Source organism: Carettochelys insculpta, chromosome 8, assembly GCF_033958435.1.
Source record: "Carettochelys insculpta isolate YL-2023 chromosome 8, ASM3395843v1, whole genome shotgun sequence".
Lineage (NCBI taxonomy): Eukaryota > Metazoa > Chordata > Testudines > Carettochelyidae > Carettochelys > Carettochelys insculpta.
The window spans coordinates 12,188,508-12,636,766 of record NC_134144.1 but is presented as its reverse complement, the minus strand read 5'-3'; the positions used below and the strand labels follow the sequence as shown (position 1 = coordinate 12,636,766).

The 448,259-nt window shown below is 42.0% G+C and overlaps 8 protein-coding genes across 31 annotated transcripts; 5 read left to right on the top strand and 3 right to left on the bottom strand.

Annotated features, from left to right (window-relative positions):
- Positions 1–3,044: 3,044 nt before the first annotated feature.
- Positions 3,045–56,719, bottom strand: ICA1L (islet cell autoantigen 1 like). Of its 6 annotated transcripts, none has more exons than XM_075001861.1 (12): positions 56,445–56,719; positions 43,421–43,583; positions 39,653–39,725; positions 38,535–38,658; positions 32,204–32,402; positions 24,900–25,025; positions 24,088–24,186; positions 22,462–22,538; positions 21,454–21,506; positions 15,462–15,719; positions 6,038–6,130; positions 3,045–3,176 (listed from the first exon to the last, which is right to left on the bottom strand). In XM_075001861.1, exons 2-12 carry the CDS (start codon positions 43,574–43,576, stop codon positions 3,160–3,162), a joined length of 1,275 nt encoding a protein of 424 aa, XP_074857962.1. In that variant the 5' UTR covers positions 43,577–43,583; positions 56,445–56,719; the 3' UTR covers positions 3,045–3,159. The 6 variants fall into 6 exon arrangements, with proteins under 6 accessions (XP_074857962.1, XP_074857959.1, XP_074857961.1 ...); XM_075001858.1 differs by having other exon boundaries at positions 3,087–3,176; positions 6,010–6,130; XM_075001860.1 differs by having other exon boundaries at positions 3,087–3,176; positions 6,010–6,130; positions 21,454–21,503.
- A 2,411-nt stretch (positions 56,720–59,130) lies between these two features.
- WDR12 (WD repeat domain 12) lies at positions 59,131–75,361 on the bottom strand. 2 transcript variants are annotated; one of them, XM_075001057.1, is made up of 13 exons: positions 75,084–75,361; positions 74,172–74,266; positions 72,808–72,902; positions 71,390–71,496; positions 69,724–69,839; positions 69,207–69,361; positions 68,785–68,830; positions 68,148–68,233; positions 67,818–67,958; positions 65,959–66,064; positions 64,792–64,924; positions 61,288–61,360; positions 59,131–60,172 (listed from the first exon to the last, which is right to left on the bottom strand). In XM_075001057.1, exons 1-13 carry the CDS (start codon positions 75,122–75,124, stop codon positions 60,095–60,097), a joined length of 1,272 nt encoding a protein of 423 aa, XP_074857158.1. In that variant the 5' UTR covers positions 75,125–75,361; the 3' UTR covers positions 59,131–60,094. The 2 variants fall into 2 exon arrangements, with proteins under 2 accessions (XP_074857158.1, XP_074857159.1); XM_075001058.1 differs by lacking the exon at positions 75,084–75,361 and adding an exon at positions 74,830–75,051.
- Positions 75,362–75,544: 183 nt separating this feature from the next.
- Positions 75,545–123,808, top strand: CARF (calcium responsive transcription factor). Of its 7 annotated transcripts, XM_075001050.1 has the most exons (15): positions 75,545–75,803; positions 81,009–81,133; positions 83,317–83,541; positions 85,101–85,221; positions 95,712–95,841; positions 97,304–97,388; positions 104,578–104,767; positions 107,522–107,642; positions 108,530–108,673; positions 111,163–111,393; positions 111,876–112,038; positions 113,169–113,244; positions 119,415–119,545; positions 121,002–121,368; positions 123,671–123,808. In XM_075001050.1, the coding sequence occupies exons 1-15, from the start codon at positions 75,590–75,592 to the stop codon at positions 123,787–123,789; spliced, it is 2,442 nt and encodes an 813-aa protein (XP_074857151.1). In that variant the 5' UTR covers positions 75,545–75,589; the 3' UTR covers positions 123,790–123,808. The 7 variants fall into 7 exon arrangements, 6 of the variants coding, with proteins under 6 accessions (XP_074857151.1, XP_074857152.1, XP_074857155.1 ...); XR_012646388.1 differs by lacking the exons at positions 121,002–121,368; positions 123,671–123,808 and adding an exon at positions 115,863–115,938 and having other exon boundaries at positions 119,415–119,534; XM_075001051.1 differs by lacking the exon at positions 108,530–108,673.
- Positions 123,809–123,896: 88 nt separating this feature from the next.
- On the top strand, positions 123,897–151,415 carry CNBD2 (cyclic nucleotide binding domain containing 2). The gene is made up of 13 exons (XM_075001056.1): positions 123,897–123,974; positions 129,630–129,670; positions 134,501–134,638; positions 135,054–135,107; positions 136,708–136,871; positions 139,574–139,730; positions 140,264–140,415; positions 141,356–141,494; positions 145,435–145,553; positions 146,419–146,616; positions 148,640–148,808; positions 150,206–150,369; positions 150,570–151,415. Exons 3-13 carry the CDS (start codon positions 134,528–134,530, stop codon positions 150,910–150,912), a joined length of 1,770 nt encoding a protein of 589 aa, XP_074857157.1. The 5' UTR covers positions 123,897–123,974; positions 129,630–129,670; positions 134,501–134,527; the 3' UTR covers positions 150,913–151,415.
- Positions 151,416–163,471: 12,056 nt separating this feature from the next.
- On the top strand, positions 163,472–296,312 carry NBEAL1 (neurobeachin like 1). 6 transcript variants are annotated; one of them, XM_075001046.1, is made up of 55 exons: positions 163,472–163,534; positions 164,016–164,584; positions 186,417–186,508; positions 197,377–197,538; positions 199,289–199,370; positions 200,651–200,778; positions 202,041–202,123; positions 205,601–205,686; positions 216,853–217,159; positions 218,360–218,466; positions 223,209–223,292; positions 226,349–226,447; positions 226,621–227,201; positions 229,182–229,314; positions 231,319–231,438; positions 233,054–233,357; positions 234,639–234,724; positions 238,025–238,114; positions 239,766–239,928; positions 240,748–240,881; positions 242,053–242,212; positions 242,310–242,412; positions 243,506–243,662; positions 245,181–245,339; positions 245,786–245,945; positions 246,631–246,719; positions 247,996–248,574; positions 249,092–249,267; positions 249,600–249,753; positions 252,896–253,024; positions 253,535–253,840; positions 253,950–254,099; positions 255,869–256,026; positions 258,489–258,613; positions 260,938–261,064; positions 262,682–262,830; positions 263,415–263,548; positions 264,402–264,503; positions 265,182–265,277; positions 265,368–265,492; positions 266,592–266,732; positions 266,831–266,961; positions 268,428–268,537; positions 270,426–270,543; positions 271,243–271,340; positions 272,502–272,618; positions 273,134–273,223; positions 273,976–274,085; positions 276,420–276,592; positions 277,445–277,539; positions 281,640–281,756; positions 283,289–283,450; positions 284,331–284,479; positions 286,731–286,866; positions 289,524–296,312. In XM_075001046.1, the coding sequence occupies exons 2-55, from the start codon at positions 164,534–164,536 to the stop codon at positions 289,623–289,625; spliced, it is 8,079 nt and encodes a 2,692-aa protein (XP_074857147.1). In that variant the 5' UTR covers positions 163,472–163,534; positions 164,016–164,533; the 3' UTR covers positions 289,626–296,312. The 6 variants fall into 6 exon arrangements, 5 of the variants coding, with proteins under 5 accessions (XP_074857147.1, XP_074857150.1, XP_074857149.1 ...); XM_075001049.1 differs by lacking the exon at positions 163,472–163,534 and adding an exon at positions 221,656–221,742 and having other exon boundaries at positions 163,590–164,584; XM_075001048.1 differs by lacking the exon at positions 163,472–163,534 and having other exon boundaries at positions 163,590–164,584; positions 233,054–233,168.
- Positions 296,313–301,810: 5,498 nt separating this feature from the next.
- On the top strand, positions 301,811–330,240 carry CYP20A1 (cytochrome P450 family 20 subfamily A member 1). Of its 3 annotated transcripts, none has more exons than XM_075001256.1 (13): positions 301,815–302,137; positions 303,958–304,007; positions 304,100–304,266; positions 308,069–308,214; positions 309,628–309,795; positions 312,045–312,123; positions 313,524–313,639; positions 315,562–315,616; positions 318,343–318,463; positions 319,688–319,799; positions 324,178–324,242; positions 325,906–325,995; positions 328,198–330,240. In XM_075001256.1, exons 1-13 carry the CDS (start codon positions 302,066–302,068, stop codon positions 328,226–328,228), a joined length of 1,272 nt encoding a protein of 423 aa, XP_074857357.1. In that variant the 5' UTR covers positions 301,815–302,065; the 3' UTR covers positions 328,229–330,240. The 3 variants fall into 3 exon arrangements, with proteins under 3 accessions (XP_074857356.1, XP_074857357.1, XP_074857355.1); XM_075001254.1 differs by lacking the exon at positions 328,198–330,240 and adding an exon at positions 326,153–326,480 and having other exon boundaries at positions 301,839–302,137; XM_075001255.1 differs by lacking the exons at positions 325,906–325,995; positions 328,198–330,240 and adding an exon at positions 326,153–326,480 and having other exon boundaries at positions 301,811–302,137.
- A 25,725-nt stretch (positions 330,241–355,965) lies between these two features.
- On the top strand, positions 355,966–442,433 carry ABI2 (abl interactor 2). 5 transcript variants are annotated; one of them, XM_075001991.1, is made up of 11 exons: positions 355,966–356,201; positions 382,790–382,957; positions 400,381–400,557; positions 406,350–406,447; positions 408,049–408,195; positions 409,237–409,358; positions 410,417–410,611; positions 413,574–413,732; positions 429,053–429,142; positions 429,482–429,655; positions 435,993–442,433. In XM_075001991.1, exons 1-11 carry the CDS (start codon positions 356,085–356,087, stop codon positions 436,166–436,168), a joined length of 1,623 nt encoding a protein of 540 aa, XP_074858092.1. In that variant the 5' UTR covers positions 355,966–356,084; the 3' UTR covers positions 436,169–442,433. The 5 variants fall into 5 exon arrangements, with proteins under 5 accessions (XP_074858092.1, XP_074858091.1, XP_074858094.1 ...); XM_075001990.1 differs by having other exon boundaries at positions 355,968–356,201; positions 409,234–409,358; XM_075001993.1 differs by lacking the exon at positions 410,417–410,611 and having other exon boundaries at positions 355,970–356,201.
- LOC142017221 (chemerin-like receptor 2) lies at positions 390,666–391,851 on the bottom strand. The gene has a single exon (XM_075001995.1). It carries the CDS (start codon positions 391,849–391,851, stop codon positions 390,799–390,801), a length of 1,053 nt encoding a protein of 350 aa, XP_074858096.1. The 3' UTR covers positions 390,666–390,798.
- Positions 442,434–448,259: the final 5,826 nt, after the last annotated feature.

Genomic DNA, 448,259 nt, shown 5'->3' with positions numbered 1-448,259 from the left:
AATTTTTTCAACAGCAAAAATATTGAGAGCCAGCTGATGTCAGCAGTCACTGTAACCTGCAGAGGGAGGGATAACCATCTGGAACTACGAGACCCATCTTTTGTATGAAAATGAGTATTATATAACAAGCTTACATTTTCTGATACATAGCAGGCTGTTCAAAAGACACTTTCCTAGCCACTGTTCTCCCTTCTTTGGGTGGTACGTTATTCTCAGCTGTTTTCCAGCTGCTGGGACCAAAGGATTGTTGTTGAAATACTGTAGCAGTCTAAATCATGTGACCTTGTTTAACAGTCTCTACTCCCAATAAAAGTAGATAAATTAACACTCAAACAATTTAGAACAAAAAGAGAATTAACATTAGTATGTTATGTTCATTTGTTTTTGATATCAGAGCCCTGTGCTTTGGTAAAATTGTTCTTGAGCTGCTACTCCCTATGTAGAATCTGTGTTCATTTAATTACATGGGCAGAAAATAGCATTTTAGAGCACTTAGCCTGTAGTGTAACCACTTTTTCCAGAGAATTTTTGTTTGGATTTAAAAAATAATACTCTTTGCCTACACCAATAAAGTAAACAAAAAACAAAACCCACCCCTGCCACTTACCCCTGGGGAGGCCTCTTGGTTAGCTGTGTAATTCAGTCCGAATCATAAGTCAGTTTTTGGCACAAAATTAACTTTGTTGTGGCTGATCACTATATTATGGACCCTAGCCACGTGGTACTGAAATGACTGTGCATGGTTCCTCGTCCTTGTCATAGTGCTGTTTTGTGGATGTGTTGAGGTGATAGATTGTTAGGTATGGTATTTGTTACACAACAATGAGCAGCAATAGATATGTTCTTCCTCTTCGACTAGTAAAGTTGTCAAGTGTGTCAGAGAGGATGTGTTGATACCTGGTTCTGGTTTCCCACTGTTAGAGGAGTTTTCTTTGTGCATCTGTGGTTCTTTGACAGTTGAAAAAAGGAAAATGGGAGGGATCCAAACTGAGGTTGTTCAGGAACTGCAGTGAGGCTTCTCCCAGAGTATTGAAATTCATTTCTTGTGTTTAGATAGATACCACAGTCCAGACATCTGCAACTGCTTTAATACCAAAGTATCTTCAGGTTACAAGAGTCAGTTGACGGGAGCCCTGTTTTGGGGAGCTGGCTTCAGTCATATCAAAATAGGTGTTACAATGTATAGTTTCTGGGTCTGAATGATCATGCACTGGGCATATGTGCAGCTCTCAATTTGCCTGTAAACAAACAAACTGCCATAGATCGGTTGCATGATCACACATTTGTAATTACAGCTTTTTAAGAACCATATCACAAGTGTAATAGTTCTGTTCTTTGTGTAACACACTAAGAATTCAGTTGCAGACACCTAAGCCAGGAAAAATACATGCGTGTCTTAGCAGCTAATACTTTTGTTGTTTTCTGATGCACATTGTGTCATTTCTATAAATCCCACACAATAACATAAAGCAATAAATCTGCTAAAAGTATAAGTAAAAATGCACCAACTTACACAGCAAGTGCTGTAAATATGGTATAATGAAGCAACCTTTTTAAGCTTACCTGTTAAATACAAAGAAGTAAGTGGTGAAATTTGATTTAAAGGGTTTTTAGATTAATTGTTGTTAAATTAATTCACAGATTGACCAAATCCCACTCACTTCACTCATTTCCACTGAAATCAGTGGGATTACTTGTGTGATGAAGAGGGCAAGGTCATGATTTGAACATATTCGGTCCACACCAATAAAGTTTCTGGTGGGAGGAATTTGATAAGATAGTAGTAGTTAGTGCATCAAAACTGCATTATGCAAGATTACCTTTTTAGGAATAATGGAATATTGCTAGTAACTTCTGTGAACACCCCAGAGAGATCTCCTTTCTCAGACATTTTAAAATCATGATAGTTTGTTTGGATAGTGTTAGGTTTTGGACAAAATCTGATATTTTGGGCTTTGTGGAAGATGGGAGTGCTTAGGCAATGAAACTTTTTGTATGGTATCCAAATTAATTTTGCTTCCTTCATGGTAACAGGTAAAGTGCTTCTTTTATTAATGCCAAACAGCGTGGTGCTTATCAGGAGATCGTAACTGGATAGTTGAGTACCAAAGGGCTAAAGTTAAACTCTTTGGGTCATTAGCCATCCTCCGTCCTGCATCCTAACATTTTAGTTCAACATAGTGAAAATTTTAAAATAGGATCTCCATCTTACGTTTTTCTCTAGTATCCATCATTGTAATAGTTGAACATTACCCCCTCATTTAGATAGAACACACAGAAATGCATTATGAGACAATATACTATTAAAGTAGTGGGCTACTCCACTAGGAACCACATGTAAATTATCAATTTTTTATAAAAGTTGAACTCCAAAAATGAATTTTAGGCTCTTTTTAAGTTTAACTTTTTTGAACCTGCTACAGCAGTGACGCTCATTAAGGTGGTAAGATATCTGTTTGAAGATCAATTTTTGGAAAAAAAACAAAAACAAAAAAACCCTTTCTTTAGCCTTAAATTTTTCATGCTCTTTCTAGTTCCAAAACAGAGGTATTTGGTAAAGTTTTATATGTCTTTTTCAAGGCATGGGTCTTAAAATAGTATGTAGGTTTTAATTTCTTCAAAACTGGGGGCGGGGAGGGTTCCATACATTTATCAAATGTGACATAAAGACTTCAAATTAGTTGTGACAAACCTGTCGTCAATAAAAACTAGTGCACAAGGCGAGCTACTCTTCTTAAATTCTCTAGTTCTTTAGTCAAAAATTGTGTAGTGACCGTTTACATAGGTCCACATCTTGATGGATGGGGACTTGATTTTTGTAAGGTGTTGAAGTATTCCTAGGTACAATTCAAACCACTGGGTGGTGGAATGCTCACCACTACTGAAAATCAGCCCCTTGTTATTGTAAACTGGACATCCCAAAACTAGGGCCTCCAAAGTTAATGGACATTTGAAAATGTTGGCTTTATTTTCTACCAACATTAAAAACAATCCAATGTGTGTGGTGTTCATAAGCTATCTAGAGTATAATAGGTCTGTGCTCATTGTGGTAGTTTTCATACACCTCTAGGTTGGCAACTGCAACTTTCAGAATATTTTTCTTCTTTCTTCAAGGCACAGGATCTTGTTAAACTTCCATTTGCTTCTGCTGCACATTCCTCACCTGATGCCGTAATCTTGTGTGTGACACCACACGAGATGTAAAGGAAAAAGAATGACATATTAGGACTACTAACTTTTAAGAAAAATCCTGTTTTCATGCATATGAACGCCATAAAGAAGGATGGAAAAAATAGAAAACATTGAATCAAAATTTGCTAACTTTTTTAAGATTTCCATTAAGCAGCAACAGTTCTTCGAGAATATGTACTCTCAAGGCTATTTTTTTTTTGTTTTACTTTTGAGTTATGGTTTAGCAGATTTCAAAACTTGATTATTGGAGAGTACAGCAGAAATTAATATTATTGGGTAAAACAGAAGATTGTATTGGTAGATGTTTACATAGCCCTCATCCTTGAGAGAAGTTAAGATATTGGAAATGTTACGCACCCGTTAGCAAACACATGAAAAAAAAATAGTCCTGGTGAATTTGACCTATGGCCGGTGTATCATTTCTCAGTACTTCTGCCCAAACTTACCACTTTTGATTCCTATTGCCAATGGGTTAGTGTTGCCAAGACATCTTTCCAAGCAAGGAGTTACGTGTTATTAAAAAAAGAAATAAATTTTGGGTAATAAGGGGAAAAATTAATAACTAGGGGCCTCATTCTCCTTTCCCTAGTGTCAGGACTTTTTATTTAGCTTTCGCTACTTGTGTCGTCAGAGGCAAATAAATGGTAGTGCAAAAATTCCTTTTAAGAATATACTTCTCTCCCCCCAGCTGCCCTCAGAAATGATGTGGCATGACTTCCGCACATCATCTCACTGCCAATGATCTCAAAAAGGTTTTTCCTTTTCTGATTTTTCTCTCTTACTGAAGACCAGTTATCTCCACAAAAACTTTAGGGGGGAATAATTTCATCTGGTAAACTGCATGGACATAACATGTGTATCTAGTAGTTGCAAAGACTAGCAATATTTGGGTACCCCCAGGTATTTTCATCCACTTCTCTGTCTCTTAATGCACATTAGTCTTGTTTGGGGCCTTTTCCTCTATTTTTATAGACTGATGTGAGATTTATGTCTGCTAGAAATTTCTTCTTGAACAAATGTTGAGACTTGTCCTATCCACCCAGAATTGATTCACGCGTTTTCAATAAATATCTCCGAAACAGGGCCTATGTGTTGTTTCCAGTTATTCTTTGTTTTAATTATTCTCCTCGTAAAAATAATGAATGAGCAAAAGTAAATGGCCTGGCAACTGGTGATCAAAATTATTGTTACTAGAGGATCATGGCCTTTTCATCCAGTCCTGAAGTCAAGATGCTGAATGCCCTTCACAACTGTTGTACTCAACTCAGGAGTTGAGAGCTCTCATGACCAAAGCTGTTTTTGTCTGATAGAACTGAACAAGTTAGCAAAAGGCTCATCCATCGCAACCAAAATGGATGAAAAAACACATGTAAACTTCATTGCTATTAAAGAGTTTTTATGAGATTGTGGTAACAATGTTCCAAACTTAGTAGTCACAGGCACCTAAAATCAGCGCATTTGAAAGATGCTGCTGGGCCCATAGTCTCGGCTGATTTTAGATGGAATGCGGAGGTGCTCAAATCTTCCTGTATATTTAGGAACTGAGACACATTTGTAAAAATGTTGGCTTTTCTGTGTAGTTACAGGAAAGACTTAACCATATTTCATGCAGTAGTTTGAGCACTAACAGGGTTTCATTTATGCTTTCTTGGATTCATTTGGTTTTGTACCCATAGTTTGCAAACTTCCATTTTGTTAAAGGATTTACGTGTAGCAATGTAGCAGTTTTCATGGGGCTGAGGAGTTTGTCTGACTTATAGAAACCCAAAATTGCTGTCAACATTTCAAATCAGATCTTCATAGGAAATGTACCCTGCAGCTTTAAAATAACCTATTTAGTTAATTTGGCCAACCCGAGTCCTCACAATATTGATAAATAAGAACTTTGATTTTACCTTTTGTGAACTGGTTGCTTTTTATTAAATTCTGTAATTTGTGATAGTCAAAAGTGTAGCTGTTACCTTATTCCTCTGTTACAAAGGGACAACTTTGCTGCTATAAAGGGAGGCAATATTATCAGTGTTTTGACCACTTGTTGTTTTTCCATTTTTCCCTACCAGGTAAAATGATTTCAGGTGAGCAGGATGATGGCACAGGAGTTAGACTTCCCACTGCTCCAGTAGAGTTCTGCATGAAACACTGTGATACAGTACAGTTCTTGTATGCATGAAATAAAGAGACTGTGTGCAAAAAGTAGAGGGAAGATTCTTTAGTTTAAATGCACTTTTTTAAAAAAAATCCTGGTCATGGTTGTTTTTGTTTTCCTGGTGGGTGGTTGGTTGGTTGGGCTTTGAATACGCTTAGAAGGCATGGGGAAGCCTGGAGCACACCAGTGCGGCTGCCTCCCTGTTCCTGGTGGGGAAGCCAGAGAGCCTCCCATCCCCTATTCCGTATAGGGGGATATGGTCACCCTATGTATAATTAATCTTCACATTGATGTAATGTAATTCTTTTTGGTGGGGGGAAAGAGGGCATGCAGGAAAGTAACTATTTTGATCTAGATTTGCTTGTCTTTTAATTTTGTCTTGAGGAAACTGAGCCTTTTCCAGTATTGATCCTGTAATAGCTTATCAGATTTCCAGGTAACATTGAAAATAGCCATAACACCAATGTATCAAAGTTAAAGTGACTTTCTCTAATGCTCTCAGACAATATGGTTAACACTTTCTCTCTAATTTGGGACTTTACTGTCTGATATTATAATTACAGTTTTAATGTTGTAACATCTGGACTAGAATCCCCTCTTGAAAGGCTAGTGGAAGTAATATTTTAAGGCTGCTGTAGTGAGACATCATAAGAGCTTCTCCACCACGTAACTGTAGTCAAGCACTGAGGAGTTTGTCACCTGAATGCCCAATGGTGTCTGGGTTTGAAAGGGGATCCAAGTCTGCAAACAGACTGAACCAGGCTGACATATCTTGATTCTTGCTTTCTGTAGCTAGAAAATAAATCAAAATAAAATTATATTATTTGTTGAACTGCTGGTCTTTGACCCAACCAGGCCTTTTAAGTAATAAAATATTTGTTGGCCTTGTCATATATATTTAGTCAAATGAAATGGATAATTGCAATATGTTTTCTTAAGTCACGGACTGGACTAAATTATTAACTTAGAACAGCTTACTCATATAATACGGTAATAACTTATCTTCGCTTGCTGTTCTGCAGGGTGTATGCAAGTTAATCTATATTTTTTAGAGAATTTGTGCATCTCTTGCTGTGAATGTCCATCTGTCTGCGAATTTTTCAAGAACTAAATGGTATGACCTAGGGCCACCATATTAGTTTATGCAAATTTCCTCTTAATCTAACTTAAAGCAAGGTCAAGCTTTGGTTGTGCCAGGAAACCAGGAAGTGCCTAGAATTGGAATGTTTTCCAGAACATGGAAAGGGAGCAGCCAGAAAGGAGGGATCCAATACTGTACAGTGATCACTGGGGGCAGCGAGCATGGGGGACAACTATCCTGCACAATGGGGGCAGCGAGCACAGGGAACAGGACAGCTAGGCTGCACAGTAGCCAATAGAGAGAGCCACACCAGCAGGGGACAGATCTCCACAGGGAAGGTCTCCTGAGCTGGTAAGTGGCCTTCCTATCCCAAAACAGTGCTGGATTGGAGGCGCCCTGTGGCCCCACACCTACCAGGAGCACCCTGGGGACTGGAAAGCACAGCCATGCCCAACTGCGAGGAGCCACGCTGTCCCTCTCCCAACATGCTCTAGCCTGGGAGGAGGTGGCTGGAGGACAGGACTGGTACCTGGAGCCCTGCTCCCTGTCAGGCAAACTGGAAGCCATTACCAGGCTGTACAGCTCCTGCTGCCTAGGAGAGGCCATCACCACAGAAGCACAGAACCCCTGCCCTGGGGGTTCCCCACCTGACTCCCTGCCCTGCTTCCTGCACTCCCTACCTTTGACCTGAGGCTCTCATCCTCCACTCCTCATTCCTGGACTCCCTGCCCTGATGCCCTGCCCACGCCCTGCCCTGAGTCCCTCCTTAAGGACTTAAGCAATGCCAGGTAAATGTGCTCGCTTTAAATAAATGAACTATAAAATGGTTTGAAGAGTTACTGAAACAGAAACATCCACCAGTACCCCCACAAAAACAGTACGTAAAGCAGAGTTGAAAATTTACACACAAAATCTACACCAGCTTTCTTCTCTCTCTCAAGCATATACAGCAGAGTACGGAAGAGTGTCACTGTGGCAAATATCAAATACTAAGTTTTTTTTTTCCTTTTAACATATAAAAAGATACTAAGTCCAGTTTTGTACCTATGTCAAGTGCTTCTTAGTGCTCCGTACTGCTGCCCACTACTATAATATCTGATTAGCCCATTTGGATGTAAAGAAAGAAAATAGATGTGTCACTTTTGGCATCTTCTGAGGTACAATGAAGGCCTGAAAGTTTTTTTTCTACCCCCTTCCTCCCTCCCACTAATTTTTACATGAGATATTTAGTTCTTTTCTACTCTGTGTTTCCTGGAAAACATCATGGGCATTTGGAGAACCAGTAAAATAATGACATCAAAAGAACCAAGGCAGTGAGAATGCCTTCCCACAATTCCTTCCACGTGCCCAGTGGTAAATGCAAGAAATCATGAATTGGTACCAGTGGTGATAGACATCAGATATTTGCCTTTGAATAGTTAAAGGAAATATTAACCACCTATAAAATAACAGTATCAACGATAATCCCATCTCACTCTTTAGAATACTACTATATTTCCTGCAGTTGTAAACAGGATATTTTAATATTGCCAAAGTGTGTATATTATCCTGCTATTTTGTTTGTTATGCAATTGTAAATCAAGATTAAGCTGCAGGTAATCGTGGATTTATGCTTGTGTACCTGAGACAAGAGTTTGCTTCAATATTTTCTTATAACTTTCTAGAAGATTTATTGGAAATTCTAGGGTAGCTCAAACTTAGCAGTTCATTTCAAAGTCCTGTATCTGTTTATTTCACTATATTGTAAAGGCCTAAAAATAAAAACCCAAACATACAAATATAAAAAAATCTGAAAAATATGCATTTTATAGGTATAATGTGTGGTCACCTAAAATAAGGATCGTGGAAATTGTCTAAACATGCTATCAAGTAACAGACTTTTTGTGGTGTGTGTTCAAAAGAGAAAGTTACTCACCTTGTGCAGGAACAGAGATTCTTTGACAGGGTTGGACAATAATTTTTGACGGGAGGGGGCCACTCCAAGATTTTGGTACGTGGTCAAAGGCCAAACTTTTCTAGGGAGGAGGTGCAGGGTCTGAGTGGGATGTTGGGTGCAGAAGGGAGTTTGGGGTAGGGGACAGGGGTGCAGGAGTGGGTTGTTTGGGTGAAGGAGGGTGTTGGGGCAGGGGATTGGGGTCCAGGGTCTAGGATGGGTTGTGTAGGAGAAGATTCTGGCCTGGGGTAGGGGGTGTTAGAGGGGATTCAGGTCTGAGAGGGAGCTGTGACCTGGGGCAGGGAGTTGTATTGTGGGAGGGGGTGGGGATGCAGGTTCCGGCCAGGAAACACTTACCTAGCTGGCATGAGAGATGTGATTGTGCTGGGGGCTGGAAGCAGCACCCGAAGTCGTCCTCCACCATAGCACTTGGTGCAGAGAGGCTCACAGAGCAGCCAGACACTTTGAGCAGCCGAAGGATGTGGCAGGCAGGGAGTCTGCCTGAGGGTCCCAGTGGGGCAGACAAGATCTAAAGGCTTGGTGGGCTTATCTTGTCCACTCCTGCTCTTTGAGACATTTGTCCCTGAGGGTGCTCTACTTTAAAAGTCTTGATGGCTTGTGCCTCTTATCAGAGATTTGTGGTAGCAGTGCCTATGGTGGCCATACATGCATAGCGACCACCTCTTGTGGCTGTCAGGTGCTACTCTGTGTGCACAGCCTGAGAGGCTCAACATGAGGGGAAGTAGAGGGGAAATGCGGGAGAGTATCCACAGGGACAACCATCTCAAAATGCCACAGTTTACTGCACAAAATGAATAAACTCTTCTTCAAGGAGTGTCCCCGTGGGTGTTCCACTTTAGGGTAACTAGGGAGCAGTAACCCTAGAAGGAGAGAGGAACTTTGGAGAAACTCTATCAACAGGACATAGGACTGAGCATGTGTATTGAGCTTTGATAGCAGAATCCCATTCTAGGGTGTAGTGCTTGATGAAATTGTGAGCAGAAACCCAAGTGGCAACCCTGCAAATGTCTGCTACCAGCATGTTCCCAAGGAATGTTATTGAGGCTGAAAGCAAGTAGTTGTAGTGTTCAGTTGGTAACAGGTGGTTATAGGCAGAAATCCTTTTGGTAGTCTCTGTTTAGAGATGGTTTTGCCCCTCAATTGCTCAGTTGCAGACAGAAGGAGATGGGCTTTTCTAAATGCTTTTTGTTCTGTCCATGTAGAAGGAAAGACCTCAACATACGTCATGTGAAGAGGGGGCCTTCCTGGCATTAGCATGTGGTCTGGGGAAAAAAATTACAGGTAAGAATGGGGGTTGGTTCAGCTGAAATGGGGAGGTTATGTTAAGTGTGAATTTGGGGTGGGGGCATAGGATTAGTTTATCCTAATGAAATATGGTAGAAGGCAGATGAGCCATTACGGCTTCCAACTCCCCTACTCTCCATGCTGACATGATGGTTGATGAAGAGCTACTTGCCCAGGGCAGTAACAATGGTTCTTTGAGATATGTATCCCTGTGGGTGCTCCACATTTAGGGGCTGGTGCGCCCCATGCCAGTGATCAGAGATTTTTAGTGTAGCAATGCCCTGTTGTGCCATGCACATGTGGTTTGTGTGTGTTTGACATTGATGTCCATCAAGCAGGCATGCAGTGCGGCTCCCTCTGTTACTTGTCTACCCTGGAAACACAAGCATCATCTACAAAGGAGGGCAGTAGGGAGGGCAGCAGAGCACCCATGGGTACACATATCTCAAAGAACCATGGTTTCTGTAGCGAGTGAGTAACTCTTCTTCGAGTAATGTCCCTGTGGGTGCTCCAAAATTAGTTGACTGTAGAGCAGTGTCCGACTTGGGCTTTGAGGTCATGCCCCATGCATAGTCAATGGGACAGCTCTTCTGACCATAGCTGTTGATTGGCCCAGTGGTTAGGGCATAATGTTGCGCAAATACATGCAGGGATGGCCAGGCAGCTGCACTGCCATTATTGAAGAATGCTGTGGTTGTCACCATTGCCCTAGTGAAATAAATTACTTTCCCTTTCCTCTATTGTGGGCATTTTCTTTTAATCTCGCTCACTTAAAAAATTCTTTTAGTTGTCCCTCAGCCACTGCGGTGTGGTTCGTTGTTACAAAGGTAGAGCAGGTAAGCACACATGTTTTTCTTCACACAGCGCACAGTCAACCTGTGGAACTCCTTGCCCGAGGAGGCTGTGAAGGCCAGGACTCTATTAGGGTTTAAAAAAGAGCTTGATAAATTTTTGCAGGTTAGGTCCATAAATGGCTATTAGCCAGGGATAAAGTATGGTGCCCCTAGCCTTCAGAACAAGGGCAAGAGATGGATGGCAGGAGATAAATCACTTGATCATTGTCTTCTGTTCTCCTTCTCTGGGGCACCTGGCATTGGCCACCGTCGGCAGATGGGATGCTGGGCTGGATGGACCTTTGGTCTGACCCAGTATGGCCGTTCTTATGAAGAAATCCACTTCAAGAGTCTTTGGGTGGATGTGGGGCGTTGGCTCTTTGAGTGTCTGGCTGTGGACAGAAAGAGCCACTCTACTTTACACCCGGGTTTCATCCTTGTTAGGTAAAAGGCTAGGGCTCTTTGAATGTCTAGAATGTGTGGAGAAAGGTTTGGAAGGCATCCTGATGTAGTTTGGGGGAAAAAGGTAGCTAAATGGGTTAATTAATATGGAAGGTTTGGGGTATGGTTGTAAGGTTACTCTGTCCTTGGAAAAGTGTTGTAAATTCCTCTTTTAAGAGAATATGTCCCTGGCCATGGGCTGTGAGGTTTGTGTGCCTTCCACTACCCTTTCCAGGCAGCCTAGAGAAGCTGAGCATTTTAAAAATAAATAACCTACATTTTGGTTTGTTTGACTTTATTTTCTATCAACCCCTATGAAAATAAAACAAAAATAAAGAAAAAATTATTTCAAAATACAATGTTAAAGTGTTTATACTAATAGATATAGTGTAAGGGATATAGGATGGCTGTTAGGAAGGCCGGTTAGAATGAATATTTATGAGAGTAATGAATATTTGAGTTAAGATTTAAAATCCTGTAATCCGATAGGTAGGGTTAGGATGCTCATGAATATGTAAATAGGGAATGCATCCTGGTTGCCAGGGCAACGCAGGTGCAGACCTGGCAGGTGGAGGTGTCCAACCAGGTCCGCCATGGCTCCATAAATTCTGGAGCGCAGCCCGCAGCCAGGCAGTCCGCCTGAGGACGAAGAAGGAAGCGGATCGGAAGACCAAAGAGACTGTGCTAAGAGCTGGACTCTCGCCCGTAGCTGAACATTCCAGGCGGAAAAAGCTGAAGCAGAGCGTCGTGTCAATCGCCGCACGCTAGCCGCCGTGGGCCAGAGAAGAAACCAAGAGAAGAACAGAAGAGCTCCAGCCTTATTGAGAGCTGAAATCACTTTTAAAGGCCCCAGTGATTTCATCTGGGGGGCTCACCTGGCAGACCGCGCCGGCAGGTGCCCTGCACGGGTGAGCCGCGGAAGCAGCCCTGCCCTTTCAGCCGCTGACCCCTGCAGGCCGGCGATTGAAACACAGGCTGCCTTTTTCCAGGAGGTTTTTGTTCACCAAGCCAGTCTTTTCCTCCTGGCTTCTTTCCTCCCCTTTACTTTCCTGTCAGACCTGTCCGCGGCTGCCGTACAAGCGCGCCGTGAGGGTCGTCCTTTCCTAGCCTCAAGGGAAGAGACCCGTGGGCCCGGCGCCCGGACTAACAGAACAGGATAGTGAAGGTACTTAAAACAATTAGGCTTTCCAGTAACATGAGCAACTGGATTAGTTTATTTGTATAGGAATGGATACAGGATATGTGTTTTTGTTATCTCTGTTAGTTCTTATAGTTACTTTGATGCTTGTAATTCCTTGCTGTTGTTATATGCATGGTAGAGTTAGAAATACAGAACAAGTGTAGACGCGTCTCATATTTTGTGACCCTTACTTTCTAGGGCCCTATTGTAAAGCACAGGAGGCCGGTCTTATTGACCTAGCCTGAAAATAACACATACATATAGAAGATTAGATAGATTGATATAGCCTATAGTTATTATTATTTTATACAGAGCTGTCAGCTCCCCCATTATTTAGTAGGGGTAGAGCAGCTGTGGGCAAACCCATTGACTGGGATAACCCCAGCATCTTAACCTTTTAAGGGCAAACAGGTTCTGCAGTAAAAGGCTACCCATAATCAGGTGGCCAAAATAGGCAGTTCCACTCATTGAGGGGATAACCTTTAAATAGGAAAACCCCATAGTAATTGAGGGAAAGTACCTTGGTGGAAATCCCATATTTTATCGGGCTCTCCCCTGTTTGGCCAGCAGGGCAACCCGCTTAATATAAAAAGAAAATCCTATAGCTTAGCATAGGTAAATTTATTTCATAAGATCTGCTCCCCAAGGTAATTCGGCCTAGGGTTGAGCGACTCCGGCGAACCTTAGGAAGAGCCGGGGATATTATAAAAGAAAAATAACAGCTCTGCAATAATTCTTCCATTCACAGCACGCGAAGAAGAGTAATATGTGTTCCCTCGGATTCAAAGTAAGTAATAGGAGGGATTAGTATAGCTTTGTTGTTGGGATAATACATTGATTTGAAGGCTATTAGTCCATAAGTAATACAATCCTGTGCTAGGCCTAGAAAGGTAGGGAAATTAGCTAGTTGTAGTTTTAGTATAAAAGAGATACACAACCTATTCAGTATAAAAGAAACATATAATTCTAAAAGAAAAAGAATATTTCTACTCCTAATAAATAGTTTATTTGGTTAAGTTTATCCCTGTTGTCTGTCGTCCTTTCTTGGGAACGAAGCAGCACGTCACAACCCTGTAAACCTCATTGGATTAGAACCCCGTTCCATCCAGACAGGTTGCAGGGTAAAACCTGGGGCAGATTGTTGCCACTGGTGGAACGCCTTTGAGTAGCCTTCTGTTTTTTGGTTGCTGCATTGAGCTGTCCACTCAGACCCCTCCGTTAAAAAGATGATGTGAGGGGGGTGTGCTGTGAGGGTGGCTATCTCACCCATGTACCTGGCTGATGTGATAGCCACCACTAGAATCATTTTCTTTGATAAGTGAAGGGAAAGGAGGCTGAGAGTTTGAAGGGAGATCTTGTGAGGCTTTAGAAGACAAAATTTAGGTCTCATGGCAGAGTAGGGCCTCTGAACATAAGGTACATGTTCTGAATAACCAAAAGAAAGTGCATTACCATCAGGTGAGAGAAGATGGAGAAGCTATGTATTGTGTTTATGGAAACCTGTGATGGTAGCGAGGTAGACCTGCAGGAATGTTCAGAGTCCTTTATGTCCAGTAAGTAATCCAATACCATTGAAAGAAGGAGTTGACATAGGGGACCTTTGTTACCAGTGGCACCAGTGTACAAATAACTTCCTTTTGGAAAGATAAGTTTTATGCATAGTCAGGCAACAGCTGTTGATTAAGATGTTTCACTCTGTCTGAGCAGGTGTTTCCAGCAAGATGGAGTGATGGAGTAGCCATGCCTTCAGATGGAGAGTTGTTTGGGCGGGAGGGAGCATGTGACCACGGTGTTATAAAAACAGATTTTGGGAAGGAGGCAGTGTCAAAGGACCCAGACATTGGGAATTGACTGAGGTAGGGAAACCACACCTATCTGGGTCATGTGGGGGCTACTGTTACAACGTGTGCTCGATCTTCCTGTATTTTTTGAATTACTCAAGTAATGATTGGTACTGTGGGAAATGCGTATAGTAGGGTTGCCTTCCATGATAAGAGCAAAGCATTGCCTAGCGAGCCCTTGCCCCAGCCAGCTCTGGAGCAGAACTGGTGACATTTGCAATTTTGTCATATTGCAAATAAGTCAATTTGGTGGTGTTCCCACTTGTGGAAGATTTGTAGGATGGCAATAGTGTTTATTTCTCATTTGTGTTGCTTGGCAAAATGGCAACTGAGTTTGTCCACTAGGGTATTGAAAGAAGCAAGAAGGTTACAGCAAATGCATACATTCCATTGTCTGACTGCCTCTGCGCATAGGAAGTTGGATTGTACTCCACCTTGATGGTTGATGTAATACATACATGCTGTGTTGTCCATGAGAAAATGGATGGGTTTGTTTTATATTAGTGGGAGGAAGTGTGTGCATGCATGGTGTATAGTCCTCAGTTCCTCAGATTTCACTCCCACAGACTGTTTTTGCTTAGGCAGATATTAGCACAGTGGCGACTGGGCCTAATGTTTGAAGGCCTTTCTTGGGACCAGGTCCTTAGGTGTAGTTGTGGAAGTGGAGTCCCTGTCTTTGGTAGCTGTAAGTGACTGCCATGGCGGAAGCATTTTAGACTCTGGGTCCAAAGCAGCTCTTGAGATTTCTCCACTATCAGTAAATTGAGTGGGAGATCCTGAACTTTTAGTGTCCTGGCAATAAGCATTTTACAGTGGGAAAACTTTTGGGTGATGTGAGTCTCCCCGAGGCAATGTAGGCATAGAGTGTGTCCATCTGAAATCCATATGGATAACCTGTAGGAGAGGGAGCATTTAAATCCAGGCAAACACAGCATAACTCAGAGCTGTCCAGGTAGACTCAAAAAGACCAAGGTTGTTAATGGCTGATGGTGTAAACAGAAGGAGGCGGCATGGCCCACCAGTGGCTGAGGGATAACTAAAAGCATTTTTTTAAGTGAGTGAGATGAAAAGAAAATGCCCACAGTAGAGGAAAGGGAAAAAGCAAAAGAAAAAGTAAACTAGTAATTGGAAAGTTGAGGCCCTGTTGTTGCTTTGACTGGAAGTCAGTTGGCTGCACACACGGGATAACCCCTCAGAGCCACACAAAGTGGCCACTGCACATGCGCAGCCGACCAGGGTGCTGCTACCACAAATCGCTGATTGGAACCACAAGGCATCAAGATAGTTAAGGTGAAGCACCTTCAGGGTCACACCTTGAAGTAGCCCCTTTCAAATGCCATGGCAGTGCTGCTCAAGCTGTGCACAGCTGTGACAGAGTGTTGCGGGGGTGGGGCAGCACAACAGTCCAGGTGGTGCTTAAAGCTAACTGCTGTTGGGGGCCCCCCCTTCTGCTCTTGGCCCCCCACCCCACCTTAGCTCAGAACGACTGCTGATGCCACTGATGCTTACTACTGCAGCTACCAGCAGAATGAAGGCCTAGGTCAAGGAGCTGTGAAGGTAGGAAGCCAGAAGAACTAGGCAGAGGTTCTGACTCTGTAGCACAATTCTGTGAAAGGAGATTGGTATGAGGACTCCCAAGCACATTTTGATGTTCCTGGATGATCTGTCCAGCACTTGAAGAACAGGGACTCAATATGTTATCTAGGAATGACAGCTGTTTCTCAAAATCTTCTCCTTCCAAAGAATCTACCAACAGATTGCTTGAAACTGAAGGAGGAAAGAAAACAAGATGGAAGAGTGTTTTTCAGAAAATAATAGCATAGACTGTGCTCCTTATGATTATTAAATTCCTGCTAACGTTTTATTCTGCTCTGTTAGTGGCACATCCATAAATTCATTCAGACTTCAGTTTCTGTTGCTGAAAGCAGAATTTGGCTCAAAATAAGAATTTGCAATGCCTAGATGACAAGATAACATGTTTTATGCCTCAATCCTGCAGACCAACCCTCACATCTGCATGGGGTATTACTGAAGTTAGTGGGCCACCACAGGATCTGCCCATCTGAGTCAGATTGTAGAACTGGTTGTAGGAAACTGATTTGCAATCACAAGATGCAAATACAGCTTTTTAAGACACATTTTCATAATGGATAATCTTGAAAGTTCATGCAAATCTTAAACATCTAGTAGTAAAAGACAATGTTAGTTCTTTTAATACATCAATTTATTATAAACATGGTCAACCAAATCACCACAGCATTGCAATAGCATAATTTATGTGCAGCATGAGATTTACACACTGAGATTTCCACCATCAACTTGGTATTACGTTTCTCTTCACAATCTATTGTAATGAATGTATGTACAATGAACTGAAGAAAAGGTCTGTGGAAGCTCAAAAGCTTGTCTCTCTCATCAGTAGCAGTTGGTCTAATAAACAATATCACCTCTGCTACCTCGTGTGATGTTCTGATTCAAATTCAAACATTATCACTGTTATACAGTTGCAACAAATCTTGTACAAAGTATGTCATAAGGTGTCAATGTTAAAGTTATGCTCTGTTAAGTATGATCATCCTGTTTATCTGAATATATCATTTTTGTGTCTGAAATCATTAATATTGGTGACAGAATCAGATCTGTATCCAAAATATGTTTGTTCCTGAGGTAATACATGCAAGGTAAACTTACATTGTAGCTAGACAGCTTGGTGACCTATGAAGGGAAACTGACCCTCACAATGGGCCATAGAAGAAGTTTGTCCCAACCATCAAGTGTTCAGCAATATCTTCATTTACAAGTTTACAGCAGCATAGTTGTACTGATACAGCAGCACCACTGTAAAAGCATTTGGATAGCTACATTATGCAGAGGGGAAAGAAGTCTCTCGTTGACATACTAAAACCAGTTCAACATGTGGTGGGACACGCTTTCCCACTAATGAGAGCTTATATTAAAAAACTTGTACTGTTCATGGGGTGGTTTTTTTCACATCTTGAGCAACAAAAATTTTGCCAAGATAAGCGCTGGTGTAAGCATGGCCTACCTGTGGATGCTTTAGCAGCCAAGTGGGCATTGGCTGCTTCTGAGAGTCAAAGCCATGTGACTTGCTCATATGACCCTGGACTTTATCTTTGCCTACACTTTTCCACAAATTCTAAACAAGGACTGATGAGCCCTAAGCTCTTTGGGTAATTTCCAAAGACTTCTGCAAACTAGCGGTTTTTCAAAACTGATTTCAGAATTATGCAATCAAGTGAATGCATATGATTTTTTATCCATTCTTTCTTTTATCTTATTAATAAACCTTTAGCTTTGAGGTTACAAAAGGATAAGCAGCAGTCTGATTATTGGTTAAGATGCAAGTTTTATACTGACTTGCTTATGTGGTTGATTTTCGTTGGGCCAGAGGAATCCTTTGATTAAATTTTGTTTTCAATAGCTACTCATAATTGAGTTTAGTGTCTGTATGGTGAAATAAATGCTGGAATTCCTAAGGTGACTGCATTTTGACTTCTTGTTAATCAGTGTGGTAAGCCAGAAGTTTACTTTTGCTAGTGGTTTGGTACATCTGATGACTAGATAACCACCAGTTTGGAGTAAATCTGCCCTATTTCTTAGCAATTTGTCCTGAATCTGGCATCCTCAGTTATGACCTGCTGAGTCATGGTGACACATTGTCTCTAAAATGACATGCCACACATACCCACAACAGAACAGGGTATTCAAGGTGGCAGCATATATTGACTTACTGAAAATAGAAATGTTGCTATTATATATTTTTTCTTTCTTTTTAATACATTCTAATACCCTTCTGCATTTTTGACAGTCGATATATTTTAATTGAGCAGTCAAAAATGAATACAGATCACTTCTTGAGTGGCAGATTTATTTTATAACTCAGTAATATGTGAAATAAATTAAAATTGTTCCTTTCTATCTTACAGACCCTTCAGCATCCAAAATGGCAGGTGTGGGCAGGGGTTGGTTGGTTTGTTATATGACATCCCAGTTTACCTAATGAAAGGAGGCAATGATTCCCTGGGAGGTAGAAATATAAGACTCAAGGCTTGTCTACACTACCACCCTCCTTCAAAGGAAGGATGGTAAGTAGGGTGTTGAGAGTTTACTAATGAAGTTCTGTGCTGCATACGCAGCACTTCATCAAGCAAATTCCCCCCCCCACACCCCGTGGCAACTTCGAAGTTTTAAGTCAAGTAAAGGGACTTCGAAGTTGCCCCGACACTTAGAAGTACCAGCAGGTGAGTTTTAAACTTCGAAATACTGGCTTGCGTCTAGCCTCGGCTCACCAGCTGGTACTTCTAAGTGCTGGGGCAACTTCCAAGTCCCTTTGCTTGACTTAAAACTTCGAAGTTGCCGCAGGGGGGAATTTGCTTAATGAAGTGCTGCATGTGCAGCGCAGCACTTCATTAGTAAACTTCCAATACCCTAGTCCTTCCTTTGAAGGAGGGTCGTAGTGTAGACATAGCCTCAGAAAAGTGAAGTCAGGGAAAGAAGCAGAACAACTATACTTGATCGTCAAAAGAACATAAAAGGCAGGTAGTCTCCTAGGAAAGTGTTGCTACTAGCAGACCAGTGCTTTTGACTCCCTAAAGGATCGTTGCAAAATATATGTGCTTATTTTGAATTATGAACCTTGTTTGAATAAACAGCCTGAGGAATTAAGGCCTTTTAGGAAGAGACATAGTGAGCATTGGCACTAGAATAAATATCCAAGTCTTCTTTTCCAAAATAGATTTTTTTTCCTGTTTCAAAAAGTGTGGTTTGTGGGGGGGTTATGACTTTGAAATCTGGCCTATTAATTTTACACTGTGCATTCTCTTGTACTTATCTATACAGCATTTTTCTGCCACAGTGTTGCCCAGTTTGCTGACTTTATTTGATCCTTCTAAAGTTCCTGAGTTCTTCCTTGTTTTGATTAACCTATATAATCCTCATGTGCAATTGTTGACCTTCACTGTCTTATTCCCTTGTCCAGATTATAAGTATTCAACAATATTCATCCCAATATGAATAGTTGGTGTTATCTCACTATTAATTTATGTTCATATTTAGAATTTACCATTTCTTAGTTACTAATCCATGACTACTTAGTTACTTCTATTGTCTATCTTTCTTGAGAATGGAGGTTGTTCATAATTCTGAACACCACATTCTGATTGTTTTTTCAAAAGTTTATAACTTACTATGCAGAAGAAAAATGATCTTTTTAACCACCTTAATTTAAATGAAACAATCACAGCTTCCTTATTTGTCAAATCTCCTTTTAAACTTTCTCTCTATTTTTAGTCGTTTACATTTAACACAGTACTGCATTGTATTTGCTTCTTTCCTTCCCACCCCCACCCCATCTTCTGCTGTATGATTGCATATTTTCAGTTCCAAATGAAGAATGCAGTTAACTGGTCAATTTGCAATTCTGGTGTTCATAACTCTGAGGTTCTACTGCCTATGTATCCTCTTAAGGCCCAGATACTGCTTTGAAAAACACACTTTTTGCCCATTTTTCCGGAGTCATTACTATGTATCCTCTCCATCCACAGCCTTCCCCAACAGGCCTACTCAGAGGCATATGTAATATAACGGGCATGGTATTGCTCCTCATATTTCTCTCTCTCTGTCACTCACACGTGCGTGCACGCACACACGAATCTTATGACGTGCGAGAAGCACCCTTCCCTGAATGGAGTCACAGTTGTTTCCTGTGTATTCTAACCACTGTAGTGGCATTAACGTCAATTTTTGTGAGTTAGAGGACCAGATCTAGTGCGGTATGGATGATTCATTGGGCTTTGGTGAAGGAACAGGCCTCGAGGAGACAATTGTCCAGGTAAGGATAAATCATGCCACCTTTGGCATGTTAAGTGGTCTGCCACTACCAGAGAACCTTGGAGAATACTTCTTGAAGATTGAGGACCAAAAATATCGGCCAGTAGAATAACTATTCCTAATGTGACCATCTTGAACTTCTGAGCCTTGACAAACATGTTGAGCACTCTAAAGTCTTGTATGGGTTTTCAACTTCCCTTTTATTTCGATATCAGAATAAAAATGAGAAGCACCTTACATTTCTGTGACAAACAAAAACTATTATGGGTGGTGCAAGTAGCTCAACACTTCTCGTAATATGACTGATTTTAGTTGCTTATAACTTTGCCAAAGTTAGACCTGTTGAATGTCTGCCTCAACAAAAATAGCTCAGCCTTTCCAAGGCTTCTGTTACTTTTTTTAATGCTGTTTTGATCAGAAGTTATAGTGCCTACTTTCATATTAATATTTGAAAATGGGCAGTGGTCACACTTAGATCAAAGATTAGCCTTTTGCATGAAACTGTGCATAAATTTGGCCAAACTCTGAGCATTTAAAAAATCTGCTTGCATACACTCAGTATAAACGAATAATGTGATCACTAAATGTTTAAAAGATTCATCTGTACTGAGCATCCTCTAGCCCAGCGCTATAAGACTTAGCAGGACTTTCCTTGGAATTGCAGCACTGGTCACATGAACTGAGCTCTAGGTGATCGTATCATTCCTCATCAGGCAATGGGGAAGAGGAAGTTACTGAGTTAACTGCAGCGAGGACAAGAGCTGGACCTATGGCTGGGATTGGATAGTTAGGGATAGTGGGAGCCAGTACTGGTGAAGGTAAAAGAAATACTAGGAAAGGTGGCAAGGAAACTAGGAGCCACTGCAGGAGGGAAAAGGAAGCAGCAGGGGGTTGGAGGCTAAAACTAAATAAGGAGATGGGGAGATTTGAAACTGTCAGTCAGGGTGGGACTTAGACTGGGGTTTGCTGGGCAGAGAGACTGGAATTGGAATGAGGAGCCAGTGAAGATCTAGGAATGAGACAAGCTAAGGCTGGAGGTGGAGCAGAAGTCAAACTTGGAAGGATTAGACAGAAGAATCTGTGATCACTGGACATACTCTCTGTCAAACTTGGAATGATTGAGGAATAGAACCAAAGATTCTGAAATCTCAGCATTCCTCTACTGTTAGCAAATGTGAAATGACCTGTCAAAGTTTGTCTTATTCCCTCTCTAGTGGCTGACTCACACAGAAGATGGCGTTTAGTTCAAGCAGTAGAGATCTGTGCTGTGGATCAAAAGGTTCCAATACCACAGAAGACCCCTCTGCGTGTTTCTATGATTGCATATAACGGAACATCTGGTTTTTGAGTAGTTTTTTTATAAACCTGAGGAACAATGTCTACCATATGTACTGAATGAGAGACATCAATATTTCAATACTATGGAACTAATAGTACCATAATGAATATGCACAAGGTCACTGAAATAAGGATGTACAGGACTATAGCATGTGTGTGTTAAAATATAGAATGTAAGATCAAGACAATAAAATACACATTGACATGTGACAAGTCAATGGTTTTATAGCCATGAGTTTGGAGTGACTTAATTACTTGTCACCCAATCGAACTGCCTGAAATCCAAAATATGCATATATATTTAACATCTTACCTGCTTCATTTTCCGAACTGATAGAAGTTTCCTCATCCAACAAAATTAACCTGCTTGACACATCAGAGAGAACTGGTCACATACAGCACTAAGAAGCAAGATTTCTTGAAAAGTTAATGGTTCAACACTAGAGAGAGAGATTAGGCCTACTTTTCCTCTCTAATTTTGGTGTTACTTTTAGATAACTCCAAGGATTTCAGTGAGGTAGTTCTGGCTTTACACTGGTACAAGTGAGAAGAAAAACTGACCCCTTTTCTCACAAGTAACAGGACAAAAGTCAGATCTTGAATAGGCTGAACTCCTTTAATTCACACTAATTCATCAGCCCTTCTATATACTAGGCCATTTGTTAGGTGCCTAATTATTGATTTCAAAGCTTAACATTAGGCAGTCATTTTCAAACCATTCTGGCCTGTGTTCATTTTCTATTTTTACTTTTTAAAATCACTTTTCTCTGCCTGGTGAAATTAAGGTTAAATGGAAACTGATCCAGACAAATAATTAAGAAAATGGTTCTGCCAGATCTACAGTAAGTAACTCTCATGAGCTAATACCTACTTAATATATCTGTTTGGTTTTATTAAGATGGCAGTAAACTCTAAAATTTACTAGAGGTTGACACATTTCTTATAAACAAATTCAGTAACTTTTGCAAACTTTGACAAAATTGTATCACATTTTAACATATATAAATAAGAAACAAATTGTCATGAAAAATGGTCTAATATGTACTGACTACAACCAATTATTTTAATTTAACAATATGAAGTAATTATTTTGGTGGAGGGGGGAAAAACAGAAATAAAAACATTAAGAAAATGCCGAAGTGGAAAAAGAATTGAGAGTTTCAAAATAGATGTTGGAGAATATAGTAAGGCTTTTATATATTATTATTTATATAAAATATAATAAATCCTAGGAAGCAGAGATCATCTACATAATGCACACATGTTCAACATATGAGTTTTTAATCTGCTACAATCTCATGTAATTTTTCTTCTTGCTTACTTATGAAGGTTTGCACTGATGGTGTCTTTCTCTATCTTCTCTTTACGTTCTTCAGTGGGATTGTTTACAGAAGGTTCCTGTGGTTGTTGAAAAGTGGAGAAAATGTATTTTAAAGGTAGGAACAGATGATACCTACAAAATTCACCTCTCCATCTAAAGATCTGAACATAGCAATCTCTAGAGCAGTAACTTTTCTCTCACTTTCTTGCTTGTAACAACAATTTTTTGTAATTAGTAAATTCTGGTTACATTTTATACAAAGGGGCAGCCATGGGTGGGCCTGAGTGGGCTGTGGAGCACTCACAGGCAAGCCCATACCCATCCCAGCTCTGTTCCTGTCCCAGCCTTTGCCATCATCAGCCTGACTGGCACTCTTGAAAGGGAGTGAGGTCAGAGTTCAGGGGCTTGCCCAGCTCCTGCACTCCAGCTATGGAAAGAGGGTCAGGCCCCAGGGACTTGTCCTGCTCTGCCTGGTGCTTCTCTTTAGGTACAGGGTTAGGGTATGGAGCATCCTTCATTCTGCCTGTCCAGTGCCCCAGTGACAGAGCCAGGTCAGGGATTTGCTCTGCTCCTCTTGCCCAGCAGTCTTGCTGGGGAGTAGAATTGGGACATGGGAGCTTGCAACACCCCGAACTCCCCACCTGGAGCACCAGAGAGGGGGAAGCCCCCGTGCCCCAACCCTGAGCCCCATCAGGAGTACTGGGTGAGAGAAGGAGCAGAGCAAACCCCTGTATCCCAACCCCACTCCTGGGCAGGATCTGGGAAAGCGCCCCAGCTCAACCCTCTCTCTCGCGTTGGGGCTGGGCAAACCCAGAGCTTTGCTCCTGCTCCTTGGTGGGAATATTGGGAAGAGAGGGACAAGCCCCTGACCCATTCCCCATCTGGAGTTCTGGCCAAGACAGGCAGCACAGGTGGGCGTGCACTATTCTTCAGCACCACATTTTTCCAAGGCCCCTAGTCAGAGCATCTATCACCCTTCCCCAGGAAGATGGAGAGAGGAGAAGTGGCTCGTATGGCTCCAGCCCCTGTTCTTCTGTCATGGCCCCACACCCTAAATTGCGCCCCCCAAGTGTCCCAGTCTGCCTACACCACTAATTTTATACTATTATGACTGTAGTTATACAGATGCACTTACCTTTTGGTCATAGTTTATATAATGCTTCCATTTATAAATTCTATTGGTATGGGCATGTTACAGACATGAGTTAATACTATGTTATGGATGGTTATAAGCACATCACTGGAGTTCAGTCCTGGACAGCAATAAGCAATCTGTTAGGCTGTATAATACCCTAACAACTAGCCATTATTAAAATCATGTGCTTATTAACCCTTTGTATATTTTATAAATGGAACCTTCATATAAAGCGTGACTTATAGGGGTTTTTGTTTTGCTTTTTACATAGAAAGTACAAAAATGTAAATAATAAAGTAAAATAAAAGTAAGTAGAACAACTATTTGTCCACTTGATAAACTTGAAGAATGAGCATAGGAAATGGACTTGTTCATGTCAGACTTGTTTGTAGTTTAATTCTAGACAAACTGCATTTCAAATTTACTTCTTCAGAAATATAATTTTTGCTTCAAGAACCATGTATCTAACAGAAATAACATGAAAACTTCACCTCAAGTGCAATAGAGGAATATGGCTGGAAACCTATGAACTCCTCATGGATTTTGAGCATCAGTCCTGCTGTCTTCTTGCAGAAGTGCAAAAGGGTTATCTGAGAAAGACAAAGCTAAAGGAGCTAATACACAGATTTACCTTGGACAGCTATTTTTATCTTTATTTCCCTGTCTCAATTGACATAATCAATCTCTAAACAAACTGGGAGTTCTTCCCACTGCCAATATCCCATTTCAGTAAAAATGACGTGTCAGGGATGTTTCAAGATGGGAAAGTTTAACTCTATCCTTCTGGCCATTTGTCCATAGATGTTTGCATGTTCCACAGAGGAAAAAGTTGCTCCTGAAACTTCCAGGTTTTACTGTGGAGAGGACAGGACAGAGAGGAAAAAAGAGTTTGCTAGGGTGAAAGATGATCTTGTGCTGAGAGAGAGATTAGAAAGGAGGATTTTTCTGTATCCAAGGTATCTTTTTGAATGATTTTGCAAAACCCCCGTATTGCCATCTTTATTTCAAGACGAATGAATATATGTAAAAATACAAAGCCTCTTATAAAGTAGAAATTCTTCTAAGAAATCCCAAAGGGAGGTGCTAAATCATTGTCTGCTGCCTTTACAGTGAATATATTAGCCATCAGCTACATCCTGTAAATATCAGAAGAGAGGATGCTACCACCAATGCATTGCAGCTTATAAAGTCTTGTTCACTTTTGTGCTCTGGTCTAACTACTTCATTCTCCCACATTATATCAAAAAGTTAGTTTCCCTTCACACGTCCAGTGTAAGACATTCTGTAAAGCTGAAGCAGATACCTGATAAATAGCAAGAGAATGTGATAACATATTGCAGCGACTAGCTCCAAGTAGATCCACCTTCTGACAGACATCCATTTTCAACTTGTCAAACTGGGATTTGGTATTTTTTACGTGTGTCTGCACCTAGAATCATGAAAGTTGAAATATATAATAGTAAAAATCAATCAAAGATATGTATGTGGTTTGCAGAAAGGAACCCCTAAAATATTTCATAGTATTCATTTGCACAGCAGTCTGGAGAATCTATAAATACAAGACTGTACCACAGTTGGTAGGAATAATCTGTTGCCCCTATTGTTATAGGAATTGTACATGCAAGCCTAATGTAGAGGTTGTTCCTGCCCCTAAGACTTTAAAATCAAATGTCAAAAAACATAGGATTTAGCTGGTAATTATGGTCTCTTCACTTCCAAAAGATAAAAATATCTTGTTCATATGCAAGAAAATTATCTTAAAGTTGACATCATATTCCAAAAAGCACTCAGGAAATTCAGATGTTCAGTGCCCCCAGCACCTTTTACTATCCACTTGAAAGAACACATCACAATATAGTTTTGTAACTGCATACAGGGGCACTACCTGGTTTATTGTAAGTAAGGAGCCTGACTACCCTTCACCTCTCTCTTTGGTGCCAGAAGGTGCTAAAAGAATTGTTGCAGACAGGCTTGACTGAGGAAGACAAGGCACTACACCAGATTAGTATATTTTTGCTTATGGTAACATTCTCTGATTTTTGCTGATAAGTACCACCTTCTGCTTCTATAATCAGTAAATATTTTTTTCAGTTTTCTTTTTTGTTTTCACTTACCACTGCAGTTTATATGTAGTATCAGAGAGTTTATAGACAAAGAGAAAACCATGCTAGTCTATATACTATCAAAACAAAAAAGACTAACAAAATAATTTATTAGGTGAGCTTTTGTGGGACAGACCCACTTCTTCAGACCATAGCCATACCAGAACAGACTCAATATTTAAGGCACAGAGAACCAAAAATAGTAATCAAGGTTGACAAATCAGAAAAAAAATGATCAAGGTGAGCAAATCGAAGAGTAGAGGGGGTGGGGGGGCAGGAGTCAAGAATTAGATTAAGCGAAGTATGCAAAAGAGCCCCTACAATGACCCAGAAAATTCGCATCCCAGATCAAGCCACGTGTTAATGTGTTGAATTTGAATATAAAAGAGAATTCAGCAGCCTCTCTTTCAAGACTGTTGTGAAATTCCTCTTCAGTAAGACGCAGACTTTTAAGTCATTAACAGAATGGCCCACTCCATTAAAATATTGGCTGACCAGTTTGTGGATCAGGAGTGTGTTTATGTCTGTTTGTGCCTGTTAACTTCTTTGTCTGAGAGTTTGAAGTCTGTCCAATATACAAAGCATCTGGGCATTGTTGGCACATGATGGTGTATAATGTTAGTTGAGGAACATGAGAATGTGCCTGTGATTCTGTGAATAACCTGGTTAGGGCCAGTGATGGTATCTCCAGAATAAATATGTGGACAAAGCTAGCAGCGGGCTTTGTTGCAAGGAAGAGTTCCAGTTCTGGTGTTCCTGTGGTATAGACTGTGGCTGTTGGTGAGAATCATCATAAGGTTGGAAGGCTGTCTGTAGGAGAGAACATGCCTGTCACCTAAGGCCTTCTGGAGTGTGGCATCCTGATTAAGGATAGGTTGTAGCTCTTTGATAATGCGTTGCAGCGATTTGAGTTGGGGGCTGAAGGTAATGACCAGTGGTGTTCTGTTCTTGACTTTTTTGGGCCTATCTTGGAGTAGCTAGTCTCTGGGTATTCATCTGGCCCTGTCGATTTGTTTTTTTATTTATGCTGGTGGGTAATTCAGGTTTATGAATATTTGGTGAAGATCTTGTAGTTTTCAGTCTCTGTCAGTAGGATCAGAGCAAATGTGATTTGTACCTAAGGGCTTGACTGTAAACAATGGAACTAGTTATGTGTGCAGGATGGAAGCTAGAAGCACGTAGGTAAGTATAGCGATGTGTGGGTTTCTGGTAGAGTGTGGTGATCAAGCCATTCTTGATTTGTACTGTAGTGTCCAGGAAATGTCTCTCTCGTGTGGAGTAATCAAGGCATAAGTTGATAGTGGGGTGCAGATTGTTAAAGTCTCTGAAGAATTCTTCGAGTCCCTATAGCATGGGTCCAAATCATAAAGATGTCATCAATGTATCTTAAGTAGACGAGGGGTAATAGGGGACGAGAGCTGAAGAATCGTTCCAGGTCAGCCATAAATATATTAGCATATTGTGGGGCCATGAGGGTGCCCATAGCAGTTCCACATATCTGGAGGTATAAATTGTCCCCAAATCTGAAATAATTGTGGGCGAGAACAAAGTTACAGAGATCAGACACCAAACTGGCTGTGGTGACATCAGGGATGGTATACCTGATGGCTTGTAATCAGTCTTCGTGTGAAATAGTAGCGTACAGACCCTCTACATCCATGGTGGCAAGGATGGTGTTGTCAGGAACTTTTCCGATGTTTTGTAATTTCCTCAGGAAGTCAGTGTTATATCGGAGATAGCTGGGAGTGTTGGTGGCATAGGGTTTGAGGAAGGAGTCCACATAACTGGACAGTCTGGTGGTAAGGGTGCCAGTGTCTTACTGAAGAGCAGCTATACTTTTACTTACTAACTTTTTGGGTACTTTTTCTACCTCAGCACTCCAATAACACCTCCACCAACAGGAATGGGTGGAGATGAGGACAGCTGCTTTACTGGTAAAGGGAAGTGATCTCTTTTCTTTACCATTATGGGAGGAGGGTTCCTAACCAAAATGGATTTCTGTATTATATAGAAGATCATACAGTACTCTGTGCAGCAATACAAAATGTTATTTATATCACTGACAATTATAACAAGTAGAGTTTTTCAATTATTCTGTATTTTATAATCAGTAAGTTGCATTGCCTTGTGTCATATGACCACATGATTCTCTCATGCTTCTGATGAAGCAGGTCTTTGCCCATGAAAGCTTATGCTCCAAAATATCTATTAGTCTGTAAGGTGCCACAGGACGACTTGTTTTTCTCACATGATTCTCTGTATCACAAGATTAAAGACCTGTCTTTATATTAAGACAACTCAAATAATTCTACTCATTCATCCTGATATAGATAAACCCATTTGCAAGCTCTGTGCCTGGAGTCTGGGCAACTCCCAGGATCCTCAGTGCAGCTGCTAATCTTCCTGCAACTGCAATGGTACTGTTCATGGTTTGCCTTGCAACTTAACCATGTTGAAGTGCACCCATTGCTGGCAACAGGAAGGAAGAAAGGGGTACTTGCCTTCTCTTAACTATTAACCTTCAAGATGTGTTGTTCCTTTCCATTCCAATCAGGTGTGTACATGCTGCCTGTACGGCAGCCTAGAATTCTCTGTTGGATCAGGTTAGGTGCCCCTTGAGATAATGCCTTTCTTGTGGTGGATACAGAGCTCTGCCAAGCCATTACTCCCTCGGTTCCCTCTTGTTGGCTGCTCTGACAGAGGGGTAGGAGGGTATCTGAATGGACATGTACTACACATTTAATTGCATGAGAGGTGAAAGTATGGATGTAGGATCATGTAGCTTCTCTGCATCTTTCCTGGGTTGGAACATGCTCCAGGAATGCTGCTGCTGAAGGCTGGACCCTGGTGGAATATACTGTGAGTGGCAGGGCAGGTACCTTCACCAGGTCATAGTTCTCACAGATGCAGGACATTATCCATAACGAAACCCTTTGGGAAGAGACTGGAAGTCCTTCCATACTGTATGCTACACCAACAAACAGCTGGATGAGTTTGCAGAATGGTTTATTCAAGCTATATAAAAAGGCCAATGCCTGGTGAATATCCAATAAGTGAAGTTTTTGCTCCCTGTTGTTTGAATGTGGCTTATTTTAGAAAGCTGGGTGAAAGATGTTCTGGTTGACAAGAAACTGGGAGACAACCTTAGCAGGAATGCTAGATGTGGCCTGAGCTGAACATTGTCCTTACAGAACATTGTAAGAAGGTTTTGATGCAAAAGACTTGAACATGGACGCCCTCCTGGCTGAAGTTATTGATACCGGAACTGCCACCTCGTATGAGAGGTACATCAGAGAACACGTTACTAGCGGTTTGAAAGGTGGGCCAATTAGTTTGGAAGGATCAAATTGAGGTCTGACTGGGAATGACTATCAGACATGGATATAGCCTGTAGAGACATCAACCCTCTGTTTCTAGATGAAAGCCAAAATAGTGGCCAGGTGCACCTTTATTGATAGCATGGATAATGTCTGTTGTTTAAGGTGGAGGAGGTACTCCAACATATGGTGTATCTATACAAGCATTGGTGATGAGTAGTGTTGTGCTGACCAGACTGAGAATATCTTCCACTTGGTCAGGTAGGTGGCTCTAGTAGAAGGTTTCTCGTCAAGGAGTACTTCTCTGACCTGGTCAGAACAAGCCAGTATTGTAGCCACATGTGGGTCTGAGTAGGCCGTGGCCCACACCTGTCCCAGCTCGATTTCTGCTCCAGTTCTTCCCCTGCTCAGCTCATTCTGTGCTCTTGCCATGGGGTTAGGTCAGAGCATGGGGCCTTGTCCAGCTCCAGCGAGGGAGAGAGGGTCAAGATGCAGGGATTTGCCCTGCTCCTCTTGCCCACATCTCTTACCAGAGGGAGGATTGGGGCATGTTTGCTTGCAGGCCCCCCAATTCCCACTTCCCAACTGGAGCACTATAGTGGGGCAATCCTTCATGCCTTGACCCCACTCACCAGCAGGAGTGCTGGGTGGGCAAAACAGAGCAAGCCTTGTGGTCCAACCAGCTTTCCCCTGCTTGAGCTGGGCAAGGCCCTGCGGCCCAACCCTGCTTCCCAGCAGGAGCACTGGAGCTGAGCAAGATCCAGTGTCTTGACTTTGGTCCCCAGTGAAGATGGCCAGGATCTTGAGTTACGAAGTCAGGGAAAATCAGCAAGGCGATCATGAATTCCATAGACCTTTCCCAAGGAGGTGTGTATCAGTACTGATGGGGCCAGGTTGGAACTATCAATATGATGAGGTTTCATCCCTCTGTACTTTGAGCAATTTATGAATGGAGGAAAGGGGTGGGGGGGTGATACAGGAGGTGGCTCCTCCAGGGAAGGAGGAATGTGTCCACAACAGAGCCCAGACTCTTATTTAGGAAAGCAAAAAACTTGCACTTCCTGTTGTCATGTGGCAAATAGGTCTGTCTAGGGAAATGGCCACTATGGGAAAATGGAATTCATGACGTCTGGGTGCAGGGACTACTTGTGGCCATGGACCAACCTGCTGAGATGATCAACCCCCACCTCCTTTGTTTATATAAAACATCACTGTGGTGTTTTCTGTCAGAACTGATACATGTGTCCCAGGAGCTTCAGGCTATTCCTCTCTGTGGGAATGGGGAACTGCCTGCGACCTTAGATAATGTAAGACAGGGCCTAGATTGAACCATGATTCTGGGAGGTATACTTTAGCCTGTGTGAAGTGCAGTACTATCCTTGTAAATGCCATCTGCTGAATGGGGGACAGATTGGATTTTTTTGCACATTCAGAAGAAGGCCCAGTTCATTGGAAGTTGCTATTATGAACTCAGCTTGCTGAGGGTGACACTGTAGTCTTTCCAATTATGCAAGCAGGAGTCTGTTTTCTCCAGGAATGGGGCTGCTCCTTCAAATGGGAGGTCCTGAATTCTCTGCTGAACCTTGTGAGACAGCCCAGACACCTAGAGCCAGCAGCGTTATCACATGGCTATTCCTGATGCTATGGCCATTGCTCTGCAGGAGTTGTAGCTGTATCTGAACTGAGCAGGAGCCCAATTGCTATTGCTTTGGCCCTGACGGATGGCCCAGGGGTTCAAAATGGCCACTAGGTAGGGGTTTGTCACTGCTCTGACCACAGTGCTGGCAGAAAATGCCAGTCATGTGGATAGGACCTGGACCTCCTGCTCTTGGTGAAGCTGTAGTGATAGGACTCTGATGACTCTGTTTACGAAGGTTATGAAGGAGTGGAGACCATCGGTATCAGAGAGTGGCAACTGGGGCTGGGGGACCAGCGCAGCAGCCCTACCCAGGAACTCATTCATGGCACCAGTGATGGTAATTGGCATAACATTGATGCCAGTTTTCTCCCTGATTACATTGGTGGTCCCAAGGTCATCCTGTGTCATCTGGGAGGGGCAGGCAGTTATTCAAGAGAGATCAGTCTTTCGCTGCCTCATATATCCCTGGTGCGGATGGCAAGTCTAAGCAGCTCTGCTGGTCAGACAGAAATGAGTCTCTGCAGTCACCTGACCCTAGAATGGGGCAGGAGTCATTGAGAGCTTAATAGCAGAGGCTGAACTCATTTGGCCTGTCACACATGTCACAGCACCATGACCCTTCAGTGCTGCTCTAGGAATTGGGGAGCATTCCCACTTTCTGGATTCTTTTTCTTCTGAGGGACCAGTGCTGCTCACAGATTGCAGCTCTTGGAGAAGGCTGCTTGCCCTTAAGAATTTCTAGCTGAGTCCCTTCCCAGTGCTGTGTCATGGCCCAGCAGTGCTGTTACCACGCACTTGAGCCAAGCAACACGACATTAGCTCTGACAATCCAGGGTCCAAAATGGGGTTCAAATCAGACTTCATAAGCAAAACTTTGAGGCACTGTTCACACTCTTTCTGGGTTCTCAGCCAAAAACCTCACCTGACGAAGCAGGTCTTTACCCACGAAAGCTTATGATCCAAAATATCTGTTAGTCTATAAGGTGCCACAGGACTTCTTCTTCGTTTCGAACATACAGACTAACACGGCTACCCCCCTGGTTGCAGATCTTGCAGCATCCCTTGAGAAAGCCCTCATACAGACGTTTCACACAGGACGTGTGCACGTTGCTTTTTAGCATATAGTTGGTACAGCCTCTACAAGGTTTAAACCTTGGGGACCAAGGCATGCCCTGATACCAGGGATTAAAAAGGCTGAGGCCAAAAGGCACCCCCCCCTCACAACTAAAACTTACCTAACTACACTATTTACACTATTCATATTATCTATACACTACAAAGTCCAAGAAAGCGAATAAAAGTTAGTGTCATGCTTGCAAAGCAAGACCTAAGACTATTCCAACTACCTGTCATGGTAAAAAGGGAACTAAGAGGGTAGTTGGTTGACAGGGCTCTCTATCCAGCACCAGGAAGGCATGACCCCGTGGAAGCATTTAAGCTGACATGACAGATCCTTCTTGAGTGAAAGTTTTCCCGCTGCCATGCATGTAGCGTGTGCACACCTGATACAAATTGACATGAATAAGGCACTTGAAGAAGAAATAAGTACTTTTTTGAACTTCTCCATTTGCTTGCAGGTGTCGGGATCCAGTTCTTGAGACGCATCCTTCATCCATAGCAAGGCGCCTCTGTATTCTGTGCGGGCATGCTCCATATTATCAATTGTTAACAAAGTATCAGACACAGCCCTATGAATGAATGTTGCCAGATCCTGCCCAAGGCGAGACAAGGGGGTACAAAGGGCTATCCTGGAGATAAAAGAAAGGAACAAATAGAACTGGTTATAAGTCAAATGCAAATACACATTAGGTTGTGCAGGGAGCTGGGAGGAAACAAACAGTAAATTCTAGTAGGAGACAAGCTACAATTTTTTTTGTGAGATCATACGTTGTGAATGATGTCTCTTATGTAGAAAATTCCTCAAAGAGCCTGACTCTGCAAAATGATAGATGGCTTCTGAAGTGAAGTAAACTTCTCATTTTGAAGGATAAGACCTATGGTACAAAACTACACTGCAGCCGCAAGTTTAATTTGCACCTTACACAGATGTACACATGGTAGCCATACTCTAGCTCAGAGATAGTCTATTTTGTTTCAGGAAGAAGGGTTCTTTCAAAGATGGGGTTTATTTTTGAAAGAGCCCCATCTACACTGTGTTCTTTCTTTTGAAAGAAGCTCTTTTGAAAAGAGAGTATGCAAATGAGGTGAATTTTAAATCAGTGCCTCATTTGCATTTTTGATTTCCTTCATTTGCATGCCTCTTTCAAAAGAGAAATCCAAGTGTAGATACAGCTAGAGAGAGAGGGTTCTCTGTAGGATGCACCCAGGTAAGCCAATGGGGGGAAAAAAAGACATAATTTGAATTGAAGCAGTGACCTGCTGAGAGTGTCTTTGTTCTGTGGCTGGAGAGACCAATATGCTTGATGAATCCAGTGAATATCCTGGCCACATCATAATCAGAGCATAGTAAGTAGAAAGGAAATGTTTGGTTAGACATGATCAGGTTATTTTTATTTTGGGTTTGGTGTGGGACTTTCTAGGCTGGTTGATGTATTTTTCCCCTGTACACTGCAACTTCTGAGTTGAATCCACGGGAAGTAATTCTCTGTGCTCTACACTTGATATTTAGTTGTTTGGTTGGTTGTTTTTTTTTATACCCAACAACCAAATAACCTTATTTACTTTCTTGGCATTTTTCATCTTTTGTTTTGCTAATAAATTACTTTTTTTTAAGACAGTTATTTGATTCCTATGTGCTAAAGGTGTGTCTGTGTATATTCATGCCTAGATCAAAAGGTTAACTATCAGATTACAACTTATTTTTGTCTGCTTTGTTTCCAAGTTCGCTCCTAAGTGAGGATTGAAGCTTGGGATTACCCCATGGGGAGATATCCAAGTGTTTATGCCTGGGTTTTAAGGGGTGCTTTTTCACTTGGTGGTGGCAGCACCCTCCAGGGCCAGGGAATCTGTGATCTGGGGGGAGCTTTTTTTAAGCAGAGCCTACAAAGCCAAGGTATTTTTAAGGGTTTTGCAGGCTGCCAATTTAGCACTTGGTGTGTCAGAATGGGGATCAGCCCTGACACAGGTGAAGGTAATGGTCCTGATAGTATGGATGTGTGTTTCAGCAACTGAACAGCAATAGAATTAAAAATGTCTTCAACCTCCAACTGGCTGAAAGTGGCCATTTATCACGTGACCATGTAACTGTGTAAGCAACTCTGTTTTAAAGCTCTTTTTCAGCTATTTATAACTTTGTTCACTTTTCCAGGGTTAGTCTGTCTGTAGATTGATTTTTTTTTTGGAAGTTTTAGCAAAACTCTCTTTGAGAAATAGAATACGGCACAAATTGTTTGAGGAATCCACATGCTATCTATCATGGTAATTTACTAAGTGAGACTCTCCCACCATCCAGTTTCACTTTCTAGGATCAGAATGTTAGTGACACCCAGCGAAATTGGCTTAAAGATGTTTGTGTAGATTGTTTACATTTTTCACCCCTGCTAATGACTCATGGATGCCAATCAATGCTATATGATGGCATTTCGAATTTTTCAGTTTACTTCTTTTAAAACCTACAAAATGAAACAGTCTATTTTGGGCTCCTTTGTGTATATGCATTATATCTTTATTTACATAATTACATACTATTTTGCCACCACAGGACTCCAGCTTGAGTCACTGCATAGGATGGACTTGCTCGAGGTATGAATCTGGGTTGTTTAGTGAAGGAGGCTGTTATCTGTATAATCCCTGCTTCATTTGAGAAGGCAATTGGAAATTGTGTGGTGATTATGGAGTTGGCGTCCAGTCCATCCAGTTGAGAAAGTTGGCAAGCCTACGAGTGAAAGAGGCAGGGGACTACACGAAAAGAACGGTTTCATGATAAAGGCAACTGAATGCAGCCTGGCAGAACTGAATTCTATCTCTTCCTCCACCACTGTGTTTGTGTATGATTTTAGGCAACTCAGTTAAACCAATTCTTTAATAGGTGGTCACCAGTTGTGTGTTGCAGGGTATGAAATGCCTAAGTGCTAAGTATTCAGAGCTGCAACTGAAGTCAATGGAAAATATGCTTTGGCCACAGAAAGTGTTATATAATGCTACATACTCTGAAAAATCAGGTCTCGTATCATAAATTTGCCTTATAAAATTAGTTTGCACTTTTGACTTTAATTTCTCTGTGCCTCAGGTGGTCCTCTGTAAAATTAATACAATAGTCATTCGTTTCACAGCAGTCCCTGTGAAAACAAATTAATTGATATTTGTGAAGAGCTCAGATACTATAGTAATGAGTACCACAGAAAAGCCCATGAAAAAATTAATAATTCAGACCAGAGTTTTAATAGAGGCCTCACATTACACAATAAGGAAAAAAATTTGAATAGCTTCACATTAAGCGAGCCCCATCCATTCCCTGCACTGGATGAAGCAGGAGCCCTGTAGGGAAAAAGCACGTTATCGTGTACAGTACTTTAAAACTGTATCATAATGCCTGTATGCAAACAAGGGAACCAAATTAAGGTTGTGCAGGCAACCTTAATTCTAGTCTTTATTAACTTTTGAGTGGTTGGCTTGGAACCTTTATAACTTTTATGAAATCTTTGTTGTGTTTAATATATGGAAATGTACACATTACGGTTCCTACCTCAGCAAGAGTCAGTAGAAACAACATTTGGTACAGAGGTGATACCGAACTGGACTATCTGATGCTTTTTGGAGGTTTCATAAAAATGTTTTTTTCAGGCAATGAGGTTTTAAAAAAAATCTATCATAAAGGTACTATAAGTTTAGGAGGTGGTTATTATTAATGATTTTCCAACATTTTGTTAGCTCTGCACATGTAAGCACAAAATAAGAGTGAAATTTTAGATCAATATCCTAAAAATTTGTAGAAAAATTATCGACTCCAATGCACAAGTGTGTTGTCATTGAATCAGAGTTAATGAAGATCCTTGCCTTATATCATACAATCTTTGAACAGCTGAAGCTTTGCCTTATAGTACTTTCTGGCAAATGATTCTACATTTTGGAAATTAACTTCATTTCATTTTTTTTAAAAACCATAGGACATTCCAAGAAATAAACCATATGAAAGAAATTGAAGACCATGATCCTGATTAATTTTCTCCATGCAAAGTTCAATGTGAGTACTCTGGTGTATATAAAGGTAAGCACCTGCACAAGTGTTTGCAGTATCAGGACTTCAAATGTAAGTTGAAGTGCTCAAAATATAACTAACACTGCCCCACATTCGTATAATGTACAATAGTCTTAGAAATAATACCTTGTGATTGTGTAAATCTGGTTGGAAATTTTACAATGAATGTTTGTTTGTTTGGGAAATTCAGATGTGTGAAAAGTAAAAGGTTCTGCAGGTTTCCAAAGAAATTGGCCAGAGCCTTTTAGGCTCAAATAATTTTTCAAAGGAAGTTAGCCAGGCTAATTCTGGGCTCTTGAAAGCTTCCAGATGTCTGCTGCCTTAGCAGCCTGAACACTCTTAAGCCAAGTTCCAAAATTCTTGACAGCTCTCTTGAGATTAAGGCAGTCGTGGAGCAGCGGAGGCTGGGGCTTTCAGGCTCTACACTTGACAGCTGCAGAACCATGTTTAATTTAAAAAACAGAGTATTCCAGAATTTGACTTCCACAAGAAATTGAGGTTTTAGTTTGTCACAGTTTGAGCTGATTTTTTCCCAAAAGCCTCAAGTGTTCTTGTTTGTTTTTAAGAGGTGAAATTGAGTTTCTTGGTCAGCTACATTTCTACAGGTACCCTGCTTCATTTGATTTGTAAGCTGAACGGGGAATAGTGAATGAGGCACGGTTAGGCAGTCACTGAGAGGTGCTGGGGTCAAATTGTTTGCAACTATCATTCACTTTACACTTGTATAACTTATCTGAAGAAGTGGGTCTGTCCCACGAAAGCTCATCACCTAATAAATTATTTTGTTAGTCTTTAAAGTGCTACTGGACTGCTGTTTTGTATTGTGTATCTGAGGCATTGCTTAAACTAGAATTGAAGGTGTGATGCTAGCCTGTGTTAGCATATGTATAGCACTTTAAAGTCTTCTATATATAAGGCACAATGCCTTTAACATGTGCTAAATTGGCCAAGTTAAACCTGGAAGGAGCCCCAGTTTCAATTTGACCAGCTGAGCATGTGTTAACAGCAGTTTGCCTTGTCCACACTAGACAGTTATAATAGTGTAGCACACACTCGCTGACATATGCTAACATAATGTAATTGCTAATCTAGATAAATCTTGACAGCACAACTGGGACCTAGCTGGAAAGGGAAACTTTTTATACTAATGAAGACTGATTAAAAATATATATTTAATTCACTGTGTTTCATCCAATTTCTGCTCTGAATTAGTCATATTTATAATGGACATATAAGTTTATGTGATCATTTAACTAACTAAAGAATGTATTATGATGCAAAGGAAAAGGCTGCCTGGATAAGCTACCCTTCTGGATTTTCTAACTTTTGGTATGCTGTACTCTAAATTAGTTTAACATAGGTAAACGTTTAGAACTTACATATAACTCTTCAATGCACTTGAGAGGACTATAAATACTATCTCCATTTTATATATTGGGAGAACTCAGGTAAATAGATGAAGTTATTTGTCCAAGATTACACAGCATGTCATTGCAGACCTGGGATTGGAATCCAGATCTTCTGACCCCAGGTCACATGTCCATATACAGATTCTGCAGAATCCTTTCAAACTGAAAATAGCTTTTGATTAATGAATGCATCCCATACCAATTAAAATGCTGTCTGGCACTTCTAGCTTTGCTTCAAACAGCAGGGAAACCATTATGAATGGACTTATTAAAGAAACTCTCTTCAATTACTGAAGTACCCTTTTCAAGGCAGAGTTAGCAAATAAATCAATTTTAAAAAGAAATATTTCTTCCTATAAATTTTCCTGTGTGAGCTTGTAGAGACTGGACAAAATACAACCATGGTGTAAATAATGTGGCACACTCTGGCTAACTTGTGTTATGTAAATAATGTATATAAACCAGAAAACTGGTGTCAATGATGCATTGCAAAAGTCCATTAACCCTGATTCTGACAACCTTTAACAATTCATACTCACATAGGCCCATTAATTGCAATGGGATTGCATATGTAGGAAAGTACTACCTGACATGAATAAAGCTGGCAGAAAACAGCTCTCAGCAGAGATTAAAATGTAGAAAGTTGACAGAATATAGTTCTCAGTACAGTAAAATTACCTTACACATCAAACCCACAAACAAGGGAGTACAGCTGAAAAATCAGCTGTCCGGATGGTGTAACAGCATAGAGGAGATGCTGCTCTGTTCCCTGCTGCAATTTTCTTGTTGCCCCTTCTCAGGGTCACATTTGTTTAGTATATTGATGCAAGTTATACTACTTTATCACTTGCATTTGCAATTTTTGTATCAATATACTCATGACATTTAATTTACACGACAGTGTTGACTGTAAAATTTACCTCATTCACACCAGCAATATGTCTTTAAGCTCAGTTCAATTATTTATTTATATTAGAAATTTTATATTACACTGACATTGTTTGTACTTCTCAGTTTGTATTTCCTCTGTGTGTGTCTGCAAGTATTATAATATATATACACACACAATTCTATAGTATATAGTGTGTGTATGTGTATAGATATTAGTATAGTGTATACACACAATATACTTATATATATATATATATTTCTTTTATTATTGTATTTGTTTTACATAAAATTGTAATTGCTTTTCATGTGTTTATCCTGAGAAGCTTAAAGCACCAAAGAGGTGCATTATTCCATGTACATAACTTTAATATTAATGGCACCAAATGTAACTTGAAGGAAGACTACATAAAATAGTTGAAAACCTTTGTTGAGCAGAAGAACAGAGGATCTTTCCTGTGGCTTCCATCATTTTGCCAGCTTTAGAAGCATCTTGCTCTCCTTGAACTTTTAAAAAGACACCTAGGCCATCTTCTTCCTCAGATATAACTATAAAAGGAAAGAATTGCATAATATAAATATACAAACTAACATTTCCCATGTATTTAATGATACTAAATCTAGTCCCCTGAGGGCAGAAAAACAAGCACATTATTGTTCAAAGTAATAAGATGTATCAAAAGATACTTAGGTTTTGACAATATTTAGAGTTGGATATGGTATGTATTGGGGAAGAGGGGAGACAGAAGGAATAAATTTTAAGTAAAACATCTAAATGTCCAAATCAGACTTCAGATACCTTTTTCATGTGAGATAACGAGGCATCTGAGTCTCTGTCTTTGGTAGGGGAGACAGATAAATATAGAAGCATGGTACACAAGAAACTTAGGAACACAAAACTTTAGTATCTTGTTATTTATTGTAATTTGCTACTACATTTAAAAATGCTTTTAACTCAACTTTGATTTATGAAGGACAAACTTTAAGTAGCGATTCTTGTCCACCAAAGATCTAACACTTCTATTGTCCTTGGTCACTTTTACTATCTGGACAATTTAATAGAGCTATTACTATGCCAAAGTTTAAGATGGGAAAAAAAAACAGTTTAATTTAAAAATCCTTTACTTTCATATACAGGAGGGTGTTCTTCTGAAAACTCAGGGAAACTAAAATTAGGTTTTTTATATAAACCATAAACCACAGTTCATGTTTTGAACAGTTAATGGCTTTCTTTAGTTCAATAATAGTTTCAAGTACTAGGGATATTAAAACAATTAAATTAACCATATAATGGCTCCATTTCCTGCCATCAGTTCAAAAGTAAGTAGCATTAATATATTTTATCAAAAAATTACTAATCTTGTCATTCACTGTGTACACTAAAATAGCGACATTCTCTACAAATGAAAAATAGCTTCAAATGTGCCAGTGAAATGTTGTAAGTTAAATAGTTATCTGGTATTAATGGTGGATTTAAATTCAAAATATTTTAAAAAGTAGTGATGATTCTTAACTAAATTAAAATCCACATGTGACTACATACCATTGAGTCTCTGCTGGTATTTCTTAATAATCTTTAGAAGGTCTGTACAGCTTGCTTGAATGGAGTGAAAAACCTTGGAAAAGGAGAGTTAATACATTATTCTATGGAAATAGCAATGTTAATATAAATAAGAAAGTGTCCGCTTGGTTTATAACTTTCTAAGCCCTAGGATTGAGCAAGTTACCAGTAAAAGAAATGTAAAGCCAGCAAGATTAGTTTAGAAATAACTTGTCTCTTTCAACTGAGATAATCTAATATATGGCTTCAATTGGTAACTATTCTTTCAGGCAGAATGTATGCAAAGCTTATGGACCAAATTCAGCTGTAGCGGAAGCAGATGCAATAGAGTCAAAGGGAGGTGCACCTATTTATAGTAAGGTTGAATTTGATCTGTAAACAAACTTACTCAATATAGTCAGAACTGACATATGCAAGAAACTACGGCTACTTACGCAAGGTATGTCTGCACTTCAAGATAGAAATGGAATTTCCACCTCAAGGACAGATGTCTCAATTAGCTCTGTTCAAGCTATCATGTAGCCACAGCAGCAGGAAGAGCTGGTCACCACACATATGTGCAATATAAATACAAATAAGTATTTAGGGCATGTCTACACTTACCAGTAGATTGACACTCCAGATATCGCTCTTCCAGGGGTCAATTTAGTGGGTTAAGCAGGGAGTAAGGGAAGTCAATGGGAGAGTTTCTCCCATAAGCCCTTTGCCCCACCTGCAATGGGGAAGCTGAAGTAAATCAAATTAAGTTACATTGACTCCAGCTAGGCGATTCATGTAGCTGGAGTTGCATAACTTAGTCGGATGTTGCCTGTAGTGTTGACCTGCCCTTAAGTGGAAAAACATGGATTTCATGGCTATTTCTCTGCTGTAGACTACATGTGCTCGTTGTTGAAAACCAAGGCCTGGTCTACACTAGGAGATTAGGTCAAACTTAACTGACTTAGAAAATTGACCTGAGGAATCAGTCCACACTACAGGATCCATTCCATCCACTTTAAAGGGCTCCTAAGGTCAACTTTGGTACTTGTACTTTTCATGAGGAATAACACCAAATTCAATTTTACATGTTTGACTTTAGGGTAGTGCAAATGGAATGTTGTGAAATTTCAATGCTTTGGCCTCCTGGAGGTGTCCCACACTGCCCCAGTGTGACCACTCTGGCCACCACTTCCAGCTACACTGCTCTCCACATATGCAGGAAACACCACTGGAAAGTCTGAATTTCATTCCTGTTTAGCCTGCGTGGTGAGTGGAACAGGCAGCAAACCTCAGCAAAACATCTGGCCATGAATTCCCAGAGTTGCAGATGAGCTCCAGCATGGAGCCTACAAGAAATCTTATTGCTGGTGGGTGGAGGTGTGTGTTGTAAAGAATATATTCAGGAAGCTTAATATCAAGATGTATTACTGCAGCAAAGAGTAAAATGTTTCTGCAATAGGCTGGCAAACCCCTTTTAAGGGTAAAAGGCCTTGGCAGAGTCAACCCTGTTCTATTAGCCCCATGCTGCTACAGCAATGCAAGGTAGGATTTAAGAGGAAGGTAGGCCAGCAAATGGCGGCAATTGGGAGACAAACTGTCCCATGAACTAGCTGAAGACAAGAACCAGACAGGGACTACACACAGCCTAAAACTTTGGGTAAAGGGAGAGTATGCCTGCATCTAGATAGTGAGGTTGAAGCCTAGGAACTGGGGTTTGGGGCTGGGACCGTTTGTTGCAGATGGTCTTAGCCTGCAAAGAAGGGGGCTAATAGAGAAGCCTAAATGGGCTGAAGATTTGATTGTTTCTCTAAGTGAAAGACTGATGCATTAGGAGAAGCAGGGTTTTGTACATTTTATTTGTCTCTGCCTGTCTGTCTTTGTCTGTTTAGTTTCTGTATGGTATGTCTTCCTTCCCACCTCATCTCATTCAGTCCAAAGTTCCTGAGAAGGTTCATAGCACATTTTGAGATGGGGGACTTTTGATTAATCTACCCTGACAGTTTTGTCAAATGAAGGATGCCTTTACATTCAGTCTCAAAAAGGCTGTCTCCAGTACCTCATGGCATAACAATATTTTCAAGTTAACACTTCTATATTTCAGCAGGTAGCATGTTGTTATTTCATTGTTTTTTGGACAGACATCAGTGTCCAATATGTGTAGTGACTTGGGAGTTTTCTGGCTGCCTATTATAGTTTGCTTAAAATATGCAGTGAAATACATGCATACTATACTATGAAAATACAAAAAAGCAGTTCAGTAGCACTATAAAGAAGTGGGTCTGTCCCACGAAAGCTCATCACCTGATAAATTATTTTGTTAGTCTTTGAAGTGCTGCTGGACTGCTTTTTTGTTAGGAAAATACAGTTAACTATAAAGTTGTTTATTGTAAAAACCCCTTTTATCAGTGAGTGGCCAGGAAGTTGTGAAGAGGGGTTTCATGATCCTCCACGCCCAGCAGGAAGAGGCCACAGCCTAGGGAGAGAAGCACCTTTTCAACATTTTCACCCCACGTCCCCAAAAGAATGGACCTGCCATAGCTAGGAAAGAGGCACCGCTCCTCCAGCACAAGGCAACCTCATTGGACCTGCTATTGCCACCAGAGAGGTGCCTCTCACCTACTCCAGTGCTGCTGCAGTGAGAGAGGACTTGGGGGAGGCCTCTCTCCCAGGGGACCCTGTACTCAAAACCTCTCATCCCCAGCTCAGATCAGCACTTCAAGCCACAGCCTTCACCCTTGCACCCAGCCATCTGCCCCAGCCCTGTTCAGAAAACAATATGCCTGTTTTCAGCTTTCTCAAAAATCTTTTGCTCTTGAAGATGTGAGCATCATTCACTTTCCCTGAACAATACTTTTGTTCAGCCCACATCAGCCCTGATCAGCCCACATAGCTTCAGTGAAGTGTTCAAATGATGTGCCAGTGCTTGGGTAACTATAGGTAAGTAAAACTTCTGTTGATGAGCACTATGACACAGTGTGCTGGTACATCTATTGCCCCAGTTCAATTCAGGAGCTTCACTGCTATACATTCATCCACTATGTCTTGAACATTGCAGAGAGTCACTGCCCTGAATGGCCCTAAACACTTGCATGACAACAACCCCACTGAGGCTTTTTCAACTCGAAAATGATTTCCCACTGACTGGTGGCAATCCAGTATTGTGGGCTCCTAAAGCGTGATTACAATTCACTTTTCTACTGTCAATGGCCCTCTCACTCTGGCTGGAGGATTGAGGTGAAATCAGAACACGCATCCAGGAATGTGATCTTTCACATCTTAAAATGATGCAACTATTTCTCATTTTCCCAAGAGTGCATTATGATGTCATGTCAGCTGTCAGTGCTCAATTCATGTGCCCAGAAGCAGTGCTCCACTGTCTGCAGCTGCTCCATGAACACTCTCAACAGCCTTGAATTATTATCTGGTAAGTCCCTCTTTAAAGTGTCCAAGAAGAAACTGTCATGTTTCCTGTATTGTTGAGCTATTTCCTGGCTGTCTTAAAATGCCAGAGAATGGTGTGTCCTCTATTTGCAATGCTCATGAGAACAGTGTAGAGCAGTGTTGGTGTCATGCTTCAGTCAGTGATGGTGGACACCAAAAAGTGCTGTAGAGGTTTGTGAAATTTTAAAAAAGGCACAAAAATTATGGGATGGACTAAGTTGGATTTTGGGAACCTAACCTCTAGCTCCCAGAGACTCCTGGGCAACTCATTTCTTACCCACAACACATAGCAAAACACATTCCCAAAAGGATTGTGCCAAATATTTTTACCTCTAGTTTGGCATCCAGTTCTGCATCAGATGCAATCACATGCACATCTTCTTTCTTTCCTGTGACTTTGAGTAAGACTTGCTTTGTCTTCCAGTATTTCTTCTGCATTCTGCTAACTACGGACTGTTCTGGTTGATATTGTCCATAGGTATCCATGGAGTGACTAGAGGCAAGAGTGAAATTAACAGATCAAAGAATTATTTCAAAAAGAAAGCAATAAGATATTACCATTGCAAAACAGTTTGGCCAATCAGTGCTGACACAATACTTTCTGAAAGTTCTTTGAAATATATTTGTGCATTATTCCTAGTCGCTATGAAAGTTCTACTGTCCATCATAATGATGTCTGAATTGGAACTATTTGCTGCAACTTAAATTTGAAAATAATTAGTACAACTAGAGCTACAAGGAAGAGGGAATTTTTATATTTTAGTGTTCGTTTTCATTCCAAACTGAGACAGAAACTCAAATTTTCAAGGCACAAAAAAGTCAAATATTAACATTTTGACAATGGTATTTTGTCAAATACTATTTTAAGAATTTTTATTTTTTTGGTTTTAAGAAATAATCATTTTAATTTAAAAAACATATACGGAAAGTATAAATTTGAAATCATACTCTACTTTTAAATAGATGGTTCAAAATTATTTTCCTTTTTGAGCTGACATTTCCTCTTAAAGAAAATGTTTTGATTTTATTATAGGCTAAAAATTGCACAAATCAACTTTCCCACAGGAAAGTTCACTTTTGACAAATCCATCTTTTCTAGTCCCAGAGCTCCCACACAATTATCCCGATGTTGAATGCCCCACAATAAGAAAGTCAAAGGGACATAACTTGCCTCCAAATGTTTCTTTCAAGTGCTCCTAAGTCATGCCAGTTCTCATCTCATATGAAGATCCAACAAGTACTACTTAATATTCACTAGAGTCCATTAGAAGATTCTTCACAAGTTGCAAATTTTACGTTTATTTTATATAAAAATAACTGAATTGTCAAATTGACAAAATACACAAAGAACAAAGCTAAATGAAATTTGTCATAGGTATGATTTCTTTAGCATTTCTAATATAAATCACTTACTGGAACAATCTGTTAGATTATAATTCATTCTGATTAAGCATCTGTCTCATTTAAATAAAGTTATTGTAACTTTGCAATGTTATGACTGCATATGGCTGCACCTCTCTTTGTAATTCACAAGACAATTAAGAACTTGTCTTCACTGCAGAGTTAGAGAAGTTTAGAATAATACCTTGTCTGGTGTCCCTCACTCAGGCCCCTTCTATAAATAAAAACCCTTGAGTGTGATAGGAGCTTGTAACTGAATTTGGCTGGCCTACTGGGGTACAGGTTACAGCTGGAGCTATACAACTCCATACAGATGTCCACCTCTTTGCTTGTTTTAATATTTATGTGACAGTGCCCCTATCATCTTAAACCATATCTAGAAAATGCCAAGATAGAGAACACAAACGAGTGGAATTAAAATAAAAACCAACCTATAATGGGATTATTAAACTTTCATAGAATACTCCAGGACATTTTACAAGTATTTAGATATGTGGACTACTGTTATGAACAGGCAACAACAACAACAAATGCTATATAATAACAGTTATATTTTTTAAATGAAAAGCTAAAGTTTGTGGACATGCTCATATATTAGATGCCCCTAGAGGATCAGGGCTACACACAAGCATCTGTCTTTGCTATATAATTTTTCAGTACATGTTGAATGTCTCCAGCCTGGCACCCTTGGGGCCTGTCCAGTGCCAAATGATAGAATTTGCTGAACCACAGGAGTTCAATATTGTTTAGCAGCATTTACAACACTTCCACTGCTTACTGAGCTCTTAGAAGATATTTCGTGGTAAATTACGGCTAAAGAACAGCACAGAACACTGAGAGCCAGAACTAGTGGCTGTAAACAAACTTTATGGGACCAGGGGAAACTTGGCCATACCCATGATCAGCGGTTATCTGGCTAACTAAAATCATGCCAGATTATGGATATTGCCAGATGAGAAAATGATGGATTACAGAAGTTCAACCTGCATATATTAAATGAAGAAGAGAGTCTAAATAGCTTCACAACTTTAAAATCCTCTTAAATATTGGGCCAGAAGAAACAGTCAGTTATCTGAAATCTGCAATTCTAGGAGCCTTGTAAAATGATTCCAGATACAACATTTCCATTTGATACTGCTAAGCTTGGTTTAGAAACCAGATCATTGCAGGTTAGCTCTACTGAATACTACGGCTTTAGAGACCTGCTCCTACAGGTTATTAGCTGTGACCAATATGGAACTGCTCAGTACAGTAAAACCTTGATTTAACAGAATAATAGGGGGAGGGGTGTCCATTAATACTGAAAGTCCATTAAATCAGAGGGTTTACTCATACTATTCACCATTAGCATGCCCTCATTCCTGCCAGGCTTCACTGGCCTCCCCCTGCACCCCCCAAATGCTAGCAACTCACTAGAGCTGCCAGAGCTACCACAGCTGAAGCCGCTTCCACCACTGAAACCACCATGTGCTCTTCCCACGGGGGTGGGGCATGTACAAGTGCCACCCCCCTGCATATGCACCCCCCCACCAGTGGGAGCAGTGCACGGTGGCGGCAGCAGCTCCCGCAGCCACTCCAGTGGCTCTGGCAGCTATGGTGAGTCACCATTTACTTTCTTGGGGGCAGGTAGTGGATGATGCACATCTGTTGTGCCTGATGTCTGCTAAATTGGGGTCCACTGAATCGAGGGTTTACTGTAATTTATGAATACTGCATGTTGATTTGGTTATTAAGATGTTTGTGTGTGAGTATATTGATTTAGTTTTAATAGTATGAGGAAAAACAAGCAGGATAGGAAAGAACGGCCCAGAACAAGTCACTTCTCATTGAACATTTGCAAGTTAAGGGACCATGTGTAAACAGAAAAAAGCAATGTGGTAAGTTTAAACAGGTCTGTTCTTTCATGAGACGGGAGAGGGAAAGTTGTTTGGGGGAACCAGACTGAGATATATGGACCTACTGAGTGTGTTGGAAGAATGTAGTTCTGCCTAGTTTACTATCAGGAGATGATAAAATGCTAGGTAACCACAGAAATGTGTAGACTGCTTTAAAGTTCTCTTTCTCTATATGCATTGTTCCTACTGTTAAAATTAACAATACTTTTATTCAGTGCTTTTTTCCTAGGAAAAAAAGTGCCAGAACTCTGCCCCTCCTTAAACTTCCCCACCGTGGTCCCAAACTACCACCATGGTTAATGGCCCCGCAGTGCCAACCCATAGCCAGGCTTTAACCCCATTGCCCACCCCACAGCCCAAACTTGCACAGCTTTAACCCCCTACCCCCTCCTGTGGCCTGGCTTTTAACCCTGCCCCCCAGTGCCCCAATCCACCACAGACTTAACTCCTCAGTCTTCCATGGCCAGGCTTTAACTTTTCCGCCCCACCCCCAAGGCCCCAACCTGCTGCAGCCTTAACCCCTGACCCTCAAGGCCCCTAACCAAAGCAACCTCAACCCCTCCCGTGGCCCCAACCCACCACAGCCTTAACCTCCTGTCCCCCGTGGCCCCAACTTGCCACAGCCTTTAACCCCCCCAACCCAGGATTCACTTGCCTTTCAAAAGCAGTGCCACATGCTGCGGCTCCTTTGCTGGCCACCATGTTCCATTCCGAGCAGCTGCACTGCTCCCCCCAGCCCTCTGGCTCCCTCACATACAGTGCAGCAGGGGCAACTTCCTGACTTGCCAACCTGAAAGAGCTGTGTCCAATTGAATGGGTCAGAGCCCAACTCACACTGGGCTTGTGTACAGTAGCTGCCTACTTGGAAGGGAGCATGGTAAGTAAGGTGTCGGGAGATTATTAATGAAGTGCTGTGCTGCACATGCAGTACTTCATTAAGCTGATTCTCCCCCGTGGCAACTCCAAAGTGTTAAATTTAGAAGTGCCAGCTCCCATGTAGTCATGGCTAACTCACCGGTACTTCGAAATTTTGAGGAGTAAAGGGACTTCAAAGTTGCCCAGGGACTTTGAAGTACTGGCAGGTTAGCTGTGGCTACACGCGAGCTGGCACTTCAAAGATTAACACTTCACAGTTGCCGCAGGGGAGAATTAGCTTAATGAAGTGCTGCATATGCACCCCAGCACTTGATTAATAATCTCCATGCTCCCTTCCAAGTAGGGAGCTAGTGCAGACAAGCCCACTGCGACTCAGGTCCAAGCCCTGCCATTCCACAAAGTGGATGCAGGTCAAGCTACAGATCTGAGCCAGAAGGTCTGTATAGTATCAGGGGTTTAGCCGTGTTAGTCTGGATCTGTAACAGCAATGAAGGGTCCTGTGGCACCTTATAGACTAACAGAAAAGTTTTGAGCATGAGGTTTTGTGAGCACAGACTCACTTCATCAGATGCTGGTCTTGGAAATCTGCAGGGCCAGGTATAAATAAGCCAGAGCAAGGGTGGGGATAACAAGGTTAGCTCAGTCAGCAAGGGTGAGGCTTACTCCCAGCAGTTGATCTGGAGGTGTGAGCACCAAGGGAGGGGAAGCTGCTTCTATATTTAGCCAGCCATCCACAGTCTTTGTTTAAGCCAGAGCTGCGGGTGTCAAATTTGCAGATGAATTGTAGCTCAGAAATTTCTCTTTGGAGTCTGGTCCTGAAATTTCTTTGCTGTAGGATAGCTGCTTTTAAGTCTGCTACTGTGTGGCCTGGGAGATTGAAGTGCTCTCCTCCGGGTTTTTGTATATTGCCATTTCTGATATCTGATTTGTGTGCGTTTATTCTTTTACGTAGAGACTGTCCAGTTTGTCCGATGTATATATCAGAGGGGCATTGCTGGCACATTATGGCATAAATTATATTGGTAGACGTGCAGCTGAATGAACCCACGATGGTGTGGCTGATCTGGTTAGGTCCTGTAATGGTGTTGCTGGTGTAGATATGTGGGCAGAGCTGGCAACAAGGTTTGTTGCATGGATGGGTCCCTGAGTTAGAGTGACTGTGGTCCAGTGTATATTATAGTATCCTAACCAGCAACCATACACCGGACCACAGTCACTCTAACTCAGGGATCCATCCAGGCAACAAACCTTGTTGCCAACTCTGCCCACATATACACACCAGCAACATCATTACAGGACCTAACCAGATCAGCCACACCATCGTGGGTTCATTCAGCTGCACGTCTACCAATATAATTTATGCCATAATGTGCCAGCAATGCCCCTCTGATATATACATCGGACAAACTGGACAGTCTCTACGTAAAAGAATAAACGCACACAAATCAGATATCAGAAATGGCAATATACAAAAACCCGGAGGAGAGCACTTCAATCTCCCAGGCCACACAGTAGCAGACTTAAAAGCAGCTATCCTACAGCAAAAAAATTTCAGGACCAGACTCCAAAGAGAAATTTCTGAGCTACAATTCATCTGCAAATTTGACACCCTCAGCTCTGGCTTAAACAAAGACTGCGAATGGCTGGCTAAATATAGAAGCAGCTTCCCCTCCCTTGGTGCTCACACCTCCAGATCAACTGCTGGGAGTAAGCCTCACCCTTGGTGACTGAGCTAACCTTGTTATCCGCACCCTTGCTCTGGCTTATTTATACCTGGCCCTGCAGATTTCCAAGACCAGCATCTGATGAAGTGAGTCTGTGCTCACGAAAGCTCATGCTCAAAACTCTTCTGTTAGTCTGTAAGGTCTGTATAGTGCAGTATGGATATTTTGACATAACTATGAGACCTGGGTCCAGCAATTGTAAAACTAGATTTACAATGTAGTGCGGATGCTCAAGCGAGAATTGAGAAATATCGAGTCCCCCATCCCAGATCTCACACTCCTAGACCTAGTGTACACTGTAGGCATATTCAAGGAGCCTCTGAATGGTGTGGGACCCACTTGCACACATCCAGATGCCAGATATACAAGACCAGGAGTTGAGACCCACCCAATAGTACTTAGACATCTAAGTCCTGGTTTTAAGTGCCACTGAGCTCCACAAAACACAGTCAGCTGCTGCCTAACCCAGAAGGCATATAAATGTATCTTGTGCCTAAGTTTTTAGTCTGGGCATACGCACTGTAGCCTGACTTTAGATGACCAGATGTCTATCAGGGATTTTTCCATTTATCCCTTAGGCATCATTGCCCCCGTGGGTCAGGGGAAGCAAGCCTTTAGCCATTAAACATCAATGCAGGCACATGCAAAATCTAAAGTCACATAGGCTGCCATTTAGCAGCCCCTGCAATGGTCACTCTGTGTCAGTTGGTTTCCCTGGTAACCTGAACTCATGAATTATTCATAACAGCAGGTTCAAAATAGAGCCCTCCGATTGGCCCCAGGTGCAAACTTCTAGCCCTTTCAGCCAAGAGGAGGACCTATTTGAAAGCCACCTGCACAGAACTCTCATATGATAATCATGTCATAAATATTCATAAGACTGTTCTATAAATTCAGAAGCTACCCACCATTCTGTGGCCCTGGGAGCTAGCTGTCAAAACAGCTGCTGGTGCAGAGAGGAGTGTGGCTAGCAATAGCGTCCGCTGAACTCTCAAGCCAGCTCAATAGAGCGAGGCCTTTGCGAAGAGCTCCTGAGGGAACGCCGGCGGCACCCACCAGCCACCGCAGTACCATCGCCGCCCGCAGCCTCATTGACAGCGCAGCGTCTGCGTCAACGGAGCAGCAAGTGGATCCTGTGGTGGAGCAGCCAGGTGGCGAACTGGCCCTGTACTGGTGGCGGGGTACTGCGTACCTGCCTGCAAAGCCCAGGGTCCGCCACCAAGCGGCACCCGCGCTCCCGCCACCTCCGCCATCTTGCGGCTTTGACACCTTCACTGCCTACGTGACCACCTCACCTACCTGGACCATCTTATCTGCGGTAACACCACCTCCGCCATTCTAAGTAACCTGTTTGACTGCCGGCCACTTCATCACTAATTATTGCAAACACCGGACTTGACTGTTTACTTAGATATGAGCACTGGACTTGACCACTAACTTCAAAACGACCACTAGACTTGGCTATTCACTTTAAATAAAGACAACCAGGACTTGTCATCTTTCATAGAATCATAGAAGAGTAGGACTGGAAGGGACCTCGAGAGGCCATCGAGTCCAGCCCCCTGCCCTCATGGCAGGACCAAGCACTTTTTAGACCATCCCTGAAAGCCATCTATCTAACATCTTCTTAAATATCTCCAGTGATGGAGATTCTACCACCTCCCTTGGCAATTCGTTCCAGTGTTTGATCACCCTGACAGTTAGGAATTTTTTCCTAATGTCCAACCTGAACCTCCCCTGCTGCAATTTCAGTCCATTGCCTCTTGTTCTATCCTCAGAGGCAAGGAAGAACAAGTTCCCTCCCTCTGCCTTATGACACCCTTTTAGATACCTGAAAACTGCTATCATGTCCCCCCTCAATCTTCTCTTTTCCAAACTAAACAAGCCCAGTTCTTTCAGCCGTTCTTCATAGGTCATGTTCTCTAGACCTTTGATCATTCTCGTTGCTCTCCTCTGGACCCTCTCCAATTTCTCCACATCCTTCCTGAACTGCGGTGCCCAGAACTGGACACAATACTCCAGCTGAGGCCTAACCAGCGCAGAGTAGAGCAGGAGAATGACTTCTCGTGTCTTGTTCACAACACACCTGTTAATGCATCCTAGAATCATGTTTGCCTTTTCGCAACAGCATCACACTGTTGACTCATATTTAGCTTGTGGTCCACTATAACCCCTAGATCCCTTTCTGCTGTACTCATTTCTAGGCAGTCCTTTCCCATTCTGTATGTGTGACACTGATTGTTCCTTCCTAAGTGGAGCACTTTGCATTTGTCCTTATTAAACTTCATCCTGTTTACCTCAGCCCATTTATCCAGTTTATCCAGATCCTTTTGAATTATGACCCTATCCTCCAAAGACGTTGCAGCCCCTCCCAGCTTGGTATCATCTGCAAACTTAATAAGTGTACTTTCTATGTCAATATCTAAATCATTAACGAAGATATTGAACAGAACCAGTCCTAAAACAGACCCCTGCGGAACCCCACTAGTTATACTTTTCCAGCAGGATTGAAAACCATTAATAACTACTCTCTGGGTACGGTTATCCAGCCAGTTGTTCACCCACCTTATAGTAGCCCCATCTAAGTTGTATTTGCATAGTTTATTGATAAGTATATTATGTGAGACCGTGTCAAATGCTTTACTGAAGTCTAGGTATACCACATCCACTGCTTCTCCCTTATCCACAAGACTCGTTATTCTATCAAAGAAAGCTATTAGATTGGTTTGACATGATCTGTTTTTAACAAAACCATGCTGGCTGTTCCCTAGCACCTTACCACCTTCCAATTGCTTGCAGATGATTTCTTTAATTACCTGCTCCATTATCTTTCTTGGCACAGAAGTTAAGCTGACTGGCCTGTAGTTTATTTAACTCTGCATAGGGCTGGGCCCAAAGGCTCAGGTCTGGACTTCTTTTGTAATGTAAACTAAATGTTAATGCTCATTAATAATTAAGAAGGGTTAATTATTAGATGGTATTATTAACATTTATTATTGTTAGTTAAATAATACAATATAGAAGTATAGATAGTAGTAGGTACGGATTAGCACCCCCTTCCTACATCTCTTCGGAGACTAAATAAACAAAAATAGGCTGCTTATCCTGTAGATAATTGATTACCCTATCCTAACCCTATTGTTCAGATTCGCGGGCTCTCACTGTATTGGGTAGGAGTAGCGCCCCCACACGGACTCTCTTTGGAGATTTAAAATAGGCTGGTGACCACCGGGAACTCCGGGCACCAGCCGTGGTAGCCTGATAATCTGAACATCCATTTCCATGTGCCCATTCACCTTAATCAATGTATATTTGTATATATGTGTATAGTATAGCATAATATATTGAAGTCTAGTCAATATAGTATAGCATAATACAGTACAGATAGATATATAGGCTTTATTAATAGATAGTTTATTCAATAAAGATAGCACTCTGTTTCACCATTACTCCTTTGCCTCAGACTTTCATTCTCTCCAACTCCATCAGTTCCTCTCCCCTGGGCGGCCCTTGGTGGGGTCCGGTGCATCTTCCCAGGGCGGCGTTCTCGCCTAACGTCGCACGTGGGGTCATAGCTGGGTTTGGTCGGGTCCTCGGACCCTGGAGGACTTTGGTCCTCAGCAACACACCTATTCAACCACCTAGCCTCGTTTTAACCTTACCATCGTGGTCCCAAAGATATCCTATCGCGTCGTGACAATGTCCACCTCCTGGCTGAGCACACATACTATAGTCCAGGAGTGAGCAATAAGTGGTCAGTGGGCTGGATGTGGTTCGACAGGATTCACCACTGGCGGGCTGCCAGGTGCTTTGTTTACCTAAGCTTTGTTGGATACTGATGCTTGTCAGATGCCAAATGCTATTCAACCTATTCTGTTTAACAGACTAAGGGGAACGTATCCCACTTTTCCCCAATATAATCCCAAGAAGTGATGATCCCTACTACGTCATCCTGGAGTCCTCCTTATTTGTATCTTGTTGGGAGGCAGAATCCTTATTTTCTTTCCCTTGTTTCCTTGGTAGTTTATTAACACTACAGTTTTTCTTTCTCAAATTCTTTCCTAATTGATAATGCAATTTGTTCTGGATATAAGCTTTAAGTCAGAAGGAAAATTCAAGACGTATAACTCCAGTTTCCTTTTTTTCCACAGCATTCACTCTTTTGCATATGTTAAAATATGCTACCAACATTACACTACTTTTGCTTTTAGCTCTGACTCTCTTTAAGAGCAGCCAAAAACATCATCCAAGTAAACAGATTTTTTGGGAAGTTTATTTTTTAAAAAGGTGAATTCTCTATTTGGTTTATTGATCATCATTCCTAATGTTCCTGGAATTATCTGTATCTAATTTTCTAGTGTTTCTATTACAAAGAAAAATGTCTGTGTGGAAATTGGTTGATATACAAGCTTTAAATCTATCATTATGACATCCCAAGCTTCACAATTTGCCACTTTTGACCTATGTTCATTTTTTCTTAACAGTTTTTTCAAGATGTTTACTTGCCAACGTCATCGATCTTCCCTGCCATTATTTTCTGTTCAACTGTGTCTAGATTCTTATGTAAAAGTAAGTTTTCTTTTTCTTCTTACTACAAAGTTAGTACCAGATTAGGAGACTTTGCTTCTGATGTAGGCTCTAAAAGACCTCCATCTGTGGTGTTGCACATGTCATTGAGTCACAGTGCCTCAGTTTCCCTAGCAGTGAAATGTGGAAAATGCTTCAAGAGCGAACTTGCATACATGGAGGAAACTGAAAAGCCTGAGTTTGTCTTCTCTTTTAATCTCACCTGCTCCTTTCTGTAAAACCTGGGCTTTCTCTTTGCCATTAAAAAAAAATTGTTTTGACAACACACACAAATGTATAGTGAAGCTGACACTAGCAGGAAGCAAGAACTTTCTTGTCAGAGCACTTCCACTATCTGTGAGCTTTTTTGTTTGTTTGTTTTTTTTAACACAAGCCTTAGAAATCTCAATCTGAGACTAATCTAATAGCCTAGTTGTGCAATTAGATGGTAAAGTCTGGATGAAAGGGACAAGATATGGCTACACTGCAATGTAAGCCCAGGGTTGTTAGAACTTGAGTTAGCAGGCCCCGGGTTTGTTAACTTATGCCTTGAACTACACTCATTTGTAGCCCCAGGTTTGGAATTATTGAAACTTGTCTCTCAAATGGGGTTCCAGTGTCAACACAGCATTATGTAACTTGGAATCCAACCACCCTACCCAGATGTCTTAGTGTCCTCACAAAATGTGGCTGATCTAGCCTTGGGCTAGATCAGGGGTCTGCAATCTGTGGCTATGGAGTCACATGCAGCTCTTTAAGGACTTCTTTGTAGCTCCCGAAGCTATAATTGAAAAGTAAAACAAAACAAAACCAAAAAAAAAAAGAAACAAAGCCCCAATCTAAAAGCTCAAAAATGAACAGCTCATATCTTAATAGCAAACTATATGTGATTTCAAAATATTGGATAACTCTAGCATCCACCAAAGAGAGAGAAGGTTTGGGAGTGAAAGTCAGGAAGACCATAGTTCAAACACAAATGTAAAGTGTGAGGAAACAACATGTAAAAACCTTGAGAATGTCCTGCAGTAAACATGTATCACATTACAAATCATTGTGTGCACACCGTTCTTAAAATAGGGATTACAAAAAGTGTGGTTTGACATAAACTCATGGGATAGCTCAGTGGTTAGAGCATTGGCCTGGTAAACCTAAGGTTGTGAGCTTACTCCTGGAGAGGGACTTTCAAGAGTTTCAGACAGGTTGGGTTTAAAACAAAAAAATCTGTCAGGGTTGGTAATAGGTCAGGGTTGGTAATAGGTCCTGCTATGAGTGCAGGGGACTGGACTCAATGACCTCTCAATGTCCCAGTTCTTTGAGAGATGTATTTTTTATTAAGGACTATCTTGTATTTACATGCATTGTGGCTCTCAAATTATTGATTTTTTTTTAACTGAATTGGGAAAAAATGGCTCTTCTTGGTATTTTGGTTGCCCTGGACTAGGTAATTTGTGTATAACGAGAAGAAGGGAGGTGTTGGGCTTGAGTTTAAAACCTCAGTTTATACCGCAGCGTAGATATATCCACAGTATCTTCATGCCAATATGTTAATAGAGACCTGACCACATTGGGGCTCCAGTCTGATTGCAATCCATAGATGCTGTAGAAATAATAGTAGCCATCATTGATTTCTGATCAGTAGTTTGAAGATAAATGTTGAATATTTTTTCAAATAAGAGGGATGCCCAGGAGCAATGGCTTGAGATCTTCCAGCCTCTCTCCTACCAGCACATCAAAATGTGTTTCAGCCCTACCCAGGGGGCAAAGGAAATTAAATCCAATTTTAAGTCCTGTAGCTAATGGGGCCTAGCAGCCAGGAGAATGGAAAACAAGACACTAGTATGGAGATGCATGCATGGCAGTAACTGGCAGTGATAGGATCTTGGGACTGGGAGACAGCAAGTGGCACTGAGAGGGAATGCTGTGAGAGGGCTCTAAGATTTTGTGGAGAGCAGTAAGACTCATTGAGAGTGTGCTGGAAATGTGAGGGGAGAAAAACTAACATTAATTGGGAAGATGGGGCAAAGGGAGTAATGGGGCAATGAGGAGGATGCATGCTGTGTGTGGGGAGGGCAGGCAGTAACGGGCATGGGTGGAGGGGTGCATGCTTTGTGCAGGTGGGGAAGAGGCAGAAATAGGCAGCAAGGGGTGCCACACTGTGTGGGGAAGCAGTAATGGGCAGTGAAGGAAGACACTCCAGTGTGGGTGGGTGGGGAGGAGGTGGTAAAGTGCTGTGAGGGAGGCCTCTTGTGGGGAGAAAGTGATAAAGGGCAGCAAGGGCGTTTTACTGGGGGTGGGGAAGAGGTGGTGGTAAGTGGCAGTGAGGGGGGCCTCTGCATGGGGGGGGGTAAGTAGCAGTAAAAGGGGCTGTGCTGAGTGGGGGGAGGGAATGAGGCTGGTAAGGTGGGGGAAGGTGGTAAGCAGCCGCAAGGGAGGTAGCACCGTGTGTGTGTGTGTGTGCGTGTGCGCGCCTGCAGGGAAAGTGGTAACGAGCAGGGACAGCCCCTGTGCTGCGGGGGCGAAGGGCCAGACCTTAAGGAGCAGCCAGGGGTAGGCTACACTATGTGGGGTGGGGGGCCAGTACTGGGCAGGGACGGGGCTGTGCTGTGTGTGGGGGAAGGGCAGTATCAGACAGCGGGGGCCTGCACTGTGTGTGGGGCGAGGAGGGGAAGGGGTAACTGGGGGGGTAATGAGCGGTGTCTGGGAGGCGCATCCTGTGTGCTTGTGGGGCAGTGACAGGGCCGGTAAGAGGCAGCGGGGAGGCAGCTGGACTATGGGACGGGTGCGGAACAGCAGCGGGGTGGGGGTGGGGGCGGTGAGGGGCAGCGGCGGGCCGGTGGCCCTGCGCAGGACAGCGGTGTTGCCGTCAGTGAATCGCCCCAGCCGGTCACTCACCGCCGTGCACCCTACGGGGTCGCTGCAGGCTCCGTCCCGTTGGCCCCTACCCCGCGCAGTGGGGAGCCGCGGGCCGCCGGCGGCCGCCTGAAGCTTCCCTGGGGCGAGGCGCGCGAAGCCGAACCCAACCGTCACTGCGGAGCGGCATCGGTGGGGGCGGGGGGGCAGGTATCCCCCACGCGCAGCGCCCGGGGCCTACACACCTCGTGCCCCGGCGCGCAGGGCGCGTGGCGGCGGCCCCACGGGTACATACAGCGGGTGTGTGACCCGTTGCGCTCTGAAAAGGTCCACGTGCCCACAGCACTAACACCAGCCCCAGCTGAAGGCTGGGTTGGCCCGCTCGATCCCAGTGGTGGACAGTGGCAACAAGTGCAAGGGGGTTTCGGGGCAAGAAGACAAGGGCTCTTTGAAGCTTTCACTCTATAAACTAGAGGTCAAGCAGCCAAAAGCAGGGAGCAGGATATCATAAGATGTTTAAAATGTAAGGGATGGGGGTGTCTCTAAACGTGTTTTTTTTTTCTCCTGGCACTCAGCAAAAGTCACCCAGAGCAAAAGCTGCATGAGTCTATGTATGTCTGATGGAAAACAGAGACATGAGGAAAATCACCTGGGACAAAAAAATGAACAAAAAACTTAAATATTGCTGCATGTCAAAAACTAAGCAGGCAGCCTTTTGTCTTAGCTGACCACTTTAAAATATTGCCCAGTCCCTTTCAGGAAAACATTATTTGATCGATATAAGAGAGAGTTTCTGCTAGCACACTTTTGATAATGGCTTAAAGTTTTCAGGATAAGTGAACTGGAGAAGAAAAATGAAAAATAACTGTAAAGACTTCTCCTTTAATTAAGAGGTTGGCCAAAAATTTGATTCTAAGAGCAAGAACTATGAAAGAATAGTGAGTTATACTACTCTATACTGAAAGCAGTGAAACAGCATTGAATGCACCTGTGGACTTGTCATAAAAGGAGTCTAATATTCTCAAACTATGATTTAGTCCAGATTACAGTCCCAGTCCTGGAAGTGTCCCTGGCCAGACACCTTGCTCATGCACAAGAATTTGCAAGATCAGGGCTTAAAAGGAACTCAGCAGTAGAATTCTCCTTTTTGATACCAACTTCAAAAAAAAAAGCCTCCCATAAGCAGGCTATTGGTTAGACTAGTTGTAGAAAATAGCAAAATATGTTTAATTTAAACCAAGGAAAAAGTAAAAAATTGACAAGGCACCTCTTTCCTGTCCAAAAGGTAAAGCACTGAAAAATAAAGTGAAGGAGTGAGGCCCCCCTCTGTCAATGGTAAATCCTTCAGTTCTCACCCAGGCAAAAATGAGTAAATGCTTTAGGATGATGATCACCTTGGTATTAAATAAACAAACTAGTCCTCAGTCTAACTGTATATCTCCTTGGGGAAGGGTGTAGTTAGGACACACAATTGTACAAGAAAACTGTTAAAATGTATTTGTAAGAAGTATGATCCTCTTCAGCTGGGCTACTGAAGCATCCTTTGTTTCAGAGAAGTATCACTGTTAAGAATTCTTTTTTTTAATTTGTTCCCTATTTTGAAATCAACTTATACTGAACATTCAATCAGCATGATGGAGGTTAACACACATACTCTTGGAAAAAGTGACTCCTTCATAAAAGTCTGTAGAATCTATAAAACATTTTCAAGGCCTGTTAAACAATTTTCCTTACTTTCTTTGTAGACTGTGAATGTAAGCTGAGTAGGAAGCAGAGGTAATAAGAGACCTTATGGGATACAAGAGTTCATAATTTAAATAAGTGGTAACTAAAACTGTAAGTCATTCACACACTGGTAATTCAGAGAAGTAATGGTCCCTGCCTAATGCATCAATTTTTCTAATTGGCTCCTGGGGAAAACACAGATAATGAGTTAAAATACGTAAGCATATGTTAGCTAATGTGTGCTAAACTACTGTAATGGTCCAGTGTGGACAAGGCAAACTGCCTTCAGCACACACTAAGCTGTTAAAACACAGTAACAGCTGAAATGATTGTGATACATGAGATTGTTTCTTGGCCACTAAAATATATATTTAAACCTGTGGAACCCTGGCTGTCCTTGTCTCTATAGTCAAACCACTAACCTTTTTCAAATTCCAAATTAAAAAAAAAATAGAACTAGTCCTTCAGTTACTTTTATAAAGACAAGGCAAAATGTAAATTACAAACCCAGAAACAGCCTTCAGGGTGCCCGAAGAGATAAGGAGAGCAAAGTGCTCTCTAAATGCCCTCCATCAATTAAAAGGTCACTCTTAATTCAGTTAAGGACTCCTATGCAAGTCAATTTTGTCTATGGATTACATGTCTAAGCCCAAAAATACCACATTTTTTAAAAACAATAATATAAACCAATAGAGCTAAATTTTATCCCTTGTCATAATGCATAAATGGTTTTTGCTTCAATTACTTTAATGTCTGTAATTGCTGTCAGAGAATCTTGGAACAAATCTAGAGTCTCCTTACATGAGTATCAAGTGAAGCCCAGGGAAAAGTCACCTTTTAGTCCTCAAAGATTTAAGAATGTGTCCATTAAACTAAAAAGAAAATGCCCTGATGCAAGTTTTGCTGATACAAAAACAGATCTTTCCCTGTTGGTATAAGACCTTAAGTTGCTCTTTGTTACAGAAGAATATGTTCCACTGCTGAGCTTCTCAGGCAACTCCCATACATATTAATTGACAGGACACCATATTATAGATCATAATGATTTACTAAATTCATGTTGGGGAGGGGAAGAAGGAAAAAAAAACACATACACAGTTCCTTGGTGCATCCAGTTAAGAATAGTTACAATAAACAAATCCAGTAAAATATTGCTTTGTCTGCAGTCTCTTTTGCCAGCTGGTACTTTGAGCTTCATTTTGGATTAAGGACATTATATGACACAAGGAGGTGGTCCTTAGCAGTCAGCCTGTTAATATAATTCTGTATAGTATGTTAATCTGGCTAATGAATGGAGTGTTTTTTCTGGAATACCAGTCAGAAATTTTTTGGAAAGTGTTTATTTATACATGACAGGAACTACCATATTCTATTTTTTTCCAATAAAATCAGGAAAGAGTACCTTGAAGCTATAACAGTGACATCATTTGCATCACAAACCATAATAAAGAACCTAAACCTAAATCTATCTATTTTAGTGGAAGCAAGATCAGATACTGTTCATGGGTGAGGACTGCATCAAGCTAATAAGGATTTCCAGTCCCCACTGAAGCAAATGAGAGAGAACTGCAGAACTCAGGTACTTACTTGAGCTCAGACTAATATATTCAATTTTAGATAACAGCTTTATAAAAAAGAATGTGAATTATTACAAAATAATTTAGTCTATTTGGTAATCTGTCTAACAATCTCAATAACACTGTACTTATAGCGCACAGTTTTTAAATAGTCCTTATGTTGAATTTCAGTATCAGATGATATTTGTGGGACTGCTTGGGGTCCTATCTTTGTCATAAATACATACGTTACTATAATACAAAACCCAGAAATGGGTGCTCTCTGCTACAAAATAGAAGCAGTTTCTTCGAGTAGGCAACTTTTTTCAGATATTGGTCTGGAGGTTATCTAGACGCTTCCAATATGTTAGTGGTACTGGAAGGTAACTTCTAATATCTTGCAATCCGTTTTCATGCCCCAACATCAGACGTTGTTGTTGAATATCTATAGGAATAAAGCTTGTTGTCTGCCCCTCCACTCAACAGCAACTGCAATGGGGAAAAAAAGTCGTTCACGGTCAAAACAAGTAAATATCCACACAATTTTTGGTCATGGACAAGACGTATGAGTTGAATAAATATTTAAAATTATTTCTCAGCATCCAATGTTGTTTTTCCTCTGAAGAGTTAAACAGGAGTAACGAACAATGGTGCTGTGAACCCTGCCGTCTGTTTTAATTGGCTCGTTCAGAAATCAAACAGGTCTATATTTTATTCTCCTATTAAAACCAATTAGACAAAGGTAAATATGAAAATGTCTAAGGCAGTGTTTCCCAAAGTATGGTCCGTGGCCCAGTACCAGTCCTTGGGGAAAAAAATACCGGTCCTTAGAAAATATACAAATTATTGTTATGTACTATTATTATTATGAATAAATAATAAACAGTGAACATTTATTCATTTTAATTTTTTATCTGCATTTTATATTTTTTGGGCCCCAAAAGTACTGAAAAAAAACTGGGTCCCAACTACATAAAATTTGGGAAACCCTAGTCTAAGGCATCCAATCTTAGTCTAACAGATAGGGCTCCCAGGAATCTGGAGTGGAAGTCTCCAAAACATGCTGTGCTTGGATATGTGCAGTTGCGTCCCCAAGGTGGTGATCATGCTTCTGTTCATGCCGTAACAAATGGAAGGACACCTTGGCCATTGGATGCTGTGGATGCTACCTCCACAGTTTAATGCTGCTTATAGGGAGCACAGGACTACATTTTCATCATAAGTTCGCAGGCCCAGAGAAAGAAACATGCCACCCTGAGTGGTAGCTGTGATTTCCACCCTTCCTTCATTTTGTCTCCTAATGCTTTGGTGCAGTTTTCATATAATCACTATGGAGGGAAGGGTAATGGCCATCTAGTACTGACTAGCCGCTTTCCTCCTACATAGTCCACCCTAACCCATCACTGTATAATTAAGTCCTTGTGGTCTCTCCCTGCCACATTAGCAAAAAAGGACAAATATGATCAACACACACAAATAGAAAATACCCAAAATTAAAAAGTTCATTATTGTTCTCTAGTTTATAGATAAACATACCATTATCAGCCCCTTTCTCATCCAAGACACACATTTAAGGAATAAAATCTTTCCACTCAAGTTCTTACCCCTGCTTCTGTCCATTCCACACACAAAACCTTGTCTTCATGAGCAGACAAATCATAGAGAGGAGCCTTGCAACTGATAAGATACAGAGTCAAAACTTAAATTGGGTAAAATTACATACAAAGTTTTTGCAACTAAAAAAATTCTGGGTTTGATCAAATGTATAATCTTATAACATTTAGAACCTATATTTCAATCCATTATACTCTTGGAGCAGAACAGAATTCAGCCATATGTAGGTCTTCCTATAAACTGACTTTGGATAAGAGCTATTCCTGATTAGAGCATGCATTCCTGTATGACTATCTACATGAGGTAAAAGGATCATTGTAACTAAATGGATAGATCTGCACTGGTGAAACTAACAAGACATGTTGTTTTGCCTCACGTGCACACCTGCACTATATTACACCATCAGAAAGTTGGATCACGTTTTGGGTACCCCCAGGCTTGTGGGAAATTTTGAAGGACTTTTTGTGTGCCAGAGAAACTGCAGTAAGAGATCAGCTCCCACAGGCATTGGGTAAGGATAAGAGAGAATTCTGATGAGGCTATTGAAGAGCAGTTGCAAGGGCTCTGGGGCAAGGTCATAGAGGATGTTGTAAGTGCACCTCCAGAGCAGCAGAATCAAAGCCCATTTTCTAATGTGAAAAACCTTTTTGGCCCCATCTTGGACTAGCTAGCTCTTAGGCACTGAGGATTATATTCACTCAAGGAATGCAATTTTTGGATCCTGATCAGGGCCATGGAATGGTGAGAGAACAATTATTCAAGGTGTGGCATCAGGAGCAGGATCTGCCCAACTGAAAATGGAGAAAACAATTCTCTGTACTTTTGTGATGAGACAGCCTTACCGCTCCAGCACTAAACAGGATGAAAGCTCTGATCGGTACGTGAAAGAGTTATGATTTCCTCCGTGGCAACTGACCACCCCAGATGATTGCAGGTAAGTCGGACATGTGTGTGTTCAGGAAGTGTTGTGGAAAGTACTGTTGGGAAGGTGTGCATGGTAACAAACACAGATTTTAAAAACCATATTACAGCTTATGTTTGAAATCAAATGTCACGTGGTACACAGGTTTACAGGAAAGGATATTTATCTGAGGGTCTGCTTAGATTATTAAAAATTAAGTTTTGCTTAGAAAGTCACAAGATACACATGGTGCACAACCAGCACTGACCCAGATTTAGGTATGAGAGTTTTTAGGTAGTAGGGAATAAAGTGTTTGGGTATATTAACCTTAGGAAGTTTTACGGAATTAGTTGTAGTAAGCAGGTGGTACGTATACGAGGGACTGTCCCTCAGCCCATCAACATCAGAGGTAGGCACTCTAGGAAGATAGTCTGCCAAGGAATAATCTACAGGTCTAAAGTCCAAGACACCTCCCCAAGCAGCTCACGTGAGTTTTATTCTCTGTTCTCTTTCAAATCTCTACCCCATGTATACCACAGAGAAAAATCCAAAAATAATTTTTCACTTGCCTGCAAACTTGCTTAATGATATTTCCAGGTACATTCTTACTATGAAAGCCTTGATTATGCAATAACAGACCATTATCCCCTTCAAGTCAGATGGTTTCCAACCTAGCCCAGTGGTTCTCAACATTTCCAGACTCCTGAAAGGGGTACACTGGTCTGACTTGTATTGTATACCCTGAAGTTGGACTTTGCTTACAAAATCAGATATAAAAAGACAAGTGCCACAGCACACTATTACTTAAACTTTTCTTACTTCCTCATTTTTAAATTTATCAAATAAATTGACTGGAATACAAATACTTACATTTCAGTGCATAGTACATAGAGCAGTATAAGCAAGTTACTGTAGAAATGAAATTTTAGTTTGCATGTGCTTTTTTTGTAGCCTGTTGTAAAACCAGGAAAATATCTAGAGGAGTTGATTTAGTCCTGCAAGTCCTCTGTGTATCCCCAGGGATGCACATACGCCTGGTTAAGAACCACTTACCTAGATCCCTCGTTCTTGAAAGTATTTGGTTCAGAAACAAACTATTTCTCTCCTTGTAGCTATGGCTTGATCTACACCTAGCAGGTAAGCAGATTCCAGATATGCAATTCTAGCTAAAGAAACTGCATAGCTAGAATTGACATATCTGCAATTGACCTACCTGGCTATCCTCACTGAGGAAGGTGAGCTGGAGAGTTTCTGCTGACCCCTGATAGGTTGATTTCATACATCCCTATCAGATGCATGAAATTGAATTCCAGAAGATCAACCCTGATTAGATCGATCCTCCACGTAATGTAGACATGGCCTGTATGTTATGAAATGTCCACAATGGGGCTCAAATGAAACTACATGTTAGGTTCCTTCCAGAAGACAGAGTATGTTCTACTCAAAAATCTTGTTAGCATAACTGTTTTTTTAGAATTTAAATAGCAATATTAATAATAGCATTATTAATAATGGAACTTCTTTCTACAGCTTCTCACTCAATATTGTATTGCCACAGAAATCTTGAGTAGGAAGGACAATGAGGCGGATTTCAGTATCATGTCACAGAACTGCTGCCAGAAGATAAATGCATTTCTTGATCTTCTATTAGGGGGTCTCTAAACTCTACAGGGGTTCCAGAAATTCAGAGTCACCATTTAGCTTCACCATATACTTTGGCTGTATCATTAGACTACAGTCATACCCCGAGATACACCCATTCGAGTTATGAGAATTCGACTTTACAAGAAGTTTCATTTAATACCCCTACTTCAGCTTACAAGGCCTTTCTCTGCATTTACAAGGACTAATTTGGAGGCTGGCAGCTCTGGTAGGCAAGCACTGAGGGGATGGAGTCGGCTGCGTTGGTCTTGACAAAGAGGCTGTGCAGGGGGGTGGCGGCGCCCTGAGAGAGGGCAGCACTCTGGTGCGGGGAGGTAGACTCATCCAAGTCCCGGCAGTGGATCATGCCGCTCTGCAAGATGTGGATGGTGAGCACGCAGCCCACCCTGGCCCTGCTGCTGCCGCTCACCCCCTGGGCAGGTAGGTGGTTGCTGCTGCCTGCCCTGTGCAGCTGTACCTCGGGCGCTGCTCGCCATCTGTGGCACTCCCTCCCATTTAGCGCCTGGTTTGCCCGCCACTGCTTTTTCGGCTGCTGCCGGCGGGGCCTCTCCGGTGCGCAGTCCCACACGAGCAAGGCATCACCCCTCGCCAGCTGGGGGCCCCCTGTGCTTGCCTAGCTCCCTGCGCGGCCAGCCCCTGGCAGCGCCCCCTCCCCGGTTAACCTAAGCTGCGCGCAGGCAGGGCTGCCTGCCCGCCCCCTTGCACCGGATTTAATGGGATTTGGTGGTGTTTTAGCACAAATGGGTGAAAATTTTGGGGCTAAGGAATGCATAAATTTATTTCCCATTGAAATTAATGGTAATTACATTTTCAACTTACGAGAATTCGCCCTAAGAGGGGTTTTTCAGGAACGAATTACCCTTGTAAGGCAGGGGAAGACTGTATATGAAACTCCATGTGCTACCTATGAATATTAAAGAATGGTATTTACCTCCTTGTGTCCCAGATTTTGACCAAGTTGTCGAGAGAACCTGAGATTAGCTGTTGGTCATGTGTGGGGGACCACTTCACAGATGTCACCCAGCCAGTGTGAGAGGTCAAGGAGAGCAGTACCAAGGAACCATCTGGGACAGAGAAAATGAAAACCCATCACACCAGTTTACAGAAATGTATACAGGTCAGTTTAAGATATTTATAAAATCCATCGGTACATAAAAAGCAGGTCAAGATTCGCATATATGGCAGCAGAGTAGTTCTTCCTGCTCATGTCATAGGATCGTTTCACACTGCATAGGAGCACGCACGCATGCAAGTTTCTGGACAAAAGACAAAAATCTACTCACCATTTATTGTTCTCAGACATTTTTTACCATTTAAAAGACTTCCTTTGATGAAGAGGAATTAGTGGTTCTAGGGATCAGTAATGGGAATGGAGTGTTTTATTTCTAGATAATTGGTTCAAATCTGGTAAAGGCTTAAAAAAAATTGTCTGGCTTTTGTGTTGTTGTCTCAGACTGTATCATGAGCCACAATGAGTGAGCGCCATTACAGACTTGCAAGAAGTCCAAGGATTGCTCGCGTATGTAATCAGCTACTTTTCCATGCCTATAGAGGGTCTCTCCTATTCAGGGTTTAGGCACCCTAGCAAGACAGTGACTTTAATCCATTCATCAGTGAGTTTAGACATCAAGGCTATTAGCCAGGCAGCTTTCAAAACTCACTTAAAGCATTTAAAAGAGAAGAATTGGATTTTTTTTCCCAAGTTGCTATCTGCAGAATGAAAGTTATTAAAAATGAAAATGAAGTCATGCCAGAAAAAGCATTAATGGAGCTTCTGCTATGACTGGTTGAAACAAGGCTTGCCCATAAAGCAGGTTGGGAATGAGTGTAACTTCTGATTACTTTACCCAATCATGAAAGCATGTTTGCTATTGAGCGTGCAGAAGATCTAAGGTTTATATACATATCTTTCTTTCTTTCTCTTCACTGTTCCTATTAATTTTCAGCAAAAATGGTCTAGCTCCCCAGCTAGGAAATACTACTATGGACAAATACCACAGCTTGCGCATGTTACTCATGAAATGGGTGAAGACAGACTCCCTTCTCTCAACACACACAATGAATTTAAAAAAGGAATTTGTTTCTCTGTTTTGCTCACCTTTAGTGCGGGGATCCCATAATCTAATGTGTCTGTCAGTACTACCAGATGCTAGACGCTGACACAGTGGTGAGTAGGAGATAGAGTTAAACACTTTGTTTCCAGTCTGCATAAGAAAGAAGTCATAATTTAGGGGCTACTCTCAACTCTTGTACAAATTTTAAATTCAACCTGAACTGCGTCAGTCCTGGGGCCAGTTTTATTTAACGTTTTCATTAATGATCTAGATGATGGGTTAGTTCGTATCCTCAGCAAGTTTGTGGATGGGGGACGAGACAGATGAAAATGAGTAGGACAGCATCCAGAGTGACCTATACCACAGGCCTGCAACCAAAATAGCACAGACGCATTTTTTCCAGTTCCATTATAAATCCTTCAAGAGCTGCAAGGCACATGCACTCAAGACAGTCCTTAATAAATAATGTCAAACTGTGCTTTTTATCACCCCTCTTTTAAGAACAATGCACACACAATGATTTGTACCAGGTAGAAAGTTATTACACCCATCTGCAGGCTTTACCTGCCTCAGCACACAAATCTGTTCCGTATCCCCAGCCTCTACACCCCCCGTCCCCCAAACCCCAGCCTCCTCTCCTGCCCACACCTGCAGGCTTAACTCGCCTCAACGTGCACAGTTTTGCAGCGCCCGTGGCTGCTCCCTGCCATCTCCTCCTCCTCAGCACAGCTGCGTGGCTTTGGCGGTGGAGGCTCGGCTGCCCTCCTCCCAGCTCTCCTGCCAGCTTAGACTTTTGCCTAAGTGGGGCAGCTCCCTGTCTGCCAGCTTTCTCTTCCAGGCTCCCTGCCTCAAATGGCTGCTGTACAGCTCCGGCTGCTGCCACTTAAACAAATCAACTCAACTCCGTTGGCTCAACAGTGGGCAACTGAATTTAGATTTTTGTTTAAGTGGCAGCAGACTCCATTGCTGCAAAAGAAGTCAGCCACAGCAGTGCTCAGTGCTGCAAGTGGCTCCTTAAAGAAATGCAGGTTGCCAACCCCTGACCTAGACAAACTGGAGGATTGGGCCAAAAGAAATCTGATGAGGTTCAACAAGGACAAGCGCCAAGGCCTTTACTTAGGACAGAAGAATCCAATGCACTGCTACAGGCTTGGGACTGACTGGCTAGGCAGTAGTTATGCAGAAAAGGACGTGCGAATTACAACAGGAGATGGATATAAGTCAATAATGTACTGTTGTTGCCAAGAAGGCTAATGGCATATTGGGGTGCATTAGTAGAAGCACTGTTAGCAAAGCGAGGGAAACAATTATTCCTGTCTAATCAGTACTGGTGAGACCACATCTGGAGTACTGCATGCACTTTTGGGGCCCTCACTGCAGAAAGGATGTGAACAAATCGGAGAGTCCAACAGAGGGTAACAAAAATGATTAGGGGGCTGGGACACATGCGTTATGAGCAGAGGTTGAGGGAAATGGACTTATTCAGTCTGCAGAAGAGAAAAGTCAGGGGGGAGATTTGATAGCAGCCTTTAACTACGTTAAGGAGAGTGCCAGAGAGGATGGAGGCTGGCTTTTCTCCATGGTGGCAGATGAAAGAAGGAACAATGGTCTCAAGTTGCAGTGGGGGAGATCTAGGTTGAATGTTAGGAAAAAAATATTTCACTAGGAAGGTGGTGAGGCCCTGGAATGGGTTGCCTAGAGAGGTGGTGGAATTTCCATCCTTAGAGGTCTATAAGACCAGGCTTGATAAAGCCCTGGCTGGACTGACTTTGTTGGACTTGATCCTGCTTTGAGCAGGGGGCTGAATTAGATGACCTCCTGAGGTCTCTTCCAACCCGAGTTTCCTGTGATTCAGTGAGAAATCTGACCAAGTTTTAATGTACAGCATGTAAAGAAATCTCACCAAAGTTGATTTGAGACCTGCTGTCTCAACATCCCAAATTTTAATTGTGTGATCCCATGATGCACTACAAATTTCTTCAGCATCTGACCACAGCACAGAGGAGATGGCTTCCATATGACCAGAAAGAGTTGCAATGGGAGTCTAAAAAAATATTACGATCAGAAAAGTGGATTAGTTATTTGATGAAATTTTTTCCTATAAACATATTTCTTTGTAGATTAACATTGATATTTCATCTAAAGTTTTCCCTTAGTCATATTTATCAAAAAGAGGAAATATTCTCCATTTTCATGCTTTTCAGGTTCTACACAAATCCTGATTATTTCTTACCCTGGTTAGTCCAAGCTGTTCTATTTTCTGCTTCTTCCTTGGTCTGTTTACTGCTTCTTCCATTTCATCCTCTTCATCACTAGGCACTATGATAGAAATAAAGTCAAGCTTGATTTAGGAGCTGAGATACATTGCCAGCTATATACTAGATAAGTATTATTATTCTCAAACTACACCAGAGGAATTTAGGCACAGAAAAGTCAACTCAGATCTTCCATATCCCAGGTGAAGTCTTCATCTACAAAAGCATCCTTTCTTTGTGGGGGGAAAACAACCCCCACACAATAAATCCTTTCTGTCATTTATACATAGTCACCCTATATTTTAAATGTACATATTTATTCATATATGAATAAAAATTAGCATTTTGAAAGCATTCAACTGGCTAAAGGAGAACTGCATAGTTATTTTATGCTACTTGGTCAGGACCAGTTTACTCAATTATCCTTCAAATCATGATGCCAATGACAGATGATTAAGGAAGAAAAATAGTCCACAATTTTTTGAAGTATCCATATTAAAAACTACAACACTGTGTGCGCCTATTAAAATCCTAAAATCTATAAATGGTATTTGTAAAGAGACACCCAGTTGGCAGCTAATCCCAAGCAAAGTATTTACCACATATTCATCTTACCTGCAGACCAAATCTTTAACATCTTATCCCAAGATCCACTGCAGAACTAGATAAAATGGAAACTTCCATTAAAAAGATTACATAAAATCCAGCTAGTTCACATAAGCCCCAGAACGTCGTCTTCGCTCAAAATATTGCTTGTGCTAACCATGGAAAACTTTCAGTATTGCACATAAAGATTTTCTTTTCTTTTCAATATAGTCAATTACTTTATTACATCAAATGCAAGGGTATCATCAATTTATAAGTACTTTGGTATTCCCAAGTAATATACAGGCTTGTACAAATTGTATGCCCTTACTGTTCTTGACAACGTACGACCAATTCACATACAGGAGACAAAATGATTTTTACACATAACCAAGCACTAGAGAATCCAAAACTCAGTAGTTCAACACAGACCCCTTCTGCAAGTTACTCACTTTAGTTCTTGTGCAGTCAACCGCTATAGAGTCCACACTTCCAGCATGTCCTCTACAGCAGTGAAGGGCTTTCACTTTGTTCCTCTCTACATTCCATTCCCACAATAAGATAGTCTGATCCAGAGAAGCACTGAGTAGCAGGCATGACAAACCATCTAAGGAAGGAAGACAGTACCAACATAGAAATTTGCATACGGAAGTCTTTCTGAAAATCCTTTCAGAAGAAGCAGGATTAAGGTTTACAAAGTAACACTATACAAATTAAGAGTTTCATGTAAATATCACAAATTTAGATGTACAACCGCTACTAATCACACATACTAATTAAATTAACTTAAATTCTAATAACTATTTTGTTTTTAAATAAATTGTTACCATGAGGGATTTTATTCCATTTCATTTTGTATGTGACAAACAGTACTTAAAATAGTTGTAACATTTAAACTGGCAACTGAACTGGTAGGTTTTCCAGTAAATTGCTCTAGTCCCACTCCCAATTAGTACAAGGTGTAATGACCTTTTTTTACCCATGTCACATCTTTCACCACATCTGTGTGCCCAGCAATTGTCATGATGGATTTTCCTTCTAAAGACCAGATTCGAGAAGTCTGATCATACGAGCCAGTCAAGATCCTAAGGGGAGATAGAGACATTGAAACATTATAGCCAAAAGGTGCATCCTGAGACCCCTTTTCAATGAGGAACATAGGGACTATTAGCATGATAACCAGTTGAGGGACCTGACTAAAGAAAGTATCTCCTTTATGTAAATCTTAGCACTCCTTAACAAAAAATTAACTTGTTTGCAAAAACTAGGTTAAATATAGATTTTAATAGGTTAAAAGCAAACTTTAAGGTATGAATTAATTGTGGGCTTCTACATGAGGTGTAAAGCAAAACAAAACAAAAAAAAATGAAGTGAGAATACCGATTATTCTGGAAAATTAAATGTTGAAGTCTCCTGTCTAGAGTCCTGTGCAGATATAACATTTATCCACAGATATAGATGTTCATGGATAGACACTGGTGCCTGATGATCTGCAGGGCTCTACTCCCAAGAGACACTAAAGCCAATGGAGAGAAGCATGGTCCCATTGTTGCCCGAAGCCAGTGCCCTAACCCGGCAGCTCCTTGGGGCTGTACTAACCCAGACAGGACAAACCATGGGGGCAGGACTGGGGGTAGTACAACCACATGTTGGGGCACTGGCTCCCAAGAACAATGGGACCATGCTCCTCTCTGTAGGCAGGTGGACATTTGTATCCATGCAAAGCTCTACGTGTGTCTAATTTAAAACCAATGAAAGAAAATGTATTATTCTTTACACTGATCATCTAATCACAGGATAGCAAAGGATTTCAAGGCATTAATAAATGTGGGAGTCTCAGTATAATAGTGAGCAGCAGCCCTGGAAAGATCTATGGTAGAACCTCAGAGTCACAAATGCCACCATTAAGAGCAGACCAGTGAATGACATGTCTCATTTGGAACTGGAAGAACACAATTGGGAAGCAGGAGATTTTAAAAAATCTTAAATGTAAACTATTTTAAAAAAAAAAAGGGGGCAAAGTATCATTGTTCTTCTGCACAGTGAAGTCTTAAAGCTGTCAATGGTCAATTCTAAACTTTTGAAAGAACAATAGATGTTTTATTCAGAGTTACAAACGTTTCCAATTTATGAATAACCTCATTTACTGAGGTGTTTGTAACGGTGAGGATCTACTAGAGTATGAAAGACAAGCAGTGTGGTCAACATTTCTTTAAAGCACTGTAGACAAACGGTTTTGAAACTATGTTAAAACTTAAAATTAATAGTTGAAATATAAAATACTGAAATGTTAAAAACACATGTTAAAAAAAGGACAAGTGGTTTGTTGTTTTATTAAAAAGAGACCCGATGAGCAGTACTAACTAAATTAATTCATTTTTGGGAGCAAATCTCATCCTCTTACATATGGTAGCCTTCCTAGTTGGGTTAACATTACTGTCAGTGTAGCATAAAGAAGCTCAAACAGCTACTTTCCCACACATATACTTTGCATGTGAACAACTCATATGAAAAGGTTAAAAATAGAGAAATATGGAATGGGAAGAAAACGTTTACAGAAGTCGATGGCATCAACTACAGACAGTGGGAGAAACCAAGATGGAAACTTAAAACTGGCTTAATGGATCTGCAGTACCATTCTTCTGTAGCTTCAACAGAACTGATCCAGTCATCATGGAACATGCATTCCTCAGGCTGAGGTGCTGTGTACTTCTCCACATACTCTATTTCCACCACTTCCTCCTAAATGCTCAGAAGACAAGAAGTTGGTCAGTGTGCTTTTTCTTTTTAAATAAATAATCACTATGATCTAGTACTGTGTTTCCCAACTACTCTGAGCAGTGATATCAATTTGCAAGACAAAGAACCTTCCATGTGATTGTGTGCGCTCTACTCTGCCTTGGAGATTGTACTGCTACTGCAAAGGGGGCGTGACAGCCAAGCATACGCATAGCTGACTAGATGGTAGATAGTAGCAATATATCAGGACCCAGCACAAAGATTCATAATTAAGGACCCAATGCTGCAAACACTTCACATGTTATTTCACATACGTGAGCAGTCCCACTGAAGTCAGTTGGCCTGCTCATTTGATTAATGTCACACACATGCGTAAGAGTTTGAAGGACTGGAGAATGAAAGAATTTAAATATCACTACTGATCAACACAACCTATTGGCTTATCAAACTACTACTAGAAGGGCTTGTCTACACTTTCACCCAACTTTGAAGGGTGCATGTTAATCAGGGTGATGGGAGATTACTAACGAAGTGCTGTGGTGAATATGTAGCACTTCATTAGGCTAATTCTCCCCCACGGCAACTTCAAAGTGTCAAATTTTGAAATGCCTTTACTCCCCAAAATTAATACTTCACAGTTGCTGTGGGGAGGAATTAGCCAAATTAAGTGCTGCATACTCACCACAGCACTTCATTAGTAATCTCCCATCACCTTGATTACCATGCCCCTTTGAAGTTGGGACCAAGTGTAGACTCAGCCGACATGTTTACATGATTTGCACTGTAACCCAATGTTGTTCATTTTCTTCTCTATGTTCTCCCCACGATAGTTATCATGCTTCGTAGTGGAGTATCTGTAATATTTCATATAATTTGATCCGTACAGTGCCACTGATTATAGATTACCAGAACAGAAGACAAAAGTACATTTAAGGAGATCAAAATGTAACCAGTTTCTCTCCAGAACTGTATGAAATCAGACAACCGGACCAGAAAAAAGGAGAACGAAGTGTCTCAGGTTGCACAATAGCTCAATTCTAGTCATTATGAATATTTTCATACTTTAAACCAAGCCTTGGTGAGTCCTAATAGACAAATGACTAATGCCGGGTCATCAGGAAAAAAGAAAGAAATTATCTAGGCTTTGTTAGAGAGGCAAAGGAACCTTCCAGAAGAAAAATATACGGAGAACTTTCCTCATCAGAAATGCAACCAGAGCACATTTAAAACTGGATTCTGATCATTTTAAATTGTCAAGCATCTTTAAAGCCCCTCCTCCCACAGTGTGGTCCACAGAAAGTCTGTCTGACTTACTGTTGAGATGTTTTCCACTTCCATGTGTTTAACCAGTGCCATACGCAAAAACTGGCCCTTGACAAGGAAATCAAACTCCACATATTTGTGGTCCTCTAAAACAAAACACGAAACAATGTTTAAATTTCACAACTTAATTTATATGATCCAGAAAAAGACATTCTTCCAGAGCAACTTTTAGGGAATGAATGAAACTAAATTTAATTCAATTAAATTCAATGACCCTCTTCTTGTCCCAGTTATAATTGGGCAATCCCCATGATCTAAAAGATATTTCACAGATTTAACTCAGAATGCCTTAGGGAAACCAGCACTTAACTTTTTATGAGTAGCCTCTCTACAGTCAGAATGCTATGCTTCTGAGGGGCTACGTGTCTAATTTTAGTTGAAATTTGAGGAGTTTAGTTAAGCCTTACATGGGCTGAAACCCACTTATACCTCCATCTCTGCTGTTGGCTAACCAAACTCCAGATACCAGCCTTTAGAACTTGCCTCCCCTGGCTGCTCACAGGGAAGTTTCAAATCACACTGCAAGGTCTGACTTAAGTAAACTAGATTTACATTCCTATTTCCCCTCTTTCACTTTAGTTGAATGATCTAAACAAAATTATTTTTTTACTGTTAGTTTTGCAATACTGCCCATAGGGCCCAATTAGAGATCAGGATTCCAATGTGATAAATAATGTACAAACACGATAAATCCCTTCCCCAAAAACCTTATGCTTTACACATATAGCAAAACACAAGGTAGATTAGAAAAAATGAGCACAAAGCAATAGGGAGTGACACAACAGGTTTGCCTTAAAAAAAAAAATGAAGGGCAAGACTCTTGTTTGGCTTACACTTAAGTGATATCACCTGTTCAGGAGGGGAAGTTTCAACACTGACATAAAACATTTCTCTTCGTGTAGACTATGTCAGCATGCCTTGACCAACATAGGCACCATATATGTATATCTTTGTGTTCATCACATATATCATAATGATCCATTCATTGATCCGAGTGCAGCAGCAGCTATCTTTCTAATAATAATATACGATGCTTGGAAACTGCTTACAGATACTATAAAACCAGTAATCAATACCAGGAGACTAAGATCCCTTGTGAAAATTTGAAAGGAAAATTTGAAAACTTGCAATTTTGCTCATCTGACATTTTTCGAACCCAGGGGTCTCAATGAGTCATATGTGCTTCGCTGTACTCCTAATCATAAAAAATTGCAGGAATGGGATCTTTGCATTTTAGCCCTTGTATTTTACATACTTATGAAGAGATCCTAAATATTTAAGCATGTTTACATTTTTTTTTAGGAAGTATTGTACTCCTTTGTCTAAAAGAGGTAAGTCACTTTCAACACACTTACCATGTTTAGCTTCCAGCAATTTATTGATGATGTTACTGAGATCAGTGATTTCAGAGGCTGCTGGTATAGAGAAGGGAACATCATCTATTATGTATCTAGAGGGAAGAAAATAGGGATTGACTTATTCGTAAGTGCTGAAACTCTGAACTCAACCGGTACAAAATAAACATTATTTAAAACTCTGTGGTACAGCTCTTTTTTCCAAGTGAGGGGGGTTAAACTTTCTGCAGTTTGAACAGACGTTATTCACACTTGTTTCAACAATCCTGCCTGTTCTGACCTCATTATACTATATAATTTAAGATCCCTTGGGTAAGATTTTCTGAAGTTCAATTCTTGAAGCCCAGCAAGAACCAGAAATGCCTTCTTGGCAGTCAATTTGCTAACGTTCACAAATACAATAGTTTTCAGACATTCATGCCCTACAGGGTTACCTGGAAAGTACAGAAAAACTAAAAGTATCGGGATATTTTAAAAAATTGCTGAAGTTCTACAGAATAGAGCAATATATTTGCCCAGGCTTAGACTATAGTCACAATTCTATTCCCCTGCAACCAAAGATACATCAGACTTTAGTGGAAGCCAAAGGTGGGAAACTGGAAACATTCCTGATTAGAGAGTTTTTGGGTAAACTCACAGATATTTTCAGTTAACTTACAAGGTTGTGTTGGGAAACGTTACTTTCCAGGAAACACGCATCAAATAAAATCTACCAGCCCCAACTACACCACACCGACTCAAATAAGGTTTGATTCTGCAGCAGTAGCCTCAACTTCCCTTCTAGTCCTCTGCCGCCGCCGGCCTGCACATGGTGTGTAACCAATCTGGACCGCGCCAGTGTCAGTGCCATACATCGCTCGTCAGAGCCGTTCCTGGTGCGTTTCCCCTGCAGCCCGACCGGCCCAGACTCACTTGCGGTTGTCGGTGAAGAACCGAGCCTGGAGCTGGGCCATGGGGGCGGAAAAGGAGCGGCCGGCGGCGCTGCGGATGTCCGCGGCCAGCTGCGGAGTGTCAGGAGGCTGTCGCCGGCGTACCTCCCCGCCCGCAGAGGAGAGCGCACGTGTCTCGGAGCCGTACTCTGTCGCGCGGAGCAGCCGCGCAGCTCGAACTTTCCGCCAGCGATTATTAGGGGCTGCTCTTAAAGGCACGGAGCCGCTCCACTTGTCAAGTCACGCTAGACGCTCCGCCCCACGAGTTCCCGAGCGGCTGGTTGAGGGAGAACGGGAGCCACTCGCGTGCGCCCACCCACGGTGTAGCCTGTGAGGCAAGCGCAGAGATCCCAACCTTCCTTATGGCCGGCTGCTTGGAAACTACCAGTCCCAGCATGCAGCGCCGTCCACGCGGGGCGTGAGGTGAGAATAGCAAGCAAGGCCGTGTCCCGAGACTACAGAAAGTCTGGAGAGACAACAACTCCCGACATGCCGCGCGCCACCTCACAGCTGGGTAGCGACTTCTTCCCCTCGCAACCGGCTGCCAGTGTTCCCCCTGCGAGCTTCAGGAAGGCTGTTTGGGTGCCAGTAGTTCCGGGTTGTACAGTGGCCCGTCGGGGCCACGCCGCACGGCGAGGAGCGCGTTGCTGCGCCTGCGCTGTATGGCTGTCTCCATGGTGGTACCTGCGAGAGCCAAGACGAGGTTGAGTAGACTCGTTCTGAATTTTCTCTCCGCTTCCCTGACTCCCCTGCAGGGTTCGCGGTAGCTGCGGCGGGAGGAGCCGCGCCCAGGCCTCGCGCCCAACCCCCCGCCGTGCGCGGGGCCTCCCGGCGGCCGGAGCTGCCATGGGGTGGCGGGGCGGCGCCGCCGAGGAGGGGGGCAGCCCCCCGAGGCTATTGTTCTATGGGGCCAACATGGCGGGGGCCCGGCTCTGCCCCCGGGAGGCGCTGACAGGGCGGTCGCCTGCGTTGCCCACCGAATGGCGAGGGGAGAGGTAGAGCCATTGCCCTGGCTCGTCCCCGCCACGGGTCGTCGACAGAGTCCTGCCTGGGGCGGGGAGAGGGGTAGTTAAAGCACCTGCTGCCCCTGCTCCATCAGTGCGGGCTCGGGGAGGGGTAGTTACAGGCCTGCAGTCCCGTCCTCAGTGTGGGAGGGGGAGAGGGGTAGTTACAAGACACGCATGCCCTTTCCCGCATCAGTGTGAGGTGGGGAGCGGGGTAGTTACAGACCTTGCTGTCTGCCCCTCGGTGTGAGGAGAGTGACTGGATCAGAGCAGGATCATGATCGCTTCCCAGCTGCTCAGTGGGTCTGGAAGGAAAGGGAATATGGAGAGGTCAGGACAAGAACCGCTATACCTTTTTTGTGGGGAGGGTGGGAAGCATCAGGGCAGGCCCTTCTGTTCACTCTGGAATCAGGATCTGGGATTTGGACGGGGATGGGAGAGAGCATCAGTCACTCCACCACTTGCGTGAGTAAGAGAAGGGCAGTCAGGTGAAGACCCGTGGGAGAGATGGCAGAATGGGTATCAAGCTCTCGTTTGTATTGCCTTCATCCCCTTGAGATGACTGGCATTTGCTATGTACCATCACTATTCACAGTCCCATTCATCATTGTTTGGAAATTCCCTTTTCAAATTATGTCATTTGAGTTTGTCACACAAACATTGTGATGAGTGTGCTATAAACATGTATATGCACATCCTGTACAATTCTCTGGGAGGTACTGAGTTCCTGGCATATAAGATTTGGGTATATTTAATGTATTTGTTCACTGTTGATGATTTGTTGATGTAGTTTGGTGAACATTTATGTTGTAACATAATTTCTAAAAATAAAGTTTTATTAAAAACAAATTGGTTAATTTTTAAAAAGTACTCTATAGACAAAATTCAGCATTTTAGAAGAAAGATGTTAGGCTAGACACCTTGCATTTGTTTTATTTCTTTTGCATCTTGTTAAGTTAGTTGTGGCCTCATTATAAGAGAATAACTGTATCTGGCTGTGTTGTGTGGTGGTGCTTTTGGTAACGTGAAGGAGTAGGAAGGGTTTGTCTGGATATTTTACATGAGACGTGCATGCTTCAGTCAGAAAATATGTATTTAAAAATCGCCATGACATGCAAGTTGCAAATGTATTTGATGTGAGTGCTTTTGTCTTATTTTTTTAAATCTGCTATAAGTACACCTAGTTAATATTTCCAGAAAGACACTAATAACTTCCCTACACTTTTTTAAAAAACTTTCTAAATAATTACCATAGGGTATAGAAGTGGCATGAAAGGCACTGTACAAATGAGTCACCAATTATCCAGAGTCTTTCCTAGCCTCAACACGTCCCCACAAAGATTTACAAAATATCATTGATACGTTGCAAATATGTGTAAAACCAATGTAATTTATATTCATTCATTAGCTATTTACTTGTGCCCTTTTTTACTGATCCACTATTTTTTGAAAGGCCATTTCATTCCAGCAAGTTTGTGTAACAGTCTCAGACTGTTTCTCCTATCTCTGTGCTATTATCATGGAAAATTGTGGAACATATTGCTGTTGATTCCCTGAATGTGACAGAACCAACTCCTTTAAAAATGATTTTTCTATCATAAGATGTAGATATCAAGAAGTATCTTTGAATTTTTTTTTTTTTAGCGTGTTCCTCTGTAAAACGTGCTTATTTGCTGGAACGATGAAACAATCTGACCCTTTCTCAATTTAGTTGTCTTCTAAAACTAAAATACTGTAGTCAAATATTGTTTGAAAAAAAATCTCTTCGATAAAATTAAGAAAATTGTGCTGTGACTACAGTAAGAGTTTCAAGCCAATATTTTTGAGTTGTCATGTCAGGGCAATGGTCTCAAAGCTGTAGTTTGCTGAGAGTTAACTGGGCTGTAAAGGGGTAAAATTCACCTCTACCTTGTGGGTTCCTAATTTCTCTCAAAAGTTCAGTGTCCTGTGCAAAGTAGGTTTGCTGATCTCAAAGCAGTGAGCAAGAACATACAGCTTTGTTATACGAACCCTCGCTACTGGTGACCATAGTCTTAGCTGAATAATAAAAGGACTGAACAGGCATAGTCCTGATCTATCCTAGGCTTTTCATTTTCTTCACTAAAAATTCTCATTAAGGCTATAGCAGTTCAGCTCCTCTGCCAGCTATGGGAGAACTAACTGGATCCTAGGTGGTAGCTATTTAAATTCTCATATAGTATAACTGTTATTAGAAGGGGTCTGTATTACTCAATGTCCAAAATGCTGATGCCTGTCAATACCTTCCATTTATCAGAGTGTGTAGCTATAGAGCTAAACCAATGGTAGTGACAGTGGTACATTTTTAAAATTTCTTACTTTAGACATAGTTAATGGCCATAAACTATCCTTTTACCCTTACAAGGTGGAGCTGAAGCATATTGGCAGTGTACTGCAACTGTTTGTGCTGGACCTGTTTGATACACGTTCAGAGACCGAGGCATCTCTTGGGTACAGCGAATTAGGGTGACGTACGGTGGGGCACCACACAGATTACTACCTCCACTTCCCTCCCAGTGCCTCCTATGGATCAGCTGCTTTGCAGTGTCAGTTAGCACTGGTGGGGGAGGTGAAGACTGCGGGAGCAGCATGCTCCAGTGGGAGAGGGTGGAACTAGGCAGGCAGAGATGGGACACGGCAGAGGTGGGAAGAAGCAGTGTGGTATGGAATTGAGCCTGAGGCTGGGCAGAGGTGGAAGGGAGCAGACCCCCTCCCCCCCAGCTGATTATTAATAATACAGGCTGATTTGTCCCAAGGTCTACACTCCCTAAAGACAGCCCTGTGCACAGAACACTGCTTTCAGTTCAACACCACATAAACCTAAAATTTATTCATTCTCTCTCGCTCACTCATGCGCACACAGAGAGCAAGGCCAGTAAAGGAAGCGGTGTGTCAGTAGAAGTTTATTCTCAACATTCTATAAAAATTATACTATTAATGTTTCTATTGAATAATCCAGATATATTTGATAGCTTTACTTCACATTTGTACATATGCATCAAAGGGAGAGGGAGTTATTTGGGTATAGTGGTTGTCCCAGACAAATTTTCTATATTTGAATGGCCTGATTTGGAGAGTATAATATCAACTATATTTTATAATCTATTATTGTATGTTTATTTGCTCTTAAATGAGATAGCTAATAGCCACAAAAAGACTTTTTTCAAGCAGTACACTTAATTTTCCTAAAAAGGCTAAATGCTATTGTGTAGACTAAAATACCTTATTTTACTATTTTTATTAAAATCATAAATTTAATAATAGAAATTCCATCTCCAATCAATCTTTTCAGTTGCTCTAGGCATTCTCAGTATCTGTGGCTGAAACTTACTCTGTTTGTTTTGAACCCCAAAAGTGAAATCATTTTGTAAGTTTAAGGTAATTGTATTCAAATATTTTGGAGTTATTGGAGCCTTGAGGGGAAAATTGCTTTCCCTCTGTGATTTAAATGTGACAGATATTAGAAGTGTGAAGCCTGACATTTTGTGTAGTAATGGAGAATATTTTAAAAAATCCAAGTTTGATGAAAATGAGCTAAATTTAAAGATATGTCTGAAGTTAGAAATGTTGTCCAAATGTATTGGTAGAAATTCTTCCTGAAAGCTGATTCTTTTAACTGTAAAAGCCACGTAGGTCAGGCTTTCCTTTTTCAATCATTCTTTTTGGCTTAGTCAAATGAACTTGTCTCCTTTGTAGGCTGAATATTTCTATTCAGATAATTTACCAGGTAATCTGCAGGAACTTGGAAGCTGTGTTGACACAGGAAAGAGGCAATGCCAACAGGTCCAGTTAAACAATATCAGCTTCACTGGTGAAATTTATGGAACATATAAAGCTTGTATAGGATACACACTAAATAACTATGGAATACTTTTTTTTCTTTTTTAAAAGTTTATTATTTAAGGGGAAAACCTTGAAAAACTCAGCATACCAAAATTTAACTTTTTTCTGCAAAGACATCCTTGCTTTATGCCATGTATATTTCATGGTTTGTGGTGCCCTTTAACCTAAGTAATGAATTAACTTGGTGTTCTGTCACTGTATAAGAGAAAAAATGCTCAATCCAGAGATTAACATTTAAGCCCTGCAGAAAGTGGTGGTGATTCAGTAGATATACTTGAATGTTGTTTTCTGGGAAACCGTGCTGATGGGAACGCTGTCTGTGGAATTAGAGGTACAACTGAAGTTCTAAGACCTTCTGTCACTTTTGCTGTTCATTCCATGGTCCAGATCATGTATTAATTTGGGTAACTCCATTCTTCTGCCTAAAAATGCGCTTTGTAAATTAGCAGAATAGGCATTTGCCTTCATTCTGACCTTGTTTTTAAGTATTCCTTTAAAATAATTCTTGTATTTCACTACCGAGTTGGTTGCATGTCAGAGATGTGTGAGGCAATTCTTGTATGTTCACTGTAATAAATAAATAAATAAATGAAAATCCGTTAGTAAAATTATTGCTTATGTGATCCCTCTAGACTAAAGGCCTAAATTGTATAAATATAGGTGGTCACTTTCTTGTATAAACCTACATATATGCACAAACACAATGGATCAAAATCTACCAGTCTTGCCAAAGCAACACTTCTTGTGGTAAGAGCCTATTGATGATCCTGTAGCAATGAACTAAAATTTATCTCGGGTGAGACCTGAAGAAAGATATCTATCTTATTTTTATTACATAAAGGAACAAAGATGAATCTTGTGAAGTAAGGAGCATTTCTCAGTCCCATGGATGCTTATTAGAGTTTTGCTATTGATTTTAAATGAGACAAAGTTTTGCCTAAGTTCATATTTTAAATAATTTTAAAAAAGTGCAGTGACCTGTACAATGAGGTAAAAGTACATCCTGGATGTGAGACTTAAGTAAAGTACTATGGCTTTTCCAGGGTGTTCTGTAATGGAAGAAAATGGAGTTGACCATGACATCAGCATGGAAACATCCAATGACTTACTTGTAGTCAGCTGTAAGAATAGTACAGGAAACTCTGAAACAGATAACCAAGTGTTTCAGGTGAGAAATTGGTTGGGATATTGCTATATTTGGAGCTGGCTTCTCTTTCTAGTTTCCGTGAAGATTCTGCAGCATTATGATAAGCTGTTTATCTTGCACATTAATAAGCGATCTGATTTTCTCTCATTTTATAGTGCCTTGACACAGCATACAGTAAACTCTTTCATATCTGGCAGTCACCGGACCGGAAGGTTACCGGATATTCAAATATTCTGGATAATAGAGAGGCATGCTTAGCAATGCATAACACTATAAGAAAAAGAAGATCAGATGTTAAAAAAAAACAAAAATGTATGCAATGTACTTCATTTACCAACAACGGTAGTATTGTACACTGTAAACTTATACTCTGTTTGTTGGGTTTATTTGTATTTACTCTTACTATACTGTACTTATGGAAAACGTAACTAAAATTTACTTATGGTTAAAATGTCTGTTGTTTGAGAGTTCTGGATAATAGAATGCTGGATATGAAAGCATTTACTGGATACAGTGTTACTGCCTTTACATTGATTTCTAATACAGTTTAATTTAGAAAGCGTGAATAGCTGGGCCCTGTTCTTACCAGTTTGCATTCTGATAGCAAACCTAGAAAAATCACATAAAAACACTTTGTCTTTCAATGAATGTGTTTGTATGAACTTTTAAAATTATTGAAATATTTTTTTCTTCATTGAAGGAAAGAAATACCTGAGAGGTGCAGGTATTGAGTACTTCTGAAAATCAGGCTGTGTATATTTGTCCTCATTTTTATGTAGGAATCTTTAGGTACAAGGTATGAGAATTTGTCATTCATCTATTTCCAATCACATGTCTTTAATCAGTGGTAATTCTAGACAATGTGTATTTGCATTTCTTAGTTAATTTCAAAGTGTAAGTGGGTTGTTTTTTTTTTTTTGGCAAGTGGATCATGTATCCCCTACCATATGGTATATCCTAAAACAAATAGTCCTATGCTTTCATTGACATTACAAAATACAACCAGATCAGCTAGAGCAGCATGCAAAAGACCAAACAAACTGCCGTACTCTCGTACGACATGCGTATGACAACTTTGAAGAGCAGCGACACATATGCCACAACTATGGGTATTAGCTGTTGTTACTCCTTATGGCTAGTTGGCCTTCATCTAAATTTGGGAACATCTTTCCAATTACTAGAATTAGTAATCACTAAAATTTAGATTTAAAATTAGAATTAGCGATCACTAAAATTTCTGAACTAATGATATGGGTCATAAACATTCAGAAAGTAATTAATCAATGTGTCATTACTGGAAGAAGTTCAGCAAATTCCACTCTTCTGAGGTTATTCAGGTTATATTAAGACACTATCATATGAGTATAATACAAGAGAGCTACCTTTTGAGTTCTTATGCATTTTTCCCATTCATTTTAGTATTGGTTCTGAATGCACCCAAATAGTTAATAGCGCAGAACCTTCTCAACTTCAGCAGATAGAGCCCAAACAAAAAAATTGAATGTGCTATAACTAGTCCAAATGTGACAGGCTTGGTGAGATTCAGTATAGATTTTGAGACATTTAATACCCTATTTACTTCAGTCTTGCCATATGGTGCTTATGCATTGTATTGCTTTTTTGTACTGCTGCCATGCTTCATGTTCCTACGTAAATTTTGACAAAGGTATCATGTCATTTTCTATGTTGTGGATCTGTTCACAGCCAAAACTTAAAGTATTGAAAGGAGACTCTAGTGGCATGTTTATGGCTTTTTAAGAGACTTTGAACTAAACAAGAGATTTTTAAATTATTATGGTGATTATATTAACTAATGACTTCCATATCCTTTTCTTTTAAACCTTTGCCCTGCCTGCTGGTTTTAAATCTTGTGGGTGAATCCAAGTGTGTTATTTTTTTGGCAGCAAATCTTGAGTACAAGGGATTTTGCTTCAGCATATCAGAGGCTGATTAATTTAGGAGGCAAAAGTAGTATTTTTCTCATAGAAGAAGGAGCTGAAAATAAAATCACTAGCCAACAGACACACGAACACTTGGGGAAAAGTTCCCTGTGAGAATGAAATGTAGCAAGTCATGTATAAAATATATTTAAATTATTATTTAAAATAGAAATAACTTGTTAAGGTTAAAGTATATTTTGCTGGGTTGTTTGGTTTGGTTTGGTTTGGTGATTTTTGTTTTGTTTTTTTTTTTCCCTGTAAAAGCAACTAACCTGCATGGATTCCAAGGATCCATCACTTGAACAGAATGATTCTCCAGCAGCCTTGCCCATCACAGTACAGGTTTCAGACAGTTCATCTGTGTCATCAAATACACCAGTGCAGCTATCTCAGGCTCAGCATTTGTCCACAGAAGAATTCCATCTGGTAGACCAAAATGGCCAGCCTTTGTATGAACTACAGTCGCTAGGGGGTTCCAGTACGCAGATGGTGAGTCGTATAAAAAAAATCTCACAGATGTTGAGCACACAAAAGTGGAACAATGTTAAGGCTGATTGTTTTGAAGTGTTTTAGAATTTTGATAAAATTTTGATAAAACTATTTGAGATTATATCTCTGTGATCAAAGTAATGTATTTCAGATTGGTTTATTCAATTGGTTTATTTATTGGTTGTTCAAGTCTCCAAATCCTGATCTAAGCTGTTACTGACTTTAATTCATTAAAATCTAATGCGCTTCCATCTTATTCTCAAACAATATAGAAGACCATCTCACACTGAGAACAGTTCATGATGCTCCCATTCTTCTTTCTCTTTACTGCTTACTCTTTCACCCTCTTCTCTCTGCTGCTCTCCAGTGAGCCACTTTTCCTGAGTGTTGGCAATTCTGACATCAACGGTAAATCAGCCAGTGATATCCTTCCTCTTCCTTTCTCCCTCAATTAATTTACCTAAAACTATGCCTCAAAGGTCCTACATTTCCTTTTTTTTAAAGTGAAAATTAATCATTGATCTGAAATGTTTTGCTGGCATACACGTCTACAGAGAATCACTATTAAAAAGATAACTCACTCATCCAAAGTGTTTGGCTTAAAGAAAAATGCCAGAAGATAAAAAAAAAAAATTAGAAACAGAAGATGAGCACTTATAAGGTAGACTTACTGTTTTTCACAAGTTAAAATTATTTATTACCTCAGAGAATATCCACAATAAAGAAAATAATTTAGTTTGCTAGGTTTCCATAAGAATGCCCTGACAATTTTCTACTTTTAGATCATCCATAATATGTCATGTCAGTATACAACAGTTTTAAGACTGTGGATTTGTACAGTAAACTCTTTCGTATCTGGCAGCCCTGGAACCGGGAGGTTACCAGTTATTCAAATATTCTGGATAATAGGGAACTATACCTAGCAACGCGTAACACTAAAGAAAAACAAGATAATATATTAAGTATGAAACAAACAAAAATGTATGCAGAGCACTTTATTTACCAACAGCAGTAATAATGTACACAGTAAACTTACACTGCATTTGCTTTATTTACATTTACTTTTACTCTGCTGTACTTATGGAAAACTAAAATTTACTTATGGTTAAAATGCCAGTTATTTGAGAGTTCTGGATAATAGACTGCCTGATATGAAAGAGTTTACTGTACTTGTTGTATGTGACTCTATCTTTAGGGAAACAATGATTTTTCTCTTTCAGATAGTGAATACGTTTTGTTTTTTTTTTTAAATTCAATAGGATGGATAGCAGTGTTCCTAGTTTCAAACAAGGCTGTTTGAACATCAGAACAAAAGCGCTTCTCTCCACTTTTGGTTAAATAAATGTTAAGTTTTCAGACAGTTACAGAATGTTAAAGTGGACTGTCTTGAGCCATAAACTTTCACATTTCTCATACAGTAAAATCAAATTATTCTGCAAATGTAAAACATTTCTAAAAGTTATTATTCTGATAGTAATCAAAACATGCTAATGCCACTGAAAACCATTTAATGTGCTATAGTCATGATTGCAAAGGATATTTTATTCTTATTTTAATAGATGATTGTTGCCAGTCAGTCAGAACATGGACAGGTACTACATGTAATTCCTTCTACTCCGCCAGGAATGGCTCAAGTGATTATTCCTCAAGGGCAACTTCTCGATGTCACCAGCATGCAGGGTGAGTTTTGTCTGTAGAATTTGAAGGTTGTTTGTTCTTGTAGCAAAGCAGATGTTGAATGTTCCATCTTCATAAATTCTTTATTTCCCATTTCCTTCAATTTATATTGTAGATGTAATACCAAATATTAGCATGTACAGCACTCTGCATCTGAATATCTGAAGCTCTCCATGCACGTTACAAATGGTTTCTTTTTTAAGTTGGGACAAGATTCTTCTGTAATGAGTATTATATATTATACCCATTTGAGATGTAGTATGGGTAAATGGAGCTAATGAGAGTGAAATTGTGCCCTGGTTTATATGCCATCGTATCCCATTAACGTCAGTGGGGATTCACAGTGTATTTGCCATGAGAGACTTGCTTAGGTTTATATAGTCAGTGGTATAGCAAAAATAAATCCAAATGTATGTTAAATGTCACAAAATGTCTTTATTCTTCATCGAGTGTCCCCGTGGGTGCTCCACAATAGGTGTCGGGCTCGCCCGGTGCCGCAGATCGGAATTCTTCCAGCAGTTTCTCCTGGATCGTGCATACACTGGCGCGCGCCGCTCCCCTACACACACCCAGCCACGTGCGCGATCCGGTCCCCGCCAGTTCCTTCTCAACCGCCATCGGCTGCAGACGGAATCCACTCAGGCTACGGCCAGAGTCAGATTAGATAGTGTTTCTACGTGTAAATTGTTGGTTTTTTCCGGTTAAAAAAAAAAAAAGAGGACAAAGAGAATATCAAAAAGTGTGTGTGTGTATGTATGTATGTGTGTGTGTGTGTATATATATAATATATATATATATATAATTATAAAATAAAAAGAGAGAGAGGAGCGGAGAAGAAGAGTGGACGTAAGGCCAGTAGGCCGCCTGCTGCCCTGCAGGCCGGTGTCCACGATTCGGGTAAACAGGCACGGATTAAGAGCTAAGTACCCTATTAACAGTAAAAGACTCACCACGATGGCATCTTCAGGTTTTAAAAAGTGTGAGTCTTGCCGTGAAGCTATGCCAGCCTCCGATGGGCACAGTGAATGTATCCGATGCCTGGGGGAATCACACATTACCCAGAAGTGTTCCCACTATGCTAAGCTCACAGCCAGGGCCAGGAAAGACAGAGAAATGCGTCTTAAAATGCTCTTGTCTGACAAGGCCCTCCAGCCGGACTTGCCGGAGAGGCCTCAACCAGAAGGGCCCTCTGGGTTCCACAGGAGGAAGGCAGCTTCTTTGACCCCCTCGGTGCAGAAACGGAGGAAGCTCTCCCCAGCTCGATCCTTGCCAGCGGTTTCAGCGTGCGGGACGGGCGGAGTACACAGTCCCCAGCCGCATACTCAGGCAAGCAGCAGGGCGGCAGCGCACGTGGCAGAGGCTGAGCCTCAGGTTACAAAACAGCCGGCATGTGCGGCGCCTAGAGCGTCGGCCAGGCTAGTGCCGGAACCGGCGGCACCGCCGCAGGCGACACCAACCCCTGCAGCACCAACGGTGCAGGGCCAACAGGCATGGAGCCTGCAGGCACCGGAGGACATTACCCACGCAGCACCTCAGCTGAGCGGGCCGAGCATGGCGCCGACAGCGGGGCCGAGATCCCCGGCGTGGGAGGGGGTGGTGCCAGCCCCGCAGGGGAGGGGAAAGGCAAGAACAAAAACCCAGCACCGCAGCCCTGCTCCGGACAGGGCTGCGCTGCTACTGACAACAAGCCCTCCCCCTGTGCTACACACACCGCCCAGAAGGCCTGTGTCTCCACCGGCCTATCCAGAACCTCCTTCTCCGTTCCTCCAACCAATGTCACCATGGCTTGGGCCACCTTCACCCTTTCTGGGATTGGATCCCCTGGAGAACTACCACAAACCTGTTTCACCGCTATCTGTGTCATCGCAGAGGTCTCGTTCTCCCAGACATCGGGGGTACACACCCTGAGAGTGGTCCAGCTCTCCATCCCCGGACCCGTGCCCGTGCTGCCACGGTCGTTCTTATCATGCTGGACACAGACACCCCGGGCCTATGCCCAGGGGCAAGTCCCCCCCGGCCATCCAATACCCCCATGGACACTCTCTCAATCGGGGATGGAAACGCAGTTATCTCAAGGGGAGTTAATTTTAGAACCCCGAGACTTTCCTTTGCAATCCTCCAGCGAGCAGGTGTATCATTGGCCACAGGAACCTGAGAGTTCGAGGGAGGTTTATCCTAGTGGTTCCTCCTCATCCTCCCCAGAAGAGGCCATGGCCCCCGGGGATGTCGCTCCCCAGGATGACCTCAAACAGTTCCAGGAGCTGTTTAAAAGGGTGGCTTTCACGCAAGGCATTCAAACGGCAGAAGTGCAGGAGAAACATCACAAACTCCTGAAAAATTTGAGACCCCGAGCTTCATCCAAAATTGCTATCCCGCTGGACGAAGCCATTATGGAGTCAGCCACCACCATATGGCAGACTCCGGCCTCCGCTCTGCCTATGAACAAGAGAGCGGATAAGAAGTACTTCGTCCCAGCAAAGGGCATGGAGTTCCTCTTCAGTCACCCACAACCAAATTCTTTGGTGGTCGAGTCGTCCCAGCAGAGGTCAAAGACTTCTCAGTACAAATCGGGGGGATCAGACAAAGATGCCAAGAAGCGAGAGCAGTTTGGCGGGAAGGTATATTCCTCTTCTACCCTGCTACTGAGAGTGGCAAATTATGTGGCACACCTAGCGAACCATAATTTTGATAATTACTCCAGGCTTACTTCTCTCATGGATTCACTTCCGGAAGATAAGAAGCCGGTGTTAAAGGCAATTGTGCAAGAGGGCTACGCAGCTTCGAGAACGGGAGTCCAGATCGCCCTGGATGTGGCAGATACGGTGGCACACTCAACGGCAACAGCAGTGGTCATGCGTAGAGAATCTTGGCTCCGGACATCGGGTATCCCGAGGGACCTACAGGCGAAGATCGTGGATCTTCCCTTTGACACACAAAAGTTGTTTGCAGACTCAACCGACTCGGTCCTCCACTCTAGTAAGGACTCTAGAGCTACACTCAGAACCCTGGGTATTTATACTCCTCCATATAGGAAGAAAAAATATTACCCTCAGCAAAGACGTTACCCGTACCAACCACAGCGTGCGCAGTATCAACGGGGCTACAACCAAGGGCGACATCAACAACAGCAACAGTACAGAACTCCCAGACGACGTTCTCAACAAAGCCGTACACCCTCGGGACAGGCCCAAAGGCAACAAGTTTGACGGGCATGTTGAGGGCTGCACTATCACTACCATCACGCAATGCCACTCTCATCTCATGTTCCATCATCGCCTCAGACTGTTTCACTCCCAATGGCAAAAGATCACCGCAGACAAATGGGTGCTGGAGATCATAGCCACGGGTTACGCGATCCCCTTCCAGTCACTCCCATCGACGAAGCCTCCTTCCAGGCCTCACCTCCAGGACGCTACCCATGAGGCGAGGCTCAAGCAGGAGGTGGACCACCTTATGTTCATAGGGGCGGTGGAAAGAGTGCCGGAACAATTCCAGGGGAAAGGTTTTTATTCACGCTACTTCCTTACAGAGAAGAAAACAGGAGGCTGGAGGCCCATCTTAGATCTTCGGGGCCTCAACCGCTACTTACGCAAGCAACGTTTTCGGATGATTACAGTCGCCTCCATACTCACAGCACTGGACGATGGAGATTGGTTTGCAGCCCTCGACTTACAAGATGCTTACTTTCATATAACGATCCACCCAGCACACAGGCGCTTCCTCCGCTTTATGGTCGGTAAGGAACACTTCCAGTACAGGGTTCTTCCGTTCGGCCTCTCCTCGGCCCCCAGAGTCTTTACCAAAACCCTGGCAGTGGTGTCAGCCTACCTGCACAGACAGGGGGTGTTTATATTCCCATATCTGGACGACTGCCTACTGAAAGGGGCCTCAAAGGCAGAGGTCCTACACATGATCCGCGTCACAGTGGACACGTTTTCTTCGCTGGGCCTAGTCATCAACCTCGCGAAGTCAAAGACCGACCCCACACAAGACATAGAGTTCATAGGGGCACGCATAAACTCTATCACAGCAAGGGTGTACCTACCCGACGCCCGCTTCAGCGCCATCCGTTCGCTGGTGCAAGTCATTACATACAGCCCCATGGTGCCGGTCTTAACGTGCTTACAGCTGCTGGGCCACATGGCAACAGCGACGTTTGTGGTACAAAATGCCAGATTGCACATGTGAAGCCTGCAGCATTGGCTGGCAAGCGTCTACAAACCAGCATCCCACACTGTCCACAGGGTGGTGTCGCCCACGACAGAGGTGCGCAGATCCCTGGCGTGGTGGGTAAACCCCAAGAACCTGCTAGCAGGGGTGTCTTTTCACCAACCACAAATTTCTATTTTTCTTACTACCGACGCCTCCCACATAGGATGGGGAGCGCACATTGGCGACAAGGTGACACAAGGCCTATGGTCCCCTGCGGAACAGACACTGCACATAAACATACTGGAGCTCAGAGCAGTGTTCAACGCCTGCAAACATTTTCAAGACCACATATATGGCAAAGTAGTCGGGATCAATACCGCCAATACCTCCACTATGTTTTACATAAGTCGACAAGGAGGAGCCCGATCCCGTGCCCTATGTGCGGAAGCAGTCTGACTGTGGAACTGGTGCATCGCCAACAGCGTAACGTTGAAAGCCTCATACTTGCCGGGTGCTCACAACGTGAAAGCAGATCAGCTGAGCAGGCGCTTCGCATTCACGCACGAGTGGCAGATCCGCTCTGATCTGCTACGACCGATCTTTCATACATGGGGGTTTCCCCAGATCGATCTATTTGCCACCCAGCACAACAAGAAGTGTCCCCAGTACTGCTCCAGGGCAGGAGTGGGGCAGGGTCCCTGGGGGACGCATTCATGATTTCATGGAAGGGCCCCCTACTTTACGCATTCCCCCCTACAGCGCTTATCCACAAGGTCTTGCAGAAAGCCAGAAGGGAGAGAGCTCGCATGATACTAGTAGTCCCAACATGGGATCGGCAGCAATGGTTTCCCTTGCTTCTGCGCATGTCGGACCGCCCACTGCTCCCTCTACTGGTGGCTCCGGACCTACTCACGCAGGCTCCGGTGTCCATAGGGCACCCGCGCCCTCAGGGCCTGCGCCTACAAGCATGGCTAATCCATGGCTCAGCTCCTTAGAAAGCACATGTACGGAGGGAGTACAACAAGTCCTGGAAAGTAGCCAAAGGACCTCCACCAGCAAGACTTACAAGCAGAAATGGACTCAATTCACAGCCTGGTGTTCCGCCAAGCAGTCAGCTCCCCTTGACGTTCCTATACTGAAAATACTAGAATACTTATTGGACCTCAAGAGCGGTGGGCTTTCCTTATCCTCGCTAAAAGTCCACCTTGCCACTATATCAGCCTTTAGACATACAGAGGAGGGGCCCACAGTATTCGCCCATCCTATAGTTACCAGGTTCTTGAAGGGGTTGGTAAACCTGTACCCCCCTCGGAAACCGCTTCCACCATCGTGGAGCTTGGACTTGGTGCTCAGCATGCTAACGGGTCCACCTTTTGAACCATTAGCCACAGTTCCCCTACGTCTCCTCACGATAAAAACAACTTTCCTCCTTGCAATTACGTCAGCCCGCAGGGTCAGTGAGCTCGCAGCAGTTATGGCAACGCCACCCTGCACGGTATTCTCAAAGGAGGCGGTAACCTTACGGCTGCACCCAGCCTTTGTTCCAAAAGTTTCTTCAGAGTTCCATCTTAACGAACCAATAGTTTTGCCCTCGTTTTACCCGAAGCTCCAGCAAAGAGGCACGCCTACACCTCCTGGACATGAGGAGGACGTTGACCTTCTACATAGACAGAACTAAATCCTTCCGGAAAACGGACAGGCTTCTAGTGTCTCTCGCTCCCAGGTCAAAAGGGGAAGGCCTCTCTTCACAGAGAATTTCAAAGCACATTGTGTCCTGTATAAAAATGTGCTACGAGCTTCGAAAGACTCCTTTGCTGGCCCCGCCTAGGGCTCACTCCACCAGGGTGGTGGCAGCGTCAACAGCTTTCTTCAAGGGCATTGCATTGAAAGACATCTGTAGAGCGGCGACCTGGTCATCCTACGACACCTTCACCAAGCATTATGCCCTACATCGGGTATTCCAAGAGGATACCCGTCTGTTGACACCAGTCCTTTCGGGAGCAAGCTGCACATAAACCGATTACCCACCTCCTTTCTTGGGTTACTGCTGGGTAGTCACCTATTGTGGAGCACCCACAGGGACACTAGATGAAGAAAGAGAAGTTACTCACCGTAGTAATGGTGGTTTTTTGAGATGTGTCCCCGTGGGTGCTCCACCACCCGCCCATCCTCCCCGCTTCGGATCTCTGTCTAGTGTTTTTCAGGAGCATTCGAGGCGGTTGGTCAAGGAACTGGCGGGGACTGGATCGCGCATGTGGCCAGGGGCGCGCAGGGGAGCGGTGCGTGCCGGCGCATGCGCAATCCAGGAGAAACTGCTTGGAAGAATTCCGATCTGCGGCGCCGGGCGAGCCCGACACCTATTGTGGAGCACCCACCTGGACACATCTCAAAGAACCACCATTACTACGGTGAGTAACTTCTCTTTTCTGGCTATCCAAGCAGATAGGGGCTTATGCTCCTTTTCTGAAGGAACATCTGTGGTCCATGTTAAAATCTAAATACCAGAGATTTTTGGGTCAGACCACTAATTCTAAAAAAGGGGGGGGGGGGCGGAATCAGCGAGGAACCCCATACCTGACAAAAAATAAAATCTCTAGGAGCAACCTCAGCATGATTCCCCCAGTAGGTGGATGTGGTTGCCAACACTAAATAAATAGCTTTGGCACATTATTAACCTTTTTTCGAATGGTTTAGAATGTTACTTCCTGTATGTTCTCTTCTCTTCTCAGTACTGTTTGAAGCAGATGTCTGCTACAAATGAGTCTGTCTTGATAGCACTGGATTTGAAATAATTTGCATTTTATTAATTTTATGTAACTTTGTAATTATTTATATGTGGATTTTCATCAATAGATCTCAAAGCGTTTAACAGAAACCCAAGGAGGGAGGGAAGGCAGACAGGGCTATTATCCCTGTTTCTCAGGCGAGGAATGCAGAGCATTGGAAGACCAAATGACTTATCGGCATCTCACATCTGCACTGGAGCAGGATATCGAACTCTAATCTAATGCCCAAACCACTGGATTTGCCTTCCTTTCTGCAAGCAAATATTTAGCCTCCCCTCCTAACTTTAACGTTGAGCATCAAGCTGTCTGAATTTTGTGTTGAATTGGTAGCAGTCTGTGTTCTTTTGTACCCAGGCTGTGAGAACAGTGCATATCAGTTACAGTACGTAGTGTTGATTTTAACTTGTTTAAAAATAGTCCTGCATTTGAAAAGTGACTTTCACTGAGGTCTCAGTTTTGAAGGAGCTTTTCTGTTGCAAACTTTACAAAAAATTCACTAGCCTATGCCTTAACCATTATTAAGAGAGAGAAAACGAAACCTTCAGAAACTGCAGTCCTTCCTGCTGATGATAAAATCCTGCATATCTTGGGGCTTGGTGGTATGCTTTTTATTTTGTCTAGGGTTGTGTCTTTTTGTTAATTTGCAGCATAGTTTGCTAGAACAGAGAAAAAGCAATACATTAGGGATGTTAACTTTTAAATGGTAGGAGCTGGAGCAGGCCCCGCCTCCTCCCCCCACCCAACAGCTGAAGGCAGGACAGTGGTGCTCCAGCCTTGCCAGAGTACTTCCTGTCTGCGGTGGCCTGTAGGCAGGGAGGCAGCCTCACTGGGCTGGAGTGTCCCCCTGCCAGAGACAAGGGCTCTGGAACCAGGACTGCTTTGGCCCAGCTGGAGAGTCCACTTCCAGGGCCACCGCAGACAAGCACTGCTGTGGCCTGGCTGTAGTGCTGCTGCTCCTGTACTGGGCCACTGTGGAGGTGTGCCTCGGGCAGGGATGCTCCAGCTGGGCTGGAGCAGCCCCAGTCCCTGGCACATCACAGATGGGGGAGCTCCAGCACCTCTGCACTGGAGCTGCCTCACTAGCACCTCCCCAGTCACACCCATTTAATTGGTTAACTGGTTAAAACTGGCGTTTAACCATTTAACTGATTAAGTGGGATTTTACATCCCTACAGTTAATAATTACATTTGGGGATTTGTCAAACATATTTTTTTAACTTTAAAAAGATTTGATTGTGTTTCCAAGTTGAGACTTTTGGGATGTTACACATAAGAATGTGTAACATCTACTTTCTGCTGGGTAAAAACAAGTATTAATGTTTGTCCTGAGTCAGGCAGGTCTGCTTGATCTGCCTGTTTGAAGTAGTTATTATAGTGTTTAAAATGAGGTAACTCATTTCAAAGCTGTATATAATGCCAGAAGTGATGCTTATACACTATGGGCCTAATCCAAAAAGCAGTGAAGACAACGGAAATAAAAGAAAAGCTATTTTACGCTATGAGGTAATATCTGTGTACCATGTTTTTCGTTGTCCTACAGTTGCTTCACAACAGCATGAAAGTGATTGTTCTGAGTAGTACTTACTCTCAGAGTGAATCTTTCAAAGTACAAACAGGAGTCAAACAGGGCTGAATCATCGCCCCAACCATGTCTGCCATTTTTATTGCCATCATTCTGTACCTAATTGCTAGGAAGCTCTTAGCTGGTGTTTGAAATAATTTATTGTGTGGAGGGAAAGCTGCTCAGCTGCTGGAGGCTTAGCAGGCTGAAGACTAAGAATAAGATTTCTGCCACATCTGTCACAAAACTTCAGTATGCTGATGACAACACAGATTTTGCCCACTTAGAGAGACATCTTCAAACTATATGAAGGTGTTTTGGTTCCACCCACAGCCTCAAGAAGGATGTTCTCCATCTGACTTCCCCAAATGGGGAACCATTACAATCAATGGAGAAGTACTGGAGAATGTCAACCATTTCCTCTACCTTGCAACTCATTTCTCATTCAAGGCAGATATTGATGCAGAAATCCAACACTGTTTGAGCTGTGCCATTGCAGCCTTTTCTCGTTTACTGTAAAGGGTTTTTGAAGATGACGACATTCAAACAGACACCAACCTTATTTTGTCAAGCTGTTATTCTCCCAACATTGTTATATGGGTCTGAAACATGGACAACCTCCAGACATCACTTGAAGATCTTGAGAGGCATCACCTTTGCAAGATCTTAAAGATAAAATGAGAAGACAGGCATGCCCACAGTAGTGTTCTGGAAGAGGCAAAGACCACCACCATTGAGGCAATGATGATCCATCTGCAGCTGATCATATTGTCTGGATGCCAGATCATCACCTCAGATCGTCTTCTCTCAGTGAAAGAAGGGTAAAGTAACATAGGAGGCCAACAGAAGCATTATAAAGTCTTACTGAAAAATAACTTAAAGATGTGTAATAGTGACATGGACACTTGGGAGACACTCGCCCAGGATCACTCATAGTGGAGAGAAGTCCTACATGATAGTCCCCTACATTTTGAACTTGCCTGCTGACAAGCTGAGGAGGACAAGAGGTACAGGAGAAAGGAGAGACTTGCTTTCAGTCATGGTCATCAGCCTGCTGCCATGCCTGGAAACGTCTGTCCTAACAATAATAGAATTTGTGGCTGAAAGATAGGCCTTATCAACTACCTGAGGATCCACAACTCCAGTGGAAGATGATCATACTTGGCAATGAGTGCTTGCCATCAGTTTTGGAGGCAAAGGAGTATTATCCCTTCCAAACTTCAGGCCTTGTCCATGTGCAAAATTTACCCCCCAAGTGTAGTCTTGTTGGCCAATCTGGAGTCGCCCCCCCAAAATATAAAAGTCAGACAAGGCATATGAGTATGACCACACTTTCACATGCTGATACACCAGTTAGGATCAGATTGGCCAGGTAGATGAAGTAATATCTTTTATTGGACCAACTTCCATTGTTAGTCCACCCAACTTGTCTCTGAAACATCCTGTGACTGACACAACTACAATTACAATGCATACATCAGTTAGGATTAATAATTTACTGCATGTTGAAGATGTCCTTGCATTCTTGAGGGAGTGACCCAAGGCGGCTCATTTGTTTGCTTCTGTTGAGGTGCAAAACAGATTCCAGTGTCTGAAACTGCCCTGGCTGGAAACATTAAAGTGAAAAAATGTGTAATTTGTAGCTGGTAGGGCTAGATTTGCAACTATGATACAGATTTTTGAAAATGTAGGACAGATTATTTTACATGTTGTTGTTATTATTTGTCTTGTAGGAATTTTATATGATGGAGGGGAGTTACAACGTGCAGTAGGATGACAAATGGATCCTTGGTACATCCAAATTCCTAGATTTGCTAAATTGTCGCTACTCATATTTATTTAATTTCTCTGCATCCAGGGCATTCCTTTATTTCATGTGCAACAAAGCTTTCTTTTCCAGCAGAACACTATAAATCATAGCTTGTCATTTCCCCATTCTTTGTGCAGTTATTAAATAGGAGGGTGATTTTTTTTCTATTTGTTTTTTCACAAAGATGTTTCAGAAGAGAAACGTAGTGATGGGAACTTGCAGACAGTAGCAGTGGCTGCTATCACAGACAGTGCAAACGGTTACATACTTCATCCCCAAGCATCTCTCACAGTGTCCAAAAAGACCACAACCAGGTAGGTGAGACGGTAAAGAGTCGATCAAATATCACTTTGTGCCACAATAACATACAATTAGTCATAAGCTGCATCTACATGGTCCCTCCCTTTCAGAGGGGGCATGCAAATGTAGCCTATTGGAAATGAAAATGAGGCATGTATTTAAATATCTTGTGCTCCGTTTACATAGTCTCACGTGATCTGGCTTCCAGAAGAGCCAGTCACCAGCTCCGCACCACTCAGAATCGCTTTAGCCCGAGATTCGCGCAACTTGTGTGTGCATATATTGGGGTTCTACTGTATATGCTTAAGAGTTTTGGAGTCCAGATACTGTGAGTTAGGTAATATCTTGTATTGAATCAACTTCTGTTGCTGAGAGAGAGAAACTTTGTAGCTGTACAGAATTCTTCCTCAGGTCTCTTAAGTGCTTTGCTGAATTTTGTAAACTGGAGAATACAGAAGCCAGAGAATGATGTTTTTAAATATTGCATTGTTGGTAGTTTTTGAGAGTTATGAAAAAAATTATTCTTGCCATGTGTTTCTAAAGATAATTGTTCCAGTGTCAGTTCTAGATATTGTTACCATATCTGCAATTAGGCAATAAAAGTAAACTGCTAGCTTTAATTGTGAGGTTATTGAAAAAGTCTTCAGTTTCTAAAGATAATTGTAAGTTACAGATGTTGCCATATCTGCAGTTTGGCTATAAACATTAACTGCAGTCATAAGACAAGGATATTGACAAAGGGAATCCATATACAGTAAAAGATCTGTTATCCAGCATGTTGTGGGAACGGGGAACGTCACTTATCTGAATATTCTGGTTAACTGAGAGTTATGCTTTACCAATGGGATACAAATTTTCACAGAATGTGAATCCAATAAAATAGTGTAGAGGTACTCAACAATCCAGTGGTAGTACTGCATTGCTGAGGGGTTGTCTTCTTGAAGCAAGTAGCGTACACAGGTAAAGTTTTCCATACAATTAGGTTGTCTTATACCATTACATATTACTGTGGGCAGCATGTTGCATACACCCAGATCACTAAAAATACACTTAATACTTAAAGTATGCTGATCATAATTTCGTTTTTTGTTGACTTGGAAGGCACTTCAGGATCTTGCAGGGTCTCTGGGTCATCATTATAAACATCCGTGATTACTGTAGATGTAGAAGGCACTGGAAATTGGGCTGAATCGATAATGACCCTGTGACATAACTGGGAAGCTGCTTTTTGAATAAATCCCTGCTTTTAACTTTCTTATCAGTCTTCTGTCTCTTTTTTGCATAAAAGTAGAGTGCAGAACATACAGAACTGGGCAGTATACTAGTCCCAGTTACTAGACTGAAAGTTTGTATTGGGAGATATCAGAAATGCTGGTTAATTGAGTGCCAGATAACAGAGCTTGTACTGTATTGCTTTTACTCTAGTTTTGAAGTGATTCTCTTGATTGTCTATATGTTTATTGTATTATTTTTCAGGATTGTGGAAGACCTTTTCCCTGTCCCTCTCCAGCCGCTGCCCCCAAACACCCCTGCATGGGCCCGTCGTCTCAGGAACTGTGAGGTAGGCTGCAAACAATCCTGATTATATTTGTTTAGATAAACAAATTCATAGAATAAACAATTTAGTTATTTAGGTAATTTGCATTTAAATTTCACAATGCTATTAAAAATTACTCTCACTTACTAAAAGCAGAGGTGCTTTATAGGCATTCATGGGTGGTGTGTAAACCTTTGCGGTTTGTCGCAAGACACAGTTTCATTTGATTGCATTTAACAATCCATTGATTGGAGAGTTTATTTCTTGTGGCCCACGCCTGCATCCCTTACATGCAATTTAACTTTCTAATACCTGACATGTATATTCGGATTTTTTGGTCATGCTTCATATTAAGGTTCTATTTATGCATAGTTTATATCAGGTTAATAAATGATTAAGTAAGTGGTTAATTGTTAGATTCCACTAGGTCAATAAGTTGCCGATAACCATCTCAAAACCTTTCTGTTGTGCTTACAGTTATCTAGAACACATGCTGCTATTAACTATAATGTTTATATGACATTTGTTAATGTGTTTTTATTTTATATATAACTTTATTTGAAGATCAGTGGGGTTAGATCCCTGACTACATTAGACTCTTATCAATATTTCACCGGTTGTGTTTAAATTCATAACCATAAGATCTATATTCATAGAGCAGTTAATGTCCTTATATTGTAGGAAAAGGAAGAAAGTACTGTTGCTGCTTAAACTGGAAGTTCACTCTGAACAGTGAGAATGTTAGATCTGCAATATGCTGCACCATAGAACTATTCTATGTATGCATTCATAGACCCTTTGTTCCCTTTTAGTTTTGTTGTTTTACTGGTTTTTTTGGGGGGGGTTTATTTATTTATTTATACTATTATTCCTGTTAGCACAGCTGAGCCAATGCAGCTAAGCAGGAATGAGCTGAATTCTATTCCTTGTGTGCCATTGGTAGACTTGTTTTACTAAATTCCAGTCAGTTATATTGTGCAAGCTCATTGGAGGCAAATGGATAGCAAAGTAGTCACTGAGGGCATAGTTTGGAGTCAGGAGGATTTTCAAATGTAACTCAGCTGAGCTTATCTTGTGGAGTGTTTTACTGCTGGTATTATGTTATTAGTTAAGAACCCAAGCTAAGTTTGCTGGGCTGGAAGTTAGAGGAGACCCTTCTTTAGCATGTGTTCTCAGCTGACCTAAGCACACTTGGTACAGAAATCCTTGAGACAGTAAATATAGTACCCTAGAATTCCACTTTTTCAGTCACTTTTTATGGCCCTTTTCATGAAGTTAACAATGTTAGAGCCTGCTTGGGTGCCATAGGAGAAAAGAGGACATGGAGGCTTTATCCGTTATGCTTGTGCAGGAGTTGGCTGCAATACAGAATTGTTGTTGTTTGATTACTAGGCTCAGGATCCAGTCACAGGTCAAGAAGGTGAAGCAGCCAGTGCCTGAGCTCCTGTGCGTGACTGGAGGACCAGTGCCTGGCAATAAGCATAGAGCTGCAAAAGCTGCATCTTTCCAAAGTAGCACTAGGCGCCATGGCTGACCATGCTCTCCCTTTATTTAGCTGAGCCATTATCCCTCCATCTGTTCTCTTGAGTCACGTTATCACACATCACCTATGGAAAACTACATGCTTTGTCTTAAATGGCTTTTGTTAAGCTCTGGCATTTACCTCACTGAGGTGAATTGGATGGGAAAGAGCAGGAGCTGGCATTTTGCTGTTGCTTATGTCTAAGTCAAGGCTCATAATTCACAGTAGAAGAGTTTTGATAACATATTGAAGAATTTTGAAAGTCTGAAATAACAAAGGAGCTTGAACATTTCCCAATATTTCCTAGAAGCCAAATTTATTGAAGAGTTATGCAAGCTTTTGTTGACTCACTTATGGACCATGACTGGAGCAGATAGGTTCATGTTTCCTGTGGTTCTATTATTTCCTCTCAGAATGATCCCAGGGGTTGATATTAGACCATCCATCACAAGGTCTCTTTTTGAGGAACATATGCTGTTTTGTGTGGTAGTGAAGCTGCGATAGGAGACTGACTTCATTAGGGCTACTGGGACATCTATCTCCAGACAACGATCCTTGTGTACCATGCAATGGTCGTTCCAATGCTACTATATGCATGTGAAACCTGGACAACATACAAGTGTCATTTGAAGGCACTTGAACAATTTCATCAGTGCTGCCTCAGGAGAATCGTAAATATCTCTTGGGAGGATAGGTGCACGAACACTAGCCTCCTGGAAGAGTTGAACATGACCAGCATTGAAGCCATTATCATTTATCAACAACATCGTTGGACTGGTCATGTGGTTGAGATGTCCGATCAGTGCCTCCCAAAACAGATTCTGTTTTCCAAGTTGGAGGAAGAAAAGAGGAGCTTTGGGAGCCAGTAGAAGTGATGTAGGGACATGGGGAAGGCACATATGAAAAAGTGTAGCATCAGTGTGGACACTTGGGAGAACCTTGCCCAAGACCGTCCCCAGTGGAGAACGTTAATCCGGGAGAAAATGGCGCAGTTTAAGCGGTCCTGCCCCATGGCAGATGAGGACGGGGGTAGAAGAAGAAAAGAGCATCAAAAACTGCCTCACCGCACTCCAACAGCTACCAACACCCGCCTCTTCTGTGATAAGACCTGAGGTGCCAGAATCAGACTCATCAGCCATCAACGGACTCATATAGGAAGGTGACATTATGCCATCCTACTCATTGAGTGACTGCCAAAATACAACATACGGCTGTAGGTCTGCCTTACGCCACTAGCACAGCGGTTCTCAAACTTTTTGGCCCCTGCCCCACCCCATTCACTGCAAATCTTCCACAGACCACCAGCCAGTCACTCATGAGCCGCGTCTACACGTGCCGGCTACTTCGAAGTAGCTGCACCAACTTCGAAATAGCGCCCGCCACGTCTACACGTGGCGAGCGCTATTTTGAAGTTGACATCGACGTAAGGCGGCGAGACGTTGAAGTCACTATCCTCATGAGGAGATGGGAATAGTGCCCTACTTCGACGTTGAACGTCGAAGTAGGGCACGTGTAGCCGATCCGCATCCCGCAACATCGAAATAGCGGGGTCCGCCATGGCGGCCATCAGCTGAGGGGTTGAGAGACGCTCTCTCCAGCCCCTGGGGGGCTCTATGATCACCGTGTGCAGCAGCCCTTAGCCCACGGCTTCTGGCTGCTGCTGCTGCAGCTGGGGATCCATGCTGCATGCACAGGGTCTGCAACCAGTTGTCGGCTCTGTGGATCTTGTGCTGTTTAGTGCAGGTGTGTCTGGGAGGGGCACTTTAAGGGGGCAGCTTGCTGTTGAGTCCGCCCTGTGACCCTGTCTGCAGCTGTCCTGGCACCCTTATTTCGATGTGGGCCGCTTTGGTGTGTAGATGGTCCCCTGCAGCGCCTACTTCGATGTAGTGCTGCCCAACGTCGACGTTGAACGTCGATGGCACCAGCCCTCGAGGACATGTAGACGTTATTCATCGAAATAGGTTATTTCGATGTAGCATTCACGTGTAGACGTAGCTATGATGATAATGCATTTACTTACCTCTAAATGCTTTAAATACTAAATTATGTATACTAAGCTACTGAAGCATCATAACATAAATATACAGCTGTCACTTAAGGGGGCATATATTTAATCTTGCTGCATATATCATGTTAATTTACCAGCTTAGTTTTAAATCAAATAAAATATTTATGCCCAAAACAAAAGGTTTCAATATTATGGCAAGGCAGCGTGGAGCCTTTTTTGGGTCGAAGGTCATTGGCCCACAGAAAAATCAGTCGGTGACCACACAAAGCTGAGAAGCAAAAATCAAAACAAAAAACCCTGCAACCCTCACTGGTGTGGCCCCTGACGGGCAGAGGGAGGAATGAGGCTTAGGGCTTCCCACAGGCCAGGTTAACTCTTCTAGGGTTCCAGGGCTAGTAGATTTTGTGGGCCCCCTAGGCTCTGGGTTGAGGCCAAAAAAGGGGTTCAGTGTGTGCTGGGAGGAGGGCTGCTGGGGATTGAAATAGAGAAGGGAAGTGTGGTGCAGGAGTGGGCTGAAGTTGGGGTGGTCTGGGCAGGGTGCAGGGGGGCTTAGGGTGAGCGATCAGGACAGGGTGGAGGGTCCAGGAACAGGCTTGGTGTGGGGATCTGTGCATGAGGGAGGGGGCAGGAACAGGCTGTGGGTTTGAAGCTGGGTTCAAGGACGGGTACAGGATAGTGATGGAGGTGCAGGGTCTGGGGATTGAGGGGAGCCCTGTGCTTGCCACCGCGCCCAGGCACCAACCCCCGCTGTTCTTACTGACCATGATTCTGGCCATTGGGAGCAGCAGGGAAGGCTTGCCATGGGTTGTTTCCTGCACTGCAGTTTCCCATGGCACCTCCCACCCGACACACACAGTGGGAAGTGAGCACCAGCACTGCAACCTCACAGGCAGGCACATGGGGGTGGAGTTGCCAGCGCAGTCTCCCTGCTACAGGGGGAGGAGGGGCCGGAGCCTGCAGCCAACCTGCAAGGCGGTCACCGACCACTAGTGGTCCCCAGGCCGCTCTTTGAGAACTATTGCACTAGTGTAGTGTGGCTCCCTGTACCTCGCAAACATAGGGGCTTGAGTGAGGATAAGCTGGGGTGCTGGTTATAAAAGCATCTGAAAGGTGTGATTGTGATACGTTTGTTCCCATTATTGAAGGCATGTTCCTCCCTTTTGTAAAGGACTTGTACAATCTGATGTTCTCCTGGATAACCTTATTGTACCTGGCTTCTCAGGTAGCATAGCTAGTCTAAAAGACCAAGTATTTATCATGGGTGTTTGCTAGGCAATTGCAAACTTTTACTGCAAAGTTACTGAATTTATGACGGGACATCTTTCTTCTAACTAGCGTCATAGCTTTTTGACCTTCAGATAGGATTGCTGTTAAGTGCTATAGGTGAGGATATTGCAGAGGGCTCAGAAACTTTTTAGCTGTTGCCATGTACAGCAGTTTACTCACACAGCAGACCTGACTGCAGGGAGTATGTGGCTCCTATTCTTTGTAGTCATGATGGACTTCCACTTGATATCTAAATGCAGTTCAAGATGTTTTGTATGATCAGAAGAACTTTATGTGCCTGGGTCCAGGCTAACTGATACTTCTCCTTTCTGTTTGCAACATGCTGATGGTATGAGCTGAACTTGGGGTGTCTGAGCTAAAAAAAATCCCTAAGACTTGAATGTATGGGTGGATGGGAAGCAGGGGATTCTTAGCTGAAGTTATTTTTCCCTCACTGGTCTCAGAGAGCCCAAATTCATTGAGGGGTGGGGGGAGGATTTTTTTTTAGGCATTTGCTTGGTGATTGTGGTTGTGGGGCAGGTGTTTAATATGCCATTGTGTTTCCTTTTTCTGTATTTTATTTTCTAGTGTAGAGTAGAATGTTGACTGAGTGAAACACACAAGAATAAATAAAGGAGATGTTACCAATTTCAGAGTTAAGTAAAATAAACGTAAAAAACAAAGGCATTCCTTGCCATTTGGGCAAGCCATATAAGAGCAGGCTTTGGTGATCCTATGATGGAAAATGTGTGAGCATCCTTACTGTTGTGGTGGATGCATACCATTGCAGGAACGTAAATGAAAGATATTCATGTATTGATACGCCTGCTCTAAATTAAGAATACATATAAGAAGGGTTGTATTGCCCGTATCAGTTGTCTTTTTAATCTTTAAATTGAGTGAAACTTTTTCTTAACCTGACCAAATAAGAGAAACTAAAGTAATACTTAAAAAAAGATTGCTCACCAAAATAAAGCAATTAAATTAAAGTAATTGGAGAAAAACAAGGAAGTTACAGAAGCCTGCCACTTTTTAAATGATTTCAAAATCCTAATCTATTGTGCCATTTTGCATACTAAGTAGTGCAAGAAATAATTGAAAATATGTTTTTATTATATGTAACCATTATTTTCACTGCAGAGAGTAGATTGAATGGTTGCAGAGAACCTTTAGTGTCCCAGAAAGGGGAATGGTCTGGCCCAGACAATGGCTATGTGCTCTAGGGTACTTCTTTTTCTGTTCTGTAGTTATCTCATATATTTCATGGTTGGTGGATTGGGATGTAGATGAATCCCATTATTGACCACCTGCCCAATCGGGGTGCTATGAAAGGTGCTGAGTTGTGAGTTCACCTGTTTTAAGTTAATAGAGTGCGGTTGACAGTCACCACAGGCCCTGGGACAAGGTGGGAGGGGGGCCCAGCTCTGCACCCCTGGAAAGGACGGGCCCAAGGGCAGCCAGTCCTTAGTGCCACCCAGGCAGTGCCACTGATTTTCCTCCCTCCCTTGTTCTCCGTGAATTTGCGCAGAGCAGCAGAGCCCTGCTGTCGCGGCACTTCGGAGGGGCCCGGAGCTCTGGCCACCGCTGCTGCCGAAGTAGCAGCAGTAGTGGCCAGAGCTCCAGGCTCCTTTGAAACACTGGGCCCCGGGGCAGCTGTTCCGTTTGGCACCCGCCCCTCCATCGGCAGGCCTGACTTTAATACATTTACCAGCTAGCCAGCAATGAAATTCAAGTGACATCACTGTGAGGAACTTTTAGCTTAGAGCCTGTAGAGGTCCTTTGTGGTCAGCTGCACATGTGATTCAAGGAAGCATGCAAGTGACTCTGTGAATGGCATGTGTGCAAGACATTCTACTTGAATTATTTGTTCCTCCTCTTAGATGTGACCAGCAGGTCACCAAAAATGTGTTCTAAAATGCACTGAAATATATTGATTTTTAGTAGAAAAGTCTGAAATAAAGGGAATGGTCCATATCAAGGAACTAATTTGCTTCTGTCTTTTGGAACAAAAGAGTAAATCCATTTATCTAAACACCAGCTAACAGAAGGTCAGTTACAACTCTTGACTTCTTGCCTTACTCTCGCTACTACCCAAAATGTCTTTTTTGGAGGTTTTGAGTATCTCCAAATCCTTTAGAAATGGGGTTACCCTGTAGATAACTATTATAATAACGGACCAATATTTTACTTACAATCTCAGATTGCTGGTAAACACCTGTAGTACGAGCTTACTGAAGACTAATTTTGTGTTAGACCTTATGGTAAATCTGGTTGTGATGCAACCAGTACACAAAGTATTTAAGACATTGTCCTCACCTGCCACCATGCCAGAGTCCCAGACTGCATTTATTTTCTTGGGTACTGAAGAGCAGTCAGATTGGTGAATAATCCTATTATTTCACCTCCTTTCCATGCAGAAAATTGGGGACTCGTACCGCGGCTATTGTGTGAGCGAGACAGAATTAGAGAGTGTTCTAACGCTACACAAGCAGCAAACACAAAGTGTGTGGGGGACGCGCCAGTCTCCAAGCCCAGCCAAACCTGCCACACGGTTGATGTGGAAATCTCAGTATGTCCCATATGATGGGATCCCTTTTGTCAATGCAGGTAATCAACTTTTTTTTTTAAATAATTATTTTTAAAGTTTCAACATCACTAGTCAATTGGCCAAAAGAAGGACTCTCCTGAAACTACACCTCATTACTCTGCCAGAATGTATTAGGTATTGGTAAAATGAAAGCAGAGACTTAGGAAAGGATGGCTTAGTGGCAAGCCCGCCAATGGGGGAACAAATGGAGCAGTTTTCATGGGCACTTTAAATTGCTGATGGAGCAATATAGCATGCTCCATGTGGCTCTGAAGGCTAGAGGGCTTTTTGCAGTGCAGCACACTCCAGGCAGTGTTTTGAGGGCTGGCTGCCCCAGTCCTGGTCCTTTCAGTCAAGACGTGCCCCTTTCAAGAGTGCGGAGCTGCCCTCCTCCCCACCTTGTTCAGGGGGCTGGCAGGTCTTCTTGCCTTGCATACTTAGTGGTCTGTTCCCAAATCCGAAGCCTCTAGATTACCTGAACACAGGTTCGTGTTCCAATGTGAGTGATTCAAGCCGTTCCTCCTTTAGACGTAGGTTATTTATGCATAAGTTGGGGACTCTTTTGAATGAGGCCTTGAAGATGAGGTCCTGTCTGCTCTGCATGGACATTGACATTTTCATGAGGGTGGTAAGGGCTACTACCATCAGCACTGCTAAGCCTTCTGAGAATGCTCCTGAAAACCTTGGGAAGCAGAAACCTTTAAGGTATTTAAAATCACCCTAAAACAACTTTCAAAAAACTTATCCAGAGATCTGAATCTTGTAAATAAACGTGTAGGCTTTTCCAGTTTGTGATGTCATATTTCTAGAGACATAGAGTGAGTATTGTATGAGTGTGAGTGTGAATTTCAGATAGGAAACTTGTCCACTGTCATCTTGTTTAAATGAAACCTGTGGGATATGATGCATGGGTGAGTGCAGGATTCATTTCTCTTAGCTGAAAGTAACTAAAAAAGTGAAATGTCACCAACCATTTTAAAAAGCTAAGACCATTCAGCTATGAAGCAGAGCAAGAATACTAAAGGACAAATCTGGAACAACTTTTTTTTTTCCCTTGCAGAAACTTTTGAGATTAGTTAAACAAATGATTCCCTGAGAGAGTATATAAAAACCTATTCAGTTTATTTTTGTTTTACAGAACACAGTGGATTAATTTAGGCTGATTTTAATATTGTCTGCTTTAGCCAGATAAAGTGTATGAAAATGCTGTTTATACTACCTACACGCTATTCTACTAATGAATTTTACTTCTAGACTGTACCTTCACTGCTATTAAAATCTTAGATTTCTTTTGGACAGAGGCTATGGGTTAAAATGGAACCCTGATTTACCAAACTCCAGTTAACTTGACTTCCTGTTTTATTGAAGAGAGAGTTCTGTGATGTCTATCATGCTTACTGAAATAGAGTTTCAGGCCTGCCGAGGCCCTGAGCTGTGCAGGAATGAAGTACTGTTCTTGTGGAACCTCTGATCTCTGCATAAGTGGTGTTCTTCTTCAGTCTCTGGCCTGCCTCTGTTTCTGCTGAACAAATTAGCTTTGAAGAAAGTGGCCGGTGTTTTGTACTGTGAAACAGAAAGCTGCAGGTATCCAAGCCCTGCTTTTACTCAGATTTTGCACCCTTGAGACCTTGGTAAAATCAGGGCCCCATCAAATTGTTTTTGTCAAGCAGGCAAGCAAGCACAGGGTTGAAACTACCCAATTATTTTTTTGGTTAGGTACTTAAGCCAGTATTTGTTCCCAGGTTTCCAATGTGAAAAGTTAGTGCACTCATCCACTCTTGTCATCTAGTTCTCCTTTTGAATAGCTTCTTGATTTGCAGATTTTTTTAATGTCACATGATCATGCAAAGTATTTTGATCATTTCAAATCACCTCACCTCATCAGTGTGACACAATAGACACATCAGTTATTTCAGACCTAGAGAATATTTGAAAACTGAGATGCTGAAGTATCCTGATTCTGAACAGGAGATGCTGGAGAATAAAGTTAATATTGTTCAGAACAAATAGAAGTTCCCTTCCCAGCTCTGCCTGCTAGGTTACATCTATTACATGTATTTCACTCTTCTTTGCCATAAGTCTGGATAAAGGAAAACAATTACTTGAATAAAGGTTTCACAGATGTTGTGGAAATCAGTCTTTCTTGCATAGTAACATTTATTTTGGGTACCATGTTGATGTAATATTAGTTAACAGAGGAAACTGGAATCAGATTCACAAACTTAATGACCAGCAAGGCTAAAGAAGTAAACATGGCACAGGAAGTAAGGTGCTTCCAAGTTCTGATTTCAGCTATGCCTTTGATTTGCTGTATAATTTAGGACCAGATTCTGTCACCTCTACTTGTGTTGAGGACAAACATTTACTGCTTTACTCAATAAATATCCCATAAGACTGCTCACTGTGCCAGCTACTGGTGCTAAACATGAGTAATGGTTTCAGAATCTGCTTTAAACTTTGAGTCGGTTTTCACCCTTGTAAGTGGTTATGATAATGTTTAATTGCTTACCTTAGAGGAATTTTGTGACGATTAACTAGTTTGGAAAGTCCTTTGAAAATGTGATTTGTGCCTTAACTGCTGAGTAGAATTAGGGGGAAAGCAGCCACTCTAACTCAGGCACCCACAACCCTGAACATGTATTCTTCCAGGAAGAGTATAAAAATAAGTGCTTCAAATCACTCTTTTCTCCTCAGAAATCTTTTTCGTTGCCTGCTGGTAGAAACCAGTGGCTGTTTTAAATTTAATAATAGAGCCAGTTACTTTTCGCCCACAGGAAGCAGAGCCATTGTGATGGAGTGCCAGTATGGGCCAAGGAGGAAAGGTTTCCAGCCCAAAAAAACTGGTGAGATGGAAAATGCCTCCTGCCAGTTATACAAAGCCACTTGTCCGGCACGGTAAGCATTAGCTACAAAGCTGAAATTGGCAAGGTTCTGGTCTGGAGAGGCTAGTTATAGATATGAGAGCTTGGCTCTCAAGAAAACTAGTTGGTAACTGTTTGTTATTACAGTGACATAAGATTTATAAACATATTTTGCTTTGTTTTTTATACAAGTAGGAGTTGATGCTCAGTTAGAGAGAAGGAGAATAAGTTCCTGTGAAAGTGGTTGTGGCTAGAATATGATAGGTATCCTAAGGCTACGTCTACGCTAGGCAAAGGAAGTCGACCAGAGATATGGAGTTCTCGGTATGGCAATTGCCAAGCTAGAATTGACATATCTACACTTGGATAACTTGACCATCCCTGATAGGGAAGGTTGATGGGGGAGCTTCTCTCATCAACCTCCCTTCTTTTTCGCAAGGAGTACAGGGGTCGACTGCGCAACCGCTGTGGGATCAATTTTGTGGGTCCATCACACACACAATCAAATCCTGGAAGATCAACTCTGAGTGGGTTGATCTTCTGGGGTAATGTAGACATAGTCTAAATCTGTTATTTTGGGGTTCTGTTTGTCAGGGAATGTGTACTTCTTCTCATTCACCAAAGATCTCTTCCTCTCCATCTCCAATGGCATTTTCTCTATTCTCATGGCTCTCCTTGAGTTTTCTCCTGTCAACTTCCTGGGTTTCAGGGATGGCTCTTAACTCTTCTAGTTTACTTCTTACCTGACTGACCAGTCCTGCAGTACTTCTGAGCATTCTCTACCTTTTGAATCTCTCTTCTTGAGTTTCCTGCAGTTTCTTTATAATAAAAATAATCTGAAATAAAATAGCTGACATTTGTCTTCTTCGGAGGGAACTCTATGGTGAAGCTGGATTTTTCTGTTTTGTTTTTTCTTGGAAGGATCTATATTAAAAAGGTTCAAAAGTTTCCTGAGTATAGAGTTCCCACTGACCCCAAAATTGACAAGAAAATCATAAGAATGGAACAAGAGAAAGCTTTCAACATGCTGAAGAAGAACTTGATAGATGCTGGAGGGGTCCTCAGGTGAAATTCCCACTCATTGCTCTAATCTTGACAAATAGAAGTAGAGGGAACAGGGGTGTGTTCTTGTGTGTGTATTAAGGTGCTACAGTAAAAGGTAGAAAACCATTCACAAGGGAGCTTCTTTGTGTTTTGTAACATATGGTACTGTGGGAGTTAGGTAATACATACTCAGAATACAGACAGAAGCAGTTATGTAATTGTGGTCATTACCAACAGTGAGCCAGATGTCTCCCGCTCTGGATGTTTTGTGCCCCAAAGGTAGCTGACTGTAGGAGGCTCACTACCATCCAGTATGGGTGGATCTTTAAATGTTGTGTGTTGGTTTAATGGATTCTCCTTCACAACCTGCCTATCTGTGGCTGAGAGAGCACGGCTGAAAGAGGAGTATGTGGCTAGAGGAGTCCTTTATCCTTGGCACTGTTGGCAGCCGGCACGAGGTAGCAAAGCCTCAGATCGGTTGCTTTTTCTTTTGCCGGGGCCCAGAGTAACTTCAGGGTCAAAGGAGCCCAAAGGTGATCCAAGACCTTCACTGTGCATAAACCACCACCGCCACCCCTCCGCCAAGCTGGCTTGTGCTGAGCATTGCTGATCCACAGCCAAGGATCTGGGACAAAATTTTTAAAAGTTGAATAAACAATTCCACAACTGTGACTTCTGCAAACAACCCAACAGAGAGACCAGAAGAAGGGTCTTTTCCCACTAAAAACCTTTGTCCATGTAGGTAGAACATATATGCATAGATGTATTGACATCAGTGGGATCATTCACAAGTAAAGTATTGACCTACTGAACCCATTAATGTTATTTGTTTACAATCATAGTGAGTCACAAGGAGTGGGGGAAGGGAACATTAATAATTTTTGGTGAAGATCATATCAGTTTCAAAACTCGTATTAAAACACCTATGTACTGTAAGCAGCAAGGCAATTTGATGTAGGGCTGATGCTTATTAATGGATAAATCATAGCTGGGAGTTCTGTAAAAGGGTTGATCCACCACATTTGATTCACCTCTGCCAGCAAAAAGCAGCCATGCAATGCAGAATGTCTGCCTAGGGAGGAGTCTGAGGGTGAGGATGTTTTTAAAAGTTATACTCCTTCAGGGGATGTGGAACAGGCTGGTATTTTTTCAGGGAGAAAGCCAGATTAGAGACCCAAGAGATGTGCTGCATCAGCTCATCACCTTGGCAAGTTGTATCTGTGCAGCCCTGTAGATGTAGTATCTGCAAATGAAAGTGGTTTCCTCTGGCAAAGGGTGGCAGCAATACTTCTGTCTACCCCTTTCCAAGGGAGGAGTCTCCCCCTGGGGGCAGCTGTCTCCAAGGGCTGAAGGAAGTGTTTAACCCCCCTTCTGCTTGCAGAAATGAAACATGTCCCATATTTGCTTATAATACCTATGTAAAATGGAGTGAGCCAACAATAGTGAATCTGTCATTGTAAACTAGTATTGTATGAACATGGTTTTTGCTTATGTGCTCTAACTTAAAATATTAAATAGGTTAAAAAAAATTGAATAATACTGTTCCTGAGTAGCATTTTGATATGAGGATCTGAAAGCACTGCATGGTTAAGCCTCATGCATCCCTGCAAAGTAGTTAATTATTATTTGATTTTACAGACTGAGACACTGAGGCATAGTGAGGTTCAGTGATATGTTCAAAGCTACAAAATGAATCAATTGTATAACCAGCAGCAGACCCTTGCAGTATGTTGCTCTCCAATCTTTCTGTGATGATCAGACCACGTAATGGTGAGAAAGCATATGGTGTCACATCATTAATTAAGCTATCTCGCATAAGGACTGATGCACTACCCCCTGCATGTCTGCATTGCAGTTTTGGAGAGCTGTGTGTGATTGCCAATTTAGTCTGTCCATCACTGAGCCATCGGGACTAGGGAGTTCTCCAAACAATGTGTGGAACTGAGGGAATAGGAGAGGAAGAGTGCCTTGTCTGCATCAACAGACACTTTCCTTTTCAATAGAAGAAGATCACTGGCATGAAAGGAGTCCTATCTAGTGCTTAGCTGTAAGGATGGTGCAATATGCAGAGTCAGTGGGAGAGGTGGCTCCTGAACATTCCCTTCAGATTCCAAGCCAAAAATCCTGTACTTCAGTGTTACAGTCTTTTAAAGGAAGTTTTAGGGTACAAATTTAAAGTTTCTTGAAAGAAAATAGTAATATGGAGGAGTGTTTTATTTTTGGTTTATACTGAAAATTATGTAAAAGCTGGTTGTTATTTAAGTATTAACTAAGTGTTTGCTACCGTATGAGGCAGAGATGGAGGCCGTCCTGTTTGGGGGTGGGAGAAAGCAGTGTGTACTAGTAATGAATGCTGCTAGTTCTGTGTGTATATGTAATTATTGTTGATGGCTTGATTAGAGGGTCTTCATTCAGTAGCATTGTTCCCCTCTTGGGGAATGATTTGAACAACTTTGTTTTATTGTTTGTCTTTGCTTTGGAATTGTAACTGAAACGCTCTTTCTCATCAGATGGTATGTGCAGTTACCCACCCAGCAGGCCCACCAGTATCATGAAATGGAGACGTGCCTCCCTCTTTCACCATCTGCTTTCCCTGTACCGTCTCCTGAGGAAGAAGAAGATGCAGTGAGGGATGAGAACTGTACTTTACCCTCCCGACTTCACCCACAAGTAGCAGATAAGATCAGAGAACTGGTGTCTCAGGGAATAGAACAAGTCTATGCAGTGAGGAAACAATTAAGGTATAATAATGTAGTCTAACTATTCTGCCATCTTTCCATAATGCTATGTCAACTATACATTCAATTCATATGACTTGGAAGCTATGTGGTAATGTTGATCCTTTTGCCAGTCAGTCCTCACATATAGCATCAGCTGAATTTATCCCTACATACAGTATCAGCACCTCAGTTTTTACTGGATTTTGCCTTAGATGTAATTACCTGATATTTCAGTTCCTCACACTGCCCATATCACATGACCATCTAGGGCTGCTTTCCTTCTTAGTATTGAAAATGTATTGAGTGAGTTCTGTAAAATTTCCAGGATATTAGAGGAGAGGAGGCATGGTATCTACTAATCTGTTCCTGTAATTTTTCTCATGTTTGGAACATATTTGAGGGTAGAAACAGAGGTGGCTGCAGAAGGAGAAACACTTCCTCTTATTGTGTGTTTTAACTTTCAACAACCTCTTCTCTCCCGCCCCATTTCCAACACTTGACAGAAAGTTTGTGGAACGAGAACTGTTCAAACCTGATGAAGTGCCAGAGAGGCATAACTTGTCCTTCTTTCCAACTGTGAATGACATTAAGAACCACATCCATGAGGTGCAGAAGTCTCTAGGAAATGAAGAGATGGGGTATAACTCAGAAAGCATCCCAGCCACGGTATTATTGGAGTTTCATGCTCTCTTCTTCTTTTGTTCTGTATCTCTGAGCTGAATCCTCAAGACCCTACTTCAGTTTTACTCCTTGGCCCTTATTCAGCCAGTATGCCCACTGAACTTGAATGCCTACAGGTTAAATTTTCAAAGAAAGTTTTGCCTGAGTAAGAATAGATTAGATTTAAGCTTATAGCACTATATGTTGCTGACAGTTGTTAATTTTACTGCATTCAGAATGGGTTGAATGAGTGAGATGAAGAGAGAAGGGGGTGAGCTGGCAGCAGGCCAGGCCAGAGAGAAGTGTCTGTGATGGGGGATGGATGGGATATTTATTTATTTTTATATGGTGTAGAGCAGGGGGTGCAAACTGGGGGCACGACACCTTGTAAGTGGGGGGGGCTCAGCGCTGTCTGCCCCTCCAGCAGTTTCTGCTGCATTGGCAGCCCTCTGCCTCTGTGACAGCAGAAGCTGTGGGGGTGGCTGGGCGGAGGAACCAATTGCACTGGCCAATCGAGGAGTGGGGGTGGGTGCACCTCTGGCACCTGCCCTGCTGCTGGGCTAAGGCAGCTGGTTCTTGGCAGCAGGGGCTGAGCTGGCTGAGGGGGCGTCCTGGCACGGCGCTCGGGCTTCCCGCCATGGCACCACAGCTGGCCCAGCCCCACAGCACTTCCCTCCTCCCCCATGAGGAGCTGCCGCTTGCCCAGCACCTGAACCCCTGGACAGCATGCACCCCCACCCGCATTCCTTCCTGTGGTCCTCCCACAGGTTGGGAGGAGGACGGAGGGGCAGGGAGCCCATCTATGTGCAGGGCCCAAAAGCAGGGCATGGCATAAAAAGTTTGCTCACCCCTGATGTAGAGAAAGTGGTATCAAGATTTGGTCATTCCCAGTGATTCAGATGCAGACAGCCACCCGGTGATGCCTCAGTCAGTGCGTCTTACAATCCATTTAAAAACACAGTGTTTCCCCTTTAAATGTGTGAAAACTGACCCCAAAACTCAGAAAGCATTCATTATAGAGAAATGTGGTGTTTTGGACTCTGATTTTCACTGTAGTTTGAGCCCGTGCCAGTATTGTAGGCAATCCTGCTTAGCATACTTCCCATTTCTGAGAACTGAGGTCTTTCTCCTTTCAGCTCCAGTGGACCACAGACAGCGGGAATGTTCTCACAGAAACAGTGACTGTTACATTTGCCTCACCATCTCCAGAGGGTAGGCGCATATTGATATCTTTCTTGTGTTCAATTTTTGTGCATTGCGAAAATACAGATCTCCTGCCTGATTTTTAGAGATCTTTCCTGTATTTTATATGAACTGACAAAGAATGGGCCGTTCTTGTGCCCCCTACTCCCAGTACACACCCTTTACCACGTGTCTGAGGAGCTTGTTGCAATTACTGATATGGCAGGTAGTGAAGACAGAAACTGTAAGCTTTGCCTTCTGTGACATCCTTTAACGTATATTGAAGAGAAGAGCAAACTGGGTTGGGAGGAAATGCTCAGAGCCTTTAAATATCTGCGTAGAGAATCTTCGAGTGCTTGTTCAACGGAATGGTGCAGAAGGTGCTCAGTAAGGCCCCAGTTCAACAAGGCATTTGAGCACATGCATAACTTCAAAGGTATGAATATTGGGAGCTCCTCTCATGATTAAAGTTGAGCACGATTAAGTATCCTGCTGTATCAGAGCCTATGAACCTACTCTCCATCTTAGCAAAATCGGTCGCAAAACACCCAGATGAAATCAATGGGCAGCATCAGACATTAAATTCTTAGACTTAAATTTTGTCAACAGGACTTTCTCAAATCATTTTCTCCCCATTTATTGCTATGTTTTATTTGAGATCTTAATTTTAACTTTAATGCAAAAAAGCCCAGATTTTAGCTGGCAACAGGGCTGCAAGCCGCATTTCTTATACCTGTTTCAGTGGTATTCTTGAGAAGTAACATTTTCCATGGGGACTGCATAAGGCAAGAGCAATATCTCTTCACAGCAATTACTATATCACTTAACAAGGAAGCAAAGAAAAGCCGGATTGTGGGTTTTTTGAAGGAAATTTCCTTGTCCAAAATGGAGTTTGCTCCATGATCTATTGTTGGGAGAAGTTCATTGGGCTATCGTGTTTGCCATAAGTGGGATTCTACTATTATTTCAAATTAAAATATATCTAGAAAAAAAAATTATAACCGTGATGATTTAGACCTGTTGACTGATTGCATGCCTTAAACTATGCATAGCGTAAGTAATTTGCTGGATTATGATCCTATTAGTAAATGTAAAACAAATTATTTCCCCCTGCACACAAGGATCTACACAGTTTTCCCCAATGGGTAAACACGTGACAAAGTCCTTCCCTGCTCTTCTTTCTGTTCTTGTTTAACATGATTGAGATGAACCTCTCGGAGGGGAAAAAAAAAACCAGAAAACCAAAAACTAGTAGTTTTAGCAAGGGACCTATATCAACCAGTGAAAGATTGTCCTGCAAGATGTTTAAATAACACTCTAGAGATCTGTGGTTTAGTTAACTTGAATAGTGCTAATCAAGTGCACTGATCTTTTGTCTTTTGTCTCCCTGGAGCAAGGCATCCTAGTCTTTTGTTAGGAATATTATATAGAGGAGTCCCGTTACAGCATATTAAAGGGGCACTATCAGTGTTGTTATGCTTAAAGATTTACCCATGCAAACAGTTTTCCTGTATTGCAATTCTTGCCTTAAAGATTCCTAGCACGTGCACACACGCACACACTTGATTCTTACCCTTGTTGTAGCAGGAAAAGTGCAAAAACAAATGTTTGGCTTGATGTGTGAATCTTCATAAATAACCTGGTGCATCTGATTCATGACGTGAGGCTCTGTGCACACCAGTGTATTTACAATGAGTTGCACACTAAGCTGGGCCTTTGTTTTTAACTTCTGTTTTAGCTGCTGCTGCAATGGATCAGTTTGAATTGAAAAACAGCCGCAGTGCTTGGAACTCTTAAGGTAAGAATTTCAGTATGGGTAACTGTCTGATTAAAGGAAGTCAGTTTTTAGGCTTAATTTGAGTAGTGTCCCTTTTTTGAGGAAGGACCTCATAATGTTGAAAGGGGAATCTTACAGAACCACTAGATTCATAGCATTCACTTTTCACATCAAAACAAGTAGTAGCTGGAGGTATTTGTGTGTTGTAGATGGACACACTGGATATTTTTCCTTCCAGAAGCCATTTAGAAGTGGTTGTCAATAATGTGAGAATGGGTGGGCTTAAAGTATTTGGTTCCTGCACGCTGGCAGTAATGAAGAAATGACCAATCTTGTTTAATGTTGGTCCTACGGATGGTTCCCCAATACAAATGAGTCCACTAAATGTGTAAGCACCCAACGAAATGTAGTATTTTACCTAAATTCAGAGAGATGTGGGTTTATTCAGATTTCTGCAGAAGTTGAATGTATGGCTCCATTGGGTATAGTTAGAATGGTGTTTTTTCTAGACTGTTCTGTCTTCTGTTTGATTCTCTAGATATGTGTTAATTACAGAAACGTAGGGCTGGATGTCACCTCAGAAAATAAGAAGTCCTGTGGCACCTTGTAGACTAATGGATATTTTGGAGCATAAGCTTTCGTGGGCAAAGACTTGCTTCTTCATGCATGTGACGAAGCAGGTCTTTGCCCACAAACGCTTATGCTCCAAAATATCCATTAGTCTATAAGGTGCCACAGGACTTCTTGTTGTTTTTGACGATACAAACTAACTTGGCTACCCCTCTGATGCCTCAGGAAATATTCATTTCCAGCCCCCTAGGACCTAGCAAATTTAGACCAACTGTGACAGGTGTTTTTTTTTTCCAACTAGTTTTTAGAAGCTTTCAGTGATGGGAACTCCACAACTTCCCTTAGAAGCCTATTCCAGAGCTTAACTATTCTTACAGGTAGAAAGATTTTTCTTATATCAAACTTAAATCTCCCTTGCTGAAGATTAAGCTCATTACTTCTTGTCCTACCTTCAGTGGGTATGGAGAATAACTGATGACCATCCTTTATGACAACTCTCAACTTACTGAAAAACTGTTTTCCAGGTTCTTTCTGTTGTCTTTTTCAAGACTAAACATGCCCCATTTTGTTAAGTGTTCCTCATAGGTCAGGTTTGCTAAACTGTCTGCCATTTTTGTTGCTCTCCTTTGGACTCTTTCCTATTTGTCTGCATCTTTTCTAAATTTTGGTGCCCAGAATTGGATGCAGTACTCCAGGTGGGCCTTGCCCGTGCCAAGTGAGACAATTACCTCCAGTATCATAAATACAATGCTCCTATTATTACATCCCAGTCGTATTAGTTTTTTTGCATTTATTGTAGCGCATCAATGATCCATAGTTTGTGGTCCACTAAAACTTTCAGGTCCGTTACTTAATTATTTACTCCCCATTGTGTAGTTGTTCATTTGGTTTGTTGCCTTCCTAATTGAAGTACTTTGCATTTGTCTTTACAAATTTAATTTTACTGAATTCGGACGAACTTTTTCATTTTTCGAGGTCATTTTGAATTTTAAACCTGTCCTTCAAAATGCTTGCAACCCCTCCCACCCTGGAGTCATCTGATGAGTTTACCAGCGTACATTCTACTCTGTTACCCAAGTCATACTGAACCTCTCCAAGACTCCACAAGATAAGCCATCACAATTTGACACCAAACCATTGATAATTATTCTTTCAGTATGATCTTTAAAGCATTTGTGTATACACTTTGTAGTAATTTTATCTCCACCACATTTCCATAGCTTGCGTATGAGAAAGCCATGTGGAAATGTGCCAAAAGCCTTACTAAAATTAGGATATATCACTTCTGCTGCTTCCCCCCATCTTCTTCCTGGAATAGCATCTCGTAGTAGAAGCCAAAGTCCTCCTGTCGACACCGTCTGCGTAGCCGTGCATTCATCTCCAGGATGCCATTGTTCCTGACCTTCAACTGGACGGATAGATAAGAACACAACCTGCACCCAGAGCCTGGTAGTCACAATGCTGGTCTGCTCAAGGTTAGACATTGGCAGTATCATTAGTGGCTACGTGGATGAACATTCAAAGCATACTGATCAGAGGAACGACTCAGGTGCAGTTTCCATGCAGGCACTACAACCTCTTGGGACAATCATATCTGGGCAGCTGATGGATGTCTCTGTTTCTCTCAGGAGTGAATCCCAGATGTGGTGGCAGTGTGCTTCCCAGCTGAGGGAATGGGGAAGGTGTGAATCATAGGAGCGGCTTCTCCTTAGCCATGGGGATTGGCTCCTCACCTGCTATTTTTATTGGTGGAGCACTCTCTGCTGACCAGGATGGACCGTAGCCATTCTCCTCACAAAGCAGCTGGTTCTCACATCTCCTCTGGTGCTACTGCAGTTGTCTGTAGTTAGCTGGCCTCTTTCTTCCCAGAAGTATCCATAGGCATTATGACATCACATTCATTGCTGCCAAAACTGAATATGGTGTCACAATAGGATAATGAATTCACTGCAAGATTAAGTAAAATGACAAGCTGGACTTTGAGCATACATGCACCCCTTCAATCACAAGCATCTGGAACCAACAGCAAGGGTTAAAGACATTGACTGTCCAAGTCATTTCCTTTTGTGTATCAGGGATTTTTTTCTTTTATTTCAATTTATGCCAATATAGAGTTGTTCCTTCAAAGGTCAAATGAGAAACCTGGGGAAAGCTAGGTAGCTTGCTTACTTGGGAGAAATCCATTTCTCTTTCAACATATATATCCTTCTGCATATGGTGCCATTTCTCCTGTCCTCTCATAAGCATGGAACCCCTGTAATTAATCTTTGTGCCTACCTACCTTTATAAGAATCTGTTTCCTTGGTACACTTTCACATCTGTTGTGGTATATGCTCCATATAATGAACATCTGCAGAACATTCATGTGATGTATTTAAAATGCTGACTGGGAAGCTTGACCATTCTTATATGTGCAGCAATAGTACAGTATAGTGCATCAAGCAATAGCCCTTCTCCTGATGCACAAGGAATATTTTGTATGAACAAGAACTACAGAGTTACTACACTGACAGCAGTATATTAGGATAATTTGTACTCAAAGGGCACGTCTACACCACCTCCCTCCTTCAAATGGAGGACGGTAAGTAGGGTGTTGGGAGTTTATTAATGAAATGCTAGACTGCATATGCAGCACTTCATTAAGCAAATTCCCCCCCCATGGCAACTTCGAAGTTTTAAACTTTGAAGTACCACCTTGTGTCTAGCCATGGCTCACCCGCCGGTACTTCAAAGTGCCGGGGCAACTTTGAAGTCCCTCAACTCCTCAAAGTTGCCCCGGCACTTCGAAGTACTGGCAGGTGAGCTGCAGCTAGACGTGAGCCAGTACTTCGAAATTTAAAACTTCGAAGTCGCCGCCGGGAGGGGAAAAGGGGGGATTTGCTTAATGAAGTGCTGCGTATGCAGTGCAGTATTTCATTAATAAACTCCCAACACCCTACTTACCGTCCTGCCTTTGAAGGAGGGAGGTAGTGTAGACACAGCCAGTAAGAGTCAGGGATTATTTCTTAGACAGATAGAGTTTGGGATTCATTGTATATTGAGGGATTTCTCCACTCCTTGCGTTCCTGGAAATTTTACGGGATTTCTTTCTGGGGAAAAAAAAAGTCACCTGTTGATTTTAAAGGTAAAATTGCAAGATATTCGAAGGACATTGGGCTAATGCAACTGCATGTCTCTCTATCTATTTATTTTTGAGAAACCATTTAGGTAAATCCTAATTTTACAAGGTTTCAGGACAACTAAAACTTCCATAAAATAGGGATTTCCGTGGGAAAATACAATAGTCTGGAAACCAGAAGGACTTTTGAATAAGAGAACGTTGTAAAATAGTTACATGTATTCAAATAACTCTTCCCACAAACAATTGGGAGAAACTTGTAGAATTTCCTGCATGAAGCTTTATTAAAGAACTATGTAGTTTGTGGTTAAGATTCTGCCTCAGTCTTCTCTCATTCTCTGTGTTATATCTAGGAGGTATGTACATTCAAACAGTTTACTTCCTACTTCGATGGAAATGTTTTTGCTTTTAGGTTCCCATGAATTTATAACTTGGAATTTAACAGGAAGGATGTTTTACTCCCCATAGTAATTTCCCTATCTTTTTATAATTTGAGTTTTATGTATCCCTGTATTTACTTTTTCCCTCATCCAACCTTTTTTCCACCCTTTAGCATCTAAGTCTTTCTACACAAAATACAGACTATTTATTATTCAGATATAAATGTTTTTATAAGTTTCAGTGTCGTAATATATGTGTGCTTTGTTAATCAAATTCAAGCAAGTATTAAGAACTCCAAAAACTAACAGAATCTTTGTCACAATTCCTGCTCATTTGATCTCTGTGGTGCTGCAGGGAGTTCACCAGCAGAATCAGTCCTCACCAAAGTGGAATCCAGTCACACTGGGGAGACCTTGCCTCCTGAGACAGCTCAGCTGTTGTCCTCGCTCTCTTCACTCCAGCCCAAGATCTTTGCACACCTTCAGGTAGTCAAGTTATCTAACACCTTCAACAAGATGGCCAGCACTTCAATCTTTACTGTTTGGGAAAGCCTGATGGAGAAGTTGAGGACAGTAAACTTCCTCTCTTCTCACTATAGTATATGCTCATTACTTTGATGGTTTTATTAGCATGTGTGCAACATACCTCAGGTGGCACATGATTAGAATTCACCACCACATGTAGTCCACTGACTGGATCATTAGATTCCCTGGCCTGGAGATTATAGCATGAACACTGATCCACACCCCCAGATTTTTGCTAACGGAAGCCAGGTCTCAAATATCTGTCAGACCTTCTCTGGCAATTTCCCCCCCCCCCCTTTTTTTTTTTTTTTTAAAGGCATTTTGGCTTTTACTTGGCATGTAAGTGATTGTACTGCTGTCTTGTGAGCACTGTTAAATTCAGGGATGAGATGAGTCAGGACAGATGCCGTCAGTGAGCCAAGCCCACATCTCTGACTCTTAACCAGTGGTGTCCAACCATTTTCCTGGTGGTCTATAATATTGTTTTGTAATGGGGAGAGGCCATCCTTGTGAGCACAGAGCAGCTTAAGGCTGCCATTTTTGTCCCCTGTCACTAGTCTGAAACTGTATTGAGAGCAAAAGCAGTTCCCAACTCAGACAAACTGTAGGTTTGCTTCCTTAAGAACCTCAATCTTGTGGTAGTCCAGCCAGACCCGAGGAGCTCAGCCTGTTGGTCCCTCCACAAGCACTCAGAACTTCAAATCTTTCTCTTCCCCAATCCATGTTTTTCAGGTACCCACCCCAATAATTCCTCTTTTCTGGTTTATTTCTTCATCAGCCCAGAACCAATTCCCCAAATCAATGAAAGTCAATTACCGAGGGCCCATCGTACACCTAAATGGAATTTCAGTAGGTGCCTGACACCCTTAAAATCAACTGCTTCTGACCCCTGTCTGATTTGTGCATCCATTACAATGACTGCCCCATTCTCTCTGCTCTGCATCCCACCTTCTTCTGCATTAGCTGCTGTTTTGCTTGCTTGCCCCATCCTGTGAAGATCACATGGCACCTGCTCTCTGTTCTTTCACTGCCTGCGCTCTCCTCTTAAAGGAGCACTTGCTCCAAGACAGGTTGCTTTGTGTTTCATACCTACCTTCCTCCTGGGAAAAAGCCCAGTTGGGAAACACAGCCATCATTCATAATTGAAAGCAAATTTTTCTTTGACACAGTGTTGTCCTCCCACCCCTCAAAAAAAAAAAAGAGCTCCAATTAAGACCCTCAGAGACGTATGTTCTTCACACTATTGTGTTGACTGATGTAGAAATATTGTGATATTGATTTGCTGTCTTCTGTCTCCCAGTTGGAGCTGGTAGAGGTCAGGGTGCAGGGAGTGCTGCTACCAGTGTGAATTCTAAGGAGCTGATCATGGGTGCATTGGAGGCCATCCCCAACTGATTTACTCTCTTCTGTTTCACAGGGCTTACAGCTGCAGCCAACATTCACCTCCGTGGATGGAGCAACAGCCCTGATAGCAGTAAATAACCATTCTCCTCCCAACACTACAAATCTCCTGGATTCCATAGGGAATGTGATAACCAACCACTCTCTAGTACTGAGTCAGGGACACAGCCTTCACACAGGTGCCAGTCTAACTCAGAGCAACCGTACTGCCTCCCCTCTTGGAAATCTGCCTATATCGGATCAAAATCTGGTCACTATGGGCCAGCTGGTAACTGTTGGAGGTGTACAGGACACAGGAAGTTTGGAGGGAGGTATCCATCAGTTTCTTTTGGGAGATGTTCAGACCATTCCAATACGGATTGTAGACAACCATCCAGATCTTAGTAAGTTTAAATCTACCTGTGATATTTAAATGCACAAATTGAGAATGAATTTTCTTACCCATGTGTGTTATGGGGCTCCAGGGGGAATCTGTCATCACTAGGATACTGCTGCCAATAACTGAAGAAGTAGATCCCACTTAGTTTCTAAAGCAGCTAATTGAAATGTTTTAAAGGCTACGTCTACACTAGCCCCATCCTTTTGGAAGGGGCATGGTAATGAGGGAGTTTGGAAGATGCGCTTTTGAATTGCACATGGCCACTATTATGCTAATGAGGTACTGCATATTCATAGCAGTGTCTCATTAGTATCGTTCAAACTCCCTCATTGCCATGCCCCTTCCAAAAGGAGGGGACTAGTGTAGACATAATTACAAAGTGTTTGTTTGTTTTCTGAAAATAGCCTTTTTTTAAACTTCTTTGTGTCAAAAACTGTTGATCTTTTTAAAAATTTCAGTTAATTAAATTTTTCATGACTTTTCACTGGGGCTTATATTTTAAAAAATGTTTTTAAACTCTGCAAAACATAAGCAACTTGGAAATATTGTGTGACCCACTCCCCTCTCTAATCCTCCCCCACCCCCGCCAAAAAAAAAAATCTCTTTTCAAAGATTTAATTAAACTGTCTTCTGGGAAGTCTCACTTTTCTTCCAGTTTCTTCAGGTTGAGTTGCAACTTTTTTAATTACGTAATTTCATGGGATTTAAAACACATCTCCATGGGACTGGGAGCCAGAGCCCCTGCTGGACGCAAAGCAGTGCAGGACTGCGAGACAGAGCTCCCACAGCAGTGTGGGGTCAGGAGCCAGAGCCCCAGCCACAGGAACCCTGGCAGGGCCAGGGGGACAGGAAGTGTACTGGTTCCTGATTTTTTTCACTCACACACACACACACACACACACACACACACACACACACACACACACACACACACACACACACACACACACACACACACACACACACACACACACACACACACACACACACACACACACACACACACACACACACAAAAATGCAATGGAAATAGATATTTCTAAACAACACCAGATACTTACGGGGCCAAGTAATTCCACTGGAAAATCTTGGAGAGTGATGGGCCTGGAGACTATTTAAAGCTAGAGTCAGAATTTTTCCCCTAACTACTCCAGTGCTGTTAGGCAGACGCGAATTGAGAGAGTTTACAGGAACAAACCAACTGCTAGTCTCTTTAGAATCTGAGATATTGGTCCTAGGTACATATTCAGGACAAGTCAGTTGAAATCATTCTTTACAATCCAACTTCTCTTTCTAATCTGGTAGCTGAACCCCTCTAGTCTGGCACTCTCTCATCTGGCAACATCTGTGGTCTGGCATAATTTTAGTTAGCTGGAAGTCCACTTATCCTGGGTGTGGCCAAGTTTCCTGTGATCCCACGAAGTATGTTTTACAGCTTCAAGTCCTGGCTCTCAATGTTCTGTATTTTTATTTGGTAGTAATTTACCTGTAAATGTCTTCTAAGAGCCCAGTTAAGTAGTGGAAGTGTTGGTAATGCTGCTAGACAATATTGACATCCCATGGTTTGGCAAATTCTCTCATTCAGCATCAGTCAGGTCCCGAGTGTGCCAGAGTAGAGAGGTTTAACCTGTACTAAAGTAAGTTGGTTGATGAAAATACGTCACCTGTCCATTTCTGTGTACTTGGGAAGAAGTTCTATGTTGTTGTTTTTAAAAAACAAAACAAAACAAAAAAAAACTTTTCTATCTAATCGGTCTGTTTCATGTCCACAATTGCTCATTGATACCCTCTTTCTAAAAATACTTACTTAAAACTGCAGGTTTGTCTGTTTAAATGGACAGACCAAATTCGGTCTTGGTGTGCTTGCAGACATCTCCAACATCATCTGTATGATAGTACTTTTTTGCATCACAGCTGAATTTGGCTCATATTTATCAGAGATGCCTGAGATTAATTTCTGAAGAATGAACTCTTCGTGTTGTTGAAAACTCATTAGAAAAAGTAACTTATATAGCTTCCAGTCCATTTTTTCATTTTTGTGCATAAAACTATTTCAGATATTTTGTTCAGAAGCTTATTATTTGAGCAAATTCAATTCTGCTTGGTTCGTCTTAACACAGGAAGTTTTATGACTTCGTTAAACTACTGAAAAGCCAATATCTCAAATTCTCCATATCTAGCCTAAATCACCATGTTTTCCCAAACTACAATTAATTTTTGCTTGTAATTGTATACAGTTCTTGAGAGCTAAGTGTTATCAGTGGAATTTTGACCTTACTGTTTTGTTTTGTGTTTTGCTTTTAAAGTTGAAGAAAGTCCAGAGGCTGCCATTTGTGTGGGCCAAGTTAAACAAGAACCCAAAGAACCAGCATTGTCTATGGGGGCTGATAGAATCAGAGACTGCCAGAGCTCTGCCACTATTTAAATCCATGAAGGCATTAAGGATTTGCAACTCAGAGGATTCAAAATGTCTTGGAAAAGAAGGCAGATATTCTCCAAACAATGCCATTCTTCAAAATAGCATTGTGACAGTCAGTGGCAGCACCCTACACTAGTTCTGACAGACAGCTGCTTTGATTTACAGCTGATATGGTTCACTGCCAATTCCAGGTCATTAATTTCCCATGTGGAACACCTCCTCCTTTCGTCCTTTCCGAGTTTTGAGTAATTCACATACTATCCAGATGGTCTGGTTTGCTCAGTATTTCAACAGGTCTTCCAAAATCAAATTCATGCGTTTTCTAGTATGAATCAGAATGCTACTCTCACTAATCTCTGTGAAACCCTCCCCTCTCCTGGTATTCCAGAAACAACAGAATCTGCCCTTGAATGCATCAGTAGTGTTAATCATTTGGACTGAAAAATGAAGTCCTTGGAAATAAAGGTGCAGAACTTGAAACGTGTCAAGAGCAATGGAGGCAGGAAAAATATGGACTACATTTGATAGGAGTGTTACTGATGGAAGAGTGGCAAAGTTTAGTGAAAATAAAACTGGGTGATGGACAGAAGTAGATGGATTGCAGAGTAGAAGCGGTTTATGTTTTCATGCATTTAATATTTTGGCTTTATCACGGGGTTTAGTTTCTCAGCCTTTATTCTGACAAGGCTGCAGCCAGTTGGTCAGAATGACTAAAAGCAACAGTTCTGTCTCCTGGAAAGATTGGTGGTAGTGTTTCAGGCTTACTTTGTGCATTTGCTCTTTATGTTCAGATAAGCATATGATTTAATATGTTGATGGTCATGGCATAAGTGTTCATTATACTATGATTAAAAACAGTGTTTTAAATCTGTGAGCCATCTGTCGAGCTGAGATAAGCAGTAGAAAAAAATTTATACAAAAGTGCTGTCTTTGTAGTTGTCATAGAATAAATGTGTCTCAGGTTTTGCCCGAGACAGCTGATAGCACTGAACAAGGGTTAATGTTTCCGATCAGTTGAATTCAAGGAGCTAATTGAATTAATGTCTGAAGAATATTTTTTCTGCCTCATCCTCCAAGTCAAACAGTAAAAAATGAGTTACATCTTATGTGCCAGGTAGAATTCATATTGAATAAGTCAGTTTTAAGCAGTAAATGAAATAAAAATTGAAGCAACTTGGCTACCAAAATGAAATAGCAGTTGCATTGCTTCAGAAGTTGATTATAGCAGCATTCAGGTTCAGCTCTACCATGTACACATTATTAACTCCTATTGTCAGGTATTGATAATTCAGCCATAACAATTAATTCTTGGTTTTATAACATGCAAGATCTGTTTGGCTATGGCTTTACTTACAGATTTCCAGAGGAATAAGGATTACAAGTGTTATTTTTGCATAGGATAAGAACTGTTCAGATTGATACTGTTCATGTGTTCAAAGTATGCACAGATGTCTTTCAATATTATTGCAGATTTCAAATATTTAATTTCCTTACTTTTGAGCATTTAAAGCTAAAGCTCCTTAAAATCTCCCATCGTGCTTAGACTTTCTAAATATCTTTACATGCTGCATCAGTTAAGATCTTACCTCCAGTGAGCATTGCTAATACTATTAAAGTTAAAATCTTAAGTTTTTGTGGTTTAAATTAGGACGTTCCAATGGGGATTGCATCCCCTTTTAAAGTAAGAGCCAGCCTGTGAGAAGTTACAAAATGTCCAGTTGTTGGGAGACTGTTAGATTGCATTTGAACTCTGTTCTTTTGTAGTATGCCTTATGCATTTCTATGTTGGTAAATCCAATGATATTTTGCTGTGAATTTTATATTTTCGTTGAAATTGTGGCATCTTGTCTAAAAGGATATTCTGTTTTTACTTTATTTATAGTCCTGAAGTGCACAGCATACAGGATTATTTTTTCCTTTAAAATTCTATCCACAGTATATTAGAAATTGATTCTTCTTCCCACTCAGGTACTGTTGAATATCAGTTATGTTTTCCTGCTCCTTTTACAATTTCAGTTGGTACATTCCAGTATAGGTTACTCTCCTCAGAATTTTGTGGTATTGACGTGGAAATCTTTACTCAGAACAGCAAATTAGAATTAAAAATGACCAATGACTGGTTTTAATAAATTCTAGATTCATGCTTAATATAAAAATCTAAGGCAAGAGTTTGCATTGATTAAATTTCCATGAGCTGTTGCTTATTTCCCCAGGGACAATGCTGAGGAAGGCCTATTCTTTCGCCAGTTGCTGTTCTTCCTAATATAATACATGATGTGGTTTCACATTAAGCAGGAGAAAATTCAAAGACTGTGGACTTTAACAGGATGTATTCACCAAAAGTAAAGGAAATATTCTTTTCGGCCATTTTGAATAGCAGACTAAAGAGTGACTTTTCCCAAACTAGTTTGAATTGCACAGTATCCTGAAAAGGAGAGCACCCTTTTTTTTTTTTTTTTGTCATGAGGGTGCAGACAGAGATAAATTTAAAGGGGCCAGTTATAGAGGGAAAGAAATTTAAAATGAATGTAGAAGTTTTTATCCCTTTTTTTTTTTGCTATCCTGTTTATTTGTAGTGTATTGTAAAATAATTGATTTTTGTTTTAAAATATTTTCTGTGCTGATATTCTAATTATAGTATAAAATGAACTTAATTATTTAAATTCCAATTCTTTTCCCTCTAAATATATACTCTGGTTGTGTCATTGTTGTCTTCTGAGAGAATGCTCTTTCGTCTTACAAAGTTCTGTTTACATTGCTTGTGTTATGTTTCCCACAGCCTGAAATGAACTGGCCACAGAGGCCCTCTCATTGTACTCAACTTGGTGTTTTGATTTGCTAGATTCCAACAAAAGGTTACAGATAAAGGCCCAATTCTCTTCTCCTACACCCGTATAAATGACATTGATTGCATTGTAGTTACAGCAGTGTTAAGCTAGAATGAGTGAAAGAAGAATCGATCCAGAGCTGTTCTGAGTATGTTGCATAGTCAGTTTAATTTCAGTTTACATGTAAAATGCTTGGCTATGAGCTCACAATAGGAATGAGAAACATTTCTAAAGTTAACTCTGGCATGAAAACACTTGTTTTACAAGCCTTCTAATCCTGAGCTTCCACATCGTTTAAAATGAACTTATTTTCACCAATCTTTCCTCCTTTTGTCAGTTGCTCAGGTAGAATGATTGATCTGCTTCATAAGAAGGGTTGAGTGCATGTGTGCATGCAAAAATTAAGTAAAATGCAGGAAAATCACCTAAAAGATGTGGGTCCGTGGTTTCTGTTCAAGGCTGGAAACAAGCAAGGTTCAAATGCCTTCTTTTTTTTTATCTGCCATTAAGGCACAAGCTCGATAAGGAGGTCTGAAGAATGTTTGTTTGTACAAAGTTTAAAGAGAGACAAATCTATATATATTGTAACTTAATGTATAGTGTTCCTTGTTCAAATGTCAACTTTTTTTTTTTATTTTTTTTTTTAAGAAAAAGCCTGTGTTGTGTGATGATTGTCTTGGTTTTATTTTTTCATACCTGTTGAGGTACTGTTAGTGTTAATTCTGCTTATCTAAAATAATTGCTGTGTGTGTGTGTGTGTGTGTGTGTGTGTGTGTGTGTGTGTGTGTGTGTGTGTGTGTGTGTGTGTGTGTGTGTGTGTGTGTCCTGAAACTGTCCATAAACAGCGAAACGTTAAAAAAAAGTTAAAGTCTTTTATAAAACAAAACAAAACAAAAAATCCTAGCATTAATTGATCATTCTCAACATGACAAAAGTTTTGCTTATTTAAAAGGAAAACTTCCATTAACACTTTTTGAAGGACAGATTTTTATAATTTTTTGTTTCCTAACCAGACCAACCCTGGCTGCAGCTGACACTTAAGGGTTATCAATGGTCAACTGGAGATCAGTGCTCTAGAGGCTGTTCTCCCAGGAGTCAGTTTAACATGTCTTGTGGGAACTAGGAACATGCTAAATCAACTCCTCATCAACCCCACTAATCCATGGGGTTGCAAGGAGTAAGGGAAGTTGATGAGAGAGTTTCTCTCATCAACCTCCTGCTGTGGAGACACCTCAGAAATTTGGCTTAAGGTATGTCGACTCCAGCTACACTCTTCAAATAGCTGGGGTTGCGTATCTTGAGATGACTTTTTCCCTAAGTGTAGACCTGTCAGTACGGTACGATTAAGAGGGCTCATCAGAAAAGTTATACAGCCTCATGCTGTCTTTTCCTTGATTATGGTACGTTTGTTGTAGGGCGGGGGCGTCTTCAGAGCAGCAAAGGTGAGTTCGAAAGGAAGCAAAGTTTGGGCTGCTTGAGAAGGGGTCAGGAAACTTCTGTCTGTGGGAGATGGTAGACGCCACAGGGAGGAGCATGAAAGCTACTCTGTGAGGGTGGATTTCTGTAGAGAGGCATGAAGGTGTAAGGTGATGTTCATGAGAAGAAACGTGAGAGGTGTTTGAGAGGTGTGGTTCCTGCAGAAGAACAAGTTGGAATTAGCGTGTTCCATCTGGTGTGGGAGGAGGCTCCATAAAGAGGAAGGTGCTGGGGGCTGCGTTTCTGTGAGTGGGATATTGATGCAGTTGGCACTGGGGTGTTTCCTTCGGGTTCCGCAGTTCTTTAGCTGGATTCTGAACCTGTCACAAAGGCCTGACGTGGCTGCGGAATCTGTGGCTGTAGCAGGCAGGGGCTGCTCTAGGGAGCCACAGCCATGTACAAGATCAGCCACTCTTCACTTCCCAGGGACCTGCAGCGCTATTCGTGGTTCGGTCAGTCCAAGGACAAGTAAACTATCTGCAGGCTGATATGCACCCCACATCCATCCCTGCTGAAAGCCTCTGACTGTGAAGAGGGCCTTCTTTTCCCCCCCGGTCTTCCAGGAAACCATGGCTTATTTACTCGGCCTAATATCTCCTTTTAGCCTATAGCTCCCCTAAAAAACTCCCCCATCCCCAGTCCTGCAGCCTCAAATTTCCCTGTCCCAGATGCAAGGACTCTCCATTCAAACCATTCAGGACTCTTACCAGTGCCGAGTCCATGAGTCACAGGGCTGCCTACTGCAGTTGTTTCCAATCTGCTGCTGTTGGAATCCTGTCTCCTGGGAAGGGTTGGTGGGTGCCTATGTGGTCTCCATTTTCTTTAGTAGGGTTTTCCTCTTTCCTTTTTCTTCCTGAAGGTTGGTGGGTTTTTTGCTCAAATGGTTCTCCCCATTTCCCAACTCCAGATTCCTAGTCCCCAACAAGGACCAGCACAGGCTCAGGGGAATGACAGGCAGCTAATTTGTGTGCAACTACTTGATTTTACTCACAGCAATAAAACCTCTTCAGCAGTTGTGGACAGGAAGAGGGGGCAGCAGTGTGGATCGGTGTCCTACTGGGACAGCTGTTGCCACTTCCTATGCTGCTTGCCTCTGCCCCATGCTGAGAATTGATTCAACTGATGTACCTCCCAATTGCCTGGATTGAGAAACTGCCTTGTGCCCATATCTTTCGTATGCCACCAGCTTTCATTACATTTAGGGTGATAACTGCTGGTCTGCTTCCCCATTTACTGATAAACTATGGTGTACTCCTTCCCCCATGCCCATCAACAGTCAATCTGTTCAGGAAACCAGGCATCTAGTGATGAAACGTGGCTATAACTGGTGCAAGGAGCAGTGCTGCAAAGGCACGGCTTTTTTTAGACTCTGCTAAAGAAACTTCATTTACCTCCTCTACCAAAAGCTTCCTGGGCCCAGAATAAATAGCAACAAATGTCCCATCAGGAATAATCATCTTCTAGCAGCCGCCCACGTTGAGATCTAATGAATGAGTATGAAAGGCACTGTTTCAAACAAGCTATATTATTATTAATTTGTAGGTAGTGCAGTGGAGACAACTCACCAGGAAAGAAGAACTAAGGTATGTTTTTTTCCTGTAGAAACATCAGTGTCTGTCTGTCTTTTTTTCTAATTGATGTAAACTGTTACTCCTGTTACTGCGTTTTCATTAAAATAGCTGACTAAGGGTGCTTCTACACTAGGAACTAACTTCGAAGTTAGGTACTACTTCGAAGTAGCCAGCAAAGCATCTACACATGTTTTCCCTTACTTGGAAGTAGGGAGCCCAACTTTGAAGTCCTTACTCCATTCTCAGCAATGAAGTAGTGCCCTACTTCGAAGTGTAGGTGCTCAGTTTCGAAGACTGTTACTTTGAAATTGTACTTTGAAGTAACCAACTTAGAAGTTATTTTTGTAGTGCAGACAGGGCCTTAGCCTCCAGCAGCTTTCTTAGGCCATATATTTGGATATTTGTTTCTCAGGGGCCTCTGACACTGATGAATGCAAACACATAGAAGAGCACGAATTGTTGGGCAAAAGTCAGCATGGTTTCTGCAGAGGGAAGTCGTGTCTGTCTAATCTATTAGAATTCTTTGAAGGGGTTAATAAACATGCAGACAAGGGGCACCCAGTGGACATAATATACCTAGATTTCCAGAAAGCCTTTGACACGGTCCCACACCAAAGGCTTTTATGTAAATTAGGTGGTCATGGGATAGGAGGAAAGGTCCTTTCATGGATCGGGAATTGGTTAAAAGACAGAAAACAAAGGGTTGGAATAAATGGTAAATTTTCACAATGGAGGGGGGTAACTAGTGGTGTTCCCCAGGGCTCAGTCCTGGGACCGATCCTGTTCAACTTGTTCATCAATGATCTAGAAAATGAGGTAAGCAGTGAGGTGGCAAAGTTTGCAGATGACACCAAGTTGTTCAGGACAGTCAAAAGCAAAAGGGATTGTGAAGAACTACAAAAAGATCTCAGCAAACTGAGTGATTGGGCAGCAAAATGGCAAATGAAATTTAATGTGGGTATGTGTAAGGTAATGCATGTTGGAAAAAATAACCCAAATTACACGTACTACATGATGGGGTCAAATTTAGCTACGACAGATCAGGAAAGGGATCTTGGAGTTATAGTGGATAGTTCTCTGAAGACATCCGCGCAGTGTGCAGCGGCAGTTAGTAAGGCAAATAGGATGTTAGGAATTATTAAAAAAGGGATCGATAATAAGACAAAAGATATCATACTTCCCCTATATAAAACTATGGTACGCCCACATCTCGAGTACTGCGTGCAGATGTGGTCTCCTCACCTCAAAAAAGATATATTGGCATTAGAAAAGGTTCAGAAAAGGGCGACTAAGATGATTAGGGGCTTGGAAAGGGTCCCATATGGGGAGAGGCTAGAGAGACTGGGACTTTTCAGTTTGGAAAAAAGGCGATTGAGGGGCGATATGATAGAGGTATATAAAATCATGAATGGTGTGGAGAAAGTGAATATAGAAAAATTATTTACCTTTTCCCATAATACAAGAACTAGGGGACACCAAATGAAATTGATGGGTAGTAGGTTCAAAACTAATAAAAGGAAATTTTTCTTCACACAGCGCACAGTCAACCTGTGGAACTCCTTGCCCGAGGAGGCTGTGAAGGCCAGGACTCTATTAGGGTTTAAAAAAGAGCTTGATAAATTTTTGCAGGTTAGGTCCATAAATGGCTATTAGCCAGGGATAAAGTATGGTGCCCTAGCCTTCATAACAAGGGCAGGAGATGGATGGCAGGAGATAAATCACTTGATCATTGTCTTCTGTTCTCCTTCTCTGGGGCACCTGGCATTGGCCACCGTCGGCAGATGGGATGCTGGGCTTGATGGACCTTTGGTCTGACCCAGTATGGCCATTCTTATGTTCTTATGTTCTAGTGCTAACTAGCCGAAAAAGATTAGTGGACGTTTAACATTTAGGGCTGCTTCTTCCTATGCAGCAGTGCAAAGGGGACTGAAAGCTGCCTTAAGGTAACAACTGAGGGCTTCCCTGTCATAGTGGGAGCTCTTAGTAGGATAAGGCCAGGCAGAGTTAGGAACACAATGGATTAGTTGTCCAGCTGTTTTAGTACACTACTGCCAACAGTGGTCTGTGTCAGATGCTGAATAGGTATTTGTGGGATAACCTGCCCTCAGGTTTCTTCCTAGCTCCCAATAGGAAAAACAAAGTTTATGCCCTGAAGCAGGAGTGGGGATGATGTCCCTTCAAAGGTGAGTGGTTTGGATTTATTTAAAAAGGAGCCGCTCATCCAATACCTCTTCTATCCTAAGTCATCCCAGTGTCTGCATCTAGGTACCACTGCTGCTTTTATTTTAATGTTTTATAAGAAAAAATAACCAGACGTTGGGGTTAATGGTGTAAGTTGCCTAGCTTTCCAGTCCAGTTAAACTTAGAAGATACAGATGGGTTTTTTTTGTTTGAAGACCAAGAAAATAATTGGGTTAGAAAAGGAACTACAGGCTGAATCTCTCTAGTCTGGGTTTCTCTGGTCCAGCATAGTCCCTGGTCTGGCATTTTCGGGGTCATGTGGGTGCGTGTGTGGGGTGGAGCACCTAGTGGGTGAGGGGAAGCCTTTGCAGAAGCACCATAGATGTTACTGGACTAGAGAGCCAGGCCTGTGGCTGGTATCAGTGGGGCTGGCATCTAGGAGTGGAGCTCAGGAGCTTGTTCTGGGTCAGTGGCTGGTGCAGGGGAGCAGAGCACAGCAGCCAGAAGTAGAGTCCAGAGGCCAGCAGCAGAGGGGCTGGCACTGACCTTCCCTGGTCCAGCAAACTCCCTGGTTTTCCCATGGGTGCCAGACAAGGGAGATCCAACCTGCAGATAAATTCATGGAGGATAGATCTATTCTATCAAGATTTTTAGCCAGGATAAACAGGGATGATGTCCCTCACCTCTGTTTGCCAGAAGCTGGGAACAGGTGATGGGATGAATTGCTAGATTGTTCTATTCAATACCTCAGATGCACCTGGGCACTACTGGAAAATAGGGTACTGGACTAGAATGACCTGTGATCTGACATAGTATGGCCATTCTAATGTTGTTTGTGTTTTGGGAAGTCAAGAGTCAAAGACTATTTTTAATGAGTTGGAATTATCTAAACTGTTCACAGTTCCCATTATTTAGCCATGTTTGTCATATTTCAAATGTGTGTTCCATGTAGTGTCTTCAGTGATCTGCTTACCAGGTGGTTGTGAACCACTTTGTATGTTTTAGGCTAACTGAATCTCTCTAGTTTCTCAGAATGACTCTTTTTGCTACCATTAAGGAGATGTTTTGTTCCCAGTGAGGTAAGGTAATTGGTTGCTGGTCTAAAAAGGCAGAACACTGCACCACCATCCAAATAGCTGCTTAAAGAGCATATTTTTACCTGTCCATTTGGTATAGTGGTGGTAATGTTAATAGAATGTACTTCAGCTCTCCACAAAAGTCTGTAACCACTTCAAGGTTGTGTCTACACTACAAAAATATCTTTGAAGTTGCTTACTGCGAAGTACAACAACTTCGAAGTTCAGAGTCTACGTACACCCTACTTTGAAGTTAAGCTTCAAAGTAAGGCACTACTCCATTCCCAGAAATGGAGTAAGGACTTCAAAGTTGGGCTGCCTCCTTCAAAGTTAACTTTGAAGTAAGGGAAAACGTGTATAGACACACACCTCAAAAGTCAATATCTGCTTCCCCTGACATCAATCCTCTGGCCTTATTGACAGCTAACAGTACAAATTTCTGTTCTGTATTGATAAACATGTTAGTCTAAGCTAACTAAATTTCTCCCTTTCCCCAAGACCTTATCTAATGAACAATGGCAAGGCTTAGAGGAAGATGAATGTGATCCCTTAGCTTTGAATTACCAAGGTAGATTTCCACGGCAAAATTATTTCAAAATAGCAGCTGTTATTTCTAAATAACTATCCTACTGTCTACACAAGGCACCCGCTATTTTGAAATAATTTCGAAATAGCGCTTGGCTTATTTTGAAATAGGTAAATATCATTCAATGGGGAATGGCACCTCTCTCAACATAGCTATTTCCAAATAGGTGCTGTTAAGACAGGGAATAGAACCTATTTTGAAATAAGCCATATTGCATCCAATGACTCTGTTTCAAAATAGGCTGTGTGTGTGTACAGATGGTATTTTGAAATAGCGAAGTGTTATTTCAAAATGCATTTTCGTGGGTAGCTGTGTTATTTCAAAATAAGCTATTTCAGAATTGCTCTTCTGGAATAGTTTGTTTAATGTAGACATACCACCGGGGAGAGAGGCAATAGAAAGTAAAAACATGGTGGATCTTGAGCTCCAATCTTTAGTTATGTTACCAAAGGTACTAATGGACTCTGTGTCTTATACCACTGGTGCCATAGCGTAAAAGTGTTCATGCCAATAAAGTACAGTATACTCCTTCATGTTTGGCAGCCATGGGACCAGAAGATTGCCAGATAGTCAAATATTCTGGGTCATAGAGAGGTATGCTTAGCAATGCATAACACTAAAGAAAAACAAGATTAAATATTAAGAAACAAACAAATGTATGCAGAATACTTTATTTTCCAACAACAGTGGTGGTGTTCACTGTAAATTTATACCGTATTTATTTATATTTACTTTCACTGTACTGTGCTTACGTAACTAACATTTACTTATGGTTAAAACGCCAGTTATTTAAGAGTTACGGATATTGTGCCAGTTAAGACAATGTACTGTACTACTAGCCACATTATTCTGAAAATCTGTTTAGTGTTCAAACCAAATAGACACTAGTGGCTAGTGTGTTGGACAGCACGAACCAAGGCCATGATGCCACCCCAGTATATATCCAAATTAAAGTATAAGAATTTGTACTTCATGATTTCCTGTGCTGGTTCTTTTAAGAATTTCTACAGGCTTGCTTTGGAGATCATGGTCATGAACAGGGTGTGCAAGATATTCCGGCAGGGACTGATGGGGTTCCAAGGATTTCAGTTAATTGATACGGCTACCCAGGGATCCCTGGTCTTTGGTATGGAAGAAGTAAGGGCTTTGCAACATAGAATTAAATTATCCTCTTGCCTTTTTATAATGATTTCTCAATGTTTTCTGTTCAAATGTGCTGTTTACTCAGCCCTTCGTGAGCATTAAAACCTGACCGATTGTCGACCAAGAAGTGGCTCTATTTGAGAGACCAATGGCACCCTCCTGAGTCTGCATTGCCTGCTGTGTATATATGTAAATACAGAGGGTGTTTTGAGTAAATCTGATAGGCTTGTATTTTAAATCCTCTCTAGTATGTTTTTTTAACTGAACAGATGAACTAAAGTTAAAACGTCTGTACAATAGTTTTACAGAAGCTTGCCTTGTCACTGAAATGTTTGTGTATGTCACTAGGTCTGTGACATTTCTAATACTATCAATGCCTCTCTCTTTTCCCCACCTCTCTTTTATTTAGGATAAGAAGTATACCAAACTTTGCTTTGACCACAATGAGTTCAAGATCAGAAAGGTCTGGATGCAGTTTTTCTTGTTTTACATACAGGTCTCCTTTAATCTACAGTGCAAGACACTGAAATATTTAAGGATCCCCATGTGAGAGGAGCAGGAATTTGTGAGTTCCAGCAAACAATGAGGAACTCACTCCTGTCGTGAAAGGACACTTCAGTTGTCCATCTGTTAAACCCTTTTTGTCATTTGAGTGTTGTTCTGAATAGTTTCAGATAAACCATTTCACAACATTTGCAGATATATAGAATTTAAGTGTGACAAATACAAGGGGTGCGTCTACACTTGCATTCCTCTTTCAAAAGAGGCATGCAAATGAGGTAAATCGAAAACGTAAATGAAGTATAAATTTGCATATTTGGCACCTCAATTGCATATTTTGATTTCGAAAGAGCTTCTTTCAAAAGAAGAAGGCCAGTGTAGATGCTGCTCTTTCGAAAGTAAACCCCATCTTCAAAAGAATCCTTCTTCCCATTAAATAAAGGGAAGAAGGATTCTTTCGAAGATGGGTTTACTTTCGAAAGAGCAGCATCTACACTGGCTTTCTTCTTTCGGAAGAAGCTCTTTCGAAATCAGAATATGAAAATGAGGTGCCAAATATGCAAATGTATACATCATTTGCATTTTTATTTACCTCATTTGCGCGCTTCTTTCGAAAGGGGAATGCCCATGTAGACACACCCAAGCAGTTTGATCAGAAACCTTCAGAAATGGCTGGGATGATTTCGTTGGGGTTGATCCTGGTTTAGGCAGCGGGCAGGTCTAGATGACCTCCTGAGCTCCCTTCCAGCCCTAGAATTCTATGATTCTGTTGTGCCTGCCCAGACTTTGTTTATCCAAGGGCACTAGGGGCAGGGATCACTCAACCACTATGAACGGGTGTTTTCCTTGTCTGTGCTTGGGCTTTGCATTGGATCACATAAATTAGTTTCTGGGCACTGGTGGCTGAGTTTCGAGTGAAATGAAAAACAGACAAATTGGGATTAGTTATATTATGTCTCTGGAAGATGTTCAGTCTTGTAGGCTATGTCTATACTAGGGAAATAAGTCAATTTCAGATGCACAGTTCTAGTTACAGCATTTGCATAGCCAGAATCTAGGTATCGGAATCTACCTACTTCGCTATTGAACACCGAGTTTCTGTAGTCTCACGCTGACATCCCTTACTTTGTATGATAGCATCGAGTACAGGGGTCAACGGCTGAGCCCAGAGAGGTTGATTTTGCTGTGTCTGCACCAGACGCACAAAATCGAACCCCGGAAGATTGACTGCAGTGTGTCGGTCTTACGGTAAGTATAGACAAGCCCCAAGAGCTGCAGGGCTTCCCCCTCCCATTCGAAATTCCTTAATTGGATTGGTATCAGAGGGGTAGCTGTGTTTAGTCTGTATCTGCAAAACAATAAGAAGTCCTGTGACACCTTATAGACTAACAGATGTTTTGGAGCATAAGCTTTCGTGGGCAAAGACCCATTTTGTCAGTGCACCTAAACAAAGTGGGTCTTTGCCCATGAAAGCTTATTCTCCAAAAATACATTAGTCTATAATGTACCACAGGACTTTTTTGTTTTTGTTTAATTTAATTGAGTTTATGATGTTTTGCCAGGATCACTTTCCTCCCAAGGCAATCCAGATAACCAAGAAAAAACCAGAATGGAGAACTGAGAAGGAAATAAAGTTGTTACAAAGCTGGTTTCAGTTTGTGGAAAGCTACCGAAAATATAGCCTGAATCTGCAGCTGCTGCTGGCGAAAGTGATTCGCTTTGAAAGGTAAATGTTGTTATGGGGAGTTTATAATATTTCTTTGAAGATATTTGTAAAATAATATGTATTTGAAGTTTTCAAATTAAACCTTTTTAGCAAAAATTAGAACAATTACATTGATACTCTCCATTTATCTTCAGTCTGTAGTGCATCTATGATGTACATAAGCCTGAACGACTGACTGTTTTTCTGTCTTTTTCTAATTCACTCTGAGTAGGCAGTGACACTGATCTCTCAGACACTAGAGTGAGATGTTTTTCAACACTGATTAAAGAATTTGGACATTCAATTCTTGTAAGTTTTAGTGAGAACTGGGCATCCAGATCCGCTAAGGAAATTTGAGATTTCAGCCAAAAATTGTGTTAGAATCTTCCCAGCTTTAACTTTTATTTGTCTCCATTTCTTGCTTTTCTCTGAGAGGGTTGCATTCAGACTCTTTTCACATGACTAGGACACCACTAGTCCCCCAGCTTGAATGCGAGCCACATGCCATCAGTCCTCGCCTTATGGCCGAAAAGCTTAGACTGAGGCAGGGACTTGTTAGTGTATATGCACCCACCTTGACTGCTGCAGATGATGAAAAGGAGGCTTTTCACACAAGCCTGAATTCAGTGATCTCTTCAGTACCTTTTTAAATCCAACCTATATGTACTTGGCGATTTTAATGATAGAGTTGGTCGAGACTACACCGCATGGTCAAAGGTGCTTGGACATCATGGCTCTCCTCTTCGTCAAACTTGTGCACAGCATGAGCTTGCTATTGCAAGCGCATTCTTCCAATGTGCAAACATACAAAGCAACTTGGATGCATCCTCAGACTAAGCATTGGCATATGATTGACTACTTCATCATAAAACAGAGGTCTTTCTCATGTCAAGTTGACTCGTGCAATGTGTGGCATTGTATAGCCATTTACATTTAACAGACTTTCAGCAGTAACAGACACCCCTGACTACCCATTAGTCTGTTAAACTGAGAGTTTACTCTCTAATATTTTTCAATGCTTATTTCATTTGCATCTGCTCTCTCTTTGTCCCCTACTCTGTTCTTCCAGGTGGGAGAACAGAGACGGTTCCTCGGTTGAGTGAATTCTTCCACTGGGTAATCAACGTTCCATTGTTAAGTGATGAGTTCCCTCACATTGTGCCTCACTGGGAGGGAATCTCCATTATGGGGGTTTTATTGCCTGGCTTGACTGCATTATTAAAAATTTAATGGTTTATTTTTCTGTGAGGGCTGTGGCAGTCCAAGGGTTTGGGCTCCACTGCTCTTGTAATTTGAGGAAGCTTTTCACTTTACCCACTTCATTGTGAGCTCCTCAGCAAGGCTTGACATCGGAGCCACCAGCCCCCTCACCAATGGAAGTCCGATTGGACTATTTCTGCAGCAGCTTCATTGACAGTTTTTACTGGGGAACAGTTGTTCTCAAACTGTGAGTCGGGACCAGTGTTCCCTGTAATCTGAGCACTAGGGCTCAGGCCAGGGGATATTTGGGTGCTGCCCAGCTGATTAGGCAGAGCACCCACAGGGGGCAGCATGTGTTTCTAGTCATGGTTCACATCTATATGTGCATTGGTGCATATAACAAAATTCATTCCACACATGGCTGGAAAAAATTAGAGCGAACACTGGTTGGGACTCTATTTTAATGGGATTGCCAGGGCTGGCTCAGACTTGATGGGATCTTGAACTGGGACCACAGCCCAAGCCCCAAAGTCTAGGGCTTCTGCACTGGATGGCAGGACTCTGACTACCAGCCCTCCTGTATAGGGCTTAAGCCCTTCGACTTCACCTCTCCCCAACCCAGGATGATGGGGCTTGAGCTTTGGCCCTGCCACATGGGACAGTTGGGCTCAGGCTTCAGTCCCTCGCTCTGGGGTTGTGTGATAATGTGTGCTGTCGGACATGTGTCGCAGCGCCAGGAAGTTTGGGAACCCTGACTGCAGAGTAAGCTGAATCACTCCTTCACAGAAACTGGGCACACTTCTTCTGCAAAGCTTGCCTAAGGAGTGGTGGACAGGGAGCATAAACTGAACTCAAGTTGCAGAGGCAAATACCAAGAACATTCTTTGTATTGACCAACGCAAGCAATTATGTTCCTGGCAGCTTCTACAGTAAACTCTTTCATATCCGGCAGCCCCGGGACCAGGAGGTTGCCAGATATTCAAATATTCTGGACAATAGAAGGGTATACCTAGCCATGCATAGCACTAAAGAAAAACAGATTAGATATTAAGAAACAAGCAAAATATGCAGAGTACTTTGTTTCCCAGCCACAGTAGTACTGAACACTGTAAACTTATACTCTATTTGTGTATTTATTTGTATTTACTTTCACTATACTGTACTTGTGGAAAATGTAATTAAAATTTACTTATGGTTAAAATGTTGGTTATTTGAGAGTTCTAGATGATAGAATGCCAGATATGAAAGAGTTCTCTCTTTCTCTCCTGGAAATAAAAGAGATTTCAGCAGATATCTGCCAGATGAAATCAGTTTGAGTTAGAAAATAGACTACTCTGGAGTTATCTGGAGTTCTCTGGATTTCTGGCAGGGGGATGGGGGATTCCACTTCATTCCAGCTCTTTCCATGGAGAGACGTTAGCTGCCAAGATAAGTGAGGCTGGGGAGGGAGGCTAACCAGGAGAGATCCCAGTACAGGCCTTATTCCTGTCTTGCAGAAAAGAATCTGTGTTTTTGCTTTCTAGGTTTGGACGCAGGAGAGTCATCCTAAAAAAGGGACACAGTGGCAACAGTTTCTACTTCATCTATCTTGGTACTGTTGCCATTACTGAAGATGAAGATGGGAGCAGTGCCTTTACTGATCCAGATCCAACTTTGCTTCATAAAGGTGCTGGATTTGGAGTAAGTGGTGCTTCTAAACTCATGTTAGTCTAAGTATGAAAGGTAGGGTACCATATAAAAAAGAGGATGCCCGGAGAGGGAGTCTATGTCCCAGTATCTACCAACTCATGTAGTAAGGTGTTCCTATATATATATATATACATATATAGTACACTAGTACAACGTGAGTTGGTAGATACTGAAACAGATACACACTCTCTCAGGGGTGTCTCCTTTTTTGAAAGGTCATATGGTAATTCTAAGTGGATCGGTGTGCTTACTAAACAACCAAGTACATAATCAAGAGTGGAAGATACACACTCATGCTTCAGGACTTAAGTTCATTATTGGAAAAGTAGGAGGAAACTCTCCTTGTGAGTAGATTATTCCTTACCATGTTCTCCAGAGTTCCCTCCAAAGGAGGTGGTGTTGGTGATGGGGCAATGTTAGATGATTATATAATGTCCCCCCACAAGGTCAGTATTTGGAGTATAAAATTAGAGGAGGAACTCCCCACAGTAATTTTTTTTTTTTTCCTTTTTCTCCCTGTATAGGAAGTTGCTCTTTTAAAGGACAGCCGGAGAATTGCTACAGTTGTTTGTATGGAGGAAACAGAGCTATTGGTGGTGGATAAAGAGGACTTTTTTGCTAATAAACTAGATGAGGAACTTCACAAAGAATTTCTATATCGTTTCAACTTTTTCAAGTAACTTTTTCCACTGAGATCACTCACCCATGTCTCTGCCACTTCTTTTTCACTTGCTGAATTGTTTGGCTCTTCATGTACTATATGAACTATTTTAATTTTACCAACAAGTGCTCAAACTGTGTGGAAACCTCTGTTGTATGCAACAGTTCCCTGCCTTCAGTAAATATTACTGGAAATGAAGTAGCAGCTATTCTAGAGGGGTGTTGGTTAATAGATTCTGCTTCTTTGTGGCTGTTACAATTCTACAACTTTATCTCATGTAGTACAGAGTCTCATACGCAGTTGTATTGAAGGAATATTCTGAAGTGTACAGTTTCCATTATACCCTGAATGAAATTGGAGGGAGAAAACTGTTTCCATAATGAATATATAGAGCACTAAAGTCTGTTGATGTTCATGAACATAAAGACGCTTCTGCTTTTATGCCATTCTAAAAACATCATCCGACTTCTCATGTCTACTCCAGAAACGAGCTTAGAACAATTGAAAGCAAGAGGTGGGAAAGGTACTCAAAAAGTGACTTGAGTGAAAGTGCAGCTGCTTTCACTTCTGGAGTACAATCAAGATGTGATGGGTGTGTGCGCGCATGCCTGTGCACAGGCATGTTTGTGCTTCCCCTCAAGTAGTTTTCCAGAGAGACGCTGGTAACTTGTACTTAAGTACCCACCCATCAAAAAAAAAAAAAAAGGGCAGTTGCACTTTTACTTAAGTAACTTTGTGAGTACTTTTTCCCTCTATGCATCTCCATGGAGGTCCAGGAGTCAGCCTCTATAGTGTAACTTGCAGAATCAGGCCCTAAGTCAGAAAAAGCACCTCCCTCCTGTTACGTGGAACAGTAAAAAGATCCATTATTTCTCAGTGAAATAAATTTTTCCTTGAGTCGTCTTGTTGGAATTAAGTGGCCACGTGAAATGATGTCTGCATTATTTTTTTCCAGACGCCTAGATCTCTTTGCAACATGGCCTGATTATTCGGTAGAAAAAATTGCTAATTACTGCAAAGCGGAGTGGTTTCACTATGGGCAAGTGATTGTCAGGGACATCACAGAGTCAGCCAGCTTAATATTCATTACTCAGGTATGATCCATTATCCCAGTACCGTACATCTTGGGCCAGCAGACTAAAATAGTGACCAAAGGCCATCACAGGTGGAAGTGAGGAATGAAGCACTTCTCCAAATAAATCCCCCTTTTGGTGATTCTTTTTCTGCAAATTGTGTCTTGTCTTTATGTACAAACAAGTTCTGACACCTTTGTTCACACTGTGTGGAACTTCATTGGACCAGAAATCCCACTGTTTTGTACAGAATAAGTTATTACTCAATTGCTATGGCTACACTTGCAAGTTTTGCTGACAAAACCAGTAGAACGTGCACACACACATTGTGTTTTGTTGACAGTATGTCGACAAAAGTTGGCACATAGGCCAGCAATCTTCTCCCTCTTCCAGATGAGGAAGAGCACCTTTTGTTGACAAGTTCCATCAACAAAAAAGCCGTGTGGACACTGTGGGGTGCCTCCTCTCGACAGACAAGACAGCCATGACAATGGGCAGCCCTGTCTGCTGTGCTTCCGAGTGCCTGTTTTGTCTAGAGAGCAGCTGGGCAGTCCGGCCGCTCTGTCGACAGAGCAAAGCCCTCTTCGGACTCGCTTTCGTGTGTGGCTGTACTTGTCAACAGAAGGTTTGTCAGGAAATCTCTTCTGACACTGGCTTCTGTTGACAGATCACTGTAGTGCAACACTAGCCAGTAAGAATAAGGCTGTCAGAATCTAGCCTATCAACTGCAAACTCCTCACAGAAGGAAGGTGTGCAGGACTTGACCTAAGGATCTGTTTAACTTGATCGGAGAAGTTTGGACTCAAGCTAGATGGCCTGCAAGGCAGGAGGGTCGTAGTGCTCCAGCTGAATCTCAAACATCCACATTGCAATTTAACATCCCCTTAGCTTGAGCCCAGATCAGCTAGCATGGGCCAGCTGTAAGTGTCTAATTGCAATACGATGCGCTGTCTCCCTGTAAGTTTTGTAAAGCTTCTACTTCATTTTAAGTGTTAAACAAATATTAATTAATGGTAGTTAAAACATGCTAGAGGAAAGAAAACTGGTTTGCCATGAATGTCTTATGTGTCCCTGTTCTTGTTCCTTCCCTTTGGAATGGATTAGTTTCTGGTGCCTTGATGGGCGTATTTGTTGGCATTAATGTGTACTCCTCGGGGGATTCTGCTCCACAAAATTAAAAATTTTGAGCATAATATTTGAAAAGTCTTCAAAATTCTGCATGTTTTATCAGAATGACACAATATAATCATCCCAGTTTCAGTTATTTTGGTAATTTATTTCAAAATACTGGCCAGCAAGCATGTCTGTAGTAATACAGACAAGAAAGAAGATTCAGGAAATGATTTTTTTTTGACAAATAGATTCCTTACTAATCCAGAACCTTGAGGACTAATTGATTTAAAGCACAACAGAGAAACGTGTTTCCTGCTCTCTTCAGAAGCAGTGCAAAGACAGGCGGGGGAGTCAGGCTAATGGAGAAGCTGAGGGAGAGGGAATTAACTGCTGGGAAAGCATCTGGGAGTGAACCTGGAGGATTGCTCTATGTGTGGGGGAGGTGTATGGAAAGGGATTTGTTTATTTTTGGAATGTGGGAGGGGGGATTGTTAGGGAGTTGTGGATCTTCTGGCTGGCCCCTAGGCAGTCCCATTCAGTCAGGCACATCTACCCTTGTCCCCTTGTGTCCCTGCACCTTCACACAGCCATCCCTTCTCCATATCCTTGCATCCCCTCCTCACTCACCCCCATCCCCATGTGGCTGAGCAACACCACTCCCATTCAGCCCCTGCTCCAATTTCCCCCACCCTGCACGGCTGCTTTTCTGAATCCTAGTCTACGTGACCTGCCGGCAACTCTATGTGCCTGGCTATCCCAGTCTCTCTATGATATATTGGGCCTCCTCACCTCCTTCCCTGTCACAAGAATGTTCTGACAGGCAGGTTGCTGTGAGGAAAGCAGCCTTTCCTCCTCCCTCTGCATGTGGCTAAGTGGTCTGCCTTTTTTTTTTGCCAAAGCAGCCCTTGGTGGGCTCATAATGTAATTGTAGCACCTTTCCTGCAGAAGGTATTTTCTGCAGAGCAAAATATTGCTCGGGGCGGGGGGGGCCGCCCATGAACAGTGGTGCAGAATCCCCCAGGAATAAATACAGAGGCCATTGTCTTGGGGCCAGAAAATTGTCAGCAATAGAAATGCTTTATAAAGGTATGTAGATAGAAGTAAATTTAATTTAAAGGGATGGTTTCTTAAATTCATAGTTTCTTAAGGGGGCAAGCACTGAAATTCCTCAGTCCTACAAAAAAATACCCTGCAATTTCAGGGTACTGCAATGGTCATCCATATGTCCTGATGGGTTACACTGGCTTTGTACACAGATACAGATACTAGCTATGAAACTCGAGAGAGAGAGAATTTATCAAATTTTAATTAAATTCATGTAATTTCTGATAAGAAAATGAGTTTTAATGACTTGGCAACTCTGTATGGATTTTATTTATTGTAAACCTTATTTTTTTCCTATTTACCAACTCTTCCTTTTTTTGTCACTTTTGACCCTCATTTACTGAGTCGTGTGAAAATATATTATAAGCTTATTGGGGCAGGGATTCTTTTTTTTTTTTTACTTGTTCCTGAGTGGTGCCTACCATGCTTCTCGCCTCTCTGAAATATTTAATAACAAATGCATACCAGCTTAATACACCAACTTAATGATGCCAATGAAATTATGCAGAACAGAATGATGACGGTGAATGTTTTACTCAGTCACTGTGCTCAAATCCAGAATTAAAGACAGTAACTTGTTAATTTTTAGCATTTATATGCCTCAACAATTTTGGGAGGTTGTGGTTTAAATGATTTTTATTTTCAATTTATTTACATATATTGACACTTGGCAACAAAAATTTATATATAAAATTATTTGGAAGGCTATTCCAGGTCTTAGAGGCCCAGTGCCCTAATTCAGTGTATTACTGCTATAATGTAAAGGCCTAATATAAAGCCTGTTGAAGATGATGGAAAGATTTCCAGTTACAAGAACCTTCTGACAGTAAGTGTTCTCTGCATACACAACCAGTCCTGACAAGTGGGGTGTACAGCCCCAGAAGGCTCTGGGGCAAGGTGGGACAGGAGTCCAGGTCTGTGCCCCGGAAGGTGCAGGGCCCAGGGCAGATAGCACTTAGTGCTCTCAGATTGCGGCAGTGTGTCACCCGGCAGACTTACAGTCAGGCAGGCTGATGCACTACAAAGGGCCCTGGAGCTCTGTCCACCATTGCTACTGAAGTAGCACTGAGGGTGGGTGGAGCTCTAGACCCCCTTTGAAATGCTGGGCTCTGGGGCTACTGACCCCTTTGCCACCCACTGTTGGTGGGCCTGAATCCTACTGTCCTCAGTGGAACTGCTCATTTGAGTGAAGGGATAGGACTGGTTCCTAATTTGATTAAATGCAGACTAGCATGAACAGTACAATAAGAAGTGTAGGAAAATGACACCTCCCCAGAGCTGGGATTGGGTACTTCTGAGAGGCTTTGCAGTCTGATGGCCTGAACATGGTCTGGGAACTCAGTTCTTATCCTGGCATTGGCAGAGAATTAATAAGTAACTTTTCCAAGGCCACACAGATTTTCAATGCCTCAGTTTCCCCATTTGTCAAATGAAAATAATACTTACTTCCGTACCTACCTCCAGCATGTTGCAAGGATTATTTAAACAATTCTTGCACAGCATTTTGAAGACCTAAATTTCCACAAGTTACTCTGTATTATTGCTGAATTAAAGTCTTATCACTAATATAATATCTAAGTTTTGGCAATTTTCACCCATAGATCTAAGTGCTTTAGTTGATGTCATCATCTGCATTTTGCATGTTGGGAAATCAAGGCGCTAAGAAATGGCTTGCCCAAAGCCACATGGCAAGTCAGAGGCATTCCTACAATATTAACGTTTTTCTCTCCCTCTCTTTTATTAGGGGAAATGTGAAGTTTTACGGCTGTTAGATCTCACCACTTGCCCTTCCTATCACAAGTGGATCAGTCAACAAATGGATTTCCCCAAACCTAGCCCTTATTGTTCTATGGAGGCTGGTATGTTACACAGACACAGATCATTTGGAAAACTTCAGCACGATCAGCCTGCAGCTTAGTAGTTAGTGACTCATACCTTTGTGTTATTCTTACCTGTGTTTTTGGTTATAACTTCTTGGATGTTAAAGACAAAAAGGACCATTACTATGTGAGTCTAAGCTGACCTCCTGTACAACCCAGGCCACGTTAGAATTCAGCAGAGGGAGAGTGAGAAGGGGGAATCAGAGATGCTCACAAAACAGAATCTAGCCCTAGTTCTATGCTTTTCAGGGTTTCAGACATAGGTGCTCCAGGGCTGACAGACCCATAGGAAAAAACAGTCAGTGGTCAGCACTCATAGGCAACCCTGCAGATCAGCTCCTTATGCTCCCGCCCATTGCCTGCTGTGCAGTATGATCAGCTCTTCAGAGGTGTGCAGGAGGAGGCGCAGGAGGAGGTGGTGGAGTGAGGGTAGGGCATGCTGGAGCAAGGGCAGGAGGCAGAATGGGGCAGGAAGAGGCAGAGTGTAGTTGGATGCCTCCTCCAAGGCACACCATACAACTGGTCGATGCCTTGCTTTTTCATCTCCCATTCTTGAAAATCTTATTTGTATTAGCAAAGAGTTTGGGTATTTTTAATCATACCCAGTACCTTTGCTGGGGAGTTGACAGTTCACCCTGATTGCACTGGCCTCTAGTTCAGGAGCGCCACTGTTTGAGCAGGGTTCTATCCCCATTTCACAATTAAATAGCGTGCAACATCTCAGTCCTGCAAAGTCTTATTGACTTCAGCAGATGTAAGGACCCATGCTATGGAATCGCTTTTCAAAACTCAGTAATTTAGCTTCAAGTAGTTATAAAGGAGTTCTCATGGCTTTTATTCACAGGCAGTACAGGCAGAAAAAGATTCAATAATTTTATGTGGAAGTCCTTTCCTGTGCAAGATCTGAGCAATCTAAAAACAGTGTACGTCCTGCCTTTTAATCACCAGAAGGATGACAATTTGGAAAGGCAGGACCTGGCTTTCAGGAGGAAATACAGAAATACGCACAGAAAGCTGGAGAAGCAGGACAAAGGTGACAGCAAAAGGTAGGATGAGTTACAGGTCCCTCCACAGATGACTGAGGCAGAGCAGTAAGCGTAGGACTACATCTACACAGCAGCACTATTCTGAAATTCGATATTTCAAAATAGCTATATTGAAATATTGTATTTTGAAATAATGTCCACACAGAACATGCCTTTCGAAATAGTACCCAGGTATTCTGAAATAGCATTTCTGGGTCCATAATGCTATTTTGAGATAGTGCCATTGGAGCCCATTATGTCTTATTTCAAAATAGTGCTAGTCTGTGTCTTAATAGCATCTGTTTTGAAATAGCAATTTCAAAATAGGCATTATTCCTCCTGCAATTAGGTTTATCGGAATAAAAATAACACACCTGTTGTTTTGATTTCCATTTGGATGCTGCCAGTTATTTTGAAATAACTGTTATTCTGAGATAACTTTGCTGTGTAGACGCAGCCTAAATGTCCCAGGCCTGCTTTTTAAATCAGAACTCTAAATAAGTGAAGTGACATTCCATGGTGTCTCTAGCTTGGTACATTCTTGCTTTTCTTCTTACCCTTGTAACTGTTCTGGGAGCAACTTCGGGAGGCCCTACCTCCTACCTCTCTTGCCCTGTTTGAGTCTTCAAATGCTCCACACTCCCTCTTCTTGTTCTACATCGGGGTGGCCAACCACTTAGCCAACCAAAATAGCTGTGGATAAAGTGCAAAGAGCCACATATTATATATTTATTTGTAGATATCTCTCTCTCGAGAGAAAGATCTATAATATATAAATGCCCTCCCCTTCCCCCAGAGTCAGGAACACCCAGCCCACTCACCTGTTTAACCCAATTCCCCTCCTGTTCCCCAAAGCCAGGCATTGCCACCTCCCCACTCTATCCCAGTTACCTTTCCCCTCTGCCAGAGCCAGACACCCCATGCCCGGTCCTGCCCTAACCTAATCCCGATGACTCACCGGAGCCACTGCTGCCACATACTTCTCTCTGCAAGCAGCGGGGGTGTGTGCACGCAGAGTAGCTGTAAGTATTCCCGGCATGCAGCTTGGAGCAGGAGCCCCATTTCTTTGCTCCAAGAACTGCATGTGGCTTGACAGCCAAGGGCTGGCCACCCACTTTCTTGACTCGCTCCATAGGTGATCTCGTTCACTTACGTAGCTTTAACTGCTATCTCTATGCGAACAACTCCTTAATCTCTCTCTCTCTCTCTCTGCCTACAACTTGAAATCCCATTCCCCTTTTTCTATCGCTGTCAGCAAGACCACAGCTATCTCCCTCTTTCCCTTTTGAGGAGTATTTTGAGGAGTAAAGTGACTTCGAAGTTGCCCAGGCACTTCAAATTACTGGTGGGTTAGCCGTGGTTACACGCGAGGCGGCACTTCGAAGTTTAGCGCTTCGGAGTTGCCGCGGGAGAGAATTAGCTTAATGAAGCGCTGCATATGTAGCGCAGCACTTCATTAATAATCTCCACACATCCTACTTACCATCCTCCCTTTCGAAGTAGGGAGGTAGTGTAGACACAGCCTATGTTTGTGATAAATTTCGATGTTCTTGTATTGAAGTGTTCAAAATCGACCCATCTTATTTCATTTCTCAGTTCTCCCCAATATTTTTATCAAACATTGATTTTTGTTGCAATAAATTTGATAATGCTTTACGTTAACATTTCCAAAGTTAAAAAAAGAAAAAAAATCAACGCTGACAAATTTTTCACTCACAAAAAGGCCATTCCTCCCCACCACCAAACTTTTCATTCACATGTCTTTGTCCAACTCTAAGCATTAGTGAGATGAGAAGTGGGTCCATTATATGAATCTCAGAAATGCTTTTGAAAGTATAAGGCTAGGTTTTGGAGGAGAACAGAACTCTTATTTGTGTCAAAGTAGCAGAGAAAAAGCGAATGAATTTGAATGTATTAAGTTACAGTGGTGTTTAAATTCTAATCCTGTTGGTTTGTTAGATGTGAAAAACAATTACATTGCTTGTGGTGCTGTCACAATATATACCTGTACAGGTGTGGCTCAAAATAAATAACATTTTTGTAGGTATGATGACTTCAGCCTCAGTGACGATGAGCAAGAAATTGTTCAGAAAGAAACATCAGGGCTGTTCCGGAAGAAGCTAACTGTTCTCACACCCTATGGTGAGATACCCACTGGTTTTGCCACAGCAATTTACATGAAGGTCGATGAAGTGCACAAAGGAGATCTCCTTGTGAGTACATCCAGAAGGGCAAGTTGGTGTAATAAATATCAGAGAGGTAGCCGTGTTAGTCTGTATCTTCAAAAACAACAAGAAGTCCTGTGGCACCTTTATAGACTGACAGATGTTTTGGAGCTTAAGCTTTCATGGGCAAAGACCTGCTTTGTCAGATGCATCTGACGAAGCGGGTCTTTGCCCACAAAAGCTGATGCTCCAAAATATCTGTTAGTCTATAAGGTGCCACAGGACTTGTTGTTGTTTTTGGTATAATAAGTTTGTCTTATCTAGCATCAAAAACGCTTCTGACCTCACAGCCTGACTCTGAAAGTGACCCTACTCCTGTTCCTCAAAATGTTACCAAGTAGAGAACTTGTGTATGTTCTGCCCCCGCAGAAAGGAACAGGTTGCCCACAAAAAATCATGTGTGTTCTCCAAGCCTGTGGATCACAAAAAAATCCATCAAAACATTTCTAAGGATGGCTGCTGCAGAAGCTGTTTCCTCATAACTCAAACCGATGGGTGTATTACCTTACATAGAGCTCTTTTTGTGCAATGAGATCCCCGTGTCTGGGAGCTGGACGGGGTGTGGAGCCCCACCCTCAGCTCCAGCCCCAAGGACTTGGCTGGGGTCAGAAGAACCCTGGCATCTGGCAGCCCCAGCTGTAGGAACTCTGTTTGGGGAGGGGTTGGGGGTTAAGGTAAGGTCGTACCAGCTCCTCTTGACCTTACATATGTATAGTGCAAAGTGAGGGATGATGCCACATAACCTCATGGAAAGGACAGTTTCTGCATAACCACAATCTCTGCATTGTGTTCTACTTATTAATGTAGCCAGGAAGGAGATACACTTGGATGCAGTGATCTTTGCTTGCCTTGGTTATCCCCTACGGAGGGTGATCCTATGGAATCCAAGCAGAAACTTACATTGATTTGTTTCTCTTCTGACAGAAGCCAGGAGCATTAATACCAATTACCCTTTCTCAAAGTGAATTTACTCTGTTGTCCAGCATGGTGCAGGGATGCGTTAATTGAGACCATTCTGCTCTTGCTTGGGTGACTCTTCCAAACAATGTTTATACAGTAGCAAAATGACCTGCTGGAAAGTGTCACTAATAGCCGGAAAGAATTTCCAAAATGACAAATTCTCAGACTCATTCCTGAATGATTAAACAGAAAACAACGAACCCTCAGCTATCAAATTCTGTACCACTCAACAGTAACATCCAGGTCTGGCTATGGTCTGAAGAAGTGGGTCTGTCCCATGAAAGCTCACCTAATAAACCATTTTGCTAGTCTTTAAAGTGCTACTTGACTGCTTTTTGTTTTGATCCAGGTATATAGGTACAGGTGCAGGATCAAGAGTACATGGTGATGCATAGATAGTTTTTATTGTCACATTTGCCCCTCAGGGAATAAGCCAGCATCTTCTGCCAGTAGATAAACAAGATAATCGAAGTATGGTTTTGGTTAGCCAGGGAGCTGAGGTAATTCGGTTGAAAAAGGAGAAGTTTGTGGAATTAGCTGATCATACAACAATAATGAAATTACAAAGATTACAGCCCATGTATCCCAGGTAAGTGCTACTAATGTGTCTGGGGAGATAAATGTATTCATGAAAGAGCACTCAAAAGCGGGTTGCCTGTCATTTATCCAAGCTCATTCTCACGTAATTAGTATTTGGGTTAAAATTTTGGCCTTGATTAAATCAATGGGAGTTTTGCTATTGATGGAAATGGAGCCAGGTTTTAACCAAGTATCTTTGATCCTTTTTAGTGATGACGCACTGTGTCAAAGCTTTCTGGAACAGAACCACTGGAAAATATTCAAGAAAGATCTGATGAATTTTTTACTAGAGCAAAAAGTCATGAGGACAGCAAGTTGTCAGCATGTGAAGCCCAAGAAAGATACTTATAGTTCCTGGAGTGTGAATCGAGCAGGTATTCTAGACCTGACTACTAGCCACTGTCAACCTCCAAGAAGCACTCAATGGCAACAGCACAAATATGCGCCTCTCCATATAGGACAGGAAAAGGATGTTGAGGGCTTCCCGAACATTGACCTAAGGTTGATTCATGGCATTGCAGTACCACGGCCTAGTTTGAAAGGATTGTTCTAGTGAATGTGAGGAAATCAGATCAGAGGGTTTAAAAATACAGATGCAGTTTGAAAAACCAAAACATGAACCCACAAAAATTTGTATTTGAATTTTACAGAAATATATGGAATTTTAAGTAAAAGTAGTCCTCCCTCATTTGCTACTTAGCAAGTAAATGCTCCTCCCTGGATTTCTGATGTGAATTATGAAATAAATTTATTTTTCACTATGGTAATCCGTATATCTATTAGGTTTGAGAAGGAAAACTGTTTTTCATGGCTTTATTTTAATTTGCAAGATGGATATTTTTATATAACATTAAGATTTTCTGCTTATTTATATTTGATCCTAAGATACCTTCATATTCTAAACATATTTAATACAAATAGAAATAAATTAAACAAAGATTTTAACATTTCTCTGAGTTCAGGATGCCATGTGATCAAGAAGCCATGTGAAGTTTAAAGTATTTATTGACTATGGCTGTAGTTTTTGTTGTACTTGAGTATGTTTGGGTGACTGAATATGGCTTAATTTTGAAACAGTTGAAAATCACACAGTCTTACATGTTTGTTTCCAAAACTGCAGATAAAATTTAAATTTTTTTCAATTAAATACCAAAATTAGAACACTTCTGTTCATAGTTTTAAAATCTGTCTGTGTGATCTTTATTACAAGGAGTTGGGTTTTAGAAATATACAAACAGATTGAAAACGTGTCCTTTCCCCTTGTCTTCTCTCTCAAAACTGCTCTTGAGAATTATCTGCCATTTACATCAGACTTGCCCCTGCAAAATTTATTTTGGGTACCTTAGTCAAAATGACATAGACTGAGGCCCTAATCATGCAAACATTTACCCAAGTGATCAACTTTATGTCCTGTGAATAGTCTTGATTAGGTCAACATGACTTCTCACAGTGCAGAAGGTTAAGCATGTGAATGAGACCTGGCACAGTTGAGGACTAAGCTGTATCAGTATTTTTCTGTATAAAGTAGTACATGAAAACACATACCTGTTGAGGAAGAAAATGATCAGGTAGTATTTTTTTATCTCAAATATATTAAGTTAGTAAGACAAGATATGGTGTTAAACACTTCAGTGTGTTTTGTACTAAGGCTAGATTTCCAAGAGAATTAGGTTTTCCCCATTTTGGACTATCATTTGTCATTAACGGTTCTAAGTTGGAAAAAGCGAAATGTGAGATGAAGAAACATGCTGATCTCGCAAAGGGAAAGTAGTACGAAGAGCTGATGATCCTCTGAGTCTGATCTTACTCTATGTACCATCTGTTACTTCAGTGGAAGTAGCATGCATGGGGAATGTAGGATTATACCCTTAGTTAGGAGACAGTATAGAAGTATAACATAATTATTGGGGTGAGGGAGCCTGGATGGTGAATTGGAAAATATATTGTGTCTGTTCCAATGGGTTCCATGGTTCATAGGCTGACATGTCACTTAATGGAAGGAGATTAATCCTGATGAATGCAGTATGGCAGGCTTTATTGTTTTCCATCTGTTAGCTGATCCACTTTTGAGCATGAGCAATTAATGTATTTCTGACATGCTGCTGTCGGAGGGAAAATTAATCCTGAGAGAGATCACCTTAAAAATGCCTAGTGTAGCACTCTTGTACCTTGAATCATCATAACAACAAAAATGTAAAATGAGGCAACAGAAAATGTACTGGACGGAGAGGAATGGAGATGAAACACTGCAAGAAACTGACTGTGGTCCTGATTTCCAGAAATGATGGGGAGTTGTAAGTTCTGTAAAAACAAAACAAGCTAAACCAAACTTGTTTAACTTAGGCTGTGTCTTGATTGAAGAGAAGTGTTGGCAAAAGATACGCAAATTGTGCACCACATTTGCATATTTCCTGCCCAGAGTTCCCTTGGGAGAGGCTTTCCCGACATCTGACCCATCCACATGGGGCCACATGTCAGGAAAACCCCTTCTGTCGAGATGTCCTTTCTTCCTTATGGAACAAGGAAGACAGGGATGTCAGCAGACCACTCCCAAAGTGGCAGACTTCTGCGGAGATCTCTGGTCTCCCAGCAGAGGCCTGCAGTCTAGACATAACCTTACTCGTGTAGTAAGAAAGGGGACTGAAACATAAGCTCATGTATCAGAGATGTGAGACCCAGGCTAAAGTGGTCAAAACTTTGCTGATCTAAAGCAAGGTTACATTTTGATCAAGAAGCAGGCCCTGCTCATGGACTCTAGCAAGAGCATGGCTGATATTTCACAAACACCCGTTCCTAAGAAGTGCTAAGCACAAGCATAGGTAGGCAAAGGCATTCCAAAAAGATGGTACTAGAACACCCCAATACCAAATGCATTCACTAAGATGAACAGGAGCCCACTGAGCTCTCTTAGAAGATAATTTTAGGATGACAGTGTGCAATAGAGATGTTTTAACTGAACCAACATTTACAAGGTGACAGCACAGGCAGTCTTATCTTGTTCTGTATCGGGGTATAAGAACGTCTCAGGCTATGTCTACACTGCATCTTTTTTTCCATGTCCCAAGTTTGATATGTCAAAAAATCATATTCACACAGCCCCAGCGTTGTGGGAGGAGCATTCTCATTTACAGCCACAGCATTGTAAAAGGAGCCTTCACGTAAGCTGATAATAGCTATGTTTATTCACACACACGTTCCTTGTCGACCTTGAAAGGTGGGGGTGTCTGCAAAAGTCTTTTGCAGAGCTGGAGTAATTAATTCGAGGGAAAAGCCATCTTATCTCACATTTTCTTTCTTGGCTATGTGAATGCTTTGGGTTTTTTCAGAAAACAAAACAAAACAAAACAAAATAAAACAAAAAAAATGTAGACAAACCCTCAGAGGGGTATCTGTGGTTGGTCTATGGGAGAGTGGAAAGGCCTGTCACTGTCGGAGCTGTGTCCATTGTCCCAGGCACACAAGTGTCAGTATCCTAATAGGGTCTGCCAGGGCCTATTACCATGCTTCAGCTACAATAAATCTGCCCCAGGGCCTTGCCTTTCTTCTTTAGCAGATTTTTGTGGGCAGTTTGCTTGAGGTCTGCCATGCTAACTGTCTGCGCATGGCTGGGGCATCACACACAGGGAATGCACACAGCCAAACATCTCTCAAGAGCTCACCACAGTCCAAGTAATTCTTTGTTAAATAACTACCGAATAACTCTCATTCTAAATTACATACATATTTTGTGTCTTCTGTAGTTAACTTTCAGACACACCATCACTTTAGTTCTCTAATCACGTGCAGTTATAGGCCACTTTACTAGTTCAAATCCAGTTGGTAATAAAACTAAGGTAATTAAAATATGATGATTTGTTTGCTTATGTGAAATAAAGTTTCTGTCAGCTTAGTTCCTAAAGTAAACAGTGCACAGCTCCAAAGTATCACAAATTGATATCCTTGGTAGTAGTTTTATCAGTTAAGACGCAGACTGAACAGGCCTGATTATCTAAATACAATTCTTTCTTCTACAGGAATTCGTCAGACCAGGGTAGAGTCACACTGACGGTGAAATCAGCAATGTATATGCTTAATTTTCTTCTGGCTGCATTTGTTCTGTGGCTCAATAGCATATTTTGTAGTGGATAACTTAGCTGAAAGCCTAGTATACGAAACAGTGATTAGTACAGAGAAGGTAAACTGAGCCTGTGTGCCAGGTTGACAGCAACAATTTAAACATTGTAAAAAGGAAATACTTTTTGACACAGAACATAATCTGAGAAACTCAGGCCCCAAGATGGTATGGAAGCAATTAATTTAATAGGATTCAAAATAAAATTAGGCATATGGAAAATCAGAACACAATAAGAATAGACATTTCTTATATACAAGAGCTCTAAACCCTCATGCTTCAGGGCATAAGATAACTGCTAACTGATGGAGGTTGGAAATAAACTTTTATAGGCAAATTATTTCATAATTTTTCCTGAGGAGGGAGAACGATTTGCAGTTTAATCCAAAGTGTTGGGTACTGGCAACTATCAAAGACAGGTTGCTATTCGGTGGACCATTGCTGTGATCTGATCTGATCAGACAAATGGGTTTTACCCACCCAATGAGGGCTATGTCTACACTAGAAGCATCAGTCTAAAGAAGTTACTGTCAGAAGAGATGTTCTGACAAAACTTCTGTTCACAGATAGTGTCTACACATAAAAGAGGATCAATCTTTTGACCCACTCTGTCAACAAAAGGGCACTCCAGAGCATCTACACAGCGTTTTTGTCAACTGTTTCTGTTGACAGCACACGTTTTGTGTGCAGATACTCTGCAAGTTTTGTTGACTAAACTCTCTAGTGTAGACATAGCCCATAGGTTTTACCCATGAAAGGTTATGCCCAAATAAATCTGTTAGGCTGTGTCTACGCTACAGAGATTTGTCGACAGATGGGGCCTTCTGTTGACAAAACTCAGGGAGCATCTACACACAAAGTGTGTTGTTGATAGAGTCTCAACAAAACCCAGCATTTGCCTTGACGGTGTTTCCCTCTCAGGTTTAAGGACACTTCTGTCGACAGAGAAGGCTTCCAGTTTACTGGACAGCCCTGTTTGCAGAGCATCTGGTCCATCATGCTGTCGAGAGAGGGCAGAGCAGTCTGGTTGCTCTCTGTCAACAATGCAGGTTGCTCTTACAGTTTTCTTTTATGTGTAGATGCACTCTGTCACCAGATATCAGCCAAGTCTGTATCTTCAAAAACAACAAGTCCCCTGGCACCTTATAAACTAACAGATATTACCTGTTATTATATGATTGTTATATATTATTAACAGATATCTGTTAGTCTAATAGGTGCCAAAGGACTACATCTTGTTTCTGTCAGAGGTTTTGTCGACACCACTCTATTGACAGATGTGGTTGTCGACAGATGCTTCTAATGTAGACATAGCCTTAGTCTTTAAGATGCCACAGGACTCCTCATTGTTTTAGTAAATCTGATCTGGTGTAGTAATTCTATTGTATGTTCAAGTGATGTCAGTCATGAGCACTGATGTTTACTTGAGACTGCAGCAACACACTTAATGCAGAAAAATATCAGGTTTTGAAAAGCTGCTGCACAAGTCTTTCTGCAAATATTTAAAAACATTTATTCCTTATTATTTTGGAGCTGGCAGCAGGAAAACGCTGGATTTTTGTTTCTTTGGGAGTTATTTATTCTTACTGATTACTTGCTGCTTGAAAGCCCAATCCTTTGTTTGTAACACAATTATTTATATGGCATACATGTCATAATGGATTATAAATCCAGGATGGGAATTAGTACAGTTAGTGAGGCATCAGAACTCTGAAAGATTGATGCCAACTACTTTTGTTAGTGGCAAATTGGATAAATAACCAGTTTTAAAAGATATGCATATAAATTAGCAGGTCTCTGGCCCCTATTCTTCCCTGTGCTCTGCACCCTGCTGAGAGTTTATTGTTCTATGATCAGAAATCAGGCAGCAGACACTGCCTGAGGGTGCAGCTGCCTGGCAAACAACAGCTATGTAAACAATAGCGTTGGTGGGGGAAGGAGTCCCCACCCCCCCCTACATGGAGCAGGTGCAAGAGGCAGGCAGTTATAAAGGCCTTACACTGTCTCCTCTCCTTTATCACAGCAGATGAAAGGGCTTCTAGAAGAATTAGCAACTGCTCCGTATACAGCGGAAGGAGAAGTGGGAGCTCATTGCTTAGCTATGCTTGTGACTGGTTTTGAGTAGAGAAGTTTTTGTTCCTACTCCCTTCCCCAGACTGCTTGCCTGTGATATGTCTTCATCTGTCTTTTTTCTCCTGCTCGTGGATGCTACTGCTTGGTTCCTAGGGTGCCAGATTTTTGAGAGAGAGAGAGAGAGAGTGTGTGTGTGTGTGTGTGTGTGTAAAGTTGAGCAGGTGTCCCCTTCCTCACTGATATTAGCATTTTTTTTCCAAACTGGGCAAAGCTGCCCTCTGCTGATGAGAGAAACCAGAAATAGCATTTTCTTTAAAATATCAAAATTAGTCTTTTCCCTGTAACGCTCATTTCAAACAAGTTAGCACAAAACACTTCAACCGTTCTGTGAGAAAAGCAGAGATCTTGCTGTTGTCTGAATGTTCTTAGAATAAGGAAGAAGAAACTTGGATATATTCAGCTGTGTTAAAGAAAGACTTTCTTAGAACTATTTAATCTATGAAGCATCACTAGCACGACAGACTGTGTGAGAAAAGACTCTGTAAGGATCAGTTTAGCTGTTGGCTCTATCTTACCTTGTCTGTTTTATGATAAACAGTTAATCACTGAGATCTGCATTGAGAATGAGACATAAACTCAGTACTATATGCTTTCAAAACAAAAAAGCAGTCAAGTAGCGCTTTAAAGACTAACAAAATAATTTATTAGGTGAGCTTTGTGGGACAGACCCACTTCTTCAGACCATAGCCAGACCAGAACACACTCAATATTTAAGGCACAGAGAACCCAAAACAGTAATGAAAGTTGACAAATTAGAAAAACAATTATCAAGGTGAGCAAATCAGAGACCAGAGAGGCGGTGTGGGGTCAAGAATTAGATTAAGCCAAGTATGCCAAAGAGCCCCTATAATGTCCCAGAAAATTTGCATCCTGGTTCAAACCATGTGTTAATATGTCGAATTTGAATATGAAAGAGAGTTCAGCAGTTTCTCGTTCCACAGCAGACTGAAAATTCTTCTTCAATAAGACATAAACTCTTAAGGTTCTTGGGTTCTCTATGCCTTAAATATTGAGTCTGTTCTGGTATGGCTATGGTCTGAAGAAGTGGGTCTGTCCCACAAAAGCTAACCTAATAAATTATTTTGTTAGTCTTTAAAGTGCTACTTGATTGCTTTTTTGTTTTGATAGTATATAGACTAGCACGGCTCCCTCTCTGTTACTATATGCTTGTTTCTTAGTGAATACTAATTAATGAATTTGGCAGCAGAACTACAGATAATCTGATACATATATACAGGAAACTCTTCCATATCTGGCAGCCCTGGGACTGGAAGGTTGCTGAATACTCAAACATTTTGGATAATAGAGAGGTAGACCTAGCAATGCAGAACACTAAAGAAAAACAAAATGAGATATTGAGAAACAAAAATGTATGTATCGTACTTTTTCCCCAATCACAGTAGTATTGTACACTTTAAACTTATACTGTATTTGATGTATTTATTTTTATTTATTTTCACTATACTGAAAACTTAACTAATATTTACTTATGCTTAAAATGCCAGTTATTTGAGAGTTCTGGATAATAGAATGGTGGATATGAAAGAGTTTACTTCAACTTTTTCTGATTAAATGTTTGTATTGCATTTTACACAGGCATACAATCCTTAGATAGCTGCAATATACTATAAAAACTTGACCTGTTCCTAATAAAGTCAGAGTTTTGTCATTAACTTCAATTAGTGCAAGACCGGGCAATTAACAGACGTTCATGAGCAGCAGCTGTCTGTCTTGGTTCTGCCTTATTTCTGTTGCTAAACTATAATAAAATAAAATATTTTCCCATTATTAACTTTCTATTGCTTTGCTTGACACAGAGGTGTTCTGATCATAAATCAAAAGGAAGGTGGTCTCTACAGTCATAGATGACAGGAGTAGTGGTTCAGAAGATGTCTGTATTAAAATGGGATCCATATTGTTAAAAAGTTTTTGAAAAATCGTTCATAACAGAAATCATGTGTATATTACACAACAGAAGTAAACATAGTGAAGATGGAAACACAGTGAAAGAAAAGAAATTAAACATGGAATGTACTCCAGATCATAACATCCAAACACAAAAACAACCTAACTTGTCTCAGTGAACTGAAATAAATGATTTCTAGGGAATGTCTTAAGCACCACAGTGTTTTTATATGAAAAATTAAATTTTTGCTGGGTGAGTTGGGAATCCTTTGGCTATGCTGTCCTCAAGTTTTGCGTGGGGAGAGGAGTCAGTGTAAGCAAACCTAGACGTGCATTGATAAGAAAATGTGCATTAAAAATAGATGTGCATTGATAAGAAAACTGACAGCTTCTTTGTAATATCTGTTGTTCCAGGAATATAAAGTAGGTCCTCCCATTCATTTTATGTTGAGGATTATTTGATCCCAGAATGTTGTTATTTGTGGTAATATTTGCAAACCAGTTACCTTTATAAAACATATTCTTTATATTTAAAATACTGATAAACTATTTTACTTCTAACAATAAAATTAAATTTCAAATATGATTAAATAAAAAAAATTGTAATAGTGAAATAACATCACGAATGTAAACAAAGGGGAAAAATACAAAATGGATTAGTAATGTAAGAGTCTTTATTTGGCAAAGTTTTATTTTGAAATGCAAATATTTGATACTATTAGTTTTTACTTAAACTAACCTAAGCTCCTAACCTGCAAATCTTGTGCATCATTTTTATGCACCTGTGCACATCCTTTGTTTACTGGTTTGGGACTTGTTAATTAGTTAATGGAAATACCACATAGTGACATGATAATTAAAAAAATTACCAAGAAGTAGAATAATAAGGTGGTTATTTCTGTCTTTTAAAGGAGAGCATGTCACATGGGCTTTTGCAGTAATATATAACTATGTAAACCGAGGGATTGTCAAATAAATCTTCCTAGCAATCATTGGATAAGAGCAAAGATTGTACGGAAAAGTCTTATTTCCTTTCTGACACTTGCGCTAGCCCTGCTTCCAGATGGTAGATGCCACAAGACTGATCATCTGAGAACAGGCATGAAGAAAGAGCAAAAGAAGTGAAAGTCCCATAGGCTAAAGAAGAGAAGAACCAAAACCTGTTCTAATTTGGGTCATCGTGGGAGCTAGGCTACTTTCAAAGGGCAGCAGGTATGACATGGTGATTGGAGATTACTGGTGTTTCAAAGGAAAACTTTCAAATAAGACTAAAAGTAGAAAAGGGGTAAGAATGTTTAATAATGTATTCCCCAAACCAATCAGAAAGACAGGAATCTTGGACCTGTTTACAATCCGAGAGCATGATTTTTCTGGTACAGCTGTATGTGTTGAATTCAATTATTTGGCTTCTTTGTAGCTCCAATATTTTATGTTCCCATTCATGGAGAGCTCAAAGTATTGAATACCTGTCTCCTGTCATGTCATGAAATATTCTTTATTTAAATTATGTATAAAAAAACTTGCTACTAGTGGTATTTTTTCCGCCATACATCTAAAGCATTATACTGTACTCCAGAAAGAGTTCTATGATTCAAGTCTAGGCTGCTAGCTATCACTGCCTCAACCCTTTTTCCAGCTGGCCAGGGCAGAGTCCCATGTGGCCCTCTATGGAATGACGTGACTTTTGGGTTTTGTATCAGTATTGTTAAGATTAAGATTAACGTAAATCTGGGAATAAAGGCTCTTTGGCAACTTGCCTCTATTAAAGGGTATCGAGCTACATTTTAAAAAATCACAGATGCTAAAACGTGAAAGCTGTGAATAGGACTACACCATTTTAACCCCTAGCTAGTGGGCTAAGAGCAAAGTAACATTGTTCATATCCAACAGAGATTAGTAGCCATGGCAAAGCAGGGCCATCCGGAGGGTTTTTGGTGTCATAGCTGAACTATGATTTTTGGTGCTCCTTCCCATTCCAAAAAAAACAAAAAACCTACAAGTCTGGAATTAAATTAATTTTATTTACTTGGCATTTGAAATGAACAAAGTGCAAATAACTATCATATTGATTTTTTTCTATTTTCCATTAATCCTAACACAATTACATTGTATAGGGCAGTGTTTCTTACACTATGCTTAGTGGAAGTCTGGTGTTCAATGAACAACTCACAAATGTGCACCAAGCATCTGATGCTTTTTTGGATAATTCACTGATGGTACCTATTTTCTGTTATTAAAACCAGAGACAATGTTACTTCTTCTTTGCTGTGATACATGATGAAATTACTTCATTTTGTTTATGTTGCTGTTTGTTTTTTTTAATCTGACAATTTTTTTAAAGAATATTCCCATAGGTGTTCTGCATAGAACATATTGTTCAGTGATCCGTGGTCTCAAAAAGTTTAAGAAACACTGGTATAGGGTAAACCACTCAGTAGCGGATACTTTAAAGTTTTAACTCTTTTGTACACAATGTTTCTGGTCAGCATTGTAACAGTTGCATTTCAAGTTCCAACTGTTTTCTTTTCAAAGAACAGATTTGTTTGGAGACTATGAAAAGCTTTATTCTATGATACTGAATGGAAAAAGAAAAATTATGAATTTGCCATGTCAAGGGACAATAGAGCACTAGTTTCCAGCCTTTTCAGTTACATGGTGCACTTAAATGAGACAATTCCATGGCACACCCACTTTTCCCAGAAAAATGGATTGCTCATAAATGTTACATTAACTTATGTTTATTATGGTTACAGTCTTACTAGAGAGGTTTGCAATTTCCCCTCTTTGCAGAGTGTAGATGTGTGGGTGGGGGGATCTGACCAACCTCCCACTAGTTGGGAATCAGACAGCCCTGCTGCTGGAGGCCCCAGCTGGCCCAGGGTCAGTCAATTTCCCCTCCCTCCAGCTCTTTTCCGGGAAGTGGGGAATTGATGACCCCTTGCTAGCTGGGGCTTCAGCAGCAAGGCTGCCTGATTCTCAGCTGTTGCAAAGTTGGTCAGTTTCAACTTGCAGAGGCTTTGCTGGCATGGGGTGTGTCTACACTTGCATTCCTCTTTTGAAAGAGGTATGCAAATGAGGTAAATTGGAAATGCAAATGAGGTATAAATTTGCATACTCTGCACCTAATTTGCATGTTCTCATTTCAAAAGAGCGTCTTTCAAAAGAAGAAAGCCAGTGTAGACACTGCTCTTTCGAAACTAAACCCCATCTTCGGAAGAATCCTTCTTCCCATTAAATAAAGTATGGCCCCACAATATGCTAACATATTAATGGCTGACCTGGAACAACGATTCCTCAGCTCTCGTCCCCTACTACCCCTCCTCTACTTAAGATACATTGATGACATCTTTATGATTTGGACCCCTGGTATAGAGACTTTAGAAGAATTCCACAGAGACTTTAACAATCTACACCCCACCATCAACTTATACCTCGATTACTCCATGCAAGAGATACATTTCCTGGACACTACAGTACTAATCAAGGATGGCCTGATCAATACCACACTGTACCGAAAACCTACTGATTGCTATACTTACCTACACCCTTCTAGCTTCTATCCTGCACACATAACTAGATCCATTGTTTACAGTCAAGCTCTTAGATACAGTCGCATTTGCTCTGATCCAACTGACAGAGACCAAAAACTATAAGATCTTTACCAAATATTCATAAACCTGAATTACCCACCAGCAGAAGTAAAAAAAACAAATCGACAGGGCCAGATGAATACCCAGAGACCAACTACTCCAAGATCAGCCCCCAAAAGCCAAGAACAGAACACCATTGGTCATCACCTACAGCCCCCAACTCAAATCACTGCAAGGAATTATTAAAGACCTACAACAAATCCTTAATCAGGATGCCACACTTCAGAAGGCCCTAGGTGACAGGCCTGTTCTCGCCTACAGACAACCTCCCAACCTTACAAGGATCCTCACAAACAGACACAGCCTATACCCCAGGAATACCAGTCCTTGAACTTTTCCTTGCAACGAAGTCCGCTGCCAGCTTTGTCCACATATCTTCTCTGGAAGTACCATCACTGGCCCTAACCAGGTTACCCACAGAATCACGGGCACTTTCTCATGCTCCTCTACTAACATCATATATGCCATCATGTGCCAACAATGCCCAGATGCTTTGCATATTGGACAGACTTCTAACTCCCTTAGACAAAGGGTCAACGGGCACAAAACAGACATAAAAACACTCCAGATGCACAAACCAGTTCATCAACATTTTAATGGAATGGGGCATTCTGTTAAAGACTTAAGAGTATGCCTGTTACTGAAAAAACAAAACAAAAAAACTTTGGCGCTGCTATTCAAAGGGAAGCAGCCGAGCTGGCTTTTCTATTTTCTATTCAAACTCGACACATTAACACGTGGTTTGAACTGGGATGGGAGTTTTCTGAGTCACTATAGGGGCTCGTCTGCATACTTGGTTTAATCTAATTCTCGACCGCCCCCCACCCCTCCACTCTCTGATTTGCTCACCTTGATCCTTTTTTTCTGATTTGTCCTCCTTGCTTACTGTCTTTGCTTCTCTGTGCCTTGAACACTGAGTCTGCTCTGGTCTGGCTACGGTCTGAAGAAGTGGGTCTGTCCCACGAAAGCCCATCCCCTAATAAACTATGTTGCTAGTCTTTAAAGTGCTCCTGGACGGCTTTTTGGAGTCATCTAAGTGTGCCCTGAAATTTCAACAGTTCCACCCCCACCCCCGCCGGTGGCGCTGGGGGGGAGGAAATTGAGACTTTCACCTCGCCGCTGGCACCTGCGTGGCTGAGCCCCGAGGGGGCCCGAAAGAACCTCGCACTGACTCCGCCGCAGAGCCACGGGGGCTCGCGCCTGCCAGGAGTCAAGATGGCCGCGAGCCCGGCGGCGGGGCGGGGCGGGGCGGGAAGCCGGCTGTGCTGGAATGTGGGCGGGGCGGGCTCGGCCTCCTCGCCGCGCCCTGCCGCGCTGAGCGGGCGGCGGCATTGGCGGCTGCGCGCTGCTGAGAGGAGCCGCTCCCCGCGCCCGGGGTAAGGTAGCGGGGCCGGGCTCGCGTCGGCCCGGCGCAGTCCGGGGAGGTGCATGTCAGAGGAGGGGGCGGCGCCCCCCGAGGTCGTTGCTCCGGGACACGGTGGGGAGCGGGCGGCCGGGAGGGGCCGAGATTGCGGTTTGTGGGGAGGCCTCTGCCGGCGGCTCCTGTCTCTGCCCGCGGTAGGTCGGGCGCCTCCGAGGCCGGCGGTTCCCGGCGGCGCAGGGAGCCCCTCGGCTGCGCCACGCTAGGGGGCGACGCTGCGTCTTGTCCCCCGGGAGAGGCCGGCTCTGGGCATGGGGCGGGAGCGTCCGACGTGCAGCACTGATGTGCCGCTGGCCTGCTAGTCCCCGGGGGAAGCCAGCAACCACCGCCCTCGCTTGGTGGGGTCCGCCGCACCGGGAGGTCGCCTGTGACTTCCACGGTGCGCGCCCAGGCGGGGTTTGCGAGGGTCGGTTATACAGTGTCTTTTCGTCCCGCAGGTCACTTACCCGCAGCCAGGTCTGGTGGTCTCTCCCTCCGTCGCCAGGACTCGTGTTCTCTGCCTTGCGGCTGTCTCCGCCCCCCGCTGCTTAACTCACCTGCTGGGCGCAGGAGCATGAAGGGTGTAAATCGGTGGTTTTGGTTGGGGTCGTGTCATTGAAAGCGAAATAGTCACTACCTAGTCCCTGCGGATTCTGGTATTTAAATGTGGATTTCTCTCCCGCAGCATAAGCTTGAAAGGTTTAGTGTTACTCTCAGGGGTTAATACTGAAGTGATATTGATGAGGAGGAACTACCTGACAGTTGCCTTTGACTGGTTGAATTCTGCAGCGTCCTTTACCCAGGAGGAACGCTGAGATCCATTTGTTTTCATCTTTGACATTTTTTCCTCCCGGGTTATGGTAGAATTCAGACACAAAAGCAAAACTATATGGGAGGAACAATTTGGAATATAAACTGAACATGGTAGGATCTTGAATGCAAATTGTTGAAAAGGGAGAGAAGAGGACGTAGAGGAATGGCATCCAGAGAGAGGCTGTATGAACTTTGGATGCTTTACTGTAACAAGGTAACTATTATTTTTTCCTTTTTAGAAACTTTCTTTGCACACCTTTAATAGCAGGAGGTGTCAGTTTGCTTTGCTGTCTCCTGGATGTTTGCTTAAATTTGTGAATTCCAAAACAATTATATAACTCACCAAAAATTAAGATCAAAATATTTGTCTTAATATTTTTCTCTTTCTGTTTAAAATATGTCACAAAAACGAACCCAGACAAACCCCTCATTAAAACAACATTATTAAGGTCTCAAAGTCTAGCAGTCGGAAGTTGAGGTGTGGCAGAAGTAAAGTTATCTGTTCAACCCTATTTTGGCACGTGTCTGTGTATTCAGCATAAGTCTCCATTCTATAATCATATAGTATTTCTTCTACAGGCCCTTCTCATTTTGTTCACAGCATGGATGATTCCTACTTAATTAGCAGCTGTCTGGTATTTTTTCTTATTATTCAGTATGTAGCCTCAGGCCTCATTTACTTCATAGTGTTAAAATCTCAGTCTGCAGATAGGAAAGCCAGGGATGCTCATCACTGCACTAAGTCCTTCACAGATGTTAATGAATTTATTTTCCGAACATCTTTGTGAAGGTGAGGAAGTAGTAAGCGTTAGGTAGTGGTTCATATGATGAAAGTACAGCTCCTATTGATGCCAGTGGCAGTGGTACATTTCTGCAAATAGGCTATTTCCACATAGGGGCATGGAGTAATTTTAAATGGGAACATCTAAAAACATTAGCCATGCTAGAGACCTTCTCTATGAAGTAGAGAGAATGCACATCCCTCTCACTCTGGGGGCCACTACTGCCCTTATCTGGGTGGGTGATCAAGCTCAATATCACCATACCAACAAACTTGGCTGAGCTGGAGAACAGGACAGAGCTCGTTGCAAGGATTTTATGCGATGTGACCTGACTGCATTGGAGGGCTTTAAAAATCCATTTGCAGTGTTATAGAGAGCTACTGTAAAGAATGCAGGATGTCAAAATAGGGCCGCAGCCGTGCAGCCCAGATATCTGGAATTCTGTAACTAGTGGAGAAGCCTTGCCCCAGTTATTCAAATAATATAGTTCTTCCCAAGGAGGTTTCATTAATGTTTGTTGTGAGGTTTCCTCTACTATCTTTTCCCTTGTATAGACTTGCATTTTCCATTAATCTTCAGCTTTGAAGGTCAGTCGCTGGCCTGAAGGCCAGTTAGGCAGCATTGTTGTCTTTCAGCCTCCTACTAAGGGTATGTCTACACCACAATCTTGAGGTGTGACTTTAGTTGGGTAAAGATAGATGGACTAGCGTGAGTGAAAATAGCAGTATGGATGGCTACGGGCTTCAGCGTGGTCAGTAGAAGCATGATGGTTAGATATTGATTATATACTTGCTTTGTTAGCCCATGTAGAATCTTGTAGCATTGTCGACGTTTTTAGCAATGATTGTGTGGATAAGGCTAGTGTCTACCAGAGCTGCAATCTCACCAAGTATTGCGGTGTAGTTATACTCTGGATTGTGTGGTAAACATCCATTTTCTAAGAGATGGAGTGCTGGCTTTGTTTTGTTTAGATGAATAGAGAGTGTGCATATTGAGACACTTAAGGCCATCCTAAGACTCTAATCTGCAAGGAACACTGAAGATGAGACAATTAAGCTGCTGATCTGTTGGGCTTTTCCGTTTTTTTTTAAGCTGTTCATAAACCATCATTTAAAAAAAAAAGCCATGAAAGCTTGATTTCTGCTATATTTTTGGAGTCCATCTATATTACAATAAGAGGGCTACTATATTATTGTACTCTGTCTTAATTGGGAATGTCTGTGCTGTAACATGTTTTTTCTGTGTGTGTAAAGGGAATTGTGGTTCTAATGTTTTCTTGGTGTTTAAACCTTGGATTTAGACAGAAAGGCATGAACTGAGGACTGTTAATGAATGGTGAGTTAGGCTAAAACATCATTATTTAAAAGTTATTTTCTATGTTGGAGGGATTTCCTGCTAGGGATATCTGGTAGGCTTCTAATTTGGATAGGAAAATGGGCCCTGAGTGCTCATGGGGCACCATTTATTTATGTAATCTAATTGTCAGGCCTTTACCCTGACTTATTTATTATAGGGCAGCACTCAAATGCTGCATGTTGAGGTTCATGTGCAAATCCTTTTATACGTTGTGTTTGCTTTCTTCTAGTCATCTAGTGCTTCATTCTTGCAGGTTTGTCTCCCAATTAAAAATTCTTCAGACATAAGAGTAGTACCTTTGATTAGATAGTCAGTTAATTGACTTTATTTCCTTTATTGAAAACTTAGGAAATCGAGTATTCACAATAGTCAGTCTGGCTATTTTTCACAAGGCTTAGCTAATTCATTTAAACTACCTTCTGGGCCCAGAGCTATATGTACATTTTTGTACAGTGAGTCCAGATTAGATGTAGTATTGTAAGCACTTTGTCATCTGACATTTTAGTTTTGCATTAAAATTAAGAGACAAGAACAATGATGTTGACCTTGAGATGTCCCCTTCTTTCATGTATATTTTCAGTGACAATAGATGGATAGTGTAAGTGTTGCCTACCTTATTGAGGGGGCAAATATAATATGACTTCTGTTTCTGTAAATTGATCCAGAGCAAAACTTTTCGTGCCCCTGTTATCTGCTTAGTTTCAGAGGTCACCATTTTCCACTGGACATTTAAAAACTTAATCCACTGTCTCAGCCATCTGTATCCCAAAAGGGTGGAACTTCCTACAGCTGATCTGTATGTGAGAGATCAGTAACAATGCGTATGTGAGAGTCTACTTAACTTTCAGAACTTGGATCATTAAATCTGAACTTTTTTTATACTTTAAAACTTTTGTGTAAAGTCTTATATGCTTGTGTAAAAACAGAATAAATGGAGTTGTGGTCAGACCGGCCTTTTCTATTGTAAGGCCATGTTGAACCACGTTGTGATAGGGAGCTCCAGAGAGCAGGAAGGCAGGTGTCAGTGGTGTGATCAGCATACTATGGGAACAATCAAAAGGGACTTCAGTCATTTCAACCTATCACCCTTTTCTGCTGGCCTAGATGCTCTCATCTCCCCCAAACAAGCACAGGGTTGAAGTTATCACCCTCCTGCAGAACAGCATGGACACTGAACCAGTTCGGTTCTGGGAAAGCTCAGCACCCAGGAAGCCATCCCCCAAATGGGATCAAAACTACAAATAAGTCCATTTAACCTGTGTAGTTTTACATTGGGAAAGTTCAGAAGGTTAGCCCCCTTAATGAAAGACAGAGATACAGAATAGTTGCCTCCCCCTCTAGGTAACAAGTATTTACACTGGGCTTGATAATAAACAAATGTTTTTGTTAAGTATTAAAAGTACAGTTTAAGTGGTTGCAAGTGGATACATATCAAAGTATATTGCCAAATTAAAACAAGCAAAAACCACTTATCTAATTCTAATCCACTAAGAAACTTGTTACATGAAAATTCTTACTCTTTCCAGCTGTTTTGTATTTCTGGTGATGAAACAGCTGAAGTTTTTTTTTTTTCAACTCTAACTTGGGTCTACAGAACAAAAAGCAGTCAAGTAGCACTTTAAAGACTAGCAAAATAGTTTATTAGGTGAGCTTTCATGGGACAGACCCACTTCTTCAGACCAGAGCAGACTCAATATTTAAGGCACAGAGAACCAAAAACAGTAAGCAAGGAGGACAAATCAGAAAAAGATAATCAAGGTGAGCAAATCAGAGAGTGGAGGGGGGTGGGGGGGAATGTCAAGAATTGGGTCTACAGGTTCTTCAAAGTTTTGTATCCTTTTCGGGTGTGCCAGGTAGTGTCAAAGGCCAATTGTACACAAAGGCTGTTTTCTTAGTAGACTCCCCCTCCCCTTGTGCAGGAAGCATTTGTTTTGCACCTCCTACCCCATGGAAAAATACCAGGTTCCAAATGAAGTCCACTACCATTTGGGCTTACAGGATAAACAAGACTATTCATGGGTTGTTGATTTGATCACTGACTCTTGTGTCTGGGACACATTTAGAACTATAAATAGATCCGCGCTTCATATTTCTAACTTCATCTACAAGAATGATACATACATAAAAATAGGATTCAGCGGATTGTGACATTAAAATTAATAGGTTTCAGGGTTTTTGTCCTAAAGCATCTTTGAGTGAATATGCATAGGTAGCCAATTCTCATAAGATGGTAGCGTCAGACATATAACTGAAATGGATTCATTCAGACAGATGACACTGTATTTGCACTTCTAAAATTTGGTTCTTGCAAAATTATGTTGTTAGAGGTATGCAATTTAAGCAGAATATAGCCTGTTTTTACATTAAACTTTAAATCTTGTGAAACATTTGACACTGTCGTCATCCTGACTTAAACTTGTAGAGGTCCTCTTTGTTGTGTAACTACTAATTTGATCAAGTGATAATGTGTGAATCAAAATACTACATAGACTTATTGGTCTTTTCATATCAAATGCAAGTTGCATGCTTGCTAGGTGTGAATGTGTAAAAGTGGTGAAACAAAACATTTGATTACTTGATATAGCTGTACATCGGAGGAGACGTTCTTGTTTCTACATACATTTTTGGAGGATTTTGATTTAAAGTAATAGAATGATCACTTTTTAAATCAACTCTCCCAATTAACTTAAATTAGAAGTGATATATCAAAATTGTAATGGTCCTGTTGGGTTCTAAAATCTGTGTAGTCTGATCTCCTGGACATTGTAGATCCTGAAACCTTATCTACTTACACCTCTAATAGAGGGGTTGGCAATAATTTTTGATGGGTGTTTTCTCAGCACACTCACACTGGGAGGGAATGACCTGGAAGATGTGGAGCGCTTCACCTACCTTGGTAGTACAATGGGCAGAGACAGAAGAACAGATAAGGATATCAGTGCCAAGATAGGGAAGGTGGGCAAGGGTCCCACTTCTCTTTGGAGGGGATGTGGGGTCTGTGATGGAAGTTGAGTGCAGAAGGGAGCTCGGGGTAAGGGACTGGGGTGAAGAAGAGGGTATGGTGGTGTCTGAGAGGGAGTTTGTTGAAGGGGGTTGTCACCTGGGAGAGGGTATTGGGTGCAGGAGAGGCTTGTGTCCTGGGGGACGGATGTAGGAGCAGGTGTAAGGCCTAGGGGGAGGGGGTGGGCTGTCAGAGGGAGGGGGAGGCACTTACCGAAGCAGCTCCTGGCCAGCAGCAGTCTGAGGTGGGCTTCTATGCCTGCCAGCATCCCCAGGCCACCTAGCCGCCTGTGCTGTGGGTGAGGCTTCACGACTGCCACAACTACCCAGCAAAATCGCTCCACTCCTATTGGCTGGTTTCCTCCTACTCCCACCAGCAGATTCTCTTAGCTCACATTGGCCAATATGTGACCAATAGGAGCTAAGAAATTTTGCTCTGGGTGGGGCCACTGCCCAAAGAGATCTTAGGTCTTCTCTTCTCCTACCCAGTCATGGGCCAGATTAAAAGGCTTGGGGGGCTAGATCTGGCCCACATGTGCTCTCATATAATCTATACCTCTGGCTGAATTACTGAAGTCCTGAAATCTTGGCTTAAAGACTTTCTTACAAAGAATCCAACATTTACTCTAGTTCAAACCAGCAAGTGACCTATGCCATATGCTGTAGTGAGAGACTCCACCAGGGTCTTTGCCAGTTTGACACATTGGGGTGGAGTGGGGGAATTCCTTCCCATCCTCAGATGTGGTGATCTGGTAACTCTCAACATGTGGCCATGGTCCACCAGCTGCACACCAGGGAAAGAATTCTCTGTAGTTAAAGTTCAGAGAATTTCCCAACTAGTATTCCATCTCTAGCCATTGGAGATACTTGCTATTAGCAGTTATGGATGGGCCATATGCCATTGTAAGCAATTGCATCATACCATCCCTTCCTTAAAGGTAACAAGCTCAGTTTTGTAACTAATTAGGATTTTTACCTTCACAGTTCCTCTTGAGGGTTGTTTTTAAAAACTTCACTTTGCTGTTGGTTAGAAATGTTCATCTAATTTCAAACTTAAACTTGCTTGGTTGGTTTATATTCACTTATTCTTGTGCCAGCTGGCCTTTAATTCCTCTTTCTCCTTGGTGTTTTCTCATGTATGTATAGGCATCAGTCATATCTGCCCCATAGTCTTGATTTGTTTAGGCTAAACAGACTTCTTGGGTCTCCTCCAGTCAGGTAGGTGATCGGTTCCTCTAACGTTTGCAGTCCTTCTTTGCACCTGTTTCAATTTGAATTAATCTTTTCTAAATATCAGAGCAAAATTTCACACATTATTCCAGATGAGTTCTTACCCCTGCCTCATATAGTGGTGGGTAAGATTCTTCTGTCTCTATTGTATAGTCTCTCTAATCAGGGTGAGCTAGAAATTTGTGAACACTTTTTTTCACAGTGACCATGAATAGGTGGAACTTGCTTTGTTCTTCAAGCTACAGTTTTGGTACTAATGAAACAGGAAAACCAATATACTACTCCACAAAGGAGAGGTTCTTGAGTTGTAAGGCCATCTGACAGTGTCATTGTTCACTTAGAGATTTTTTGCTGTGTCATAATCATTCACGTAGTTGTAATTTGAATAAATCTAAAATGATTGTAATGAGCAGACTAATGTGTATTGTGCCTTGTCGCCTACTGTATAGAATCTGAACCACTTAATTATGCATTGTAGCCCCAGTATTGCTGAGTAGATATCACCTCGCCAAAAAAACTAAGGACCTTTGCTTTTGAAGAGAGGATCTGATGTCTGTCGCCAATGTTAGTATCAAGATCTAAGTGTCCAGTATAATGACAACGCTGTGAAGTTCTTAAGTGGCCACAGAGTCAACATTCCATTAATAATAAATGTTGTTCTTTACAAGTTTATAAGGAACATACAATTCAAAGTACAAAGAAGTTGAAATTTTAGAATCCACTATTGAAGAAACTAGAAATAAATACTTGAATCTTAGAAGGCATCACAAACCATGAAATTGGGGTCGAATGTGCAAAAGCTCGTGAATATTAGAGCAACTGGGACATAAATATATAAATATTAGGTTAATGTATGATGAAACTTTGTAGTGTAACACAAGGGTGTGCAAAGTGGGGAACATGAAATTTTGTAAGGGGGTCTGCAGCACAATCAGCCCCTCACCCCCGGTGACCTTTGTGGCCTACACCGGCTCCCCTAGCCTCCTTGCCTCCCCGCCCTCTCCTATGGCCTCCCCTGCCACTGTTGCCAAGGGAGTGTGGTGATCAATGGGAATGGTGCCCCACCTGCTGCAGTGTCCATTAGGCGAATCATAAGGTGTTGAGGTGTCGCCATCAAGTGATGGGGACAGCCAGTGAGCTCCTGGGTTGGTACGGTGGCCATTCTGGTTCCCACAGTCAGCTGGCACCCGGGACCTCCCCCATCTCCTGAGAGGCCGTGCAGAGCGAGTGCTGCTGCCTCTGCATGGTGAAGGGGGTGGCATGGGATGGTGCCACTGCCACCCATCAACATGGTGCAGCCCGAGGTCACCATCTCCCCACTCTGCAGCGGCACCAATTTCCACAGACAGAGCAGCAAAGGCAACAACTACAAGGCAGAGGTGGTGATGCAGGTGTGTCCCTGGAGTCCCCCATGTGCCTCTCCCCTGGGACACCTCTTCAGTCCCCCGCATGTCTTCCTGGGTCTTTTCCCTAAGCATCCGTCTCCTTGGGGCATTGCCCCGCATCCTCTCCCATGGTCCACCCTCAGGTTGGGGGGGCCCTGCTAATTGCAGGGATGAAAAGTGGGTCCGACATAAAGATGCTAACCCCTGCTGTAACGTATTAAACTTGGCAATCCACATAAAACCTAGATAGTGCTGTTGGTTGAATTAAGGAGTAGTACAAGGCTAACTCAAATAAGAGTTACAAATCAAATAGCCCACTTAATTTTATATGGATTGCAAACAAATAATGTTGTTGGAAGGAATGCTAGCCAATGGTCTGTTAATTTACAGTGTTGCTTTTATGTGATCTAAAGTGTCAGTAAGCGCTGATGAAATGGTTGTGCGTTTCAAGAGGGTGAATGGCCACTTGTAGGTATAAGGTGTTGCTGACACAAGAAACGGGATGCAAGGGGAAGATTCTTTTGTCAACCAACCAAACATGACAAATGACAAAGGTGAAAAGCTACCTAGAAGATCCAACGAACAAAACTTTAGTCAGCCAAGTTTTACAAAACTTATGGTAGCAAACATTCAAAAGTGGGTGTTGGGGGGATTGGGTGGGATCCAAACCCGATTTCCCTACTTATACAAAACATTTCAGCCTTAGCTTCTTAGTCAGGACAATTACTGCTGTCCTTCAAGAGATTTTTGAAAATGCCTATGTGATTTATGAGTCTAAATCTTATTGGGCTTAGGGGCATTTGAAAACTTAATGCAAAGAACAATTGGAGAGATGAAAAAAGGCACTGCAGGGTAGACTTATGACAAATAAGTTGAGCACATAAACACCCGATCGTTAACACTGTTTTTCTGGTAAGAGCTGTAATAAAATTAAGGGAGGTGATAAACCATAAATTAGCTACAAAAAGGTAAATGATAAAATTTCAGGTACTTAATCTCCCCTAAAGATAGACTATTTAGGATTTAAATAGTAAATTTTGGGAAAAGAGCAATCTTTTTGAGGACATGTTAAAAAAAAAGTTTTGATAGAAACATGATGGATGAGGTCGATTTAATTATCAGTGCAATAGACTACAGCAAAGTGTCATTTTAAAACAATCCTCACAGGAAGATGCCTAAGAACACATAAAAGGATCCCATAAAACATTTTAAAATTAATGGTAGCAATGGAAAATGAAAGGCAAAAGTTACTGCGTGGGTGAAGTTAAAAAGGGGGCATGAAGTGGACATAGAACTAATCTGACCTTGGCAATAAGAATCCAAATAGAAAATTAAGGACTCGTAGCTTGATTCTGTTTTACAAATATTACAAGGTAGTGGACACCATTTGTGATCCCCATAGGATGATGGTATAAATTTGAGTGAAAGTTGGTGGGAAGAATAGAGTGTGATACTAGGAATGGAGGAGAAATTGATGTTTGTGGAAAAAATCTCTGTCAAAGATTATAGAGAGATCCTGGCTTCTGTCGAAGAGTAATGAAAAGTTTGTGTGAACGAGAGCACTAGCCGAAGCAAGACTTTATCCAGTGACCACGGCTCCAAAAATAATAAATCTCTAGTACAGCTGTTAACACATCTGTTTATTGAAGATACAGAACTATTATAGGTGGTGTTGGTAATTGCGGGTAGGTAAGCTTGTCCAATACTTTTAGTTATAAGTCCCAGTTTTCAGTTGATTATAACTTTTGCTGAACTGTTTGAGCTGAAACTTTTCAGTTGGTTACCTGTCTTTAGCTAAGCCTTTCCAACAAAGTTCAGCCTAACTAATTCAGCAACTTTGAAGAGCGAAGCTTGGAAAAAATATATTTTGCCCTTGTTAAAAATGTTTAGCCGTTTTCACTGAAGTTTTGAGTGCTTTTATGGTCTGGAACAAGGAGTTGAAATTTGCTAGCTCAGCTTTGTGTCAGGACTATGCCTTTGGCTGTCCCTATGAAAGTTCACCCAAATGAGTTTATAGTCCTCTGAAGACTTGAAGACTATCACTACTGATTGCATACTGTATTTACTATGTATTTTCCACAGGATTCCTGCTTCCATCAATGGTGCAGCAGGGACAGTGCTCTGGAAGTAGATCAGGGTTGTGTAAAGATGGAAGCGTCTGCAAAGCTTCTTCATTTTGTTGCATGTGATCGTGTAGCCAGAGACTGTCATTGCTCAGAGAAGAGGGTCGAATTCTGGCATTTCCTCACTTTTGAATCCTAGACTTTGTAACCTTTGTGGCTTTATAATATGTACAAAATAATTTACCATACAACAACCCCAAAACTGGTGCTATCATGCAAAGAGAGAACAAACTTTTACATCTGTGTGTATGCAAATAATCAGTACTGAGTAGGTGAATGAGAATAAAAGCAAGTGTCACTGTTTATTTTAACTTTTTTTAATTAGTGTTGTTCCATTATATAATGCCTTTTATCAGAGACATTTAAACTTTTTTTCATGAATTTGTGAAGTAAGTTTCCACTTTTGCAGGATAAATGTTAATCTTCATTTTGCAATTGTGGAAGCTGAGACACAGAGGTTAAATGATGGGATACCAAAGGAAGCCTGTGGCTTTTTTAAAAAAAAAAAAAAAAGCAGCAACCGAGGGCCTCTGGTTCTAATTGCTTCAGCATCCTTTCTTTTAAATAAGCTTGTGAGGTGACCAGGGAAATTTCATGAATGAGAAGCTGTCTTAAAAACAAGAAAAAAAAAAAGTCTGTTTAGTAATAAGGTGCAGACAGTTGCCCTGTAGGTGTGTTCTTTAATGGCTTATTTTCTTGAAATAAGACCTGTTTGTTTTAAAACAGTGGAAATCTAATGATGGTTGTAGTAGCACACATGTCCCTAAGACATGCCTCAACTTCTAACAGGAATTACTTTAGTGTGTAATATACTGCTATCTTTATGGAAAGAGATGAGGACTGTTTAAGCAAATTTAGAGCTGGGGAAGGTATGAGGCTCTTAGCTTCCGAATTCAAGTCCAGCCCCAATTTTAGATCTTGCTTTGGCTCTACCAACAGTGTTAGAGGGGGGAAAAATGGAGAGAATAATACATTAGTATCACAGAAAAGAGACATTTCAGCTAGGACTGAAATTCCTGTAAATTACAGTATTGTGGCCAGTGTAGTGACAGCCATTTTTGTCTCAGGATATTAGAGAGAGAGCTCACAAGCTTGTCTTTTACCAATAGAAGTTTGTTCAATAAAGCTAACTTGCCCCCCACCCTTGCCTGTGTAGTATTGTGGACTATCATGAAATTTCTTCAACCTCCTTGAGACATATGTGAGCCCTTGTTAGCCTAGCTGTTAATAGATGTGCAGGAAGAACATTTTAAGCAAGTTAGTTAACATATGAAGCAGATATAGCTGCTTAGCTGTAGAGACTGATTAGTTCGAGAAACATTGGCATTATCAGACATGTTGTTTTGCCAAATGGGCATTTTTTTCAACTGAGGGTAATATTTCCAAAACTACTTTAATCTTGTTTCCTTGGAATCAGAAAATTTTACTGCTGATGGCTATAACCACAGGAAAAGACAGGTAAATCATGACAATTGTCCATTTTTACAAAAATATGGTGAAGGTAGCTTTGTGTTTAATCAGAGCATGCAGCAAACTCTGAGTAAAAATGTGAACTTAAGTTTATCACTTGGCTAGAAAATTTGCTTCAGGATGAAACTTGGCTTGTGTTTGTTAATTTGGGCAAAACTAAGTGGATACTTTAAAGAAAAAATTAAAGGGCCGACTCCTGCTTCCATTTAAATCAGTGCCAAAACTCCCATTGATTTCAATGGGAGCAGGATTTTTACCATAAAACCTTAGTTTGAGTTAGTGAACATAATTTCTTTTAAACCAAGGTCATTGTCCTGTGTCTTTGGATTGCCACTCAAGACACAGTTTTTCTAGAGTGCTTAGAAATTGTTTGAGATGCTCCTTGTTCCCTAATTGTTAAATGTCTTTTATCTTTACTAGTTCTGCTCTGTTGGGTCAGAGGATTTTCTGTTGGCAGTAAAGTGAAAGCATTGTTAGATCTGGTATGTCATTGTAAATCCTGTGTCTTTTGACCTTTGTTCAAATTTTGAAATAGCAGTTGACTCTAGCTAAGCAGAATACTACATCTCATACACAGAGAATTTCTCTACTACAAAGTATCGGAGAGGTAGCCATGTTACTCTGTATCTGCAAAAAAACAGGAAGTCCTGTGGCACCAGGTGTTTTTACCAAGGAGGGAAGGATTGTGATCCCTATTTTACAGGTGGGGAAACTGAGGTACAGGGCAGTAAAATGACTTGCTCAGAGTAATGTAGCAAGCCAGTGGCTTAGTAAAACGGAGGTCAATTGGATCCCAGTCTACTGCTTTTTCTACCAGGCTGCCATAATGGAACTATGGGAGCATTATTCTGAATTGGGTTATTTAGCTTGGGGCTCTTATGTGATTTCACAGTCACACATCAGCTGTCAAGTTGCACAGTTGGGATCTCCTCACCAATAAATAAATGCATGTTTTAAGAGAATTCTTATGTTTACTCTAATAAGCTTGGTTGATTAGATTTTAAACTGGTCTTGAAGTCAGGATTGTCTTGGTAAGGAAGATAATGTTTATAGCTCTGGTGGACTTCTACCTACTGCTTTCTTCACACTTATCTATTAAACACTCCATGCTTTTGGAACTTCAGAAATGAGAAAAGTAATTGAGTGGAACATCCGTTCTTTAGTGATGGTCCAGTTGACTATCAGAAGTGATACTGCCAGATCACTTTTCTTCATTTATATTGGGAGAAGAGAAGAAATAACTTAGTTCATTTCTGATATTTAAAGCATCACTCTGTAGTGGCATTCCTTTTTATTTGCTTTGTGGGGTTCATTTAAATTTGTTGATCAGAATGTTTATAAATTAAAAAATGCAAGTCAATAAATATGAATATTAAATAGTGTCTGAATTGCTCTAATTTAAAAATAATACTTTAAGGAAAAAATAGTTGTCATTCTACTTTAGATGTGACGGCACCAGTAATGTTACAGAGAAGAGCTTGCTGGCCAAGTAAAAGCCAATGTCAGCTTTGGGAGATGGAATGCCTGAAAAGAGATGCACATGCTATTTAAATTGACCCAGGCTTGATGTTTTGTGACACCAAGCTAAATTTAACTGCTTCAAACAACTGTCTTGTCAGACTAGTCCGACATGCATTCTGAATTTCAGTGCTAGGGATTTTTGCCTTTAGAACATGGAATGTTAACACTGAAAATAGCCTCAGGCAGATCCAGCTTTTGTTTATATCACTCAGTACTTCCTGTACATAAGTATAAAAATTGTACTAAATGTTGCTCTTCTAATTCCTTTTTGAAGTTTGAAACAGAAACTTCTTCACCAACTTTGCAAATTTCACAAGGTGATCAATGATATCTAAGTGTAGTTTCACCTAAAAGCAGTTGATTTATAGATAAATGACAAACTGGAATAGTGTTCAAAGGACACGCAGTTTGAAACAATGGTAAATTTTTCAGAGCTGACTTGAGCGTAACTCCCAGTGAATTAGGGGGCTTAGGAGCCTTGACATTGACTTGGGGTTCTATGTTGTTTAAGTCCTTTTAAGAATTTTACATCTAGTCTATTTAAAATAATGAAAAGTAGCTGTAATCTAATTTACTTACCCTTTTTAAAAAATGCCTATTAGTAGTGCAAACCTTTTTTTCCTGTTAGTCTTCTTCAGCATAGTTCAGTGCTCTAACCCTGGGTTGCAGTTGCTTTCCATATTGTGTTTGAAAGTTGCCACACCCTTCAAAAGAGCAAAGCCTGATAATTCTAGCCACATCTATGTGGGCAGCTTCTGCTGAGAAAACTCACTGAGCATGTACGCAGAACGCTGTCCATAGTTTGTTGACAAAACACAGCTGTTCAGTCAGCAGCATTATCCCTGTTCCTAATCGGGAACAGCATGTCTGTGGACATTGTTTTGTCGACAGAGTGGCGGAGTAGACAGTTTTGTCGGCAGGGAGGGCTTCCGGGTACCCGGGCAGCTCTGTTTGCTGAGCTTCCGATCAGCTGTTCTGCCGAGAGAGGGCAAGGCAGTGTGGCTGCTTTCTGTCAACAGAGCAGATTGTTCTTTCGATCCTCTTTTATGCATAGATGCCATCTGTCGACGGAGGTACTGTTGAGTTTTCTCGGTTGACAGAGGCTGCCCTTGTGTTTTGTTTGGATTTGTGTTTCTAAGATTGCTTCATTGAAAGCTTACTTTCCTGTTGCATTGCTTTAGTGAGTTTAAAGACTGTTTTGCTAGACCTAGAATTTCCTGGCGAATCTAATACCACAGTCAGTGTATTTGCTATTTGTATAGTAGTATTTGCTCCCACAGCGTAACCTTATGTAAGGCAGTCTAACGCTGGCTAGCCTGCTGTGTTTTGAAGCTGTTGTTTGATCTCACAATATGATAGCCTTGGTAAAATAAACAATTGACTTCTAAAGCTACCTGTAAGAATCATTACTGTATGGACTATAAAGCTAGCTGTGAGTATTATTACACAAAAAAGACTAAATGTATGCTATTTTGATTTGGAGGACATAAAAATATGTAAAAGGAAAGAAGGGAAACATTCGCATTTCCAAATGATCTGAGGAACCCTTTTGCTTTAGCTGTATTGCATTTTTTTCAAGATGAGTAATGTTGCCATAGTAGCTACAAAGGCTAATGGCCAAATTCTAATCTGCTTATCCCTGAGCAAACCCATGGAGCTCAAAAGGGTAGAATTAGGCCTTAAGTATTTTATGATTTTCTTTTTGACCATTATGTAAAGGGCTTAAAACATTTTATCCCACTTTCACTCCTACATGAAGTGAAACATATTTTATTAGCCTTGCTAAAAACGTTGATTACATCCCATCATTCTTTTCAAGAAAAAATGAATAGTAGTTCCATTTCCACTTTCTAATTTCATGTTTTGTAACCATGAGCCTTAAAATAATGCTTGAAATGTCGTGAAACTCCTAACAGATATGGAGATATATATATTAAATTACAGGTTGACATTTTTAAAATTTTTCCTGCTGCAAACTACATGAGGTAGTTTTCTTGGAGGTAAATCAGTTGTTTTAGGCCATGGACTTGCATGCCAGCAATACAAAGAGCTGTGTGACTTTTTTTTTTTGTGTTTAAAAAAAAATTACAAAAAACTTTTCTAAATCTCTTCTTTCTGTAGTGAATTAAAGGTTTGTTAACTTAATTCCTGTCTCTCAAAGGAGCATTAATAAAAGATAAAATAATGAAGTCTGACCAAGTTACACAGCTATGCCATTCCCGCACCTCCACAGTGCAAATCAAGTTCCCTTCTTTCTGTTTCATTTAATTTATTGTGCCTACATTAGGTGATAAAACAAGGACATTGCACGGTGGTTTGTATAGTTTCTCTTAATGCTTTAGTATGCTGCTACATGATTCTCTCAGTAGGGTGAGGTGCATCTTTAGATAGGCCGGGGGTATGCAACCTGCAGCTCCAGAGCTGCGTACAGTCCTTTCAGGATTTCTTTTTGGCTCCCAATATGGTAACTGCAAAGTTTTTTTTTATTAAAAAAAACTCTCCTTCTGATTATTTGATAAACAGTGAATGTCTGAAAGCCCAACAATGAAAAAATTATATCTAAATAGCAAATGATATGGGATCTCGAACTGTTGGATAACTCCCCCTTTAATATGTGCAGGGCATTGTGGGATATGATACTGTGTCTGTGTTTTGACCGTGCAGCTAATAGTCTTGATTTTGAAAAAGAAAAGGAAGTCTGGCATTCCTGCTGTAAAGGCCAACACACGCTTTAAGAAAGAAAAGAGATTAAACATGAAGTAAAACTGGCATAGTTTAAAATAGTTTCAGGAGTGCGGGTCAGGATGATACTGGTACAAACACACACACGTGAAGTGTGAGGAAATAGAATATGTAAACTTTCTGATCATCATGCAGTAGAAATTACACAAGTGTGTGCTGTTCTTAAAATAGATATTACAGAAAGTATGGTTTGACCTTATTTATTAAGAACCCTCTCTTATTAATGTGCGTTGTGGCTCTTGTACTATTTTTTTTTTTTTCCACTGAATTTGAAAAAAAAACGTCACTTGCTGTTCTGGTTGCCGACCCCCTGCCATAGGCTACATCTAGACCGCAGGCTTCTGTGGGGAGACTGTAGGGGTCTTCACAGATATCTGCCACATCCAGACAGTGCTTCCGCTTTCCCAAGAGTGGTGTCGGAAAAGCAGAAGCCTTCTGCTGGGACATCCCTGTATCCCTTGTGCTGCAAGGCATAAGGGGTGTCTCCACAGAGGGGCTTTTCCCATCATTTGGCCACATGTGGCCAGGCCAAATGTCAGGAAAGCCTCTCTCTCCCAACAGAAGTTTTGCCGTTAGTACCCCACAGTTTAGGCACAGCCATAACAGTATTGAATTAATTTTATGATTGCATGAAGTACAAATCTAGGCCAACTCCAGATTTCTGTTTGCAAGATGATGTCAGCAAAGTTTAATTAGAATGGAAAATTAGTTTTATTCTATGCTACTATTAGTCGGGATTTTGGGTAACTTTCATATGTGAAACACTGGGTGTGTCTACGTTAGGAATTAACTTTGAAGTTAGGCACTTCTTCGAAGTAGCCAGCAGAGAGTCTACACAGTTTTCCTTACTTTGCAGTTAACTTCGAAGTAAGGAGCCCAACTTCGTAGTCCTTACTCCATTCCTAGGAATGAAGTAGTGTCTTACTTTTGAAGGAGGGTGTGCGTGGACGCTAAACTTTGAAGATTTTTGTAGTGTAGACACAGCCACTATGTTGTGGGAGGGTCTAACCAGTATAGTACAATACTACTTCTTGCCTATAGTGGAAGGGGGATGGGTGAACCATATGTCTATTTTTAATTAATTGGACTTGAGCCAAAGATTTTTGTCCCAAGTGGCTCAAGCCATGGTGTGTTGTTTTTCGTACTCGCCTCCTAACCCAAGGTATACTTGTTTTGTTACTACTTCTGCTTCTTTCAAAGTGTGTTAGATTTGGACTGGTCTGTGCATTTCATAATTTTTATTTCATGCTTAAATTCAGTCCTTTGAATAGTGAGTTCTAAAATGTCTAACCTGTCATGGCTGGAGTAATTATCCCTAGAGTAATTTAAAAAAATAATATCTAGGATTTTGCTTTCTACTAGTGGTGCCATCTTCTCAGTTCCTCAGTAACAATATACATAACAAAATTAGAGGAACCATTGTCCTGCGCCACTCCCAAAAATGGCCAGCCAGTCCAGCAATGGCTTGTAGAGACAGGAGTGGAGTCAGGTGGCTTTACGTGCTGCCCCTCATCTGCATGCACCACCCCTGCAGCTTCCACTGGGCACTCAGTCTGGGAAAAGGAAATCATGGCCAATCTCCCAGTGTGGCTGCAGAAACCTCCAGGAAATTGAGCCTGATTCGAAGAGACTCCCTGTCAGTGTTTCATCTGTTTTTTTTCTGTGTGTTTGGATTTTTTCCATCCAGGTGCAGAATAAATTGATTCACACCGAGGCATGTGCAAATATGCACCACCAGTAGAAATACAACCTAGCTGTGGGAGCTCTGCTAATCAGCTGGCGGCTTTTTGACTTTCCTCCTGAGCAACCACACAAGCCATTGAGTTGACAGGGAATACTGGGCCAGGGCAGCGGTGAGCTTCATTACTGCCTGGAAGCCATCTGAGGTGTCTGGTCAGAGCCTGCATCCTGAACCTTTACTCCAATCCTGAGCTTCCTCCTGTACCTTAATGCTCTGCCACAGCCCATAGTTCCCCTTGCATACAAACTATTGCCCAGAGCCTCCACTCTGAACCTAATCCTGCACCTGAACTAGGGAGACCATGTCTCCCTGTCCCACTTACTGGACAGGGAGATTTTGAGGGGGCAGGGGCACCTCCGCCCACCTCTATCGAGTCACGGGGAATCATGAAGTGGGTCGCAGCTGCTAGTACTTCCCTGAGCCTTGGGGAGCTGGGAGGAAGGCAGCAGCCGCAGGTGCTCCCTGGCTTCCAATCCACCTTATCTTTGGAGGGCCCCCTGCTGGCTCCCTCTTCCTGTGACCTGAGAACTAGAGAAGTAGCCAGAAGTCACCTACTACAGGATAGACCCAACACCCTTCCCCCTCCCCCCAAAAAAATAAAATAAAACCACACACAGGCAGAACAGCTCCCAGCTAAAATCCCTCCAAACCGTCATTAACAATTTACAGCCTCTCTTGGAAAACAATCCCTCACTCTCACAGACCTTGGGAGACAAGCCAGTCCTCTGCTGTGGGCAGCCCCCAAGCCTGAAGTAAATATTCTCCAGTAGACACTCTACCACACCACAGAAACAGTAACCCAGGAACCTATCCTTGCAACAACCCCTCATATCTATACAAGCAACACCATTACAGAACCTCAGCACATAAGCAACAACATCTGTGGCTCATATGCTTGGACGTCTGCTAATGTGATATATATATATACCATTATGTTTCAGCAGCGCCCCTCTGCGTTGTACATGTGTCAGACCGGACAGCTGCTACGCCAATCAGGCATTGCAAAAGGTAGCATACATAAACCAGTAGGAGAGCACTTTAACATTGCTGGACACTCAGTAATGGATTTAGAAGTAGGAATCCTTCTACAAAAAAACCCCTCAAAACCATACTGCAAAGAGAAACAGCAGAGCTGCAATTGATTTGCGCATTTGAGAAAATCAAAGACTGAAAAAGGTGGTTATCTCACTACATAGGTAATTTTCCATCTCTTGGTATTCACACCTCCCCTTCGGCTCTGGGGGTGACAATATGCGTGGGGATTTGAATTGGCTTTAACACTGGTCCTACACTTGATAAGCAACTCCCTATATATAGATAAAAATACATCCTTGCCTCTGTAATTTCCACACCAGTGCGTCCATCTCATGAAGTGGGAAACCATTTCTGAAGGAATCTGCCCCATGAAAGCTCATCACCTAATAAATTATCTTGTTAGTCTTTAAAGTGCTACAGGACTGCTTTTTTGTTTTGTTTCCTGCAGGTGATCAGACTGTTTGCTGGATTGCCTCTGGAAGATTATTGCATATCTGCATCCCATTGACTAAGAATGTTTTGTTTCCCCACTTACATGCTTTATCCTGAGCTTTTCAATCTGCTTTGTCTTGGAAGTGCAGTTGCAAAAATGGAATAGAGTATGAGCAAAGGGCAGAATACAAATAAATTCAAAGCCAGATTTTTATGCTATGTAATATATGAATGTTTATTTGAATTTACATTGTGTATGTCGAGATATTGCCAAAGCTCCTCTGCCAGGGAAGCTTATTCCTGGTTTGTCAATTTACTTCTGAAAATTAAACTGTTTGCCTTTTGAGATGAACGTATACCAAATAACAGATATTCTGACAAGTTTTGTCAGAGGACGCTACTTCCAACATGTCTGCCAAGGTTACCTACTTCTCTCCCTCTGCAAACAGCTCACTTTGAACCCAGCTGGGTGAGGGAGGTAGGAATGTATGGGAGGGGGGCCTTAGTGACATCATCCACAAATGCCAGCAACCATTAATACAGCCTTTGGTGGTGGCTTGACACTGGAATTTGGCCTCTGGTCAAAAGCTAGTGAATGTCACTAATGTGCTCTGAGGAGATAAACTAGTTCCTGTTTATCTGATAGTGCCAAGTCTGCTTGTTTTTTATCATGCTGGTGTGCAGGTAATGACTAATTTTGTAAATTACATGAGCTCTTAAAAGAGAGAAACAAGCCAAAGGCTCCTCTTTTCGGAGTGCCTTCGCATCCAGTGTTGGTATGTAGGCTACCAATGTGTCTTCAATGGCTTTTATCCAAACCAAAACCAAAACCCAAACCTTTTGTCTATAAGACACTGAAACAGATTTTTCCAAGTCAACTCTGGGTGCCTAGGGTGCACATTGGTAAACAGTGTGGGCCGAGAGAGAGATAGGAGGCTTCTTGGAGTTCATCGTTTGCCCAGTGCACAAAGAATCGACCAGAGGTGGAAACCAGAGGAGAAGTGGCAGCACCAGTAGTCATGCTTCAGAGAGAAGCATTTTCAGAACCTCTGGACCATGAACAGTGGGTGAAGCTCCTGCTTAGGGAGGCAAGCTCCCAGGCTGTGGTCCCACTCATACTCCACCCCTGCTCCAACCAGAGCTATCCCCACTCAGCCTGGACCCCTCTCTTTCCAACTTGTTCCTTCTTCCCTTCTCCTCCCTGCTCATCACTTCTAGCCAAATCCCTGAACCTGAGTGCAGCAAATGACATTTGGAAAAAACGCTACTCTTCTACAATATCTTCCTAAAGAAAATGGAACATGTTTTCTACTATATGCCAGATTGTGAAGATTGGACCTGAAGGTAGCTAATGTATAAAATTTGAGGAGAAAAATGTCGCATGTTTTTTCATATACCTTGAAGCTTGTCAGAAATTTACTTGCAAAAACTTTGAAAGAAGGGCAAATCAGCTGTTTTGCTGAATACAACATGAAATATTGTGGTGTATTATTCCATAATAATATGGGTGATAACAGTTCTGTTTTAAATTTTCTTAGTCAGTATTTCTAAGCTGATTTTCTATTTTAAATGTACTCTTAAGCCTCCCTAAATAATCATTCCCAATTACTACATATTTAATGCGAAGAAACATTATTTTAAATTAATCAGAGTAGTTTAAAGTGTTCCTAATGAAGTTCATTACTTTTAGAAGCTAACATTAGCTTTTTGTGATCTCTGTAACAGTTGACCTGCTTATGAAATTTCATCATACGTTTATGTTAAAATGTTTCCAAAGATTTTAGGTAAAAGAGAGGATTTTATATCTTACTAAGATACTGATATTGGTGGAGAATTTTCATAAAACTAGTTCAGTAAATATTCAGAAGAGAGCTGTACAAATTTATTTTCCTAGCTGAAGGAAATGGGATGCTGTCCCTTTAAAGGCCCTCTTCAGCAGGAAGGCTGAAGGGAGAAGTTACAGCAGGCTTAGACAGAGAGGACAGGAAGACTTTGGAAACAAATTTTTGTACTATGGTAATTAAAATTAAAATGTGTATTTTAGTTAGGGATGCTCTTTTGAAGAAGTTGTTTAAAAAAACTATTTCTGAAGGCCATTTAAGGCTGTTGCTGAATACTGGCATTGTGTCTCAAAAAATCTATGCAATGATTTTTCGATATGCTTTTATAATTTTCAGACACAAACTAATGAAATATTTAAAGCAAATTTTAAACTATGGCCCTGTAGACATGTTACTCTAATGCTGGAATACACGAGTGGTTTGTTTTTTGTCATTAACTTTAGAAACTGTCGGTCTGTCTGTCTGGGTTGGCACATGCCTGTTAATGGCTTCATCACCTCTTAATGGTTCTTTCATAGGTTCAATGTTATGGGATACACGGAATGTTTGGCTGAGGTCATATTAGTTCTGATTTATGTACATGATCAGGCAGTCGTTACTGTGATCACTTGGTCTTCCCCTCAGTCTTTATGTTGTCTATTTAGATCATAAGATCTTTGTATCAGGGGCTGTGTTAGTTTTGTACAGCACCCAACACAGTTCTGTCTGTAGTCTTTTGAATGCTTTCATAATATAAAGAACAAAAGATGTCATGTTTAGGCCTGCCCTGTTGTTACTAGGAGATGAAATAAAATTAAGAAAATTACAGGAATAATATTTTAATAGAGATTGTTCTCCAGTGTGGTAAGATGTTGTATACAGTGCAAATATTATGCAATTTTATTTCATCTATGGTCTTATTGGTCGAATACAGGACAAATACAGTCCTGTAATAAGTTTGATAAAGGAAGTAATGTGTGGGGTAAAAAGAAGTTAATTCTTCTAAATTGGTGTCTAGTGTTATCCTAGTTAACTCTATTGCAAAATACAGGAAAAAAATATCTAAATCTCTTTAGAAGGGGTGTGCTGCTTTTTTTTGTTTGTTTTTGTTTTTTAAAGTTAGCATGTTTTTGGCAGCTGAAAATTCCTGGAGCGTATTGGAGGCTTGTTAAAGACTGTCAAAAATTTTGTTTCAAATGGATATGTAACTAATGGAAAAGATCTCAGCTTGTTTGGGAATTTCTGATGACAGTCTCCTGGTTTTGGGCTAATATCAATTTTCCACATCAAAGCTTTTTCTAAATAGTATTGTAATTATTTTTTTTGTAGACAATACCATCTGTTGTACAACTATGTTTACCAATGAGCTCCAAAACAAGTTTCCCTAATCTGTTCCTCTCACTTTACAGAAAGACCCAGATTATTTACAACTCTGGCTGGACAGTTTTGTTTCGAGCTATGAACAATTTCTAGATGTGGATTTTGAGAAGCTTCCAACTAGGTAAGTAGAAATACAGATCTTGTGTTTGATATCCAGTGAGAACCTGGCTGGGCTGCAAGTCCTGTTCAAAATATATTTAATAAGTGTTAGTTCCACACAGTGTTTCATGACTGACACTCCTAGTCCTATTCTTTAAAGGTCAAATTCAGTTTGCTAATGTTGATGCTAGGTAAACAGTGGTATTTGCATTAGACCAGGAAATGGTATCAACATCAAGTTGTTAGGAGAAATTTACTTATTGCTATTCTTTGTATGCTGCTGAAAGAGGTATTTTTTAGTAAACCTGGTGTGTGAAATAGCATTTTGGTGGTTTAAAGGAATTTATGAGAGAGAGAGCTGGGTAAAATACAGTTTTCCAGTTTAATCTCTAGGATTATTTTAATATTAATTATGAGCTCATGGGAATAAGGAGATTTTGATGTTGGTGGGGTCCTTTCGAAAAGGACCCCGGTGTAGACAAGCCGCACAGGAGTGAATCGTGGCACTTTTGAAGTTTTGTGGCCAGTGGCATGTTAATGAGGCACTGAATAAGCATTTCAGTGCCTCAGTAGTAGTCTTCGATTTGGCCATTAGCAAGTCCATTCTGAAGTTTTTTAGTAAGTGTAGACATGGTCACAGTTTAATATTATAAATGTTAACAGTAAAATAACTGGCCTAAATTAGAAGGGTACATAGTTGTTTTTTTCTCCAAATAGCAATATTCCCAAAGATTAGTAGACAAAAAAACAAGCCTAAAGCTAAATGGCACAAAAATGATAGTCTTCAGTGTGCAGAATTAGAGTTTCATAAGCTCAATACAAAATCCAGTGTTTTGCTGAGATTAATAACAGGATTAGTGTGACCTAAAAGAGTAGGATTGTGTGGAATTGGACTCCTTTGGTAACAGATGTAGAGAGAAAATATCTAAGCAACCTAAGGTTTAGGCAGGAGACTGTTTTAATGGCTGGAAATAAACTGCCTCATAGCTGGATATTTGTTTTAACAACAGATCACTATTTCTGTCCCTGATTGTGCTTAGATATAATCACACAAGGGACATCCTTCTGGATTTATTTTGTTGTATATTACAAAATTTCAAACAGGGAAAAAATGCAAAGAATCAGAAACAATTAAAAATATATCTGAAGATACCACTTAATTTGTATCAAACTACTATTTAACCCTTGTACTCTGAGTGGAGCATCGGTCATCTACAAGTTTTATACAGTTCACGCTGTCTTAGGACAAATTTCTTGCTGGTTTCAGGAGTACCCCAGTTGTTGTCCTGTCTCAGTAGATCTTCTCCATCTTGTCCGAGGTCTTCCTCTTTGCATTTTCCTTGCAGGTTCCATGTGAGAGCTTGACGGACTATGCTGGATGATGGTTTTCTGAGAGTGTGGTTTAGCCATCCCCACTTTTTTCTCTTGATTTCAATGTCAAGTGGTCCTTGTCCTGCTCTGTTCCAAACCTCCTCATTTGTGACAGTCTTCCCGTTTGATGTGAAGGGCGTATGTCAGACATCTGTTTATGAATGTCTGTAGCTTGTGATATGAAGACTTTTTAGTACGCCAGGTCTAGCATCCATATAGGAGTGTGCTCTTCACATTTGAGTTGAAGATCTGCAGTTTTGTCTTCGCAGATATTATTTGTGAACTCCATGTGGGACGAAGAGTCTTGAATGCAGCTGTTGCTTTTCCTATCCTGGCACAGATATCCTGTATGTTCCCCCATCTCTGCCCATAATACTCCTCAAGTAGGTGAAGTGCTCCACGTCTTCCAGGTCATCCCCTCCCAGTGCGATGGTGGTGGTGAGGGACAGGTTGATCCTCATTATCATGGTCTTTCCCTTGTTAATGCTCAGTCCGGTCATTGCAGCAGTTTTTTCTAGTGCTGTGACTTCTTCTGTCCATGCTTTCATGTTGGTGTGAAGAGGGGGAATGACATTGTCAACACTGTGTGGCATCCCATCCAAAATTATTAACTTAATTCATTCAGAGTATGAACCCTTGACATGCCAAGTTTTTCCACAATACTGTTTTGACAGAATCATTCAGCATACTCTCAGGAGTGTGACAAGGGTATCTTTGTCACCTTTCCTGTTCTTGATTACAATGGACTGGGTTATGTGCAGGACAACAGATGTCTGTCAACAAAGCATTCAATGCACACATTTCAGACAGTTTCAACATGATAGGGAACAGTTTAAAAAAAAAAAAGGTGCTGGTTTGTAAATTCACTCAGGATCACAGGAGTCAATGTTTACATTTGCAGCAGTTCCATTGCTGATGAGAGCAATACCCAGAGTCACTGTCAGCTGGCGAGATAAATGAACACTTGCCAATAATACAGGAAGGGGAGTTTCAGTGCTTCCAGGGTTTTCTGAGGGAGGGGTGGACATTGATTTACTTGGTCTCAGAGCAGCAGAGGTGCTGGCTCGAGTGGTCACCTACACACCGTAGCCTCTGCTGGATATCCCACAAGCTCTGTGTACAGCAAGTACATGTCTTCATTTGCACATCACCACAAAAGCATCAATGGGTAAAAACTGTAGGCCTCTCATAGGAGTGGTCATCTTCTTCGATGGAAAAAAAGGTCATTGAGTATAGATAGTCCCAGTTTTTGCACAAAAAAAGGACTTTTCCCACTTTAAGTGGCTGCATGCATACTATAATTCTGAGATGATATAAAATGAAAGGACATAATGGCCATAGGTGGGTTAAACTAAAGTTGTGTCTTGGCTAATATCCTGTCTTCTAATAGTGGCCAATGCCAGGTGCCCCCTGGAGGGAATTAACAAAATGGGTGATCCATCTGTGGAAGCCATCTTGTATAGAAGCCATTTCACATCCCTTACTTCTGCACGCACACAGGAGCCTGTCCTTTCCTTGACCTGTTTGGGAGGAGTGGCTGGGAGGGTGAGCTCTATGGAATGCGTTAATGAACTGTTTGGAGTTGGGGATCCAGCTCTCTTGTACGTGTTTTTCCTTGCTGATAATGGTTTCTCTTTGGAAAGTAATTTACGATTCTCAAACTAATTGCCTCTGACACTGGGCTTGTTTGTGTAAGGGAATAAAATACTAGTGTTAGCTGCATCAAGCAGCCTTGCTGGACCTGGTTTTACTAGTATCCAGTTTGGCTCATCTGTTGCCTTATTGAATTCAGTAAAGCTGAATGTTAGCCACCTAAACTCAGAGAAGTCTTGTGCTCCAACACATCCCTTCGCCCATTGCTAGCTTCTGGCACATATAGAGGCGTCTAGTGTCTTTCACTCAACAATTCCACATTTCAGTTTACAAAACACAATCACTTCCAGGACTGAAATGATCATTATCTTTTAGTAAAACATACAAGGGGGAAGCAACTCCAGGACACAAATTAGAGATCAGCTTCACAGACTTCGAAAAAACCTTCAACAGCATTGACAGACACTTTGTAGAAACTGCTGCAACACCCTGACATCCAATCCAAAATTATTAACTTGATCCATTCAATGTACAAACCATCAACATGCCAGGTTGTTCACAATGGTGTCTTGATAGAATCCTTCAGCATACTCTCGGGAGTACGACATGGGTGCCTATTGTCACCTTTCCTGTTCCTGATCACAATGTATTGGATTATGAACAGGACAACAGATGGCCTTTGAGGAATTCAGTGGACACTTTTCAAACAGCTAGAGGACATTGATTTTGTTGTTGATGTTGCCCTCCTTTCACACCAACATGAAATCATGGCTAAAATGGCTGCAACACTAGACAAAACTGCCGCAATGACTGGACTGAGCATTAACAAGGGAAAGACCAAGATAATGAGGATCAACCAGTTGAACACCACCACTGTCACATTAGGAGGGAAAGACCTGAAGATGTGGAGCACTTGACCTACCTAGAGAGCATTAAGGGCAGAGATGGAGGAAAAGGTAAGGCTATCAATGCCAGGATAGGAAAAGCAACAGCTGCATTCAAGACTCTCCATCTCATATGGAGTTCACAGATAATATCTGTGAAACTGTGGATCTTCAACACAAATGTGAAGAGCCTACTCTTGTATGGATGCTAGACCTGGCATACTAAAAAAATCTTCAAATCACAAGCTACAGGCATTCATGAACAGATGTCTGACATGCGCCCTTCACGTCAAATGGGAAGACTTTGTCACAGATGAGGAGGTTTGGAACAGAGCAGGACAAGAACCACTTGACATTGAAATCAAGAGAAGTGGGGATGGCTAAACCACACACTCAGAAAACCATCATCCAGCATAGTCCGTCAAGCTCTCACATGGCACCTGCAAGGAAAAGGCAAAGAGGAAGACCTTGGATAACATGGAGAAGATCTACTGAGACTGAAGGACAGCAGCTGGGGTACTCCTGAAGCCAGCTAGAAGTCTTGTTCGAAGACAGAGTGAAGTGGATGAGACTTGTAGATGACCTCTGCACCACTCGGAATATAAGGGTTAAATAGTAGTGGTATCATGGTGAAACTGACAGTGCAAAGCTCTGCAGATGTAGACATAGCCTTAAGTGTGTCAAGAAGTGGGGCTTGTACCACTTCCATTGGGAAAGTGAGTGCTTCATAGTATAATAGATGCTTTGAGAAATGCAAAAAAGTGGAGTGACTCATGTTCAAAGTGCACAGATGCCAACTGATCTATCACATTTACTATATTTAACATTGAAAAGTGTGAAGCTCTACCAGTTGTTTAGAGATTTGCCTTGTTGAATGGGGAAGAAATTTTCACTGTTAACTGCAGTAACTGAAAAGGCACCCTGAGTATATCACTTTTCCTTTTGTTTTTTACTTACATGCTGTTAAATTTACGGCCAGGAAGCTTAAAGGAGGCTATTGCAAAATAATTCAAACCATATATTTTATCTACTTGGGTGGTAGGGTTCAAATCCACATAAAAATGATTTAGGACACATGAAAGCTGCAAATGTTACACAGTTATCAGGAATTCATCACAAAAAAAAGAGTTGCCTGCTTATCAGTAGCTTTTCTGTTTCAAGTGTGTGCTTTCTTTTCTGGAAACTCCATCTGTGTGTTTAAACTGTAGCAGAGTGAACAAAATTTGGGGATTGGTTGGACGTCCATTCACACAATTAGGGTATATCTACACTAATGTGTTTTGTTGACAAAAATTATGTCGAAACCTAAAAGTTGACACCACAGATATCACCTCAGGATGTTCAGACTTGCTCCCTCTGACAGATCATGTACCCCTGGGGGGAACCATGATCCACAGTATGAGTAATGCACTTCGGGTATATACCTCACAGTGCAGTATTGTGGGAAGGCAAAGTTGATCCCTGTGCATCTTGGGGTTCCCTGCGTTCTCCCACAGCAGCTGAGGATGCTGTGAGTGTCCTCATGAGTAATAGCTCTGTGAGCTCCCTGTGCTTAGGACCATCAAAGCAGGACAGCAGCCTGCTCCTTCTCCCTGTGGTAGCAGTCTGCCTGCTCTGCAGGGCATTCCAGTGATTTGTTCTTTGGGGAGACAAAAACAGCTGCTCATTCAGCTGTCATATACGTCCTGGAGATTTGAAAGGGGAGGGGCGCATGCCTGCATGGCAGCAGAGATCAAAACGCTGAGCAGCGCCATTGTGGGATACTGGTGGAGACCAGTTCTATCAACAGAACAAACAGCAACGTGTACACTGGCTCTTTGTTGTTAATAAAGGGAGGGCAAAAGAAAAGTCTGTAAGGATGGACGTTTTTGTTGCCAAAAATGGGTGTTTTCCCTGACAAAAATCACGCTGAAGTGTGAATGCCCTCACTACTTTGTTGCCAAAAAGCAGCTTTTGGTGCCAAAACTTGGTAGCATAGACATACCTGTAGTGTAGGAGATTAAGGCTTTTCACCATATTAATGCACAATTGAAAGAATTACCCTAGGCTGATGACCCATCAGATTTTTTTTCACTTCCGGGTTTGGGTGACTTGCTGATAGCCACTACTTTAATGTCAGACTATGTCTACATTGCCAAGTTTTTCTGAAGAAACCAGTGTTGATGCACACAAGCTACAATATCAAAGTTGCCAGTGCATGTTCACACTTGCCCCCTCTAGCTGACTGAGTTCGCATTGGGAGCTCCTTGGTTGACCATGGAAGCAATGCACAGCGGGTATGTATCCCACAGTGCCTGACAACTCCATCTGCTGCTAGACGTGATGTGACAATGGAATGGAGCATGGGGCATCTTAGGACAGTGCAAAAGTTTGTTCAGGGATTTCTGTCTTTGTAGATATGGAATTTTTTCCAACTGCAAGGGGAGGGGAGCAGAAGATGGTGCATATGTTTCAATTTCAGTGCCAGTCCACTTGACCATAGCGACAGGAAGTGGTACTTTAGGATGCAGCTGCAGGCACTTTGGACAGGGTGGATTGATTTAAATTGGGGCGATATAAATTACCAAGAAAAAAATAATTGATTTAAATCAAGTTTTCCACTGGTACTACATCACATTTCTTCAAGAAATGGTACAAATCTGGTTACTAAAACATATTAATTTGCAACTCAGTACAGCATTTTACAACATTCAAGAGGGTCTCCTTTGTGTAATTTTTTTTTAGGTAACTTGATTTTTATTCATTTAGAAAATATTATGTGATAGCCGTTACCTGTGCCAACGTGCAGATGCAGCAGCAGTACATTAGGGGTGGTAAGAACTAAATCACACACAAACACAATAGCACTTATGTTTTATCAAACTAAATCTTAATTTTTTTTTTAATTTTCAAATTTTATTAACTCTTAAACAAATCCTCAGAACACTAAATGTATGACGTTCAGAAAATGTCTACAGCTCTTTTTCTGCACTCCCATTGTCATTTTGATTCACAGACTGAAACAGAAATACAAGTTTTCCTGCTTTTTCAACTCCCAGTCAATTTCTTAGATTTGTGTGAATACAGTACAGGCTTGGTTATCCAGCATGCACAGGGAATGGGGGATGCCAGTTAATCAAAGGTGCTGGTTAGTTGAGTTTTTTTCACTGGAAGCAAACATTTTTAATAAATGAAATAACCTTACTTAATACTCCAGCTTTTAACACTTATTATATACAGTACTGTAATTTATTGCTCCTCTACTGCGTCAGGGTCATCAATATCAGCATCGTCTGCTGTTACAAGCTGCAGAAGCTTTCTGAAGCATCTTTCAGATGCCTGGGTGCCTGCAAGTCAGTTCCCTTTTTTTGAGGAAATTGTTGAGGGTAATGTGCAGCTGTATGACTTCCTGAACGGAATAAGGTGATTGCTGCCCTTCTAACTTCGCCGAAGCTTTCCGACTCTGTGCAAGAGAATTAATCACTGTGGTCGTCTTCCTATAAATCTGTTTGATCTTCAATACGGAGTTTCTCAGGGTTCTTTTAACATCTAGATTTTCATCAACACTTACCCACTCTTCAACTTCATTATCCTTCAGTTTAGTGATTTGGTTTGTGGGGTCACCATTTTGAAGGACTTCAGTATCTCCTGTAGCACCCTCCTTTTTTTGTCGTATGTTGAAGCCTTTGAAGCTCTTCATTAGAGCACCTCTTCAAAAATATCACTTCTGCCCATCATTTTTTCCATGCTCTCTTTAAAGTTGTAGGCTTGACAGCAGACCAGGCACGTGCTACATTGAAGGCTGCATCCTTCATGCTGTATTGTGTCTCTTCCTCATAAAATCCCTTCTGTAGATGACTTTTAGGTTTTGAATAATTTCCTGATCCATTGGCTGAATAAATTATGAGACATTGGCAGGCAGGAAGAATGTGAAAATAATGCCAGACACAAGCTCAGGTTCAGAAGGCTGAGCATGGTTAGAATAACCTTTTGAGTGTTCTGGCCTTCTGAGTTCTTTAAGATGATCTTTCACAGCAGGAACAAAGATATGATGGAACAGTAAAAAAAAAAATATTTCCTTGTCTGTCCATGCATTAGGCCAGGAATGAGCAAAGTGTCATGCTGGTCCTTGGACGGTATGAAATTTCATGATTTGGCTGCTGGGTGTCTGGCTCATCCATCTCATTAAAAACATTGAAATACGCTGCTGTTTTTATATATGTGTAGTCACATTTCTATACCAATTAATAAATTTTTTACATTATTCAAACATTTTCTTACATGTATCAACTTTTTTTTCCCATATGAACACAACTGACATTTCTGTTGATTTTTGGATTACATTATATAGGTTGAGGTGCCCTGCTAATTGCAGGGGAGAAAAGTCGAGGCTGACATGAAAAGTTTGCTCACCCCTGCATTAGCCTGTGCCTTGAACCCCACTGGCAGATGAATAATACCCTTGAATGCTACACTCTGCTTGAAATTTGAAACAACTGTCAGCTTGATTTTGTGCATGCCAGTAGCAATTGCACATGTAAGCAGAGTGATGTGGTCCTTGTTTATCTTGAATTCTGGTGCACCAACCTCACCTGCACCAGCAAGGGTTGAACAGTGTCAATAGTTCTGTTTCATTATCATTGTAGGTGTTCTCTGGGGTTACACCATGCTCCCCAATCAGCTTCTTAAAAACACACACTGTTTTTCTGTAGTTCATTTGACCAGAGTCAGACAGATTTTGTATATGGGCACGGTGCTTCGACTCAAAACTGAGTCAGAGCCCAGGCTTAGCATGCAGTGTAGAGCATAGACCTAATCTCAGGCGTGGCTGTGGGTTGCAGTCACCTGGTGCTAACTATGATTTCCTCAACGGATTTGGTTTAAATTCAGATTTTGCATTCCTGGAGACAGAAGTAAGATTGCTAGCGAATTTGTATGTGTGTTAGAATTTTATCCTAGCTTCTGACCAATGTCTTTGAAAGAGAGCCAAAAAAATCAAACTTTGGTCAACAACAGATTTTTCAAAAGATTTTCCAGTTCCTCTTTGAAATCTTTTTTTTACAAGCTAGTTACACTGGGAAAAATTGATACTGTGCTCTAGGCTTACATATCTGATTTGCTGCAGCAATGTGCTTTGCTCTGTGAGGGGTAAGAAATCTTGTTTCACATAAGCCTGTATTCTATTTTCAGTCTGAGCAGCTCCACAAAAATGAGCATTTTTTACCTTACACATAATCTCTTGTTATAAACTTTTTTCCCTAGTGGCTTGTGGAGTGGCACTGAAAAGGTAGAATTGGTAATAACTGACAGTCCCCTTTATGTCCTTTTTTTTTTTTTCTTTTTTTTTCCCTGTCTCATCAGTCAGCCTGTTTTTTGTGGGGCTATATTGCACGAAGGAGTTTGTGCTTCCTTACTGGGCAGCGTTTAAGCCTTTTTACTGAGAAGTTACAGTTGGTGTTTTTTTGGAAAGCTGTTTGTCTAGTCACCTGGCTGAAGATGAATTGAAATTGTCAGTAGAGAAATTTGTGGCTTGTTAAGAATTCTGCGTACCCTGACATGGTCTACACAGCAGCGTTATTTCGGAAGAGATATTCCAGAATAGCTTATTCCGAAACAGTACATCTATGCACCAAGTACATTTCAAAATATCCCTCGGCTATTTCTAAGTAGTGTCTACACACAATAGAGCCCGTTTCGAAACGGAGCCATTGGACACAGTATGGCTTATTTTGAAATAGGGAATAGAGCCAGTTTCAAAATACCTAATTTTGAAATAGAAGTTATTCCTCGTACAGTGAGGCGTACCAATTTCGAAATAACGTTAGTGTGTAGATGCTTGCGGAGTTATTTAGAAATAGCGGCTGATGGTTTGAAATAACATTGCTTTGTAGGCGTATGGATCCATGCAAAAAGAGTGAATGAACTGCTCGTGGACTGAAAACTGCACTTGCTCTGAGTGATTTGGTGATGAGCCTTTGTGGGACTGATAAAGGGATCTGATGAAGTGGGTGTGTCCCACGAAGGCTCATCAGTGAATAAATCATTTTGTTAGTCTTTTAAAGTGCTACATTTCTGCTCTTCTGTTTTGTTGGAGCACAGACTAACATGGCTTCCTCCCTGTTACTATTGCTCTGAGTGAGATACTGACAGAAGGAGCTGAGTAATCATTGCTGCTCCAGCCTATCTGAGCATTTCCAGATGCCACTGAATCGGAATAATATGATCATAGCAGTATGGTGTGTTCTGGTCTGTAATTTTCTTCTTCTAAGCGGCTGATATTTTATGCAACACTTTTGAGCATAGCAAGATCAACTGTTGAGAATATTTAGTGGTTCCCTATGGTGAAGTCTGGGCAGGGCAGGACTCTATGTTGATTATGCCAGTCTGAGTGTGCTGTGCTTTGGTTTTTTGCCGTTTTTAAAAATAAATAGAGGCATAAATGGATTTCCTGGCTTGGTACCCAGAAACTACTAATGATGGAGCAGCAATTATTAATGCACTAGCTAAGTGCCAGGAATCTGATTGTTGGGACTTTCTATCTGCCAGACCCCTTATTTTCCAGTTCTCAAGTAATGTTACATTAAATATCTTTATTTGTGTCTCTGATATAATTAGGATACTGAAGCATTTACCTGTAGATATTTAGTAATTGTACTTCAGTGGCTAGTTGTCGTTGATGTTTTAATTACTTTTGATCTGTACGAGGGATTTGATGTTTTTTAATAGTATGACCCATATTGTAGTATAGAAAGTATATTTTGGACGACCTTCTCCTTGATTTAGTATCGCACAGATCACTTCCCCTACTTTTCCTGTGTGACTGCAGCAACTACGTACTTGGAAAAGCAATGTTAAGAGAATGATTTAATGTATTTTTAGCTGCCTTTCAATACAATGTAACAGCTGAGAACAAGGAGGAGCCAGCACAATGAGACCAGACGGTTTTCTATGGGTTACAGCAAATGTTTGTGAACCACCGATTGCCTCAGTTTGGGAACTTGTACTGTTGATGGAAACAATGGAGATACACAAGATGTATTAATTATTTGATGTATTTTTAAAGGGTGGATGATGTGCCTCCTGGAATATCGCTGCTTCCTGATAATATTCTGCAGGTCCTGAGACTTCAACTGCTACAATGTGTCCAAAAAATGTCAGATGGATTAGAGGAGGAGCAACAAGCCCTATCGCTTTTGCTTGTCAAATTTTTTATTATCCTTTGCAGGTATTTGTTCACTCTTGTTGGTTCTTTCACTAGTATAATGTTTTGTCTCGGAAATCTTGATTATCTTACAATTACATAGATTGAGATCATTACGATACGTACAGTGTGACAGAACATCATCCAGTAGAGAGACACTCCATATTGCAGTCTGAAGATGTCTTATAATGAAAGGAAAAAAACCAAATATGGGTAAAGAGAGCCACAGTGAGAAATGGAGGACATGGCATCATATTTGTAATTGAACTATGTATCTGAAAGTTCAGATCTATATTACGTAACAACATAAAATGTGTACGTATGTACACATATATGTAATTTTTTAAAAACAGGCTGCTAATGTGTATTTGGCATGAAATAACTTCAAAGGGAAATGTCCAGAAAAAGTTGATTCACTTGTTAACATACTTACATGTCCCTTAAATAGTTGGAGAAGATATTTTGAAAATATAGACCTTATTGCTTTATTGGTTTAAGTGGCCCTTTCTGAAATGTTTAACTTTTTTGTGATATTGCCTTACTGTATGCCAAACAATCATAAAAGTTGAGGTCTGAAGTCCATTCTTCCCTAAATTTTAAATTGTTCGTTAATAGTTTGGAATACAACCATTTTATCTCTAACGCTGTCTAATGATCCCGAGCTGCTCTAATTTACATTCTACAGCTATCCCTTGTGGAATAGCTATGAAAGGAACATAGCTGTCTCACTAGCACTTTAAAGACTAACAAAATAATGTATTAGGTGGTGAGCTTTTGTGGGATAGACCCACTTCTTCAGACCATTGCTGTAACAGAACAGACTCAATATTTAAGGCACAGAGCACCAAAAATAGTTATCAAGGTTGACAAATGAGAAAAGTTGTAATCAAGGTGGGCAAATACCTTATGATTACAATTTTTCTGATTTGTCAACCTTGATAACTATTTTTGGTGCTCTGTGCCTTAAGTATTGAATGTGTTCTGGTATGGCTATGGTCTGAAGAAATGGGTCTGTCCCATGAAAGCTCATCACCTAATAAATAATTTTTTAGTCTTTAAAGTGCTACTGAGCTGCTTTTTTGTGGTCCTTTCATGTTGTGAGGAGACTGAAAATGCACTGTATGGCAAGAGTCATTTGTGCCCCATGTATGTTAAAATTTTAAGGATAAGTTAAAGAAACTAACAGCTGTAGCTTCAGATTTTTGTGCTTTTGTCAATTTGTCAGTCATTGAAAAAACCAACCTTTGTTCCTCAACTCCTTCTTTTAGAAGTTTACCTCAGTGTGCAAGGATAAGTGGGGTTTTTTGCTTTGTATGACTTGTTTAGTGTTCTAAAATAAACTCTCAGATGCCTAAAAAATTAAAACTGATTACTTGTCTGTGGAAAACTGCTTCACTGGAGTTTTAGAAGCCATTTGTGGCTAAGCCACTAGGTTTTCTAACGGGCAGGAGAGGAATAATTATTGTCTTTGGTTTCTGATTCCTTTTCTGCATTTTCTATTTATTTAGACTGCACTGTGAATCAATTATGCAATCTGATAATCTAGAGAAAATGGAGATAGGTGGAGCCCTGATTGTACTCTAGTTTTCTTCTAGCTGAGGGACACATGTATCTTCATGTGAGATGAATAGACATGACTGTACATTATTTTTATGGATTCTTTTTAAAAATTTGACAGTTCTATATTTTATATGTAATGCTCAAAATAGCCTCAGAGGCCTGTTCAAATAATATGACAGTGTACAAACAACTGTGACTTATGTTGCTCGAACAGAAATCTGGCCAATGTGGAAGAGATTGGGACTTGCTCCTATGTTAACCATGTCATCACCATGACTACACTTTACATTCAGCAGGTATGTGGAATTACAACTCTAATGTATACTACTGCTAGTAATACAGCAGGATGGCTGAGGGCTCAAGATTGGGAACTGGGGCAGGGGTAGAAGGGTGGAGAGGATTGGCTTTTCTTCCTAACTCTGTCACAAACTTTGTGTGTGACTGTAGGCAAGTTACATATTCGTTCTGTAGCTCTGTTTTCTCTTTTTAAAATCCGAGCAATAATACCTACCGCCCTCACTACAGTTATTTGAGGCTTGTTTTATTCCTGTGTCAAGGGCTTTACAATCCTTAAATTAGAACATTCTAGAAGAGCCAAATATTCAGAATGTGTACTGATGTGCAGGAGCACAGAAGTTAATGAAGGGCTGAAGAGAAGGCCCAATGACTGCATGTTTAAATGTAGTGATCCCTATTCTTGATCAGCAATGCATTTTTTCCACTGTTTATATACAAGCACCTGAAGAATCTTTTAACAGAACAGTCTTCTGTGCAATTTGTTCGATGTTATTTTAGAAGAATTGGTTCCTTTTAGTTAGGAGGCGATTTCAGTACTTGAGTTTATGATGCATGTTAAAATGTCAGCCATACTTAAATACAGGTTGAACCTCTCTCATCTGGCACCCTTGGGACCTGACAGGTACCAGACAAGAGAATTTGCCTGAGGATGGGAGATCACTGTGTTCTAGCATGTTGTTAACACTTTCACTGCGTTACGGGGTCCTTAGAAGACATTTAGGGAGTAAATTACAGCTACATAACAGCACAGAACACTGACAGCCAAGTCTGGTGGCTGGAAACAAACTTTTATGGGACTGCGAGAAACTTTCCCACACCCATGATAAGTGGTCATCTGGTTAACTAAAATCATGATGGATTATGGAGTTTGCTGGATGAGCGAGTTCTCTATTAAGAGAATTTCAATCTGTATTTTGGTAGGGAGTATTTAAAATTGTGGCGGTTTGCTCCCCCGAGTTAACAACATGTGAACTTGAGATTACGGTCATACATGTATATCATGGAGATAATAAAACTTTTGAGTTGATAATTTGTTTTAGTACATTGCATATTCTACATCTCAATAAAGCAAAAGGAATGAGCGCTTGGAGTGGGATTTTTTTTTCAAGGGTTAATGAAGTAGGTTTCCCTATGCCATTGAAAGTCAATGAGAATTGGATGCCCAGAACCCTATAGGTCCTTTTGAGAATCCCAGTTGTAATTGTGTTGGAGGACTTTGTTCACAAAATTTGTGTTCCTGAAGCATTCTGATCATAGTTGGTTTTTTTTCCCCCCTCAGTTAAAAAGTAAAACAAAAGAGAAGGAAGTGGCAGATCAGTCACCTATAGAAGAGTTTGTGAGACATGCATTGGCTTTTTGTGAAAGTCTCTATGATCCATATCGAAACTGGAGGCAGCAAATTGCAGGGTATGTGTGGATCCTAAGATGGTAAATTCTAACACCATGACAGTTTGTTTAAAATGTTGCTGTAATGATATTTAGTGGTTTCAACACAATCACGGTCACCCAACATCAAGCTGAAATGAGACTTAATTGCACTGACACATTTGTGCTCTTCCCTTTTAGTAGCTACTGTTACTTGTAGCACAGAGGACTAGATTTAATATCAGTGAACTTTCTCAAAGATACGTTCTGTATTGAAAACATGAATGAGGAAATAAAAAAAAAAGTGTCTCTTCGGATCAAAATCAATACTGTGAAGTAGGCTTACAGATTTATTACATTGCTGTACTGCACTGTCACCATACGTGTTGGAGTACTAATCTATCCAATTCCATCAACTAAATACTGTTTTATTATTTTAAAGCCCTGGACAGAATAGATAGCCAAGGACCTCTTGAGTTGCATGTTTAGAAGCAGATTAGCAGGGTGTGCTTTATGCCAGAGTCTAATAACTTGAAATAGTGTGTGGTTCTCGCTAGTGGTGTTACTTGTTCCATTACTATAGTGCTAAAAAGAGAGATTGAGAGGAAATAATCAGCTGGTGGATGAATTCATCCAGAATTTGTACGGGAATCCTGGTCAGCTGGAATCCCCCCTGTATTCTTATTAACAGTGGATGCAGTGGATGCATTGTGAGGCAGTAGTGCAGAAGATAGCCTGAGACTGGTGGAGGGCAGGAACCTTCATATAATCTCAATATACTCTTAATTTCTTTCTCTGTTCTAAAAACTCAACTTTTTTTTGAATTGGTAGAAGATGGATGCCAGAGTGAATATAGAAAAGTGTGACAGAAGGATTCATTTTGGTTTTATAAGATTAAAAGGATAATATAATAATTTTTGAAATAAAAATTTAAGAGCAGTGTCTGAGTAATTTTTCCTTAAAATTGTTTTTACTGTTGTCATCCCTTACTACAGTTCCTTGCCCATTTTCTAATTGCATGGGTAGAAATTTGGCAGTCAAGTTGGTGGCTTGGTTGCTGTAGCTAAGATCAGATAACAGGGTTCTTTTTCTAAAAAACCCATAACCATATTGAAAATGTTAAGTGTGGGGCAGTGAATACAGGACTAGTTGTGACTCAGTTTTCAGAGTGAAAATACTCATTTTCTTTTTGTTCTCTTAGGAAAAACATCCTATATAGTTTATTTCTGCCATGCATTTATAATCTGCTCACAAAAAACATTGGTGGCATTTTTAACTTTGTATGAATTTTTTTTTTATTGTAGGCGAATATTGAGTAGTGTGGAAAAGAGCAGACGGAAATATAAGCCTGCCTCCCTCACAGTGGAATTCATCCCTTTCTTTTACCGTAAGTTCTGTTGCCAGTGTGTGTGTTAATGGTCAGCTTTTCATGCTATAGTTCTAGTCCCATTGTAAATATTCGTTTAAGTGCCAAGTCCTTACTGAATTTTGCAGTACTTCTTTTCAAACCTACAAATTTGGCTTTGTTTTGAGTGCCATCATCATGCCATCCTCGTGTCTTATTGTGGGCTTTCTTAGTCTGGATCTTTCAAGCATTTTCATAGCATAACATGGTCTCGTGGGTCACCTACTGTCTTATTTGCCATTGCACATGCACTCTGCTTTTCCATCGGTGTTCACATAACATTACTGTGGCAACAACCACAGTTATGGCATGGAAAAGTAGTATTAGGGGAGTATTTTATGTGTGTTCAATTTCCTTTGACGTGTTTTAGTCCCTGGAAAAAAGACAAGCCAGAATCATGTATCCAGCAAATGTTCCTTGGACCATAGTTTGGTAATATCTTTGCTAAGCTGTTTCTTCTGGTCAAGTCATTAAATGTAGCTGTGGCAATTGTGTATTTTAAGAGTTCAGATATTCTTAGAGTTACAAAAGGCTTTGGGGGAAACCAAAAGAAATGGGCCTCAGGAGCTATGTGTGTTGTTGTGAGACATCATTACATAGGCTGATGTGTCTAGAACATACAGTAACTTACTCCTGATGGAATTTTGTGCCAAAAAATGAAATATTCTGTGCACAATATTTGAAAATTCTGCAAAAATGCATTTTTGTTTGTAAAAAATAACAATCACCCTATTTTCAATTATTTGCTTATAAATATTTTGAAATAAATTACCAAAATAATTGAAAATGGTGTGATGATATTTTAGTTTGTGGTGTTTTCACAATTCAGATATGCAGAACTTTGGACAATTATGAATTACTACATTTTTCAGTGTGAAATTCTGTCAAGCATGCCAGGGTTCAGTGTGATGCAATCTAGTTGTGGGTGGCTCGATGGGGAGTATGGGTGCAGATGGGGAATAAGTGCACAGTGGCTTTGTGGGGGTTCTGGGTGCAAGGAGTGGCGAAATGAAGTGGTTAGGGCTCAGTTGGGGTGAGAGTGGGGCTTGATGGAATGGGAAAGGGCAGGGGACAGCTGGTTGGAGCTCAGAACAGTGGGGATGGGACCTCCTGGCCCTGGGAGCTCAGTATGGGTATTCCAAGTGTGTGCGTTGGTAGAAGAGGGTCGCTGAACAGGGAGCTGCTCCCACTGTCTGCCAACCCTCCTACACACTTGAAACCTCACCAACCCCCTGTGTCATACCCTGCAATGCAGAGCTTACTTCACCAAGGGGAAGTTTTTTGGACTGCTCCATGCAAAGGAGGGAGAGGGGAACTACATCCTCTTCCTCACTACCTAGCTGGGACTAATGTCCCTGGCTGGTCAGGGCATCCCCACACCTCTTTCCCTGAGTGAGTTATTCTCCCCCCCGACCCCTTGCTGCCTGAACAGACACACATGAGTCTGCAGGAGGAGTAAGCAGGTGCTAGCTGGTGCAGCTTCTCTTTGCTTCCCCACAGAAACCATTTTCTGCAAGGAAGCAAAGGGATTCTGCAGGGAAATCATTTTTTTTCTTCTGCACCCATAGGTGTGCAGAATTTCCCCAGGAGTAATTATAGGATCCTCTGCAACATGTTGTCCTGCCCTTGAAAGGTAGGAAGTACTGTGCAAAAGAGCTGTGTGGAAAAATGGCAACAGAACATCCTGAACTCCAAAGCTCTGAATTAAGTACCCTCAGCTGCATGTAGCCAAAACATTTGTTGATATGGCACAACTGGTTCTTCTGTTGATAAATGAAACTCCTGTGTTTTTCCTCTTGTTGGAGCTACTTTCTTTAATCATTTCCTAAGCTTTGCCTGTGCTGCAAAGGATTTGTGTGACACATCTATGCCAGCAAGTGTGGAGACAACTTGTGCTAGCGAAAATAAGCTATACTAACAGAGGGATACTTTTGCTGTTCATCTGTGTCAACACAGTGCTTATGCTGACATAGTTGTTTTGATTTAGGGAGGGTGATTTTTTTTTTTTTTTGGCTACCCTAACTGACACTGAATGATCCACTTGATTATCTGTTCTGTTTACTCCCATGGGTCAACTGGTATTGGCCAATGTTGGAAGATGGGATACTGGCCAAGACGGATCTTTTGGTCTGATCCAGTCTGGCAGTTAGGTTCATAAATGTGCTGACAAAATGTTTAAGTGTAGACTGTCTTCTGCCTTCTTAAAACAGTTTTTCTTACATGCTGTTCAGAGTTTTCTATGGATAAGTTTCAGCAGGGAGGGTTTTCATTTTATTCCTAAACAAGAAAATATTGGTATGTTGTACATGGCAGTTCAAAATTAAAAAAGAAGGTAAAGTGCAATGGCTGCAATCTCCCTGTTTTAGGTCCAAATGCAGGAAAGCCTCTTCGTTCAGGACAGTGCCTGAGTTCCATTGACTCCAGGGGACATTAAGAGAATACCTAAGTGCTGTCCTTTATTGAATGCTCACTTGTCTTTAACAAAATCAATAAATACTTGTAACCAAATATCTGCTGTTGCCCCGTTCATTTGTCCACCCATCAAACTTCCTTGAATAGTTGAAGATGAATTTTTTGTTTCTTCATTTCTCGTAAAAAGAAATTGATGGCAGAGGCAGTTACTGCCTGTTATGCCTTCCTGGTGCTTAAGAGGAACAACTCACATAAGAGTAAATTCTAAGGTTGCGGTGTTGAGCTCTAGTATAAATACTACCTTCTGAAAACCATGGTTGCAAGTAATTTCTGTTTTTCTATTGTGTGTATGGCAAAATGCACTTATGTGAGAGCAAAAGAGTGCTTAGAATGATCAGAGAGGAATAAAAATAGTTACCATCACTTTAACAGGTTGGGGTACTTCTCTATACACTGTTCAAGTAGGCAGATGCCTTTAAGTATATGCTTGGCGCTAATGCTGATCTCGCTCTTCTTATGTAGATGGTTTTTATTTTTATCTGCATTGAATTATTTTAGTATTTTCAATTGGTTTGTTCAGGCTCTTGAAAAGTGATGTTTTAAGTTGACTGGCTTATGACATTATTGGAAGTTTTTTGCAGGGGTAATTCCAAACAAAATAATCCGTCATGGTTTTGGTTTGCAGCTAATCTGTGTGGGTAAAGTTATTGCTATAGCAACAACTTCCAGGTCAATATTTACTGTTCAGAAATATTTTTAAGACTATTTTTAAGTGATTTCTTTCAGGTTATAGTATGAACAAAGGTGCAGGACAACAGGCCGGTGTATACCGCTATTGCAGTTGATAGTTTCTCCAGTAACTTTTTAACAGGGGCAAGATCAGGCAGTGTAAGACTTATCCACCTGCACTGAAATCAGTGAGGGACTTTCCATGCTTGATTTTAACGCCTGTTTGTAAGTGGTACTTCCCTTTCTTTTGAGGGAAGAGGTTAAGAGATGTGAGTCTCCTTATTTGGGATACACAAGCTGCATATTCTCTTTCTATAGAATGCTTCCAAGAAAGTGAACATCTCAAGGAAAGCCTGAAGTGTTGCCTGCTACATCTCTTTGGAGCCATTGTGGCGGGTGGACAGGTGAGGAGAATACTGAAAAGTGTCATAAAGTAATCTCATCTGTTACAAACCATAAGGTTCATCTTCTGTTCATCCTGTACAGATTCTGCTTTATGAGGAATAGGGTATGTTTCAAAGGCAAGAGTGTATTACAGAGCAGACTGTATCAACAATGGAACATGGGCTAGTTGGTTATCTGTATTACTGGTTTGGGATTCCATTGTGCGTAGTGCTTGAGACTACTAAGGCTACGTCTACACTACAAGATAAATTCAAATTTAGGGCAGTTAGCTCGGTTACATTAAGTGACTGTCTTCACTATAAATACCATTAGCTCGATTTAGGGAGCACTAATATCAGTACCATAATATCGTTGGAACCAGGTGGGTATAGCATCAAGTTTTGAATTTAACAGTTCGAATCAAGACTACTGTGGAAGTGCCACGTCTTTGAATAAAATTCATTAGCCTCCAGAGGCTGACTGGCACTTGGCTCCCAGCTGTCCACCACTTGTGGGAACAAGGAAACTGACCAGTGTAGCAGCCCTCATCAATTTCCTGGCTCCTGCAAGTGGAGGGGAGCTGAGAAACTGACTTCAGTGCTACATCTGGCTCCTGGCTTCCCGCCACTCTCAGGAGCTAGGAAACTGATCAGCCCAGCACCTGGCTCCCTGTTGTGCTTAACTCCTGCAAGCCAGGCTCAGCAGTGCTGGTCAGTTTCCTGGCTTCCCCCTAGCTGTGGGGACCTGGGAGACAGGCAGCAGGTTGAATGCTGCCAGCAATGTGGTGCAGCAGGGACTGGGGGGAGAGTGCAGAATGCAGGGCTGAAGGAACTGTGGGATGGGTTCCCACCATGTACTGCTGCAAAAGTTGATGTTCGGCCACCCTAGTGTGGCAGCACTGACTCAACTTTGTGGAAAGTGAGGATACTCAAAATCAAATTTATAAAACCCAGTATAATAAAATCGAATGTATCTGGTAGTGTAGATGTGGCCTAAGATACAGATCCTGCCACAAAGAGTAGTTGGGAATTGTAATAACTAATGCTTCTTCTTCGAGTGGTCCCCGTGGGTGCTCCACAATAGGTGTCGGGCTCACCCGGCGCCGCAGATCGGAAATCTTCCAGCAGTTTCTCCTGGATCGCGCATGCGCCAGCACGTGCCGCTCCCCTGCGCGCCCCCGGCCATGTGCGCAATCCGGTCCCCGCCAGTTCCTTCTCAACCGCCGTCTGCTGCAGATGGAATCCGCTCAGGCTAAGGTCAGAGTCAGACTAGATAGTTGTTTTCTACGTGTAATTTGTTGTGTTTTTTCGGTTACTAAAAAAAAAAAAAGAGAGAAAGCAAAGACAAAGAGAATATCAGCGAAAAAAAAAGAGAGAGAGGAGCGGAGAAGAGAAGAGCGGACGTGAAGGCCATTTAGGCCGCCCTCTGCCCCGCAGGCCGGTGATCAGTATTTGGGGTGGAAAGGCACGGATTAAGTGCTAAGTACCCTATTAGCAGTAAAGGACTCACTGTGATGGCCTCTTCAGGTTTTAAAAAGTGTGAGTCATGCCGCGAAGCTATGCCGGCCTCCGATGGGCATAGCGAATGCATCCGCTGCCTGGGGGAATCACACGTTACCCAGAAGTGTTCTTACTGTGCTAAGCTCGCAGCCAGGGCCAGGAAGGACAGAGAGATGAGGCTTAAAATGCTCTTGTTCGATAAGGCTCTCCAGCCGGACTTGCCGGAGAAGCCTCACCCAGAAGGGCCCTATGGGTTGCATAAAAGGAAGGCAGCTTCTCTGACCCCCTTGGTGCAGAAACGGAGGAAACTCTCCCCGGCTCGATCCCCTCCAGCGGTTTCAGCAAGCGGGACGGGCAGAGCACACAGCCCCCAACCACATACTCAGGCAAGCGGCAGCGTGGCAGCGCATGTGGCAGAGGCTGAGCCTCCGGTTACACAACAGCTGGCACGCGCGGCGCCTAGAGCGTCAGCGAGGCAAGCGCTGGACCCGGCGGCACCGACGGTACAGGGGCACCAGGCATGGAGCCTGCAGGCGCCGGAGGAAGCTACCCATGCGGCACCGCAGCTGATTGTGCTGAGCGCGGTGCTGACAGCGGGGCCGAGATCCCCGGCATGGGAGGGGGCGGTGCCAGCCCCGCAGGGGAGGGGCAAGGCGAAATCTAAAACCCGGCACCGCAGCCCATCTCCGGACAGGGCTGTGCTGCTGTTAGCACCAAGCCCTCCCCCTGTGATACACACGCCGCACCGAAGGCCTGTGTCTCCACCGGCCTATCCAGAACCACCTCCTCCGTTCCTCCAACCAATGTCACCATGGCTTGGGCCACCTTCACCATTTCTGGGAGTGGATCCCCTAGAGTACTATCACAAGCCAGTTTCACCTCTATCTGTGTCATCGCAGAGGTCTTGCTCTCCCAGACATCGGGGGTACACACCCCGTGAGTGGTCTGGGTCTCCATCCCTGGACCCTTGCCCATGCTGCTATGGTCGTCCTCATGCTGGACACAGACACAACAGGCCTACACCTAGGGGCAGGTCCCCCCCGGCCGCTCAATACCTCTGTGGACACTCTCGATCGGGGACGGAAACACAGTTGTCTCAAGGGGAGTTAGTTTTAGAACCTCGAGACTTTCCTTCACAATCCTCCAGGGAGCAAGTGTATCATCGACTGCAGGAGCCCAAGGGTTCGAGGGAGGTTTACCCCAGTGGTTCCTCCTCATCCTCCCCAGATGAGGCCATGGCCTCTGGGGATGTCTCCCCCCCCAGATGACCTTAAACAATTTCAGGAGCTATGTAAAAGGGTAGCTTTCACGCAAGACATTCAAATGGCAGAGGTGCAGGAGAAACATCACAAACTCCTGAAAAATTTGAGACCCCCGGCTTCATCCAAAATTGCTATTCCGCTGGACGAAGCCATTATGGAGTCAGCCACTACCATATGGCAGACTCCGGCCTCTATTCCGCCTACGAACAAGAGAGCAGTTAAGAAGTACTTCGTCCTGGCAAAGGGCATGGAGTTCCTCTTCAGTCACCCACAACCAAATTCTTTGGTGGTCGAATCATCCCAGCAGAGGTCAAAGGCTTCTCAGTACAAATCGGGAGGGATCGGGCAAAGATGCTAAGAAACTAGAGCTGTTTGGCAGGAAGGTATATTCCTCTTCTACCCTGCTATTGAGAGTGGCAAATTTATGCAGCACACCTAGCAAACCATAATTTTGATAATTACTCCAGGCTTACTCCCCTCATGGATTTACTTCCAGAAGACAAAAAGCCAGTGTTAAAGGAAATTGTTCAAGAGGGCTACGTAGCATCGCGGACGGGAGTCCAGATCGCCCTGGACATGGCGGATACGGCGGCACGTTCAACGGCGACAGCAGTGGTCATGTGTAGAGAATCCTGGCTCCAGACATCTGGTATCCCTAGGGACTTAGAGGCGAAGATCATGGACCTTCCCTTTGATACACAAAAGCTGTTTGCAGACTCAACTGACTCAGTCCTCCACTCCAGTAAGGACTTGAGAGCTACACTTAGAGCCTTGGGCATTTATACTCCCCCATACAGGAAGAAAAAATTTTATCCTCAGCAAAGACGCTACGCTTACCAACCACAGCGTGCTCAATATCAACGGGGCTACGACCAAGGGCGCCATCAACAGCAGCAACAGTACAGAACTCCCAGGCGACATTCTGAACAAAGCTGTACGCCTTCGGGACAGGCCCAAAGGCAACAAGTTTGACGGGTATGTCGGGGGCTGCACTATCAATACCCTCGCTCAATGCCACTCTCATCTCATGTTCCATCATCGCCTCAGACCGTTCCACTCCCAATGGCAAAAGATCACCGCAGACAAATGGGTGCTGGAGATCATAGCCACGGGTTACGTGATCCCCTTCCAGTCGCTCCCACCGACGAAGCCTCCCCCCAGGCCTCATCTCCGGGACGCTGCCCATGAGGCAAGGCTCAAGCAGGAGGTGGATCACCTTATGTTCATAGGGGCGGTGGAAAGAGTGCCAGAAGAATTCCAGGGGAAAGGTTTTTATTCACGCTACTTCCTAACAGAGAAGAAAACAGGAGGCTGGAGGCCCATCTTAGATCTTCGGGGCCTCAACCGTTACTTGCGCAAGCAATGTTTTCGGATGATCACAGTTGCCTTGATATTCACGGCACTGGACGATGGAGACTGGTTTGCAGCCCTCAACTTACAAGATGCTTACTTTCATATAACGATCCACCCAGCACACAGACGCTTCCTCCGCTTCACGGTCGGCAAGGAGCACTTCCAGTACAGGGTTCTTCCGTTCGGCCTCTCCTCGGCCCCCAGAGTCTTTACCAAAACCCTGGCAGTGGTGTCAGCCTACCTGCACAGGCAGGGGGTGTTTATTTTCCCATATCTGGACGACTGCCTACTGAAAGGGGCCTCAAAGGCAGAGGTCTTGTGCATGATACGCGTCACAGCGGACACGTTTTCTTCGCTGGGCCTAGTTATCAACCTCGCAAAGTCAAAGTCCGAACCCACACAACATATAGAGTTCATCGGGGCACACACAAACTCTATCACAGCAAGGGTGTACCTACCCAACGCCTGCTTCTGCGCCATCCGTTCGCTGGTGCAAGTCATCACATACAGCCCCACGGTGCCAGTCTTAATGTGCTTACAGCTGCTGGGCCACATGGTGGCAGCGACGTTTGTGGTACAGAATGCCAGGTTACACATGTGAAGCCTCTAGCATTGGCTAGCGAGCGTTTACAAACTGGCATCCCACACTGTCCACAGGGTGGTGTCGCCTACAACAGAGGTGCGCAGATCCCTGGTGTGGTGGGAATACCCCAAGAATCTGCTAGTGGGAGTGCCCTTTCACCAACCACAAATTTCTATTTTTCTTACTACTGATGCCTCCCACGTAGGATGGGGAGCGCACATCGGCGACAAGGTGACGCAAGGGCTATGGTCCCCTGCGGAACAGACACTGCACATAAACATACTGGAGCTCAGAGCAGTGTTCCAACGCCTGCAAACATTTTCGAGATTACCTACATGGCAAAGTAGTCGGGATCAATACAGACAATACCTCCACTATGTTTTACATCAATCGACAAGGAGGAGCACGATCCCATGCCCTATGTGCGGAAGCAGTCTGATTGTGGAACTGGTGCATTGCCAACAACATAACGTTGAAAGCCTCGTACTTGCCAGGCGCTCACAACGTGAAAGTGGATCAGCTGAGCAGGCGTTTTGCACTCACGCACAAATGGCAGATCCGCTCTGATCTGCTACGGCGCATTTTTCGTACATGGGGGTTTCCCCAGATCGATCTGTTTGCCACCCAGTACAACAAGAAGTGTCCCCAGGACTGCTCCAGGGCAGGAGTGGGGCAGAGGTCCCTGGGGGACGCATTCATGATTACATGGAGGAGCCCCCTACTTTACGTGTTTCCCCCCACAGCGCTTATCCACAAGGTCTTGCAGAAAGCCAGAAGGGAGAGAGCTCGCATGATACTCATAGTCCCAACTTGGGATCGGCAGCAATGGTTTCCCTTGCTTCTGCGCATGTCGGACCGCCCACCACTTCCTCTACCGGTGGTGCCGGCCTTACTGACGCAGGTTCAGGGGTCCATAGTGCACCCACACCCACACTCTCAGGGTCTGCGTCTACAAGCATGGCTAATCCATGGCTCAGCTCCTTAGAGAGCACGTGTACGGAGGGAGTACAACAAGTCCTGGAAGGTAGCCGAAGGACCTCCACCAGGAGGACTTACAAGCAGAAATGGACTCGATTGACAGCCTGGTGTTCCGCCAAGCAGTCGGCTCCCCTTGACGTTCCTATACCTGTAACATCAGAATACTTATTGGACCTCAAGAGAGGCGGGCTTTCTCTATCCTTGCTAAAGGTCCACCTCGCCGCTATATCAGCCTTTCGGCATACAGAGGAAGGGCCCACGGTATTTGCCCATCCTATCGTTACCAGGTTTGTGAAGGGGCTGGTAAACCTGTACCCCCCTCGGAAACCGCTTCCACCATTGTGGAATTTGGACTTGGTGCTCAGCACGCTATCGGGTCCACCTTTTGAACCATTAGTCACAGTTCCCCTACGTCTCCTTACGATAAAAACAACTTTCCTCCTTGCAATTACGTCAGCCCGCAGGGAGGGTGAGCTTGCAGCAGTGATGGCAACGCCGCCCTGCACAGTATTCTCAAAGGAGGCAGTAACTTTAAGGCTGCACCCAGCCTTTGTTCCAAAAGTTTCTTCGGAGTTCCATCTTAACGAACCAATAGTTTTACCCTCGTTTTACCCGAAGCCTCACAGCTCCAGCAAGGAGGCACGCCTGCATCTCCTGGATGTGAGGAGGGCGTTGGCCTTCTACATAGACAGAACTAAGTCCTTCCGGAAAACGGACAGGCTTCTAGTCTCTGTTTCTCCCAGCTCAAAAGGAGAAGGTTTCTCTTCACAGAGAATCTCAAAGCACATTGTGTCCTGTATAAAAATGTGCTACGAGCTTCAAAAGACTCCTTTGCTGGCCCTGCCCAGGGCTCACTCCACCAGGGCGGTGGCGGCGGCAACAGCCTTCTTCAAGGGCATCTCATTAAAAGACATCTGTAGAGCGGCGACCTGGTCATCCAACGACACCTTCGCCAAGCATTATGCCCTTCATCGGGTATTCGAAGAGGATACCCATCTGTCGACAGCAGTCCTCTTGGGGGCAAGCTGCACGTAAACCGATTACCCACCTCCTTACTTGGGTTACTGCTGGGTAGTCACGTATTGTGGAGCACCCACAGGGACCACTCAAAGAAGAAAGAGAAGTTACTCACCTGTAGTAACGATAGTTCTTCTAGATGTGTCCCCGTGGGTGCTCCACCACTCGCCCATCCTCCCTGCTTCGGATCTCTGTCTAGTGTTTCTCAGGAGCATTCAAAGCGGTTGGTCAAGGAACTGGCGGGGACCGGATCGTGCATGTGGCCAGGGGCGCGCAGGGGAGCGGTGCGCGCCGGCGCATGCGTGATCCAAGAGAAACTGCTGGAAGATTTCCGATCTGCTGTGCCGGGCAAGCCCGACACCTATTGTGGAGCACCCACGGGGACACATCTCGAAGAACCATCGTTACTACAGGTGAGTAACTTCTCTATATATGTCTTCCTCCCATCAACATAGCTATAACCTCTCATTGAGGTGGATTAATTACACCAATGGGAGAAACTCTCCTTCTGGCATGGTAGCATCGACACAGAAGCACTATGACAGCACAGCTGAAGCTGTGCAGTGGGGCTGATGCAACATTTTCAGTGTAGACCTGACCTAAACATATTCCTCTCTGCTGGCACAATAAGGATAGTATTCCAAATTAAAGGAGCATGTGTGTCAGCTCGCTGCCAAGGAGTTCACAAAGGAGTACAAGAATAGACTAGAATTGCAGTGTACATACTCCAGATAATTTGGTTTGGCATTTCTAAGGAAGAAATTTGAAGCATACTTGTGTTTCAGTAATGCAGCATTAGTGGCACTGAATATATGGGTGGGGAAGGGAAATGAGACTAGGAGGAATTTCTGGGCTAGAGCTTTGAAAAAATGTTGCCTGTTATGTCATGCCCGTTTTGTCAAGTCATATGATAAGCAAGCCTGGTAGCCAGGCCTTTGCACGAGCGAGGTCCAATTTAGTTATTTTAAATAGCTGATAGAAGAGAGGCATGGGAATTTGATTTTTTTTCTGTGCAAATATAGTCAAGTATAATCTGACGGCAAAATATAAGACAATATCACTTTTGTAGGCAGAATAAAGCCCTTGGTGCTTGCACAGTTTAGCTTGTAAAAGATTAACAAAGAGCTTATCACTAGTTAATTCTATTGAAGGTTGAAATTCTGAACTGAGAAATTTGGGGATATTTGAAAACATGGGTTGTAGGAAAGTATGAACTTAAACTGTACTCTGCTGTGGCAAAAGATATATTATAAAATAGAATACATAATTGGTATCACTTTAAACAATTCAGATGAAAACTAAAACTAAAATATTTCTCCTTTGTGTCCTTGCACATGTCCATTCAATGTTGGTGTGTATAGTTGCACTGTGTAGGGTGCTGTGGGTCCTTTCCTCTGTTCCTTGTTGTTGCCAGCAATGATGCTGGAAACTTTGGTGTTGCAGCATTTTCTGCTGCATCCCTTCTTATCTACTTTGTTAATCACCTTGTAAATAGTTCCTTCCGTCCCTCTTACTGGGACCCCACTCTTCCAATACCCCTCTGAAACTCCCCCCCACTCATGCATCTGATGAAGCTGGTCTTTGCCCACAAAAGCTTATGCTCCAAAATATCTGTTATTCTATAAGGTGCCACAAGACTTCTTGTTGTTCTCGAAGCTACGGACTAACATGGCTACCTCTCTGATTCGAGATAGTTAGCTGCCTGAGGCCTATGCCTGTTCGTGGCCCTCCACAAGGAACGTTGTCAGTGCTTCGGCAATGCACATATCGGTGACCAGTGCTGGATCTGCTGCTCTTAAGTCACAAAGAAGAGGGACGTTTTGTTTAGAGGCTCTCCTCGTGGAGTTAAGTATCAGAGGAGTATCAAGTTAGTCTGTATCTTCAAAAACAAGAAGTCGTCCTTGGGCACCTTTATATACTAATGTTTTAGAGCATAAGCTTTTGTGGGCAAAAACCCGATTTGTCAGATGCATGAGTTTGGGTCTAGCTCCAGCATAATACCAGTGTTCGGACTTCGTCCTCAGCATAAGTGCTTTGGTACAAAGTGCACCACTGGCACTGACGCATGTAGCACCATTCCCCCTTTTCCCCCCCCCATCTAAAAAGCTGGAGAAAGTACAGAGGGGTAGATCTCTGGGCCCACACAAGAGCAAGGCTAAACAGCCATTCGCACAGACCCTTCAGTGATAGTGCTGTCGACCTCCAAGGCTGAACTGGAGCATGGAAGCCCAGGTAGAGGTTCCCATCTCAATGTGCCATTGCCCTTTCTCAGGCAGCTTGGGAGATTCTCTCCATGCTGGTACTGCCTACACCAGCAATAGCTGGACTCTGGGCCATGCTGGACCCCTTTGGCCCCCACAGTCAGCAGTTTCTCTTAAGGGGAGCATCTTGCCATGTATCTACCAGTGCAGGGGGAGACAGAAGGCCAGTATGCTTGTGTAGTCTCCAGGGGACACAAGGGCTTCTGGTGTATGAAGAGGGGTTTTGCTGGCCGCCAGGTGTAGACCTGAGAGGATGTGTCCACCAGCACAATCAGCATTCCCAGGGATAGCTCTTTCCACAGTCTAGCTGCAGATCCAGGTACCGAACCAATGCCGACTGGCAGCTTTTCTCCACTCATCAATCTCTGGCCCCCACCTTTCCATCATGCAACCCAGCAGGGTGTTGGGACTTATGGTTCCATTCTGCTCCATGCCACCATATCACCTCAGTATGGCACTGCTCTTTGCTCCAGACGTGTACATCCTTGAGGAGCTGAAGAATATGTCTTGATGCTCATTCTTGGCTTCATTGTCACTCAGGAGTGCTCGGTACTGTCTCAAGAGGAGCTCTTGCTTGGGCCTGTCATAGTCACCATCCAGTATTTGTTTAGGTAGCCTAGCTGCAGAACCAATCTCTGCCACTGGCTTGACATCTGGCAGCTTTTCTGGATCATATCCACATGCAGGATAACTGCAAGGTTGCAATGTGGTCCTCAGTTTGTACATTTGCAATACGCTATGCCATCATACAACAAGCCCTTAAACTCCTCCCAACACCAGCTACATGGCTTGCACTCAAAGAAGAAAAGACAGTTACCTGTTTCTCAAGTATCAGAGGGGTAGCTGTGTTAGTCTGGATCTGTAGCAGCAACGAAGGGTCCTGTGGCACCTTACAGACTAACAGAAAAGTTTAGAGCATGAGCTTTCGTGAGTTAACTCACTTCTTCAGATGCTGGTCCTGGAAATCTGCAAGGCCAGGTATAAATAGGCCAGAGAGAGGATGGGGATAACGAGGTTAGCTCAGTCAGGCAGGCTGAGTTGTATTGTCATCAGTAGATCTGGAGGTGTGAACTCCCAGAGAGGGGAAGCTGCTTTTGTATTTAGAGCAGCTTCCCCTCTCTGGGAGTTCACACCTCCAGATCTACTGATGACAATACAACTCAGCCTGCCTGACTGAGCTAACCTCGTTATCCCCATCCTCTCTCTGGCCTATTTATACCTGGCCTTGCAGATTTCCAGGACCAGCATCTGAAGAAGTGAGTTAACTCACGAAAGCTCATGCTCTAAACTTTTCTGTTAGTCTGTAAGGTGCCACAGGACCCTTCGTTGCTGTTACCTGTTTCTGTAACACATCTCTTCCAAGCCCATCTCTTCGAGATGTGTTGCTCACGCCCATGTTCAACACCCTGCTTTCCTTCTCCGCATTCAGCATTTGCAGCAAGGAGCTGAGGGTGGAAGGGCCCAACATTGTCCTGTGTAGTATATATATGTGCCACTCCAGAGGCACTGTAGCTGGCCCCATGGGTACCACTGTGCGAAAATCTTCTGGCACCGTTGCGCCTGGTGGCCACACATTCTTGCCTTGAATGGACATGAGCAACATGTCTTGTAAAACACCAGTTATGGGCATGGTAAACTCTTTTTTTTAATAAGTAACTTGCAACCAAAGTAAGTGTCCCTTTCACATTGAAATTAATGTACATTAGACATATGCTGAAAGAATATTAGCTTAAAAACAGGAAAACAAAAGCCCCTCCACCCACATCCTGGTATTGCACCTTTAAAGTTTCACACAAAGTCAAGAAATGCAAAAGCTGAGGTATTGAGATTTTATCCATAAACGTATGCAATGAGTGGGTTAATATTACTGGAAAAATTTTTGCATTTATTTCAGAATATTTGCATTAAAATATGTAACCCTAATGTGACATTAGTGGGGCTTTTTGTCTTTGCATACAATATTCACTATGTAGTGCTAATTTCTGATTTTTTTCCCTATAAATATACCCTTTGAAGCTGTTAGGCCTAACTGAGTAGAATGACCGGGCTTTGGCCCAAAACCTGTATTTATCAACACAGTCAGATAATTAACTAAGTTAACAATGCCCTTGTTGTTGGTATGTTAATCAGAATTCAGATATATTGCACGATTCAGAAATGTTTCTTGATTTTAAATATTTGGAAGAGGCTCAGTGCCCTCAGATTAAAATACCGTTTTTATTGTGGATTTCAGAGAAATGCTCTTCAAGCCATATCGCCTGCCACAATGGAAGTCTTGATGCGTGTTTTGGCAGACTGTGACACCTGGGATGAAAGGGATCCTGAGGAAGTGAGCAAGAAGGCAGAGCTGACCCTTAAGTGCCTGACAGAAGTAGTGCATATCCTTCTCACCAGCAGTTCAGACCAGCGGCAAGTGGAGACCAGTACCATACTGGAGAACTATTTCAAGTTACTCAATTCAGACCATTCAGCATTACCTAACTCCAGGAGATCCAGGCAGTGGGAGCACAGGTTCATTGCACTACAGATCCAAATGCTGAGTGAGTGATGCAGACAGTCATTTCTTCTAAATCTATTTTGTTAAATTTCATATTTTTAAATGAAATGATTTAAGCAAGTATAATTAGTGTTCTTGTTCTTAGATGAAAAATTGAGTACTTCGTCTTGAAATTAATTGAAATATACATGCCAATTTGTTTCTAATTAAAAAATGAATCAGAATATATTGATTACATTTTTTGGCTTAAGGATGTCAGTCTCCAAATAGTTTAGGGGCAATAAAACAAAGATGGGAAGATATAGTGTATCTGTTTTGAAATCCATTAGAAGTTATCACTAGGGAGCAGCTTTCCTACACCTGAGAATTCAGTTAACCCCTATAGGATTAAAAGGGACTATCTGGAATATTTGAACCATCCCAATGCACTAGCTATTTGCAATGTTTAGTTTTGTAAATTCAAAATATTGCATCGAACCACTGAAATGTGGAACAGGAAAGGATCTCAACAGGTCATCTAGTGCAGTTGCTTGCACTGAAGCAGTTCTGCAACACTGTCCCTGACTAGTGCTGTTTTAAAAACCTCCAGTCATGGAAACTCCACAGCCTCCCTAGGTTGCATACTTCAGGTGAGACAATCGATTGTCAACAATGAAAATATTGTTAGTTGGCTTGTATTCACTTTTATAATTTGTATTTTTTTTAAAGTTGATGTACAGAATGAGGAGACATAAAAAGGGCATTTCTTGCCCACCACCACTTCCCCTCCCCCAACTTTTTGATACCTTTTTGAGACGATGTAGACTGTTGGAAAATAAAATAAAGACTGTTTCAGAATGTTGAGGAAACCTGTCTCATGAGGAAGTAAATATAAATACATGTTTTTAAAAAAAAAAAAAAAAAAAAAAAAAAAAAGCATGCATTTTTGTATATGTACAAATGACAGTGATTTTAAACTGAGTCGCAGAACCATTCTGTAGACCAGATTTCCTCCAGGTATAGCAGTACCTGTTGGGTTGTGCTGCCTCACAATGTGTGGTTTTTTTTTAAGACCTAGCTTTTATGCTGGAATTCAAGTCAGTGATTTTTCAAGCGTTCACAATATTTAACTGTGGTTCTCCATGCATACAGTTTTCAGTGGCACCTTCTGTGAAGTGTTTCTGAGTGTATGAAAATTATAATGTAAAAAGAAGCTTAAGGATTAGAATAACTATTTTTGTGATTATTATTTTTCTTGTGATAGACACCATCACAGCAATGTTGGACTGCACTGATAGGCCTGTGCTGCAGGCCATCTTCCTTAATAGTAACTGCTTTGAGCATCTCATCCGACTGCTGCAGAACTGCAAGGTATATTTTTTTTTTGTCATCATTAATAACTTATGTATGATCTCAGCAAAATGCCATACTTACAAGAGTTCAGCTTTATGAATCATCTTTGAATCTTGGCTCTAAATTTAAATATAATCCTCTTGAGTGTCAAGTACTGGAGTTGTACCACTGAATGTTTCAAAAGGTATAAATGTGTATATAGGTATACAAAAGGTATAAACGTGTATAAATGTTTCAAAAGGTATAATCCTATCAAGTAAAAGTACATCTTGTTAACCCTACTTGTATTGATGACAAGATAGTGAGTTGTGAATGCTCGCAATTTCTCTGAGAAATGCCTGTATATACTCTTAACAAGCACCTTAAAGACTATTTCATCTCTAAATTTTGTTTAACTTGGTATCAAAATCAATCTTCCTACTATGAGTCACTTATAACTGTTAAGTGAATTGATTTCTAACTTCAGAGATTCATTTCTTATACAAAACACTAGTGTTCATTTGCAAAGGTTTCGGAATGCTTGGTGTGGATTCCTGCATAGTTTAGATTAGGAATGAGTTTAATGTTACAAAATGTTCTTTTTGGATGCTTTTCCTTTTTAGAAGGGACATAGTATTCATATTTCCATATTAATCCCAGATGGCCATTGATTGTAAGCCAGTGCCTCTCACTGAGTTTATGCTTTTAAGAAAATAGTTTCCCCAAATAAAAAAGTATAGGTAAATATGAATACTGCCTAACTCCTGGAATTTTATATTACTTTTCTGTTTTTTTTCTGCGCAGTGCATGTTGTTTGTGGCAGTATTGAATGCTTCTCGTTAGTGTAATGCTAGCTACAGCATGTGAATTATTGTACATTATTCCATTTAGTTAGAAAATATTTGAATTCAACCGTATGTTAAAATTTTCAGGCATAAATTTTGACCTAGTCCTGCTTATGTTGATTTAAATCAGGGACAAAATTCTGATTTGATTTCAGTGGGAGTGTATAGTGTACGCTGAGTGTGTTGTATGACATTTGTGTTTTTAACTTCTTGTAAAAGTACATTTGTTTTTTTGTTTGGTTGATTTTGGTGTTTTTGCACTTCAGTCTGGGAATCTTTAACTGTTTCTGTACTGACCCTATAATCTTTGCAATGTTGCTATAAAAAGAGTCAGGTTTTTCTAGCCTGATTCTTACACCATCATACAATGGTATTATCTACCCGATTCATAGACCCTGTGGATCTGTTCCTATTCCCATTGACTTCAGTGCCAGCAATATTATGGCCTGTGTTTTAATCATTCTGTTTTCTCTGAATTTCATGCTACCTTTTTATCATTAGAACTCTTCATTTACACCTTTCTATTGTGTATTGCTGCTGGTGCTGGTGCTGTTGTTGTTGTTATACTGAAGTTTCTTTAGTGTTTTCAAATTTGTGCAATTTTTCTTTTTTTTTCCTCTATAAATAACCCCAAGGATAAGATTTGTGTATTTTTCACATACAGTGCAAAGCTCTTCAAAGGGTGTCTACAAAAGATGAGCTCAGCTGAGAGGGTCATACGCTTTTTTTTTTTTTGTCAAATACTGCTGCTAACAGGACAGATTCTTGCTGAAAATGTCTTTTCCTCACTCATGAAAATCTGGGTTTGCTAGTGATACTTGAATGTATAACTGCACAGATAATGTAGAAGTCAGCGATTGTTCCTGACGCAACAAAATGTGTTGTGTCTGTGAACCTAAAGACCAGGCAACTTGCAAAGAGGATAGGGGGTCAAAATGAAATCAAAACTGACTTCCATTATGATACTCTCAGGAGCCATGTAATAGTCATATTTCTGGTCTTACCTCAAAATTGCCTTCAGCTTTCTACTAATCTTTAGCTGAAGTTCATGTATGGTCTCTGAAGTATCCAGAGTTTATAGAAGAGAAATAATCAGTTCTGGGGTTAGGGAAACACAGGAAGAGGTTTATTTGCAAAGCTGTTAAACTAGATTTCAGACCAACATCTTATCTGATCTGAAGCCCAATTTATACAGGGCTGTCCCCTGAAATGTTGCAGTAACTTTATAGTTGTTGAAAGGGTTTTATTGGTATATTAAGAACATCTGACATTGCTTCTTCAGATATCCTTACTGTTTTATATAGATGGTAAATTTTTCTTAAAAATAGATCAGATTGGGAGAATAGAAGTGGTTACTGTACCTAGCCTTATGTGGGCTACAGAAAACATTATTTTTCTATGAATTGTCCACTGGATAGCGGAATTCAAAGTTGGAGAGAACCATCCATTTGGCCATTTTAAAATCTTCTTCAGTTGCTTATTTTTCTCTCCTGTGCTAGGGGAAATTGGAATGAATCTGGGGTTTCACATCTCGTTCATGAACACTCACTCTTCAGTGAGTGCAGAAGAAGTGGTTTTTAAAAATAGTTTTCACATACCCATTGCATTTTTCTGTTGGATATTTTCTCAGAAAAGTGACAAGATGTCGCTCTTCTGTTTTTCAAGGGACTTCTTAAAATTATTTGGTCTGGTAAACTATGTATTTCTAACAGCCTCTTAACTGGCATCTAAAAGCAGAAGAGGGTAAAGCTTCAGAACAGATCCAGCTTTTGGTGACTGAGTGAATGTTCTTGCCCAGCTGCAGTCTCATCAGGGTTCCTGAAAATTTCACTCCGTCCTCTTCCTCTTGAAGACTGTCCCTCACAAAGCTGATGCCATTGCTCCTCAGGATTCTGAAGCATACAGCAGGTTTCTCTAGGTTATTGGTGACCCATCGGCCCTCGTGCAAGAGGAATCATACATGGAGAAACTAGGAAGCTGTGCTGTTTGTATTTCTAATGTCTTGCAGTATCTTCCTCCTTTTTTAATTTGAATGTTGAAAGCCTCCTGTCCTGCTACTTAGTTGCCATGCATCTAGCAAAACTGAGGCAGTAATAAAAATAGTCTAATAGTTTGTCATTAGCACTGTTTTTCTGTGTCTTAGCAATTACATCTTTTGGTTATCTTCTGGAAAAGAGAATAAGCTAATGAATATTTAACAATAGTTTGATGTAATATTGGAAGAATTAGCAGAAGTGATACTTGTTAAGAACTGTGTAACTCACCAGTGTGAGATCATGTATGCTATATGTGAAACACACATTCATCTCAGGCTTCACAGTATTAGCTGCAGGTAATGTTTAATGCACCTCTTTCCATCATTCTTATCTCCTGTTTCTAACAGCTGTTTTTAAATGCTAACAATAAAGTGGCAGACAAGAATGAAAAAGACCTTGCCAACAAATTACTGACAGAAATGAATGAGGACCAGGTACCTACAAAATTTTGCTTCACTTGAAGCCAAGACAGAGTAGCAGTCAGTGGGGAAAGTGATTCCTGTACTTTACCTTATCCATCTTCCCTAAACTGTTACAGCTGAATGAATTCTGGCTGCTGCACAGACCTATGCTTTTTTGTGTTTGGAAAGTACTTTTTCACGATAAGCAAATTAGACCCATGATTTCACATGTGTGAAAATGCCTCAAGTCTTAGATATTTTAAAAATACAGACTGTGCTTGCTTTAAATTGAGGAGGGTGATGTACAGGAATAGGATCCCAGTATGAACACTGTCAACCTGGTGGTGATTTCGTTTTTTGCTTTTTTGCTTTTTTGTCTCAGCACGGTGGTCTCTTGGGCTCTGGGGCTTTGTTCGTGAATCTGTATGGTTGTAGTTGATGTCCTGATTCTGTGCTTGTCATTAAGATCAGATTTTTCACAATACAATGGACAGGCTGAATGTGGGAGGTGAGAAGAGTCTGTTGTTTGGAATTTCCGTTAGCATAATGGAGAACATCAAATGTAAATTCTTATTGTACCACTCCTTATGGGAGTATAGACGATGTTACTGATTTATTAATTAAAATGGATAGTGCAGTGCTGAGCACCTGAAAGTATGTAGTCTAGAAATCTCAATTCTTTTTTAAAATAGCCCATCTGATTGGTAAAATGTAAAGATCTGCATGTAAACATTTATTCGCTCTTGCTGTCTTTTAATTTTGAGTTCTTATTGTCCAGTATGCAATGTAATATTTCAAATACTGTTAAATTGAGTCTGTTCATTTGCATAGTTCCACTGGTCAGGTTTACAAAGGCACCTGCTGGCATATATCACATTTTCCATTCAAAAATTACCATGAAAAATGTTTGTATTCAGAGGAATTATTAGGAAAAAATAAAAGGGAAAGTTTTATTTGAGGCTCATTTGGTTTGCAAGCAGTGCTCCATCCCAGAGAATGACAGTAATAAGAGATAGTTATTGGACTGTGCTGGTATAACTAATCACTTCTAATGTTTTGGTATGTTGCTTTGCTGTATGCAAGAGTCTGCACTGAGATTAAAATGGTGTTAATCTTCATTTGTTTAAAGAACTGGTTATCAGAAAGCCATATATTTTTGCGGTGCCCACATACAGCACAAGGACTTGTTTACTTTCTTTTCCTCCCTCCCTCTTGAGATTGTCCATTAACAGCATGAGGAAAGTTTGTATCTTTGTCCATCAGAAACTTTTACTGTACTGTGTGTGAGTGCTTCTTTCTTCTTGAGCTACGTGTCCAATTTTCTATCATGTGTCCTTTCTTATAGGCTATGGTGTCATGAAATCCATGTTGATGGGAAGATGATTGTAAAGCATGTTAATGAACTCTGGTTTTCATCCTGGTAGAAGTGCACACAATACCTTTCAGAGCAGAATTCCATTTAATATGTTTGTAAATAACACCCACCTCTGCTACTTCAGGTCTTTCAGGGACAGCTAGATTGCTTGGCAGTGTCTACTATTCAAGCCCTTACAGCAGTGTTGCACAAATCCCCAGCTGCAAAGGTAAGCATACCAACTCACATCTGTTTATGGCACCCATCCTTCTTATTTCTTTAACGTTTTAATGTGAAACTTTGAGTTGCTACTACGTTAGTAGTGGTAACTACTATTGATGATGATGATGCCAGGCCCCAACAAGATCAAGAAACCCTTTGTGCTTTTCTTCCTCGTGCTCTTCTTATGGACAATTCACTGTAACAGGTTGGATCACGGGAGGTCCCTTTTGTAGCTGTCACTCAGTTTACTCATCATACCTATGAGCCTACCTACCAGCCCTCAGGGGCTTCCCATTATCTTGTCCTCTGGGGCCAGAAGCTTTGGTCTCCCCCAGCAAAAGCAGAGTTGGGGTAACAGCCTCCCAGTAAAACAACACAGATGCTAAATCAGTTCAGCCCTAAGGTTTTGACAGTTCCCACAAACACAGCCCCAAAGAGGACCAAAACTCCAAATAAATACCTTACTGTGTAAACAGATTTACACAGAGAAAGCTCCTAAGTTCATCCTCTTTATCAATGAAGGAGAAAGATGCATGGTGGTTGCGCCTTCCCCCCCTAAATAACAATTATTTACACTAGGTTTGATAATCCTAGAATTATAGGATCATTGGTTTGGAGGAGACTTCAGGAGGTCATGGAGTCCAACCCTAGCTAAATCATTCAGCCAAGGGTTTGTCAAGCTGGGACTTAGACATCTAGGGAAGGAGATTGTGCCACCTTCCTAGGTAGCCCATTCCAGTGCTTCACCACTCTCCTAGTGAAATAGTTTTTCCTAATATCCAGCCTAGACTTCCCCACTGCAACTTGAGACCACTGCTCCTTGCTTTGGTGTCTCTCACTACTGAGAATTTCATCTTTGGAACCCCCATTTAGGTAGTTGAAGGCTACTATGAAATCTCCTCCTCCCCGCCCCCAGTTTTCACTTCTGTAGACTAAATATGCTGAAATCCCCAAGCTTCTTGTCAGAAGTCATGTTTCAGCCCCCTAATCATTTTTGTTGTCCTCTGCTGGACTATCTCCAGTGCACCCACATCCTCTCTGTAATGGGAAGCCCAGAATTGCAAGAAATTGTTTTTATTAATTATAAAAATTAGGATTTAAGTGATTGTAAATAAGACAGATGAAAGTAATTACTAAGCAAAATAAAACGTTAGCTAAGCCTAATACACTGAAACTTCTTACATGCAAATTTTTACCCTAACAGTGCTTCTAATAATCTTTCATAAACAAGGCAGCCTCTTAGCTTGGTCCCAGTCCTTCCTCCTGTTCAGCCTTAAATGTTCAAAGAACATTCTGGGTGGGTAAGTTGGGGTCTTCTGGTGTCTGGCAACTCCATTATTATTTGCTTCCCCACTCCTGTCCCCTTTACCCATGAATAGGAGTCTCATGTTCATTTTAAACTTTTCCCCCTTTGACTGGAAAAGCACGTCATCTAAAATGGTTCCAGGATCAAGCGTCCTGGCCATACGTCTTAGGAGGCTCGATCACAATCCAGCCTTAGAGGAAAAACAAGATCATTTGCACGTCATTGGTTTGAGTATTATAATGGCCCTCATTAGCACTCTTAGACTTATAAACAAATTCACATTTCATATTTCTAACTTTACATACAAGAGTGATATATGCAAAAACAGAATATACGCATTCAGCTGATTGTAACTTCAAAAATGACGTTGCATTTTGCCTAAAGAAAAACAAAAAAGCAGTCATACAGCACTGTAAAGACTAACACAATATTTTGTGTGTGTGTGTGTGTGTGTGTATATATATATTTAATCTTTAAAGTGCTGTATGACTGCATTTTTATTGTGAAGATACAGACTAACACAGCTACCTCTCTCTTTGCCTAAAGCGTTTTTGAGTTATGCATATTCGTAAGCCAATTTTCAGAAAACGCGGCGAGGTCTTGACAATGACAATTTGGGATGAAAAATTAGTTTAATTTCATGTGGGGTTGGAAAATGGTTTCTGGGTGTGCAGCTAATGTGATTGATTAATGACAAACAAACATGAAAAAGTGAGTATAAAGTCATTTTCTGACAACCTTTTTCTGCAATTAAAATTAAGTTCCCTGAGTGTTTGAAGGAAGTCATAGAGACTACCATATTTTATGTAAAAATTTCAACAGTAGTTTTTTTTGGCCTTCCCTACTTTACTCCCAGATGCATGTCACATACAATCCTGTTTCTTCCAACACGTTAACTCATTAAAAAGTGTTTTCCACATTGTACAAATAACAATTGTAAATACTTTTTTTTTTTTGTTTGTTTGTTTTTTTTTGGTGAGAAGAGAATTTACTTAAGTGCTGTTTATTAACTAGTAAATGGATGTGTATAACTGTGTAGGTTTTTACTTCTTGAGAGTTGTTTTCCATAAATTCAATGAAAGATAAGTTTTCAGAATACGTGATCATTTTTCAATAAAGGTTCTATCTGAAACATTTGTTGTTAAGACGTAATTTTTGTAAGAGAATATTTTCCTTAAAATGATCATAGAATATGTCAGCTTCTTTACCTAGACTTGTTTGTTTTCATCTTGCACTATAGCTTAAACTTAATAATTTGTGTTTTGTGATAAATTAAAAAGACTAATGTTCTGAAAAATATTGAGAGTTACGCTGGAGATTTTGTTTATGGCCTGCCATGGGTAAAATAAAGCTATTCTCTGTGCCTGTGCACTTGTTATAATTAGCCAGCTAGAATTGAAACATTAAGAATCAGAGTATTTTTGCATGCTATATATTATGCAGTAGGGTAATAAACCCATAACTATGGGGCCTAAATCCAAAAGTAGTTCAAGTCAGTCAAAAAGCTGTCCTTAACTTCTCTAGCCGTTAGGTGAGATTTGTCCTTATTAAAGTATAACCTAACAATAAAAGTATTTCTGTGTTACAGTGGACCCCATTAATGCAGGTAAGTAATTAGCCATTAGAGTTAGTTGTGTCCATCTGTTTTATTATCAGAAGTTGGTCCATCTTTGTCTAATATTCTGGATTCTTACGGCTATTGCATACATGCTCTGCGTATATATTGTTTATTGATGTTACCTTTCTTCCCTCCTCAGGAGGTCTTTAAAGAGCGGATTGGCTATGCACATATCTATGAGGTACTAAAATCTCTGGGTCAGCCTTCACGAGAGTTGCTAGAAGAACTTATGAATATGGTGAGCTGTGATTGCTTTGAACATTACCTGAAATGGCTGTTTGTCAGTTTCACTGAGACTGACAAGCAAAGTGACACACTGCCGGCTGAGCGACAGCTCACGGACAGCTATTCTGCCCCTAGTCGATTGTAGTAAACCGGTAGCTCATCTGTATGTTCTGTGCTCTTTTCTAGGCTGTTGAAGGTGATCACATGTCTGTTGGAATTTTGGGCATTAGTAATGTCCAGCCCTTATTGCTGCTTATCCAGTGGCTTCCAGAGCTAGAGTCACATGACCTGCAGATCTTTATCTCAAGTTGGTTGAAGCGAATTTGCTGTATTAACAGGCAGAGTCGTGCCACGTGTGTGAATGCAAATATGGTCACTCGGATCATTGAGACATTAAACTTCCACTCTTCGCTCCATCGCACGTGTGCTGAAAACCTGATTGCTCTCCAGGGTTCTTTAGGAAGTCAGTCAGTGAGCTCTGAAGAACTGCGTCAACTAATCCGACTTTTGAGGACTAAGGAACCTAAGCAGGCTCACCCTTACGTCATACCTGTGATGCGTGCAATTCTGGCAATGGCTCGGAAGCAAGGCCTAGACAGTGCTTTGCAGTATTTCAACTTGTCACCTAGTATGGCAGGAATTGCTGTGCCACCTATTCATAAATGGCCAGGCTCTGCATTTTCTTTCAATGCTTGGCTATGCCTGGACCAGGACCAAATTACACCTGGCTTCACTAGCAAGGGAGGCAAAAGGAAACAACTATACAGGTATGCTTGCTGTGATTGTTTTTTGTGGAGGAACATCTCTTGATTTATGGCATGCTTGATAACAATGCTTACATCTATATAGTACATTTCATGAATTGAGTATCAGTGGGTTTGTGAATAGGAATGGCTTCATGTACTGCTTGAAGGAGCAGAAGTTTGACACTGCGTAGATTCAAGCACAAGGCTTTTATTATGCACAGCTGGCAGAGTGTCACTTTGCTTGTTAGCCTTTGTGAAACTGACAAACAGCTGATTACAATGAATTTTATATAGGGTGCCAGTCGGGGAAGAGACGCAGCAGGGTGGGCATTCCCTGGACAGGTGCTAACAGTAAGGCATAGGTGCAATAAGCCAATCGTCTAAAAGATTACATAAATGCTCCGCTCATAGCTCAGATTTACATGTGAATACAAAGGTATTATTCCATAAGTTTTCTCTTGCAGAAGATGGGTTAAATTCCAATTTCTAGCCTTTAGGAATGTCAGATGGCACCTTCTGATAGGTGTTTTTCTGTAGGTAGATTGCTGTTTGGCCTTGAGATGTAAAGGGCCACTAATCAATACGGTAATCTCTCAAAATGCGTGATTTTGAGGTGTGCTTAACTCACATTAATGCGAGTTAAGCACAAGTCAAAATCTTGCCCTGCATGGCTCTAGCTCACCTCCCTGCAGGGCTGTACGGCCCTGGTGCCTGTAATGGGGCCAGTCCTATACCATATATGAATAAGTGATCTAGAAAAAGGGGTAAACGCCAAGGTGACAAAATTTGCAGATGATAGAAAACTTCTCAAGATATTTAAGTCCCAATTTGACTGTGAATAGCTAAAAAGTTCACAAAGCTGGATGACTGGACACCACAATAGCAGATGAATCTTAATGTTGATAACAGTAAGCAATGCACACATGGAAAACATAATCCCCTCAATGTATATAAAATGATGGGGTCTAAATTCCGTTAACCGCTCAACAGAGATCTTGCTGGTGTTGTGGATAGTTATTTGAAAACATTCAGTCAATATACAGTGGCAGTCAAAACTAGTAGAAAGTTGAAAATCTTCAAGAAACAGATCAGGCAGAAGATACCCAATGGCCTCTATAAGTCCATGGTACATCCACATCTGAAGTATCACATGCAGATGTGGCATCCCTATCTCCAAAAAGATATATTGGAATTGGTAAAGATTCAAAAAAGAGCAACAAAAATGATTGGGGTATAGAAAGGCTTCCATATAAGGAGAGTTTAAAGAGATTGGGACTTTTCATTTTTTTCAAGATGGAGAATAGGATAGAAATCTATAAGATCATATGGTGTGGAGAAACTAAATAACAGTGTGATTTAGTCCTTCTCCAAATATGAGACCTAGGTTTCCCCAAATGTAATTAACAGGCATCAGGTTTTAAATGCACAAAAGGAAGTACTTTTTCCACACAACTCAGTCAGCCTGTGGAAGTTCTTACCAGAGCATGTTGTGAAGGTCAATACTATAACTGGATTAAAAAAAGAAAGATACATCCGTATCCGGTGCCTGTTTCAATACATGTGTTCTCTGGGCATTCATTTTTGCAAAGTAATGAACATTATGGATGAAAACATCTGTAGAGACCACAGTCCTGCATATGCAGTGCTTCATTTTGAAACCAGCATCAACTGTGTGATTGAAGCTGGAACGTTACATGTTGAGACTGAGATTTGCACCTCAATGTGAAAGATGAGGATGGCTATGGACTTCTTAGAAGAAACTATGGCCTGCTTTTGCACACCATGGTTTCCATGTACCTACAATTAAAAGCAAACAATAACTACATTAAGTGAGCTAGAATGGCACTTTGAAGATTCTTTTATTTGTTAATTATGATTTGTGATGATGGAATGTTTTCAGTCACGTTAAACAATTTAAATGGGTTTTGCATGGGATTAACATACTGCTAGATAGTGTATCAGAACTGTTGTACGGTATCTCATGAATTTTTCATTCTGTAGCTTTTTTACAGGCAGTGGGATGGGTTTTGAGGCCTTTATTACCTTCACTGGAGTGTTGGTGGTTGCAGTTTGTACAAAGAGAGAGTATGCAACAGTGATGTTGCCAGACCACTGTCTTTGTGATTCTCTCTGGGTAAGACTTATTTAAATGTATTTTGTTTGGGACAGAATAGCCTTAGCTAAAGAGTAGTAGCTAATGATTTTAACAAGCACCTTCCCCCCCACCCCCTTGAATAAGGACACATTCGAGTTCTACAAATAAAATCTAATCCTTTAAATATGTGACTAGGTCATATTACAGGCTTAGTTGTTTGATAGGGTTTTAGGGCAGGATGAACTTATGTTCTTGGATGTGACTTATCGTGAGAGGCTTTTAGGGATTGCTGCTACATATCAGCTGGCTGAAGTAAATTGTTTTCTCTATTTAATTAGTGTTGCTGCCTTAAAGTTAATGTGTGTGTTAATTTTATGCTAATCTGTTATTGTAAGTAATTGTCAGGGGTCTTAGCAGTTTTGTAGATGTTTTTAAATTTTAAAACTAAATAAATTTCAGTGTGGCTACTTAAACAAGTAATTACAAGATAAGATCTGTACTTACAGAATCATAGAAATATAGGGCTGGAAGGAATAAGTGAACTCCTGCCCTTTCCACTGAGACAGGGCCAAGTAAACTTAGATCATCCCTGGCCTTTTCTCCACTATGAGGTCAAGCAAATACAGCAGCAATTGACCCACCAGCCCTCAATTTATCACATCTGCTGTAGACACTATCAGACTCCAAGATCACTCCCATCAATGCCAGTACTTCCCCAAGATCAGAAGAGTAGCTGATGTCAATGGGAGAGGAGTTATTTGCATAGCTGAAGTAGATGGATAGTACAGGTAAGTGGAGGCAAGGCCGGAGAGAGGTGTTACCCCAGCTATGTTTTTAAAAACACCAGTGATGGAAAGCCCACAACTTTCCTTGATAGCTATGCCATAACTATAAACAAACCTTCATAATCTCTAATTTAAATCACTCTTGCTGCAAATTAAGCTCACTGTTTTTGTCCTTCCTTCAGTGGACATGGAGAACAATCGATTGCTGTCCTTTACATATTTCAAGACTGCCTTCATCTTCATTTTTTTTAAGGCTAAACATTCCAGCTTTATTTTTAATGTTTCTTTACAGTTCCAGTTTCTAAACCTTTTATCGCTTCTGTTGTTCTTTTCTGGGCTCTAATCTGTTCCTAAACTGCCCATAATTGGACACAAGCCATCTGTGGCCTCGCCAGTGCTGGGAAGACCAGGTTAATTGTCTCCTGTGTCTCCCATACAATAGTTCTGTTGGTTCTGTCAGTTCATCTTGGCATTAGCATTTTTGCAGCTATATCTCATTGATTCTTATTCAATTTGAGATTCACTGTAGCCACCAGAATGCCTTCGAAAGTAGGCTCATCTTACTAGTTATTCCCCTTTTGTAGTTGTGCATTTGATCTTTCCTTCATTAGTGTACTACTTAGCTATTTGTCCCTACTAAATTTCATCTTGTTGAATTCAGACCTTAATAAATTGGAGACTTGGTCTTTTTGAATTCTAATGGTATCCTCCAATGTATTTGAAACCCTTAGCATCTTGGAGTCATCTTCATGATGATTTTATAATCATTTTCATGATTGATTGTTACTCTCTCCGCAATCTGTGTAGAGGGGCCATGGTAATTCTCTGTTCCTTTGACATATTTTTAAGGAGAAGTAGTATAAGTGCAGGTGGTTCAGTTAGTTGGCTCCTGAATGTTGGATTGTGTTATGGGACTACTAATGTTTGTAAACTAAAATTTGGTTCAAAGTTTAAGACTTAAAGTGTTAAGTTACTCTGTTGCCCCATCCCATTCCTAGGTCTTAAGGGTCTGCATTGCATTATTATGAAGGGTGTCACATATCTTTTTTTTCCCCCCAAAAAAAACTTTTTGTAATGTACTTTTTTTTAAAAAAAGGACGACATTGATTGATACTCGATATCATCTTCCCATGATGCTACAGAAGTTTATCTGCTCTATTTTTCACTCATCTAATGGTGGTAGTGTTGGGTAGGCACGCAGAATTGTTTTGTTGCATTTTAACCACAACCTATTCAAACTGTTCTATTTCCGGTACAGCACAACATAACTATTGTTCACGTGCCTGGAAAGAGGCCCTTTGGTCAAAGCTTTGTCTACATCTATGTCAATGGACAGCAGAAGATCTCTGCCCCTCTTAGATTTCCTGCTATGAATGAAGTAAGTCTGTTCTTAACAGAATAAAGATTCATAAAATTGTGGTCAGATAACCAATTTTCCCTTTTTATTTTAGTTTTATCCATGATTAAAAACGTGGTAGAAACTGATTAGCAGTTTTCAATGTTCAAGAGTTGAGGATAGTTAAGCTCATCCTCAGTGTGTTTTTCAGCTCTGTCTCTCATATACAACAAAATAGAAGACTAGATGCTGATCAAGGATTAGCTCTTTTTGTTGCTCAGTGGCCTGTGTAACCTTGAGTGAATTCTTCTTATTTGAGGTGTTATTTTTAACTGTTGTCACACTTGGCACTAACTGCCTTCTTTGTTGGCAAGTGTGCTGGAGAGGATGGTATGTTAATGTGGAGAAGAGAAACACCTTGTCTCTGAAAGAAATGGTTCTCAATGCATTTTGTAGCACACCGGAAGTCTGAGTAAGCTTTCATATGATACTGTTTGTACTTGACTTGATTAAAGTACATTTCTGTATAGAGTGCCGTTAACTGATCATTTCTATGTGCTAAATACTAAATTAACTGGAATAAGCATAAGCCAATAGAATTTCAAAATGATTATATGTAATACGTAGATACTCATTGTCAACAGTTTCTACTTTTTGTGGAAAAAGTTTGTTTTAAACCTGGATTACAATGTTATGACACTGACCTTCTTGCATGACTTACATGCTTACTATAAAGCTTGAAGAGTCAAGTACTTATTCAAAGCAAACAGAATTGCTGATTGTAAGACAAAACTGTTGATTTTTTTGAATGCATCTGTAAGAATTTTAGAAACTTTAAAACAGGGGTGGGGTACCCACTAAACCCCTCTTTTTGTCCTAACCCCGTAGCCTGGGGGGGGTCATCACAAAATCCCCTAACTATGGGACCCCAAAAGAGTTAATCTGGCCTGTGGGAAGCCTTGAAGCTTGGGTCTCCCTGCCTTCTCTCCCTCTTCCCTACCCCGTCCCCCACATTCTGTCACAGGGCTAGAATACTGCCAGGGGAACGAGGTATCTCAGTTGTGGGTCATGTCTGTGAGAGGTGGCTTTTTGAGGGGATTGCCTCTCACTTGTGTGGTCCCCAACTAACTTTTCTGTAGATCAGTGGCCCCCAACCCGAAGAAGATTCTTCACCCTTCCTTGAAAACATTTATTTAACTTCTTTTATAAACATTGAGGGGGAATTCTGGATGGTAAAAGATGGCATGGGAAGATGGCATTGAAGCTCTTTTAGTGAGGAGAAATCAAGCAGAATACTTTATATGACAAGATTGTCTGAGATATATCTGCTAAAGGATGATCGAAGGAGAACCATCTAGAGGGACAAAGATGTGGCTGAAAGACAAAGCAGATAGCCGTAATACTCCTGATAGAGGACAGCAATGGGCCAGATGAATAAAATTACACTGTCTTGGAGAAGGATTAACATGCACTTTTTAGTGCATAAAATACACCAGCTATGTATTACTATCTTTCTACACCTGTTACCTCAGTTAAGGCAGGTTAGAGTTAATTCAACTCACCTATTTTTATATTTAATTTTGTGAAAGTCTCAAAGATGTTTGACATTCAGCTGTAACACTATTTTTTTTTATTTTTCCAACACCTTCATCTCCAGCCATTTGTTTCTTGCTGCATTGGGTCGGCTGGACAGAGAACAACCACTCCTCCTCCATCTCAGATACCAGACCCACCCTTCTCCTCCCCTGTTATGCCTCATCGATCGTCTCTAGGTGGGATTCTTTCCCCAACCAGTTGGGGTGGGCTACTTGGGAAATCAGAACTGGTCACCAAGTTGATTTCCGCGGGTACCCAGGACAGTGAATGGGGATGCCCAACATCACTGGAGGGCCAACTTGGGACAGTCCTCATCTTCCATGAAGCACTGCAGCCCTCGCAGGTGAAAGCTTTGTATTTGGCAGGTAAGTGCTAGTGGTGGTTGTGTTGTGGTAACGCCTACAAGCCCCATCTATGGACCAGGAGGACCCTGTTGTGCTACATCCTGTACAAACGGATGATACTGCCCCCACACAACTTAGCCTAAGTGCACAGATTGTACTGTGCCACTGATAGCGGCATCCTTAAACTGTGTCAGTTTTGGGGCTGATATTTCTCTTTATACTAACACATGTATGTTATACTGTTTGCTATATTTACACAGATTCTTCTACTCTCTGGTTGCTCAGGCCCATTCCAATAGGGTGCCTGCACGCATGCATGCAAACATGCAGCTGCCAGAAGGTCTTTTCGCAAGCAGTATCTGTTGGGTCTTTTCTGGAGCTCCCTGAAATAGCGCCTTCATGGCAATGCATATGGGTCCCTGCCAGCCCACCACCTGCTCAGTTCCTTCGTACCACCCATGAGGGTTGTTGGAGTACCCAGTCTCTTATTTCGCAAGGCATCCCTAGCTGCTGCTGCTGCTGTTGTATATAGTTCCAACTTAGTCCAGCTTTAGTTCTAGTTTCAGTGTAATAGTGAGTGTTTTAGTAGTTGATCGTAAATTTCCTTTGTAGAGAGGATGTTCTTCCTGTCCCCAGGGGTCAGGAGTCCCCTGTCCCTGCAGCTCCAGGGATTTAAGCACTTCCAGTCCTGCAGCAAGCCTTTGCCCAGAGTGGGCTTGCATGCTGCTTGCTTAAATTACCCAGGTGAGAGTCAACTGAGAGACAAGTGCAGCATTTGCAAGGGCTTTAAGTCCAGAATAAAGCAAGAAAGAGATCAGCACTCAAAACCTCTCACTTATGGAGCCTGCACTTGAACCTGCATCTCATGAGCCAATATCCTCAGCTCACAGCTCCCCAGCCTCAGTATGGGGTGCCTCAGTGCTGAGGAAAGAGAGATGCAAAAAGTACTGGTGCTGCTCCCCTGCGTGGAATACTAGCTCCTCTGAGCGGCCCAGATCACAATCTCTGTTGCTGTACAAGAGAGGAAAAGGGGTCAAAGCTGTATAGTCAAATTTCAAGTCATATAACTTAGTTCATTTTTTTTAGCCAGAGGATAATTGTAATGAGTAAAACCCCATGGAATCATGAAGCTTTTTTTTTTTTTTCCAAATAATCGTTACCTAAAGAAGATCTGCAAAATATTTGATCAGGAATATGTGCGCTTCAGGGTGTCGTCCTATTTATATTTCTAGCAGAGTGTAGTGTAGTAAAAATTATTAATACAAACATTAAATCTAGCATGTACTTCAAAATATTTTACAGGCCCAAATTGTTTAACACCGTGGAAATCCCAAGAGTCTGAAGTGGCAGATCTGCCTAGTAAAGTGCTTCTTCATTATACACCCAAGGTAATAATCTGCATGTTTTCCATTTGCTTACTTTTTGAACAGCTTTTTTAACTTTTAGAATGAAATTGGTTTGCTTTTACAAACAGTTTTCTTCATTGCTCCATCACTTAGCTTGGCTGCCTCCCCTACATATCAAGCCAGACATCTACTAATTTCCTTTTTAATATTGGCCAAAAGCGTGTCAGCTCCTACTCTGACAGGCAGATCCCATCCTCACTGAATAATTCTGATATCTCTTATGCAAAGACCGGAAGAGATATTACTAGCCTCCTACCCCCATGGATTTGGCCACCTCTATTCACATACTACTTAGCCTTGTCAACCTAAGGGGGCTTCACAGCTCCCTGCTATGCCCTGCATTGCAATGTGTAAGACTAAATACCTTTCCCTGGAGTAAAAATTCCAGGATCTCCCATAAGTACCTCTTAGCTCTGATCACTAAGTTCACCCTTTTATGCATTCCCTACTCATTTTTTCAGTGGTGAACCACAGTCATATCTGGTGGCTGATCACAATGTACAGATGAAGGATCAGCTGATCCCATAACATGTCCCTGTTTTCATACCAGCTCAGGATTACCTCAGCATTCATGCCCAGCTGCAAACTGTCAGACAGCCTAGACGCAAATCCTTTTAGGAAGAAGTAATCTATTATACACATAGAAAATGGGAAATGACTGCCTAGGAAAGCATATTGGGGGAAAAGGATCTAGGATCATAATGGACCACAAGTGTTAACACAGTCGACAGTGTAATACAGTTGCCAAAAAAAAAAAAAAAAAAGACATTCTGGGATGCATTATTAGGAGTGGTTGTATGCAGGACATGAGAAGTAATTCTTCTGCTATATGCGGCACTGATTAGGCCTCCACAGGAGTATTGTGCCCTGTTCTGGGCTCCACATTTCAGAGAGGATGTGGATATACTGTAGAAGATCCATGGAAGAACAACAAAAACTATTTAAATGTCTAAAAATCATGACCTACAAGGGGAGATTGAAATAATTCAGTTTGATTAGTCTAGAAAAAGAAAATTGTGAAAGGGAAACATAAATTTTCCAGTTGTTGCAAGGATGAGGGAGATTATTCTCCATAGTCTCTGAGGATAGGATAATAAGCAATGTGTTTTAAATTGCAGCAAATGAGGTTTAGGTTGGATGTTAGGATAACTTCCTATCTGTCAGAGTGGTTAAGCACTGGAATAAATTGCCTCGGAAAGTTGTGGAATCTCCATCACTGGAGCTTTTTTTTTTTTTTTTTTTTTTTTTTTTTTTTTTTTTTTAAGAGCAGGGTAGACCGACACTGGTCAGGGATGATCTAGATGGATCTTAGTCCTGGCATGAGTGCAGGAGACTGGAATTTATGACCATTAGAGGTCCTGTACAATTCTTTAATTCCAGGAGAGTCTCTCCCAGGTTCAGGTGCTAGTTTGCTGATCCTAGAAGCTCCAAACAGCGCTACTGGCAATGCTTCCCTGAACATGCAACTTACTAATTTTTTGTCATCTAACTGCACTCAAAAATAACACAGCTTATAACTTTAGAACCTGCAAGTCTACTCAGTTCTCCTTGTTCAGACAGTCACTAAGACAAACATATTTGTTTACATTTAGGAGTTGTACTTGTAATTCCCCTTCCTGTAGTGCACTGTCTCAATGAAGAGATTGCACTACAGTCCTTGTGTGATGTAAACTGAAGAAATACTTCTTTTAGTTTCTAAATTTTTTTTACAATAAAAATATAAAGGGAGTACACTTTGTATTCTGTGTAGTAATGTAAATCAATATATTTTACAATGTAGGAAACATTCAGAAGTATAAGTGGTATTTTACAGGGTGATTAAAACTTTTATTTTTAATGTCCTGATAATCACACTTAATATTTTAATTGTTTGACTGCTCTAATGTATATCTGTTGCAGTATTGGGCAGAGGGAATTGCTTTCGTGCCCTGCCCCTGCAATCTCCATGTGGTGCTGGTCACACTGGTGCTTCCAGCCTAGTTGCATCCTGTAATCTGTTTGTTCAAATGACCTGGCTGTGGGTGACCCACTGTACCTTGTAAGCTGCGTAGTGCTATGAAAACTGTTTTGGAAGCAACTCCCCAGGCAGTTTGGAATTAATTCTCTGTTGGTTCCCCATCCCCAAATGTAGCTAGTTCACTGGGGAAGCGTGTGCTTCCCCAGGATCTGGGTTACTTCCAAGAAGAGAGAAGTCCATTTGGTAGACACAGACCACCTATCTTGGTCATGGACCATGCAGTGAAATCCTATAACCCACAGCCTCTTGAGCCCCCACTCATTGCTCGCTGAACTGATTTGGAACTTTTCCCGCTATCTGGAAGGGAGACGACATCTCTCCTGTTCTCACAAGTCTGCTACAGCCCTGAATCAGTGAATTTGCAGCTCCTTCCCTATTAGCCACAAAAGACTTGATTATGCTGCTGCAGGTCGGAGAGCGGATCCCCACCTCCTTGTTCTCAGTCTGCTACCATGTGGAGCTAAGAGAGCAGAGTTTGCGTGGCTATTCTTGGTGCAGTTGAAAGAGGGCTTTTTCTGCTTGGAGGTAGTCCTAAATACTTACCTCTGCCACCCATCACCCTGCGGCAGGGAATAGGTCACTGTCCTCACACTAGCTTAGTCTGAAGCTGTAGCACTTGGGCTGTCTAACTCTTAAAAGGGTCACACACACCCTTTCCTACAAGCCAGCCAGTGTTCCCTGCCCTCCACACCTCCAGACACTGCTTATTATAGGGGGAGGTCATTTAACGTTGTGGGATGAAACTTGAAAAACCACAAGAGGATGGCCTTTTCAGGCTGGTATGAGAATGTGTGAGCATTGAGTTTCATTCTCTCTCTCCTACTTTTACTGGTGGTATGATGTTTTGTTTCCCACCCTTTTTAGGGCAGTTAGTGTTTTCTGTGCATTTTCTCTTAGTTTAGTCAACCATTCTAAACAATCTCCTGACTCCATTGTTAATGCTTTACTCTAGTTGGCATTAGTGTAAAGGGTGCAAATCAGCGCTCTTTCCCAAGATCAAGTTGATAACCTAGGCCTTACACAAAGCTGCAGTTTAGGTATGGACAGTACATTTCATCTCTCATTCTGTCAAAATGCCAAGAGTGCTGAAAGTGGGGAAACTGACTAGAGAATCTGACTCCTGTATTCTGTGTGTGCCAGATTGTTGAAATCTTGCCATTAGTATCACCACAATGCTGCTGTTTCTTGTCTTACCTCAATGTGCAATGACCCTGAATTTGTTTCAGAAGTAATGCTGAAGCTCATTTTTCATTCTTTTTTTTTAGGCCTGCAGAAACCCAATCTGTCTCGACTTGTCCGCAAACCTTTTACATGGAAGACTAACTGGAAACAAAGTAGTGAACTGGGACATCAAGGTAAATTAATATTAAATCATCACAATTTGACCTAAACACAAAATAGTTATTGTTTACTGGACAGTTAAGGGTTGCTAAAAGTTCCCATGGTAGAGGAGTGACGACAGCAGGAATATCAGTGTTTTCAAAGTGAAACAAGCTCATTTTAGGGTTGTAGCGGTAGATCAAAAGTTAAATTTTGGGAAAGTAGAGGAATACTAATAGTCTGGTGTAATGTTTCAGAATCAATTTAAAATTAGAATACTAAAAACTGTTGTGGTACTGAAAGTTATAAGCTTTATACTCTGAAAGCACTTAATGACTTCTGCCTTTTTGTCCCTAGTAACATTTAGAACTAACGGTTCAATCTTCAAAGTGTTAAGCAGATTTTAATTAATTACTGTCAGTAGTCCTCTGTGTTAGACCATGTTTCTCTTGTGTTCCCTGTTCTGCTCAAAGATACCCTTATTTCATTCTTGCAAATTCATGGAGAGAGAAGAAGATTCACTTAGGGCTTGTCTACACCAGCCCCTTCCTTCAAAGGAGGCATGGTAATCAGCACGATGGGAGGAGGCTAATGAGGTGCTGCGATGAAGTGGATGGCCACTGTGGGAGCTTTGAAGTTGCTAATTTCAAAGCGCTGACGGGCAGTGTAGCTGTGGGTACTTCAAAGTACCTGCTGAACTTCAAATTTCCGTTACTGCCAAAATGTTTGGCAACCAGGACCTGGGCATGGGGATACCCTCCAGCACCTTTCCTTCCCCATCCCTAGGTCCATGGATGAATGTTTTACTGTTTATATACTACTTTTTTTGATCCATAGTAGGGACACTGTTGCTCTAAAATACCATGAAAGTTCACCTGTATAGAAACTTTTAATATATGTGTCTAACCTCTTTTGTCCAGCACCCTCAGGACCTCACTGATGCCAGATGAGAGAATTTGCCAGAGGATGGGAGGTCAATATTGTCTAGCACATTACTCACACTTCCACTGGCTATTGGGCTCTTATAAGACATTTCGGGGGTAAAGTACAGCTAAATAACAGCCTAGAACACTGAGGCTGAGGGCTGGTGGCTGGAAACAAATATTATGGGACCATGGGAAACTTGGTCACATCCATACCTTGTTGTCCAGCTAAATAAAATCGTGCCAGATTAGAGTTTGCTGGATGAGAGAGTTCCAGATTAGACAGTTTCAGCTTATATTTTTTAGTGTTAATGGAAAAAGATGAGAGAAGAAGGTACGTTTCTTTCTGATCCTCCAGTTTGTGTTTGACAGTCTTTTTTGTCAGTGTGTGTCATTTAAAGTAAATTTCCTGTGGTTTTGTGCTGCTGTTCCATGAAGCAGCAGAGGAGAGTAAAAGTGAGTGGGTGGGTGAGGGGGAACCTGTTACAAAGCCCCAGAAGTTAGCTGGAAAACTTGGAAACAATTGTTACCTGAAACACCTTGAACCTATTTATAAAACTAACGTGACACTGTTCCTGTTTTCGTTAAGTAGATTTCAAGTCACGTGAAATTCTGTTTGACTCACAAGTACATGAATGCACATCTTATTTCATATGTGTTAAATACGGAATAGATATTTCTTTTACGTGTAAAAATAAATCCCAAAACCCTACGAATTCGTGCATGCTCTCTCTCTCTCTCTCTCTCTCCCCCCACCCCCTAGGATATGATAAATTGCATTGGTGGATTGAATGTACTCTTCCCACTACTGGAGCAAATTAGTTTTCTGAGTGAATCTGAGAGATCTGAGCGTGAAACTATTCCTCAAGAACTGATGACTCCAGTAGAGGGAGACTGGGTGGTGTTATCATCCACAAAGGCTTCAGGTAGGAAAGTACTATCTGTCTGAGAACTTGTTCAATCTAAGTGTTTAATAAAAACAGAGTAATACAACAGTGGAAAAAATTGATTTATGCTTGCATATTAGCTCCATTATACTAGTCATATAATTTTAATGTCAAAATGTGCTCATGTATTTTTATATACAAAGTTGTTCTTTTGTTTATCTAGAAAATGATGGGGTTGATCCAAAGGCCACTGTTGTCAAAGGCAGAATAGCCGATTGTTTCAGTGTTCCTTGACGTGGGGAAACAATGGACTATTTTATTTTACAGACCAGTAGCCTTCAGTGTTTTAGTTAAATTATTGAAGCTATTCTTTAATTTTATGGATAATCTTAAAATGAAACCACAGATTTCCCTCATTAAATTTTAAGAAAACTATTTTTAAAAAAAGCTCTTCAGCAGTGCTGACTTGAGAGCCTCAAGAGAATTCTTGTAGTTTTAGCAGCAGTCTCTTAGAAAACAAGACATGTAAAGGCAGATGTGGGGAAAGAGGAGAGGTGTAAAGTAGGTGGAGAGCAAGTGCAGAATATGCAAAAGAGGGTCCAGGTTGCGGCGTAGAGACGAGTATCTTCTCAAGTCACAACATGCATTTGATTTGTTCTGAGGGTGCATATAATGACGTCTCCTCTACATCAGTGGCTCTAAACATTGACCATGGCAAGGTAGGAAATGCCAGTGAAAAAAGGAAGCCGAGAACAATAGAGGGGAATAAAAACACTTAATTTTATTTCTCATTCATCCTAATTGGACACGCTAATGCAATGATAAAACAGATTTTTAGCTGAATATTTTGGTTTGCAGAGGCTCGCCTCGAGAAGAACATTGTTGCAACTTTCATCTTGACAATAAAGCACTTTGTTCAAAGACACCCTATTAACCAAGATAATCTCATTCACTCCCATGGAGTTGCTACCCTGGGAGCCTTGTTACAGAAGGTGAGTAAAGTTATTCGTCGTGTAATCAGTGTTATGGGTAAAATCCTGACACCACTGAAATCCACTCAGGCTGTGGATCTTAGAAAAGAGATGACTAAAGGGTGGGTGGGATATGATAGAGGACTCTCAAGTCATGAATGGTGTGAAGAAACTTAATAGAGAAGGGTTATTTACACTTAATGTAACACAAAAACTATGTGTCACCCAATGAAATTAATACGCAGAAGGTTTAATCCAAGTGTAGGGAAGTACTTCATTACACAGTGCACAGTCAGCCTTCAGAACTTACTGTACAGGGATCTTGTGAAGGCCAAAAGTATAAATGGGTTAAAAAAAGAAGTTCATGGAGGATAGGTCTTTTCAATTACTGTGATTCAAGATGGTCAGGGATACACCCACTGTTCCTGGTGTCCATAAGCCATTGACTGATAGAAGCTTGGACTGGACAACAGGAGGTGCATAACTTGATAATTTAGAGGCTATAAGGTGAGAAGAGATTATTTTGATCATCTAATCTGACCTGTACGTTGTGAGCCACAGAACCTCTCCCATCCACTCCTGCAGTAGACTCATAACCTCTGTCTGAGGTAATGACGTATTTTTAAATCATGATTTAAAGACTTAAAGTTACAAATAATGCATGATTTACTTTTGTTCAAATCAGCAAGTGACTTTTGCCCCCTGCTGCAAAGGAAGGTGAAAACTGTACAAGGTCTCTAACAAGCTGACTTGGGGGACAATTCCTTCCTGACCCCAAATATGCCAATCCTTTAGATTCATCAACCAGACATTACAGTGAATGCTTTCCCAAGTAACTTAGAGCCTTCCTGACCTAGAGTCTCACTTCTAGCCATTGGAGATATTTGCTACCAGCAATGGTCCGTGTGCACTTGTAGGCAATCTCATCATACCATCTTCTCCATAAACTTACCAAGATCAGTCTTTAAATCTGTTAGGATTTTTGCCCTCCTTGCTCCCAAAACATTTGATCAGAATATAAAGGAATTATTGAATTATTCAAACAATTGTTTGCTTTAGCAGGGTTGTTGTAAGGAAAGCAAATATTGTCGTACAAGACCAAGGAATTGGTCTGATTTTAAATATCCATTTTATAGAAAATGGCTGTGAAATAACTTATTGTATCCCCTGTGCCCATGTGTTTGAATTTCAGGTACCTGGCAACTTGATGGATGTGAATGTACTGATAGCTCTGCAGTTATTGATAGAGCAGGTCTCTGTGGAAAAAAATGTGCAACTCTTGCAACAAATGTATCAATATTTACTCTTTGACTTCAGTATCTGGAACCGTGGAGACTTCCCCTTCCGTATCGGTGAGATCATACAACTTGAGATATTTGGTTTCAGCATAGCTATCATTGCTTTTCATAAATCCCTAATTTAGGTTCTAATGTAAGCTTTATATTTTAGGACATGTACAGTACCTGTCCACAATCATAAAAGACAGCAGGAGGCTCTTCAGAAGGAAGTATGGAGTGCAGTTTCTACTAGATACACTCAGAATTTATTATGGGTATGAAGATTATGCTGCTTCTTAATTTGTGGTCTCCTGTTACCTTTTTCACAAAAGGACAGGCAGAAAACATGAATTAAAAGTGTGAGCTGGTAAAGGTTTTGATTTTTATTCTCCTTTATCTTTCCCTTAACTTCTGTGTGAAAACTAGAGTGTAGAAAGCTCATACCAAGAGCACTATAAGTGGAAGGGAAACGAGCAAGAAAATACAGGCTGACTGCAAGATTTTTGCCTAGGATTTAAAGTGAGGGGGTGAGGGTGGAGGGGAAAGGTTGTAACAAAAGAGTTTGAGTAACATGATCTTTGGGGTCTTTAAGCAAATATAAATCCATGTCTATAATTTTCAGTGGTATCTTCAGAGAAAAAATGGCTAGATATTTATGTAGAAAATTGAAATGCTTCTACAGTTCTATTTAGATAAGTTCTTTGAGACAAGAGCCATCTACTGTTAATATAGTACAGGTTGTACCTCCCTGGATGAACTCTCTGGTCTAGCAACAAGACCACCAAAGTCGCTGGACCAGAGAGCTCCAGTGGCAGAGGTTGCCCGCAATCAGGTGTGCTGGCAGCCTCTGGAGCCTGCCAGCAGCCCCTGAGGTTCAGGGCAGTGGAGCTGGTATGTTGAGGGGAGCCCAGTGAAGAGGCTGGGGGCCTGACCTCCCCCGATCCAGCAAATTCACTTGTTCATACCTGAAGGTGCAAGACCACAGAGGTCCAATGTATACCTAGTACCCTGGATTCTAATTGTCTACTCCAGTAGTCTGAAGGAGTGGGTCTTACCCACAGAAGCTTATTACATATTGAATTTATTAGTCTTTAAGGTGTTATGGAACTGCTTGTTGTTTGTAGTACTTAATAATGGTAAGTCCTCCAGATCAGGTTTAGGTCCACATCTGGGGGTTTATCATGCTCCACAACCCAGATCTGCTTTTTGCTACTCCCATTTTGTCATATTGAGTCTGACTTCAAGGATAACATGCAGGGTTACGAAAACAAGTAGTGGAAGCATTAGCAGAATGATACTTCTAAATCAGAGATTGTTTAAAGCAAGAAATGTATGTTATTTTTACAGTCTTTTTCTTGTCTTTGTTAGTAGTGGTTCTAAAGACAGTGACTTGGCTCCAGATGACATCAGAACAATACGGACATCAATATATGGACTGATCAAATATTTCCTATGCAAAGGTGGGACACATGAAGAAATACAGAGCATCATGGGATATATAGCTGCAACTGGTGAAGAGGAGCAGGTATTTAATGGGGCAGTGGTGAATTTGTAGTTGCTTCCTGCGTTTGTGTTTAGGAGCTTTGACCAAAACTTTGAAAGATAAAGGGGAAAAAAAAATCGAATGCAGCATATGTTGCTACTTTAAATAGAATTAAGACTGTTGTGGGACTGCATAGGAGACCATGCAATGGGCAGTACTTAGCTGCTGATCCTTTTTTTCTGGTAAGCATACGAATTAGGTAAAACGCAGAGTGATTGGATATCAGTATTTTTCTAAACATGCATAAAATGGAGAGAATCGAACTTCATTGCTCTAAAGTTGTAATGATTATTTTTTTAATATTGTATTGATCTGGTGGGTGGTTCTCTCTTCATCCTCTCTCTCCTCTGTCTTCGACTGTCTTGTCCCTCTCTCCAGGGCTGCTGGTAGAGGGATGTGGGGAGGAGCTGCTGCCCTGGGGCCCAGCAATCCTGGCTGCCCCTACCATTACTGCTGCTGCAGGAGCAGCAGCAGCACTGGCTGGAGCCCCTGGCCCTTTAAATCACCAGCAGAGCCCTGGGCAGCATAGGCCAAGTAGTGCTGAAGGGCTGGCTGCAGGAGGCTAGCCTCCAGCTCTGTTCCTCCTGCCCCAGGATCCACCCTTTCCATGGGTCTGGAGGCTGGTGAAAGTTGTGTGACCAGGCTGGCTTCCCCCATTACAGATTTGTTCTCCTTTCTTCTAGTTCTTCCTTCATCCTTCTTAATGGTTACTTCACCAACTTAACTGAATCTCACACCCCCCCAGTCCCATCTGCCTTTTTGCCATCTTTGACACACTCCTCAAAACCTCTCTCTTCCTGTCACTGTTCCTCTTTCTGCACAAGATTCTTCAAAGAGAAATTTGTCAAAATATGATGTGGCCTGTACCCTCCCCCTGACTCATCTTCCCTCCTTCCTTCATCTCCTACAACTGTCTTCTCCTTATCCTTGATGCAGAAATTTCTCATCTGTTAACCTCTCTGCTTGTCCCAACAATCCATCCCATCTCCCGATCTCTCTTGTGCCTGCTCTTGTTCCCTGTTTTACTTAATGTGTCACTCTTCATTTGTCTCACAATACAAATGTGCTTTCATCATTCCTTTTGTAAAAATACCTATCCTTGCTCCTCACTTGCCTCTCCAAAACTCCTATCTCCCTTCGCTAAGTTCACTGTACATGTTCTTTCCAAATCGCTATCTGGAGTTCCTCCCTTCTGTTTTTGTAGTGCAGTTGGGTCTTTGGGCCTCTTGGCCCTATAGTAATATAAATAATGATAAACCCTTTTGTTTACTGTTCAATGCAAGTTCCCTAAATGTGTATGTATTACATAGATGCAGCCTTACGGAAACTAGTGCTGGTTGTAAATATAATCAAAAGGGGCACTGAGATTGTTTTGAAAACATAGTGCAAGATAGTGGGTATTTGGGGGGGGGGGGGAAGATGTTTGCTCTCAAGGTAGGCATTATAGTCAAGATTGCATGGATTGTGGGTTTTATTTAAGTATGTGTTTTTATTTTGTAGCTCTGTGGGATTCTTGATGTGCTCTTCAGCCTACTTCATACCAGCCCAAGCCGGGACCAGCTTTTCTTGTTGCTGTTTGAACCAGGAAATGCTGATATCCTCTATGCTCTGTTACTGAATCAGAGATACTCCGACAGGCTAAGGGAACTTGTATTCAAGGTAATATATTTAATGATAAGTTCTTGAATGATAACCCTGCAAACGTGTGTTCTCTTTCATCTGAAATATCTTTGGCAGTTAAACCATGTTTTAAAATTGATAGAAATTTATGTAAAATATATTAATTTAACAAACCTGCTGATAGTTATTTATTATTAGTAGTACACTGATTAGAAATTGTAAGTTCTGCACATTCATTACTTATTGAACTTATCATAATGGAAGCTGTTATATTCCAGTGAAGTAAAATATTTGAAGATTTGGCATATTTAAAGATCTAGAAAGCATCTTCATTTATGTTTGTATTAGTATTTGTTTTGAGGCATTTTTATAAAGAATGATGCACAAATTTATTATTCATATTGTATTAAGAAGTTGCTTGGCATTCATAGATAAGACATGTAATTGTCTGTACATATGTGATTTCTGTGTATCTTTCTTCACAGATTGTAGAGCAGATGCTGAAATGTACTAAAGTCTATGAACGGAGTAAACAACGTATGAGACTCAGAGAAGTGGGATACTCTGGGCTAGTGCTCCTTCTGAATGATTCTCCAATTACCGTTCCTCTTATTAAAAATCTTCTTAACCAAATTCTATATGCAGGTAATCCCTGCTACATTTAAAAAGAAGTGTACATGTTTGATTATGAATTATTTGCTAAATTCTTTTCCCTATTATTTATAGTGATTATTTGTTGTGATAAAAACCAAGCTAGTTAGTATAGTTACGCTATTCTAAATGTGCTCTAAGATAACACATTTATGTTGAAAGCTTAATTTTTTTTCCAGTATTTAAATATAACTTCTTTAAGGTGAGCTGCAAAATAGTTGCATTTGTCCCATTTCCTAACTCTTAGGGTGTGTCTACACTTGCATTCCTCTTTTGAAAGAGGTATGCAAATGATGTATAAATTTGCATATTCCACACCTTATTTGCATATTCTTTCAAAAGAGGCTTCTTCAAAATTAGAAGAAAGCCAGTGTAGACGCTACTCTTTCGAAAGCAAACCCATCTTCGAAAGAATCCTTCTTCCCATTAAATAAAGGGAAGAAGGATTCTTTCGAAGATGGGTTTACTTTTGAAAGAAGCTCTTTTGAAATTAGAACATGCAAATGAGGTGCAGAATATGCAAATGTATACCTCATTTGCATTTTGACTTACCTCATTTGCATCCCTCTTTCGAAGGAGGAATGCAAGTGGAGACACACCCTTGATGTATAAAGAGAGGCTCAAATGTGTTTTTTCCAGTTTTTTTTGTATGATGTCTATTTCTATTCCTACTCTGTAGATCCAGTTGTGAATTACAAAGACCTCATGGCTGTGGTGCACCTCTCTCATAGAGCAGATATAAATGTTAGAGTGGCCATCTGCAAAAAGGTTAGTATTCTTAAAAACAGGAGGCATTGACCCCATTGGCTTTGGAAGCTGCAGCGCATATATTAGGGGTTTGATATTTAATTAATTTTGAACTATGACATGCTAATATGTGTGTCTCTGAAGAACCTGACCTGCTGTTTCTATGCCACGTGGTACTGTTTTCAGTGATTTTTAAGATGGTCTACACTTTTGGATCGTAAAATGTCAATTATTGCCTATAGGTTAAAACAGTTCTGTATTTACTATGACTGACTTCTCTCAAAGGACATTTAAATGATCATGAGCAGAGTTTTCAGAATTTTACTCAGTTATTTTTAAGAGAACATTTTCTATTTGTGTTTTATGCTTAAATAATTTGAGCAGACAGAAGGTTCAAGGCTGAAACCCAAGTTTAGTGTGATCCTAGACTGCTGCTGTTAGTGCAAGTTTTTGAAATATTGTACGGTGTTCGCGAGAGGTTGGAAAATAATGTATTGGTCATAAGTTGCATCACAGTTAAAGTGAGTTGGAGATTCTGATTGTAATACTGGTGCATGAATGTTCCTCAATGTGTGTTTGGGTATATAGTACTATTATTTTTCCTTTTTTTCTCTACTAGCTCAGCTGTTTCTAATCTTATTTGTTTTGTTGTATTGATTTTGTAACTGGTGCGCTGAACATGGATATATGTTGTGGCTTATGTGACTGCATTTTTGTGGAAATGGTTGCAAAACCCTGGGTAAAAGATAGTAACATTACTGATGTGCTGTTGCAAGCTTTGCACTTTATTTCAATATGTAGGAAACTTTGGTTTTGTATTTAGAAATATAGTTTTCTGTATTTTTTTTTAAATTATACATCATTAGCTTTTAGTAAGTTATATTCCATTTCTTACCACACATCATTTTTCTTCATTAAAATAAGATGTGCGTTCAGAGGAATAGGAATAAAGCGCAATTTTCAGAATGATTGAGACTGTGATAGCCAACTTATTAATCATTTACAAATAATTTGGAAAGCAATGTGATTGATTATCTTAATTCATACAAAATACTGTAGATCCATGTATATTTAACATTCTCAGTGTTTGTATTTCACTTCCCCTGTGAAGAATTATGTAGGTATTATGAGTTCTATGCCTATTGACTAATATTACAAGACCATTTTTCAGAAGGCATAAAGTGTCGTGAGTATGAAGTGTGTAATTTAATGACTAGAATGACTGCAAGTATGTAGGCTGCACAGGTTAATGTGCATGTGCTTGAATATTTAGCATGACCTCTTGTGCTCTCTCCAGGTTTTACAGCTTTTACATTCCCAGCCGGATGCAGCACAACAGATTTCTCAACAGCTCGGCTGGCAGGAGACGTTGGTTAGGCTTTTTCTAAAGGAAAACTCTGACTTCGGGATTGGACTTAAAGAGAGCAGGACTGACTCTACAAAAGAAGATAAAAAAATTTCAGCTGAAGAGCTTCAGAAATGCTATCCTGATCAGGCAGAGGGGCGGGAACATGGTAACTTTGCCTCAGTTAATGGTTCATGTGATCGTTGGAACACAGAAGACAGCAAATCTTTAGATGTTACCACACGTTTTTCTGGTACATTGCTGGAAGGCACTTCTGTGGAAGAGATGTCTTTCAGGTCAGAGGATCAAGAAGCGTTATGGGACAGTAATCCTTCACATTTGCATTTAGATTTGTCTAGCATGGACTCTTATGAGCTGGCTGATAGTGGGAATCAAATGGCTGACAGCCTGCCCAGCACACCATCACCCATTGACAATTCAAAGCCGTTCGCCAGTCAAACTGACAAAGAGCCAGGTGTGATCAATGATACCGGATTCAGTGTCGATCTTTCAGTATTTGAAAACCAAGGAGTAAGTAATCCTCCCCCTTCTGTCTAAATGTGTATTTTTAATTATTTTAAAATATCCCTCCCCAATTTAACAGTTATGCTGTTCTTCCGCTAACAGAAGAGCAGATGAAGCAGCTCATTTGCAGTGAATGATAATGCTGTTTATGGGATAAACACCCAAGTTTTTAACTGTGGTGGTTTTTTTTTTAAAGTTTGCTGCCTGAAATTGTAACTTTATTCTTTTATACCAAAGCTATATTGGAATGACCTCATCCTCACCAAGGAAAAAGTTGTTTTATGGCCAAATCCATGGTATTAAGTGTCAAATTTAAATTCTTACAAAGAAAGTAAGGTGAATATTGTTTAAATAATCTGAACAAAACATCACTGCAGCATGATTTTAGGTTGATGTTTTCATTTACCCTCTGTAGGGTACAATGTTAAAGATGATGAATCTTTCCAGGCATTGTGTATTATAACGAATAAGAAGCTTCCCTGAGCCAGTTTGAACAACAGAGAATGAATTCTTTGTCTCATAGGGATGTGAAGAGGAGCTCATACACTTGCTCACAGATGTCCTGCTTTGTGTGATGTGGAAAGGTTTAGAAAGGATTGATGATGCTGTCTGGATTGAGAGGGGACAAGTGTTTTCTGCACTGACCAAATTGGGGATATCTAATGAGTTACTACAACCATCTGATGAAATAAAACTCAAGTGAGTATAGTGTAATAACCGATTTCTACTTTTCCTTTTGGAGAGGAAGAAATAAAGATGGAATAAGGGTAACATTAAATACTGGTGAAAGACTGAACTGATTTTACTTTGATCCCCTTCATACTTATGCAGGTATGATCAGATGTGTAACTATTCAAATGTACCTATTTATAAATGGAATTTATTTAGCCCATTTTTATGAAAATCACTTCAATCTCACTGCTAATATTACTGCATGTACTTTAGATCCACTAAGTACTAAGTGGCTTTAAAAAATCCCACTTACTCACAGAATATGTGAATATTACTGTGGGATTTTATTTTCCATTCAGCTTGTTAGAGAAGATGCTGGAATGGACAGTCACTGATAACAGAGACACGAAAGCTCTTCCGACACATGCAGAAAATGCCTTGCGGCTCCTGCTCGTTGTCCAGGACTTTCTACAGGCAGAAGGGCTGGTTAATACAAACTTATGGACAGAAAAGGTATCGTAGCTACCTAATGGAAATTCATAAGTGTGTGTGTGTGTGTGTCTATATTTCTCATAGGAATTTAAGTTTCAGTTTTTAGGATACCCCTTAGGATACCGATTTTGTAACTTTGGAATTAAGAAGTTCAAATTTAACCAACCTCACCTCCCCACATGCTCCTCACAAAGTTGACTTATTGCTGGCACTCTCACTTGGCAAACATTGACTGTTGCAGTAGTGCATTGTGGGAACCTATCCCACAGTACCCTCATCCCCATAGCATTGCTGGTGTTTGAGATCATCTTCCCACATTGCTTAACATGGGAGGTGAATGAGGAAAATGCAAACATCCATTTTTCCCTTTGGAAGGAAGGAAAAGCAGGGTATCCAGAGAGGTGGCAAAGAACTTACAGAAATGTCTGTCTTTTGTAGCTGAATTCTCAACTGGCCATCCACTGTCTCCCCTCCCGTGATTGTATCTGATCCCTGAAAGTAATACAGGGCCCCTGTAAAGCTTGAAGAAAGAGAAGCTAGGGAGGTTTTTAAAAAGGAGGAGAGTCTTTGGCTTTCCGGTGGACTAGAAGGCTTCTGTACAATGGCAGTGTTCTCAACTGGCCAACCACTGAGTGTCCTGCCTCCCATCTTTGCATCCGGTCCCTGAAAATAATACAAGGCCCAGACCCTATTTTCAAAGTTAGAGGAAAGAGGATAGAAAAGTCTATAAAAATGTTTGACTTTCCTCCTCACTACGCAGACATTGACAATATGGGCGATGGCAGTGACATATCATGCTCTGAACTTATAACAGGAATCTCAACTAGACACCCCCCGGTCCCCTGTCCCTCCTTGTGTTTCTGAGGGGTTCAAAGCATGAAGACATATAGGACAGAAGTACCAAACCAGCAGGTGTCTGCAATGGACAGCAAGCTCCTGAAAATATTTTTGGTGGGGTGTGCGGGTGTGCTGTGGTCTGCAGCTGCAGAGCCACTTGGAATGTTGAAGTAGCGCCCACCTGCGACTATCCTAGCTGCCAGGGGAGACCCCACCCCGGCAGCTGCAAGCCCCCCCAAGTATCTTAGTTGCTGGAGTAGACCCCCACCGGACAGCTGTAAGCCCCCAAATATCTTAGTCACTGGGGAAACTTCACCCTGGTGGCTGCAAGTCTCCGAAATTATTTTCCACCCTTGGAGCCCTAACGGTATGCAAGCTAGGACGTGATGATGTTGCCTGGCAGCCTGCTCAGCACTGAATGGCAGGCATGTCCTTTGATTGGCTCAGGGGCTACCCAGAGATGTGGCTGAGCACGGGAAACACCCCGACTACGTGGGGCCTGTGGAGGTGGGAGTGGGGTTTGCACACAAGTGTAAACCACCGAGAAGTTTCTCAGCATCTCATGCAAGCACGAAATCCATAACAGCCTTGTTGCTGTTTGGTGTGGTGGGGCAGCAGCTGGCACCAGGCAGCATAGTAAAAAAAAAATAAGTGTAGAGACAGAACCACGAGCTCCCTGCAGGGGCTATTTGTAATGGGTACGTGTGCTCCCAGTGCTAATTGGAAAAGCAGACAGAGATTTCTCAGGCTCTCGCACAAACATGAGCCTGCAGCCCCAGACTTGCTGCTCCCACTTTGAAATTCATGGTGTTCCTGTTACCTAATTCCATCACACCTGGAGAGCATCAGTCAGAGCGAAGCACTGAGGAGCATTATGGGTTACATACGGGCCACCTCTGAAGGCCAGAACATTTGACTTTAAGATGTGGTGCTTCCACCCTGGCCTTTAATTGAATTTTTGAATTCAAGCTTGACGCTATTCCCATCACGTAATGGCAATATTGTAGTCTTGATATTAGTGCTCCCAAAATCAAGCTAATGGTATTTAAAATCAAGACAGTCACACAGTAATATTGAGCTAACTGCCTTAAATTTGAATTTATCTTGTAGTGTAGATGGAGCCCCTGCTTTTAGTCTCCACTGCTTGTAGTGCATGACTCTCAGCACCATCAACCACAATAAGCGTATTTATATGGTTGTAACTATTGCCTTGGTACCAGTGCTCTTGGTACCATAGTCATTTCTTTGCCACAAAAGTCTTCTGCTATTTGGAGTACTGGAATCTCCACTCCTTGGTACTGACCTTACTCTGGCTTGCATGGTACTGTGACAACTTACTACATCACCCAGATCAGCTCCTCCTTCATCCTCCTCCTCCTTATCACTGAATAGACTTTCTTAGATTATAAAAAGATGAATTGTAAGCTAGGAGCAAAATTGATGACATTAGCCTAAACCTGGGAATTTAAAAAAAAAAAAAAAAAAAAAAAAGCCAGAGGTTCCGAGTATTTCCCGGGATCATATTGGAGGTTACAAATAGATCAGGGATCCTGCTTTCTTGGTATTCTCAAAAGTATCATGCACACCAGTGAGGGTAATTAAACTATAATTTTAAATTTATATAAAATGCAGAGAAATGGCAAAGGACTGTAAGATAAATGCACTTTTATGCTATACTTTTAAGTATAGAGTCTCTTTTTCATCAAAACAATCATAGTCTCAATTACTGTATTTGTAGAATTTACATGTGCTGGAGATGATTTAGAAAAAAGCATGTTTTTTTATATACACCAATAACTTTTAGCTCTCTCCCCCTCCCCCCAAATAAAAAATGTTTTGTCAAACTGCACTGGGTAGCTGTGCATTGCTGAATCCTGTCACAATTAGCTGTTGAAAATCTGTCCCATGGTATATTTAGTTAATTACTTGGGGTTAAGTTAAAGTATGGGTGACAGCCTGCTTTTTTTGTGTTTTGGTAGTGTATATCTATACAGCCTGTGGCTGTGAGGCCTCCTGCCATGGTTCAGGCTTGGGTTTGTGTTACAGTGCTAAAAATTACTGTATAGACATGGTGGATTGGGCAGAAGCTTCAGATTCTGTTCTAGCTTAAACTTGTGTTCAGCACCTTTTTAGGAAGATGGCATAGCCCAAGTCAGTTGACCTGGGCTTGGGGTGCTTGCTTGCCTGGGCTTTGTAAACGTGCCCTTATAGACCTTAACAGACTTTCAAAATAATTATTCAGTTACTTTATTTGTAATTATACTAGTGTCTGAGCACTTTGTATTTTGTTTTTTTTCTTCATACAAATGTCTCACTTTTACAATAGCTTTTAGAAGAGCTGGTGACACTCATTGACAGCTTGGCAGTCTGGTCCTCCACAGGCCCAGAATGGATCAAACTCTACCAAGTGCAGGTCCAGTTGCTCCTTGGATTCATTGGCCAAGATAACTTACAGGTTTGTTGTCTATTAATGCATCTAATACTGTATGTAAGGTGCTGGTAATGTACATAATTATAAATCTCGCAGTAGCTCTTGGAACTCACTTCACTTCTGTGAGCTTGCTAATGTCGTAATCTGCAAACTTGTTATAAATGAGAGGCTTCAGCTGCTGCCACAACACTCAGGCCTGTTATGTGTTCCTCACCTCTTGAAAGCAGGTGGATTTCTAATTCATTAAGTTAGACTGTAAGCTCTTTGAAGCAAGAACCATCTCTTATGGGTATGCTTCTTTGTGCGGTACATACCACATTGGGACTCTGTTCCAGCCAGGGGCATTTGGGCAGTACCATGACACAGGTAAATGAATAGCAGCTAAGTATATTGAAATCCTATATTTTGTCTGACTTACTGTAAGTTTCATAGTATTTGGCAGACAGCAGTAGGAGATGCACAAAATCCCGTGGTGAAAAGTAGCATGAGTTCATTAGCCTTACAAGGGTTTGTTTTGTTTTTTCCGTGTTTTAGGTTTGTGCTATGGCAGCAGCCAAGCTCAACACCCTTCTTCAGACCAAAGTAATTGAAAGCCAAGCTGAGGCATGCTACCTCTTGGGGAAGCTGGAAAGCATCCTGAGTAGATCAATCAAGGAGAAGACAGAAACATACGCATTCTTGATTCCCCTTGTCCGAACGCTGGTATCCAAAGTTTACCATCTTCTCTTCATGAACCTTCACCTACCCTCTTTGCCTCTCACCAATGGCAGCCCCTCATTCTTTGAGGACTTCCGGGAGTATTGCGGCTCAGATGAATGGCAGATTTATATTGATAAATATGTGAGTAATGGCTTCTTCTAGGGTTTTTCCTCTATTTTTCTTCCACTAGGGAGGAGGGAGTCTGTTCAGCTATTATCTTGATTTTTTTTTAATATTTCTTGTACATCAGATTATTCCATATATGAAACAGTACGAAGTCAATACATTCAGTGACGGCCATGAGCGTATGGCACTTTATTGGAAAGATTGTTATGAGGCGTTAATGGTGAATATGCATATGCGAGACAGAGAACAAGGAGAAAGCAAACTCAAATTTCAGGTAAAGTCTTCAGCTTTTCTAGAAAGAGTTTGTACTTTTTCAAGAGCATGGGGAGAGTCAACTGTCAGCTGATGGAGGAAATTAGTTTGATGCTTATCTGACTCCTGTGATTCATGGAGGAAAAACATTGCCAGTCATCATGGATTTTGGAAGATCCCAACCTTAATCATCAACAGACCACCATTTTGTATGCAGTGTGCACAAAATTATTTTATTGAGACTTTGAGGGCCAATTCCATGTTCATGTGGGTGTCCATTGTAGTTACTATGCAATGTAGCATAAGTAAACACTTGTTTTAGACTCGGTTCTCCAGCATTGCAGATCAATTGATGACCACTTTCCCCTAATGTAAATAAATGCTGTTTGTCTGTTCTCCAGCACTTAACCTTTTGATATTTCATTCCTTTTAAATGGTGATTTTTTTCAAATTTATTTTGACTTCAGTTTATTTAAAATGATTTCCAGCCTTAGTCAAATCTTGTGAACCATTAAGATGATATGCACTGGTAAAGTGCAGTCAAATACAGTGACCCTGATTTTTGTCTGGTAGATCTTGTTTTATTTAGAAATAGGATGAGAATTTCTTCTCATTTGTTGGCTTGGATCTGGTCTTTGAGGGCCAGTTCCATGTTCCTCTGGGTTTCTACGGCAATTACAATGTAGCGAAAGTAAACACTGGTGTTAGCTCTTTTGTTTTCCAGAAAAGCAGATCACACTGGTCAGTGCCTTAGCATGACATCCATCACATGCCATACTCTATCTTCAGTAGAAATTTCACTGTAGAGTGAAGCTAACTTGTTGAGCTTAGAGTAAGTGATAAGTGAGTGGAGCAGAAGGATCGGACCTATTGTTTCCTGTCTGTGTCTGAACCACTGAACTGTAGAATCATTTCATTCTCTCTCTCTTTGGCCCATTGACTGTTCCATTATCGAGTACTACTTAAATAGTCACTCTTGTACCATTTATTCCAAGTGGACCAGATTCAAGAAGAGAAACAGTCCCATATCAGAATATTCCATAATTCGGTGGTTACAGTGTGCTCTTGTGACATGGAAGACCCCTGTTCAAACTTTTTTTGCTACCTCTGCCTGAACAGGAAATTGAATTTGAATCTCTTAGATTCCAATTTAGTGCACTCAGCTGTGAACTCCTGCCATTTAGTGGGGAGTGAGGCAGGTTGCTAACTCATTCTCACAAAAAAACCCTTGTGACTCCATGTGGCTGGTTCCTATTCATGGATTGCTAAACACAACTAGTCATCTCTCTTCAGGCTGGGCTTAAATGTGTATCTCCAAGAGAAGATTAGGACTCAGCATCAATCCCACTTATCAGTGTCTTCCTTTAGGTAGCATAGGTGCCCCCAGCCTAATTACAGGCTTTGTTCATCAAGCTGTAAGGCACTTCTCTCTCCCCATTCATTGGAGTGGGAGCCTAGCTGCCTAATATTGGCTTTGTAGAATTTAGTGTTGTTCATGTGATTTTTTTTTTGTGGGCACTTAAAATTTAGGCATTGTGATGTTCAGCATTGTAATAGCTAATTTTTTTTTGGATCCAGACCTACATGCTTACGTGTTTCCTGCCCTGATTTAGCCTGGTTGTGGACTATTCAACATGTACTGCTGAAGTCAGCAAAATTTTTGCAGTTATCTTTAATATTTCCTATTTAACTGGAGCAGGTTTTATCTTCTGCATGAGGTGAAATGGCTTTTACAAAAACCAAGGTTCTCACAGGAAACGTCATCAGATTTACTTACAATCTTGCTTTCAGGAGTGTTTTGTGGAGCCATTTAACCGAAAGGGGCGCCAGGAGAACTTGCGTTATAACAGCATGCTAAAACAACTTAATAGTCAACAGACTGCTACACTGAGGCAATGGAGAGCAACCAAACTTTATCTGACTTGTGAACAAGGCCCATGGGCTGAAAGGTAACATTGAAATACTTTGCTCCAATGTTATCTTACATCTAATAGAAAGCTGTCCAATCTGTTTTCCATTTCATATCATTGCAGTTACAGAAAGCTGTTAAAATATTCTGGTAACCATCCTTGGTATAGATGATTACCACTGAATGATTTCTTTTTAATGCGTATCTGCATTTAACTATCAGAATACCAGTGCTAATATTCAATATATATCACAGCTAGATTTCACTGAAAAGAAACATAAAAATTAGGCCTATCGAGCTTTTAAGATTTAATCACAATCATGCAATTAATCACATTGTTAAACAGTAATAGACTACCATTTAATTACTATTTTGGCTGTTTTCTACATTTTCAAATGTATTGATTTTTATTTACAACACAGAATACCAAGTGTACAGCTCATTTTATATTTTCATTTACAAGTATTTTCACTGTAAAAACAAAATAGTGTGTTTTAGTTCACCAGACACAAGTACAGGTTGAACCAGTACTGGTGCTGGACAAGAGAATTTGCTTGACCACAGGACATCCGTATTGTCTAGCACATTACCAACATTTCCACTGCTTACTGGGCTCTTAGAAGACATTTAGAGGTAAATTACAGCTACGTAACAGTACAGAACACTGAGAGCCAAGAGTAATGTCTGGAAACTTTATGGGATCATAGGAAACTTAGCCCACTCCATGATAAGTGGCCATCTAGTTAACCTAAAATTGTGCTGGATTACAGGTGTTGCCGGGCAAGAGAGGTCCAGATTAGAGAGATTCAACCTGCGGTGTAGTTCAAGCTCTCTATCGTGAAAGTTGAATTCCTAAATGTACAATTATTATGTACAAAAATAACTGCATTCAAAAATAAATGTAAAACTAGCATGTACAAGTCCACTCAGTCCTATTTTGTGTTCAGCCAGTTGCTCAGACAAACAGGTTTGTTCACATTTGCAGGTATAATGGTGCCGCCTCCTTGTTTGCAGTGTCATCTGAATGTGAGAATAGGTCATCTCATGGCACTGTTATAGATGTTTCTGCTCAATAAAAATTCAAAGCTATGTAGTTTGATGCATGTTCATTGTTGTCATTTGTGTTAAATGGCACCAGCAGAAGGGTGACTTTCTTTTTCTGATGGGATTCTGTAGTTTGTGCATTGGAGTCTAATAGCATGTGCCAAGTTGTCATCGAACTGTAACATTAAATATATGGCAGAATGTGTGTAAAACAGAGCCAGAGATGCACAGTTGTACCCCAAGAAGTTTGGTCGTAAATTTAATTGACACTTTTTTAATAAGTATCAGCATGGAAGCATGTTCTTTGGAATGGTGGCTGAAGCACTGAGGAACGTACAAATGCGTAGCATATCTGGCACATAAATACCTTGGAATGCCCACTATAAAAGTCGCAAGTGAATGCCGATTCTCACTTTCTGGTGACATTTGTAAATAAGTGGGTAGTATGAGCTCTGACAAATATAAACAAACTTGATAGTCTTATGCTATGTCTACACAACAGCGATCTGTTGACAGAAGTTGCAGAAGTTTGTCAACAGACAAAAGAGGTTTTGTCAACCAAACTCTCTATGTAGATGTAGCTGCAGTGATTGGCTGAACAAAAAGTAGGACTGAGTGGACTTTATAGAGACTAAAAGTTTTATGTATTGTTTGGGTGCAGTTATGTAAAATAAAAAAAAAAAACTACGTTTGTAGGTGACACTCATGATGAAGAGATTGCACTACAGTAGTTGCGTGAGGTGAATTGAAAAATACTATTTCTTTTTACGAGTGCAAACATTTGTAATAAAAAATAAGTGATCAGTTTATGCTTTGTAATTGAAATAAATGTCTTTGAAAATGTAGAAAAGCATTCAAAATACTTGTTAAAAATAAAATATCGACTGAAATTTACCATTGCAGTTAAAACTGATGAATCACAATTATTTTTGAGTTAATTGCATGAATTAATGGCGATTAATCAGTAGCTCTAGCAAAAATTGGGAAGGGAATATAGAACTTACATGTGAGAAACTTAATATACTAAAGACCAGTGATTGTGTTTTAGATGTAATGAGTGAGATATAATAGATATTTAACACGATGCTGGTCTTCTGTAATACACAGGCTAACACCTGGATTAAGACAAAGTTGAACATGATTGATGACTTCTGCTACCTGAATTTTCTCATCAATTTCATTTAGACTAGATATTTTTTACTTCCAGTCTAGAGCTGTTAAGTAATTTTGCTGTGAACTGTGAAACAACTGCTGTATTTCAGTGGAGGATGTGCATAACACAAGTGCATTTGGCTGACATGTTAGTTAGTGTACACCATATCTTACATTTGTTATATATTACTTTTAAGGGGTGGGGTTTTTTTACATTTTACATTGATTCTAAATATAGACTGACAAACAACTCATTCTCTCTAAGTATTTTCTTGCCTATCTTATAAATATATTTGCTGTCTCTAGGAAACAGAGTCCCATTCGTTGGAAACTTTCAAGTGTGGAAAACTATTCACGTATGAGATTAAAATTAGTGCAGAATTACAATTTCAATTCCCATCAGGAGGCCAGTGACCTGAGAGACAATTTAGGTAAGATCCAAATTCACTATTATTTTTTCCCACTAATAATTTAAGTAATCGACTATTTATATTGCTGATTGCTTACTAACCTTGTACAAATTTCACTGTATTTTATAGTGATTTTAAAATCCTTTAAAGTTTTTCTTCTCTAAACAGTACCACATATCCTTATAATGGCGGGGGGGAAATATCATATGATAAGTAAAGGATATATGGTTGATATGAATAAATTTTTTTTCAAAATCCCGTTTTAATTGAATACTGTCAACTTGCTTAGATCAAAAACAAACTCTTCCTTCACAGTGACTGTCTACAGTACCGTGATCTGTCGATGGAAGTTACTGTCAGAAGATATTTGCTGACAAAACTTCTGTTGACAGGCCGTGGCCACACATTAAAGTGGATCTCTGCTGATCCGCTTTGTCAACAGACAGCAGCCAGATTGCCCAGCCACACACTCAACAGAATGGCCAAACGGAAGCGCAGCAGACAGGGCTTCCTGGTGACCCAGAAGCCCTGTCTGTTGACGAAGGGACTCCCAGAGTGTCCACATGGCTTTTTGGTCGACAGATTCAGTCGAGAGAGGCCTTCTGCTCATGGGGGAGAGGCAGAAGACTGTCTTCAAAAGTGCCAAGTTCTGTCAACGTAACACATTTTATTGTGGACACTCGGTGGGTTCTGTTGACAAAACCCTCTAGTGTAGGTGTATCCAATAAATCCCATTAGCATTTCTAGAGGATGCGTTGTCTGCATATTGGTATGGCCAGGAATTATGGGTGTTTTTTAAAAAACAAAAGGCTCCCTCCCCTGAAAATATCCTCTTTTTTTAATATGAACCAATATAGTCTTTCAGGGAACTTTGTATTTCTTTAAGCAAGGTAAATGTTGAGGCCAAAATAGGTGAAATTATACTTTAAACGTGAATCAAGTCTGTATGGCATCATGAAGGATTTTAGATGCAATCAGGTATTTAGCCACAGTTACAGTGTTGCTGTATTTTTTTAAAATATTTGGAGTATTTTAAATTATTCTGTGTTCCCCAGAACAGGGTTTGTTGTTGTTGTTTTTTGTTTTTCCTCTGAGATAGCAAATGATCCCTTCTCCAGTGGTTGTCTACACAGCGATGTCTGGACAGATTAACCCAAATTAACGGATTCGAAGTACAATTATTTAAACTACATTAGACTCAGATAAGGTGGCTGAATGTCTTAGATGATGGACTACAAATTCATTGTCCTCCGCACACCTGGGTTCAAATCCTATCCTCATTCACTGTTTATAGCCTTGCTCCCATTGAGCTTTCTTCAGTTCTGTGACACCCCCATTCTGACTTAGGATGGAGGAAACCCAAGCCGCTGGGAGCTGACTGGCTAAGCAGCAGTTCTTTCAAAAAGGAACTGGGGATTACAGTGGATGAGAAGCTGGATATGAGCCAACAGTGTGCCCTTGTAGCCAAGAAGGATGAGAGCATACTGGGGTCCATTAATAGGAGCATTGCCAGCAGATCTAAGGAAGTGATTATCCCTCTTTATTCAGCACTGGTAAGGTTGCGTCTGGAGTTTTGCATCCAGTTCCAGGTATTCCATTACAGAAAGGATGGGAGTACACTGGAGAAAGTCCAGCAGATGATGGGAAAAAAATGACTAGGGGGCTGGAGCACATGACTTAGGAGGAAGGGTTGAGGGATTTATTTGGTCTTATTTAGATATGGAAGAGAAGAGTGTGGGAGTGGAGGGGTTTCATATCAGCCTTCAACTACTTGAAGGAGGGTTCCAAAGAAGATGGAGAAAAGCTGTTCTCAGTGGTGACAGATGACAGAATATGGAGCAGTAGTCGCAAGTTGTGGTGGAGGAGAGCTAAGCTGGATATTAGGAAAACTCTATTTCACTAGGAGAGTGGTGAAGCTCTGGAATGGATTACCTTAGGAGGTGGTAGAATCTCCTTCCCTAGAGATCTTTAAGTGTTGGCTTGACAAAACTCTGGCTGGGATAATTTAGTTGGGATTGGTCTTGCTTTGAGTGGGTGGCTGGACTTGATGGCCTCCTGAGGTCTTTTCCAACCCTATGATTCTTGTGTGTGAACCTTCATTCAGAGTTAACATGGTCAGGGTGCTTGAATTCTGGAAAAGAACATTCACATAGGGATTTAAGTGGTTTAAGCAATCCACTTCAGATCTTCATCTTTAGTGCGTTTGGATTAATTGTCCTGCATGTCCCTCTGTAGGCATGCCCTAGGATACTATTCAACTCCAGTAATTTTAGCCAACAGCCACAGTTTAGCTCTCCTATAGTACTGTGGTTTTGTATGAGCTGAAAATATCTTTATTTCACAAGGGATGCACCAAACACAGCTGTCTAGTGAGTCACTGCTCCTGGAGGTTGTGAAGCAGGTGAAAGTTAATGACATGGAGGATGATATACTTGAACTCCCAGAAGAGGACACGACTGCTAGTGCAAGCAAGTATGTATAGTAGTTTGAGAACCCTGAAATTCATCTTTCCTCTAGGGATAAGGGGTGGGAAGTAACTACTGGACTGAGTTAAAGTCCCTCATTATTTTCTCTGTTCTGACTAAGGATTTGTCTACTCCGGGATGCTTAGAGAAATAATACCCAATTAATTAAAGGTGTGATTTTTTTTTTTTTTTTTTTTTAGGTTGGACTAGTTTATTCTATAGGAGGTTAATACAGTTTAAGGTGGCCTGTAGTTTAATCCATACTAAATTCTCTCCCTTAGTTAAGATGGATTAATTTTCCTGAGTATTCTCATGTGGACAAGTCCTGAACCAGTTAATCCAGCATTTCTAATACTTTACAGTATGCAGGAAAGCTTCCATTGGATTTGTAATAATATAATCTCAGTTTAGAAATGGGCAGCCTTTCATAGTTGGCTCAGGTTGTAGGATGGGGACAAGAAGTAGCATGGCATCTGCTCTACCAATGGTAGCTCTTCCTTGCTATTGTTACTATTGGATACAGGCAGGCTGTCCAACAAGCAGGGGACTGGATAGTGATACACCACTCATAAAATACAGCACCAAGTAGAAACAGACCTTCATTACCTTCCTTGATAAAATGAGATATAACTGTAGGTGGGTAGTGGGCAGATCAGTGATTTTTCTTGAAACCCTGGCCTTGGGCTCAGTTAAGTCCATCTTCATGGCTACATTAACATGCAGCAGCCAGCGATGATTCCCAAGGGGCCATCAACAAATTAAGCATTGCTAGAGCACAGCAGAAGTCAGTCCTGCCCCTTATTCTCTCTCCCTGCCATGTCTGTGGTGACAAGAGGCAGGAAAAATGGTGTAGGAGCTTCGCAAAGACCCCATCTACATATGGGGATCACCCAGTTAGGGGAATGCAGCTGGTCTCTGCCTCTTTGTGCCATCTGAGTGACTCAAAAGAAGTGGAACAGATAGTTGTGCCCCAATAACTGCAGATGCAAAATTGCACAGTTATCTGTATCCATAAAGAAGAAACCTTGTTAAGAGATGTCTGTAGCAGTTGTCTGAATATTTATTTATATGAATAATTACATTCTACTTTATATTTTATCTTTCACGTTACAAAACTATATGTATTTGAAAATTAACAACCTTCTATTATAAACTTTTCGGTAACTTCTGTTTTGAAATATTGACACATTAGGTTGTTTCTTGGAACTCAGGGCACTGGACAATTACCCACAGTCAATTCTTTCATATTTGGAGCTTCTGTGTTTGGGTTATTTTTAGTATACTGACCTGTTTATCACCCAGAGAGATGAAGGCTGGCATTATGCCTTATATTGTAACAGCAGCAGATCCATCCTGTAAAATCTAATTATACAAAAGAAGTGGCTGGTATAGAAATGTTTAAAAGATGTGCTGTGAAATGAACTGAGGTTTAAGGTGTGAATGCTCCAGAAAAATTGAGTCTATTAATGAAAGTGAAATTGTGCGATGTTTTGTGTTACGTGCTCTTAAGGCAATTCATATTTGGTTCTTTTCTAAATTGTGCTTTTAGTTTATATCTGGTTGAACTGTTCCATTGAGAAAAAACACATGGCATGGTATAGTAATGATGATGGTGATGTTGTAGGGATGAAAAGGAGGAGCAGGGACAGAAGGAAAAACTGGTACTGTCTGAAGAATGTGAACTCATTACAATAATTGATGTAATATCTGGCAGACTGGAGGTCACTACCCAGCACATATGCTTCTATGATGGCAGCATTGAAAAAGAGGAAGGTGAGCATCACATAGCTCTACTTCCTCATGGTTCAGCATCTTGTTCTTTCACATTAGACTTGAGCTTTTATTTTATTTTTTTTTTTTAGGCGAAAAAGTCAGTGTGGTTGATATCTAGAAACCTGTATCTTCACGAATTAATAGTTGTACATAATGTTCATTCACCCAACAAATTTACGTGGTTCCTTTTTGTGCACAAGTTCTGTAAATGTAGCCTGTCCAGTGATCCATTTTGCCAGTGTAGTCTTAAATATTTTTCCCTCTCTCTTGAGGTAGCATTGTTTGCTAATTGTATGATGAGGAACAAAATCTCTGTATAATTTATATGGGTAAATGGCTGCTCCTTATGATTTCTGCTGTGCTGTTCACTAATTATGTTAACTATGTGGACTTGGTCACCTGTGCAAATTGAAAAGAAAAGTAGTTTGTAAGTATTGATCAGTTATATGTGTTAGATATGTTTTTTGGGGTGGAAGCTAATGTATGTAATTGAACTGTGATACGTGAAACTGATCTGGAGAAAATGAAGAGAACTGTTTCACCAAAAGAGACTGGATCAGTAACTGAAGTTGTTCTGTTCACAGGAGTAGGTTTTGATTTCAAATGGCCCCTTTCTCAAATTCGAGAGATTCACTTGCGCCGATACAACTTGAGGCGGTCAGCCTTGGAGATCTTCCTCATTGATCAGACCAACTATTTCCTTAACTTCAATAAGGAGGTATGTCAAAGTTGCCTGATGAATTCTCAGCTCAAGTGTCAAATTCTAGTTTAGTGGGCACAGCTAACGTGATTTTTGGCAGCTTCTGCAGGATGACTGTGGTAGGTCTAAATGCGTACTAGATTGAGCTGCTCAGAGAAATTAGACTGGTTCTTTTTATGATGTTGAAAACACCAGTCTTGTTTTGAGTAAAATTGAAATAGACAAAAGAAAAACAAAACTCTTTTCACATATGCAACTACTATTTAATGTCTGCCTAATGAGTAATTATATAATGGGGAATCTGGTTCTTTGTATAACACATCTAAAACTTTGTACCAGTGAATTACAAAGCAGTGGAGAATTACTGTTCTTCTCCAGTATGGAGGGGAAAATTATTTAAACTTTCCTCTTCTGATGGTTTGAAAATGCTGTGCTCATCCTTTCTTGGATAATTTTAATGAACCCTTGGGGACAGAATGAAAATGTATAGTTGAAAAGGGGTGTGTTGGATATTAATGAATTGGTAAATATTCTGAATAGCTGTTACATCGTGGATATTTAAAGTATAATTCATTGGAATAGCTAGTGTAGAAAGACTAATATAATTTAACATGAGAACACAGACATTTTTCTATGATGTTTGTATGGGGATTATGTTTAATTCTGCAGGATTGTGTTTCTGCAACAGAAGAATTTCAGTTAATCCAAAGTAATACACATTTTTAGCTTCTGCAGCTGAAAAAATATCTTTTTGGCAGCAAGATGGCAGCATAGTTCAACAATGACAATTTTTTTCTTAAATAGTTTAATCTGTAGAGCAGTTGCTTATGATTTTATTAGTTGCATTTTCTAGCGTAAATTATTTTTGCAGGTGAGAAACAAAGTGTACAGTCGAATCTTGTCGCTCTGTTCTCCAAATATTTATGGGACGAGATCTCCACAGGAACTATTTAAAGCTTCAGGTCTGATGCAGGTAAGAGGATTTCAGCTGTGATGGTTTAGGGTGTTTCAGTGTTTCTCAACGAACTGCTTGATAATAGGTTAGAATATTTTACAAAGCTTTTGAACATATATAGCAAATACAAACCTTTCATCTGACTTCAAAACTTCTGCGCATGCAGTTGTGTGTGTGAGCAGAATTGTTGCATTTATATCAATTTGCAGATCTATATTTGTCTGCAGAAGTTAGAGGTACAGCAAAAGTTAAGACATTTTAAAAGATTTTACTAGTGTCAGCACTTAAGGCTTGGGTGAAAATTTCTCTGGCTCTGGCCACAAATTATTTGCTTTTCTATCTTATGGGTGCTTTCAACAAAACCATGGTTCTTTGCTTCAGGTACTATATTATTGGCTTGAAGACACAGCTGAAGAAGTAATTTCAAACTAGGGTATGAAATAGAAATTTGCAATTCTTATTGTTATCCCCTCACTTAAGAGAGATATCTCCCGGTAGCTAAGTACTGATAAAATGCACAGTATCAGTGTTGAATGGTAACAGAGAGAAAGCCGTGCTAGTCTATATGCTATCAAAACAAAAAAGCAGTGAAGGAGCACTTTATGCAAGGATGGTGTTGTCAGGATCTTTTCCAATGTTTTGTAATTTCCTCAGGAAGTTTTCAATTTCATTGTTGTATTTTCTTCTCTCCTCCAGAGATGGGTGAGCAGAGAAATATCAAACTTTGACTATCTCATTCAATTGAACACCATGGCGGGACGAACTTACAATGACCTTGCTCAGTATCCTGTGGTAAATATTTTTGTGAATTGTGACTGGATGAATGTGCTTATTTTGTGGAAAGATTAATTTAATATATGAATTTTGAACTGTGATTTCTAGTTTCCCTGGGTCTTGCGAGACTATACATCAGAAGAGTTGGACCTGAATAACCCTGCTGTCTTTAGAGATCTATCCAAACCGATTGGGGTGGTAAATGAAAAGAACGCCATAGCAGTGCAAGAAAAGTAAGTATTGCAATTCACAATCATGTTTCTTTCTCCATGTATTTTAGCTTTCGGGTGGGAGGTTTTTGGACAAACAATAATCCATTATGAGAATTCCATAGCTATTTGCAATTGTGATATTGTTATGCAGTTAGCCTGCTTGTTAGCAAAGAGACACATTAGCCGTATAGTTTGGAACTATTATTCAGCAGTGCTGTTATATTAACAGCAGCATATGCAACATAAAAGAATCAAGTTTTATTACCTCTAGATGGAAGCAGTAAGAAATCTTTTTGGGTTAGTTTGTTTCTCAAGGTTGGAGAGAGGAAATGAAGGGTTACAGTGGAATATTGGGGTATCTATCTGAAGTTGCCTGGTTCCAGATGATGGGAAAAAGGGCCTGCTATATGTGTTTTTGGGTGTAGCTATCCCTGGTGCAGCCAAACTGGTAGATTTGACTGGAAGGATAGAGTACTCTATTTTTGGGTCTGTTCTTCTTCATCATATTCTGAACCCAGATTTTGTCCTTGAAGTAAGTTGTTTATTTCCCTGATAGCTTTGTGGTAGATAGGAATGGCAGCTACTGCCACCCATATGTGAGCACAGTAAATTGTAAGTTTTGCTGGAGCGGGGCATGAACACTTTGACTTGTCTTGGTTGCTAGGCAGCACTTGTCAAGCTTTTTCCCAAACAAGGTTTCTCCTGGGACACAGGCACGGAGGGTTAATTGTGAATTGTCCATATCAGTATCTGATGTCCATGGTAGCAGTCAGTGCTGGTTCCTAGGTGCTGAATTTGTTTCTATAGCTTTTCCTGACAGCCTCATGGCATTCAGGATTACATCTGCTATTGGCTGCATTAGCAGGTGGGAACCTGATGGCTGTGTCTTTTGGGACTTGAAATGGGAAAGTCTTAAATGCATCTCTTCTTTCTGCAATCAAAGACACTCAATGTATTTTTATATATAGTTTTTAACAAAACTTTCATAGGCCACTTAAGTAGTAAAAACAGTAATGCATCTGTGTTACATATTCTCTGTGCACTATAAATACATTTTCTGCATATCAGAGGTAACATGCCATAGTTATGATTTTAAAGATTTTGATATCTCTTTTTTTAGATATGAGAATTTTGAGGATCCTCTTGGGACTATTGACAAGTTTCACTATGGTACTCACTATTCAAATGCTGCTGGTGTCATGCATTATCTCATTCGAGTAGAGCCTTTTACCACACTACATATCCAGCTTCAGAGTGGCAGGTAAATTGTGAATGAATAGTAATCTCTCCTCCCTCAGCTTCAGTGATGGCTTTTTAATGGGAGCTCTCAAAACGTAACTTGAGCTTTTCAATTTACAGATTTGACTGTGCCGATCGGCAGTTCCATTCCATTCCTGCAACGTGGCAAGCCCTTATGGATAACCCAAATGATGTGAAGGAGCTTATTCCAGAGTTCTTCTATTTCCCTGAGTTCTTGGAGAATCAAAATAGTAAGCAGACTTTTCAGAATGTATTGACTGAGAACATGCATCCTTTTTTCTCGCAGACAGCATTGTTATAACCCGTTAAAGAATACTGAAGAAAACTATTCTTTGCTATGTTATGTTTAAAAGAAGCACATGGGATCTTTTTCAGGGGGCTAAGGTACTGTACCATATTAATTAAACAATATAGGCAGAGCAGCGCGCATGTGCGCGCACACACAGAGAGGGAGAGAGAGAGCTCATGTTATAATTACCAGTCTGTTGCCCACCTGGGCCTACTGGCTAGATAGATCAGGAATTGGGGAGTTGAGCCAAGTTCTTTTTGTCAAGACTTGTGCTCCCTGTTATAGCAGGACAGAACCCAAAGACTAAAACAAGACACCCCATTCTTCATAGGGTTTTTCCCTCATACAAGTCCATGTGTGTCACTTACTCAAACAGCCCAACAGTTCCCAGCATTTCCAGTAATACTTTTGAGTGCAACCTCATCTGGGTATTGCCTTGCATGCTGATGGCCCAAAGGTGTTGGTTTCCTGGGAAAGTCCTTATCAAGTCTTCTCCAACTTTGTTGTCTGGAAAAGTCCTTATCCATTCCTCAAAGTGGTGCTTGCTTCCAACTTTGAGGTAGGCAATCTGCCTTGTTTTGGTTTGCCCTGAATCCTCAGCTCCACCTTTGATCCTCTGTGTATTGAAGGTCCTTTTTATGTCCATTCTCTTTCTCTCATTCACACATACAGGCACATATTTACATAATTGCAGCATGGCAAGAACAATGAATGTGTATCGAAACAGAGAACGTATATCAAAGCTTGTTACAATTTAACATATTAGAGTGAACAGAGTAATAAAGAATGTATGTTACCTAGCAGAAAGTCTAAACAGAGTCTATAATAGTATAACAAAAAATCTAAAAAACCTGAGTCTACATTATCTATTATAAGTCTACATCTAGATTTAACATGTTGTGAAAATATATTATGATCATACTATTTTTAGCCATTTAGTGAGATGCTAGTTATGCTAAGCCACTATTTAACTTTGTAGTTTAAAATTCTTGCCCAGAGTTCTGTAATGGTTAAGCATCTTGGTTTAATCTAAAAGAACAACAAACCTATTTTCTTGAAAGCTGACTGTTCTAAATTACAATAATTGCAGTTAACTTGCATTAACTATTTTGTTAAACTTACCTCTTAGGGAAGAGGAAGGCTAACCTGGCACATGAGATCTTTTAAATAGATAGGCCTACAGAATCTAGAATTGTAGGTGGTGTTTTCAAATGTGAGCTTGTTTAATTTTCCCTGCATGTTGACATGAGACACTATTCTTTTTGTCTTTTTACATGTCATTCATTAGATCGACTTCTTCAGCTTCTTAATAGCTGATTTTTGTGATCAAGGTACTTGAAATGTATTGTCTGTATTGAAAAGTATTGATACCTTTTGAAACCAAATTATCTCAATTATATTCCCTAGAGTTTAACTTGGGTCAGCTACAAATTTCCAAAGAGGTAGTGAATGATGTTGTTCTCCCAAAATGGGCCAAGTCACCTGAAGATTTCATTTGTAAACACAGGAAAGCACTGGTAAGACCTTAATCTTTGGATGAAATTACAAGACAGAAAAACTGTACATGGTTAGGATTAAAAAAAAAAAATCCTAGCAGGTGTACTAGTGTGTTGTAAAATGGAATTGATATAATTGTCAATAATACAGAAGAGACATACATGTTTAATAAATATTTCTATTCCGTACTTGGGAATCAGTCAGAAGATTTATATGATGAGATCCTCCAGAGTACGTCCTGGGACTTGGGGACCTCTGTACCCCTTAACTCTCTCCACCTGGGGCTCTCTCTCATAATGCGTTGCTAGTGACCCAGAAGCAACCCCTCACATTGCTGTTAACAGTCTGCATAGCCACATGTGGCTCCTAACGCCTCATCAGATTGCGTGAATGCTCCCAGAGCTGCTCATGAGTAAGGCACCAGCCAAATCTCTCTTCTCCACACCCCAGTTCCTCAGGATTATACCATCTCATTTATTAATCGGTTCACTACATCATCAGTGGAAAGTGGACATACATCACCTTTTGTAAATCATGTTATACACTTCATATAAACTCATTGGCAAAGGAAATTTTTAAAAAGTTTATTACAGAGGTAGAATTTGAGTGACTCCAAGTGTTAGGCAAAAAATCAGAGTTTGGTTGGTGGACCTCTGTAAGGTGTTTTTTTGACTTGGTACTGCATGATAAGGATATAACTATAAGGATACAAACATGATAACTATAAGGATACAAAATGAACACCGCACACTTAAAGTGTATTTTAGATTAGCTAATTAATTGATAGGTGTCTGTATGTAAATAGGGAAACATTATGAAGAGGGTGTGTTTTTGGTGGGGTCTCTTAGAGATTAGTTTTGGGCCATATACTCTTTAACATTTTTATTAATGATCTGGAAGAAAATGTAATCATTATTGAAAGTTTTCAGAGGATGCAAATATTCAGGGAGTGGTAAATAATAGAGGGCAATGATGTACCTTGCTTGGTAAAGTGGGACTAACCAAACTGCCCCTTTTAATATGGCCAAATGTCAGCTCATACATCTAGGAAGAGATTATATGCCATACTAACAGAATGTGGGGGACAGAAGTGATTCTGAAATGGATTTGGGGGTGGTGGTGGATAATCAGTTGAAGATGAACTCCCAATGCAATGCAGTGGCCAAAAGGCAGTCCTTGGCAGCAATATGGAATAGATGTCAGGAGATTACATCACCTCACCTCACCTCACCTCTCTGTGTGGAACTTGTGTGGCTACTGCTGGATTATTGTGTCCACTACTGATGCCCCAGTTCAAAAAGAATACAGATGAACTGGATAGGGCTCAGAGAAGAGCCTGCAAGAGTGATAAACAGTTTGAAAAACTTGCCTTACAGTTTAAAACTCAAGAAGCACAGTCTCTGTAGTTTTAACAATGAAAAGGCTAAGGGAATACTTGATTTTACAGCCTGTTGGTACCTCTGCATGCAACAGAAATGTTGACAGTAAAAAGGGCTCTTCAGTCTTGCAGACCAAGTTATACAGGAACCAATAGTTAGAAGCTGAAGCTTGGCAAATTCAGAACTGAAATAAGGTGCAGATTTTTAACAATGAAGGCAACAGAATAATTTATGCAGAGATTGTGGTGGATTCTCGATGACTGGAGGTTTAAAGATGAAAGCTGGATGATTTTCCAAGATGTGCTGTAGTTCAAACAATTAATAAAGTCCTTAGCTGTAATACTGTCTGATTATTAAATAATACCTCTCCTTTGTGTTTAATGCACATGCGTACTCTTACACATCTGTTCACCTGCTGTGGGGATAAATGCATTGTAGGCAGTGTAACTGTGTGTGTGTGTGAGAGATACGTAAGAGGGAGAGTACTTCAATTGGTACTTCAATTGGTGGTATTAATTCTTTCTCTTAGGAGTCTGATTACGTCTCTGCTCATCTCCATGAATGGATAGATCTGATTTTTGGCTACAAACAGAGAGGGCCAGCTGCAGTTGAGGCACTCAATGTGTTCTATTACTGTACTTATGAAGGTACAGAAGTGTGCTTTCTTCTAGTCACTGTCGTCATATTCATGGGGTTTGAGAAATATTCAGCTTTTTCATTGTGAATGCAATACGATGGCATATGGTGAAAGGACAGAATTGTAGATAAAATTAAGTTTTCACAATTGTATCCGAATTCTAGAATATTTCCTGTTCAGATGAAGAAATGTGAATTTTTAATTTAATAACCTCTAGGGTTTTTCTGTAGGAACTGCTCTTAATTACTTATGTTTAATAAACGGGGTTTTTGAAGATTCCTTTGAAAACACATTGGAAAACTTACTGAAATTTATGTTCTAGGGTCTAGTCATAGTAATTCACTATAGAACATATTTTAGAAGATAAACTTAGAATTAAGTCTTTAATAAAAAAAAAAAAGTTACTTTTTGCATGTATTAAGTGAAGAAAAATTATCTTAACTAAAGCCAGATGCTGCAGCCAGAACACATACTAATTTTTTGTTTTGATACTAGTTTCTGTATGAGAAGGTCTGCAGAATGGAACTTTAGAAGACGTTATTTATGTAAAATAAACAGAGAGGCTGATAATATTTTAGAGGAGAGGGTGGTAATAGTTTTGCAGTAGTTCGTTTTCCTACATGTATTTCTTATCTCTTTCTCTAGTGAATTATCTGTAGACAATGCCGCTTTGTTTTACTGCTCTCTGCTACTCTGGTTATGATTCCAGGAGCTGTGGATTTAGATGCCTTAACAGATGAGAAAGAAAGGAAAGCTTTAGAAGGGATGATTAACAATTTTGGACAAACACCCTGTCAGCTGCTGAAGGTAAATCTCTTTGGAGCAATAAATGTACAAGTTCCATATCAATCAGTTTTGGGGAGTTCTATACTTGAGTGGCAGGGGCTTGTGGAAGGACTATGCAACCATTATGGAGGCCATTGTTCCTGAAAGAGTCTGTACCAGGTATTGTGACAGGTAAAGGTTTGGAAAGCTCATCTTCTACAGTGGTATCTTAACTAAAGAAGGTGTGGTATAAAATTTTCAAAAAAGCCTAATTCCCATTTTCAATGGTGACTAGACACTTAGGAGCTTAAGTCCCATTGACTTTCAATTAGATTAAAGTATCCAAGTATCTAAATCACTTTTGAAAATGGGAAGTAGGGTCAAGTCAGTTGGGGCCTTTTGAAAATTTAATCTTTATTTCCTTTTCTAATATCTAAAATAGATGTGGAAACAACTTTCTTAATTTTGCTGCTTACTATTTTTAAGCTCTAAGTATCACTCAGAGCAAAGCCTCTTCAGATGACTTGACTTGCCATCTGGTCATTTTGTTTTAAATCAGATTATTCATGTCAGTTGCTTGCTTCTGTATGTCTTTAATTATTATATAGTACCAGGCATTTTGCTAAATATGCTGCTCTAAGACAGGAGTTAGTTTTCTCAGCATAAGTCCGGTTCTTCACTTGTATTCCTTTCTTCCGTGTTTCAATTCCAGATTTCTCTAATGTCAGTCTCTAAGGCTGTCTAAATTATAAATAGCTTTAACATTCTAGAGGTCTGATGTATAATAATTCCTTAATACTAGCTTCCAGTGAGAGGAAAAATAAATATTGTGACTTGTAATTAAATCTAAATGTTCCCTTTTCTGTATGAATGGTAAATATTTCTTTCTCAAATAATAAAATCAGCTTTAAGAAAAAGCCATCGAATGAATTTAACAAAATGTTTTGTTCTCTCTGTTGCATATAGAGTAAATCTTCCAAATTCTATATCAACCACAGTTTCCTTTGTATAGAATCATGGTCTAGAAACAGTAACTCCAGAGGAATCCCTTCATTTGCATTTAATATATTTACCTAGATACACAGTATCTTGACTCTGAATACCTTATGACTTGGACAATTCAATGAAAGATTGTTTCCTGCTATGCCAATATTGTGTATAAATTTGATTTTAAAAAAAATCCCGTTCAATATTGTCTTCTAGGAGCCTCATCCTGTGAGATTATCTGCAGAGGAAGTACTGCAAAGACAGACCAAAAGTGACAGCTCAACCCTGAATCTGTTCCAGCATCTCCCTGAACTTAAGTCATTCTTCATAGAGGTATCCACTGACACAAATTGCACTGCAAGTGTTTTAAGCTTAATATGAAACCTGCAAGAGATTGGAACGAACTGTGATCAGCAGAGTAAAAAATCAACTTGATTCAAATGTAAAGAAAAATTTGTACAGAACATCTAATAAACCATTTTTAGAAAGAGCTTTTTCTTTGCAGTAGGCTTTTAAAGGTTGAGTAAATTTACTTACCCTAATCCTGTAGTGTTGTGTAACATTTATTTTAACTATCTAAATGCTACATTTTATTCTTTTTTGCTGCCTTAGCCCGATTTCCAAGTGCTTACACACACAGTAGAAATAGGTACAAAAGGACTTCATTGTAGTTAACAGCTGAATTTCCAATCAAAGTAATGAGGATTTCTCCCCAAGTGTAAATGTCCGAATTTAGCTGTTTAAGATCTTTGTACCTCCATCTGGTAGTGCACTTTTCTTTACCAAGTAACCAAAGATGGTACAAATACTTTTAGATATTTGTCAGCTGAAAATGTCATTTCTCATAGGGTATCAGTGATGGTGTTCCCATTGTCAAGGCTGTTGTTCCCAGAAACCAGTCACGTTCTTTTATGTCTCAGGGGAGCCCAGAGATCCTGGTGAGTTGGCTGTTTCAGTAACATGGGGGTTCCAGTGGTGTTTTAGGTGACATAATGATATTGGGAGTAGAGATAATGTTGGGAGATAGAGAGAACTTTTCTGTCTGAATCTTGAGTCTTATAATAGTCCCCATCTTAATTATCTCTTGGGAAGTGCTCATATAATGTCTAATTTCCTCCACTCGTGTAAATGTAGGTCAAATTAGGAACAGAGTACCACCCCTGCATAACTATGTACCTGATACTTTTTCCTTTCAAGTCACTGACAAAAATAATGCATTATATTAGAACTAGAATTACTTTCACACTGGCTCAAAAACTAAATGACATTGGGAATGTCTTTTAACTTGTCATAATTTTTAAATGCTAGTTACTCTGAGTATTTCAAAGAAAATAAGACGAAGTAAGTAATTGTGATGAAATGCATGTGCAAAGCATAGACTTTCTTACCAATCACAGTTCTAGCTGGCCATTATATATCACACACAAACATCAATCACTGTTCTAGCTAAGAAGTGTATATACTATGTTAGAAAAAGTCATCTCTCATTATTTTTTAAAAATAATAAAATACCCTCTGTCTCCATCCTCTCACGATAATGCTAGCCTCAGCTGGATGAGTTTTGTGGTAAACTTTCAAGAGACATATGTGGGCCTAGATGCAAGCTCTGTTATCAGCAAAGACATGCCAAGAAGAGGGCTTTGCAGCATTTCACAATTTTCATTGATTTGTATCTCACTTACTTTTCCAGGTGACAGCAAATTTGAACTGCATTATTGGAACCCATGGGTGGCTACCATATGATAGAAATATCTCCAACTATTTTACATTCATCAGAGATCCAACGGTGACCAATCCCAAGTAGGTGAAGAGGAGGAAAGGTGCAGTTGTGTATTATGTTATAAACACTGAGTTAAGGTATTACAGGCACACAGTCTTCTATAATGATTTTGAAAGGTTTTTATTAAAAATCACAGGTAATTAAAGCAATAATAACATCCCTCTAGAGTGCTTTACATCTTTCAAAGCTTTGTACGTCCCGTAATATTCATCATACAATAGCTGTTCTCTGAAAATATTGCACAGGTATTCAGGGGTGTAATCAGAAACACCAAAGCGCAGTTGAAGTTGCGGCTAGCAGGGATATGAAGAATAACAGAAAAGATTTCTACAAGTGGGAATGGGGGAGGGGCAGGGCCTGGTGGCTGGGGCACCCTGAACAGCCTAGTGGCTAGGGCACCCTCTGGGCAGGCAGGGGTGCAGCAGCCTGGAGGAGGAGGAGGAGGAGGGATGAAGCCAGTGGGAGAGCCAGGAGCCCTGGGGACACTGATCCCCACACCCCCACCAATGGAGCGTGGATAGGTCTGCCCTCATCCTGCCCACTGCTGGGGACTCCCATCACCGGCTGAGCCTGGCCCAGGGCTTGGTGGTTCACGTGCTGCTCGCAGGCCCTGGAGGCTGGGCTGGTTTCCGTGCCAGCTGTTCAGGCTAGGTGTGCTGTGATTGGCTGGGGCTGGCCGCCACAGAGAGACGCACCCTTCCCCGTGGTGCTGCAGCGTCCCCTCTTGGCTAGGCAGCGGTGTTGCTGTGTGCCTCGTGCTGCCACAGGCGCCCCCAGCTCTGTTGTGCACAGCGCAGGCGGCACTTGCATCCCCCCCACCCTCCATTGGCGCCCCAGGAACAAGAAGGAGGGGCAGGAGAGAAGGGAGCTAGCCTAGTGTGGAGAGGAGGCAGCCTTGGCAGGGGGCAGTGATGGAGCATGCCAGGAGCAGGCGGCTGCCAGGCAATATTGCAGACTTGCCATCTGTGGCTGCGGCTGGGACGTTTCTTGTGATGGTGATTTTGACTCACCTTAATACAAGAAACGTGCAAGTCGAAATTGTGTAAGTTGGGGGTCCGCTGTAGGTGAGAAGCTGGATGTGAATCAACAGTGTGCCTTTGTTGGCAAGAAGGCCAGTGTATTACTGAACTGCATTAGTGGGAACATTGCCAACAGATGGAGGGAAGTGATTATTCGTCTCTGTTTCGAAGAAATATTGCATACAGTTTCTCCTATCCACCCCAACCCCCGAAAGGATCTACATGGATGTGCAGAAATGAGTCCAGCAGAGAGTGATGAAAATGATTAGGGGGCTGGGCAGATGACTTATGAGGTGCCTGGGCGGGGTGGGTGCCTAAGTTGAATAGTAAGAAAAGCTGTTACACAAGGAAGGTGGTGAAGCACTGGAATGGGTTACTTAGGGAGGTGATGGAATTTTCTCCCTTGGATGTTTTTAAGGCCAGGCTTGACAGAACCCTAGCTAGAATGATTTCACTGGGCTTGTTCCTATTTTGCTCTGCAGGTGATGGTGTGAGGTATTGGACAAATGACCGCCTGATGTCTCTTCCAACCGAATAGTCCCTTTCTATGAAATTTAACTATAAAAATGTTGTTGTTTGGTTCTGTCTTCATGTGCTCACTGCACTTCAGACCGATTTAGTAAAAATGTTTTTTCTAAGTGCTAGCCCTGCAAAACCATCCTGGCATCTGAGCTTTCTTCATTCTTCTCATGCATCATCATTCACAATAAATGCTCTGAAGATGTGGCCTAAGTTACACCTATGCAGTTTGTATCTTTCAGCTATGTTTTCAGTGACGTCTGTGCAACCTCCATTGCATTCACTTGGTTTGCACATGGATTACCGATAGGAATTTAACCTACTCTGATGTTGATGGACTAAGAAGAATAAAAATCATTCTCACTCTTACATATGTTGGCTCAGTGGTATTAACAGGTGTCAAGAGCAGTTAAAACCCTGGTCATCAAAATGAATAGATAAGACTGTGAATATGTGAGAGAGGTAGATTTTCTGAGTAAGAAAACCATTTTTAGTCCCTCTTCACAGTAGAACCACAATTTATATTACGCAATGTTCCTCTCCTTTTGTTTGTTTGCAAGAGGTATGTGTGATGGTCTTTTTACATACTTTTGAAAAAATTAATATTTCTATAACATTAATATGGGTAAAAGTTATTCGCAAGGTCTCAAGCCACGTATAATACTGTATAACGAACTAGTGTGAAATCTTGGCCTTCATGAAGATACCTGTGTGCACTGGAGAGACAGGATTTCATGCCCAGGGTTCCTAGGTACGTATTCTGTATAGATCATAATAGTACATAGGGTAAATCTTAACTGTAATATTTGTTTGCAGAACCCAACGTAGTATGAGTGGTCCTTTCGCTCCAGGTCTGGAGGTCACCTCTAAATTGTTTGTAGTGTCCCATGATGCAAAGTTGCTGTTCAGTGGAGGGCATTGGGACAATAGTGTCAGAGTGACATCACTCACAAAAGGCAAACTAATTGGACAGCATGTCAGGCACATGGGTAAATAAACTATTTTTGTTTTGAATTATTAAATTGTATATGTGGTTTTTGTAACACACAGATCTGGTCCTTTGACTTCAGTCTTTTATAACAGATAAGTAGGATTGGCATAGAAGTTGAACCTGTTTGGTCTGGCACACTCTTGTCTGGCAACATCCATGATCTGGCATGATTTTAATTAGCTGGAAGACCACTTATTGTGTGTGGCCAAATTTCCTGTGGTCCCATAAAGTGTGTTTACAGCCACCAGTCCTGGCTTTGTGTTCTGTGCTGTTACTTAGCTCTAATTTACACCTAAATGTCTTCTAAGAGCCCAGTAAGCAGTGGAGGTGTTAATGGGCTAGACAATATTGACTGGCAGTGGTCTGGCAAATTCTCTCGTTCGGCACCAGGTAGGCCATGAGGGTGCCAGACTAGAGCTGTTCACCCTGTATTTTGGTCATGTTGTAATGAGAAAATGAGCTAGTTTCTCCAGTTCTTACCATCTTGCTCTGTGGTTCAAGTTTGAATAATGAAAAATTTAAGTGCTAGTGTATCTATATAGTCATTCCATTGACAGTCTAGTGTGTATTAAAACAATCTTTAATTTCTTTAGACAATAGTGATTACTTCCATCATATGTCCTGCTCCTGGCTAGTGCTGTATTGCTACAACTAGGATCTTAGACTCGACTCAGTCTTGGAAATGTGTACCTCGTTCCTATGTAGTGTTTGTATGTGCTTGCTAATGTAACTACATGATCACACGCTACATACATCATCACATTGCCACTAAATGTCAATCAGTTTTAAAGCCAGGTAAAATGTTTACTTTAACTTTGCATTTCAACTACTTGTTTTCTTTCCTTTATAGATGTTGTGACCTGTTTGGCTATAGATTTCTGTGGAATCCATTTAATTTCAGGTTCCAGAGACGCAACATGTATGATATGGCAGATAGTTCAGCAAGTAAGTATACTGGCATGCTTTAGAGCCAGCCTTTTGAATGGTTTCACTTTTAGTGCTTTGTTTACCAGTCTAGCAGCCCAGGATGTTTAAAGACTCATTCTTCTTTGAGTTGTCCCTGTGGGTGCATCCTATCAGATGTCAGGCCAGTCCCAGCACCACAGATTGGAGTTTTGCAAACCAGTTGCTGTTTGGATCGTGCAAGGAAGTTCAGTCATTGGAGGGAACTGGGGGCCTGAACTACAATTTCCCAATTAATAGGGGGAAACAGTTGAAGGTTTTGTTGAACTTGACTGAAAACTAAACATTTCTAGTCCCTCAAGAAAATCAGCCTATTCCATTCCATTCCATTCTAAACTGAACTGAAATGAAATATTTCAGTTAGGTTTTCCTCATGACGAATTGAAAATTTCAGCAAAATCAAAGTTTTCTTGTGGAATATTTTTGGTTTTGCAGAATCTGTATTTTCCATCAGAAAATCATTACAATGGAAATGTCCCAAGTAGCTCTAGTTATTCATTTTACTTGACCCTGGTCAAAGCTAGGAGATAAGGTTGAATTTAACTGACTTAGTTCAGTTTTTCTAAGCAGTCAGTTCACACTACGGAGTTGATAGGGACCTTCAATTTTAATGGTTCCTAAGGTCAGTTTTGGTATTCCCGCTTTTCACGAGGAATAATGCAAAAGTCAACTTTGCATGGTCACCCTTAGGATAGTGTAGATCAAGCATTGTGAAAGTCAATAGTCTTGGCCTCCTGAAGGTGTCCCAATATGACTACTCTGGCCACCTCTTTCAGTTCCGCTGCTCTCCACATGTGCAGGAAACAGTCTGGGAAAGCACTCCTCAGCAGCACATCTGGCCATGAACTCCCAGGGTTGTAGGCAAGCTCTGGAATGGACCCTTCGGGAGATCCAGGGCCTTATTACTCGGGACGGAGGATGAAGCTGTGCTGGCAGACCTGTCAAGCAGCAAAAAGAAATGCAGATAGCTATGCCAAGATGTCACAGGGCATAGTAGAGAGAGGATATGTCAGGTACACCCAGCAGTGCAGAAGATAAAGGTGGTCATGCAGGCGTTCTAGAAGACAAAGGAAGCAAAAGGCCATGCTGGGTCATTGCTGCAAACACAGCATTACCATGAGCAGCTGTAGGGGTTTCTTAGGGCCTACAAGGGCAAGGGGGAACCAAGCATTGTCTGTAAAGAGTGTGTAGATACCTCCTAAAAGATTCCTCAGGCAAACTCTGGCAACAGCAGGGAAGACATGGTGGAAGAGAAGGGAGGAGGACAATGGTGAGCAGGCAAATGGAATAGCTGATCTCACTAATAGCTAGGAATTTCTTTAACTTTGGATCCTATCCCCTCCTGCCAGGATGTTTTTGTGGCCAGATCCTGTTGGCAGGAAGGGCACCTCTCATGAGTTTTCATTTTTAATCATGTTACCGTTGGGTTGAGACAGGGATTCTCAACCTAAACATAGGTTGCCAGCAGCTGGGAGCTGCATGTGATCTTAAAGAAGGCATTTGCAGCTCCCTAATGCTGCCACATTCAGCAGCTCTGTCAATAGAGAAGCAATTACACATTACGAAGACCTTTGATACTCATAGTTGTCCCAGACAAGCTACTTAATAGATTCTTGCAGTAAGTAATTTTTGGCCCCCCCCCGCCCTTTTGTCCCCTTCTGTGTAACTGATCTGTCAGTTTTCATTTTTTGTTTGTATTTCCCCCCAGCCCCTGAGTGTGATTTTTTTTTTTTTTTTCCCGCCCCCAGTCCCTCCAGCCTCTGTGTGTGGGGTTTAAGTTGGGGGGTGTGGGAGGGAGCAATTTGGGGTTGAGGGTCTTTCTCCCACCACAACTCAGATCAGCTATAATAAATAATAGAATTAATGTTATTTTATTTATGTATTTTCCATTTTTCTATGAAATAATTAGTATGAACATACAAACATCAGAGGGGCACAATTTTGTATACTTGCCTCAGGCGCAAAATTGATTAGTTATGGCACCTCCACCCCCCATTTTTGAATTACCTTGGGTCACCAAATTTTCCTGAATTGTCAAAATGGGTCCCCATATGGAAAAGGGTTGGCAACCGCTGGGTTAAGGCAGTTGGATGTGATCTGTGGCAAGTGCTGTACCTAGAGCCTGAGCCCCTGGAACAACTTGCTAATGTGTCTGGGGATGGTACAAGACCACAGAGCTCCACTACAGCCCATGATGAACCACATACCCGCCTCACCATGTTCCATGGTCTCTCCAACTTGGCACTTCTGAAGGCACGGGCAGAATTCAAGGACAGCCGGGCAGAATTCAAGGACAGCCTTGCATTCTGCTCCCATGGAGGTTTCTGGGAACAGAAGGCTGACATTCCCCAACCTCTGATGGCAAAATGCTTCTTGCCCTTGCTTTATCCCCTCCCCCAAGTCCCTAACATGAACTCCTTTCCTGTGTGCTACATTTTGTCCCCTAAATAAAAATGTTTAAGCTCTCAAAAACAGTGTCTTGTGTTACACGGGGCAGGAGGAGTTTTTTACAGGGTTTACAGGCCAGCACCCACCATACGACGGAGGGAGGGACACCTGCTTAACAGCAACAGACCTGATCGTCGTGATGCCGTCTGGTCATTCAGAAAGCTGTCATTCAAAGTCTCCCTGATTCGCGGTGCCCCTCACTGTGTTCTCTTTATTGTCCTGTTGTCTTGCTGCTTGTTAGTGGCCACGTGATCTGCCTTTGCCTTCCAGCCTTGCATGAAATTTCCCCCTTGCTTTCACATAATTTATGGAGCACACGGCAGGCTGCCACTGTGCGGGTAATGTTGCTTTCTCTGAGGTCTAACCTAGTCAAGAGGCTGCTGAACCTGGCTTTTAAATAGCCAAATGCACATTCTACTACCACTCTGCACTTGCTCAGCCTGTAGTTGAACTGCTCCTTACTGTGGTCCAGGCTGCCTGTGTATGGCTTCATGAACCAAGGGAGCAAGGGGTAAACTAGATCTTCCAAGATAGTTACTGGTATCTCCAATGGTGAATTTTCAAGTCTGGGGGGAAAAAAGTTCAATTCTGCAGCTTTCTGAACAGACCAGATTTCCTAAAGATGCGTGCGTCATGCACCTTTCTGACCATGCCTCATTCATGTTGGTGAGGTGGCCCTTGTGATCCATGGATGCCTACAACACTGTGGAGTAGTACCCCTTGTGGTTTATGTACTCCATGGCCAACTGGCAGCTCTGGAGCTGCCCACTGCTCTTCAAAGATAATATGCAGGTTCCTTCCAGGAGCTGGCTGTGGGGAAAAAAATGGTGGGTACTCAGGACCTCCCAGCAGCCTTATCACTCCTCTTCATCCCTCTTCCTGTGCCTCACACCAGCCAGCAATCCCCTGTGCCCCCCCCATCAGCACCTCCTGCTCTCCAGGCCTCCTACCTGTCTCACTTGGCTGTTTCACTGTGTTGAGGAGGCTCAAGAGGGTAAAGGGGGAGCAGCAAGGACACACTGAACAACTCCCCTCCTACCAGCCATGTATGTTACGCTGTATTGCCTCAGGAAATGAGATAAAATTGATATAACTTTATTTAAATAAGTGTTAGCTTTCTTAAAGTACAGTATGAAGAAGATAGTGAACCCAAAGATTAATGGACTTTTAATTCATCCTTGTGGCACAAAAAGGGAGGCTGACTTGGGTGGCCATGAATGTGAGCAATGATTGGAGGTGGGTGTGGTGGTTTTCCTCCATCAAGTACACCCAGAGCATATGATGTTAAGTGTCCTGTATGTGGTGTTCAACTACAGTAAATTCTTTCATATCCAGCAGCCCTGGGACTGGGAGGTTGCTGGATATTCATATATTCTGGATAATAGAGAGGTTTACTGATCAATGAATAACTAAAGAAAAACAAGATATTAAGAAACAAATACCTGCGGTAGTTTTGTACACTGTAAACTTATACTGTATTTATTTGTATTTACTTTCACTATTCTGTGCTTATGGGAAATGTTACTTAAGGTTAAAATGCCAGGTATTTGAGAGTTCTGGATAATAGAATGCTGGCTGTGAAAGAGTTTACTGGAAATGAGAATTTATAAAGGTACATTTTATATTGATACCAGGGAGGAGTTCCTGTAGGCCTGGCACCTAAACCCTTGCAGATTCTATATGGACATACTGATGAAGTATCCAGTGTTAGCATCAGTACTGAACTGGACATGGTGGTGTCTGGAGCCAGGGTAAGCACCTTCATGATTTTTTTCCCCCAAAAGACTGACATTTACTGCTGGGATTAGTGTAGCTTGAAAAGGTATCCCTGTTCTCTAATGTTCTTTTTTCCCTTTTGGGTAAGGAGCAAGTATTCCATCATGTCAGCACACATGCACTGCATAATTCAGTTATTCTCATACTGCTCTCCACAGCTGTTTTGCAAGGTGAATGGCTAAAGTATATATAACCATCTAAAGAAGTCCAGTTTCCTATAGGAATATTTATGGTACAGAACTCTTTCTGCTTCAGCAAATGCGGATGACTTGTCTTTCCCCTGAGGCTCTCCTACTCTATCAAGCTGTTGACCTTTGTGCCATCATTGGCAGAATGGAAACACTTTCATCACTAAATAGCCCAATTTTACGTCAGATAATTTTATATTTTGTCCCTTTCCACACCTTAAACATGGGATAAAGCTTACCATAAAGGATCTGAAAAGCTTCTATTTTGTCGTCTTTAAAATTCACTTTTCTGCTAGATGCCTCCAAGACACTTGATGATGGCTAAAACAGGGGTCAGCAATCCCTGGCACATGTGCCAAGAGTGGCACGCAAGCCAGTTTTCATCGGCATGCAAGGCAGCAGCTCAGCCTCACCCCTCCTCCTGCAAGTTGCTGGGAGCTTGCTCAAAGCCATGTCGCCTGTGGATTAGCAAAAGACCAGCTAATGCTACCAACCACCACCTAAATGATAAAGATCTACATCTTAATTTAACTTTTAATGAAGCTGTTAAAGTAGGAGTATTAGGCTACATCCACACTACAGTTATTTTGAAATAGCTTTGTCAGAGCCTACACCTCGCACGTGCTATTTCAAAATAAATTCAAAATAGTGGATGCATTACTTTGAAATCGGTAAACCTCATTGCAGGAGGAATAATGCCTATTTCAGAATAAGCCATAATGGCATCCAATGGCCCTATTTTGAAATAGCGCTGTGTCTGGAAATGCTATCTCTAAATTTTTGTTTAGCTGTGTTGTTTCAAAATAAGATATATTTCAAAATAGCTTTTTCAAAATAACACTAATGTACATTTAGCCATCGTGACTTTAAAAAGTATCACCGCCACTTGGACTGTACATAGAGGTCAAACCATCAATTTTGGCACTCTGCTTTGGATAGGTTGCTGACCCCTGAGCTAGAAGCTGGCTGTCCCTGTGACTTTCTATATGAAATGGGATTTATCTCACGGCTGTCTGTTCCTCTTTCTCCACCCACCTTTGTTTGGTTTTTCTCCACCTGTTGTCACCTCGTGCTGAGATCATGAAAATCTTTGTTTTTCTACCCCACTCTCTGTATACAGTACCTCGACAAATGGGGCCCTGATTCCTGTCTGGCGTCTGATGTTGCTTCTTGAAATACTACTGTTACTACTACTACTACTACTACTGCTGCTGCTACACCTTCAGATCTTCTAAAATTTTCTTTCCCCCTTTTCCAAAGAATTACCTTATGTAAATATTACCATAAAGAATTAGCATTGAGTTTTTTTGCCTTTACAGGATAGTACTGTGATTGTTCACACTATTCGGAAAGGTCAGTATATGAGGACTTTGAGACCACCTTGTGAGAGTTCCCTTCTGCTGACTGTTCCCAGTCTAGCTCTATCCTCGGAAGGACACATAGTTGTTCACACCAGCATAGAAGGAAAGACTACTCTCAAGGTACTTTAGGTTTCAAACCAAGATCATAGACTGCTGGTGTGTGATTTGCTGTAAACATAAATGTACCTGTTTTGTTTGTTTGGTCTTCAGTAGAACTAGTTTCTTAGGAAATGCTGTATGTGAGCTGCCTCACGGATGGGGATGGTTAGCTCAGTGGCTTGAGCATTTGCCTGTTAAACCCAAGGTTGTGAGTTCAATCCTTAAGGAGGCCATTTAGGGGTTGGGGCAAATAGATGTCAGGGATGGTGTTTGTTCCAGCCACGGAGACTGGACTAGATGACCTCCCAAGGTCCCTTCCAGTTCTAGGAGATGTGTATTTCCAGTTATTGTATTTATTTGTTTATTAATGCTTCTCAAGCACTGAAAGGGCGGCCTGAACGAGAGGGACAACCTTTAGGGTTCACTGTGTAATTCATTCTGTTTGCCATCTCTTTTGATGATGGCTTGTGTAATTGAACTGTGAATTGGAAGAGGCTTGTACCTAATAGTAATAGTCTGTGTGTGTTAGCTTTCAGGACATGCTGTGAGGCCCAGCTTTTCTCTTTGTCCTCATGTAGGATTTGGCGGGGAAAGGTGGGAAGGGGGACTCGGGTGGGTTCTGTTTGGTGGGGCTTGTTAATTGTTTGTTGCATTCGTGTTGCTGATGAATTCGTGCTGGAGGCTGTTTAAGTACAAATGTATTTGTAAATTTGTCAAGCATACCCACAGATTCGAATATAATATGGTAACTATAAATAGATACTTAATTCTACAGACTGCCATCATATACCAACAATCCTATGTTAGTGCCAACCTTGGCTAAATTCTTTAACAAGCTAAAGGTAGAAGCAGTAAATCTTTATTCAGTCCTCCATCAATAATTTCTTGTTAATCTCTTCAGGATAAGAATGCATTACATCTCTATTCTGTGAATGGGAAGTATTTGGGCTCTGAGAGTCTAAAGGAGGAAGTGTCAGACATGTGTGTGACGGGCGAATATATAGTGATGGGGAGCCTGCAAGGATTCTTATCCATACGAGATCTCTACAGGTAACAAAACAGCATCAATAAGATGATCACCGAAGATGACAACATATTCCATACCAGCATAGGCTGCGTCTACACTATGAAATCAATTCAGTTAGCTTGATTTTACCACATGACTGTCTTCACTGTAAAGACCATTAGGTCGATTTTGGGTGCACTAATCTCGAGATTACAAAATCGCAGTTTCCTGACGGGTATAGTGTCGAGCTCGAATTCAGAAGCAAGCGTGGAAGTGCCACGTTTTAAAATGGAATTTATTAGCCTCCAGAGGTGTCCCATATGTAACCCACAATGCCCCTCTCACTGCTACGCTCTGGCTGCTGCTCTCCAGTAACAGGAAGAGCATGCCTTTCCAAGCAGGAGCAGCGGCCCTTTTGCTGTGGGCTCATGTTAATATGACAGCCTGAGAAATGGCTTCTTTCTGTCTATGCTGTTAGCGGGGTGCATGCATCTACCCACTCAAGTGGCCCCTGCAGGGAGTTTGCAATTCTGTCTGTACACTTGCTATTTTTTTTTTCTGCGCTGCCTGGTGCCAGCTGCTACCCCACCCTGCCACATGTCAACAAGGCATAACACACCGAGAAAATTCTCAGCGATCTACGTTTGTGTGCGAATCCCCTTCCCTCCCACACAGGCACCACGCAGTCTGGGCCTTTTCCATGCTAAGGCACATCACATGGGTAGCCCCCAACCCAATAAAAGCATGGGCCTGCCGTTCAGTGCTGGCAATGCTGTCCATCAGGTGGGAAAGAGAGGGCTTTGCTGTCACCATGGGGAAGGAACAGCTCAACTGGTCATCCAGCAACACCTTCCCCTTGGCTCATACCTGAGCTTGCTGCTGCTGCCAGGAAACTCTCTCCCCCAGTGGCTAAGGGGCTTCCTGCTACTGTGGGGAAGCATCAGCTCAACTGTTCATCCAGTGACACACACACACCGTTGGCCCATACCTGGGCTTGCTGCCACGGGGGAAAACCAACAATTCTTTTTTTCTGCAATGATGGCAGCTGGGATGGATGGCCCGTTCAGAATACAGTCGCTGCACCTGTGTTCGCAATATAGGGTAGGGGGAAACCAAAAATTCTTTCTTCTAATTTTCAGTGTCTTCTGTGTTATTTCTAATGCATCGACGTATTTTCAGGGATTGGGAGGGGAATGATGAAAATGCAATGGGGGAAGATAACATCAAGACCAGCGAGCATGCCCAGAATGCTACATGGATGAGGGACCTGGGGGATAGCTTCCCACAATGCACTACTGCAACAGTTGATGTTAGCCAATGTGTGAGTGGCAGCAATGACTCAACTTTGTGGGGGAGCACAGTGTGAAGTGAGGATCGTCAAAATCGAACTTATAAATTCCAGAATTAGAAAATTGATAGACGTAAATTTGAGTTTACCTCCTAGTGTAGGCGCAGTTTCATAGCGGTTTATTTATATGTGAACATTGGTGTATGATGTGAAGATCAAGAAGGGTGTGACTTTTCCTCCTTTTTCAAAAGAGATCACAGGTGGCTAGTCTATCATTGCCATCTCTCAATACTGGAAAATTAACTTGCAAAGAAAATCCAAAATTACAACCAGGTCCCTTGTTGCTTTTTCATGACCCGGTTTAGCTTTTCTAGACACTGAAAGACAGGGAAAGACCTATTTGCCAGCTGGGAATGCCACAGCTGGTACCTGATTTCACGGCAGCTTTATCCCAATAGTGGAAATGTCCTTCTCAGTACTGGGGATGGGACAGAGTTAGATGCAGACTTGGGATTTGATCCAGCGAGATACCGAGTATCCATGACTATCAAAATCAGTGGGAGCTAAGGGCTCCTTGCAGAATCAGTTCAGTGTTAGGCATCAGTAACATCAGTTTAATATCCCTCCTTCTTTCCACCATGCAGATTCACTGGCTATTGTCCCTGGCAGGCAGGAAGAAACAAACCTGCTACAGGGGAAATTGCAGAGCTAAGTTTGCTCTCCTGTCACTCGGAGAGGAAGATTACTTTTTTTAGCAATTCTCTCCCTGGTGCACAAGTCTGTTACTAAGCCTACACTCTGGGGATGGGATTTTGACCTTCTCTGTAGAAGTTCGCTGTAACTTGAGTTATAGTGAATTGTTAGATTGGAACTTACAGTGAAACCCCATTTTATAAATTATCTGAGCTCATTCTCAAGGGAAGTCAGTTGCAGTTTGGATCTCTCCATTATGTATAATGTATAGCAGTTAAATATGTAACAACTTTCTGTGGTTTTACTTATTTCAGCTTGAATCTCAGCATCTCCCCGCTAGCCATGCGACTGCCGATTCGCTGCATTTCTGTTACCAAAGAATTCAGCCATATCCTTGTAGGCTTGGAGGATGGCAAGTTGATTGTCGTTGGTGTTGGCAAGCCAGCTGAGGTAAAACCCACCATCAAGAACTTTGTCTACCGAACAGTGGGGAATTCACTTATTTCTGCTTTCCAGTTGAGCAAGAGGTCTCTATGGCAGGGAAAACTGAAAAGCAAGTTTGAGTTTTCAATGGGAAAGAAGTAATTTTTGAGATGGCTCTGTGCACGAGATTTCTCTATAACAATATAGTGAATGCCTGTGGGGAAAAAGGAGACACAGTTGGACTAACCTGCTGACTTTCTCATTAGTAGTCAAATAAGCAAGAGGTGAGCGTAACATTTTCTGGATATGGTAGTGTTGTCTGTCACTTCTCAGAGACAAGTTCTGAACAGTAAGTGATATCTTCGTTGTCAGTCATGAACTAACATCCCAGCAGAAAATCTGAAACAAAAAAAGAACAAGCTGCTTTCTTTAAAGTTTTGGCTTGTGTCAGATATGTTGCCTCCCTTTAAAAAAACAATTGCTATTTCTCACCATTCAGAATCTTGCATTGTAATTGCACGACAATACCCTGTGTAGCCTCCTCTATGCTCCTTATGGTGGATGTAAATTTGTAGGTTCTGAATATTCATCCATATGTAAAATAGCAATATCCACTTTGTCATATTTAAAACAGGGGTTTCACAATAACTACTTCTTGTAACACCTCTGTCAAAGTATTTCACTGATAGTATGAAGGGAGGCAGGGTTAGGCTTTCTGAATCGCTCTCTAGTGCTACAATATATTTTAATTGTGAACGCTTCTCCTATCAACTAATATATCCAGAAGGGTGACTTTAAATTGAGAGAAGTGCTGCTTGACCTTCCCTAATTGCTAGAAAACTTTGTATTAAAGTAAAACTTTTCATTCATTTTGAAAGCTTACTGACATATTAGTCAAGTGTCTGTCTGAAATTTTTCTAGTCAAGGGAACATAGTTCACTGACACATATCCTGCTTTGGATCTTCATAGAATGAGAGCCTGATCCTGCTTCTGTTGAAATCAATGGCAAAACTTCCATTGATTTCAAGTTAAACAGTTGTTTCTATTACAGAATTAATGGATAGCTTCTTGTGTTGCAGATAAAACAGAAGCTTCTGAAAATTCACCAGTTTTTATATGTGTTTTCCAGTCTTGGAAAAAATCTTTTCTAGTCTGGAATTTGTCATTGATCACTGGAATTTTATAAGTAAACTTGATTGATAACAAAGAAATCTGACTTCCCCTCTATGCTGTGTTCCTAGGATTGGGTTTCTCCTAAGTATATGCAGGTTTTTCCATAATAATCGTGACCACTGTTTTCAGTTTATAATGCTGAGCATTTGGAGGATTAGTATCTGTATTATAGTTTAAAAATAATAATGGCAAGGACAACATTTATCCCATATTTTTCTATTTCCTTTGACTTGTAAAAAAACAAAACAAAACATTTTTATTGTGTTTAAAAAGTATCAGTTTTTTGTTAAGTAAAATATGGAGATAATAAGTTAAGGATGTTTCTTACAGAATCTGTCACCACTTGTGCTTCAGTGGTGATACTGTATGTAGCCTTAGAACAAAAGCAATTTCTTTTTACTGATTTTATTGAACCTAATAGTAAAGTTCTATTAAGACTAAGGTTGACCTTTTGCCTTTGTGCTTTGACAATATAATGAGAAATGGAGTAAAATGAATTTGTGTTCTGGTTTAGAAAACTATTCAGTTGCTTAGAACTCTGCAGAATTGTCCCATCTGTTGGATGCTGATAGGATCTTTTAGATTTTGTTTAGCTGCTCCACATATAGTTACAAAGTGTAGACTTATGATGAGAAACTTAGTTTCTGAAACTGAGTATCAGATTTTTTTTCTGAACTTTGTGCCATTTAAGGGATTATTTTCTTTAACTATAAAGTATTTCATATTCTAGCCTACTTCCAGAAATAGGATCGCCACTGGTCAATCCCAGGTCTGGTAGTTATGACTAAAAGTTTCTGATAGAATACTGTCAGATGTTCAAATATAATATGAATTCGCTAGATCCATTATTTAACATTGTCTTTTGTTACTTGTCACTTTCAACATCTTATTACTTCTTTTTACTTATGGAATATTCACTGTAGATTACATTTGTTTAATAATTCTTGCACTGAACACTTCACCCAGGATCAGGGGAAATCTAGAAATTTGGCATCATCAGCATTCCTGTGTATCTTTCTCCCATTTTGTCATCGCTGCCTTGCAATAGTCCATCACTTACAGGACACTATGAAGTACTCTTTAATTATCTTTTACTCATTATTCCTAATAATTTCTTCTTAAAATAAAATACTCTTCTTACTAATTTTGTTCATTTCCACTTGGCATTCATTTTTTCTTTTTAACAAAATAGCAATTTAGAATCCAGATAACAATTTTAAAGTAGGTAAAATATTAGCTCTAACTTGCCTGACAGTGTCTCTTTAATTGTTCAAAAAGGGAAAAGATAATGACAATGTCTTTTTACTCTTTCGTGCCAATCCAAGAATCATCCCAAAATGTTGCCTTTTTGGTTTGTTTGTTTGTTTGTAATAATTTCTTTTGCTATAATTTTGTTTGTGCAGTACCTTGTATTGTCTGCACTTCTCCAAAATCAGTGTCTGAAGTTCCTTTTTTAATTTATCCACCTTATCCCTTCCCCCCTCCTTTTTCTCTGGATTACTTTAAACAGATGCGCTCAGGTCAGCTTTCCCGAAAGCTCTGGGGATCAAGCAAACGTCTCAACCAGATTTCATCAGGAGAAACTGAATATAACACTCAAGATTCCAAGTGATTGCTGCTTCTGAATTCTCTCATGGATTCCAGACAATTGTTTAGTCTTTTGGTCACTCTAAACAGATCTCTCCACTTTCTGATGAGTGTTTCAGGGACTTATCCTTGACAGTCAGTTGAAGACCAACATATGGGAGAGGTACACTAATTTACAAACGCAAACATGCAGATTTATCCCACAACTGCTTTTATAACTTTTTTCCCCTAATTACATTGATTTGGGTAGTAGTGGAACTCTTTCGGGATTATGTTCTGGAACTGAATTTCAGAAATATACCTCTCAGTGCATTAAAATACAAATGATATCATATACAGGTTAATCGTACTAGATGTTCTTCACTTGCTTGAAAGATATGAACTCAAATTAAAGGAAAATATCCCATTTTCACTTTCACATCTTCGTAATATAAGGACTATAAACTTAAAATTCCTGAATTGCAGATATGCTGATAATATTGGGACAGTTGAGAGTTATGACTTCAGATATATTTTTCAGACCAAACAGCTTGTTGTATACTACTGCAGATGATTATTAATAATCTTCTATTGTGTGGCTCCCAGGAGAATACCTCTTTGACTGTTTTGGGGGCATCTCAATGGCACTACTTGATTGTCAGAAAGTCTTTAATAGATGTAGAACAGCAATTATAAGCACACAGGAATTGGGGTAGAGTGAAAACTTGCTGCGGAATTTTCTTTATGCTGTTTGCCATAGCAACATATACATTTAGAAATCCCTTGCATGTTTTAAGGCCTTGCATTTAAACATAGGGAATGAAAATCACATTTCCATGTCTTTCAAGATTAAGTGTTCTGTTTCTTCACTGCCATATTTATTACTGCAAACCAAAACATCTAATTTCAACATTAAGATAATCTGAAAAATTTAGCATGATAATTTACATTTGCCATATGTTGCTTCTTGGTTCTATATTTATCAAATGAGTAACTTGGTTCAGACATATTAATATTGCCAGAAAAGTAAACAGAACATCCAGGCACTTGTATAGGTATTTTTGTTGCACATTTCATACATGGAAGAGGAAGACATCACAGCCCAGCATGTGTGGTTTAAAAAAAAAAAAAAAACATACTCAGAAACTGAAGTATTCTTGGGAAAACCTTTTCCTTCAGAGCAAAGGGTTAATTTTTTAAAAATAGGAATATGACTTGTATATAAATAGAGGAAAATACTGTTCCCTTACATCTTTTGTGGACGTGGTAATAATTGAAAACAAGATGCCTCTGTAGTCAATGCAGACATAATTCATGTAGTTAATATTTCTTCCTTCTTCCCTATGTATGGGTGCAAGTATTTTCTGATGTTTTCAAAATATTGTCAGATTTTCCCTGGGATTAGGGAGTTGAACTATCCAAGGCCTCCCATACAGTGTAATCTAAAAATGCAATTTTTGTTGATATTCCAAGGAAGCAGTAATCACTTTCCATGACACATTTTTCCAAATTCCCATTCTTAATTTCATAAAAGACCCTATATCATGCTTTCATAGACTTATGTTAATGACCTTATGAATAACTAATCTAAGAATTATATTGTGCTAACCATTACTTTCAAATTATATCTTTTATTACATCAAATTATATCTGATCAGTGAACAAATTAGACATGATGGATAGCTATAATATTTAACTAATTTCTGTGGCAAATCAAGAAAATTGAGGAAATGGAAATGTATCTCTCTGGCACTTGTAAGTATAGTATTTAACCCCATTTCTCTCTGCCATGCTCCCTCTTTCCATCCCTGCTTTGTAATGTTATTGGCGTGGGAAGAATGTCTATGTAAAAAAAAAAAAAAAATTAACTAATTGCTGATACAGTAATGATGCCCAGGATACTCTGGAAGTATTAAGCATGTATGTGCATGTGAAGTAGGTTTGACAATTGTAATTTCTCAAGGGATTTTGAAGAGTTACTGAGACAGATGTTTAGAAGAATCACAGTTCTGAATGTGTGATTTTTATCATACAGTTAAGTGGGGTTGTATTGAATTTTCTAATGAACTTGCTGGGAGGCACTGTGTTGGTTTTATAACTGTACATATAAGAACTTAAATGTGTATATTTGGAATTTTTTAAAATCAGGAGACTGACTAGCAGATTCAGAGAAGTTTAAAAAGTTAGTATTGTTAGTAATGCTTGATCAGAATATAAGTCTTTCTGTTGTCATCTGTGCAGAGGTTTATGTGAATTTTTGAATGCATCTTTGTTTTAGGTTTGTTATGCAAAAGTATTTTTGATCTTTTAACTAGTCAAAATTTCAGCATTTATATCCATGTAAGAAAATCAGGGAAATTGGTTAACCTCCGCAAAATGTAATATAGGTTTAGAAATTGGAGATACGTGGACATTTTTATGACAGTAATGATAATCTGAAGATGTAACACCTTAATACATGGATTTGGTGCTTTACAAGCATTAAGCCTCTCAAATGTTAGGTTCTGATATAAATTATCACTACCGTCATACTGCTGTCTTCGCACTGAGGCTATGTCTAGATTAAAGGGTCTTGTCAACAAAACCCTCGGAGTGTTCAGTTTGCCAAGTGCATTCTGTCGACAGAGCGCAGAGCTTTTGTTGACAGATGTAGCCTGCTCGCCACAAGGAAGAACACCGCCGTTGATGGAGATTTCTGGACAAAATGCCAGTCTGGATGTTCAGGGGGGCCTTCTGTCAACAGAAAAGGCCTCCAGAGCACAGCACAACCCTGTGTGTTGTGCTTCTGGGTGGTCGTTTTGCCAATAGAGCAGCTGGGCAGTCTGTTGACGCTCTGTTGACTAAGTGGAATGCTCTTTCTACCCACCCTGCGGTCTGAACACAATCCATTGACGGAAGTTTTGTCACAAGATGTCTTTCAATACGAACTTCTGCCAACAAATCACTGTAATCTAGACATAGCATAAGGGAGCAACCCAGCACAAAGGGGTAGTAAGATCATGGGAATACAATGGTGACTGCTAAGCTGTGTTTATATACTACTTGCACCTTGTGCAGAGTGGCCGTAGCTGACCATCTTGTCCCTCGAGAATGAAAAGGTGCTTCTTAAATTTCGATTTGTTCTTTTCACGCACCAGCAGCAGTCAGATTGAGTAGCTGAGAAGACTGTCTGCAAGCAACACTCTGCATATCTTGAGTGGTCTATACTTTGCTTATCTGTAGAAGGAAGCTGTAAGTAAAAGATGTAATTTGTATGCGAGAGCTACAAGTAAGGAGGAATTTAGCTGGGTGTTTCACTTTTTTTGTTTAACTTATTTTCTTAGAATTTTTCTTGAGTTAGGTGTACAACTTGTTTGTGGTTGTGTAAGTTATGGGTGGTTTGCAGTCCACACTGAGCAGTGGATGCTGAATTAGAGCACTGCACTTCTAAGATTTAATTTTTTTACTTGTGATGGCACTTCAGACTAGCAGAGCTCGTGGATCCCATCACCTCTGCTCTTCTCAGAGAGGAAAAATAGTTTTCAAAGTACAACTTCTCTTTAGTCTTTTAACACTAAGATTTATTTATTTAACTTTCTGTTTTACAAAGTAAAGCTGTAGCATGATGCAGTTCTGACTATGAATTCAGATCAGGCTAGGTCTGAGTACACTGGTCTTTTATAACACTAAGAATTTTTCAACACTTTTTAGGTGTTCTGTCTTTTGTTTAACTCTTGGAGGTCTCACTGATATCTATGGAATCTTTAATTAAAAAAAATTACCTATAAGGTAGACTTTAAAATGTCAGCACTGTAAGCATATGTATTTTTGAAAACACTGAATATTGACTCATTTTCTCCTCAAATTTATAAATTAGATGCAATGGTTAGTAGCATTCAGCAACATCCACTTACGGGGACGTGCTTAGAACAGTTTTGTTTCTAATAAAATTTGTATTAGATTTCTTTCTTGATTTATATTGTTTCAGTGGTGGTAATTGTTTTTGGTTGTCTCATTTTTATGTACTGTGGAGAACATCTGATATCACACTCAGCGTTCATTCAGAGACTTACATGTTCATTGTCCAAATTAAGGTAAAAAAATACATGGGTACTGTTGCATCTGTGTATTCATTATTTTTGTTGTATACTCATTTTGTGCAGTCTTTGAAACTTTATCCCTTCCATCATCTACTTATCTCCTCACCACCAGCTTGCTTACAAAAGAAGTTTAAACTGTCTTTTTCCTCTCTATGTAAAATGTTTGTGGAAAGAGGGGAAGTTTTGATTGAGAAAGCACCCACTAAGATCTTTGATTAATTTAAACATTCAGCTAAGCAAAGCTTTTTGTGATCTGCTTTAACTACAAATATTACTACAGATTTTAACTTTAAGTGGCATATGGGGTTTTAAGTAGCCTGCTGAATTCCTTATTTTGATAAGGAACTTCTTTAATGTCTTAAAAACAGTGTTTGCCAGCAGTGCAAACGATTAAAATGAAAGAATTTCTCCCCCTCCCCTCCAACCCCCTGCTGTTTAAATTCCCAAGATCTGGGAAGGGATAGCCAGTGAGTGATCTCCCATTAATCTGAGTTAAAATGGTTGTGTCTTTATGGAATTCACTGAGTGCTGGCCACGTAGCTCCCTTAGGGTCTTACACCCATTACCTTTAAATGTTGTTACTTGAGATTCCATATATAGCTGTCATCCACTTGAAAAAGATTTCATCTTAGGTTACTTTGTTAAAGAAGTAGGTTGTGTATGGACTGCAGTACTGTAGAGAGTAATGAGACTGTTACACTGTTTTTCTTTTCAAGGGCTCTATTAAAATCTGATACAGTTATACATTTAATTTTAAACTATTTCTTCTGCTGAATGTCAAGTTACATTCAGTATCACAATGTGAACGACCTCCCTTGTTTTGGTGATAGTCTTCCAATACCCGTCTGCATGTGGCCTCTTTAGTTCACTGGACATCCTCCTTGCATTCTGAAGAGCCCAGTTTCATTCTCTATTCTTTACCTCTTGTTAGCGCACACTTCCAAAGATCTTCAGTCCCCTGCCATTCAAACCAGTAGCAGAAGCTGTACAGCTAGCACAACAGGGTTTCCTCCTTCCGTTGAGTCCAAGCACCTTTCCTTCTGAGCATCACAGTCCATACTAAGTTCAAGGCAAGTTAACTTAAAAGGTCTGGGGTCCATGCTGAGGTTTCAGCCCAGAATTGTCAGGCTAAATGTACAGGGTTTGGTGTAGCTTCTTATTAACTGTGTCAGGTGTCAGGGGTTCCGTTTCTACTGTCTACTCAAGCTGATACTTGAAGAATTATTGCTGATTTTTAATCTAGACTTTTCTCTGTCCCATTTCCTCTTCCCCCTTGAGCTGTTCCTTTTGGAACATTAGAGGTGTTTCTCTTTCTCTTTGATAACTAAGCCTTTCGCATGCTACGTTTAGTTGGCCAACTGTGCATGTATACTTACTTCAGTCTTTCCTTTGGACCCCTAGCTGAAGACGTGTTGCTCCTGTCTGGCTTCTTGACTATTTCTGCTGCTCTGATCTGAGTGTTGCTACTTGTCCACAGAAAGGAAGTACTGCCTCTCTGCTATCCAGAAATCCTTTGCCTCTTTCTGACGCTGCAAAGGCATGCCTGATCTGCTGTCCACTATTTCTAGCTATCATCCAAAATTCTGAGGGGGGAGGATTGGGGAAGTCTCTTGTTCCGGTGATATTTCCAAATCCTGAGATGAGCAGAGAGAGAGGGTTCTAGTTTTAAACTCTGACTTCACCCAAGCAAGACTCAGATTAAACATGCAGTCACATTTATCACTGAGGGAGGGGATGCCAAAGGCCAATTTTTTTAAATGCAGAAAATTTTCAAATATCAATATTGAATTTTTATTCCCAAACTGAAACTGTAATGTGCCAGAAACAAACCCTTAAAAACAAAAATCCCAATGCATATTGAGCTAGCAGTGTTGTCTATAGTTATTAACAAATGAGAGCTGTAATCAGTGGTATAAGTGAAAGGACTCAAGTAGTGAAAGTTTGCCTCATGTGTTCTGCTCTTGTAATGAGCTCTGCGGGAGTAGTGCAGGCATTACTCAGTGCAAGGTTGGGGCCATAATATCTGTAAACAGACATCTTTTTGGATCAACTTTCTTGGAAACTGTGCTGCTACTTAAGTTTTCTTAAGGAGTTTTTAGTGTGAAAGAAGTGAGACTCACTAAAATGTGCCTCAGCATTTGTTTAGATCCCTATAACTTATGGCGGAAACAGAACACTAAGCCTTATTTATTGTGTGATAAATAACCACCTCTTGATTCTAGTAACTGATTGTGCAATTACGTGATTACAAATGGATTTAATGCCAAAAATGCCTTTAAATGAAGTCAAATTGTAGTTAGTATTGAATATATCTAGTTTCAACTAATAGCCTTCTGGCACTGTAATGAACTTGATGTTAATCTTCTGTGCAATACTGTTTTTCCTTTCTGGGTGCTTTTAAGGTTTCATATGTACTGTTTCTTATTTTAATATTATGTTCCAGTGGCTAAGGTTTAAGTTTTGTGTGTATATTGGCTGATGCTGGATTTGTTTCTGTACAGCATGATGGAAGATGTTTTAAATTTTTGCACTTTTCTAGTATTTGCAAATTTGTAATCTAAATTTTTAAAATGCACACTTATTTTGTACATGATGTTTGTTAAATTAGCTTTGTATATAACAGCTGGGGCTGGCACAAATAAATAATCGTGTATGATTTCTCTGTGGGTTTTTCTTTTTTGTGGTCTGGTTCAGGTACTTTGGTAACATCAAGAAGTTGATATGTTACAGGTAAGAACTATTATTGGGCTGTTGCCCTTTTTATTAAGGGGGCAATAACGGGGAGGAGGGAAGAGTAGACAGCATGAACTGCTGTGATCTGGCCTCCTAATCTGCTAATAAAGTTTTTTGGGGAGAAGTATTCCCCTTGTCTTTAGTGGAGGATGGAACAGATTTCCCTTCAGCAAGCAAGTGAATTGGAGAGTCTTTGTGCTTCCTTGGAGTGTTTGCTGAGTTGAGGGACAGAAATAAGAAAGAGCAAAGAATGAACAGAAGGAGGCAAATGGAAAGAAGAAAGCCGGAAGGATTTTAGTGGACATCAGAAGAACGGAAGGGGCAGGAAAAAAGCATTTATATCCCATAGCTTTTTCCACTATAAGTTCTGCAGAAAATTCTAGACCAGCAGCTGGCTTTCTCTCCCTGCAAGACACAAATGTATGATTTAAAACAGTTTGGGTCCTCCTTTTCGCCATAGTTTTGAGATGGAGACTTAGCTTTTATTTCCTCTAAGAAATCTCATATTTTCTGCTTGATGCCAGTCTTTTCTTTACAAGGATAAGGTACTTTGTATCCTAGGAACAAACTTCCCATGAATTGTGCTCTCAGGAGTTAACTAGTTGCACGTTAACAGGGGGTTTATTCATCTATTAAAAGTTGAACTGTCCTAGCTTCTTATTGAGTAGATCTAAATTCACACCTCTGCACCTTTGTCTGTGTATATGGACTCGATACTTATTTCCCCACAGTGAATGCCATTTACAATAGGTGCACTCTTTATCAACATTTGTTGCTTAAATGGCATGGGTGGGTGTAGTGATTTCCATACCCCTTTCATGTTTTATAAGCCAGGAGTTCTTAGATGACCTTCACGCCACCCTGGTCTGAAAGTGTCAAAAGGAAACTCTTAGAGATGGTATAAAGACTCAAGCATTTCTAGAGAGAATGTCACAGAGTACCTCCAAGTTAGACAGCTTAGGGTGCAAGTTCTCTAGAAACTGGGTTTTACCAAATGCTGTAGGTATCTTTATTCACATTTTCTGAAGGGTGCCCTTTTTTATTCTCCCTTGCCCGTCTAAGCAGTTCATGTCAGCAGTAAGATTAACAGTTTTAGTCTTCAAGAGGCTTCTGCAAACCACCAGCATTTGCTCCACCTCAGTAATGCTGTTGTGAAGTAATCATCCCAGTCACAAGGAAAACCTCCCATGAGAAGGCTAGTAGTAACAAAGGTTCCTTTGCTTCATTCACAATTCAGACAACTCCAGCAGGCAGCTGCTAGACAGCGGGAAGTTTTACAAACCACAAGATATACTCACTGTACTAATATTTAAGGGTGCTAGCGCTTCAGACAGAACTTTACTTACACCCAGGAATGCTATTCACATCTGGATCCAACTAGTGGGCATTGATGTTAAAGGGAACCAATCCAAGGGCTTGCAGAGAAGGTGGGTACATGATTTGTAGATCATTGGTTGTGTTGATGTTGACAGTAGCTACATTAGTTCCCACACTGGATCCCATGTATGGAATGCCATCCGGAAAGATAAAACAGCACTGTAATAGGAAATGCTGCAGGATGGCTCTTGATGTCAAAGATGAGATGAACTATCTCAAAAGTCCCCCACCCCCAGCAGATGAATTCAGAAGCTCCCCATCTACACTAGTATCTTTAATGCAAGATGGGGGGAAGTTGAAGTGAAATAAATGCCTCAAAGTTACATACGCTGGAGCAGAGCTGAAACCGAATCCACCTAAACTCACTCCTGTGCCTTGAAAAGTTGAATTCTATAGGAAATGATAAATTGTGTTCTGCCAGTACACGGTGTTGGGAATACACCTACTTTTAGACATCAAACTTGTGTTTTAGGGTTATTTATCAAGCATGTTTCAGGATTGTTTCTGATGGTGGCACACTATGTGCTTATCAAGCATGTTTCAGGATTGTTTCTGATGGTGGCACACTATGTGCTTGCCTATTTATTTTTAGGAGTTCATTTTCATCCTGTTCAAATAGCATTTTTAAACATCTGGAGTCACTTTGAATCCTAAACACAGGTACAAGTCAAATCTTCAGGTGATGCAACTCTTCATAGCTCCAGTAAAGTCTATATAGTTACCAATCTAAACCACCTGTGAACTAAGTGCTTCAATCCTATACATACCATTTGCAGTTTTGAAAAGTTAACACTTATGATGCAAGTACGGAATTTGAAATACATTCTCTATTTAAAGTCCCTTCGGAGGGAAAAAAAATGTTCTGTGCCAGTTTGACTTGAGAGGCAATTGGTCACCGTGTATTGGTTTTTATGTCACTACTTAGGAACAGACCTTTGAAAGTATTTAGGCTCCTAAATCAGACTGATTTCAAATGGGAGTTAGGCACATAAGTACCTTTACAAAACTGGCTTTTGATTCAAAGGGATAGATGCACCAAAGAGAGAGGAAAACTTTGCGGTTTTCACAACTAAAGCCTGCTTCTCCTTTTGACAGTCAGTGCTGAGTTCTGAGCTAGAGTATCTGTGAAAAATTCTTGTCAAAAGGCCCCATCCTTCAGTTTCTTACTGTTTCAGTTGGTTTTGTTGAATGTGCGGATCTCAAACCCCACCCAGAGGCAGATTTTGGGTTGGTGCTGGTTTCTAACTGGCTCCCCAGTTCCTCCTGATTCAAAGCCAAGAGGGAACAACTCCAGCCCTCCTTTATCTGTTTGGGAAGAGCAACGTTCAAGTTTTCTGATCAATAGTTCTGCACTGCATGTACAAAATATATGTATTCCATAAGTGAAGGAAGGAATGTAAGCTCATTTATACCCAGAGATGTTAGCTAACATGAGCTAAATGTGCCACCCAAGATGGGTTACCACATGTACTGGAAACGGGAAGGTGCCAGTAATTCAGGAAAGAGTCAAGCTACCAACTTCATGCTGAAATGAAATAGTTCTGAAAGTGAAAAGGAGCAGTTTAAGGGAGCTTATGCCACTCGGCCAGTACAATGTACAGAGAACTATGATTCTGTGAACTTTAACCCATTTAAAACAGCTCCTTCTTCTAAAAAGGACCTGTTTTTTCAGGAATTATCTCAAGCGGAAGTGCTGGGTGAAGGAATATTCCGTGAGGCTATTTGAATCACTATACTTGCCATCACTTACTGCAGTCCACATAGATAGAGCCTAAGCCACCCCACACTGTGGAAATCTGTAGCTTCTGAGTGAAGTTGCAGGAACAAGCATCGTCCTCTTGTCTGTCAGTTTAGCTGCATAGCTTCAGTAGAGATGTTAAGTATAACCTTATCAAATGAATTGACTAATCCAAGTCATTTGCTACTTAGCTATTTTTGCTGAGTTGAAAGCAGTTGTTCAATTACTCTCACCTACATCATCAGCATGACCCAAGTCAGCCATATTTGATGAGAGCTTTCGAAAAAAGTCCTCTTTTCTGTGTGTTAGCTCCTACAGACCTTACTTTTTGTAATATTATTTCACATAAGGATGAGATCTTCTGCTATCACATGTGCCATATATTATGTAACTTGTAGAGAATATAGATGCCAGCTGAAGGGAGTTAGCTTGCCAACATCAGCACTAACTCATCTTCCATATGCATCACTCTCTAGATTGGCTGAATATCGAGGGTACTGGGGTGATGCAGTCCACCTTCCAGTTTCTAGCTGTACCGCTCCTCTCCCAGCTTTGACCATCAGCAATGCTGTCCCACCATCACCCTCTGAAGATTTATCTTAATGTGTGCAATGTGGCAGCCACTCCAATCACCAACCTCTTAATCCTAATCCAAGATTATCACCCCAGGTTACAAACAGGTGCACGGAAAGAGATTTCTGTTGCCTTCTTGTGACACCCCCAGGAGTAATAAAAAGCAAAATGAGAGTAGACCAAATGCAGAACACAGGCCTGTTACCAACCTTTCTTTTTAACTCAGGATTCAGCTTTAGAAGTTACCCTTTTTGACTTGCAGTGCAGGAATGGAGCACCAGCAACACCGTACATGCAACAACCACCTGAAGCTCAGCGATACTCTTGCCAGTTAGGGCCAACACACCTATTCCAGTTCAATTGCACCTCATACACAGGATCAGAGAGGTAGCCGTGTTAGTCTGTATCTGTGAGAACAACAAGAAGTCCTGTGGCACCTTATAGACTAACAGGTATTTTGGAGCATAAGCTTTTGTGGGCAAAGACCCGCTTGATCAGCATCTTCCTTTGAAAGATCATGTCCACACACAAAAAAGCAGCTCAAAAGAGTAAGACACAAACCTTCAAGTCATTAACAGAATGGCCCACTCCATTCAAATGCTGGAGGACCTGTTTGTGGATTAGCAGTGTGTCTGTCTGTTTTGTGCCCATCACTTTTTTTGTCTGAGCGTTTGAAGTCTGTTCAATATACAAAGCATCTGGGCACTGACACGTGATGGCATATATGATGTGTCTTATGGAAGAGGAATTTTCACATGGCTGCTGAACTCTCTTTTTTATTCAAATATGACACATTACAGGTGGTTTGAACTGGGCTGGGAATTTTTTAGGTCATTAGAGGGGCTCTTTTGCATACTTGGTTTAATCTAATTTTTTGACTCTCCCTAGGCCCCCCGCCTTCTGCCGCTCCGCTCTCTGGTTTGCTCACCTCGATGATGATTTTCTGATTTGTCAACCTTGATTACTATTTTTGATTCTCTGTGCCTTAAATACTGAGTCTCTTCTGGTACAGCTACAATCTGAAGAAGTGGGTCTATCCCATGAAAGTTTCTCACCTAATAAATTATTCTGTTAGTCTTTAAAGGGCTACTGGACTGCTTTTTTGTTTAAATGCTACACCATTGCTTCCTAGTCCACCAGCCTCTTGGCCAGGTCTACGGATGTTCCTAGTAGGGCCTCAGTTCCCCTACACCACCACTCACTCTCTGTAGCAGGAATCCAGCCAGCCTCTCCACCTACTACATTACAACATTGTGGTTTATGTCTGCACCCATGGCCCAAGAGACAAGCCATTAGCTCCCAAAACTGAAGCTGGTGGGATTAAGTCCCATGCGGGGGGGGGACCCCCTTCTTTCTTGTCAGCTGCAAAGTAAACTCTCTTTAAAACGTAGCCACAAGGTTCTTTTTGCTGGAACAGCCAAGACTGATCTACTTCCCGGGTTCCCAGGGGACTGTGGCAGGCGGACGGGGAAGAGAGAAATGGGCTGTGCGTGCTTGGGGTGGGGTGGAAAGGTTGGGGGCCCCGCTCGAGCGCACCATGGCGCGCGGGGGATGGGCGCTCAGACTCGGAGCCAGGCGGCTGCCACCGGGGCACCCAGCTCAGACGGGAGAGTTCAGGTTTGGGCTGTGATTGGTCCCAAGGGACCAGGCCCGGCCCATCGCCACGTCGGCGAGGGGAGCCCGACAGGCTGGAAAGCGCCCGCCGCGCGCGAAGTGCAACGCCCACGTGCCGCTGGGGCCCGGGCACTCAGCGGAGGAGCCCCGCCCGGCGGCTCGCAGAGCTGGAGAAGCGGCCCGGAGCGGAACACCCGGCGCAGCCGCCACCGCACCCCGGGGGGGGGGCTAAGCCTCCTCCCACCTGAGCGGCTCCGCCGCGTTCGATTGCTCAGGTCTGTGCGGCCAGGCCGAGGGGCTGCAGCTGCTGCTGCTGCTCGATCGGCGCGGGGACGTGGGAGGGGGGGCCCGGGGCGGCGCGCGGCCTGCGCCATGCTGGACTTCGCCATCTTCGCCGTTACCTTCCTGCTCATCCTGGTGGGGGCCGTGATCTACCTGTGCCCGGTGAGTGCCGGGGGGCGGGGCAGCAGCAGCGGGTGGTCTGAACGCAGCAGCGCGGGTGGTGCTGCGGTGGAGACCTGCACAAGGCTCTGCCCGCGCTCGTGGCAAGCTGAGAAGGGGCTGCTCGCCCCGGGGAACGGGGCGCCGCAGACCGGGCCGTCCCCAGGCGTGAGCGAAATACGTGGCTGCACAGGGCGCCTGGAAACTTCGGGCACCACGTTTCCCGGCGCCCCTACTCAGCTGTGTGTTCTCGTGTTCCTCGGCGTGGGCCAGGAAGCCGGTACATATGTTCTGAGCGCTGCGTGGTTGGGGTTGGGTGCGGGTGTCATAGGAAGAAAGATTTAAAAGACTGTGAGTGACTCTTTGTGTGGAAGAAATGAGGCTGAGGGGGGCGAGAGGCCTGTAAAATCATGATTGGTCTGGAAAAAGTGAATAAGGAAAAAGTTAGTGACTTGTTCCGCTAGCACAAGAACTAGGGGTCACCCAACGAAATTAGGGGGCAGCAGGTTTAAAACTAATATAAGGAAGTTTTTTCTTCACACAGCGCATGGTGGAGCTCCCTGCTGGAGGAGGTTGTGAAGACCAAGACGTTAACAGGGTCTGGGGGGAAAAAAAAAACCTAGATAAATTCATGGAGAGTAGGTCCATCAATAAACGTGCACCGGGATGGGTAGGACTGGTGTCCCTAGCTTCTGCTTTTCAGGGGTTGGAAATGGATGACAGGAGAGGGGTCACTTCTGCGATTACCTGCTCTAGCCACCTATTTCACGCATGCCTCCAGACGGCCCTGTCTGCAGAGCACTCTTCCCCTAGGCAAGGATTCTCTTCTCACCTTGCCATGAGCATCGGCAGACTCTTGTGCAGGTCTCCACTGCAGAATCACAGCCCTGTGGAAAAAATGTTAATGACAGGGCCATGAGCCAGCAGGTGCTTCTTTTTAAGTAAATGATTGATCCTATTTAAATCAGCGGGCACGCCCACGTGCTTATTAAGCACCTGTGTACATTTTTTTGTATATTGCTGACTTGGGGCTAAGGAGCGTGTGCTACCTAGCTTTAGAATTGTTTTTTCTTTTAAATGATGCACTGACACATTTTTAATATTTTTTTAAATGTATTGGTTGCTAATTAAACAAAATAGGGGTGGGTTTTTCCCCCTGTAGATGCGGCATTCCTATCTGAGAAGTGCTGGTTATATTACCTGAAGATGCTTGAGCAAATGGCTTGCTTTTGATTAGTGTCAGCGTTCTGAATTTATAACAGAACTATATAGGAGCAGGTGACTTGAGGATGATTGCAGTAGGAATGGCGTCCGTTAAAACTGACTGCAAAGCAAACCAAAGTGTTTCTGAAGGTTGCAGGATAATAGCGGCAATTTTGGACACACGCTTTTCTAATTAAAAACAATTCACGCTATTTTCAACAATTGTAAAATTGACAAAACTGTGGTCCTAAAACCTCCCATCACTTTGGAGAGGTCAGTGGTAAGCTGTTGTCAGCACTCTGGTGTCCATGTTCAAAAAATGCAATTGGTGTTGAGTTATATGCATTTTTCCAGTAGGTGACCTTAATACACAGGAAGAGCTCAAATGTCTGAAGATTCCTTAGTTTCTGTGTGTATGAGACTATGTAGCAAACAAAGAGCCAGTGGGGAAAAGCAGTTTTGTGCTGTCACAAAACTATGAATTTGATGAAGGCTTATAAGACTGCAAACTGGTCTTTTCAACTGATATGAAAAGCTTGAAGCAACAGTTCAATCGATGCTAAAATGTGAATCTTCTGAGGCTGATGCCGAACTTTGACCATCATTTCCTTTGTTCTTAGGCTTCTAGACAAGCTTCCGGTATCCCAGGAGTGACTCCAACAGATGAAAAGTGAGTAACTTCATCCTTCTCATTGATTTTATACCTTTCATTGCTGATACTGTTTATAGACGGGGTTTTTATTTCTGTTCCTCCTCTGTCAGAGATGGGAATCTGCCAGACATTGTAACCAGTGGCAGCCTGCATGAGTTCCTGGTGAATCTGCATGAGAAATATGGCCCTATTGTTTCTTTCTGGTTTGGAAGACGCCTTGTGGTCAGCGTGGGCTCCATTGATCTCCTAAAACAGCACATTAATCCCAACAGGACATGTAAGTTTAAGTTGCTTTCTCTGATTCATTTCTCTGTTTGCTTTTACTCAGGTTGAAATCCTGGCTCCTCTGAAGTAATTTGGGATTTTGCTGTTCTCTGTCAAGGATGTAGGATTTCACTCCTGGCATTTAAAGGAGTGAGATTTAATTTGAAATTGGATGAGTGGTCTGCGCGTGAGTCTCTGCTGGGGCTTACAGAGACGTAAACAAACATTGAAACAGGATGCCACAATGTTTTTGGAAGGGAGCATTTGGATTTTTTGTTTCAAAACAGTTAATTTAATTAGTTTTAAAGGGTTGAAATTAGAACAATATTTTGATTTTAATTAAATGAAACAGACCTGATTTTTATTTTATTTTTTATTTTTTTTTCAGAACTTTGTTGGAAATTTGAGGTGGGGGGGTTGTTTCTGTTACTTTTCCAGAGGGGGGGAAAAACTTTGACATTTCCTATGAATCAGAAAATCCAGTTCCTGCCCAACTCTGCTTGGGAAGCCACTTTAGCCCAGGAGAGCAAGCTGCTTATCAGAAAGTGGAGTGCCCCTTGAAAGTATATTTACACTGCATTTAAACCTGTGGCTGACCTATGTTGCCTGACCTGGACATCAGTTCTGGGATTCTCCTCGGTCACCCCACATGTTGAAAATAATATGTATGTTGTGCTGCAGAGCCTTCTAGTAGGGGTGGGTGTTAGTGGAGGATTGAGGAACACAAGTCTTTAGTTTGTGGGGTGGAAAGAAGATGCTCAGGTCTGGTTTACTAGAGTGTTTTTGGTTTTTTTGCCAGTTCCACCGGTTGCTCTGCTGCTGCTGGGTTGTCTGGCTTTCTGGCTGTGTTCATAATTATTTAGCAGAGCAACTAGTGTCTGGGAGAATGCACGTGCACTTGCTCTCTCCCCCTTTTCTCTTTTCCCATGTGTCTGTTTGAATCAAATTAAGTAGCTAAAATCGATAGTGAACATTCTAGCCTTTTGTGGTTCCCATCTAAGGGTGCTCTAAAAGAGGAGACAGGAAGAGCTAGATATGTAAAGTTCAGCCAGTCAACTCTGCTGTGGGAAGCTCTTCGGGTTCTTTAGATGCATCTGAAAGATGTGACTCTCGAGGGACTGCCTTTAGTTTTGTCTGTGCAGTTACAGCTAAAACAGTGGCTTTAAAGGGTCTGATCCAGAGCTGCCCGCAACCAATGAAAGGACTCATTGATTTCAGTGGCCCCTGGATCAGGCCCAGATTGAGCCATGGGGATTTGGGCAGGGAGAAAAGCAGATTTCAGATTGTGGTCTCTTAGATTATGTAGCAATCCCTGGGGAAATGACTGAAATCATTTAAACTGAGCTTCTTAACACTGAAGAACCCTGAGTCCTGGAAACTGTACTACAGGTAGCATTTCTGCCAGAGCTCCAATAGTGTGACCCCCATTGGTTCTTTCCGTCTCCTGTTTCTAGTATGCAGCTGTGTTGGGCGTTTATCTTGGCTGTCCAGGATCATAGATCTATGAGAACAGTGTGCGGTTTCTGACACTACTTTTCTTGGGGGTGCATGGATGGGCTAGCAGACCTTTTGACACGCTTCCCTGGAAACTTTGACATTAGTCTGGGATGCAGCTCTTCAGTTAATGCAAACAAAGGACTCAAAAGTACCACTGGGAATGCAGAGGGCAGCGTCAGTAGCTTCTCAGGCAGAGCTTTCCTACCTTGAGGGGTCATGAAGTTCTGTCCCTACCTCTTCTGCTGCTGTGAAGAAAAATACTTCAGGGGGGTGGCTTGACAAAGGCCAGCTCGGGTAGCCAACTCATGTTCAGCATGCTGAGCATTGTGCACACAATGTACTTGTTTGCCCTAAGGATGGAAACATAAAGACACATTTGAGTACAAATCACTACCTGTGTCTTGATTTTGTTTACAGTTTCCATTAATCCCATTAAACTGGTGGAAGGTCTGCAGTGATGTCAGTGTTTTCTCCCAAAACATGTATGCGTGACAGATACGCCATGCAGTCCTCAGAACCTATGTACCAGCTTCATGGCTGGTGGTTGTGTGCCACTGGTTTGCATGCGTCTTGGCGAGCCCTGGAGAGTGACTGGCAGGAATGCCAGGCAGTAGAGCACTTTGCAGAGGGATGGATTACTGGACAACCTTTTCAACCTGTAGAGTGCTGTAGCTCCTGAATATGGTGCAACTCTCATTCGTTGGCTCCGTTATTTTTAAACTAGTCTATTGAGTCAGAGCTGCAGTAAAAAATTTGTCAAGGGTGTGTGGGAGCCCAGTGAGAAGGGGCAGGGGATAGCTCAGTGGATAGAGTGCTGGGTTAGCACACAAGAGACTGATTTTATTCCTGGCATTGCTGCTGATACTCTGTGTGAACTCAGTCATGTCAGTTCTCCTCACTGTGCCTCCATTTCCTGTCCCCCACTTTTCCTGTCCCAGTTACAATCTCTTTAGTGCAGAGACAGTCTCTTCTTATGTGTCTGTACAGCAACTAGCTCAATGAGGCCCTGACATTCGTGGGGACCACTAGACGTACTGCCGTACAAATGTGTCTCCATTCCATTCATGGCATTCCCTTGTGCCGAAAGGGCTTTGATTACATTGCTCCCTGCCCATCCTGCAGGGGACGCTGCCTGCATGAAACAGTTACAGTTGACTCTTTGGAACACACCCAATTAGCACTCATTGCACCATATCAAATCTACCGTCAAAAGAGCGTAGAAGGGAAAGTGTTATGGGCTTTGATTTAATTAACAGTGTTGCATCTGTTCTGACAGCTCTGTAATAGCATTGAGTGAGAAACTGCTGGCAGAGAAATACAGAGTAATTCTTGAACTGAAGCCCAAGAAATAGCATGGAAGTAATAAACAACTGTATAACTGTGAGCTGATGCAAGCTAACTCATTGCAACAGAAGATGGAGAGTGAAATTATTTAACTGCATTGGAAAGGGAAAACTGGTCTATAATTTAACAGAGTGCAGTTTTCCATAAGGGATCTAGCCGGCCACTGCAAATGGGGAAGAGTGGCTGTTAGCAACAGTAGTGCGATAAGAGCTCATTAGCGTGACACATGAGGGGTGTGTGAGGAGCAGTGCTGTGCCCGAAAGCAAAAGATTCTGGAATGAGATCTCCCTGTGTGTGCTGACGCAGTTGTTGCCAGTAGGGCATGTCCCCCAGTTCTTTCACGTTGACTGGCACATCGTGTGCACGTCTGCAGTACGAGTGGGCAAAGCGAGGCTGCAGAGTGGTAGAAGAATGGGGAAGCTGTGGAGCAGTAGAGCAGCAATGTTGTGTCTGTGAGGTAAGAGATAAAGAGGCTATAAGTGAGCTAGGCCACTAATTGCATTGGGTGAGGGTCAGGCTGTAGCGTTATCAGTCATAACTGCAGCTTTCATAAAAATGGTGAGAGGAGCCAGCTGTCTCTTGTGCCTAGCCTGGCAACTCTCCACTCCGGGGAGACTGAGTAGGTACACGAGGAGCAGCGTGTGCGGTACTGTCACGTGGAGGATTTGGTTCTGGCTCCCAGATCTTGTGGAACAAGAGAAGTTCAGAGCTTGGTGGAGACTCTTCCTTGAAGAAGGAAATGCCCCTTATTGCTGTCTACTTAGGATCAGTACTGATGGAGCTCAGAGGCAGCTGAGTTCATTGTCCTTATTCAGAACCGTAGGTTGCCCTAGTTTTGGGAGCCTTTGGCCAGAGGGGACCTAAAGTGCAAAATGAGGGACTCCTAACGGATTCTCTGCATTTCCCCTTTCTTCTCCCTTGCAGAATGGGTTTTGATTGATATGTCAGATTCTTCCTTTTGTTCTTTGTTTCAGCGGATCCCTTTGAAATGATGCTGAAGTCCCTGTTGAGATACCAGTCTGGACTTACTGGGGATGCAGGGGAGAGTCACCTGAGGAGAAAGCTGTATGAAAATGGCGTGACCAAGTCCCTGCAGAGTAACTTTCCTGTCATCCAGAAGGTGAATTACTTGACTCGAAGGCTGGCAGTTTGCAGGCCAGCGTGTAATGTATTCCCAAAGAGAATGGCAATCTGTGGCCTGTGGCAGACTTCAGTGGGAACGATGGCTGGGTAAAGGAGCGGAGGGAAGGTTGGTGCTGGAGTCAGAGCCATGTACAAATTTTGAGAATGTTTTCAAATCTCAGTATTCCAGCTTCTTGGCCTTTTACATCTCTTTATTATGAAGCAGTAGTAGCTTTCCATTCCAAGTCTGACCTTTCATTTGTTTGTTTTGATCTCTCCTCAAAGGCCTCAAAACCTATGATTTCCCATACATATGTTACACGTTGTGGGCCTGAGATTCATTAGGTTGAGGTAATTGATGCATTTTGCTAGAAACTGGGAATGGGTGGCAGGATAAATCACTTGGTTGCCTCTTCTGTTCATTTTCTCTGAAGCAGGTGGCATTGGTCCCTTCAGAAGACGGGGGTACTGACCCAGAATGGCCATTCTTAAGTTGTAATATAAAATGAGGTTGAGATACAAGGCTTGGAGGAGAAAAAATACATTGATTCTAGTGCTTCTTTGCCACATTGCATCTAAAATGGCTTCTCCTCTAGTATTGTTGGCACCATGTTAGGGTAGGTGACATTATGGCACCCAGTCTTAAGCCGGTCTGGCATCCCCTCCGAAACAGATCACTGGCACCCATTCATGCTGTGAAAGGACAGACATGGATGAAGCACATTATTGTTTTCTGATTTAAGACAAAGGAATCAATGAAACAGATGTTGTCTAAATTGCAGATGTAGGAGATGAACAAAGTGGAAAAAATGTTTTTTCTTATATTCTGATTTTTTGTTATTTGCAGCAATATTGGATAATAAGTTTCACAGAGAAATGTAATATTTATAGCAGCAGTATCCATCTGACAGTATAAGTACATCATGAACATGCTTTCGTTTGCATTAGCTCATTATATTTAGAAGACGCGGACAAAGGTTTAGTTACATTTAATTCAAGACATTAAACCCAACTAAACATGCATGTCCAGAGGGTGGGAACAGGGCCGGATGCCAGATGTTGGGATACACAGATGCAAAGCTCTTTTGTTGACTCAACCTGTCAGCCAAATATTAGTTTCATAAATACTGAACAATGTAAGTATTCCTTTGTGGCTGAGGGAGCAGGTTTGGGGGCAGGGGGCTCCTGTGGGGAAAACAACAGCCAACCTTAGAAGGAACCCTTAGGCTGAGGTTCATTGCTGTTTAAGTTTAAAAAATGTAGGACAGGGTTAAGTTTGAGCCATATCCAGTGTTTGGACAGTTAGGAGCTGCGAGGGATCACCCACTCTTGCTGATGTGTTTTAATGAGCAATGGAGTGAAGTCGTAAATCAAGGAGATTACTTGAATTTCCTGGTTTCCTTTCTTGTAGCTGTCAGAAGAGTTGCTAGCAAAATGGCTGTCCTTACCCGAGTCTCAACATGTGCCCCTTTGCCAGCACATGCTGGGCTTTGCCATGAAGACTGTCACACAGACAGCAATGGGCAGTACCTTTGAAGACGACAGGGAAGTAATTCGATTCCGCAGGAACCATGGTGCGGTGAGTCTCAGGAAGAGCCAGGAATGTCAGTTTCCCAGGTTGGTGGCACCTGGTAATAGTTTAGTGAGGGGCACAAAGCGCTGGAACAGAGCTTGCAAGTTCAGGTTGCTAGGTTCTTAAGGCAGGTGCCTCTTGTCAACATATAGAACAAGCAAATACATATATATTGTAAGTTTTGTAAAGCTGGAGTTTTCTAAAGCACTTAAAAGAACTGGCCATGCAACCAACTTGGAACTCTGATGGCATTTGAGTGCTTAACTTAAAGTCTTGAAAATCCCATCCTAGTTCTTTAATCTTTGGTCCCTTCTTAAACCCTCAGTGTTCGGAATAAAGAGAACATCTGAGGTGGCCCCAGTTAGTCCCAGTAGATGCCTCCAGAACTTACAGAACCCACATGCTACCTGCAAGGGTAGTTACACAAGACTGGTTTTTTGTGAACAGGAGGCACAATACTGAGCTGCAATTGGGACTCAATGGCAGTTCCTTTGTAAAGGTTGAAAAGAGGCTCCATGGTGAATGCTATTTTGCTCTTATAAATAAAAGGATCTCCACTACTTTGAATCTTGGCTATTGTGCCACCTCACCTTGACCAGCACATCTTGGATTCTTTACGGGCCTTTTAAAACTAAGGAAAAAGATTGTGATCCAGGGTGTGATGCTACTCTAACGTACAGGATAAATGGATTGAATTTGTAGCCTACCTGCTTTTGTATCATGGGAGGCTATGGCTTGGAAGCCTTTGTTAATAGAATTGGGTTCAGCCTCCAGGAAGTGGACATGTTGGAACCGTAGTTCCCTATATCATTCCTGGTAGCATGTGAGGGAATGAAGGGACACGTGCCTAACTAGTGGGTCTCTACTAGGCATGCGAAATTGAACCTGAATGTTTTGCTCTCCTGGTAAACATAGAGAAGTGCTTAGTAGCAAGATACTTCCTGGGAAATGAACCTTCACAAGCACCAGTGCTTTGTACAGTATTAAATTGTTTAAAATTTACACTGTAGGTGTATATACTGCCTTTTGTCTGCTGAAAAACCCCCTCCCTGGGGCCTAACCCCCACTAATTCTAACTATAGAGTTACTGTACTCCAAGCACAGTGTTCATTTTCTTTTTATTTGATTTCCTATTAACTAAACGTCTTAAGTAGTTTGCCTTGTTCATTGTTTCTTGTTTTACTATCCTTTCTTCTTCCAAATTTTAAGTCTATATCTAGGTTTTTGTTTGCGCTGGTAGCACACGTCTGCACATCACCTCCATATGTGTGCACGTACCAAAATTCAATCTCTGTAGGGATGGAAAAAATTAGAGGGTATGTTGATTGTCTGGAACTGATTTTTAGAGGTGCTGAGTACCACTCTAGCTGAAGTCAGTAGGAGCAGTGGCACAAAGCCTTTCTATAAATGGATCCCATAGTTTTAGCTTTTCTCCCGAAGCAATCTCTGACCTTTCATTTCCGGGGGACTGGTTCCACTTCAGCCAGAATGCTGCTGGCTTCAAAGAAGAGGATTTGAGGATGGGATGGATAAAGCAGGAGCCCAGTGGTTCTGTCAGAAATGATAAGGGCCTTTTAAAGATTATCTGTGAAGGTTTGTTTTTAAAAAGTAGGTTTGCAACCTTTTTTTGCTTCATTGTTTATAAATGAGGCATTTAGAGGATATTTTATACCCTTATAAATATTAAGAATGTTAAGTCTCATGTTCTCTGGTTTTATTCGAAGAATACCTGAGGGGTGTCTGCAATGTGTACATTGTGAGCTATTGCACCTTAACTGGGATGACATGGAGGTTGGATCTTTAACAAAGATATCCTTTCTCCAAGATAGTCAATATTCCTTAATTTAAGTATCTGTTAGCAGAACCAAAGACTATTACAGTCTAACGGAAACCTCTTCCTCTCAGTTGTTAAGTCCTCCTTCTCTTCATTGTGTCAGGTCATAATTGTATTAACTCCAGGCCCTTCAGCAGATCCAATCAGTGACTTAAAAGGAGGGGGTCTTGCTTGTGCAATAGCTTTTTTTTCAGTGGTGATTAATCTCCAAGACTGCATCAGATCAGCTCCAGCAGCTCTTTGCAAACAGCCTCACAAACACAGCAGCACATGTGATTAGAAACAAGACCTGTTTCCTGTTCAGGCCTGCTATAGGGAAGGGGAAGTCTTCATTTTTTGTGCATGTGTCAGAACTAAGCTAGGCAGAGCTCTCAACAACTTGTGTCTTGGAAGGTAATGAATTCCTCTGTACTGCTTTCAGATCTGGGCAGAGATTGGAAGCGGTTTCTTAGATGGGTCGCTTGACAAAAGTGTGAACAGGAAAAAGCTGTATGAAGATGGTAAGTTGTTTTTCCACCACCCCCAGTTCCCACCTGTCTGCTCATTTGTACAGCTCTGGTTACCATGTTTGCGGTAACTGCCACGTGGAGGTGTTCGATTTGCTCACATTTGTTTTCGTGTTCGCTTTTCTGGGGAATCGATCCCTATGATATCTGAGCACCTTGTATATATTATCAAGTTTATCATCCCATTTTTCCTGTGCATTTGTGCAGTTTTGTTCTCTCTGTTACACAGAGACAGTCTAGAGAGGTTGAATGTGAGTTGCCCAAGGTCATGCAGGAGGCTTGTGGCAGACCTGGAAACTGAACTCAGATTTCCTGAGTTCCTGTTTAGTGACTTAGGTACAAGATCATTCTTCCTCTTAGCCATGAAGCACTGTAGCTTTAACAAGTGCCTTCCAAGCTGTACCTTGGTATTCCCAGTACTGCTTACTAGTTTCAATAATGCACCTCTCACGTCAGCTTTCATAGGCTAACATACCAGATTATTTAATTTTTGTGCTGTTTTGTCTCTGTTGACTATTAGTAAAATATCAAAATAAATAATATAACGGACTTAATCTAAATCCACAAAAACAGGGTGTTCCCATTCTTGCAGTTCTGCTGTGTTTTTAAGGTTGCTAGGCCAAAGACTACTCTGTTAAGATGATGCCTATCTAGAATTGCCTCCATTAGAATTACACCAGCCTGACACACCATAGTAAACTCTGATCTCCTTTACTTTGTGCATAAATATTTCAGGGGTCTCCAGGCTGCAAGTGAGAGAAAGGAAGCCTTTTTCTGAAGGCAGTGGCTCTGGGACTTTAAAAATATAGAGTCTGTTCCTGAGTCTGCCACAGACTTTGTGGGTGACATTGAGCAAGTTATTTAATCTGTCTCCGTTCCCCATCTGTAAAATGGGAATAATAAATCCTTCCTTTTCCCCACCAGTTGTGTCATCTATATCTGGACAGCTGCATCAGCAGAGGGACTATAACTATATGTTTATACAGTCCCTCATACAATGGGGCCCTAAAGTTGATCAAGATGCTATAACAATGTGAATGATCAGTAGCAATGATTCTGTAGACCACACAGGCTGTGGGATCTGGGTGAAATAGAAGAATGTTTGTCGGTGATTGTTAAACTCTGACTGTTACTTGATTTTGGTCTCGTGGTCAAGTGGTACCACTTATTTGCCTTGGCTTATTTTGTGAGATCTCTTTAATGTTTGACTCATGAATTTTTAGATAAAATTACAGTATATTTCCCAATCGACCCTAAGTAACATGCTCAGTAAAGAGTCCCCTTCTGTCAGCGGACAAAAGGTGGACAGATGGCCTGAAAGGTGCTTTGGAAGATAGATTCTGCTGCTTTGGATGGTGATGAGCTTTTAAAATAATTTGTTTGTGTATATGAAGCTCTAATGGAGATGGAATCAGTTTTAAAGAAAGTCACAAAGGAGCGGCGGGGCAAGAACTTCAGCCAACACGTCTTCATAGACTCCTTACTGCAGGGAAACCTGACTGACAAGCAGGTATGTACAGCTACCATCTATGTACCATAATACACTAATGTAGTTGCATGTCATCATTTATTAATTGCAGTTTAGCATGTGATTGTATTTAATTTCCTTCAGACCATACTCATCTCTAGAATATAGAGGGTATTTTCCTCTTCCACTCTTTAATTGCGTTATATTTTAATTACTTCTGTTTTGCTGCATTATTGTTCTACGAACTGGGTGGATATTTCATATTAAGAATCTTCCTTTGCATAAGTTCCCTATGCAGGCCTTATCGTGGAATTAACTGGAGGGAGGGGAAATAAGGGAACCAAGGTCAACGATGGACGAAGCATGAATTGATGTGTCCTGATAACTAACATGTTGTTATCTGTGCTGTTAGATTAAGAAATAGTAATAAGAATAGTAGCATGTAGTAAGCTTGCAGCTTATTAGCACTCTGTAGCATATGACCCGCTTATGATCTATACAACAGTTGGTCTGCAAAAAATTAATAAGCCAGTAATAAATTACGTAATACAACGTGGAATGTAATGCACATGGTAGACTTTTTTTAGAACAGTGTTTCTTAAACTACGTTCCATGGAACACTGCTGTTCTGTGAACAACTTGCAGGTGTACTGCGAACATTTAGAAGAATACACTGATGGTACAGGTTGAACCTCTCGGGATCAGATCATTGTTCCACTGCATACTGGGCTCTCAGAAGACACTTGGGGGTAGATTACAGCTAAATAACAGCACAGAACACTGAGAGCCAGGACTGGTGGCTGGTAACAAACTTTATGGGACCACAGGAAGCTTGGGCACACCCATGCTGCCTACGTCTACATCAGAGAGCTTTGTCAACAAACCGGTGGAATGCATACCCGTGAAATGTGTTTTGTCAACGAAGGTTGTCAACAAAGGTTGGCGCTTCTGCTGACAAACTTCTGTCTCTCCCATGTGAGGAAGAGCACCTTTTTTGTGGGCACTCTGGGGGGGCCTTCTCCCCACAGAAAGGGCATCCAGGGCAATGGGCAGCCCTGTCTACTGTGCTTCCGGGTGCCTGCTATGTCGAGAGAGCAGCCAGCCATCTGGCCACTCTGTCAACAGAGCAGAGTGCTCCTCCAATTGGCTTTTGTGTGCGACCGCACTCTGTCAACAGAAGTTTTGTTGGGTAAACTCTGTCAACATATCACTGTAGTGTGGATGTAGCTGATAAGCGGTTGTCCTGCTAACTAAAATCATGCTGGTTTACGGCTGTTGCCAGACGAGAGAGTGCCAGATTAGAGAGGTTCAACCTGTATATATTTTCTGTTATTAAACCAGGTACAGTGTTACCTCTTCATCTCTGTGATACCCAATTAACTTACTTCATTTTGGTTTTGCTGTATATGTTGCTGATAGGGTTGATTGGTTGGTTGGTTTGTTTGTGGGGGCGGTGGCGGGGGGGGGGCGCAGGTCTGGAAACATTTTTTTAAAGTGTTCAAAAGTGTGCCGCATAAAAACATCGTTTGGTGTCCCGTGGTCTCCAAAAGCTTAAGAAACACTGTTCTGGAGTATGTAAATAGCCTGATTGACAGTTAGCGACACTGGAGTTGTGGCGCTCCCTAACCACTCCCTACCCCTGAGCTTAATCTCCTTGGTTGTAGTGCTGTGGAATTCCAATAAAGAAACGTCAGGGCAGAGCACAGATTTGCACTGAGTTTTTGGATTCCTGAGGACTGGCTAAAGCGTTGTCCGAGAACTGGACAGGGTGAGCCAAGCGGACAGAGTCTCGGAGGGAATCCCAGCACTCTTCCAGGGAAAGCACTGTAGAGAATTCAGTCCTCTCCTTCTATACCATCTGACTTCCAGACACTTAGTGCGGTGGGATGGCAGATGCGATTTGTCCTTAAATTCTTTAATGTTTTCTCTGACTCCGTCCCCCTGAACCAGCTTTTGTTCCATAGATCCTGGAAGACACGATGATATTCTCTCTGGCAGGGTGTGCAATCACAGCTAACCGTAAGTAGAGAACAGTTTTCTACCCTGTAACAGCGAAAAGGGGACGCCCCTCCGTTAAAAATAGCAGGGTGAGAGGTTTTCCTGCAAAGCAGTGGTTCTCAAAGTGGCACGGGCTCGGGGGTCACCCCCTTCCTGCAGCAGGGAACCTATGCTGGCGCTCGAGCCCTGTGTCCGCGTGCACATACACCGCCCCCCCGCCAGGTTGGAGTTTCAGCACGAGCCTCCACTGTGATGGAGGGGGAGAGCCCTGAGCCTCCTGGGTCAGATCCATCTGGCGGGCAGGTGAAGCAGCTCCACACACTGCTGCTCCCCCTCCCTGTGGCTGGGGAAACCCGCTCACCGGGAGTCTTTCTGTGCTGCTCCCATTGGCCGGATTCCAGGAGCAGCGTGAGGGGCGGAGCCAAGTAAATGACTCCACCCCCTGGTGCTTGGACCCCGGCTCCCCATCACCTTCATGCAACCCTTCCCACCAGGACCGTGCAAACTTCCCCCAGATCCTGCACTCCCACCCTGCCCCTGCCTCCCTCTTAGATCCCCTTCCCACTCCTGCTCCCTCCCCACCCCAACCTCCTGCAACCTCCCACTCAGACTGCCCTGCCCGCAACCTCCTGCAGCCTTCCTCCCACCCAGAGCCCTACTCTCCTGTAACCATTCTCTCTCTCAGACCGCACAGCCCCGTCTGCTGCCTGTCACACATTAAACCCCTAATTTTTGCCCCATCCCAGAGCCTAAGCAGCCCACAAAATCTCCTGGCCCTGGGCCCCAGAATTAACGTGGCCTGTGGGAAGCCCTGAACATTGGTATTTCCTCCTCTGCTCCAAAGGGCGTGAGGTATCTGTGAGGGACCACATCTTACTTTGTGTGGCCCTGACCCAAAAGAAGTTCCCTCCTCCCCTTCCATAAATAAAGACGATTGAAATCTTAAAATACACGCCCCCTTATGTTATAAAAATAAGATCTAACTATGCCTCCACTTGTGTTATAGCTGTGTATTTACAGTAGCCTAATATGATTAATTTTGTCAGTGTGGGTGGTTGGCTGGTAGTCCGTGGAAAGGTTTGTGTTGAGCAGGGATTGGCCTGGGGTCAAAAAGTTTGAGAACCGCTGATATAAAGAAAAAGCAAAACCATCCTTCCTTTTTCTCTTCACGAGAAACTTATTCAGCAGATATTTCTCCAGCATGGTGCCCTATTAATACACCTTTCTAGTTAGTGAGTTCTAACAAATTGAAGTTAAGCTGCTGTAGATAGCCCTCTGTAAGCCTTAGAAGAAGGGGTCCGCAACCCTCGGCACGGGTGCCAGGAGTGGAACATGTGCCAATTTTCATCGGCACGCGAGGCAGGAGTTCAGTCTCGCTTCTCCTCCCCCATGCAGCCAGGAGCTTGCTCAAAGCCATGTTGCCTGTGGATTAACTAATGCTACCAACCACCTCCTAAAAGGTAAAGCCCTGCATCTTCATTTATTTATTAATGAAGCTGTTGTAAGTAGGACTATTAGTAACTTTTAGACGTTTCGCTGGCACTTGCACCGCACATAGAGGTCAAAACGTCAAATTTCAGCGCTCTGTCTTGGGAAGGTTGCTGACCCCATCTCAGAATTTGCTGCTGCTGGTCCTCACTTGAACTCTAAGCCCAGCCAGCTGAAGCTAAATTGGATGAAATTGTACCACAGGGAAGCAACCCAAAATAATTTAGAACAGTGATGAGCAACCTAGGGTAGTGAGTGCGCCGCATGAGTGGTCTTCGTTCATCTCAGTGGGCTGCAAGATTGTCGTAACCAAGATGGTTTCCTTCTGGATAGGCTAGCTTTGCTAACTGCACTTACATACCTAGAATTTATAGGGTGTGCTGAATGAACCGTAGCAGGCGTTGACTAGATGCAGAGGATGTGCATGGCTCTTACAGCCAATGTTGTGTGCAGCCAGCACACAAATCACTTCACATTCCCTTGCTTTACATGTATGTTACCTTGCCATAATTTCTGCATGGGGTAATAAGGGCTCCCTGAGGTGAAGTGCTAAATCAGTAGGTCCCCAGCTACTCAGTCACATCCCTCTGCTGGCTAGCACTGCCCACTCTCTTGTGACCCACCTGCTAGAGTGTAGGGTTTGCATGTTTTTTCCCTCATGTGCTGAAGCTTCCCTTCAGTAGACTTACTCCTCAGGGACCTTGAGTTAAATCCAGCTTGGTGGTCTGTATTCTCCAATTACCCTGAGGCTGGCCTTTGCGCAGCCAGGAGGACTTTGGTGGAAGCTATGCTCTGGGGATTAGGCAGCAATATGGAGCGGCTGACCCTGCTCAGGTCTGTCTGGTTTCTTCTGTGTAGATAGTGGAGCTGTGAGACTGGAGTAACACTAAGCCAATTGAATGATTGTTGCCTTCTTGAGCCACTTGGTTTGATCGTTTTCCAGGACGTTCCAAGTTTCTTCTTACCAGGACAAGAAGAGGGATTTCAGATTGTAGCGTCCCTGGTTAGCCTCATTCAGGCTCTCCAGTAATTCAATATAGACTCAATAAAGTCTACTGGGTGGATCCATACAGCTACATTTTATAGTTCATACAGATGTTACCCTTTCACATTGCATTTCATGGATCTCCCTAAGGCCTCTTCACTGCGTTAGGAGAGTAAATTGCAGATATAGAAAGCAGGAAAACTGGACTTGATTTGTCCCCCTTAAATCAGGGGATGGATTTGCAGAATCAGCTCTCCCCCTCTTCCTTTCTTAGTGTGCACCTGGGCAGTCTATTTCCTGACAACATCAGAAGAAGTCCAGCAGAACCTCTACAAAGAGGTGGATCGAGTTCTTGGAAAAGGGCCTCTTACACTTGAGAAAACTGAACAGCTCAGGTGGGTCCACCTTAAGCTAAATAAGATGTCGTGAACCTCCATAATGTAGGCTGACTTCCCGCCATGCTGGAGAGATGCAGGGGAGTACCAATACTGAACAGTGTCTCCAAGGGATTATACCCTTCAGAAGCCCTGGTAGAGTTTGCTTGTGGGCCATGGGAGCATTTCCATTGACTGCATTTGGTGCTGGATTGGGCCCCATGACAGCTTGCCTTGTGGTGGGCTGAGGAGCTATTCTCTGAACCACATCCTACCATTCCTTTGAGCAAGAACGAAGGGGCTATCCTTGGTAGATGGCTGTATGCACCTTTGGAAGGGACTGTATAGGAGAGAGACCTTTTGTTAGGTGTTAAAATACCCAATGGAAAGCAACAGACAATTATATCCTTGATGTAGGATTCTACTAGATGTTTCAAAAAAGCTGTGTCAGACTGTGTTCAACGGGGCAGGTTTTTAATGGACAGTTTCACTACTACCATGTTAAATTTCTCTAGAACTTGCTTAGGTTCAGTCTTGCTAATAAGCGCAATCTAGGAGTTTGTGGTGCAGTGTTGCCGGAGGGGGGCTGCTTATATGAGGTGCAGTACAGACATAATGCCCACCCTTATTCAGCATTTAAAGTGCTTTTTTGAGTCAGGACCAAGGTGCAGAGGATTCACAGTATGAGGTGTCTCCAGAGTAGGTGTGGGTGGGAGCAGTGGGGACGTGACTGGAGATATTGGTTGAGGATAGGGCACAGTGCACTGTACCTTCAACAAGGAGGATTAAGAGACTTGCCAGTGTCCCTACAGGATATGCATCAGCACTTGAATGCCACAGTGGTGGATACCTTAAACCTGAGTCACGCCAGCCATTGATGGGTCATACCTCTGCAGGCCCTTGCTATAGCTGTGCTCGGGCCCAGTGGAGCAGTGGAACGCTGGAGTGGTGTTGTAGAGAGAACTTTGTCGTTTCTCTTTAATGATTCTTACGGGGTAGCTGCCACTGAAGAAAGGGTTTTGTTATTTACTAACCTGCCATAGAAAACCTCTTGTTTCATCTGCAGATGTACACTCCTCGTTGAGTGTGCCCTGGAAGCAGCTCCAAGAAAGGAGCTGTGATCTAAAATGCAGAGCATCAGGAGGTCTAGGGCAGCCTTACACAGAACAGCCATTCCCAACCCCACAGAAACGTGCTCTTTCTTGTCACAGAACAAGCTTTATTGGCGTAGACTTCTGGTTGCAGGTATTGTCGGCAGGTCCTGTGTGAGACGGTGCGGACGGCAAAGCTGACACCAGTTGCCGCACGGCTGCAGGACCTGGAGGGAAGAATTGACCAGCATGTTATCCCCAAAGAGGTAGGTCAGGAGCTCAAGACTGCCTTCTTCCATTGGTTGCATTTGTTGTTTTCAGTTCCCGTTATCATGGAGAAGGGGAGCACCGTACCCAGTTTCTGTCAAAGCCAGATTATTTCTCTGGCTCAGCTTACACCAAGATGACGGTCTGTCTTTGATAATTGTGCAGTTTACCTTGGAGCCTCAAAGGTGCTCTTCCCCTTTGCCCTGTCAAGAGGGCACTGTAGAACTGGCATTTAGTAGTTCTTTATAATGGTCTTCCATGGATGACTCCTCCTGCTGCTGTCCTTGAAGGGATCTCTGGTTCTGGGTTTGGTTATGCTCAAGGGACCCTGGTTTAAGAACATCAGAACGACCATACTAAGTCAGACCAATCACCTGTGTAATGCCGTATCCCGTCCTCTGATAGTGAGCAGTGCCACATGGCTCAAAGGAGATGAACAAAATAAGGCAAATCATTATTCAGTGATCCATCCCCTGTTATCCAGTCCCAGCATCTGGCAGGCAGAGGTCTATGGACAACCAGAGCATGGGGTTGCATCCCTGACCATCTTGGCTAGTAGACGTTAGTGGACCTATCCTCCATGATCTTATCTAGTCCTTTTTTGTTTTTGTTTGTTTTTTTTTAATCCATTTACACTTTTGGCATTCACATCATCCTCAGCAATGATTTCCACAAGTTGGCTGTGCATTGAGATACTACATTTTGTTTGTTTTAAACCTGCTGTCCATTTCATTGGGTGACGCCCTGATTCTTGAATTATGGGGAGGAGTAAATAGCACTTCCTGATTCATTTTCATCACACTGTTCATGATTTTAGAAACCTCTATCATATCCTCCCTTAGCTGGCTCTTTTTCAAGCTGAAAAGTTCCAATGATTTTAATCTCTGATCCTATGGAAGCTATTCCATACCCATAACCACTTTTGTGCTTTTTGGTACCTTTTCCAGTACTAATGTACCTTTTTTTTTTTTTTTTGAGATGAAGAAATGAGATGGAGCGAAGGTGTGGGGGATACCATGGTTTTATGTAGTGGAGTTATAATGTTTTCTGTCTGATCTATCCTATTCCTAATGTTTCAAAATCTTGTTAGATTTTTGACTGCTGCAGCACATTGAGCAGATGTTTTCAGAGCACTATCCACAAAGACTCCAAAATCTTTCTTGAGTGGAAATAACTCATTTAGAGAACACAATATTGAATTCATAGCTGGAATTGTTTTTCATTAGGCATTACTTTGAACTTGTCAACATTGAAATTCATGTGCCATTTTGTTGCTCAGTCATCTAGCATTGCAGTATCCCTTTCTAACTCTTCAGTCTGCTTTGGACTTAAATCATCTTGAGTATTTAGTAGCATCTGCAAACCATGCATCTCCTCACTTATGAATACAATGAACAGCACTGATCTCAATAGAGACACCACGGTTTACATCTCTCCATTCTGAAAACTGACCGTGTATTCCGGCCCTTTGTTTCCTGTCTTTTAACCAGGTGCTGATCCATGAGAGGACATTCTCTCTTATGCCATATCTACTTCCTTCGCTCAAGAGTTTTGAGTAACCCTGTCGTAGGCTTTATCCACTGAGTTGCCCTTATTCACATGTTTGTTTGACTCTCACAAAGAATCCCAATAGATTAGGGAAGCTTTCCTTTTTGAAAGCTATGTTGACTCTTCCCCAACACCTTGCCCAGTATTGAAGTCAAGCTTCTACTAGCATTGCCAGTATCACCTGTGAAATCTTTTTTTAAAAATTGGCATCACACTACCTGTCCTTCCCTTCATCTGGTACTGAATACTGTTGAAGTGATAGGGTGCATATCACAGTTAATAGCTCTACACTCTCATATTTGAGTTTCCTTCAGGATTATTAAGTGAATATCATCTCATCCTGATGACTTTTTACTCTTTAGTGTATCAATTTATTCTAAAACTACCTCTGACACCTCCGTCTGAGACAATTCCTTAGATTTGTCGTGTGAATGGAATGCCATAGATGTGGGAGTCTCCATCACGTCCTTGTAGTGACGACCAATCTAACGAATTCTTTTAGCACCTCACTTGTCCAGGGGCCCCACTGATGGTTTGGCAGGAATCTTTCTTCTGATGTACCCAATATTTTTTGCTGTCATTAGGTTTTGCAAGTTGTTCTTCAAATTGTTTTTTGGCCTGCCTAAATATACTTTTCCACTTGATTTGCTAGACTTTGTGTTCCTTTCTATTTTCCTCGGGAGGATTTGAGTTTCAATTTTTAAAAGATGCCTTTTTGACTCAACCACTCCTTTTATTCTGAATAGTCACAGAGAGGTAGCCGTGTTAGTCTGTATTCTCTTCAGATCTGTAGAAGTGGGTCTGTCCCACAAAAGCTCATCACCTAATAAATTATTTTGTTAGTCTTTAAAGTGCTACTTGACTGCTAGTTTTTCTTTTCTGTTTAGCTAGGGTGCAATTATTTTAGTCCTCTTACTATTATTTTTATTTTGGGATATACATTTTAGTTTGAGTCTTCATTGTGTTTTTAAAAGGTTTTCTTGCAGGCATTTCATTCTTGTGACTCTCTTCCTTTGAATTTCAATTTAACTTTCTTCCTCATTTTGTTAGTTCCCCCTTCTAAAGTTAAATACTTCTGTGGTGAACTTCTTCGGTATTCCCTCCCTCCGCGCGCGCGCGCGCGCGCGCGCACACACACAGTCACATAAGTTACAATTGGTTTTTCTAAGTAGTTCAGCTATATTCACCTCTTCAACCAGCTTGTATGCTCCACTAAGGAGTAAATCAAGAATTGCTTCTCCACCTTTGGGTTCCAGGACTAGGTGTTCCAGAAGTAGTTGTTATGGCATCTAGAAATTTTATTTCTGCATCCTGTCCTGAGGTGACGTACCCAGTCGGTATGGTGATAACCAAACTCACCCATTTTTGTTGAGGTTTGTATTTTCATAGCCTCTCTTATCTCCGAGGGTTTTGCAGTCAATATCACCATCCCACTGCTCTCCCTTATGATTCAAGCATGGTATTGCTATTGAGGTTCTGTGGTACAGTTTGATTTTAAATGTTTACTATGTTTGACTCTGTTTTCTTTCTTATATGGTGCCATGCCCTCACAGGCCTGACCTGTGGATTATGTACCATGGAGTCAGAGTCCCCACTAACTGTCATCATTCCACCAAGTTCCTACCATCACTCTACCAAGCTGGGTTTGATACTGCTACCTGTAGCGGGAGACAGTAATACTATACTTTGCATGTAGTCCATGGATTCCAGTGGGACTTACTTGCAAAGTAAAGGACCTATATAAAGCCCAGAGAAGTCAGTGGGAGAAGGGCAATGGATCGGGTCCTATGATACCACAACTGTGAGCAAGGGTGGAGGAACTGAGACCTTTATTTATAAAATCCTAATTTATGGGCAGATGCTGCTTGCCTAACTCACAACCAACAAAATCTACTCCAATTCCGTTTACTTCTGTTGAATTGCATCATTTTACATCAGGTGCGAATTGCATCCTATGGGACTGACTCTCCTAAATGGAAGAGCACTTGGCCTGTAGATTGTAAATACTTCAGAACAGGTATGTCAGAATAGAGGTGCTGAAAAATAAAAGTGAAAGGCCCTGGGATTGTGACTGAGGACATTTGGAAACCGTACGTGGTTGATGTTTACAAGGCCATGCTGCTTTTTCAGTGTTCAGCTCTCATTCCTTTCTCTCCCCTTGGTTGGAGTGAACAGAGCTGACATAGTGATGCTGGCTCCCTTTTGCTTACATTAAACGTCTCCCTGACTCACATGTTCTATTTCAATTTCAGTATGGCTTTGGGTAGGTTCCTTCCACAAATGGAAATGAGGGTTTAAATTTACATAGAGGATGGGCTCAGGTCTAATCTTTTAACACACTTTGTAGAATTTGTGCCTGGCTTTTTGTGGGAGGAATGAGGAGGTTATGTGCAAAACAGGTTTTGTCACTGTACGCTAGAGATGGGATTGAACCAGATCCCTGGCCAACTTGCCCAGAATCTTAATGATGCTTGAATCTGTAGCTGAACTTTGGACTGGCTGCTATCTCAGTATGAGCTAAACTTGAACTCTGGGTATGGCTTTAGTAGCTTGATTCTCCTGCCTTTGTAGAAACCAATATAGTGCTATTAGAGTTGCACTAAAGAGCTCTGAAATTTAATGGAAAACATTAGCTTAAAAATTAAAGGTGTAAGGGATATGAGATGCTATTAAATGTGACATGCTGGTCCCCAAAGCCCGAATTTGATTGTTGTGTCCTTGGCTAGTAATTTGCAGAAAGGACTCTTTGATAAAGGCTGTTTAGTGGTAACTTTCTCCCTGTTGCATATTCTAGACTGACTCAGATGTGTTTCGTTCTTTTCTTTTCAGACACTTGTGCTTTATGCTCTGGGTGTGGTGCTTCAGGACAGTTCAGCTTGGGCATCACCCTATAAGTATGATACACCAGATATTTTTTTTTTATCGTTCATTTTTTCTTTTCAATCATGCATTTCAATGTCCCCATGGGGTAGGCTGTCAAACCTTTCTTAAGCAACCAGTCATGGTGGGAGGTGGAAGGAACTTCCAGCTGAGATTTGTTGAGGTTTCTTGATTGTGCCCAAGGACTGAGTTTTGGGAAACCCTAAATGTGACTTTGCAGGCCATGTGGCGGTTGGGTTTTAAGAAATACAACAAAAGGTTTTTCTGGTGATTTGCAGCCCTCCCTTGGCAGATGCTGTGGGATTACTTTTCAGGTTTGCTGCAAGAGAAAAAGGGATTAAAATTGATCTGAAATCACTCTTAATTACCATAAAATAATGGCTCGTGAGGAAATGTCAATCAAAGGTTTTTGTTTTCTAAGAGGAAGGAAACTCTACCTCATCATTTCCACCCGTGCAAACAAAGGATCCTGGCCTGCAAGTTAGAACTCTAGGGCAAAAGGAAATGCTGTAGCCTCCTTTGGCCTCCAGGTGGCAATTTTTAACACTGGTCTGACCTATCTTAGACAGGAAGGAATGCGGGTCAGCGATTTTTGTCTGAGCAGAAAGATAGTGGGAGAAAAAAATGCCTCTGATCTGAGGGCTCTGTTCTTTGTGTTAGAGCCATAACCCTTCCTACAGGGAAAGAAGGAGAAGAGTGGTGAGCTCTGTCAGCATCCACCCTGCAAGCTCAGACTTCCAGGAGCACTGGAGGATCTTACCGCAAGGGGGCACAGGCTAGAGAGGCAGGTGGCGGGACATGGTTGTGGTCCGCAGTCGGCCTGACTCACACTGTTAGATCACAGGCTAAGATTGTGGCTTACCTGGTAGAGTGGGAGGGGACAGCCTTGCTGTTTGCTTTCCTTTTAACCTCCTGAGCAAGCTCAGCCACGTCGCAGGCCTACTCTAATGTGCGGGAATATCTGCATTCACAGGTTTTCCTAAATGAGCAAGTTTCTCTTCTTGTTATACCAGCTGTAACCGGATGCTTAATTCAGGGGTGAATGCAGAGCCCATTCCTACCGTCACTGATGGGCAATGGGAAAATGCCTTTTGACTTTAATGGGAGTAGAATCAGAGCTGTAGTTCATAGGAACCGGTGGGGAGCCAAAGGTTTGAAGTACAGTGAAAAGTATCTAATACACGATGGGCTAGAGTTGCCTTCAAGTCCCATAACTGCATATTTTCTGTAATACCACAGCTCATGTTTTAAGCTGCCTGGCATTTTATTAGTCTCCTGTTGGTTACTTGATTATGGGAATCTCATTTGCATTCCACCAGGCATTGTACAGTAAGTGGTTGCCTTAAAGCTTTCATCACCTCAGTGCTGAAACACGTTCTCCTCGTTCTAATGAATCATCAGCTTCCCCCACACACGGCAGCTGCTTGAAGTGGTGGTGGGGGGAAGAATTGGAAACCTTCATGTGAACAGCAAAGAAGGAAAGGAGCGAAAAATAAGATTGCATGTGCTCTTCACAGCTTGCATAACACGGGGAGGGGGAGAAGGCATTCAAATATTGCTGATAGCAAGGTACTGGGATCCTGAGCTTTAGGATTACATTAACCTTGGCCTCTTAGGCTTATAAATACGTGCAAACACGTGCATACCTAGGAAGACTCATCCTCTTCTGTCTTACAGGTTTGACCCAGGCAGGTTCAGTGGTGAATCCACTGTGAAAAACTTTGCCCTTCTGGGGTTTTCAGGAAGTCAGGAGTGCCCAGAGTTGAGGTGAGGCTCAGTGGGCTGCTGGGACAGGAAGGAACATCTTGTTCTTAATCAATGTGTCAAGTGTCGAGCACCAGCCTTGTCAAACTGTATCAGCAGTAACTGCAGAATTTCTCTCATTTGTTTTTTTTTGTTTTTTTTAAACTACTCTTCCCCCAAGGTTTGCTTATATGGTGGCTACAGTGCTCCTGAGTATGTTGGTAAGGAAATTGTATCTGCACCCTGTGAAAGGGCAAGTGATGGAGACCAAATACGAGCTGGTGACCTCGCCAAAGGAAGAAGCGTGGATAACTGTGTCCAAGAGAAGCTGAGTGAACAAAGTCAGGCGTGAGAGAGAGAACCTCAGGAAGGAATCCCTTTGCATTTTGCTGAACTTGTCAAGGGTTTAACGCCACAGTTTCATAACAACCCTGGTTCTTAACCCAGCTCCCTCTCAGTATCTATTTTTTAACTCAAAAAATACTACATTAAAGTCGATTTAATTCTTATGCCTTTTGGGTACATTATTCTGACCTCTAGCTATTTGGTGTTCAAGGATCAATGTAATCTTACAAGTTTACTCATAAGACCTGCTGTCTTGGTAAAGGCCAATGCTCCAGCTAATTCATTTTTGTCTAACAATAGCTAAAGCTGGATGCCTCAGAGAGAATCATAACATCCCTCTAATGCAAGGCTGTACTGGGTGGAAATTTCTTTCTGCAGTCCAGAAGCCCTTCTCTCTCTCTCTCTCTCTTTTTTTTCTAGTGTGTGGCCTCACTGTGAGCTATAGCTGTATCTTTATCGCTGCAGTCTTGATAAGAGGGGGTGTCTGTGGGTGTAACAGAATGAGATGGGAATTACATCCATTGGGTCCCTAGCATATAAGCCTGCTGGCGGGGGCGGGGGGCAGGATTTGCAGTCGAACTGAATGGAACTATTAATCACGTTTATCGGGGTAGCACTTCAGGACCAACCAAGACTGGGACTTCATTGTGCTAGGCCTGTGGTGTCCAACCAGTTCTGAAGTAGTCACTGTAATCACTAGCCACATTATTTTGAAAATATATTTATCGATCAAGCGAACTAGCCACACTCTTTGGCCAAACAGCCCTAGCAGAGAGCTTACAGTCACCATAGAGAAGATGCTCACAGAGTCAGGAAAGAGGAAGAACGTCCCAGCAGAATGCAATGGCAACAAATAGCAAGTTAGTTTCATGATGCACTTTTAAAAGATGGTTTTCATTAGGATAAACTATGTGGAAGGAAAGCTGGAGAGCAAAGGAGTATGAGGGGCAGGGCAGAAGGTTGAGGGGCAGGTGTGAAGTGAAGCCACTATGGAGGATGGGGCGAATTGGAGTAAACAGCCAGTCAGCTCAGGGCAGAGGCAGTCCAATCACACCTGTAGGAAGTTCTCGGCAGAATACAGGTCCCCACTTTGGCTCTTTCTTGGTCCAGTGGCTTCGGCTGGGTGGGGTGTCTGGTTCCTCTCCTGTTTCTCATCAAGGCCTCATGGTGACGTGGGGGAAAGAAGGGAGAAGCCATCTTCTGGGGTCCTACTTTCCCTGACTTGGGAAGATCCCTTGTCTAAGTCTAGTGGGGATGGTGGCCCTGGCTGGTCAGGTGCAGAGAAGGATTTGGAGGGAAGTGGTTGTACAACTCTTGCTGAAACACAAGTGGCAGTTGAAAAACACACACGCAGCAGGGATTCTCCAGTCAGCAAATTTTGAGGCCGGTATCTGCTTGAATCAGCATCAGGAATGATTGCTGATCATTCATTGCACAACATTTAGTTCCCTGTGAGGCTGGCTGAGCAAAGGGGGAAGTGGAGAGGGCAGATTTTTTTTTATCAGCCTTTGGGTTGACATTCTAATTAACAACTAAAAAGCATTTTAAAGGTTCCTTGTCCTCCCAGCCCTTGCTATCCAAGATAGCACCATTCCCTTTTGTGCACTTTCTCTCTCTCTCTCTCTCTCTCTCCCCTCACTCTGCCATGGTTCCCCACCCTTCACTTTCTGGAGCCTGTTGGGATGGGATAGGTAGGCTGGTGCCTCATTGCCCCTTGCCTATAGCCTGACACACTTGCTGTCCTCACTCCTTTATTCTGTCCGTTTTTCTCTTCCTCCTTGTCCCTCCCCTCTGCCCCCTTTTTGCTCTTTTATATGTGCTTTCCCAAGCCAGCTCTCACTTGCTAGGTCTAAACCTCCTTCTCATGATTCCTCGACACAGTGCTGGTGGAGCTCATCTGGAGGTGGAATAAAAAAGCTTGGACTGGACGGCTGCTGCTTCAGCCTGCAACCACGAACACGTGAGCGGCTCTTGTAACCTGCGAATTTAAGATTCACGGAAGAATGGGAGAAGATTCCAAGGACCTACCTTCTCTGCAGAGGGGCCAGCATATTTCACACATGGATCTGAGTCAGCTTGCTTCACCTGCATTGTGATCCATTTCTCTGGCACCCTCAAGTTGAGCGAAACTTCTCTCATTAAAGTGTCTTTTTTGATGCTCATTGCTAGCCTAAACAGTGTCCTAGTGGGTACTGGATGCTGCCTTCAGCTGAAATCCAAACAAACTCCAGCTTTTGGGTTCACAGCATTAATTCTGCTTTTGTGAAACTGAGAAGATTCAAAACTCCAGAATGGTCCTAGTCCCCATCACCAAGTGGTTCAGCCTTAGGCACCTCACTGATTATTTAATGAAGCTCTTCTCTAAGTCATTATGTATTGGACATCTACCTAACTGAAGGTTGGTCCTGTGCCAAACTATGCCTTGTTTCACTGTTTCTGTAAAACTCCATTTTCCCAAAGGTGGTGGATTATCTCCAACTGTCTTTGGAAAAATAAGTATCCACAACTTTATTTTAAAATATCTCTGGAGGACCTAAAATGGAAGATAATTTATCTGTGGACTGGCAGAATAACACTATCCATTAAGAACCTGTCTGAAACTAGCTGACTTGGTGATACACTTACAGCATAATGGACGGTTCGAATAGGAGAGGCAGACCCACAGAGAATGGGTAGATGATATAGTAGCTTGGTGTGGAGCTAGTCTATAGAAACTAAGCTACTCCGCACTGGACAGGGAAAGATGGAAGGAAATAGAGCAGAATGAGCCACCAATGGGCACTGAGCTCATGGTTGTTGATGAAGATGATGACCATGTGCTTTCTTACTATGGCTATGTCTACACTACAGCAATCCTTCCAAAGAAGTTCTTCCAGAAGATCTCTTCCACAAAAAACCTCTTTTGAAAGAGCGCGTCCACACACAAAGCAGCAGATAGAAAAAATTGATCCGCCCTTTTGACAGAGAGCATCTACACAGCCTTTGCTCTTTTTCAAAAGAACAGACTGGGGGATCAAGAACTCCAGCCCGATGAGGACTGCACTTTCAAAAAAGGGGCCTGTGGAGCATCTACACATGTCTTTTTCCAAAAGAATCTTTTGGAAAAACACATACTTCCTCTGGGAGGAGAAGAGGGACGTTGGAAAAAGTGCTGCATTCTTCCAACTTAATATCAAAAGAACGCATTTTGAGTGTGGATGTTCTATGGGATTTTTCGAAAGAGCCCTGGCATTTTTGACAAAACTCAGTGGTGTAGCTATAGCCAATGGGAATGGTGATTCAGGCACGAGGAGGCACTTTCACAGTGATTGTCCAAAAGCATCGCATTTCTGTTTTAGCTCATCCAGTCCCAAGTTCCCTGGACTGGGATAAGATGTAAGCTTTTGCTGTCCCTTCAAGCCCCAGGTACACACAATGCTTTTTCCCCTTAAACTAATGGAATTTGGGAATAACCACATAACTCCACAGCAGCTCTCAGCGTAGTCTATGGCTGCAGCATGCACAGTTGTGGTTTCTGGACTGCACACAATTGCTGGTATAAAATTATTTCTCCAGTGGGTGTGAGCTTTGCTGGTTATTTTTTACGTGAAAGTTTAGGTTTTAGCACTTTTGGCAATGCATTTAGACAGAAATCTTCCTCCCCCCGCACCCCACTTGAACTGGGTCAGCATATGCACCAGCAGCATTGCCCTCATAGAAAAGACCTACAGAGCCAAAACCAATAGGGGGGTAGAGATATTGCTTCTAAAGGCTTTTTTAAACTTATTGGCTGCTGCAGTAAAACCACAGAGCTATGAATACCTCAGGAATGAAGGGATGTTGTAACTATGAATAGAATGTTACGGTTGTTCTTTCAGCAGTTTACAGTGGAAGGGTGACTTCATACAGCTTTGAAATTTTGCTATGCAGCAAAAAAAATGCAGTTCCCCCCCCACCCGCGCTTTTTTGGAAGAAACAATGTTGAGCTATATTTGCTTTTTTTCCTTTTTGGCTCCGCTGCTGCCTTATTGCAAACTTTCAGTTCCAAATAAAGAGGGCTGCGTGAGAGAGTGACCAGTTTGTAACTGAACTACCATATTCTGTAGTGAAATTATAAGTCTCTTCAATCGTTGAGAAGGTTCAAAAGTGCTACAGCAATGTTGTTTTCTCTTATTGCAGGGTATTTTAGTCTAGAAGTAAGCCTTTGGCAGGTGTGAGCAGTAAACCTGTCGTCTTGCTTATTTGAGCTCCTGCAATGAGCACCAAGTAGCTTCTGAAAAACTCAGTGAATGCAGAGGGCTACCCTTTTATTGCAGCACCATGGCCGTAGTCTTTAGCTGACTACGGGGGCGGTGGGGGGGATAGTAAATGTAATGTCAGTGGAAGTATTGTGATACAGGCACTGTCAACTAGGTCAAACATCTTATTTGAGCCTGACCTCCAAATAACCATTAAATGGGGGTAGCTAATAGTTGTTACTGCCCTGCATATAATCTGGTTGCCTAGACGTAGTGATGTGCGTAGTCTTTTACCTGAGGTATGAGAAATGGCTGACAGCATCTAGGCTGAGTGCTGTGTGTTTCTGTGGAACGTAGTCTGAGAGGGTAGCTGTTAGGCTGTAGCTTCACAAATAACAAGCAGTCCTGTAGCACCTGAAAGACTAACATTTACTAGGTTGTGAGCTTTCACGGGTAAGACCCACTTCTTATTCCATGGAAATAATTTTCAGGACCAGATGAATCTTGCTCTCGAAAGGTCTTTATCTGGATGCTTTCTTGAATTCCTGTTAAAAACACCTCAGTAAGCTTAGGCTATGTCTACACTAGGCTAAGAGTCGACCACAAATAATGCAATTCTAGCGACAGTGATTGTATAGCTAAAAATAGCTGTATCTGTGCTCGGCTAACTTGTCTGTCTATACACAAGAAGGTTGCTGGGAGTATTTCTCCCACTGACCGCACAAGAAGTAGAAGGGTCGAGCGTGACACCCTGAGAGGTCAATTTTGCACGTTTCTACTAGATATGCGAAATGGAAGCCTAGAAGAGCGACCCTGAGTAGGTCCATCTGCCACAGTAGTGTCGACCTGCCCTTAGATTCCCCTTTTGTGCTGTGTTGAATGAGTTGAACTGCAGGGGTTGTCTGTACACGCTGGAAAATCACCTGGTTAATAAACTCATGGGCCCTTCAGAACTGCGTATTTTAAAGGTCTTCTACACAGCTGTGCCTAAGATAATAGAGAAATGGGTGCATTGACGCTTGGCAATAATGAAAATCTCACCTTTCACTGTGACCTTGGCTCTTTCCAAGGCTTCTGTCATTGCTTTGAAAAATTAACTGGAATTGGATGCTAGTGTATATTACCAGCCTAATTAGTGCACTAGAAGTATGTGAGAGATTTGGATCCATTATCAGTCCAGCTCTTCATAGGGAGCTGGTGCACAAGAAGCCAGTTAGGATCACATCTGTGAAAGCAGTGTGGGGAAATGGGACTGGACCCCTTTATATAGGGGGTCCTCAAAACTGAAACCAGTAGCCTTTAAGGCTTGAGTTAAAGGCAGATCTGCATTGTGTGTGATGGGTTGAATCACAGGGGATTGTCAGTCTGTGTTGGTCATGCTACTGCTGCCCAGCTTTGTGCTCTCGGGGGCTCTCTCCACTCAGCTACATTGCTAGGCTAGAAGCTCTGCTCGCCTCCAGCCAAGGCACAGAGCTGGGGTTACCACCCTGCAGGGGAGGAACACAAAAGCTGAACGAGTTCAACTCTGGGAGGACTCAGCTGTAAGATCTTTGACTGTGCCCCCGAGCACAGCCCCAACGAAGACCAAACCCCCAAATACATTCACTCGACTCTGTAGGAAGGTTGACACAGAGACAGCTCATAAAGTCAGTTCCCTTCATTAAAGGAAGAGAGAGGCACAGTGTTTCACTCCCTGCTCACTGACAATTGTTTACAGGGGGCTTGATGGTAAACAAGTATAAGAAATGGGATTTCAGTGATTGCAAGAGAAGAAACAGCCAAAATAAACAAGACACACCAGCTTATTTTAATGCACTAAGAAACTTGTGTGCAAATTCTTACCCTAAACAGTTCTTATCTCAGGACACAGTTGAGCTTTTTGTGACCTGGGCTCAGTAGTTTTGCCTTCACCTTTTCCCTACAATTCTTTGTTTCCAGGACTTTTCACGTGTGACCTCTTAGGATGGTGAGGCGGTTTGAAAGCCAGCTGAACACCAAGATCTGGTTTCCCTTCTATTCTTTAAAGGGACTTTCGCCTTTGCTCAGTGTCTCCATCCCCATGGAAAAGTACCAAATTCAAGATGGAGTCCAGCACCGTGGGGCATGGGGTTCCATGTCTTTCTAGAACCAACCTGATTTTGACCAATATTTGTGGGTGGTTGGTATGAGTATCCCAAAGTATCAGGAATGGCTTTCATTAGCACATACTGAACTAACAACAGATTCACACTTCATATTTCTAATTTCACATGCAAGGATGATATGTGCACAAAAATAAGATACACACATTCTGTAGATTGTACCTTTAAAATGATACCACTTTTGCATAAAGCATCTTTGTTATGCATGTTCATAAGCCCATTTTCATAAAGACTGGGGCAGTCCCTATGACACGGGTGAAGCCTACATCCACCAGACAGTGATAACACTGTAGTTATACTAGCTGTCTTGCTGACCTCCATTTAGCCTGAAGAAGGGATGTTACATGGGATGCAAGGTGTTTCCCTGCAGCTCAAGGAGGACCACCACATTAGCAGCTCTCTCCCTTTTCAATGATTTTTTAATGATCGCTCTTCAATTAGGAAGATGCTGCATGACATATCTTGGGCTGATGTGCCAGGATTTTGAGGCCTCATTTGTGTGGGGGGGGGAAGGTGGATCTGAGGAATCACCAGGAAAAGACAAAATGCTCTACATTGGGAGGAGGCGGGGAGGGAGAAGAGAGGAGTTGTCATGGCAATGTTGCTGCAAGATCTATATTTTTAAATCTGTGAATTTTAGCATTCAAAACACATTTGCATCTCCCTGAAAGGTTTTTTGGGATGGGAAAAAAAAAACATTTTTTTTTCTATGTTTCAGGGCATTTTTTTTCCTTGGCACACTGAGATAAATGTGCTACCAGCCTGTTATTAACACTGTCAATAAACACTTTGCTTGCACCAGGACAGAAGTATCCATTGTTGTCCTGACGAAAAAAGCATTTGGTCATCTCCCTGGCAGAGGAGGTTGTTTAGCAAGGACCAGTAAAAAGCCCTCTGTTTTCTGGGTTCTGCCTGTATGAGTCCAGAATCCCTTAATCTGAGAGCTTAGATACCAAGTGGTCGGAGAACCTTCGCTGATGGAACTAAAACCAGTTGGCTCTGAGGAGCTAGGGACTTCCGATGACAAGCGCAAAGAAAGAGGGAACCGACACAATGTTGGTCCTGGCCAGAGTCCTCAGAGTGGGTAACACTAGCGGGGAATGGCGGAGAGTTGAAATTACAGCTGGAAATAAGATGGACATTTTGGCCCATGAGGGTCAACTGTTGGAACAGTTTACCAAAATTCAAGGTTGAGGATCCATCACAGACCACTTTTAAATCACAGTTGTCTGTTTTGCTAGGATGAGGTGGATGAGAGGTGGTCCACCAAGCCTTTTGATCCTGCTCAGCCCTGTGTACCGAGCGGCCCCACACAAAGCAGCTGGGGCTCTCTAGGTTGCGGAGGCTGAGCGAGGGACTTCTCACACTGCCCAACAAAATCTATGAGCTCCCTGGCTGCTGCTGGGTTCTAGCCAATAGGAGCTGAGAGATTGTGCTGGGGGTGGGGCAGCTCATGAAGACTTCCTCGCAGCACGGCGAGCCACATGGAGTGGTCTAGGTCTGCTAGTAAGCCTGGAAGGTTGCTTGAGGGAGCTGCTGGCTGGATGCTGCTCAGGTAAGCGCCTCCCAGCCAGAACCTGCCTCTGGCACCCCCACCCCTTGCACCAATCTCCCTCCCAGACCCTGCACCCCAATCCCATGCTCCAGGTCACCAGCCAAACCTTCTGCACCCACCTCCCCCGCCCCTCCAGGTCACAACTACCTCTCCGACCCTGCACACCCTCACCGCAGAATTCTCTCCTGCCCCCCCAACCCCTTCCAGACTGTGCACCCCAGGCAACAGCCCCCTCATGCACCCAAACTCCCTCTGACCTCACCTCTCATTCACCCCAGGCCCTTATCCCGAGCTCCTGTCTGTGCCCAACCTCCAGCCCAGGCCTCACACCCGCTCCCTAGTAAAGTGCAGCCCTTAACCACTTACCAAATCTTGGCGTGCTGCCCCCCTGCTGTCCACCACCAGAAATTATTGCCCACCCCCGGTCTAGGAGATGCACCTGAGGAATTATTTTAGAGGAAGTTCAATGGCCCCGTCTAGCCCTGGAGTCGCCGAGCACCACCTGTGAAAGGCTGCGACACTCAGTGCAAAGGCTTCTCTGCCCCCAGCAGCAGTGAGGGTCCTACAGCCCCTCTTGACAGCCTAGCAGGGCCCTGCCTGCTCTGGAAGCTGAAGGGTCCCAAGTCGAGCCTTGGCACTCAGTTTCTTAAAGGTGGTACAAAATTGACACGCTCGGCTCTATCGCCCCGATGGAAGCCAAGGGGCTCACTGCCAGCCAGCAAGGCCCACAGCCAGGGCAGGCCCTGGGGCAAGGCAGGAGGAGGTCCCACCTCTGTGTCCCCAGAAGGGGCAGGGCCAATGGCAGAGGGGGCAAAACCTAGGGCAGTTCCCAGGACCCACAGCACTGCACAGAGTGGTGGAGCAGCACTTCAAAGGGGCTGGAGCTCCAGCTGCCACCGCTGCCAAAATAACGGCAGGGTGGCCAGGCCTCCAGGCACCTTTGAAACGCTGAGCCCCAGGGCAAATGCCCCCTTTGCGCGCGCGCACGCACGCGCACACACACACACACATCACTAGGCCTACTGCTATCAGAAGCCCAGAGATGAGAGAGCCCGTTTCTCGCCTGCCAGATGTCTAGTCTAACCACAAAAGGCATTTTTAACTGACTCTTCCATGTCCATAATGACTCAGCTACTACAGCAGAGGTACGATTGATCATCGAACGAAAAGTTAGCACGCCTCGAAAAGCCAGGCTCCCATGCTGCTCAGGCAGGCTCAGCCTGCAGGGTGCCAACACAATAAATACATTGCACTTGCAGGTTGCTGGACAGAGCACACTTAGATAAGACTTTTGCAAATATGGTCCTTTCTCCTCTCTGAGTCAGAGGTCCTCCCTGCAGCTACTCAGTGAGCAGTGCTGACTTGCCTGTTCTTGTAGTTGCGCCAGCACAAAGACATCCAGGCTGTTTCCCTTTTTAATCCTGTGTATTAGACTTTAGTTTCTAAGCAAATCAGAAAATAGTACATCTCAGAGCCTCCCTCATTTTAACTTCTGGGTGCTCTTGTGTCCTGGGCCTCCCCACTCTCTATGTACATATAAACTCCCAGTTATCGTCTCAATTGTCTGATTAGTTCAGTAACTACCACCACCTGCCAATAATTCCCCCCCCCCTCCGTCCCCCAACATGGGTAATGACTTCCAGTGAATACTACAACATTTGCAATACTGCTGCAACTTCAGTGACCAGGCTACTTTCGTTAGCGCCCCCACCCCCACCGCCCTCGGTCACAGCATCAAAAAACCTACGGCACTTTTGTAGGGGTCAGTTACAGAGTTGGTCCTAGAGGTCACGGCCAAAATGTCCACACCCATATCACTAGGTAGCGTGCTAAACGGTAGCATTTCACAGAGGGCTGAGGCTATTTTTGCATGTATATGGTGTGTAAAGGTCTATGAGCTGTAAAAACCATTATGAATGCCAGATATTTTATTATGAGGACATATAACAAGGTTATAGATGGGAACCAAATTATCCCATCAGGGAAGAAATTAAATATACCAGAACAGAGGCAACCCAGTACGTAGCCCTTAGACATTTTGTTCAGAGGGTTTTTCTAGCTGTAGTTTCAGCTAGTGAAAGTCAGCAATGAAGTCGATGAAGCAAGACCAATTTAACATGAGCTAAGCATCTGGTGACATTTCACCTCCAATTGACAACATTTTATTCTCCTTTCAGGGGGATCTTTCTAAGACCAGGTTGGACAAACACCTGTCCGAGTCTAGCTCTAGGTTTATTGGCGCCTGCCCCAGCTGGCCAAAAGGAACTCTTCTGGGCCTTCCAGCCCCCATCCAGGCCGATGAGTGTGTCTTCACTGGTGACAAAGGCACCAGTTCTGGTGCATGGTTGCAAACTGCTACTTCCTGCAGTTCTGAAACAGTTTCTTGTCACTGTTGTGATTTTTGTAGTTGCTGGCTACTTAAACCAGACACGGATACTTTTTCTAGCTGGTGCAGAGGGCTGGGTGGCAGCTCCCCACCCCCCATACTGAACTGCCTGGTACACCCTGGATTTACAATTCCAGGAATAATAAAGGAAATAATTTGCTTGCACAATTCATTCTGCTATAAGGGGTGGATTACATACATCTTTGTTATTCCAGCAAATCCTTGGAGCCAGTTTAGGCCCTCCAGCCCCCATTCTGCACAGTGATACTCTAGCTCTGAAATCTGCGTTATGAGTCCACTTGGAGCGACAGGAGACAGACAATCTGGCTAACAAAGGGACTGCTAGGATGCAATATCACTTCCTGCTCAGTAAGTGAATCAGAATCCAGAGTTGTCAAAGGCTGGTTGCTGTAGATCAGTCCTGGGGTTGCTAGTGATTGAACTCAGGGTTCTATGGTTTCAAAGCAGTACTGTATATGCATCCCACAGTGGTAATGGGATTCCCGCTGCATAATCTGTCTTACTGCAGCATTTACTAGCATTCTTATGTAGTTCTAAGCTTGCCACAAATAAGATTTCCATGCCATTTGCTACTGCCTGTCACCTTCTTGCATGCAGAGGGGAGAGATTGCACATAATGTTGCGAAACTGCTAGCAAAGTTCTCCTTGCTCTCAGGCTTTGCAAGATTGTCCTGTTTTCATCCGTCACGGTCTAAAAGCCATGGCACAGATAAAGAAGCAACGTGGGAGCAACAGGAGGTAGTTGCTTCATGCAAGATGACAGCACAAAGAGACCGCAGTGTAGCCTGGAAAGTCAACTAGCACAAGTGGTGAGAACGCAGGTGTCTCGCATTCAAAATTGAGCAAATCGCTTAGTTCTTCGGCCAGCCAGTGGAACCCTTTCAATTAAATTTTTAAGAGATTCTGTCTTATGATGAAGCTACCATACTTGTAAAGAAAAAAAAGAAAGGCAAATTTATCACTTGCTAATTCACCATTCCACTTTACCAACAGAACTGACTTAGGTTTGTAAGCCTTTATTTACATGTGTTGCTATTTAGAGCACGTGGGTGCAACTAATTCAGTAGAACTATTTGTGCAGCCTAGCGCAATGGGGCTTTACTCCATGTTGGGACCGCTAGGCATTATGGACTAGATTTTTAAGGATGTTTAGGTGCCTAATGGGATTTAGGTGTTGTCAAAAATCCCACTAAATGCCTGAATAGCTTTTAACCACCCCTTGCATCTTAATAAAATACTTAGTGCAGATAAAAATGTGGGGTTGTTAGATCAGATGGTGAGTTTTTATTGTAGCACTGATAAGTGGTCAGGGACCAAATCTGTGTACACTGAAGTTGATAGCAAAACTGTTTTTGACAACCAAGAGCTGGAGCAGGCCTTTGATGGTGAATTTTTCATACTAGGAGCTAAAAATTCTGCCATCTTACGTCCTGCACTAGCCTGTATTACACCTTTCACTGCTGCATGCTCAAACACAGCAAGTACTCTAAACCCAACAACCTAATTTCCTAAATCACCAAGATATTGAACATGCCTCTTGCTTTTCTGTTGTTTTTCTCCCCCCATTGCGCAGACACTGAACTTCTGTCACAGCTATAAGCTTAATTCTGTGATAACACTGAGTTTTTCACAGCATGGCCTCCTCATAAAACTCCATCAGGTCTTTCACTTCTGTGATTCATTCAGTGATGCATGTGGGCAGGCATTTGGATTATAAAGGTAGTTAGCTGTGAGAAATACTGTTGATGCTGGAAGAGGAGGAGGAGGAGTTCTACTGCTGGTGTTTTATCATAAGTGCTGCTGCTAAATTCACTGAGCTTCCAGCCATTTTAGACACCGAAGATTTCTCCTTTCTGCTATTTTTTTTTTAACAGCTACACTGGAAAAATCAGGTTGGTAGTTAAGGACCAAGAAATGTGACATACCAAATGCAAGTTTGCAAGTACATAGCAGCAAGTATATAGTTCCGTTGCTGGCATTTTTGGTGGCTGTAACTAGCCCATGCCCCAACCGATCACCTATCTATTGCCCAGGAGAATTTCCAGATTGGAAGAAGTGGGTCTGTCCCATGAAAGCTCATCACCTAATAAATCGTTTTATTAGTCTTTAAAGTGCTACAGGACTGCCGTTTTGTTTTGTGAAGATACAGACTAGCACGGCTGCCTCTCTGTGATTCTCCTATATTCTAGTTAAGCATATGCCTAAACCAGTGGTGCCCAACCTTTTAAACTTCAATGAGAACCAATTCCACGGTACACCCTTTTTTCAGCTGAACCGATTGCTCATAAACATCACATTTACTTACATTCACTATGGTTACAGTCTTACTAGAAAGGTTTGCAACACAGTGGTGCATAAAACAAGCATAAATGCATGAATGTTTCAGATCCACCACAGAATACACTGTCTTAGACAGTGAGCACAGACACTGTTTCAAAATCTGCTCAACTCCCTGCTAAGGATGCTGAGTAAACAAGTAACCACTGAAAGCAGATGTCCACCTCCACCAGCCCATTGGAGACAGGACGTAACATTTAAACCATGTCCCAGTGCTAACAGGCTCCTCCCCTCTTTCCCTCCCCCTTGCTGTGATAGGGAGCGGGTGTGGGCTTCCCACCAGATATTTTGGGCTAGGAAGCAGCATTTCAGCTGCCCCTCTGTCCCCTGATGCAAATAGGGCCTTCGGGGTCGGCATTTCCCCTCACAGCGGCTCTTTGCAGCGCCACCATGGGGCGGGGGCAGTAAATTGACAAACCCCATAGCAGCTGGGACTCAGGCAGCCTTGCTGTTTGAGCCCCAGCTAGTGCAGGATTGTCAGTTCCTCGCCCCACCCACCTCCAAAATTGATGTAATATCACAGCACACTTGGACAGGTTTCATGGCACACCAGTGTGCATGGCACACTGGTTGAAAACCACTGGCCTACACAACCATTGAGATACAATGGGTGTCATTCTCCTGATTCAAGAAGTGCAGCTAATGCCAGTACCTACGTGAACTGCTTGGTTTGAAAAGCTCTTCAGCTGCCAAACCCATACTATTATACAAATAAATGATAGGCCTTGGAGATTATGCAAGCCGCAGGTCAACAACTACAGTCAGGCTGCACCTTTCAAGGGAACACTTTATTTAATGAACACGAAAGGAAAACTCCATGCAAGGAGAATTATTAGCTGGTAGTAATTGCAGCTTTGATGTGGAAGTCTGCTGATATATTGAACTTGTATGCACATATGATGCCTTCGAAGGGAGTGCAAACTGAACCAAAGCCAGAATTGAAGCAGACAAATTGATTAGTGCTGAGTGACAGGCCTCTGTGCAGTAACAAAAATGATTAACCCCTTGGTTGCTATCGCTCTATTGGGGAAAAACACTTTTTTGAGGTTGCCAGAGGTGGCAGCGCTAGCGCAAACAGCTGCTGCATCAGCCACACCTTCCAGCAACAGGGAATTGATTGGAAAGGGCAGGGAATGACAACAATTTTGCTTCACGCAAAGGCTGCAGTGTGAGGTGAACCAATGATTTGGTTGCCAAACGAAATTCCTAGTTCGGGGAAGCCATGCATAGGTCTGGAAGCTGTGAACCAAGGTAAAGAAGGTGTCACATTATATTTAGCAAATCTGCTTGACAGAAAAATTTACAGCAAGAGGGAAAATGTATTCCTTGGCTGAGAGTGTGTTGGGCATTGAGAGCCAGGGAACATTAACTTCAGGAAGAATTTCCCTGGCTGCCCCAACAAATAGATCACTGTAACATGCAGAGAGCTGGACATTTGGCACATTGATATACCTGGACTTCAGAGGGAAGCTTTCCTAGCAGTATTATCATTTATTTATTCCAGTTTATTTATTTAACCCAGAGGCCCCAACTCAGAAGCAGGGCCCCATTGTGGGAGGCAGTCCCATTGAGCTTTCCATGTAAGGCTGGTGTTTTCAGAGGAAGCTATGACCATTGTGCCCAAGAGGCATCAAAATTCAGGGACTCAGATGTCTAACTCCTTTAAGTTCCCTTAAACGCACCAACCTAAACAGTCAAGATATATTAAGTGAGAGAAGGAAATATTAGTCCCATTTTACGGATGGAGAACTGAGGCACAGAGTGATAATTGAGCTGTGGTCACACAGGAAGCAGCCCTAGGAAATGTTACCAAAGCACCTGAGTATGAAGGCTGATGCTTTAACCACACAGTCAGCCTTTTGCGCAGAAGGGCCACTGTGTCTGGATTGTAAGAGAGCGATAGCCATGTTAGTTTCTATACTATCAAAACAAAAAAGCAGCCCAATAGCGCTTTAAAGATTAACAAAATAATTGATTAGATGGTGAGTTTTTGTGGGCTAGACCCACTTCTTCAGACCAAAGCAGAAATCCCACGAAAGTTCACCACTTAATCGATTATTTTGTTCGTCTTTAAAGTGCTACTGGACAGCTTTTTTTGTGTCTGGCTTGGTTTGCAATGCATACAAAGGCTAGCCTGTCCAAGTAATTACAGGGAGGGAGGAAGGGCTTGACATTTAACTGGGAAGCTACACACACTAGTTTTACTGGCTAACCAGGTGCCCTTCAGTAAATCTCTGTGCCAACACAGACAGATGTAAAAATTAGCCTGTCATCAAAAAGAGAAAAAGGGTCAGATCTGAGCGTTTGTATCCAAAGGAAGCCAGCAGAGTCTTTCTTCCCGATGACTCACAGGTTTTCGTGCTTTTACAGCCAAAGAAGGATGACACTGACAGCGGGAGGCAAGCTGTCGCTGGGCTTCCTTGCACGCATGAAAAGGAAGATGATCTGCTGGTGCTGGCAGACTAGTGCAAGGGAATCTGAGCTGGGAATGTTATGGTTAATGTCCTGTGACTGAGTCACTCTGATGAAGGAAGGTTTTATATGAAGTTCCGCAAGAGAAGTCTTCGCAGCTTAAATGCTGTGATGTTAAAAGGCCCATAAAAGGCTGAGGCAGGTGTCAGCAACCTTTCTGAGGCAGCATGCCGAAATTTGACCTTTCGACATCTGCGTACGATCTGTGAGCTGATGATACTTCTTAAGGGCACTAGAAGTCCTGTTACTGACTTTACCATTTAGGTGGCTGGTTGGTAGCGTTAACTGGTCTTTTGTTAATCCATAAGTGACATGGTTTGAGCCAGCTCCTGGCTGCATGGGGGAAAGGGGGAGCTGGGCTCCCACCCTGTGTGCCAATGAAAAGTGGGTCTCATGCTAGTCTTCGCACCCGTGCCGGGGGTTGCTGATCCCTAGACTATGGATATGTCTAGAGTGCTAAAAAAACCAAAACAAAACAACCAACCCCCTCACAACACTGTGTCTCAGACTTGGACTTGTGCCAGAGGGTAAAGAGCAGTAAATACACTGGGGAGTGGGGTCAGAGCCTTACCCCCGGACACTGGGTTTCAGGGACTAGGCTCCAGCCTGTGCTCAAACAGCTACAGCGCTATTTTTAACCCCAAAGTATAAAACCCTTCAAACCCGCCCCCCCCCGCCATATCCCCTATGGCTCACTTAGTTCTTTTGCTGTATGCAGTGTAGACATATCCTACCAGACCAACGGGGGCCAGTGTTAATTATGGTTTTTGGTAGGAAGTGGGTGTTTAGTCATCAGGAACGTGGGTGGCGGTATTTGTGTGTTAGGTCTGGTTTCATAATTATTTACAAGTCATACCTAGAAGTCTTTGGTGTTTTTAGTGATGTATGCATTAGTTTGTCTTGTTCTCCATTGCCCTTAACACCCTTAACAGAATGTTACCGCCTGTAGAACGTGCTCCTAGAGCTTGCTAGCTTGTGTTTCGTGCTCACATAAAATGTCCAGGGTGAAAACTCGCTCCTTGCTGAAGCTAGTGACAAAACTCCCACTGAGATTAGTGAGAGCAAGATTTCACCGACACCAACATTGCCTTCATTCCTTTTGCACCTAACTCTCCCATTGCTGCATCAGGTTCTAGGCACACATGCATCCACTGACTTCATTCAAGTTACAAAAAAGATTAATTCCAACCCCCCCCCTTCTTTTAAAATATGATGCATTGTCTGCAATGCAGCCTTTCTGTCTCCTATAGGAAAGTGTGTTCATGGCCTTGTCAGTCCAGTTGAAGGGGACAAAAATGTAGGTTGTGTTTTAAAAAAAATAAGTATAAACCCTCCTATTAAGTGAAATGGATTTTTGTTTTGAATAAAATCAGAGTGCATCCTAATCTGGTTTGGTGATAAATATGTGCTGTATTTATCAATGGGTATTAGATACAGAACAATAATGTAGCTATTAGGTCAAATACTGCTCTCAGTGTCTATGGAACTGTGTGTAACTATGGAGCTAGTTAATTTAGGCTAATGGAGTTACTCTGGCTCTACAAGGGTATAACTGAAAAGGCCTTGGTTCTATTACTTGTAAACGTATCTTGGAACGTTCTGCAGGACTCCTCAGCATTTACCTGCTCTGCCAGCCTGTTGTCCAAGATGCCCTCAAACACTGTTCCAGTTGTCTTGTGACTCGGTTTACCACCTCATCTGCTGCAAACCATCAAATCCTTTGTTACACATACTTAGAACCAAGGCTTTTTTCCCCCTGGAGGAACTGTGTACCGGCACCTCTTCATGAATGTTCCTGTACTCTTGTCTGGGGTTCCCATGGCTTGGACTGCTGGGGGTGGGGGGATGGGTGCCAGTCCACCTGCTCTCTGGCTGGGGGTGAGCACCAGCATCTTTAATGTAATGAAAAGGTCGCTGCTTAAAACATTTGTGATCACTAACCCCCATCTGCCTATCTAGTTAAACTACCGAAGGCTTGAACCCATTGGACCTGAAGCTGATCTCACTTAGACTGGTGTAAATAACAGAAAGTCCTCGAAAGCCAGTGAGCTACAGCGGCATGAAAGTGATATGAGATCAAAATCAGCCCCAATGCCATCCTAATTCAAAGCCCTATGAAGTCATTGGGCGTCTTTTCACAGACACCAATGGAACTGAGGTCAGATGCCATGTGTGTATCTGTGATTCAGATGAAAAAAGTCCGCTATGGAATGTGGTCGCGAATGACCCACACTGGGATATTCCCCAGTGTGCTGAGCATGTCACTCACAGCCACCCTCTTGCTCTCTGGGGCTTCCCACCACCCTTTCCTGCTGAGCCAGATCAGCTGGTCTCCTCCAGCCCAGGCGCAGATTTGGAGTTTCCACACTACAGCTCTGGGACGATGCAGTTCTAGGGCACAGCACCCAGAAAACTAGCTCCCAAAAGGGCTCAACCCCGCAAATACATCTGTCTCTGTGCAAAAGATTTGCAAAGGAAGGGTTCAGGAGGCCGTAAAAGGGAGACATGCACAGATAGACTCTACCCTCCCCAGATAATAATGGTTTACAGTGGTCTTGATTTTAAAGAAGAGTTTTATTAAGCAAAACCAATAGGATTTAAATGGTTATAAGTTTAAAAAAAGACAGCTCAATGTGAGTTACCCAATTAAAATTCAAGAAAAACACATCATGGCTATGTCTACACTAGCCGTTGCCTTTTGAAAGGGGGATGCTAATAAGACACTTTGGGATATGCTAATGAGGTGCTGCCATGAATATGCAGTGCCTCATTAGCATAAAGGTGGCTGTGGCAATTCAAAAATGCTGCTTTCGAATTGCATGCCACCCATGTAGACGGGGGCCTTTCGAACGGACCCCCTCCTCCCCCCAGTCTTCGAAAGCTCCTTATTCATAAAACCAAATAGTGGCTGCTAAAAGTACTAATATAATTTAGCTGGGAGTCGTTTTGTAAACTAGCAGCTGTCTGTAAACGGACTGAGTGGCTGATCGCACAGCAAACTGTTGTAAGAGGCACCGCAGTTGTAGAGTTGAGGGGACACAGCTGTGCAATGGAAAGTCACACAGGTACCAGGTGAAGGTTTGTAACTTGCTAATCATTGTCACCACACAGTTCGCCAGAACAACATTGTGAGTAAAGCTATAAGATTCTATGACATAAAGTTGTTAACAGTGTTGGTCTCAGGGAGGGATACTTCCTGAATGGAGTTCATCCACTAAGACTGCTTTTTGCTTGGAATTCACTTAGCTTGTGAAAATATTCATTGTGGTTTCAGAGGTTAAAGTAACTTAAATTTCTTACAGGTACTCGCAGGGGAGGGGCGGAAGCGGGAGTGGTGATATGCCAGTACCTACAAGAAACGTGTGTGTGTGCTGGAGTGCCGAGGGTCCAGAATGGGGGGTGTGGGGGGGCGCAGTTAGTGTTTTGTGTAAGCAGAGTGCTTGGAAAGCTTCCCAGGAGTGATTCAGGTGAAGCCCAGCTGCTTAGCAGAGTGGCCACAGCCAGCAGCGTGTGTTTCTATTGGGGATGTACAACCGCACATGCCTTGGTGCACATAATAAAATTTATTCTGCCCATTGAAGGAAAAAATGAGTGGAAACCCTGCAGAGGGGACACAGGAGTTCTGGCAGGGGACTGGAGGATGTGGGGGTGGGGAGGCTGGTTCAGGCCAGAAGTGTGGAGGGTTTGAGTGGAGGTGCAGGAGTCAGAGTTGGGGGGTGTGAGGAGGTTCAGGACAGCAGGTGTGGCCACTGCACTGCCTGGCTGCTGGACCACTGAGTTGGTGGGACCATTCCACCCCAGCTGCCCGCTGTATCCAGAGCCTCAGCCCCCCCTACTTAAATCTCTCTTTTGGCAGTTAATGGAATTGTATGATCTAAACCAATGGGTGTTTGGTTTGCAGTGTTTAGGATACCAAGGTCTGTGTATGTTTTCTACTCCTGTAAAGCCAGCCATTGTATTGCCTAGGAGAGGGCTGGGCAATACAAGATGCATTCTTTGTGGGGTGAATGGGGGTGGTGATTTGGGTGTCCCTGAGAGTAATTTACATGCTAGAGGCTTTATGTGCATAGACCAGGAGTAGTTGCACCCCGGGCTGAAAAACTAAGAGGACACAGCTGTTCAACAATACAAATCGTACCCTGGGGAATGTCACACAGCCTCACAAACCTGTCTGGGGCAGGCTCTGCTCTCTTAGAGTTATGTGCCAAACTGAGACCAGGTCTCCTCTGTCCTGGGACAGGTGCCCTACTAGAGAGAGACTGCTTGTTACTCTTGGGGTAAGGGGGTTCCTGCTGCCACTGCTAGGGAGAAAAAGGGGACCCTATCCCACCACTGGCCTCTCTGGGAGGGAGTATTCCTGCCATGGTGACAAGTTATCTTAGGTATTTGTAGAATTGACTTGAGAGTGACCATTGCTGTGAGATGGGCTTTGCATGGTTAAACTGAAAACCAACAAATATGAGGAATTCATCTGGGGGATTTTGTAAAACTGGGGGTCTCCCTGTCTTGTTCAGTATGAGCCTGAACACACAGCTGAGCCTCAGTACTATGGTGATCCAGCTTGCGTGTGTATCTAAGCTAAGATTTTTACAGTATACTCTCAAAATCATCAACCCTTAGCTTCTGGCAGATCAGGAACAGGATCTACAGGTGTGAACTCTCTTATGGGAATATCTGGGGCTATTGGCCTGTCAAGATCAATCTAGGGGCTAAGAACAAATGGGCCCAAGCAGACTTTTCATGCATGCAGCTAATGACCCCCAAGATATGAGAGGGAATATCAGATCTTTTGGCAATTAATGATTAGCGCTGACACTTTGCAGAGGATGGGAGAGATCCCAGAGGACTTGCAAAAGGCAAATATAATGACAATCTGTAAAAGGGAAATAAAGACAATCCAAGAAATTAGAGATGAGTAAGCTTAACTTTACTACTCACAAAGATAATAGAGCAAATGACCAGCTTGTAAACGCCTTGGAGATAATAAGGTGATATGCGACATTCAAACTGTCAAGAATCAATCATATCAAACCAGCCTAATACTCGTTTTTGACAAGGCAACAAGCCTTGTGAATGGAAGGCGCAGGAGAGCTGCTTTTTCATGACATTACTCTGCTTGTTGACCTTCTCAGGTGACCTTTTTGTAAATGAACCAGAGAAATGTCACCTGGCAAATCTACTATAAAGTGAGTTCGCAACTAATTGGAAAAGCTTACTCTGAGAGGAGCTATCAATGGTTCACAGTCAAGCTGGAAGAGTATATTGAGTATAGTCCCTCAGGGCTCTGGTTCTAGTCAGTATTGTCATACATTATGTGGATAATGGCCTAGATAGTACAGTTATAAATAATACAAGTGGAGTAGCTGTGTTAGTCTGTAGCTTCACAAGAAAGCAAGCAGTCCTGTAGCTTCTTAAAGACCAATCCATTTATTATGTAATGAGCTTTCGTGGGTAAGACCCACTTCTTCAGATTTGGACATATTTATGAAGTTTGCCAAGGCGGAAGGGGTTGCAAGTGCTTTGGAGCAGGGGTGAGCAAAGTGAGAGGTGGGGGCCCTGAGGAGTGGCATGAAATTTCATAATGGGGAGGGCACAACATGATTGGCTGCTGGCTCTCAGGCTCATCCGGCTCATTAAAAATGTTGAAATATGAACTTTTTATGTCTGGGTATCCACATTTATACACTGATTAAAGTTTCTACATTCTACAGACTTATATTCTTACATGCACTTAAAGTTTTTTTCTTTTTTTACATGAATGTGCACATTGGCCTGCTAAACCCAGGGTTGTGAGTTCAATTCTTGAGGAGGCCAAGAGGTTTGGGGCAAATAAATGAGGAAAAGAAAATCTGTCAGGGATGGTGCTTGGTCCTGCCAGAAGGGCAGAGGACTGGACTTGATGACCTCCTGAGGTCCTTTCCAGGTCTATGAAATGTGTTATGCATGTGTATGTGTAACTGAGATTTCTGTTCAGTTAGGATTACATTAGACAGGTTAGTGGGTGCCCTGCTAATTGCAGGGATGAAAGGTGGCACCTGATGTAAAAAATTTGTTCCCCCACCCGCTTTGGAGATAGGACTACAATTCAAAATGATCTTGAAAAAGTGGAGAAATGGTTTGAAACAAATAGGATGATATTCAGTAAAGATCTATGCAAAGTCCTGCCCTTGGGAAGGATTAATGAATTAAATGAATGTAAGCTGAGAAACGATTTACTAGAAGCAATACTGCAGAAAAGGCTCTGTGGCTATAGGGGATTTCAAACTACATATGAGTCAAGAATGTAGCACTTCTGCAGCAAAACCGAAACAAAACACCCACACCCCAAAAATCCCCAAACATCATTCTTGGATGTATGAGCTTGTGTTGTAAGGAAGATAAGAGAAGTAGATTTTCAGCTTTACTCAGCACTGATAAGGCCTTAACTGCAATATTGTGTCCAGTTGTAGGCACCACTTTGAGAAATATATGGGAAACTAGTGGAAGTCCGGAGGAGAGCAAGAAAAATGGTCTGCTTGGTCCGGAGAAGAGAAAACTGATGGGGAACATACATCTTCAAGTATGTAAAAGGTTCTTATAAAGAAAAGGGCAATAAATTGTTGACTCCTGAAGACAGGATAAGAAATAATAGGCTTAGATAGCAGCAAGAGAGATTTAGGTTGAGCTATTAAGGAAAAGCTAACCTCAGAAATAGGAAATTAAGCACTGGAACAAATTACTGAGGGAGGTTGTCTAACATTTTCTTAAAAGCCTCCAGTGACAGAGTCCACAAATGGGGTGTTCTAAATCAGTGTTCCCCAACTTTTTTGATACCAGAGACCAGCTTGCTGCCTTCCTAAATTGTTAGGATGGGATAAGGACATATGCAACATGTGGAGGGTACATAGGGGGCCACCTGCTCCCTCCCGTGCTCTCCCTTACTGTCAGCACTGCAGTCTTCTGACGTGTGGGGCAGTCCTGCTCTTACCCTGGAGCAGTTTGGCCCGAGAGCAGTGCAAGCTTCCTAGGAACTGCCCCCTCCCCACAAACCAGAAGTGGGCGGCGCGGGGGGCACAGTGATGGTGTCCCAGTTAGAATCCATGCACCAGTTACCTCTGGGGGAGGAACCTTGTTTTGGGTGAGGGGCCACTGACTCATGGAAAAGTCAATGGCGGGGAGAGGCCACACAATGAGGGGGAAAAACACCTCATGAGTGTGGTCGCCAACTGAAAAACAAAACAAAAAAGACACCCCCCTCTTTCCCTTTGCATGCTAGCCTGGGAGCCTGGGGGGGCAGGACTAGAATATGTTGGGCCCCTCTAGGCTTGGGGGTGGGGCCAAAAATTGAAGAGTTCAGTGTGGGAGGGACTGTCTGGAAGTGGACTTGAGGTGGGGGAATGTGAGTGGGAGAAAGGGGGTAGGAGCAGGGTGGGGTCTGGGTGGAAGGGTGGGTGCAGGAGCAGGCTGGCAGTGTGGGGTATGGGCAATGGGCAGAGGCTTACCTGTGCAACACCCCAGGCACCCACATGGCTCTGAGGCCCCCTCACGGCTCCAAGGCACCATGCTTCACTGCTCTGATTGGCTGAAATTGCAGCCAATCAGAGTGGCAGAGGAAAAGCCTCTCCAACAGTGCTTAGTTGCTGTTCACCCAGCTGTGGGACAGGAAGTGGTGATAGTGTGCAGAGTCCAGAGTTGCTTCCTGCTCCTGCACCAGGCAGAGCTTGTGGGCTGGATCCAGCCCTGGTTTACCTAAATACAACCTCTGAGGCTCAGGGCTGCACATCCCTACACTTCCATGGAGGGTAGGGGAAACTTGAGCTTTGGGAGCTGGCCCCAGGTGGCAGACTGGGAGTTCCTCACCCCTGTGTTAGGGAAATCTCAGGGGCTGGTGCTTATCCAGGGACTGGTTTTTGAGAAACAATGGTCTAGATAATACTCAGTCCTGCCTCATTGCAGGGACTGGACTAGATGATATATCATGTCCTAATCCTGTATTTCTATGATTGCAAATGCTCTCTGACCAAAATTTGTTTTAACCTAATCCAAACTAAAATGCTTACCAGCATCTTTGCAAAACCTTCCTTGCAGGTCTTGGCAAACAGAGTATGTGGGGATTGTACGTGGGATGGGTTCTGACTGATGCCAAAGAAGAGAATGAGTGAAAAGTCCTGAAGTTCCCCACCCCCTGTTGGCCAAGTGCACATGACAAGAGCTTCCGCAGCTTCATCCTAAGGCTGGCCCCTGTGTGACTGGTGGAGCTGCAAAGGTAGGCCAACTGGCAAAAGCAGAGGTGGTATAGGAGTGGGAGGCAGAGTCGATGTAGCTCTTAGACAGTAGTGTAGACACAAAAAGGGGTGTGGCTCGCGAGTTTTGAAATTCTGGCACTAGCAATACTGAGATTATACAGGATGAAAACTTCAGCGCATATAGCTGTAGACAGGGTATTTCATTTTTGCCAAATTTCTATATAGAGTTAAACTGGTTACAGTTATGAATTGGTCTCGTGGAACTTAATGGCTTGTACAAAAATTAAAACCCCCTATTAAGTCATTTTAAGTTGCTGATTTTAAACTCACATTAAAATGTTAGACTAACATTTTGCTCATGAGGGTTTTAAAGCACTTTAACACACATTATATCAATCATTCCTCCCATGGGAAAGCCTGGGAGCAGGGCTAAGAGGAAGACGTCTCCAAGTGTTTTTCCTTGCAGTAATTTCTTCTCAATTATTCTCTTTAGAGGAAAAGTAGACTGTGCAGTATCACTCTTGTGTGTGAAGTTAGAAATATGGTATGCATATATTTATAGTTTTATGTATGCTAATGAGGGCCAGCAGTGCTGCCCAACCCTAATGACTGGGTGAGCAGTTTAATGACTTGTAAACAACCTGGTTTGTCCTGTCAGTCTGAGGTGGTTGGTGCTAGAATGACATGTGACCATGCCTGAAAACCATTTTGCTCCAGTGTTTTTCCATGGGATGAGGGTTTGAAGAACAAAGATTGACCACCATGTGGGGAAATCTATTTAAGCAATAGGAAGTCTTTTGTCTTCAGCCTACTTTGAAATCTGCCTGACATACACTAAGAAGCAAAAATGGACTATAAGAGGCTATTGCCCCAAATCAGAGAAAAAGAACATCTCCAGTTTGAAGATTTTAACTGACATGGAAACTGCTCTTTAGGCTAAGAATCTGTATGCTCTGAGGAAAGTTACAACTAACTATGCATTTTGCTTTTATTTTCATTTGTAGCTCACTTTGAGCTGTCTGCTTTTATTTATAACCACTGAAATCCTACTGTTTTTGATTAATAAAACTCTTTTGTTTATAGACAAGCCAAGTATAAGAAATTATTACTTGGGGAGCCTACCAATATGTATATCTCCCTTTGATTGACAAAGGGGGCTCACCTGATGAGCCCTCTCTGTGCAAATCTGTTGCATAGAGACAGATTTATTTGGGGGCTTGATCCCTTTTGGGGGTCAGTTTCATGGGTTCACTGCCCTACAACCACATCCTTCCAGAGCTGGAGTAAATCAGTGTCTGCATTGGTCTGTGGGGACAAGGGGTGGTAACCCCATGTGTGCGCTGGGTGGGGAAGACCAGACAATATGGCCCAGAGCTGTGTCTACACTACAGAGTTCTGTCAACAGAAGTCACTGTTGACAGATATTTCCCGACAGAACCTCTGTCTACACAACATGTCCACACCTAATACAGGCTCCTCCATTAATGCCCTCTGTTGAAAAAGAGTGGCCAGACTGCCCTGCCCTCTGTTGACAGAACAGCCAACCAGAAGCTTTGCAAACAGGGCAGCCTGGTGAATCAGAAGCACTCTCGGTTGACAGAGCCCCCCCCAGCCCAGCATCTACACTATTTTTTTATTGACAGAATCTATTGTATGGTCAAGACAGAACTCTGCTGGGAAAACTGCTGCATTCGATCGACAGATTCTCGACGGAACACATTTGTAGTGTGGATACTCCCTAGTTTTGTCAACAGAAGACCTCTTCTGTTGACACAACTCTGCAGTGTAGACCAGCTCAGGAGGGCAGGGTGGTGGGGAGCCTCAGGGAGTAAGAAGGCAGTTGTTAATGGCATGCTTAGAACAATGAGGAGCATCCCAAGTGGTCTTCTGTGACTGCATCCCATCACAGTAATGCTGCCTGGGGGGGGGTGAGCCACTTTCACAGGAGAAGCTACATGGGGTAATTGGAGGATGATATGTGTCACCCACCCTCGTTTTCACTCTTCTCCCTGTTCAGATGCCTGTCTTGAAAAATTCTCCTGGGAAAGATGAAATGCTTCTGTGGTGGTGGTTTTCCTAACTTTCTGTATGGTGGGGTGGAGTGCTGTGCCCAGAAAAGGAATGTTATGGGCAAATTAAAGAGAAATGATCTAGAATTGAATCATTCAAGAGCGATGGGTACTTTTATTTTGTAACTATTGAGTGACTTGCTGGAAATCACACAGTAACTCAGTGGCAAAGCCAAGACTTTAGCTACAAGGCAATCCTTCCGCTGTGACCAGAGTGTCCTTTGGATTGTAAAACAGTCTCAACATTAAAAGAAAAGCACACCGGTTGTGGCTCAGAATTTACCCTTTCACTCACCCGGTAGCTTTTTTTTTAATGTGGGATCCATACAAAATAAATATTTTATTCTTCTTCCGATTAGAACTGAGGAGTAGTCACATGCAATGCGCAAGGATTGATTCTGATGATCACTAGTCAATTACAAAAGTCCAGCTGAGATGAATGGGTGTGGAATTGTATCGCTGTTCCTGACATATGCTGCTCACCTGACACTGATGTGCTACGGTTACTTAATTTAGCCAGCAGCCTGCAGTCAGACGTTCACACAAGGGAAATTTAGGTATAAATTCTTTAGTAAAGAAAACGGTATTTTTGAAGTTCCTCAGAGGGCTTAAGTCACAAACCTAAAGGGTGGTAGGGGAGGGGGCAGAAATTAAGCCACCATTCAGCAAACTACGTAAGCACGGGAATAGTAGCATTGACTCCAGTCTTAAGTACATTGTCACAAATGTGGCTGAACAAAGTGCTTGACATTGGCTTTCTGAAATTTCCATAACTCAGAAATTACTGGGTGTCATCACTGTAAAATAATATCTAGTACTGTCCTAGAATTTCTGATGACACGCTCAGTGATGTATACTTTTCAATGTCAGTGTATAATACAGTGAGATTTTTAATATTAAATCTTTAATCAAAGTCTTAAATATATTCTTTTATATTTGTTTCCCTTTTGGGCATAATTTTGTGAGCAGCAAAGTATAGAAAAAGGTGAGTATGAAATGTGATGATGGATGGAAATGGAAATATTCTTATGAATATAAATATGCATAACTGGAAGCTGTTTTATGTCAAATAGTCTGTGTAAGATATTTAAAAAGTTCTAATCTGCTGAATATAATTTCCCCATTTGTATGGACGTACCATTCTTGTATCTGAAATAAGGAATATTGATAATATATCTACAGTCAATGTGTTAATTTTAGAGGAGCGGGGAAGACTATTACCAGCTCTTCGAAATGATGAGGAAGAAGTCAGACACAGAGCTAATAGCTATTACCAAGAAACTATTGAATAGGGTAGAACTGTCTTCTTGCAGTCCTGATATACTGCTACCATCTCATAGATTCTGGGATGTTACAAAGACATGTGATTGTCATTTGATAATGGGACTCATCTTGGTCCTTGTACTTTTGCTCACCTTCAGGGAGAAAGTACAAACTGAACCCAAGGATGCTTGCCTGGAGGAAAAACTACATAAAGAAGGGAAAACAAATGGGGTGGCTCCTGGATGCCAGGATACCCCTGCTTATCACCCAAGATGAATGCTGGAACCCAACTGAATGTGGGAATGATTCAAGCCCAGCCTGGGAGGTGTTCCAGTTTGTGAGATGAGATTACGGCAAAATCTTGCCTTTTACAGTTTTTTCGTGTATTTGGCTTAGCTGGTGTGTGTTATTTTGCTTAGTTATCTTTGCTTTGTGTGCTATTCTTTGTAACCACTTCAAGCCCACTTTAATAAAATCACTTTTGGTTTATTAATAAACGTAAATAATTGTTACTTAAGTGGAAGACAGCTGTGCATATCTCTTTACATACGAAAGAGAGCAGACAATGTGAGCTTGCTCTGTACAAATTTTTATACAGACTAAGGTGGATTTATCTGGTGTTCAGGTCCCACTGGGGCTGTGCACCTGGGTGCTGTGGTAAGTCCATTTAATTGACTTTCACAAAGCTGATCTTATCTCAGGGTCTGTATAAACACTGCTGAGGGCGGTGACTCCTCTTGGCCAGTGCTAGAGCAGGTGGACGGGTCTGACTCTGAAGGACAGCCATTCAAGAGTTGCCCATGAAGGCAGGAAGACTGGCTCAGTGGTATTTCAGCACACCAAGTGATAGTCACAAGGGGATCTCAGACGATGACTGAACCAGTCACATGAAGCACTTAGATTATACTGGCTCCAATGGTTTATTTGTGAAATTAGTAGGGAAATATTCAAGTCTTACAGTGTTACACTGAGGTAAACAGCATATAGTTGCAATATATTTAGACAATCATGGCCTTTAACTGTAATAACTGTACTTAATCTTGTTACACAGCATCTTCTATTTAAGGATTATATCCTAGCTTTCCTAGGAAAATGAGTTGAATTTATTATGAATGTGTGCTGGAACCTAAAGAGAAACAGAGAATGAAGGTGTTGGAAACTTTTTGAACTTCAAGTCCCAGATTTCCAACCCAAGCTCTGAAATAAAGGCTGTGTTGTATAATTGTACATGCATTTACCTATCACAGATTCCACTGCACATGTAGGCTACGTCTACACTAGCCCCAAACTTCGAAATGGCCACCCAAATGGCGATTTCGAAGTTTACTAATGAAGCACATGAGCTCATGGGAATAAGGGGACTTCGAAGTAGGCGGGGTCCTTTCGAAAAGGAGCCCCGTTGGGACAAGCCGCGCGGCGGCAAGGCGCGTCAATTTTGAAGTGCCGCGGCCGCCCGCATGCTAATGAAGTGCTGAATATGCATTTCAGCGCTTCATTAGTAAACTTTGAAATGGCCATTTGCGTGGCCATTTCGAAGTTTGGGGCTAGTGTAGATGTAGCCGTAGAATCCTAGGGCTGGAAGAGACCTCAGGAGGTCATCTAGTCCAGTCCCCCGCCCAAATCAGGACCAGCCCTAACTAAACCATTCCAGCCAGGACTTTGTCAACCCAGGACTTAAAAAATTCTAGGGATGGAGATTCCATCACCTCTCCAGGTAACACATTTCAGTGCTGCAACACCTTCTAGGTTGCATCTCCACAAGCAAGTTCTTTCAAAAGATTTTTCAAAAGAAGGGGGCTCTTTTGAAGGATCCTGTAGCGCTTCTACACATAAGAAGCATTCTTTTGAAAATAAATCAAAAGAATGTGGCACTCCTTTCAAAAGGACTCTTCTGCTCCCATTTCAGGAAGAAAGCTTTATTTCGAAAGCTTCTTTTGATAGAAAACATGTGTACACGCTCTTCAGGCCCCTTCTTTCGAAGAAGCAGTCCTCATGGCACCTGATTTTTCGATCCCTGGCCCGTTCTTTCTAAAGAAACTGGGTTGTGTGGATGCTCTCTTTTCAAAGAGCAGATCACTCTATTGATCCACATTTGTGTGTGGATGCTCTCTTTCGAACAACGTTCTTTTGGAGAGCTTCCAGAAGGGCTTCTTATGGAAGAGCTCTGCAGCGTCGACATAGCTTTGGTGAAACAGTTTTTTTCCTAATATCCAATCTAGCCCCCACTTCCTGTAACTTGAAACCACCGCTCCTTGTTTTGCCACCCTTCGCTGCTGAGGATGGCCCTCTCTCCATCTTCTTTAAGAAACTCCTTTAGGAAGTTGAAGGCTGCTATCAAATCACCCCTCACTCTTCTCTACTGCAAACTAAACAAGCCCAGATCCCTCAGCCTCTCCTCCTAGGTCATGCGCGCCAGCCCCGTCATCATTTTTGTCCTCCGCTGGACCCTTTCCATTGCATCCACATCCCTTTTATGTGGGGGGCCCAGAACTGGATGCAGTACTGCCCATGTGGCCTCACCAATGGCAATATATTGTAGCAGGGTCCAGCCGGGCAGGGGTGGGTGCACGGCTGGCGTGTGAGGAAAACCCTTCTGGGGGCGAGGTGTGAAAATGCTGTGGAGATGCAAGTGGAGAGAGAGGCAAAATGGCCTTGTTGTCTTTACCCTCCCCCCCACGCCAGCCCAGCTGTCAGTGCTGAGCCCCACACATCCAGATGGCCTCCTTCTGTTCCCACCAGCCCGCCCTCGCCACCCCCGCCCTCAGATATCCCCCCGCGCCCCCTCCCTTAGCTGTCCCCGGCGCCCCTCCCCTTCCCGCTGGCTGCCCCCGCTGGGGGGAGGGGACGAAGTCACAGAGCCTCCCCCCCCCGTCCCCATGCCGGGATGAACCGGAAGTGTGTGTGCGCGCGTGAGGGGCGCCGAGAGGGAGAGGGAGAGGGAGAGGGAGATGTCTGGCCCGGGTTCTGCGCCTGCGCGGTGGGCGCCCGGTTGTTGCGCTGCGCCCGCGCCGCGGCGCGGTGGGTGTTTCTCTCTGGGCCCCCGGCCGGGCCTCGGCGGCGAGGCGGGGGCGAGGATGTGAAGATGGCGGAGCTGCAGATGCTGCTGGAGGAGGAGATCCCGGGCGGGCGCCGGGCCCTGTTCGACAGCTACACCAACCTGGAGCGGGTGGCCGAGTACTGCGAGACCAACTACATCCAGGTGCCGGCGGGAGCGCCGCTGCCCGGGGCGGCGGGAATGTCCACGGCGGGGCTTGACGCGCCTCTCCCCGCGGGCTGGCAGCGGGGTCGCGTGCGCGGGGGCGCGGGCTGGGACCGCGCTGCCGCCTGCGGGGGACCCGTCCGGGTCCGGCTCCAGCAGGCGGCCCCGGCATGGGGACGCGGCCGCGCTCCCCGGGCTGAATCCCAGCCGCGGGGGCCCCGCCGGGGGCTTGTATCACCGCGCCGGTGCCCGGCCCGGGCGGGTTACCGCGGGCAGAGGAGGCGGTAGAGCTGCGGGGGTTGTAAACCCCCATGTAGCCGGTCTGTTGGCCCAAGCGCGACCCGCTGCAGTACGGCTGGGTTGCAATCTCTGCGCGCGCCCCGGGCGTGACTCCCCCGCCGCCCCCGCGGAGCTGCTGTGGGCAGCGGGGTGAGCAGAGATGCGGCCCTGGGGGTGACAGCAGACGGGGGTGGGGAGGAGACAGAGCAGTAATAATGGTGCAGGGCGCTTGGCAAGTGACGGGCGGGGGTAGATCCGAGGCAGCGACTGAAGAAACAAGTGAGATTTGGGCAGTTGCGTTGGCAGCAGTTATAGGGTCAAATTAGGGAGATGGCGTGATGGGCTGGTTGTAGATGTGGGTGAGGAATAACACGGGCTGGATAGGTGTGGCAGGAGGGGAGCGGGGCTGGTGGCGGGTTACAGACAGTGTTGGAGCATGGCAAGGGGCCATCCGAATGAGATCACTATTGGGGAGTGAGGAGGTGCAATCAAATAAAGATGTGGCTATGAAGAGGGGGGAAGTAGAATTAACAGTCTGGCACCTGTTGAGAATTTTACAGAACTCTCATCAGCGTGATACCTTACAGTCATTAAAAGAAACGCAGGGGACCCCAGTTTCATACACTCTCCCCCACATAGGAACAGTTTTTGCCTGTTTACTTCGGAATGTCACTTAGATTAATAGCTGTGACCAGTTTGAGATATTGGTGGGATTACTGTAGCAGATGATGGGGTGGAGGGAATGGTGTAACTAGTGTAGAAGGAACAGTTAAAATGGTGTCACTGTAGAAGAGATCACACTGTTTATTTCATGTTGCCATAGAATGATGAACCGTTTCTTAGGAAAAGGATTTTATTTCAATTAGTGTGATGACACAGCAAAGCATATAGCCAGTTGCAAAGCGAACTGTGTACAGCAGTCTACCATTACTGTTTCCCCTTTTTTCAAGCTATTTAATCACAACCATACTTTGATAATAAATATGTTTAAGTAACTTTGTAAAATGTATGTGTTGAAGCTGACTGTCTTTTGGGTGTGGGAGAAGAGTCTTCAAAGCTGAGGAAGTGTGGAGAGGTAATTCAGTTATTGTCATCTGTGTAATGCCCGTCTTGATTATTTGTTGTCCCTGTAAATATGAGATGATTGTGTCCATTTATTATTTATGTTACACTATAGCATGTAGGAGAGCCCTCATCATGGACCATAGCCTTGTTGTGCACATCAAAATATCAATGATTTCAGTATTTCGTTTGTATTTTTTTTCATGTGCAAGGTGCACCCATTTTTACTGAGAGTTTATCTGGGTATTGTTCTCACAAAATGTTACATCTTCGATTAATAAACTACTGATATAATTAGCCTGGTTAAAAGGCTTCTGTAGAGCCCTATGCGGATATAAAATTGGTACAGTAAATTCCCGAAATGCATGACTTTGATTTGCGCTTAACTTGCATTTAAGTGAGCTAAGTGCAGCTTGAAGCTGCTCTGAGGCTGTCTGCCTGCCTGGCTGCCCCAGCTGGGGTAAGCAGGGCGCACAGACAGCTGCATCGCCATGGTTGTCTGTCCCACTGGCTTCTTCCAGCTGAGGGAATCGTGGCAGGCAACTGTGGCGGCATGGCTTCTCCCCTGCTTCCCGTAGCTGTGAGAAGCTGTGCCTCCGTGGCTGTCTGCCCAAGGTGGCTTCACCGAGCTGGGGAGAAAGACAGCTGCACTGCTGTGGCTTCTCCCCGGATTCCCCCAGCTGTGAGAAGCCACGCTGTCTGTCGGTGTGACTTCTCCCAGCTGGGGGAAGCTGGGCAGACAGACAGTCATGCTGCTGCAGCTTCTCTCCAGCTTCGCTCAGCTGGGAAAAACTGGGGAAAAGCTACATTTGGCTCTGAGATTGGCGGGAGCCAGGAAACTGACCAGTGATGTGCTGGTCGGTTTCCCAGCTCTCCCCGCATTCCATGGGAAATTTGATTTAGGTGGGGATTGTGACACTGCAACTCCCACTTAAGTTGGAGGTCCACTGTATCAGCACCTTAAAAAATGATCAACGGAGCAGCTACCCGTGGATATACAGTGGATATCTGCAAATTTGCAGAGTTCTAGATACAATTTTTTTTATCTACATCTGAAGATTTGCAGGTCTCTTGGCTTCTCAATCTAGTATCTGTACCATCCTTATCAAAGTTGTCCATGCATAGAGCTAACTTTTCACATTTTCAGGAGCGTGTAGAGGGGACTAGCATTACACTGCAATAGCTTAATTTCATTTTCAGTGCATATTAAAATGTATTTCCATTTGAGTGTATAATATATAGACTAGTATTAACAAATCACTGTATGAAATGTTAATTTGTAGTTGCTTTGCTGGTGCTTTTTAAGTAGCCTGTTGTAAAAGCCAGGCAAATACCTAGATGAGTTGACTTATTCCCTGAAAGATATCTGTCTACCTCTGGTTGAGAATTGCTGTTCTACAATTTCATCTTGTGTTTGACTGCTGCAGTTTCGGGAGGTCTTTGTTATGGAGACCTTTGTGGCATCTTAGGGGTTGGCCCAAACTACAATTTGAATTTGGTCTAATATTGGATGAGCAGCCAGTACAGTGAATGGAGTATGAAAGAGAGACACTCACGCTGACCTGTTTGGCAGCATTTTTGTATGCCAGTTGATGCTCTTCAGTGACTGTGGTTTTATTCCAAAGTACGGAAATGGTTCTAAAATGGGAGAATGTGTAGATCATTGTGATAAATCTGACAACATTAATCTGCTAATAGCAGAGAATTTGAAGTATGTGGTTAATACATATTTGATTTTCTTATCCAAAGATTTTTAAGTTGCTATCATTGAGGTCTCTCTGTGGAAATTGGTAGCTGGAAGAATTGATGTATTGTAGTGTTTTTTATGAAGCCAGGTATTCAGATTTTACAACTTTGGGAGTGCTAAACTTCAAATATAGAAAGTGGCTAATCAGTCATACTTCATGAAAGATCAGTTACTTCAGTATTATTTAAAACCAAAATCGGGTAAACATGTAAGTAAGCAGCTTTTCCTTGCATGCACTGGTACAACACCCTAAAAATCTCATATCATCAAATGATCTGATGAGATATCAAATTTGTAATAAGTAATTTAATTTCATTTAAAAATAAGAGGAGAAATATGTGAAAGACCAGTGTTTTGGCAGAAACCAGCCTTTTTAATTTATACATCTTGAAAAATGTTTGCTCTTTTTAAATTCTCCCACTGGGTTACTCTTTAGCATACCAACCAATCAACTAATATGGTAACATGCTTTTTAGCAGGCATTAACTCTGCTGAACAGGAAAATAAAATGATGAATGCTAATGGAAAAAAAACCCTTAAATTTCCAAACCACACTGAAATAATTAAAAAACAACAAGAAGTCCTGTGGCACCTTACAGACTAACAGATGTTAGTTTATAGGGTGCCACAGGACTTCTTGTTGTTTGTGAAGATGCAGACTAACTTGGCTGCCCCTCTGATTCAAATAATTCAGACTTTTTTAATAATCTGACTTAAAGCAAAAATAGGCATAAGGTTACCTAGAGCAATAAATGAATTTCTAAACTTAAATTCATAAACACATCTCCAAACATGCAGCCTTACAGGATATGGTATACAAATAAACATCACTCACCAGAAAAGCCTTATTCCGCCAATAAAAATGGGGAAACACATAGTAGTGATCTCTGCTTTTCTTTCAAAAAAGATATTGCACAGTATGTACATACATTTTTCAAACAACCTTGCTCCAAAGACTACCAGAGCTATTTGAATTCATTATCTTGTGCTCTGAAGATTATACCCAGTTCAGTACTCAGTCTACATGATGTTCTAAAGTTAAGTTCATAGAAGACTATGTAAGTGATGACCAAGAATTTAATTATTTGGGATTTCCATTTCCACAAAAAATTTGCATAATATAATGCATTTATAGGTCACTTATAAATAGCAAAGAATGCTTAGACTAATCTGTAAGCCACAGTTGTGATCCAGAATTTTCTTTGCTGATCCAAGAAATGCTACACTTGTGATTGCACATTTTTTCTAATCACAATTATTTTTCCTACTGTACTAACAAATCCTAGCATTATCTTCACTTATCCATCTTTTGGAGGTTGTACTGCAGGTCTCAGAGAACAGCCAGTTATCTCTGTTCAGACTTTTTTTGGTTTACCTAGTATTCACTGTCATTTTCCTCTTTAAAAACCTTCTAATTTCATGTAATGCATATAGCTTCCAAAACTCTCAACCTTGGAAATCTTTTGGTGAGTTTTGAAAGTGCATTGGAAAACTTACCACAAACATGCTGTATACAGGATTAAGCGTACCTTCTTCACCCCCCTCACATGCAGACTCCTGCACCCCCTACCTATTTTCAGAAAATTAGAGTGTATCGTTTCTATCTTTGAGGGCTGGGGGAATGGCAGTGTAGAGGAGCCTGGAGAGAGGCTTCCCCGATGCTCTGATTGGCTGGAATTCTGACCTATCAGAGCAGTGGTGGCACTGCCTGGGAGCACAGGAGAAAATCCTCCCTATGGGACTTTTTTCCCTCTCCTGTTCCCCCAGTGGGGGGAGAGGGGGAGGAGCGGCGTCTGCTTGTGGAATTAAGTGCCACTCTGTTGCCCAGATGTCCCTGTTTCCCACTTGTGCATTGCCTCCTGTCCAGGACCTCCCCATATTCAGCCTGGTCCTGCACCCTCCCACCTGTCCAGACCCCTCGCCCCCAGACTGCTCCTGAACCTCCTTCCCACTTCTGCCCCCAGCCCGCTTATACCCTTTACCTTCCATCCAGATCTTCCAACCCCAGCTAAGTCCTGCACCCTTCCTCCCACCCAGACACCAAACACCCATCACAGTCCCACTATTGCACCCTCCACCTTGCCCTGACTCCACACCTGCTTCCCAACACCCGCCTCTTGCACACTGAACCCTGAATCCATGAGGGGAGTGAGGTCTCAGTCAGGGGCAAGATCAGTGAGTGTTTTGTGGGGTTTTTTGCTTCTCATTTATGTGGTCTCCCACTGATATTTCTGTGAGGCCATGATATGCGGCCCTAAAAGTAATACAACTCCTGTTGTATTAATATACTATGTATATTATAAAACATTAATGCAACGAGTGGGTAGATATGGATACAGCTGAAAAAAGAGGGCACGCTTGAGGGGCAGTGTATTTGTATCTGTATCTACGAACTCACATTGTATTAATATAGTGTGTATATTATACAACATTAGCACAGTGTGAGTTGGTACGTACGGATACAAATGAAAACAGAGGACACACCTGAGAGAGAGTTTCTGTATCGGTATCTACCAGCTCATGTTGTATTGAAGTTTTATGGTATAGTAATAAAGTGAGAGTTGGTAGATGCGGGTGCAAATTAACTACATCTCAGGGGTTTCCTCTTTTTTATATGGTAACCCTAATTTCTTTATATTTGGAAGATTTTTTTTTTCATAACTGTGAGGGGTATCAATGTAGCTTTCTTTTGAAAAGAAAAGAAAAAGGTGCAGCAATAATTAACAGCCTTCTAGGCTTTTGTGTTGGGAAGTTTCTTGTGCATGGGTGGGATTTTCAACCCTATTTCAGTTGTTTCCATTTGTTCTTAGCATTCCTACCACATCATGCACCATAAACGAGGGATTATACTGTATGAATAATGTTCAATAAACAAATTCTCTACTGCAGATATTCCATTGCGATTCTTCTTCTGACCTTACCCACAACTACAGCTTGTGTTAGTACATAGTAAATGGACTAGAGCCAGTTCATTTTATTTTCATTGTCCAATATAACAGAAGTGCACAAAATGAATACCACAAATAATGTAAATTAAGTAGGTTTATTATTTGTGCTCTCCCTTCAAATTCACTGAAGAGCTTACAAGTGCTCCTAAGAACTATTTTCCCAAGCTAGAAGTATTTTATACAGAGGTAACTGAAACATGGAATATTTTGCTATGGGCTCAAGATAATGGTAATTGTATTGTCATTTAAGAAAAATACTGTATCTTGTGTTTTATTCTTAGGTGCCAAAACTGTCCAGGCTGTAAGTCAGTTAAGAGGCTAAGGGTTTTGGCAGCCCCTGTAAATTAAATGAGAGGTTTTTTAGCCTCCATGTTTAGGTATAACCAAAGTACCTTGTTCCTGTGGCATGGCATCAGTAATGAGGGTGTTTAGGAGTTAGGTATTTAAGATTTAGAAAGAATACTTTAGATTTTTTATATTTTTGAAAATATACTGTAAATATCTAAAAAGGACTATCTTACTCAGCAGTATATACATATGTCTTCAATTGATTTTTGTCTTGAAAATGGCTCTTTTAAATTGTTTTAAGACTTGGAATGATATTTGATGGTATGTCTTCATTTATGGCAAGCATACCCGAGTTGTGGGCTGCTCTTAGTGGTATTTATCTTGTGTTCCATGTTTATGGCTAAATTGTTGGGATTATTATTGAATTGACGTTGTGGTGATAATCTCTATCAGACCGGTTTGCCTTTTCCCTCCTCCTGTGAGTCATAACTGTTAAACCAGGCCATGCATTTGTCACTTAAAACACTATATTGTCCTTTTTATAATTGTGCTACAATTTACTAAGAGTTATTCAAAGCATTTAGTAGGTTCACTGAGTTAAAAATCATTGTTTGTAAAATAGTAAAATTGATTTTTCTGTAAGTATGTGCAGAAGTAGCATGAGCCATTGGTTATTACCATTAATACCTTGTGCATGTATAGGAGATGGTTTATGAATAGTGTAGTTACTGTTGGAAAAGAGGCATACATATTTTTATATTGTTTGAGAGTGGCATTCTGGTAAAGTAGTTCCTACTGTATATCTGTTTGATAATGACAGTCATGGAATGATGTTGTGTGGAATAGGCATCCTTGATGAACAACTTTTGTACACTTATGCGTGCATCATAAGTGCTTTGAATTTGAATTCTGTGGCTCTCCTTTTCTTTTTATGTGTGGTTATTAATCTCTGTGGGTAGGGCCTTGTGAGTGTTTGTGCAGGAAGTGGTGCACCATTGTGGTGAATGTCTTAAGAAACCCAGCAAAACCTTCACTCAGGCACACTTAGCTAAGTGAAAATAAACCAGGTCTACATGAAGCTAAATTATGCCATCATTGGAAGGGAAAGAAGAACTTATGTAATTGGGGTGTTTTTTATAACAGATTTTAACTGCAGTCTGACTGCTGAATTGTGTTGGCCCTAGTCCCCCTGACTGAGCTGAGTTACTCCTTTTATAGCTGCCTTTCAAGTGACTCATGCCCAGCAGGGTCTTGGGGGCACAGCTATCTCTGCTCTTAGGGTGGGGATAACCCTTTCAGTGCCAGTGCTAGGGTGGTACCCGCAGCCACACTTGTAAAATAAGATAATGCTCTGTTGGGTGAGAGATATAATGGGTAATATACTGTGTTTATTTTTTCCCCTGTTTTCATGGCTCTGGTTAGCCAATTTGAACCCTTTTTTCTGGAACTGAAACTGTTACACAGATGACAATAGAGATTGTGTATATTTCAGTCAGAATTTTTTATGTGGTGGTTTATATTAGATGAGGAGTTGAACATTTCATTCTAGTTCATGTACTTTTCAGTGTTGAGGACAAGGTTTCCCCAGATGAGTGAAGGCCTAAGACTTCAAGCAGGGGGACCTTTTTTTGGGTTGGAGGCCCCTAATCCACAGAAGAATCAGCTGTGGGCCTCATGCGTGTGAAGAAACTTTGGAGACATGGTTTTGGTTTTGTGCTTATATGTTCAATACATAAATGAAATATACCTACCACCTGTTCTTCAGTTGTATAAACAGATTCATTTTTGCCTTGTCCTTAAGATAACACCAGCCAATACCAGCTTTATGTGTGAAATTCACAGTTGGAACTTCATGTACTTCTGAGGCATGTATTTATGTTTGCTAAAGGCTTTTATATCTTTGTGTGTACATGGTTAATTTTAGGAAGATCACATTGCAGTCATATTCTTTGTTCTCATTTGTGGTCAGCTATCTTTCAAGTGCATATCGAGCCAGCCTTGCCAATAGGTTGCCATTCTGCTTGGCTGATACAGGAGGCAACCCTAAAGGGATCAGTCATGGTTCAATCATTTTAAAATTTATTCTGTTCTAGCTTCTGTCCAGAAGTTCTGCCTCCACAGGATTTGTAGCAGGCACTAGCAAAGCTGCTGTCTTAGTAGTAAATTACCACACGATGATTTAGGGGGAACCCTTGTGGTGAGCTTTTAACCTTTTAAGCACTGTTTGGCTCCCCATACAGAACCTTCTTCTGGTAATTGTAGGCCTATATTCATAAGAGTGCTCTCCCTGACCTTCAAAAGAGCTGGCAAATTTAAGCTGCATCAGTAGGCTAAAAGGAGACCTTCATGCAGCTCTGAAATTAGGTATATGGGAGCACTCAGGGTGCCTACAGACCAAGGCTACATTTACGCTACAGTGGGGATCAACACGCTGAGGTTGAGCCACCTGGGGCTGGTTCAGCAGATCTAGTGAAAACCCACCAAATCGACTGCAAATTGATCTGTAGTTGGCCACTGAACTCTACCCCAATAAGAAGAGTAAGATAAGTTGATAGAGTTTCTCCCATCAATCTTTCACTAGGGATATATATTATGACTGCCATCTTTTGGCATTGAGAGACTTACCAGCATACATATAATTATGTTGTTAGATGAGATTTGAACTGTGTAGAAAGTTGTTTAAAAATTTTATTGTTCTGGGTAAAAAGTAGGTTTTTATTGAAGCATTAGTGGTTCAGGTTGGGAAGTATACCTCAGGAAGGAGCTTTCCTTTTATTGAGAGTAATCCTAGTTTCTAGAGGATCTTTTTTCCTTAGAGATTACATATAAAATCTATCTTCAACCAAGCTTGTATAATTAATGAGAATTCTGCTAGTTTATATATAAATATTTTGGACTGATGGAAACATGCATACTTGCTTGGTTTTGTGAAAGTTCTGAAATTGCTTAAGTTTTATTAGTCGCTTCTAATTGTGTCTGTCTGATGGGGAAAAATAGCATAAAATGGCGATACATTTTTATTTCAACTTCTATCAAGATGGCTGAGACAGATGGTGTGTAGTCTGTCCAATATGAGTTCTGCCAGCTGTATAAATATTGATTTTTCTTTAAAAAATGGTGTTCTTTAGTTAAAAAATAACCAGATCTTGAGAAATACCTATCACCATTTGGAGTGAATTGCTGCTAAATGTTGATGATACCGTTGTGGATCAGAGTAGGTAATGAACGTGTATTCAAGACTTGAGTCGGACAGTAACACTGCGCATAAATCAATATTTGAATTTATCTGAAAGGATCTGTTATAAGTGCAGTGTTATTTACATTGAAGAGAACAGGAAATGAAGAGTGTTCTTTTTTTCTTGTTTTCCTTTTTATGGGGGCGGGGGAGCGGAGAATGTGTGTTTTAAAATGTTTTCTCGAAATATCCTTGTAATAGGAAAAAAAAGTTTGAGTAGCAGAAACTGATATTTAGAACCGTGTATTTCTTGATTAATACATAAGTATTATACTCAACAAATAATCTTATGCAAAGGTAGATGTCCACAGGAGAGGAATGCTGAACAGCCAAAGGGTTGGTACTGCACGCACATTTTCTGGAACATCTTTAATGAGCGTGCGTTGTTCATCTCTTCACCTGTCACATGAGGAAAGATCACATACTTTTCAGCATGCTCACTTCTTTTGCTGGTGTAGCAGCATTTCCCATAAAATTCCTTTATTTGCGTGATGTTCTGTTTTTATAGCTGTTTCTTTATAAATTTGGTAATATGGAGTTTCTGTTGAAATCAAACTAAATTGGTTATCTTGTTTGTCTGGGTAACGTACTCTTATAGAACTTAGTTCTTTAATCTGTAGAAGGGTAGCTGACTGCAAAAGGCCAAGGGCACAGAAAAAAACTAATCTACCTCCAGAGTGATGCTACGGATTACAATGGCTAAAGCATTGTGGCAGCCTTTATTGTAGGGACTCTGCCATGTCAGGCGCTTTAAATCTGTAAGTGCAGTATTTTTAAGTTGTGTTCTGTCTTCAGCTAAACTTTGAATAGTTTACTTGCTTTGTGTTAAATGTAGAAAATATATACTGAAAAGTTTAAATTTTTAACACCAAATAGGATTTTCTGTGAACAAGAAGCCAGAATGAAATGTTTGAGTCTGCGTACATATTGTTCATTTCTAAAATACTGTTTTGTACAGAACAGGTAGTGTTCTCAAGTGTTTAAGATCACTCTTTGGTGTGACTTGATGTCTTTCAAGTTCTAAGCTTTTGATTCAGAGGAGTTATTTTGTACATAATTTCCTGTTATGGCTAAATCAATAAAAATAAGCATTCAAGGGTACGTTATCTTGTCAAGCTTTGGGTTGTTTTGGCTATCGTCATGCCAGCAATGTGCTTTTTAAATGCAGCTTTTACTTTTGGCGCAAGAGCAAAACTGTTTTTTTGCCTTGGATGGACTATTCATGTCTCACAGCATAGAATTACCATCTCATTTAACAGCATGTGACCCTACCAGGACTAGCTATTTTCTTCTGTAAGTAAACAGAGCTTTAGTTAAATCCCTGACAGTACAGATGTCCACTCACAAAGGTCTTTTCTGATCAGAAACACCAGATCAAATTAATTTGATTCCCTTTTTAAATAGTTTTTTCTCTTCCCCCACAGTAGTGATCCATATTTTTTTTTTAGTTGATGTGGTTTTATATAGTTTGTTTAAATTTCCAAAATGCTTTGTTCTTTAGCACCTATTTAATTCAGGTCCTTCAAAGGCAGACTTTACACAAGCAATAAAATACTTGCCATATGCTACTTACTATTTTGCACAAACAAAACAAATGCTGCTGTGGTGCCTCTTGAATAGCTTGATTAGGAAAAATGAATAAGTCCAGTGTGTGCGCGCTACAGGACTGCTGGATATTTTGTGTTGAACCTTTTTGTTCTTGTTGAAGTGTAGAAAGACGATGGGTCTGAAAATTTTTGGACTTTCCAGCCTTTCCTATATATCACACCAATTCTGTGATCAGATGTTCACTATTGCATAAAGAATGCCTAAAACATGAGCAAATTATTCCAAATATGCTGTTTACCTTTTCCAAGTGCGTTTACAAGTTGCATTGTAGGGTAGATTAGTGTCATCATTAGCTGGTCACCTTTCAGAAGTCTTCTGAAAATAAACTGCATTTCTAATTGGATTTCTGCATATTTGGAACAGATGGGATGCAGCGCTTTTCTCTGTGCCAGGCAGCACTATCACCAGTCTCTGCCAATCTTTAGTACCCTTTGACTATTCTCTTTGGCTGCAATATCTAAGCCATGGGTGTACAACCTTTTGGCTTGCCTGGGCCGCATTGAGTGAAGAGGAATTGTCTTGGGCTGCATATAAAATATATAATATAGTTAATGTATATAAACCACATAATAACGTTGAAAGTTTACGATCTTGTGGGGCTGCATTACTAGCTGTCCAGGGCCGCGGGTTGGACATGCCTGATCTAAGCCATTTGAAAATTTTGAAGTCAGGGTTATAAGGTACAGTAGAAATGATTAAACATTAACTTGACTTAATATTTTCAAACTGAAGGTGAGATATTGGTGAAAATAAGTTTGACTAGTGTGCTTAGTTTCACTTATTCCTGTTGTAGAAAGCCAAAGGCTTTTTCAGTGAACGAAAAACATGATCATATTGACTGCGGGTCAACAGTGTCTCCGTGTAAATTGGGCAATGTCACAGCAGTGGAACCTCAGCGTTATGAACACCTTGACAATGTAGGTGGGTCAGATCTCTGAAATGTTTGTAACTTTGAACAAATGTTACGTTTGTTCTTTCATGAGTTTACAACTGAACATTGGCTTAATACAGCTTGGAACTTTTCTTGTTTGGAAGTCATCAGTATGGTATCCTGACCAGTCTCCTGCTCCATCAGTGACGAGAATTTCTTGGCTGTGTGGCTACATTAGTCCTGCATAGATGGCTACTGTGCTAGATTTCAGGAGCCCCCAAAGACCACAAAATCAGATAAAGCCCAAAGGTACCTGAGTCAGTTTTGTTATTAAATGAGGTACTGTAAGAGTTGTCAGCAGACTCTACCAGACCATTACATGTATGTACACGCTAACAATGGATCAGCTCAGTCATTGCCGGGATTGTGACACTGCCGCCTAGGCTGTGTCAAAAAGTTAAGCTGAGGTACGCCAACATTTATAGACTGAGACAAACAATCCATGATGTGCACCCTCATGTATCCTCTTACATATTAATGACGTTTGTTACCTCCTCTAGCTGTACTGTCCTATGGAATAAACGTGTATCATGACGTATCTGCTTGATTAGCCAAAGCCAGTGCTTCCCTTGGAAAACTGACCGAATGCCTATGGAATGACCATGGTATTAAACTCTATACCGAGGTGGCAGTTTATAAGGCAGTTTTCCTGAATATCCTGCTGTATAACTTAGAGTCGTGGACAGCATATCGCCGCCATGTTTTGAAATGTGATCAATTCCATATGTGCTGTCTGAGAAAGATTGCCCACATGAATTGGTGGGACCAGATTCCTAACTGTGTGGTGTCATGGGCATGGTCATGGTCATGTTATAAGGATGGATGATACACTGATACCAAAGATGATTTTCTATGGACAGTGCTCTATTGGTGATCACTATAAGCACTCTGAAGACATCTTGAAGGCCAACATGAAGTCATGCAGTATATCTCCCAATGATGTGGAAAATCTTGTTCAGGACAGACTGTCCTGGTGGCAAACCACTGTACGGACTCTCAAATCCTTTGAGAATTAGCATATCCAGGCATTACAGGAAGTAGGACCTGAAAAGAATTTACAGTGCCTGCAGCCGGCGATCTTTTTTTTTATGTAGCATCTGTAATTGGCTTTGCCAGTCAAGAATTGGTTTAGTCGCTCACCAGTGTCATCGTAGAAGATGAGATCTGTTGATCAAGGTCTCAGTCCAAGCAAGCAAGCAACCCTCCCTTGTACTCTCCTGTCATTTCAGACAAAGTATTCCTATTCACCACCTGTTGTTGTGCTTCCACTCCTGGTGTTGCAGAAAGAATATTCGTCACTTTTGTCAAACCGTTTTATCATGTGCTAGGTTGGGTTGTCCTTGTAATGTGCTGGTGGAATGTATTTACATGTTCCACATGTTTTGTCAGTATAATGCTGGACACTGACTAGCAGGCGAACATTTGCTTTTGCCAGGGCCTGCCTGTTACTCACAGTATAACTCTTGCTTACTTTGGCTCAGGCTTCAGGACTTACACCAGGCCCATGTTTCATGCTCTTTCTTTCTCCTACACTGTGCAAAAGAAAAATGCTGCTTTCCTTTTTTCTTTTTATTAGTAGTTTAACACAGTACTGTATTTTATTTGCTTTCTTTTTGCTCTCTTCTGCTGTCCAATTTTGTAGTTCTGGTTTCAAATGAGATATGTGATTGACTGATCAGTTTGTAACTCTGGTGTTAACTCTGAGGTTCTGCTGTATCTTGAGCATCCCACTGTAAATTGACTAATAAAGGCTTAGGTAGTAATTCGGTATACAGTTCTTTGATTTTATCCTCCTCCCCCTGTGAGTTTTCAAATGTATGCCAGCTTTTAGTTTCACCGTGCATAAAGTGTTACACCTCTGACCCTGTGGCTGAGCAAGAAGATGCATTTAGATTTAAATGAGGTATTGCTGACATTTTCTACGTTCCAGTCTTTGTCTTCGAAGTTTGTGGTTTACCAAGTTACTGAAGATAAATTTTGAAGAAGCTTCTTTGCCTCACAAGAGACAGTTTTTGCCTGTCCCTTTAGATTTGTACTTAGCATTCATTCTTGATGTATTTACTGTGATTTGTTGTAAGTTGCCTAATATTTACCTTTATATGTTGAAACTCAAAGTGTGATTCTGCTTTGAAGTGTGACTAAAAGTGGCACCACAGGTCAGATCAGCTCCATGTGGGTATGTTCAAGTTTTCTGCTTACTGTTGTGACGCATTATTTGTAAAAGGGAGTGGGCTGGATTCTGGGTTTTTTTGCGCATCATAGAAACAGTTTACTGTAGTTTCAATCATTTACTCTTTTGCAGCCCCCCACATATTGCAATAAGTTTGTATTGATGTCACTGAGACCCTGCTCCAGCTTGTAGAACCTTTCGTAAAGATGACGATTCCAAAAAGGAATGATCCCAAGTTGAAGTCACAAGATTGGCAGACAGGAAAAACATGTACACACCTTTTTGCTTGTAAAGAGACCACGTTTGCTGTGAAAATCATTGTCTTAGTGAAAACTCTGGATGCTGTTTAGAATCACTTTTTTCAAAGTGCAGTACAACTTTGGTTTTCATAATTCTCCATCTGTGCTTTAGGCATGCTGATATAATCAGTCTTGATTTAAGCCAACATAGGTACTTTACAGGGCTGCTGAGAGGATGGATTTGTATTTGTAACTCGCATTTTAAGTGCTGAAATCTACATATGATACAGTTATTTGTAGGAATGTGTTGAGCACACTGAATTTCCAACCTTAGATGGTAAAACAGTCTTTTTCTGTATGTCAGAGTACACTTGTGAAAACACATTTGTCTCTTTCCCCACTCCCTCTCCTTCCCATCCTAACATAGACGGTGGTATAAAAGAAATTCCCCGTCCTGGAGAGCTGTAATCAGAAGCAGCCATTTAAAAGTATTCTCTATATAGTATAAACCAGCGTTTACCAGACAGTGTTCCGTGTGATGTGAATAGGTATTCCATGAAAAAATTTTGATGCTAGCAGTGTTTTTCCTTCTAAAATGCTAAATATGAAATTGTTTGTATCAAAAATACTAAGGCATTTGAACAGTATTTAGGTTGTTGGTACATTAATATTTATAATGCACTCATAATAATATAGTTGTGTGACTCATGCTGGGACAGCCACAGTCGGTTTGCATTGTTTCGGCACCAGCTGTGATCAGAGAAATTGTGTGTTGAGCCAAAGCAGGGGCGAAGGTACACCGGGCACAGGAGAAGATCACATGGCACTGGCATAGGACGTCAGGCCGACGTTAGTGTACTAGTGGTGCTTGCCCTGTGAACTCATGTATTTTACTTTGTTTGTCTCATGATATCTATATTTTTTGTAAGAAGAATTAGTGTTTCCAAATATTGATACTAAACTCATCCCCCATTGAACTGTGTCTGAAAGAAGAAACGCTGAAACAAAAAGTCAGTTCTTCTAGTACCCCGACTGCAGATGGGGGCGGGGGGGGAAGAGCAAAATATCAGGATTCTGTAAAGGGAGGAAGGACAATCACAGCCTTTCATTGCTTGAAAATTGGGAAGCGAGCTGTTCATGATGAAAGAATTCCTGCCAAAACCCACCAAAGTAATAGCAGCAGGTAGGATACCAAAACAAAAGTATAAGTTATGTCATTTGGATTTACGTGCGTTGGAAAAAAAAAGACAGTCCAAATGTTCAGTGTGTGGTGTGCAAGAGGATATTATGCACCAGTTCTCTGGTCCCTGCTAAACTTCAAAGGCATTTGGAAACCAACCATGCTGAATAATATCTTCAAGTTTTTTCAAGCGACACCTTGACTCACTTGAAAATTGTAAACTCTAGATGTTTCAGATTGCTAAAACAGGCAACAAAAGTGCAACAGAAGCATCTCACAAAATAAGCTGTCGTATAGTGCTCTCCAGAGAAGTGCATACAAGTGGAGAAACACTCATCATGTTTAACAAGAAGTATACTAAAAAAAATTGGCGCAGTACAGTACTGTTGCATGTCAAACAATACTGTTGCATGTGTTTTGAAAGCTCTTGCTGCTGACCTAGGAAAAGAGCAGGTTTGCTGACTGGAAATCAGTGATGGGTATTTGTTGCAGCTAGAAGAGCCCACTGACATTTTGGGGCTTGTTGTGCTGCTTGCATTTGTCTGTCATAGGTTTGGTAGATCTATTGAAGAGGACCCACGCTAATGTCAATCTTTGCAAAGCAACACAGCTGGTGAAGAAAGATTCAGCTGCATTAAAAACTTTGTGAAACAACATCAGTTAGTTGGGAAAAATGTGTGTCATGATGGTGCCAGGGCAATGGTTGATAAAATGGAGAGAGTTGTAGCACACATCAAAAGTGTGGCACTAGAAAGCACTGCAGATATTGTGTTCTACACAGACACACTCGCACAGTTAAAAAAAATACCTACATCTCTGAAAAATGTGCTGGATGAGACGGTGCCAATTATTTATTATATTAAAGATTGACCACTCCAATCCAGACTGTTTAAAATTTTGTGTTGAGAAATGGGTAGTCAACATATATCCACCTCACCTCCATATGTAGAAAAAGAGCTATCATGAGTCAAAGTTCTTGTAAGACTTTTTGAACTTCTTGGTGAACTGTTGATTTTCTTGGATTCCATGTTTTGACTGTGACTGTTTGACAAGTTCCTTGTGGCTGCTGAGATTTGCATCTTCTTCCAGATATTTTTACAAAATTAAATGAAATGAATGTCACTGCAAGGAAAAAAATGTGACCATTTTTTCTGCAATGGAGAAAACTTCATCATTGGTAAAGAAACTGGAATTTTGGACCTCATCCATGGAAGAGAAGAACTTTCACTGCTTTCCTGTGCCTAGTGACTTGCTGATTGAAATGAATTCTAAAATAGTTAATGAGGATATTTGCAGTGGCATTGCACAGCACCTGCATCACTTGCGCTCTGCTCTTGAAGAATAGTTTCCCCTCTGCCAGAGGATGATAATGCTTGGGTTCAAAATCCATTTGCAATTACAGTCAAGCCAGCTGGCTTGGTAGTGCAAGATTATGAGAGTTGACTTGATTTCAGACTCTCAACTGTGAAGCAAAAGTTTAATGAACTTCCACTAAATAGTTTTGGAGCAGTCTAATTGTAGTGTGTGGTGAAATGTACAGTTTGAATGCTCCTTCCCTTTGTTACAACATACTAATGTGAAACTGGGTTTTTTTGCATTATGCTTCAATGAAAACAAAATGTAGGAATAGACATTTTGCTGCACCTGACGTGTGGGTCCAGCTCTTAAGAATCGTTGCTAATGTTAACTGGATTTGTGATCCAAAACACTTTCTGCTGCTCAAACAAACAAACAAACAAACTGTCAAATGTAACTTATGTTTATTTTCTAGTAGTTTTATGTGAAAATAAGTTTTATAAAGAATATTTTCCCCACCTAATTTGTTTTGCATTTTTTCTTAAAAATGTTTTTAAGCTTTAAGGAAGGACAGCCTTGAACAATATTGTCCTTTCTGCTTTTATACAAAAGAACAACACTAACCACCCTTCTTTTGGCTGTTAATTGATATTTTGCTTTGGGTTTGTATTTAATTGTTTATACTTAATTATAGGGTTGCTAACCATCCTCCTCCCATCAGAAGGACATTCAGATAATTATCTCTTGTTTGTAAAATAAAAGGCATCTAAAAACTCTCTTAAATGAATTTTGGGCATTCGATGCAACACTTTTTTCAGCATGAAACCCTCCTCCTCTCCCTCTTCTCTTGAACCAGCATGTTTGTGTTCCATCACTATGTTCCCAACCCAAAAGTGTTCCATGGCCAAATTAGTTTGGGAAACACTGATATGAACTGTTTTTAGATGGGGAGCGCAAGGTTCCTGTTTCAGAAGAAGGTTGTGTTTTGGCTATGCTTTATTATGAATAAATGTTGTTTATCTTACGACTAGTAAAAGGATGCGGTTTAATTTTTAAGTTGCTTTTAAATTAAGAACAATAGCACTCATTCTGTATTTGTATAGAAGAAACTGATAGAAGCCTACCCAGCGAGAAAGGAGAAGAGGAGAGCGAAGGCAAGGCAGAGAGAGATCTAAACAGCACCAACAATTTTACAGCTAGAGACAGCAGGGGAGGGAGTCCCAGAAGTGTGCGCAAGCCCAAACCCCCGGCATAAGGGGAAGGCTGCTGGCCCAGACACTGACCATTGTAAGAGGGGCCCTTGCCACTATATTTAATTGAACTTAAGGTCATATTGTTTTGTGCTATAAGAACAATTTGTAGACTTTATATTGCTTTTAAAAAGTAACCCACCCCCCATTCGAAAAGTCCCACTGTCCTGGTATAGTGCCAGGGCAAGACATGTTGTAATTTGTGTGAAAATAGGCCATGATTGAAAAACAGGTATATGTAAAATACGGGTCTTGATTAAAATAATTACAGAAGATTTGATGCTGATGTAGTAAATTATAAACTGCAGGTTGTTTATAACAAAACTTCCTACACCTTGAATATATTTCAGCAGATTTCAAATTTTGAAGTAAACAGCCCAAAGTTGGTTCAGCTGGTAAGAAGTGAGAAACTCTTACCTTTTAATATCAAAATGTGTGTTACTAGATTTGTGATAGTTACCTACTGTACGCTTACTTGTGATTCTATAGTTAAGATCGTTTAAAGTTACGTTGAAAAAGAGCCAGCGTAAACATGTGAGGTTCTATGTTTGAGCAAAGTTGTTATCGAGCTATTGGCTCTCAGTTACTAATTGAAAACTTAAGCAAACTAGCAGTCCTACAGGCTCAAGCTGTTCTGAGAGTTCAGCTGCCTCTTATATTGCCATTGAGAGTTTTGTGTGGGATTTCCAGCTGACATTTGGAACTTGGCTAGCGGTTTATTTGCTGAGTGAGACTAGACTCCAGCTTGCTTTCCTAGTATGGTCTGTTATGCTGTGGTAATAGGAACAAAAGACTAAAACAGTTCTGTTTGAAAAGTAAGCAGACGTAACTCTGAAAACACACAGACAGCACATCATATATAGTGCTACTTATATATAGTAACTTTTCAATGCTGACTTGCAGCTTTTTTTTTTTCCCCCCCCTTTCTGGCTTCACTTCTTGTTTTCTGTTCCTAGAATGGACATCTTATATTGCTTTGTGTCCATTCCCAGTTCTCTCCACCCATTTAAATGTTTCTTTCCCATATGTTATGTCAACCTAATTATTTTTTTACTCCGTTCTTCTCTCCCCAGAATCTCACTTAGTACTGTGCTTATCCTCTATAACCTGTTTAGTGAATCCCATTTGTCCTCCCCACCACACATATAAGATTAGAAGCATTAATACCAACGGACTTAATTTCCTAGACACAAACCTTTATGACCCATGGGGTCTATTGCCAAGTTGAAATATCCACAGGAGAAGCTAGATGTGCCCCCTGCATTCCCCCCCCCACCCCCAAAAAAAAAAAAAATAAAGTGCAGGTGTCCTTGTTACAGGTTCTATTTGATGGGTCTGTCTTTTTCATCAGCTACATTTGAAAGCCTTCATAAATTGCCTTCTCATTGTTAGAAGGGAGGAGGGGGCTTGTCTTCTGAGTGTTCTACTTCCAGTTCTGTGGCTGTTGCGTGGAGATGTCTGCTATATTCCTCTCCGTGGTCAGTGACTGACTGTGTTCCTTCTTGTGGAGTTCCTTAGCAGCAGCAGAATTAAATTGACTTGTCTGTTTCATTGTTGTCCATAGAGTTCCTGGAAGCAACACTGAAAACTGTTTCAGAGTCAAAAATGGCACTGCTTTACCTTCAAAATATAAACCACAGTGTGCCCTTACAACTGTAAGGGCAAAAGACTCAATTTTTTACATGGTGACTGTAGACGTTTATGGCACTTGCCTGAGGAAGCTTCCCATTTGCCATGGGTGAGTTTCTCAGCTCCTAGCTCTTATGATTCTAGCTTGTCATTGTATTTTATATAATTATTGAGTTATATTTCTTGCTAGTACAAAAACGTGACCCAGTTTGAAATATAGGGAAGCACATGTTGCTTTTTGTTGAAATTGCTAGATAACATAATCCTTCCAATCTTCCTTGTTAGCTCTTGTTTAAAGGGTCCTGGATTGCCAAAGCAGAGGAGTGGCATTTGTGTGGTATTACATTCGGACATCTAGGCCGTGTCTACACTAGCCCAAAACTTCAAAATGGCCATGCAAATAGCCATTTTGAAGTTTACTAATGAAGTGCTGAAATACATATTCAGCGCCTCATTAGCATGCGGGCGGCCACGGCACTTCGAAATTGACGCGGCTTGTCCAGACGGGGCTCCTTTTCGAAAGGACCCTGGCTACTTCGAAGTCCCCTTATTCCTATCTGCTCATAGGAATAAGGGGACTTCGAAGTAGCCGGGGTCCTTTCGAAAAGGAGCCCCGTCTGGATGAGCCGCGTGGTGGCGAGCTGCGTCAATTTCGAAGTGCCTCCCGCACGCTAATGAGGCGCTGAATGTGTATTTCAGCGCTTCATTAGTAAACTTCGAAGTGGCCGTTTCCATGGCCATTTTGAAGTTTTTGGCTAGTGTAGACGTAGCCCTATAGAATAGATATTTCTCTAGTGATGTGTCATTGTGAAATGTTCACTGTTTAGGAACGGCAGGCTCAGTGTGTGTAAAAAGAAATCTGCATTATTGCCTTGCCTGAGAAATAAAATAGTTTGAGAAAAGAACTGCTAAAATGGTCTCTCTTCTGCTAAAGAGTGTGGTAATGAAATCGAAGCTTCTGTAGTGATCTTGAAGAACATATTCATAGGTGGGTAAATAAGTGACTGTTTAGCCAACACAGCACAACTAGTACTTTTGAGCAAGAATAGTGGCTTTTGAAGGCCACCAGATGCCAGATTTGGTTTTTAGAATTTAGTGTTGGGTCTTTTGTAGTTGTTCTTGTCATCTGCTGAAAGTGGTTGTTTAGCCATAAAGAGACGTCGCTTTTCTCTTTCTGTGCTTCTCTGGGGCTGGTTGACTTGTCCCTGAAGTATTTATTACTAGACTCTGCTAGTTTGAGGGCAAAATGTTGGGACTGTGGATCCTACAGAAAGTACTGTTATCTCACAAATGTTACACGTGATGTGAAATGTTGGTCTTGGTTATATACTTTCCTTAGTCAGATTTTTCATAATATACTTTGTTCCAAAATAGTGAGTGGTTCTCAGATGTATTTGATTGTGCCACCCTTTCTTTGTGTCTTTAGTAACATACACTTCCCTCTACCCCACCACACAAGTACATACAATAGGGTCTCAACATTCGCACGGGTTCTGTGTTGAGAACCCTTGCGAATGTTGAATTTTGCAAATATGGGGGGCTCAGAGCACCAGGGAAGCCACGGGTGCGGTGGCTTCCTGCCTGGGAAAGCTGCTGTTCTGGCCACTCGTGGATAATTGAATTTGCGAACCGAATATTGAGATTCTGCTGTATAGCAATAAAACCATGCAGCTCTCACCATTAAAAACTGGAAAGCATTGATTCAAACAGAGCCAACTAGCCACTGTCATAAGACTGAGAGCAAAACTAAAAGTGTGGTAGATACTTGCGACTGAATGTGCACACCATGTCAGATTAATTTACAGATGGCAGTGGTTTAGTATAATATTATGCGCTCTTAGCTGAAAGCCATCAAGATGCACAGTGCCTTTTAGAGTCAATTACATGTCATCTGTGGACCTGATGTGTGGAGGAATCAGCTTTGCTATTTATTCGTTGCTATAGAAGTAATGTGTTCAGTGCCCCTCCCCGCAAGCTTCTTATGCTCTCCTCCACCAGAATGTGTTCCACACCCCCGCCACCAGGGAGGCCGGTTCCTCCCTTTGAGGTCCTCTATTATAATGTGAGATATTTGATCTGCATTTGAAGATACTTTGTTTCCATGAGTATATCCTGTCTGTTTTCTGGCTGCGCTAGCGACGACTTTGTAAAGCACTAGTAGATGTATCTGGCATTGCTCAGGTCTTCAGTTGAAATAATTCTTTGAAAATAGATACAAAATGTGCTTGCTTTTTTCAATGACTGTATTTTTCAAAAATGAAGAAAAAGGAAGGCCATAGTGATGGTTCGGGGTGAGGCGGGGCAGAGGGCGGGTAGCTTAGGGCAGAGGGTTGGAAGTTGTGTATGGAGGCTGAAGATAGCAGGGTGGGGGTGCAGAAATGAGGGCAGGGGGCTCAGGAGAAGATGCTGGGAGGTAGGGGGGAGATACTAGGGCCACCCTCCACCCTGTGGTTAGCAGGCTGCAGGGGAGGGCAGCTCCCTGAGGTTCCCTCCTCCAGTAGCCTTCGTGCTGCTTTCCCCCCCTGCCCCCAAGGCCAACATGCTCACTGGGGTAGGCCAGGATCTGGGAGGTACTCCCCTTCGAGTGGCTGCCTTCCTGCGGGCTGTCTGGTGGCGGGGAGGGGGAGCAGGCTTCTGGGGCCCCCCTAGTTTCCAGAGTCCCACTCCTGTGGCCTGCAGGCTGTCTGGTGGGCTGCCTTTACTCTAGCCATCCCCCTGCGGCCGTTATGCTCTGGATTTAGGACGGGGAGCTACTTATATGATCTTCATGGCAAGCAAGATGGTGGAATTGCAGCCCTGCTGGTCATCTTCTGATGCTGCACCTGCCCCCAGCATCAGTATCTCCTCTGTCTCTCTCCCCTGCCCTTTCACTCCCCCCCCATTTTCCATGTTCTGGAAAACAGCCCCATTTCTAGCACTTCCCATTTTCCAGGCACAACCAAAACTTGACCTTGGTTTAAGTTAGGGCAAGAGGAAGCTGCATACCAAATTTGGTGCTCCTAACTCTTACGGTTTGGAATGAGTTCTTGAATAAAGGGACTCTCATTTTGTGTGTGTGTGTGTGTGAGAGAGAGAGAGAGAGAGAGAGAGAGAGAGAGAGAGAGATTTTTTAGAAGTGAATAAAGAGTTTGAGATTTGTGTAATCCCAGTGTGGTTATTTCCCCATTGTTGATGTTCCGTGGCATTGCCACTGAAGTTTGTAGTTTTATGGACTGAGTGGGTATGTGCTGTACCTGGAAGATTTTATGTAAATTTATACAGATGGTGATCATGATATGTACTGTGATGAGGGGCCATGTTTAGTGGGTGGTTTTGAAGAGCTACTTTGTCCAACTGTTGCAATCTAATAGACATGTGGCCTCCCTCATACAGTGTGAAACTGTTGCATGCAAATTAGCCGTAGAGTAAGTGTGGTTGGCTTGGTAGTGCAGTGATTAAGACTCATGGTTGGCATAGATACTTGCCTTACTGAAGCTATGTACTATGTGGGTGTTATTTGTTAAATCAAAATGTCTGAGGACTTAAAAATCTGGGTACTAGCATACCGCAGAACCCACTGAGATTCAGCCTTGGTAAATTCTGAACAAAGAGCTGAAAGCCATGCTTGTAGCTGATTCCATGACTTTTTGTTGACTTCATGGACATTATAAGCATCTATTTTAGTAGTTAAGCATTACATTTAGTATAAAATATTAACGGTGCATCTCAAATAAAAATGAATGTCTACACAACAATTTGAAAAGTGTAGTTTATATTACAAAAGACTCGGTTCATATTACACTGTAAACAAACTAAATTAATCTGTATTTCAGAGTTTGGTTACTAAGAACAAACAAAGTAAAACAAAGAAAAAATTGTTATAACTAACTTAAGCAACTTTAAGGTTGCATCCCGCAAGGCAAAAACATCACACTACATAAGCATCAATAGATATAGAGTATACTGTGAAGAAATACCCAAGCATCAAGAAAAGAATGAAGTGCTTCATAAATAAATAAATAAAAATAAAACTGATTAAACACTCCTTGGTCTACCGTATATAAATAACTAGCAGATTTATCTGGTGTTGGCTGGGTCTTTAGCTCAATTAAATTTTGAGGTTTTCTTGGAAAATAAAAGGAAAAAGGATCATGCTTTATGGAAGTGATTGTGTATTTAAAACAGTGTTACTTTTGTGGAGTTTATTATTATTTCAGATTTCTTAACGGTATTAATGTTTTTCTATTTAATTTTTTTAGTAATTTTTTTGAAAAAGGGAATTCATCACATGTATTTTTTTCTTCATCCCTAGGTTTTTAACAAAAAAAAATGGTTTATAGACAATTTGGTTTTCAGTAACATTTTTTTCTAGTTTTCAAACCTTAAGAATTGATTTAGCTGTGCCAAAACAGAGCACTACTCCAAATTTCTCCATTTTATCTCTCTTCTGTAAAGTTTATTAAGAAGCAGTCATATTCCAGGTTCAGTCTTTTTGATGGCTCATCTTGGTTCAGTCTGTTTCACGTGGACAAACTGGAGACGATCCATCGAAAAGCAACAAAAATGATTAAAGGTCTAGAAAACATGGCCTATGAGGGAAATTTGAAAGAATTGGGTTTGGTTTGTCAGGAAAAGAGAAGACTGTGAGGAGGCGTGGTAAGTGTTGAAGTACCTAAAATATTGCTACAAGGAGGAGGGATAAAAAATATTTTCCCTAACTTCTGCAGATGGGAAGAGGTTCAGTGGCCTTAAATTTCAGCAGGGGAGGTTTATTTTGGCATTAGGAATTGTCCTTCCTAACTGTGGTGGTGGTTAAGCACTGGAATAAATTGCCTTGGGAGGTTGTAAAATCTCCATTATTTGGAGATTTTTTGAAATCAGGTTAGACACACATGTCAGAGATGGTCTAGATGGTGCTTGGTCTTTCCATGAGTTCAGGGGACTAAGACTTAATGACTTCTTGATGTTCCTTCCAGTTACATTCTTTGAATGTTCAGTGTTTTGTCTTCTGTGGTAGCAGTCAATTATTTTAGTGTTATTTAATGTTTGTGTGACCATGCGCAGAGGTTCTGATTAGAATGCAGGGTCTTTTGTGCTGGATGCTGTAGAAGAAAATGTAGACATGTCCTGGGTCACAGCTGTTTTGTTATACTGATGCAAGAACAAAGGCAAATAACTTAAAATCATAGTCGAACTAAGGTGCTTGTGCTCCGAGCTATTTTTGTGGTTCTGGTTTTATTCAATTTTCAGACAATAAAAAATTTATACTAAAAATATTTGGGATACCAAACCAGCAGACGGCCATTTAAAATCTAGCACAGTCTTAAACATTTTAAAACAAATTTAGAATTAATAACTTGCTAATAACTCATGCCCTCAGAGTTCTTAGGGAGCACCTAAATTAGAAAAAGAATACAATTAACTATTGAGGGATGTCTGTGTTAGTGTGTAGCTTAAAAAACAAGCAGCCCCATGGCACCGCAGAGACTAACAAATTTATTAGGTTATGAGCTTTCATAGGTAAAATGAAGTGGGTTGAATAATTGGAACAAATAACTAATCTATGTGTCAGTTTATTTCAGGTACTTACTGCAAGATCTGGTTAAATTTGAGAGTGGAGTATTGGAATTCTTTAGTGAGCATTTTGCAAGTGTAAATGGATAAACAGTCGTGTTTATAAATACTGTAGCAGTTTTAAGTGCCAGACAGAACTTTGAGAGCTGTTGCTATAAAGCACCTTAGAAGTAGGCTTGTCAGAATTCACTTTTTATTTTGCAGTGATTTCAATGATTAATGTAGATTTTTATTTAAAGTTTTCCCCGATTTTTAATTTTAATTTTCACAATTGCAGGAAATTACAAGTGAGAGTGAGGGCAGTGCCCAAACCAGAGCTGTAGGGGGTTTCCAGAAGGGATTGCAGAGGGCTCCATGAACTTCAGTGTCTTTCAGTCACAAGATGCAGGGAAGGCTGTAGTCCTGGCTTGGTTGAGCAGATGTCTGACCAGTCCTGCAGGGAGGACAAGCTCCTACACCAAAGAGACCATTCAGCAGTGAGGTGACCTCCGCTACAGCCAGCCTTCTCCTCACAGTCCTAGTTGGGGTCTCTGCTCTGCCTTCCTGGGTAACATCCTCTCCTGCACCTTGAAACTTGCAGGGATTCAATATCATCATCCTTGTGGCTCTGCGGGGAACCCTCAGTCGCTCCACTATCACAGCCCTGCTTGATTGCTCCCATGACAGTGGGGCTTCAGAGGGCCCTCTGTGCTGCTGTAGGGTTCATGACACAACACCTTTGGGGAGGCACAAAGTTCATGGAATGCAAGGATGGGGTTGCACTTGAGAGGACTGTTGCTGTTGGATGTGTTCTTGTCAGTTTCAGTGTATCAGCTGAAATTGATATTAGCTCTTATATGTCTCAATTTATACGGAATTCTCCTAAGCCCATATATAAGGGGTAAGCATCATTAGTAGACTAGTATCTTTTTCAAGACTTCTAGAGACAGGGTATCATACAACAGCTTCAGATTTCACATTCATCACGAAAACAAGACCTGACTTGAACCATTACTTACTATTTTTGGGTATTTAAAAATTTTAGGTGAAGAAAAAACAGTAATTTTAATGTATAATGAATTAGACTTGATTTGGTAGAATTGTAAAAATTCCTGTCCTTTAGAGAGATGCAAATGCAATTCACATGGCACACCTTTGTCATTTCCTTTAATAAATTTTTTATCTTGTTTTTAGTCCGCAGATAAACAGCGAGCCTTAGAAGAAACCAAAGCCTACACAACCCAGTCCTTAGCCAGTGTAGCCTATCTGATCAACACTTTGGCCAACAATGTTCTCCAAATGCTGGATATCCAGGCATCCCAGCTGCGGCGCATGGAATCTTCAATCAACCACATTTCACAAGTGAGACAGTTTTTACTTATATTACCCAGTATGCGTCATTGAAATCACACAGGAGATGGAACAGGAGTTTGGTTTATCTGATGTTATGCTGTATGATCTGGATAAGAAGAGGCAGTTGCCATTAAAACAGCAGGAATTTTACTATACGTGACTCAAATGTTTGACTTACGTTATTTATTTATTACTGATGTAGTTTATCAGATTTTTGCCTATACTACATAAACGTTTTATTTAATTTTTATAATCTTTAAGAAATTTGTATATAATAGCATATTAGATGTATTGTTAGTGGTGTCTGTTCCATATTTCAGATGAAGGCAATAAAATCCCATGAAGAATTTGGCAAAATGGAAAACGCTTTGGAACATATCTGTCTGGCCTCTCTGTGGAAATTAATTTACAGAAGCATGAGGTTTAATAGTCTCTGTAATTTATATTTAGCTAATTTAAATAAAGATGCCATTTTTTCTGTCCTGCTTTGATTTACGGTTGTAAAATGCTGTTTAATGAGTTAACCAGTTAAATGCTAGGTTTAACTGTTTTTAACCATTAAATGCATGTGTGTGAGAGGGCTTGGGGGTGGGGAGGCTGCAGACACTGCGTACAGAGGCTGCTCTGGGTGGGCTGGAGCCACCCGCACAAGTGGCATGCTGGGGACTGAGGCTGCGCCGGCCTGGCTTGAGCGTCCCTGCCCACAGTGCCCAAGTGCAGCTGGAGCAGCCCCCATCTGCAGTGGCCAGCCTAGGAATGGTGTGGGTAGGTGTGCTCCAGCCTGGCTGGAACATCTCTGGTTCCCAGCACCACAGGCATCCTGGGGTCAGGGATGCTCCAGTTGGGCTGGAGCAGCTCCTGTTTCCAGCATGCGATGGGTGAGAATGTTCCAGCCTGGCCACAGTAGCCCCTGCCTGTGGCAGGGGGCCCACTACAGCTTGTGTGGGCTTGGAGTCGTCTTCCCAGTGCCCTGCCCCACCTCCTCGGGCTGCCACAGATGGCTAGTTTGGCTGTGCTGGAGCACCCCTCCCCTGTGGCAGCCCTGTGAGGCTGGAGCAACACCCTGCCCAGCATGGGCAGGGGTCTGCTTCAGCCCCTACTGGTTAACTAACCAGTAAGCCTCATGCGTTTAGAATGAGGGTTATCGGTTAGCTGGATAATTGTTAACATCCCTATTTTGAATCTTGCTGTTTTTAGACGTATTTACTACTTGTTAATGAGTTAAGTATTTCTTTCTGTTATCCATTTAAACTTACTGCTTTTTGATTTAGTTTTCTTTTGACATTGATTATGGGATGTGGTTAATCTAAATAATGTATAACTGGGTATTTGAAAAAACATCTGTTTACCAAATGAAGTACAGGAGTTGATGTTGAAAAGCACTGAGTAGGTTATTTTCTTACAAAACATGCAGAGCTCTAGGTTTCTGATAGAATCAACTCTTTCAGGTTTCTGTTTTCCCCTACAGGTCTACGTGTGTTTGGCGTTTTAGTGTTGTTTACAAAAGCAGTTCAGGTCCACATTTAAGGCTGCAAGGTGATAGATCATAGAACTTTCTCTGGGGCTATGTTAGCGGGAGGAATCTTGAGACCTGCCTGCTTTTCCAGAAGTATTACCCAAGTAATGTGTGTCTTGGTCAAGACATCAGTTATATAATTCATTTTAATATTTTTACATTCATTTCACTTTTGCTTTCATGTTTTCATGAAAGCAGCAGTGCAGTATGATGGACCTACATTGGAACCATTTGCAGTGAACAGTGGAGTCAAACAAGTGTGTGTCTTGCCTTTACCTTCTTTGGCATATTCTTCTCAGTTGTACTAAATTGCACATTTGAAAACTCATACAGCAATGTATTTCTCCACACAAGATTAGATGGCTCTCTCTACAACCTGGGAAGACTCAAGGCCAAAACTAAGGTCAAGAAAGTCCTCATCAGGTAACTCCTCTTTGCAGATGCTGCTGCTCTCATTACTTGTAATGAAGACACACTGTAGTCACTGATGGATTCTCTATCCAGAGCCTGCAAGTTGTTTTCTCTTGACATAAGCATGAAGAATACTGTTGTATTCACTCAAGGTATACCTCAGTGACCCAGTGTCATTCTGGATAACAGCCCATTACATGTGGTTCAACAATTCTGTTACCTTGGATCTACTGTTGCTGCAAACCTATCCATGGATGAAGAACTGAACATCAGAATTGGGAAGGCAGCTACTATTTTTGGCAGACTTACGAAATGAGCATGGAACAATCCTAAGATGACAGTGAAAACAAAGATACTAATCTATCAGACATGTGTATTGAGTATCCTGCTATAAAGTTCTGAGGCATGAACCACCTACTTCAGCCAGGAGAAAAAATTGAACCGCTTCCATCTTTGCTGCCTCTGCAGAATTATGAATATGGGCTGGCAAGATGAAGTTTCAAATGCAGATGTCCTGTCAAGATCTGGCATACCCAGCCTCATAGTGATCCTCAACAGCAGAAGACTACTATGGCTTGGTCATGTGAGAAGACTGGGTGATGAACATCTTTCCAAAGAAATCCTCTTAGGTGAACTGTCATGTGGGTTGAGAACAAGAGGAGGCCCAAAGCTAAGATTTAAGGATACTTAAATAATTAATAATTATTAATTATAATCATGGCAGAAACGCCATGAAAACATGCGACAGCGATCCAACATCCTGGGACTCTACGTCATCAGATCGAAATACCTGGTGATGATTGCTACGACAGGGCATATCATGCTTCGATAGTATATGTGCAAGCCACACAAAAGAACTCAGTCTTAGAAGGAAAAACTCTGACTCAAGAATTCGGAAATACACTGACATGCGGTTATTGCAATTGACTGTGCAAATCCAATATTGGATGGATAAGCCATAAGAGAAGCTACTGACTCAAACACTGCCCATAGATCCTCACTGCCGCTGCTAACCACCATCTCTCGAGATGAAAAGGGACCATACATACATTTCAGATAAAATTAAATAAACAGTTTCTCTTGGTCTTGAAATGTGAAAGTGAAGTTGAATTCGTAAGTGACATAGGTCTTGTGGTTAAACAGGGTGTGAGAATGCTACTAGATGGTGAAGCTTTCCCAGAATGAGTATCATCAACTTTTACAGGCTTCTATGAAAAAAAAAAGTTGTTTTAGTCCTTTGTGATTATGAAGATTATTTCACAAGTATGCATCACTTTGGCCCTCTTTCCAACAGTGTTGCATCTGCAGGTAGGTTTAGAGCCCTTGCTCCTGCTTGTAGCCTCTCTGGAAGAGTTGGCTACAGGGACATAGACAAAAATGCTCTTACTGCTGACTCCATTCTACAGAACGATAGAAAAGGATGTGAAACCCCTTGAGTTATGTGGGCTCCCTCCTCAAACCCTATGCCATCAACACTCCCAGCTATCTCCAAGATACCACCGACTTCCTGAGGAAATTACAAAACATCGGAAAGTTCTTGAGAACACCATCCTTACCACCATGGATGTAGAGGCTCTGTACACTAATATTCCACACAGACTGATTACAAGCAATCAGGTATACCATCCCTGATGTCACCACAGCCAGTTTGGTGTCTGACCTCTGTAGCTTTGTTTTCACCCACAATTATTTCTGATTTGGGAACAATTTATACCTCCAGATTAGTGGAACTGCTATGGGCACCTGCATGGCCTCACAATATGCTCATCTATTTATGGCTGGCCTGGAACAACGATTCCTTAGCTCTCATCCCCTATTTACCCATCCTCTACTTAAGATACATTAATGACATCTTTATGATTTGGATGCATGGTATAGAGTCTCTAGAAGAATTCCACAGAGACTTCAACAATCTGCACCCCATCATCAACTTATGCCTCAATTACTCCATGCGAGAGAGACATTTCCCAGACACTGCAGTACAAATCGAGGATGGCTTGATTGGTACCACCCTCTACCGGCAACCCACTGATCGCTATACTTCTACACGCTTCTAGTTTCCATCCTGCGCACATAACTAGATCCATTATTTATAGTCAAGCCCTTAGGTACAATCACATTTGCTCTGATCCTACTGACAGAGACCAAAAACTACAAGATCTTTACCAAATATTCATAAACTTGAATTACCCACGAGGAGGAAAAAAAAAACAAATCGACAGGGCCAGACGAATAACCAGAGACCAGCTACTCCAAGATAGGCCCAAAAAAGCCAAGAAGAGAATACCACTGGTCATTACCTACAGCCCCCAACTCAAACCACTACAAAGACCTACAACCTATCCTTAATCAGGATGCCACGCTCCAGAAGGCCCTGGGTGACAGGGCTGTTCTTTCCTATGGACAACCTCCCAACCTTATGAGGATTCTCACCCACAACCTCAGTCTATACCACAGGAAAACTAGTCCTGGAACTTTTCCTTGCAACAAAGCCCGCTGCCAGCTTTGTCCACATGTCTTTTCTGGAAATACCATCACTGGACCTAACCAGGTTATTCACAGAATCATGGGCACATTCTCATGTTCCTCAACTAACATCATATGTGCCAACAATGCCCAGATGCTTTGTATATTGGACAGACTTGAAACTCTCTTAGATGAAGAGTTAATGGGCACAAAACAGACGTAAAAACGCTCCTGATCCACAAATCGGTCAGCCAACATTTTAATGGAGTGGGCCATTCTGTTAATGACTTAAAAGTTTGCATCTTACTGAAGAGGAATTCTCACAACAGTCTTGAAAGAGAGGCTGATGAACTCTTTTATATTCAGATTTGACACACTAACACGTGGTTTAAACCGGGATGTGAATTTTCTGGGCCATTATAGGGGCTCTTTTGCATACTTGGCTTTAGCTAATTCTTGACTCCCCCCTACCCTTCTGCCCCTCCACTGTCTGATTTGCTCACCTTGATAATTTTTTTCTGATTTGTTAACCTTGATTACTTTTTTGGTTCTCTGTGCCTTAAATATTGAGTCTGTTTGTGTATGGCTATGGTCTGAAGAAGTGGGTCTGTCCCATGAAAGCTTACCTAATAAATTATTTGGTTAGCCTTTAAAGTGCTTCTTCACTGCTTTTTTGTTTGGATAGTATATAGACGAGCATGGCTTTCTCTCTGTTACTTGTCTCAGTGTGTGTGTTTCTGTCCCCAACACACAGCACCACAGAAGGATTAGGCAAAGGCATAATAATTTCTGGGTGTAACAACTGGGAATAGAGGAAAGAAATATGGGATCAGGATTACAAAAGTTTTGAAAAGGTAAAAACTCATGAAAGAGGTAATAATCCAGTAATTATTGTTACATCTCTTTATTGAAAAATCATGTATAATAACAGCAAAAGAAATAGCCACAAAAAATGTAAGTATTAAACTTCACAGACTGCTTAAGTACAGCAGAACAGATGATCTGAATTTATGAGAGGACTGTTCGGCTTATCATCAGACATCTGCTAATAGTTACTAGCCTTACAACTCAGGCTGCCTTTCCAGTCAAACAGCCACTTTCCCATCTCAAGACAGTTCATCCTGCAGTGGCCTGTATGGTTGCTGAAGAGGATCCACCATCTACACCTAGTATGTGATACTCCTGCTATTCTTCCATAGTGACTTGAGTAAGCACCTGCCATTTCTGTCTGTACAAATTCCATGAGCTTCCATCCCTTTGTCCTCAGGAAACGGAGAACTCAGTGCTCTCGTTGGCTTGGGTACAATATCTTCCCACTGTAGAGGAAACTAAAGTAGTAGTTAACTCATACCACCATAAATGCATCTGGTTACTGGGAAAATTTGGCAGTCCTTTTCTCCTATCCCGTGGTGATAACTGGAATTCTTATTTTGCTGTGTTTTGAACTCTGTACCTCTCTTGTAAGTATTTCAGGATTATCATTTGCTCATGAAGCTTGCTACGTTTTGGTTTACGTCCTCCTGTTCCATGGATCACTAAACTGCTGTTCCAAATAGACTACTGTAATAGTTTAACAATACTAGGCATGGATTTTTTACAGCTTTTTAAAGAAAGTCAAATTATTTACTGACTTCTCTGCTAACCCTTTTTACTATGCAAAATAAGAGCTTGAACTGCTCTGTCAAAGAGAATTGATGCGATGTGCCTTCCTCCTGAGTAGGGCTATGTACTGGATTTGTGTTTTCCTAATCTTCTTGGACTGAACACAGGAGCTGTTTTAGGAGCAGGCAGCAACTATACATTTCTGCTGAAGAAAGAGCATGAGAAATAATGTGTTCAACATCAGAAGATGGTTAACACCTGAGGAAAAAATACGAGGGAGTACCTTTAAAGAAGAGAGAGTAGAGTATTTGGTAAAGGCCTATTCTACCACACTAAGCCCTGTGACAACTTGTGGAGGGCACTGGATCCGTAATGATTCCAAAGAAAGAGGGGTCCTTACCCAGTTAGCAGTATCATCTTTTGTAGCATTCAGATGTACTTCTGAGATGGTACTGATCCAGCCTAGCGCTGCTTCAGCTCATGATGCTTTATAAATTCAGACCAGAAAGTGATATGATCAAAGGCCATATTGTTATATGTATTTGTACAAATAAATCTTAAAGTGACCGAATACTTTGTACAAAATATGAATTATATGTAGGGCCCCATCTAAATTTCACTTGTCTAGACAAAGCCATATGGTATTCTGTGTTGCTTACCTAACTTACAAATGGATGGAAGAATGCACTACAGTTTGATACATGCATGTGTACAACCTGGCTGAAAATATACCATTACTGGGCATACATGGATTCATGGTTATTATTCAGTGGCTGTCTATATAATCAATACATGTACAATTCTAAAAACAAGCCGCAAATAAAAACATACCAGATTCTGACCTTACTTGGGGTCTGATCCTGCAAATCCTCACGTGGGTGAGCAGCCCTTGCTCCAGTGGTCATCAAATTCTGCCCTCTCTTACATTCCAGTGAAAATCATGTGAGCATTTTGTATACATTTGATCAGTCAGTGGAAAGGCTTAATATGGACAGCAGGTTTTAGAATGTTAATTTTTTATTCCACGTATAAAATCAAAAACCAACTGGCCATTATGAACTAGTTTTAGGCCCAATATTAAGATTTTGTAGAACAACGTTAGTTGATTTTTTTTTTTTTGTGGCAATAATCTACAGCACTTGTTCAACTTTTTCCATATTTGAGACCCTCTTCCACTCAGATTGGGCCTTCTTCCCCTTATACCTAGATGAGATCTAGCTGAGAGCTCCCCCCTTTTTTTTAGCAGTATTGGAAATTTAGCGTGATCATGACAGCTGTGTGTTAGCTCTAGCCTGGGAACAAATATTATGGATCAAAAATGTTACGTAATTCAGATATCAGAGGGGTAGCCGTGTTAGTCTGGATCTGTAACAGCAACGAAGGGTCCTGTGGCACCTTATGCATCTGATGAAGTGAGTCTGTGCTCATGAAACCTCATGTTCAAAACTTTTCTGTGAGTCTATAAGGTGCCACAGGACCCTTAGTTGATGTAATTCAGAGGAATAGTTTTATTATTTATGTGGAGGTGTTATTTTACCTTACCTCTTTTGGAATTTCCACGACAGGACTAATAGCAGGCTATATCTGATCAAAATCCCCACTCATTTCAGGGGGCTTTGACTCAGGCCTTTTATGCATCCAAATGGCATCCTGCACAAATTATTCATCCTTTTTTTTTTTTTTTTTTTTTTTTTTTAAAAAAAAGGGCCATCTAAAATAGAGTGCATTAAACTGATAGCTATGGAAGAAAACAGTGGGTTGGTTGCAAAGCTATACATCTGCTGTTTAATTGTGACTCTACTGGTGGTTATATACAGCAAGAGAGAAGACATCTAAGAGCTGGTCACTGAGTGGTTTAACAGTATTGCCCAGCTACATGGTTACTGTCAGAGTTCCGCAGTTGTTCACTGACTGTTTCAGACTGGCTGACCTCCCAGACTGCAAGTTTTAGTGCCTCAGAAGCTGTTGCCTGGACACAGGTTTGGAACTTCTTGCTAATCAGAACATAGAGGATTGGATTGAGGCAGCTGTTGATGAAAGCCAGGCCAGTAGAGATAGGAATGCCACTGACAAGCAATTCACACAAGTGTACATTATGGTGAGTCGATGTTTCTAGAACGGTAAATACGTGATAAGGAGTCCAGCACACAAAAAAAGCCACAACTACTGTAAGAATGGTCCAGAAAAGCCTGCTGAAGGTCAGCATGGTTCTCCTCTTCACCTTAAGAATCAGAAATAAGTAACAAAGGAGCATGGTCAGTAGGGGAAAGAGGTAACCACACACAAACCTCACCCAGATGAAAATATTATGCCTTATCAGAATGAGGTCTTTATCGTGCGGATGGAAGTTGTTATAGCAAATGGTGAAGTTGTGAATCATAATTATGTCTCTGAAGTACAAGGCAGGGGCACCAATAATCGCAGCTGAGATCCAAATAATCACGCTCAGAATGTGGGTGTTCTGTAGGGTCCGATGTTTGTTGGAAGAGACAGGGTGCACCAGGCGGAGATAACGGTCGAGGCTGATGAAGGTCAGGAAGAAGACACTAGCAAACATATTCAGTGAAGCAATGAAGGAGTTAATCTTGCAGAGCCATTTCCCAAAGGGCCAGTGGAAGCCCATTGCCACATATGTAATGTAGAGAGGCAGGAAAAGAACAAAAATGAAATCTGCAATGGCCAGGTTGAGGAACCAGAGAGTGCTGACTGATTTATCCCATTTAAACCCCATGAACCAGATGACTATAGCATTTCCTGGCACACCCAGGAGAAAAGCCATACTGCATAAGGTAAGGGAAATCCCATGTGCAACACTGATGTGGGACTGGTATGGTTTATCTTTCTGATACTCATAGAAATAGGAGTTGTTGTCAAAATCCGCAATCAGCATCATTTCAGGAAACTCCATGGATGTACGGCTACTTTCTGTGGAGAAAAGGAAATGGAAGTATTGAGGGAAGCATTCAGGCTAAATCATCTTTGTTTTCTAAAATACATTAAGTACTATTAAATACCACCATAATTTTATGTAAGGTCTTGGACATCAGAAATAAATTTGAGCTTCATTGCTTCAAGTCTATCACTTTTCGGCCGTCCAAAGCTAGCACAGTGGTTTACCATCTGATTTGCAGAAACTGCAGGGGAGCATTCACATCTGGTCCAAGCTGCTATTTACAATGAAACTTGCAACATCTCAAGAAATGACAAATGTCATTTTTATAACAGTCTTTTAAAAACCTATAAAGAAATCAAAATAACCCTGTATATAAAACAAAACGTACCTGGCACTGTCCCTTTAAAAAAAATCTCAAATGAATGTATTTTTTTTTTTAATTTATTGAAAGGATGTCACTAAGTTTGCATGTCGTCCTGTGGAAATCATTGGGAATCTTGCATGGGAAATGGGTTGAGCTGCATTAGACTAGATCCTTAGCTGATGCAAACCCATCTAAATATTTAGACTGGCTGGTGATCTGGCCATCACCCCATAATAAACCCTCTTTAGGATGAGCTGCATTAACTGCTTTCTTGCCTTGTGGCTGAAAAAAGAAAAAAAAATGTATGTTGTCCAATGATTAAAAGGATAGCAGCCAGATGAAGATGTTTTGTCAAGGATGCTTCTTGTTGTGCATTTTTTTCCTTAATAATTAGTTTCATTCCCATCAGCGTCACAGATTGGTTTTAATTCTGGGATGGATCTGTGTTCTTCCAGCGCCTGTGTTAAATGCTGGCAGTGTGCTCCAGGATGTACAAGGCACAAAAGAACTCTGAGGCAATGAGGGGGCTGCACAGGGGGTCACATGCACACCTCAGCAGTGTTCCCTGTAAACTGAGCACCTTGGTGGCCACCCAGGAGAAACTCAGGTGCTGCCCAGCTGATTAGCAGAGCGCTCAGAGCCAGCAGCATGTGCGCCGCCATAGAAACATCTGCACATGCCTTAGCGTGCACAACAAAATTTATTCTGTGCATGGATGGAAATAATCAGAGGGGACAGGGCCTCCCAGGGTCACTCCCCACTTGGCGTTCACCCTCAGTACTGTACTGCTCTGGGCATGGGTGGACTGCCTCCACATCTATTGCAAGTGGTGGATGCTTCCTCAGTAAGAAGAGGGCAGGAGTGGAGCAGGAGAGGGCAGAGCAGGGACAGGAGAAGATGGGGCAGGGGCACATGGCCAGTGCCCCCTGGAATCCCCACACTAGTTGCCTCTGAGGCCAGATGCAGATCTCGTTTGTCAGGGATGGTCCACCCAGTACCTCGTGAGGTAGGGAAGTGCGTGTTCAGAGGTACACTGAGGTGCAGGGAAGTTGAGTTGCTTAACATCACACAGGAAGTGTCTGGCAGAACCAAACACTGAACTTTGTTCTCCTGAATTCCATTCAGCACCTTACCCACAAGGCCATCTTTGCTGCACACAGAGGGGCTTCCCATCTCTGAGGGGGTTATCCCTAGTCATGACTGTTAAGGATTCTGAAGAGTCTGCAAAGAAATGGGGCGGGGTGTGAGAAAGCTTTGCAATGGTTGGCTTATCAGGGAGGCATTTCTGTTGGAGATTGCATTTTGTATCAATTTTCAACTAATAGGTATAGTTCTTGGGCTATGAGGAGTTTGGTAAAATTTCCTATTATGGATGTGATGGGATTGGGTGAAGGAGAGATTAATGTTAGCTGAAGTGGGCTAGTGTGGTATTCAGAGAGATTTTTCACTAGGGGGAAGAGAAAGAGAGGAAAGAAAACAAAATAGAGATAGAAGAGGGGAAAGATGGACAGAAGTGAAAATGGAAGCTGACACTGATAACAGTCCAGGAAAAAATGTGCTGTTTTCTATTATAGGAAGGAAGAGAGGAGTGAAACCAGGAAGGGTAAGAAAGTAACAAAGGTGAGAAACAGTAGGTTCTACTTTCTTAAATGTACTAAATAGAAAGTAATTAGCTATATTGTCATTAACTAGCGTGAAGAAGACAGTGCTTTAAATTGCAAGGGACATGGCAGCCAGGTATGTTTCAACCCAGGTAGTAGGTTTAGTCTTTGGTCTAGTACAGTGATTCTCATCCTTTTTGGCCTGAGGCCCACTTGCTCAATGCATACATTTCTGTGGGCCACCAGCCAAGCACTCATGATGATAGAGTATCAGAGAGGTAGCTAACTTAGTCTGTATCTTCAAAAACAAGAAGTTGTCCTGTGGCACCTTATAGACTAACAGATGTTTTGGAGCATAAGCTTTCATGGGCAAAGACCCACTTCATCAGATGCAAGATGATAATAAAATGTCTTTGTTTATCTCTAAATACCTTGAATACTAAATTATTCATATTTGGCTGTTAGAACTGTAGCAAGGGGGAATATATAAGTGGTAAGAAAGAAAGAATCAAAATTAAAAAGAATTAAACAGATTAAACACTTGAACTTTATCATGTTAGTTTACCACACTTTATTTTAAATAAAATAAAATATTTATGTTCAAAAAAAGGTTTCAATGTTGCCAGGGTAGGGACTCTCTTTTGTGGGGGGGCGCTGATCTAGAGAAAATCAATTGAGGGCGACACAAGTGGTAGACGATCCCTCAAAAGAAACCAAACAAACTCCCCAGCCCTCACTGATTTGATCCCAAACTCAGATACCTCAGTTTTCTGACGTTCCAGCCCCACGACAGGGTGAGGGGAGAGGAGGCAGAGAGGATTGAGCTTCAGGGCTTCCCACAGGCCGGATTAACTCTTTTGGGATCCCAGACTCAGGAGATTTTGTGATGCCCCCCAGGGTCTGGAGTGAGACCAAAATAGGGGTTTCAGAGCATGAGACGGGATTATCAGGGAGTGGGATAGGGATGGCGGGGTCTGGGTGGGAGATAGGGTACAGGAGTGGGCTGGAATGGAGTTCAGGCCAGGTGGGGGTTGCAGGAGCAGGCTAAGTGTGGGGTGTCTGAATGAGCAGGAGGGTGCAAGAGCGAGTTGGTGGTGGCTTGTCTGACCAGGAGCTAGGGTGCAGGAGAGGACTGAGGGTGGGAGGCCTGGAAGACAGGGAAGGTTCAGCAGTGGGCTGGGGGTGGGATATATGGCCAGGGGAAGGAGCAGGATAGGGATAGAGAGTCTGGCCGGCAGGAGGGTGCAGTAGCAGGTGGTTTTCAGGAGCTGACTGGGGCTGGGAATGCTGGGCGGTGGTGGTGGTGGTCCTGGAACTGACTGGGTCTGGGAGAGCTGGAGGGGAGGCCCAGGAGCGGACGGGGATTGGGAAATTGGGTGGGGAGAGAGCGGTCTGTTATACTTAGATATATTAATAATTATAAGTTGATGTTTATGTAACACGTGTATTTAAGGTTTAAGCTTTCTCTATGCTAGGAAACACTGTAAAAGTAAAAAATATGACCTGATCATGAGAAAGGGATGCTTTCCTGACTAGGACCTGTAACTTGAAATTCTCAAATTACTTCCTCAGATTGAATCTTGTTGCTCAGATTGAGTTTGCAGGGTTGGCATTTAGAAAAAATAAGCAGATCAAATTTGGCATTTAAATCAGTTTAACACAATGAGCATGGATCTCCAGAACCTAACATTTTAAAATAGAGTGTCTTTTCAGAAGACGACTACACTTACACAAGCAATTTTGAAACATTTTCCTACTTAAAATTCCAGGTGGTTTTATGCTTTAAAATGTTTATTTGGACAACACTTATCTAATAAATTCTGGATAACAGGACATCTGAAATTTAACCCTTCCTTATTTAGAATTAAAGGCACATTAGTTCATCCTTATCTCAGATGTTCTAGTACAGACTGTTTTCCAGGCCTGAAGGATCAGTCTGAAGTGAGCAGCATGCTAGGTACTCTGAAGTACAGCCGGGTATGAATTGAAGGAAGAGGTGGAACTGTGACCATTCTGAAGCAGGGTGGATAAAGCAGACCAGGCTGAATTAAATTCTTTTGACTTTTTTGTATATATGATGTATTCCAGCTAGCACTTGCAGCAGAATAATTGGTGTCTTTACACTGGACACGAAAAGTGATAAACAACTGCAAAAATCTTCTGCAATTGAGAATTTTTGTTAAAGCTTTTCAAACGGTTTGTCCTGGAATAGGAGATACACATAGAACCTCTCTAATACAGGACACTCTCATCAGGCAACATCCCTAATCTGGCATGATTTTAGTTATCCGGACAACCATTTATCATGGGTGTGGCCAAGTTTCCCAAGATCCCATAGTTTGTTTACAGTCACCAGTCCTGGCTCTCAGTGTTCTGTGCCATTATTTAGATGTAATTTACCCCTAAATGTCTTCTAAGAGCCCAGTAAGTGGTGGAAGTTTTGGTAATGCGGTCCGGCAAATTCTCTTGTTCGACATTGGTGAGGTGCCAAGGTGCTGGACTAGAGAGATTTAACTTGTATGTAATCTGTCTCAAATGTGTTCTTCAGAAAATGCAGGTTTCTGAAGCTTCTCTAATTCACTTGGAGACATCTTGAATTTTTTGTCAAAATGTTAATAGTAACTGTTCCTAAATTCTGCACGGATACTTGCTGTCTGATAATTGAAAGCAATGGCCCATGGTTAATACAGCTTTGGAAAAGTTCACAAAACAATGTTAGCAATTGCTTGAAATTGCTGGTTAACAGCCAATTATCTATGTCACTGGGAAAGTTATGATTTGCTGAATATAAGTATCCAATTTGTACAGATATATATATTATTTTTGTATCTGGAATTGCAAATTTGAACTATGTATCTGTATTTCAAAACACCTGGAGATGCCCACTAGAGATGCTTTCAGTTCAGAAAATGTGTGGGGTAGTCTCTATTCAGGGTAATGAGCCATTAAGGAAACTAGTAGATCTTAGGAGAAGTCAAAATGATGCCAAAAGGTCATGTTACCAGGCCAGGTAACCCTGGTTTCCATCTTGGGACATTAGCGTTTTCCACAGATCGAGCATTTGAGCGATCAGTTCTTGCCATACATTGAAGCTATGTAAAGAAGGGAATGACAACATTGATGTTTCTTGTTTCCCTGCACAAGATTACTCCTTGAAATACCTGTAAAACAAAGGCTGTTAAATACTCCTCTTCACATTGAGAGCCAGTCGGGGGTGGAGGGGAAAGCAGGGAGAGAGGAAGGAGGAAAACTCTGAGCTTACCTTGTAGATGTCCTCCTGCAGTGCAAGATGGAATAATTTTGTTTGTTCCAGATGGGGTGTGTTCCTCTGGAGCAGTGACTGACCTTAGCCACAGTCCTCCTATTATTGTTTTTTCTGAAGATATTTTCATGATAATATCAACTTGATAGAAGTTAAACTATTGAACATACTGTCAGTGTTTTCCTTTTTTACTTCAGGGATTTACAACAGTGGTGTTGCTATTTGTTTTTCTGTCTCTTTGCTGTCAGGTTAATCTTAGTTGTCAGTTTCTCATCTAATCAACTATTTCAGTTCTTGTGAGACAGTTCTAGGAGAATAAGATACTACATCTGCAACAGTCTCCCAACCAAGCATATTTGTATCATAAAAATCCTGTGCGCAAAATCTTTGCGAGTAGAATTCTTTATATGTTTACCATAAGTGAGAGCCACAGTCACTCAGTTGTTCAGTAGTTTTTATGTGAGATAAAGAGAGATGCAGTCATAGTTTGCCATGCAAGCCCATTTCAATTGGATCATTTTCTATTTTAACAAGTTTTTAAGCATTTCATTATTTGATAACTGTAGCAGTGCGTCAGCTAATAAAGCATTCCTCAAGGAAGCCTGATGTATTTATATTCTTAAGATGCTACTTAATTCATGGAAAAAAGTTTCCTCAGTGGTAAGATGGTATCTTTTACAAAAGTTAATAGCCTCTGGCCCAGATTATGACCGAGTAATGTAAGAACAAGTAATTTAAAATGGTTCTCCCATCAGAAAAAAGGATAGCTCTTAAATTTTAATTACCCTTCATGCAGAGAAGTCTAGTGCAAAGTTCTGCAATGTTTTATTTATTTATTTATTTATTTTTAATTTATACCTGATCTGTAATCTCATTGGCAATCAATGAACTACAAACTTTTTATTCGATTTTAGGTAACAGTTAGGACCTCTGTACAGTCCTGATACTCTGGTCAGGTTCTTCTTCTTTTTTTTTTTTTTTTCCTGATGTGGAAGAAAATGAAAAGAAATGTTGGTATTGCTCCTAGACAATATTGACCTCCTGTGATTTGGCAGATTCTCTCATTTCTCCCATTTGACCTCCCTTACTACTTGCGAGATGGAGGAATACAGGGATCAACCTACTAGCTTGGGCCTGATCCTCTCCCCATTCAGTCTTAGATCTTTCCATCAGACATCTTAAAGTGGTAAGCAGAGGGTCTGCTGGCATCTGGCGACTGCCCCATCGTCCGGTTTCCCCACTTTATATTCCAGTTAATTACCGTTCACAAATACTAAATGCGTGTTTAAAATGGTAACAAAAAAGAGAGACTAGTGGAAATCAGAAGGAGGATAATTTTAATGGGATTAAATGTGCTCTGCAAGGCTATGACTTTGTTCACAATATAAATTTCCTCATGTGAAATTACTAGATTTTTAGGTCAGCAATGAGTTTGACCACAGTGTTAACACAGTGCTTTGCTGTCTTGATGTGGGTCTGAAACTGTGGTCCATAAAGCTGTTTCTTTCACAATATGAAAGCACGTCTGCCTTCAAGTTGCATTGTTTTTTCCTAGGTGTGTCTCAAGCCAAAACTCTTTGATTTCCTGAGGCTCTTTTGGCCAACTAATTAAAAGCCACCAGGTCCCTTTATTTATCCTGCACAACTATGCTGTTTGATGCAAGTTCTTCTGGTATAAATTAAAATGTGACTAATTTTGCACATTTTGCCAAACCTGGCTCAATAGCAATGTAAGAAAAACCATGCTGAGTAACCAGAAAGATGAACAATTAAAGCTGCGGGAAAATGGGGGGAGGTTTTGTACTAACCTTTGCATTATGTCAAGGGAGAAGAAATAGAACAAAAGCACCAAGCAATATAAGTAATTATACTAAAGCAAGTATACTTTGATCTTTTCTTGAACTAATGTTTTATCTGTGTAGTCAAGCTCTGCAGTGGAAATAGGGAAGAAGTCAGGATTATGGGATGGTCTGAAAATGAATTTTAAGTCATTCACAATATATGAAAGTCAGGCTATGCCTGACTACATATTAGCGTAATTGTGGCATACGCTACTCTGGAAGAGCTATTCTTGAATAACTTATTTTGAAATAACACTGCTACACACAAAAATGCATATTGAAGTAGTGCTTAGCTTTTTTTAAATAGTGCATTCAGGCACAAGAGACCTATATTGGATTAGAGACCATGGATGCACTATAGTGTGTTTTGAAATAGCCCCTATTCCTTCTCTACACAGCCCCTATTCTGAAATATCTATTTCCCAGTAGGCACTTTTTCTCATAGAATGAGGTTTATCAAAGTTGAAATAAGCCGTCCGCTATTGCAAAATTATTTTGAAATAGCTTTTGCGTTGTGTAGGTGCTCACAAAGTTATTTCGGAATAGCAGCTGTTATTCCGAAATAACTTTGCTTTGTAGACACATCCTTAGAGAACTATTGTGCAGTCGCAGGTCATTGATGGACGCAAGCGAAGGACCAAATTCTCTGCTAATGCGACTCCATTTACTTCGCAGGAGTTAAAGTAGAGAGAATTAAGCCCTCAATGTCATCTGTAATACCTAGATGCAAAGACTATGTAAATGATGGAGTATATGGCTTGTACTTCTTAGTGCCTTGCTTTTTTTATTTTTGCCTTAGCGATACAGCCTTAATTGGTATTGCATGTTAATATCTCTTAAACTTTCCTGAGGCATCGGTTTTGCAGTAATACTTTTTTATTATTATTTTGTTGCACGTTCATTGTTTCTACCAAAATAGACATTGCTGTGTATTTAGGGTGGGATTATTGAAAGTGCTTATCTTTGGCTCTGATTCTGCTCCTGTTGAAGTCAGTGGAACTTTTATCCTCGACTACAGTGGGAATTACTAGATAAATGCAAAGCACTTCTAAAAATGCAAAACACTTTTAAAAAATGAACCCTTAGTGTAGTAACTGAGAAACCTGATCTGCTCTTTCTGAACAATAATATCCTTTTTGATAACATTCCTACTGTAAATGAATAAATTAACATAACGAAAAACTATTCCACAGTCGGACAAAACAAATTAATTATATCCAAGGTTTGTATTGAAAGGATACACTAAAAAAAAAAAAGGCGGGGGAACAGACTGGGAAAAGACTTCCTGGGTCTCATCAGAATGAAAAGTCTTTTGGAGGGCGACTGTTAAATTAGAGATACTCCTTTAACATTTTGAATTGCTGTCAAAGTATAGAAATGATTAAATTGGTGAAACCGATTATATAGTAGTTACTAATAGCTTGGGAATATTAGGAGGGATTTTGCTTAATTGTAAAGCGTTTTGGTGTTTTGCAGACAGTGGACATTCATAAAGAGAAAGTTGCTAGAAGAGAAATTGGTATTTTGACTACGAACAAAAACACCTCAAGAACCCACAAAATCATTGCACCGGCCAACCTGGAGCGACCGGTTCGCTACATTAGAAAACCCATTGATTACACAATTCTCGATGATATTGGACATGGAGTGAAGGTAGGTGATGTTATACAACACTCTTAAATCATTGTACAGTTTCAAAATATAAGGGCTTGAAATAGTGACATTCCTATCTTTCATGTTGCAGCATGGTTTTTCTCAATTTCTGTCTATTGCATATGGATTTAAGAGGAATCCCATATCTAGTTTAACCTTGCAGACCATTTTATGACTGATTCTGGGTATGCGTACAACCATGGAATTCATCTGGGGCATGGCTAAATCTGCTTACTTGAACAGAGGTTGGTTTCATTTGCCCTTGATTGGATCAGTTGTCAAGAGGTACCTGAGTAATGAGAGTTTATTAACCCTCTGTCCCTTTCCCACCTGAACAACTGCCACAAAATGCATGCATTGACCCAGATCTAATATCATTAGCATTATTCTGTGGCTCACTAGCAGGAGGCATTTATGTAGAAGGTGATGTTGAATGTGCTTTAGTTTTAGTGGTTGTTGAAGAGAATTGTATTATGACAGATGCTCAATCATGGATTTTCTGAACCTGAAGACTGCAGCCTGGATCAGAGAGTGATGCCAGTCACTAATCTCCCATGATATGTTAAAATTCTTCTTTAAAATAAGGCTAGCCAAATATCTTTGGACTGTATCCATCCATGAGAAAACGTGACTGTACTGAATTCAGGAAATACTGATAGATTTAATCTGTTTTCTCCCAACTATACTTAAAGAAGCATATATGGAAGAATTTTGCTAATTCGCATGCTTTATATAATCTGTACAAAAATCTCCACTCACCAAAGAATTAATAGCATTGCAATGATATCACTTAATTACGATTTCAAAATGCCATGTAGACTTAGATTACTGGTGCCAAACAAATATCTGTTGGATCAAAACTAAATTCCGTTGTAAAAAATTATTTTAGTAATATCAGTTTGAGTTCTGTGTTTCTCCCATTCATTACTGTGAAGTAATAAGTTGTTACTGCGGCATTTCTGTGTATTTTCTCTGTGGACTAGGTTATTGATGTCTTGGTGGTTTTGGTTTCTTTAGCAGCAGTGGGAATCTTTAGCCCCAGTCCTGCAAATGTGCCCTCCCCAGTCCCAGGTTTAACTCCTCTGAGCCCCAAACCGTTGTCCCAACCACAGGTTTAACCTCTTCTGCTCCAAGCTGCCTCCCCAACCCCAGGTTTAACCCCTTCAGCCCAACCGTCTCCAGACCCCAGGATTTACCTGCCTCAGCTGACGAGGTCTGCATCTACTGTTGCTCCTCCAAGGCCCCCACCTACCCCATGGTGCTGCCTCCGCTGCTTCCTTCTCTACTTGGCTGCGGAGCTCTGGCAGGGGCAGGCTTGGCTGCCCCTCCCCTCAACTTCCCTGTAGGCTGACTTCCCTCACGTGGAACCCTGCTGGCTTCCTCTTTCTGGACTCACTGCCCTGCTGGCTTTCTCCCCACCACAGCTAACTGCTCAGCAGCTCTGGAGGCTGCTGCCGCTTAAACAAAAAAAACTACATTCTGTTTTAACTGCAAACATTGTTTAAGCAGCGGGAGCCTCCAGAGCTGCAAATGGAGTTAGTGGTGGCAGTGCTTGGAGCTGCAAGTGGCTCCTTAAAGAGCCACAGGCTGCTGACTCCTGGCATAGTGGAATGATACGAATACGTGTTAAAGAAAGCTCACATCAATCCAAATTCTCCTTATACCTATTGTAAAATCGCTTGTAAAGTTAATGTATTTGGAAGCCAACTGTGGGGGGAGTGTTGACCCTTGGAATGAGGTTAGCAGCGTGAGGACTGTAGTGAGTGCTCTGTCTCTCATAAATATGTCTCCAGAGATTTGGCTGTTTAGTTACATAGGTAAATTTAAGATATATCTGAAGGTTGTTTGATTAATCAGTGTGTCTATTAAAAGTTTCATCTTGAAAATCTTTTGTTCATGGCACATTCTGCTTTAACCACTCTTTCTATGATCTATTGAGACATTATTTAGTCGATGCTTGAATGCTTAACTTTTTCTTTCTTTTTTCCTTTCTCTTCATATCCTGAAGTTCCAACTAACCTTTCAATGCTTTTTTTCCTTACCTCTTTTATTTGCTCCATGTATGCATTAAGTGGTTGCTTAGATTTAAGGTAAGAAACCCCAGGGCTGGACTTCCATTCTTATTCTTTAGAGATTATTACACATGGGGAGTGACGTGAAATTAACATATCACTAATATATTTTTAAAAGAATAAGCCATTTCTTTTCCCTCCTTATGTACTCTACCTTCTGTCTCAGTATGATTTCACTGTGGAGAGACATTGTGAGGTATAAATGGATGGCTTTAATGTAGTTAATATTTAAAGTTGAAGTAGCATATTTATATTTAGTAGGAATAAATGGCATATAAGTAAGTAGTTAGCCAAATTTAAACCTTCCCTTGTGTAATACTCTTTTTATCCTATATACGGTGTGATTTATGATTCGCTCTGGCCAGTATTACAATGTAAAATTACTAAAATAAAGGGACACCAACGCTGTTTTGCTAAATCAAAAATATTTTTTATTGATTTTGCATTTTTTAAAGTTGCAGTATCACACAGTTCTTTCAATATATGTCAGAGTTCCTTCTTACATAAAATTATGTGAATATAGAGGGAAACTTGTACAGATATTTTCTCTGTCTTGATAAAATCACAAGCAAAATGTTAATTTGTAAAAAATACCAGTATAGCTTTTAGTAGGTCATGTATTTAGCACTGTTATGTTAACTCATCAATGTACTTCGTCCATAAACCTGCGAAATGTCAGATGTGGGTGCTCCTAGATGAGTCTAAGGCTAGCTGTACAATACAACTATTATATAACTATGTAGCTTAGAGGGGTGAAAAATCCAAACCCCTGAGAGATGCATTTACGCCAACATAGCTACTGCCTCTAGCAGAGGTGGATTAACTACACTGATGGGAAAGCTCTCAGGCATAGTACTATAATCTTATCAAAGCAGGAAATTAGGGTGGTGGTTTGCATGATTTATCTTCACAAATCTATGTAGGCTGTTACTTATCTTCAAGATGTCTATAAATTCGTTGCTTAATTTGTTACAGAATTTTTCCGGATATCAAAGTTAGACTTACAGTACAGCATTTGTAATGCAATCAAAGTGCATTTTTAATGCTGAATTTCCCAGAGAGAGATTCTCTGTCAAAATCCTATTCTTGGTGTGGTAAATTTGAGTGATTTGGAAAAGCAGCTGGCAGATTCTCAAAGTTTTCATTACTTTCCCCAGCACAAGTTATGCAAAAGTAATGATCTAAAAGCATCGTATGTTCACTTCTTCATAGATAAGAGCTGCCAGGTTCTCTTCCTTTTTGCAGTGATGGTAAGAGCCTCTCTTTTGCCTTTTAAAGCAAGAAGAAATTCTTCTATATATAGAACTTGAATGATACTATAATTTACCTATGTAGTGTAGGTCAGTTTAGAAATTTGATTTTGCTGGTATCGAGGTGTCAAGATTGCTCCAGCACCTTAGATATTTGAAATACCTGAAGGTAATTCGTAGAATATAGTTGAGTGCAGCATGCATTTTATTCTCAGAAGGGCTGCGGGTATAAAGTGATACACTATATATGTTATAGAAGGGGGATATTTCTTGCTTGAATACGCTAGAAAATCTGAAATTTGACTTACCATAAAAATTCATGAAAATAAATAACTCTGTAGGGATTTTTATTCTATGTAATTTTTTACACTGCCCTTACCAGTGTAGCACATCAGTGCCTTCCAGGAGTGTATTAAGCAGTGTGATTACATATCAGTCACATATTTGTTCTCTCTTCTTCTCCCTAGAGGGTGAGTTGTGTTCAGTGTGTTAGGTGTGATATCTTCTCTGGAGGGTGTCTCTGCTTGAGACCTGATTCTTGAAGCTTCCTCTACCATACCACAGAAAATCGACCTGCTCAGAGTCGATCTTCCAGGATTTGATTTCTCACGTATAGAATGGATGCACGAAATAGACCTCTCAGTCAACCCCTGTACTCCTCGTGAGACGTGGGTGATACTGACAAGTTTAATGAAAGAGATGCTGCAACTTTAAAACAACTCCAGCTTTTGGGATGTGTTTTCCATGTTCCGTGTATAGAATAAAATGCCCTTTGCTTTCATTATACACTTTCCTTCTCGCCCCTCAAATTGATGTAGTTCAGTGCCTACCTAGCCCTTCACTTAAAGTAACTTTAATTTTCATATTGCTCAAAGTTGACTTAAAGGACTTTATGATACTATTTGCAAGATATGTTTGTAAAATTAATCAGAACATTGCAGCCTTTTGCTGTCTTACAAATGCTAACCATCTCAATAGTAATGTCTTTAAACACCCCCACTGCTCCCACTGGCTCAAATTAAAAGCATTATAACTTTGAGATTCTGTTTTCGCCTCTTATATAGAAGTCAAGTTTCAATGTGTCATGATAATGCAATATAGTAAATCTTAAATAATCTGTGTCATTTGAACAGCAACAGAAATAAATAGTGCTTGGCTTTTGGGGTGATTAAAGGGTGTAATTTGCCATTGAGAATATTTCTAAGCATCCCATACAACTTGATCACTGAGCCTTTTCCATAAAGAAAGTAAGTCACATTATATGGAAACAATACATATTGGAAATGATACATGCAGTAACTATGTGCAGTAGAACATAACATGGGTATCAGAAAAAGCAAGTATAAAGAGTATTTAATAATGGAAATTAAGTAATATAAAATAATTAAAACCCTAAATTATTTTTCACAAATCATTAACATTTCTTATATGATGGGGAATAGCTTTAGGGCTCATAGATTAAAAAGATATTTTATAGGTCCTCCACAAAAATATGTTTATACATGCTCTAACTGCTGTGTCTAACTTTTGTACGCAGCCAGATAGAGGTAGTAAATGGACTGGTGAATATATCAATTGCAATGCTTTTGATGTTTATAATTCTTGATGTAAGTAGCAATCATGTTGTCAGTCAGCGTTGATGTTGATGACTTAACTGGTTAAATATTAATTTGAATTTGTAGTTTCTGATGATCCCACTGTTTTCTAAGGAAGGTATCTGGACAGAACATATCAGTAGAATTCATAATTTCTTTTTTTGCAATTCCACAAACTAGAGTTTTAATTTAGCTTAGACTGTTAAAAATTCAGTTAAACTACAGATAGTGAACATTGGCTACATGTTTAATAAGTAGTTTTGGTATATGAATATAAATATTGTATAATTAAAATAAATATTGTGCTATGTAGCATTCTTGTTTAAAGCATAATTTAATATAATTTTAAAATGAGAGAGGGTCGTTACATGTGAGCACAGCTTAAATATAAAATTTTTACTAAAGTGTAGCTGCTCTTTAGTTGTATTAATTACTGTATTGTGACTTAATTTGTACCCCAACTTAATCTTCCGAGAATTAATATTACAGTGCAGCCAGAAATAACTGCTTTGTCTTAAACAAGTAAATAAACAGCCGCCCCCAACCCTTCATCGCTTTAAGAGATTTTTAATTGGATTAGACACAGTATCAACATCACCAGAGATTTAATATCCATGTGATGGCCTAAAGGCAAACACAGTTTCCATATAAAATCTTTGCAAATACCACATAATGAATAGTCCTTTGAGTGCAACTGTTGACCTCTAGCAGAGTAGAAGTTGCATATGAAATGCATGGCCTCTCTGTTTATTTCAGTTTAAACCTTCCCCTGCCTTTTAGTATAGTAGAATGAATTTGCAAGGAATCTTGGTGTCTAATTGCCTTAAGTTTGAGTATTGTAAAAGCTGTTTTGTCCTCTTCATTCTTTCATAAAGGTTAGTACACAGAACATGAAGATGGGTGGGCTGCCTCGTACTACTCCACCTACCCAGAAACCACCCAGCCCACCAATGTCAGGAAAAGGAACTATTGGGTGAGTACAAGTTTCAGAGGGGTAGCTGTGTCAGTCTGCTCCAGCAAAAACCAGTAGGAGCCCTGTGGCACCTTAACGATCGAGGCTATGTCTAGACTTACCTTGAAGGTCAACGTCTGTTACGCAATTTTTGGTACACCAATTACATACCAAAAATCGACTTTGCAGTCATTGACTTCTGTGCCTGTCTTCACAGCAGAAGGTTGATGGGAGCTCTCCTCTCGTTGACCTTCTTTACCACCCTGCAGCTCAGGAGGAATTCCGAGGTCGATGTTGACCCTGGAATGTGCCGTTTTGTGCATGCGCGAAATGGCACCATGGAAGATTGACCTGGAGCAGTTGATCTTCTCCAGTAAATGTAGACATAGCCTAACACATTTATTTGGGCATAAACTTTCATGGGCAGGAGCCCACTTCCGTGCAAGTTCCTCTTTGTGCATCTGACGAAGTGTGGTCCTACCCACAAGTTTATGCCCAAATAAAATGTTTAGGCTTTAAGATGTCACAAGACTCCTCTTTGTTTTTTGGGTGAATACTGTTACTGTAGATATAATATTTTGGTAGAGAGAGTAAATGTAGAAGAGATTGCCAAGGGAGGTTGTGGAATCTCCATCGCTGGAGATATTTAACAACAGGTTAGATAGATGTCTATCAGGGATGGTTTTGACAGTACTTGGTCCTGCCTTTGGGGCAAGGGGCTGGATTTGATGGCCTCTTGAGGTCCCTTCCAGTCCTAGTATTCTATGATTTTATGATTCCTAAAAACCCCACCACTTACATTTCTACCATAGCAAAAATTCTAAACATCATCCTAATTCCTGCTTCATTTCCGCCTGTGGGCTGTAAGGCTTGGAGAAGTTTTATCACCATCCTTTGTATTGAGTACGTCTTAAATTGAAGGTGGTAATATTGCTTCTTGTAGATAATGAAGGTCGTTAAAAGTTTTATTCAGGAAGTCTTTCTTTAATATCTTTTGCCTTGTGTTATCTGTTGGGGACAGAATTAGTGGTATGTCTTTTCTGACAGGTAGCACTGTCTACCCGAAGTAGCTAGTCTGCAGTAATTTCTAAACTGACATATTGTGCCACAGGTGGGGCCTATACACTGGGAATTGCAAAATGTACTTTCCAGTGAAACTGTGAACCTTGAATTCTACATTTTTTTTCACCTGTTGGAGACTCTTTGAATTGTGTCTAAGGAATAACAGCAATTCCAGTTACTCCGTTGATGTGATATATGTTTATGGAGAATGGAGCAGCTTGTTGTTACATTCAAAAGAACATATTTATGCACATATGCGTATTGTTCTGATCTAGTAGTGGAAAGGCAAACTGACACGCCTGCTGCTCGTGCAGATCAATAAAATATGCAATACAGAAAATTCCTGTGTAGGAAAAGGGTTTGGGAAATGCAGATCGTAAATCCCATCCTCCACTCCTGGTCAGAATTTGGATATTAGATGCATTCAAAAACAATTTTTGAGCCCTTGAGATTTTACTACATATAACTGTAATTCTACATGTGTAAAAGATAGGTGGCTATACTACAGTCTGATTGAATTTGCTGCTGTATGTATTTTATTTTTTTGTTTGTTTGTCCAGACGTCACTCTCCCTATCGCACTCTGGAGCCAGTTCGTCCTCCAGTGGTACCAAATGACTATGTTCCTAGCCCAACACGTAATATGGCTCCTTCGCAACAGAGCCCTGTTAGAACAGCTTCTGTGAATCAGAGGAATCGCACATACAGGTATTCAGTCTACTCCTGCACAGAAGGTGGTTGGCCTAATACAGTAATCTATACAAGAAGCACAAAATCAAACCCAGACCCTGGAAACAGAACCTCACTAATATACTAGTGACTGAGAAACCCCCAGTGCATTGACACATGGACACGATTAAAACAAGAATATTCCATCGTAGAATTTATTTCACTTTTGTCCACAATTACCTTTTAATTTTGTAACTCAGAATACTTCATAATGTCGTAGCAAAATTATGTAGTAAAAACAGTAGTGTGGAACTTGATAACATCACTCTGATTTTTACAAATTGGTTTGGTTGCCCTGTATCTCATATCAAAGTTTTGTTGTTTTTTTAAAAAAAACAAAAAACAAAAAAGAAGAACAACTTGAGACTTAAGCAGTGCTAAATAGTTTTGTAAAAATGAAGGGAACCATTAGCTTCGAACCCACAGATGGACCACAGTTATGATATACAACAGAAAATAACATTTTCTCTCTCTGACCACTAGACTTCATCAGTCTCAGGATTTATTAGAAGTACAATATGTAATATGAGGGCTTAAAATGATCGCCCATGAAATGTTAAAATTCTTCTTTAAAATGAGGCTGGCCAAATACCTTTGTACTGTATCCATTCATGAGAAAACTTGACTCTGCTGAATTCAGGAAATATTGATGGATTTAACCTTTCTTTTCCCGACTATACGTAAAGAAAGAAGCATACATGGAAGAATTTTGTTAAATTCACATGCTTTATATAATCTGTATAAAAAATCTCCACTCACCAAAGAATTAATAGCATTGCAATGATATCATTTAATTAGGTTTTTAATATGCCACATAGACTTAGATTACTAGTGCCAAACAAATCTCTGTTTGATCAAAACTAAATTCTGTTGTAAAAATTATTTTAGTAATATCAGTTTGAGTTCTTTGTTTCTCCCATTCATTACTCTGAAGTAACAAGTTTTTACTGCAGCATTTCTTTTGTATTTTCTCTGTGGACCAGGTTATTTATGTCTTGGTGGTTTTGGTTTCTTTAGCAGCAGTGGGAGTAGTGGAGGGAGTCACCCAAGTAGTCGGAGCAGCAGTCGGGAGAACAGTGGAAGTGGAAGTGTGGGTGTACCTATTGCTGTCCCCACTCCATCACCTCCTAGTGTCTATCCAGGTAAACAAATTTCACGTTTCTCTCTTTTTGTCCATGTCCTAATGTCTGAGTCTATTTACTGTTGAGATTCAGCATCTTGCAAACGCCAAAAGAATTTTTCAAGTCAATTTTTTCCAGAGCCTGCTTTATTTTTATTTTTTGTGCTAATAATTAAAATGTGGGTACACTGATATCCTCTGAACTCAGAAATGTTTAGTATGCTGGTACTTGCCTGTCTGTTTGCCTTTTATGTCAGCTGGTTCCTCAGAACTTTCAATTCATTTGAACCAGCTGAGACAGGAGTTCTTTGTCTGGATGTGACTAGATGTTCCAAGAAAACAGTGTGTCTCAGTTCTTTTACCCAGATAAATGGTCTTTCATTTGCTTTCTGTTGGTGCAGGCATCTAGAAGTATGTTATTAGATGCTCTAGTTTTTTGTTTTTTTTTTTGTTTTAAGTCAAGGACACAGTAAAGTAAGTCTTCAGTATGCTCATGAAAGCAGAGTGCATTATCTTGGAAAAAGCAGACTGTCAAACACTTTGAGTTCACAGAAAATAGCATTTGTAGTCTCATTTTGCTCATGTAGCATTGAGGATTTTCTCTGTGCTTTTTTTTCTTGGTCATTCTCAATGAAATGATGGAAAACACTATTTGGCATAAATTGTGTTCTGGAAAATTATTTTTCTGCACCAAAAATTGCTATGGAAAACAGATGGCTTCCCTCTGCTGTAGATTTAGTTTTGTACAAACTTCACAGACTTCTGTGCTACAGGTCAGAGAGTAACTAGCAAAGGGGGAAAGCAGTCTTTCTTCAACTCATGACTTTCATTGAGAAGTACAGAAGTTGGTTTCTACATCTGTAGTTGATAGCAGACTTCTTTTTGACTCAGGTACCCTTATTTGTTGCATATATTGGAAAGCTCGTCTCTAACATAAGCTTCATTTTTTCTTCTCATTCCCACTTTTTGTGCTAAACATCTAATGTTTACTGAATCTCTAACCGCAAATTGTCAGAAGGCTTTTCTAATCCTTGTAGCCTGATCTCCCTGTTAACTTCACCTCTTCCTCTTTTCACATAGCCCCTGCGGGCTCAGCTGGCACTTCACCCCTTCCTGCTTCCTCTGCACCTGCCCCTGCCCCTCTTGCTCCTGCTCCTGCCCCCACCACTGCCCCAGATGCTGCTGCTGCTGCTGCTGCTGCTGCAGGAGCCCAGCCTCTTGCTGATGGCTTCACCTCTCCAACTCCCCCTGCTGTTTCTTCCACTCCCTCTTCAGGTGAGTTTCATCTCCATTTCATAGACAGGTGAACCAAGTTGTGAACATGATCTGAGGCTTTGCAGAGCTGCTTAGGAGTTGTTGATCTTTGACTTTTTCTGATTTGCATTTGTTAGATATGAGTTTTACCAAAAAATATCCATTTTTCCAGGAGATTCAAAGTACTATTCCTGTCAACAACCCCTATCTTGTATGGTTGCAGCACTGTGGATAACGTAAGCTGTCAGAGAAGTGTATGATCAGGCAGCAATTTTTCTGACGTCTAGAAATTGGTTTTCTTTAAACGGTGGAGTCAGAATGGTGCCTCTGATAAACTGTGTGTAGTGTATGGTTTTGTGTGGTCTGACTCCATACGGTGCCTTGAGCCAACATTTGTCCTTTTCCATTAGTTGTTGTGAAAGAGGCACAGGTTTTCAATTCACTAGTGAAATGGAAGTTTTAATACGTAAATTGGTGAGTTATGTTCTGCGAAAAGATGTTCAGTTCAACAGGTGATATGTATGGCACGTACTAACGCTTGCTTTTTTAACATTTTGTAAAAGCTTTCTGCATTCTTTAATTGGTGAAGTTGCCACATGAATTATTTACTGACTATAATAGAAGACTAGTATGTGTTGCGTTTTGTTTGATTTCGGATGTGTTACGTAAAGCTCTGCTTATAAATCACAAATGGCTCATGTGTTTGCTGTAGCTGATTGTTATAGGTTCTGCTTCTGAACACTAGATCTGAATTACTTCATAACATTGGTTTACATTTAGGCTTATTTAGAAGTTTGGAAAAGTGCCAGAAAACATTCTTATAGTGTTTAGTTAAAGGGTTAAATTAAGCATTTATCCATTTTTACTAATCTCGTATATAAGACTTCTTATAATGTCTGTAGAGGCATCTGAGCCAAGATGAATCTCAGTGGCAACAAATTGTCATGTGCAAAGTATTTGTGCAGTTTGAAGATGAGATTGATCAGCCAGAAGTTGGACTGATTTTCAGGTTTTGAAGTACCAGTGTATGAAAAATGTTACAGGTCTGTAGGTCTTAAACTGCACTGCTTGTGGATGTTTGATAAAATGAACAGAATTAAATAGAAGTGAAAAACTGAAATCCTTTAATAATAAAATTCAGATTCTTTTTTTTTTTTTTTTAATTTGCTAGCTTCACCTTATGATGGAAAAACAAGAGGTGCCCATTTTCTTCTTGCTTTAGCTTAGTCTTCACATGACTTCCCTGAAAAGAGATGAGGATAATAGTTTCATTTTGCAGGGCTATGATTTTTCCCCAGCCCCCAAAGATCACTGTGTTTACCTTTCTAAAGATAAAAAGCCATTAATTTTGTGAGAACTCCTATTCTGTCTGATTTACTGTGAGTGTATTTATTCCTAAAAAAGTACAGTGTTGTAAATTCTCTCAGTAAAATAAAAATCCAGTTGATTTCCCAATCTGTTCATTAAGGCTAATGCTACACTCACCCTAGTGCTGGCAGCTTGATGCAAAGAAAGCCTCGAAAATGCAAAGTGTCTGCTTATTTGCATCTTTGAGTGGCTCATTTGCATATTCACAGAAGAAAACAAGCAGTGAAGATGTGGTTCTGCTGAGACAAACCCTCCCTGATTATTTCCAGACATAAGGGGCTGGCAACGGGCGGGGGGAGGAGGGGGAGCGCGCTTTTGCCAGCAGAACCACATCTTCACTGCTTTAAGAGAGCAAGCTGGGGGCGTGGGGAGAGGGGAGGGGTGTCATACAATCAGCTCACCACCCTGGAGCCACAGCTTCCTCTCTTGTCCCTGTGCAACTCTTCCCTGCGCGAGTTTGCCTGTGTAAGTGTTTGAGTGCAGGAGGGTATGAGAGTATGTGCTGGAAAGCTAATTCCCTTTTTCTTTAATCCAACCGTGGCATTTAATAAAATACATATGAGTGTAACCCGGGGGTGGTCTTCAGTGGAAATAAGGCAACAGAGAACACCAGTGAGGATGTTGATGTTGCAGGGAGTGGGGGCAACCCTGTTTTTTTTTTTTTTTTTTTTTAAAAAAACATGAGATTTACCTGTAATATTGGAGGGGGGATGATGAAAACTGTCTATTTTACCTTAGTGTAGTGTGCTTCAGAGCTTTCATTTTATTTAAAAACCCAATAAGTAGCTTAGCATCATAGTTTATGAATGGATCAAGTGTTATGACATCGAAGTTCAAATTAAATTAATAGTTTTCTAGTGTGTGACTTCTAGATTTCTAGTGTCTAATTTAAGATAAGCATGCATTATTTACTAGATTCCCAAATCAGTCTAATTATAGAATTGTATATTGCAGTGTTAACATTGGTTGGCGTAGAGAAGTAGTTTTGAAAGTGCTGAATTAATTAAATTTTCTCTGGAACGTTCCTCCGGATCCCTTTCCTCTGTGTGAGCCACTCATTCTTTTCCATTCCCCAAAAACAATCCTCTGCACATTTCCTGAGAGCTGTGGCTGCGATGCAGCTCAAATACCTGTGTTCTTCAGTCAAGGCATGTAACATCGTAATCCCTGGAGTTCACTTCTGGTTGAGTTAGTGGGTACCTTGTGAGAATAATTTGGACACCTGGATAGCTGACAGGGAAATGAATGAAGCATCTTTACCTGGTATGTGTGTGAAATTCTAGTTCAATTTGAAAAAAGACCTCCATTTATGAATATACGTTTATTACAGTACAACTGGAAACAGGTCCCCCTTTTTAAAGCTAACTTTCTTCATTTTTGTATTTGGTGGTGGTGCTAAGTATAGCAGTTAAGCAAGAGTTGTTTTTCCTTGTGTCAGTATTAGCTGTCATTCGGAGTTCAGTCAATCTTGCATCTGAACTGGCTGAATGCTCTTAAGACTCAGCCTAATGCTTTTATTTTTAAATCAGGTCCTTGGCATAAGTCTTGACTATAGGCATAAAAGGCCAGACCTCAGCCTTTTCTCTTTACTAACAAAGCCTTCTTTTTAATCCAGGTCACCCTGTTCAGTTCTACAGCATGAACAGACCTGCCTCCAGGCACACGCCCCCAACAATAGGGGGCTCTTTGCCATACAGGCGCCCTCCTTCCATCACTTCACAAACGAGTCTTCAGAGCCAGATGAATGGAGGACCTTTTTATAACCAGAACCCAGGTAAGAGGGTTACTTCAGTATGGCTAATGAGAACACCAAAGTGTAGCCCATAGCTTCAGAGCTGTGACATTTGTTGGATATCACCCCTTTTCCACAGTAGATTTTACATGCTGCCTTTGGCGATATCTAATACAACATTGCTAGCCCTGTAAAGCTAATGTCCACATATAAGATGTTCAGTTCCCATTAATGCCAGCAGCCTAGAAGAACTATTTTTATTTGAAGTGGGTTTATAAAACCAGCGTCTGACATGACAAGACAGCCTGCGGAGGCACTACATGCAATCCTGGTTGCACGGCCCGGTCAGTGGACCTCATTCTTGAGCTGCAATATTCCTGTTACTCCAGTCCTGATGCGGGTTGAGTATTTAGTCTTAATGAACTATGTGAGCCCTGTTTCCTCATTACTTCAGGTGGGTGACTGGTATTTTTCTCTCCAGAATAATGGCCAGTCTAGGAGGCAGACCTTTCTATGGGAGTATATTTTACGAGGCAGGATGCCATTGGTATTAGATGTGGCGGATTGGAGGAATCCTGCACTGGAGTCAGATTTCATATATGGTCTTAGTCTAACTGGTGACCTCTCTTATCTGCTCAATTTTGAGGCTTAATGAGAAGTGACATGTTCTGTATCTGAACAGGAGAGCACTGGCCATTCGTAGAATCAGATCTCCATATTTATGTTTAGAGAGGACGGTGTTGGAGCAATAATAGAGATGGGAAGAAGTTTGGCTTCAGAACAGATATTCCTTTTTACAGAAGAGACAGATTCAATAGGAATGTATGAAGATTATTTGTTTTCAGATTTCTTATACTTAATCTAGATAGAATGTTAGCATGCAAGTGGTGCAGTGCTGTGATTCTACACTTTCAAACTGTACATTTAACCTGGAATTATGCTCAGATTCAAGCGTCTGGCCTAGGGGATTTGATCAAACTCAAACATCTTTTTCTCTCTTGCTTCTAGATAACCTCAAAAGAGACATTTATTTGATTCCAGAGGGAGGAGGTGGTAGTAGGGGGGTATAAAGATCCATGACTAGATCGTAGTAGCTTGTTGAGTATTTGTAATGTACATTTGTATGCATGCTTCAAATGCTGGAAAAAAGGTAGAGGGAGGAGATATGGGAACTAACGGCAGCCATAACTAAAAGATTACCTTGGAGGTAAAGAGGGTTTTCAGCAGACTCAGAGTGCTCATGACCACTCTTCTGCATGAATGACACATATGGGCTGCGTCTACACGTGCACGCTACTTCGAAGTAGCGGCAGTAACTTCGAAATAGCGCCCGTCACGTCTACACGTGTTGGGCGCTATTTCGAAGTTGAAATCGACGTTAGGCGGCGAGACGTCGAAGTCGCTAACCCCATGAGCGGATGGGAATAGCGCCCTACTTCGACGTTCAACATCGAAGTAGGGACGTGTAGACGATCCGCGTCCCGCAACATCGAAATAGCGGGGTCCTCCATGGCGGCCATCAGCTGGGGGGTTGAGAGATACTCTCTCTCCAGCCCTTGCGGGGCTCTGTGGTCACCGTGGGCAGCAGCCCTTAGCCCAGGGCTTCTGGCTGCTGCTGCTGCAGCTGGGGGTCCGTGCTGCATATACAGGGTCTGCAACTAGTTGTTGGCTCTGTGTATCTTGCACTGTTTAATGAAAGTGTGTCTGGGAGGGGCCCTTTAAGGGAGCGACTTGCTGTTGAGTCCGCCCCGTGACCCTGTCTGCAGCTGTGCCTGGCTCCCTTATTTCGATGTGTGCTACTTTGCCGTGTAGACGTTCCCTCGTTGTGCCTATTTCGATGTTGGGCTGAGCAACGTCGAAGTTGAACATCGACGTTGCCAGCCCTGGAGGACGTGTAGACGTTATTCATCGAAATAGCCTATTTCGATGTCGCAACATCGAAATAAGCTATTTCGAAGTTGGGTGCACGTGTAGACGTAGCCTTAATGAAATGTCCTTTGGAATTTACCACTATTATATTGCAAAAGATGCCAAATATTCTGTAAATAAGTTATGTAATCATAATTCAGACTCTCTACTGGCGAAGAAATTAATGATTAAAAGGATTATTCACTTGCACTGGAAATCACAAAGAAAACTATTTCTGTGGCAGGGACACTTGGCACAGCATGAATAAGGGACTGCAGCAGAAGAAGTTTTTTAAATTAATTCCAGGCAGAATGTGGAATCTTAATTGTATTCAGGGAAGATGAAAGCAGCATTTATGTGTCTGGGCCCCTAGGAAAGGGAAGGGGAACCCTGGACACTCAAGTTAGACTCTGTGAATGGGGCATCTGACAGATGGGAATGATGGTCTTCCTAGGCAGAAGGAGGAAAGATTGTCGGGATGAGGGACCATAGCTGCTGCTTCTGCCTAGCGTAGGGGAACGAGGAGAACAGATTGTGACAGGTTCAGTCTCAGCTGTTCCTCCCCTCCATGTAACAATTATTCACACTGGATTTGTTAGTAAACAAGTGATTTTTATTAAGAATAAAAGGTAGGATTTAAGTGGTTGCAAGTAATAGCTCACACAGAAAAGTAAGTTAGTAAGCAAAATAAAACAAAACCCGCAAGCTGAGCTCAATACAGCAACAAACTTGTTACATGCAATACTTTACCTTCACAATAATTCTAATAATCCTTTTTCACAGTCTGGAAACAGCCTGGGCTCAACCCTTCCCCTGTTTATTCTTAGATGTTTTTCCATCAGTCATCGAGGGTGGTAAGCAGGGGTGACCTGGCATGTCATCGCCCACGCTGTTTGCTTTCCCACCTTTATATTGCTTTTGCCAAAGGCAGGAATTGTTTATGTTCAATTTAAACCTTTCCTAACTTCCAGTGGAAAATGGGCAACCATAGTTCAGGCGCACAGGAAAATCATAGATCACTGTCCTGAGTACCAGACCATTAAATTCCTTGAGTACCATGAATAGCTCTCATTCAGCATGTCTAGGTTACAGCAGAACCTCCGTAGTCCATGTGTCCCTGATCTGAGAACACCCACTGTTCAGATTCTGGCAACACACTTCTCTGGGGCTTTTCTTCTGTCGTTCCCATAGTGGTGGGGGGGCAGTGTCTGTGAACAGTGGAGTGCATGGAGCCACGTGTGGCAAGGCAAGCGGGGAGTCAGATAAGCACTTCACCTCATGCCCAGGTTCCAGAGCGCCTTTCCTGGCCCAAAAAATTCAGTAATCCATCATACCTGTTTCCTGGATTAAAGAGGTTCTAGTGCAGTAAAACAGGTTTATAGTTCATATTTCTAACTTCAGTTACAGGAACGATACATTCAGACTAATAGAACATACTCATTCATAGACTCATAGGGTTAGACAAGACCTCAGGAGGTCATTGTGTCCAAATCCCTGCTGAGAGCAGGACCATTCCCAACTAAATAATCCCAGCCAGGGCTTTTTCAAACTGGGACTTAAAGGTCTCTAGGAAAGGAAATTCTACCATCTTTCTAGGTAAGCCATTCCAGAGCTTCACCACCCTAGTGAAATAGTTTTTCCTCATATCCAACCTAGATCTCCCTCACTGCAATTTGATACCATTTCTCCTTGTTTTCTCATCTGTCAGCGTTGAGAACAGCCTCTCTCCATCCTCTTTGGAGCCTCCCTTCAGAAGGCTGCTATGAAATCTGCCCCCCCTCAACTCTTCAGTAGACTAAATAAGGCAGAATCCCTCAGCCTCTCCTCTTAAGTCATGTGGTCCAGCCCCCTAATCATTTTTGTTACCCTCTGCTGACTATTGTTGCCTGTAAAGTGCATGGCTGTGCAGGAAGTAATTGAAACCTGCCCACCTCATTAGTAGAGCCATGCGGTATTGCTCTGAATTAGCTCCCTCCTCTTGGGTCCTTTCCTTGCAGGCACAAGGAGGTGAAAAAGGTTATTTGGTGGGCTTGGGTGGAGGGAATGGGGTGAGGGAAGTCAGTGGGGATAGGAGGCAGAGAGAGGTGGTTCTGACACTGCGCTCTCTTGGGGCAGTCCTGTTGGGCCTGTAGAAGTGACACTTCCTGCTTCTCTGGAAGCTGTTGGGCTGCCTTTGCAAGAAGCTTCACTGCTCCCTGCCTCAAAGGCAGCCCCATATGTGGGGCTATTTTGTAATAGCCCTGCACCTTCCTGTCCCTGGACCCCCCACTCCCACAGCATCCGATGCTGGACTGCTTTGTAATAGAGTGGTATCTCTCGGTCACCAGTGCTCCCTGTCCCAGGAAGGTCTATGAGCTGGGGTACTTTAACAATAGCTCAGCATCTCCCTGTTGGTCCATCCCTATCATGTCATCTCTTTCTCCTACCTCCAGTAAAAGAGGCAGCATCTTCCTCCCCCTTTGCTCTCTCCCACTCCCCAGCATCAACGTACCTTGGGCTCCTTTTGAATAAAATTAGGAGGCTCACATCCCCTCTCCTGTCCCCAGTCCAGGCAGCCCCATGCCATGCGCTGCTTTTGAATAAAATCAGCACCTCTCTGTCCTCTCCACCCGCCTCCCTCTCCACGTAATTTGTTACGTCAAAATAAACTGTTTAATTTTATGTTTCACTAGTCAACAGTTACTTCATTTCATGCGTCAGTTCTAATGATAAAATATTTTTGTATGTCAAGAAAATGGATGATTTTGTGTTATGTCACAAAGGAATAGAAATGTGAAAGATACCAAATGACTTCTGAAAATTTTGTACTGTTAATTTTTTTTTTATTTGATTTCCTATTAAACATTTCAAATTTGTGCACCCCCTGTTAATTATCCCATCTTTTAACGTGGAAGCCTTTTGGCCTACTACTTCCTCCTGTCACCTGGGTTTCCAAACAACAGTCTGCTCAGTCCGAAGGATTTTTAATATGACTGATAAGCTGTAAACACCTTCATCCTTATCTTATCCTGAGGTGGACCTGCACATCGGGTGCTTCTTGTCCTTGTGGCATGAAGAGTTTTTTGGGACACCTTGCTGAGGATTTAGACTTAAAACTTACTGAGTTCTAAAAGAAAGTCCATAGGAGTTAGGATATTCTGCACCCCAAACAGTCAACATGTTTGAACATCCTTTAGAGCAAGATTACCCTGATGTCCAGTATGGCACAAAAGTTTGAAATTGAACTGGAGTTGGATTCCTAAGTTCCTTAGGCTCCTTTTGAAATTCCTAGCCCAAACTAGTTTTCCCTGATCACCTGAGAAGAGGACATTCTGAACAAAATGTATATGAGATTTTTTTTTTTTAAACCTAACTGAAGAGTTGCAATCCTGTTTTGAAGAAGCTGCTGAGGTTCTAAACTTTTTCATTCTTTGAACAAAATCAAAACTTTATAAATGTTTTTGTGAAAATGAAATTGATGGTGGGGAAGTCTGTGTGTGTCACATTCTATAGCTGGTGGTTATGATAATTGTCTGGACCATGAGAGACCTAGATTCAAGTCCTTATTCTACTTAGTTTAGATTTGGCAAGAAAAATTTGTCTTTCCTGATTTTGGAACTACATGAGCAAAACAGTTTAAGCATTTATGCAGCATTAGCATTTATACTAGATTGGGCCACATTAAATAAAGTGTTGTACAAACACAGAATAAATGACTGACAATATTCTAGAATACTTACAAAATAAAAGACAAGATGCATAGATGGATGAGAAGAAAAAAAGACAATCTTTTGGTGTCTATGTGACCACTTTGCTTGTGTTTCTAACTCGTATCTGCAATCCCTTGGAGTCTCCAGTCCCCTCCCCCCGGCCCAATGTATTAAGGTCAAAGTATAAACAAAGTATATTAAAACACTCCAGATTACAGAAACTGCAGCCAGTCTTTTAAAAGATTGTAAATGACATCGCATATGCTGTGGTATGATTACACACACCTGAAAAAAAAATGAGTGTCTCTAACCACAACAGTAGCAGCATGGGGTAAACAGGGCATGGCGTTTCAACGAAGCTACTGTTGAATTTCTATAGGAGTTTGGTAACTCTCTCCCTTGATCTACTTTGAAAATCCCAGCCTAAAACTTTTTCCTGATTACTAGAGTAAATCATCTCTGCTATACCTCCATTCAAGTCAGTGGTGTTATAAGTAGGATTCAATCTAGCCCAATGTGTCTTCACTTGTAAAGATCCTGTGACCAGGATATCATCTATAGTCAAATCCAAAGTGGTTTTATTTTTTCAATTTTAAATGGAGGAGATAAACTGATCACCTGATTTTGTGAACACAGGCAATTTCTGTCAAACAAAAAAGGAAAGTTGTACTGTCATAATTTTTTCACGTAGATCAGAGCTACGGGAGAGACAGATTATTAGGGTGAAAGACAAAACAAACATGGGTAGATTCTGAAATCATGTAGCAAAGTTCAAATGCCAAATAATTCTCTTCACCGTCTAAAATGATTTGGTGAATTGTGAGAAATGACTAAATCAAAGGTAGTGGGGGGAAAAATATAGTTTGTTCCCACCAGTGGGTGTTGCCTGAAATTTAATTATCCTGGAAATTCTGCAAAATTGCACTGATGTTAAAAATGTACTCTTGTTTTTCTACCTTTGGAGCTGAATGAAGGTTTTTCATGCTAAAAGCAATGAGAGAATTAGTCTCATAAAGCTGTTCACTTAAAATATCAGTGTGTTTTTGAAGTATTACCCTAGCAAGGTGTCATGAAAGTATTGTTAAGAAAGAGTTGTCTGAGTCAAATCTTAAGCTGATATTTCTGCCAGTCAGGAATCAAGAATAGTATCTGTCTCTTCCCTGTGGAAGACAGATGTTTTGCATAGTGTCTCACTACTGTCCTAATTATTGCCAAATTGCAGAAAGGTAACAGGCCTTTTTCAACCGTGTATGTAATTATTGCACAGCACAAACAAGAATATACATAATTGTATTAAAAACCCTGAGTGACATGAACTTAGCTGCAAATATATCTTTTTATGTAAAGAGAACTCCTCACGTATTGTATTAGCAAACCAGCTGCTTAGACTTCAGGTGATGCTCTGAAAGAGAGGAAATAGCCTCTCTGCATGCTAGGAGTAGGTTTTTTTATATAGTACTGAACAAGTGTGTGCTGTGTTCTACAGGTTAGGGTCCTTGATTGAAGGAGCTCTAGATAAACAATGTGTAGGTGAAAGTCTCAGAGGGGTAGCCATGCTACTCTATAGGGTCACAAATAATAAGCAGTCCTGTAGCACCTTAAAGACTAAAAAGTATATTAGCTAATGAGCTTTGTGGGTAAGACCCACTTCCTCTGATGCTTGAAGTACACACTTAGAATCCAGGGTTCGAGGGAGGGATGGGCGAAGGAAGAGGAAGGGAAAAAAAGGGGAGGATTACCTGTCACTGGTAGGACCAGCAGACAAAGCAAATTAGCTATGAGAGTAGCCAAGTTAGTCTGTATCTTCACAAACAAATAGAAGTTCTGTGGCACCTTATAGACTAACAGATATTTTGGAGCATAAGCTTTTGTGGGCAAAGACCCACTTTGTCAGACGAAGCGGGTCTTTGCCCATGAAAGCTTATGCTTCAAAATATCTGTAAACCAAATTGAGTTTACTAGTACGTGTCACATTACTGAGAACATCAAAGATGGGGAAATTGTCCTTGTAATGCATAAGATAGTTGAGATCTCTGTTAAGGCCTAATTTAAATGTGTCACATTTGCAAATGAATTCCAATTTAGGTGTCTCCCAAAGATAAAGCAAACAATCAAGTAGTGTTGTTTAACTAACTTCTTGTTAGTTACCCTGTTGGTGCTGGATGTCTTCAGCATCAGGAGCGGCGTCAAACAAGGATGCATCCTTGCTCCGACATTGTTCGGGATCTTCTTTGCGCTCCTCCTGACACACGCCTTTGGATCCTCAACAGAGGGCATCTTTTTGCACACAAGATCTGATGGGAAACTGTTGAATCTTGCAAGGCTGAAAGTTAAATCCAAGGTGCGGAAAGTCCTCATCAGAGATTTGCTGTTTGCAGATGACGCTTCTGTAGCGTCACACACAGAAGACCAGCTTCAGAAACTGCTGGATCGGTTCTCCAAAGCATGCAAGGACTTCGGGCTTTCCATCAGCCTAAAGAAGACAAATGTACTTGCTCAGGAGGTTGCTGACCCTCCATCAATCAGCATTGACAACTATTCGTTAGAGCTCGTCCACGAGTTCGTTTACCTCGGGTCCACCATCACTGACACCCTGTTGTTGGAGACTGAGCTAAATAGGAGGATCGGAAAAGCAGCCACGACTCTGTCCAGACTCAGTGAGAGAGTGTGGAATAACACTGAGTTGTACACCCACACCAAAATGCAAGTCTACAGAGCCTGCATCCTCAGCACCCTCCTTTACAGCAGCGAGTCTTGGACCCTGTATGCCCGCCAGGAAAAGAGGCTGAACATCTTCCACTTGTGCTGCCTCAGGCTCATCCTTGGAATATCATGGAAGGACAGAGTGTCCAACACTGCCGTCCTTGAGCAAGCTGGAACCCCAACCATGCACACCCTCCTCAGGCAGCGGCGCTCCGCTGGCTTGGCCACGTGCACAGGATGAATGATGGAAGGATCCCAAAAGACATCCTGTATCGTGAGCTAGCCTCTGGCAAAAGACCTCCCGGACGCCCCCAGTTGTGCTACAAAGATGTTTGCAAGAGGGACCTCAGGGGGGTAGGCATCGAGCCGGACAGTTGGGAGGAGCTGGCAGACGATCGCAGCAGATGGAGGCAGGAACTACAAAAAGGCCTTCAGAAGGGTGAGATGAGGATCAGACAGCTAGCAGAGGAGAAGCGAGCCCACAGAAAGCACAGTAAGGACCTGCCAGACACCCATTATACATGCAACAGGTGCAGCAAGGACTGTCACTCTCGTGTGGGCCTTCACAGTCACAGTTGACACTGCAAATGATGATCCCAAATGGAACTACGAAGGGCGCGATCCATAGTCTACATAGACTGAAGGATGCTACTACTACTACTGGTGCTGGTCAGTACCGTCAGAAGAAGGGCTAGGGTTCCTGGGCCTCATGGAGAGGCAGCATTTTGGGGAGGTAAAAGCAGGGTGGTTCAGCTTTGGGGAAGTACCCAGAGCCCAGATGGAGAAGGTGCAAAAGAGAGGAAAGCACACAAAGAAGATTAAATTTGATAAGGAAAATTTTTATGGAAGAACATGAATGTTATGCATTGAGGAAGCCAAGTAGGAGGAAGATTGTGTTTTTAGAAGCAAAAGATGGTCATCCTTGGACAGGAGTTTGGTAGTGGGCCTGGAGAGGGGCAGACTGATTTTGAACATGTTATAGTGAAACAAAACAGCAGAAGTGTAGCACTTTAAAGACTAACAATGATTTATTCGGTGATGAGCTTTCGTGGGACAGACCCATTTCATCTGTCCCACGAAAGCACATCACCGAATGTCATTTTATTACTCTTTAAAGTGCTACATTTCTGCTGTTTCATTTTGTTGGAGTGCAGACTAGCATAGCTACCTTTCTGTCTCTGTGTTATAATGAAGGTAAACAGGCTTTCATGAATTTCCAGATCTGAAGAAGTGGGTTTGTCCCACTTAAGCTCATCACCTAATAAATTATTTTGTTAGCCTTTAAAGTGCCGCAGGACTGCTTTTTTGTTATGTGAAGATACTGACTAACACGGCTATCTGTCTGTGAGGATTTTATGACTCCTTCATTGTGGCAGAAGAGGAGAATTGGGTAAAAGATGGCAGCTACGTTCCAATCACGTCGCTCGTGACTGGAATGCAGATGCTTCTGGGATGTGACGCCAGTGCTTAGCAATACTCAGTAATATTTCTCAGCCGTTACGAGATATTTAGTGAGATATGCTGTGTCGAAATGAAGCTAAAGGGGAGATCTGCCACTGTGTGGCAGATCAGAGCCTGCAGCTGCCCAGCGCCTGATCAAGGGGGAAGAGTTTGGATGCTGGAGGAACCCCTTTTTGTTTCCCATGTAGGTTTCCAGAGGGTGCAGTTCTACAGGCTGGATAAGAGCTGGGGCGCCTCAGGAGTCAGCCAGCATAAGGCTGTAATTAAAGCACCTGGGGCCAGTTAAGGCCTCCAGGCTTTCTATAAAAGGCTTTCCCTGGGCAGCAGGAGGAGTGGTGCCCAGAGAGAAGGGGGCTGGAGGAGAAGGGTGGACCAGACCAGAGCTGAGCAGAGCACAGCCAGGTACCCCAGCCACACAGTACATGGGGAGGAAAAGACCCCAGAGGGTAATGATGGGCGAAGAGGCCCAGGGAAAGGTTGCTTCTGTGGGGTGGGGGCAAAAAGCCCCTACCAGCACCCTCTTTTCCTAGGGTCCCTGGGCTGGAGTCGAGGGCAGTGGGCGGGAATGGACTCCCCCCACCACTTCGCCTGGAGGGCGGACCAACCAGGGCAGAGCCTGAGCAGCTTGAGGCTGGTGGAGAGGCATCTGCTCCACCCCAAATTCAGACTGACCTGAGATGAGAGTGGCTCCATAAGGGAGACCCTTGTCTTTGGGAAGTCCCAGAGCAACAAAGGGGGCCTTTGTGAGTCTCTGAGGCACACAAGGAGCCACCCAGAAGCGCAGAACCCTTACAGGCTGGTCGACGGCTTTGTCACAACTGGTATTAACATCCGTCTTTGTATAGATTCTCAGGTCAGTGTAATAGTCACAGCTCAGGGAAACTGCACCTGTACTACCTCTGTGTCCACTGAGGGCATTGACTCTAGATGTTGGGCTACTCAGTGGGCATTTCTCTTGGGCAGAAAGCTACAAATCTCTTCCCCCTGACAGGTGTTTTTGAGGCTGCACAGTTGCCTGTCTCCACTGTGAACTCCCCAGAAAAGCCAGATTGCCCAAGCAGGCCTGCGGAGCGTGGCTCTGTAGGTATAAATTACCCCACAGTCCTTTCTAAGCAAGAACATTCATTCTGAAGGTGAAAGGATCACAGAGAAAAGACATTAAAGTAATATATTATTCATGCATGCTAAGGAGCTTATCGGAGAACACCCTGACTCTGGCAGCAGATGAGTTCTTCAAACCCTGTGTAGGGATTTTTTTCTGTGGGCACAAGTTCAAAACAGCTGTTATCTTGGAACATGCATTCCTCATGTATCTGGGTCACTTCTTTACACTGGTTGGATCTTTGATCTTTAGGGAGCCTGAATAAGTAATCAGCCAGACATTGGCCCCCGCCTCTGGGTGAAGTTTCAGAAGATTGGATCTTTGCATAACCAGAGGTGGTGCTTTGCATTCACTCCCCAGGCATTTGCTAGGGACTCCACTTAAGTTCGTTGGCCTCGGTCATTGCTTAAAACAATAGTCTTTTGAAGCACACGCTTCCTGTGGTCACTCTGGCAACATCTACCCCTAGAGAAGGAACATATTTTCCCACAGTGACACACAAGTTTGGGGGTTTTAATACAATGAACTCCTCAAATGCTTACACTTCATGGGGTTAATTTTAATTTAATTCAGTAACCCAGATACTGCAGGAAATTGCCACATCTAATGATCGTCTAGTCCAGAGGTCTATAACTGAAATAGTGAGAAGAGCCATTTTTTCAAATTCAATTAGAAACTCAGTATTTCAGGAGCTGCAACGCACATGAATGAGAGATGGTCCTTAATAAAGAATGTCAAACTGTACTTTGTATTACCTCTATTTTAAGAAGAGCGCACACACATTGGTTTGTACCAGTTACCCTTCAGCCCCCAAATCTACTTCCTATCCCTAAGCTTTACCTCTCATCCCACCAAACGCTTCCTGCCTCCCCAGGCTTAACCCTTCTCAGTCTCAAACCCCATCCCCAGGATTAACTTGCCTCAGTGCATTCAGCTCTTCCATGGCTGCCACCTCCATTGTGGAGCTGCACGGGTCAGCCGCCACTTGTCCCCGCAGCTCTCCTGTGTGCTTAGCGTTTCTATCACATGCAGCTTGGGCGGCTCCCTGCCCTGCCACGGCTTTCTTCTCCAGGGGTCCTCGTCGCAGCTGGCTGCTCAGCAGCTCTGTAGGCTGCCGCCGCTTAAACAAAAAGCCTAAATTCTGTTGGTTTAACGGCTGGCAACTGGATTTAGTTTTTTCTGTTTAAGCGGTGGCAGCCTCTGGAGTTGCAAGAGGAGGCAGTGCTCAGTGCTGCAAGAGGTGCCTTAAAGAGCTGCAGGTTGTCAAGCCCGGTCTAGTCTGACCTCCTGTAGAACACTGGCCACGCTACTTCATCACAGTAATTCCTGGCAGATATTATTTTAGAAAACTACCCAGTCTTAATTTTAAAAATGGTAAATGATGGAGAGTCCTCTGTGGCTCTTGCTAAATTGTTCTAATGCTTAATTGCCCTGTCAAAACTTTACACCTGGTTTACTGCCTGAATTGGTCTAGAGCATGGGTGTCCAACCATTGAGTGAAGAGGAATTGTCTTGGGCCGCATATAAAATATATAATATAGTTAATGTATATAAATCACATAATAATGTTAAAAGTTTACGATCTTGTGGGGCCGCATTACTAGCTGGCCACGGGTTGGACATGCCTGGTCTAGAGTCTGGTTCCAGCCTTTAGGTCATGTTGTTCTTTTCTTTGTTAGATTGAAGACTCCACTAATAAATATGATTTCAGATTTGCTACTTACACTCTAATCAAGTCAATCCATAGCGCTCTCTTTAATTAAAATAAATAGGTGAGCTCCTCGAGTCTGTCACCATAAGGCAGTTTTTCTAATTCCTTAATTCTCATGGTTCATCTCTGAACCCATTTCAGCTTGGCAAATTTCTTCTGGAATTGTGATCACCAGAACTGGACACAGCATTCTAGCCGTGGTTGTACCAGCTCCAGATACATAGGTAAATCAGCTGTTTGTGACTGTACCAGTTCTGGAGGGAGCAGGGATGGCGCATGAAATGAGCCATTTGAGCTCTTTAGAAAGCGCAAGGAGGCAGGGGGAGGCAAAGTAGGAAGTGAAGCTCTTTGGTGTCCCAGTGCATGGGAGGTGGGTGTGGGAGGGGAGCTGCAAGTGGAACCTCAGTGGGCCACGGCTACTGCAATCCACTGAGATGGAGGACCACTCGTGTCTGACTCTCAATTCCTGGTGGCACATTGCTGCTGTAGGTCCCCACTAGAAACAAGCTCACTCAGTGATTGTTGACCTTTTACAATTCCCTTTTGAGACCTATGAGGTGAGTCAAGCTTTAATGTGTGCCCTGTTAATCTTACATTAATTCTGGTTTTTAATTTAAAAAAAAAAAAAGGCACGGAGGTGGCAGGTCCAACACTTAGAGGGGTTTACGTCGATGCAACTGTCTTTGTCAGTCAAATTTGAAATCTTATTAAAACAATAAAGTTAGTTTGATAGGATCTGGTTTTCATTAACTCACAATGATTTGCATTAAGAAGTCGCTTTCCTCTAAGTTTTTATTAGTTGAGTCCCTTATCATCCACTTCATTATGTTACCTGGATTGATATCAGACTGACGGGCTGGTTATTACCTAGATTATCCCGTTTACACTTTTTAAATACTGGCACCACATTAACTTTCTTCCAGTGTTCTAGAACTATTCCAGTGTTCCAGGACTTATTGAAGACTAACATTTAATAATTCAGCAAACTCCTTGGCTAGCTCTCCTGAAACTCTTGAATGCAAGTTACCTGGACATGCTGATTTTTTTTTTTTTTTTAAATAAATAAGTCAGGATACATTTTGTCCCTGACATACTAAAACAAACCCTCCTCCTTATGGACCATAGATTTCTTCTTGTGTCCTTTTGGTTTCTTTTATCAGATTTTTACAATTACTAGCTTTTGATTTGTATTTGTTACTATCAAGACCCCTTTTTTCTGTTTGCTCTTTCTATTTTTCTAGCTGCATTCACTTCTAAACCAGTTATTTTTTAAACCAATATGGTAGTTTGCCTTGATTATGGCTTTTTGGCATCCTACTAACAAGTTCTTAAATATCTCCAAATTGGTTTTCACTTTTTTTAATGACTAAATTCTTCTTTCTGGGTGGTTTGGCTCATTATTGTTTTCAGCTTTTTAAAATTGCTTATTTTAAAGGACCAACTATATATGTTCTTGGTTTAGACTTTTTTCTGTTGCACACAGTAAAGGTGATCAAATCATGCCAACATGTACCTAAGGTGGTATTAGAGTTACTGATGACAGAAATAATTTTTTTCTAAGACTAGTGTTATGAAATACAACAGGGCCTGTAATGATCACAAATAGCCAAGAGCAGGGGTCTTCAACCTGCAGCTTCGGAGCTGCCTGAGGCTCTTTAAGAACTTTTGCGTAATTTGTATGTAAATTTTAAAGGATGTTAATGGACATGAGGGAGAAGTGATCTTAAATAACTAAATATATTTTTCCTCTGCCTCCAAACAAAATCACTTAAGTTGTTCATTCCTCCGTCCCCATGGGATGTATATTTCCTGACCAGTTAATTTGTTTGAGGGAATTTTAAAGTGAAGATCTACCCTCCTGAAAAAAAGTTTATTAACAGAAGTACTAAAAGTTGCATCATCTAGCAAGTGTGTGCAGTTTGTCAAGGGTTCACACCTGACACAAGTGAATTGCTTGTTTCCTGAAATGGTTGTGTAAGGAAATGAGAGATGGGGGTAGGGAAATCTAGATAAATCCCTTCCTAGATTTATGGATACCATTCTTTGGGAGCTGTTTCAGAAAGTACATCTCTTGTTTTAACTCTTTTTAAATATTATGTGAGAGTGGAGGTGGCCAAACGTTTTCTATTCCATTCTTTTCCCTATACCAGTCATGGAAACTGTCTCCCTCTCCCGCGCATCCCACCAACATCGTTAGCTGAGTAGAGGAAATTGGGCTGAAGGTGAAACTGGGGGTAGGGGGGGCACGGCAGAATGAGGTATGGGGGAGGAGCCAGGGCTAGAAGCGGAGATGGCCTGGGGTTGGAGAGGCAATGAGGGTAGAACTAGGCTTTGCCCTGGAAGCTGAAAAGAGAGTGTGGGCGGATGGTGCTCTCTCCCCACCCCCCCTCAGGGTGGCTGCCTCAGGCCCCACTGTACCTCCCTCCCCCTCAGTTGTTCTGTGTCCCTCTGTGCCCCACAGTTTGGGAATGCTGCATGAGAGATGTCTTTAGTGGACCAACTTATTTTGGTGATGAGACAAACTTTCAAAATGGAACAAGTTCTTCAGCTGACATTCGGTTGTTATGAAGGGGAGCCGGCATGGGAATTTTCAAATAGAGCTGTGTGAGAGGACAAGTGATAGCTTCTTAAAGCTCCTCTTAAAACTCTTCTGGATTTCATCCTTTTTGTAGCACTTGGACAGATTGCTGAAGTGCCTGAATGAGGGAACTGCCTATTTTCCTGTTTGCCCTGTCGTTTTATTTTTAATTTATTTGTCCTTTTTTTTTTTTAAACTCCTTTGCTGCAGTATCCCTTGCTGCTCCTCCTCCTCCCTCCATCCTACAGGTAACTCCACAGTTACCATTGATGGGATTTGTGGCCCGAGTTCAAGAAAATAGTAAGTTTGCTTCTTCCTTGTGCTATGACTGGGCATTGGGGCATGGCCTTTGTTTTGTATGTGGAAAAGTGGCAGCTGGATGCAGCCAATCTTCGGTTCTTTAATGTTTGTGTGTTTGTTTCAATTTCACATAAAATGGGAGAAAAGCAACGAATAATACTTGGCAAGGGAATATGATTCCTTTTCCTCCCCAACGTAGCATTGTGTTGTTTCTTTTCCAAGTCCTAGTGTTAGGTCCTCATGTAACTGGTTAGAAAGCTCTTGTGTAGAGCCTCCTACCTTAATCTGCTACAGCAGTTTTAGATAGTGCTTCATGCTGATCTATTTGCTTATTTTTAGTTTCAGATACTCCCCCTCCACCTCCGCCAGTAGATGAGCCAGTCTTTGATGAATCCCCACCTCCACCACCACCCCCCGAAGATTATGAAGAGGAGGAGGCAGCTGTGGTGGAGTACAGTGATCCTTATGCAGAAGAGGACCCCCCATGGGCACCAAGGACCTATTTAGAAAAGGGTAGGTTTAAAGAGAGAGCGAGATGATGGTATCAGTGCTACAGTTTTGTGTTAAAAGCCTTAACTTCAGAATTTAAGTGCATTGAACGAGACTCTTTCAACAGGGCTGTAGCTTGCTTTGGATAATCAAACTTGTATATAAGCTGCAGTTCCTAAAGATTCCACTTTGTGGCCTTCCTGTCAGCCCATGTAGTGGGTGAGTCTAGAAATGTGTTCTGGATGGCGAATTGAGCCCTTCAGTTGATATATATATATATATTTAATTTAAACAAGTTCTCTAGGATGACACAGGGTCTGGTAATAACAGCCGTTGCTATGTGTGACCAGTTTCTTGCACATTGCTTTACTAATCCAGTAGTTGATATTAAGGGTATATTGCTGTGTGGCATCCCAACTGATTTCTCCCTTTTTCCAGGGTGCCTGTTGAGTATATTTTGCAAGGTTGTCAGGAATATAGGATAAGAAAGGGACTTCCTGGGTCATTAAGTCTAGTCCCCTGCTTTCATGGGCAAACCATTGTATAATCCCGTTCAGGGATGTGGGGGCTTCAAGCTGTCCCTCCCCTAGCTACAGCAGGCTGGAGGCCAGGCTAGGTTGGGGCTGGGGCGTCCTTCCTCAACTGCGGCAAGGCCGTGGGTTGGTTCCTTGAGTGCCTAAATGGTGCTAAGTAGGCAGCTTAGAAGGTCCCCAATCCTCCCCAAGCACTGTGAACAACAGATTTGTGGTGCTTCGGGGGTGGGGACAACATCCTCCATGAGTGCTGAAAATCCGGTGATTCATGGACCAGGGCTAGTTGAGTTCAGAGAGCAAGCTCCAGGGGGGAAACCTCTTCTTCTTGTCTCCTGGCATGACGGCTGAAGATACTTGTATGCTCTGTGTTGTAAATAGCATTGCTATGTGGAATGGTAAAGGTGGTGGGGGGGATGGGGATGGAGGGGGGTTGGCGACAAAATAAACAGTGAGGTTTGCTCACCTGAGCGATGCAGTCTAAGCAGCCATTGATAACTGCTCACACTTGGCTCTTGGAGGGAGAGCCATGCAATTAAATGCATGGAAGAAATCAGGTAGCTAAATTTGTTTTCTTTGAAAATGTATTTGAAAATTATAGTGTATTCGGTTATATTTATAGTTGTAGATTTTATGGTGTTGTATGTGGTATGTTTGGTGGGGTGGTGCCCAGGGCATACAGTAGTCATGTGACTCTTTGGTTAATGGTGGTTGCAAACGTAACTCCCAAGTCACATAACTTGGTACAATAACTCCTTGCTTAACATTGTAGTTAGGTTCCTGAAAATGCTACTTTACGCGGAAAGATGTTAAGCAAATCCACTTTTCCCCTAAGAATAAATGTGAATGGGAGCAGGGGGAGGAGGGCGTAGGTTCCAAGGGAATTTTTTTCAGCAGACAAAAGGCAGTACAGGTTGTGCCTTTCTGACCAGTGCCGAACGAGAGAATATGCCGAACCATGGGAGGTCAGTATTGTGCAGGTTGAGCCTCTCTCGTTCGGCACCCTCAGGACCTGACTGGTGCTGGATGAGAGAATTTGTTGGACCACATGAGGTCTAGCACATTACCAATACCTTTCGCTGCTTACTGGGCTCTTAGAAGACATTTAGTGGTAAATTAGAACTAAATAAGAGCCTGGAACCGTGAGAGCCAGAACTGGTTGGGGCATAAACAAACTTTATGGGACCACAGGAAACTTGGCCACACCCCGATAAGCAGACAGTCAACTGACTAAAATCATACCAGACTGCAGAATTTGCTGGACCATAGTGTGCCAGGCTAGAGACCTTCAACCTGTGTATACATATGCAGGAGAAATTGTAAACAATTTCATGCTGTCCACAGCAATGGTGATTGTGAAGCTTGGCTGGGACTCTGGAGTCAAGCGTGGAATATTTCCCAGGGAATGTCTTGCTGCTAAATGATGAGCTAGCACTTGGCTGGACCCTAAAGAGTGGACATTTGGTTCATGTAGCCTCACAGTCTAGAGGTGGGGGAGAGGAAACACAATGGAGGGCCTCAAACACTTCCCCCTGCAGAAATGGGCTCTGGAGTCTGGGGTTCGACAGGGCAGGGGGAGGCCCCTCCTACTATCCCTTCCCTCCACAGCAGGCAGGAGGCCCCTGAGAGCAGCTCAAGGCAGGAGCAGCATGGGGGAGGGGTAGTTTAACTGCAGCTGCCCACCCACATAACTTACAGGGAGGGAATTTAGGGGAGCTGGTGGGAGCTGCCAGCCGACTGCAGTTCGAACCCCCCCACCCCACCCCGCCACAAGGGCAGGCTGCTTTTCCAGAAAATCCTGCAAGCAGCGGACAAAAGCTGGCAGCCAAAGGGCATTATGAGGGAGCCTTGCACAACTTTAAACAAGCACGTGCTCTCACAAGCAATATAACAAGGAAGCAGCGGTAAGTGGGACAATGTTGAGTGAGGAGTTACTGTGAGACTGAGCTAAACAGAGTTCAGTGGGATAAGAGCAACTGAGGAGATTGGAAGGAGGGGGTGTATACCACTGTGAACAGGAATTGTTTGGTTGCTGTACAATAGCCACCTCTAGATATTTGACTACATTTTCCTGTGTTTGGGAGAAGAGAGAAGCATGTGAAATTCCTTTTCTAACAAGCCAGGGCAAGCAAGCTCTAAAGCCAAAGCTCTACGCTCTTCGGGACTTTTGTACATGAGGCACTTGTGTATTTATCCTGCTATGAATGACTAAAGCTTTAACTGCTGTAAAATAATTATTTCCCTGGCAGTTACATGTGCTCTTACAAACAGGATTGTCTGTGCTAAATGATCCAGAGAAGAAGAAAACTGATTTTTGGCAGACAATGTGGTTGTTCAGCTATCCCCAGCAATTACCGATGGCAATGTCGATGTTTTTTGTGTAGATTTTGTATGCTTTTTGCAGTTATTCTCTGGATGTTGAATGTGGACAGGGCATCTGATATTTGTAATGACCACTGGCGGTCAGCCTTTTATTACCACAATGCCCCATCTAATCTTATGCTGGGGTTTTGCGACAGGATGTGGCCCATGCTAAGGAAGATTTTTTAACTGAACAAAAGCAAATTGTCAGAAATGGATATTTAGAAGGGAAAAATGTTCCTTTGTTGTATATCGGAAGAGAATATGGTCTTATCCTCTCATTTCCCTTTCAGAATTCTAGGGCCAAGGAGCAAAAATCTTCAATAGGTTTATAGTCAGTTTATTACACTCTGTTTTCTGCCAAGCCAAGTATAGTTATGCAAAAATCATCATCTGGAAAAATCATTTTATTACAATCCAGAGGATAACTGTATGTTTAATCTTTGCATTGAAAAGTGGTCAACTACACACTATAAAATAGGCCCTTCCCAAGACCCATGGCACACACTCTTAAATACTGGCCCTGACTCCATATAATTTAGGAACTTTGACGAGATCGCAACTTGAAGTGGCGTGACTGCAGAGAAAAGGATTAAGCATTCTTTGAGGATGAGGAAAAGGTCCCAGTGCAAAAATAGTTCACAGAAGGAACATATTACACAAGGAGATCTATAATGCTGATTTAGCTTTTTCTTTTTTTCTATATAAAGACATTTCATAAGTGAAACAAGCAGCCAGACTACCATTATTTCACCATGGAATGATGAGGAAAGGTTACATTGGTAAATGAGAACAGAAGGTTCCATCTAAAAAGATAGATTACTAGTCCTTGGTTAAGATGTTTCTCTATTAAATGTCTTGCTCTACTGAATGCAGTAAACTCTTTCGTGTCTGGCATTCTATCATCCAGAACTTGTAAATAACTGGCATTTTAACCATAAGTAAATTTTGGTTACATTTTCTATAAGTACAGTATAGTGAAAGTAAATACCAATAAATACAGTGTAAGTTTACAGTGTACAACACTACTGTTGTTGGTAAATAAAGTATTCTGCATACTTTTTTGTTAGTTTCTTAACATCTAATCTTGTCTTTCTGTAGCGTTACACATTGCTAGGTATACCCCTCTTTTATCTAGAATATTTGAATATCCAGCAACCTCCCGGTCCTGGGGCTGATGGATATGAAAGAGTTTACTGTACTAGGTGGGACAGGATCATTTTAGCCAGAAGAAAAATACCTTAAAATTATGATCAATGGATGTACCCAGAAATTTAATGTATTTTTTAAATAAGAAGTTGGGAGGACTGTATTATGCCAACCAAAATATCCTGATGAAATCAAAATGGTTTTTAGTGCTGAATTTCCATGATCTAAATGTTTACTAAACATTTATTCATTTTGCCACTCATGAATGGTGCATCAAAAACTGGTTAGAATGCATTCATTTACGGAGGAATGGAAAGAAGACCTTAGTGCCTGCTTTTCAATGCACTTTATGCAAATGAATTAATTTTGCTGGTCAGTATTGCACATATTAATGCTGTTTTCCAGGCAGCTATTTTGACTCACCATTGCACTTTGGTTGTGAATTCTTCTTATCCTGCAAAAGCCAGTGCCTGCAGCAAACATTTGTACTGAACTTTTCTGTGACTCCCTTCAGTGAAAAGCTTCATCTTCTGCTTGCAAAAATCATCATGAATTTTGCAGTACTTCAGGACACCTGACTCCTGAACTCTCACTGTTAATTAGTTGCCCCTGGACTTGGGTCAGATACCATCTGTTAATTTGCTAACACAAGCAGTCAGGATATCTGTGAAACATGCATTTCATTTCAAAGCCAGGGCGAGGTGTGGCAGTACCACCTGGCTCAAACGGTGGTTCATGCAGTTTGCTAAAGCAGCATTTGGATTTTGGCATGGATAACTTGTTTTATGGTGCACATTCTCATAGGAATTACAGATGGAAAAAAATCAATTGGTCACCCTCTCTTTTCAGTACAGGGATGTCCCCTGCTTAGCATGGTTTAACCTGGCTTCCATCAGTTCCTCAGGAGAACTACTCCACAGCTTAATATTTCAAGAAGTTTTTCCTCTATCTAGCCTAAAATTTCCTAAAAGTTATCTGGTTAAGATTTACTTCAGCAGACCTCCATTTTTTGGATAATTTGTCTTAGCACCAGGAGTCCCATCGCTGAGGCTGAACCTGTGCATTCACAGACTGCAGTATATTCAGGACTGAGTTAATAAGGAAAGCCAGAGCTCCTACTTTCTCTAAATTCCCTCCTACAGCTGAACGCTGGCCCTGACGCCATATATATAGGAACTTTGACAAGATCACAACTTGAAGTGGTGTGACTGCAGAGAAAAGAATTAAGCATTCTTTGCTGGTACAATTCCACTTTCTGGCAGTGGACAGACCTTGTACATTCGGTCTGATCTTCCACAAGGGGGAGGTACTGACCCAGGTTTCTTTCTGAATAATTTTTATTTAGGGCAGGGTGAAGTTCCAGCAACAGCAGCTTATGTGAGTCTAGGTAACACCACAGCTGCGTGGTAAGGCTGGTGTTTAAAATGGGACATTGCAGAGAGTAGTAGAGAAGACTAGCTGGAGGTGGGTTTTCCTGCCGCCTTAGCCAAACCGTATCAAGAATCCTTTCCTTTTCCAAACTTCATTGCAGTGCTCTTGTTCCTTTTTTCGGCTGTGTTGGGAAAAGTAATTAGTTTTGCATTTTATTAAATTACAGCTTGAACCCCTCTACTCCAGAACTCTGTCTTGTCCGGCAACATCCGTGGCATGATTTTAGTTAGCGGGACGGCTGCTTATCGTGGGCGTGACCAAGTTTCTGTGGTCCCATACAATCTGTTTACAGACACCAGTCCTGGCTTTCAGTGTTCTGTGCTGTTGTTTAGCTCTAATTTACCCCTAAATGTCTTCCAAGAGCTCAATAAGCAGTGGAAGTGTTGGAAATGTGCTAGATAATATTGACCTCCATTGGTCTGGCAAATTCTCTCGTTCAGCACTGGTCAGGTCGTGAGGGTGCCGGGTTAGACAGGTTTTGTAGGACTTGGTAGCATTTGGAGCTTTGCATTTAGGGAGTTGTCTCCGTGCCAGTTGACTTCAAACCAGACTTTGTTGAGCCCTACTGTATTGTCCGTCATGTGGTCTATCTGGAAGATCAGCGGCAGAGAAAACATTGAGTTTTTACATAAAGATTAGGACAGCCAGAGTTCAGTCCATGAAGATTAGACAAGAATATAATCAGTTTGGAAGGGATCTGTGGGGTGGGTGGAGAACAAATTCCAGGATCCCTCAGATGAGTGGATGAAGTCGGGTTTTCCCAGATCGTCTTAAACCCAGGAGTACTGCCCACTGCAGCCATTGTAGTTGCAGTTTGTCCTCCAACTGGCACCTTCCCTTAGTCGATGTTCATTCTCTCTCTCTCTCTCTCTCTCTCCTGCCTTTCACAGTCGTGGCGATTTATGACTATACAAAGGACAAGGAGGATGAGCTCTCGTTTCAGGAAGGCGCCATCATTTATGTCATTAAGAAGAACGACGATGGGTGGTATGAAGGTGTCATGAATGGAGTGACAGGGCTTTTCCCAGGGAACTATGTGGAGTCCATCATGCACTACTCGGAATGAAGATCACCGAGTGGAGAGCTGCACCTTGCTCCAGGGAACTATCTGGGCTCCTCCGATCACTACCAGCCCCGAGGGGCCCACCCCCGTGAACCGAATGAAGGATCATTGTAACAAAACCACTTTTTTTTTCTTTTTTCATTATACAACAATAACGATTTGAGTTGTTTGAACAAATGGCTCTTCCAGCTGCCAGCAGTGGCTTTCTCAACAGTGAATAAGCCGACCCTTTCAGATGTAGGTAGTGGAGATGTAATGAACTTGTTGAATAGCTCATACTTGACTGAAATTCAGACTGGTTCAGGCATGATCTGGGATCCTTCTCAGGAATATTGTACGCCCCCCCGGCATTAGAGCCTGGCATGGGGAGATCCATGGTGCCAGCGCAGAGAGGTTAATGTAAATGACTGGTGGAAATCCCTCACCTTTTCTACACTCCCATGGAGCTGGGAGGACACTAGTTTCAAGTTAACATTTGGATTCATGCAGAAAGTTCCTGTATCTGACTTCCAGATGGTTCGTTACATCTTTAACATAACCACTTCTGCAGCTGCTCTGCAGGCATAAACTGATGTGGGACTCTCCGAGCAGCCTGGGGTTTGTTTGCTTTTCAGTTTAGATAATGAAGGTGGATGCGGCCCAGAAGACCTCACCTTTTTGCAATCTTCATCCTTTGACTGCCACAGGTTAAGGTTGTGTTATGTGCTAGTGTAAAAAGCTGTCCCCTGTGGTGTGAGATCCCTGTCTGCTGCTGAGGGGTTAAGCTGAGCACAGATTGTGATGAGGGGGGCATTTAAGTTTATAGGGTATCCTAGGCAGTCGGAGGATAGCGCTAGGTGTTAAGGTTGTGGGTTTGAATCTATTCGTGCATGCTCGCACGAAACAGATTATTCATCCTAAATGTCAGTATTATGCACAGTGTAAATTAAAAAACCAATCAGGTGTTGTAAATTGGCTGTTTTGTACGTTGGTTCCAGATTTGAGTAGATGCTGTGAAGGCCCGTGCAGAGGCAGGACAAAGAGCAGTTGTCTTCTTCAGGTGTATTACCAAATCTCTTCTCAGTGGACGTAAAAAGGGCTGCCCTGTGTCTTGGTTTCCCATGGAAAGCTACGCACTAACTGGTAGTTATTTTAGCTCTTTTCCCTGCTCCTTCCAGTGTTTCTAAAACAGTCAATACCTTTCAGAGCTACAGCTATTCAGTTGTGACTCACACGCTATAATGGTCTCACGTATATTTGTAGGTTGCTTTTTAATAAAAATGCCACTACTTGAGTTGGGTTCACAGATCATGGTAAAAGGAAAAAAAAAAAAAAAAACCCCTCAGAATGGCCATCTCTGCTGCTCAGCCTCTAAGAAGAGCTTCAAACAAAGAAGAGTGTTAACGTGAATCATTAATGCAACAAATTGGTTGCTGGCACAGTCCCTCCTTCTGGCAGACAAACAGACCATGTAAGTTTGGTTCGATCTTCCACACAGGGTAGGTACGGAGCTGGGTTTCTTTCTAAACAATTTTTATTTAGGGCAGGGTGAAATTCCAGCCCGACCAGCAACAGTAGCTTATGGGAGTCTAGGTAATGTTGTGGCCATGCGGTAAGGCTGGTGTTAAAATGGGACATTACGGAGAGCAGTAGAGGGCACTAGCTGGAGGTGGGTTTTCCTGCCTTCTTAGCAAAATCGTACACAGGCAGACCCGTGTCACAACTCAGATGCTAGTTGATCTATCCTGCCAGAGGTGGGAATTTAGAGCAAGCAGGGACGCTCGGGCTCCATGGGACTTTTGCTAAGATGATGCGCTAGTTGGGGCGGGTTAGGGGACCAGAAATGGGAAAAGAACAGACGTGCCATTATTCCTCATACACTGGGCAAGGCGTCTCCTTCCAGCCTCCCTGCTTCCTAGTGCTCATTTCTGGCTAACGCTGGAGCCTGGTTGCTGTCCCGCGGGAACCATCTTCCCGCACTTGCCCCTTCTGTCTGCTGCAGGAATAGTTCCGCTGTTGTATCGCTTTCAAGCCCTCCCTTGCAGCCGTCTGCCTGGGCTCATCTCATTGCCCCCCCAGCCCTCACTTCTGGCTGCCCCGCAGGAGGTGGCAATTGCACTGTCATTCGTGAGGAGTTCAGTGATGCTGGAAAAACAAATCCCCTTTGGGGTTTTTAGGTAGTTGCAAAATGGACGAAAACAGGCTTTGCTGAGTGTCTGTGGGAGGCAGCTGAGCGGTTACGCCATCCCAAGCTCAGGCGACGGTTAGTTTCCATGGCTTGGCTACCCGGGCAGCGTGAAGTGACCTAGGATGTGAATTTCAAGTGCTAAGGCTGTGCCAGGCCACTTTGTCAAATCCCAGGGGATCCCACTGGCTCATCGCATGGCTGAGCCCAGCTCCGTTGTCTGGTGTAAATGGGAGCGTTCCCCACTCCTCAGAGTGCTCCGTGGGATGGGGACGCAGCTTCGGTCCCACAAGTCCTGCAGGACAGATGTGCATTTCCTGACCCCGGGACTGCTGTCCAGCAAGTGGCCTCACTGACCCCGATGCGTTCATGGCATAGGCTGGATATGGCAGCAATAGTCCTTAAACTGACCGTTCCCATTGGAAAGTTGCCTAGTGCTGCAAGCCAAGAAGTGTATTTGTAGAGTCCAGAAGCGCAGGACTCCTTTGCCACCAGCCAGCACGCAGCTTCCTGGACAAGTGTGTGTTGTCGTCCGTGTGTCATGTGTCGTGTCCCGCACCGTGCGCCCCCCCCCCCCCCCCCGACAACAGGAGGTGTTGTCCGACAGAGTGGCTGTGGAGGGAGTTTCTGGGTCGCCTCCTGCTGGTTTGCTGCTTTCTTAGGCACCACTGACGTTGAAAACCACTGGCTGGGTGTGAGGCAGGCTTTCATTTTGTACAGTTCTGAATTGCGTAGGTTGTTGAGGGGTGATGCTCTGCAATGAGTGTAGACCAGGCCCAGCATCATTGGCATGTATGTACTGTGACGTAGCCTGCATGCTCTTCGTGTCAGTGAGGGTTGTGTTTCCACTTCTGTCCGTCGTAGTTCCCCTCCTCGCCTTGTCCCCTTTTATTTCGGCAGTTACTTCAAAAAGGGGATGGAGGTTTGGGCGGTTGGCAAAACCTGACACTCGCCAAGCGGCAGCGCCTCTTTGCACTGAGTCCTGCTGTCCAAGCTGAGCTGAAGCGGTTAAGAGTGCATTTGCTTCTCTCTCTCTGCAGGAGTGGGTGGGCAGGTTAAAAGGACGCAGCCCTAGAGTCCAAAGAGAAATGCCGCTAGAGAAGTGAGCCGGGGAGAGAGCTGGTCCAGAGGCTGAACTGGGATGGGAGCAGCCTGTGGCGAAGAAACTGAGCTGTACACAGGAATTGCTATTTCTTCTCCTTCCCCCCCACCCCCCCCAAAAAAAAAAAAAGTTGTTTTATTAAGAGTCAGTGTCTGAGCAAAGAACAAAACCCCTCCTTGGGCTGGGCTGGGCCGGGCCCGACGCTCTAAGATGAGCTCACTGGCTTGGGACTACCAGTCTGCCCAAAGCTAGAGCAGGGCGAGTCATCCTGGTACGCCCAGGGGAAGGGCACCAGCTCTGTCCTGCATCTGATGTCCCTCAAGCTGCTGGGTGTTTTGCGTCCATGTGTGGGGCTTGCATCAGCTGCCCTTAGAGGTGAGTGCACAGAAACGCAGGAGCTGCTGGAACTAGGGCCGAGCTCCTAGGGTACTGTGGGGATGACAGCTGCGTAAGAATCTCTGAGGCTGAACAGAGGCTGTGCTGCCCCACGCATTGCCTCAGGGGGCTGGTCACAGGCAGGGCCCAGAGGAGTTAGTCTCTGCTTGAAGCTGTGCTGCTGTTACGGTAAAGCAGCTTAAAGACAGTAATGTGCAGCTCCACTTCCCAGAGTCACTTGCAGGGATGTGCGGGGAGAGCACATTGCTGTCTAATGCCTCGGCACTCTGGAGAATAACCAAGTCCGCATAGCCACCAGCAGGAAACTACAGCCCACTGGGAAAAGAGCAAATGAGGCTGGAGGTTCTCAAGGGTGAGTTGCTGGTGGACCCAGCCCAAGCAGCTGACCAAGAGAAGACTTGCTTTTGCCTCCAGGCCAGATTTGTCTCCCTTCACCCTAGCCCCAGGGCCAGCTCTTGGGCAAATTCAGGGCTACCTCCTCTCCCCTTCCTTCCTCCCCATTTTGTTACTTCTCCTGAGCAGTGCAGGACCCTCCTTTCCTCCCTCAGCTCAGTCCCTCCCTACGTGCTCAGAGTTGCTCTTTGCTGTTCGAAGGGGCTCTCATTGCAGGAAGACAAACCAACCCCCTATTAACACCCTGCTGTGCCTGACAGCTGGCCTGGGGGTAGGGGATGTGCTGAAAGGCGGTACTGCCCAGCCTCAGTGCTTGTTGGGGGTGTAGGGCTGCTCTATTTAATTTGTGCAGCGAGACCCCAAGCAGTGCCGGAGGCTCCAGTGGTCTAGTGCTCCCCTCCGCGGGGAGAACAGCTTTTGCAGGGAGACGTGAGGGGCGTGAAGTTAAAAATACACACACACACCCTACCCCTGCTGCTGACTCCGGCATGTCTTCCCTGGCCACAGCATATGCCATTGGGAAACAAACAAGCTCTGAGCCCACTCCTTAGAGGCTCCCACAGCACAGGGAATTTTGTGTGTTTTGGGTTTTTTTTTTTTTTGCTGTGCACCAGCCATACTAGGAGGTGGTGCTTTTGAAGTGGCCTGTTTGTTTGCTTTCTTAGTGTTACCCCTCTGCTCCAGCGTGCTTGCGAGTGTTCCCCTGCAGGAGCGGGCTGCCAGGAGGGACACTGGAGATGTTGAAAATTAGTTAGGGCCTGGCCTAGCTTGGAGCAGAACAGGACATGCTCAGAAAGGGGGTGGAGCTAACACACGCAGCGATTGGTTCCCAGCTGGTGACACTAGTTGCTGGTTTCTAAATGGCACTGAGCATTGATGGGTGCCAACGTCATGGTTGAAACCAGGAAGGCCTTATGCAGCGTACAGGGGAATGTGTACAGATGTTGCATTGGCCAAATGGAGTGACTTGGCCTATCTCGTGTTTGGGAACAGCCACAATCTAATTCTCAGGGTGGGAGATGCAGTAGAGCCTTTGGAAACCATTTTGTTAGCGCTTACTGTATTAAGAAACAAGCAACTCACTCCTTTTCCCACACCTGCAGCATTACGCCCTATTGCTGTAGTTACATTTACTGGCTAGTGCACTGGGGCAAAAATGCCAATATTTTAATATCCAGAGCTAGACTCAGGCATTACTTCCACGCTCCTTGTGCTCTGCTTTTTCTTTTGACACTCCAGGAGGAATAGTGCCCCCCTTGGTGGGAGGATACTTGACAACTGAAATGATAAAGCCAGTTCTGAGGACATGTCACAATGCTCCACAGCTGCTTGGGTTTGAAATCAGTGTTACGTGCAGCTTCCATTGCTGAAAGCGGGTTTTTCTCAGAGAGGACACAGGTGATGAGCTGATTGCTACTGCAAGGCCTGTGTCACCCCAGGCTGGTTGGTAAAGCCTGTTACGAGGTAGCCTTACAACCCACCTCCTGTGGACTGGTCAACCAGGGGCTTTGCTGGGGGGGCAGTGTATGTTTTGGTAACCACTTCATGCTACCATTGACAAGCATGGGGAACGGCTGTGTACAAATTGGGTTCTGTTAAGCTTGCTGAAGTACTGACATCACCTGAGGTTTTTTTGTAAAGAACAAGTGCTTATTTTCATCTTTGAACACGTCTTTTGTATGGACAAGTAGTTTCTCTGAATTCTCTGGAAAAAGAATCACTGTCACGTGTCATCTTGTCCCTGCATGTTTTTTGCTTCAAAAAATCCAACACCCATTTTGGCTCACCGTCAACATAAGCAATTTGTGCATTTGGCTCGGGGACTGTTAATGTGACCAATGTACTCAGCCTCTGCTCTGCTTCTGAGGCTGGTAAAATAAGTTACAAAAGCCGCAGGACTCCAGGGAGCTGCATGGTACCAGACGAGAGTTGGTGGGTGTGTGCCATTCAAACCATCTTCCACTGAGTGGGGAATGTTAATTTTTTAAATTTTTTTAATTGTACTTTGAATTAACTGTTGCAGTGTACTAAACCCTCTTGTTACAAGTCCTGAATAAAAATAAACAAAGCACACAGACAAGGCTCCTGTGATTATAACTTAAAAGCTGTTCAGCTAATACAAGCCTCTGTCATGGAGGGCAACAGGCCCTCAGGTGGACACACAGTGAGCAGAACTCCCCCTAAAATTAAGCCGCATACGTATAGTGTGTTAATCACCTCCAAGGATGCTGGTTTTTTTTTCCAGCCTTGCATTTCAGTGCTGCATGGATGTGGGTGAAACCAATGTGGTTCTCCAGGTTTGCAGGGTGATTTCAGAGCCACTGCCCATTTGAGGCCAAGTGACAGCACAGAGCTATTCCACTTAGTGCCTTTTTGCACAGGTTAGCATAGGCTAGCGCTCAGCCTTTGGGCCTGAACTTCATGAAATAGTTGGTGAACCAGATGCTTCCCTTGGCATGGAAATAAGCTGTGATTGCTTGGTACCACTATCCAGTGCTCCTAGCTCAGGCCTAAGCAGTACAACAACTGGGAGTGTAACAGTAATCTGTTACTAACACTACCCTCTCCTTCCCTAGGTCTGCCTTACCCATGTCACGCAAACCTACCGAGGAGCTACAATATGTAAAAAGAACCCCAGGGACTTGTGGCCTGTGGGTCTGTAGTTGAAGCCGTGGTGGGCCAAAACTGCGCTGTAAGAACGTACCTTTTAGTGCTAGCCACAAAGGAAGAGCAGCTCCACTGTGGAGGGGGCAGCCTTGGCGCCCAGTCGCATTAAGAATTCTCTTCTTTTTACCAGGCCTCCAGGAACATGAAGTGTCGTGCCCAAAGAGTGCAGTGTACACACCATTGGTTTGGTTCTGTGCAAGTGCCGAGCAGTGCGTAAGGCCAGAGCCTGCTTCAGGCTGCGCTAATTGGTTACTAATTATCATTGTCAGGTTTACATCATTTTCATATACACTGGTGTGTAACCATCCAATACTACTTCTATAAACCACCTCTAACTACAAACTGATTTATAGGTGAGCTCTCAGCACCAGCAGGTAGCCCAACAAGATCTGATCGGCCGACACAAGTTGTTCATGTGGCCTTCCTGTGTGACCAAATTGGCCAGCGCTGTGCTAGAGGTTCTTGATTCACAAGCACAGCCCTGTTTGGAGCGAGGTCACAGGTGCAGCAACATGCCTGAAGCCAACAAGGAGACTTGTGGGAAACTTTGCGCACAGGTACATCTCTGCTTAGACTGGGCCACAGGCTGTGAACCATACAATGGCTCAGGCTGAGCTTCCATCATGAGGCCAGGGGCTTTATTCAGAGGTAGAAGTGCAGCAGTTAGTCATTGTATTGCTACATTCGTCTGTCTCAGTAGCCTCATTTGTAGGCTGTTCTAGAGGCTTTAATTTATGCTACTCGTCTCTTGCATTTTATTGATAACATGAAGACAAGGAAAAGAGAACAAAGCTTTAAATTTAACTACATCTTTATTGAATTGTGCATATTCTATTGAATATTGAGCTATTGTGGGTACGTTATAATGCTGTATTTCTTTTGTCCTCTCCCATGCTTAAAAAAGTATATTTATACATATATTTATATATATTTATAACATAGCAAAGCCCCCCCCGTCCCAACCTGAAATTGTCAGAATTTAACCGAGCCTTGGTTTTTTTGTCTTGAAAAGCTGGGGGGGGCGGGGGCAATCCCATTCAAAGATAAAATGTGCAATTTTCTTTTAAAGCAGTAAACATATGAATGTATTTACAGCACTTTCAGTACAAGCTTGCTGCTGACACCATTGTGCATCTCCACTTACTGTAAAGGACACCAGCAGTGGCTGCTAACTGTTAGCGTAAGCCGTGAAACCAGCTGCGATGTTCCAGTTAATGCTTGTTCCAGGGCAGGTCCAACAGAGTTGATTTAGTTACAACGTATGAAAAAAAAAACAGCCAGGAAAACCAACGACATTCTGTTTTGTGTTAAAATACGAGCTCTATACCACGGCAGCAAGCTGACCTAGTCACCACCACAGCCAAAGACCCAGTAAAACTGCAAATTGGTCAGAGACCTTTAGTGTTTTGTTAACTTACACCGTTTTTCTGAATGGTGGGTGGGGGATTAATATGTCCCCTTAATTCAACTTGTGGTCTGCAAACCCTGGAGGCCCACTGACTACAGTCTAGGAGATCTGTGAAATGTGACTATGAAAATAAAGCTTCAGGTCACAGAAAAGGCAGTCAGGTTTAAAAAAAAAAAAAAAAAAAAAAGGTTCCTCCACCACCAGGTCAGAGCCCAGAAGTGTCAAAGCCCATAGTTCATTGCCCTTTCTCACACTGTCAAATGCTGTCCCTTGCCCAGGCAACATTTACTGAATGCTTTTCAGTCTGTTTTCTGTCTGATGGTGTGGGGAAGGGTCTGTGGACCACAACCTGAAACTCCAAAGGTGTGGGGGGGGGGGGGTCCCACCTCCATTTAGAATGCTTCAGGGTTCTGCAGATAAAACAAACCACAGGGCTAATGCTTGGGGCTTAACCCTGCCACTTCTTTCAAAACATCTGCCTTAACTCTTCAGCCTATACTGTGCCACCTCTTCAATTTAGCTACACCTCATCTCCTCCACACACATTCTCAGGAACCAAGAGAGCAGATAATGGCTACATCTCCAGTAGACCGCAATGCAATCACAAAGTAGCGCAGCTAAGGCAGTGACAGATAACAGACGCCCGACACAGAAAGAGGCCAAGCCTCATGCCTTCTGAACGCATACGCAGAGCTTAAAAAAATACTTGATGAGCACTGCTGCATCCACTGTGCAGCTGCAATTGTATTCCCCCCCCCACCCCTGCAAGATTAAATTTTCTCCGAGTAGTGCCTTACATTAGGAGCACTATTTACAAGTCATTGAGTGGCTATGATGGCACTGCACCCCAATGCAAGAGCAAAATTTGTGTTTCTGCCCAACCTCAATGGCATACACCAGTCTGAATGGTGCTAAATACCCACAGCATCGGGTCCCTCCAACCCCCCCCCCCCTCCCTGAACAAGGCCCTCTATGAATCCAGATGGCCCATTATTGGTTCCATTGTCTGGGCTGATGGTTTTGTTTAAACATTCCAGGGCTAATCTTTTTTTTCATTTATTTACAGTACTTATTTCTCCATTCAAAGCTTCATTAAGCCTGTAACTCATGAGATGTAACGTAAGCAGCAGATAGCTTGCTTTACTGTCAGCATGAAACTGGTTGTTGGGACTGCTTGGTGGGGTTTCCCCCACCCACTGAAGAGACTTGAGAGGGAAATGGTAAGTCAATTTACCACAGAAATGTAGGCATTGGATGTAAATGCTTTGCCAACAGGAATGTTCACGGCTTTAAACATTTCAAAAAGGAGCCATTTCCCTGGAAGTGTTTGCCACCCATGTGCTCTACAGCAGCTTCCTAAGTTCAGAGACCCAAGAAGAGGAAAAAGAGGCCACATCAATGAGGCAATTGTCACTATGCAGTCCTAGCTCCCCACACCTAGAATAAAATGTGCACTCACTTCAGTGTTTAGAGCAGTGGTTCCCAACCTGGGGGTCTGTGGGCTCCTCAGGGCCACAAGGGTATTGCAGGGCATTGGTGAACAAAATAAAAGATTCATAGAACATAAATTTTAAATTGCTAAGTTACAATCAATTAGGTTTATGTATCATCTACTAAGTGCTGTGTGAAATGATGTGGTTGCCTTCTTCCTTCAATGACATACGTAGTGGCTGGAATTGGCTATAGTGGAGGGCTGCACACAGTTTGGGGGGGGATTTGGGGGGGGGGGTATGTCTGTGAATGATTTGGCAGGGACTCTGACCCAGTGAAAAGGTTGGGAACCACTGTTACAGTATTAGTAACACTCAAGGTACACTGCTCAAATTACTAGCAAAGAAGTGACATGGACAGATCATGTGGGTCATGTGCTCAGGTCAGGCCGGGCTCGTTAGCGTCTCAAAACTTTGAATAGGAAGAAAAAGATTTGGGGAGTGAGTGACAACAACCCCGATGGACCAACCAACTTGAGCTATTTACAAACCACTCCTGCAGCCTGGTGTACAACCCCAGCTAGCATGGAAGTCAGTGACGCTGCGTATATAGCCAGAAAAAAAAAACCCACTGTGATCAGCTTGTCTAATCTCACAGGCCCTAAAATCTTCCCTGTAAGCATACCTGTTTTAACCATGGTGTGCCAATATAAATGAAGCAGTTCCGCGTCACCCTGCTGCAAATCCAGAGGCACAGTGTTGATTTCAGGGGGTTATTCTGGGTGGAGTGGCTGTATCACACAATAGTCATTTAGCTTCCTGGATGTTAAAGCTGTATTAAAAAAAACAAACTAGCATGATGGCCTCAGCTTTGAAACATTGTCCTCTTGTTACCTGCTAAGGTAACAGAGACCTTTGCAGTTTGCGGGAACAAGTGGAGAAATCCTTTTTCCTCTTCCAGTGCTGACTCTGTGCTTCTCACTGCGTTGTCAATGGGGGCAGAGTTTTCACTCCCAATAAAGGTGACTGTTCCCTGGCTGAGCTGCTGCTGTACATGGAGGTAGGAAAATGAAACTGTGCAATGCTAGGCTGTGTGTGAGCAAACGCACACTTACTTAGCCTTCAGTTGGTTAGCTCCCTCCTGCCCTGTTGTGAAACCTGAGTGACAAGTCTACTTTTAGCAGCTTTTTTTTTTCCCTTGTGCTGCACTACACGTTACCGCCCCCACGCCCTTTGCATACCTGCACATATTCAATGGCATAAAGGCGATGTAGCTGTTTCCTACAGCACCCAAATGTCCACATGTAGCCACACACCACAGTGTTTTACAAGCAACCCACTATCCAAGACACTGCGTGTTTCTGGCTGGTTGATATCCCCCGCCCCCATTTTTTTTCCCCACAGTTAAGAGCAACTTTTGCCTACTTGCGTCATGAAGACAAGTCAGCTGGTCACCCAGTTCACATTTCACACACCCCCCCCCGCCCTGAAAGTGCGCATTGCCACAATAAGCTATTTTAAAACATTGCCACTTCCACCACTCACACAGTAACTTAGCCTTTCCACAAGCCTGTGACACTGAGCGGTTGCCACTTGATAACCCAGCTTGGGCTCCTGTTCCTCTGATTTATTGTACAGAGCTGTTCCCTTGTCCTTTCTTCTCTTTCCCCTGTTTACTCTCCGCCCTCTTCAATTGTCACTGTCTGAGGTATCAGACTTGCCCATCACTCCACAAGTCACACCCATATGTGAAAACTAGAGGGCCGTCACAACACTCTACCGCATTCCCTCAGTGAGTTCTCTCCGCCCGGCTTGTTTTTTTCTGACACTGACCTACCGTAGCCATTACTGCCTGGCTTTGCCTCTGTCCATGGCTGCCTGGGCTGGGGTAACGAAATGCTCTGGCACCAGCTTTCATTCTTATTCACTGCTAATGCCTCAGGCACCTGCAACGCCCAGCCCCTCGCAGGCCGCTCCGTGTTTCAGGATTAAATGGGGGAAAAAAAATTAAAAGAGCTTAAGCATCAAAATCATTCCAGAACACAGGCTGCCAAGAAGCGTCAAATTTCCTTACATGGACACCATTTGGGTGTTGGACTTCCATACTCGGGTCATCGGCAGGGCCTGCATTTTTTTCCCCGACATGACTTGTGAAAGAATCGCTTTACAGATTCAGCCAGGACTCAGTCCCCACAGCACCTCCCCCCTCCCCAGCTTGGCGGGAGTTAGCCCCCTTTTCAAAATGGGACAATCAGGATAGAGAGCATCACAACTAGGTAAGGGAAGCAGTTCTGGGTTCAGCAGCTAGTGCAAGGCCAAGAGCACTCTGAATGGAGGCCTAACAAGCGGCAAAGATTTGGTTAGCAGTACCAATGGAAAAGTAAAACTCCCCCCCCCATATTTTGTTGGGAACATGGGTTTGATCTGTCTGCCATACAGCTGCTCGCTTCCAGGGCTCTACGCTCCTACAGCCAAAAGGAATTAGGATTGATGTCCTTTGCAGAAACTACAGTCTCGCTCACTAGCATGAGATG

Coding starts and splice junctions, on each gene's coding strand:
- ICA1L (XM_075001858.1), bottom strand. CDS start 43,576: ATGGATACCTATGGACAATATCAACCAGAACAGTCCGTAGTTAGCAGA. Junction 24,187..24,899: donor ATTCTCTTGCTATTTATCAG/GTATCTGCTTCA, acceptor TGTCTTTCTCAG/ATAACCCTTTTGCACTTCTG. Junction 22,539..24,087: donor ATTCCTCTATTGCACTTGAG/GTGAAGTTTTCA, acceptor CAACAACCACAG/GAACCTTCTGTAAACAATCC.
- WDR12 (XM_075001057.1), bottom strand. CDS start 75,124: ATGGCCCAGCTCCAGGCTCGGTTCTTCACCGACAACCGCAA. Junction 68,234..68,784: donor GTTAAAGATTTGGTCTGCAG/GTAAGATGAATA, acceptor TTTCTATCATAG/TGCCTAGTGATGAAGAGGAT. Junction 66,065..67,817: donor CAGGTCTCAAATCAACTTTG/GTGAGATTTCTT, acceptor TTTCTTATGCAG/ACTGGAAACAAAGTGTTTAA.
- CARF (XM_075001050.1), top strand. CDS start 75,590: ATGCCGCGCGCCACCTCACAGCTGGGTAGCGACTTCTTCCCCTCGCAA. Junction 95,842..97,303: donor TCCAAAAAGACCACAACCAG/GTAGGTGAGACG, acceptor ATTATTTTTCAG/GATTGTGGAAGACCTTTTCC. Junction 121,369..123,670: donor AGACAACCATCCAGATCTTA/GTAAGTTTAAAT, acceptor TTGCTTTTAAAG/TTGAAGAAAGTCCAGAGGCT.
- CNBD2 (XM_075001056.1), top strand. CDS start 134,528: ATGGTCATGAACAGGGTGTGCAAGATATTCCGGCAGGGACTGATGGGG. Junction 145,554..146,418: donor TGTTCTATGGAGGCTGGTAT/GTTACACAGACA, acceptor ATTCACAGGCAG/TACAGGCAGAAAAAGATTCA. Junction 148,809..150,205: donor TGCACAAAGGAGATCTCCTT/GTGAGTACATCC, acceptor TTTGCCCCTCAG/GGAATAAGCCAGCATCTTCT.
- NBEAL1 (XM_075001049.1), top strand. CDS start 164,534: ATGGCATCCAGAGAGAGGCTGTATGAACTTTGGATGCTTTACTGTAAC. Junction 164,585..186,416: donor GGATGCTTTACTGTAACAAG/GTAACTATTATT, acceptor CTCACTTTACAG/AAAGACCCAGATTATTTACA. Junction 245,946..246,630: donor TAACCAAATTCTATATGCAG/GTAATCCCTGCT, acceptor CCTACTCTGTAG/ATCCAGTTGTGAATTACAAA.
- CYP20A1 (XM_075001254.1), top strand. CDS start 302,066: ATGCTGGACTTCGCCATCTTCGCCGTTACCTTCCTGCTCATCCTGGTG. Junction 304,008..304,099: donor GTGACTCCAACAGATGAAAA/GTGAGTAACTTC, acceptor CTCCTCTGTCAG/AGATGGGAATCTGCCAGACA. Junction 309,796..312,044: donor TCCGCAGGAACCATGGTGCG/GTGAGTCTCAGG, acceptor TACTGCTTTCAG/ATCTGGGCAGAGATTGGAAG.
- ABI2 (XM_075001990.1), top strand. CDS start 356,085: ATGGCGGAGCTGCAGATGCTGCTGGAGGAGGAGATCCCGGGCGGGCGC. Junction 400,558..406,349: donor ATATTGGACATGGAGTGAAG/GTAGGTGATGTT, acceptor TCTTTCATAAAG/GTTAGTACACAGAACATGAA. Junction 408,196..409,233: donor CAGAGGAATCGCACATACAG/GTATTCAGTCTA, acceptor TGGTTTCTTTAG/CAGCAGTGGGAGTAGTGGAG.
- LOC142017221 (XM_075001995.1), bottom strand. CDS start 391,851: ATGGAGTTTCCTGAAATGATGCTGATTGCGGATTTTGACAACAACTCC.